This window comes from Gopherus evgoodei, chromosome 2 (genome assembly GCF_007399415.2).
Source record: "Gopherus evgoodei ecotype Sinaloan lineage chromosome 2, rGopEvg1_v1.p, whole genome shotgun sequence".
Classification (NCBI taxonomy): Eukaryota; Metazoa; Chordata; order Testudines; family Testudinidae; genus Gopherus; species Gopherus evgoodei.
The window spans coordinates 72,800,206-73,376,921 of NC_044323.1; the positions used below are offsets into that span (position 1 = coordinate 72,800,206).

General features: G+C 42.2%; 3 protein-coding genes and 1 long non-coding RNA gene across 9 annotated transcripts; all 4 read right to left on the reverse strand.

Moving 5' to 3' along the window:
- Nucleotides 1-47,122: 47,122 nt before the first annotated feature.
- Nucleotides 47,123-219,556, reverse strand: NEK10 (NIMA related kinase 10). Of its 5 annotated transcripts, XM_030550989.1 has the most exons (37): nucleotides 219,470-219,556; nucleotides 208,359-208,470; nucleotides 207,923-207,983; nucleotides 194,911-195,044; nucleotides 194,083-194,181; nucleotides 189,875-189,959; nucleotides 188,507-188,548; nucleotides 180,340-180,418; nucleotides 179,851-179,918; nucleotides 178,177-178,256; nucleotides 175,421-175,507; nucleotides 171,289-171,513; nucleotides 170,265-170,404; nucleotides 169,085-169,146; nucleotides 165,854-165,931; nucleotides 162,613-162,677; nucleotides 161,103-161,205; nucleotides 160,865-160,993; nucleotides 160,228-160,365; nucleotides 158,916-158,961; nucleotides 158,106-158,227; nucleotides 157,810-157,912; nucleotides 137,249-137,324; nucleotides 108,585-108,714; nucleotides 107,916-107,986; nucleotides 100,064-100,277; nucleotides 87,715-87,898; nucleotides 87,537-87,623; nucleotides 78,752-78,800; nucleotides 77,075-77,112; nucleotides 76,819-76,959; nucleotides 70,244-70,344; nucleotides 65,605-65,715; nucleotides 63,134-63,242; nucleotides 61,142-61,194; nucleotides 60,991-61,046; nucleotides 47,123-47,846 (listed from the first exon to the last, which is right to left on the reverse strand). In XM_030550989.1, exons 2-37 carry the CDS (start codon nucleotides 208,430-208,432, stop codon nucleotides 47,798-47,800), a joined length of 3,489 nt encoding a protein of 1,162 aa, XP_030406849.1. In that variant the 5' UTR covers nucleotides 208,433-208,470; nucleotides 219,470-219,556; the 3' UTR covers nucleotides 47,123-47,797. The 5 variants fall into 5 exon arrangements, 4 of the variants coding, with proteins under 4 accessions (XP_030406849.1, XP_030406852.1, XP_030406851.1 ...); XM_030550992.1 differs by lacking the exon at nucleotides 208,359-208,470; XM_030550991.1 differs by lacking the exon at nucleotides 76,819-76,959.
- Nucleotides 219,557-220,971: 1,415 nt separating this feature from the next.
- SLC4A7 (solute carrier family 4 member 7) lies at nucleotides 220,972-395,734 on the reverse strand. The gene is given in 30 exon segments (XM_030550993.1): nucleotides 220,972-225,592; nucleotides 232,741-232,848; nucleotides 236,177-236,277; nucleotides 237,695-237,826; nucleotides 238,244-238,417; nucleotides 238,968-239,036; nucleotides 239,594-239,845; nucleotides 240,186-240,347; nucleotides 241,833-241,946; nucleotides 243,478-243,639; nucleotides 250,920-251,025; nucleotides 252,436-252,681; nucleotides 253,946-254,079; nucleotides 256,877-257,051; nucleotides 258,704-258,807; nucleotides 260,041-260,187; nucleotides 262,992-263,079; nucleotides 264,761-264,918; nucleotides 266,388-266,503; nucleotides 278,811-278,879; nucleotides 278,882-278,959; nucleotides 278,962-279,087; nucleotides 279,090-279,137; nucleotides 279,140-279,163; nucleotides 284,123-284,311; nucleotides 288,028-288,188; nucleotides 290,313-290,448; nucleotides 294,352-294,498; nucleotides 320,096-320,177; nucleotides 395,544-395,734. Coding segments are annotated over 30 exon segments (3,738 nt in total). The 5' UTR covers nucleotides 395,592-395,734; the 3' UTR covers nucleotides 220,972-225,510.
- A 54,405-nt stretch (nucleotides 395,735-450,139) lies between these two features.
- LOC115644881 lies at nucleotides 450,140-470,840 on the reverse strand. The gene is made up of 4 exons (XR_003998616.1): nucleotides 470,758-470,840; nucleotides 468,938-468,940; nucleotides 462,277-462,281; nucleotides 450,140-450,150 (listed from the first exon to the last, which is right to left on the reverse strand). It is a non-coding gene; the product is annotated as an uncharacterized LOC115644881 (long non-coding RNA).
- Nucleotides 470,841-490,383: 19,543 nt separating this feature from the next.
- EOMES (eomesodermin) lies at nucleotides 490,384-495,964 on the reverse strand. Of its 2 annotated transcripts, none has more exons than XM_030549336.1 (6): nucleotides 495,220-495,964; nucleotides 493,866-494,020; nucleotides 493,222-493,343; nucleotides 492,554-492,712; nucleotides 492,399-492,460; nucleotides 490,384-491,574 (listed from the first exon to the last, which is right to left on the reverse strand). In XM_030549336.1, exons 1-6 carry the CDS (start codon nucleotides 495,936-495,938, stop codon nucleotides 490,896-490,898), a joined length of 1,896 nt encoding a protein of 631 aa, XP_030405196.1. In that variant the 5' UTR covers nucleotides 495,939-495,964; the 3' UTR covers nucleotides 490,384-490,895. The 2 variants fall into 2 exon arrangements, with proteins under 2 accessions (XP_030405196.1, XP_030405195.1); XM_030549335.1 differs by having other exon boundaries at nucleotides 490,384-491,631.
- Nucleotides 495,965-576,716: the final 80,752 nt, after the last annotated feature.

The window sequence follows — 576,716 nt, forward strand, 5'->3', positions numbered from 1 at the left end:
TGTATTGAATCCTATTGGGAGCAAAGTGCAAAGCACATGCAGTAGATTGTAATTGTTCTTTCTTTATTAAAAAATACTTGGGAAGTGCTTAGCGTGATGGGTGTCATATGAGCACCTAGCTAGATCTAACGATCAGTGCATAGATGCAAGGAAGCTCTAAACTCCTCCAGATAGACAGACAAACAGATGCAAGTGAGCTTTACTTCTACCTGCCAATCCCCAAGAACCCTCAAAAAATCATGGTCTCCCTCTCTTAGCATCCCAGCTCTGAAATAAGCCCTTTGGAGCTGCTGCAGGTGCAGAGTGAGAGAGATGAACCAGGAATGGGGTCACTTTAGCTGAAATACTTCAAAGCAATTGTACCTTTTGGGGATGTTAGGAGAAGTCACTGAGGCAAACTGTGCTTCCCCCATTCTCCCAGTTTCCAAGGGTGAGTTCTTTGGGCTTGCGAGTTCTGACTTTCTCTTGGATGGGGCAATCCTGTTTATAAGCAGTCAGCCAAAAATTCTGAATTTGGGGCATGCAGCGTCTTTAGGACTTCCTTTGAGATGTCTGTTATTCAGAGCCTGATCCAAAGCCCACTAATCTCAGTGGCAGGCTTTCCCTTGAGTTCAATGAGCTTCTGATCAGGTCCTGCATTTGTGGCAGGGAATGTGTCTTCCTGACATTCTGCCTCAGAGGCAGCATGGGACAGAGGCTGGCATTCTTACTCCTGGAATGAGGGAACGGCTAGTCCTCATTACCCACATACCACTGAGGATCAAATCCCCTCACCACTCAGCATGTTTATTCTTCTGCAGTTGCAGTGCTTGGGCATCCCACACAATGCCAATAAACACTGAGCCATGGGCTACAATAGGGCTCAGATAGTTGCAGATGCCTTCATAGCATCATATCCCTGTTTAAAAGAAACCTGGGCTTCAAAATAAACAGGACTTACTTATTCTCCTAAAATCTTGACGTTTAATAAAAGGCAAGCTGATCTCTGGAGTCATAATGTGGGACAGGAACTCCCCCACTCACACTGTGCAGAAGGTAAAAAATAGCTCAGGTGTCTCTATATTTGGTGATAATGTCAGTTACTGAAGTGTTTTAACCTGATACGGTTATTATTGAAATGGTGGTGATGTAACAGACGCCACCATGTTGTGACTTAACAGCAGAATCCAATAGTGGGGTGGGATGGGGGTGGAAGTTGTTCCAAGAGAGAGAGAGAGAGTGAGTCCTTGGTTTGGTTTGGTAATTCACAAACAGTTAACGTACCAATCTGCGGTCACCTAAGACTTCCCAGTTGTCACCGTGGAACATTATATCATCGTCATTTGAAAATTCTCAACACAGAGATGGCAAGAACCCAGCTTCTTGTGTTTCTAAAGCACACGCTGCTTTAGAAACTCTTGTTATATCAGATACACCACTGAGCAAGTCTGATTCCACCCAGCAGAGGGCAGTAATCCACATATACTCCAGAGCCGCTGGTAAGTTATATTCTGGGAAAAATACAAACCTGTGAAAAGTAAGGTGGCTTATTTAATCATAAATATTTAAGTTTTACTAAGTGTGAGAGTCCCTCTACAACTTCAAATTGTTAGGTACCTAAGCAACTCTGGAAGAACTCACAGGGCTGGTGCAACCTATTAGGTGACCTAGACGGTCGCCTAGGGCACTAGGATTTGGGGGAGGCAGCATTTTCTTCGGCAGTGACCATGGTGGCCAGATCTTCAGCTGCCCCGGTGGCCACCGGCATTTAGGCGGAAAGATCTGGGGTAGGGAGGCGCGGGGAGGGCCGCCTGCAGCAAGTAAGGGGGGGCGGCACGCAGGGGAACTCACCCCCCAGCTCACCTCTGCTCCGCCTCCTCTCTGAGCATGCCGTTGCAGCTTCACTTTTCCAGCCTCTCAGGCTTGTGGTGCCAATCAGCTTAGGCATCGCAAGCCTGGGAGGTGGGAGAAGTGAAGCAGTGATGGCATGCTTGGGGAGGAGGCGGAGCAGGGGTGAGCTGGGGAGGGGAGCTGCTATGGGGGGGCACCTCAGGGCGGAGGGGGGCTGGGGAGCTGCCACAGGGGAGGTGCCTCAAGGCGGAGAGGGGTGGGGAGCTGCCACAGGGCTTGGGGAGGGGGTGGAGCAGAGGTGAGCTGAGGGGGGGAGCTGCCGCAGGGGAGGTGCCTCAGGGCGGGGGGAGAGCTGCCGTAGGATGGGTACCTCAGGGTAGAGCGGGAGGGAGCTGCCACGGGGGGTGTGCCTCGGAGCGGGGGGGGGGGGGCAGGGAGCTGCCGCAGGGCGCAGGGAGGCGGGAGGGCGCAAAGTAGAATATTCGCCTAGGGCTCAAAACATCCTTGCACCGACCCTGAGAACTCAGCTGTTTTACCCATAAGGAAAAAGAAGACAGTTCAAAAAGAATGAATGCTAAACCTTTTTCTTGAAGTCATTTTTGGCAAACTGCTTTCAAAAGAATGTATCATTTCTTTGGGACTCTTAAATAACTCATCAAAGGAGACTCCATGAGGATGTATATACTACAGATTCTCTTAATTACACACATGCATACATATTGAGTGAGCGAAAGAACGTAGTATCCCTATCACAATACCATTTTCACCACCACACACACCTCGGTCTCCAGGGGACATGCTGTTGCCCCCAGGGAAATTATACTGACTGTGCTGTGTTTATGAAAATCTCTCAGGCCAAACACTCACAGAAACTCTTTTCCCCAAAAAATTGTGAGCTGCATCTTCTTCTGATGTAAATTGGTGATCTGGCCCTACACATCCAGACTTCAGGCTTGCTCATGAGAATGTGCTTCTCAGTCCAGATCTGAGGGATCTAGGAAAATGTCAGCTTAGAAAATAAGTTAAAAAAAATGAAGTAATACTGTTTTAGTTGCTCGAACGGGGCTTGAAGAAATTAATCCTGCTTTTTATGCCCCTTTTACTTCTGCCTTTGTTTTTCATTAAAAAAATACCCTTCTCCCATTCTAATCACTGTGGGGCACAAGCTGCAGTACAGGAAGTGGCATCATAAACGTTGGAAAGATGCCTTAGCTGCCTTATAGCCAACCCAAGTAAAGCATTTGTTGGTAAATAATTGTTTTTCCAATATTTGTCCAAGAATTATAGCACCTTTCCCTGCTGTAAAGTTAACTGGTTTTTCAGCAGTGCCAACTAGTAAAGGAGGCTAAGGATCATTAATCAGACAAGGTGGTTGTTCCAGTCTATCTATCCTAAGTACCATATGACCAGTTGCCAATTCTGGTTGGGCATATTCCTGGAGTTTTCTTTCCATGACATAATTTTTAATTAACGATTAATCTTTAATTCCTGGAGACTCCAGGCCAATCCTGGAGGGTTGGCAACCTTACACATGACCTCTATCATTGCAATTCTCTGAGCACCTCACAGTCATGAATGTATTTATCCTCACAACATCCCTGGGAGGAAAGGAAGTGCTATTATTCCCATTTTACATATAGAGAACAGAGGTACAAAGAGGCTTATATAGGCATTCTGTGGCAGAGCAAGGACTCGAATCTGGGTCCTAGGTTAGTGTCCTAACTACTGGACCATCCTTCTACTGGTCCTGCACAATATTGCTTTGTTTTTGCTTGTTTTATCTTAATGCCATCATTCATCTTCCCTCCTGTTCTTCCATCCGTGAGCCTGAATTCCCTCCTCCAGACATAAATCTGCAGTATCTGCAGGGCTGTAAGAGGCTCTTTACATGATGTATTGTCTTTGCCACACTCACCTTCATTAGTAATTCAATCCATGTGGTTTTTGGTACGTGCACATTTAGATCCCAATTCAGCAGATGCCCAATTTGAAGTATGTGAGTGGTCCCACTGACTTCATTGAGATTACTCAGCTTTTTAAAGCTAGGTATGTGCTCAAATGCCTTGCTGAACTGGGACTTTAGTGCTACTGAAAGGTTTGCTTGTCACTCCTGGAGACTGTAGTCCTCTGTTATAGCAGAGAGTCAGCTCCTTGATACTAAGGCCTGGTCTACACGGGGCGGGGTGGGGGGTGCTGTTGATGTAAGATACACAACTTCAGCTACTGGAATACCTTATTCCAACTTACCTCCCGTCCTCATGGCGGGGGATCAATGGCCACGACTCCCCTGTCAACTCGACTACCGCCGCTCGCTCTGGTGGAGTTCCATAGTCGACGGGTAGCGCATTCGGGGATCGATATATCGCATCTAGACGAGATGCGAGATATCAATCCCCGATAAATTGATCGCTACCCACCGATATGGCGGGTAGTCTGGATGAACCCTAAAGGTTAAGCATCACTATCCTATTCCAAGAGCTCTAAAACTCATAGGGTTATTTGGATTGTCCTGAAATTTGCTGTGTCTTATGCAGGTGTAGTGTAGGATTGGTGGTCTAAAACTTAGGATACTTTGAGCAAGAGGTTCCTGAGATACAAACTCCGCCCCCACCCCAAACCCCACCCCCCCAGCATTTTGCAAAATCACCTGGTTCTTATGAAGCTTTTTTGCATACCCTTGGGGCTCAACCTATGGCTGTAATCATCCCCCAACCGATTTCTGTTGCATTGTCTAGAACTATCACCTCTTGGGGTTTGTCTCCTTCCCCAGTCAATCTACGGCCTCCACTGAGACTGCCAAAAATGGCAGCAGTCATGGTGGTTGCTTTTGTGTTGTGGATACTTGTCCCCAAGCCACTAACTTCCCCCTAAACCAGGGGAGTTTGGACGCAAGGTGTTAGTCTGAGCCCATCTCCATTTTAGTTCCAATTGCTGGCTGGCAACTTGAGAAGAGTTGGGCAGCCTGCCCTGCTATCAACAGCTGTTGGATAAACTGGAGTGGAAATATCACAGAATGTGCTTCCCCGATGGGAATCACTACCAAGTATTTGCGACCCATGCCAAATGCTTTGGTGGGAAGGCAGACAGAGAGGGCTTTCCCCATCCCCCCAACGCACAATATGTTTACAGCAATACTGTGTGTAAAGCACATGCAAGCCTTAGAATAGCAGGTTAAAAGTCAGACCAAGCATAGCACTTGTATTTGTATTGCAACTATTTGTGTTTATTAGTATTTTGGGTGCTATTTGAATTTCTTTTTCTATGTTTTAGTGGGCTTTTGTTTTAAAGCCGGCACACTGTATATGTAAAAGAAATGCAATAAACCCCAGTTAGAATCTTTACTTTATGCCTGAATCTATTATTTCTTCCTTGGGAGCAAACACATTTGAAAATTAAATTTAACATGACACTCTCCCTTGCGTTGACACTTGCACTAAACTCTACTGCTGCTTTGAAAATCCTCTGCAACTGAACCCCAGCCCCACCCAAAAAATTGATGTCTACTGCTTGGAAATGTTGGTGCTACAGATATTGGGACAGGCAATGGGAGTTCTTTGCACAGGGGATGGCAAGGTCAGGCTTTTCCATTGGTAAAATCAAATAATGTTTTAATTTAAGACCCAGCAAAATAGCCACAACAGAATTTGAGAATTTCAGCATTTTCATTTAAAAATGTGAGACACTTTGTAGTCCATCCCCTACTCCTCAAAAATAGGACCAAATGTTGAGTGAACCTGTGTTCAAGAGCTGATCTCCAAGATCAAGGAAAGCTGGACACCAAATTGATATCTCTGGAAAGCATTGTCCTCTTTTAGACCGAAAAATGGAGTGAAATACCTCATATTGCAAGCCAAGCTAGAAGGTTAAATCCTTCAAAATAGTCACCTAGTTTAGCTTCTCTGGTTCCCACACCACCACTGCAGCATCTCTGCTCGTGTCCAGAACTAACTTTTCAATTTTATGGCCCTGATCCAAAGCCCATTGAAGACATCAAAACATCTCTCATTAACATCAAAGGGCTTTGGATCAGGATTGTAGAGCCTGATTCTGCCCTCCTCTACTTCTCACCTTCTCTTTCCTTGCAAATAGTCCCATTGATTTCATCATTGGAATTCCCCACAGATGTATAAGTGATTATGTTACTGCCTCACTGTGTTTAGGTGTGCTGCTAGGATTGCTGCTTACCACATGAGTCGCAATCATCTCATGGATGTTTGTGCTTCACCTCGTCTCTTTGTTCCATCCGCCTGTAATCTCTTTTAGACTTTGATTGGAAACTCTTTGGGGCAGAGGCTGTCTCTGCTGTACGTTTGTCCCGTGCCTAGAACAATGGGACTGGACCTTCTAGAAACAACCTCAACACAAATAATAAAAATATTGACTGGATCTGCTAATACTTGCACTTGATTTGGATCTGGGATGAGATTCTGTGTTATACCTCAAAAAGCCTCTAGCATGCTGCATCTTTCCTGATCCCAGGCAGCCCTGGAGCCCCAAGCATCACTAAGACAGCCTTGGGTCCTGACTAAGTTATGGCAGCATCCCAGGCCTTCCCTACAGTCTGCAGTGTTGTCCGGGATCTCCACATTCCTGTGGGATGGAGCTCTGCCTCAGAAACCCCACCACCACCCATACCATGTCTCGAACACTGGGGCTTGCAAGAGGCTCCTTGGGAGGCAGCCTTGCAGTTGTCTTGTCCAATGCCTGCACTCAAGGAAGCATCTCACAGCCAGACCCACGAATTTTAAGGCCCCTTTATGCTGCTCTGGCCTTTTTTTTTTATTTACATGGTACAAAGTGGCTGGAGTAAGGGTAATGATGCCACTCCCATTGCACACAAATGGCTGCACACCCCATTTCACTTAATTTCCCAGCATTCAGTCATACATCGCCTGCAAAAGGTTTAGAAAACTTAAGCTATGTCGACACGGTGCACCTTACTGTGGTGCAATTGTGCCGCTGCAGCATCACCATTTTAAGGTGCAGTATGTGGCTGTTCTTCATCCCCAGGAGAGAGCTCTCCCAGGCACAAAATAAAACCACCGAGGGGCAGTAGCTTTGTTGCTGGGAGCGTGACTCCTGACAACAAAAAACGCTTTTCACCGCTAAAACATTTGTCTCTCAAAGCCTAAGCCACCCCGAATAGAAAGAGCTTATACATCCTCTCCTCTTTAAAATCAGTCATGAAAAGAGTGGAGAGGCTACTGTTCATTTCACATTGTTGAATAAAATCATCTGAATGGTTCCAATTGAAAGATGACTGTTTTAGGAAATGCTGAGATGACAACTACATTGTTATAGTATAAATCATGGGCATGATGCGATAAGGGGTCAAATGCTTCATGGGAGGAGCTGGTCCCACACAACCTCCCATTGAAGTTGTAGCACAGAGCATCCATGCTCTGATTCAGGAAAGTATCCCTGTTCAAGGAAGCACAGAAACCCCCACCACCACCACACACGCTTAAGTCCTGTTGAAGCATGTGTGTAAGTACTTGCCTGAATCTGGGGTCTAAATCTGTCCACATAAATGGATACACAAACTTTGCAGGTGTTTTCAAAAATTTAGCCCAAAATGTACAGTATTAAATTCCTCCAAACTAATATTCAGATAACAGCCTTAAGCTCCAGCAGGAAGGAATTCAAAGCTGCATTTTCAATGAGTGGAGGGCCCAGTGTATGTGTGCCCGAAAATGGAAGTGCAGTGTATCCCTACATTTGGTCTCACCATTTTGGCCATAGCCTGTGCAATGCTGCAAGTGGATGCACAAGAAGATATTTAGCACACACACTACTGTTACAAGTGCATATATATATTTGCATTAATTACATGCATAAGTATAGACATGCAATTGTGCATACATCAGGGCCTCTGCCTACTGAAAAGCTGTATAGTATATGAGATTGTCAGTTGTTTGTAGACCTTACTGTAGTTAAGGATTGCTGGGATAGTTACAGAAAAAGCCACCTCTATAAACATACACAAATGCCCAATATATGAACTTTCAACCCAAATCAACTTTTTCTGGTTGAGACATTAAATGCCCAAAACATGTAGTCAGAACAGCTGACTCCGACTTAGATATGGTTGCAGTGGTACAAACAAGCCCCCACTCTAATTGCTACTGCACGCACATAAACGCATAATTGGCAGGCACATAAACGCTGTAGCTGAATGTGAATACTGTTATTAGCTATCATGCATTTAAATGGGCAGTGAAGGTACTGTGCTGCTTATGTATGGATTAAATGTAAGTCAACTGCTAATAAACTGCCACGCAGGTATAAATTGGACCAACAACTTATGAATAAAACTGGCATTTTAGCTGATTGTGGAGCTTTCTGTGCTGTGGTCGCTTTGTTACATTGATTTTGCTGAGTTATATCTCACTCCAGTATTCTCAGAGCTGTGCCCCTGAACTTCTGCATTCTGCTTTTCATTTATTTTCCTGAAAAGTTCCTGCTCTCTTTCATATACCATTTTAAACCATGTCCCACCTACAATACATGCTGTTATTTCTGAGCTGTCACTCTTACCTATGATTCATTTTTGCATGTTTTGTCATTCCTAATATTGCAGTTTTTAGAAATGGCTGAGGACTATGGCAGGTGAGAAGATCTACAGGAGAGAAGATAAAAACATCTTCCATTTCTTGGTGAGATCAATTACAGGCTGTGACATTTTCAACAGTCCACATGGAGGTGATCAAACTGCCTCTAAAGGACATACAATGCTTCCCTATAGGGAATGTGATATGCATGCAAAAGTCACATCATGTCCTCTATTTCATGGCATTTCTGCCTGAATCAAATTGTGTTTTTTATAATGTGATTTTCTCAGACCCACAGAGCACAGAGCGGAATTGAATTGTTTAGTCTCTGGAGATGACACTGTATACGTTACCTTTCCCACCCCACACTGCTAGCCTCTTAACTCTGATTGATGCCACTAGACTAACTGTTTAATCACTGCAGATGAGTTTTAGAATTGACGTATAAATTGGCCCATAATAGCAGAAGATCCTCTTGATTAATGTACACTTACCTTAAAAATATTGACAGTGTAATCTGTAAAACTCATTCTCTCACTCCAAAGAGTTGGAGAGCCATAATGTCAGACGTCAATACCTTAGGCCAGTGGTTTTCAACTTGTGGTCTGCAGACCCGCAGGGGTCCAAAGACTATGTCTAAGGGGACCACGAAAGATTATTATTACCATAGAATAGTGGCTTTCAACTTGCGGTCCACAGATCCCTGGGGTCCACAGACTATGTCTAAGTATCAGAGGGGTAGCCGTGTTAGTCTGGATCTGTAAAAGCAGCAAAGAATCCTGTGGCACCTTATAGACTAACAGACGTTTTGGAGCATGAGCTTTCGTGGGTGAATACCCACTTCGTCAAATGCTGCTTTTACAGACTATGTCTAAGATTTCCAAAGGGGTCTGCACCTCCATCCAAAATTTGTTTAGGGATCTGCGAATGAAGAAAGGTTGAAAACCACTGCTTTAGGCAAACAGCTTACATAAGTCAACAGGAGAAATGTTTTGTGTGTCTGTTTTTGTGCTTTTAATTTTAGTTAAGGGGCCTCTGATCCATGCCTCATCTGTCTCCAGTTCATTAAGTCATACTGAAATGTAAATTATTTGATTTTGTTCGTCTACAGATTGATATGGCAATGGCAGGATGCAATGAGGCCAGATATTAGCTCAAATCAAGAATTGTAGCTCTCTAATTATTCTCATTGTAGTCACTGTGCTTATAAAAGGCAAACTCTAATGAGAACCATTTAAACTTCACTTTGCCTCATTTGTTTTTAATTATTATGTACCTCCTATTTTTGACATTTCTTGGAACTATTTCAGCATTAAATGCAGGCAAAGGTGTAGCTATCACTTTGAAATTTGTACATATGCTAGCAGTTTAATTGCATCCTAGCCCACAGGGGGCTCTCTATAATCCCTCAGGATGGACATGCCACTACATGACATATGCTAACATTGGGACTGCTAGTAGCTCAAGAGTTCCAGCTGATCCTGTTCTGATTTTAAAATTTCTATTAAAGTTAATGGGAACTCTGAGCAGTCAGCACCTCTGGAAGTCAGGCAATGTGTTCATCACCCCTCTTTGTCCATAGGGAAGTGTAAAGGTTCATCTTCTGCTAAGCCAGGGGCTAGGTCAGTTAACTAACTCCAATACCAAATGAACACCTACCTCACACAAGGGTTTATATAGGCATGTGCATATTTTCCCTACCCAAGTACCTCCAGAGCAGTGAAGATTCTCTTCTCAAACATCATGATTCTCAGACATTCCACAAGGAAATAGTACTTCTGGGACTAGCTAAGAAATATGACAAGAGTGGAGTTCATAATGCTACCAATAGGAGAATCTTGACCCACTAAAACCAATGACCAAAGCCCCTTCCCTTCAGTGGAGGCCAGAATTTCACCCAGCCTTTGGAGTTGATAAGGCTGGGAATGATGCAAAAAAGACACTGGCTCCCACTGGTTTGGTTTCTGTGGCAGACCCACCAGTATTCAGTTAAGTCAATGAGCCTCTCAGCTGCCTACATGGTTCCCTGATAACTCAGTGGTTTGAGCATTGGCCTACTAAACCCAGGGTTGAGAGTTCAATTCTCGAGGTGGCCACTTAGAGATCTGGGGCATACTTGGTCCTGCTAGTGAAGGTGCAGGGGGCTGGACTCAATGACCTTTCAGGATCCTTTCCAGCTCTATGAGATAGGTATATCTCCATATATTGTGCCATGTCATAGAGTTTCAGGTCAGAGGGGCTCCCCAGATCATCTAGTCTGACTGCCTGTATATCACAAGCTACCTGCACACTATAACCAACACTCAAAATGTGCATGTCAATGCTTGGGCTCAGTTAACCCTGCTGTCCTTTTCACGATTAAAACGAGGATTGGGAGAGACACCCAAGCGTATCAACGATTTTCCTGTTTGTTGGCAAGCTATATTCAGTGGGTTCTTCTTTCTTAAGCATTGTACAAAGCAATTTCAATCCCATTAAGGTAAATGCCAAGCTTCCCAGATTGGCAGAATGTTGTCAAAGACATCTAGGTCACAAAAAGAAAAGTATAAATAAGTTCCTCGGCTGCAGAGAATATCATTGGGCAAGGAATGCAGAGGTACAGCTTTAGATAAAGCAAAATGCATCATTTCTGAGTATAAGTAACTCAATTATTAAAAGATCACAGTTTTCACTCTCAAACACTATGAATAAAAGAGCTGAACCTTTCAGAGAAATGGGTTAATAACCTGTACAGATGAGGCTTTGATATTTGTATGAAACAACTGTCTCCATGAATTAGTCCCAGAATACTGACTTTGGGCAAGTGGCTAAAGGCAGCTGGCCTCTTCCTGCTATTGTGTGGCATATTGCATGAGACAATGCTCTTAAGGTTGCTTCATTCCTCAAACCATGGACGCTTAGGAGAGCTCCTTTTTGACCATAACTTACCTTTTTTTTTTGTGTAAATGCCAATGATTAAAATTGCATCAATCATCTTTGTGAGCTGGCCATCTATCTTTGCTTTTATATTTTGCTTAACATCATCCCTTAGGGAAATCTAAGCTCATCAGATCCATACTAAGTAGCCAGACGCAGGCAGTGTTTGGCCTGGAGACCTCAGGGCTTCAGGGAGTGGTACTAGTGATTCAGCGGACAGCATTCATGCTCCTAGAGATGTCATCTTTTGGATGACATGTAAAACTGAGGCCCTGACCACATGTGGTCAGTAAGGATCCAATGGCAAAATTCCAACTTGAGCAATTACATTTTGCCTATAAATATTTCCATTGTTAAAATGAATCTGCTCTCCTTTCACCGAAACGATCATCAGATGAAGCGTTTCTGGTGCACAATGGCTGCTTCTTGCCACCTCTGACATGGATGGGTGCCAGTAGATTCTGGCAGGGGCAAAATGGAAAGATACTAGAAAGGTTAAACAACAACAACAACATTCAGTTGAAAAATGAGGTTTTAATAATAATGACATTTTTCATGGGAAATGGTTTTGTTGAAATTTGTACTTTTAATGACATTTTGGGGAAAAATCCAAATTTTAAAAAAATATTGTGACATTTCTTATTCAAAATGGTTGGAAAAGTCCTACTCTGGTGCTTTTTTACTTTCCCCCCAGTAAAAGTGGCAAGAAAATGATGTTTTTCCTACATATCCCCAACCTTTTGCTAGAAGGGAAAAAGTTTTTTAACACGGGAGAGGAAGTGGGCTTACTCATAATCTCTCTCTCTTCTTCCCCAGCAAAAAAGAAGGGGGATTAAAATGGAGAGGGGAGAAGAAAACTAAATATCCAAAAGAGAATTTAATTTTCTAAGCAAACATTTCTCCTATTTAGGGGGGAAGTTACTATGAAGTGTTTCTTTAAAAAAAATGAAATTTTTTCAAACTAAACATTTTAGTTTTTTGGCTGGTTTTTTTTTCATTATAACAAACCCCTCCAAAACTCTCATATGTTCCTGACAATAGCTACAATTCAGCATAGATGCAATCAGGAAACTTCACTATACATAATAAGCATTCACACATTCACATAAAGTGAATCTCTTTTACCTGGTTGCAACACTTCAGTAAGAACAAGAGGATTTCTGTTTTGTTCAGCCCAATCTCAGGTTTGCTCAGACTCAGACATTTGCTACGGACTAGGGCACAAAAAAGATGGACCTGATTCTCCATTCTGCTATACTAATTTCCATGAGTGCAACTCCACTGAAATCAGTGGTGATACGCCAATGCAAAACTAGTGAAAAATGGTCCAGAATATGTATGCAGGTGTGATTTAGCCATAGATACCTATTTATATCTCTCCATCCATACAGCCATATACATGGCCAATGTAATTTGCTGCAGAATATCAATGCACTGAGATTGTCTTTAAAACAGTTGAAAAATTATCTTTAGGAATGAACTAATCTCTTACACCTCTGTTCAGGAAACCAGAAAGTGCTATCAAGAAAAATCTCACTCATCTTGTCTTACAGAAACTGGATCTATGAACACTGGGTGCTAAACGTTGACACAAAAACATATTTTGAAAATATATTGTGAAAAGAAACAAAACCAAACCAACCCTCCCACAAGACTCTGACACTGTGAATCCTGACTGTGGAGTAATGCTATAACCCTAAATGTCTTGTCTTCTTTCCTGTCAGTCACTGAAATGCAAACTTAAGGTACAAAATACCTGCCTGAAATCGCCAGAGAAGGACCTATGTAAAGCTAACATTTGAAACTGTCATAAACAGATAGTTAAGGGTTAATGTCTCTTTTACCTGTAAAGGGTTACAAGCAGCGAACCTGGACCACCTGACCAGAGGACCAATCAGAAGACAAGATACTTTCAAATCTCGGTGGAGGGAAGTCGTTGTTTTGTGTTGTTTGTTTGTCTGTTGTTCTCTCTGGGTCCTGAGAGTAACCAGACATACCTACAGGCTCTGTAATTTTCTATTCAAATAGTAAGTACCAGTAGAAGGCAGTTTAGTCTTTTTGATTGTTTTCTTTATTTGCAAATGTGTATTTTGCTGGAAGGATTTTAATTTGTATGTACGCTGGGGGGAGGATTCTCTCTAGTGTCTATAAGCTGAAAGACCTTGTAACATTTACCATCTAAATTACAGAGACAACTTTTACTTTTTTTCTTTCTTTTAATAAAAGTTTTTCGTTTTTAAGACCTGATTGATTTTTTCCCCTTGTTGAGGCTCAAGGGAATTGAGTCTGTACTCACCAGGGAATTGGTGGGAGACAGGGAGAGAAAGAGGAGGGGGGAAGGTGCATTTCCCTTTGTTGTAAGATTCAAGGAGTTTGAATCACAGTGATCTTCCAGGGTAACCCAGGGAGGGAAAGCCTGGGAGAGGCAACGGTGGGGGAAAGGGTTTACTTTCCTTGTGTTAAGATCCAGGGGGTCTGGGTCTTAGGGTCCCCAGGGAAGGTTTTGGGGGAACCAGAGTGTACCAGGCACTCCAAGTCCTGGTTGGTGGCAGCACTACAGGATCTAAGCTGGTAATTAAGCTTAGAGGAATTCATGCTGGTACCCCATCTTTTGGACTCAAAGGTTCAGAGTGGGGATTTATACCACGACAGAAACCCAGCTTCTCTAGCAGCTAGTCTCTCTCTGTCGGCCATTGTCCTTTATTTCCACTTTATGCTACATATGCTATTCTCACAGACGTCTTTGCATTTCCATTTCTTTCTTCCCATCTGCCCTGCATTGGCAGCACTTTAAATAACCACCACTGATATTGGTCACATTTAGCAGAAAGAGCTGATCATAATTGGCAACACATTTCCCCGTAATTTCATTACCCGAGAGGATTACCACTTTTCTGTTACATCAACCTGTGCACACAAGACCATCATTTCCCTTCCCATTTTCAATTTAAATCCTCTTTGAAACTTTCCGTATCATATTATATCAAATAGTCTCTTTGTGCCATTTAAAAATGGCAGGAGGAAATTGTGTGTAGCAATCTAGTGGCCTAATTTTGGTATTTATCACAATGATAGTGCGGTCATAAATCAGAATGGAAAATGCAGTATTTCTGCTATTATGATTATCCAGAAGAATTTGCTGTTGCTGAGTCAGATCCTCCTGCAACTTTCTGAAATCACAGGTGCGTAAGGATTCTTCCATTCACATTAGTGGAGAAGAACCTCAGAACCTTCTGAATAAGTAATTACTGGGTCTTTGGGTTAGCCTCCTTTTAAAAGTTATTTTCCTGCTTGTGATCAAATGCTTAAGCCCTTTTGGGACACAGGCAGAAGAGGTGTTTCTATCATTTTCTTACTGATGTCATAGCAGGAGGGTGGAAGGCTGTCAATCTTCTTTTCTGCTCACTCACTCATCTTGTCTGCTTGAAGGGGTAAAGAGAGAGACTGGTAGATGTGCTCTGTTTGTGCAACATTACCTCTGTACCCTGGCCTGTGTTATGCGAAAGGAGCTCTCTTGTGACTTGGTACTGGCATTCTTCCTCTAACCATTTGACTATCAGTGACATATTAATACAGTATAAATCTTACCATTGGAAAACCCAGATCTTACCAATTTAAACTTTTAAACGTTCCTTAGACGTGAGTTCCTCCAACCCTCTTAACACACATACTCCTCTGAACTCCTTGAAATTTCTCAATACATTGCTGGTACTGAGGTTCAGTCCTCAACAGAGCTACACAGAAAATGACCATCACTTTCCTGGTTTGTTACATGACAAATGTGTGTGTTCCGCTCAAAACCATGTGGGCTCCCCCACCACCATCTTACATTTCAAGCTCCCCTCTGTCTCTTTCTCAATCATTACTCTCTAGGATTTCCCCCCAGGGACCATTATGCCAGCTCAGGATCACTAGAACACAGCATGCTCTGGCCACACTTGCTTCCACCCCAGCACATTCTCTTCACTGAGAGACTAGCAAACTATCCCCCCAGCCAGCACTGTCAGCTTTATGTCAGACAGGGATTCCCCTAGCAGCGCCTTTAGAGCAGTTTTAAGGCTCCATTGTGCCACAGGCGCAGCATGTGAAATGAGTTAGTTAAGGTGCAGCAGGATCAGGCCATAGGATTGGCACAAACAACAGGTGTCAATGGGGGGTGAGTTAATAAACTAACGTATTCTACTTCAAGACCTTCATTCTGAATAGCTTTACATTGTGACCCAACGCAAGCACTAAGACTCTAAGTCTTGGCTTCTGTATCATTGCACAAGCTGGCATGATTAGCAGGTGTCTTCTGCCCTGCAGAGTCCCAGGACTGAGCTATCAGGATGGGTGAAGACCGAGATTGAGGTGCTTTGGGGCAGAACTGAAAGGGAAGCTGTTACTGTGACTGATGGCAGGACATGTCGCAAATTCTGGAAAAGCAACAATCATCAAGAATGAAGAGTCATTATAGTTCCACAGCTACTAAAGAAATAAAACTATTGAGTAGATTTGTTTGTAAATATTAAAGCAGCTCATTGCTGGAGGACACCACACCCCCGGGGTGCCACTAGTGTGCCATGACTTGGAGGCAAGCACAGAAGGTGCTTCAGCAGGTAGGCCTGGTAGGTACTATTCCAATAACCACATGGACATTCCAATAACCACATGGCTAAATAAAAGGGTATTTTACTAGGGCCGGCAGAGACAGGGAAGGGTTGCAGATACCATAGTTTATACAGGCTTAAACAATTCAAAGTGAGCAATGGAGGGTCTTGTTTGGTCCCTGGGGCAGGCTACTCTAGAGTCAGGGCTCTTCAGGCCTAGTGCCAAAGGTGCCCTCTCCAGTCCTGTCTCTAGTCAAGAAAACAGAGCTTTCTAAGACTGGCTCAGTTCTCACTGGGGCCCTGTGCACTGGCTCTCTGTCCAGGCACTGCTGCTCCACTATAAGCCCACACAGACCTGCACCCAGCTGTAAGGTCCAGCAACCACAACCTGTTCAACATATGGCTCTGCATATGGTTCCTGGAGAATTTTTGTGTGCATCCAGCTTCTGTACAGCTCTTTGGTAGCCATGTGGCTGCCACTTCCAAACAGAGCCAGGCTACTCCCTGGACCTTCCCCCTTAACTAGCCAGGAGGAAGGGGATGTGCAGTGGGGACAGACTGATGGGAGTTGTAGTCCCTTGCTTAGCAGATCGCTGACAAAGTTTTAATTACAGTCAATGAGTTTTGATGATAGAAGGATAGTGATGGCATGCGGCCCAGGATTAGCAAGGGGCAAAGAAGGCGTTATTCAGAGATTCACCTCAGTTTCTGTGAGCTCTCAAAGCTTCTCAGTCTTATCCAGAGAGTTTCCTTTTCAGTCCTTTTTCCCAGTACTTCAAAACTTTCTAGCTCTTCCCTGATTCTGTTATAAGCCTTTTTCTCTTCCAGGACCATGGAATAACTTTCTTGTTCTCTCTTTATCTACAACCTGTCAGTAACACACTGCAATACTATACAGTCTGTTAGCTACTTCTTCCTTTGGAGCCTCTTACATCTTTCTTTTCTGATCCACAACCTCTGCCAACCTTGGGAAATTAAGCCCGGTAGAACAGGCAGTTTTTCTTCTTGCTTACATATGCTGCTGAATTCATGTGTTGCAAGTTCAGGAGCTATGAATTTTGGAATATATGAAATTTTAATTTAATTAGGATGATGGTTAGGAAGGATAGTGCTGGGGTCTAGTGGGAGATCATGAGAAAGGAGCCCTGAACAGGCATGAATTGGACAGATAGAACTTGTAGCCTACTGAAGGATTTGAAAGGAGGGTGAGGTCAAAGGCCTATTGGAGGTTTGTGAAGAGGGAGCACCTCAACCATTTTGGGAACCAAAGAAAGACAGGAGGAAGGGGGAGATCCTTACCTAAATTTATCTGAACATGAAAAGGTTTGGTGTTCATTTCAGGTGAACTGTGTAAAGGCTCAGAATGCTCCTTTACCCTTCTGACCAGGTTCATCTTACACTCACCAAGCCTCCACTTAACATTATAGATAGAACACAATCTGATCTGAAATAGGGCCTCAAAGATGTTGAAAAGCAGCATGTGCTTCTGATCACTGCTAATTTGGACACAGAATATTCCATTTGAATTCATTTATGCTGTGTATTCAAATGGAAAAAACATTCGAATGCCTGCATTGGTCATGACCCAGCAAACACCTTTGCTCACTGACTAGACAAATTACTTTCAGGCAGTTTGGCATCCCTCCAAATATGATTTTTTCTTGATTTATTGATGGCTCCCAAGTAGGAAACATTAATCTGGAAACTGGACAATCAAGTGGCTCCTGAGAGATATGAGAAAAACAACAAAACAAACGTATTGTGATTTCAAAGTCACTCTTTATTTAAGGTGCCAATGGCAATTGGAATATAACAAGGATTTTCATTAAAAAACATCTCTTCCCACTATCCCCTGGGATCAGCATCTACCCACCCAGGAGCAACATGACCACAGGCTAATAGCAGAGACCTCAGTGAGGGACAGTCCCAGATAAACAACAGTGCAAGAAAATTTATATCAGGCAGACTCAGTAATGCTGGGCACAAATCACATTTGTTGTTACTTCAGTTTCATGACTCAGCCTTTCCAATTAAAATAATTTACAACAATAAATATTAGAACACCAAGTGCATATGAGACAGAGGTAAAATGAAGAAGTAGCGTAGAGATGTAGATTATGCCTTATATACAGTAGAACCTCAAGGATACGAACACCAGCATTCTGGACTTACCAGTCAACCAGACACCCTCTGGAACTGGAAGTAACCAGGCAGCAGCAGACACACACACACACACACACACATACAAGCAAATACTTTGCTGCCCAGGTGCTCAATGTGAGCTGCAGCCACAGGGTGAGGAGGATCAGGGCTCCAGGTGGGGGGAGGGTGGGTCAGGGCTTCTGATCCTCCACAGCATCAGGGCTCAAGGGACTTTAGATCTGGGGGGAGTACTGGGGCTCAGGACTTCAGCCCTGTGGTTCCTTTCCCGGCTTCAGCCCCATGGGGATGCTGGGGCTTGGGTCTTTAGCTACAAGGGAAGTGCTAGTTTCAGCCCCAGCATTCCCCTCATAGCTAAAACCTCGAGCCCTGGTGACCCCCTACCCACGCTGAAACCAGGAACAGAGCCACGGAGCTCCCCCATCCCTGGGACAGAAGCTGGGAACGTGGCCATGGGGCTGAATCTCTGAGCCCCAGTGCTCCCCCCAGATCTAAAGCCCGGAGCCCTGGTGCTCCAGAGGGCCAGAAGCCCTGACACCCCCCACATCCAGAGTCCTGACACTCCCACTCTGCGGCTGCTGCCCCAACCCTCACCCAATACCCACCAAGTGGCTGAAGTCTGTAACGTCTTGTTCAGCATTACAGACATTTCAGACTTACAAACAACCTCCATTCCTGAGGTGTGAGTAACTTTGAGGTTCTACTGTAGTTTCATCACCAAATTGAGAGAGACCAGAGTAAGATCAGGATTTTAAAAATCGATCGTGAGCATTTAGGACCTAGGAGTCCTAGCAGCCCAGGAACAGATAGTGACACCTCTGTGATATGCCGGGTACAATCCAGGCTAATGCTTAGCTATTTCTCTTTGGCCCTCTAACCTGTGGTACCCTTTATACTGCTTTGCTGCTATAGCCTCCAGTCTGGACTGCTTCAGCATGCCTCCAGCATGCAAGTCACTCCCAGCTATGTCTGTGTGCATGCTGCACCCACACCTTGGCTCTTACCAGCCTTAAAGATTACCACAGAGTGACCCCTAACTCACTCTAAGTCTTCATCCATGTCTACACTACAGAGTTAAGTCAACTTAAGTTATGTTGACAATAAAAAAATGCTGTAATTACATCACTTGTGTATTTTCACACAACTCTCCTTGTGTTGGTAGAGCGCATCCACAGTTGGTGCTCTAGCATTGACAGAGAGAGAGAGCAGTACACCATGGGTAGCTATCCCCACTGTGCAAATCTCCACCTTCTCCCCCTAGGAGTTGCAGGAATGGATCACAGTGCATCACTGGGGTGGGATCACTCCCCCGATGCAGTTTTATCCATCCCATAATTCCAAAGGCTTCCAACCGCATTTCACGCCATTTTTTTCAATTGCCCCTGTAAACTTTGCACCTATCATCTTTGCCTGAAAGCTATTGCATTGCTCACCAGTCTTGTGAAAAGCATTGTATTATGTTACCTTCCATCAACGAAAGTCCAATAAAAGTTATTACCTCACGCATCCTCCTGCTTCTTCTACATGAGGTCCAAAATGTTAGCCTACATGGATTCGTGAAAGCTGTGTGTCCATAGAACTTGTCTACTAGGCTGCCAGTCAGTGCATGGAGCCGCAGCCATTAGCAAGATTGAGACTACATAGACTACATAGTTATCACAGCTTGTTTAAGTGCTCCAACAGTTCAGGGCCTGTTAGGCCCAACACTTCTCCGTTACACAGGAGCCAGACGGTCACCAGCTCCAAGAAAGAGCAGACATACTCAAATATCTTGGCAGGAGCATGTTCAATAAGGAGAGGTTCAATAAGCAGTTCACAGCAAAACAATCTGAAACAAAGTGTCAGAGCCGCTGACAAATGGCAGGAACATTCTAAAAGCAGTCGACAGGATCACACTTGGACCCAGGCCTTTGTTTTGAACAAACATAAACCTGCTGTGGTGAAGGACTCTCAAAGGATATAACTGCCAGGCTAAAGACTTAATATTAGCAGGACCAAAACAAAAATTCTTCGGTTGTTTTTTGCATTAAAATGTGCGAAGAAGAGAGAGGTTCAAGGTGCAAAATTGAGTCCCAGCTCTGGATCTGAAGTTTGAATACTCTTCCCTTCTGTCCTTAAATTCAGGTTTGTACAGGAGTTTGGGGTCAGGTTTATCTCTGATGCACAGGCTTGAAAGCGCTCATAGGAGAAAAAAAAATGCTTCCCTGAAAAATCTCTACATTAGTCACACATAAGAAGACACATACTGCGTATCTGAGAGATTTCAACTGGCTGCACATTGATTGCCTTCTGACCCAAAAAACCTGCTGGTTCAGAGGTTGTCTTCAAGTAAACAACAGTGAGCTGATTACAAACCTTTTTACTGTTCTGGAGCCCTTTGAGACAGTGGCAGCAGGTGTGAGTCAATATAAACAAAGCACAAATATCCAGAATTACTTTGCCGGTTTTGCGAGAGATGAAAGATTTCTCTCTTTCCCAGACACACATTCAGAGCCTGACAGTTCTGGAGGGAGATTATTTATGCCATTTGGCTAGAGTCTCTCTCTCACGCTCTCTGAGTAAAAGCAACTGAAGCAGCAAACATGTAACCAAGAAAGCAAACCAAGTTAATAAAATAAGCAGCAATGAATGACATCACCATTGCTGCTGGGTGCTACAATGTGCCAGCTGGTAATATGACTCTGCCTATGAGATTTATGTATGGAGTACCTTATATCCCAGTAAGTGTTATTGTGGCATTGGCTCACGTTGATGTGGCGCGCACATCGTGCATATGGGTAGGCTTATTTGGTATACAGGGGTTAATGATAAGTAGATCTGAAGCATTTTGTAAACTACACTAACAATGAAAGTTATGATCCTCTGAAATTTGGCCCAGTAACATTAGTCACATAGAATGGGTGGAGAGGGCCTAGTGCTGCATACTAAATCATTTGCTGACATATCATAAATTCAGAGCTGGATGAGTAGGATAGGATACGGTACAAAGAACAAGGACTGGAAAGATGAAAAATGGAGCAGTATGTTGACCAAGGAGAGGTTACCTACCAGTCAGTATCAGGTGCAGATGATATAGGAGGCCAGCTAAAGTGCTAAATTTTAAGGGGTGACACTATTCCACCCATCTATACCTCTCAGACCAGCAGGGAGAAACAGCCACCATTAGCTACTGCATCCACACCTGGTGGATCTATCCCACCTGGCCACCACTCATAGCAGCTTCTGAGATGTCAGCCCCTTTAAGTGCCCCACCTTGCTACAGCATGCTCCCTGTAGTGGTGGGGTGGTTGTCCCTTGACCTCTGGGTCGGAGGGAGGCCACAGGGCCTCACTTCACCATCAGGGCCTCTGCCTAGTTTCAGGGGAGTTAGTATAGGCATTAGCATCCAGACTGGTCTAACGGGCTGAGCAGCCAACCATCTAGGACACTCAGACGCTTCAAGCAGGGGCTGTGCCCACCTTAGTCTATGGCCTTGGGGCCCTTGTGGCAGGAGCCCAGGCCAACACCAGCATTAAGTAGCTCCAAGCCCTTCAACACAGGGCGGAGCAACCCCACTAGTCAATTAGCTCTGACGTCTGGAGGCAGAGACAGAGCGAACTCAGGAGTCACCCAGCTCAGGTCCCTTGGTGCAGAGACAGAGCAGTCCAGAAGTCAACTCACCCTGGGCTCTTGTTACAGAGCCACAGCAAATCCCATAGTCAATGAGCTCTGTGCATTTGTTGCAGAGCCAGTGCAGACCCAGTAGTCAATTAGTCTTGGAGCAGAGCCAGAGAAAACCCAGTGGTCGGGTGTCCTAGCTCCAGCAGACAACCGGTGAGCACAGACCTCTGGGCCTGGCGAGGGGAGGCTGCCTCCCCTCCATCACTCTACTGACACAGGGCCCTAACAGTGGCGGAGTGGTCCACAACTGCGTCAGCGGGGATCCCAGCCGCAAGCCACTGGCCATGCCTCAGGCAAAGCTGCAGCCAGACTAAGGTCGGCTGTCGCAGGCCACTTCCTTTCCTCCCCTTGGGGTGTGCCTGGAACGGCAGGGCATCCTCTGCTTCCTCTGCGTAGGTGGCCTGTGGCAATCCCGGCAGATCCATGGCAGAAATGGGATCCCCGCAGTGCAGGGCATTGCTGGGTTCAACAGTAGGGTCAGCGGCTGGCAGTGAGCAGGGTCCGTCTGCTTCCCTCGGTGTCTCAGCTCCAACTGGGCAGGAGGCCCCACCCTTTATACTTCCTGTTCCAGTGTGTGCTTCCAGTGGGAGGGGCAAAGCAGGTCTGGCTCTGCCCACTCGGGCACGGAGGGTGGTTCCTCCCCCTCTGGGTAATACCTCCCCCTTTAGGTGTAATACCACCACCCCTCCATGAGCCAAACCCAGGGTATCAGAATGTCCCTTTACTCAACGTGGCACCAACACAAGATTGCTACAGTAATAATATATTTGTATAAATTGATTGAAGCGTCACTAATCAAAGACCATTCACTGCTGATTTAATACTGAAGCTTGCTTCAGCCTTACAATACTCAAAATACATGCCATTACAGGCTCATAACAAAATGATTACTGGTCTGTGGAGGAATTAATTCTATCTTAGCAGGTAAATAATCTAAGATATAATCTTCAGATGAGATTTTTAACTCTTGTGTCCATCTCTTTCCACAACTGCCTAACTGTTGGACAGCCCCATAGCCTGTGCATCAGGGCTCCTTTTTATTTTTTACAGCACCAACAAAAATCAGAGGCTGAGGCCTTTAGCTTGTGGTGTCCACTGTATTAAAATTGCATCATTCTATTGCAGCATCCCTTAAGCATGGGGTATTTGGAAACATACAAGCTGTAAGTCATTTCCCTTTCTGTACCTTTCAATGTCTGTTTCCTTATTTAAAAAATCAACAGCAAAATTAATTTCACACACACAGTGAGTATTGGACCAGGCATCCATTAGGATCTGTTTTAAATTTCTCTTCTATAAAGGTAGTGAACTACTAAACCCAAAGCCTAGCTCAAAGGACTCCAGACTTTTCTTCAAAATCTGGATCTGAATTTTACAGCGGGAGCCTATATGTTTTCTCATAACGACATTACGATCATCCCGCAATCATAATGAATGTATTACCTCCTTACCATACAGCAAAATTTGAACCAGCTGGTGGTGATATTATTCAGTTTTGGTGCAGGAGACAGCAGTCTCCTCTTTCCCAATGGCTCGTCTGAATGTGAAAAATAACTTTATAGTTCCATTCCCCCAAATGGGCTACAGTGCATTACACACATAACAAACCAACCAACCACATATAGGGGTCATTTCACCCACCTCGTAAATGCTGCAGTGAAACACAGCTGCTGTTTAATAACACACAGCAAAACGCCCCCACGGTTTAAGACAAGAAGTAATGAAGAGCACTGTTGTGGTTTTGCTTGCTACACAACATTAATATAAGGAAACCACATGACCACAGCTGGGTTCAAAACAACAGTGGTTACTGATCATAGTCATACATACAAGGCCTAGCTACACACATGTGTTGCCGCTCTGTTCATTGTAGTGCCTTTTGCAATGGAATACCAGGAGGTCCACTAGAGGGCTCACAAACTATTTAAAGGTATAGTACCAATAAAAACCATATTGAATTTAAACTGCCTGGGGGAATTTGGGCAGTTCCCTGAAATGAAATTCAAACACCACCTCTACTTTGTACAAACATGCCGGAGGCTCTTCAGTGGCATTGGGTCTTTGGTTTTATATCTTTCTGTGAAGACAATGTCTCCAACATAGCACCAGTGTCCCCTAATACCATGCTGGGCCATTCCTTTGGTACTGATTCAGAGGGCAGACTGCTGTTTACTGAACTACCACCTACAACCTTTGTCGTCAAATACACACCAGCTAAAATGCACTTCGTTTTTGGGAAGTGGCAAGGAGCCACTGCCCTTGGTACTCCAGCTGCAGGAAATCCCAGGGTTTTACTGATGACCTTTGCCAGTTTGATCATGAATGTTGTGCTTTTGGACTCATTTGTACATGTAGCCCTTGCGAACACAAATAGCTGGCTGCTGTAAGGCAGGAAATAGATGACTGCTGTTTTCCCACACCTCAGAATGGGAAGGGTTATGCAGGCAGCAAGGCAGGAACTGGGAAGCTGGCTAGGCCCACCACACCCCAGGACCCTCTTATTGGGAGTGAGGTGATGAAGCCAGGAATCAGGGGGCAAGAGGAGGGAATCCAGGAATGCAGCCCTCTCCCCATTTCCTCCTGCCACCACAACTAACAAAATGATGGCAGGGGACCACAGTAGCTTCCCTTGCAGGGTAGTGCTTGGAGGTAGGCTGCTGGAGCACTCTGGGTGCCTGGGGACTGCTGCTAAAGTCTGCCCTAGGAGGCTCAGGAGGTGAAGAAGGGGAAAGTGCTGGTGTTGGCCATGGTGGGAGGGAATTGGGAGGAGAGAGAGCTGCTGCTGGACTCTGTCAGGTGTCAGGGAGAGCAGACTCTGCCATGGGAGGACGAGCAGGGATAGAGTCTGGCTTGCAGAGGAGGAACAAAACTGAGACTGTGACCTGGAGCATACCAGGAGGAAGGGAAGCAGGACATGCAAAACTGCATGTGAGGGGGGAAGGCTGTCACAGTAAGGGTTAAGGAAAGTCTGTACTATTCTGTTTGACTCAGGGTGACCTCTCATCAGGACACATGCACACACTCATCCGGGTGTTGAGTCAGAGCTCACAAATCACACACCAAAACCACAGGATTCACATTTTTAAACCCTATGACTTTGGGGGGATGTCACATTGTTTTTGCCGGTCTTGGGGGTTGTTGACCCTGGGTCAGACAGAAGCAAAACAGCCCAACCTCTGGCTTTTGGCTGGAGGCTACTGATTTGTGTTCCAGCCAGTGGCTGAACCTCCTGCTTTAGGTTGGCTGCCAGGATGGGCAGAGCTAGTTGCTGAGGTTCCCACTTATACATCCCTTGCCAGCCAATCAGACTGCCACCCTGCCCTCAACTCTTCTCCCTCATTCAGTGAGCAAGCCAGAGGGAGGTGCGGGAACCAAGAACAAGAGAGGCTACTGCAGCTGCTGAACAAGGAGCTCTGCCCAACCTGTGTCTGAGGAACTAGGAGGGGCAAGAACTAAGACAGGGAGGGGCAGAATAACTTGGGACTGTACTACAGTCCTGAGAACTGTAGAGGGAGGAGGAGAATTGAATGACTTGACTAATGAATGGAGGTGTGCTGGAAGTATGGACTGGGGATAGGTCAGTGAGAATTGATAGGGAGACAATTTGATGGACTGAAGGAGAACTGATGGACTAATGGGAAACTGTACAGTAGAGTGTCTACTCTGGGACATTAGAAGCTGCATCCAGCTTGCATGTATCCATTTTATGCTTTTGTTGTACTAACGTAAGTAAGTCTGGACAGAAGACTGAATTCAGAAGATTGAGCTGAAATGGTTACAGTACCATATTGGCCATTAGTGAGAATATTGCCCAGAGGGCCAGACTTGGATTTTTGAAAGCCTTTATGGTAAGGTATGTTTAGTCTCTATGTCCCTATGCTACCACGCAATACTAGTATACTTCCTGCTCTATTTCTCTTTATAGCAACACTAATTTTGATTTATGGTTTTTAATTTTTTTCTTTCTTGCTCTTTAGCCATAATCTCTTAGACTCTTGGAAATGAAAACTCTGCCCATACCAAGTTTGGCCTTTTTGATCGCGCAAACATTAATTTCTTATTTGAAAGAGACAATGGAAAAAGTGGGAAAAAACCCCTTAAAATGATGAAAGTAGCACTTGACAGCATTGGTCTCTTCGGAGGTGACTAGGCAGTTTTCATAGGATTTGTGTTTATATGGTTAAAACATTGTGGGAAGTGTAGGGCAGGACGCAACGGAAAATAAAGCAAGCCAGATGGTATCTGTATTTTGCTGTGTTGTATACCTAGAAGCAGAGGTATCATCAATGGGGATAAGATTAAGGCTATGAAACATTTTTCCCTGGCACCTCAGGATATAACATCTATCCTTCAAATAGTTTGAAACTGTTGTGTGCGAGTGGTTTTTTTATTGTTATTATGTGTACTCTTCAAAGGACAGTGATGGTTATGGGTCACAAGAAGAAAATGAATAGATGAGACACCAAGCAGTCATTCGGGAATGCCTAGTGACAAAAAGTGAAAAACTACAGTATTTATGGTTGGCTCCAGTTGGTTTCAGTCTCACCACCACAATTCTGGGTGCAGTTTCTGCTGTGCCTTTAGAAGCCAGTTCTGAAAACTTGAAACCTTAAGGCCTGTTCTCACCAGCAACAAACAATATTGCATAAGGCCCAATCCTCTCACTGAAGTCCATGAAAAAGCTCTGAGGGATTTCAATGGCAGCAAGCTTGAGCCCATAAGGTGGAAATACTAGGAAATACCTAGATGGAGTTACTACATGGTGGGTGTATAACTGTTTGGAAAACCATCCCCAGAGAGTAGTTATCAGTGATTCACAGTCAAGCTGGAAGAGCATATTGAGTTGGGTCCGGCAGGGATCAGTTCTGGGTCCAGTTCTGTTCAGTATCTTCATCAATGATTTAGATAATAGCAACTTACAAAGTTTGCAGATATACCAAGCCGGGAGGGGTTGCAAGTGCTTTGGAGGATAGGATTAAAATTCAAAATGATTTGGACAAAGTAGAGAAATGGTCTCCAGTAAATAGGATGAAACTCAATCTGGATAAATGCAAAGTACTGCACTTAGGAAGGAACAATCCGATGCACACATACAAAATGGGAAATGACTGCCTAGGAAGGAGCATTGTGGAATGGGATCTGAAGGTCATAGTGGATCACAAGTTAACTATGAGTCAATGGTGTAACACTGTTGCAAAAAAAGCAAACATCATTCTGGCATGCATTAGCAGGAGTGTTGTAAGCGAGACAGGAGAAGTGATTATTTCACTCTACTCCGCACTGATGAGGCCTCACCTGGACTTTTGTGTCCAGTTCTGGGCACCACATTTCAGGAAAGATGTAGACAAATTGGAGAGAGTCCAGAGAAGAGCAACAAAAATTATTAATGACAGATTTCAAAGGTCTAGAAAACATGACCTATGAGGGAAAATTGAAAAAATTGGGTATGTTAGTCTGGAGAAGAGAAGACTGAGAGGGGACACGATAACAGTTTTCAAGCACATAAAATGTTGTTATAAGAAGGCGGGAGAAAAATTATTCTCCTTAACCTCTGAGGATAGAACAAGAAGCAATGGGCTTAAATTGCAGCCAGGGTGGTTTATGTTGGACATTAGGAAAAGCTTTCTAGCCATCAGGGTAGTTAAGCACTGGAATAAATTGCCCAGAGAGCTTGTGGAATCTCTATCGTTGGAGTTTTTTAAGAGCAGGTTAGACAAACACATGTCAGATATGGTCTAGAATACTTGAGTGCAAGGTACTGGACTAGATGACCTCATGAGGTCCCTTCCAGTCCTACAGTTCTATGAATAAGCAGTCAAGTCTTAACTCCTCCAATGTGATTAGAAATTGAAGATATGGCCATAGATCATTGGAAAAATAGTTTCCCCTTGATTTGCAGTTAGGTCTCAGCTAGTCCCTCTCCATTGCTAGGTATTAATTATCTTTATAGGTAACATAAAGGATGAGAAATATACAATTTTTAATTAATTTGCTAAGATTAGACTAATTTTTATTGATGATATCATTTAATAAAGCTCATTCATGCCCAAAATAACACTGATTGATTTCAATGACAGGAGGATGGGCCTCGTGCACACATGGTGCACCTCAGATGGAGAGTTCTAACAATAAATAAGAGGGCAAAATTAATTGCCAAATTCCTCTCAGTCATAAGTTTGGGGAGAGAGAAAAAAAGGAGATAAAAATAACATCACACCTCACTCACACCAGCATATTCACTAGAAGATTCTCCTTGACAAACAATATGTAGTATGAGGGCACATCGAGCCAGCCTCAAAATAGGTGAGGGGGAAAAAAGGAATCAGTATTACACATTAACCTATAACCAAAGGAATGGCTGCATGCATTTTTATAAAAATCAGTCTACAGCTGCCTCCATCCCACTACTCCCACCAGAATTCATGTTCTCTAGCCAGTGCTGCTCTTTTCAGCAACAGTCACTAAGAACATGTGGTGGCAAGATACAGAACAAAAGTTTAGATATCCACAAACTAATGAAGTGTCAGAATGTAAAGAGGAAAATCATTCATCACACGCCAACTCTTTTTATTATTAACAGAGGCAGAGACTTCCTAAGGCTCCCTGAAACTAGAAAGGGAACGAGGGAGGGAACAGCCAGGGGCTCACTGCAGCCAGAGAAGGAACAGGAACACCTGCTGGGGAGGCTGTGGAAAGGATGCAAGTTCAAAAGATTTGCAAATCTTCTCAGTGCATCTCAACAGATATGAAGAATGACCCCATTGCCTGTAACTGACTTCTTGGGATCTCTCATGTGAACTGTCTTTATAAAAGTGAATATCATCAGATGATTCTGAGAATATCAAAGCAAAGATAGCCACCCCCTAAGATGACTTAATTATCTTTCTTGCAGCCCATCTTATCCAAGAATTTGATTTTTCACATCCTGAAATTTTGAAAGGGAATTAAATGGGATGCACTGTTGTTGTTATTTAATAGTTCTCTTGGTATCTCCAATGTCAAGTCCTTTTTTTCTTTTCAGCTTCTCAAGCGGTTTATCGTGCGCAAAGGTTGCTCCATTTGCAAGCTCTACTCTCAGCGTGTAACAGGAAGTACGTCCCTTTTCTTCTGGATAAAGAAACTTGAGTCGATGGCCAGAACGATGTTCAGTTTCACTGCATAGCCACCATATGGGGTGGTGTTGTCATCTGAGACAGCTATTACTGTTTGCCTTTCTAGTACTGTAACGTCTCTCTCTTTTGGTAAGGAGCTGGAACACAACAATGCAAAGGCAATGTCTTCACTACAAAAAATAGGTGAACTCTGCACCCCAAGTGGACCTCGACTAGCTACAGCAAGGTAGAAACTACAATGCCGTGTCTCCACTAGGATGGTAAACTGTGTAAGCTATGTCAGTGTGAAAACAACCTCTTTTACCTTCAGAACATGGGTTGGGTTGATTTCTACACTTACAGCAGAATTTAAATCCCTTAAATAAGGGGTTCTCATTGCACTGTGACCCCCTTCTGACAACAAAAATTATTACATGACCCAGGAGTGGGGACCAAAGCCCGAGCCCCTCTGCTCCGGGTGGGGGGGCCAAAGCTGAAGCCCAAGGGCCTCAGCCCCAGGCAGGGGGCCTGTACCCTGAGTCCAGCCACCCAGGGCTGAAGCCCTCAGGCTCTGGCTTCAGCCCCAGGTGGTGGGGCTCGGGCTTCAGCCCTGGAGACCCCATTAAAATGGCATCCTGACCCACTATGGGGCCCCGACCCACAGTTTGAGAACCACTGCCTTAAATCATTAACATTACAAATCACTGTCAAACTTGCACTATTTCCAATAAGCGGAACAAACTGGAATTTCCAAGGTCATTGTCACGCTAGGTTCAGCTGCAGCTTGAGGAGTCCCAGCAATTTAAAACAACCCTTTTTCAAATTTTCCCTTGGTGTCTAATGTTTATTTCAGATAACTATAGCCAACACTGTCTTCTAATTCCCTACTGGAGTTAATCTCACATAGGACACCAATAGAGGCTAATCTTGAAAAAAGTTATGAAGTATAAACCAAATGATTGATGTTATTCCCCAGAACTCCTTTCTCCTTTTTCCCAGGGATGCTGACAGAGAAAATACCACCTTTATGGCCTTCTTGGTACAGGAGACAGGCCTATGAGCTGGTGATAGCTGGATACCAGTAGGAGTGGGTCATTGTGGGCTGTAGGGAACGGAAGGGCCAAGTGGGGATGATCAGGACCAGCTCAAGGTGGTAAAAAGAGGAGGCACTAATGTACCCCTGCATTCTCCTGCTAACAGATCTCTGGTTCTCCAGCAGAGAGTCCTATTTTGCCCATGATAGGAGGTGCAGTGCTGTGGGCTTCTCCTCATGCAGCTCCTCGGATTATTTTTAAGATAGGCACTATTTCTGCACAGTTTTTGTATGCAAACACTTGCAAATCCGTTTCAAATCAAATATTTAGCTTCAGCGCATCAGTGGAATTTCTGCCCGGGATACAGCACATGCACAGCATAGTGATGGCCTCTTTGTGATTCACAGCCAGTAGTATGTATCCTAACTGACAGAGCTGCACTCTGATCAGCAGCCATGATTTCTTTAGGTACTGTAAATAGAGGGGTTTTGTGAGAAGTCAGGTGTCTTCCTAGAAATTAGAGAGGGAAGCCAGAAGCAAAGATCAAAGGTAATACAAAGAAGAATGTCTATTGTGGCAAAGTACCTTCTTCTCCTCAGCAGGCTCAGTCCTTTTTAGCTTTGGACTCAGTCAATCCCTTGTGCTTGTTTTCTCCCCTTCTGGGGACAGAGCACAGCCTTCCTTGCTGGAAAGGTTCAGAGCCTTGCTGCACCTAACTTACAGGCAGCTTCCCTGCTTCTCTCACTCTCCTCCTTGCTTCCATGCCAGGGAGGGTTTAAAAAGGTCTCCCACAGTTGGAGCCAGCTGAACCTAATTAGTTCCCTGGTAACCCCTGTTCCAGCTGAACCTTATCTCCCCCTGGTTATCTCTCCTCAGTGGTTTGGGAGAGGCCTTTTAACCCCCTGGGCCTAATTACTACCCCTTCCTTTGTAGCCATTTGTCCTGGGTTTGCCACACTATCAAGAGTAGAACTAATACTCTGATTTTCTGCTCCTGTCCAATGCTGAAGACTTTCGTGTTATAGTTGCCAGTAAAATGAAAGCTGCCTAGGCAGTGTACTGAAATCTAATGACCATCATTGGCCTCTAGAAGGCTGAGTGTTTCATGTCTCTAGAGCTACACAAAAGTTTGGATCAAAAAGCTATGGCCAGCTGTCTAGGATAATGTAAACAGTGTGAAACGGGCTTATCCTTTGTCACTGTAAAAGTGGAGCGGGGGGGAGGATAAAGGGGGCTGTGGCCAGCCGCACCATGTGAGGCTCTGAGCTCAACTCTGTCCTTCAATCCTAAGGTTGGGAGAGACTCAGCCCATTACAGAGGCTGTGGCCTCAGTCCCCTTTCCTTCCTCCCCCCCCCCCCGCCCCCAGGGCGGAAGAATACACTCATGCCTTTGTTGAGTGGCTGTCATAGTATTCTTTCCCCAATCTGAACCTTAGAGTCCAAAAGTTGGGGTACCAGCATGAATTCCTCTAAGCTTAATTACTAGCTTAGATCTGATACACTGCCACCACCCAAAAATATATAGTGTTTTGGGGCACTCTGGTCCCCCCAAAAACCTTCCCTGGGGACCCCAAGACCCAAATTCCTTGAGTCTTACAACACAGAGGAATAAACCATTTCCCTCCCCTTCCCTTTTCTTCCTCCCAGATCTTTCCCGCCCTGGGTACACTAGGAGATCACCGTGATTCAAACTCCTTGAATCACAACACAGAGAAATCAGGGTGGTTCCCCCTCTTCTCTCCCCCTCCCTTCTCCTTCCCTTTTAAGAACAGACTCAATTCCCTTGAGCCTCAACAAGGGGAAAAATCAAACAGGTCTTAAAAAGCAAAACTTTTAATAAAAAGAAAGAAAAAAAGTAAAAGTTATCTCTGCAATTTAGATGGTAAAAGTTACCGGGTCTGTCAGCTTATAGAAACTGGAGAAAAAGCCTCCTCCAGCATAAATACAATTTAAAATACTTCCAGCCAACTACACATTAGAACTCTACCAGCCAGATACACATTTGCAAATATAGAAAACAATCAAAAGACTATAACCGCCTGTTCTACTTAAATATTCACTATTCTGAATATATAAGAGACTATAGCAGGGAGATTGGCAAGAAACCTGGCTGCACATCTAGTCCCTTCCAGGACCCAGAGAGAACAAAGCCAAACCCAAAAAACACAAACAAAGGCTTCCCTCCACCGAGATTTGAAAATATCTTGTTTCCTGATTGGTCCTCTGGTCAGGTGTTTAGTTCCCTGTTTGTTAACCTTTTACAGGTAAAAGAGACATTAACCCTTAACTATCTGTTTATGACAGTGGCTCCAGAGACGTCTGCAGCCTGCTTGCTTTTTCTGAAGCCGAAGGTCACTGCAATGGTCAGATGTGCTCCAGTGGGAAACGGGGGAAAAAAATGAGGGGAAACCCAAAAGAATCTCATAGAGAAGAAGGGACAGTTTGGTGACCAGAGACCACATTCAAAAATAGAAATACTCAAGTATTAGTGCCTGAATTACCTCTCGTTGGAGTCTGTTTTTGGAATTAATTTGCATATTGGACACCATTAAATTAGGCTTAAATAAAGACTGGGAGTGGATGGGCAATTATACAAAGTAAAACTATTTCCCTATGCTTATTCCTCCCCACCAGTATTTTCCACTGCATGCATCCGATGAAGTGGGCTGTAGCCCATGAAAGCTTATGCTCAAATAAATGTATTAGTCTCTAAGGTGCCACAAGTACTCCTGTTCTTTTTGCGGATACAGACTAACACGGCTGCTACTCTAAAGCCTAAATTACCATAGTGTCTCATGACTGTGGGTAGTTTCTCTTGGATGGGATTTCGGCCCATTGGCCAGACAAGGAAAGTAATATTTCAGTCTCGGTCTCATTGATCCAGCATCTTTCACCAGCATGACATTTGTTCTTTTGTTAGTGCATGTTTTCTGATGCTATTGGAGTTAGGCTCATGGCCTGTGCAGGCAGTTCTTCACAGGGCTGGGGAAAGGAGCCGAGCCTTACTTAGCAAAAATCATCTCAGGACAGAAGTCTAGAAAAAATGGGATTTCTAGACAGTGAAAAAGATGGAAAAAGAAGAAACCAATGAGCATCCCCTTCTGATTTACAGTAAGCCCAGGCCCACTCAGCAAAGGTCACCTCTGGACATCAAACACCATGAAACTGAAGGACGTTCAGCTCTGGGTGCTTGATTTGGACTAGCATAGTTATAAGTCAGCCTGGAAGGAGAAATGTTTTCTGTATAAAGAGAAGATAAACAGTGAGACTGAGCTGTCCTCTTGCCTCTACAGTGGCTTCTCTCAACCAGCTTTGACAGGTTTTTTTCATATGTTCCAAGGCCAGAAGGGGCCATTGTGGTCATCCAGTGACTGAGTCAAGAGATGAACTCCTTGCTACTGCCCATGTTGCACCTCTTCTGTGGCTAGGAGTCGTCTGTACCCAAGGCTGTCAATACAGCACATTTTGCAGCCAGTACAGTCACTTAACAATGGTATTCCTGTAGTAATTGTCCTTTTGGTCATGTTGTAATATCCTTAATTGAATGAGACAGATGACGTCAGTTGCGGTATAAATCTATGTTGGAAGAGAACTGAGTGAGGGGGCCTCTGCATTCTGGGCTCAGCTTTTGGCAGACATATTGTTTGCAGAACAAAATTTCTTTAATGTTCAAATGGTGTTCTCTTAATGCTCTTTGCCTTCAGTACATTAGATGTAATTTACAAGCTGTCAAACTGCAAAGCCTGTTTTTGACTCTTACTATAATATTACTGGACTATTAATGCCTTAGCCCTTGAAATCTAATAAAACTCATTTTCAATTCATTCTTTGGAATGGTTATGTCTCTGGCTAATGGCTATTTAAAATAGAAAGTCTTATCCCAATAAAGATATAACTGTGGATGCAGTTACTCTGTCTGGAGGCCAAATGGAGCCACAAAAATCCAAATGGGTAAGACAAAATTAGTTCATTTGTGCCTGAGATTCCGGGCTAGTAGCTGATAGGAATTTTTATAAAGCCCAGACTTTGTAAAAGGCCTAAAGCTGTGATTTAAAAGATGCTGCTTCCAGTTCTGCTTAGGGAAAAAAATTGCAAGCATTTTGCAAAAAATCAGATTGAGGCTTACTATTTATATCTAGCAGGACTAGCTCAAAACAGTCGTATGTGGCTTATATCCAGCATTAAGTAATGCATATGGCTGTTCATAGCTTAACAAGCACATTCTGATAGAGGGCTATATACTCATCTCATGTCACAAAGTGATGAGACTCACATTTTAGCAAGCTGATCATTGGTGAGAGTGTGTGGTGGTGCGGTTCTCTTAAACATACTGTGCCTGCTTTCAAGTAGCAACATATTTACTGAAGATAAACAAACAAACCAATCTTTAGAAAGCAGAAAACAAAGGAAGAGTTTTACTGGCTACCTGAGAAAAATCTGAACAGAAAGGAATGGGGCTACTAACAGATGGAGGGGGCAGCATCTAGCCAAAGTTGGGAGTTCCTGCAGTCCTATAGAAAGAGAGATCATCCTGCAGGGATGATGAGAACCATCCTTAGGGTCAAGTAAAACAAGTGGCTTTTTGGGGGCAGAACTGAAAAGGACAGTGGTGATGTAAATTCTCCAATCTTGATGCCAAGTATAGAGATCATAGGTGCCCACTCCATAGGTGCTCTGGGCTCAAGCACCCATGGAAAAAAATAGTGGGTGCTCAGCACTCATCAGCCACAGCTGTTTGGCAACCCCGCTGAACAGCTGATCTGTGGCACTGTTTGGCAGCTGGGGGAGAGTGGAGAGCAGTAAGCAGCGGGTGGCTGGAGGCTGGGGTGGGAAGAGGCAGAGAGGGGGCAGAGCCTTGGGGGAGAGGACAGAGCAGAGCCAGGGTGGGGACTCAGGGCAAGAGGTGGAGTGGAGCGGGCCTTGGGGCAGAGGGGGTGTGTGCATCTCAGGGGGAAAATAAGTCTGCACCTATGATCAAACAATGGAGAATGCAGCAATAAGAGAAACATGCAGCATGGCCCAGTAATAGAGCATCTTGTTTTCAGCTCAAGTCATATGATTAAGAAGGAAAAGTGGTATAAAAACCTGCACCCTGTCTACATGACAATGTCCACCATTGGCATCACTGCTGGAGCAACACCAGTGCTGAAAAATATTTACAAACATTCCTAGCACGAGCAAAGCTCTAAAAAGGAATAATAGGGTTTTTTAAAGAAGAAAGAGACCATTAGGGCACTCTAGAAAGAAATTACATAAATATAGTGGGCAGATACGCTTACCTTGATACTTGCAATATTTTTTGTACTTCCCTGTACTTACTGCAAATGGATATGGTTGTCTAAGAGAACTGGCAGGCTTTAAGTGTGTATTAGCAGGTTTTATGCAGTTCACTCATCTGACACATTGAAATAGTATCAATCTCTAGTACATTTATTTCAGGATTATTTTTGAAGAATGGTATACAAATTTAAGGTTATCCACACTGTTCAACCAGATCTGTTCAACCAGATCTTGTCACTGAGTTCTTCTACTTTAACATGTTTCTTCATTCTTAATGTTTCTGTTGATTTGGAATGTCATTGTTTGCTGGATTTTTTTTATTCTACCCTATGTTTTTATACAAAGAATTTGTTGGAATGCAACAAGCTGACGAAATTTGGCAAACAAATGCAAATTTAAAACAATGCACCCTAGGTCCTAACTCAACATCGCAAACATGTATTTATAATAATAAACATATATACTACATCTTTGTATATGTCAAGGCAACATTTTCCCCCACCAGTTTTGGATAATTAATAATGGATGTTATCTAGACATCTAGACAAACTATTTAGAAAGATTTTAGATTGTTAAAATAAGCAGTGCACAGTAGTTGTGTTCACAACTAAAACATACCTTCTAAATAGCCCTAACAGTATCATGCATGGATTGCTGCTGTTCATTCACTTCTGTTATGTATAGATATATTTTGTGATTAGAACCTGGATACTTGGTTGTCCACAGCCTTAAAAGGAGGCTTTACAGACAAAAACTTACACTGGACTTTCCCTCCCTCCCCCCAATCTTTGTACATTTTTGTCTGTCTTGGTAGTGCCAGCACTGGAATGCATGTGAATCAATAGCACCAGGAAAGATGACAAACCATAACATTGCTTCATTACATTTCTTCTTTCTGGCTGTGATTTTTAAAAGAAGTGAATAACTGTGGTGCATGTGATGAGAACTGGAAGGCATAAAGTGAGTGAGTCAAATTCTTGGAAACTATTTCCTACAACATCTCCAGAAACACATTGAAAAGCTCCATTTCCAAAATAATGGAGAGAGCACTTGTGTCTTTTACAAGAGCAGGCAGTGACTGTCCCTCCTGGGGGAGGAGGAACAATGCAGTGGTTGAAGCACAGGACTAGGAATTGGGCGACTTGGATTCTATGCCTTGGTCTACAACAGACTTGTGATGTTGTGCAAGTCACTGGAGATTCTGATACCTTTTCTTATGGTAGGTATTGCCTTACGCTACAAATATTGTCCTTGACATCATGAACGTAGGGTATCATGAGTAAGGCTATCAAAATACAGTCCTTAGTCTTTCTGTGTATCTTCAGCATCTGTAAGATCAGCTTATATGATTTACCTTTCAGAGGCGTTGTAAGGTTTAGTTCATTAAAGCTCTTGAGATCACCAGATGTAAGGCTCTCCTGAAGTACAAATTACGATGTTCTCCAGCATGTCACACAAGTGAAAGATGGTTTGCTTCTCTAACCTAAACCTAACAAGGTGTTGTGAAGTCCTCAGATGTCAGAATGAAACAAGAATTCACATCATTTAGAAAGATCCCTAGCTTTTTTCCCTTCCTCTTTCACCTGCCTGAGCCCAATGATACACACAGTAATAATTCTGAGCTCCTGTCACAATGGAAATAATTTTTTCTTCCAGAAAATTTGTCCAAACTTGCAAGCAGAATATTAAATAGCTTAACAAACCCATGGGCTTGTGAGCAGCACAAGAATACAGCAAAGACACAGGATATTAGTTTCTCCCACTAGGAATATTTGAGCTGTAATATTTTCCTCAGTAATGAACTCAGCATGCACAGAACAATTATTGCCAAATCATTAACACATTTGAGTCATGACAAAATTTATCATTTGCTTAACAAAAAATCATATCAGATACAGTGATGTTTTGTGAAATGCATTTCAAAACAGCCCATGTGTTTTTCTTATGGGCAGGCCAGATGATGATAAAATCTATTTCAGGCTGTACAGCAAGGATTTATTTTTGTTTGAATGTTTACTTCTATCATTTGCCTGTCTCCCAACCAGTAAACAGTGGCAGGGCCAGATTAACTTTTTGTGGGCCTGGCGCCAAAAACATTTGTGAGACCCCATGGGGCAAGTCTCCAGGGTGACAGGTGGGCTGGGGGCAATGAGGCACAGCGCAGTGGGAGCAGCCCTGCTCCGCACAGCCCAGCAGGAGGGCACTGTTTACAAACCTGCAGCTGCCAGACGCACACTGTTCTGCCCAGCCCTGTGCTGCCAGCATGTCCCCTCCCCTTGAGGGCAGGCCCACACCACACTGCCCCCTTGCCCGGTGCCACACCCACATGCCCAGCACCCCCTCACCCAGAGACTTCCACCACAGAGCTCTCTGCCCAGCCCTCACCCCTCCCAGAGACCTCCCCCGCTGGCCTCCCACCACAACTGCACAGCACCCTGCACACCATACTGCTCGCCCAGCACCCCCCACCCATAGACCTCCCCACTGCCCACCACCTTCCTCATAGTCCCACCACCACAGCTGCACAGCACCCCATATTCCTGAGGGGATTCTGCACCAAAAAATAAAAATTATGCGCACAGTATTTTAAAATTCTGCAAAAATTTGTCAATAAGTAATTGTGAAGTCTCCAACATGGCAGTGGGGAGCACAGGCCACCGATTGCATGGAGGTGAGAGATCACCCTGCAGCTTCCCCCAACCCCACCACAAGGACTCGGCAGTGAGGCTGCACCCAACGCTGACACAGTGCAAGGGCCAGGCCTGCCCCAGAAATACTCTGGGGCTCTGTCCCCCATGCCAGGCACATCAGGTGTGGGTGAGCAGGCTCAGCCAGGCAGCAAGATCCAAGTGCAGAAAGACTTAGTATGAGGGTAAGAGAGCCCCAGCCCATTCCACTCTGCTCCCCTGGCTCCCGGACTTTGGGAGAGGGGGAACCACCCCCCAGCACTCAGTGGTGGCGCGGAGTGGGCTGAGGCCAGGTCATTCCACTTTCTACCGTCCGGTGAGTGCAGGTCGTGCCTGACCTCTGCTACAGTCCCCTGGGATGTGTAGCTCAGGGGAGTGGGTTTAGGGAGGAAGGGATGGAGTGGGGGTGGGGCTGGGGTGGAGCAGGGTGGGAAGAGGCGGGACAGGGGCAGAGCAGGGGCAGTGGGGGTTCGGGAAGAGGTGGGACAGGGGCAGATCAGGGGTGGGGCAGCTTTTCTGGCTGGCTCAGCCAGCCGGAGGATTGGGCTAGCCGGGGCCCCTTTGATTGTGGGCCTGGCGCCATGGTAAACCCAGTACTGGACATTCATGGTGTGCAACATTGACAGGTAAGAACTCAACTGGGTACAGTAAATCACACAGAGGTTTCTAAAGGAGGAGGTTTCACTCTTCCTTCAATCAAAGTGCAAGGTTGCTGAGATCTCATTGAGGACACGGAATGATTCCCAAAGTGGAGGAAGAAACTCTCTCTCTCTCTCCTGGGATGTGCAGAATGATACTGCAACTGTGGAGAACTATTTAATCGAAGAAAGCCAGTGGAAACCAGCTGGAGGATATGCACCATCATAACACACACATTTATTTTATAAAATGGCAGAAATAAATGAAATACCAGTGCCAAATGAAAGCTAGGTACCATAGTTAGTGCTTGGATACCACTATGTTGTCCACAAGATAGGCCGATGAAGATGGTTACTCTCTCAATAAGGAACTCTCCTGTGAATGCTCCTCGTAAGCAGAAGTTGCAGAAGCCACTAAAGTGGCCTGTAAAAGGATCCACCCCTTCCAAATTCCTTCATGCTCCAGCTGTTGCAGAGTGAAGGAAGGAAGTCCAGTGCCTGCAGCTTCCCAAAGTACCCAGTGGAAGTCACCCACACACACACACCCCTCTGGGCCCAGAAGCCCCCCCTACACACACACACACTTCCCCACACTACATGTTCTTCAAGAGCAGGGTAGTACTGAGAACACTTCAGGAATTTATCCTCCATATGTCCCATAGATTTCCAAACATTGTATCCCATCTATTTTGTTGTGCTTCAGTGCTAGATGCTTCAGTATGAAAGCCACATGGCTCAGAAACTACATAAAGGATGCTAAAGAATTCTCATTTCTGGTAGGAACAACAATTTACGCCTCAAGATAAACACTGACTTAATGGATAGGGGACTGGTATGCCTCAGTAGAGAGAATTTGTAGAGTAGCTACATGATCAAATATTCAGAAAGCACCACAGATTGAATCTGATGATCTCCACAAACAGCAGTCAGCAGAGCCATGCTGCGGTGTGGTACCTCTGCTTTTACTGTAATTTTCTACAACCCTGTGATAATTCTGCTTTTCCTGCTAAAACAGTCTGACCCATGGTCAAGTCCCATATGTAGGGATCAGTGAACTTGCCAATGAAAGGATAATGCAAACAAGGATCTTTTCTGCTGATTTCTGTTCTCCAAGGCAGGTGTCGTATTCTTTTGAGAGTACGGATATGAGACTTATGTCAAAGTTGGTTCTACGATTCAGGAGCACATTATGTTCCATGATTTATTAGTCCTCCAGGCCAGGAAATTCCTGTCCCCATATAGACACAATACTAACCTATAGACTTGGGTAGAGCTCCTTCTAGAGGAAATTAGTGGGCAGCACACCAGATACAAGGCTGTCCTCTGACTGTCTAGCTTCCTCATTTGAATAACGAGAGGGAATCTAAACTTTGCACAAGGATCAATGGAAATGTCTGTCTCACAGGAGGGAAATGGCAGACAGGAAAACATTTATTTAAGTCTGATATCACAAAATATCTTTAAAAATTGCTGTCTGCAGCTACTCACCTCTCTCATGTATTTAATTCCTCTTCTCTGCAATATAAACCTAATTACAGAGATGATCAATTCAGCCAGGTGTAAATTAAGAACAACAGATTGCACTGTGAAGTTTTAGGCATGTCCCCAATGTGTGTCATGGTGCCACTGACATTACTCGTGGATTTCAATTGGTTCAGTTTGTTTTTTTTTAAATTACTAGTGTTCTTGTTGTGAACCTCACCCTCTCCTATTGACAACAGTAAAGTACAGAAAGCCTTGAATAATTCAGTTTTAATTAGGGCTGTCAATTAATCGCAGTTAACTGACGTGATTAGCTCAAAAAAAGGAATCATGATTAAAAAATTAATTCTCCTTTCATTGGCAGCTTTACTCGCACTGTTAAACAATAGAATGCCAACTGAAATTTATTAAATATTTTTTATTTTTCTACATTTTCAGATATATTGATTTCAATTACAACACAGAAGACAAAATGTACAGTGCTCACTTTATATTATTTTATTACAAATATTTGCACTGTAAAATGATAAAAAATAGTATTTTTCAATTCACCTCAGACAAGTACTATAGTGCAATCTTTTTCTCATGAAAGTGAAACTTACAAATGTAGATTTTTTTTTGTTACATAACTGCACTCAAAAACAAAACAACGTAAAACTTCAGAGCCTATATGTCCACTCAGTCCTACTTCTTGTCCAGCCAATCACTCAAACAAATTTGTTTTCATTTACCGGAGATAATGTTGGCCACTTCTTATTTACAGTGACACCTGAAAGTGAGAACAGGCATTCACATGGCAATTTGTAGCCAGCATTGCAAGATATTTACGTGCCAGATATGCCAAACATGCGTATGCCCCTTCATGCTTCGGTCATCATTCCAGAGGACATGCTTCCATGCTGATGTCGCTTGTTAAAAAAATAATGTGTTAATTAAATTTGTGATTGAACTCCTTGGGGGAGCATTGTGTTTCTCCTGCTTTGTTTTACTGGCATTCTGCCATATATTTCATGTTATAGCAGTCTCAGATGATGATCCAGCTCATGTTCATTTTAAGAATACCTTCACTGCAGATTTGACAAAACGCAAAGAAGGTTCCAATGTGAGATTTCTAAAGATAGCTAAAGCACTTGATGCAAGATTTAAGAATCTGAGAGGGACAAGGTGTGGAGCACGCTTTCAGAAGTCTTAAAAGAGCAACACTCCGATGTGGAAACTACAGAACCCAAATCACCAGAAAAGAAAATCAGCCTTCTACTGGTGGCATCTGATTCAGATGATGAAAATGAATATGTGTCAGTCCACACTGTTTTGGATTGTTGTTGAGCAAACTTGTCATCAGCATGGAAGCTGGAATGGTGGTTGAAGCATGAAGGGACATATGAACCTTTGGCACATCTGACACATAAATATCTTGTGACTCTGGCTACAACAGTGCTACACGAATGCCTGTTATCACTTTCAGGTGACATTATAAACAAGAAGCAGGCAATATTATCTCTTGCAAATGTAAACAAACTTGTTTGTCTGAGCGATGGGCTGAACAAGAAGTAGGACTGAGTGGATTCATATATTTTACATTGTTTTATTTTTGAATGCCGTTATTTTTTGTACATAAGTCTACATTTTTAAGTTCAACTTTAATGATAAAGAGATTGCATTACAGTACTTGTATTACTTTTTTTAAATGAAAATATTTGTAATAAAAAACAAAGTGAGCACTGTACACTTTTTATTCTGTGTTGTAGCTGAAATCAATATATTTGAAAATGTAGAAAAGCATTCAAAAATATCTAAATAAATGGTATTCTATTATTGTTTAACACTGTGATTGTGTGATTAATCACAATTAATTTTTTTAATCCCTTGACAGTTCTAGTTTTTATTTACTGAAAGCCAATAGTCAAAATGGACTGAAAGGTGTTTTTTTTTCCTAATGGCTACTGTCTATTTGGACAAACTGAATGATGGAACCTTCAACTCAGGCTTGGGTATTCAAAATCAACTGCCAGTTCATCCACTTGAAAATAAATAACATTCTAAAGTGATTTCCTATTTTATCTCTACCTAAATGCCTGCTCACTTGAAATTGCCAGTTCTTCCTCGAATCAGGCTAAAATTTCTTACACATTAACAACTTGAATAGGTTTGGGGTTTTTTGGAGTGCAGTGGTCGAAAAATTGCTCTTGAAATTCAAGAATGCTCTTAAATTGGAGGGAAATGCAAGACGTGTTTGTCCAGGTCTCGCTACTTTATTAACAGCATTTTATAACACCTTGTATTCATTGTAAAATCTCCTAATTGAAAACACAATTGAAATGATGAGCCAGTGCACTTTTCCAAATTCCTCTTTCAAAAGTTAGTCATAACTGGACTATAAAAGGTAACATGACTTCCATGGGGAAATATAGAAATACGATCCGTGGGTCTATCTAGTTCAGTATCCTGTCTCCAACAGTGGCCTGTACCAGACTTTTTAGCTGGATCTTTTTCATTATTTAACTGAAGCGGCTGGTCCTGATTTCAGATATATAATCACAAATTCCTGCATAGTTTATAGGAACAGTTATCACACTCATGTGAACATTTATCTTGAAAGATGCCACATGATACATATTCTCATATCTGAGATCAAGCTCAAATCTTACATTTGTTTCAGGCTATTGTTTTGCTCAGTTATCACCATGCAGTGAATGGGAAAGCTTTTAAAGTAACCATTCCATGTGTAATTTCTTTATTTCATTTCTAAACATTTAAGGTTAATTTCTGGTCTCTGTTACCCATGTGTAAACCCAGAGTAACTCCACTGATTTTGCTGATGTTCTTCTGGAAATATGCTGGGGTAACTGGCAGCAGATTCCAGCCATTAGTATAAACTGCAAAATACTCTTCAAAATAAATGTGAATTCATTTTCTATTAGTAGTGGACTCAAATAAAATAAAAACCAGACCCACACATGCCTAAACCTTTGTGAAAGTAGTGATCAAAAAACTCAGATTTTCAGTTTGGGTCCATCTCTAACAACAGTTTTGCAATGCAGCATGGGCCAGTGGATAAAGCTCTGGACTAGGACTCAGGGGATTTGGATTCTACTTCCAGCTCTGCTGCTGACCTGCTGTGTGATTTTGGGCAACTCACTTCACAGCTGTGTCTTCCTTCCTACCTTTTGTCTTGTCCATTTAGACAGTAAGTTCTCCAGGGCAGGGACTTTTTCTGTTTGTTTGTACAATGCCAAGCACAATCAGGCCCAGATCTCAGCTTGGACCTCTATGTACTAATATCATACAAATTAATAAAAATGACGGAGATAATAAGAATATTTTTCTTTAAAATGTGCATTGTTGTAGTTAATTGCACCTCATTTTACATTTACAAATCTAAACACAGAAGCTACAGTATTACAAATGCATGGGAAATCTACAATTTATAATCTTATTGTATGAGTCCTTGGTGTACTATTTGCTAGGCCTATAAACCATTTAGATATGTGAAGGACTTGGTTTCAAACATACTTGCAGCTCTCTGAAGGCAATATTGTAGTACACAACCAACTACCCCAATAATAACTGCAGTATGGAATTTAGCTCTAATGATCGACAGAACTTCGCTAGCACAGAATGTTGCCTATGGGACATTTGCAAATTCCAACTCTCATGAAAAAGACTATAAAAGAATAGATATACTCGTAACAGCAATTCATTTCAAAGACAAAATATACCAACAGTCAGTAATATGCATATTTTCTTTCAACAAATTATTTATATTTGCTTACAGAGGTCTCCCTTTTAAAAAAAAACAAATATTGCACTAACAATTCAGAAGAAAACAAATTATAACTTCCATGCAATTTTGTAAGAGCAGCCAAGTACAATATAAGATAGCTTTGGAAAAGTGTTTAGTGTTTTTTTTTCCTGAAATCTCACCAAAAAAATAGTTCATGGGAGCAGTGGGACTGCCTTCCTATAGAGAACACAAGAGGCAAAAAATTCCCACAGGAAATTAGGTTAAAAAAAATCACGGACAAATAGCGTACAGCTCAGATCAGTGACCATCTCTCACCAAAGACACAGATAAGCAATATACCGGCACTTAAAAAATAAAATACAATGTGTAAGTCAATCAAACAGGATATATTTGATTTATATTTAACAATGTTGAAAACAAAAAGAATTCCATGTGCGTGTTCAATATTGATGATTCATGATGACATGGATGGCCCTCAGCAGACATAGTCACATAGTGCCGGCATTTGGGAAATGGCACACAAGCTAGGTGCCCTTGCAAAATGGTTATTTCTCTCACCGCAGCATATAACAGAGATGTTATGGTATTGGCTGCTCTTAGAATGGGAACCCTACAGACGGAAATTCCAGTTTTTAATGTTGACTGTAAGTAGGACAAATGCTTAAAAGTTTGGTGAGTGGGGGAAGGGGCAGGGAACCAGAAATTGTATCCTCAACTCTAATCTCCTATATCCAGCATGCTGGAGAGTTCCAGCTGATTTTGTAGAACACAGGGAGAGTACCAGATGAGGCCCGCTGATTCCTGGCATGGACTTTTAGCCTACTGAAGCCATGCTGTACTCATGCGCACTGCTAATGCCTCAGCCAGGCTCACTTCCCAACTCTGCATTTCACCGACAGCTGTTGCAAAGTCCCCCTACGTCTGCTCTGCACTGCCTGTCACCACCAAGCTCAGCTGAAATGCCATCTTTCCGTGCTGTGGGCCCATTGTTGGGCCCACACAATATTTATCCTGTTATTGACAGTGCTACACATTTATTATGGATAAACACAAAGTCACTAACTATAGTCTGCTTTCCAATGAAAACTATGCCATCAACTATCAATAGACACGTAATAATATCACACAAATCCAGCCCAAACACAAATCTCATCATTTTAATACACGCCTGAAAATAAGGTCCAGTCCATTGTTGATGCAGTGCCCCCTATTTCCATTTACTACAGTCTGACAAAAAACATGTGGGGAGGAAGAACATTGTAAAGAGACATTTTTTACTATATTAGTAAGGATAATTTTATGCTATTTTGAAAAAAAAATAATTGTGGAAATGTGTATTTAGTTTGAGTGGGGCCAATATATCAAGAGTTAGTTTAAATGAGGTCTTTTCTGTATAAATGCATGCAAAAAGTAATTGAAATGTCATACAAATTCTGATTTTCTTGTTTCATACAGTGCAGGCTTACTTAATAACACCTCAGATATTAACCACACCTTGTTGCCTTCTCCTGTACTAAGAAAGATGTTCACTGTGACTATCAAAACCACATTAATATTTAACCAGAAGTTGGACTAACTTTTAGTGATTGCATTGTAAATAATACATCATCCATTGCTAACTATGATGTATTTGCAAGGCAACTGCTCTAATATTCATATTACTTTGTAAACTGTAACCATTCAGTGGCACTCTTTGGAGGAACAGGTACCTTAGTTGGAGACACATTTTCATAGTCTTCTAATTGCAAAACATAACAGGGTTTGGTTTGGTTTTCAAATAATATGCACACCGGGAGCCATTACAAACTCAACATTTTCCATTTTCCAGTGATTGTGGTTTCTGCTATTCTAAACATAGGGAGATACCATGCTTACGTCATGTTCCAGAGATTATGTGAATGCTCATGTAAACACATATTAACTCCAGGTCACCTGTATTGACATTTTCAAAAATATGCATTTTCATTTTAAGGAGGTACACACTTCGTAGGGCATGACAGATTACATCTTTTAGTTCAGTGGTAACATATAGGGGGATTTATTCTATGGCTTTAATGCACATGGTATTTTAGGAGTTGTGAGATGAAATTACATCCAGGAAGGTTATAAATCAGGGCAAGGATTGTGTATCCAATAAGGTGCAACCAGCAGTGATGGTAACAAGGGTTTAGAGAATTGCACAGCAAAACAATCAATTTTTAACAGATGAAAGGTAAACTGATGGGTATGCCTCTCCTTCAAGTAGTAACAGATGTCTCTAAAAATGGATTGATATTAACTAGAGCACTTAGGTACTAGGAAAGGAGAAAAACAGCAGACAGTAGATATTAGGGGGATATGCATAGGTGACCATTATGTGTGAAAATATTATGTTAGAAAACAAAATACAATATAGTTTCTAATCCTATCTTTCTAATGCAGATGTATTATTTTCCATAGGATGGCATGTAAGAGCCTTGTTTGCTTTCTAAAACAGCTTCTCAGTGGACTTTGGCTGCTATGAGTCTGTCACTACCCAAATGCCAAAATTGGGCGTGGTGGCCTTCCATGCTACATTTCAACTTTCTGGGGGAAATGCTTTATGTTAGACTGGGCTGTCACATGTTTGTTTCCCGGATGGGTCATCACATCAGAAGGATAAACCCATGTTCTGCACAACATGCCTCCTTGTGATTTAAACATGCCCTTCTTGGCTTTGTACTCCTCCCAATCACTCACTCAATCTCTTAATTTCTATGCATTTTACACCACCTCAAACCTCTCCACTGAAGGTGTCTAGGAAGGGGATGGATGCCTTTTGTATCCTCACCTCACTTAAACCCACTGCTGCCAACTTTCACTAGCTTAGAATCTGGGCTAGTGAAATCCCAAATGACAGGGGAAATAATATTCTGTAAATTGTTAAGAAATAATATCTAATTATTTTCATATGTTTCAAGCAAACTATAGCAGAAATATTTTGCCAGTGTATACACAGTAAATATGACATACTTATGCATTCAATCTATCACAAGTAATTATATGATAAGCATGAAATAAATACGTTTCAACAGTCTAGGCATATGTCACCATACGTATTCTGATTTTTACAGTAGTTGTGTTAGATATAGTATAATCAGACTGTAGACAATGGCTCTCACACTTAGTCAAAACTCTAAAGATGAAAATAAAAGCTTCAGTAATGTTGAATTGCGAAACTTTGCATCTCTATTTAACATATAATGTATATATAGAGAAAGATATCCTCAAAGTGCATTAAGTACTACAAATTTGATTAGCAGCAAAGCACTGGTTTCATTTACTTATTTATTTTCTGTTAAACAGTAAATGTGTGTGTATATTACACTGTATACATATGATACATATTTTACATATACGTATCTATACAATATATGCATGTCTATATATATGATAAACATATATACACACACACACAAAAACATGTACATATATACACACACATTCTGATACTGCATTCAAAGTTGCAATTTTTAAAAAACTACAATTATTCTCAGAAGCTGTGCAAGTTGTAAATAATGACTATTAATTAGTGCTATAACAGCATTAGAAATTGCTACTATCCAAATGGCTACATTTAAATATTTAATAGTTGAATCAATTTCTAATTTCTAATTCTGGTGCAGTGAACCTAAAAATATTTTATTTCCTGCCTCGTTCCCTTTTTGATTTCTTTCTCTTGCTATAAAAGATAGCCTGACTATGAGCCTTAAAATATAGCTCCAGCAAACCTGAGTATTCAACAATTCTTTAAAAAAATAAAATAAAAAAATAGAACATATGCATTCATTGTCAGGAATTATGTTTTTCTCCTAATGCACAAACTTTGAAGCATTTTCCCAAATAGTATGTGCAGAATTCCCCTGGTACAGTGCAAGAAGTTTATGCTGTAAACAGAGCTGCCACAAAAGTATCGTACTGAAGTTCATCAGTCGTGAGGTCTTTTGAAAGCTGTCTCCCATTTGTTTCAGCATTGGAATCCCTTCCCATCCATATATTTTGAGCAAAGCTTATTATCCCTTTGGTGATCACACAATATTATGTAAGAATATAATATTCTGAAGTAAGGGCGGTTTGACTTCAGAAAAAAACCCAGTCTGTTCAGATTTGCAAGTTCTCATCTTTTGGCAGGATGGTTCTTTGTTCCCCATGGATAGTAGTGGTACCTACAAAGATAAAGAGGTAGTAAGTGTTTGTTGGTCCTAGGAAATCTTTACTATCATGTTCACCAACATCAGAATGGACCTCTGTGCTATCAGCAGGCAAATTACTATCATAGAAATGTGATATATAAGCAGGGTAAGAAAATAAAGCTTGGATGCCTTTCTAATTGCTATGTTCTACTCAACCATAAATCACTGGGCTTGATACAGGAATTACTGGTTGAAATTACATAGTCTGCTATTCGGAGGGCCAGACTAGATGTTTGTAATGAACCCTTCTGGACTTAAAATCTATGGGCTTCACTATACATTGCACAGAAACAGTGTGGTGGTAGGGTCTGAGGGGGAGCCAGTCACAGCTCTCTGATTCCCAGCTGTCAAGTCCTGGCATAAGTTAAAGCAGCAAGGAGACAGTGTTAGCTTACGCTGCTGGGATAAAAGGCCCTCAATCACTTCATGGCAGTGGAGAACCAGGCACAGCAAAGTCTTGCTCCTCGACAGCCCTCTCGTCTCCTAATAAGCCCCATACCCGCCAGGCATAAGAGATAGCATAGGAGATGGTGGAACCGCCTCTGCCAGCTTTATGCTAGTGGAGATTCCCCCACTAAATAATCAAACTAGTCTTGTATTATATTACACTGTCCTGCGGAAACATGCACCAAGATTTTACTCTCAAACGGTGTAGCTAGAAAGTAAAACAAGAAATGGGTTTTTTTCTTTTTCCTTCACAAACCTTATCACCTTCTGCTTCGAGTGCAAGGAGCGCTCTACCTTGTTTTTTTCTAACACACACACATCAGCATGTACAGTAAAAACCCACCTCAAAACAAAGTGCTAACAAAACAAATCACTGAGCTGCGCACACAATTTTCCCCCTGGGAAGAGGATGAGTGAGAGAACAAACACAGTGTTAGTCATGCTGCTTAATGCACTACTGGAAAGTACTCTGCTATTAGGGTAGTGTGGGTGGTATAAGAACCTGTTGGGGCGGCCTGTCCATATAGGTGAACTAGGCGGTCGCCTAGGGTGCCAAGTTAAATGGGACGAGGAAAAAAAATTAAATTTTAAAAAAAATAAATGGAAAAAAAATGAAAAAGATGAAAAAAATACAAATACAATAACGAAGATCTCATTATTTCAATTCTGGTGGGTATACAGAGGGAATATGAATTATAGTTCATTTCTCTACATTTCTGAGAATTTATTAATATGTCAAATCTTTTATTTACTGCAAAAATAGAGAATATTTTGGCAAAAAAAATTCTATTAGCGATGTAGGGTCAAGATGACTCACTCTGCAGTTTTGATAAGCAATAACTCAGCCACAATGAAACATTTCCACCAGCAACAAGAGCTGCAATGCTAACCTAAACCTAACTCGAATACACATCAAGGTTGCATAGCCGGAAATTCATGTAGAGCGGACATATCACGAGTTGATTCATATCACACGGTCATTTTAACACACGTCACAGATAGATAGTTAAGAATCAAGTGCATACTGTGGAAAATTGTGTTTCTTGGTGCCAAAGGATAAAGAATAACGTCTTTCAGCATTATAAATCCAAAATGTGAGTATCTTTAAGTGTTATTAAACCTCAGCGTTATTATTCAGCTGTGTAATTATGAACTTTTCTTTGTTATAACTGGTTCACATGTAATAAATAAGGTCCATAAAAGAAAAGTAACAGCATTAATGCTTAATAGACTACGAAAGTGATGACATCACACTCCAAGCGGGTAACCATGAGGAAGGGGATTACTTTCCAAACAACCAGTATCGGGTCATGACAACAAAAAAGGTCATTTTGCTTCCATGTAAACACTGTAACTAACTGTTTTAATAGGTAAGTGAGTGTATGTTACTAATCATTGAACCTTTAAGCAGTGAAAAGATGTTTGGGGATGGCTGCAATGTGGTTTAAATCACCAACCATGCGGTGGGTGTGTCAGCCATCCTTAACACTATAATACTTGCAGTCAGGAACACAGTACATAACAATATTCAAATGCCCCATAGCAGAAAGAGGAAAAATAAAACCCTCAGGAACTGAGTATTGTAAGTGAAAGGCTGAGAAGGAAAAGAACCAACCAAAACAGCAGGGATCCTTCCTGAAATATCTTCTCTTTAATACAAATAAAGATAGAAGCAGTTCACAGCATCCATCTGAAGGAATTTTACTTGGAGAGGAGGTTAGTTCACATCTGCATGGAAGCAGTTTGGAACATCAAGATGAAGGTATATTACTTCGAGATGAGGGCAGCTCACATCCACAGAAAAGCAGTTTGGAAACTCAAGATGATGGAAACTTACTTCTAGATTGTCAAGGTTTTTTCCTCACTTTGAACTTTAGGGTTCAAGAAGTGGGGACCTGCATGATTACTTTTAAGCTTAATTATTAGCTTAAATTTGGTACGCTGCCACCAGCCAGAAGTCTGTGTCTGGCACACTTCTGTTCCCCCCAAACCTTCCCTGGGGAACCCAAGACCCAAACTCCTTGGGTCCTAAAACAAGGAGAATTTAACCATCCCCCTCCTTTTCCCCCCACCAATCCCTGGTGAGTTTAGACTCAATCCCTTGGATTCTAAAACAAGGAAAAATCAATCAGGTTCTTAAAAAAAAGCTTTTAATTAAAGAAAGAAAAGGTAAAAATTATCTCTGTAAAATCAGGATGGAAAATGCTTTACAGGGTACTCAGATTCATATAGACTAGAGGGACTCCCACACCCCCAGCCTAAGATTCAAAGTTACAGTAAACAGAGGTAAAAATCCTTCCAGCAAAAAGACACATTTATCAGTTGAGAAAACAAACATAAGACTAATCTGCCTTGCCTGCTATTACTTACTATTTGGAAACATGAAAGACTGATTCAAAAAGATTGGAGAACCTGGAATGATGTCCCATTCCTCTCAGTCCCAAGAACGAACAACGAACCAAACAAAAAGCACAAACAAAAACTTCCCTCCACCAAGATTTGAAAGTATCTTGTCCCCCTATTGGTCCTCTGGTCAGGTATCAGCCAGGTTCACTGAGCTTCTTAACCCTTTACAGATAAAAGAGACATTAAACCTTAACTATCTGTTTATGACATAGATGAAGGCAGCTCACAGCATCAGACTGATATGGAAGTGGAGAAATGTATTCACCTTCACAGAGAAATGCAGAAATTGAAGTAAATGAAGTAGAAGGAAAAAAAGGATGAGGAAGTTACAAACAAGTTACAGTATGGGGACCCATATTCATGGCCCAGATCTGATGACAGTGTCGGGCAAATTCTCATGGAACATGGACCCGAACAAGTTCATGAATTTCCCTTCCCGGAGGATGGAAATAAAAGAAAATTCTCTGCTCAGCATTACAGGAGGAAACTCATTAATGGAGAAGAAATTCATCGAAACTGGTTACAATATTCAGTGTCGAAGGAGAATGATGTTAATCAGTCCTAGGGTCTTTTTCGTTCCTTGCAGTGCACATTCTCTAAATTTGGTTGTCGATGCTGCTAGATGCTGTTTGGAGGCAAGCAGTTTCTTTGACCTGGTGTAACGCGTTTATGTGTTTTTCTCAGGCTCAACATGCCGTTGGGAGATTCTGACTCACCATGTAAATTCTCTAACTGTGAAATTACTTAGTCAGACAAGATGGGAGAGTCGTATTGATTCTTTGAAGCCTCTTCACTATGAACTTGGAAACGTTTATGATGCCCTAATTGAAATTTCTGATGATACTACCTTTACTGGATCATCTGGCAATACAGAACATTCAGATGCAGAAGCTCTTGCAAATGGCCTTTCCAAGTTCAAATATGTGACTTCACTCATTTTGTGATATAATATCATTTTCGAGATTAACCTCACTAATAAGCAACTTCAGAAAAAAGAACTTAAACACACATTCTGCTATTCAAAAACTGCAGCAAACTAAAAATATTCTGGAGGAATTCAGAAGTGATGAAGGGTTCGAAAGAAAACACTGGTAGATTCTCTCAAGCTTGCTGAAGAAATAGACTTTCCGACAGACTTTGAGTCAGAGCCAGTTTGCATTTGGCAAAAGAAACAGCAGTTTTCATATGAAAGATAAGCCACACCCATTCAGCACCCAAAACAAAAGTTCAAAGTGAATTTCTACTTTGCAGTCCTTGATACTGATATTCACTCAGTTGACAAAAGATTTCAACAGATCCAGAAGCTAGAGTCAGTATTTGTCTTTCTGTGTGATATCCACAGCTTGCAAAAGAAAACAGCAAAACAGATAAAAGAGAATTTTGTATAAAACTGGAGTCGGCATTGACTCATGAAAACTCAAAAGACATTGGTGCTACAGATTTGTGTAGTGAGCATCAGGCTTTTTAAAGACGACTTCAGAAACATTCCACTCCTGAAGAAGTACTGAAGTTTGTTTGTGAAAATTAAACTGACAGTTTTCCAAACATGTTTATAGCTCTACGCATTCTTTTAACTTTGCCAGTTTCTGTAGCTAGTGGGGAACATAGCTTCTCAAAGTTAAAATTGATAAAAACATATCTGCGTTCAACAATGGCACAAGAGAGACTTGTTGGACTTGCCACAATGTCAATAGAGCATGAAATAGCTGGAAAAGTGCATCTAAAAGACCTAGTGACTGAATTTTCAAAACTCAAAGCAAGAAAAGTCATGTTTTAAGAGCACAGATTGTTTTTTATTTGGAGTGTTTTGTAAATACAGGTTAATGTTCACTGAAGAGTTTTCTTATTTCTTTCTATATTGGATGTGGTGGTAATGGCAGTCAAAGCAGGATAGTGTAATGGATGATGTTGGATTTGTAATAATAAAAATTATAATTAACATTTTTAATGAATTTTTATTTGAAATCGTACTGAAATATCATCTAGTTGTCATGTACAAATCTATTCTGAAAATTTTGTGTCTCTATTTTATCTGATCTCAGAAACATTGGTTGGACATACGGACGGACAGACAAACCGAATAATTGAGCCTCTGTTTAAAAAAACATGCTTAAAAAACATTAAAAGGAGAAAAGGGTCAAAAAGTTTCCCAGTTACCAAAAATCTCAGCCTAGATCTGCCCTTGGGATTTGGGGGGCTCCAATTGCACGATTCACCTAGGGTGCCAGTTGCTGGCAGCTAGTCTAGGGCCTCCCCTGGAACCTATACAGAATTAAACACAAATAACTATGTTAAGGTTGCAAAGGCAAATACTCTAAAGTTAGGAAATGCCATTAAGGTACTATAGAATCATAAAACCATGGGGCTAGAAGGGACCATAAGGATCATCTAGTCTAACAACCTGCCAAGATGCAGGACTTGTTGTGCCTAACCCATCCAAGACAGATGACTAGCCAGCCTTTTTTTGAAAACCTCCAGTGAAGGAGCTTTCATTACATCCCAAGGCAGTCTGTTCCATTGTCCTAATGTTCTTACAGTTAGGAAGTTTTTCCTGAGATTTAATCTCAAACTGCTATGCTGTAATTTGAACCCATTGCCTCTTGTCCTGCCCTCCATGGCAAGAGAGAACAATCTTTATCCATTTTGGGGGGGGGGGGGCAGGCTTTCAAGTATTTGAAGATTTTAAGTATTTAATGATGGATGGTGGGGAAGCCAGGCCAAATCTGAGTGAGCTGCAGCACCACGCAGGTTTGGTCTGTCTGCCCCCATCCACCCTAGGGAGAATCTGCCATCCTAGGGAGCTTCCTATAGGTGGAGCAGCACCTGGAGTTGCTCGTTAAGTGAGCATTGTCATTTTGAGTGCTACCCTGTTCCAGTTCCAGTCTCCTTGGCCAGTCAGTCCCAGTCTCCTCCAACCCCAGCTTACAGTTTTCCTCTCCCCACCTGTCCCAGTCTTCCTACCCTCAGGCTCCTTGTCCCAATCTACTTCCCTCCCTCATCCCCCAGGTCCATCTCTTGACCCTTCTACATTTGAATCAGGCAGCTTCCTCCTCCAAATTGCCTGAGACAGCCTTCCTGCTTTCCGTTCCTCTGGTGCCTGAACCCAGACCCAGTACAGCCCAGAGCTGGTGCACGGGGTGGCAGTGCCACTCAGGTTTGGTCTGATTGCCCCTCCATCATGACGACAGAGAGGTGACTGGGCAAAATTTTGAGTGAATGGTGCTCTGACCAGTGTGCCAGATTGCAGCACCAAGTTGTAATGCCACTCACTGAAATTTGGCCCAGCCGTCCTCACATCATGCCAGATGGGAGGACAGGCCAATGCTGAGTGTCTCTGTGCCCATGCACCAGGTCACAATGCCACTCCCAGTCCCGCAGGACAGGAACTGCAAGAGCTGCTGTTGTGGGGTGACTACTTTTGTTTTATTTCAATTTAGATGTTGGTTTTTATTTCATATTTGCTAAAAACACAGTAATCTACCTATAACTATTTGACTGGACATTCACTATGTCTAAAATATTTACAGAAATGAAAAAATGCAGTGAATAAAGCTGTGAAAAAGAACGATTAATGACAATACATATAGAAATGTATACTGTTGATTAGACGAGTGTCCTCTCACTTGACTATACTGGGGCTAAAAACGTTCTCTCAGTTACAGAGTACCACTCTTGAAACAGCACTTCTCTGCCATAAGAGGACCTCTGACGGTACATACAATATAATAATTCACTTGGAGTCTTGGTGAACTACAGCACTCAGCTGAAGACCACTAGAGTGTCTGACCTTCATTTCTGCAGGTTCTGTTCATTTGTAACACACTATCCACCTTCATATAAACTGAGCTGCTCTTGGATTAAGCCCCTTAATACACTTTATGGAGCTTTACATGATATAATGAGGTAACAGACCGCAAATATAAAGGAAATATAGTTATTTAAAATCAGATCTTTCAACTTGGATACTGTGTGACCACCTCAGTGCACAGAAGCATGCTGAAAGTTTGCAACAGGTATACATTGTCCTACCTGTAAATGATCTCACAAGTAAAAACAGTCACATACACATCCAACTTATGTGAGTAAGCCATCACCACACGTGGTGTGACATTAAATCAGGAGAAAAGAAAAAGAGGGGAAGAGTCATTGGGATAAAACATATTTTGAAATATTCAGCTAATTTTTTATAAATTTCTGTACAAACGAGTGACACTAATCGAAGCAGTTGAGTATTTTACGGTGATTTATGATAGATGGGCAGGAAATGATTATTCAGGACACAGCTGAGGGTCATTATCCCCAGCTGGTCATTAATCCTCATGAAATGGCCTGCACTGAGGCTGTAATTACTATTAGATTGAAAATGAAAAACAATTACTATAATGAAAAAAAGTGTATGGACATCTTATGGGGTTCAGCTTCTCATTTTCTAACAATTTAATGCCCTACAAATCACCCAGTCAGGTGTTGGAATCAGTTCTCAGCACTCCACACAGTTTATAATTTCGCATATCTTTTTTCTGTCATTTTGCTATATAACACTGAGTGACATCATTATTATTACAGATGTGGGGGGGGACATATAGTGGGGAGCATAAGAACGGCCATACTGGGTCAGACCAATGGCCCATCTAGCCCAGTATCCTGTCTTCTGACAGTAGCCAGTGGGAGTGAACAGAACAGGGCAATTCATTGAGTGATCCACTCCTTGTCATCCAGTTCCAGCTTCTTGCAGGCAGAAGGTTAGGGTAGAGGTGCCAAGGGAGCAGCAAATATACATAAAATAGAAAAATGCTGCGTATACAAAAGAAAAGTATTTTCCAGAAGAAATGTGTTCCTGGAAGAACTGGGAACCTGTATTACTGTGCTGTATGCAGTTAAACTGTTGGTTTTGCATTTGCTACCAAATACAGGATATGTCCACACAGCAGCTGGGAGCATGCTTCCAAAAAAAGGCAGGCAGACATGCACTAACTCTGCTTGAGCAGTGTGATAAATAAAGGTGTGTGTGGGGGGGGGAGATAGCTCCCTTTTATGGACAACCAGCCAGCCAGTTAGCTGTAAAATTCCTCTTGGTAGCTGTTCTTTACTTGCTTTACCTGTAAAGGGTTAAAAAGTCCCCCAGGTAAAGAAAAAAAGTGGGCACCTGACCAAAAGAGCCAATGGGAAGCCTAGATTTTTTTTAAATGGGTAAAGAAACTTTCCCTCTGTCTGTTGGTCTCTCTGGGCTGCAGAGAAACAGAGCAGCAATGCTATGTAAGGCTTGAACCAGATATGAAAATTCATCTTCCATACCTAGAAGAAATGATTTGGATAGGGAATGTTTAGTTAGACACAATCAGGTTTATTTTTTATTTTGGCTTGTGGATTCCTCTGTGCTAACCCCAGATGCTTTTGTTTGCTTGTAACCTTTAAGCTGAACCCCCCAAGAAAGCTATTTTGTGTGATTAATTTTTGGAATGGCTCTTTTAAAATCTAGCAAAAGGCTAAGTTCCAAATGTATTTTCTTTCTTTTTGTTGTTAATAAAATTTACCTTTTTTAAGAACAGGATTGGATTTCTGGTTTCCTAAGAGTTTGTGCACATGCTGTTGGTGGCAACAGCTAATTCCCTTTGTTTTCTTTCTCAGCTCTTCCCGGGGGAGGGGAGGGTTGAAAGGGGGTGAGGGCACCCCACAGGGAGGAATTCCCAAGTGCTCCTTCCTGGGTCCAAAGGGTTTTTTGGTGTTTTTTTGGGGGTGGGGGGTTGCATTTGGGTGGTGGCAGCGTTTACCAAGCCAAGGTCAGAAAAAAGCTGTAACCTTGGGAGTTTAATACAAGCCTGGAGTGGCAAGTATTAATTTTTAGAATCTTTGCAGGCCCCTACTGCATTCAGAGTGACAGAGGGGGAATTTCAGCCTTGACAAGCAGCTTACTAAAAACAGCAGTGTGACCACAGCAGCACGGGTTGTGGCTTGGGCTAAGCCACCCAATTACAAACCCACATGTATTAATATGGAAATTTGAGTAATAATTCATTTAAACTACAATATAGAAATGTGTGTCCTGCACCCCTCAGAAGCAGTGCAAAGGCTTGGGGGAGTCATGGGCAACAGAGGAGCTGAGGGAGAGGGAAGTAATTGCTGGGACGGAGCCTGAGAGTGAATCTGGAGGATTGTTGGGTGTCGGGGGAGAAGTATGGAAATTTTTTTGAGGGGGGTATGATTTTTAGGGAGTCGTGGAGCCTCCCCCATACATATCCTGGCTAACCCCTAGCATCTCCCATTCAGTCAGACACATCTGCCCCTGTCCCCCGTGTGTCCCTGGAACACCTATCCCCCATGTAGCCCTGCACCCCCATTCTGCCACTCTCTCCCCCCATCTTCATGTGTCCCTGCATCCCTCTTGTCCCCATGTGTCTCTGCATCCCCACTCAGTTATTCTCCCCCCATCATCATGTGGCCCTAAACCCCCCTACTCATTCATCACCTGGCTCAATGCTATCACCTCACTAGCTCCTGTGCCCCGGCCCCAGTCTGTCCCTGTACTAACCCTTCTGAACTCAGTCTATGTGATCCTCCAGCAGCTCTGTGTGCCATACTCTGTCCCTCTCCCACATATTCTGTGCCTTCCTACCCAGGCCCGTGGGCAGGGCACTGTGAGGAAGGAAGCCTCTGCACCCTCCATCTCCATGGCTAACTTCTCCAGCCCAGAGTCAGCTGCCCTCTCTTCTGGCACCACAGCAGCCGCTGGTGGTCAAAAGGTATAACTGCAGTGCCTCCCCAGCAGAATGAATTTTCTGCAGAGGAAAAAAAAATCTGCGGGGGGACATGAATTCTGCATGTGTGCGGTGGCACAGAATTCCCCTAGGAGTAAGTACTGTCAACTCCAAGTGTTCAAATATCATGAGTCAGGCCCCCAGAAATCAAAAGATTGCTAAATTTAATCGCATGATTTGTAAGCCAATCTTTTGATTTGCCTTATCTTTTTTAGCCTCTAGAGTTCATGTTTTCAGGCTTTTTTCCTGAACAACGAAGGCTGCAAACTTATTTTAAAAGAGAGGGAGAAAAGCTGTGGTTCTCAGATAATCACTCATCTCCAGGAGCTAGGACTTTCTAAGAAAACACCAAACTTGTGATGAGAGCTGGCAACATGACATGAACTTGTGCTGCACTATGGGAAGGATGAAGTAAGCTCAGCGCACCAGCTGGAGCATTTTAGCTCCAAAATTCCATGGATGAAACCGCACAGACTCTGACCACGCAATTTCCTCCCAGAAGCAACAGCTTTAAGTGATTCCATGCCATAAGCCTTACAGGCCCAGCAACCCTCCTGCTGCTCACTTTAGAAACTCCAGAGCTAGATCTAGAACAAAGCATTTTAAACAGCCAGGAGAGTTAAAAGCAGAAGGAAGGTTCAGCAGATTGCTAGAAGAAAAATGCACACAGACTCCTGCTAGTATTCTATGATTAACAACTTTTGTCAACACCTTATTATTTATGAATTATTGCCTAAGAAAAGGAGATAATTGAGGATTGCAAGGAAAGGTTGTAGTTATTCCTGAGACAGTCTACTGTGTAGGTAGAAATAGGAGGAGATCAAGGCTCCCTTAGGCAAGGCAAGTCTGATGGGATGCAGCTGCGAGGTCTTCAGTCCCATTTATGGTTACTGCAATAAAGCCAAATAATGGTGGACACTGACAAGCAGCACGGATTGCAGTTTGAAGCGGGTGATTTGTCCTTTCAGTCAGCTTGAACTGTTTGGAGATTTAGAGATAAAACCTAATGATGTATGTCTGCGGGCTACATGAATCATCCTGTAGGGAACAGCTATCAAAACTGTACTGTGTGGCTACCTAGACAGTGAGTGTGGAGAAAAAAAATGTGCAGGATTTGGAGGGCACAAAATAGAATTGAGCAGAACATTTTGTAGAAAACATGGTCATTTGTCAGGAAATGCAGATGGCAGACTTTGAAGTTAAAGGCATTTTCTGAAAGACAGGGAGACCTATGTGGGCTACTTGGTAGTGGCGAAGGGGACTCGGGAAGGAATAGTATTGTAGTGGCAAGGGAGCCAAGCGTAAGCGTAACTATGCAAGACAGCAGATAATAGGATGTATGTTGAAGAGTAAACCATGGAATAACAGCAAGAGAACGTACTGTAGGCAGTGACATTTCAAAATCTAATCACGTCTAAATACACATTCTCTAAGAGTAAGAAATAGTTAAACTTCAAATTCAAACAATACACTTCAAACAAATGAGTGTGCAGGGCTCCATTCCACACCCTCCCAAAAAATGTATTTAACTATGGGGGTCAATTGTGGTTCTGCCACATGCTGCCCGAGGAACAGGCCAGGAAGCAGAGTCTGACTCAGAGAGTCAATTTGACTTCCAGTTCCCCATTGCTTCAGGGGGACATACCTTGGGACAGCTGTCTCCCAGTGTGTGGAGGAGATGGCAGAGCCAAGACTCCATGCACTCCCTGCCCACATGCAGGCAGGGAGGAGTAATGACCCAGGAGTGGTTGCTCTTCCTCTGGTGCTCCTATCCACAGCATGAGCAAACAGCATTTTTGTTTGTAAGTAAGACAGTGATTTACACCCCATTGTTCCCCTGCATGGCTGTGCAGGAAAAGTCACAATCTCTCTCATAATGTGCGATTTCCAGAAATGTAGAAAAACATTTTAAAATGTAGATACTAAAGAACAACAATACATTAGGGAATCCACAACACATATGGGACCAGAGCTGAGAAATAGATATTGGAACTAGAAGACTGAGAATATGAACAGTTTTGGAGCTGATCGTGTAATGTGCATTAATACCCAATTGCTATGCTATATGCTGACATACACGCATACTTTGCAGCAATGCTAACATCTATGTATAGTTCCACTAAGCAACAGATTCTTTTTTAGACTAATATGTGTAAAAGACTCCTGCCCACATGCACCGAACACCTGCCTAGTTATATTTAGTCTTTGTACGATGTTTTGTCCCAGTCAGTATGCATGAGGTAAATGCCTATAAAACTGTGGTACATTTATATAATAGCCTTGATAGACCTATGCAAATACCACTGAAGCATCAGGAGCTGCAGGTGCTTCTCACCTCTGAAAATGAGGCCACTTTTATTTTAAGGAACCTAAGTACATATTTAGGAGCTTAATTTTAGGCTCCCAGATTTGAAAATGTTGGTCACTGGCAACAGGAGCAGACTGCTGGGGAAGACCCAGGAAAGAACAGAGCCGCCCAGAGGATTCAGGGAGCCTAGGGTCTTCGGCGGTGGGGGGGCGGAGACCCGGCACCTTGGCAGCAGGTCCCAGGCAGAGGGACCCACCGCCGCGGATCTTCGGGGCACTTCGGCAGGGGGTCCTGGGGTAGAAAGACCCCCCATCGCCAAATTGCCGCCGAACACCTGGAGTGGAAGAAGCTCCAGGAGCCCGGGCTCCACGAGAGTATTCCAGGGCCCTGAGAGCATGTGAAGGACCCCGCTCCAGGAGCCCTGAAAAATTCTCATGGGGGCCCCAGGGCAAATTGCCCCCCCCCCCAGACCACGGGCAGCCCTGAGAAAGAAGCAAAGATGAACCACTTCTTCAATAGGGGAAACATGAACTATTAAAAATCTGCAGAAGGTGCTTTAGAACTAGACCAGTGAACAGAACTAGAAATACCAGGCTTGTGTTATTGTGTTATTCTATTTTCCATGCAGTATCTCCATCAATAACCCTCTTTATGTAACAGGTAGGTAGGGGGTGGGGGTGGGGGTGTGCGTGTGAGAGAGAGAGAGAGAGAGACAGACAGACAGACAGACAGACTGCTGCCTGCAGTTTCAAACACATCTTTATTTCACTTCCCCCTGCTCTTTTTTGTTAGCACCTACATTTCTTCCTTTTTGTATTGCATCCAAACGTTATACTGACTATGCTAGCTTCAGTCTTGTAGCAGTAGGATTTTATAACAAAATAAACTCCCATTAAAATGAATGGGATAGAGGTGCCTTTTGTTTCAACTGAGTTTTTATATGGAATAATGAGAGGAAATTGCTACCAAGCATAAACCATTCTTCTTTGTTAGTGAAGAATACAGCAGCTGTGGCTGATCTAGAAGACTGGCTAAAATGTCCTAAATCAGTTCTATCCAGTCCAGGCCTATATGCCATAACATTATGTGTTCCATTAAAACTGAAAGAGAAAGCTACAATTAGGAAACAGAAGAAAATGTGTCATTGGCTTACCACATCATAATTTAACTTTTCCTTTTGAAACTGAACTTTGAAACTCACCTGTTAGAAGTGAAATTGTAATAACCACTTTCCTCCAGAACTTCTTCAATCACAGACTACAGATAAAAGGAAATTCAGGTTAGTAAAAAAACGTATATCTTGGTTAAAAGTAAGAAAACAAAATTGTTCATGAAGAATGTGAAAAGCTGACCTGCATCTGTTCATATGTCATTCCTTCCTCCATGTCAAAACTGCCAGGAAAGCCTATAAACCAAATATCAGACAAAGTTTAATCACTGAAATTTTGGCCTACATGTGCCTCATCAGAGTTTCTTAGCAATCACAGCATAGCCAGAACAGTTTGTTAACAAGATAAATGGCTAACCTTGATCTTCATCTGTTTTTGCTGCATTGACCACGGTGATCACGTAAACAGGTGGGAGGAGGAAATTCTTACAGTATGATGTGATCTTCTAGATGTTGGTATGTGGTTGTAATCATAGAGTCATAGAAATGTATGGCTGGAAAGGACCTAAACAGGTCATCAGGCCAGCGCCCTGCTCTGAGGCAGGACCAAGTAAACCTAGACCTGTTTATCCAACCTGTTCGTAAAAACCACCAGTGATGGGGGATTCCACAATCTCCCTTGGAAGTCTATTTCAGAGCTTAACAGAAATGGTCTAGATAATTATTCCTGCCATGAGTGCAGGGGACTGGACTAGATGATCTCTCAAGTCCCTTCCAGTGCTATGATTCTATCCCTTATAGAAAGTTTTTCCTAATATCTAACCTAAATCTCCCTTGCTGCAGATTAAGACCATTATTTCTTGTCCTATCTTCAGGAGACGTGGAGACCAATTGATCCTCATCTTCTTTATAATAGCCCTTAACATATTTGAACACAGTTATCAGGTTCCCCCTCAATCTTTTGTTCCAAGACTAAATATGCCCAGTTTTTTAACCTTTCCTCATAGGTCAGGTTTTCTTAACCTTGTATCATTTTTGTTGCTCTCTTCTTGACTCTTTCCAATTTGTCCACATCTTTCCTAAAGCGTGCCATCCAGAACTGGACACTGTACTCCAGCTGAGGCCTCATTAGTGCTGAGTAAAGTAGGACAGATATCTCCTATGGTTTATACACTACATACACTCTTGTTAAGACAGCTCAGAATAATTAGCCTTTTTTGCAACTGCATCACATTGTTGACTCATTCAATTTGTGATCCACTATAACCCCAGGTCCTTTCTAGCAGAACCACTGCCCAGCTAGATATTTCCCATTTTGTACTTGTGAATTTGATTTTTCCTTCCTAAGTGTAGTACTTTGCACTTGTGTTTATTTTATTTCATCTTGTTGATTTCAAACCAATTCTCCAATTGGTCAAGGTCATTTTGAATTCTAATAATGGCCTCCAAAGTGCTTGCAGCACCTCCCAGCCATGTAGATGATGTGATCATATTGGAAAAACAGTCATGTCTGATTAACAACTATTTTTCCCCTTTTTAATCTGGAAGAACACTGTATAAATGCAAAAAGAAATGCATACAAAATGGGGAATCACAAGTGGTTTCTTTGTGGTTCCCCAGTTTAGCTGCGCCCAGTGCTTATCGAGTGTTGCTGAGGATGGAGCACATTGTTTGGAAGAGTGTTCAATTTAGGTGCAAACCATATTTGATGATAACTACATATGAAAAGTATACATATTTACAAGCCCTTGTATGGAGAGTGCTGTAGCAGATGAACTATGTTTTACTGTTTCCTCTCCAACTCTCGAGGCCCCATCCAGATAAGCAATTAAGTCATGTTAGTGCAACCACTATAAAACATGGTATAAGAAGAGATCTTTCTTGCACAGTGTTTAAATATTGCTTTGCTTAAGGCCCAAGTGGAAGATTTTTTAAGACACAAATAAAAGGCACCAAATTCCCACTGACTTTCAATGGCAGTTGGGCACCTAATTGCAATTTGAAAAAATCCACACATACCCCAAACTCAAGAACATTCTTTTAAATAGTTATGTCTGGTCCACAATCACAAAGTATACTGTCTTTTAAATCAGTTCCGCAAATATGACTTAATTGTCAGTAAAGACAGTAACTGACAACAAAGAGTTAATTTATCTTTACTGACAACTTCTAATCTCAATACTATGTATCCAACTTGAAAAGTGTATTTCAGATCATGAGTGTTTGCTTTCCTTACCTGTTCTATCATCTGAGGCCAATATATTTCCCCCTGAGGAGTGAAGTAATAAACGGCAATCTGCTGCAAAAAAGTTGGGCTCAATCAGTTCAGGAGAACCCTGGAGCAGCTGGAAAAAAGCAAAAACCATATTAAAACTACATTTTTTAAACTAAAATCTTCCATCGCAGAACATTAGTTTTTCACTCTCCTAAAATCCAGAGTTAGAGGAGAAAGGAGCTTTCAATACATTTGAAATGAATAAAGAACTAGTCAAATCAGTCATGAATGCTCTACCTTCTTCACTTCAGAGGTGTTTATCAAACACTGAAGGCAGCCAAACTGCACTCAGTACAAACCTCACAGCTATGAAAATCAAATAAAGTGCAAATTTGTACAAAAACCAAAAAGAAAAAATGTGTTTTCTCAACACTAGAAGAGAAACAGTCAATAGTTTGAGATTTTCAAAGTTTGGTACATAAAGTTAGCTTCCTAAACTCATATTTAAATTGCCTGATTTTTCAATCAGTTGGATCTCATCACTTTTGATTTCAACTGACTACTGTGAACATATGAAAACAGAATCAAATCATTTTTGGGTGTCTATGTAGGGATGTAGGATCCACTAGGATTTTGACATTACAATGTCATTTTTGTAGATAAATAAGAAAGAAATGTCTGTTCCTGTACTCTATAGTATCTCCAGCATAATCAACACTCTTCTCTTTCACTAGCTTTTAATACTGTAGAATCAGACTGGTTAGACACAGACAAGACCTATTATGGGAGGTCCTTTACTCCACCCCAACCCTTGGCAATGCAGGAACCTTCCTAACAGTCTGTTATTCTAATCTAGTCACCTGCTCACTCTAATTTTAAAAGTTTCAGGCAATAGTCCTTCCATCATTTCCCACTGAAAATTATTGTACAATATAACAGATATCATTGTTGAGGAGGGTCTTCCAGAGCTCATCCTAAACTTTTCTCTACTTAATTTCATCCCATTAAATCCTAGTTTTACTACGAACTACCCTTCATGTTGGTGGTCCTGGGCTGAGATTCTGAAATTTGCCACCCAACTCCCACTGACTTTCAAATATTTAGCTTTTACTTCTTCCTCATCCATCAATCCTCCCAGGCCCCGGAACATTTTTTATTGTTCTATTAACTGCTTTCAACTTGCCTACTTGGAGGGAGATATTCAGAACTGAATTCAGTCTTCTAAATACTGGGAGGGAGATATTCAGAACTGAATTCAGTCTTCAAAATACTGTCTCCCCACAGAAAAGGATCATCATCTTCTTGTACCTCAATGCTTCTGTGTACGTGGCCCAGAATCACAAAGGCTGAATCTATATCTGACCAGAAAAAATATCCTTTAATGCTTGCAAGTCTTCAGTAATTTTCAAGTGATGACACTGAATTATTGCTAACAGACTATTTATTCAGCAATCAGGAAGGATAATTTGGCTTCAAGAGCATTGGGCAGTTTCAGTGCTTTCTAAGAGCTCATGCTTTGAATAGAAAGATGTTGTTCCAAAATACCAGAATGTTGGCAGGCTAATGATAATGTAACAGGAGTTGACCTAATCCAGCTCTATTAGCCTTTAACACAAAAAGTTAGCCTTTTTTTCCCCCTCAGTTTAAACACAAACAGCTGCAATTTGATCCTAGGACAAGAAAAGGGAAGGATAAATGATAAAAATGCAATCCCGTTTGTTCTGTATTGTGAAACATTTCTTGGTAAATAATTAATAAAATATTTATGCTAACAGAGGCCCATTTTTGAGACTATTGAGCGGGGGAAGCATTTGCATTTAAAAAAAATTAGACAAGCATTAATTTTCCTTTAAGCATTATGCCTGGAACTGAAAAAAAATTCTATTTCTTATTTATAAAATAAAGATATGAGAATCATCATATTATGTTATAAAATACATTTCAGAAAACTTCTATGTGACTGTTTTGATCTCCTGCTGTTTTATTTTAAATCCCTCCTTGCTACTATCCTGATCTGATCCATGAAAGGAAAACAAGTTCTCTGATCTCTGAGGAGGTGGATTTTATGTTTTGTTTATTAGCAGCTGGCTGGATCTTTCCATTTTCAATGTGCGTGCCTCTGATCAAAGACAAAATCTAAAACTATTCTGTATCACTGCTTATCTAGGAGACCTTCAGACCATCAACTAAAAGGTGGATAAAGTATTTGCCTAAACATTTTCCATAAAAATTTGAAAAAATTTCAAATTAATCAAAGTTTTTGTGATACTAACTAAAAATTGTTTACTAGAAACATTATTAATTTTCTCAAGTTTTTGTTGAATCAGATACTTATTTTTCATGACTAAAATAGAAGATGAATCTGAAGAACACATACAGTTCAAAGCATCTTAATTAACTTTTATAAAGTTTTTCTCTCCCCCCCAATTAATTCATATAGCATAATTCAAATAGAAAAGAGATGACGATCACAACGTCTCACAATACTGCACCTTTTTAACTTCCAGTTTCAAGTTACAAGGATTGCTCTGTTGGCTGAAGAGAGATTTCTTGAATCTTTCAATAACTCTTCTTTTCAAGTTGCAGTGCAAAGCTGGAGGAAGCTATGGGGGACAGAGAAACAGCTGTTATCACCTCTCAATTTCGACTCCTCTATAGGCCACATTTCCTACAAGGTTTAGTTTTTAAAATTGGTAGTTACACTGTATATGTAGACACTGATATTTAATAGCCCAAGCAATAAACTACTGTATAGAATCTGAAACAATGCATATTGTAATAATGTTTTGTTCACCCACTTGTTAGAAGGTGTTGGAACCTGAAGAGATGGTAACTGGGCTCACTGTGACAGGTGTAGCTTGTTATATTGATAATGGATATAGAGGGGGTAGGAGTGGCCCCACTGGTCAAAATAATCTAGCATCTGGGACTAGGTAGTCTTAAGGGAGGAACCCTAGGAAGAACAGATCCTGAGGAGCAGGCTTGGGCTGAATTTTGTGTTGGTTATCTTGAGTTACCAGGATTGAAATCAGTGGAACTATATATGAGGATAAGGCCTTGATGCAATGCAAAATAAAGTGAACGGGAATCTTCCCCTTGATTTCAATGGGCTTTGCTTAAGGCCCCAATGTACTACTCAATATGATAAAGTGTGGCTGAATCTGGCCTTTCTATTGTAAGCTTTCCAGGACAGGAACTTTATATTTTACTTGTCCGTAAAGTATCCAGAAAGGTTTTGACTTTATACCAATACAGGAAAAATTCCCCTCTTTTTCTCTCTTTAACAAAGAAAAACATGCTGCATCTTTCAGAAGGTATAAACAGGTCTCTTATAGGAGGATCCTCTGAACTCTCTTCTTTATGAAAGATGAAATCTTTTTGTGTTCGAATTTTTTAATTACCTTCATGCTCTAAAAATAAATGTAAAGTCCCAATGGTTAGTCAGGCCCTTTTGTCACGGAAGCTTTTTTATTATATCTGTCATCATTCCAATGTGGAAGATAGAGTCATCCTATAACACATATTACACTTTGGGCTTAATTCTCCACTGCCTGGTACTTTGCATAATCATTTATCCCTGTGCATAGAGGGTGTAAAACTACCATTCTGATTTGGTAGCATTTGACACGATCACAGTGCACTGGTGCAAATAGTTACACAGGGTATAACTCAGTGATGAATCAGGATCCTTGTGTTCAAAGTGTCTGGACCAGGGTTATATGTCATAGATGTGATTTAACCCATGTTACACTTCACAAATGCATACGAGCAAATGCCAATTACAACTAAATGGAAACTTTTTGATACATGAAAGGTTTGACCATTATTCAGGCCATCCCCACATATCTAGCTATAAAGTCTACTTGGTTTTTTTTTGTATGTTTCTGGGAATAACCATGGTTATTACCTTGGTATAAATCCAGAACAATTATACTGACTTTAATGGAGTTATTCCTGATTTACACAGGCAAAACTGAGATCAGGATCTTATTCTGAGTATAAAGGGCTTCATCAGAACTAGTTACATCCAGACATATGCTGCTTTCTTTTCACCTAGACAATGTCTTTCATATGTTGTGTTGTAAATCCTTAAGAACTTTCAGCCAATCAGATGATGTTTCTAATCCTACAAGTAAGCATGTGATACTGTGTGAATTAATACCAAATACCTGCACATGTTGGGGGCATTGTGAGATAGAGGGGTTTAGGGAACAGTCAGCTGCAACTGAAAATAACCAGAGTTGTCTCAGTTGCTGCTGTCTGATTCCACATTCTGTTTCCATGAAATCAGATGTTAGATCAGTGAAAATAAGGCCAAGGTTTTACATAATGTTTTTTTAAAACTTGTTCTTGCACTATTTTTCAGAGACCAGAACAAAACCTGTTTCCATGGAAACTGGATAGGAAAGACTGCTGGCAGTCAAGAACCAGCAATAAGAAATCTCCCTTGTAAACTTCAGCTTCTAGTTGTTAGCTGAGATCTGCAATTGAGCATTTTAATAGCCAGCTACATATTTAAAGTCTGTTCTTCCTCAGATCTGTAAAAAATAAACAAATAATGAGGAGGATTGGAACTCTCAAGGGATCTGGTTACGAGGCATGGAGCCTTTCATTTATAGGTCACCATTTCAAATCTAGCCCAAATTGAAAGCATTGTTACTGCAGAGAGATCCTGGGGACTGCTTGGATTACAAAGCATTTTGAGACTGGGTAGGAATGTACCCTTCACTAAAGATAGCTATAACAAACACTTAGGGGGGCACACCAAAAACAAGACCTGTCTGGCCAGAAACTAGCACAACGTGGCTGGGAGGGTTTCCTGGGGCATTGTGACCAGAGTGGGTGGGTGTGTCAGGGGGAGGCAGAACAAATAAAAACGGGGGAAGACTGAGGCTTTGTCCACACCAGACTTTTGTCGGTAAAACTTTTGTTGGTCAGGGGTATGAAAAAACACCCCTAACCAACTGAAGTTTCACCGACAAAAGCGCTACTGTGGACAGCGCTATGTTGGGGAAAGACACTCTCACGCCAACATAGCTACCACTGCTGGTTGGGGGTGGGTCAGTTATACTGGCAGGAGAACTCTCTCCTACCGGCATAGAGTGGCTACACAGGAGACCTTACAGCGGCGCAGTGTAGACAAAGCTTGAGGCTATGTTTATACTACCATTATGTTAGCAAAACTTATGTCGCTCATGGCTGTGAATATACCACCTCCCTGAGCACCATAAATTACACAGGCATAAGCACTAGTGTGCACAGTATTATGTCGGTGGGAGAGCTTCTCCCACCGACATAGGTACTGCTGCTCATTTGGGGTGGATTAATTATGTTGACGGGAGAGCTCTCTCCCGTCAACATAGATCAGCTACACAAGTGATCTTATAGCAGCACAGCTGTACTGGTACAGTTGCACCACTGTACACTCTCTAGTGCAGACATAGCCTGAGAAACAGCCAGCCAGCCAGCAAGAGCATTTGAAAGCATGGTGTCTTGATTCTGGCAGAAATCTGGGGAGTGGTTTTTGGGCCCAGGGTGCAGATTGAAAAGAGTGTTCTTGGTCCTGTGAGCAAAAGAAGCTCCTTCCTACTCTTTGGTTCCTTCTGTGCTCACAGACACAGGTTGTTTATACATTTTCTATAAACAAACAAAACTGCATCAAAGAAATACCTGACTATCACCAGCCAGAATATCCCCAGAGCCCCAAACTCTGACTAGCCACGTGGGTCGAAAAGAGGCAACTGTATCAACATTTTTACTATCTGTTCAGTGGACTGTCTGAAGTGAGCCTGGTGAGTGCTGCCCATTCTTAGTTATCAGGTGTCCATACTATGATAACCACAAATGATTTTAATTAATGTCTCTGAGGGCCCTCTGAGAAGAGAGACTGGTATTTAATGGGTATGGAGCCTGAAATACTTGCTTATCTCTCCAGGTGGGCCCTCCAACACACAATTAAGGCACATTGATAGGGCAGAGTAGGGAAGATTGCACAGCTCCTTATCTCTTCTTTAACATACAGAGGACTTGCCACACTGTCAAGCTGGCATTAAATTCTATGAAATTCAATCAGTTCATTTTTTTTAAATTAAGGAGAAGTTTCTTTTCTTTGGCCGAGGGGATTCACTTCCAGCATTTTTCACCTTTGACAGGTATAATAATTTCAAGGATGTAAAATAGGTTAATGAGTCCTATTATGTGAGATACACATAAATTCAGTGTGGCTGTTCTATTTTAAAAGAAAATTGAATCAACTTTGGGCAGCAATCTGAAAGCTCCAGCAATGATACGCATATCTTGCCAAGTATAAACTGTGAATTTTGGAGGGTAAGTTGGCATTTATTTAAAATTAGTAATTGTGACCTTTACTACTGAGTTGTAGCCATGCTGCTGGAGAATGAAATCATTTGTTATACTAACAGTTTGATAGTACAATCTAAGAGATATATATAGTAGTTACAATTTTGCTTTAGTACCAGTTTGAAATCAGAGCTTCTACTCTCTTTAAATATTAAACATTGAATTTCTTCAATTAGCATTAAGTCAGAATAGAAACTGTATTTAAATTCAAAATATTTAAGCCAACTAATGCATTCAGCATTTGAAGTACTGTGTTAGAAATGCAGCAAAGAATCCTGTGGCACCTTATAGACTAACAGACTATAAGGTGCCACAGGATTCTTTGCTGCTTTTACAGATCCAGACTAACACGGCTACCCTCTGATACTTGTGTTAGAAATAATAGGAAACTCTTTAAAATGACTATAAGAATAAAAGCATTTCATGAAATCTCTGTGTCGGTGTTTTATATTAAGTCATTTGAAATACAATACTCATATTACTGGCATGACAGAATGTTATTAAAATAAGTTTCTGTATCAAATCCATTTTAATGAGGTGAGCCAGTGGCATTTCTTAATATGACTCAATTATTACCATCCTCCACATACTAATATTCAAGGTTAGTTTTTATTTAAATTTTTTCTTTTTAGATCATGCCATCTGTAAAAATGTCAGGTTCTGTTGTTTTTAAAGAAGAGCAACTAAAATAGCAACACTGTAGTACAATCATTTTGGCATCAACAAGCAAACAAAGAGGATGGAGTGTTCTGAAGCAGCAGAAATGCATACCTGAGTGATGTAGATTATTTTGTGCAGCTGAATTAGAATCTGCTGAATAGGGTCACTGATCTGGCGCACCTTCCTTTGTGACACAGCAATCCCTGCAGATGCTGCAGATGATAATGCTATAATCAGGAGGAGAGCCCATTTTGTTGCTTTTCCAGGACATATCACTAGTGTGTATAGATTATTCTTTAAAATTGTTGTTTCTATATGGAATCTAGACCAAAATAGTCCTTTGCCTTTTACTCTCTGACTTTTTCCCAATAATGTCCAAGTCTGAGATCAGTTCTAACATTACAAAAGGATAAAAGGGTTAAACTAAAAACCTTACAAGTTAGATAGCCTTATTAATCATAAATTCAAAAGGTAAAATCACTTCCTCTGCTTCATTCAAACTAAAATAGATTATTTGGCAGTGAAGAGGCATAAATATATTTTGCTTCTCAAAAGCCTTTTCAATTTTATGTGTAGGGTTACGTAACAGTATAATAAACACAGTCCTCTAATTTTAATTGTGGCAAACTATCAGTTATTTTGCACACAGATTAACACATGCTCCTTTGCTTTCAAATATTTTATTACTATTAACAAGCATCTCTTTTACCTTAGAAATTATAATATGTCTTATGTAGATAGTATGGAAGTATTCTTTTCACAAAATAGTTTTATTCCCACTTACTGTACCATATGTTTCTTGTAACAGTGAACTTTTCTTTCCAATATCTAGCCACATCAGCTTTTGAGAACACCTCAATGAACATGTGAGACAATGGATTTCCTCATATTTTCTGTTCATTGCCTAACTCATTGAAAATGGTAGTTATGTCAGAATTCCCCGTTCCTGCCAGATACCATTTTGGCTGACAGACAAAAAATAATTCAGGACAGGCTACATAAGAACTTGTTAAAGGCCCTCTAGATATCATAATCATAGTAAGTATATTACTATATAATTGGCAGATATCATGCATAATGTAAAAGGCCATAGATGCTAATCAAAATGCAATGCTGTAAATGATGCCCATCATTTCACTCTCCTATCCTCTGCCCAGAGAAGTGTTAATGCAATGTTGGGGGCAAGGGAAGGGAGGAATAGCTCAGTGGTTTGAGCATTGGACTGCTAAAGCCAGGGTTGAGAGTTCAATCCTTGAAGGGGCCACTTAGGGATCTTGGGCAAAATCAGTACTTGGTCCTGCTAGCAAAGGCAGGGGGCTGGACTTGACCTTTCAGGGTCACTTCCAGTTATATGAGATATACCTAATTGAGATTTCAAATCTATAGTACCCATGGCAAGTGTATCTCAGCAAATAAGAAGAATTATGTATTATATGGTGTTAGTTTAGTTGCTCTACATATTCTGTATGTATACAAATACTATTTATGTCTATGTCCACAGATTATAGTTATGCATATAAAATATATACACACACAGGGCAGCAGCTGTGTGCCAGAAACCAGAGAGGGGAACCCCTGAAGCCAGCTAAAAGGACTCCCTTCCTTGGAACTCTTGTAAAAAAGGAGGTTTTGAAACAGGCTAGACAACGTCACAGGAATCAAGGCCTGGAAAGCACAGCAAAAAAAGAAAAAAAAGAATCTCAAAAATAATCAGGATAAAAATTATTGTTGAATTTTACTTCTGAGTATTTTAAACTATGAGCCAGATTTGTGTGTGTTTGTATGGTGCCAAGGGATCAATATTTCTTGGTTTGCAAAGATTGATGTGTGAAATTCCAATTGTTGCCATAAAATTGGTTCTCTGAGTGCCATGGAGTACACATGGCACTGATAATAATGACTTGCACCAGCAGGCAACTGAGTTCTTTGTGTGGTGGCCCTGGGGAGATGAAACTTACTTCCCTTGACATCCACCTCAGACAATGCCTGCCCCACTTTTTAAAAAACCATTGAAGACATAGCAGGTGTTTCCACCTGAAATCCCTGTCAGCTCCTGTGTATGACTCCTGCTTAATGACATCATTATGTCTTTTTAGTGTTTTATTTGTTTTTTGTATTGTCTGTTAATTGTAGTTTTGTTATGTATTTTAACTGTGCAACATCTTGAGCACGTTGCCATGGGACATTTTATCTATAAAATTAACATTTTCTATAGCATGAATTTACTCTGTTTCATAGTCCATTATGCTACATATACATGAGTGGAGATTCATACAAACAGAGCTACCCTCACCTATTAATATGCAGGGATAATTGGCTTTAAGATCTCAAACTTTCAGATGCCAGATGAATTGAATATTGATAAAAAGTTGAGTATGGGTTATAGAAAACACCAAATGCAAATACAGATTTAATCCCCACATATACGTGTGAGACGTACTCATGAAAGTCATTGGGTTTTTTAAACACACACACACACACACACACACACACACACACACACACACACACACACACACACACCCCTTTCCGTTGGTCACAGAAGTAAGCTTGTTTCAGGATACTGAGTACAGACCTTACAAATTTAGAAGTTATTGTTTTATGTGGTTTGTAAAGTATTTCTTTCTTAAAATTTCAGAAAATCATGCCCCTATGCATTGTCTCCAGTTTCTCACCCTCACTGGGAACAGAAGCCAACAATCTTTTTTTTTTAATTAGTGTTTTGAATTTTAATTCTTCTTTAGTCAGAGTTATAACTTAAGCACATATTATGGGTCAAATTTTCAAATACAGGAGGCAATAGGTATGCATACAAAAAACTACACACATCTGGTGCATGCACCAGTAACTGCTTCACTGTGTTTGCAAAGGTGGATTTTTACTGATGCACTTGTTGAATCTCTGTTTGATAATCCAGAACTGTGTCTGACATAAAAATTGGAGGAATTGGGACAAAAAAAAATTCAAAGTAATTTTCTTTATCAAAAGCAATCATTCATAGTTTTAGAATTAAGAACACAACACCACCTCTTTAAAGTCTTTTACTTATTATGAATAATGTATTAAATTAGTTATTGCAAGAAAAATTTAAAACCAATTGTTAATAACTGAATTATTTACAACAAAGAGAAAGAGAAGCTGAATTTTCCAATTTTATTGCATGAACATATTAACTCGATTTGCATGCTTTCCTTAAGCTAGATCATCGCTATCTGTTATTCTACTCAATCTGCAGTATTGATTCATTCATGAAATACAACTAGAGGAAGTTATGCATTAATAGGTGCTATATTTTTGCCTGGGCAAAATACAATAGAACCTCAGAGTTACGAATGCCTTGGGAATGGTGGGTGTTCGTAACTTGGAAATGTTTGTAATTGAACAAAATGTTATGGTTGTTCTTTCAAATGTTTACAACTGAACATTTACTTAATACAGCTTTGACACTTTATTATGCAGAAGAAAAATGATGCTTTAACCATCTTAATTTAAATGCAACAACCACAGAAACAGTTTCCTTACCTTGTCAAATCTTTTTTCAAACTTCCACTTTTTTTTTTAGTAGTTTACATTTAACACAATACTGTAGTGTATTTACATTTTTATTTATTTATTTTTGTCTCTGCCGCTGCTTGATTGCGTACTTCCAGTTCCAAATGAGGTGTGTGGTTAACCAGTCAGTTTGTAACTCTGAGGTTCTACTGTACATTTATTTGTATTACAACTGTATTGTAATTTTTTTGATTTACAGTTTTGTGAAAGCATCCAATAAGAGGATGTGTGTAAATTATACTGAAGTATATGGCTTTCAGCATAAATAGGTTACATACATGAAATTGGAGTTTATGAATGTATCTCCTCCCAAAGCTACAGTCTTGGATTTCTGAGCTGTGTCATGAATACTCACTAGATCACTTATGGATAGGTATGTATGGTCAGTTTTGCCCCTCTATACATGTACCCAAAGATGACAAGAGGGCATTTCAAGACACTGCTTGGTAAGAACCTGAAGACAAGCTGGGAGGAGGAGAGTTTGGAATCGTGGAAAAGACCAATGGAGAGAAAGAATCCCACTCTTGGAAATCAGGAAGTGGCATGCACCCTGAGATAAGACTGAGGAAGAACTGGAATTTGACAGAGGCAGGTGAGATGATAGAGTAAGAATATCTTAACCAAATTAGAAAAATTAATAATAGTGATGCAAAAAGGCCTCGAGATAGCCTAAAACAGACATGATAGCCAAAGGGTAAACAGTGTTTTGCCTTCTGCTCAAAAATAGTCATTAAAGCATAGACACCTCCAACATTATTCTTGTGATAGTCTATAGGCTGTAATATATTATATATCTATGTCACAGGAATTTGATGTAGTAGCCAAAATTGCCTGGTACAGTGATACGTTTTCTTTCTGTTGGTGCCCATATGTAAGTAACTAAATGTTCTTAGTATTTTTCCCTTAAGAATAACAGTTAAAAGGCTGTTTACTTGTTTTGAAGCAAAAACGTACATTTGCTAGCCAGCAAATAATTTCAAACTCCTATGTGATTTGTTCCCTCCCTTCCTCAATGATATATCAGACATAGATTAGCCACAGGCAGCTCGATAGGAAACAAATTTACTAGCCTTCTTAAATGAACTAGTATTGCTGAGCTATTTACTAAGCAGAATATACTAAACCCCGATTTATGTACTACACAATGAAAAGTTAACTTTGCTTCATTAAAGAGCACTATGCATTTACCTTTTGAACCATGGTGGCATAATAATGATTTATTTGTGCTCCATGGAAAAATATGAATTCAAACTTTAAGGATCATTAGAAAAAATATTGCTGACCAAGCTTTAGACCATTTTAAAAGACTAAAGCATACAACTATATATTATGTCTTCTGCAAATAAAAATTGATTCACAGAAAGTCAGAAGATACAATTGATTTAACACTGGCACGATTCTTATTTTCACATAGGCCCCCTCTACACTATTCTGCCTGCCAGAATAGTGTAAAGGGGTTCTAATATACATCAGATTTAAAGTTCTATAATTCCTACAAGATAAATCAATTGCAACTTATGACTTTCTAATGTTGCACATTTACAAGTCATATACATTATCACTTCTGGATCTTAAATAAAGAGCTTAGTCATCAGATTGTCAGTATCGATTCATACTCTCAGGGGATTAGATAGAAGTACAGGTGTGGGCAAACTTTTCGGTCCAAGGGCCACATCTGGGTGGGGAAATTGCATGCAGGGCCATGAATGTAGGGCTGAGGCAGGGGGTTGGGGTGCGGGACGGAGTGCGGGAGGGGGCTCAGGGCAGGAGGGTGGGGTGCAGGGTACAGGAGAGGTTCAGGGTGCAGGCTCCAGCCCAGCGCTGCTTACCTCTAGCTGCTCCAGGGTGGCAGCAGTGCACAGCGGGCTAAGACAGGCTCCCTGCCTGTCCCAGCCCTGCACCGCGCCACTCCCGAAAGCAGCCGGCACCACGTCCCTGTAGCCCCTGGGGGAGAGGGGGCAGAGGGCTCTGCACACTGCCCTCACCTGTGGGTACCTGTCCCGAAGCTCCCATTTGCCACAGTTCCCCGTTCCTGGCCAATGGAAGCTTGGGAGGGCGGTGCCTAAAGGCGAGGACAGCATGCAGAGCCCTCTGTCCCTCCTCCCCCAGGGGCTGCAGGGACATGGTGCCAGCCACTTGCAGCAGCGGCACGGGGCCCGCAGCACCCTGGGAGTGGCAATCCCATGGGCCAGATCCAAAGCCCTGATGGGCCAGATCTGGCCCGCAGGCCATAGTGTGCCCACCTCTATAGTAGTAGCAAAATTCGGAGGAAAACTTACTAAACAAGATTGTACAACTGCTCTCCCAGATTGGGCATCTGATCTGGAAACCAACTCAAGAGCATAAACGCATGTACTGAAATCCAGGAAGCAGACATGCATCTCTGCAATGGAGGTATTTCTAAGACATGTTTTAGCGTCTACTTTAGACCTAGGCCCTAAAACCTTCTAATGGGAGATATCAACATTCTCTTTAATTTACCCTAAGGGCAGTTGTGTTGTCTCACAGACCATTATGATTTTGAGATATTCTAGCTGGATACCCCAGGGTGCATTCACAGAGTTTGTATATCTCTAATTACAACACTTTTGGGGAAACAATAGTCACTGTTATAATTGGGCAATAGTTTGTGTTTTGTATTGTGTAATTAAAATTTCCCAAACAGACTTAATAACAAAAAAGCTGTGAAACAACAGTTACTATATGTACATGGAAGAGACTCTATGAAGAGCGACATTCCAATTGCTCAAAATCTTTTTCTTTCAAATACAACTGAATCCAGGTGACAGTGTTCACTATGAAGTAACAGCACAGAGTATTTAAATCATATTAGTGAGAATAAAAAGCATCTGAAACTCCAACACTGCTTCACCAATGATGATATATGTGCAAATATACTGTAACTTACAAAGACTCTATACAGCACTACCTACTCAGGAGAAATTCCAATTGCATTAAATGGAAATTTGCGCTGGGTAAGGCATGCTAAAACAGAGCCCTGAAGAATTTTCTTGGAATTCATATTTTTAAAATGTTTCCTTAAGGATCACTCACATACTGTGTTCCTTTCTCATATATAATTTTGTTCTCTCCTATCATTTGTTTCACTTCAAAATGTTACTATTGAGTACTACCATGATCTTTTAGGTTGCGAAGAACCACAGCTGGAAGGCTATAAGACTGCCACCCTGTCACTAACGATGCCTCTATTTTCTTAACGTTGGCCCTGAACATGAGCGTAGGTACTCTCAGAAGCAGATCAAGAGGCAGCAAAGCTAAAGAAATAAAAGAGGGAGATACTGTATATACAACTAAAACAAACTTTAAAAGAATTTGGAAATGGTAAGACTAATTTCAGTGCAGGTCTGGTTGTCATAAACATGTAATTACCTGGTCTTGGTCTTGATCCTAGGCCTCCAATATAATCTCTATAAAACAGAAGTAGGTTTGATATTGTCTTGTTTCAAATCATATAAATTTGTTTCAAATAAAATAAAATACAAAATCATAAAATATCCCTTGCTCCCTTTACTTGCCTCCTCCTGATCTTCTACGTCCCATCCCTTTCTCCCCAATATTTGGCAAAGTCCAGCAGTTTCAGCTACATAATTCGGAATCAACATTTTAAAATAATTTTGAACACTGCTCCACATACATATGAAAATATCTCTCTGCAAGTGATCCTGGCCATAGTCACAGGTAAAGAAAATTAGGATTGTGAGGGGGACAAGATTAAACAATGTTAAAAGAAACAACATATTGTGCCTGCCTCTGTAAGGTGCATGTACCACTGTGCAGAGCCTCTCTCTGATCTGGTCCAAAACAAAACAAAAAAAAGACCCAAAAAACACAAACAGAAGTCAATTTGCTTCAGCAGTGTGCAAAAACAATGATCCTTAATTTATAAAGTTTCTGACAAGCAGTAGACAGGACTGACAATCACAGGTGTCCAAAATCATGAGTCAGGTTCCAAAAAAAATGATACTGTTTTAAAAAGCATGAGTTTTTTATACAATAATACATTTAAGGTTCTGTTTATTAGCCTTTTGGTTTTTGAGCCTTTAATGTGCAGCATAAGAGTGTAAGATCCAGATCTTCAGTGCATAAAACCTTGACTAATCCGCTAAACTATCTAAAACTTTTTCCTCGGTATAGCTCAACACACTTTATATAGGTGGGTAAGTATTATTAGCTCCACTTTATCTATGTGACTAAAAGGAACAGAAAATTTGCATTGATGGCATTCTTGTCTAGTGGATAAAAGGTATTAGTTGAGAAGAGTCTACCCCAGGTTCTAACAAGACTTTGTATGTGATCTTGAGCAAATTGCATAACCTTTGCATAACCTTAGTTATTGCATTTTAAAAGGGTGGTAACCATCTTGGCCTATCTCAGACAAGTGGTGTGATGCCTCACTAAAAAGGATTGTGAAGGTCTACATACTATTAAGGTCAGTTAACAAAGACGTGGGAATAGTATTCAAGGCCTCTTGGTACCCGTCCTGGTGCTCATTCCTCCATTGACCAAGAAGGTATTTACATGTTGACAGCAACAGGAGAATCTATTTTACCAGATCATGGATTTCCCAAAACATTCATCTAATTTTATAAAGAAGCACTAGCTGGTTTAGAGTACTTCAAAGGACAAGACGCTTGTGTGCACAGTTAAATATACACATGCATATTTTTTCCCACCAAAAATATGGTTTGTTCAAAATATGTTGAAGAAATAAAAAATTGCATTTTTCTACCAGCTCTAGTTGGAACTGACATAAAGGTGTCCAGTCATAAAACTGCACTGGTTTAACTAAATAAATTTAATGTCATACCTTTTGTTAAACCGGTGCAACTTCTATGCATAGACAATCTATAACAGTATGTTGACAGTAGAGTTTTTTTACCTCAAGTTAATTGATTGTCAGTTAGCTTCAGGTAATTAACATGTTTGCAAACACTCCACAAAAGTTTTATCAAGGACAACTGGAAAAAATTCTTTGTGGAATATCCAAAGTGGAATTCAAAATAATGATGACCAAATCTGATTTTTGACAGCTAAAATTGTACATACCTTGTCTGAGGTGGTCTTTCAGAAGCACTGAAACTTCGTTTAATTATACCTGAAACAAATGCACAAAAGTTATATTCTCTGTATTGAACTAATCTTATAGAAATAAAATATAGTCAATTTCCCAGCAGATATACTGTGCCAAAATCTTAACCCCCCACCATTCCTTTAGGACTAAATCTAAACTTCAAAATTCAAATAACACATTTAAGAACTGAGTCCCCTTGTGATGCACCAAGGATCTGCCTGCATCAGAACCATGATCTCACTACCACAAAGACTGCTGTATATGTTGGATCATTCACTTGCTTAAAAGCTAAGCACGCATGAAAGTCTTTGCAAGGCTGGGACCTTAAGATGTATCTTTTTCCCGGCAGAAAGAGTACTATTTTTCAGAGAGAAAATTTTCAGTTTTCATGGCATAATATAAAATATCATAAACATATTTAATGCCCTATGTAATGCTAGAAATGTCTTAGTACACAACAGCAGAAAATAAATACAAAACTTAAAATTGTCACTAATTTTTAGCTTTTTTACTTTGGGCCAAATTCTGTCATTCTTGTGTACATGAGCAGTACCTGACTTCTCAAATAGTCCCACTGATTTACACACACAAAAGCTAACGTGCAGTGAGGTTAACTGACTTGCTTACAATTATGCAGTGAATCGGTAAGAGAGCTAGAACAGAACCCAGTGCGTGTGTTCTGTTCTCTAAATCACTGGACTGAGCCGTCTCCTAATCAATGCTAGGACATCCATTCACATAGTTCCCCAATGCATCAAGAGCGGGGGGAGGAAATCCTCCACAATCTTTACTATTTATTCACTTACAAGCCATGACAGAAAAGATTTCTGTACAACTGTTCCATTGATGATAACTTATCTATTGCTTCGCAAACCATTTTAATTCTAACTTTAGACCACTGCCTTTTGCCCCCATGTTGTGTGGGAAGGCAGAATGTATCTGTACATTCAGAACAAAGAAATATTTCATCCTATCAAAGGTTATCTTAATAAGAGAAACTAGGCAGGTCTTCACCATTTTTCCTTTGCATATTCAAAGTATATTCTACCCTTGTCTGAGGTACCTATCTTTCCACTATTGGTAATAACAACGGAAGTATTATCGTTGACTGGGAACAGCAGTGTTTAATCACTCAGAATCAGACAACACTGTACTAAAAAATGTTGTGCCAGATCTTATACTAGTTTTCCCACCATGGCTAGTACTGGTGGAGCTGCATCAGTACTACAGCAAAAGTAGGAGATTTCAGAAAAGGCCCAGCCTGCAAAACTGAATAAACTTCCAAGTGACTTGAATCCTTTTCCATGAGGCTCAAGCACATGTCAAGCACTGGCACTTTACAGAACTGAAACTTTCTCACTTAGAGGTGTGAAAAAACACCCCCCTGAGCACAGCAAGTTTCAGTGCTCTAAAGTGCCAGTGTAGACAGTGCACCTGTGTGTTGTTTTTTTTAAATTTGTCTTAAACAGAGCTCCACGTGATAGATGACAATCTCCTTCACAATCTTTTCATTATTGCCAGCGAATCTTGAAAAGGAAAGAAAGGGTCGCTCTGCCGCGACCACACAACCACGTTAAAGCACTGCTGCGGCAGTGCTTTAATGTTGGTAGTGAAGACATACCCTTAAAATCTACTGCATTATAGTCTCTACAGTTTTCTTCCCTTTTCGAGGTTCCCTGGCAATAATGAAAAGATTGTAAAGGAAGTTGTCATCTACCATGTGGAACTCAGTTTAAGACAAATTATAAAAGAACCCATTCATCTTTTATTTAGGCCAGAGCTGACAATCAAAAAGTCAGGCCTCTCTTTTGTTTCCCTGTTACTATTGTACACAGCAGAACAGGTACACCTACTGCATGGTATTTGGCTCAAAGAATAGGTAAATGACGCAACTTTGATGTTTACCAGTCCCTATACTATGAAAATTGCTATTAATTCTGTGAGGTCTTTTAAGAAAATCAATGGGGCCTCAGGAAAGCTGCTGATTGCCATCTTTAATTGGAGACTTATTCAAAAGAATATTTAAGGGTTTAGCTTCAGGACTCACATGAACATCAGTAAAAGTCATACAAAAAATTCTAGTGCATAGTTTAAAAAATTTTTCCTCTTGCAGTAGTCTGACCATCTTCTTGCCTCTGCTTACAACATGTAACATCAAGTGAAGATATTGTGACAAGGAGAGAAGACTATAAAAAATAGGAAGAGAGAATGTTTTGCTTTGCTTTTCTGTCTGGTAGTCTCTTTAGAAAAATGCCTCCTGAAACTAATTGGAATGAAAGAAAAATTAAATCAGCTCTCATGTAAGAATTATTGGTCTGCCTGAGGGAGGGGAAAATAATAATAGTATTTGTTTTTTTAATGATTTTTCTAAGATCTTCTCATTTGTAAGGTCAAATTAGCCTAATTATACATAATAGTTTTTATAAGCTTTTTAAAAGTTATTTTAGTTGATCCTGGGCAATAGCTGCACATTCAGAAACTGCATCCTGCATAGGCACTGACTCTGTGGATGCTGAATGTGCCCACTCCCAGCCTCTGGCAAACGGAGGTTAGGGACACCATCCCTACCCATTGCGGCTAATAGCCACTGATGGACTTATCCTCCATGAATTTATCTAGTTCTTTTTTGAACTCTGTTATAGTCTTGGCCTATACTGAATCAACTGAATACTTAGTTTTGTACTATAAACGTTCTTCTTGTAAGGCATCATATGTAAACTAGTGACATGCTGGTCAGGAACACCATGATGTGTATATGGACTGTGTATAAAGAGTTATGTATATGTGCCAGATATATATGGTTAAAATGTGTTTGGGAGGCAGTGCATAAATCGAGCCTGACACACAGATAAAGGAATGTGGATTGACATATTGAAAGTATATTAACATATAAGGTAAACAATCAAGCTATAAGTCATGGAGGAAACAGTGTACTAAGCACACTGGAGGACAGAGTCTGTACCCTAGGCAATCTATCTGGCTCTTGAGGCAAAGACAATGGATTTGGTGAAACATAAGGGGAGTAAAAAGGCATTTTAATTATCCATCACTCTGGTAAGAAAAGGGACAACACATTCTGATTCTCTGAACATTGGAGCCTCCAACCAGGAAGGGCTGGGGATGCTGTAAGTGAGAAAGCTGTTTAAAAAGACACAATTTGCAATAATTACATTTTAGGCCTATAAAGCATGTTATTTTGTTTACTTGTAACCATTTTCTGTTTCTGTTATCTTTGCTTAGAATCACATAAAGCTCTATTCTTTATTAATAAACTTAAGACAATTAAAAGGATTCATTCCTATATGAACTGTGACCAAAAGACACAATATCCCCACTGTATTAGACACAGGGAAGATCATAAACAATTACTAAATTCTTGTCTAACCTAAGAAATATCTTTCAATTAAAATATTTAAAATGATTTTAACAACAATTTCATACAGCACTATTTTGTCTGTAGTGTTGGTTAAATGATATGGTAAAACAAAATGAGTTTTCAAAAAATATTCCAGACAGTGAGCTACACTGTTACACAGAGAATCAGACATCTTCTGGAGAAGTAGAGACACCTGGACAATGGTTTGTTTTCTCTTCCTGCAAATTTTACTAAATTTGCCTAATTTTCCCAGTGGCTGAAATTCTGCTTTTTTTCCCCCTTCTGCACAATTCTAATTTTCAGACATAGCCATCTAAGCTGTGCACCATACTTCATTTGGGTGTTTCAAACAGCATTTATCTATATCCAGTTTTGCCAGATACCTAAGTTAGATGTCTAAATACCGATTTGAAAATTCAGTTGAATAATTTGGTCATGTAATTTGGGGATTCAGTCCTTAAAAAACAAGTCTCTGAAAATCTGACAAAAACACACAGACACCAAACAGCACCAGCAAAAAACCAGAAATGTTTATATTTTTGCCCTGTTCATGTTTTAAATACAAATGCTTGCAAAGACCACCCCTGTACTTCTACTAAGCTCTAGATTTTCATTATCTACAAGAACCATAATTTCCTTCATCATCCTCCTTAGACATCTGTTGTTGCCAGTAGGATGCTCTGGCTGAAAACATCTGAGAAATGAGTTGTGCCCAAATTATCTCCCCTCCATACAAGTCCCAGGAACAGCAGGCAAAGCTGTGCTACCTATAATGTTTTAAAATCTAGTAGCAACCTTTTTTTTAAAGTGTAAACAGTCAAGAGTTTGTCGTTCTTAACCCAAGTAATATTTTATATTCTGTTTCCAAGTATCTGTATAGTATGACTGATGAACCTGAGTAATGTTCTTAATGTTTAAAATCTTGGAATTGTGTTATATAGCCTTCATTGAGACTAAAATCTAATTTCTAAGTGTACTTGACTGTCCTAATGTAGCATTTCTGGGCAGACAAATGATGACTGTCCCCAAGACAGCATGATCTCTAGCCTCTTCAAAAAAGCAGCCAAAGTCAAATGAAGGAAACACTCATATTTACTGATCAGATTTGGGACCAAGTGTCCAATTTCAGTGGTGACTGATTAGTTATTACTCAAGCTAACCATGGTGCACTGAGTAAAATGTCATAAGATAAAAGGACCAACATCACAGAGAACATAAGAGGAGAGGAATTTGTAAAAACATCAAATACTATTTTATCCTATCAGCATCAAACAGTTGGAGTAAAAGCAGGCCTATATAGGAGTACCCATATAACAATTAGGTTAGAGATTTTCCTATTTGTCTTGTTTCATTTTTCTATTTGCTCATTTCTGCAGCATTGTCTACAAATTAAGTGCATTTACACTTAAAATAAGCACCTACAAATGACTAAGTTAAAAGGTAGTTGGGGACTGTGTATATATTATAATGATTAAAAACTGTGTACCTAGCATCACCTTGGTCTCTTTCTGGCTGTATATTTCCCTTAACATTTGTGTCTCTTCTATCCATTCAGACTGTAAACTCTTCAACAATATGTCACTGGCACCCAGCACATTTTGAATGTTGCCATCACACAAATAATAATCATATCCAGCCTATTTTATTTTTAGAACTGTTACAGGGTGATCCCTTGAGATTCTTTTCCAGCCTCAGTAACTGATCAAAACTACTCCAGGTGTTGTTTACCACCACTGTGCTTTATTATATTCCTTCAGCAGGCCACAGCCTGGAGTGTTATTTACACACTGTTTAAGTCAGTAACCAGAATTCCCAAACTCCTTCTGGGGACCAGTACAGTATAGTATTAGCAGCAGCCAGTCCTGCCAGCATCCCCTTTCCTTTAGGCTACCTACTCTCCTCCTTAGCATCTCCTTCCTGTCCAGTTATAGTATTCCGGCTGCTGGGGCTACTTCCACCCAATTATCCCCTCCGCTATATGTCTACTGAGTTACTTGGCACTCTCAGTCAATTAATCAGGTTCAAATTAATGTATACTGGTGGGGATTTGAGTGACAGGATACTAAGTCAACTCCTGACTCAGCACACCCAGTTATATGGTAAGATCAGATACAAGACATCATCAAGAAGCATGAACAATTACTACAAAATATAAGGTTTTTTGCATAGGGCAAACTTGAAGTTATTAAGAGTAACTGTCTTGTAAGGTTAAAATGACTGCACTACAAGCTCAGTCTCCTTCTTCTTATAACTGTTAAATACAGTCCTATCTTTACAGATATTTTTTTAAGGGCATAAAGTATATAATTACATATATCACAGATCTCCTGGCCCATAATCGGGTCAAATACTTTTGTATTTTACTTTATCCTGCACACCAGTTTTTGTCCCATACAACATTGTGGCATGAAGTGCCTTTTTGCAAAAGAGTCATAAGTTTTAAATAGGGAGGAGAGGGGGAATCCTGCAGAGAAAGAGACTGAGTGATGTCTAGAATTCCTGAGTGTTGTTATTCACTTGTTAAGTAGGGGTGCATGCTGAAAAACCATATTCATAGGAATGATATACCATATCACAATCATTAGAGCTGGATGGGAAAGAGTTTTACCTGTTGTGTGAAAAATTCCCCTTCCCAAATCAGGACAAAAAGTCAAAATCTCCAAATTGTTCACAACAACAAAATTCTGTGGGGGTGGGGGGAACTGGTTCGGATCAATTTAAATATTTAGTTTCAATTTTGATCATGTCCTATTTCTAAATAATTAGGAGTTATATATAAGAGAGAGAAACAAAAAGTTATTCTGATCCAGAAAAAAAACAAAAAAAGTTTTTCATTTAGAAAATGTCAAAACAACCATTTCAAAACTGATTTGAAAACTTTTTTCAAGTTGAAAAAAATTCATCAAGACCAACCCTTTTGCAAGAAAAGTTTCAGTTTAGATGTTGCATTTTCTATTGAAAAATATATTGTCAAAAATTTCTTACAGCTCTAATAAAGATGCTATAAATATCAGGGAACTTTACATTTAAAAAACCCAAAACATTATCTTTTTTATAAAGTTGCCTTTTATTTTTCCCTAGAAGAAAAAAAAACTTTTGACAACTTTTTATTACCAACACTGAAAATATTCAGCATTAAGTAGAAACCACAGCCAGGTGATCTCAAATGTGTGATTTAGGTAAATATTTTTCTTAAACATAACCCAGCAGTAGTTTTGTACCAGTTACAAACTTTCTTGGTGGGGAAATGTGTAACAAACTCTGGAATTTCTGACTAAAAGTAATGGATGTAAGAGGAACTGATGGATTCTTTCCCCACTAGGCACTTCAGTGGATAAGCTGAAACTTGGCAAAGAGCTATTTAGCCATTAGCAAATGAAGATGTTTTGTTGGTGTGCAAATCACAGCCCAAGAAAAATGAATGACAAGCAATTTATTTATTATACAACGTGACATTTTTTGGGATGGGACGCCACTTATAAGCCAAAACTGATAATAAATAATTAGGCATTTGAAAGAGCTGCACAAACGACAACTTCAAATGTAGGCTGCTAACTTCTCCAAAAATTATTAAGGGATTTTAAAGAGCATTATCCAGTTATTTTGTGTTTCCCCTCTACTGGCTAGACAGTTAAATCAACAAGACGACGTATCAGTCAGTATGTGTGAGAGAAGAAGGAAAACCATCTAGTAATTAGCACTGCATGTAACAAGCGTACCAAAACAGCAACATTCTGAATGGTTCTTGAAGCCTGGAATAAAACCCCACAAAAAATCTTCAGTCAACTGCATTTCCTCTACCTTCCAAAGTTCTTAAACAGATGGGCAGGAATTTTCCATCTGAACAATATTTTGATGGTACATGCAGTTTCCATAAAATTGAAATATTCTTCAGGAAAATTGAGATTTTACCCAAATATTTTGATTTTCTGTTGGGAAAACCAAAACAAAATATGTCATTTTGGGAAGGTTTGACCAAAACTGAAATATTTTGGTTTGCTGAACAAACCTGAAAAGTTTAATTCTGAGTCAGTTTAATACAAAACTGTATTTCCCTATGGTGGGAAATTGTCTCATGGGAATGGTAGTTTGGATGACTCATGGCCTCATTCTCTCCTATGGACTGTTGCCTGGCCAGACTGCATCTCCCAGTATAACACAGTCTGACCTCTGACTGAGCAGAATGGTATATGGGAATCATTTGTCTGCAGGTGCATCATGGAAGATGTAGTCCAGCAAGTGAGCCCAACCCATAGGGGAGAAAAGGGTTATCAGCTGTAACTCCTATGAGGCAATGCGCTGCCATAGGGAAACACAGTTTAATGCTGAATTGAACTGAAACTGAATAATCTGAGACTGTTCAACAAACCAAACTGAAAAGAAAATGTAAATATTGAAATATTTTGTTTAGATCAGAAATGAGAAAACAAAATAGTTTGACATTTCTGAAGCAAAACTTTTTGGAACTTTTCACTCCATGAAAACAAAATTGTTTCAATTTTTCATCCCCTGATTCAGGACAAAAACAAATGTTGAAATATTGGAATTCCCTGAGAGATGGAATTTCTGATTTTGGCACAGTGGTGTTATTAAGCTTTTCAATACCACGAGTCCCTTTTCCACACCAGGATGCCTGTAGAATCTCTTCCCATTTAGCTAGGGCAAGGAGATGGCAACCTCCTGACACTTACTTCCAACCTAAAGATTCAGAGCCCATTTAGTAATAAAATTGCTAAAAATCCAGGAAATCACCAGTAAGCCAGCATTTACATGCACGCCAAACTAAACTCCACCTTTCTTACAACCATAATAACCAAGCATGCACACAGACGACTACACTCTATAGTAAACTCCCTTTTGATTCCAACATCTAACCACACTGCATAATCCAATTCCATACAATCACACTCAAATGCATACCCAGACTGTATCTCTCTCCACTCCCTCTGTTTATCTAACATAGGCCTCTTTTTTATTCTTTTACATAATCTCACCGTTGTTGATGCAAGAGCCTCCTCCTCTGCAGCTCCATAAGGAGCAGCCTTCTTCTATCTCTCTACCTCACCAGCTCTCTCATTTTTCAAATCTGAAAACTTATCTTTTCTCATTTGCCTGTACAGCATCTCAATTTCTCTATCCATCTGCTTTTTAAAAGAGCGGTTAGTATATTGGAATATATCTTATAAGAAAGATGCTATACAAAATAAAACAGCATTATACTGCAGTGAAAGAATGTTTATCTTAGTTTTCTTTTACTGGGGGCCTTTGCTTTCACAATAGATGGTGAACTTGCAATTAATCAGAAAATACCCAAATATTTCAGAACAACTCAGATGTCTTGCTGTTAGAAATCAGTGTATTGCTTCATGCTTAAAGAAACTCACCAAATGCAGATTCTTTCAAAGGACTTGAACTGGAGCTGCTGGAATTATCTGATATGTCCAGCTCATCATCTAATTCAGAGAAGACATCTGTGCATAAAAATAAAAGCAGAAAAGAAGCTTTTAACCAAGCTCTAAGCAGAATGCTAACATTCCTGGTGTTTCTTCTGCTACTGACTACCTTTCTCAGAGTTTTCTAAAGTGTAGTTGTCATCTGATAGGATTTCATCACATGTTCTGTCTTCATCTTTTCCACATGTTGGATGAAAGTTTTCAGTTGGATTGTCAGTTGTTTCTGAAAATACACTTTTGAAACTGGCTGCTCCATTGCTGCTGCTGCTGAGGCTTGACTTCTCAGAATGCTCCTAACAATGAAGAACAAAGAGGAGAACAAGTGAAGAAAATATTACCAATTTTCCTTTTCACAACAATGTCCAAGGCTCATTATAAAATCTGACAATAAAAAGTCATAATTCATAAAGATGTACTTATAGTTCTTACTCAGCTGCTTGTCCTGCTCTCTCATCCTACCAGTGATTCTGCATTTATGGTAGAGCCCTTTTACTTATCTGAAATGATTTTTACTTTTTATATAAAAGATGTCCTAGAAATCGTATTTCAGCTCCAAAAATAGGTTGCAAAGAGTACTGACAAAGCTCTTTTTCACCATATGTGTTCTCTACAAACTAAAAGGGGAACAATATGAAAATATGAACAAATACTGAATTTAAAAATAGAAATATTGAACAAAGACAGACAGGTCCCACAGATAACCAAGCTGAGAGATTTAACCTCTTTCAGCTTGGACAATTAAAAGCAGACAGGTTTCTTGACATAACAAAGTGTGTAAGGCAATCAAGTTTATTAAAAAATATAAATAAAGTAAGCTTGACGTATATGCCTCAGAGACCTCATGAAATGGAACCAACCTGTTTCTGGCTATTATTGCTGACACAAAGCTAAGGAAATAAAAAACTGTCATACAAATTATACTGCTGTCGTATGTGTCTCCTGTATGTGCTGAATCTGTCCATAACAGGGAGGTCTTTAATGAATATAAAATGCTCCAACCACCACTCTGATTGTTTATAGCTTTTCAGGACACAGTAGAGCTCTCTGATCCCTCTTATGCCTCTATATTAATGAGACATGTTTTGAAGGCAGACCAGTTTATATTATTTATCTCCTATTCCCTTTTATCATGCAACACTCCAACAGGATAATGTAAAACAAAGGATGAATTTACTTACAGACAATAGCTATTATACAAAAAGATAGGAACAATATATAAAAAGAACATAAAACAAATCATTAACTTTATTATTATTTATTATTTGTATTATTGTACTTTTATATTCAGTAATTTCAGGGGACAATAAAGTTTCTCCCAAACAGTCTGCACTTACAAAAGGTGCTGTCTTAGGTACTTGCCCTTCTGAATATTAACTGATTCTCAGACCTTCTCCATACACCTTCCCTAAGGTGACTGTCATCTCACCATGTAAAGTGAATGTGATCCCAACTCCTCCACTCCTTTGAAGGTCACTTAGTCAAAATCCTGAATACTGATGGTAGTGCTAACTGCCCAATAGTTTAAGCTGATTATTCCCTCCATTCTCTCCCCCCATTCCCAATTCTACAACTCAATCCAGAAGACTAAATAAATGAATCCTCACGAATTTCCATTGCAACACCTAACAGGAAGGATAACCTTATGGCTCAGTACTGGACTAGGATTCAGGAAACTCTGCCAAAGGCTTCACAAGGAATCTTATGTACTTCAAAATTTTCTGTTCCTCAATTTTTCCATCTGTGAAATGGCAATAGCAATAGCAATACTTCCCTGCCTCAAAGTGTGTAGAGGATAAATTTATTAATGCAGATGAGGTATTCATATACCAGACTGATGACTACAATAGTAAAACTTTTTATTATTACTACAATAGTAAAACTTATTATTAGGACTGTAGATGCCAGCGTTATCACATTACAATAGGGTAGTAACATGGAAAACTTAATCTTAAAAGCAACATCATTTTTAAGAATAAAACAAATTTCTCTCAGACAGTATGAGTGAAGTAAGACACTTTAATGCTTCAGGAACAGGGGAAAAAGGATATCTAGAATTTTAGGGCTGCTGCCTTCATGTGGAATTTCTAGAAGCCTCAATCTAAAGAGCATTCTGATACCATATGTTGTTGATGATGTGACCCGAAAGTGGAGATCTACCCAGTGACTTTTGATGCATTTATCTTCAATAAGTTTAAGATGTTGTCCCAGCTGCTGACCTCCCGATGGAAATACAATGAATTTAAATTAGGAATTGGCTGGGGTGGGAGGAGAGTTCTCTCACAGTTGCTGTCTTCTCCAGAATTCCCTCTCTTTGTGAGGTTCTTTTCTATCTTTCTTTTCTTACTTTAACAGATTTCTCCCAAGGCCATCACTGGAATTAGTGAATGGATGCTACATATATGAAATCTCTTTTGCCCATAATCATTTCAGCCCACAGGAGACTGTCCAATAAAGAGAAAATGGTGATGCACTGAAGTATAAATGTCATATTTCTCCCAATATAGATTCAACTGTATGTTTTTTCGTCCTTCTATTTAGAATTTCAAAGGTGTGTCCTTCCTAGCGCTCATGTGCTGATTGGATAAATATGTTACTTAACTGTTTAATCACAAAAAAGTGTACACAGCCTAATGGATGGAAAACTAGACAAAAGGTAGTTTCAGATAAAGACGTTTATATATGACCTGTCCTCTTTTTCTGACATTGGTGGGTAATCATTTGTATATTTATAAATATATTTTTCTAGCATTTCTGTCAAATACATTTTCACTACCAAACTCCAAAAATTACATTATTTTTCCCAGATGTAGAAACAGCCTATTCAAAAACTTTCCACTTTATGACATAATTACAATATTATGGAGTTGTTTTTTTTTTAAAGCTCATTGTGACCAATAGACTAAAATGACTCCAACTGAATAAATCAGGTCTATTGGATAATTACCATTCTTCATTTAGGCATTTTTAAATCCATTAGCGGATTTATAGTAACATTCCCAATAACAGTTATTTGTGATGAATGAAATATACAAACCTGGTGCAGAAAGAATTAAACTGTTTTATGAAATATCCAAAGCAATATCAAATCATATTGTGGGGCTGTTTGCCAAACTTCATCTTTAATCAAAACAATTTGCTAGTTTTAATAGCATGAGAAATACAGATGAGAGAACCTGAAACGGTTCTGACTAGTTCCCAGGAGTAAATACTCAAAGAAGAAAATGTACTTGCCAAGTAACTGAGTAAATTATCAGTGTAGTTGGGATTAACATGTGCCTTTGGAAACCAGTGCCTTAGCACTTGGGGCATGAACACTTTCTTTTGAGGAACTGAACATTTAGCACAAGGTTTACAGGAGTCAAATCCATAGCTCTTTTCCATTTAATCAAAAACTAACAAAAGACTTGAAGAAATGGGAGTGAAGGTTGGGCAGTATAGTATTGTACTGATAATCTGTTTGAAGAATTGCAAATCGTTTGAGTACTGTTAATATTGAACCCTATCCTGGAGAGATTAGCTGGTAATAAACAGCCCTCAAAGGAAGTGGGTCAGAGGAAAAGCTAGTGAAATGAAAAGATTGCAAGATTACTCTCCCAAATTGACATCAGATCTAGACACCAAATCAAGAAAGGAATGCTGCCTAAAATGTGTGAATTGAGTCTTACAAATCTCTGTGACAGAAACATTCTTCAGACATACTCTGGAGGCTGCGCTGGAACTGGCTAAATGTGTCCTGCAGCCTTGAAGCAATGTGACACCTGCAAGATTATAGAAGATCCATATACAAAGTCTGTTTAGTTAATCTCTGAACAAAGAGGACTCTCCATCTCCGGCTATCAATCTGACAGAGCTGAGTATAAATTTAGTACCAACACCACAGAGCCAATGGAAGCAGCAGGAAGTGATAGAGAGGAATAGAATATGTTGGTTCCCACCCTCACTGCCAGAGGCGCAGGAAGGATGTTAAATAAATAAATAAATCTAGTCCCAGCTAGAAAAGAGCTTATAATTTTTAATATATAAACTATTCTTCCCTCTGTAGGGAGAGATTCTTGGAGGACACTGGAAAATTTTAGAAGGAAACCAGATAGCTGTAGAGAGGAGCTTGGTGTATAGGTGTTGGAAAACTTTATCCTTATGGAATGTTACATTCAGAGGGCCAGCCATTAGGACCTGACTCTCACTTACTCTATTTATTGTTGCGGCCACAGATAATGTCATTTAGAGATCTGGATGGTAAAGACGACACTCCTCCACTAGTATAAAAGGTGGTTCCATCAAGTCTGGCAACCTCAGGTTCAGTTTCCATGAGCTTGATGGTTCTCATACAGGTAGAAAGACCTATGTCCTTGAAGAAATATGTTAATGGTGGGATACCCAAGGATTTATAAGCCTTTAAATGGGGTGTGGCTGGATGATGTTATTATTTGTGTTATTGTAGCCTGTATGAGCCCCAGTCATAGATTGGAACCCCACTGGGCTAGGTGTTGTACAAACAGAGAACAAAAGACTGCGTGATTAACTTTAACCATGCTTACAGAAATCTTGATTTCCTGGGTACAATATTCTCAAAAAAGAGGAGGATCTAAGGAGCATATTCTTGGTGGAGGCCCATTGTGAGGATGCAGCTTCCTTTCCCATCATCATATTCAGCCAATGCCTCATTTTTTCCATTGGTTGGAAAGTTTATCTCCTAGAGAAATCAATCCCACCCCCTTCAGTGTAAACAAAAACTACACAAAAAGAAGTAAATCCCAAAAGTCCCTGGGCAAAAGCCCCTTGTGATGGAGTATGCAAACCCCACACTGGACACAAACGGGGTGAAAGAGCTGCTCTGAGCTCAGTCAGCTCCGCCATGCCACACCTGCAAGGCTTGCATAGGCTGGAGGAGGAGGAGCTTATAATGGGATCAGAGCAGCTAAATGATTGGCAGACAAGGGAAGAGAACAGACCTTCAGACCTCGGCTCCTGAGGAAAGGGCTGACTGAAGACAGGAGCTTCCCAGATGACCTCTGCCTGAAAGGTCCCTCCCTATGGAAAGGGAGGGCCAGATCCTGATGCACCCTGAGAGGGAGTCATTTCCCCCTTATCTCTTACTAGCTCAGTTTAATTGTGTTAATTCCCCTAGCTTTTTGTTCCCGGACTACTCCAGAAGGGAAAACATTTTAAGTGAACTGTCTAGAGGGCTAAGTCACAGGAAGAGGCAGGTCACTGCAGAGGTGGAACAGCAATTGGCAGGAGCCACCCAGCAGGGAGAGACATGCTACACCATGTCCCGCCACAAGGAGGTGCCAGTGGTGAGTCAACCCCTTCACAATGGTTGGAGAATGCAGGCATCTTTCCTACCCCTCGAGAGCAGGGGGACTGACTGATCCAGACCAGCAAATACCCTAGATTTAAAGGTGTGGGTTGATAGGACGGACAACATGAATATAGAGTGTCTTCTCAAACGGATGACTGAAAACCAGAAGCAGCAACTCCTGCAGCAAATAGCTACCCAGCAGCATCAGCTGGTCCAGGTTTTATGGGCAGAACAGCAGGAACAGCAGCAAAGGCTGTGCCAATAAGTAATGGCCCTGATGGAGCCTTTGGGTCCCCATATAGTTTCCCCTCCAGCAACTGTAGCCCAGCCCAAGTGGCCCCACCCGTGGCAGTAAAACTTACAAAGACAGGCCCTGGGGACAACCCAGAAGCTTTCTTGGTAATGTCTGAGTAAGTTGGAGATGGCAACCCAGTGCCACCTGACCAGTGGGCCACCCTGTTATCACCTTACCTGACAGGAGCTGGTATGCCATAATGCCAGTACCTGCATACCAGGGACTGGATCCAATGTCTGCCCTATACTATGTCCGGGTAAAAGTAGCTATACTTGACTACCTTGACATCTGACACAAATTATCTGGGTAGAAATACTTCCAGGGAGCCAGGCCTCACATGGTTACCCAGAAATTAAGAGACTTCCCCAGAAAGGCCACAAGGAAGTGATCTTGCCCCTCCTGCCTTACAGGCACCAGTGGTTAGTCAACCCCTAGGTGAATTGTGTCCCTTTTTCTCAGGAGTTCACCCCTCCTTATACTGAGTCCCTGTCTTTGCCCAACTCTTCTCAAAACTTCCTGCCAGGTTTCTAATTCTGGCTTCTTCCTCAATCCCTTTCCCCTTAGAAGGGTCAGTGCTCCTACCCCTTCCTGGTCTCCTCCATGCCAGAGAGACCACAACTCGTCCTACTATTTCCAGGATTTCTCTGAGAATGAGGAAAGTAGACCTATATATAACCAGCATGCTGTATCAGCAGCCCACTGTTTTCATAGTTGTTGAACTGCAAGTCTATGAATCATGCTTTTCAATGGAAAAAGTAGTAGTCTTAACTGTGCAGGACAAATGACTTCTGTGCAAGATTTGATGCATTTCTTAAGAGCAGCTGAAGTCTGTACTTTAGCAAAATGCTATAATCCCAGCCACCAAGTGCAGTGATTTCAGATTTGGGTGTAGGATCGTCTGAGACAGAAGATCTAGGAGAATTAGAAGCTGATATGTAGATTTTTTTCATTGTGCTCCGAAGGCCTGAGAATCAGATTTTCAATGTCCTGCCTTGCCTCAGCTTTCTGATGGCCCTTGATAGGAGGAGGGAAGGCATAATGGAAAATTCTGCTCCAGTCTTGCCCCATCTTGAACAAAAGTCCTTTCTTATTTTTAAGTATATAAGATAAATAAATTGTGTCTCACCTCTTACTGATTTTTAAAAAATCTATTGCTATACGTGAACCATACTTCTGCTTCCTTTCCAAGTGCTCTGTGGCGTTAACCTGTGTCGAGTGCACTCCTTACTTCTATTTCTCTCTATAATCACCACCTTCCTCACACTGGTGCAATATCTGACACACACTCTCTCTCTCTCCTCATCCATGTACTTATATGGTCCTTGTCACCAAGGATATGAGCACTATCAGAAGACTGTATCTCCAACTTTCAAAGGGGTGACCTCTGTATATAATAAATCTCTTCCATTTCTAACTTTTAGGAAACTATGATTATGAAAAAATAAAAACCTTATACCATCAAGTTTCTTTCTGACCTGTTCGCAACACAAACATTCAGAAATGATTGAACATTTTTAAAAATGTAACAAAAAAAAAGTTATTGCTCTTTGGCTTGGGTCTTTTTTTGCCACATTTCAGCCCAAAGCATTTTTATACTAGAAATATAAAACCCTAAAATAAAAGGCTGGTGGGGTGGGCGTAGAGGGTTATAATTATCACTCTTAATTGCAAAGCAGTGATGATACCACTATAATAAATGGCATAAAAACACTCGAACACATTAATGAACTGCAACTAAATGAAATTAATGAATATGCTTGTCCTTGTCTTTCTAATGTCCTTGATACGTTGATCACACATTTTCACAGCTGACAATTTAGAAAATAAATCATACAAGAAATGGCTAATTTACCACATTCAGCAACTCTCGAAAAAACAATACCACCAAAACATTTTTCACAATGGATGTATCTTATTCTCCCAAATACTGTAACAGTTTACTGATAATACTATACTGTACTATGTTTAAGCAAGCAACCTCTTCCAGGTTTCTTTTAATTATACAAAAAATAGCTTTCAGTTCTTAAACTGTAGTTCAATTATGTGCTACTTAAATGCCAAAATGGAGCAGCGTCAGGATGAGATCAATAGAGCAAAAGGAGAAAGAACATAACAGTTTACGGAGGGTTAGATTTTCAAGACAAATAATGGTCCTTGTTCGTTCTAAAATTAAAAAAAAACAATTGTGTACATCAGTGCAGATGTAAACTGCCTCCATGAAACTGTAATCACAAGTACAAGGTTTCCATATTTTAAATTAAAGTCAAGATTGTATTATGCTCACTGTAACATTAATAACCTGTTGCATTCTGCATGATTTGAAAACAAACATATTATTTGCTTCAACTAATAAGAGACCAGCCTATGCATACATACACAACTGTTTTAAAAGAAAAATACTTTTAGGAATGAACTGGTATTTGACTGGCTGAAGTTCTATTTAATTTAATCCTCATCAATGAATAATACTCAAATCCATCAAGTAAAAGATACATTTAGGCACAAATGAAGAGGAAAATAAAAATAAACATTAATCTAATCCAATTCTTATTTGTGTTCCGGAGCTGATGAGAGTAAAAGTAACAAACTCATAACTGTTTTGCTAACTACATTTTTACCTTGTATTGCAGATGATACTTGGAAACAAACGCAAAGTTATCAGAAGTAGGGTCACCATCCTTAGCTGTGGCTAGGGAGTGCGGAGCTCAGTTTAGAGATAGTAGAGGATTGCAAGGCAAAAGTGGAATTAGGTCACTTTGAACTCCCCTGATTCTGAGCTGGTTATGTGACTGTCCAGTTTTACTGTGTAAGTTACAGCTGCTCTTCATGACACTAGCTGCCACAGTTACAGCAACCAGGGATTACTTGGGCACTGAAAAGCCCAGGCCATGCTCCTTCCCACTGGCCATGCCACTTGCCATTCATTGGGAGGGAAAGTGGAGGAGCTGCTTCTATATTACTGTAGGATTCCAGCCACTGTACTGACTGTAGAGCTGCTTTGTGTTGGTGGGATACTGCAAAGAGATCCCAATACATTTCAGGAAGGGAGCTCTAATATTCAGGTTATGCAGAGATTTTTGAACCTATCCAAAAGGGCATAATATTTGAACTTGTCAAGTTAAAAACAAAGAGTTTATTCATGTAAAAATAAACTGAAGTTCAGCTCTCAATGGAATAGTGATCTAAAAGATAAGCACCAAAATGACCAAATCACAATTGCAGAATGGGATGAAAGTGACAATCCTTCCAAGAAGGCACTGAAAATTGTGAAGGCTGAAAGAATATCTACTTATTCAGATTACTGGGAAATACAAAAAGCTTCCAGTCTGTATTTTTTTCAGCTGCCTGTCTATCATGACAAAGGGGGCCTCATTAAGATGAAAAGGGCACACCAGACTCCTGGTCCCCAAGCAAAGCATGTAAAAGACCTCACTCAGTACTTATCTTTCTACTTAATTTTTCGAGAGCAATAAAAGTAGAACTGCTCAAAAAATGTTGAGAGAAGGTATCCATCAGAAAATGCCTTTGAAACGTTTTCAAGAATGTGTCACTTTTGATGAAATTTTTTATGGGAAAAAAGTCATTTTCATATTTTAATAAAAACATTTAATATTAGCGTCAATATTTCATTTCAATAAGGTAAAAATGTTTCATTTTGACTATTGTTTTATTTCATTTTGATTTTTATAATTTAATTTTAATATTATAGTTTATTTTCTGTGTATAATATGCAATATTTTGTATTATGTTTTGACATTTTCAAAATGAAAAAAATTTACCTTATAAAATAAAATGTTTTGACATTAGCAAAATACAAGGTTTGGATGCTTCCAAATCAATTTTGGGGGGAATTTCCACTCAGAGAAATTCTGAAATTTCAACTTTTCATTCTGATTTAGAATGTAAAGAAATTTTGAAATGTTGGAATTTCCTGCAGAACTTTCAGCCAAATGTGAAATTTAGCCTGAACTGGTTTTTGAATTTTGATTTTTCAGTGGAAAATGCTAGCAGTTATAGAAATTACATCCCATTTTTAAGTCCCAGGATATGTGAATATGTTTGCTTCCTCAGAGCTTCTAAGCATTACAGCTAAGGTAGCCAACTCCTGAGATCATGTGTAATCATGAAATGGTAATGGAAGGTGACTATGTAATCCAACAGGTATTTCAACAGTAATTAAATAAAAGTAAACTTACTTTAAATTTATTGTACAGATTCTATTAAATGTTAGATGCCTGATATACAAAGGCCAAGTTTTTAAAACTTGGGTGTCCAAAGTTAAGCTTCTCAGAACCAAAAGAAGCCGCATGGCCTGCTCCACAAGGTGCTGCTTGATGCACAAGTCTCTCAACACCTACATTCTCATCTTAAATGACTTACAGATGGAGCACCTTTTCATAATGTGCCCTTCTCTTCTAGGTACAATGAACTCTGAGTGTGTGTGTGTGGGGGGTCAATAATAAGGATAGCTACCTTACACAATGGGCAGTGTTTAAAACCTGGCAAGGGCAGCCCACCAGGCTAAATCCTACTTAACTACTGACTACCTAAAACCTAAGGGAACTGCTATAGCTAACAATAAATAACTCACTATATACAACAAAATCACAGAAATATAGAAAAGTATGAGGTGAGACACAACATAGAATGTTCTGACTCAAGCTGCGGATGGTGACAAGGAACTGAGAACTGGCATGGCACTGCCTTTAAATAGCCTCAGACCAAAGGGCATAACCATTGTTCCTATGGGTACCGCTAGGCAAAGTTTTCTGGCTTCAATGTGCTGGGAACGCACACACCCGAGTCTGCATGTCTGCAACCACTCAAAGGCTCAGATTCTGAAGCACAATTCTACGGCAATGGGGTGAATTACTCTACATATTATGTATGTTGCTACAGTCACATACTTCATAATGGAACTTTCAGCCCAGGGCAGTATTTAAGGGCCATAATGTCAAAGAATCCCACATGCCACAAGATAATAGAATGGCAGTGAGATTACCACCTCTCCCATGCAACCCCTACTAAGTATAAATTTTCTAAAATGAAAATGTCAACAAATTCCTCTTTTGAGCTTCTCCCTAGCCAAGACAGGAAATCCATGCAGTAGCTTCTGCATCCTGTGTGTTGAACACAAATAGGACAAGGAACCTCAGGAGGACGGGGAAATCATTTGGAGGAGCTTCTTACTAAGCAGCATTATAGACCCTGGCCATGGACTGAGGCCTGAAGGTCCTCCAGGTTGGTCATCTGGGTAAAGGGCATACATGACAGTAAGGGTCCTAGGTGCCCCTTAATATCACAGAACCAGAACTAGGATTTAAAACTAAGATAATTTGTATTTTATATGCTAGTTTTATTAAAGTAAAGCACAGGGAACTCAAGTTATTACAGCTGTTAGGAGAATGTTTAAATATAAATTGCTTGGTTTCATACTGTTCCATAATGTATGTGTATAAAAATAAATACATTTTTAGTTTTTAACCTACAGTAAGATTTTTATTTTTTTAATTGCCTATTTATACACCATCTTCCAAAACCTGGCAAGCACTCTCATGAGCTCTTCCAAAGCTGTGCATGATGACAGCTTTGTTATCATTTTAGTGCATGAGACAGGAAATGAAACTGACCATCCAAAGATACTGAAAATGACTATAAACAAAGTGAGCTTTCATATGGAAAGTAGGCAAACTGGGGTTGCGGAGGGGGAGACAGGTGAGAGGAGGGAAAATATTTTTCCCAATACCTCTTTTCATGATTACCTTACCTTCATGATTAACTTGTAACCATAGCACAAAAATTTCACACCAGTGTGATGTGTGTTGGTGTCCCTTTAAATTGAAAAAAAAAATCTGAATTGGAATAATTTAATAACGATTGTTTTATTGGAGTGGGAGATTTGGAAAACTATGCAATGCAAAAATAAGTTACTTGTTCCATGAAATGTTATAGTGAGCTAGTGATAAAGACAATGAAGCATCTGTAAGAAATCCACTGGTTGGGGACTGGAAGCTACTCTCAATCTTTTTCTAGGAGACAGAGATTTTCAGTGAGAGCTGTAAGGGTAAGCCCAAATAACAGAAGAGTTTAGAAATGCCCTCCTCAGAGAGATGTGATTATTGAATCTACCAGTATAGCTGTATAAATTATCATAACTTTACTTTTTTCTTGAGTTTATAATAATTTATACTGTGAGTTTTTACTGTGGAAAACTTTTTTCTGTCATTTTTTCAGTAAATTCTCCAAGAATACATATGAGCTTATCTTCATTAAGTAAAACACTGAAATCCTTGACTAAGCTCACAAAACAAAGCCTGAAGCAAAATGAAAGAACTGCAAAAGATGCTTCTAAAGAACTATATCAGATAGCAAGACAAACGTAGCAAATACACTATCAGCTCACTACTCTTTATCTACCAACCTGTAATTAAAAATTAAATATGGGTAGGTGTCACTTTCTAGGTGCCATCATTTGTGAATCATGCACAGGATTATTCCATTGCAGCCAAGTGTACATTTTGCTACTCACTAATCATTTAAAAATGTGCATACATAATAAAATGTTAGCAGATTCTATTAAAAATGCAAGAGCCAGTCTGATTCATGCCATTGTCAACATTGGATGAAGGTAGTTTGTAAGATATTGTAACGATTACTGTATTTTTGTGCACATGGCAAAATTAATAACTATCAAGTTTAAAATAAATTTTAAAATTTGCATGGATTTCAACTTCAATTTTTATAAAACAATAAGAGCTTTAATTGAGAAATGGATATATTTCATTAGTCCTCAGAATGTACAGGCGTAGCACAGTGTGATGATAATAAAAGACAAAACAAAATCTTAAGTCATTTACTTACATGAGATAAGATGGCAAGCTGCTGGTGACATGTCACTGCATTCTTATTAGCCTCCATGAAATATCTCTGGGTGCGTCTTCTCTCACGCTCCAGCTTCTTCTCCAAAGCAAATTGGGAGGTAGACAATCCATCTAAATATTTCATCATCACATCAGATATCACTGAACTGACTTCTACTATGTCTGGACGAGTCTCTGCATCAGGAGTCAAGCACCTATTGAAAGACCCATTACCTAATGAAAAATCTATGCATTACAACACAGTTTTATTTACCTATTTCTGGATATCCACTTAATATCACTAACACATATTCACTGGTAATTATCAGTGGTTATATTGGGCAGCAGCTGGGCTAAAACTGAAATCTAGTAGGTCAGCAGCTTGAAAGTCCAAAAATGAATAAAAACCAACCAAACAAATGCCTATAGTGTTCAACTGGTACAGAGCACTTCACTACAAAGTGAGAACATCTGCTAACTAGTTTATAAAAATATTATTGCAAAAGTCTTCGTAGTGGTAAATTTTAAGCAGTGTTCTCACATTCAGTATTGTCTCACATACTGAAGTTAACTGTAGGGCAGCATTATATGTTAATAATATATGACAAGGTCTACATCTGATACTGAAAGAGGAGTGGCAGAGCAGAGGACAATTGACAGCAGCTGAGGATCTGCCCCCAGAGTACTTTCAACCAGCTGAGTTCAAGCATGTGTATACATGAATCAAACACATTTCTTGAAGGGAAAATTTCAGAACATGATTTTGTTATTCCTAAAAGAGCGCTATTTTAATAAACATATCCTACATTTATAGTAATACTTTATAAGATGTTTTATATAGTATTTGAGAAAACTAGTCCATTTACATCTCTCTCTGTGTCAATTGTTCAAGATCATTATGTTCCTCCCTGGTTTTATTCAAACTTTTGCATTCTTTTCCTTTTAACAGATGCGGGCTTATTTGCTGTTTTAAAAAATGGCAATCAAAGGGAAGTTTATTTTCTTCACTTCAATCCAGTGAAATTTGTGAGAATTTCCAAGAATCATGTGAGCTGGAAAGGACCTCTAGTGCGTCATTAATCCATTTCCCCAGCATCATGGCAGGCAGGGGCGGCTCCAGGCACCAGAACGCCAAGAGCGTGCCTGGGGTGGCAACCCACGGGGGCGCTCTGCCGGTCGCCGCGAGGGCGGCAGGCAGGTTGCCTTCGGCGGCATGCCTGTGGAGGGTCTGCTGGTCCTGTGGCTTCAGCGGACCTCCTGCAGGCGTGCTGCCGAATCCACGGGATTGGGGACTTCTCACAGGCAAGCCGCCGAAGGCAGCCTGCCTGCCGTGCTTGAGGCAGCAAAATACCTAGAACCGCCTCGATGGCAGAACTGGTTTATTTACAACTGAACATCTAAAAGATGGATATTTAACCATGAATATAACCATGACTGTGATTTCACAACTTTCTCTGGCAACAAGTTCTTATATTTACAAATTTTACCTGCAATACTGAACATAAATTACCAGTTGCAACATAAAGCCATTGTTTCTTTGCTCCTCATTGGCTGAAAAACTGATACCTGGTTTATTTATAGCATCCCTATTATGGAGAGATATCACATCTCAGTCACCTGGAGTGAATATGTCCAGCCCTCTTAATTTTTACTCATAGATCTTATTTTCCACATCTCTTATTTTTGCGGCTTTCCTTGAACTCTTTTCATTTTGTCTAAATCTCTTTGAAAGTATGAAGCAAAAACTGAACAAAATACTTCAGTTGATCGATACTAAGGAATGCAGAATATTTATCTGGTTTATTTTACGCTTGCCACAAATGTTAATATCACCTAAACAGAGTATTTGTGCTACTGACACCTTATTCCCAGTGCTTTCATATAATTATCTGTTACATCTATTACAACTTATTAGAATGTGGATAAAGTGATGAAAAGTTCAGTTATATTGATAATTATATGGATTATCAGTGAACAGGTTAAAATAATCACTGTGTGTATAGTTATAAAGGGTAACTGAATAGTGGGCCCTCAACCAATCAGATACTTTCTTTTACAATTTTTGAAATATTATGTATTTTTGAATAAGAGGGAGGAAGACAGACATAAAGGGAAAGCAGCAAAGAATCCTGTGGCACCTTATAGACTAACAGACATTTTGGAGCATGAGCTTTCGTGGGTGAATACCCACTTCATCAGATGCATGTAGTGGAAATTTCCAGGGGCAGGTATATGCAAGCAAGCTAGAGATAATGAGGTTAGTTAAATCAGGGAGGATGAGGCCCTGTTCTAGCAGTTGAGGTGTGAAAACCAAGGGAGGAGAAAGTGGTTCTGTAGTTGGCAAGCCATTCACAGTCTTTATTTAATCCTGAGCTGATGGTGTCAAATTTGCAGATGAACTGAAGCTAAGCAGTTTCTCTTTGAAGTCTGGTCCTGAAGGTTTTTTGCTGCAGGATGGCCACCTTAAGGTCTGCTATAGTGTGGCCAGGGAGGTTGAAGTGTTCTCCTACAGGTTTTTGTATATTGCCATTCCTAATATCTGATTTGTGTCCATTTATCCTTTTCCGTAGAGACTGTCCAGTTTGGCCGATGTACATAGCAGAGGGGCATTGCTGGCATATGATGGCGTATATTACATTGGTGGACGTGCAGGTGAATGAACCGGTGATGGTGTGGCTGATCTGGTTAGGTCCTGTGATGGTGTCGCTGGTGTAGATATGTGGGCAAAGTTGGCATCGAGGTTTGTTGCATGGATTGGTTCCTGAGCTAGAGTTACTATGGTGCGGTGTGCAGTTACTGGTGAGAATATGTTTCAGGTTGGCAGGTTGTCTGTGGGCGAGGACTGGCCTGCCACCCAAGGCCTGTGAAAGTGTGGGGTCATTGTCCAGGATGGGTTGTAGATCCCTGATGATGCGCTGGAGGGGTTTTAGCTGGGGACTGTATGTGATGGCCAGTGGAGTCCTGTTGGTTTCTTTCTTGGATTTGTCTTGCAGTAGGAGGCTTCTGGGTACATGTCTGGCTCTGTTGATCTGTTTCCTTATTTCCTCGTGCAGGTATTGTAATTTTGAGAATGCTTGGTGGAGATTTTGTAGGTGTTGGTCTCTGTCTGAGGGGTTAGAGCAGATGCGGTTGTACCTCAGTGCTTGGCTGTAGACAATGGATCGTGTGATGTGCCCGGGATGGAAGCTGGAGGCATGAAGGTAGGCATAGCGGTCGGTAGGTTTTCGGTATAGGTTGGTGTTAATGTGACCATCACTTATTTGCACCATGGTGTCTAGGAAGTGGACCTCCCGTGTAGATTGGTCCGGGCTGAGCTTGATGGTGGGGTGGAAGCTGTTGAAATCGTGGTGGAATTTTTCCAGAGTCTCCTTCCCATGTGTCCAAATGATGAAGATGTCATCAATGTAGCGTAGGTAGAGAAGGGGCGTGAGTGGACGAGAGCTGAGGAAGCGTTGTTCCAGGTCAGCCATTAAAATATTGGCATATTGTGGGGCCATGCGGATGCCCATAGCGGTGCCACTGATCTGGAGATATATATTGTCATCAAATTTGAAATAGTTGTGTGTGAGGATAAATGTGAGGTGTAGATATGTGGGCCAACTCTGCCCACATATCTACACCAGCGACACCATCACAGGACCTAACCAGATCAGCCACACCATCACCGGTTCATTCACCTGCACGTCCACCAATGTAATATACGCCATCATATGCCAGCAATGCCCCTCTGCTATGTACATCGGCCAAACTGGACAGTCTCTACGGAAAAGGATAAATGGACACAAATCAGATATTAAGAATGGCAATATACAAAAACCTGTACACTTCAACCTCCCTGGCCACACTATAGCAGACCTTAAGGTGGCCATCCTGCAGCAAAAAAACTTCAGGACCAGATTCAAAGAGAAACTGCTTAGCTTCAGTTCATCTGCAAATTTGACACCATCAGCTCAGGATTAAATAAAGACTGTGAATGGCTTGCCAACTACAGAACCACTTTCTCCTCCCTTGGTTTTCACACCTCAACTGCTAGAACAGGGCCTCATCCTCTCTGATTGAACTAACCTCATTATCTCTAGCTTGCCTGCATATATATACCTGCCCCTGGAAATTTCCACTACATGCATCTGATGAAGTGGGTATTCACGCACGAAAGCTCATGCTCCAAAACGTCTGTTAGTCTATAAGGTGCCACAGGATTCTTTGCTGCTTTTACAGATCCAGACTAACACGGCTACCCCTCTGATACTAGACATAAAGGGACAGATCCTCAGCACTGTGAAAAGGGATAGCTCCCTTGAAGTCACCATGAGGCTCTGATACAGTCAGAAAGAGACAGAATGAATACATGATTATGGCATGTTGAGGCATGAAGGTATTATCAGGATACATTTGGGATGACTGCATAATTGTTAAGTGGTGAGCAGTAAGTGAGTAATGCAAGTCATTCCAAATGAGTGCCAGTAACACAGAATGTGCCACATATGCTACAAACCCCCATACCTATTTTAGAAATGTTATTGTTTTTTTTGTCTTCTTTCACTTGTATAGCCAGGCTCCCTTAGTTACCATGCAACTAACTGTTCAGGGCTCAGGAAGGTGCCATAAAACCCTTTGAAAACAACAAAAAAATATGTAATTTATGTCAGGGCTGTTTCAAGCTAGAGTTTGAATCCTGCTGGAAAGCTGGGATTCTAACTTTCCAATACATCAATAGGCTTGGAAAGTTTAGATTCTTGTTGGTAAATATCAATTTCATCATACACATACAAACTGACAAAAAATACTTCCATTGATAATAATCTAAATGTACAGACAGGCAAAGTAAGAAAAGTGCTGCTTGAGAACTCAAAGAGTTTGATTTAAGGCTATTTACTATCTATGTCAGGGGTAGGCAACCTATGAAATGGGTGCCAAAGGCGGCACGCGAGCTGATTTTCTGTGGCACTCACACTGCCTGGGTCCTGGCCACCGGTCCAGGGGCATCTGCATTTTAATTTAATTTTAAATTAATCTTCTTAAACATTTTGAAACCTTATTTACTTTACATACAACTATAGTTTGGTTATACATTATAGACTTATTGAAAAAGACCTTCTAAAAAGTTTAAAATGTATTACTGGTATGCAAAACCTTAAATTAGAGTGAATAAATGAAGACTTGGCACATCACTCCTGAAAGGCTGCTGACCCCTGATCTATGTTTTGACATGTGATGTTGATAATTTGTGTTTTAACAGTTCTAAATCTTTAGCTTTTTGAATGTCAGCATCTCCTATCATTATGTAATTATTGTCTGACCCCTATTGCCTGACCCCCCTGATAATTTTCCACAACTGTGAAAATGTAAATCAATAAAAATCTAAAAAAAATTTAACAATAAACATCAATAGTATCTGTCAAAATTATAAAATGATAATAATAATAATAATAATAATTCTGCTAAGCCTAGACATGAAGCTAGAATTTCTCACCATCCAGGGCCATGAGAGAACAGGAACTCTACGTATAGAAATGATGCTGATATAGGACCCAGGTCTTCCTTTTGCGGGGTCAGTTTGACTTTTCTGGAGGCAGAATACCACATTTGAGGGAGAAAGCAGAAGCATTTTTGTTCCAGGTTGATTTTTTTTTTAAAGGGAGCCATGGTGAACTGAAGCTGCTCAGAAGTGCACAAACTCAAACTCTGTACTTCTTGCCTTGCCCATTATCACCAGTCATAGTGGGCCACAAGCTAAATACTGTATGAGTCAACAGTGTAACACTGTTGCAAAAAAAGTAAACATTATTCTGATATGTATTAGCATGAGTGTTGTAAGCAACAAGAACTAATTCTTCTGCTCTACTCTGCAACGGTAAGGCCTCAACCGGAGTATTGTGTCCAGTTCTGGGTGCCATGCTTTGGGAAAGATGTGGATGAACTGGAGAGAGTCCAGAGAAGAGCAATAACAATTATTAAATATCTAGAAAACATGGTCTATGAGGGAAGATTGAAAAAAAATTGGTTTGTTTAGTCTGGAGAAGAGAAGACTGAGAGGGGACATGATAACAGTTTTCAAGTGCATAAAAGGTTGTTACAAGGAGGAGGGAGAAAAATTGTTCTATTTAACCTTTGAGGCCAGGACAAGAAGCAATGGGCGAAAATTGCAGCAAGGGAAGTTTAGGTTGGACATTAGGAAAAACTTCCTAACTGTCAGGGTAGTTAAGCACTGGAATAAATTGTCTAGGGAAGTTGCGGAATCTCCATCATTGGAGATTTTTTAAGAGCAGGTTAGACAAACACTCATTAGGGATGGTCTAAGTCAGGGGTCAGCAACCTTTCAGAAGTGGTGTGCCAAGTCCTCATTTAGTCACTCTAATTTAAGGTTTCGCATGCCACTAATACATTTTAACATTCTTAGAATGTCTCTTTCTATAAGTCTATAATATATAACTAAACTATTGTTGTATGTAAAGTAAATAAGGTTTTTAAAATGTTTAAGAAGCTTCATTTAAAATTCAACTAAAATGCAGAACCCCCCCCCCCTCCCGGGACCGGTGGCCAGGACCCAGGTAGTGTGAGTGCCACTGAAAATCAGCTCGTGTGCCGCCTTCGGCATGCGTGCCATAGGTTGCCTAACCCTGGTTTAAGTACTTAGCCCTGTCTTGAGTGCAGGGGACTGAACTAGAACAGTGGTTCTCAAAGCCGGTCTGCCACTTGTTCAAGGGAAAGCCCCTGGTAGGCCAGGCTGGTTTGTTTACCTGCCAGGTCCACAGGTTTGGCCAATCACGGCTCCCACTGGCCACAGTTTTCTGCTCCAAGCCAATGGGGGCTGCAAGAAGGGCAGCCAGCACATCCCTCGGCTTGCGCCGCTTCCGTAGCCTCCACTGGCCTGGAGCGGTGAACCGCAGTCAGTGGGAGCCACAAACGGTCGAACCTGTGGACACAGCAGGTAAACAAACTGGCCCAGCCCACCAGCGGCTTTCCCTGAACAAACAGCGGACCAGCTTTGAGAACCACAGAACCGGAAGACCTCTTGAGGTACCTTCCAATCCTACAGTTCTATGCTTCTATAAGCCTAGACCATTTCTTCTCTCCAAAAAACCTGTCTCCTGAGTGCTTATTTCATGTCAGAGTAATGCCAAGACAAGAGAGCAAATCAAATTCCTTGCTGCATTTCCAATAATAAAGGATAGAGCCTTCAGAATCTGGAAATCTAAAATTAATTCACATCTGATCATTCATACACTCTCTGAATCCCCAAATTATATAAAACACAGAGAGAGAAAAAGAAAAACAAGGGATACAACAGAGGTAACTTAAAACACAGAGAAGGAAAAAAGAAAAACAAGGGATACAACAGAGATAACTGATCTATAGATATATATTTACAAACTGTACATTCATAAATGCTTCTCATTACATGAAGATAAATAACAGAGAAACATCCTGAATTTAAAAAATTTCTAAAGAAACTCCTGTTATCAATAGAAACAAATGAACATTCCATTATAATTTGCAGAATATAGTAACATGCAATATCTTAAAAAGAAGCACTGTGAGACTCATTTTATTAAATGGCTCAACCTATCAGGCACTTTTTAATTATAAAAAAGGGAACATGCAACCAATAAACCATTTACAAGAGGAACCAATATTACAGGGCTCGACATGCTGATGGCAGTGGCATCTCTTATATGTATTATGAGCACATCTCTCTTTCTTCTTTTAGCTCTAAAGCCCTTTTACATTCAGAGACAAAAACTGAAGATTATTAAAGTCAGTAAGTTGTTATATTGCCATCTGTATTAATGAAAATGTACAAAAAGCACCTTTCTGAGAAGACTGAGAAATAAAACTACATGAGTAATTACCTTTTAATAGTAACTGACAATTTTTCAGAGTAAACTCCTTCTGGCACTGGTTCATACATAGCTTCTACTATCTGCAAAATAAATAGGTGAGAGTGAAGAAAATAAAGATATTCCATTATACACATGGAAGTCTGTGTGATTAATGTTTTTCCTTGGAACAACATGACAGACATTACATCACCAGCATTAGTACATAAAGAAACTTTGGAGCATTTCTTCTAATGCAGAACTTGTTATAAGATAAACAGATTAATATAATATTAAGTAACCGTAGCCTAAAGAACAACAGCATTTGAGTCAGGGTGAAATTTACACAAAAATTGAAATATTTTTTATTTATGATAATGTTCTAGACTTCTACTAGTGCACGGCCTATTGTAAATCCAACCCTATAGTACTATCAGAAACCTTTAGAATCTAAAGATCCTACCATCAAATGACAGGGTAAAAATGTATTGGTAAATAAACTGTAAAATGCTACTGTGTAGAGAGTGTAACTTCTAGTGGTTACAATGGTAACACTGCAATCCACACCCAGATTTTACTTCTACTCATTCACATTTTTGTTCTGCAAAGTAGCTTGTCTTCTACAATTGTATATTTGAACCCTGGGGGACTCAGAAGGTGCATGCAAAAATAACTGCAGTTTGATCTACCAAACCTGCGTACTTTAGTTGCCAAGGAGAGCATATTGGTGCTGTAAAAAGGCGGCTTCAGAGTTGCCATCTGATAAAGAATGCACCCCGCAGCCCAGACATCAGCCTTCTCGCCATATGGTTCACTCTTTACAACTTCAGGACTAAATAAAAATAAATACAATTTAATACTCACTGAAGGTGGGAGAAAAGATCAGGTATAGAAAATACTGAGTTACTGATATCAATATGTAAACACAGAAAACAAAAGTGATACCAATATGTAAACACAGAAAACAAAAGCAATCAGTTACCATTTCTTAAAAAGCATAATGCCACTTTAAGTTTGTGATGCAATATTACTTGTGCATCACGAAATGTCATCACTTTATCTAATGATACCTGATTATAATTCCACAATCTTACAGAAATACAACATGCTAGAGCTCACTGAATAATGCAAAATAAACTAAAATAAAATACAAATCTATTAGTTTGAATTTTAAATACATTTGATTTACTAAGTTCTTACTCCTCTAAGGTGGTCACTTTTCACAATCAAGTTTTGTTGGCAAGCATTTCAAAAAGCAAATTTCAGGTTACACATGGGAGAATTTGTGGAAACAGGATTTAAATTTTGCACATGCAAGTATTTATTCCTTCCAGTAGTACTTGCTTTCTCGTCCAGCTGTGAATCAATACCACACAACTTAACTGACTAATTGTATTTAAGCAACACAGTTCAAATTTGGAATATTAACAATAATTTGAAATTCAAAGATATTTGTTAATAAATTTAAATAATTAATGCATTTGGAGAAATCCCCACTTGTTGATATTAATCAAGCAAAAATAGGCTAAATTTGAATAAATTATTTGTTGATAGTTATTCACTGTGCTCTAAAATGAATTTTGATAGATCAGATAATTGCTTGCAAATTGAAGCATTTACTTTCTCATTGCTTAAATACTGTTGGTACAAGTGTAACTGATAGCTATTTCATTTCTATAACATTTCTGCTCAAGACACTAGTGGTGTAAAGGTTTGTTCAGTTGTCCCTTCATAATAATGTTGGTTTAATGGATTAAACTAAACTACTGCACTCAGATTTTGCTTGTGTGATATATGATGTACTAATGTTATTAACACATGCATTGTCAAATGCTGTGCTGCTCCAATATTTGAATTACAGGTCTATTGTGACAAAACTATTATAGTAGAACTTCTGAGTTACGAACACAGTTATGAACTGACCAGCCAACCAGGCACCTCATTTGGAACTGGAAGCACGCAATCAGGCAGCAGCAGAAACCAGAAAAAGCAAATAAAGTATAGTATTGCGTTAAACATAAAGTACTACAAAAAGGGGGAGGGGAATTTAATAAAATATTTAACAAGGTAAGGAAACTGTTTCTATGCATAGTAAAGTTTCAAAGCTGTATTAAGTCAATGTTCAGTTGTAAAATTGTGAAATAACAATAATATTTTGTTCAGAGTTATGAACTTTTCAGACTTATGAACAACCTCCATTCCTGAGATGTTTGTAACTCTGAGGTTCTACTCTACTACATTAGGAACATTACAGGACATAATTTTGCTACTTGTGTGATAGAACAATACCTTTTGTTCTCTCGTTTAGACTTCAGTAATGCACTTTTTCTGATATTGCTGCTTGCACAATTAACAGACTAAAATTGATAAAAAACAGTTCTGCTACTAAGATCCTATTTACAGTAGATGAAGAAAGTAAATAATTTCAGTTTTGGCTCATTTAAACTGATTGCTAATGAGATGCCAGGTGCTGTCTCAGTTAACAAAGCCCTTCAGAATTTTGGACTATGCTCTTGCTGTGATGCGGTCACAATTTATGCAAGGTAACCGGATTCTGGGCTTCATATCTCATCATTAACTAAATGTCAAATTACATGGTAGTTTCTTTAATTTAGCACCTTTTCTCTGCAAACCAGAGATATCAAGGATGCATCCATTCTTTCACTCTTAAAATCAGCCTGACTTCACTTGTTTTTCCCTTTGTTTTCAGCTAATAACGTAGAACTTGGAACTACCGACTGTATGATTAAGTTACTGACATCTTTAGTAAAATGCCTTGAGATGTTTTGGCATGAAAAGGCACTGTGTAAATTGAAGTTACTGTTGCAAGTCAATATGAAGTTAAATGCTAGAAGGCATGCTGGTATGTATAAAATAAAAGAAACAAGATTGGTTTTCAAATGAAGCGAAAAGGGATACATTAACAATGTAACTACAACAGGAAACTGGACTTGTGGGCATTCTGTCGAGAAGTGAGTAGGATTGATTGGTTATTAGTTTTCTGATCAAATTGGTTAGCAAAGGTACAAATTTGTGGGTGAGGGTTACCTGGCAACTTTCTTTCAACTGTTGCTATCTCTACATAATCATGGAGAAAAAAATAGTGTTAGAACATAACACTCTTTTTATAAATGGCTTTTAGTATTCCTCACAGTGACTTTCAATTCATTATGAGGCTTTTGGTAAATGTAGGGTGACCTTATGCCCCGATTTTATAGGGACAGTCCTGATTTTTGGGTCTTTTCTTATATAGGCTCCTATTACCCCCCACCCTCGTCCCGATTTATCACACTTGCTGTCTGGTCACCTTAGGTAAATGGTAATTCTGTACATTAACCTGGATCTGTTCACAGACACAAACATGAATCTGGCAACATAATTGGACAGTGAGCTTCTTGAGGGAAAAACCTTGACTTACTATGCTTGTACAATGCTAAGCACATTGTTGGTGCCCAATAAAAATAAACCTATTGTATGAGTTCTACAATCTTCCATTCTAGTCATCACTTTAATTGGAAAAAAGAGATACTAGGTTACAAATTATTTTTTAAAATGCCTAACATATTAGAAAAAACAGAGTTGTCAGTTCTCACATTTTTATCACAAGTATCACCAAATTTAGTGTTTTATTTTAAAGCCCCAGCTCCTGGAATCAAAGAAGTACATGAGAATTTCAGCTTTCATTAAAAAATAAATAAAACAGTTTCTAGCTTTTGTGACTCCTAAAAACATAAACCAGAAGGCAAATAAAAAGAACAGCTAAAATATTTTAGATCTAATGATTTTAAGTCAAACGCATGATTTTTAAAAAGCTGCTCAAACTGAATTTTAAATATCTGATTTACTTTGTACAGTTTACATTGTTTGTATTTTGTATATCATCTTGTTCCTCCGACAACTTCCTGTGCCTCCTTCTGGCTTAAATAACGTGGTTGGACCAATTGGTGGAGACAGGTGCTCCTCGGATCAGGGTGGTGCCTTAGCTGACACTGTAATCCTACTTGCTCCTCAGCCCACCAGATTTTATCAGACACAGGATGCAGCGACTGTGTGGGAACTCACAGTGCTGGGTTTGAGACCCAGGACATCACAAATACAATTATTGAAGCAACTGGCTGCAAGCTCCAGTCCTACAGCCCCATGGGCTGAAGCTGAAAATGTCATGGATGTCTCTGGAAGTCACGGATTCCGTGACATAAATGTAGCCTTACTCATGACTAGTAGATAGATTGTATGGAAGTGTTGAAGACTGCTGAAGATTCTACCAGTATCAACATTGACCAAAGACGCACTAGAATTTGAAAAGTGAAACCAAGTGACCTTCTACAACAGCTGCGCTTCACTGAACAATGGAACCATCAACATCAAGCATTAACCTAATGTGAAAGATGGAGCTTTCTCAATAACTGCCCTACCAATCCAAAACTCAATCCCAAAAAATATTAGGATGACCAGAACATCAGTGTCTTCAGAGTAAACTGCCAAACTCACTTCTTAGACTTAAGTCTTCCCACAACAAAACTACAAAAAAACTAAAGGAAAAAAAAAAAGAAAAACTCCAACCAAACTCCAGGTTCTGCTGATTGGAGGAATAAGAGAGATGTATGTGCAAAATTCACAATTAACTCAAGGTGAAATTCATTCTTGTGCAAATGATCCACATAGGACTTAAATCACTTAAATCCCATTTAATCCCTCAAAATAAGGCATAAATGGCATAAATTTAAGTGTTGCATAGGCCTTATGCTGTCTCTATACTGTGGTGAATTTCACCCTCAGACACCATAGTTATGCGTGTTATATAGGAACCTAGACAGATAGATTAGAAATCTTACTATAGGTTTCTTTCTTGTTTTGTGCAAAATTTCAAATTGGTTCCAGTAATCTGGCAAGCTATGAGCTCAGTAAACCAAAGTCCTGGGCAATGGAAAATAAGGAGCAGCATGTAGTGAAAAGAAAGAAAGAGAAAAAGGTGGACACGATTTTTCTTAAAATGATTAAATTTTTATTTTGGCTTGACTGAGCTCAGTGCTCAGCTATGAACCACTGTCACTGTTCTGTGATTACTTGGACATTGCTCAATCCATTGCTGTGCATATTTGATTTTTTGCCTGTTTTCTAAATCGTGAACCAGCACCATACGCAGCCCACAGGGACAGTAGGACCAATTTCATTTCCTGTTCTCAGAAGAAGCTGGCTGGAGATGAAGGGGGCAACCCTTTCAGTCTTGAACCATATTGACAGAGTTAATTCATCTCCCGGTTGACTCTTTTTCAATGTAGAGATGAGTAGAAGTCATGAAGTTCATTTCTGGACACAAGCATTCTCAAAGTCTGAGTGGATTTTGATTTGCTGTTTCAGTTTGGGCTCCATCTCTAATTTTATATGAACCAGATGGCCCCATTTATACCCAAATGATAAATCCCACAAACCTGACAGATTACATAAAGAGGCACTGTGAATATTGATGACAGCCCTTTGCATTTCTCACCCCACAAGCTTTTTGGGGATACTCTCTTTACCCCTAAAGTGCTGGAGCTGAAATAGGATTTTTAATCAAGAATTGGAAACTTTGCTCTTACAGTTTATTTTAAAATTTATCACCAAGAATTCAATACTTTAATTCATTTCAAACTTCTCATTTGATTGTGGTTTTTTGGTAAAGTGTGTATATGTGTGTGTGTGTGCATGTTTTCTTTTTATTGCTTCTTAAAACAAACACACTATACCTTAAGAGTCTATAAAAATTAATCACCTCACTTCCAAGAGATTTTACACACCGTATGTGGGACAGGCGGGGGAGAGCACTTTTATTACTTTTAGTTTGCAACTTTACAATGCAATAAATTCTTTGCCACCATGAAGGGAGTGTAATTCTGAAATTGACGAAATCATTTGATACAGGTAGCTTCTATTATCATAGTTTCCATAAAAACTCTAAAAGGTGTAATCTCCACATTTTCATTTTCTACTCCATGCATCCCTTTCCCAGAAAGCTTCTCTCCATACATTTAACTCAGTCTATGGACAGCAACAATTATTTAAGATCAAATTTTAGCAGGTCTCCAATCAATGTAGGACTCACATTGAGATTATTTGACAGTTACTCCCCTCAACCTTTTACTAATATCTCGGGGAAAACCCTGTTTATTATGCAAATTATGCATGTTTACATTTTGCAAATGAGTAAAACTGAACACTGTCCAAAACCGAAAGGTTAAAGGATCTCCTGACTCTTCTTGATTGGCACTGAGCATCTCTCTCTGAGTAAAATAAGATCCCACCACTAGCAGCCTACATTGTTACAGTTCACAGCTACACAACAACCAATCAACAACAATTTAGAGGAAGCACAATCTTAACCTGACATCATTTAACAAATACGGATTGTCCATCACAATCATAAGCAGGTGCCCTCAAAAATGACAGGGTTTTTGTGAAAGATCTTTCTTGGTGGTGGTGGTTGTTTTGAAGTGTTACACTATACAATTGTGGAAATAAATAATTACAGAAACACCAATTTAAACTTTGAAATCTATTTTTATTTCATTTGACTGAGAAATTAAAATATTTAAATGTAATATTACATTTTTGTTAATGACAAATGATCTGACAAATAACTAATTGATATTAAATACCAATATTTACACGTGCCAAAATATCAACAGGAGCTGAGAAAATGTCCCAGTAATTTATTTTTAATTTATTATTTCACAATATATTTCAGGAGCACAATTTTTAACATGAATTAATTGGTGTGAGTTTTTTTGTTTCTTTTACAGCCATTACCATTTGCTTTTACTGCTCTAAAGAACCCAACACAACCCCTCCCCCCGCAACTTTTTTGAAAGACTTGTTTTAGATGGTGGTCTCCATTTAGGCTATGTGTGCAGGCCAGAGCATACAGCACTCCTTCCAATCCTCCACTGGAGAAGTTGTCCCTAACAGGGCTGACCCTGCTAGCAGAATTTAGAACAGCCTTTAGATTGGTCTATATTACAGTAAGGGCCAAAATGGCTCCAGTGGCCCCAGGCTGGTAGAGCAGAAAGGTTACTTAGAGGCACTTTACCCTCATCTCCTCTGCTGCATTGAGTATGAGGTCAGCCTAGCTGAGAATCTTTCCCCTTGCCATACTGGGAAAGATTCCTGTTCTTCACACAGAACAAAGAGGCTGAATCGTTGCTTTAAGGAACCCCTAACTTCAATGAACCCCTAACTATGGTGATGCAGTCATCCTGCAAGCCTGCGCTACTTTGTCCAGTTGTGATAACAGTCAGCTCTGTGTTCTTGGGGAACCAGGGAGCAGTATCCAGCCTGGCTGACTCATGAGGACACCCCCTCCCCGAGCCTCTGCTTGAACCAAAACCAATCAGAGAAAAGACTTGCACAGAGCAGTGAAGGGCAGTGGGAGACAAACCTAGACTCCTCCTAACAAGGGTGACAAGATTAAGCCAACTCCCCTAGCCTCATCTGCATCAAAGATGGGATGCGGAGGCATCTCCATCAGCATACAGAATGGAGAACAGAGATTCCAAGGCACTGAACTTTGGGACCAGAAAAGCAGAGAAGCACTCATCCTGGGGGATCTCCACTCCAGATGTTATTGAACCTATGCCTGCACACACCCAGCTCAGCAGTGTTCAGATCAATTCTAGTAATGAATCCTTGATTGATATCCAAAATACTGAAGCAGCCTAATTGCATTGTGAGGTCCCTAGAAGGAACATCACCCATAGCTAGGAGTGATCAGCCCCTATTGTCTAGTCTAAAGAAAATCCTTGAGTCATCAGTCTACCCATAAACAAATCTAGTGTTCTCCCTTGAACCATTGTATTTTAACTACAAAAACCCCTACTCATGCTCCGGTAAGTGTTATGATGCCTGCATTCAAACTCTGCATCAGTTCCACTGGGATTCCATCTTCTCCTGACTGATCATGCTGGCAGCTCTGCCTGTCTCCAGCACGCAGGACCCTGAGCTACCATCATCACCTGGGAACCCCGACCAGTTCAAGCTTCATGGAAGTGGTGAGACCCCAGCTCTCTCTGTGTTTTCTTTTCTACCTCAGGCACGCATAGTTTTCTATATAAGACTTTTGTAACCTTTAATAATGTAACTGTTATATTTGTTTAGGCTCTCCTTGTGTGGTTATATTAAATAAACTTTTATGGTTAAGCTAGTTGCTTCCCTCTCTCTCTCTTTCTCTCTCTGAACTTCACTCCTTTGTGTTTTTAGCTTCCCCATTTATTCTGCAGCAATGCTTCAGAGTAAGCTAAAGATCCCTGTAGTGCCCCAAAATATCGTGGGGTTTGCTCATCAAGTGGGTTAATACCAGAACAATTGTAATGTGAAAGTGGGGATAGGGACATGCTGAACCTGTGACATATGAGGGTGGCAGCTTGAATATGCGGCTCGACCCAGACTACTGAATCCAGGGGCATATAAGGGTGGCAGCCTGGAAGTGCTGTTCAACCCAGCCTGCTCAGGCTTACTCTATTCCTGTGCGGTACCTTTGGCACATAAGGGTGGCAGCTTGAAAGTGCTGCTTGACCCATCTGTCATAACCTATTCCCAGATTTGGACCTTAGCGTCCAGAATATGGGGGTTAGCATGAAAACCTCCAAGCTTAGTTACCAGCTTGGACCTGGGTAAAGCTGCCACCACCCAAAAAATTAGAGTGTTTTGGGGCACTCTGGTCCCCCCAAGAAACCTTCCCTGGGGACCCCAAGACCCAAATTCCTTGAGTCTCACAACAAAGGGGATTAACCCATTTCCCTTCCCCCTCCAGGTGTTCCCTCTCTATTTCCAGTCCTGGAAACAGAAGTGCTTCCCTCTTCACCCAGAGGGAATGCAAAGTCAGACTAGTAAATCTAACACACACAGATTTCCCCCTGACTTCTTCCTCCCACCAATTCCCTGGTGAGCACAGACTCAATTCCCTGGAGTTCCCCACTAAAGAAAAACTCCAACAGGTCTTAAAAAGAAAGCTTTATATAAAAAGAAAGAAAAAATACATAAAAATGGTCTCTCTGTATTAAGGTGACAAATACAGGGTCTATCGCTTAAAAGAAATATTGAATAAACAGCCTTATTCAAAAAGAATACAATTCAAAGCACTCCAGCAACTACACCATGTAAATACAAAAGAAAAAAACAATAACTCCTATTGTTTTATGATCTCTGTACTCACAACTTGGAAACAGAAGATTAGAAAGCAGGAAACAGAAATCCTCTCATAGCTGAGAGAGAGACAGGCAGAAGACCAGAACAAAGGACTCAGACACAAACTTCCCTCCACCCAGATTTGAAAAAGTCTTGTTTCCTGATTGGTCCTCTGGTCAGGTGTTTCAGGTTACTTCTTTCCAGGTGTAAGAGACATTAACCCTTACCTATCTGTTTATGACACCATCCCACTGAGTCCAGGCAAAAATAAGGGATTAGCTTGAAAGTGCTGATTGACCTGGTCCACTCAGACTTGCTCTATTTGTGTGTGTGTATATTTGTGTGTGTGTGTGTTCGTTTATCCAGTTCTGGGGCTGGAGGAACCCAGCCCTGGGGAACCTAGGTTCTGCAGGATAGCTCCATTGGAAGGGGACTTGCAAGAAGTGAGAAGTAGAGCTCCATATAAAAACACAAGTGAACACAAGCAGTACATTAACAGAATTACAGAACCGCCCCACCCCTCAGAAGAGTAACCCTAATAAATGAGCGTCCTCCAAAGTAACAGGCAAATCTGGTAACAGTTGCCGCTTCAAATTACCAAAGCTTTCCATTAAGAAAGAAATTATTCCTCATCAGCTCTGACAAACAAGAGATCTTGGAATGGCAGCTCCATTGCCAAAGTGGTTCCCTTCTTTTAATTTATATCAAGCTAGGAATTTTGCACTAGCATAGTGTAACCACAGATATTTGTGGAAGGTTTCTGGACATATCACAAGGGTGAGCACAGAATAGACATGGGCTTGAAACAACTGAGGTTACCTCTATACTGTGAGCTGGGGGTGTGATTTCCAGCTTGAGGAGACATATTTGTGCTAGCTCCTATCCGACTAGTGCCCTAAAAATAGAGTACAGCCATGGCAACACAAATGGGAGGAGCTAGCTGTCTTGAATTTCTACCTAATGTGTCTGCTTTGTACACTTGGGGCAGGTAGCCCCTCCTGCTGCTTGCACTGCTGTGGCTATATGCTATTTTTAGTGCATTAGCCAGATCAGAGCTAGTGCAGATATATCTTCTCAAGCTGGAATTCATACTTGCCATCTGAAGTATAGACATACCCTGAGAGAAATCTGACAGTCAGCTAAGTTTGAAAATTGGGCACATGTGAGTTCAACAAACAAAAGATTAAACTTTATATCTGAGGACTTTTTTAGTATTTTCTTTTTTAAAAAATGGGAGAGAGGGGGCAAAACTTCAATTACTTAAGAAAAATTAAACTTATAGGCCATAAAAGATAACTGTCAATAAAAGTGAATAATGGAAAAAGGTACTCTCTTTATAGAATAGGACATTAAATTAGTAAAGATTTCTGAAACTGTAAAAGTTGCTTTTAAAAAGAAAGGCAACAAGCACACGCTTGGGAACTAAGAAAATATTAGGATAACGTTGGGACACATTTTAAGACTATGGTTTTCTTTGCCCAAAGAAATCTGCAAAACCATCAAATGATTTATTTGAAGAGACCTGTGATACTATGCCCCATATTCTTCATAGAGATATTGTAATATGATATGATTATGGCATAACTATGATGTATTTTATACAAGATAGGGCATGTGAGATATCATTGAAAAGGTTCTGATTTACTGAATATGATTATCCTATTTGTATGCATGTATCATTTTTGTATCTGAAGTTAAGAATATTGACTATAAACCTGTATTACAAATATGTTTACACTTGGGGAATGCCCACTAGGCAGAATGCAATCAGGCTAGATGGCTGGTTGGGAACAACCTTTAAGGAGAACAATAGGTCTTAGAAGAAGCTAATCATCCACTGGGTAGCCTTCCTGAGGACACCAGAAACAGCCTCTGAGTTATGGCTCCTCTGACACTACAGGGGTATGTGACCAAATCACCTGGTACTGGACTCCATCTTGGAATACCAGTGTTTTTCCACCGACTGGGCGTAGGAACCAAGAGGGGAGAAAAAGGGTTCCCACCATATGCAAAGCTATTTAAGGCAGGGGAGTGACATCATTGTGGTTCTTCACTGACTCCTCACCCAAGAAGATTGCTGGAAACACCTGAGGAACAAAGACTGGACTAGGGGAGGAGGGCTGAACCCAGGCTAGAAGGATTTCTACCCTGTGAAAGGAAAACCTGGAGTTTCAAGCTGCAAGCAAGTGCAGTTTACCTTCAAGAATCTCTGCAAACTGCCTAAAACAACAATTAGAGTGAGAATTTGCTGCTTATATCTAATCTCTTTATTATAATAAGATTTGCTAGGTAATTTGCTTTGATCTGTTTGCTATCCCTTAAAATCTATCTTTTGTAGTTTATAAACTTGTTATTGTTTTGTCTAAAACCATTGTGTGGAAATCATAACTGGGGGCAGAAAGCTGTTGCATATCTTCCTCCACGCTGAGGGAGGGGGCAAATTTAATGAGCTTATGCTGTACAGTTCCCTGTGCAGTGCAAGACGGTATAATTTTGGGTTTACCCTCCAAAGGGAGGTGCATGCTTATGGAACTGTGAGGTGCCTTAGCTGAGCCTTCCCATGCAGCACTGATTTCAGCATCTGTGTGGAGCTGCAGCTGGGTATGTCCCTACCTGTATGTGTGCTGAAGGGGGCTTGAACCTGTGCAGTGCAGTGTAAAGGGAGCCCAGGCTGGTGAGTCAGGCAGGCTCAGTGGACTTGTGGACCCCAGTTCCAGATGGCCCCCTGTGAGGAGCCTGTCACAAGACCCTTGTTAGATGAATGGTAGTGCTAATCATAATTATTAGGATGTCAGCCATTTATGTACAAAGGCAGCTTCCACTGAAGCAAAATGACTTACAATTTTACTCTTATTTCATAATGCCGAATTGTATCTTTTCTTATCTTTTTGTGAGTGGGCAACTACAGTTAGGTCAATCACCATTTTATTAAATTAAAGAAGGTAACAAAAAGTTTCAGATTAACTTTTGCCAGTGTCTTTTCGTAATACAAAAGTCACATGGGAAATGTTTAGCATTTCAAATGCCATCATTATCTACAGATCTTTTGGAAAAACTGCAGATGATCATTTTACTATGAGAGGATTTTGCATTTACAGGACTAGGACAGTGCATGCTGGTGAGAACACTATCATAATTTCACTCCCATATTTGTCCACTGTATTCTTATTCTATTTGTATATCTCTCTGGTAGATGTTAGAAGTTGTTAGAGCAGGGGTGGGCAAACTTTCTGGCTCAAGGTCCACATTGGGGTTGCAAAACTGTATGAAGGGCTGAGTAGGGAAGGCTGTGCCTCCCCAAACAGCCTGGCCCCTACCCCCTATCCAACTCTTCCCACTTCCCACCCCTTGATTGCCCCCCTCAGAATGCCCGACCCATCCAATCCCCCCCCCCGCTCTTTGTCCCCTAACTGCCCCCTCTTGGGACCCTCTACCTCTAACTGCCCCTGGAACCCCACCCCCATCCAACTCCCCTGCTCCCAGTCCCCTGACTGCTCTGACCCCTATCCACACGCCTGCCCCTTGACAGGCCCCCCAGGACCCCACGCCGATCCAACCCCCCCGTTCCCCATCCCCTGACTCCTATCCATGCCCCTGCCCCCTGAGACTCCCATGCTTATCCAACTGCCCTCCCCCCCCAGTCTCCTGATCACCCCCCAGAACCTCTGTCCCCTGACTGCCCCCTGGGCCTTCCTGCCCCTTATCCAACTCCTGGCCTCAGCCCCCTTATCATGCCGCTCAGAGTAGCATGTCTGGCAGCCACGCCGCCCAGCCGGAGCCAGACATACTGCCGTGCTGCTCGGGAGGAGTGCACAACCCACTGCCCAGAGTGCTGCCACTGCGGCGGCATGGGAACAACAGCGGGGGAAGGGTTGGATAAGCATTGGAGTCCCAGGGAAGCCTGTCCGGGGGCAGGGGATGGGGAACAGAGGCATGTCATGAAACATGTAAACAGATCCAGCAGGGGAGGGGCTGGGGTCCAGCCTCCCCAGCCGGGAGCTCACGGGCCAAGCAGTTCAAAAGATGTAGTTTAGATAGATCCTAAAGGGACCCTGGAGTCTTAGAGCTTACAGAGCTTTTTATTAAATTAATTAAAATGAGTGTAAAATGTCTGAAATGAATGTCTGAAAATTATTGGGGGGAAATATGTACAGTATAAAGAGACTTTAAAACTATATAAAATTATCCCCTGAAAAAATACTTATAAAACCAGTCATCATACTGGTTGATTTTTTAATAATTCAGCTAATCCCTTTGTCACAGGAATATCACATTCAACAGAAAGTGTATGTTGTGTGATACCTGCCTCTTATTACACACCTAAAGGGGACTAGTCTCCCAGGAAATATGTACACAGTGGTGGTTGTTTAAACACATATATCGCAATTCAAAGATCTGTTCAGGGTGTCTTGAATTCTGAAGTCAGAAAAGGACTTTAAGAATCTTTAATTCTAGTAACACAGCTATCCTGTGGCACCTACAGTATAAAAATTTGCAGCAGAATTCACTAATTTTTGCCATAGAAATTGGCACTAACGCACTGTAGAATGCCCGGGGCTTTGGCTATAACTACTCGTTTGTCATTTATAAGTGGACTGCAATTATTAGAGCTTCACAGATTATTATGTAAGCAGAGTCAGGATAAGCTCTACCCTGACATCTGGTGGAAAGAATTTCAGAGAGTGTATTTGCATAGGCACGCCTACCCTATCCCAGACTGCTGAGCTGTGGGACTGCTTGGTGACAAATGACTCACCCTCAGTTGGGTGGTACTTGCTAGACAAGGGACATGGATTCCAAACCCAGTAAATTGAGAGAGGCTGGGGACAGGTATCTGTGCCTGGTGGTGCAGTCTCCTTGTGGAGCCAGAAGCACCAGTTCCACCCCCTCCTCTCTCCACTGTGGAATGTCAGAGTTGATTTTTATTCCCTCAAGAATCTAAATACAGGTTACTGAGCTGAATTCACTTTGGGCTAATGGTGCACTAGCACTGGGGCTCCCCCACTAAGAGCTGAGATCACTAAGAGTTGAAATCACTAAAGAGCTGAAATAACTGAGCTGAGAGCACTGAGTACTGTGCTAACTAGTGGGGGAGCCTGAAGATATACTGTGGAACAGAGCAGCTGGTGGAGTGGAGCAGTTGCGGGGACGGCTGGAGCGGATCACGGGACAGCTGGTGGCAGCAGAGCGGCTGGCAGAGCGGAGTAGCTGTGGGATGGGTGGAGCGGCCCACAGAGTGAGCAGAGCAGAGCCGAGCAGTTTGCAGAGCAGCTCATGGAGCAGAGCAGCTGGTGGAGCGGAGCAGTTCCTGAGGATGACTGGAGGAGCAGAGTGGAGCAGCTGGTAAAGCGGAGCAGTTCGTGGAGAAGGCAGAAGCAGAACCCATGGAGAGGCCGGGCAGTTGGCCCTGGACCACGTAAGGTGCCCCTTTCTATCCAGGCTTGGGGGAGGGACCTCTCCAGATAAACTCTCGAACTCTGGGGTGGCATTGACCAGAGACTTTTGGGTTGTTGGACTTTGGGGTGATTGGACTTAAAACCCAAGGGGAAAAAGGACAGTGCCAAATGTACTTGGAGGTGGGTTTTTGTTTATGGTTTGTGTTATAACCCGGTTTGTGGTGTTTCTCCAATGGGATGCCGCATTGATTCCTCCCTTTATTAAAAAGATTTTGCTACACTCAGAGTCCATGCTTGCGAGAGGGGAAGTATTGCCTCCTAGAGGTGCCCAGGGGAGTGTGGTATGTGAGTGTCCCAGGTCACTGGGTGGGGGCTCGAGCCGGTTATGCATTGTGTTACTGAAACGGAACCCCTGGATACTGAACCCGGCCCTTGTTGCTGCCAACTCAGAGGGGCAGAAGGGTTACAATTAGAAGCTGCAACTCTCAATTGATGGGTTATATAAATTGTAAAAATAAAAGTTAGCTCATAGTCACAATTTTCTTTCCCCCACTCAACAGGATAAAATTACAAACATTACATTGTGTAATCACATTGAGAGCATTTCACATAAAGATATATTGCAATTAGGATTTGTTCTTTTTATGCATCTTTTTATGCTGATTAGGAAAAAACTTGCTGTGAGTAAAGCCTGTTATGCATTTTGGGGCATACTAAATGCTTTATGAATTGCACTGAATTATTTTTTAATTTTTAATACTTGTTTCAGGAATAATCTAATGAGACTTATAGACTCTAATGCAAGAGCTGATTTTTGTAGCAAGCTTCTCCCTGCTCCACTGTCTCATTATTCTTGAAGAATGTCACCAAGTACCACTTTTCACATTATAAAGAAAACATTACAATTATCTAATTAAGCTCAAGTTCTCATGTGCATAGTTGTCTGAACTGGTTTCATGCCTCTGGATTTTCAGAATTATCATCTGCAGTTCTGACTAATTATAAGCACAAATGCAAGCATCAACACAAGAGCTCCAATATCACATAAAGAGCCTTTGGGAGACAAGAAACAGAAAATGTGCATTAAAATTCTAATTTACACTTACTATTCCTTCAGACACATCTTAGAACACATCTAAGACAACCACAACAGATAATATATACCAAATACTAAAATTTGAAGTGGAAAACTTAATTTCAATGTGACTTCTGCTTAAATATTATATAAAACAAGGGTTGCTATTTAGTTCAACAATTAGAAGTATGTTTCTTCTTATGCAACACAAAATCTTGCAAACGGTCAAGCTGTCAGTTTAAAATGAAATATTAAAGATAAATTATATTTGTAATTTGTGACAAAGTGATATCCAAACTTTTAAAATATATTCTAAGGGTGCTCCTAGCATATATTTGAAAGGCACATTGAAGAATTGATTCCTTTTTACCAGACATGTTTTGCAGTGAATCAACTGCAATTTTTCATAAAATACTTTGTAAACAAGCCTTAGATCTGTAATCTTATGAATGGGTCAAAAAAGGAAATAGGCTTTTCTTCTTTTATGGAACAATACCCCTATCACTTCAAAAGAACAAGAAGTTTTCACTTGTTGAGTCGCATATCTTTCTAAACGAATTTCATAAAGATTCTCTGTGCAAATAATGCACTTGCTGCGCCAGTCCACTAAATAACAGATGCTTATATAAAATGGAAACAGAAGCTGGGGAAATAGCAATATGGTGGAGGAGGAGCATCAACAAGAGCAAATCCGATTCTCTTTTTAAACACAAACTAAGATCCCCAAATCTGCAATAAGGTTCATATAGAGGGGACTCTTTACAGAGCACAAGATCAGGACTTGTTTTGAAGTGCTGTAAATATAATAAAGAATAAATATTTCAATGAGAATTTTAGTACAATACTTACAATATAGACTCACATGTTTCATGACATACCATGCCTAAATATGGGGAAAGCAGACAAGTATGTATGACAAGTGGGTTTAAGTTGGGACTGAGGGTGGGGTGAATAAGGTTTAGGAGCAGAGTATCAGCTTTGTACCCCACAATCTGACCGCTGAACACAGTAAACGTCAAACTTCAGAGTAGGAAGAAATTGTTTTAAACATCCTAACTGGCAAGGGACAAAACTGGATAAATGCCCAAATTGGATTCTCATGTGACCTTATGATGAAGGCGGCATTTTTTTAAATCTCTTAGAATTCTTCCTTCTCTAGGGGAATAAATTAGTGACACCATCAACTTTTCATCAGACACGAAGGGGAGAGGCTCTACTCTGCATGCATATTTATATACAGTAATCAGCCAAAGCATATCTTTAATATTTTTATTAAATAATTTTAATATTTTACTTTCACCACACAATTCTACATCACTAGTTCAATGACCGGACACTAGATTTGTATGAAAATATATTTGTTTCATGCATATGCTTGACTTTAAATTTAGTAAGATTATTTCAACACAAGTTTTAAATTTCTGATTTTTCAAATTCCAATGGGTACATTTTATATTTTACATTCAAATATGCATTCTGATTTTGAGATAGGCTCTGTTGCTCATGCATTATACTCCATATGATAAGTTTATAATCCAACAAAGCTTCACATTGATCAGAATTACTTAGCAACCTACACTACATGTACCCAGGTAAACCAGATCTTTGAAATATTTGCCCTCTAAATAATCATCAGTTGCCTTGAAATTTTTCATGGTAGAGCCTAATAATGCTTCCTGTAATGTTAAACATAATTTAAGCATAAAATCTTTGAAAATCCTTATATCACTTCTACTATTAAAATAAAATATGGAGAATATACCTATCTTATATCTCCTTAGTATGTATCTGGACCACATGGGAAAGAAAAGGTTACTTTCCATTCTAACTATGGTTCTTCAAGAGTTGGGATGTGCCACCTCCCACGTCCTCACTACATCCATGGACCTTATTTGGCACCAATTTTTTCCAGTGCTAAAGTCATCCTTGACTACCTATCTTTAGAAATTAAGATGGCTCTGTATATTCACAGGTTAGATAGCTGATCTGATGTTGATCTAGGCATATTAGGACTCTTTGGTGATGAAGACAAGGAGCCTCTGCTGCCTATTGGTGCAGGTTCAGGTTGTGAAGGCCCCCCACACTGAGCAGCACTCACAGGAAGGAGCCTCCCCCAAACAGAACAAATAGTAGATACACACACATATCTGAGAACATGGAGCAAGACAAGACACCACTTTATTTTCCCCTTCTTATCTGAGACTTGGAGGCATGGTTGGCCAGCACCAAATGGTCTGATGACTTTAGGTCCAGAAAAAAAAAAAAGTCCAACACCACAAATTACCTTCCAGTTACTATCCAACTAACTAACAAACAGTTTAGCTGTAGAAATTAAGGGACTTTTGTATCAAACACCCCAGAAGTAGCTCCAGACATGAAGAAATGGTCTCTATAGCTCTGGTTGGCTGGTTAGGGCCATATGACTCTTTTATAACATTGCCAGAGAGACTACTTGTGTGGCTCCAGCAGGCACTGTTTTTCCCTGAAGGTCAGTGGCACCAGAGGACAAAACAAACAAACAAAATGTTAAGTACATTAGAAGCAGGAAGCCTGCCAAACAATCAGTGGGTCCACTGGATGATTGAGGTGCTAAAGGAGCATTCAAGGAAGACAAGAAGTTGCAGAGAAGCTAAATGAATTCTTCGCATCAGTCCTTCACTGCAGAGATTGTGAGGGAGATTCCCATGCAAGAACCATTCTTTTTCAGTGACAAATCTGAGGAACTGTCCCACACTGAGGTATTGCTAGAGCGTGTTTTGGAACAAATTAATAAATTAAACAGTAAGAGAAGGTTATTCACCTTCTATAGTAACAGGTTCTTCGAGATGTGGGTCCCTGGCGGTATTCCCCCAAGAAGGAATTCAAATATGAAATCGGAGAACTACTAACTGTGATATGTAACTTATCATGTAAATTAGCCTCTATACCAGATGACTGGAAGATAGCTAATGTAATGCTGATTTTAAAAAAGGCTCCAGGGTGATCCTGGCAATTCAGAACCAGGCAAATTGGTTGAAACTATAGTAAAGAACAGAATTATCGGACACATAAATGAGCACGTTTTGTTGGGGAAAAGTCAACGCTGCTATTGTGAAGAAAAATCAAAAAATTCTTTGAATGGGTCAACAAACATGGATAAGGGTGATCCGGTGCATATAATGCACTTGGACCATCAAAGGCTCTTAAGTAAAGTAAGCAATAATGGGATAAGAGCCTCTCATGGATCAGTAACTGGTTAAAAGACAGGAAACAAAGGGTAGGAATAAATGGTCAATTTTCAGAATAGAGAGAGGTAAATAGCAGACTCCCATAAAGATTTATATTGGAACCAGTGCTGTTCAACATATTCATAAATGAACTGAGAAAAGGGATAAACAGTGAGGTGACAAAGTTTGCAGATGACACATAATTACTCAAGATAGTTAAGTCCAAAGATGATTCAGAAGAGTTACACAGGGATCTCACAAAACCGGGTGACTGAGCAACAAAACAGCAGATGAAATTCAATGTTGAGAAATGCAACGTAATGCACATTGGAAAACATAATTCCAACATACATAAAGAATGATGAGGTCTAAATTAGCTGTTACCATTCAAGAAAGAAATCTTGGAGTCATTGTTGATACTCCTCTGAAAACATCCACTCAATGTGAAGCAGCAGTAAAAAAGGCTAATATAATGTATCATAATGAACCATTAGGAAAGGGATAGATAAGAAGATATCCAGTGCTCCTATATAAATCCTTGGTATGCCCACACATTGAATACTGGTGCAGTTTTGGTCATCCCAACCAAAAGAAGAAATATTAGAATTCAAAAAGATACAGAGAAGGGCAACAAAAATGATTAAGTTATGGAACAGTTTCCATCTGAGAAAAAATTAAAAAGACTGGGACTGTTTAGCTTGGAAAAGAGATGACTAAAGGGCAATATGATAGAAGTCTATGAAATCATGAATGGTGTGGAGAAAGTGAACAAGGAAGTGTCATTTACCTCCGCAAATAACACAAAAAACAGGGGTCATCCAATGTAATTAACAGGAAGCAGGTTTACAACAAACAAAAGGAAGCACTTGTGCACACAATGAATAGTCAGCCTGTGAAACTCATTTCCAGGGATGTTGTGAGGCCAAAACTATAAGTGGGTGGACAAAGAACTAGATATGTTAATGGAAGATAGGTCCATCAATGGCTATTAGCCAGAAAAGTCAGAGTCACAAGCTCATGCTCTGGATGTCCCTAAGCCTCTGAATGCCAGAAGCTGGGACTGGATGATGGGATGAATCACTCAGTAATTGCCCTGTTCTATTCATTCCCTCTGAGGCATCTGGCATTGGCCACTGTAGGAAGATAGGATACTGGACTAGATGGACCATTGGTCTGACCAGGTATAGCCATTCTTATGTTATTATACCATAGAAGAGAATATGCTGAGGCCACCTCAAAGAAGCAACTTTCTTCTTATCTTTTTCAATTAAATCTTTTGGCACTGACAAGTCCAGAATTCTGCTTTTAGCACTACTCTACTGCAAAATGCGTTTGCAACCATACTGGAAAATTGGTTCTGAAGAACTAAGATGTACATTTTCTGCAAAGTTCCACAGCAGGGAAAAAATACTTGAAAAGTTCCATGTGTTGGAGATAATGAAAAATGAGCTACTCTCCTTTCTCAGATGTATAGATTTAGTAATGGAGGAAAGTAGGTGTGTGGACTTGCACCCACACAGAGTGCAAGATACCCTGGGAATATAATGGGCCAATCCCACAGATCTTGGTCATATTCACTTAGTAGCAATCCCTCTGCATACCTTCCATCCTTCCCCTGCCAAGAACTGGCAGCATGACTGGCATTACTGCCATTAGCTTCCAGCAGTTTGCCACATAAATTAATGTATGTGGCTATGAAAGAGAACCTCTGTCCCATTCTGGCCAACTAGACTCCGAGTCTGTCATCCCTCTGGCGGAGAGGCAGGCGTACCAACACCTCGGCACGTTGACGGGCTTCCGCGTCCAGCAGACCCCCGAGGACACCATCCGGGAGATCCTACAGGATGCCGCCAAGATCAACGCATCCCTGCTGGCACCGTGGCAGAAAATCAACGTCCTCAACACTTTCCTGATCCCCCGCATCGCCTTTGTCCTGAGAGGATCCGCCTTGGCAAAGGTGCCCCTCAACAAAGCGGACAACACCATCTGGCAGCTGGTTAAGAAGTGTATGTCCCTACCCCAGAAAGCCAGCAACAAGCTCGTCTACATTGCTCACAGGCACAGTGGTGCCAACGTCCCTCGCATGGGAGACCTCTGCGACATCGCGGTCGTCACACACGCCTTCCGCCTCCTGACGTGCCCGGACGCCATGGTAAAGAACGTCGCAACGACCGCCATGCGCGCCGCCACCGCGAAGCGAATAGGCAGAGCTCCTTCCGACCAAGATGTAGCCACCTTCCTGAGTGGCTCCCTGGACGGCAAATTCGCCTGGGACAGGGGCAACATGGCCTCGCTGTGGACCCGCGCCCGCAACGCCACCCGCCGACTGGGAAAGCGACTGGGCTGCTGCTGGGTGTGGAGCGAGGAACGGCGGGAGCTGGGAGTCCTTGTGCCGCGGATTGAGACGGAGGGCAACACCATCGTCAGCCCCGGAGTCAGAGGCGTGCTGGAGAAGTCACTGAAGGCTGCCGTCCACGTGCTCTACGTAGACACCCTGAGGAAAAAAACGGACCAGGGCAAGGCCTTCGAGGTCACCAGCAAGCGGGACTCCAGCAACCACTTCCTCCCTGCGGGCAGCTTCACCCGATTCACCAACTGGCGGTTCATACACCTCGCCTGACTGAACTGCGTCCCGCTCAATGGAGCCGTCCACCACGGGAACCCGGACAAGCGCTGCAGGAAGTGTGGGTACGCCATGGAGACCATGCCCCACGTCCTGTGCAGCTGCAAGCCCCACGCCAGAGCCTGGCAGCTGCGCCACAATGCCTTCCAGGACCGCCTAATGAAGGCCATCACCCCGCACCTGGGAGGGATCGCTGTCAACCGCACCATCCCCGACACCGAAAGCCCACTGCGCCCGGACCTCATTGTGACGGACAAGGATCGGAAAAAGATCATCCTTGTCGACGTGACGATCCTGTTCGAGAACAGGACCCCGGCCTTCCGCGAAGCCTGAGCCCGCAAACTTGAAAAATACGCTCCCTTGGCGGACACTCTGCGGACAAAGGGCTACGAGGTCTACACTGACGCTCTGATTGTTGGGACCCTGGGTGCCTGGGACCCCTGTAATGAATGCGTACTTCGCACCTGTGGGGTGGGCCATCGCTATGCGCGGCTCATGAGATGCCTAATGGTCTCGGACACTATTCAATGGTCTAGAGACATTTACACAGAGCACATCACTGGCCACCGCCAATACCAAGTGTGAGCCGGCGTGACTTTGTGCACCCACGACGGGGAGGAAACTTGTGGACCTCCCCTGCTGGACTTTATCCCCTGAGCCCTGAACCCATCGAACTGAACTCCACCATGTGAGGGTCATCCTATCCCCATTTCCCAGCCCGTTTATCTTTACCCATGATCGTCTATAACCTGTATGTATGAGCGATGTACCCCCACTGCTTCCTGACTGTATCTTGATCTCACCCACCGTACACCCCACATTGGGAACATGGCAGACTGTATATGCTATGTGCTGTTCAATACCAAACTACTAGCATCCCCCTATACTCTGTATGTTACCCCCGATGATCAATAACTGACTTTTCAAACTCTCTGTATCGTTTATTTTTAAACATTTTCTAATAAACTTTTAAATTTGTAAAACAAATATTGTAGCCACGTACGAGGTGATGGGGGAAGCATCACTCCTGGAAGCGGTGAGAAGGCTGCTAACAGCTCTGCAAGCAGACGAGTGATGAACAGGGAATTCAGTGCTCAAAGTTGGTTTAAAATGAGCTCCTCAGTAGTGCTCCTCAGTAATGCTCACCTCCTCCTCCCTCTCCTAACTCTGTGCTCCAGATTGCCCCCTCCACATTCCCCCAGCTGCCTGAGATCCATCCAGGAGAGAGCAAAGGTGCTCTTATCAACCCCTCCCCCACAAATGCCTATGTCATCACTAGGGAGGAGAATGCATGTTTCTCTTTTGATTCTCTCAGGCTGCCTCCTATTTCTCTTGGGGAGCACAGGTGCTCCTTTGCAGAATCCCCCATCCAGATGTCTATCCTATTTCTGGTGGTGATTATCCTCCATCCAAAATTCTTTTTGGGGGGAGCCACATACATTTCTCTTCCTTCCTATCCCACCAGTCTTCCTTGTGGTGGCAGCTCCATGTATCAGATGTCTGGCTCGTCACGCTGACTCACATGTGGCTGATGCTGTGGCTGGCCCCTGGCCCCTTAATGAAAAAGCACAAACCCACCTACGTAAAGGATAGACCATTTTTTTGGGGTGAGGGGAGGGGGAGAGAGAGAGAGAGGATGAAGAGAGAAGAAGAGCAAGGCCACTAAAAATCCAAAATTAATGGTTTTTTAAGACGTGATTGGTCATTTATTCCCTGGCCCTCACTTTTTTAAACTCCAGAGAGTAGGAGGACTTTTGGCTAGTAGCAGTGAGTGTTTGGAAGGAACTGGTTTACTGGCAATCAGTTACAGATCTTTAAGTACAATTAACACTCAGTGTGCTGGACTCAGCTGAAAAGAGACAGAGAGAGAATAGAAGGGAAGGAAGAAACTTTGCCCAAACCAACAACAGACTGTGGCAGGTGAGCACAGCCCGTACTATTCTGTTGCAAAGCTCAGAAATCTGGCCATAGTGAACAAGGAAGCAATTCATCAAAAGTCACACTCCAAACTGAACTACAATATTTGTGTGAAAGCACAAACTCATCACTAACGACACAGAAAAACACCAAACACAACATTGGGAAGACATCAAAAAAGAAAGCATCATGAGGTTGCTTATTCACATACACAGCCACTGGAGATTGGGATGGCACAGCATGTGCTGGGCAACAGAGCACAGAGGAAAGGAACAGAATAGAAAAACCGCCAGGATACCAGATGGATGACATAAGTGACAGGAAAGAGGAGAGAGTGAAAGAAAAGGAACTACAGGTCAGATGTCACAGTAACACGTAGCTCATCTGAATGTTGACTCTCTGCCATTAGCAGGGGGGGAAAGAAGAATTAATGGCATTAAGCAAATATCAGTAAAATTAGCGTTAGGAGAAAGAAGACATTTAAAAGCTCAGAAAATATTTGGATGAAATGACTATTTCTATCTGGTGGAAGGTTGCTCATTCATATCGCATTTATTCTCTGTCACAAAAGGATCACAAATTTAAAAATCTCACATCAAAGAGGCAAAGGATTAAATGACATTTCTGTCACCACTGACATTACTGATGTGCAATGCACATACAAAGATAAAAGCAATCATGTACTTCTCAGAGAGACAAAACTGTTGAATTGGTAGATTAGTAAACTTCCTTTTCAAACTAGTGGATTAAACTCATCTGTTCAGCAAAATTATTGTGCTCTACTTGTTTCATATTTTAAATAAGTTAAAGCAAATCTTTAGAATCTGGAGGGATATGGATGAGCAGGATGGGGGTAGGGGTGGGATGTGAGAGAGTCTGTATGTCTGTGAGAGAAAGAGAGAGAGAAAGAGAACTGACCTTAAATGTAACTTCTCTTTTGTCAACAAAGCTCAGACTATGACTTTGTAAAACTCATACATTGAGTTACATTGACTAAAAGAACGCTGCTGGAATCCAGAGTTGGAAGACACCTGCAGTTCCTGGAATCCAGAGTTGGAAGACATCTACTAGGCCATCTAGTCCATTTCCCTAACAGTGCAGGACGATTCCCTATCAGATGTTTTCTAATGTTCTGTCCTGTCTAATGTTAAATATGCCCAGTGATAGAACTTCTAGCATTTCCTAGGAATATTATTCTGCAGGCAAATATAGCAAGCCTAATCGGCTTGCATGGGGGAGGAGCAGAGGCAAAACTGAAGCCCAAGCCCCACCACGCTGGGGAGAGGAAGCCAAAATCCAAGGGCTTCAGCCCCAGCTTCGTCAGTTTGTCAGTATCTTTCTGGTAATGTCATGTCCATAATGAAAGGCAAAGTTCCAGGTGTGGTTGCATCAGAGCTGTAAAGAGAGACAATTACCTCCCTATTTTGAGATATGCTGGTTTTGTTTATTCTACCTCAAGTTGCATTGGCCTTTTGACTGCCATATCACACTCCTTACTTATGATGAAGTTACCATTCACTTTCACTATTATATTTCATTTGGTATCACAGCTTTGAAGGTTTCTCCCTCCAATGGAAAGGCTGTATTTTCAATTATTTTCCCCCAGTATAAATGTTTCTTGGTTTAAGTTGAATCTTATTTTATTATACTCTACCCATGTGAAAGGAAGGACGGTCCAGTGGTTAGGGTACTAGTACAGGCCTTCTGAGAATTGGGTTCAATTCCCTGCTCCACTATAACATCCTGTGTGATCTTGAGCAAGTCACTTTGCCTCTCTGTGCCTCTATTCCACACTTATAACATAAGAATAAATAGCGCTTCCCTACTTTAGAGGGATGTCATCAAGATAAATACATTCAAGAGTGGAAGGCACTGAGATGCTACACTGCTGGGGGCCTACTGCTCTATACTTGATTTGCCGTCATCATAATATCAATATCTTTGTGTGTGTGTGTGTTTGAAAAAGACAGATGGCAAACATATAGGAAAAGAAAGATAATTTTCCATACTCGTTCAGTTTTTATCACCTCTTCTAGGAATGCCTTCAGGAGATACAGATAATAAAGATTCTGTCAGTACTAACTTGGGCCAGATTGTTTCTGATACCTTCATCTAGTGAAAGGCTCCATAGCTCATTATCAGTCCTCAGAGACATCCAGTTCCTCAATTTTTAATACATTAAATACAAGCATATTAGTTTAATATATTTTGTATTCAAAACATATATATTGCTGGAGATTTGAATTCAAGGACATAACCAATTTAAAGGAATTTAATTAGCATGATCGTTCAAAGAACCAGAATAGAAAAACATAACAATTACAGAACATAATTATATAAGCCTCACTCTCTACACATAGGGTCACGTATAAAACAATGTCTGCTGTTGCTTCATGATGCTAAGAAAAGTGCTTTTAAAATTCCCCAAGCAAACTGATCCAGTACTTCCTCTTGCAAGTCAGACCTGAATACAAACATACATACATATAGCAGTATTTTTTTCATATCACCTCAGATGCTACATATAATCCATATTTAACATACTTGCATCAGATACAACTTATTTTGACATTTATTAATTTGTTTCTGTATTGTATTCGTCCAAGAAGTGCCTTGTATTTCAAACTACCCAAAACTATTATCCTACCAATTCAAAAGAAAACAGTTTCTGCCACTCTCAAATGACACTGCTGTATTTCTCTTCCCCCTCTTTCTTTTTCTGTGGGGACTATACTGCTGCTGCTGCTGCTATATGCATTGCCAGCATTCTGATTATATTATAGCCTTTCACCTGTCTTATAAGTCATTAAAACAACCCAGTCCTAGTACTGACAGAGTCTTTAGGATAGAAGTACTGTTTAATGACTTATGTGAAATTACTTGAGGAGCTCATCTAGTTCCTCATGGATAGGTTTCCATATAAAAAAACCCACTGTAACAGTTGGCACAACTGGTTCCCTTGAAGCATCCAGTGCCTTCATCTCCTTGCAAGTCCTACTAACATTCATACATAATCCCAGCATCGTAAAGAGTTCAATGCCCTTTTAAAGATGAATTATTATATAACTCCACTACATAGCTTCAGTATGAAGAAAGCAGTCACCAGTTCCTGCCTTCTCTTCCTGATTGAAGATAAGGCAAGGACCATTGCCGCAATGATTGCTGGTGAAGAGCAGAAGAGGAGCTGACAAGTGGTGTCGCAAAAGACCACATGCTGGGACACTGCAATAGGGAAGTGGAATTTCACCCTGCTGCCTCTTTCTAAGATCCAGATGGGAGAGGACCACCAGAGTCTAAACACTGATTTGTGTTTGGGGGTATCAAGGTGAGGAGACACACACACAAACTTCTAGGTACGATCAATATTTTAAAACTAAACGCAATATCTTTAAACCTTCAAATGATTAAACAGAAACTCACAGAGGACGCTCAAATAGGAATTTAAGATGAATTGTTAAAGGCCCAATTGACAGATCTAACTCAGCTATGTCTGGGAGAGGAAAGGAAAGGTTGAAGGCAGCTGTACACCATTATACCTCAATGATCCTGGAGACACCTGGGGGTTTGGTCCCAGGCACAAATTAGAGCAGCCTAAGAACTGCTCTAACTTGTGACTGGCTGCAACTGCCCAAACAGGCTGTTCCAGAAACTGGGGATTGCTGGAGCCCTGTAGCTCTTCAGCAACACCTTGTTTGTCCAGTCATGACCCTATATGCCTTCTACAAGAGATGGAAAGAACTGGTGTAGATCCAGCTATACCAGCACACCACCAATCATAGATTCTTGCATTCTTAGGGAATTTTTGGGTAACCAGCTAAGCAAGTTTTCCAGTTGCTCATCCACCACACACACACACACACACACACACACACACACACACACACACACACACACACACACACACACACACACACACACACACACACACACACACACACACACACACACACACACACACACACAAACCAGCTGTACTAGAGTTCAGGATATGGACCTGAATGTTTAATGATGTTTAAAATCAGTCACAGGGACTCACTCCTGGATGCCATTTTAAATTTGAGGGTTTCTGAAGAATGAATTTAATTACAGATGCAAAAGGATTCACAAGTCAAAGTGGTAACAAGGATTGAAGTCAACAGCAGACAACAAATGTTTACACTACAATTTTAAAGCCCCACAATCTGAGCCCTAGTCAGCTGACACAAGCCAGCTGTGGATGTTTCATTTCAATGTAAACATACCTGACAAGGTCTGATAGAGGTAGCTAAGAGTATCACAGTGTTAGACTTCAGAACTTACAGTGTGCAGTATTTATATCCTGCTTATTTGTCATTTACCTACAGTTTTCTTTTGTTTATTTCCTGGGTCAAATAAATTTTGCTTTATTTACAATAGTTGTAAGTGGTAATAAGATTTGCTGGAAGTTCCCAAGAGAAGGAAACTAATTTCTGACATTAAGGAAGTTGGATGCTTGAGCATCAGATCACAAGTGAGGGCATTGCGGGGCCTACACCAAAATGGTATTGCAACAAAGCTAAAATAGGTCAGTCTGGGAATACGGAATGTTTGGAAAGTGCAAAGTTCCCACTCCAGTTACTATAAATATATTTCATTAGTAAAAAACATAAGGAAATGCGCTAGACAAATCTTAGTAGAGTTTTGCTCAGAAGTCAGACTGCAAAACACAATTTATGGAATCTCCAAAGCCAGAAATGAAATACCAATACTAGGAAGATGAAAAATTCTTTAATTAATTCTTGATGCTTGCTTTTCCAGCAATATCAGTAGCAATTCCTAACTTATTTGGCAGCCTTGGGAATCAATCCACAGCACGTCAACTACTACTAGCTGAAAACTGGGTTTGTGCTTTCTGTAATATCTTCTGTAACGTAGAATGACACTGAAACCTGCTCACTTCTGTTCAAAATACAACAGCTTTTGAGAATGGGTATATTTGTGCTTTGTGATGTACATCATGAAACAGAAAAATCTTTTAATACTCTGCATTGCAAGCATTTACTTCTGTTAGGGAGTATTTGATATGCATCTAATCGTCTCAGTTACACGTACTCTTCACATTTTGAATTGAACCTTTTGGACAGGATCCACTCACCATTCCATTAGCTGGAGATATTAAAATGCTAGACAAAAAGGCAAGGTAATCTTGTTGAAATTTTGGTAATCTGATTGGTATTATAATGTAATACAAAATGGTTCCTCGTTTTGATTTTTCCTCAAATAGAGATGCCAAAAGAAATGGCAGCTCATTTGTTAGAGAGAATGCATTGACTAAGGCAACAAATTTTTAGAGTTGTCATTCACATATTTATAGCAAAACTGTGAAATTACTGATAATCATACAGCTTAGAAAACATGAAGAAAGGAATTTCCAACTAGCTTCTCAATCTCTAAGTGTCAAGATATCCTAGTGTGAAATAGAATCCTACTATAGGGACTGACAAGGGTAATCCATGTTTTGATCATAACCAAAGGGGGATCACTACAACCAGTCTATCAAACACTGAAGTTCTCAAATGCACACATTCAGTGAAGCAAAAATTTCCATCCTGCAATGAGAGAGCAAGTTCTACTAAGTATTTTAATGCCAATCAAGGTAATCAGCTCAAAGTGGTACTCCCACATGCTATACCACTATTTACATGAGTGGCCAACTAAAAGGTGTGTCGTTCTTGCCTATCTTTGGAAGGATCAAAGAACATTTAAAACAACAACAACAACAACCTCCAAGTTGACTGATCAGCATAAATCAAATCCAGAAGCACCAACTGGAAATGCCATTTGGAACATAACTTTTTTATCTGTATAATGTAACTAATCACTACACATCACAATCACTAAAACCAAATTCCGTTTTGTGAGCACACATTGTTCCATTCAAAAACTTCTTTCATATTTCAGTCAAAGAAAAATAACCATGGAGACAGAAGTCATTGTACTTGTAGGTTCTCTAATTATTTTATTCTTACCAGGAGTAGAGAATAGTTCCCACAACTGATGTGAGTTTGCTGTTTTCTTGCTTCTGCTTTGCAAGACCAAAGTCAGCTACAATACAGAAAAAAAAAGATTTACAGGTAATTAAAATTTTCCTGGGATAGGCATAGCTCCTTAAATTTTGCATGTTAAGGTGACAATTAATGTACGTTCAAACAGCTGGAAAGTTTTTTCTCTTTTACACTTTGCTGCAATGTACCATACCATCTGCTGATCTTCCACACCTATCTGCACTGATTAATGACATACATTTTAATCAGATACACCGGATTAAAAAAAATCAGAAAAATATTTTTGGTGACTGATGCAAAATGTAATACCGATTCCCAGTTTTCAGATTTCCATCAGTGTCCCATTCAGTTGCTACGAACGTGAAATATATATTAAAAATAATCTAATAAAGTATATGAAAACGCACCAATAGATAAATGCCTAAACAAATAGAAAAATAAATTAAAAAATGGATGCAATTATTTAGCAACTCTTGCTTTATTCTAAACCATAATAAATGATTCAGCAGCAGCTGAAGTACATTTTTCAGAAGCCAATGAAGAAACTTTAGTTTTATCACATGACAAAAATTGTCGATTTAATATTGTCATATAGCTATGCAAATACCTATAGCCACTGTGAAATTATCAAGTGTATGTCATTCATACAAACAAGACACATACATCAAGAATCCCTACTTTCTCATTGAAGTTCCACATCATAAACTTGCAATCTCATTAGTCAAAAGCTATAGAACTATTGTGATACAACAGCATTTATAAGACTTAACTGCTCTTCACTAAACCAAACAACAGAAAGCATCAATACACCTCAATTAACAATAGACTGCTAACCAAAGTTCAGAATGTTCTGTGATTTTATTAATTTGCAAGACTTAAAATGGTAAATAATCTTAATATTGTTTAAAATATTTGTATATATTGAGGTCTGTAACCTACAAAGCCTTTTTGCATGTGCTTAGCTTTAAGCAGGTGAGGAGTCCCAAAGAGCATTAAAGTTAAGCATGTGCTTAAGTCTAAGCAGGATCAGGGCCAAAGTAAGGTTGGCTTAAATTTTAGTTCCCTTTGAGCATTCTGCCCTTCATTGCTCCCCATTATTTACATATTTAATTTTTGGCTATTCTAGTAACAATAAAATAAATAAATAACAATGTTAAAATCCATGTTACTTAAACTTTTCTCTCCCTAGTTTGGTATTTTGCACTCTGGAAAAATTCTTCCCATCCTCAGGAAGGCTTTTGTTTTCCTTTTTTCTCTTTCCAACTGTGACAATATCTATCATTTTTTGTTTTGGTTTGTTTTCAAAAAGTTGAATCATGAGTTGTATCATCCTTGATTCAGCTGTTCTGGTGGGAAACTTGAAGCAGGATTGGACCTTGCCATGTGTAAAGCTGTTAAAATTTAGTGTTATGCTTTGCTCTTTTTTCCCTCTTCTGCGAACAGTGGACTCTGTATGGCAATAACAGCTGTTCTTCCTCATCTCTAGGGCCCTACCAAATTCATGTCCATGAAAAACGCATCACGGACCATGAAATCTGGCCTTTCCCTGTGAAATCTGGTCTTTTGTGTGCTTTTCCCCATGCTATACAGATTTCACATGGGAGACCGTTTCTCAGATTAGGGGTCCTGACCCAAAAAGTTGTTGCAGGAGGGTCGCAATGTTATTTTAGGGGGATTATGGTATTGCCACCTTTACTTCTGTGCTGCCTTCAGAGCTAGGTGGCTGCAGAGCGATGGCTGTTGGGTGGGCACCCAGCTCTGAAGGCAGCACCCCACCAGCAGCAGTGCAGAAGTAAGGGTGACAATACCCTACAAAGCCATCCTTACTACTGTGCCACTGCTGGCGTTAGCTCTGCCTTCAGAGCTGGGCACCCAGCCAGCAGCTGCCACTCTCCAGCTACCCAGCTGTGAATGCAGTGCAGCCGCCAGCGGCAGCGCAAAAGTAAGGGTAGCTGTACCACAACCTTGCAATTCCCCCCGCAACTCTCTCTTGGGTCAGGATCCCTACAATTACAACACCATGAACTTTCAGATTTAAATAGCTGAAATCGTGAAAATTATTATTTTTAAAATCCTCTGACTGAAATTGACCAAAATGGACCATGAATTTGGTAGGGCCCTACTCATCTCCAAGATGGATCACCCTCACTGGCTGGAGTTCTGGAACCAAAACCACAACTCTTAGTGTGAGCATGTAAGTAAGTGGGGTTGCTCTGTATTAATCTTTGAATGCTACATATTGTATATGATTATCCAGTTGTTGTAAAGGACAGGTACTGGGTAGCTATATTGGGTTATTGGGAGTTAAACACGTAGGTTAGCTCAATTTACTAGCTGGCTGTTGGTAAAACAACCATGAAGGCCAGACAATGGGTGCACATAAGCTACTGCCTGACAAACACAGCAGAAGACAAGGCTGAGCAATTAACTGCCTAGATCCATCCCGCTTGCACCCAAGAGTTACACAGCTGTCATGCCTGGAACCTAAAGACCAAAAAGACACAGATTCTCCAAAGTGATGTTCTACACAGGGAAGAAGATCAGTTGTCAGGGGCTGCTGCCCTGTAGAAGAGAGAAAGAGAAACAGACCCTGCAAGACAGTGTGACTAAGTCAGGTCCAGTCTCACCAGGGAAACAGTAAGCTAGACATGCACATGGGTTGTTTAGTGAGTTCAAATTATCTTGCTCTCTTCTGTGCAGCTCTGTTCCTACTATTAAAATAAGCAATATTTTGTTTTGGAAACAGCTGTCTGGTCACTGTGCACTAACCTCTGGTCAGCCCTGATCACAGGCAGGCCTTCTGAAAAATCAAGGAATGTAGCCCGGGGACCTAGTCCTAGAGTGAGAGAATCATGAGATTCCACCTCAAGAGGCGAAGACTGGAAAGCTGTCATCTGGGGGAGAGGGTGCACTGGGATACACGAGAGAGGGGTCTCAGGTGCAGCTAGCCCAGTACCGTGTGAGAGCCCACCCACCAACATTCTTGTGTCAACTCTGTTTATGCTATTATAGAAAAAAAATATGTATGAGTTAGAAATGGTTGGCTTGGGTGATGTGTCCCAGAACAGGAAAGGCACTCACATAAATGCATTTATAGGTTAGACAAATTTCTGGTGACTTTTACCCAGTCTGATACTCAGGGCTCTACCTAGCAGTAGCTTTCTCACCCCCAGAAGGTCCTTTGATAAGAAATCCAAGGTTTAGGTACTCTTGGATTACTGAGCTGAGAACAAAATGTCCAAAGCAGCAATGACATTGATTCAGTAGTGTGTGGAAAAGATATGTAGCACATGTGCCAGGTAGCTGTCTGGCAGATCTCTAAGGTAAGTGACAAATCCCTTTTTTGCCTATAAGGTGGATACTCTTCAAGTAGTTAACCTCAAGGGTGATTAATCCCCATGAGGGAGGAGACTTCTGCAGTGTTGACAGCTATTTGAATTAGCTTCAATGAAGCCTAGCAAGATGCCCTTTCCCTCCTCTTAAGCCCTCCAAAGAAGATCGATTTCATGGAGAAATAATTTTAAGCCCTTACAACATCCAGTGAATTCAGTGTCCTCTGCTTGAAAGAAGGACAGAAGGAAGTGAGATAGATAGCCTGGTTCTAAAAGAATTGATCTATTTTAGCTTTACAGGATGGTACACATTAGGGTTAGGGCAGATATTTCTCATGCTTTGTGGATTGAAGTCACAGAATTTGGGGACAGAAGTCTGCATCACAGACATAATGATCTGTTCCAAATGCTGCTGAGTAACTCCTACACCAGCAAGCTGTAGACAAGTTTCCAATTGTTTCTGCCAAAGCCAATGAGGCAGAGGCAGAGGCAGAGGCAGGATAGAACAGCTAGGCCAGCAAGTGGCAGCCTCTCTGTAGACCACAGGTGACAAGCTTCCTCCCAAGCTTCATGGCTAAGAGAGAGAGGTCTTGGCAGGAACTGGACTCCACCTCACTCACAAGGGGTCATCCTGCAAAGCATCATGGAAAGAACAGGCTGTAACATAGATTCATAACTTCATAGACTCTAGGACTGGAAGGGACCTCGTGAGGTCATCGAGTCCAGTTCCTTGCCCTCATGGCAGGACCAAATACTGTCTAGACCATCCCTGATAGACATTTATCTAACCCACTCTTAAATATCTCCAGAGATGGAGATTCCACAACCTCCCTAGCAATTTATTCCAGTGTTTAACCACCCTGTTAGGAACTTTTTCCTAACGTCCAACCTAAACCTCTTTTGCTGCAGTTTAAGCCCATTGCTTCTTGTTCTGTCCTCAGAGGCTAAGGGGAACAAGTTTTCTCCCTCCTCTTGATGACAACCTTTTAGATACCTGAAAACTGCTGTCGTGTCCCCTCTCAGTCTTCTCTTTTCCAAACTAAACAAACTCAATTCTTTCAGCCTTCCTTCGCAGGTCATGTTCTCAAGACCTTTAATCATTCTTGTTGCTCTTCTCTGGACCCTCTCCAATTTCTCCACATCTTTCTTGAAATGTGGTGCCCAGAACTGGACACAATACTCCAGTTGAGGCCTAACCAGCACAGAGTAGAGCGGAAGAATGACTTCTCGTGTCTTGCTCACAACACACCTGTTAATGCATCCCAGAATCACGTTTACTTTTTTTGCAACAGCATCACACTGTTGACTCATATTTAGCTTGTGGTCTACTATAACTTCTAGATCCCTTTCTGCTGTACTCCTTCCTAGACAGTCTCTTCCCATTCTGTACGTGTGAAACTGATTATTCCTTCCTAAGTGGAGCACTTTGCATTTGTCCTTATTAAACTTCATTCGGTTTACCTCAGACCATTTCTCCAATTTGTCCAGATCATTTTGAATTTTGACCCGGTTCTCCAAAGCAGTTGCAATCCCTCCCAGTTTGGTATCATCTGCAAACTTAATAAGCGTATTTTCTATGCCAACATCTAAGTAGTTGATGAAGATATTGAACAGAGCCGGTCCCAAAACAGACCCCAGAGGAACCCCACTAGTTATACCTTTCCAGCAGAATTGGGAACCATTAATAACTACTCTCTAAGTATGGTTATCCAGCCAGTTATGCACCCACCTTATAGTAGCTCCATCTAAATCGTATTTGCCTAGTTTATTGATAAGAATATCATGCAAGACCATATCAAATGCCTTACTAAAGTCTACGTATACAACATGGCTGAAAGTTCTGCTTTCTACCTTAGCTTCACACAAGGGCCCTATCAGGGAAGGGAGAAAGGGTGGTCCACAAAGCCTCCCTTCATTTACTTGGGCACTACTCAAAACCAACTGGATGAGAGAGCAGGGATGCTGGTTAGTCTGGCCACTTGTGTCTCACTCACCACAAAGCCCTGCAAGACCCATACAAGGAGTGGTGATGCTGGCTCATCTGGATGTATCCACATTCTTGAAGTCCTGTTCATCCTGCTAGTCCTAAAGACAGCAATGGAGAACCTCAAGGATGGAAAGACCTTCTGGTTGGTCAGAACTTTCTCCCATCAGACCTCACAAACTATTTTCCAATGTCTAATCTCAATTTTCTAAGCATACAAATCTAGAATCTAGCAAAAACAGACTTGGAAGCCACCTGTTAGCTGACAGTATCCTGGTTATCTCTTAGTCTGACTTCAGGCCAGAGCATGGTACCAAGAAACCATTTGCTGCTGTTGGACAACCTCCTACTGCCTGTAGACAACAAGAAAAGTACATCCAGACCGATCCTTCTGGGCCTCTCTGTACACTTGATAATCAAATACTCCTATTCCACTTCCCAGAAGCTATAACGGCTAAACATAAACCCCCTGAAATGGCACCAATTCTTATTCACATACCAAACCCAGAAGGTTATTATGAGCAACTGTTCCTCCCACCTTGAGAACCCTCACCTGCATAATCCCACAAGGCTTATCCTTTTCTATTAAGAAAGCTAATTAGACTATATGGCCTGAAGTGGAAGCAGATGACAACCATCTTTACATCAACTAAACACTACTTCACAGCTTTCTCAAACCAAAATAGGTACCTGGATGAAGAGCAATTGATGAAAAATGAACCCAGACAATACTGAAAAACTTCAAGGAACTTGCCTCCCCAGTAATACATATAACTATCAGGGACATTTGCTCTCTAATTGGTCTGCAGCCTTTGGGTCCTTCTGGATTCCTGAACTGGTACTGAATGCCAAAATAGCGATGACAACAAAAAATGCCCACTTCTAACTGCAACTGGCTAGAAAATTGTTCTCATACTATAGCATACAGATCCAGCCACAAAGGTCAGCAGACCTTCAGTCATGATTCAGGCAATTCATATCTAGGAATGATGCTACACTCCTTAAAAAGCGCCACACAGCAGCAGCTTCTCTGCTTAGCATTCATAGGACCGGTGTTACATCAGCTCAATAATCCAGTTTCTGCACTGGTTCTCCAATTAATACAGAGCTGACTTCAAAAACTCCTGATATTAAAAGCTCTAAGAAAAAACCTGAGAAATTGCTTTTCCTAAACAACCAGGCCATCCAACAGCTACATTCTGCCAGAACAATGGCATTGTCAACCAATAAAGGGAGGGCTCATGAGTGCAGAGACTGAGACAGAAATTTAACAGTAGCTAGACCTAGACTGTACAACTCACTCCTGCAAGAGATGCGAGTGAGCACAAACCTCACCACTTTCTGACTGAAATATACAACTTGTATATCCAACTTAGCTTTCCTCAACAAATTTTCTATCCACCCACAACACCCGCTGACACAAACACAGAAAAACATTCTATAAAACAACCAAGGTCTTGCTCCTTCTGAATGGGAAGAAGTAAAGAAGTATTCAGATAAAACAATGACAGAGGCCATGTAGATAAGGGAAAATCAAGATGACAACAGGAGATGAGGAACGGGAAGGCCCCAAAGAATCATACTGTACATCTCTACTTCAAATGGAATTCTTTTGAGGAAGTTCTATGGCCTGTGCTATACAAGAGGTCAGGCCAGATGATCAGTGGTCCCTTCTGGCCTTAGAATCTATAAATGTCAGTGAAAGACTCTGTAATCACTAGGCCAGGTGGACCAAAGAAGAGGGGAGGCAAGAGTGGAGGCTGGAAAGAAACCTTTAAAGGAGGCAGAGGAGAGCAGAAATACCTGGACACTCATAATCCTTTTTATTTTGTTCGGAGTGTGGAGGTCCATGGTCCAGGTAATCTTGCCATCCAGATAGGCCATGCATGATTGGATTCAAATGAAGTCTGGTCCAGTTCTGATGGTGCAGGCCCATGCTCTCAGAGCTGTCTTGAAACACTAGGTAAGAGGAATTTAGGTGGCCCTTCTGGTATACCATGCAGGGAAGGAGATTGATAGTATAAGTGGCAAAATAGCTCAGTCTGACTAGGACAGGCCAGTGCCAACATCTCACCATTTTCTTACCTCTCCTCCTTCCTGGGAAAGAGAAATTGCCCTTTTTTTGATCAGCAGCAAGAGAAATAATGTTTAGTTTGCTATGAGGTTGAAGGTAAAATGAAGTGTTGGTGAATGGATATTCCCATGAGGGAGAAATCCTGGCATTTAAATACAACCAGTGAAAAGATCTAACTACCTGTTTGAAGAAGAGGAGAAGGAGCAGCCTATTTCTGCAAGAGTGGGGCAATCTTATAAAGAGAATATGATTTTGGAAGTACAATAATTTTCCAGTTAACCTACAGAATTGTATTTTTAAAAGCATCCACCTGAAATGTGTGGATTGTGTTCAGATTTAACAATTTATTGTGCTGTCATGACATCTGACATCAAGTAAGCTGAAGAGAACAATATGTACACTAGTCTTCAGTTGTCAATTTTTGTAGAACAGATCTTCCATAGTAATACCTTGTTGATGCTTAATGTTCTCTGTGACCTACATTGGTGGCAGTTAATTTAGATAATGGCAGGAAACTTGGCATACTTGTACAAAAACAAAAGATATTTTAAAGTCTATTCAGAGACCGTAAATAACACGCAGGCATTTAACCATTAGAATGATTTTTATACATTATGAATAGACTTGCAACTTCTCCAAGAATGTCTCGCTGATATAGCTGTTTCTCTAAGATATTATTATACTTGACTAATATCATACTTTGTTCCAGCTGATTATTTATCTTCAGTCTCTCTTTTTATTAATATATATAATGAAATCAAAGAAACTAAATATTTTATTTTTAGAAAATTATAAAAACAGGATTTCATGACACTGGAAGCCAAGCAACCATGTAACAGATGACACTCAAACAGAACGGAAACATCACAATTAAAATACACAAGCATAATCTTTTGCAATCTAGGACACTCTCCTTTGTCTGGGGAAATGATTGTTTTCTGGAAGTTTACATTCTTTTCAGAGCAGCAACATCTAACAATGTTAATAATGTCCAAAATGTAAGATTATTGCACAAAGAAGCATATCTGATATTGACATTATAGAGAAGCAGTAAAGGGGGAAAACTATTATGAGAAAAAGACATGAACAAAAACAAATTCTTATGGAATAATATCTTTCATGCTCATAAACCCTAAATAACCCAAGTAAGTTCTCATTCTTAGCAATAGAATTGTAGGCTTGTCTAGGTTATCTGCAATGGATGAATTTGTATCTTCTTCCTTTTGCTGTTCTTGTTATCTACAGACTGTACTTACTGAATTGATTCTCTGTGTTAAAGACGAGAAAAATTAAGATTCTGGTCATTGCATATTTACAACAAAACCATCCCTATTCCTACACATTTACCTACATAATTTATATTTCACAATGCAGTAACCACTCGGGAGATTTTCTAAAATATACAAAAAATGTGAAAGACATTGCATATTTCACACACAAAGTAGGGAGGAGTGAATAGAACATTAAATTTGCCAAATAGTGTGAGCTTCCGTCCTATTCAAACTGGAACATTTATTTCACCTATCCCTGAACAATTGCTCCTCTTTCCCCAGATACAGCCAAGGTGAAAAGACTATGTCTCTTTTCATCTGGTCCCCAGCTGTGATCAGGGAAGACGCTCTTACCTCCGGTTCCAAATAGATGTTTTAAAGCATAGAGTGTTTAAAAGGGCAAGATGAAGCAGTAACAAGACCAAGAGCAATATCTCAGTTCCCACTGCTGCAGGATCAGTGCTGGAGGTCAATAGACCACATAGTTATTGATAAGTTAATTCACAAGAAGATTAAAGGGGGAGCATGACTTTGCCCTCAGAAAAGCTGAAAGAGGGAAACAATCTAGCTGGCTCCTTTCCGATCAGCTCAGGAAAACAATGGTAGTAGAAGGCAGAGGAGTTAGATAATAGGTGAAGCAACCACCTTCTGAAGACTCTGTGGAGGCCCATGGGGGAGGGTGCCCTCCTCTTCCCCTCCCACCCCCAAATTAAAAGGCAGCTAAAGAAAAGGGACAGAGGAGGCAGGGAAGAATATAGGACTGTAGAAGTGGAGAGAATACAGAGGAAACAGGTGAGAAGAGCAAGTGCTTTTTAGATAAGGAGCCTGAATATCATCCAGACAATAGAACTCTGTAAAATCTATCTTATCTGATTAGTGGGTTATTCACTTATCACAAAGAAACACCCTTGGAAACAGTTTGTATTTTGGGTTTTTTTTTTTTTTTAAAGATACACCTTACAATTGAGCAGAAACCAGTATACCCTTTTAAAAAATTGCACTGTAATTTATTTAGTACATTTGAATGTGCATATACAATGTTGATTTATACCAATATCTAGAATTATACTCCTTTAAGAATATGTACGATTGTAAGAATTAATCCTACGTATGTGAATATCACTGTCATATATGTCAGGTATATAGTTCCTGATCCTACAAAGCCTTAACTTTAGGCTTGTGAGTAGTTCCATTGATTCCAGTGGGATTAATGCTGTATGGAAAGTTAAACACATTATAAGTTTTTGCAGGATCGGAGCCATATATCTGTACATTGCACAGCTCAATATGACTTGATCCTGATTGAACCCTTTGAGTGCTGTAGTAATACAAATAATAAATACTACTCCTATTTGCATTAGTATATTTTGACATGAAATATATAACAAACATTTCTGAATGAAACAAGTAGATGTACTGCTTGATATATTACCAATAGAAGGAAGTTGATTTACGGTGTAAAGAAACATAAGGATGTTGATCCATAATTACATAGCTATATTACTTCTTTGTTATTTACCCTCATATATTTTAGAATATGGAAATCTAACTGACACAACTTCTTTCCATCTTCTGTTCCCTGAGGCAGCCGCAGAAGATATATACTCTCACACTTAGTATTGTAAATTACTTAGTAAAAGTAAAAGGGATTCTTTGGAATCAGAATGAATACATTTTATGATTTTTTTTATTTCAGTCCTACAAAACATTTACCATTAAACATAGTGCTTACTACCAAGAGTAGTACCATTAACTGCCATGGGAATATTGAAAACAGTAAGACTTATGATTGGTAGTAAATATGGGTAAGAATGGGTCCCATAAACAAATAAGAACCTATACCTTCCCTTAGGACCTTTCTAGAGAACCCAGATTATTGTGTTTAAATTATCTGGATAATAAAGGAAGAGTAGTTTTAATTAGATTATCCATAAAAGAATATGTTAAAATTAAATCTTTATCTGTACATTTTAATGACAAAGGCACTTAACTAATATATAGTGCTTTTAGTTTCTAGATTAGATTCTTGAGAATACAATCTAATTCTTCTGACTCCCAGAGCTGTCACATTGCCCATCCGACCACCAACCTAAAAATACTGGACACTAATAGCAGTGTTTCCCAAACTCCATACGCAATCCATCAGTTTTGTGAAGCTAGTCAATTTTATAGTAGGCATCATTGTCCAGACTGAGAGCCAGGATTTGTGGAGAGATCTGTGATGGTGCAATTAAGTGATCAATGTCTTAAAACACTAATTTTACAGTGTATCATTAAACAAAAAGGATGGACAATACCACTCAATACCTTATGGAAGCCTTGTTTAAAACAGACTGGAAGACAGTTCAGTAGCCTTGTATCAAACACATATTGACCCTTACTGCGAGGACTGGTCGTGAGCTCATGTGACGTGCAAGAGTTTAGCATTGTTGTTGTCCTCCTAACTGGGACCCAAAACTATTGATCAACAAGCAATCTGCTAGCACTGGGTTACATGACCATATCTCATAGGATAAGCACCTGTGCAGGATATGGAGCCAAGACACAAGTAATTCTCAATAAAAGTACACCAACAACCAAACATTTTCAATTACAGAGCTAAAGTTTCACTTTACAGCTCTGGTAACAACACGAACCATTTAAGCTTCATTCTCCTTGTCTGATGTCATCATGATAGCCCATAGTTCACAGCTGCCCATCATGATATGAATTATATCACACATTAAAGTAGGAATTGGAAGGTTGGTCGAAGGCTTAACTCTTTGCTGCTACACAAGAAATCTGAGTTCGAATTACAGATAGATCTCTCAGACCCCAACTGGCAGGACACAGGAGTATTGCAGAAGCAGAATATTCAGCCCTTAAGGCCATGTATATACTGCATCTGGAAGTGAGCCTCCCAGTCTGTATCCAGAGATCTGTGGTAGCGGAGCTAGTGCTAGTTTTCTAAAAATAGCTGTGTAGACATTGCAACTGAGGCTCTGACGCCTGGGGTGGAGGGATGGGCTTGCAAGCCAATCCATAACATCCAAGCAATATCTACACAGCTATTTTTAGAGTGCTAGAATAAGCACTGCTAGCACAAGCCTGTAGACCAAGGCTGGGAGGCTCGTTCCCAGATGCACTGTAGACAGGCCCAAGGGAAGACAGGACCCTGCAGCAATCCCCATAGAATCAGTTCTCTTAAGAGGCGGCAAATCTGAAGGGCTTTGGAGTGGCTCCGTCACAGGGGCATAAAATAAAAGAAACAGGTCCAGTGTCCCTGTGCCAGAGCAAGTGCTCCCATTGGCCAATTAAAATGGTGGGCAGAACTTGGGGGCTATAAAGGATCAGGAAGTTCTGGTGAGTGTCACTCTGAAAACTGAAGGAGGTCTCTGGGGAAAGCTCTCCCTAGAAAGAAGGAGGAATTATCAGGAAGCCTGAGTTAACACCAATGCTGAGAGGTTGAAAAGGAATGAGGGCTAGGAGCCACTGGAGGGGCTAGCTGGCTGACCTTTCTGAGCTGAAGAGACAGTGGCAGGAGGCTGAAAGGGGCAGACAGCTAGGAACCAGGAGAGGGACTAGCTTTCTGAGCTTTCTGAGTCAAAGCCAGCCAGCACTGACAGAATGAAAAGGGATCCCATGGAGGGGTGAGCTGCTTATCCTTCCTGAGCCATGGAAAGCCAAAGCCAGAGAAGACTGGAGAGGGCTGAAGCCTGAGAACAGCAGAGGACGGTGGCTGCTGGCTGTGCTGGAGAGCTGGGGCATGGTGCAGAATGCCTGGGAAATGGTGAGGATGCAAGGGTTGTATTGATGCATTGCATTGATTACAGTGTTGGGACTTGTTATGTGCACAAGGCTTTCTTTTGTAATAAATTAATCCCACAAGTGCCATTTGCACTAAGGACTATTTGGACTATTTCTCAGGACTCTGAAGGAGGGAAATGGAGACTGGCGCATATGTCATGCTGCAGCCTGCTGCTGAAAGGTGCTTCAGGCAAGCCAGCCCTACGAGAGGGTCCCATGCAGACTTTCCTGACTCTCAAAGGTCTTTGCATCACTGAACCAGGGCAGGTTGGGAAAGAAGTCCACTGAGAACACGACAGGTAAATAGATTTTCATATCCCATGTTAAATATATTGTGCTACTGCTGCTGCATGGAATTGTACATTTTATCATGTAAGTCAGAGGAACTCTTTTTTCTATCATGGGCCATTGACACACACAAAAAATAAATCATGGGCCACACAATTAAAAAGCAAGGGACTAATCCAAAGCTCCCAGCCCTGCCTCTTATGCCCTGTGCACAGCCACCTGAGCCCCCACCCAGAGGAGTGCCAGGAGGATGGGCTGTGCACGGCCCCAACCCCCTCAGCCTCAGAGTGCTGGAAAGGTAGGTGATGTGTGTCCGCAGCCTCCCCAGCCCTGGCTGGGGGCACAGGGAGACTGAAGGATCCAAACGCTGCGCAGTGGTAAACAGGATGGAGAGCCTGGGCAGGGCGGAGCATGGGCAGGCCCATATCTGGCTGTTTGGGGAGGCAAAGCCTCCCCCAGCCTATGGGACCCGCCACCCACGCATGGGCCAGATCAAATAAAGCAACAGGCTGGATCCAGCCCATGGTCATAGGTTCCCCACTCCTGATATAAGCAGAACAATCTATGTGGATTTATATAGAAATAAGCACCCCAAGCTACAAAATGTAGCTACAGTGAAAAAAAGAAAGCATACTCATTTTAAATTCAGAAAACCATTAGCTCTCACTATCTATATACAAAAAAAACCTAAGCAGATGAAAACTAGTCAGGGACAATAGCAGTCCAAGGTATGGCTAAAACAGCATACTGAATAATTATTATAGAGTGGGGATGCCATGCTGTACCTGCAATTTCAATGTAAACTTTATTAGAAATTTATAACTCAGACACTCACACTGATCAGCAGTATATCATTTCAGTGACACTTTTTCCCCAATTAAAAATAAAAAGTTTAACCATTTAAAAATTACTATTTTGTAACATTTATATCATGGTAGCACCTAGAAGACAACCGGGCTGATTCCCATTGTGATGTTTGGTCCTTTGGACATTTGGAGAATTTTCAACAGTTTTGTATGGACTCTCGGTCCTGTGCTGATTGGCTGCTTGCTCCAACACTCCTGCTCCCCCTCCCCTTCAGTCTCTTCATCTTGACTTCACTCCACACCTGCTCCTGCCCTGTCCCTCTCACTCCAACTCCCTTTCCTTTCCTTTCCTTTCTATTTAGCTGATCCCTGATTCTAATACTATTAAGAATACCAACCCCCTTGCACCCTCAAAAAAAATTGTGTAACTAATAGGACATTTGCTGCCATCTCATTATTCACCGTGCTTGTGCATAACACACTTTCTCACACTCTGTGCCTGTCTTGTCTATTTGGATTGTTAGCTGTTTGGGCCAGGGACTGTCTACTACTTTGTTTGTACACTGCCTAGCACAGTGGAGCCCTGTGATAAATGAAAGGAGGGGCACAGCTCCCTTTTATGGACACCCAGTCAGCCAGTTAGTTATAAAATCCACCTTAGTAGCTGTTCTCTACTTGCTTTACCTGTAAAGGATTAAAAAGTCCATAGGTAAAAGGGAGAGAGTGGGCACCTGACCAAAAGAGCCAATGAGAAGGCTAGAACTTTTTAAAATTGGGAAAGAACTTCCCCTTTGTCTGTCTGTGTTGTTCTCCCGGAGAGCAGAGACAGGGCTGGAGCTACGGTGTAAGAGCTTGGGCCAGGTATGAAAATCATCAGATCATATCTAGAAACTACTCATTTGAAACCCCAAATATGTAAGTAGATCACAAACCGTCTAGGAAGACGCAATTAGGTTTATCTCTTTTATTTCTTTATGGCTTGTGGACTCCTCTGTGCTAATCCCAGGTGCTTTTGTTTTGTTTGTAATCTTTAAACTGGACTTCAATAAAGCTATCTTGATGTTTAATCCTTGTAATTTTTTTTAAAATCTAGCAAAAAGCTAGTTCCAGATGTATTTTCTTTCTTTTTGTTTTTAATAAAATTTACCTTTTTAAAGAAAAGGATTGGATTTTTGTGTCCCTAAGAGGTTTGTGCACATATTGTTTAATTAGCTGATGGCAACAGCTGATTTCCTTTGTTTTCTTTCTCAGCTTTTCCCCAGAGCTGGGGGTGAAAGGGCTTGAAGGTACCCCACAGGGAGGAACTCCCAAGTGTGCCTTCCTGGGTTCTCAAAGAGGTTTTTGCACTTGGGTGGTGGCAGCATCTACCCATCCAAGGTCAAAGAAAAGCTGTAACCTTGGAAGTTTAATACAAGCCTGGAGTGGCCAGTATTAATTTTTAAAATCCTTGCACGCCCCCCTCCCCACCTTCTGCACTCGAAGTGCCAGAGTGGGGAATCAGCCTTGACAGGCCTCACTCTTGGCTAGCCCTTAGACACTACCATAATAACCATATTAAATAATAAAAAATAACAAACATCTAGTAAATGACAGTTCCTTCCCAAAGAGCTGATAGTCTGAAAGACAATACAAATGGGCCGGGGCAGAAAGTAGAGGAGACAGTGTAACAAAAATAATTGGATATATATACACTTTTTAGCCAATCAGGAGTAGTTATCACATCTCACTATCTCCTTAGCTGTGATCAGACTGCAGTTTTCAGAATGCATTTCAGAAGAGGCAATTTTTGAGGAGTGACTTATAAGAGGATACGATGGTGCCTTAGCAATTTTTGATGGGGGGCTGTTTTCTCACATGTAAGGGACAGCATGGGAGAAAGTGAAAGAAGGCATTGGAGGAAGAAGCAGAGAAAATTATACAGTTTCACTGTGAGACTATTTAAAATGCAGAGATTCACTGGGCATAGAATGTTTATTTTTATTTCCATCCATTGCAGAAAACTATTGGGCAAGGAGTCAGACAATGATATAGTATAATCTTTCTTGGAATTTAAAAAATAATAATAAATTGTGGATATACAGATTGAAAAATTGTACCTATTCGTGCCCCATTGTCACCTACTACAGTAAACCACACAGGAGGGACATGAGGGACATTTACAGGAAATCATCTCTGCAGAAGTATCCTCACCCTCACAGAGATTCTCCCACCTGCAGACAGTGTCATAGAGGTTCTCTATGTCTGCCCTAGTTGTGGCTCTCAGCTGGCCATCTTCTTGGCTCACTGACAACACATGTCCACTGAAATTGCACTACAAGAGACTTCTCCTTGTTGCAGCTGCCCCCAGGACTCCTGGGAGGGTTCTGTGGAAAAGATAATACAACATCAGCCTGTATCAGGGGCGGTTCTATGTTTTTTGCTGCCCCAAGCACAGCAGTCAGGTGTCCTTTGGTGACACACCTATGGGTGGGCTGCTGGTCGTGCGGATTCGGCGGCGTTTCTGCAGGTGATCTGCCGGTCCCACGCCTTCAGCGTACCTGCTGCCGAATTGCCGCCGAAGCCGCGGGACCAGCAGACCATCCGCAGGCATGCCACCAAAGGATGCCTGACTGCTGCCCTCACAGCGACTGGCATGGCGCCCCCCGCTTGCTGCGCTGGTGCCTGGAGCCGCCCCTGGGCTCTATGATCTTTTTTGGGTAAATTCTGCACAGTTGGGATAGCAGGAACAATGAGGTCCCCCTCCCAAAACATGTCCAATATTTGCCTCCTCCTCCAGCACAAAATTATGGTCTTCAGGGAAGGCCTCCATAGGATCTGGAGGCAGGGAGATGTTACAACTGAGGTAACTGAGCCCCCTTCCACGTGTGTGTCAGATGAATACCAGAACTGTTTAAAAGCAGTTTATTGCTGAGGTTGCTGCAAAAGTGTACCCAATGTAGAACTATGTTTTAAATCTATTGGCTCTCATGACCCCAACTATCCTTCAGCTTCATTCTTTTTCATTGCTCAAAACCTAATATAAGATTCAAAATAGAGAAGGACAGAGGAAGGGTTGCTGTAGTTCACAATGACAATATATTGGAGAACGCCAGTTACAGGTGAGTAAACTTTCTCCATTATGCTATTGCCATACAGATTCTCATTGCAGGAAGGATATTTGGGGAGGTGAACACTACAAGTAAAAACATGTTATTTTTAAAGTATACGGGGACTGTTGTCCCCTTACTAAAACTCAGTGGGGTGTTTTGGTTGCCGAGCTCCCAGAACCAAAAAAAAGGGGAAAGGTTGATGGAAAATCAGGACCCTGAGTCTGACAGTCCCCAGGAACAACAGGGAGAGGCCAATGCTCCAGGTCAGTCTGACTGACAGGGTGGGCAAGCTAATCAGGGAGGCCACGGGGTCAGACAGAGTGAGGCTGAGCTAAGGAAAAAGCAGGAGCCCAAGCTGAGCTGGGGAGCAGTGCCCTGCCACCAGAGGGGCCAGAAAAGCATCCCAGGAAGCAGGTCTGTGCTGGGAGCAGAGTCACAGAAGCAGCCCACAAAGCAGACCAATGTTGGGAGCAGAGCTGTAGCAACCTGAGCCAGAGGGGCCAGAGAAGCAGCCCAGGGAGCTGGAGGCAGAGCAGCAGCAGCAGCAGTGCTGAGGCAGAGTGGAGCTGGAGCAGTCTGGAGCCAGGTGCGGTGAGCAGCTGAGGAGAGTGAGGGGGACCCCAGGAAGTAGGCCCAGTGCAGGGAGCTGCCTCCAGCCAAGACGCCTGGCAGGCCAGACTTGGAGGGGGATTGTAACTCCGATGGGGTGGGGGCTGACACTGGGAAAAAGGGTCCTGCCATCTAGAGCCTGAGAGAATGTGGCTACCACCAGAGCAAGTGTCCAACCCGCAGCATCGCTGCAGCACAGCCAGGACCTGAGAAGGAGGCCTGGGACTTGTGAGGAACAGACTGAACTGCCCTTACATTCCAGAGAGGCTGGTTGTGACATCCCCATGCCACAGAGCGGGGTTATGTGTTTTCCTTTAACCTTCCCCATTTTTCCCTTACTTTTTTAATCGATTGCTGTTTAATAAATTGTATTTGCTTTGAACTGTATGTAATGATCAGGTGTGATCATGGAACTGGTCAGGGAAGCATCCAGTGCGGAGAGAGCACCTCCAAGTGGGGACACCCTAGCCCCTGCCATAAGTGACCATGACAAGGTTGGGGGTCAAGCCCCCCAGGAATCCTGGGCCCAGCCTTGTTGGGGTTACGAGGACTCTGCCACACAGGAGAGTGGAAAGAGAGCTCTTGAGGTCAGGCAGACCTCTAGGTAAAGGAAGTGGGCATGAGGACTCAGATCCTTTTGCTAGCCCATTTCACTGGAGTAGTGGACAGGCCAGGAAAGTTCCATACAATAGTGAGACCATTCCCCTGCTTACAAACGGGAAAACAATCCTAACAACTACAGGCTGTACCCTTATTATTCATTAATCCAACCATCACCTTCCTGGCAGCTCCATGGAAGAGTTCCTCCAGCTTTAGACAGGGATAACTTTCACTTACCTCCACAGGTTGAGGGTTTGAAAGTCAAAAGAACATGGAACTGTTCTTCTCTGGTGTTACTCTGCAATTTGTTGCCACTGAGCTGTGGTTGAGTTTTGGTTAAATTCATGGAGCAGAATCTTTTTGTTTTATTTATGTTAACATTTATAAAATCTAAATATTTCAAACCTGCTGAAGAGCCAGGATTTATGACTTTCCAGGACTTGTGCATGTATTTTCAACTACATCAGGCCCTATGTATCTGCCTTTATATGGAGACATTATACTTAGTCAGATAAATAATACACCTCCTCCACAAAAACCTATTATGCTGTAGAAAATAATTACCAAAACTATAAATATTCCAATCCATGGTCTGTATGGATTGTATGAATTACTGCAGGATGCTATGTCAATTCACAGATAGGGAATGTTTTAACTATTGCTAGGAGGAAAGGAATGGAACTCTATTACCATTAAGATTATGAGACAACAGTTTCAGTGATATTCAAAAATAATAGAGAAAAGGCCATCATGTCCCCTCGCACCACTGCATATATGCAGTGCAACATATTATTTTATACACTAGGTAAAATAACATGGGGTTCAAATATGCAATAACCAATCACAATAGAGAGGGTTAAAGACAGAGTTTCAGTAACTCCAGTTTTCCTGTCAGAATTCTAATGTTCCTCAAGTACAATTTTGGGCATATGTTTTAAAATTGCATTGCATTTTTTATATAAACAAGTAGGTAGGCAGAAAGACAACGCAGCAAACTCAAGGCAAGACTGCCTCTCAGTGGTAGTATGCTTTTCTACAGTATGACAACGTCAATATTTTTTAAATATTCTGAATGTGTATTTTCACAATTCAGAGATAAAGCACCATTAAATCATCTTCATTTAAAATGAAACAATTATTAGGAATCATTACTTTTTGGTACATTAGATTTAATACCACTCAAGGAACTCTCCTCTGCATGTTATTTGACACAACTGACTCCTGCTAGAAAATTACAGTATTCTAATATTACTACATTTTTATCTATTACAGTAGAATGGTCAGTCGTGTGTGTGTGTGTTTTAAACAGGGAGGTTGACTTTTGTAGCCAGGCTTACTGTTGCTATTCTCTGTTACTCAGAATCTATATTTGGTTTTGCATCTTAAGCAATACAAATAATTTAGCAGTCCATTTGCTATTATGAACCTGTATTTTTAAAAAAATAAATAAGAGGACTCTGAAGTGCCTGGTAGGCCAGCTGAATCTTCCATGCTGCATTTCAGTTCAGTCACAGAGGACACTGCATTAAAACACTGCAGTTCTTTGGAATATTTTTCATGCTCAGAAGCTGCTTTCAAATCCAATCATAAAACCCTACCTGTAACTGGATCCCTTCTGACCACTTTGGGGAGACTGGAGAGATGCATGCCAGCCATATACCGCGATACAGGACTAGAGACATGAGTATTATTCAAGCATAAACAGCATCCCTAACACTGTAATTGAGTACTGATGGGAACAGGTGAGCTCCTGGTGCAAGAAGAGCCTAAAACATTCGTTTAAGATAATCATGGAGAGGTTAGTATTGCCCAGTCATAAGAGAGACAGGTGTTTCCGGACTAAGCTGCAGTGGTGTGCTGACCAGAGAATGTATTTGGCCCTCTCTTCATCTGACTCATCTTTTGTGGCAGTCAGTCCCACGTCTGTACCTCTTGCACTTTGTCACTGTTTCCTGCTTCATGGTGTGCACTGTGAAGCTGGTACTTTTACACAGGCTGGAGCAGCACTTCAAAGGAGGCACTACAACATGTAGTGCAAAGGATTTTAGGCTATGTCATGCTGGAAGACTGTCTGCCACACAGACCTGCAATGGGAGGCCCTCTTCTTGTGTGTACCCACAACAAGCGGAGAGAGAGACTACAGTCTGAGGCAGGCTTGTTGTTTATTTACAACTGAATGAAACCCACAGAACAGAAGAGATGGCCACTTCAACTTTGTACCTTCACTGGGATAGCGTGACCAGATAACAACTGTGAAAAAACGGGACAGGGAGTGGGGGATAAAAGGCGCCTATATAAGAAAAAGTCCCCAAAAATGGGACTGTCCCTTTAAAAATGGGACATCTGGTCACCATACGTGACTGGCTCCTCATTAGATGTGGTACCTAACGTATCTGTCTATCTTGCTTTTCCAACTGAATTTAACAGTTGCAGTCTCTCTTATATCATCATAGATCTAATTGTACATTGTGACGTATGCTCTGCAATATTAGGTTCACACAGTATAGTTATGATTGGTAAAACCTGATAGTTGTGTTCAGTGAGTTTACATTAGCAATTGTTTTACACAACTGTGTGATTCTAAATTAATTCACTAGAATCCCCCACTCTTGAAGTTTGGTGAACAAGGCTGGTGAACAAGGTGAACTGGGCTGAAACCCACTGTGGTCACAGAAATTCCACTTACTAACTGTTACTTTGTCTTTATCCCCCAGCATAATATTGTTTGGAGTGAGGTCTCTATGGACAATCCTCTTCTCCTTGTGCAAGTAACGGAGAGCTAGACATAGCTTCAAAACAAAAAGACATATAAAGAATTTTAACTGCAACCCAAATAAAAATCGCATAAAATTATGTTAACATTTTATGATATGAGTGCTTCGGCACTATAAGTATTATTTTATAAATTTATTAGTCCAACATATACAAATGGCTCTCCAAATTTTATAAAGAAAGGTCACAAATTAAAATGCATGTCCTTACTTGTATAAATATATTCCATATTCTATCTTCTGTAAACTGTTGTTGCTTTTCCTTCAAAGAATGAAAATGTTCTCCCAGCGGTGCTCCTTCTATGAGCTCCATTACTATGTAGAGCCTGTCATCTATGCACAACAAAAGGAAATGGCAATCCTAAAAGAATATTACATTCATATATCCAGCATATCCACAGAAAACATGATCTTGGTTAAAATGTACATATATGATTGTTATCTTATTACTCTGCTTAAATTATTTGTATGTGCAATTATATTTTAATGACTACTCTTGTTCTTGTCATTCAAATTCATTCTTCAGAGTCACATCTGCTACAACACCTACAAGAAATTAGATAGCTAATAACAACAGCCAGGGAGGATAGCTGCCTATAGTTCATGCATACAAAAAGGGGCTGGGGGGAAAAATGGAATGAATAATTCATGTATCAATCACCACTCTGTATTATGATATCTCTTTCCCACCCTCAGCATCTCAATTTTGTTTTTCAGACTGTAAATTTTTTAGAGCAGGGTGTGTCTTATATGTTTGGACAGGGCCTAGCACATTGCGAGTGCTACTGCAACGTAAATCAGTGTAAATAATTGCTATTGTTATTTACAGTCTGTTGTGGCCAATTTTTAAACCAACACTTAGGTCTAAATCTGTCTGAGCTGTAGTGCTATTCTTAAGAGAAAATTAGCTCCTACTGTTCAAGTTGGATAGGATCTTTCCTGGATCTACTAAGTACTTTTATTATGCTATTATTTCTTCATGATAAACAACATGGTTTTCAGTCACTACGTTTTTACTCACTTTCCAGGAAGGTTCTGTAGTATCGTACAACATTGGGATGATAAAGCTACAATAAGAAAAAAAAATTAGACAGTTGGAATTAATGTTAGATTGAGGGCACAATTTTGATAACATCAATCTATAAATTGAGCAGAATAGCAATAGTTTTAATACAAATATTATAGAAGTTTCTGAAATGTGTATTCCAAAAAACTTCTGGATTTCAGAGGGTTGTAACTAATTCTATCTGATAAATGTGCCTTTGCCTTAATGGGCATATGGGACATAGCAGACAGGATTTCCTCTCCCCATTTGCCCAGATGGCATAAGGACTCCCTAATCACAGTCACTCTAGGAGTTGACAGGGTAGGCTGAGCCACTGTTGCCCTTTCTCCCAATTTCAGACTTGGAGGGAAGGTATATTACAAAAACCGGGCGTTGAAGATTACACTTCTTCCCCACAAAACCAGGAAGCTGGGAGAACAAACAAGCTGATTCTGACTTAGCCCCTTAGATCGGTGTGTAGTGATAGACGCGATAAATCGATCCCCGAATGCGCTCCCCGTTGACCCCAGAACTCCACCAGGGCGAGAGGCGGAAGTGGAGTGGACGGGGGAGCAGCATCCATCAATCCTGTGCCGCGAGGATGCGAAGTAAGTCAATCTAAGTCGATCTAAGATACATTGACTTCAGCTATGCTATTCCTGTAGCTGAAGTTGCGTATCTTAGACCGATATTCCCCCATATCCTCCCAGCAGAGTAGACCAGGCCTAACAGTGGAAGGAATGGAGGAAAGAAATACTGGGGCAAAGCCATTAAGCCTGCACAAAGTCCCCTTTGCTTCAACAGATAACCCTAAATCTGATTTGCATTCAATATTGTTTTTAATTTTAAAATCACACTTAGGAGAACTTGTAAGTCACAACAGTAACTTTTTTGGACTAAAATCTGACAATTTCAAAGCCAAGGAAACTTAATATGGAATGAAACACTGACCAACTTTTCATTAGGCTGTTGCTAACAAATTATGCTCTATTATGCTTTATTAAAGGAATTATTTTAAATTGTTGAATACATCAGTTAACAAGCTCAGAATTTCCAAGTAACAATAAGGGCTTGTTTACACTGCAGCTAATACTGAATTGTTTGCAATGTTTGGAGTTATGTAGATGGGCCACTGGCATTTTTTACATTGTGTTGATCAGACTAAAAACACCAGCAGCAGCTGGCAGCCTATATACACTAGGGCTCCCAAAAACACAGCTGAGCTGCTGTTAGTGATGGTGAGAAATTTTTAGAAAATGTCCCCTAAAGAAGGGTTTATGACACTTACCTGTTCTTTAATGATTGTTAATTCAGAGACAATGTTCTTTACACTGCTGTCTCTGTCTTTTTTGTCCTTTCCAAATGCTGGATTATGTAAATTGACTTCTTTCATTGCTAGTAGATTTTGGCCACTATGTTTTCTAACCTACAGGGGGGAAAATGTGTAAAAATTAACAAAAAAGGATGGGGTCAGAAAGGACATTAATCAAATATATGTGGTGAGTTCACTGAGTCTAAATCTCTCTCTCAAATTCTAAAGTAATTATTCTTTCTGTAGTTAGTGTGGTATCAGCTAAATAGTGTTGGAGACCAATGATGCAGTTAGCAGTGTCCTGCAGGGTTTGCTGAGATATTTTAAATAACTTCATAGATGCTCTGTGTGGGGCTTTGCAGAAACAGTGGTGTGAATCCCTACAGATTACACAGATTTGTCACACTTTCTAACAGACAGAACTGCTGTCTGTGAAAAGTAGTACAAAGAAAAAGAGTAGTAATACTGATCACTGTTGTTCTGAGAAACATATTGGCCATTTTTACAGGTACAAATGGTGTCAAACAGATTCACAATAAACCTAAAAAATGGTGGAAAATACCACAGAAATTTCAACAGAAAATTGTTAGTTAATATAAAAAAGCAAGTTTACCTTATAAACACTTCCAAAAGCTCCACTGCCGAGATGATCTAAAATCGCATAATTGCCTATGTATTTTGATGGTGCTTTATTCTGATTAATGCTTTCAATACTTTCAGCAATTTGCTTCAGTTCATCCTCCTAATTATAAAATTTTTTTAAAAATGCAATGTTGATGATTTACATGTGCAGCAAACTGAAAAGAATAGTTATTTATTAACCTGAAAAAAATTGGAAATGTTGTGCTTACCAGTAATGAATTTATCTTTGATACCAGCTCTTCATAAGCACTGATATTACGAACATAATGTCCAATATCAATGAAGATCTCAAACAAATCAGTTGGGAAGAGTCTAAAAATGTTTAACATTTTTATAAATTTGGAGTGTTCATAACAGATTACACACCGCAAAGACTTTTTAAACTAATGTATTGCTACTCTTTATTTTATAACCTAATTATTATTTTTGACCAGCCATTCAAATGTTCCTAATCTCAAATAGCCACCATCTGGGACTACAAGGAACTTCCAAAGGTCCCAGCTGGGATTAGGACATTATTTTGCTGGATACTGCATAAACATAGATCCTATTCCAGACAAAGGTGGAAATTCACTGAAGCCAATGGAGCTCCATGTGGATGCAATGGTGTATCTGTGCAATTCTGTACAAGTTCTTATATTGCCCCATCACTGTATTATCTCAGCAACTTCCAGTAGAGCATTAAATGATGTGACCAATACCTGTTTATGTGCAGGATTGGGGCTATAATCCTTATCCCAGTTTTACAATCAAAAAGACACAAAACAGACAAAGGGTAGGGAATGGATTTACAACACACAAGCCAATTAAAAAAGTGAAGAATTGGCAAAGCCTTGTAAGTTACATGTTTGGTTGGTGTTTTGTTGTTTCCTTTTTCCAACAGGAGCTATAAATAGAGTGAGGAATGGCAGGAATGGAAATCAGGAAGTAAAGGAATTGCAAAACGAAGGATAAGGAAATGGCTCAGTCACACCTCAAGCTCTACTAGTACTGTACAATCTATATAGGCTGGAGCCCTTCCAGGAAAAGAAAAACTGGCCAGTAAGATGAAAAGTGAGTGTGTATGTTCATAATTCTATCAATTTAAGTCTTTCGATAACAACTGATGGATAGATAAGAACTACCAAAAGTCACAGCCAATTTGCAGTTTGATTGTCATTCTTATGCCACAGTTTGGCATTTGGTTACACATAACCTTCTTATTCTAACCTTCTGGTAAAACTCTGGTAACACCTTTCTAGTAGAGATGGTTATTGGTGGCAGACATTTTTCTTCATGTAGGGTCATATTTCCCAGCACCCAGCCAACATAAACATGCTTGATGTAGGATTAGTTCTCAAAAGAGATGGGTAAAGAAAGAATCCACTCCTCCCCAGCTGCTCCATATCTGGTACTGTAGTTGTGAGGTTCCATGTTGCTTCTCATGCAGCTACACTAATCTTCTGGGAAAAGGCTGATGGACCTACACAGTGGCAGATCCAACAGTCCTAACTTCACTTTACCTCCAGCTTGCTCCAAAGCTTGCTACATGGAAACACATGAGCAGCCTCTATAGGGCTGGTTTCTGTAGAGTTCCTACGATGCAGGCCTCCTCCACTCTCTAAATCCTGCCTCAGATCAGATCCTGAATCAGATTTTGTTTGTTTGTTTTTTTCTTGTTCTCTGAAAATCAGTTACTACATTTGAAAACTGAGCATGACATTAATTGAGAAACCATACCTTTTAAAAAGATGTCTATTTCTTTCCATACTGAAGAGAAACCTCAAGGCTCTGAAAGCATAACACTGGCATGGAAGAAATGCTTAAATTAATAACAAATTATATACAAATTAAAATGCTGCTCATAAAACAGCAAGGGCCCTAAACATATTTTTTTAACTTTAATTTTTAAGTAACTAAGTAGGCCAGGCTATCAGCATGGTAATCATTCTCAATAAACCAAAAATAAAAAGCTCTATACTTTAGTCACAAGCCATCTGCTTCAGTTCATGCTGTATTTCCAATGTGGGCAGGCCCTCTTGAAAAAAAACTGGATCAGCGTAGCTACATTAGATACCGAATAATTTTATTTCTGCACTGCTGAATTTTAAAGCCACACTCTGCTCAATGACTCCAGTGCAGCCCAATGGGGTTACATTTAGATAACGGAGCAGAATTTGGCCCTTTTTTCTGGAAACTGAAGTGTAGAGCCCTAAAAATGTCAACAGAAGACAAAAACAAAAAACAAACAAAAAGCCCTACGTCTACAAGAATCTGAAGATCAGACACAAGAATACACTTAATCTAATTTACAAAAAATGATCCACATAGCTCTATTTCTATATAATCACTATTAGAGAAAAGAAACATTAAAAAAAAATCATGACAGCCTTGGGTGAAATTAGAGTCTCCTAGTTAATACAGAGAATTTTAGGTAACTCTACTTGAGTTCTCCCCAACTACATCCATCTACCTAAGCCAATGCAAAAACTAGCTAACTAAACAAAGATGACTGCAGTGTGTAAGTCAAAGGAAAATGAGTTACCAAGACTCTAAAATAGTGGAAACAATAATATAGATCTAAATAATATTCAAACTGTTAGATTACATTCATGACTAAAAATCCTATTATGGGTCCAATCCAGTCATCCTTACTCAGACAGTAGGAGTTTTGCCTGAGTAATGACTGCAAAACAATGAAGGAGATAGAAGCTAACCACTGTTTTTGAGGGAAACAGGGCATGAATCACCAATACTGCAAGGAAACAGTCTTATTTAAAGAGCACTGTTTTTTCTTACTCCAAAATAATTGCCCTTTGAACACAGGAGAAACATCCACGTTGTAGTTACAATATTCTTCTGAGACTCACACAGTCAGAGGGGTCTGTCAGTGTGGAGTAACTTGCAGGATTGGAGCTATAGTTATTACTTTGAAGGTTCTCCTTTTTAGTGACTGTGCATAGACCCTAATGTAGGAAGGAAGCAGGGTTGTATGACTGAAGCACAGGACTGAAAATCAAGAGAACTGTCCTCCATTCACAGCTCTACCACAGATCTTCCTTGTGTGACAGTCAGTTACCTCCCTATTCATTTATTTCCTACCTGTAAAATGGGAATATTACTACTTTCCTTCCTCACAGCAGTATTCTGAGCTTAACACTTTAATGTCTGTAAAAAGCTTCAGATTTAAGGCAGCATATTCTTTACATACTGAATGAATAGGGAAAAAATGATTGTGATATCATAACTACTCCCCAAGTAATGAATTTTGATTCCTAAAGAAGTAGAAAGAATGAAGAGACTGATTAGCAAGACAAAGGTCTTGGGCCAAATTGTAAGAAAAGGGCCACGAAATTAATAAAATTCACAAATATCCTGGAAATCAATAATTATGAGAAAGGAACTATAGAAAAGCAGCATGAGATGTTAAAAATGGTTTGGATTAAAGACAGATTTCTGATCATTTGCCTGGATGTGGTGGGATTTCTGTTTAGTATATCAGCACTGTCACAATAAAACCCTTGTTACTAAATTAACTGATGTCACTTTATATTTAAACCATACTACATTCACTCATGATCTATTGTAAAATATAATCTCTTGTAACTTTATGCTGAAGTACTAAATTGGAGTTAACAACACATTTGGTAAACTGATCTAATTAAAAATATGTATATATTTGAAGCTATTGTTAAACAGATGCCTAACTGCATTAAATTAGTTTCATAAAAAGATTATATAAATGTACTCCTTCTTTAATTTTCTTCAAAGGATAATGTTACAAAAAGTTTTAAATTAATTTAAGTATTATTAAAAAAAACTTTAGTGCAGATGATAGGCACTAGTAAACATTTGAGATTGCAGTCTCATCTGTTAATCCGTAAAGAGTACATGCAGCATACATCAGCAGTGTAAGATCCCCACACTTCTCCAGTATCTCTCAAGCCTGATCTGGAAGGACTATTATGGGAAAAGGCAATAAGAATAGCCATCTTTTCCTCTCTACTAAGAGTGCCCATTAGGTGACAGTTATGGTGATGATTTTAACGACATGGACAACTACTCACTAGAAATCAGAAAGACACCGAATTCATTTCTCAGAGGCCACAGAATAGCAGCCAGATAGTTAACAACTATTGGTCACTACCAACGTGGGTTGACTGTAACCAATAAATTTACGTAAAATTACATAAACACAGAAGCCATCCGATCTTTAACAAACAAAGATTGGTCATCTTGCTTTTTAATTTACATTACTTTATGTTGTGTTTTGCTATACTTTATTTAACAATCACAGTAAGGTGCTCCAACTCAAAAGAACTGAAGTCAGTAGCATTGTGTCAAGTGTTTATCGGCTTTCAGTGAAAGCCATAGGGTTGACAAAGGGAGAATGTACATTGGGCTGTCTGGAAAGTGGGATTTCATCACATCTAAGGCTATGTCTACTCTACGCAGCTTTTGGCGACATGGCTGTGTCGCTACAGCTGTGCCTCTAAAAGGCACGCAGTGTAGCCGCTGTTTGTCAGCTCTTCTGCCAACAAAATACTGCCACCCCCAGGAAGCAGCAGTAATGCTATCAGCAGGAGAGTGCTCCTGCTTATCAGCAGGAGAGTGCTCCTGCTGACAAAACATTGTTCACACTGGCACTTATCAACAAAACTTTAGTCTTTCAGGGATGGAGATTTTAACACCTCTGAATGACAAAAGTTTTGTCTTTCACTTGTCAGTGCAGACACAGCCTAAATACACTTTCTCTCTATGTTACATAGGATACAAGAAGCATGAAGAGTTTTATAGTAGAATAAAAACACATAAGGTCATGATTTAACTTTTACTTTCCTGTGGTATAGCCATCTGATATTTGTTTCATGTATTTTTTAATAAAGTGGTTAATAAAGTTGCTACTGTATATTAAAATACCAAAAATCATAAGATAAATTTCCAAAGACTATGTAAAGCTTTCAATGTGAAAGAGAATTACCTGTAATAAATTAGCTTTTACTGCATTCCTTTGTTTGTTTGGTAAAATCAGTTTTGCTATTGTATATACCCCATTTTCCTGGAAAAGAAACATAAAGGAAAGTCATCAATGTTAGTGCTGCTCTAGGACAGAACTGCAAACAAAATTAAATGTTACTTCATGTAAACAATTCAGAAGTTAATGTCAATTTGAAAAGTTCTTAGCCATCTTTTATACACTAAGTTTTAAGGTAGGATCACTAAAAAGCTCATAAGAGCAAAACCATCATTACTTTAATTGTAAACTGATCCTGCACGTGAACCTTTGCAGATGGACTCTGAAGCCATGTTGAGCTGCACTGAAGTCAAAGGGATTGCACCACTAGAGCTCCCATCATCCACTGTTCATTTTGGAATGTCATGATCAGAGATTTATGCACCAAAAAAGCACTGAGCTGGAATAAAACCCTATGTGATTGTTTTGGAAATATGTCTATGTCCCCACTCCGATTCTGTGAAAATCATGTTGTAGATTAGGGGGAAAAAAAAAGAGACACGTACTGTTTTTAACATTTAATCTGACTTAATTATAAAAACAAAAAAATGGATTCCACTTAAGATAACATGTGTGACTCAGACAAAAATGGTTTCCTAAACCTATATGGTTTCTATAATTCTAGTGTTTACAGTGGCAGATTTATTTACGGGTCCAGAAAGCCTGTACTCTGGGTCCCTGGCCAATTTTGGGGCCCACCGCAGGAGCGCTGGAACCTGGGTACAAGTGGATGGGCCACCAATGCCAGAACTGTGATCCCACATCCTGCTCCTATTCTTCCCCTGAGGCCCCAACCCTCACTCCTCCTCTTTTCCCTGGGGTCCCACCCCCTGGCCAGGCCAGAAGCCAGAGCCGGGCCATGGTAAGAGCCACCACGTAAGCCCCAGTTGCTGTGAGGAGCCCCAAACCCTCCAGCTGTCCCGGGCACACCACCTATGGCAGGTGGAGAGTCCAGGGCTCATCACAGTGGCCTGGGTTCTACGGGCCCCTGTGGCTCTTACCATGGGGTTCCATGGGCACCTGTGGCTCTTACCAGGGGTTCTGTGGGCACCTGTGGCTCTTACCATGGCCTGGCTCTGGCTTCTAACCTGGCCAAGGGCAGGACTTTGCTGGGGAGAGGAAGAGCAGGGTGTGGAGCCCCACAGCAAGGGGTAGACTAAAACCTCTTTGTGCCCAGGGCCCCGATAAATCTTCATCTGCTTCTGAGTGCTTAAGCTATACAAGGAGTTAATTTTTTTCAGACTCTTTTCCACTCCTCCTCTTGCCTACTAGGCACCTAAAGTATTTCAACACCCTGTGCCTGTTCTATCTAAGCACTCTCCTTCCCTTTACTCCAGCAGTTCTCAAATTGTGGGTCAGGACCCCAAAGTGGGTTGCAACCCCATTTTAATGGGGTTGCAAGGGTTGGTGTTAGACTGGCTGGGGCCTGAGCCCGAAGCCAAAGCCTGAGCCCCACCACCCGGGCCCAGGCCTGAAGCCTGAACCCCTTTGCCCAGGCCCGAAGCCAAAGCCAAAGCCTGAGCCCCACCACTCGAGCCCAAAGCTGAAGCCTGAGCCCCTTCGCCTGGGCCCACAGCCCAGGCCCGAAGCCCAAGCCCAAGCCGCACCGCCCGGGCCTGAAGCCCAAGCCCGAGCCGCACCGCCTGGGCCTGAAGCCGAAGCCCAAGTCCTTCTGCCTGGGCCCGGAGCCCAAGCCCCACCGCCCAGGCCCACAGTCAAAGCCCAAGCCCCACCGCCCAGGCCCACAGTCAAAGCCCAAGCCCCACCGCCCAGGCCCACAGTCGAAGCCCAAACCCTTCTGCCTGGGCCTAGAGCCCAAGCCCCACCGCCAGGGGCCGAAGCCCGAGCCCACCATCCAGGGCTCAGGCTTTGGATTCAGCTTGGGACGGCAGGCCTCAGGTTACAAGCCCCATGGTTTGGGATGAAGCCCTTCGGCTTTGGCTTTGGCCCCTCCGTCTCGGGCACTGAGACTTGGGCAGGCTCATGCTTTGGTTTCCCATCCTGGGGCAGTGTAATAATTTTTGTTGTCAGAAGGGGGTTTCAATTCAATGAAATTTGAGAACCCCTGCTCTACTCCCTTTAGGTATATCTCTGCGTTTAAAGCGAATGTATTGATGATTTCACTCATGTATCATTCATGGTCTTGACTTAAAATGTAGTATATAATAGATGGCTATGCATTTTTTATTTGGCATTAATTACTGAGTTCGAGCCCCTTGGAGTGTGCATAGGATCCATACAAGAGTCCACTAATTAAAACCATTTTTAGAACCAAAATTCTAGCCAATTAAAATGATGTCACTTGTTAAAATCCACAAGTCCAGAGATGAAATGCCAGAGTGTACATGAGCCTTAGAATTTATGTCTGTCAGTCAATTCCAAGACAATTTTTTCTATCCTGAATATGCCTTGGGTGAGCGGCTAGGGGTGTCCCATTTTCTCTTTGGGAAATACGGTCACCCTACATATACTGTACTCCTTTCATAAGGGCAATAAACTGTACATTGTGGCTGCATGCCTTTGGCTGTCTTTCCCAGCAGCTGCAGGCCAGGATGACTTCTAAGCTGGATGTACAAATGGAAATGCTTTATTCCCACCTCCATATGACTCCATTGAACAAAATCAGGAATTTGTGAAAGGTGAATGTAACTAAGTGGCTTGTCCTATAGGCTGGAGAGCCTGGGGCTAAGCCAACCCTGGTAACGGAATGAGCCCCACCTGAGGAGACTCAGGCAATTCTCTATACAGAGTAGAAGGTGGCTGCATTAAAAAGGGGAAGCCCAGAGAGCTGCGTTGGTGGACGCTTCTGGGCCAAAAAGGAAAAGGCTCCTGCAGGACCAGTACTCTTGGTGAATAAAGCCCAGTGTGACTAGGAGGCCGCTGTAGGGGTGGGAAACCTTGCCTGTGTTTGGGACTGGACGTCAGAGCCCCAGTGAAGGAGAGCTTGGAGGACTGGCTGGGAAACCAGACCACGATGGAAGAAAAGCCCTAGGGGTGAAAGACAATGCCAGAGGTTATGGGTCTATTACTGTGAGATTCTGGGGCCTGGAATGTACAAGAGGTCAGACTAGATGATCATGATGGTCCTGTCTGGCTTTAACGTCTATGAGTTTATGAGAGTTATAAACCACCAGTACAAATGCACAAGGAGACACAAGTAAATAAACAAGAGATATGAAAGTGATAAAGTCTTCCTACCTGTACTACTTGGTGAGCATTAGTGTTATTGAGCACCAGTTCAGTAATTGCAGCACAACAAGCTAGAATGAAAAATCATATATAAATAGTCAGGACCAGATTCACAAAGATACTTAGGTTCCTAAAGATGCAGATAGGTGCTTTACAGGATTTACAAAAGTACTTAAGCAAGTTAGGTACCTACCTCCCATTGACTTACACTAGGAATATTAAGGAAGCAGTCATAAAAAGTACACAAGAAATATGTCCCAGACAGACTCTGATATTAGATGCATGCTATTTCTTTGAGAGGACCGTGATACTGAGAGCTACTAACAATGTCACTTGAGCACTATTGGGTCCTGAGAGGTGAAACTGAAAGTCTGAACAAGTTCTAATACATTATCCCCAGGATAAGCATATTATGAGTAGGCTTGGCAGAACTTAATTTGTTTATTGTTGTTTGTTAATATTGTTTATTTTAAGAATTTTAAATTTTTTTTATCGACTTAAATTGTCACAGTTGTGTAAAATTATGGGTTTTAAGCATTTTTTTTAGTTTTTAGCTATTTACATTTTCATAGCTGCAAGAAATCATGGGGGAAGGGTCAAATGTGTAGGGGAGGTCAGACAATTATTTAATAACAGTAGACATTCAGATTTTAAAAGTTAAACCTTTATAACAGTTAAAACACAAATTGTCAACATGACATCAAAATATACAATGTATATATACTTAAATCAAATTCTAATAAGTTCTCAAGCAGCATTTTCCTTACTTTGCTTATCTGTAAATTTTATTATTATTGATATGTTGTCAGTTTGTGCATGTATAGTGGAATCGTGTTTATCAACATTTACTGATAAAAATCTAATCCTTTCAAGGCTATTTATGAGTACACTAAAGTTGAATATGAAGTAAAACTTTAATAACTGAATTTAAATTTTCCTTGAGTTAAAGCAGGAGTTTAAAGCAGAAACAGCAGTTGAGCTCTTGAATACTACTTCCTTCATTTTGTGATGAAAAATACATTGATATTGCACATCTAAAAAAACCTCACAGCTGACCTGATTCTCCTCCTCTGCAGAGTGAATGTAAAATGATACCATTCTGATCTGATAACATTGCATCCCACTTTGCACAGGTATAAGTGACTATACAAAATGCAAAGCTGCAGAAAACGAGGCCCAATATATATACCTGCTTGAAGGGAGAAAGTATTTTCTTGTATTTCTTGAGGACTTAAATCTTCTGACAAACGAAGCTGTTGGATTCTCCCTGCTGCATTTGCACTAGATAAGCTCCCAATAGAAGAACGATCAGAAACTAGATTTCTATCTCTGGAAAACAAATCACTGCGTAAAATAAATATTTAATAAATATCTTTGTTAATAATTTCTGAAATTTGCCTGGATTTCTATTTCTGTCTCCATTCTCTACATCTACATATATTCCACAATGAAAAATTTTAAAAGCACTTATACATTTCAAATTAACATCAAAAGCATCAGATATAAACCATACAGTGAATGGGTAAACAGTTTAGCCCCCTTTATAGTTTCAAATAAGACATTGTGGGGAAGAGTTTGAACTGTAACCTAAATTTACTAAAGCAAGAACTGATGTAGGGTGTCCAACTATAAATATTTTAATAGGGCCTGATTTTTAGAGGATTTTCTGAAAATGAGGCCTCTTGAAAATAGCTTAAGTTGGACAACCAAAAACTCAGGTATCCAAAATCATTAGTCACTGTTGAAAATTTAGGCCCATGGTCTTATTACTAGACTGAAAACTTAACATACTATAAAGGAATTCATAAATCCAAGTAACAAAATAGATGTCCCTTTCTACCTGCCTAATCAACATGGAAACTGTATGGACACTAACTACATATTTTATCTCTATTTAATTGATTTAACACAGCAAAGCCATGTTATACTTTTGAAAAGCATAGTATATTTGAAAAAAATACACTTCATAGTCATTAATGTTTGAATTATCCACCTGTTTTCTTTTAATTTCTGCAGTACGCAAGGTCTGCAAATACCGCTAGAAGCTTTTTTATACATTGCCCTGGCTGGGATAATTCAGTCAGTGTTAGTCCTGCTTTGAGAGCAGGAGGTTGGACTAGATGACCTCCTGAGGTCAAATGGTTGTGTGATGACCTTAAAATATGAGACGAAGTCATTGACAATTATATTGATCTTGAAGACTGAAGACCTACCCCTGTAATATATGGAGGAGTTGCTTGATACCGCCCCAAATACGGATTTCCATACTAGTCTCATGATCTTCACAAATCTGTACCAGAATCCAAACTACACTCCACAAAAGCTTGAGATGATCTGAATGGAGCAAACTGAGCAGGACAGGAACTCCTTCATACAGTTTCACTTGCTCTTTGACTTGTGACTCAGCACAGAGGAGGCGTAGCAGCTCTGCAGTCAGCCTAGAAAGAGATCAGCAACAAATTAAAACCTCACCATATCGGTCACCTATGTTAAATCACCCAGACAGTTAGTTATTATTGGAATTCCTATTATATTCTTGTTACTTAGTGCTACTGTATATACAAAGATGCCCAAGTAATCTGTAATACATTTTCTGTTAAGATACATTCAATAAAGTGTCATATTTTATTCACCCATTAAAATGGCCCTAAACTTTATTAAATGAAGCCTGTCACATTTTGGGTGTGCAGGAACTCATAATACTAATAAGTTTGTATCATTTCCTGCACGTGTATTATCTGTGTCTGTTCAGACATGTCTGTAAGCCTCTCTAAATTCACTTCAGATGGGGCTCTGAAATCAGAGATGGTGCTAGAGGGCACAAAGGCTTGGTCTACACTACGCGTTTAAAACAATTTTAGCAGCGTTAAACCGATTTAAAGCTGTACCCGTCCACACTACGAGGCCCTTTATATTGATATAAAGGGCTCTTTAAATTGGTTTCTGTACTCCTCCCTGAAGAGAGGAGTAGCACTAAAATCGGTATTACCATACCGGATTAGGGTTAGTGTGGCCGCAAATCGATGGTATTGGCCTCCGGGCGGTATCCCACAGTGCACCACTGTGACCGCTCTGGACCGCAATCTGAACTCAGATGCAGTGGCCAGGTAAACAGGAAAAGCCCCACAAAATTTTGACTTTCATTTCCTGTTTGCCCAGTGTGGAGCTCTGATCAGTACGGGTGGCAATGCAGTCCCCAATCCAAAAAGAGCTCCAGCATGGACCATATGGGAGATACTGGATCTGATCGCTGTATGGGGAAACAAATCTGTTCTATCAAAGCTCCGTTACAGAAGACGAAATGCCAAAGCATTTGAAAAAAAATCTACAGGCTACACAGTGCTGCGTGACAAGCGTAATGGGAAGCCAGAGACTCAGATGGATGCTCATGGAGGGAGGGAGGGGGTACTGAGGACTCCAGCTATCCCACAGTCCCCAGCAGTCTCCAAAAAGTATTTGCATTCTTGGCTGAGCTCCCAATGCCTGTAGGTTCAAACACATTGTCCGATGTGGTTCAGGGAATAGCTCGTCAATTTACTCCCCCTCACCATGTGAAAGAAAAGGGAAAGAAATCGTTTCTTGATTTCTTTCAATGTCACCCTATGTCTACTGAATGCTGGTGGTAGACACGATACTGCAGCAGTGAGGAGCAGTATCCACTCCTCTCCCCTGCCTGGTGGCAGACGGTGCAGTAGGACTGGTAGCCATCCTTGTTATCAACCCGTGAGTGCTCCTGGCTGGCTTCAGGTGAGGCTGGCCGGGGGCCCCTGGGTGAAAACAGGAATGATTCTCGGTCATTCCCAGTAGATGGTACAGAACGGCTGGTAACCGCCCTCATCATAGCAACTGGGGGCTGAGCTCCATCAGCCCCCTCCCTTTCCTTTGTAAGAAAAGATTCTGTCCTGCCTGGACTGTCATAGCAGCGGCATGCTGGGCTCCTCTCCCCTGCACCGCATAATGTCCTGCCTGGACTGTCATAGCGGTGGGAGGCTGCCTCCCCCTCATTTTATCTCACTAACAAGTCACTGTTTCTTATTCCTGCATTCTTTATAACTTCATGACACAATGGGGGGGACACTGCTACGGCAGCCCAGGAAGGTTGGGGGAGGAGGGAAGCAATAGGTGGGGTTGTTGCAAGGGCACCCCCCATGAATGGCATGCAGCTCATCATTTCTGCGGGATCTGGCACGGAGCAGTTGTGCTGTCTGATTCACTGCTTCTCTAGCACACTTGCCCCATATTCTAGGCAGGACCGACTCTATATTTAGAAACTATAAAGGAGGGATTGACTTGGGGAGTCATTCCCAGTTTTGCCTTTGTGCCCTCGACTGACCTCAGCCAAGGGCACCCATGATAGCAGCAGACAGTACAGAATGACAGATAACCATCATCTCATTGCCAATTTACACCGGCAGCAGACGGTACAGAACGCCTGATAACCATCTCTGCTATCATGCAAAAACAAACGAATGCTGCTGTGTAGCGCTGGAGTATCGCCTCTGTCAGCGGCATCCAGTACACATATGGTGACTGTAAAAAAAAAAAGCTGAATGGGCTCCATGGTTGCCATGCTATGGCGTCTGCCAGGGCAATCCAGGGAAAAAGGGCACGAAATGATTGTCTGCCGTTGCTTTCCCGGAGGAAGGAATGACTGATGACATTTACCCAGAACCACCCGTGACAATGATTTTTGCCCCATCAGCCACTGGGCTCTCAACCCAGAATTCTAAGGGGCGGAGGAGACTGCGGGAACTATGGGATAGCTACGGAATAGCTACCCACAGTGCAACGCTCTGGAAATCGACGCTAGCCTTGGACCATGGACGTGCACGCCGAATTAATGTGCTGAGTGTGGCCGCGTGCACTCGACTTTATACAATCTGTTTTATAAAACCGGTTTATGTAAAATTGGAATAATCCCGTAGTGTAGACGTACCCTTAGTCAGCATGAAACAATTCAAACTCCAGACTCTGCAACACTGCAACTAATCAAGTATACACAACCCTTGAACTGGTGGAGACCCGTGTCTTGCGGGTCCCTGCAGTTGCAGGGCTGGCAGCACCAGCCCTTTGCATTATTGTGTTAATATTCAGTGAAGCTGGATTCTGGTTCCATTGATAATACTTTCCAGGTGAACTCGTTAGCCATTGCTGTCATTTCTCTGAATTCCTTCTTTCTTTTTAATGGATTACAAGTAGTGGTGGATGAATTTCAGAAGGTTCATAGGTTATGGTAGAATAACCTATGGTAGAATATGGATCTTCCTCCACACTTGTGTTCACAGAATTGGCTGGAAATGTCACAAGAAAAAGTTCTCGCAAGATTTCCATTACTTCCTCCCTCCACAATATGGCTAGAGACACCACAAGAAAAGGGTATTTCACTGTGTTTTGGCTCTTCTACTTCAATCTGGAATCACAAAGTGCTGAAGTGTACAAAAATGAAAATTCATATTTTGAACCTTCAAACTTAGCTAATTTTTCAACTTCAATTACTTCTTCCTTGAATTTGAAACTTAAGACTACTGTAGTCACAGAGCAGTATTCAGCAGAGAATCTTTTCCGTCATGGTCACTCCTTTTTTTTCTTTTCCATAATGAAGTAGTATTTTTTTTTAAAAGTTAACCAGAACCTTTTTCAAATATGCCAGAAGATTCAGTTTGTTCCTGTTATTTGGTTTCCGTGTCCCTAATTATAAGTTAAATATGCAATAGAATCTCTGTTTTAAAATGTCTGATATTCTTTGGTGAGTGGAATGCAATCATGTCTGAGAGAGTGTTTTTGTCTTGATGTTTTGTACTTGATACCCAGTGACCACTTTACCACCAGTTTCTTTCAAACATGGACTTATCAACCCCAATCATCAAGTCCAACTGAGCTGTGATGACTTTAAAGTAGGTAGGAATATCTTTGTACACCTCTGATCTACAAGACTGTTGGGATCTGAACCAGTCCCAGGTATAAACTAGAGCAGTCTCAGGGCTGCTCTAATTTATGCCATGTTATAATGGCCCCCAAGTGAAATACTACAGTCCAGCTCTTTAGCCATGCCTCCAGCTCCCACAGGTGGCAGTGGTCTAGTGCCCAGGGAATTCTCAGTTATCCTTTAGGGCAGCTTTACAGTCCATTTATGCTGAATTGTAGACTAGGATGTAACCCATCAAAGGGAAGAAAGACAATAACGTACTAGATAACCACCAAAGAACATTTTACTGCATCAATATCTGATTTTAAATGCCACAGTTTTGAAACTTTACCACTCTAATTAAATAAATGCAATATGTCTGTATATCAAAATAAAATTCAAAACAGAGAAGTATTTAACATAATTAGTTTATAAATAACCTTTTAGACAGCAAGTCATATTCATGTAATATCACCAGCAAGTTTTCTACAATGGCGAGCTCACTGATCTTCTCCCTACATTCTGGGCTAAAAATGGGAAAAAATTGGATGTTTACATAAAATAAAATTATATGAAAAATAAGTTATTCTTACTTAACTTCTGCCCACTTATACTTCATCATCCATTGCTTTGGCTCACTGTCTTTCCTTATGGCTCAAGTAATGATGTCACATTGTATATTCAGGTTTAAAAATACAAAAATAAGTTGGTTCCACACTGACCCTGCATAAGTTTACTCTTTTTTTTTTTTTTTTAATAATACAGATTGTTTTAGTGAAACATTACCATGGTAAATAAGGGGGAAAGGTTAAATATTTAATATGCTTAGAAAACTAACTTTGAAAAACTAACTACGAAAGCAGGGGTTTAATTTTTTATTATGCAAATATAATGTCTTCATAGTTTTATTATATTCAATTACTATTTTGCTTATCCTGTGTAAGTGTAAATAAAAGTAGTTTATATGAGGAATACTCAATGGAAGCTGCAATTTACAAGTGAATAACTGAATTTACAGGGCATCATAATTACCAAATTCTTTTACTCTAGAAGATTATAATAATCTAGGCCCTGATTCAGAAAGTATCCATATTCAGAATAACACTTAAATATGTGCTTAAGTCTCATTGACTTCATTACTTAAAGTTAAGGACTTACTTCTCTCCTGACTCAGTGCCCTAATTTGAAATAACTGCTTACCCATTATATAGGATGTTCTTTTCAGATAAAATTAAGAATCTTTAAAAATAATTTAAAAGAGTATTAAAGAGTACTCGAGTGAGGAAAAAATCAGTTTTAAATTACTACAAGGAAAAGAAAAACGTTCAAATGTACTAAAAGAAGCAGAGTTAACTGAAAGTGGCCTAATTATTCTGACAAAGAAAACAGCATTTTTGGAAAGCTGCTGAAGACAATAATGGATTTAAGAAAAGCATAGATTACAAATTCAGCTCTTATCTTCCCTAGTAGGGATTTGGAATAAGCATTCTTCTGAATTGAGAGTGGATTTTACTTTTAGGTGATGTCTACACTAGCACTTATGTTGGCAAAACTTTTGTTGCTCAGGGTTGTGAAAAAACACACCCGAGGGACATAAGTTTTGCCAGCATAAGCGCTCATATGCACAGCGCTATGTCAGTGGGAGAAACTCTCCCGCCAACATACCTACCACCACTCGTTGAGCTGGTTTTATTATGTTGACAAGAGAGCTCTCTTCCTGTCAGCCTAATATGGCTGCACAAATGCTTTTACAGCGGCACAGTTGTATCGGTACATCTGTGCCACTGTAAGGTTGTACGTGTAGACATGGCCTAAGTAAACCAGAGAACTTATGTGTTCTTTTGGGGGTGAAAAATTCTGGTCTTTGCAGGAGTGATTTGTGCAATGGTATTTGAAAATGAATAACCTTTCAACATCAGGTTAATGATATTCAGACAAGATAAATGTATTTCACTCCCAGTGTAAAATTAAATGGAAGACCAAAATATCTATAATTCTGATTATCTTGGGGAGCGGGTGGGTGTTAATACAGAATGCAAACCAAAACATGTTTCAAATGCCTTCTCTCTCTCTGTGTAAAATCTCTAAAGCATGAAGTTGTTCTCCAACTTTGGAAGTCAATAGAATAATAATGGAGAACATCAACTCCAAGGCCTGCATAGTGACTGCAGGATGGCACTGTATGGCCCTAGTCTTGCAAGGTGCTCCAACATGGGCATAGGGTCTGTCTTGAAGGATCAGGGGCTATGTGTAATTAAACAACTGGAAAAAGTAAGGTCTTGATCCTGCAAAGGCTTACACAGATGGGAAGAGTGCTTCTCCCACCCATCCAGAAGAACAATAAAAATGAGATGGGCCATCAAGGAATAAAAGGATTGGTAAATAGCCCTACCAGACCTTGGAAATACTACATGCAAGGAAGCTAATCCTATGGACTTGGAGGCTTATAAAATAAATAAAACAAAGGTATAGGAAAATTTGTCATCTCTTTGCTGTTTGAACTCTCACAGGGCTAGGAATACTCAAGTGAAGCCAGAGATTCCTGAGGGTTACCCCTGGGTCTGTCCTGAAAGACATTTTGAATTGACAGGTCGCTACAACTCTGTCACTCTTAGAATTTAGATTGTAACTAATTTATGCCTATATGTTTGCTTACTTTAACCTGTAAACAACTCTCATTTCTTTTTCCTAGTTAGTAAACCTTTAGATAGTTTATTATGGGATTGGCTACAAGTGTTGTCTTTAGTGTAAAATCTAGACCAATTGATCTGGGGTAAGTGACTGGAAGCAACCTCAATATTTCGTGATTTTTTGGTGTAAGTGACCATTCATCACTAAGTCTAGCTTGCTTAGGTGGCAAGATAGACTGGAGAGTCTAAGGGGACTGTCTGTGACTCCATGGTAAGACTTGTTACAATGATCTAGGAGTTCATATTTGTTATTGGCTTGGTGAAATCTAATTACAGTATTTACCTCCCATTTTGGGTGTATGCCCTGTTTTTTGACAGTCTACCCTGAGGTAGGCACTCACGGTTGTGAGCCACTCCAGACAGACTAACACAAGCATATGCCTCCGCCTCTTCAGGACAGAGACTTTAGCTTGTATAGTAACACTTATCTCCCAGTAAATGTCAGCTTCAATATTTTGGCAAGACTTATGATTAATTGCAAGCAACAGCTATTAAAATGAACTTACCTTTCTGCTAAGCTAGTAAGAGCAAGGAGTGCACCCAATAGCACATTACTGTCTCTGGCTCCTAGCAAATTTACTAAAGTCTGGAAAATTAGAGATTTAAAAAGATAAATCTATATACATGATGTGTTTTTCAATTAGGACCCTAAACATGCATATTCGTTCAGTAAAATTTAAATGCCATTAAAATAAATAAATGTACATATCTAGCAAAGAGACTAATCATCATTGAATGCATGACGAGCCTTAGAGATTTCAAATAAATATATCAGAAAAACATTTTGCTCTTTTCCATACTTGCCAAGTCTTAAGGTCAGGAAAGTGTGTTTCTCCTCCAACAGTCAACACAGTATCTGAAACAACTCAAGTGGGGTAAAGCAACTGCCCCGCTTAAAGTACTAAGGGTGGCATCTGCTGCTGCAAGACACTGAGAACCCTGAACTTAGGTCCTACCAAATAAAAAGCTTTTTAGTTTATATTTAAAATAACTATGTTTGTAATTTTAAGACCTGACATGTATTCTGTTAATAACTCAGATCTTAAAGTGATTTACATATTTAATATTTTTATAAATGCAGTTGTGGTTTTCTAAAATAAACTAGTTTTATATTTTTACTTGTTTTAAGCCTGCCCTATTTCATGGTCTGCTTTTTTCTCTCCTGAACCATCTGATGTAAACAAATTGCCTTCATTTTGCATCAGACTTATACCATGAAACACTAGTTCACTAGTACTGATCTCAACTGTTTCTAATTATGGCCCCAAATCTACAAACAGATCGCACTAAGTGCACATCCCTGCCATCATGATGAGCCCCAATGAGGTCAAGAGTGTTCCACACACGTCTGTGGGAGAGTATGTCTATACTGCAATTAAAAACCTGCAAGTTGCCTGTGCCAGCTGATTCAGGCTTGTGGGGCACGCTGAGCAAGCAGGTGCTTGGGGTGGCCAAGGGGAAGGGGCAGCACGTCGGGCTCTTCGGTGGCAATTCGAGGGCAGGTCCCTTGGTCCCTCTCAGAGGGAAGGCCCTGCTGCCGAAGTGCCACTGAACAAGAGAGCGGTGTGGCGGAGCTACAGCCGAATTGCCGCCGATCACAATCGCAGCTTTTTATTTTTTTATTATTATTTTTTCCGCCGCTTGGGGCGGCAAAAACCCTGGAGCCAGCCCTGGCTAAGGATCTGTTTAATTGCAGTGTAGATGTTTGGGCTCAGGCTGGAGCCCAAGCCCTAGGGCCCTGTGACACGGGGAGGTCCCAGAGTTTGTGCTGCAACCTGAGACATACCTTTAGAGACCCAATTTTAGGATCAAGGCTTTTGTTCATAGCAGGTATTTCAAGACTATTTACACCTTAATAATATATAGCATAACAAAGTAAATTTGATGTTGCCTTTATAAGAACAAGCTTCACCTAAATGTTTAAAGGGTTAAATTAACTCAATGAAATGATCCACAATTTGTGCATAAGGCCAACAAAAACATCTCAGCAGCTGATGTAAAAAGAGACAACTCAGATGATCTTAGCCTAGACTGTCAAGTCAAAAAACTGATGTTAGCTCATGTTACAGTCATTTGGAACATGGAGAGAGTTTGATCCCAGCTTGATCAAATTTGGGAAGCATAAATTATTCACACAGGTAGCTGATTGGTTATAATTAACAGTTCTTTAAACCACTTACTTTATGTGCTCCACTGGCTATAACCCATTCTCTTTGATCTTTAACAGCAGAAAGTTTTTGAAAAATATCTGTGAAATGAAGGAAATCACATAAACTGAGTGTCTCAAATTAAAGATTTTTCATTTTATTAATAGAGTAATAAAACAACAGGTAATAAAATAACAGGTCTAAAACATTGACTTACATTCTGAAATTGGGTATGTTCTTGACATGATATAATTTACGTTATTCAACATTTTAATGTACAAAGAAGTGTCAATTTCTTCAGTAGCAATATTACAGATGTACAAGAGTGAGATCTGCTATTGCGCTGTGCTTTCATCTACTCAAGTACTGTTCTCTTTTTCATGACCATGACTGGAAAGTGTCTAGCAACATACAATTGCTAAACCATTTTCAAATATCTTAAGCATCCCTCAGTCTGTCATATAAACTTTGCTCCTCATCCATATTAAGGTTATAAATGCATATTTCAGTTACAACACTCACATGTCATGTTGACCAATTTGTCTACATTATGCTGCTCTTCTCCATAGCCAAGATATCCGTTTGCTACTGTTTCCATATACTATAAATGGGACAAAATACAATGTTAACATATATACAGTAGAACCTATATTTCACAAACTAACCGGGGATTGACAAGTTCATATATGGAAAAGTTCATAAAATTGAACATCTCAAAATTACAGTATGCTGCAATCTATCACTTTTTCTTGTCCTTCAAACTATTGCAAAGTGATTTGCAATGCACTAAAGGCATCTAAATGTGAAAGGATACCGACTTGTTCTTCATCAATATTACTTTCATTATGTGATTTTTATTTTTCCATAGAGAAAAATGTTTTTTTTTTATAACTGGTCAGTTGTAAGACTGCTGTTTGTTAAATGGAAGTTTTACTGTATAGATTTGAAAGTGCTGTGCACAAGCATTGCCTGTAGGTGGTGCACCAACTTCACAAGAGACTATAAACTGCTATGGCTGAAGGACACTAAAGAGATATTACATTCTCCATAGTTATGGTAGAAACTAGCTTTTTCCATTACAAGTCTGATTATAATAGTCATTGCTAATTAACAACATCTACCTGAATTAATCGCCCTCTTCCTGTTTACTACTTTATAATCAAAGAGAGCTCAGTCAATGCTCTGGAGGTTCTGGACTAGTTTTAAAAATATACTCGTGAATAAACAGACCCATCTGTTACTAAGTTAACTGTTCAAATAACCCAGCAATAACCTAACAGGAATTAATTAACCGCTTCTCCAGAATCCCATACCATCCTACCCAGTCCTACCCATCACTCATCTCCTTAGGTGCAAAGGACAAAAGATGGACTGTGTAGCAGGGACATCAGAACAGGGTCCTGTCCACTTTTTGCCCCCTGCCTCTCCTCTTCTCCCCAAGATCCTTCCCCCTGGGAAGGCTAGAAGCTGGATCCTGGCCTGGGTAAGAGAGCCACGTATCAGATGTGGATACTGTCAAAGATAAGTAAGAGTTAATAGAACAGGAGTACTTTATATCGCTTTTGCCTGTAAAGGGTTAACAAGATCAGTGAGCCTGCCTGTCACCTGACCAGAGGACCAATCAGGGGACAGGATACTTTCAAATCTTGAGGGAGGGAAGTTTTTGTGTGTGCTGTTAGTTTTTGGTTGCTGTTCTCTCTGGGTTCTGACAGTGATCAGACATGCAACCAGGTTTCTCTCCAGTCTCTTTGATATAGTCTCTTAAATGTCCAGAATAGTGAGTACTAGGTAGATAAGGCGAGTTAGGCTTATGTTTGTTTTCTTTATTTGCAAATGTGTATTTGGCTAGAAGGAGTTCAAATGTGTATTTGGCTGGAAGGATTTTAATTTGTACTTGTATACTTAGGCTGGGAGGGTATTCCCAGTGTCTATAGCTGAAAGACCCTGTAACACATTCCATCTTAAATTTACAAAGATAATTTTTACTGTTTTTCTCTCTTTAATTAAAAGCTTTTCTTGTTTAAGAACCTGATGGTTTTTTTATTCTGGTGAGACCCCAGGGGACTGGGTCTGGATCCACCAGCGAATTGGTGGGGAAAAAGGAGGGAAGGGGGAGAGAAAGGTTAATTTCTCTCTGTGTTAGGATTACTTTCTCTCTCAGGGAGAGTCTGGGAGGGGGACAGAGAAGGAGGGGGGAAGGTGCATTTTCCTCTCTGTATAAGATTCAAGGAGTTTGAATCACAGTGATCTTCCAGGGTAACCCAGGGAGGGGAAGCCTGGGAGAGGCAATGGTGAGGGAAAGGGTTTACTTTCCTTGTGTTAAGATCCAGAGGGTCTGGGTCTTGGGGGTCCCCGGGCAAGGTTCTGGGGGGACCAAAGTGTACCAGGCACTGGAATTCCTGGTTGGTGGCAGCGCTACAAGTACTAAGCTGGTAATTGAGCTTAGAGGAATTCATGCTGGTACCCCATCTTTTGGACGCTAAGGCTCAGAGTGGGGAATTATACCATGACATGGTGTGCAGCATGTGGGATAGATAGATAAGATAGAATCCAAAAGCCAGTGAGGTTATTTTTTCTCTCCCTGCTAGCTATCTGCAGGCAGACTGAGAGGTTTGGGTTGAGAAGCAAAAGCCAGTAGGATTTTTTCTCTCTCTTTTCTCTCTGCTAGCTGTTTGTAAGCAGGAGAGAGGGTTTTTAAAACTACAGTCAGAAATTTTTTTCCTTTTCTCCTTTCTGGTTGTGCAGAGAGATTGCCTGAAGGCAGAGACATTAAGTTTAACAAGGATCTTTTGTTAAACAAAGGGACTCCAGCTGTGAACAGCAGACAACCAGCAAAATACATTTGCAAATCAATTGTTTTTTTCTTTCTAACTCTACAGGTATAGTAATAGTTAGAAGTCTCTGTTGCTAAGCAACCCTGAGCTGCAGCATTCCAGACACTCAACAGCAGAGGGAGCAAACAGCACAAAAAAGCAGGCGCCATGAGTTCCAAAAAAGCCATTAGACAGGAACAAGCAAAGCTAGAAGCCATAGAAAGAGACAATGAACATAAAAGAAAGATGGAACTAATAAATGCAGAAATAGCCAGGGAAGAGGCAGCCCACAAAAGAGAGCAAGAAGCCAAAGAGGCGGACCACAAAAGAAAAATAGAGCTCCAAAGGGAGGCACACCAGCAGGCCCTGGAATTAGAACAGGCTAAGCAGAAGAACACAGCCAATCCTAACAACCCTTCGCCAGTTATTGTTCCACATCCCAAGAAATTTCCCACCTACAGGGTAGGTGATGACACTGACGCAATCCTAGAAAATTTTGAAAGGACCTGCCATGGGTACAACATCTCTGATGACCAGTACATGATAGAGCTGAGGCCACTGCTCAGTGGACCCCTAGGAGAGGTGGCAGCTGAAATGCCTAAGGAATACATGAATGATTATAAACTTTTTCAAACCAAGGCCAGAATCAGAATGGAGCTAACACCTGAGCATGCCCATCAGAGGTTCAGAGCCCTAAGGTGGAAACCAGATGTGTCATTCACCCGACACGCCTACCACATTGGAAAGAATTATAATGCCTGGATATCAGGAACCAATGTTAAATCTCTAGACGACATGCACCTCCTAATACAATTGGAGCAGTTCTTAGAGGGTGTTCCTGAGGAAATGGAAAGGTACATCCTAGATGGGAAGCCCAAAACTGTAACTGAGGCGGGGGAGATTGGAGCCAGATGGGTGGAAGTGTCAGAAAAGAAAAAAGCTACTATCAAGGGGATCAAATATCACAGGGGTCACACCGACAATAAACCCTATACCCGAGGACAACCCAAGACCCCACCTGCAACCCCAGGAAAGTCGCCGACTCCCTATTCTCTCACCTCACCGATCTCCAGTAACCCACCTCGGCCCAGTTACCAGTCACCTGGGCGATGCTTCAAGTGTAATGAACTGGGACATATAAAGGCCAACTGCCCAAAGAACCCCAACCAAGTGCAGTTCATTACACCACCATGACACCAAAAATCCCCAGGCCCAGAGGCCTCTCAAATACCCTCGGAGCGAAGGAAAATTTTGAGAGCGGGCGGAAAGAAGGTTATCACGTGGAGAGACACGGGGGCACAAGTGTCAGCTATACAGCAATCCTTAGTGGACCCCAAATTCATCAACCCAAAGGCCCAAGTGACAATTTAGCCCTTCATGTCACAAGCTGTAGACTTGACTTCAGCTAAACTGCCTGTCCAATACAAAGGCTGGTCAGGAACGTGGACTTTTGCAGTCTACGACAATTATCCCATCCCCATGCTACTGGGGGAAGACTTGGCCAACCAGGTAAAGTGGGCCAATAGGGTGGGAATGGTTACACGCAGCCAAGCCAGGCAAGCCTCCAGACCCATCCCTGTTCCTGAACCGTCCACAGAGGCCCCGTCTGTGTTAGCAGAGACCCAGACAGAGGTAGTGGACCCGGATCCCCTGCCTACAACTGCAACAGCCACCGTACCTCCAGTCCCAGACCCCAGGACCTGGAAACGCAACCAGCACCAGAACCATTGCCAGCACTGATGCCAGTGCTTGAAAATGCATCTTTAACCCAACACCAGAGGGCGCCAGCGAGCCCGAACTGGCAGAAGCAGCAGACAACCATACCCAAGAGGCTCAGCCAGAGCCTGAAATACCATCTGGTGCACCAGCGGAGAGCAGTTCACCAGCCACGAAAACAACCCCATCACCTACATCACTTCCCGAAGGACCAAGCCCAAGTCCACAGTCTAAGGAAGAACTGGTGTGTCCAGCCTCCAGGAAACAGTTCCAGACTGAGCAGGAAGCAGATGACAGCCTTCAGAAAGCTTGGGTGGCGGCACAGAGCACCCCACCGCCTCTCAGCTCTTCTAACCGATCCCGGTTTGTTATAGAACAAGGGCTTTTATATAAGGAGACTCTTTCTGGTGGACACCGGGAAGACTGGCATCCACAAAAATAGTTGGTGGTTCCAACTAAGTACCGGGGGAAGCTCTTAAGCTTAGCCCATGATCATCTCAGTGGCCACGCTGGGGTGAACAGAACCAAAGACAGGCTGGGGAAGTCCTTCCACTGGGAGGGGATGGGCAAGGATGTTGCCAAGTATGTCCGGTCTTGTGAGGTGTGCCAAGGAGTGGGAAAGCCCCAAGACCAGGTCAAGGCACTTCTCCAGCCACTCCCCATAATAGAGGTCCCATTTCAGCAAGTAACTGTGGATATTCTGGGTCCTTTCCCAAAAAAGACCCCCAGAGGAAAGCAGTACATACTGACTTTCGTGGACTTTGCTACCCGATGGCCAGAAGCAGTAGCTCTAGGCAACACCAGGGCTAAAACTGTGTGCCAGACCTTAATAGACATTTTTGCCAAGGTAGGTTGGCCCTCCGATATCCTTATGAAATTCACGGACTAATTTCCTGGCCGGGACCATGAAAGAACTGTGGGAGACTCATGGGGTGAATCACTTGGTTGCCACCCCGTACCACCATCAAACCAATGGCCTGGTGGAAAGGTTTAATGGAACTTTGGGGGCCATGATACGTAAATTCGTGAATGAACACTCCAATGACTGGGACCTAGTGTTGCAGCAGTTGCTCTTTGCTTACAGGGCTGTACCACATCCCAGTTTAGGGTTTTCACCATTTGAGCTTGTGTATGGCCACGAGGTTAAAGGTCCGTTACAGTTGGTGAAGCAGCAATGAGAGGGGTTTACACCCTCTCCAGGAACTAACATTCTGGACTTTGTAAGCAACCTACAAAACACCCTCCGACACTCTTTAGCCCTCACTAAAGAAAACCTAAAGGATGCTCAAAAAGAGCAAAAGGCCTGGTGTGATAGACATACCAGAGAGCGTTCCTTCAAGGTAGGAGACCAGGTTATGGTCTTGAAGGCGCAACAGGCCCATAAGATGGAAGCATCATGGGAAGGGCCATTCACGGTCCAAGAGCGCCTGGGAGCTGTTAACTACCTCACAGCATTTCCCAATTCCTCCCTAAAGCCCAGAGTGTACTACGTTAATTCTCTCAAGCCCTTTTATTCCAGAGACTTACAGGTTTTTCAGTTTACAGCCCAGAGAGGAGATGACGCTGAGTGGCCTAACGGTGTCTACTACAAAGGGAAAAGTAACTGTGGCGTGAAAGAGGTGATGATATCATACAGCTAATATCTACAATGAGGAACACAACAAGAACATATAGTAGAGAAGAGAGCTTGAATTAATTAGAAACTTCATTTTAAGGTTCAGCATTTCTGACATCAATAATTAAGTGACACTCATAGTATACCAGATGTTTCCTAGACAAAGGCATATTTGCATCTCAAATGAGAAAATTTCTCATAATGAGGCACAGTCAAGGGTTATGCTACCAATAATGTTGAAATGTGTAGTGCTTCTGTGGTTCGCACCAGTATCTGGTAAAACTATTACCAACCATTCTCTGTTTTAAGAAGAATCTCTGCCATGAGTTTATTCTTTTAGATTGCTGCCTTAAGTAAGACGAGTGCAATTGTCTTTCAAACAACCAGCTTGCTACGCAATTTAAATGTCATAGAATATTGATGAGGCAGCACATAGTAATGATTTCAGAATCCAAAGTTTTATACAGGTCTCTGCATGACTTTTATGAAAGCTATTGGGAGGAAACATGGGGCTACAAACATAACAGCATATAACCCAAAACAGCATATCCTAGGGTGTCAGTCTTTCACAGTCTGTGCTGAAAGTGCACCATCACTTATGATTCCTTCCCTCTAGAAGCAAAATTAACAGAGTGGACCCTCACTAATACCAGCTTACTAATCTGCACACCTATTCTTCATACACAAAACCTGTGAGCCTCTACTAAACTCTACTAACCTCTCAGCAACAACTTAGTAACGGAGTGCGTAGTGAGATATCATACTGCTAAGATTTCATTTCTAAAAATAATTCACTGTCAGGCAGAGACCAAGAACGAAAAATTCAGCACAGAAGGTGAAAGTTTCAGAAAGCTATGAGCAAGTGAAAATGGGCTAGAATGAAAACTATTATGTAATTTTAACTATAAGCAGTGCAACTGCTGCACCTATAATACAATACACAGCTGCACTATTGCCACAGTTGCCATTAGACTAATGGATTTAATGGTGTAAAAAAATAGCCATAATGTCTGACATTTGGAGATATTTGTATGTGGGCGATTTGATGTGACAGTAAACACTTGAGCAAATTTCACTCCGAACCTTAAGAGCTGAATATTTTGAACCCTGAGCATAAAGGGACTGTAATGGAGATAGGGTGACCAAATGAGAGGAATAAAATATTAAGATACATGGGGTGATCGGGGGGGGGGGCAGCGGAGGGGGAAAAAAAGAAAGAAAAAAATAGTGCCACCAGTGGAGCATAAATAAATAAATAAATAAATAAATGTCGTCTCGACCAAACATCGGTCGGGACATGGGAAAAAACAATCAAATATCAGGACAATCCCGGTTTTATCGGGATTTCTGGTCACCCTAAATAGAGAGGAAGGATTCAATACCAACACCAACATAGCACAAGTGGGACGCACAAGTGTATTCTCAAATGAGAGCTTTATTCTTTGAAACTGAATTTGTTTAGATTTGGAGAGCCAATGTGGGCACAGTGGGAGCCACAGACATGCATCCATGACCTACTGTTAGTGATTTGCAAACAATTTTAGCATTTTTTACCAGGATTACATTTTTACTGACCATAAAATGGAACCTAATGAACACGAAAACTTTTTACATAAGATGCATTGCAAACGCTTTTTGGCTTCCCTGGATCATCAGACTAAATTAATCAGTGCTGTATTCCAGAATGCTAGCTTCTGTGTTCCAAACAGTTGTATTACCACATAATATGTGCTACCCTTTTTGTCCGCAAGAATTAAACCTGACCAATAAAAACTATTTTGTGCAGAACAAAAAATAATGCCATGCATTTTGATTTTTTTCAAAATTATATTTCTATTTATTTTGTCCTTTTCACAACTGCCCAGAGACTTTTCTTTTAATTTGCCATGACCAAAGTCACATCCAGCAACATGGAATGCTATGCACGGGAAGCAATGATGTAAAAAAAACCCCTAACAGATCTCATTAATTAAAGCACAGCAATCCGTGAAAAACAGTCATTTCAGTGTGCTTTTATTTCAAACTAATAGTGTTTCTGTCACTTTTGTTATTCCTTCAGAGAAGTCAGTCAGGGACTTTACACACGCCTCCCTCAAAATCCTAGAATTTTTTCTCATGATTGAGCCAAACATGTGTTGACCTTTAATAGTCTTTTTCACTTTAGCAAACTAGCTACTGTCTAATCCAATTAGCTGGAAGAAAATGTCATTGGTGCATGCTACTTAAATTACATGTACAGTTGCTTTGGGCATAATTGGTAATCACACCTACTTATCCATGTGCAAATCGGAAAACAAATTTATTTCTCTCCATGTGCCAACAGAACAGGGTGATCAGATGTCCTGAGTTTGCAGACCCAGTCCCAATTTTTGGGTCTTTTTCTTATATAGGCTCCTATTACCCCCCACCCCCATCCCGATTTTTTATATTTGCTGTCCGGTCACCCTACAACAGAATAACACTTTTACAATACATTTCATTCTTGCCTTTGCAAAAACAAACTATTGTATAAGATAAGAGACAAAAACAACAAAGAATATTTTACCTGGGCTAGATTTTCAATCCCACCCAGGTTATGGAGCACTTCCTGAACAAAAATAAAGAAGAAAACTAATTAAATTTGTCATAACAGAGAAACATTGGGACAAATGGGTACTTTAATATAAATAGCCTGTTTTTGGCAGTGCTGAGCTCTCCCAAAGCACAATGAAGTTAATGGAATTTGTGGGTGCTGGGCACCTTCAAAAATCAGGATACTTATATTTAATTTTAAACATCTGAAAATTGGGACAATAATGTATGATTCAGCTACAGAATGCATGGTATTGCAGTATGCTGAGGCAAATAGATTAAGTTTCTAAAAAGGATTGGAGATATGGAACCATAGAAATGTAGGACTGAAAGGGACCTCAAGAAGCCATCAAGTCCAGCCACCTGCACTGTGGCAGGACCAAGTAAACCTCACCAGTGTTTGTCCAGTCTGTTTTTAAAAACCTCCAGCGATGGGGATTTCCTAACCTCCCTTGGAAGCCTATTCCAGAGCTTAACTACCCTTAGAGTAAGTTTTTCCTAATACACATCCGACGAAGGGGGTATTCACCCACGAAAGCTCACGCTCCAATACGTCTGTTAGTCTATAAGGTGCCACAGGACTCTTTGCTGCTTTTACAGATCCAGACTAACACGGCTACCCCTCTGACACTTCTTCCTAATAGTTAACCTGACTCTCCCTTGCTGCAGATAAGTCCATTACTTCTTGTCCTACCTGCAGTGGACATGAACGATTGATCATAGTCCTCTTTATATCAGTCCTTAACGTATTTGAAGACTGTTATCAGGTCCACCCTCAGTCTTCTTTTTTCAAGACTAAACATGCCCAGTGTTTTTAAACCTTTTTAACCTATATGAATAACAATCTATAATCATAACAGCTAGGATAATACTAATGGCACTCAGTCATTATATTTCAGAATACCAGATGAACACCAGTGGGAACTGTGGGATGATATTTTCCCCCAATAAGTTTTCTATAATTAATGCACTTGCATTGTGAGGGTTTTATATGTCTCTCTACAGAGTTGGCCAGTATCAGGAACAGGATTTTTAGACTCAGCTGTTCATCTCTTCTGCTATAGTAATTCCTATGTTCTTATTAAGACTTAATGACTATATACAGGAAACAACACAAGTTGAATAAATGTATTCCGCAAAAGGCACATGTATACAGCAAAATGTTTGTATCAACTGCAACAGTTTTGCAGTTTCAGTACTCTTACTTGGTTAAACTTTCACTACTGGAGTTTTGTTGAATGTTTGTAGTTTACTGTTATATTTTCATATTACATAATACAATACATATATAGTTTACATGTGTTCTGTCTTTCAATAATAAACAATATTTTGGCAAACCAACCTGATAGCATGGATCCCTCATTAATAATCTAAGACAGATTAGTACTCTCAGGAAATGGATGGATGGGGCTCGATTAACCCACTCCCTGTAGCAGAAACATCAAAAACATCCAATTATAAACCTGAGACAATAAAAAATGCATAACAATGAACATGTGTAACGCTGTTTTTCAATTTGGGGCATGAATCATTATGAGATTAAGCATGAAAACCAACAAAACAGCATATTTTAATAGTACTTGTATTCAAGCACTATAAATACAATATAGCTGACACAATATGAATTTCCTATGAACACATTAGATTTCATTCAACTGCACATTACTAACCAGCACTTGTTACACCTAATAGACACAATATTCACTCAGTCCCTAATCCAGAAAAGCACATGCTGATCTTTAAGCACAAGTAGTCCCCTTGATTTCAGTGGAACTGCCCATGTGCTTAAAGTGAAGCACCTAGATACAACAGTACTACCAAGTTCCAGGAATGAATATTACCGATCTATAACTTTTCAAGATACAACACAAACAAATAGTTTTCCATTGTCTTTGAAAGTTATATATTCTATATTCTTATTAAAAAATCTTTAGACACCTATATACACACACACATTTTTTAGATAGATACACACTTTCTCTATATATATGAGGGGTGAGTATCTATCTATATCTATCTATAAAGGGGTGTGTATCTGTATTTACCAGGACAAGTTATCCAGAAACAGAAGTCTATGTGATGTGGCAGTTCTCTTCCCTTGTTATCATTTGCTGTTGGGAATTAAGCCAATGGCTAAAAATATTTTGATAAAAATAAAGGCCGTGCTGTAATAGATGCAAATAGGACTCCAGCATCAACTTATTTGGCACAGCCTCTTTGCACCCATGCCCTGTTAAGAGTAGAGGCTCTATCCTAGATTCTCACACTTGCCTCCCCAGAAAAGTGGTGCTTTGTTTTCAAGGAGAATTGATGGCTTGCACAGAATGCTTTTGCAAAGCAGATGGGAGTCGTGCTTTGTAAATAAAAAAATATTTTTACATGCTGTAAAATGATCTCTATTCTCTGTTTGGCAATGGTGTGTAGAATAGAAGGGGAGTGCTCTTCAGCATGCCCAGATCCCTGACAGAATCCGTAGGCTTTAACAGGGAATCTGTCTCTCATGTTCCCCTACAGGGGTAGTAGTTATCCAATGCAACCTCTAGAGGCTTTGACCTTCTGCAATGGCAGTTGTTGTAAAGAGATGCTATCAACATACTAGTAGCAATGTGCTTATAAAAGAGCATGTAATCCCCTTGTGACTGCACTTGTGTTACTGGTTTCACAGGGCTATTAATATATGCTCGCAATATTAACCTCATCCAGGTCTTTTGTTTTCAATACAAGGTACTAACTTCATTATAGCATCATCAAAGGGATGAAAAAAACAAAAAAGTCAGAAATAATTAGGTTTGTCACAATGCATAAAGTGTTTGGAAAGAGATAACGAACAGTTTCCTTGAATTATCAGCAAATGAAATTGTCTCATTACAGTTCCTCTACAAGAGTACAATGACACATTGCACGGTACCCAAAAGAGAAGGGGGCTAAAATTTTCAAAAGTGCCTAAGTGAATTAAGAGTCTAAGTCCCATTTTCAAAAGTGACTTAGGCACATAGGAACCAAAGCCCATGTCTACATAGGAGAGCTTTTACCGCTATAGCTATACTTCTGTACTCTACCAGCAAAGTGCTCCTCGCATGGATGCAGCTATACCAGCAAAGCTGCACTTTTACTGCCATGGTTTATTCCACTCACTGCCCTGAGCAAAACAAGATACAGTGGCAAAAGTGTAGTTTTGCCAATATGACTGCCTCTGCATTAGAGGTTTCTGTCAATACAGCTATGTTGGTTAGGAATGATTTCTAGAAGAGCTATGTCAGCCCAGAAGTCTGTAGTGCAGGCATGGCCAAAGTCCCATTGCAAGGAGACTTAGGCTCCTAAGTGCATAAAACACTGTTGAAAATTAAAAGTAGGACCAGACTTACAAAGGTATTTACGTGACTAAAGATGCAGATAGGCATCTAGTGGAATTTACAAAAGGGTCTAAGCAAGTTAGGTGCCAAATTCCCACTGACTTTCATGATTTGAATGGGAGGTGGGTGACTAACTTGGTTAGGTTCTTTGAAAATCCCTCTAGACATCTAACTGGATTTTTAGGTGCCTAAATACCTTTATAATGCAGGCCTTAAAGCCCCTAAATCATGTGGGTGTTTTTTGAAAAATTTACCTGGGATTTAAATAGAAAATTTTATTTAAATATAAAATATACGTTTCTTTCAGAAAATAAATTTCAGTGCCTATATTTTCTTGAATGTCTTTCACTTATTTCTGTAAAGATCTGTGAGACTACAACCCAGGTCTGCGGAGCCTGGGATGGCTGACATTCCCGTATTGCCACTGGAGAAGATGGGGTGTGGGGAACAAACGCAGAGCTACATCCATGGAGCACATTGACAGTTAGGCACTGCAGGAAGTACTGCCCCAAGGGTCTAGAGCAGACATGGGCAAACTACGGCTCGTGGGCCACATCCAGCCCGGGATCGTCCTGACTGGCCCCTGGGCTCCCGGCCATAGAGCCTAGTCCCCGGCCCCTCTCCTGCTGTTTCCCCTTGCCCACTGCCATGCCGGCAACACTCTGGCCTGCCGCTCCGCTGGGCAGCGTGGGGAGCACAGCTGGCTCTGTCCGAGTGTCATGGCTGCGAGTTCCTGCTGCTGGTAAGGAAGCAGGGAGAAGGAGGGTTGGGTAAGGGGGAGGAGAGTCCTGGGGGGCAGTCAGGGAGGAAGGGGTGGTTGGATGGAGCGGAGGTTTGGGGTGGTGGTGGTCAGGGATGGGAAACGTGGTGGGGGTTTGGAGTGGGAATCCCAGGAGGTCTGTCAGGGGGCGAGGATGTGGATAGGAGTTGAGAGGGCAGTCAGGGGACAGTGAGCAAGGGGGGTTGGATAAGCGGGTGGGATCCCAGGGGATAGTTAGGGGTGGGGGGTCCCAGGAGGGGTGGTTAGGGAACGAGGAGCAGGGGGTGGTTGGATAGGGGTGGGAGTCCCCAGGAGGCAGTCAGGGGGCAGGGGTGTGGATAGGGGTCAGGGCAGTCAGGGGACAGAGAGCAGGGGGGCTAGACAGGGAGTGGAGGTCCTGGGAGGGGGTGCTCAGGGGACAAGGAGCGGGGGGGCTGGAAGTTCTGAGGCGGGGGCAGCCAGGGGGTGGGAAGTGGGAGGAGGCAGATAGGGGGCAGGAGCCAGGCTGTTTGGGGAGGCACAGCATTCCCTACCCAGCCCTCTATACAGTTGCACAACCCCGATGTGGCCCTCGGGCCAGAAAGTTTGCCCACCCCTATCTAGAGTGACAGCCCCTGCAGCCTTCTGATTGGCCAAATGCAATACTTAACCCTTGAGGGCACTCCAGGAAGTTTCCTAGACAAACCACACAGACTTCTGGCCTTTGGCGACTCCAGACTGCATCTGGCTTCTGATCTCAAATACCTAACTCCAGCCTGACTCTGACCCTCACTCTTGTCTCCTGATTCCAGTCTGGTAATTAACTCTAATCTCCAGGCTCAGACCCCAGCCTGACTCTTGCTTATTGATCACGGCTCTAGCAATTACTCTGATCCCTACCATCTAGTGGACTTCCTTACCTGTAGATGCCAGCCCAGCTGTGACTATTAGGCCAGTCCTTACAATTTCATGTGAAGTTTCAATTTAATTCTATGAGAAATAGTATGAAAAAGGTTTCCTCTCTATAAGCCTTCAATGGTCAAGTAAGTATGGGTAGCAAGCTAGTTTTACAGTGCTGAGGCAATTGAGATGAGCGAAATAGAGCCTGTTTTTTCTGTAGATGGGCATGCCATCAGCAACAAGAGAAATCAAAGAATTGACTTCCAACAAAAAATTTACAGAATTTTAAGACAACAGGTTCCAGTGTGCAAATGAACTCAGGAAGCAGAGAAGTATTGTTATCATCTGCCCATTAAGATTGGGAGACCCAGTTTTTGCCCACTTTTTTTTATATTAAAGATCTCCCAGCCCCATATCGTGAAACCAACAGTTTCCATACCACAGGGACTTGCCGACGTGTACAAGCCACACCTTATTCACTCTTCTTGGATCCCTGCCTAATCCAAGCAAATGAGTAGTCTCCTCTATTCCAGACATACATGTATCACATATTCTTACCTGCAGATAAGTCTGTTTTTAACCAAAGCTGTAAAGATTTCTTGAAACTGTTTGTGTTGAGCATGCTTGCTAAAATTTCTCTCATTCCTGTAGTTCACACTGCGGGTCAGGGGAAGAAAAATGCAGTATTGTTAATTACATTGTAGTAAGATAAGATTAGATTACTGAACGTTAATGAGGAGAAAACAGACTTTGTCAGCAGACAGTTAATTGTTGAGATTATAATAGTGTATGATAAATTGTTTGACTAACATGACTACTACTTTTATTTAAATTAGCATTTAGCAGATCTCAAAGCTTATGCAGCAGCAAGTGGGAGCAGCCATTCAGTAACTGCCTTCACACACTATCCCTGCTGGTACTGTAGCACACAACATCAGAAGAACAAAACAGATTCTACCTTAGGCATCTTATGATTCCTTCCTGTGTTTGTAACAACACAAATAAAAAAAATGCTTAATGAAACAGCAATCTGAACTGTCTAACTGCCCTTGGGAAACCTTTAATCTGATTATTTGTTGCATTTTGCAAACCACACATCCCTTCTTTCCTTTAGAAGTGAATATGTATAATTTAATATGTCCTTCAAATATTTACCAGTTTAAAAGCATGAGATTCTGGGGTTCCAAGTAGCAATTATACATTTAGCACTGTTAACCTCTCCTTTGCTATTTCTAAAAAAATCATCATTAATAAGGTAAGAAGAAAAACTGTTGTAAATTTAAAGGTGTGATTTAAACCCACAGAAGCAGAGTTAGGATTAGAAGTCCAAGTTCATGTTCCATTCATACTTTGCATATTTGATTAAAAGAAAGGTACAATCTTTACCTAAAGTTTTCAAGTTCAACAGCTTCAGTTGATTCTTGCCATTGACCTCGGCTTCTTTGTCCATTAGTCTTGTTGGTGTATTGTTCTGACTTGGTCATACTATTCTGAGCAGTTTCAAAGTTAATGGCTGGGAGCTGAAAATGCAAGGAAGGGTATGCATAAGGCAAACAGTATATAGAAAGTAACCAAGCAGAGAAAAGATTAGCTTTTGTCTTTTCAAATTCTTATTGGGACTTCAGATACTATCTAACTTAGATCCAAGAGTTGCCATTATAAAGGTAATGCATACATCCCACAATGCAAACAAAGCTATATTAATATGCTGATCCAATGCAGTGCTGAATCCAGGGCCGTCCTTAGGATTTATGGTGCCCTAGGCGGGATTATTAAACTGGTGCCCCTGTGCCTGTCTTGCTCTTAGCAACACAAACATAAGCTTGCACTATTGGAAAACTTGCCACATGGAAGTTATTAAAACCAGTTTAACTTAATTAAGCACACTGTAATGCTGATGGATTAGCACTAAAGAAATAGCACTATAGAAAAAATTCTGATTTGACAGAATGATGCAAATATATTTTTTTTAATTTGTCAACATTTTATTGGAACTGTATATGAAGAGGTATTGAAACAAGGATTTGTTTTTAATTACAAGCAATCCTTCTGGCTTTTTGGGCTGCAAAATCAGTGATAATGTCATTGTATACAAAGACAAAGTGATGTCTTGTTTGATTGCAAGAATAGCAAGACCAATCAAGTGTTCCTGACTCATTGTAGAGCGGAGATAGTTTTTAATGAGCTTTAGTTTTGAGAAACTCTGTTCTCCTGATGCTACTGTTACAGGAATTGTCAGTAGAATATGAGTGGCAATGTACACATTAGGATATATGTCAACAAGTTTGCTGGTATGAGTAAACTGTACAATGTCCATCATCGATTTTGTATGTGGCAACATTGATGATAGTGTACTCAATTCTTCATACAGTTCAACTCCATTTAAATCAAAATTATCACTGTGCTTCAGGAGGCTCTCTAGGTCACGAGTCCCCAATGCGGTGCCTGTGGGTGCCATGGTGCCCACAGGGGCCTCTCAGAGCACTTGTGTACTGGCAGGTGGACAAGCATCCGCCGAAATGCCACCGAAATTTGGCAGCATTTCGGCGGCGGCGCCTCTGGATGACACTGCTTGCCACTGATAAGCAGCGTCATCCAGAAGCATCACCGCTGAATTTCAGTGGATGCTCGTCCACTGCCACGGTCCTTCGTCTGGTGCCCGCCAGATGAAAAAGGTTGGGGACCACTGCTCTAGGTTCTTGCACTCTGTTAAATATTGAAATTGAATTCAGGATTGTTAGAAAGCATTTTTGGCAAACAAATTTGTTAAATGACAATCTAAATGGTAACACAGCACTGCTTTCATGCTTGGCTCACCCCCCAACCTGCTGGTCCAACAGCTGCAATAGAGGAGGAGATAGGTGGAAAATGCAGAACCCTAAAATCCACCTCTTGGAGTGCAGAGTGGCAACAGCAGTAGCAAACCCTCAGGTCCGATCACACGCCAATGGGCACCACTGCCAGCCTAATGGACCATGGTGAAGTTAGCACAGTATCTGATCTCAGGGACGGGGCACCCATGGAGCTACAGCAGCTCATCCTGCCCTGTGCAGTTCCCCCTGGATGAGATGGATTGCTCCCAGCCTGGGGGAGAGACGTGCTTCCCAGCTAGGGTAATCAGATCCAAATGTCCTGATTTTACAGGGCCAGTCCCGATATTTGGAGCTTTGTCTTATATAAGTACCAATTACCCCCACCTAGGGTGACCAGACAGCAAATGTGAAAAATCAGGATGGGGGTGGAGGGGAATAGGACCCTATATAAGAAAAAGACCCAAAAATCAGGACCGTCCCTATAAAATTGGGACATCTGGTCACCCTACAGGTGAGTTCCTTCCCCCATCCCTTCCCAGAGACCCCAACAGCCAATCCCCTCCCTCAGACTGTGCTGCATTTGGTTCTCTCTAGGACCCAGCAGCCCTGCTCTGACATGCTCCACTGCTTCCCATCTGTCCGGGCTCCCAGCAGAGCGGTGCCCCCAGACCTAGTGATGCCCCAGGCGGCTGCCTGTTCTGCCTATGGCTAAAGATGGCCCTGGCTGAATCAAACTGGTAGATGAAGAAATGTGACAAATTTTGAGATCAGTGACCCTGCTACAGGTTGTATTAAACCATTGACATTATACACTGTTTCAGAAATTTTACTGTCAATCGCACTCACACAGCTGCACAGAGGTACAATATTTCCTGTCATTTTAGAGGTCTATCTGTATTAGGTGACTCAGCCATTTCAACTTTAAATGCTAAGTGTTTCTACCACCCTTAGTTACTGTAAGGATGTCCAAAACTGCTGGCTTGATTTGTGTAAACAGGTGCAGTGCATCCACACACAATACTCCCTCCAACCACTGCTATCCACTGTGATAGCATCCTGGAGGATAATTTTTCACACTGAGCTGCCTCACAGCTTGCAAACTTCAGCCTCAGTGAAGCAAATACATAGCCCTGTATGTTACAAAGAATCCTTTGGATCAATTCTCCACACCTTTGTACAGCATCGGCAATGGATTTACAAGCAGTAAGGATGCTCCTTGCTATGTTACATATCTAGCTACATTGGGCTTTGGATGGATTTCTCAGGACTGCCTCCAAAATGTCAGGACTTTCAGCCATGCCACAGCAGTCAATCCCATGAAAATCATGTTGAATAGAATGTAGAAGAACAAGAGAAATAGGCCATCCAGCTAGACCATGAAGTAGGGATGGGAGAGAGAAGTCCCAACAGGGAGTGGGGGGAAAGAGGACTTTGCTACAAATACTAGAAAAAAAAGACAGTTACCTTTTCCATCACTGGTGTTCTTTGAGATGTGTTGCTCATATCTGTTCCACAATAGGTGTGCGTGCTCTCCACATGCACTGGTGTTGGAAGTTTTTCCCCTAGCAGTACCCATACGGAGCGCCCCTACCGACCCCGGAGTGGTGCCTCCATGGTGTGGTATAAGGGGTGCTGCGCACTCCCCTGCTACACCCTCAGTTCCTTCTTGCCAGACAACTCTGATAGAGGGGAAGGAGGGCGGGATGTGGCACAGACATGAGCAACACATCTTGAAGAACACCAGATACAGAAAAGGTAACTGTCTTTTCTTCTTAGAATGATCACTCGTGTGTATCCACAATAGGTGATTCCAAGCTGTATCTGTTGGAGGTGGGAGGAATTCAACACTTCTCGGGACGGAGCACAGCCCTGCTGAATCCGATGTCCTCCCTGGTTTGGGAGATGATCACATAGTGCGAGGTGTAAGTGTGAACCGAAGACCACGTAGCAGCCCTACAAGTGTCCTGGATGGGAACATGGGCCAAAAAGGTAGCCAACGAGGCCTGCGCCCTAGTCGAGTGTACCTTCACAATCAACAGTGGGGGGACTCCCGCAAGGTCATAACAGGTACAGATGCAATGTGTTCCAACTAGAGAGCCACTGAGTGGAGATTGGCCAAGCCTTCATGCTTTTGGCTGAGGTAATGAAAGCTGCAAGGCCTTTCTGAACAGTTTTGTTCACTACAGGTAGAAAGCCAGAGCCTGTCGCACATCCAGAGTGTGGAGGCAGCGCTCCTCACTAGACACATGGGGTTTGGGCCAGAGGACCCGCAGGAAAATGTCCTGACCCATGTGGTAGGCAGAGACCACCTTCAGGAGGAATGAAGGATGTGTGTGGAATGGGACTTAATCCTTACGGAACACCATGTACGGGGGCTTGGAGGTCAGGGCCCTGAGTTCTGAGACCTACCTAGCCAATGTGATCACCACTAGGAAGGCTACTTTCCACAAGAGGTGCGACCAGGAGCATGTAGCTAGTGGCTCAGACAAGGGGCCCGTTAGGCGGGCCAGCACCGCGTTCAGGTCCTTCTGTGGGGCTGGGAGCCTGACATATGGGAAGAGACAATCTAATCTCTTAAGGAATCAGCCAGTCATAGCATGGGAGAATACCGTGTGGCTCTGCACCAGCAGGTGGAAGGCCGATATGGCCGCTAAGTGCACGTTGATGGATGAGGGTGCCAGGCCCTGGGCTCTTAAGGTGAAGGAGGTAGTCCAAAATAAGCTGGATTGGGGCAGCCATGGGGGTCTTGGAAGAACCGAGACCACTTTGCCAAGTAGGCTTGGCGCATGGAGGATCACCTACTTTCCAAGAGGATGCACTGAACCCCTTATGAGCAAGTCCTCTCCTCCCGGCCTAACCATTGAGCAGCCACGCTTTGTGAAGTGGAGCGCCGCTAGGTTGGGGTGGACGAGGCGGTGCTGGTCCTGGGAAAGTAGCTCTGGGCAGGACGGCAACGGCCACAGCAGGGTGACCACCAGGCCCGTGAGGGTCCCGGACCGATGCTGCCTGGGCCATGCCAGGCAATCAGAAGGACCCGGGCCTTGTCCGTCTATCTTTTCCAGGACTTTTCTAATCAGCGAGAATGGTGGAAAGGCACAGAGAAACTGGCCTGACCAGGACAGGAGGAAGGCATTGGAGATAGTGCCCCATCCCAGCCCCTCCCCCGGAGCAGAACCGGGGACAGTGACAGTTCTGCCGAGTCGCAAACAGGTCCACCTGGGGAGTTCATCACACTTGGAGAAGTCTGTGCACCGCCTCTGGGTAAAGAGATCACTCATGCTGAGAGGAGAAGTCCCTGCTCAAGCGATCCGCCCACACGGTCTGGGCTCCTGGTAGATGGTAGATGTCGTGAGCTATACCAAAGTCCCATAGCCTGAGAGCTTCATGGCAGAGGGCAGAGGATTGGTCCCCGCCTTGCCTGTTGATGTAAAATATCGAGGTCGTGTTGTCCATAAGAACCATGACCACCTGGCCATCCAGTTGTGAGCAGAAGGCATGCACGCCAGTCGTACCGCACTGAGCTCCTTAATGTTTATGTGGAGGGTCAAATCCTGAGCCGACCACAGACCTTGGGTCTGATCCTTCCCCACATGGGCCCCCCATCCCAGGTCCAGCGTGTCGGACACCAGTTTCAGCAACAGGCTCTGCCCCTGAACGGCATCCCTTGGGGCATGTTTCTCGGGGAGGACCACCACTGAAGGGAGGTGATCACTGGCTCGGGCACTGTGATGACTTTGTCCATTCTGTCCCTGGCCTGGGAGAACTCAGAGGCCAACCAGAGCTGGAGGGGCCTCATCCTGTGTCTGGCATGATGGACCACATACGTGCATGCCGACATGTGATCCAAAAGCTGGAGGCATGCTCTGGCTGTTGTCACTGGAAACCTTGTGACTGTACCAATGAGCCCCTTCAGGGTCTTGAACCTGTTCAGTGGAAGGGAGGCTCTGGCCAATGAGGTGCCTCCCGATAGTCCCAGTACAACAAACAGAGTTTAACGTGGACTTGGTGTTGTTTACCAACAGGCCCAAAGTGGAGCACGTGGACAGAAGGAGTGTCACGTGATCCCGCACCTATGACCAGGAGCTGCCCTTGACCAACCAATTGTCCAGATAGGGGAAGATCTGGACCCCGCGGTGCCTGAGGTAGACCGCCACCACTGACATACATTTAGCGAATACCCTGGAGGCAGTGGACAGACCAAACAGGAGGACTGTAAACTGCCCCACCATGAAACAGAGGAAGCGTCTGTGCCCCTCGAATATATGAATGTGGAAGTACACCTCCTGCAAATCAAGGGCGGTGTACCAGTCCCCGGGATCCAGGGAGTGGATGATGGAGGCCAGGGAGACCGTGCGGAAAAAACGGTTACCCACATTTTAGTAACTGTTGTTCTTCGAGATGTGTTGTTCATGTCCATTCAAAGTAGGTGCGCGCGCACGCCAGCAGGAAGATTCTTCCCTAGTAGCGCCCATAAGGTCAGCCCTGGCGCCCCCTGGAGTGGTGCCACTACGGCACCCTATAAAGGGGCCCGCCAACCTTCCGCCCCCTCAGTTCCTTCTTGCCGGCACTCCGACAGAGGGGCAGGAGGGTGGGTATTGGAATGGACGTGAACAACACATCTTGAAGAACAACAGTTACTAAAAAGTGGGTGACCGTTTTTTCTTCTTCGAGTGGTTGTTCATGTCCATTCAAAGTAGGTGACTCACAAGCCTAAGCTTAGGTAGTGGGGTCGGAGGTCACTGCCGACCGAAGCACTGCACGACCGAAGGCGGCATCATCCCTAGCCTGGTGCGTGATGGCATAGTGCGATGTGAACATATGGATGGATGACCACGTGGCAGCTTTACAAATCTCCTGAGTCGGGATCTGAGCCAGGAACGCCTTGTCCTTATAGAAGACCGTGTACGGGGGTTCGGATTTCAGTGCCCTGAGCTCCGATACCTTCCTGGCTGAAGTGATCGCTACAAGAAAAGCTATCTTGTATGACAGGTACAGCAGAAAGCATGAAGCCAGGGGCTCGAAGGGAGGCCCCGTGAGGGCAGAGAGGACCAAGTTGAGGTCTCAGGTAGGAGCTGGTTGACGGACATGCGGAAACAGCCTGTCCATGCCCTTGAGGAAACGACCAACCAGCGGGTTTGCGAACACCAAGGTTCCCCTTTCTCCCGGGTGGCAAGCCAAGATGGCCGCTAAGTGAACTTGAACTGAGGAGAGGGAAAGGCCCAACTGTCTCAGGGGGAGCAGATAGTCTAAGATAACGGGAATTGGGGCCCGCAACGGTTCCTGCTCTCGCTGACCGGACCAGATGGAGAAGTGCTTCCATTTGACCAGGTAGATGGCCCTGGTTGAAGGTTTTCTACTACCGAGCAGCACTTATCTGACCTGTTGGGAGCACTGCATCTCCACCAGGTTCAATCATGGAGCATCCAAGCTGTGAGGTGGAGTGATTGCAAGTTTGCGTGGTGGAGGCAGCCTTGGTCCTGGGTGATCAGATCTGGCAGCAGGGACAGTGTCAGTGGCACTCGGGTGAACATGTGCAGGAGCGACGTGTACCCCTGTTGGCGCGGCCATGACGGTGCTATCAGGATTACATGGGCGTGATCCCTGAGGATCTTGAGAATTACCCTGTGTATCAAGAGAATTGGCAGAAAGGCGTAGAGCAGCCCTTCCTTACACGACAGGAGGCAGGCATCCGACAGAGACCCCGGGCTGTGGCCCCGGAGGGAGCAAAATGGCCTACACTTCCTGTTTTCCCTTGAAGCAAACAGGTCTAACTGGGGACGACCCCAGAGCCGGAAGATTGAGTGCACTATGTCCCGACGAAGTAACCACTAGTGACCCCGGAAAGAGTGGTTGGGGGCGTCCGCCAGGCTGTTCTGTTCCCCTGGGAGGTAGAACGCCATGAAGTGGGTAGCATTCTGAATGCAAAAGTCCCACAGTGTGAGGGTTTCCCTGCACAGGGGAGGACCGTGCACCCCCGTTTGTTGATATAGAAGACCGCTGACGTGTTGTCCGTGAGGACTGAGACACATCTGCCGGCCAGGTGGAATTGGAAGGTAAAACATGCCAGACAAACAGTTCTCAGCTCTCTGACGTTGATATGTAAATTCAGGTCCTCCTGCGACAACAAGCCCTGTGTCCTGAGATACCCCTAGTGCGCCCCCCATCCCCGATCCGAGGCATCCGTCACCAGGGAGAGAGAGGGTTCAGGGGTGGCGAAGGAAACCCCCAAGCACACCTTCAGCGGGTCGAGCTACCATTGGAGAGAGCTCAGCACCACCTGGGGAAGAGTCACCACTGAGTCCAGGGGATCCCTAGCCGGGCGGTATACCATCACCAACCAGGATTGTAGTGGGCGAAGCCAGAGTCTGGCATGGCTCACCACATAGGTGCACGCCACCATGTGGCCCAACAGCTTGAGGCAGTTTCTTGCCACGGTGGTCGGGGCACGTTGCAGACCGAGAATGATTTTGGACATGGACCGGAATCTGGACTCCGGAAGATACGCTCTGGTGTGTGTTGAGTCCAGAACAGCCCCTATAAATTCTATCCTTTGGGTAAGAGACAGGGTGGACTTGGCCTTGCTCGAGGAAGGTCCGCCTGATGAAAAGCATCTGAGCTTCCACTTGCTCCTTGGAGCGGCCCTTTATAAGCCAATTGTCCAAGTAGGGGAATACCTGGATACCCTGCCTGCGCAGAAAGGCCACCACGACTGCCATGCACTTCGTGAAGACCCTCGGTGCCACCGATAGGCCAAACGGGAGCACTGTGAACTGCAGATGGGCGTCAGCCATGACAAACCTGAGGTACCGACGGTGTTGGGGGATTATGGCAATATCGAAATATGCATCCTTTAAGTCGAGGGTGGCATACCAATCTCCTGGATCCAAGGAAGGAATGATCAAAGACAGGGAGACCATGCGGAACCTGAGCTTTTTCAAAAACTTGTTCAGTCGCCGCAAGGATGGGTCTCAGGCCCCCTTTTGCCTTCGGTATTAGAAAATACCAGGAGTAGAAGCCTCTGCCCCTGAGCTCCTGAGGAACTTCCTCCACCACTCCCACCGTGAGGAGGGACCGCACTTCCTGAATTAGAAGTTGCTCCTAAGAGGGGTCCCTGAAGAGGGACGGAGAGAGATGCTGGTGGAGTGGGAGGGAGGAGAACTGGATAGAATATCCCCTCTCTACCATGCGAAGCACCCAACTGTCCGATGTGATTCGAGACCAGGCATGGTAGAAAGGAGACAGACGTGACCCAAAGGTAGGGAAAGAAGGATCCGAAGTCCTGATCGGTAGGCTGCCCTCGACCATACCATCAAATAGGGGGTCTAGGCCCTGACGTCGGTCTCGATTGGCCGGATGCCTGGCCGGAGGGGTGGCGTTGGTGGCACATCCTGCCGTACCTGCCCTGTCTGCGCCCAACCTCTGGACGATTCTGAGGCTGGTAAGGGCGCGGGGCCACTTGCGGCCTAAACTGTCTATGTTGGGTTGCCGGGGTATGCAGCCCAACAAGTGAAGCGTAGCCCTCGAGCCCTTTAGACTTTATCTGTTTTGTCCAAAAACAGCATCTGCTCTTCAAAGGGGAGGTCCTGGATAGTCTGCTGGACCTCATAGGGGAGGCCCAAGACCTGGAGCCAGGCTCCCCACCTCATGATCAGGCCTGTTGCCATGGAGCGTGAGGCCTTGTCCGCTGCATCTAGGGCAGCCAGGAGGTAGGCTCAGGAGATGAGCTTTCCCTCTTCCATCAAGGCCGAAAACTCTGCCCTCGAATCCTGGGGAAGGAGCTCAGTAAACTTTGACATGGCCGAACATGTGTTATGACTATATTGGCTTACGACAGCCTGTTGGTTGGCTATTCATAGTTGAAGGCCCACCGTGGAGTACACCTTTCTACCCAAGAGGTCAAGCCTTTTGGCGTCCCTGTTCTTTGGCGTTGACCCTTGAAACCCCTGACGCTCCCTTTGGTTGGCCGTGTCTACCACCAGGGAGTACGGGGAAGGGTGGGTGTACAAATGCTCATGCCCCTTAGAGGGCACAAAATAACGCCTCTGTTTTCTTGGCAGTAGGGGCCAATGAGGTTGGCGTTTGCCATAAGGTGCGGGACGTATCCTCTATGGTCTTGATCAATGGTAGGGTCACCCTGGATAGTCCCGATGGAGCCAGGATGTCCACTACCGGAACTACGTCCACCTCAGTTTCCTCAGCCTGGATTGTGAGGCTCTGAGCTGCTCGTCTAAGCAGTTGCTGAAGGATCCTAATGTCTTCCAGGGCCGGTGCCGTGGTTGTGCCCACAACCACCTCATCTGGGAAAAAAAGAGGAGGAAATCACTTGGATCGGACCGTCCTCTGGCGGTTCCAGCCCTTCAGGGTCCGGCGGCACATAGTACCGAGGTTGTGGGGCCGGTGCTGGTTCCAAATGCAGCACCACGGTGAGTACCAGGGTAACCAATGAACGGCTTGGCATCTCTGGCGGCACCTGTTGAACCCGCACCATGGTCGCCGCAGCTGCTGATGCCCGGCGAGGGGGTGCTGAACTTAGATGCGACACGCCCCTGCCCAGTGATAGTGCCAGTGGAGGAGGCAACTGGGCTGGGGCCATCGATGCCGAGGAGACCGAGGCCGACCTGGAGCGAGGACCAAATGCCTGGCCCATCAATTGGTAGTAGGCCTCGGGGGTCCAAAACGGCTACTGGGCGGAAGGTTGCCATTGCTGCTGCCACTGTGGTGGGTATCGCTTGTGGCTCACCCCCAAAGTTGACCTCCTGCTCCCTGACCGGCTGGAGTGATAGGAGTCCACCTCTGAGTCTGAGGTCTCTGAATAAGGGACCTAGGGGGAGCGGCACCCGTCGTCGCCGGAGAACAGCACGGAGGTGGGGAGCTGTCTGTCTGGTCTGGTGCCACCCAGGTGGCGTGGGACAGAGAGGGAGGCGACAGCATGGCCAGCTTGCCCCTAGACTGTACTGGGGGACGAGCTATGGTCGGCAACTCCCTGCCATGATGCGGGGAGGCCAGTACCGGGAGTCTCAGCAGGTCTGAGGCTGCCTCGAATGTCTCTGGCGTTGAGGGGGGACGCACGTCTCCGTTAAGGCCTAGGGATGTTAGTCGCTCCAGACTCGACTGCCCTTTCTCCGGTGTGGGAGTCGACAGAGCAGCTGGGGGCTGTGGCCCAGCCTGTCCACTTGTACCGGCGGACAGTGTCGGCCTGTGGAGGTTCCGACGGGGCGATCACTCCCTCACCGACCTCTTCTTCTTAGTGGGCATCGGGGAGGGCGAGCGGTGCTGCACTGAGGCCGACTTCTTATGACCCGACTCCCTCTGGTGCCGGGTTTTAGAGGATTTGGGCTGGGCCCTAAGTCCTGGTGCCGGTGCCTGGGTACTCCACACCGACAGTGACGTGCTGGGCACCGCGTCGGCCGGCTCCAGGTCCAAAGGTGGCTGAAAGGCAGCCTCCATCAGAAGAACTCTAAGTCTCTGTGCTCTGTCTTTGAGAGTTCTGGGATGGAAGCCCCTGCAAATAGTGCACCAGTCCCTTTGGTGGTTCTCCTCGAGGCACCGCAGACAAGCAGGGTGCAGGTTACTCTTAGGCATGAACTTTCCGCAGTCCTTGCAGAGTTTAAACTTGGGAGACCCGGGCATGCCCCAGCGGGGTGACGAGTAGGTGGGGGGGGAACCCCCAACAGCAAAGAACTATGTACAACTAATCTAGATAGACTAACTAAATACACGAACTATATACACGAGGTTTATGGACACTGCTAAACTTGCTATCAGCAAGCGAAGTTCCAGCTAGCCCTCACTGGCAGTAAGAAGGAACTGAGGTGGTGGAGGGTCGGCGGGCCCCTTTATAGGGCGTCGTAGTGACGCCACTCCAGGGGGCGCCAGGGCCGACCCTACGGGTGCTGCTAAAGGAAAATCTTCCGGCTGGTGTGCACACGGCGCACGCACACCTACTCTGAATGGACATGAACAACCACTCGAAGAACTTGAGCTTCACCATGTACTGGTTCAGACTTCGCAATTCCAAGATGGGCCTGAGACCCAATTTGGCCTTCGGGATAAGGAAATAGCAAGAGTAGTACGCCTTGCCTTTGAACTCCCCCGAGCACTGCTTCCACTGCTCCTAGGCTCAGGGGCCACCCCACCTCGTTCTTGAGCAGAGCCTCATATGAGGGGTCCCCCAGGAGGGATGGGGGCAGAGGGTGGTTGGGTGGAGTGGAAGTAAACTGGAGGTTGTAGCCCCGGGAGATGGTGTTGAGGACCCATCGGTCCAAATTCAGCTGCGACCACTCTGGGAGGAAAGCATACAACCAATTGGAGAAGGGAAGCTTTATTGAGGGTGGCTCCCTCAGGAGGCCTGGCAGGGTGCCCCTGGGCATCCCGTCAAAACTGCCTTTTCCCCGCCTGCTTGCCCTTGGAGGACCCAGGCTGGGAGGCAGGCCTCTGTGGGTGCCTCTTATAGTCCCAGGACTTTTTATAAGTGGTCTTGTATTTTGAATGGATGGCCTTTTTGGGCGGGAGTCTGCTGCAACTTGAAACTTCTTGTCAACTGTTTGAAATGGACCATCCTGATTATCACTACAAACGTTTTTTTCTCTTGCTAATAGCCCATCTTATTCAATTGGTCTCATTAGAATTGGTATGGCAGCACCCATTTTTTCATATTCAATATATATTATATCTTCTTACTGTATTTTCCACTGCATGCATCTGATGAAGTAGGCTTTAGCCTACGAAAGCTTATGCTCAAATAAATTTGTTAATCCCTTTAACTAACTACAGGTACCACACACTGAACGAACAAGCAGTTATGGGGACGAGCTACAGCAAAGCTAGAGCAGAGCAGTTCCAAAGCACCCTCACTGCTGGCAAGAAGGAACCGAGGGTGTGGGGGAGCACAAAGCAACCCTTATATTGCACCATGGTTGCTAGGGGTACTGCTAGGGGAAAAACTTCCAACACTGGTGCACGTGGTGAGCACGCACACCTGTTGTGGAATACACATGAGCAATCACTCCAAGAAGACCTTATAAACAGATAACTATCAGTGTAATCAATTTTCTTGACATAGTTTTAACCTCAAGTTGTCTCTCTCTAAAGACTATTTAATCATGGTGGAATTGTTTACCTGTGGTTTTGCATCCTTCACTTCCTTTCATCATCTTATAATTAACCTGCGTCTTTCTGAAAATGGGGACTACTTCCTCATGACATTATCAAAGGATGTGGAAAAAGGCAAAGTTGTTAAGCTGTTTAGCGATAAATGTGACAGCATAAGCTCTGCTAGATATGTTGACACAGCAAAACAAATGAAGATAATTTTGCTGTTATTTTAAAAATGAATATGACATATCAGCATAAAAAGCTGATTGATTTCATTCCTTTACACTGTGTAAATGGGATTTTCCCTAGAGAGAAACTCTGCTATTGCCAAAAAAAAAAAAGTTTCTAGTGAATTGAACTGCACATGAGCTCACTAAAAACTTCTTTGACTATTTCTGACAATGCACAAAATTCACACTGACTACCACAATCATTATTTTGCATGATTATACAACTGTTCAGCACGTTGAATAATGATTACTGAAAAATACCTGCTGTTTGCTTGACTGGACATTTAAAAGAGACTGAAGTCTTTTAAGATCAGAGTAATCCCTAGGATAAAACATAATAAAGTATCTATTAATAACTCATTAGACAAAGTTATTTATAACCATGTCAACAAGTAGTCTGCTCAATATAAATAAGGTCAATTTGTGTGATCGACATTGGTGAGAGAAAAGGCAATTCTCTGGCACTGCCTTAGTAGACTATTGTTTTATTTTTGCATACAGAAGTTTCATAACCATTGATTTGCTTCTCCAGAATGCCTGAAATCACCAATGCTCTAAATAAACTCTGTGACCAGAGTAACAGTTGACATGTGTATAGAGCAATTCACATTATAGCATTTAACTTTGGCAGATGGTACAAATTCCAGAAAGTCACTGTTGAGGTTCAAACAAACTAAACCATTATCAGATACTATACCTTGCAGTGATCCCTTGTGGTTTTTTGTCTGTTCCCTTTTCTGTGCTCTTCACCTTTTTGTCTTGATCAGGCATTGTAAAACATCAACACTGCAGAATTAACATCTCATTCCCTTAAAAATAAAGTGGACGACAGAATACGATTGTGCTATAATGGCAGGAAGTAGTAGCACACAGTAGAACCAACTTGAGAAACTTTAGGACTCAAGGTGTGAAAAAGAATAGATGTACTGTATGCCCAACCTGAGACACTAGGTATTAACAGAGGACATCCCTTAAAATACAGGACATAAAAGACAAGATAAGTCAGTCCTGGGTCCTAAACACCTGTTTTTTGGAAAGAGGATAGAGAGGACAAAAAGGGATCCCAAGTAACTTGCTACCACTATCCATTTTCAGTAGCTTGTTCCCTCCTCCAGCATATTATTATTTCTCACTGTGGATTTAGCTATTTACATTATGGTAGTGCCAGGAGGCCCCCACTGAGATCAGGAACCTGTTGTACTAAGTGATGCTGAGAGAGGTGAATGAAGGCAGTTGGAAACCAAGTTCACCCTGCAGTGGTGGCGCCTGTCTTGCAGGATTGGGACTGGCTCTCCAACACCAGGTATTATGATCAGGCACTAAGGGTTGCAGCACCACTGTGGGTTAGACCAGCTGCTCCTCAGCATGATGATGGGGTGGTTGGGCCAAACCTGAGTGGCGCTGTGACCCCATGTGCCAGGTCGCAACTCCAGGAAAAGGGAGCCGAGACCAACCCCACAGAACAGCACTCACTGCTGCAGGATGAGCTCATTCTCCAACCCCCTTTCCACTGGGCCACTCCCCTGCCACTGGGACAGGATTAGGGTTGCGGTGCTGGGGCAGGAGGAATGTATATATAATGATGGGTCACAAAAAAAGAAAATGCAGTTGGTCAATGGCCTTACTAAAAGTTTGGAAACCACTGTGCTATGCCATAATGATATAGTCAAGACTAGAAAAAAATATCAACTTGCCCATGAGAGTAGGAAACTTTCCAAATCTAGTGCCATCAGTTTGTACAGATTCTAAACTCTCATTAAAAAAAAAATCTAGGGGTAAAATCCTCACCCAACTGAAGTCAATGACAAAAGTCCCATTGGGGCCAGGATTTCACCCTCAATTTTAGCCTTCATGGTTGATAGGAAAACCTTACAAAGGAGAGGGAGGCTATGACAGCTACAGAGACAGCAGCGGCAGTGGCCCAAGAATGGAAAAAACAATGAAAATGACTCAATGCAGAAGCTGCGCATGTACATTATCTTGAAGTAATCATGAATTAATTCAATTTAAACTAAATGCAAGGAAACAAAAACAGGTCTGCAACAAGGGTCCTTGATTTCAAAAGCACAATCTTTAAAAAATTAAGGGAATTAGCTAAGGTAGTGGATTGAACTGAAGAACTCAAGTGTCTGAATGTGGAGGAGGCTTAGAACTACTGTAAGGCTAAGTGGCAGAATCTGTATAAAGCCTGGATTCCAAACAAGGTAGGGGAAATTCTCAGAGAAGGGTTGCACACCAAGGTGGACAAACAAACATCTCACATGGGTTATTAAGAGAAAGCAGAAAACCTATAAGAAATTGAAGATTGGAAGAATCAGCAAGGAAAGCTACCACTTGGAGGTCAGAAAGTGCAGAGGAAAAGTGAGAACTGCCAAAAGCCAAACAGAGTTGGATCTTGCAAAGGAAATTAAAAACAACAGTAAAAGATTATATAACCATATAAATAAATAAATAAATAAAAACAAGGAAAGAAGAAGTGGGACTGCTAAGCACTGAGAATGGGGTGAAGATTAAAGATAATTTAGGCACGGCCCAACACCTAAACAAATACTTTGCCTCAGTTTTTTATAAGGGTAATGAGGAGCTTAGGGGTTGTGGCAGGCTGGCTAATGGACATGAGGATACAGAAGTAGAAATAACCACATCTGAGATGGCAGTCAAACTCAAACAGTTTAATAGACCAAACGGGGTGGCGGAGGGGTTGGATAATCCCTATCCAAGAATATTAAAGGAACTGGCACATGAAATTGCAAGCCCTATAGCAAGGATTTTTAATGAATCTGTAAACTCAGGGGTCATCCCCTATGACTGGAGAATTGCTAATTAGTACCTATTTTTGAGAAATGGAAAAAAAGTGATCCAAGAAACTACAGGCAAATTAGTTTGACTTCAATTGTATGCAAGGTCTTTGAATAAATTTTGAAAGAGGAAGTTGCTAAGGACATAGGGCTAAACAGTAATTGGGATAAAATACAATGTGGCTTTTAAAAAGGTAGATCATGCCAGACAGACCTGATCTCTTTCTTTGAGAAAAACTGATTTTTTTTATACAAAAGAAATGCAGTAGATCTAATCTACCTGGATTTCAGTAAGGCACTTAATTTCCCATGTGGAAGAGCATCAGTTCAATTGGAGAAGATGCAGATTAATATGAGAATTTAAAGGTGGATAAGGAACTGGTTAAAGGGGAGACTACTACAGGTCATTCTGAAAGTTATGAACTGTCAGGTTGGCAGGAGGTTACTAGTGGAGTTCCTCAAGGATCGGTCATAGGACCAACCTTATTTAACATTAATGACATTGGTGTGACGGTATCTCCCATAAGGTTTTATGGAAATATGCTTAGAATGTGTTTTATGCTACATATGCCATGATCAAAGGTTATGATCTACTGAATGTATTAATCCTATTTGTATGCATGTATCATTTTTGTATTCAAAGTTATGAATGTTGGCTGTGTACTGGCTTGATTTCTAAATAACCTTAGTAGAGCATTTGGTCGGTTCCTGGAGAAAGGAATGTTGAAATTAAGTACCTAATCAAGAAACACTTAAAGGACAATGGATCTTGGAATGCTCCAATCCACATAAGAAGTCTACTTGAGGACGTTCAAGGTAGCATGTAAACAATGGATGCTACCTGTAAAAACTGTGAGTCATGCATGGACATGTGACTTGCCCAGGTGACTCCTAAACTACATGTTGGAGCTAGACTTTGCATAGGGGTGAGGAGGGGATCTCCACCCACAAGAGAAAGCCTATTTAAACCCCTGGGAGACCCCTCCATTTTGTCTTCAGCTAGCTAAAGAGAGCATCTCCACTCCCCAGGATACTTGGAAGAAACTGGAATAAAGAGCAATGACCGCAAGGGGTGTGAGTGAATTCTGGACCCAGGCTAAAAGGAGATTAGTCTGTAAAAGGGAGCACTCTGGAACTGATGAGGATCTTATCTGTATTCAGTTTGATAAGACATAGATTGCACATTTTATTTTATTTTGCCTGATGACTTACTTTCTTCTGTCTGTTACTATTTGGAACCACTTAAATCCTACTTTCTGTATTTAATAAAATCACTTTTTACTTATTAATTAACTCAGAGTATGTATTAATACCTGGGGGAGCAAACAACTGTGCATCTCTCTCTATCAGTGTTACAGAGGGTGAACAATTTATGAGTTTACCCTGTATAAGCTTTATACAGTGTAAAATGGATTTATTTGGATTTAGACTCCATTGGGAGTTGGGCATCTGAGCGTTAAAGACAGGAACACTTCTGTTGGCTGCTTTCAGGTAAACCTGCAGCTTTGGGGCAAGTAGTTCAGACCCTGGGTCTTTGTTGGAGCAGACAAGTGTGTCTGGCTCAGCAAGACAGGGTGCTGGAGTCCTGAGCTGGCAGGAAAGGCAGAGGTAGAAGTAGTCTTGGCATACCAGGTGGCAGCTCCCACAGGGTTTCTGTGATCCAACCCATCACAATTGGCACAAAAAGTGCAAATGTGCTAATAAAATTTGAAGATGACACAAAGTTGGGAGATATTGCCAATATGGAGGAGATGCGGAATATCATATAAAATGATCTGGAGGTCCTTGAAAATTGGAGTAATAGAAATGAGATGAAATTTAGTAGTACAAAGTGATGCACTTAGGGACTAACAACAAGAATTTTTGCTATAAGAAGAGGACTTATCAGTTGGAAGTGATAGAAGAAGCAAAGGACCTGGGTGTATTGGCTGATCACAGGATGACCATGAGCCATCAATGAGATGCAGCTGTGAAAAAGGCTAATGCAATCCTAGGATGCATCAGGTGAGATATTTCCAGTAGAGATAGGGAAGTGTTATTGCCATTATACAAGCCACTGGTGAAACCTCATCTAGAATAGTGTGTGCAGTTCTGGTCTCCCATGTTTAAGAAAGATGAATTCAAACTGAAACAGATGCAGAGAATGGCTACTACTATGATCAGAGGAATGGTAAACCTCAGGGCCACCCAGAGGATTCAAGGGGGCCTGGGACAAAGTGGGGCAGCTGTGGTGCTTGTACTCACCCAGCAGTGGTCCGGGTCTTCGGCAGCATTTCAGCAGCAGGGGGCCCTTCAGTCACTCTGTGTCTTTGGCAGCACTGAAGGGCCCCCTGCCGCTGAATTGCCACGGAAGACCCGAACCACCACTGGGCCAGGGCTCACAGGGCCCTTGCAGGACAAATGCCCACTTGCCACCCCCATCCTCTGGGCAGTCCTGGTAAAACTACCTTATAAGAGGAGTCACAAGGAGCTTGGTTTAGCCTAACCAAATGAAGGCTGAGAGAAGAAATGACTGCTCTCTAGACATACATCAAAGGCATAAACACCAGGGAGGGAAAATAATTATTTAAGTTATGCACCAATGTTACCACAATAATAAATGGATATAAACTGACCATCAACAAGTTTAGGCTTGAAATTAAGTGAATGTTTCTTACCATCAGAGGAGTGAAATCCTGAAAGAAGTCTCCCAAGGGGACTAGTGGAGGCAAAAAACATAACTGGCTCCAAGACTGAGCCTTGTAAGTTCATGGAGAGGCTGGTATGATGAGATCGTCTATAATGGCATATGGCCCATCTTCAACTACTAGTGGCAAATATCCCCAATGGATGGAGATGGGGCACTAGATAGGGAGGGCTCTGAGTTACTAGAGAGAATTATTTCCCAGATGTCTGTCTGGTGGGTTTTGCAAAATGCTCAGGGTCTAACTGATCACCACATTTTGGGTTGGAAAGGAATTTTCTCACAAGTCAGATTGGGGGAGAGGCCGTTTTCTTCTGCAGCATGGGGCACAGGTCACTTTCTGGTTTAAACTAGAGTAAATGGCAGATTCTCTGTAACTTTGAGTCTTTAAATCATGATATGACAACTTCAGTAATTCAGTCAGAGGTTATAGGTCTATTACAGGAAGAGATGGTTGAGGTTCTGGAAAAAGAATCCAAGATGTTTTTAGTAACATACGTATAGAAATGTGTTCACTGCAACATATACATTTTTAAGTTGAGAGTATTAGAAAGTCAGGGACTACAAAAAAGGTAGATCTCATTAAGAGAATGCCCAATTCAGCTCTGAATAAAAGTCCAGCTTTCTGCCAGTTCACAGAGATATGAACCAGGCCCACTTCTACTAGATGAGGGTGGTCAGTGCATCTCAGGAGGTTGTTGACACTTTAAAGGATTGGGCCCAAGGACAGGAAGGAGTGGAAATTAGAAGAAAACTGAACAGCTGATTTGAGAAAGTCCCGAGAGTCACTTATTTATTTGCCTTTGTTATTTCATTGCTTTTATTTTTCTTTTGTGGTCATGGCTGCCTGTCAGTAAGTCACTACTTCAAAATATACAGGACAAATTATTTTTATGCCACCTTGTATAGCTAATGTTTATCATGAAAGGATTTATTTTTCTTCCTTGACAACCTGATGCATGTACATATTTTCCTTTTATATTAACAAATGGCATGCACCATGGGGTAGGGATCACAGAGCTTTGACAATATGAATTATCACAGTGACAAGGTAGTAAACATAAGAACCTTAACTTTGAATTAGTTATTAAATGCAAACAAAAAGACCAAGTGATGGTATGGTTGGCATTTTAAACGTACAGCAATGAGTATACTTTTTTTAAAAAAAGTAACAGACTAGCTATACACGAATATAATGCTGATCGGTTAGAAAAAAGGATGAACCCTGACATGAGAAGTATCAAAGATACCGCTCCGCACTCTGAGCTCACTGACCCTTTGCCAGTTAGGATGAAGAGTGGTTGGGTCTACCTCTTCTATAATACCCAGAGAAAGGATGTTAAACTTGGGGCCCTGCAGACAATGTCTGCCACGAGATTCCAAGCTCATGTATTCATTTAGGCATTCTTAAAGAGCAACTCATCTATTTTCAATGACTTTTACAAACTGTATCAATATAGAAGTCTTCACATTTATCTATGTCAAGTATTTTACAGATTTGCAGGTATAATTTTATTAATATTTAATTTGGATTAATCATTTATTTAAAGGGGTTTGATATTGTATATCAGAGCAAACCTGATACTAACAAACAACACTTTTCACTTCTTCGGTCTCAAGTCTCCAAAGCGTTTTACAAACATTGCTGAAGTCTCACAACACTCCTGAGAGATATGGAAGTATTAACATAAGAACATAAGAGCAGCCATACTGGGTCAGACTAAAGGTCCATCTAGCCCAGGATCCTGTCTTCCAACAATGTCCAGTGCGAGGTGTCCCAGACAGGTAATCATCAAGTGATCCATCCCTTGTTGCCCAATCCCAGCTTCTGGCAAACAGGCTAGGGACACCATCTCTTCCCATCCTGGCTAAATAGCTATTAATGGACCTATTCTCTATGAACTTACTAGTTTCTACACTTAGCCTCCACAAATCCTCTGGCAAAGTGCTCCACAGGTTGACTGTACATTGTGTGAAAAAAGACTTCTTTTTATTAGTTTTAAACTTGCTGCCCATTAACTTCATTTGGTGACCCCTAGTTCTTGTGTTATGAGAAGGAGTAAATAACACTTCCTTATTTACTTTTTCCACACCAGTCATGATTTTATAGACTTCAATTATATCTCCCCTTAGTCATCTCTTTTCCAAGCTGAAAAGTCTCAGTCTTATTAATCTCTCCTCATAGGGAAGCTATTCCGTACCCCTAATCATTTTTGCTGTCCTTTTCTGAACTTTTTCCAATTCCAATATATCTTTTTTGAGATGGAGTGACCACATCTACATGCAGTATTCAAGATGTGGGCATATCATAGGTTTGTACAGAGGCAATATATTTTCTGTCTTATTATCTATCCCTTTCTTAATGATTCTAAACATTCTGTTCACTTTTTTGACTGCCGCTGCACATTGAGTGGATGTTTTCAAAGAACTATTCAAAATGACTCCAAGATCTCTTTGAGCGGTAACAGCTAATTTAGACCCCATCATTTTATATGTATAGTTGGAATTATGTTTTCCAGTGTACGTTACTTTGTATTTATCAACACTGAATTTCAACTACCATTTTGTTGCCCAGTCACCCAGTTTTGATAGATCCTTTTGTAGCTCTTCGCAGTCTGCCTGGGACTTAACTAGCTTGAATAGTTTTGTATCATCTTCAAATTTTGCCACCTCATCATTTACTCCTTTTTCCAGATCATTTATGAATATGTTGAATAGGACTGATCCCAGTACAGACCCCTGGGGGACAGCACTATTCACCTCTCTTCATTCTGAAAACTGACCATTTATTCTTAACCTTTGTTTTCTTTCAACCAGTTACCGATCCATGAGAGGACCTTCCCTCTTATCCCATGACAGCTTACTTTGCTTAAGATCCTTTGATGAGGGACCTTGTCAAAGGATTTCTGAAAATCTAAGTACATTCTATCCACTGCTTTCCCCTTGTCCACATTCTTGTTGACTCCTCAAAGAATTCTAGTAGATTGGTGAGGCGTGATTTCCCTTTACAAAAACCATGCTGCCTCTTCCCCAACAAATTATGTTCATATATGTGTCTGACAATTCTCTTCTCTATTATAGTTTCAACCAGTTTGCCTGGCCCTGAAGTCAGGTTTACCAGCTTGTAATTGCCGGGAACACCTCTGGACCCCTTTTTAAAAATTGGTGTCACATTAGCTATCCTCCAGTCATCTGGTACAGAAGCTGATTTAAATGATAGGTTACACACTACAGTTAGTAGTTCTACAATTTCACATTTTAGTTCCTTCAGAACTCTTGGGTGAATACTATCTGGTCCTGGTGATTTATTCCTGTTTAGCTTATCAATTTGTTCCAAAACTTCCTCTAATGACATCTCAATCTCAGACGATTCCTCAGATTTGTCAGCTAAAAAGAACCAGCCTCACATCCTCCGCCATGAAAACTGATGCAAAGAATTCATTTCATTTCTCTGCAATGGCCTTATCTCCTTGAGAGCTTCTTTAGCATCTCGATTGTCCAGTGGCCCCACTGGTTGTTTAGCAGGCTTCCTGCTTCTGATGTACTTAAAGAAATGTTTGCTATTACTTCTTGAGTCTTTGGCTAGCTGTTCTTCAAATTCTTTTTTGTCCTTCCAATTTTTACACTTTTTATACTATTGTTACACTTCATTTGCCAGAATTTATGTTCCTTTCTATTTTCCTCACTAGGATTTAACTTCCACTTTTTAAAGGCTGCCTTTTTGCCTCTCACTGCTTTTTTTTTACTTTGTTGTTTCCCCACAATGGCACCTTTTTGGTTCTCTTACTAATGTTTTTTAATTTGACGTATACATTTAAGTTAAGCCTCTATTATGGTGTCTTTAAGAAGTTTCCATGCAGTTTGCAGAGATTTCACTTTTTACACTGTATCTTTTAATTTCTGTTTAATTAATTTCCTCATTTTTGTGTAGTCTCCTTTCTGAAATTAAATACTACTGCGTTGGGCTGCTGTGTGGTGTTTTCCCCACCACAGGGATGTTAAATTTAATTATATTATCGTCACTGTAACCAACTGGTCTAGTATATTCACCTCTTGGACCAGATCTTGTGCTCCAAGTAGGGCTAAATCAAGAATTGCCTCTCCTCTGGTGGGCGTCAGGATCAGCTGCTCCAAGCAACAGTCATTTAAGGTATCAAGAAACTTTATCTCTGCATCCCATCCTGAGATGCCATGTACCCAGTCAATATGGGAATAGTTGAAATCCTCCATTATTATGGGTTTCTTTATTTTAATAACCTCTCATCTCCCTGAGCATTTCACAGTCACTATCACCACCTGATCAGGTGGTCAGTAAGATATCTCTACTGCTATATTTTTATGATTAGAGCATGGAATTACTATCCATAGAGATTCTATGGTACAGTTCGGTTCATTCAATATTTTTACTTAATTTGATTCTAGGCTTTCTTTCACATATAGTGACACTCCTGCACCAGAATGACCTGTTTGGTCCTTCTGATATATTTTGTACCCTGATATTACTGTGTCTCATTGATTATCCTCATTCCACCAAGTGTCTGTGATGCCTATTATATCAATATCATTTAATATGAGGTACTCTAGCTTACCCACCTTATTATTTAGACTTTAGCATTTGTATATAAGCACTTTAAAAACTTGTCACTTTTTAGCTGTCTGCCATTATATGATTAACTGAATGGGACTTTTTTCGTTTGACTGTTTCTCATCAGATCCTACCTGTATTTTACCATCTTCCATCCTCTCCTCCTTACTAGGACATAGAGAATCTCCATGAACAGATGCCTCTGTCCAAACCACGGTGCTCCTCTGCACCTGCTGGCTTTCCCCCAGCCCTTTACTCAAAAACTTTTCTACGACCTTTTTAATTTTAAGTCCAGAAAAGGATTAAGCCTAAACAGGCCTAGATTTCCCATAATAAATCAATATGCTCATGGTACTGCTGACTCTCTGTCCTTCCAAAGTAATCTCCCCAGTTCCTATGGTGGAATCCAACACTCTTCCTCCATACAAACAATTCAATCCAAGCATTGTGGGTTCATGTGCACATTTATCCAGCTCAAGACCCAGATCCTGCCTGACCTATCCTGGTAAATCACTGTTTAGAGATGTGGCTACAGATACAAAGAGGTTAAGTTGTTGCAGAGAGTTATACAGCAAGTCTGTGACAGAGCAGTGATAACAATCCAACTCTCTTAAATCCATTTTCTGTGCTTTAACCATTAGATAGACCTTTTTGGGAATGCTGTTGGTGACTTGGAGGTTTGGAAATTATTATGATAGATTAAAGCATCAATGATTTGGTCCCTTTTCAATTTCCACAACTGGGATTTGCAGTTGGATGGGGGCAGAACTATGTAACTAGACTGTATTTAGCAGGAAAAAGTATTATAGAATCTCTATTTTAGCAGTGTTATCTTCTATTAGCTGGTTTGACTCACCTCTGAGTTTTACTGCTGATTTTACTTTATTTTTTTAGACTGTTCAGACTGAGTTTGTACATATTCTCAAATGGTTACTTGCAAAAAGTTATCAGATTGCTTTATTTTTCTGCTGCTTTTTCAAACCCAGTTTGAAATGCTATGCAGAAACTGTGTGTATATAACCTTAAACTCTCCACTCCCTCTCGTTCGTCCAAACTTGTTAACACATCTCTGGCGAGATGGGGCTCAGAACTGAAGGGAATCCCTCTGGTGCCCCCTCCCCCTTATCCAACCAGATCTCTGGGAAGAGTTCCCCAGGGCAGTGGCCACAGACACCTCAGAGACCTGGGAGAAGCAGCTGGTGCTATCAGGGGTTATCTGGTGGGTGTCCCCTCCACAGAGTGACCAGATGTCCCGATTTTATAGGGACAGACACAATTTTGGGGTATTTTTCTTATATAGGCTCCTATTACCCCCCACCCCCATTCTGATTTTTCACATTTACTGTCTGGTCACCCTACCCCTCCAGATCCCTGATTTTTAGCCTTTGATCTCACTGCCTTCCCTGTTTCATATGTTGCCCCCGCTGTTCAGTTGTGGCCTGGGTCTGATGGCTCTTTCCCCAGCCCAGTTTGAGGGGCTTCGATCTCCATCCCAGGACTCGCAAACAGAAGGGACAGGGGCAGCGACCTCCCTGTGTTCGGACCCACCACTTTCCCTGCGATCCAAGACACACCGGCCTCCTGCAGACCAGCATCTCGGGTCAGCCCGCTGGCGAGTTATTTCCCGGCTTCTCTCGGGGGAGGGGCGCACGCCCCGCAGTGAGGGTCCCGTTACCCGCCTGTGGCCGGGCCCAGGCTCCCCTCACCCTCCCCAACCCTGGAGCGGGCTCCCTCCTACTCACTGCGCGGCAGCGGGAGGCGGCGAGGGGCTAGTCCTCGGGGAAGCCCCTGTTCGCTACGCTCCGGCGCCCCCCGGGCCCGGCTCCTCCTGCCGCAGCCCCGGAGTTTTTTTTTAAATCAACTGACAGCATCGCAGCCAATCAGATCACTCCTTCTTCGGAGACGCCGAGTTCCCCGTCCAATCGCTGTCCTCTTTGCTACAAAGTACCGGGCACCATAGAGACGGCTAAACGCCGCCGCTGTTGCCATGGTCACAGAAACGCTCCGGGGTTGAGCTCGGTCAAAGTAACTCGGTGGGATGGGGTCACTGTACTGGGGCTGGGGGCCCCGAGCGGGGTTCGAGGCCTCCCGCAAACAGAGCGAGTGCAGGGCCGCTTTCCCCAGGTGGGGCCCAGGAGCGAAGCGGCCCTGGCACTGGGGCAGCTCGCAAAGAGAAGTGAGGCAGCCCAGCCTGCTCCCGCCGCCTCAGCGCCCCGGGAGCGGCATGCACGGGGGCGGGAGGGTGCTCGGAGCAGCGAGCGCCGCGGCCCCTTTCCCGCAGAGCCGCTCGCTCGCCCCGACGCGCGGGTCCCGCCTCTGGAAGCGCTCAGTCCCCGGCCCCACTGAACCAAGGCACAAAAATCCCATTCAGAGCGGGACTACGCCCCAAAAGGATCCGCTCTAAAACACTCTAATAACTATGCTTATTTGTATCTTATTGCTTTTAAATACAGCCAGGCTTCGGGCCCACCAGGAGTTACCTCTTTAAATTTTCCATAGTTAGTTCAAGCAGTTACAGGACCTGCAACTCAAGCATAGTGCAAGGCCCCCCCCCCCCGAAAAAACAACAAAAACTTGACGAAATATTATTTCCCTTCAGTATCTACATACGTTTTAAATCCACACCATTTTTCCAACTCATAAACAGGCTAAAATTTAAATAACTATTTATAATGGAAGATGGAGGTACCTACTGGCATGCTTTTAATAATTGTATTGAAATTTACTATACACAGTAAATCAGAAGAAACCTGCCTTCCCTGGAAGCCATCGTCTTTTTGGTTATTTGGTTGGAAATTTTGGTTATTTCATTTTAACACACCTAATCCAGTTTTGACTGAGTACTCATAAATTTGGGCAATTTCTAAATCTAGTTAGAAAGTCATAAATTTAACACTTGCAGGATCATTCTGTCAGAATGTCATACAATACAGACTAATTTTGGCACATTTGCAGCACAACAGATATAGATCATTTGCTCAGATACTTAGTGCCTTTCTACACATGGAGTTATTCTATAATAACTTTCATGTGTAGACAAATAGAGCACACACATCACTCCATAAATCAGAAAAGTCTGCAAATGTAAGCAGATGCAACACATTTTTCAAGGCTGTCTGTCCCTTATCAGAGAGAGAGAGCGCACGAGTGAGCGCGCACAATACTGGAATAGTTTTATAATCAGTGCCGTTAATCCTGTACTTGACATTTACATATTGCATGGAAGGAGAAATAAAACATTTAATTCAGTTCAATAGATTTTTATTGCTTTTGCCAACTTTTTAAAACATTACAAAAAATAACTTTCTTCTAATCACAAACAAATTACAAAGGCTGGATCTTTTACATTAGAGATGTCAGAGAATTGTGTACTTTATATAAACTTAAAACATTGTTTCTCCATTTGGAATAATGTTTAACTTGCTTTGGGTTTTATTATAAAAGTAAAAGCATTACTGTTTTATTTAGAAAATCAGTCATAAAAAGCTGGAACTGTATTGTATGTTATTACATCACAAGTGACCAAATATAATGAATACTAAAATTAAAAATTTTGTTCAGTTAAATGTGCTGAACATTGGAAGACACAGAAAAACAATGTGAATCACATAACAAAAGGGAAAAATATGGTTATAAATGCCATGTCTTTATTTAGAAAAACCCTGGATGTCTGACACATTACTCCAAGAACTCCAAATAACTGTCAATATGTACTAAATTCAATACGAAAAAGTCTTTAGGTTAATATCAATTCCAACTAAAAGTTTTTCCTACAGCTGACAATTTTACTAAAAAAGTTACAAAATAAAATTAATTTTTAATTAAAATCACTAGGCAAATTTGTTTTGCATTTATAACAACACTACTTTTTCATAGACTCAAAACTGTGTGCCTGTAGTCTTAAATTCATTTTCTATAAAATAAATTAATGTTGATATAAACAAGCCACCTTTCACACACTCGTACTATGCTAGATAGTGGATGTGACCTAGAGGAGTAATTTTAAAACACTGAATTACTAATCATATGAAACAAAAGCAAATTAGAATCAATATGTTGTGTTAATGCCCTACAAATTCTATATTTGTGAACTTAAAACAATATGAACCAATTAAGTTTCATTTACAGAATTTATATACAATATATAACCCTTTATTATGCTACAGGCTCTGTTAAATTGCACCTATTTATTACAGTTATATTTGATAGCACTTTGAATCTGCCTTTGCAAAGGGAAAATGTTAGAAAACTACTGTTTATACAGATAAATGCATTTGAAATGAAAGATACTGGGAGAGGTTTTGTTAAACATAAGAGAAATAGTTAATACGTTTGGCTGGAAGAAAAAAAAAACCAAAAAACACTAGTGGCTCTGAATTTTGTCCTACAAGTTTTGTGACGATAAACTTGGCAACCTGGAACATTTTGCATTTTTTTACTTAAAAAACATATACATTAAAACAAAGAGGAAAGTATAATTAACTTGGGCACATCTAAAACAGAATCAGAATGTGTTTCTTGCAATACATAGGAAAATACTAAAAATGAGTTTTTGTGAAGTTAATGTTTTAAAATGACTGCTTTGTAAATGAGACCTTTTAGGAGATATCTGAATTGAGTGGTCAAAATTAAGACCTATATTTATGTAAACATACATCTTTATAAATAAATTAAAAAGGATCAAAAGGAATTTCCTGAGGTGGCTCTGCAGCCAGATACACAGTAGCATTAAGCTCCATCCCTGGCAAACAAGGCATCTAAAAAGTGCAGGGCTGTTTATTTTATTCCACTGTTAGAATGGAAAAATATTGGCTTAATTTTAAGTTTTACCCCAAGGTAAATCAGTGTACAGTAATTATCACTGCTCATTTACACCTATTAAGGGAACATATATATGTATGTGCGCACACACACTCGGGTACAGGAAACTATGTCCTTCACTATTTTACTTTAACTGTATACATGATTTTTTTTTTGAATGCAGAGAAGGAAACAACATTTATACAAAGTAAAAAATAAGCAGTAAATTACTTAAACATAAGTTATCTCTGGGTTTTTATGCATGTAATACCATGTCTGATTCTGATGTCCAGTGGTTATAAAGAAGTGAGAATATAACACATTATTAACCAAGAACATTGGAACACAATGTAAACAACTTTGCAAGTCATGGTATTTCTGGCACTGATTAATTATTTACATTATTCAACAGAATCAAAGGAATACTGTGATTCTAAGAGAATTTCAGTTTTTTACTTTAAATAGAAAAATACCCACTTCCTATAAAGTGGCCAAAACTTATTACTGTTTTGGCAATGAAAACCAGATGCAAAATATTCAGTGTCATGAAGCCTTGAACTCTGGCATTAAAGGATTAAAAATCTCAAGACCTGTGATGACAGTTTGGGTCTTTGAAAACTGGTGTGCAGCTGTGGACATGGAAGAATAAAATGCTAAAGGAAGACCAGTAAATAAAAAAGCACTGTAGATAATGCTATGTACACTGGCAGAGGAGTTTTTATTCTCCTTCTTGACTATATCAGAAACAAGATACTTAACAGTCAAGAGTTGACTTGCAGACATGGATTTCATTCTTCCTGAGGTTTGGGGGGGGGGGAGGGGGGAAGAGAGAGAGCCATAATTCTAGTACATATCATTTCAACCAGAGGAAAAACATGTTCCTTGAAGGAGCATATGTTCAGGCTCAGAAACAGGCCATACAAACACCCAGGAATGAACAAACAACTATACTGTGCCTGACTCAATATTAGCCAAATTCATAGTGCAGACCTTATTTGATTTTGCTCAGACTTTAGCCATTATTGTGATGTCAGTTTGCATAGCATTACTCATACTGCTTTGTATTGTTGTCTGTGTCAAAAAAACCTTATTTTTCCTGGAATTCAGCCTAACCTCAGCAGCACCATTTTACTATACCATGATTACAATTAAAGGGTATGGTAATCTATGTAAGGTTTAACTTTTCAGTATAACTTTAATGCCAGTAGCAATATTTCCACCATGCCCAATTACTGTTTTTAGTTTTACTGTAAAATTATCCTCACCCCGAATTGCCAGCACCGCATTGAGTGGTATTTTGGAAAACACTGCCTGAGTTTAATTTTGCTCCCTTTGAAGTTAATGAGAGCTTAAGCATAAAATCAAAGGGAAAAAACTCTCATTAACTTCAACAGGAGCAGAGTTAAGCCAAAGGTGAGTGCTTTTGAAAATAGTGCCCTCTATTTTTAATATATGTAGTTTGTACTTAAAACTATTATGGGCCTAGCAAATGCTGTTAGCAGCTCAAAATTTAGATAAATAATTTGAGAAAATAAAGTAACCCACCAAAAAACCCAAAGAATAAGGCAAAAAACATGAACAGTGAAAACAGGTAAGTGATCAAGATTTTGATCTTTACATAAAACTATAACATTTCCTCAAATACAAATGCTCACACTGCACATTGCAGGGGTTGGAGATACCAGTACAATAACTTGGAACACATCAACTGCATTCTCAATGAACTATCTAAATGTCTGAGGGCCCCAATAAATCAAATTTAGTAAACAAATATTAACTTGTTCAAATTTGTTTTACATAGTATTAAGATTCATACCAATTAAAATAAATAAAACTTTTAAAAAAAAATTAAGGTTCATATGCTACCAAATATGCCCTTTACAATGGAAAGGATCAGAACTGTTAACACAAAACCCAAGGTAATTTGTAATCCATAAAATACTGGTCATAAAGCTATCTCAGAATTATAACCAACTGATGATAAATTAGTCAAACACTTTATCAATTAAAAAAAGAATAAAGCCTAATTCAAGAAAAAGACATTCTGATGAGGACAAGAGAAGCTGGAAAGGCTCCAGTTTCCTCTCTGAGAACGTGGATCATCCATTAATGTCAACAGAAGTTATGCATGCACAGGGAGAAGACAACGTATCTCTAAGAGTTCAAAACTATAATGTAATGTGCTCTAATAAATAGTTATCAACTAAACTAATTACATACTAAATTATTTCTGTTAGAGATCCATTTTACATTAAACATTGAGCTTCCAGAAATATCAAATACTGATTTGAGATTAAAACTACATTTAAAGAGGACCCGTATTGCTATTGAATAATATAATATGATTTGAAGAACGGATTTTTTTTTAAAAGGGGATGGAACAGCATTATATATATTTTAAGGACTACATCACGTATCAGTTTATGGTTGAAAGGCTAATGCCATGAAATATGAAGCACAGAATCCAGAAAGATCATCATCATATAGTGGAGAAAAGTCAAATATGCAGTTTATGTAATGGCACATTAACATTTGTTCTATGGAAACTGATATAATCTGTGCTTTCCCTGCAAAAAATCTCAAATGTAATTACCTGCACTGAAAACAAAATTCGGTAGCAGAAGTTACAACAGAGACATATTAGAACATACTTAGTAATGTGGACCAATAATTATCAGCAAAAGCTGATTTTACATTTATGCACATATTGATTACCAAAAAGAATAAGCATTCATTTCAGTCTTCCTATTTAAAAAAATGAAAATAAAATTTCCAATAAAATAAATATTTGAGGAGTGATCACCACCCATCTTACTTTATGAACATCTCATTATACACATATAGTATCTACAGTGCTAATAACTGCAGAGTCAAACGTGATACTTCTTAAAGAAACATGGAAATCACCATTCAATGGTATGATATCCTACAGTGATATATACACATACAAACACACACATACATGATTCCCCTTGATTTCGTTCTATAATGATGTTTCAGCATCCACATACTTCATTATAGGTGAATTTTCCATGCTTATTTTCACACTTTCTGGTTTCTCAGGGCTGTTGAAAGTAAAGACAAAGGTTTATGGTCTCCAAAAAAAAACTGACAAAAAGATTAAGCCAAACACTTCCAAACTTTAGCATGCAAGCATCCGAGGTTTGAGAGATTTTTATAGATGGATGCATTTATAATAAAAATCTCATACACACAGTACTAGTTTGAAAAGGCAGCAAACAAACCTAAAAGTAAAATATGGCATGCCATTTTGCTATTGCATTCCAACCCTGATAGTAAGATTCTTGTGAACTGTGATTTGCCCCATCAGAAAATGATGTATTTTGCCATTTAAATGTATCGACACTAAAATGTGTATCAAACAATATTATTTACATCATTTAATTATTTTCAGGGAAATTTAATTTTGTTAATTATATAGAAATGGGAAAAAGTGTTTTGGTTTTTTGGAAGAGTGGGGGTTGAAGGAGAAACATTTGTCATAAATTTAATTTATATCACAGACATTTTTTGATGGATTAGTATATGTCTGCATTTATCCATATCAATCTGCAAACTCCATTTTGTTTTGTGAACACCATCTTGATTGTAAAACTGTACTGTGCCTAAACCTTTGCCTTTTAACCTTCATATTGGATTGGGATTCCAGAAGATGTCTGGAGAAATGCTTGTGCCTAGTGGAGAGTTAACAAAGGAGAACCATCAGGAGTTGTTCACCTAAACTGCCTTTTAGTCAAATAAAAGACCCCATGAACAATGAGCTAACTGCCACCCAAAGTAGTCTGGATGACTACTGGATGATTTAGTTGGTGTTGGTCCTACTCTGAGCAGGGGATTGGACTAGATGACCTCCTGAGGTCTCTTCCAATCCTAATAGTCTATGATTCTAGTCCTTTCTCAGGTGGGCCCTAAATAAGCAATAGATTACCTGACAAGAAACTTCAAGCAGCTCAGTGCAGTCACTTAGCAGGGGGAACTGGAACTTTATAAAATAAGGGTCTTTTCAATGGCCTTTTTATAAGCAACAAGAACCAGAAGGCAAACTGTGCAGGAAGAGAAGGAAGGATCTTGGGTTCGCTAGGAGACACTGACCAAAGACTAAAGGGCTCTCAGAGTGATAAGGAAACTGAGGCAGGGATTTAAATGCAGGTATTTTTATTTTTTCTTAAATCAGTATCTCTCTTGTGCTTGGTCTGAGTGAAATGTGACTGGTTTGGAAGTTACTTTACAAAGTTATTTGCTTTCACTGTCACATTGTGCCTGAGGAAGGAAACAGTAAACTGTATGGTCCTCAGCTTCAATGGAACTCAGAGTATGGCAAGGCCACTGAGTAAGCTTGGGAGGGTTGGCACTAGTTTCTGTGCCTGTGCAGTTGGATTGTGAAGTCCCATTTCTAAGAAGGGGTGCCAGACAAAGGATCTCTACCCCAAGAGTGTGCCCATGGACAAAGGGACAAACAATGCCTAATCTCTAATCAGACCCAGCAAGCCTTGAGCATGTGGGATCCAGCAGCTGAGTCCAAACAGCATCCAACGGTGGCGTCAAGGACGGATGCAATGGGCTCAGATGGTTGTAACATTTATTTACAAAAAATATATACTCTAAACTTTAGAATATCCAATGGGAAAATTATCCCTTTTAAATGAAAGGAGAAATCTAGAATTTGACGTAACAGGGAAAGAGGGCATGATTACCACCTATCCTGCTCCAAATATCTAGTAATTGGAAAGGGAGGGTCACTGAAGAGCAATACAAGGTACATTTTCAACCTCCCTCATCTCTTATTCCTTTTGGGGGGAACAGTTGACCTTGGGTATGCAAGATCAAAGACCTGAACTCTGATGTGCTGCCTTTTGACCACTCTTCCAAGCTTACTAAAACAGTTCTTAAATGTTACTGTGCTATTGTTGTTGCGTGCTATTGCAGCCTAATTGTAATAGATACTGGGTTTTTTAGCAATTAGAATAAACTTCTTGGAAATATTTTAACTTAGGTTGGAAAGGGATTGTATTTAGAGATACCTATATGCAGCAGGAAAAGGGAGTAACTGCTGATTTCAGATTAATTCAGGAAGAGCAAGGAGAGTAAACTATAATTAGCAAAAAGTATTCTCAATTTTATGGGTAAGAATGTGGCCAGAGCATTCTCAGGACACCTAACACTTCTGCTCCTCTATTGCAGACAGAGACTGGCTGGTGCAGAGATTTTTGGATTAAAAATATGAGGAGTATGCTTGATAGTCATCTGAATAAGGAAACCAGGCATGCACAGAAATGATTTGGGAAGGGAACACCTCATTTACACTATTGGACTTAATAGTTTTGGCATGAGCACAGTGCAAAGTTGCAATGCTTTACAAGTGCTTAATGCACTTGCTGAATTTTAGGCTAGCCTCTTTTCTTATTCTACTATTAACTAATTAATTAAGGCTGCTCCTTTGAGCCTGTCCTTATTTGGATTGATATTTGACTCATTTATTGTTATGTATGATACACAGAATTGGTCTCTAATTTTAGCTTCATATTTGATTTGCTGTGCTACATTTTACAGGGCTTATTAAAATTCTTTATACGTTTAGCATGTAATAAGATATTAAATCACAAAAACTAATTTATTTTGATTTCCTAGTTATTCAGTATCTTCAGGCACTAACTTTATGTGCATGTCTCCCCCAAGAGCAACAGCCACTCTACCGGAACACTAGTTGAATTACAATAAGAAAAACTACAGATGGCTGCCTGTGCCATTCTACAGTGACTGGATTTTCACACTAACACACACAGAACAGAGAGGATGCAGAGAGAGGAGTGATATGGTGAAGGCAATGAACTAGGAAAAAGGATATTTGCAGCAGCATTCTGAATAGATGAGAGACTGGGCAAGAATGCATTTATCAAAGCCAAAGAAAAAGATGTTGCAGTAACATGTACCATAAAAATTAATACATTTTTTTTTAAATTTAACTAACAACATCCTAAGGGATGCATGAAGAACTGTAACTATCAAAAGGAGAAACCCATAACATCAACAACAGAACCATCAAACTCTAAGGTAAACACATGACTGAGTGACAATTCCATGAGATCTTTGATGCAGAAGTACAGTAAGTATTTTTCCTTCTTTAAAGACACCATCTGCACAAGATATTCACTCTTGGACATCAAGTGTTACCTCACAATAGAAAAACATTACAATAGACAGTACCAAAAAAAGGGCCAATGACACTTTTATAATTATTGCATAAAGGAGCCATAGAGCTTGGAGAATCAAAGAAGAGAAACAACCTCATTTAAATGGAAACTGATTGGAGGGTCAGAGATGAAAGGAAGAAATCACTCATCCAGAAAGTAGAGCTGTTTGTCAAGCAATGCCAGAGTGGGAGATCTCAAGCATCTCTTCTCTGAGAACTTCTTGCCAGATCCTTAATCAAAGAACTGGCTGGAAGTTTATTGAGGCATTGATGGGAAACAACATATGACCAATAAAGAGAGTGTCTCACATCTGCCACTACCCCAGAGGGCCAAAAAGCTTTGATTAGTATAGTTTGAAAGCTTTGGTAGTTCTGGACTGTGAGCATGAGTAAGATTCCTCTGAGGACAGCATCTGTACAGAAAAGAAGAATTTTCTAGACTCCAAAAGAAAAAAGACAGATAAGAACCTCAAAAGATTTGAGAGACGGGTAACTGGAAAAAATCCACATCAAAGAGCTTTGGTGTAAATGTGGTGAACAGGCATTAACTCAATTAAGAGTGAGTCTCCTAATATCAATCCTTTAGGTGAGCAGCAAACTGGTCCAGAGCGCACCACAGAGCTGAATGAAAGACTGTAGAATACATCCTGCAAGTGCCTAATTAATCTGAAAATATCTATAGGGACTGGTGGGGAAGAAAGATAGTTCTGCAGCAGACCAACCAATCCAGTGCTACCAACAAAGGGGTAAATAAATGAATTAAATGCTTGGCTGTATGAGGGAAAACTTTACATTTTGCATCTGGACAGGGGGAGAAGGAAGACAGATTTGTAGGAGGGGAAGGCCATATCGTATTTTATTATTTTTCTCGTGGAAGAAATTGGCAAGATTCTGTGGGGAGAGAGAAAAGGAGGAGGGTAGAAGAGAGTTTGAAGAGTGAATCTAACATGGTGAAAAGGCAAACAGAATTGTTGCTCTGGGCTGAATTAAATTGGAGAATTAGAGTTGTTTAGTTAGAAAGATGAGATAACTGAAGGAGGAGAGAATGAATGTGTAGTGGAAGAAGTCAGTCTCCTCATGGGATTTCTGTCAGAGATAAACTTCATGCTGTAGAGTATCATCTGCTCTCCTCCTCTAATCCCTCCCCTTGCCCAGTGTCTTCATCCTTTTCCTGATATCACTCACGCTCATTCATCTCCTCCTTTACTCTTCTCCTTAACCTCTCACTCTCCTCTAGCTCTTTCCCCTCAATACAAGCATGCTTCAGTTCTTCCCATCTTTAAAAACCTATGCTTGGGCCCCAACTTGCCTCTCCCACCACTTCCCCATCTCCCTTTCATCTCTAAACTCTGTTGCGATTACTGTCTGGAGTTCTACTGTTCCAATTCCATTATAGACCCTCTCCCAATCCAGCTTCCGCCTCCTGCGCTCCACTGAAACCATTCTGAACAAAGTCTCTAAAGACCTCCTTCTAGCCAAATGCCAGAACCAGTACTCCATCTTCATCCTCCTTGACCTCACAGCCACCTTTAACAGTAGCCCATGCTCTTCTTGAAATCTTTTCCTCACCTGGCTTCTGTGGCTGTCCTCTCCTGGTTCTCCTCCTACCTCTCTAATCACTCCTTCAAAGGATTTTCCTCATCCTCCATTTAACTTCCTGTGGGAGTTTCACAGGACTCTGTCCTTGGTTCCTTTTCTTTTCCCTCTACATCATATCTCTGGGTAATCCCATCCACAAACACATATTCAACTACCATCTGTAGGCTGATGACTCAGATCTGTCTCCTACCCAATCTAAAATTACAGCCTGTATGATGTTTTCTCATGGACATCTAGCTGACAGCTCAAACTCAACGTGGCTAAAACAGAGCTCAATCTTCTCCCCCAAATCCTTCCCATTATATCCTTCTCAATCATTGTGGACATCATCATCATACTACCAGTCACTCATGCCAGTAACTTGGGCATCATCCTCAACTGAACCCCATCTAGGTTTTCACATCCAGGCTACATCTAAATCTTACAGATTCTTTTGCATGACTTCTCCAAGATGTGGCATATCGTATCCATGCACACTGCTATCTCATCATTTCAGTTACTACATCATCATTTTATCTTGCCTTGAAAAATGCAATCTTAACCCACTCATATCCATTTAAAATGCTGTTAGCCCATAACTTTGACCACATCACCCCTCTCTTTGCAACTCTCCATTGGCTCCCCTGCTTCTCTACTCCATCAAACATAAGCAATTTGTCTTCAGTTTTAAAACCTTTCATGGTTAACATGTCATCTCATTCACTATTAACAGGCAGACAGCAGCAAAAGACAACCTCTATCACCCACTTGCTAAATTTTCAAATAAGCACCTGCACTCTTTTCCCCGAGATGGCCCTTCACATCTGGGAAGAGCTCTCTAAAAACACCTGCAAAGCTACCTCATTACTCTCCTTCAAACTCTCCTCTGAAGCAATGCCTACAATAAACTTGACAGTAGTTAGGCTGCTGGTATACTGAGCCTACTGCCTGTCACACTGACCAATATTGGTCTAATTGTTTCCTTATACTCCCCTCTTCTATCAGTCTGTCAGTCTCCGTGTTTTGTCTCGTCTACTTAGATTGCATCTTCTTATTCTGTGTTTGTATAGAGCCTAGTACAATGGAGTCCTAGCTGATTTGATAATCGTGGTGGTAAACAACAACAAAATATATTTTAGCTGTTTGTCTGGGAACTGCAGAAAAGACTGGAGGGGGAAAAGAGGAGGAGAGTTTTTGTATAAGTAATCTCCTCTCCCCGAGAGGAGTCATCCTTCTACAGAGCATGAAACTTGAAGAGTTCTTCCTACAGAGGGATAACTCCCTTACAGAGTTCCTGACAAGGGCAGAGGCAGAACAACATAAAAGAATTTAAAAATGCCTCCCACTAGCAATCTAAATGGAGTGTTCTGTGTTAGCTCCCATTTTTCCTATAAGCAGTCTCTGGGTTTTTATCTCCCTTTGGTCAGACTGAGATTCAGCCAACCAAGGAAGAACCTGCAATAGGATACTGGGAGGAATCACTCAGAATGTAGGTATTAGGTGCTTGCTCCTAGGGATGAAAACAAACACCACATGACAAAGAGGCTGTTGGCCACCATAGAGCGTGCAAGTCCAGTCACAGAGAATTCATGGCTGCATAGAGCCCTAACATTCCCGTATATCATTTCGATGGTTTTATCTCCACTGAAATAAAGAAACTTTTTTCTCCATTGAAACTTTAAAATTAGACACAAGTTTTGATTATTGAAGACAGGGAGTAATTAAAAAATCAGAAAGCAAAAAACAGGACCAAGTTCTAGGCAGCACAAAGCAGTCAGAAAGCCAGTGGATTCATCCTCCTGAAGATCTCTCCACCCCCCTTCCATCTCCACAAGGGGCAAATCCATAGGGAGTATATAGATGATGCAACAGCCCACCCATCAATTCCTCATTCTATCCTTTCTGAGTGCAGGAGATAGGGCCAGAGAAAAGGGACACCTATGAAGATGGGACTGCACGAACCATGCAGAGGCTGTTTTTACTTATGCCAGGGACTGGACACTAGCTTTAGGGACATTTTCAGATGTACTGAGCATCTGCAGCTACCAGGCCCTTCTAATACTCAGATCCTTTATGAACACATGCTAATAAAACTTTTATTAATCTAAGTCCTCTTCAGATTAGCATACATATGTCAAGCAAACTGGAAACGTCTTCTAATTATGAGACAATACTTCTTACATTTTAATGAAAAGGGTTCATAGCAGGTATAACACTAGTTACTGTATAACCTCTTGGTAAAGATCACCAAAAAAAGGTTTTTAGAATCTCAAGTGTCCCTTAAAAGATGTCAATATAAATTCTGCCATATATTTTCAAGGTATAGAAAACACATTTTTAAAACAAACTATTTTCACAGCCAACAGCTGCTAAACACAAACAAAACTGCAGTTAGAAAATGTGTAAGTGGGTAATTATAGCTACCTCAGGTTAGCTCTGGTTACTTTGGCATTCTCAGTACTCATGGCAAGAGCCTTCCATTGTGCAGTTTTGGCCATTTCATCTGATATGTTTACAACTGAGGGATCAATGCTGAAGAACAAATATACTTTTTGGTTAGTACTCAATACCTTGCAAAAGCATTAATTTTGTCACCCATACCGTTCACATCAGTAGTGCCTTCTGTTATCACTTATATAGCCACAAGTGACATGTTAAGTAAAAAAGTCATCCTAACAAAGTTAAACAGAAATTTAGAACACCAAATCCTGGGTGGTTTCCCATGTCGTAGCAGCTTAGAACTGTTTGTATGTAACATAGTAACTTTTGAACACAGCATTCCAACAATTCCAAAATTTCAGGGAATGTTCTAGGCATCAATGGCCAGAACCCTAATGATTTGGGGGAAAGCATCAGAAAACCAAAAGGGGGGAACATGGGACACATGGAGCCCCAGCATCTGATCAACACACCCATAGCTTCATGCACCTCTGCAATTATCTATAGATCAAACTGCACCATCATTAATGCCCTTCCAGCATAACAATCCCATATCTCATCTTCGCCCAGCCTCCCAACAGAGTTTGACATGATGACATCCTGACAGACTTATCTCCCAAACTAATGTGTTGGGGGAGGGGAAGAGGATATAGGGCACAAGGGTGAGCACACAGCCCTTGGCTTGGGGCAGAATGAGGGACCATAATATGGGTAAGGAAGCACATAGCTCCTAGCATGGGGGAAGGAGAGGCAGACAGGGCCCCTCGCATTGGGAAGAGGGGTGCAGAGCCCCTGGCATGGCGGGCAGGAGACCCTGGTAAGAGAAGAGGGAGGTGTGGAGAGGCCACAGAACCCCTGGCATGGAGGAGATTGGGAAAAGTTGCAGGGAGTCCTTGCAACAGAGGGGGTTGGCAGTGTGGCACAAAGTGATTGTGGGATGGAATGCAGGAATGCAAAGAACCCCTGCTATATACAATGAGTTTGGCCTACAGTAGCTCTGAAGTGTGTGACCCCCTCCCACTGTAATATGAATTAGACACTTCATTTTCTCAAATATCTTTTCCTTTAATCTTTCAAAAATCCATTGTGGGTTGTTTAGGAATTAAAAGAAGTTGTATTTTTTTATTTTTTTAAATAAGGCTGACATCTTTCAGAGATCAGAATCGTTCTCACCTGTCCCCAGGAAATAATCAGGGAAGAAAGCATAAAGGCACTATTATTCTGAATTTGATAAAAGAACTGAGGTTGAAGTGGACCTATATCATGAAGTATGAAGACCTAAACTGTCAACTTTTTCTGCCGATCCAGCATTTGAAATCAGGTGATACTTGCTAGACTGCCGATAAGCTAGATGTTGCAGAAATCTACTTTTTACCGCCCACTCCACCCCACCCCCGGACAAGTATTTATACAAACAGCACGCAGTGTGTCAGTCAAGTCATTTTTGCCACTTTTCCCCCCATTCAATCCCCCCACAAATGCAGTCCCTTTACAACAGGGGTCGGCAACCTTTTAGCAGTGGTGTGCCAAGTCTTCATGTATACACTCCAATTTAAGGCTTTGTGTGCCAGTATTACATATTAACGTTTTTTAGAAGGTCTCTCTATAAGTCTATAATATTATAATCAAACTACTGTTATATGTAAAGTAAACAAGGTTTTCAAAATGTTTCAGAAGCTTTATTTACAATTAAATTAAAATGCAGATATTAGTTTAGTGTGATCCTGGCCCCTGCTTTTCCTTGCTGAGTTTTCCAGTGCCTGATGGCACCTATTTAGATACTTTAAGCTGCACACAAGCTTCTGAGTTATAAGCTGATAACCAGCTGGCAGGAGATCAGCAGCTGAAGTGAGTGGAGCTGGCAGCTGGTAGGGCTAAGCAAGGCCGGAAGCCTGGACCCTATCTGGCAAGGGGCCTGCGCTGGAAGAAAGGTGAGTGGGGCTGCGGCAGGGACCCCAGCTGGTAAGGGGCCAGCAGCCGGAACCCCAGAGTGGCAGCAGGCTGAGAAGGTCAGCCCACCCAGCTCAGGGGTTTCAGGAGTGGGCTTAGTGTCTCCACCAGCCCCCCTCTGGGGTTTCAGCCGCTGGCTTCTGCCAGCTGGGGTTTCAGCTCACTGCCAGCTTGGGGTTCTTTCACCCAGGCCAGCAGCGGGCGCTGAGTGGGACCAGCGGCAGGAACTCCAGAGCAGTGGCGGGCTGAGCAGCTCAGCCCACCACCGCTCTGGGGTTTCCACTGCTGGCTCCTATCAGCTGGGCTCAGTTCTCTCCCCCAGGCCAGCAGCTGGCGCTAAGTGGGGCTGTAGCGGGGGGGAAGAACCCAGCTGGCAAAGGGCCAGCACCAGAAACCCCAGAGCAGCGGTGGGCTGAGCAGCTCAGCCTGCTACTGCTCTGGGGTTTCAGAGGCTGGCTCCTGTCAGCTGGACTCACAGCCCACTGCCAGCCTGGGGTTTCTTCCCCCAGCCCAGCAGCAGGCACTGAATGGGACCGGCGGCAGAAGACCGGCTGGCAGAAGCCAGCAGTGGAAACCCCAGAGCGGCGACAGGCTGAGTGGCTCAGCCCACCCTGTGTGCCATCAAAAATCAGCTCGTGTGCCACCTTTGGCACGCGTGCTGTAGATTGCTGACCCCTGCTTTACAGGAATGATTAGACACACTGCCTGATTTTCCACTAGCATGCACCTTATGGATCATTTCATACCGATGCAAAGTAGGCTTGAAACACTATCTTATCAGGACAGTAATATTTCAAACATGTTTTCTTCAGATATGACTCCACAACATGTAAGGCTTTGGAGAATAAGGCTCATTCTTAGCAAGAGAAAAAGTGAGATAATGTATCCAAATAGTGAGCACATTATTTTTAAGTGCTCTGGTTCCAGTTTAATAATCAGAAAGCTATTTGATATATGCACACTTATAATTAAAAAGGTGTAAATATTATGATCTGTAAAAGACAGTTTCAGACCTCAACTTTATAAATCAAAGCAGCTGGTAAATATATGGCTGAACTAATGCCAATTAATTAACTATACTTAAATGACACCTAACATTTCATATAATTAGCCATGCATAGTAACACACAAATTCTATAGACAAGAACTGACCAAAACAGCTTCTTCACTCTGTGAACAGCTGGTCGAAACTGAGTCATCTGATCTGTTCAAGATGGTTATGTAAATTATTAAAATGCAATTAAAAAAAAGAGAGGACACACATCCCCTATATCATTAAAGGCAAGATTTGCTTCAATTCTTTCCTATTCCCCAACCCTTCCCCAGGTACCTAGCTGAGTCACAAGCTTAAATGTAAATTTGTTCACTCAAATATGTAAATTACATTTATTTAATTAAAGCAAAAAATATAAATACTTCATGTAATACAAAGCTATTTAAAAATCCAAAAAAGCAGCAAGTTGTATCATACCTGTATTTTAGGGCTTTTACAGGAATCTGTAAGACATTTCCTCCTTCATATGGAAGATGTACAGTTTCACTGTCCACTGTTTGAAGCATTCTCTCTGCCTCCTGCAGATCACATGCATGATACAGAATTACTCAAAAAGCAGAAATAGCAATTACTCAGTCTCCTTGGCTTGGGCTATTACATATTTTGATCGATTCAGTAGGAAAAATTACCCATTTACCTTTGAATATTGCGGTGGCAGGGAGAACTTCCCTGAGATATTTTTTTCTTCCTCCCTCACCCTTGGCTAAATAATGTTTAACGTAAATAAGAACCTCTAACAATATATTTGAAAGATTTGTTAGGGAACTGGCGATGAGAGGGCTAGCTTAGCTGAAATTTACTGGGGAAAATTATACAGGCAAAATTATTGGTAAATAAATATCTATTGTTCAGTTTTAACTACAGCCCTGTCACATATAGTGGGTGAAACCCTAGCCCCAATGGAGTTCAGTCATCAACTTCACTGGGGCCAGGGTGTCACCTTATGTCACTAGAGAATGATGAAAATCCCAACACAACCAGTATATCATGGTAGACCAGGGTCGGCAACCTACAGCACACGTGCCAAAGGCAGAACAAGAGCTTGTTTTTACTAGCCTGCTGCTGCCAGCTGGGGTCCCGGCCACCAGTCCCGCTCAGCCCCCTGCCTGCCTGGGTGAACAGAATCCTAGGCCGGCAGCGGGCTGAGCGGGCCCGATGGCCAGGACCCAGCTGGCAGGAGTCCACGGTCAGAACTCCAGACCATCAGCTGGCTGAACCCATTCAGCCCACCGCTGGTCTGGGGTTCCTGCTGCTGGCCTTGCTCAGCCCCCTGCCTGCCTGGGTGAACGGAATCCTAGGCCGGAAGCGAACTGAGTGGGGCCAATGGCCAAGACCCTGGCTGGCAGAAGCCCAAGGCCAGAACTCCAGATCATCAGCTGGCTGAGCCGCTCAGCCCGCCACAGCTCTGGGGTTCCTGCTCCCAGCCTCATGCCAGCCAAGGTCTAGGCTGCCAGCCCCGGTCAGCCTGCTGCCAGTCTGGGGTTCTGTCAAGGGCCCCTGTAAATGTAAAATTTATTATTGGCATGCGAAACCTTAAACTACTGAAGACTTGGCATGCTTCTTAAAGGCCAACTTCTTAAAGGTTGCTGACTCCTCTGGTAGACATTGCTCTGATGCTAAGTTTGAAAAATCCACTGAACCACAATTAGGTATCAAATTCCATACCATTACTATTTTTATAACCGTCCTATTTTCTCCTTGAATCCTAACAACAGAGATTCTGGCAGTAACTCCTATGGCCGAGAATTCCAAATCTTGATTACTTTAGGTATAAAAACCAATGTGTATTTAATGTAAACTACTTTTTTTTTTTTTTTTTTTAAATTTCATGCCAATTACATTTCTAACTTCTAAATACTAGGTTATTTGCTTAGGTTTTCTGTAGCAGTTTCCTCTAGCAATTTTCAACTCACTTCTGGCCTTTTGTACACTTACCTCTTTTGCCTTTTTCTTTTTATCATCTTCTTTCTTCTTCTTACTTTCTGGCATAAGGTCATCCAGCCAACTAAGCTCTCGTTTGGTGAAACATAAGTCCATGAGCTTACGAATGAACACCAATGCTAGAACCTTTCAGAAAATAAGAATTGAATCCTTTAGAATCTATTTATATGAATGTTAGAAAAATAAAAATATGTATACACTAATATGTTATCAGCTTCTTAAACTAAGGACAGAATATTTTTTCTAGTCATACAAAGGTTATCACATCATAACTTTAAAAAACAGATCTGACTCACTACTAAAAGAATAGATGGACCATTGAGATAACTACCACAACCCATAATTTTTTACTAACTCTACAGCTTTTCAGTTAAATCTGATGCTTATTTTAAATAAAAGAAAGAAATCATAATTGGCTTCCAAAAAGGAGGATTTTTACTAGAACCTTTTTTTAGTCAGCAAATAAACCCTGAAGAGCTGTATTAATCCACAGACCCTTTTGGAAAATGAATAAATTCCCAAAGATGCTAAGAAAGAACTTACCATCATAGGGAAAACAACAGCAGCTGCAGAGGCTTTAATCACCCACAAAAGAACTAGACAGGTGAGCTGAACAACTGTGAAGACATGGACCTTCCAGAGTGGCACATAACGCAGGTAGATCAAATCAGGTTGATGTTTTGCAGGCATTCCAAACAATTTTATACGGTCAAAAAACTATATTGAGAAGGAAGTCATCCTCAGTTAATGATTTTATCCACACAGAAGTGGACAGGATAATTAAAGACACTGGAAATATTGTAAGTAAGATTCCTTCATTTTACAGCCTGTACATGAAATGCATTAATGTAGTGTATATTTGATTTAAGTCACTACTTGTTTAGGATTTTAGAAAACAGGTGTCAATACTTAAGGATTTCATATTGTTCATCAAGTGCCCAGTGAAAGAACACATGCCAGAACTTAAGTGCCCCAGAAATAAGAGCAATTATCCAGACATAATGTTCAGTACATGTTTTTACATCCTAATCTGACAACACATTGTACCTTTACTTACACTTCAATAAAATGACATTTTAAAGTTTCCTTTTCATTTGATGCAAAGCAACTGATTTCAGATCACGTTTGCATGTTTTATGTTTTCCATTCATAGAAAGGATATTCCAGGCAGAGACAACTTAAAATTCAGTGATTTTTTAGTAGCTTTATCAAGTAGAAAATGTTTTCTAAAAAAGCAATCAGCTTGTTTAATAAAAACAGAACTTGCCTGGATGCCCCTTAGTGAAGATGCTCCCATATAAAGAAAGACACCATACAAAACTGGCATAGGAATAAACTACGGGGGGGAAACAAAGTTAAAAGTTAGCATTTACAGAATTATATAGTAAAAAATGGCAGTCTGGGTTAATGGAAGGTGCTTAAGGGAAGGGATTTTTTTTTCTTTTTTTTAAAGTGCTAGATTGCTATATGTAGAGTCTGGAGTCCTTTATTTATCCAGAGAATAAATACAGAACATAGCAGCAACAAGGAAGAGGGCAGGCTTGCCACCGTGCTTCAATCATGTTTTAAAGGGGCACAGAATATCCAGAAGTTAACCTAAGCCTGGAAAACTGAAAAATAAGTAGTCAGAAAAGAGTCTTAAGTAATCAAGCATTTGAGACAGGGGTTATGATATATAAACACTTGTTCCTTATCTTCTCAGATGTCTTTTACTCTCATCTGCTCTGTCATTTCTATTAAACTATATCATACATCTATTTACATAAAGACAACTCTAAAATGAAAGTGGATTTCTTTAAATTAGTATATTAAACTTGCTTACATTATCAAATAGTAAGTAATTATATTAAAATATAAAGCATGCCATGTTTTGGAACAACCATTATTTCTTACCTTCAAAACAGAGGTCATGAACACAGAAAGGCCCATCAGAACAAATATCATTAATCCCGTCACTCGCTGCTCCCGGATTCCCAAGAACTTAGGTTGCTCTCCTGGGGCAGAGCATTCAGATTCTACTTTCAGGCTATTGACGTGACTTATAGACAGGACAGTTGCAGCCACAAACCAAGGCAAGCCCATTATGGAACATATCCCCAGCATAACACCAACCATGAGCAGATCAAGATGATAGCCACAGCCTTTCTGTAAAGTCAAGTAAAGAAACGAGTTACCTGCAAAAATGAAGATCTGCAGCACATAAAAGATTTATACACTCATAGTTCTGCACTAAATGACTAAAAAAAATTCTCTAAATAGATTTCTAGAGTGCCACTATTCTAGTAGCCATGTGTTTTGTTACTAGATATGAATAGGTCATTTAAGTAGCTGCAATTTAGTTTTATGTTTCAAAGACCTACACTATTTACTGTTATGTAGCCTATTTAGAGAACACTGAACAAGTTTATTTTGCAATAAATTGACTTATATGCTCACAAATGAGTTCGGAATATATTTGAAAAAATGGAGAAAAGCTAACTATTACCTTCAACTTATGCTCCTTTCTGTTTATGATTACTGCTGTGATTTGCTGGTCCATGAAAATGAGAATGGTACAGAGTAATGCAGGAAAAGCAGCTACCAGTAGTGTCCACCAAGGATTACCTCCAAGAGGATCTATGAGCCATCCCCTGTCTTTCTGAGTGGGCTGGAAAACAAATCCAAGTAACAGGAATGAAAGTCAATAACTATAAATGCCTGCTATAATAAGTAGGTCAAACTCAGTTTAAATTAAAAACTTTTCTTTTAGAAGGCATTTAAAAACCATATTCAAGTTTTTAAATTAATGAAAATGACTTGGACTGAAGTTAGGTTATGTTATGTTTGTTCTCATGCTTTCACTTGGACAGCACAGAGAACATCAAATGCAGTATGTCCCTCCATCATGTTCTGTTCTGAGCCTAGGTGTTACAGGATAGGATGCACATGAGGGACAGGTATCTGTTGACGCTGACCAGCCATGTTTTAAGTCTTCTAGGGACCTTTTTGATCCTGCTTTATTGATGGAAAGTCTAAGATTTTTCCCATAGGGAAGCTGGTATGCTTCAGAACAGATGGGCATACCACGTTAGAGTGTTGGGCGACACTTTGAAGTAGCGGGACACGTTTAGTTAGAAAACTGGATCTCTTCATTCAACTTGAATTTGTCCATTTGATAGTTTCAATCTTTTCAACATGCTTCATCTGAATGATATCCAACTTCTTTTCAATCTTGACACTGAGAGGCCATGTTTCAATCCCATAGGTCAAAATACTGGCCACCAAAGCATTATAAATCCTCAGTTTGTCTTATCAGCATATTGAGTTTATGAAGGACATTCTTGATGAGGTGCCCCTTTACTGACTATACTTTTCCAGTTTGGGCATCAAGTTGTTTCTTGACGCCTCCAAAGTTATCAACAACAGAGCAGACCTAGGTGAAATCATCATCAATCTCAACTGGGGCGATCACCCGTGAAGATGCTAAAGCCTGCAGGATGATCAAAACTGCCAGTTTAAGAAGCTTGATTTTACCCCAATTAATTGTCAGGCCAACTTTTGCTGCTGAGCTTTCATGGATTTAGGTGCCACAAGTAGCTCATCCATTGATTTGATAACTAGTGCTACGTCCTCCACAAAACTGGTGTAGGTGAGGATCTTACCAGGGCTTATGCCTAAAATGCATTTAGTTGGTGGACTGAAGGAGTGGTGCAATTAGCTGCTAGGTGTGCATTTGTATAGCATTAAGTCATGAGGGTGTGGCTTATGTGAAAAAAAAAGTAATAAGACAAAAACAAACAATCCTTTCCATTTTCCTTGGCTTCTACACATCTCTCCTGAAAAGGGGTTCATGTTACTCTGTGAGACAGAACACCACACAGTAACAAGGATCTCAGTAACTTCCTTTTTCAGATGAGAATTAGACCCAGAGCAGAAAATGCAGAGAAATTAGAAATGCATATCAACTCAGAAAAAAAAATTAGCATGGAAAAAAAACTGGACATATTATAGTGTATTTCTTTCCAAACACAAAAAAAGTGAATTTCTTTTCCCCACATTTAACAGCAATTTTTTTCATTTTTCCACTATTCAACTATTCATGAATTGCAGATCATTTAAACCTTTTTAAATGGACAAGGCTTTTGTTTCTTACTTCAAATTTCTCAGGAACATGTAGTTTAGCAGAAGGAACCCCAACAAGCCAGTCAATCAAAACCATGATCACTATGGTCAGAAATACAGCAAAGTCACTGATTGTAGAGCGCACCTAGAAGGAAAAAAAGGTATCTTAAAATACAAGCTATTTTCACTGCTATATTTAAATGCTTGTGAAAATGGATAATTTCTGCAACTCTAAATTAGTTCAATTTTTTAAATGATCAAACAGATCAGATTTAGCCAAAAATTCCCATCACTGGCACTCCATCTATCTTCTCTCATAATTTATCTGTAAATTAAAGTGACCTGTGATCATAACCCTATTGTCTTACTGCCCACCCTATTAATGGAGGATAAAATATTATCTTAAATCCTAGCCTCAAAGAAGTGATCTGTTCGAAGAAACAAATTCCTTTAAAGGCCTTTGGAAGTGATTGGGTTCCATTAGCCTTAAAAGAAGGACCAGACCATCAAAACAGATCTCTCAGTCTGACAAGATGCATGTGCCTCACCTCAAAATATAAAATATAATGGCCATTTCATAGCAAGAGTCTAATTTCTTGCTTAATTTCCAATCCCATCCTAAACACTACAAACCTAGTACAGCTGCATTCTATATGTGATAAGGTGTGATTTCACTATGAAACAATAGCCATGAAGCTTTTCTGCAAGATGCCTGCACAAATAGTGATGACTTTTTCAACTTGCAAAACATTGCAGAGGCTGCCCCACAGGATGCCTCCCCATATAACAGAGCAGTAGTACCGGCCAGCCAACAGTGCTACTGGCTAATCTCAGGGATCTCCTCTCACTTGGGAGTTGGCTGGCTGCTCAACCTTTCCTTCTTAGTCTTGTTTCTGCATTGCCACTCTTATTTCCAAGAACACACTTTAGAATTTACAGTTTTACTGTAATCTGCATGTGTATACTTCAGCTAATTTGATTTATACTACAGGACAGTTTCAAGCTGTGGAAGATGAACTGGTAAAAGTTAATGTGCATGATACATGAGTATGGGTTTAAATTTCACATGCATCTTCCACACCTTCTTTTGGCTAAATGGAATTACCTTCTGGCACTTGATCCAAGCAGCAAGGATTAGATCCGCCCCCTAACAGAGGCTGAGTGAAGGAATGTTGCTCCCAACACTCTTGTGTTTGAGGATGTACTTTTTCCCACAGGTTAGGTATCAACCCATCATCTTGTGCCAATGGATGTGACAAACCATGTGGATGTCTAATCCCTTTGTGAGATCTGACTATATCCCAATGTGGATTTAGGGGTCTGCTTATATCTATGAATGTTTAGGTTACTCACTGCTATGAATACAGTGAAGAATTTAAGAAAACGACCGTTCAGTTATCATAATTTCAAGAACTTTTAACCATTTCTAGCACCTTCTGTCTCAGTGTCTATATTTTTAATTTTAACTCCTAAATTTACAACATTATCAGCCAATCATCAATCACTTATTTCTGTTCTGACTAGGAGAACGATCTCAGCAAACTAATATGCTCAATACAATGCTCTGAAACTTTGGAAACACAGTAAATAAAAGAAAAATTGTAGTGAATTACATCATTGTATGCAAGAAGGAAAGACTGTCATTTCAAAGCAAAATGGCAGTGAACCCTAATTACCTTAGTAGGGAAATAACGTTTGGTCTTAAACTGCTTGAGAAAAGAGGAGAGGAAAAATGTTGTAAAGAATAATATCACGGACCAAAACAGAACGTCTGGAATATACGGGCCATGATGACCACAAGCTGATCCAAGAAACACACCATGAAACTTTTTGCATTCCTACAAACAAAAACAAAATAAACCAAGTTACCCTCTTTAAAATAAAGGTAATTGAAAAGGAGCACTGTAACTTGCAGCCTCCCCCTTAAATTCACCAAAACAAAACATTTGCACTCAAAAAGGCAATCCCAAATTGAAATTTCAAATAACTCATTTTTTTGTGTGTGTGTTCCAAAATAGTCTCAGGATCTAAACCTGAACTTTCAAAACTCCAAGAGCCTTTTCAGCATAAGTAGGGTGCCTCATAATGAAATATTCCACAGTACATAGTCACCTTGTTTCTGGCTTATTTCTCAAAATACCATCTAGATAATGACTGGTGCAAGAGAAGGGCTGAGTGCTCAAGATCAATAAAACATCATGCAATGTCAATTTTCAGGAATGAACTCCCTCGCTTTAATGGCACCTCAGTTCTCCCCATTTCTTTATTCCATGGCTTGTATGTGTCCTGTTTACTAGACTCTCCTCCACTTAGGGTCTACTTTTAAAACTTTAAGAAGCTACAATATGACATTTTTAAGCTGAACTGTATTTTTATTAGAAGAAAGAATGTTGCTGTTTAATTCAATAAATTAAAGCCATCATCCACTAGTCTAATTGTTGTGAAAATGTGTTTGATTCTTGAGAAGAGATTATTTCCCTAGCTGAGTTGCATAAAGGAAAAAAATCAATTACAAGAGAAATAGAAACAAGCTGTATAGAGCAGCCAAACAATTAATTTATGAGAGAAAATTGAAAGTTGAATTTTTACTTTTCATTAGTAGTATTGCAGTAGTGTGTCTAGTAGCCCGAGTCATGGAACAGGGTTCAATTGTGCTAGCTGCTGTACAAACACATTACAAAATGAGTATCTGCTCCAAAGAGCTTACACTCTTATCAGAAGAGAGAGAACAGGTGGATACTGACAGGGAGAAAACAAGGGAAAATGAGACAATAGTCACATAGTTGACAGAAATATGTTCACAGTGCAAGACTTTCAACAGAATTTATCAAACCATTCAACTAATAAATAATGAACAACTAATTTAAACTGTGTAACATAAAACTGGAGTATGTCAAAATTTTGGGCCATATCTGTGGATCTGGGAAGATAACCAGTATTTGGAAAAGCCAAATATGTCACCTAGGTAGGAAGTTATGTCTGGAAGAGTCTTCTCCTGAAAAGGTTCACCATAGATTTGGAAAGATAAGGAGAGCACAGTAGCAGACAAGAAAGCTATCAGCAAAGGAAGGGTTGAGGGAGCATTAGGCAAGCTCTTTCCAGGGAGACAGCAGCATTTTCTGCAGTGCAAGACACACCTAACCTTCATCCCCAAAACAAGCCATTGACCACCAGTGCCACAATCACTCAGACACTGGAGAGTATCAACACATTTGAAAACAATGTTTCCTACTAAATACCTTGCACCTCACCTCCATGAGGTTGCTCCCATTTTGGAACATCAGTGTATCACTGTGATGTCTTTCTACTTAGCCACAAAAATATTGAAATTATCCAAACATTTTCAATATTAAAATCAAATCGTTTCTCATTTTCCTCCCCTTCAACTTTTTTTCCCTCTCTTTCCTTCTAATCTTCCCTTCTCCATTGCTCACTCTAATTCAGCTAGTTCATGTTGCCTTTCCCTTCTGTAGCAAGTTTCCCCGAGTTCCATACTGTAACTAACAACTTAAAACAGTGGTGGGCAACCTGCAGCTCGTCAGGATAATCCGCTGGGGGCCGCAAGACAGTTCGTTTACATTGACCGTCCACATGCACGGCTGCGAGCAGCTCCCAGTGGCTGCAGTTTGCTTTTCTCAGCCAATGGGAGCGGCGGGAAGTGCTGCAGGCCACAGGGATGTGCTGGCCACCGCTTCCCGCAACTCCCATTGGCAGGGAATGGCAGACCACGGCCACTGAGAGTGGCTGTTCCTGCGGTCAGTCAATAAATGAACTGTCTCGTGGCCCGCCAGTGGATTACCCTGATGAGCCATGTGCGGCCTGTGGGCCGCAGGTTGCCCACCATTGACTTAAACATTTTTACTGTCACATTCTATCATTAAGAAAATCTTAGTATTTTTCCCTAACTTAATTTTTGTATTTCCTCAGCTGAATTCAAGCAAACAGTTCCTTCTTTATTCAGGTCATGCTCACCTATTGTAAAACTTCGTTCTATAGCTCTTCCTTCAACATATGCATTTTCTAAAAAATCCTACAAACATACTGAAAATGGTTACCCACCATCTTCATGACTGTTGTTCTTCGAGATGTGTTGCTTACTCCATTCCATTCTAGTTATGTGCGTGCCCACATGTGTGGTTGGAGATTTTTGCCCTAGCAGTATCTGTAAGGCCAGCTCTGGCACCCTCTTGAATGCCGCGCTCATGCGTCAGTATATCAGGCTCTGCCGACCCTCCGCCTTCTCAGTTCTTTCTTGATGACAACTCCGACAGAGGGGCAGGAGGGCAGGTAATGGAATGGACATAAGCAACACATCTCAAAGAACAGAAGAAGAAGGTGGGTAATCATTTTTTCTTCTTCGAGTGCTTGCTCATGTCAATTCCATTCTAGGTGACTCACAAGCAGTGTCCATGAAGGTGGGTTTAGACTTCACTGTCTTGCAGCATGCAGCACTGCTCTGTTAAAGCCAGCATCGTCATGAGCTTGCTGGGTAAGTGCATAAGGAGATGCGAACATGTGAACAGACGACCAAGTAGCAGCCCTATAGATCTCTTGGACTGGTACCTGTGCCAGGAAGGCCACTGACAACACTTGTGCCCTAGTCGAATGTGCCATCACGATGTCGGCAGAGGCACCTCAGCCGGCTCATCGCAGTGGCAGATGCAGGCTGTGATCCAGGATGAAATCCTGAGCAGACATTCTGTCTGCCAGCACAACGAACAACTGAGTAGACTTATTGAATGGCTTTGTTCTATCTATGTAGAAGGCCAGCACCCTCCTGATATCCAGGCTGTGTAGCCTGCGCTCCCCATCTGACATATGAGATTTCGGGAAAAAAACAGGTAAATATATGTCCTGGCCAGTATGAAACTGGGAAACTACCTTGGGCAGAAACGTTAGGTGCAGTCGTAACTGGACCTTATCCTTGTAGAAGAACATACAGGGTGGTTCTGAAGTAGACACCCTGTGGGCAGATGTTATTGCGACCAGGAATGCAAACTTCCAGGAGAGAAAAAGGAGAGAGCAGGAAGCCAGAGGCTCAAAGGGAGGCTCCATGAGCCTTGATAACAAGAGATTCAGGTCTCAGGGAGGGATGTGATTCCGGACGTGTGGGTAGAGATGTTCCAGGCCTTTCACCAACCAAACCGTCATGTTGTGAGCGAAGAGCAACCGGCCTGGGAACAGATGGTGGAAAGCCAATATTGCGGCCAAGTGGACCTTGATTATTGATAGGGACAAAACTTGGAGCCTGAAGTGCAGCAGATAATCCAGGATCTCTAGTAGTGGGGCCTGCTCAGCCCATATACGCTGCTCCAAAGCCCAGAAACATGAACCTTTTCCATTTGGCCAGGTAAGTCGCGTTGCTGGAGGGTTTCCTGCTACCCAGCAAAACCTGCTGAACATGGTCCAAGCATGCCCATTGGTCCACACTTAGCCATGCAGCAGCCAAATCGCCAAGTGCAGCACTGCCAGGTCTGGGTGCAAAAGGCTACCATGGTTTTGAGACAGCAGATCAGGCCAAAGGGGCTCAACAATGTGCCAAACCAGTGCTGGCAAGGCCACATGGGGTGTTTTAGGATAATTTTCGCCCTGCCTTGCCTGATCTTCGCCCTGTGAATCAACATCACAGATGAGAATGCATACCTCATCACTCCCGACCATGCAATGAGATAGGGAGCCCCTCTCCATCCCCTGGAACCTACGGAACACGTGGCTCGTTCTGTTCTGTCTGGATGAGAACAGGTACATCTGGGGAGTCCCCCACCTCTGGGGGATTATGCTGACTGCCTCCAGATGGAGCGACCAATCGTGACAAGATGAGAAGGTCCTGCTGAGGTGATCTGCTAAGATGTTCCTGGTTCCAGACAGGTTTGTGGCTACCAGATGAATGGCACGCCACACACAAAAATGTCAAAGGTGGAGAGCTTCCTGACAAAGGGTTGAAGACTTGGCACAGCCCTGCCCATTGATGTAATACATTGAGGCAGTATTGTCCGTCAGGATCTGCACCACCTTGCCCTTCAGGTGGGGCAAGAAAGCCTGGAAAGCCAGGCAAACTTCTCTGAGCTCCCTGACATTGATATGGAGGACCACATTGTCCTGCAACCAGCAGCCCTGGGTGCTTAGCTTGCCCAGGTGAGCTCCCCAGCCCAGGTCTGAGGCATCGGATACAAGGGTAAACGATGGTAACAGGGTTGAAAAGGGAAAGAACAGTTACCTGTTCCATAACTGGCATTCTTCGAGATGTGTTGCTCATGTCTATTAAACAGTAGGTGTGTGCGCTCGCCACGTGCACTGGTGCCGGAAGTTTTTCCCTCAGCAGTACCTGTAGAAGGGCTGCTGCAACCACTTGAGCGGCAACTGTATAGCATGCTCCCTTCACCCTCAGTTTCTTCTTACTGGACCAACTCCAACAGAGGGGAAGGAGGGCGGATAACTGTCCTTTCTTCTTCGAGTGCTTCCTCATGTGTATTCCACAGTAGGTGACTGCAAGCTATGTCTGATGGAGGTGGGTAGGAGTTCACAGACTCCCTGGCTAAAGCAAAGCCCTACCGAAACCAACGTCATCCCTGGTGTGGAAGATGATCGCATAGTGCAATGTGAATGTGTGAACTGAGGACCAGGTAGCAGCTTTACAGATGTCCTGGATAGGGACATGGGCCACAAAGGCCGCCGACGAGGCCTGAGCCCTTGTCGAGTGAGCCCTTATGATAGGTGGTGCAGGAACCCCTGCTAGGTCGTAGCATGTGTGGATGCACGATGTACCCACTGGGAAAGCCTCTGGGTGAAGATTGGTTGACCCCTCATGGTTCTGTACCTGGGACCACGAGCTGTCCTTGAGCAGCAGTCGTCGAGGTAGGGGAATATCTGTACCCCTCGGTGTCTGAGGTAGGCCGCCACTACTGCCATACACTTTGTGAATACCCTGGGCGCACTGGACAGGCCAAACAGAAGGACCAAAAATTGGTAGTGGTCCTGTCCCACTAGGAAACAGAGGAAGCATCCGTGCCCTTCAAATATATGGATATGGAAGTATGCGTCCTGAAGGTCCAGGGCCGCATATCAGTTGCCAGGGTCCAGAGCAGATATGATACGTGCCAGAGAGACCATGCAGCACCGGCATTTTGCCATGAACCAATTGAGATCTCGCAGATCCAGGAAGTAACAAGAGTAAAACTTTTTCCCACGGAACCTTCTCCACAGCTCCCAAGCTGAGGAGCCAAATCACTTCCTGCTGTAGCAGAAGTAAATGTGAAGGATTCCCCCTTGCCATCCGAGGGAGCAGGGTGGGAGGGAAGGGGTGCGATGCATTGTAGCATGTAACCCTGGGAAATCAACAGGCCCAAGTGGCGGCAGGTGGAACACATCAGATCAAGGCTTCTTTGCACATGCTCCCGAGATTCTGCCCTTGATGAGCCAGTCGTTGAGATACGGGAAGACCTGGACCCCTCGATGTCTCAGGTAAGCAGCCACTGGCGCCATACACTTTGTGAACACCCTTGAGGCTGATGAGAGGCCAAAGGGCAGCACCATGAATTGAAAATGGTGTCAGCCAACTATGAAAAAGAGGATGTATCTGTTACCTGGAAATATGGAAATAAGTGTTGTTTAAGTTGAGGGTTGAGTACCAGTCTCCTGGATCCAAGGAGGGGATGGCGGAAGCCAGGGACGCCACGCAAGACTTCAATTTTTTGAGAGACTTGTTGAAACAACGCAGGTCTAGGATGGGTCTGAGGCCTCCTTTTGCCTTCGGAATTAGGAAGTACTGGGAATAGAACCCTTTTCCTTTCATGTCCCCAGGGACCTCCTCCACCACCCCCAGGCACAGGAGGTTCTCAACCTCTTGAATGAGGAGTTGCTAGTGAGAAGGGTCCCTGAAGAAGGATGGGGATGAGGAAGGGGGGGTAGGTGGGAGGGACAGGTGGCCCCGAGATACTATGTCCAGCACCCAATGGTCTGAGGTGACCTGCAACAGGCCAACCGGTAGGGTGAAGACAATCGAGGAAAAAACAAGGTGGGCCCGAGAAGTTGACTGGGGCATTGTTCTTGAACGCATCTCCAAAATGAGTAGTGCCAGCGGCACCTGATATACCGACGCTTGAGCTCCGCACTCAAGGAGGTGCGATAGCTGGCCCTACAGGTACCACTAAGGCAAAAATATCTGATGACCATGCACTTAGGTTTATGCACACCTAGAATGGAATCGATGTGAGCAAACACTCGAAGAATTTTAGTTTTTATTTTTTAAAGCACAAAGTCTATATTGAAGCTTTCTACATAGATTAGTTACCCCAAGACTTAAGGGGGGTAGGGATCATGCACCAAATGCTCTCATCATATGCTTTTAAAGTTGAAGAAGTTTGGAAGCAAATCTTACATTGTTAATTTTGTTTCTATCCTAGACCAAAGGTGTCTGGGGAAGATCAGGGGGAAAATTTCAGAGTTGGTTGCTTATGTAATAGAAAACCAGAGAACATTCTGATACTATCTTTTAGGACTCTGGATAATTCCTACATTTTTTTTTTAAACTTGTATTTACTTTTGGTCTTAGCATAGAGTATTACAATTGAAGACTTATCTTTACATCTCCCTCAGTCCTGAACCAAAAATGATCCTCAAACATACTGTATACAATTTTCAAGGCCCTAATTTAGCAAAGCACTTAAGTACATGCTTAACTTTACCCATGTACTTAAGTCCACTGAAGTCAATGAATCTTAAGCACATACACAAATCTTCTGCTGAATCAAGGCCTCATATTTTATTAAAAATGAATGTTTCTAAGATACCATATTAATACAGCAAAACAGTTACCAATTAATACCAAAATAATCACCAAGCCTCTAAAAGAACTTGGCCCAGCCTGCCAAATACAGAGGCATGCATGGATAAATATTTAAGATTTAGATCAAGCCCTTATTGTGAAACTGAAAATTACTGCCATGGCTCATAACACAAAAAGAAGGCATTCACCTACTCAAAAGGGAGAAAATATTATTTCATCTTTTCAATTCTCCCCTAGTGTTAAGCATATATAGAATTGTAAAGAAGCTGATCCAGGTTCAACTGGGGGATGAAACAAGGCACAGTGTTTTGTTTTGTTTTTTGAGTTACTCACAGAAACTGTGAGGTTAGTCCATGTTATAGTATCCACGGATGTATTGGTCTTCAGCCACATTTGTAAAGTTTCATTGCTAGGGTTCTGAGGCTCAGAACACACACATCTGAAAAGTAAAATTAAGTATCATTGAAGAGCTTTTCATTCTTGTTTCAGTTTGCTTTGGAACGTTTAAACTCATAACACAATGCTGCAATTTTAAGCTATTTACAGTTGCAAAAAGTTAAAGTGGCTGCAATAAATTCTATCCCAAACTACTACAAAAAGATGATAGAGTACAAGTCTCCTCATTATGTGCAGTGAAATACATGAGATAAGAAAGTGGCTTTATTAAAAAGAACTATTAGAAATATTTTCTGAAGAGTTCCAGGAAAAAGTGTTCCATATATTTTCCTCTCAAATTCTAACACAATAAATTCCTTCAAAACTGCATAAAGCAGAGGTCTCTCCAGAAACAGGTAGCAGGTGCCCGTCAAAAATTTCCCTATAAAATGGACACCATAAATTTGAGAGGAAGAAACCACATTTGTTTCTAGAACTTGGTGCCTAATATAATGAATATAACTGTTTTTCCTAGCTGGTTTACACTGTACATTTGACAGACTTTGGGCAGAGTCAGTTTCACTTTTTAACCTGTTCAGTCATTACATTTCGCCATTGTTGTAAAGACCCTTATAAACATCAAGTAGGTAGCAGAAAAACCCCGTAACAATTTTTAAAGAAGTAGGACATCATAGAGCACTTAATCTGAAAAGAAAATTATCTTAAAACGTTCAGGTTGACAGCATCCCTTTAACAGAATTAAAAAATCTGAGGCCATGAACATGAATTTTATGCTTGAATTGCACTTTATATTAGCATATTTATTTGCAAGTGAAATGCATTTTGGGATACTGGCACTCCATAAAAGAACCTGCTCATGTAGCTATTGTGGGTTTTAATGGGTTGGGCAGAAACAGGCAATAACCAGAGACAGGCAAGAAGACAGTTGAACTATTTGACAGGCTTAAAGGAATAGTTTTCCAGTGAACCCAAGCCTGAAAATCAAACATAACAAGTAAAAATAAAAAAAATGTACATCTTGTGACTGCATCTAAAGACAGAAGGTGAATAAAAAAATATCAGAAGGTACAAAAGTTTCATCCTTATTGTATAAATTTAGTCTGTATCATTATTTGCATTATTGAAAACTTCTTACAGTACAAAATATTTCGGTTAACAAAACTGTTTTCTCATAAATGTACATATATTATTTTAAGGTTTTAAGATTTACTACACCATATCAGGTGTCCAGCAAAACAAACTGATCTTTGGTTAGTGGAGATTTACATCAGCATAACTATTCAGACTGGTATAACAGAGCACGGCTTGGCCCAACATGTTTAAACATTTAGTAGAGATTATATGTAATTTATACCACACTTACATTTATACATTCAAAAATTTTACTAATGGACTGTAAGGTGTTCCATTGGTATTATCCTGGTATAAAAAAGGTAAAAAACCTGACACTTACGAATATAAAGTCAGTTTATCCAGGTCATTGTGCATATTGAAGGCATACAGTTCTCCCAAATGAAAAAGCTTTTCCAATGCTTCATAGATAAATATGATGCAAATGAGTGCTGCAAAAGCCTCCTCAGTAAATCGAGTGATGTAACACACAAGGCTGCTTGCATCAGTTGCTACTAATACTATGCATAAAAATGAAGTCCACAGACCAATGCTGGTTCGCAAGGAAAGATAAGAAAGTCCATAATCCCTGTTTGAAAAAAGAAAATACAGGTGTTCAGTAAAACTTTAAGGCTACTGAAATGGTAAATCATTCCATCTTGAAAAAAAAAGGTAAGACAAATTTTTGTCCCTGCACTTGTACTCTCTTGATGCTTCCTTATCCTGACCTGAATGCAGCCTTTGTTTGAGGCAGAAGCAGAACTGGGACTCTACTTCTTTCCTCATGCTGAGGGGGCTGGACCTGCTACTAAGGAGAGGGGGTGCTGGGATCAAACAAGCAGTTACATAGTTTGGGGGCATATGAACCCCCTCTCCACCCTCAGAGTTCCCTGTCAGCTTCAAAGTCACTATTGCAATTTAGGCAGAAAGGTCTGGTAATTCTTTGCTGAGTTATTATCTGACTTCTTCTGGCACAGGACTCAAATCCGGGTTTCCTTGCTGGAATCAACAGTGCCTCACATCAGAATGGCACAGAGCTTCTTTAAATCCTCCAACTCCTGTTTTCTCCTCTAGCAGCAGCATGCCTGGGTCAGTGGTCTCTACATGCTGTAATCTAAGAGCTAAAGGTCAGCGCTAAGATCTAAGGTCATAAGTGTTCTTTTTTAATTTGCTGGTTGGGAGGAACCACAATCGACATATCTGAACTGTTCTAGAAGATCAAAGAAAAAACTAATGCTGTGAAACACTACGGTTGAAAGTGAACAAGAACTTATACAGATACATATACACCATCAAGAAAATATAAAAACAACACAACACAAGACTTCCACAAGGAAATGGTGATCCTCCTCTTTTCTTTCATCTAAGATTGTTGCAATTTTAAAACACACAAGTAGTTAAATTTACAAATCTGATATAGACTATGTATCAAATTATTTGTAATTCCAAAAGTAATGTTTAATCTATTTATATTTGTATTAGAGATGGGATAGAAACAGTATCTGGATCTAGATAAAATTCAAGGCAAGGTTCAAGACTTAGATTTTTGGCCAAATCAAAACTAGAGTGCAGATTGACATATGACAATGCCAAGATCTTGTGTGTTGTTATTGCAAAATTATAGTCACCAGAGCTAAGGGCAGATTTCTTCTGGCTTTTGATCCAACCCAACGCGAAGTCACAAAACCAGGTTCGCATCTGAGAATTAAAAAGCAGCCCAACTAAAATGTAAATTCTGGTTTCAGTCCATGCCTACTTGCAGATTTCCGCTTTCAACTACTACAAATCTATCAGGAAGTCTGAGTTACCTTTAAGTTCAGAAAATGTATCAAATCAATGTAAATATTACTTACTTGCAGAATTTAAATAATATTTTTTCAAATACTAGAACTGGTCCGGTGCTCCCCAGTATTGTAAGAGGTTGCCCAGCAAACAGTGAATAGGCTATCCCAGTTAATGAGGCTCCAAAGAGAGACTCTATTGCACTCTGTTTGGAGGGAAAAAAATTGCTATGACATATTGCATTTATGGTTAATATTTGTCACCAGTGTTTTCACACGTACAATTTTATAAATCACCAACTTAGAAATAAAGTTAGGAATGAAAACAGTAAAATCAATATTGATATTGATGCTTTATACACATAAATAACTTAACACAGCACTGAAATAACAGTATCATGGTCAAAAGATTTGGAATGCTTCACTCTTGAACAACTGTAAAGCTATCCATACCCATAAGAACAAGTTATTCATTCTGAAGGCTAAGGAAAAAAGCACACACCAACAATTTTAACAAACACAAGGTCTATCAAAATATAGTTAAAGAGAAAAACGGTCTTTCTCTGTAAGAAAGAAGATATTGCAGTATATCTTTACGAAAACTTAATACAGTGTGCTATATCAAACCTGCACCAGTCAACCAAGCATTACAAAAGAAAAACTGTGACTGGGTGTTACTGAACAATAATGGTTTACATATACATGACAATGAAAAGATGGAGTAGTAAGCCAACATCCCACCTGGTAATGCATTTCTCTTTGTTAGGGTAAACTACACCTCTACCCTAATATAACGTGACCACATATAACATGGGTTCGCATATAGTGTAGTAACCCTGGGGCTCCGGCGGCGGGGCTTGGGCGGCGCTTTAAAGGACCCAGGGCTCTGGCTGCTGCAGCGAGCCCCAGGCCCTTTATATCACTGCTGGAGCCCTGCCACTGCTACTCCCTGGGCTCCAGCAGCGGGGTTTGGGTGGCGATTTAAAGGGCCTGGGGCTCCCCGCGGCCAGAGTCCCAGGCTCTTTAAATCACCACTGGAGCCCTGCCGCCACTACCCTGATAAAATGGGGTTTCACCTATAACGCGGTAGGGATTTTTGGCTCCGGAGGACCGTGTTGTATCGGTGGAGAGTTACATTTATTTGTTTTTGTCCTTGAATTACAAGCTTTACTAAAACACTTTCCTCTTAAAATAAATAAATAAAAAGTTATAAACCACTACAAAAGAGAAAAAGCAGAGCTTTGGACCTAAAACATTGTTTAAGTTTTTAAAAATTACCTAAGCCAGTCAAAAAAAACCTATGAAAAGACATGAGTTTGACAATAACGTTGACTTGCACTTTTAAAAAAATTCCTATTCGGTAATTATTCATGCCTGAGAAAGCTAAAACTAAGCAAACATGATTTAAGCCTCAATTCAACAAAGCACTTAAACCTGGGCTGTGAATTGCTGAATTGGGACAATAAAAGGAATTTTGCATGCTACACATAAAAAGAAAATATATCAATTTGGCCTATTGATCAAATGTTAGCCTCAAACTAGCATTTTAGTTCAGTCAAAGCATTAACTTTGGGCTCTGAATCACGATGGTGGCAGGGACAGGGAGTACTGTGAAGGTGACATTCTCTGGGAATGTGAGGGAGGGGTTTGAACACAAACTTTGTACCTTACAAAGTCAGCTACTGTGCTTCAACATACGTGTGCAGTAACTAATTTATTATATTAATTGATGCACACCAAAGTATCTGAAGGCAGGAACAAGCCCACAAATAATCCCAGACAGCTAAAAAAAAAGAAAGCATTTAAAATCAAATCTTAAAAAGGAGCACATTTTCTAAAGTTATGCATACAAGGTACATGTACAAACCATGCTAATGTTTTTATGCCAACTGCCTGAAAATATACTTCCTAAATCTGGAGTAATAAAATTATGGTACAGTACAACAATATAATTTTTTTCTGGAAGTAGATTTTGTACAGCAACCAGCTTGTTAAAACTCTCATGTTAATAAGGATATATTCAAGTCACAGGCCTTCTTTGCAAAAAAATAAATAAAGTCCAGTTAAATAAGTAAGTACTACAATTCATGTTTAAAGGTGTGCTCTGAAAAGCAACATGGAGTTTTCTTGTACTTTCAATACAAGTATAATCAAAATCCTAAGATGTTTTAAGGAAAAATTTGAATACATCCTTACATTTTCCCTGAAAGAAAAAAGTCATTTTCACAACAAATTTAGAAATAGAAAATACACTTCATAAATGATTTTAATTAACAGCCATTGGCTAATTCAGACTGAAACACTGACTTTATACAATAGTGGATGTGACCATTTCCCCCTTTATGAAAATTGCAAAGCCCTAGTAAGTAATTTAGTTAAAATGTCTATAGTCTGCATACTATCCAATATGGCATTACCAAGATTAAAAAGATATTTCTCTATAGCCAAATTTGTTAAGGTTTAAAATGAAGAGTATTTTCTGTCTATAAACCTTGGTTATCTCCTCTTATTAAGAATATAAAAGTAATATACATTTATATTTTGTCCATGGTTTAAATATATAATTCTGCTTCCTCTGCCAATGCATCATCAGCATTATCATCCACACAGGCCTACTACTCAAGGCCATTAAGCTTGGTCAGCTATTCACCTTGAGCCTCTGACTTATCCTAAGTAGGCCTACTGGGATGGTGCAGCTTTAGCGCTTACATTTTTTGAATCAATTCTATTGTTCCTTTCCAAAAAGGCAATGAAAGCTCTTTTTGAATTCATGAAGCCACTCACCCAGGAAGGCAGGATAAACATTTTTACCTTAACTGTGCATCCTCTCCTGTTCACATTTTCCACAGCAATTACCTGTTGGGGAATGTCTGCTTTGGGGCAGGCTAATCAAGTGCTGCGGATAAACTCTTCAAATAAAAGTATGAATAAATGAGACAAATGCACACAGTCACTTGCCTCTGAAGATCTAAAAGCCTGGCCACTACCATTCTTTGTACTCACTATTCTGCCTTCTGTAGCTTCTCCCAGGAGCCCTCCAAAAGTGATTACAGGAGACATACAGGCACAGTATAGGAAAAGAATCGAGGCCAGGCACTGCAGGCTTAATGCATCCTTGAAGTCACTCAAGAAAAAAGGTGCTTTCCTTTTGATGTCAAGTATCAAACCACCAAAAAGCCTAAATAGGTGAGATGAAACTCGTCAAACTGTACACTAAAGGATTCTAGCTAGTTTAAAACTATGGGCTACACAAGACTGCCAATGCCGATTGCCAGCACAAAGTTAACAATTTCATAATCCAATTTAAAATACAACACAGATTAAAACAAACTAATTTAGTCAATTCCAATCCAGTTAATTGTATACAAAAATTATGTGGTTTATATTTAACCATATACTTTAAAATGCTGGCTAGCTATTTTGCATATAATGGGCTAGACACTGAAAAGATCTTGGCAAATCATTCTGCCCAAACAATGTTTTAAGAAGCTCATATCTGAATGAAGTGGTCATCAGAACACATAATAAGCACAAAGAATATTTAAAAATCCAGCTTCTAGGACAGGGGTGGAGAAACGTTTTGGTCCGAGGGCCACATTTGGAAATAGAAATTGTATGGCGGGTCATGAATGCTCACAAAATTGGGGTTGGGGTACGGGAGGGAAAGAGGGCTCTGGTTGGGGGCCAGAAATGAGGCGTGCAAGCTCGTAGCAGCACTTACTTCAAGCAGCTCCCAGAAGCAGTGGCATGCCGCTTCTCCTGCTCCTACGTGCTGGCGCGGCCAGGTGGCTCTGCACCCACTGGAGTGCCGGAGGGGGCCACTAGAGCGCGTAGGAGTCGCAGTGGGTCCATGCCACGGCCCCCGGGAGCCACATGCTGCGGCCCCCAACCCTGCTTCCCAGTTGGATTGCTGAAGCAGGGCAAGCCCCAGACCCCACTCCCCAGTGAGAGCTCGCGGGCTGGCTTAAAACAGCCTGCGGGCTGTAGATTGCCCACCTCTGAAACAGTGCATAATAGTGGAGCTGAAAACAGTCAGCTCATATGGTGATAGGTTCTCTCTGGAAAAGTATCACTAAATTCATGATGTTGAAAAGTTATTTGCCTGTGGGATATTAACTCTTGAACCTCTATAGTTTTTTTGCAGCTGATCCAAACCTGCAATAGAATTTTAGTGAAGATTAAGATTGGTTAAGTCTTGCAAGTTGTTTTTCTAATTTGTAGGAAATCCAAATTTTTAGCCAAGGATTTAAGTTTACTAAGATTTCCAGACAAGAAATGCAACTCATCTACAAGAGTTTTCTTTGAATTTTTTACAGGTCTAAAAATCACTACTTTGCCCATATTCCATTGGTCTTTGGAAGCTATGAATCTTGTTATATGATGCTGCATATAAAAAGACTGACCTCTTCTTTTAAATGTTCTTCTGTGGGATCTAGAAAATAGTTTAGACATTGATATGTACCTATGCAATATTTTGAATATCTAGCCCAATATAGACAATTTCCAAATTGCTGCTACACTCATGATAAATGCATGCTTTATAATAGCTTTAAAATTAAAAGTATATTTTGAAAATTTAGTCAGTTAAAGGAGGCATCCTCATACTATGAAATACTTCACAAGTGTGTTGAGAAATATTGCCACAGGGTTGATAATGCTTTAAGCAGGACAACAATCATAGGCAAGAACCAATCACTTGAAAAGGAAAAAGGATGGGTTTTACCATGAATTTAAAATATTTAAATATATCATTCTACAAAATGGTAATCATATTAATAATTTATTGCTTATTTTTTTTGTGATGACTAGTATTTAGGTAAGCAAACCCACCTTCCAGTCCTCCGTAGCTCAGGTCCAGCATGATGGCTCTCCTGTTTGAGAATCTCTCCTGTAGAAGTAGATCCATTTGGAAATTTAGGTATCTTTCTTTTCTCCTATGTAAGGAAAGTATATAAAAAATTTTACTTTGGGCTTTATCAAAAAGCCTCTGGTCAGGAAAAGTTTGCAAAGGCCCAATACTTCCAAAATCAAATTTTAATACAAGGTATTTTATAAATATTTACAATACAAATGTACAACATGATATGGATTATACTAGTAAATAAAATTCCCAAAAGGCAATAGTATCTCTGAATACACTTTCCTGGGTCACATGGCCTCTGAGGAGTAAATTCATAGCTCAATTAACAATACATTTTAATGGCAAGATATAACTATTATACCTGAATTGTGTATATCCAAAAATTATGTATGTATTATACACTGATTACATATATGCTATATCATGTGTGCATACACATGGTAATGTAAACACAAATGTACCTCATTGCGCAGACAGTTTTGCTTTTTTATATGGAAATGTAAAAACTTAGCTCCTTATACTCAGCAAGGTCCACCAACAGCACACAAATACCACAGATTTCCTTTGTCTAACTCATACCTACTTTCTTTGGAAACCAAAACCCAGGCTGCAAGGAGCCCAAGGTTTTAACTTCACATTACTTGTTAAATAAGCTACATTCCCCCCCTTTAAAATTTATCCTCCTCTTTAAACCTCTCCAAGATTGTTACCACCTGACAGAGTATACAACCAGCCCTCCAAAAGCACAATTTCCCACCCTAAGACGCCTGTGTGGTGCAGCATAATAGCAGCACAAAACACTCTTTAGAACAACAAGCAGAAGACCATGTTTGGGATTCAAATTCTCATTCTAAACATAGCATAATGCATTAATATTATCCATTTTTATTTTTCACATATAATTTACAGAGTTTTCATTTCCTAACCCAATTTCCCATACTTAAATTTGTATTTACTGTTTCCATTTTCCTTTGAAAAAACTGCAAGTCTAATTTATAAACATTAGTTTCTCATAACAGAACTTATTATAAATATAACAAAATATACAATTTCAGAGGAACACTCAAAAGTCACTCATAAAAAAGTCAAAAGTGCATTTCATGATTAGAGAAATTAGCAAACTGATTTCAAACAAAAACAGAGGGAACAGATAAACAAGTTAAGGTAATACAACCAGTGTTATTTAACAGGGGAGGAGGGTACTGTTGCTCTAATAAATATTAATATATTATAATAAGTTTTGGATTGCATTGGGTAATGTATTTTAGAAACAAATCACAGACTATAATACTGTCAAAGCTCTCACCTGGGAAGGAACACTTTTTGGTGGTTCAATGCGTATAGACGGATCCCACTCTCCTGGAGGCAGGACAGTCACTTGGTCTAAAAATTCATCTATTCCTGATAACAGATCATTACGGTCTTTAGCTTTATAAGCAACATCATGGAAAACCTTTATTGGGAAAAAAAATCCACACAAAAATGAATGCTGGGTAAGAGCAACCCCTTAGAGGGACACTTGAGTAAAGAAGTCATAGGCAAATTTTCCATGGGTCTCAACTAGGCTTTTACCTGTGCAGTTGCAATTTTGGATATTAATAGGTTTGTACAAGCCTTTTTCAAATATTAACAACTGTGTATGTAGTTGGTGGGTTTTGCACATGCAAATTCTTTCACGTGTGTGCATGAGTGCTTGCATTCCTAACCTTGTGCATGTACATATGTAAATATGGTTCTAAATACTTTTGAAGTGTTCTTGGGTATGTTATAAACAAGACTGTAGTTTATTTAATCAAAACATCCAAAAATCCATCTTTTCTTTACAGTACTTGTGCTGATTACTTTTTGCATTTCTCTCAGCATTTTACTGCACAGACAGATGTCTCAATTTATATTTTACAAAATGATGGCAAACAAATAATAGAGATGCAGAGAGGATTACAGAAACAAGAACATATTCCCGCGGGAATTCTGTACCAAAAAATTAAAAATTCTGCTCCAAAAAATTAAAAATTCTGTGTACAATATTTTAAAATTCTGCAAACTTCTGCATATTTTATATGTCAAAATAACACAATATAAACACATCATTTTCTATTATTTGCTGACAAGTATTTTGAAATAAGTTACCAAAATGAAAATGGTGTGATTATTTTGTTACTGTGTTTCTGTGTTATTTTGACAATTAAAATATGCAAAACTTTGCAGAATTTTAATTTTTTTGGTGCAGAACTCCCTCAAGAGTTGTGTATGGCACAATTGGATATGGGCAGCTCAGTGAGGGGTCTGGGTGCAGGGGGGAAATCTGCATGTACAGGGGCTCAGTGCGGCATTCTGGGTACAGGGGAAAAGGGACTCTGCAGGGAGTCCAGGTGAAGGTAGTTAGGGCTTAGTGGGGTGGGGGAGGGATTGGGGGAGTGGGACTTGGTGGGGTGGGGGGTCAGGGTGCAGCTGGTTGGGGCTCAGTGGGGTGGGGAGCTCTTGATGCAGTGAGTGAGGCTCAGCAGGGATGGGAATTTGGGGGGCTCAGTGGAAGGAGGAGTTCTGGGTACAGGAGGCTCCTGACGTGGAAGGGGCTCAATGTGGGGGGTTCTGGGTGTGCAGGCTGGGGGAGGGGTCACTGTACAGGTAGCTGCTCCCCCTCTCCGCCCAACCCGCATGCATCCAGATGCCCCTACATCCAACTCTTCCCACCCCCGCTGAGACTCACCCCGCTCCCCCCTGCATCTGGGAACCCCCACTCCCCCAAGCTTCCCCTTTCAAACAAACAGTTTTCCTATGTACAAAATAGGGATTATACATTTCAGACATCCTGGGGATATTGTGAGGATTAATTCATTAAATATTTGTAAATATTAAATACCTCATCCTCACAACATTCAATAAATCAAATTAGATTTACAATTACTGAACTCTGATTCAGTAACAGTTCAATGCACCACAGTCAGCTGTGTATGCCACTCCTGAAGTAATATGTTCAAGCTATTTAAAACTAATTCAATGTCAAAATATGCATACTGCTTAATTCAGGAACTTCATCCACTATGTGTCCTTAAATTTTATGTATTCTGGGTGGTGTCTTACAAATGTAGAAAATAGAGAGCCAAATCACACTCTCCTTAAACTTTTGCTTTTGCAAAAGAATCTCAGACTATATTCAGTTTCACAAACTGATGAGTGACCATCTTAACTTGGAGTTTTTGGTTTCAAGATAAACAGATTTTTTTTTTTAAAATTAGGCCCTATCACACTTTTCCTTTAGTGGCATTTTACCCATTAAAAGTGATATGTTTAGTTTGTATTAGAAATTGTTTGCAAAGGCAGAACCTAAAGAGCTGCTATATGTATTGGAAGTTAATCCCCAGAAATGCAGGTCTTCAGAGGGAGAAAAAAATTATGTAATTTTGGAATTTTTAAATATTCTATATTAAATGTTTTATAAAATTCATTTGCTAAACACTGATCAAGTCCATTTTTATTCCCAGTAAACTATTATGTTCCTAAAAATACACACCTAAAACTAGAAGCCCTAATTAAATACGATAATTTTAGAAATATTTCTGGATTAACACTCAAAAGTTAAAAATTGTTGTTACCTAAAGAAATGCTAACATTTCAGTTAACTTACTCTAATAGTAGTAAGAATTCAGTATAGAAATAATATCCAAATATGCTGTGGGAGGTGTCTTCTTTTGAATGAGAAATAAATGAGATCCCAATCTCCAGTTCTCTCTAAAGACCTCACAGCACTTCACAGAAGACTAGAAGTATTAATTCAAGTGTCTGGCAAAATTTCAAATTTGGCTATTACATTCTGCTCATCTAAAAATACCCATTCAGTGTTTGAGTTTTATACAACATTCTTAATTTTCTGTCCTGAACTGCTGTGTACCATTACAATGTACTGTTTAACAGCTGCCATCACTCATAAAACAAGTCGCCACATTTAAGTGGTAGGTTAAAGAGATATATATCTATCTTGTATATCTTTCTGTAAATACTTTTGGGATCATTCTACAAGAAAGGCAAGGGATAAATTTAAATTGATTTATACATCCATCCTCGGTTCTGCGGATTCTCTCTTCATTGTTCTTTATATAAAGTTAGTTTGACTGTGCCAGGTATCTGTGAATTATAGGTTGTAAAGAGATTCCATTAAGCATAGTCTGTGAGAACATGATTTCAGACTTCTGCAATGCAAATTTTTATTCAACACTCAGGTTTGCTTTCAATGGATTGTAAATATATACTACTTGCATCATCAGTCATAAGCGTTGCTATTGATCTTCCGATTTCATGATACTGTGGTGCCTTGCCAGCTGGACCCAGTAACAGAAACAAGAACCTGCAGGAAAAGTTAGATAGGAGAGGAGACCAGTAGAGCTGAGTTATTTCACCTTAAGCCTTTTATAAAAAGCCAACTGCTCAAATCAAATCTGAGGCTACTTCTTCATATCAAATATTAGAATTCATAATTTGTAGGCTCATCATTTTGGTATTGATAAAAAGATGTTTTTGCTACACAAATATAACACAATGATTTAAACTGCTGTAATTTTGGAACTATTTCCTGTGAAAAATTAAAGCAGTGTTGCTGTTTTTTAAAAAGCTATTTTCAAAACCAGGTAATTCAGTTAGAAGAATATTGTAAAGATTAGTAGTATGTAATATTTATACTGAAAGCCATTAAGTTCAATTTTCCACACTGTCCTTGTAAGAAAATCTCCAGACAAGTTATTTGAAGAAACTGCAACTGCATTTTAGATATAAAACCAAACCGAACATTCACAGGTTTTACCCTTCTCCAACAATAACCCACTGCACATATTTTTTCTCTGATGGTAGCTCTAAATGAATTTGGTGAAAACATGCATCAAATGATTTAGCCTTACTGTGTCTGGCAGTGTGCAGCATAAATTAGTTCTTAAATTATCTTGAAAATCATTTCACATAATCATCAGATTAGTCACATTTCTGTCTATCAAATGTATTTAATTTTCAATTTATCAAACTGCTTTCAACATTAAGTCCCAGCAGACACATTCAATTACAAACAAAAATATTAACCTGCCCTCCCCTGGGGGCCTCAGAATACTAGTGCAGGCAGATCCAACATACACTTCCTGTGCCAGTGAAGGTGAATTTTATCCTCAGAGATAAACACCAAAGTACTGAAAATTTTTCCCTTAAAGCCATACCATTGGTAGCAACTGGAGAAGAGAAGGATTACACCCAACCTTCACTTTGTACTTCCGAGTCATTAGAAAAAGAAATGTATTTCACTTTGGTATCAGATTTGCAAAAACTAGCATCCGTATTCACACGTAAATACATATTAGAATGTGCACTCTAGATATCAGATGATCAAATAAGTTTCCCACACTCTAGTTGTGTTTTCACAATAGAGCACTCTACACAGAGTACACATACACCTCTACCACGATATAACGTGACCCGATATAACATGAATTCGGATATAAAGTGAAAAAGCAGTGCTCCCGGGGGTGAGAGGGGGGAGCGCACACTCCAGCAGATCAAAGCAAGTTCAATATAATGCAGTTTCACCTATAAACGCAGTAAGATTCTTTGGCTCCCAAGGACAGCATAATATCAGGGTAGAGGTGTACTTCAAGACTCAATGGATTATATCCATTGTCATGTTAACATGTGGGAGAGGAGGAATGTATGTCTCCTTAGTCACACAGTTTAAAACGGTGTAAGAAAGGACCAGGAGCTCTGAGATCCATCCTTCCCAAACCCACCTGGATTGTCAATTTCAAACTTCATAAACAGTTATAAAGATATCATCAAATTATTATTTTTTAAACTTTTGGGAGGAGGTTTAGATGGCCCTCATTACACAAATTTGCAACAATTGCTTGCTATGCAAGACAGAGATTTAAGACAGTAAGACAGTTACTGTCCCAATGAGTTCATAATCTAAACTGATCTCTGCTCTGCTTGAACACTGAAGTGCTGTTACTTTATTGTGTGAGTAAATGCATGTTATTCAAGGATTTCTTTACCGTGTAGGAACAGGAACCTCTGTGAGACCTGAAAGCAGCACAGCAGGGGACAGTCTCACAAAAGCAATGATTGGTCTTTCCAAAAAATCTACTTCTCCCACCAACACATTTGATGCTTCCGCTCCTGTGGGAATTTTCCTCATGAAGTTCATATCAACCTATTATATAGAGATGAAGCAATTGCTTAATTCTTTACGATTCTTATTGATAATTCTACAAAGAATTTTTAAAAACTAAGAAGAGCATTGACTGTTCAACTCTTGTTTTGATGAAAACAATATAAATGCAAAAGAAATATTTACATGTACAGGAACAGAAAAGACAAGCATATGATGTGTATAAAATATGTCTGTCAGCAGTATTTTATCAGTACATTTCTTTTATTATTACAAGTTATAACTACTAAAACGTTTCAGCTACTAATCACTTTTCCACAGTAACTTCTCAGGACAGAAATATTTTCTCTATGGTAGGTGACATTACTTGACAGCAAATAGACAAAACAATAACTAAGGAGAGTTCCTGTAATTATACGCAGTTTTCCAGAATTTAGTTATTTAACATTTTATAAATGTTATTTTAAATATTTTTAAAGGACTGAATAGTTTTAATATAATTTTCATCACAAAAATAAACAGCTGAAACAGAATAAAGAAACTTACATTTCTGCATATAATTACAGAGGAACATTACAAAACTGTACAGCACATGAACTCTTGAGTTTACAAACAGTTACACAAAAGGCACAGAAACTAACACTAGTTACGTTGTTATCTAGAAAACTTACAGCTGACCTCTTGAGTCCCACACCAAGTGTGCCACAACTACAGTGCCAGGAGGCTGACTCCTGCCCAACAGGAGACAAGGCAGGTGTACAGAAGGACAGGGCCAAGCAAAAATATAAAAACTGTGACAGAGTAGGAATAAATGGCACCTGCCATGATCAGATGAGAACTACTATGTAAAATTAGCTTTGCTTCAGCACAATTATAACATTTTTTTGACAAACAGTTTATTACAATCTTTACTGTACAGATTACACTGAACAGGTTGAATTTTGTAGTAAGAACCACAAGTGATTCTATAGCCCAGAACATTTAAGCTACAGAAGATGGGAGAGGTTAACAGTAGTACACAAGGTTTGCTTCCAGAAGTAACACAACTGATGCTCTTTACTATTAAGATTTCCATGGTTTTTACAGAATATTCATAAAAGCCCTTTTTCTGAAAAGGGGTCCTTAAGTCTCTAAAATAAGAAAAACAGAAATTCACAAAAACTTAAGCTATTTTATATGCAAAAAACACCCAGAATGCTCCTGTTTTGTAAAAACTTTTGCAGTGTATCTGACCTGAAAATATTATGTATTGCTCAATCAGCAAGTACAGTGGCTTTTATGTCAAGTTAATGAAATACTGCACATGTGAAGTGGCAAATTATCTAATAATAGTAAATCCAGATGTATGCAAAAGTAGCCAAAACATTTAATGGCTAATTAATTTAATCTATACTGCATTCTGATACTGCTGTAGTTAACCCAAATTATGGCAGAAATAGCAACCAGTTTTGGCTACCATCTGTTACATGGCCCTACTTACTATAATTGAGAAAATATGTAATGTCATTTACCTTACTGAAATCAACAGTGCTGTTTTCTCTGCTTCCACCTGTTCCATTACCTTTAACATCTCCACTTTTTCCAGCATCCAAATTTCCAGGTGCTGACTGCGGAGATGCTAGAAGCCCTATATTTAAACAAAATACACATTTTCAAAATGGAGTTCACAGAAATTGGACCAATCAAGACACACACTATGAAAGAAATCAATGTGGCAGCTTGCTAAAAGCGAATGTGCAGGTTAATAAACAAAAGTGCCTCATATTAGTACCACAAATTCAACATAAACAAGTTATTTTATTCTGGAAAACAATTAAGTTGGTTTAAAATAGTTAAAATCAGATGTTGCCTAATGGTGGCCATTTACAAACAGTTTAGAAAGAAACTAGAGTGACTTTTGGGGAAGAGGACAAATGTAAAAATTTAATCCTCACCACCAATGCTTGTGTACAGAACCTACCTGATAGAGGTTCCACACGTCAAATTAGAAGCCCTAGAATTAAAACAAAACAAAAACAAAACATACCCACCATACAATTTAATACATTATCTGAAGTTGATATTTGATTAAAAACCTGAGACTCAGGTTTTGACCATATCAGGGTCAAGACACTAGTGGTCAAACTAGTGTAACTCTCTGGGTAAACTTATGCAAATGATCATATACATCAGTGAAGCTTAACCTTGGTTTGAAGGCAGTTTACCCTATCTATGCTATGGTCCGCTAGACTATGATTTAGGCATTCTGTTTGAAACAATCTAGTACAGACACAGCGACATATATTTTATAGGGCTGTCAATTAATCGCAGTTAACTCGTGATTAACTCAAAAAATTTAATCGCAACTTAAAAAAATTAATCGCGATCAATTGCACTTCTAACAATAGAATACCAATTGAAATTTATTAAAATATTTGTGGATGTTTTTCTACATTCAATATTGATTTCAATTACAACAGAGAATACAAGTGTACAGTACTCACGTTATATTATTTTTATTACAAATATATGCACTGTAAAAATGATAAAAAACAGTATTTTTCAGTTCACCTCATACAAGTACTGAAGTGCAATCTCTATCTTGAAAGTGTAATTACAAATGTAGATCTTTTTGGTTACCATAACTGCACTCAAACCGCTCCCCCCCCCCAAAAAAAAAACAATGTAAAACTTTAAAGACTACAAGTCCACTCAGTCGTACATCTTATTCTGCCAATCACTAAGGCTGGGTCTACATTGGGTGGGTGGGGGGTCCACCTAAGATACGCAACTTCAGCTACGCAAATAGCGTAGCTGAAATCGGCGTATCTTAGGTCAATTTACCTGGCTGTGAGGACAGCAGCAAGTCGACCGCTGCTGCTCTCCCGTCAACTCCGCTTCCATCTCTCGCCGCGGTGGAGTTCCGGAGTCGACAGCAGAGTGATCGGGGATCAATTTTATCGCATCTACACTTGATGCGATAAATCAATCCCCAATAGATTGATCACGTAGTGTAGACGTACCCTAAGACAAACAAGTTTGTTTACATTGACAGGAGATACTGCTGCCTGCTTCTTATCTACAATCTCACCTGAATGTGAGAACAGGGGTTCGCATTGCAACACTGGCTACAAAAATGCAAAGTGTTTACATGCCAGATATGTTAAACATTTGTATGCCCCTTCATGCTTCGGCCATCATTCCAGAGGCAATGCTTCCATGCTGATGATGCTCGTTAAAAAAATAGCGTGTCAACTAAATTTGTGACTGTACTCCATGGGGGGGAGCACTGTGTGTCTCCTGCTCTGTTTTACCTGCATTCTGCATATATTTCACGTTACAGCAGTCTTGGATGATGACCCAGCGCATGTTCGTTTTAAGAACACTTTCACAGCAGATTTAACAAAATGCAAAGAAGGTACCAATGTGAGATTTCTAAAAATTGCAACAGCACTTGACCCAAAGCTTAAGAATCTGAAGTGCCATCCAAAATCTGAGAGAGATGAGGTGTGGAGCATGCTTTTAGAAGTCTTAAAAGAGTAACACTCTGCTGTGGAAACTACAGAACCCAAACCTCCAAAAAAAGAAAATCAACCTTCTGCTGATGGCATCTGACTCAGATGATGAAAACGAACATGCATCAGTCTGCACTGCTTTGGATTGTTATCAAGCAGAACCCATCATCAGCATGGAAGCATGTCCTCTGGAATGGTGGTTGAAGCATGAAGGGACATATGAATCTTTAGCGCATATGGCATGAAAATATCTTGCGACGCCAGCTACAACAGTGCCATGCAAATGCCTATTCTCACTTTCAGGTGACATTGTAAACAAGAAGCACGCAGCATTATCTCCTGCAGATTGTAACCAACCTTGTTTGTCTGAGTGATTGGCTGACCAAGAAGTAGGACTGAGTGGACTTGTAGGCTCTAAAGCAGGGGTTGGCAACCTTTCAGAAGTGGTGTGCCGAATCTTCATTTATTCACTCTAATTTAAAGTTCTGCGTGCCAGTAATACATTTTAACGTTTTTAGAAGGTCTCTTTCTATAAGTCTATAATATATAACTAAACTATTGTTGTATGTAAAGTAAATAAGGCTTTTAAAATGTTTAAGAAGCTTCATTTAAAATTAAATTAAAATGCAGAACCCCTCGGACTGGTGTCCAGGACCTGGGCAGTGTGAGTGCCACTGAAAATCAGCTTGCGTGCCGCCATAGGTTGCCTACCCCTGCTCTAAAATTACACATTGTTTTATTTTTGAATTCTTTTTTTGAACATAATTCTACATTTATAGGTTCAACTTTCATAATAAAGAGATTGCACTACAGTACTTGTACGTGAATCGAAAAAAAAAATTTTGTTTACAGTACAAATATCTAATCAAAAATAAAAGTGAGCACTGTACACTGTATGTTGTAATTGAAATTATATTTGAAAATGCAGTAAGCATCCAAAACTATTTAAATAAATGGTATTCTATTGTTGTTTAATCACGCAGTAATTTTTTTTTAATAGTGCTTAATTTTTTTAATCGCTTGACAGCCCTAGTATTTTAACATATGCTAAACTGAATGAGTTAAAGCTGAGCCTTCCCTCTAGGCTTTAACTCAACCATCTTATGCCACACATTAAAGTATACATTGCCCTGCCTATACAATAAATATTAGAATGCATTAGCTAATATGTTCTAACATCACACCTTTAAGTCCAGTCTAGCCAAGGCCCAAGGCTTTGACCAAACTAGAAAATTTGGAGTAATAAATAGTCCATGTTAGCTAAGCCTGATCTAAACACAACCATTTGCCTCGTCAAGACAGGCCTAAACTCCTTATAGTTTATCATTTGGCATTTTTAACTGTTTCACTTTTTTTCAGACAGCTGAATTCTAGAAATCTGATCCCATATAGCTATTCCAAAGAACAGTCAGAATCAAAAGTTCTATCATCAGTTAGTGATAAGACTGCAATTCTCATTCTTCCACCTTATAAGCATTTAAGACGTTCTAATAAAATAAAAACAATGATATTAAATAGGTTTTAATTTTCTTTGTGAAACCTATACTGTGCTAGCAATTAACTACTACCATAAATGCCAATCTCAGCCAACTAAAATGGCAAAATCACATTCCTCCCTTTTGCTCTGCAATATATATCATTCATTAAAAGGAGATAACCCATAAACCCATCAAATCCAATTCATGAATCTGCTACACCACATTTAGAATAAACTCTGTTTTTTAGGAAGGGTTTATAAAACTGAAACAGGGATGCAATATAAGAGGAAAAAACAAAACGTTCAGATAAATACAGAAAGGCCAAATTTATGCCCTCTTCACTTTTTGCTCCTAGCACAATAATGTAAAATAATGTAAGAAGTGTAAGTTGTGAAAGATGTGCAATTATGTCTCATTTTTCATCTGTATTCCAACCATTTCAACAATGCCCCAATGCAGATTATTCATGGCAAGAGATCAATTAATCCCTAAATCTGAGGATGCATAGCAGAGGAGAGGGAAGTTGGGGAATAATCTCACAGGCCACACACTCTTGTCCTATCCAGAGAATCTGTAATATCTACGTTCTGTGGTTTCAGGGTGAAAGCAAGGGACAAAAGTTACTTGGCTGCAACTTTCCCAAGTTCACAGAACTGGTACCTTGAATTTGATCCACTCAGGTCCATACATAAACAGTAACTGTAAATTGCCATTTTGCCTATTTCTCAGTTTTGGCATTAGGATAATATTGATCTTTTTATGACTGAAGTCAGAATTTCTCCAACTGTTTACAGCCCAGGCTCAAAAAAACTCTTAGTGCTAATATAAAAATCCTTATCCCATTCAATCCAAAGGATTATTAGCTTTTGCTTTCTCACAATCTTACTAAAACTACGGATGCAAACTAAATTTTAAAATACTGTCAGAAAGATTCCAGCATTCGAAAGTTGCAACAAAATGGAAGCATTTTCATAAAATTTTTCGTAGTTTTTCCTGCTGTTTTTAAATCAACCAGTGCTAGAAAAATACATAATAAAAATAAATTGGCTTCAACAACATAATGAAATTATGCTGCATTCACAAATGATATCACAAGCTCAATACTGAAGAGTCCATCAGCACATCTACATACATTTTCCTCTATTTAAAAAAAATTAGTTTGAGCTCATATGTCTCAAATTATTTGCCGAGGACCAAGTGTTTCTCTTAATTTATATTTTGTGGACAGTAGAACCTCAGCATTACTAACACCTTGGGAATGGAGGTTTTAGTAAATCTGAAATGCTCAGAATTCTGAACAAAACGTGATGGTTGTTCTTTCAAAAATTTACAGCTGCACACTGACTTAATACAGCTTTAAAATATTACTATGCAGAAGAAAAATGCGGCTCTCTCTTTGTGTACTTCCAGTTCCAAATGAGGTGTGTGGTTGACTGGTCAGTTGGTTACTCTGGTGTTTGTAATTCTGAGGTAATTAGGTATTTCCAATTCAAAGGACTCTAGTAAAAATCATAAAGAAAACAGTCCTTTCACTAACAGCATAAATATGATTCTCTTGGTAGACATTTACTGCATTGTAATTATATTCGTAAGAGTGACATCTGTTGTATCTCATTGGTTATTTTCCAAGTTCTGGATCCTATTTCTCAGACTTTTGATAAGAGGAGATGAATTCAACTAACCTCCCTAATGGATCAGGTTTTCCTTCCAGCAATCCGTCCTCATTCTCTTTATTTAAATAGTTTAACTCAAAGCTGAAACTTAATTCCTCACAATGTTTAATTTTGAATTCCCTTTGTTTCATGGTTTAAATTGCTCACTTCGGAATTAGTCTGCACTCCTTACTCAGGCAAGATTCCTGATAGGTTCCTTATCGTGGTTTTGTTTTAATGTCAGATTGATTTACTTTTACAAAGTAAAAGTAAATGACAATGAGTCTAAGTTCTTAATTGGTCTGTGAAGAGGCAGAGCTATTATGCAGCTCAACTATACTTTGACACACTGAACACTATATGCTATCTATGTATCTATCTACATATATAAATAGATCATATCTATATTGTAGCCCTAAGGATTAATCTGCTGGTCTGTATAAATATCCTTCTTATAAATTTAAGTATTTGATGTAATAGGCTTATAGATTTATTAAGAATGAGTGGCTGTAATGCAAGAGACCTACAAGTCAAACATCCTGTATGATGCTAAGGCAACTTTAGCGCATTTTGGGACCCTTACTCAGAAAAGTAATAATAGACAAATACCTACGCAGATGTCTGGAGATCTTTAACTGAACCAATAACAGTAAGGGTGAAAAAGAGGATTTTTGCCCACAAATCTGACAAGTACACCACAAATGCCTGTCATTCATATGCACATACAGACTGGCCTATGGGGCAAATGTACCCTAACATTTCCGTGGGGGAAAGATGAAATTTGGGCATAGGAGGAAGGATTTCCAACTAATGCTCTATATAAAGGTGAGACAGCTCACCATTAGACAGGCAATTCCGCCCATCTATCTGCTCCTGTCTACCCTTCATTTGCCTCCACCTTCCACTACGTATCGATGTTTACCCATCTACGATGGCCATTACCTATTAATAGGCCGTAGTATTATTTCTTTCAAAACTGTAAGTGAAAAGGGATTTAATCTCCTTATATTTTATTTTAGTTAAAGCTATAGCATATAGAGTTAAACTAGAAAGCAAACAACTTTGCAGTAACTTTTCCTCTGCCAGAGATGTGAAACGCCCAAGGTGTTGCTGCACCAGAGTGTGAGTATTATCAAGTTTGCTAAAATAATAATATATCTTTTAAAGAACTGTGATATTTGTACTCTGTAATCCTGAAACTGTTTTACTATTGCTTACCATTTGTATTGATTTTAATAAAAAGGTCTTTATGACTATATTTGTCTCAGTGTAAGCTCCTGTCCATAACCCGAAGTTCCTTTTATAAACTGTGTGAAGCCTGATTCAGGACAAACTTTATCTTCTGATCAAACATATTGGCGAGCCAAACCCAGACTAATTATATCCAATTATTATTATTATTAAATTAATCAAATAAAATTAAAATTAAGTGGATACATTATATCAACACTACTAACACACCCCAAATCAGGTTACAATATATAACTCTTATCCAGCCTATAAAAACATCTGGTATTCTGGGGCACACAGTTAATCAAAAAAAACTGAATGAACAGCCTTGCTGATACGGCTTCTCAAAACTGCATCAGACTGTTGAACCAGGTCACTGTCCTGCCTTAAATTGTTTTCCAGGCCCCCTCCATCACCAGAATGAGGGCTTTCATCCCATGCATCTCCATTTGGTGAGGAAACAATTCCTGTCTTCTCTCTCTCCTCTAATCTATTAGCTCTAGCCCAATAACAGCTCTCCCACATAGAAAACACTTGCCCTTTGTTTTGCAGTCTGTCAGATACAGAAAAAATTCATTTATCCCCATGCTGAATATTGAGGGAAACACTGGAGCATGCCCAGCCCCTTTCTTGATGTCATCATGAAAAGCAGATTCACCAATTCCACTCTGTGGAAGGGGATTCCTGGTATAGCTACATAAGGTATTTCCAATGGGGAAGAATCCCACAAAATATGGAGCAGCTTCTATAGAGGTTCCACAGACTCTGTGACAGAGGCTGAAATAGTAATTCCTCTCTGTCTTCTTATAAAATCTATCTAAAAGAAATACCAAAATTATAGTATTTTTAAAACTTTTTCCTTATTCAGACTTCATTCATTATTGGACTTAATTCAGTACTAGACTCATGACTGCTGATGGAAAAAGGAGTCCCATTTATTAAAAGAAGAAATCAAGAACCAGATCCAAGAAGCTTTCCATCTCGATCTCCACCTCAGTGAGAAGAAATTAACATCAGTTAAGAAAAGACATTGATATCACAGTGTAAACTGGAGCTGCTTTAGGCATTGAGTTGGACTCAGCTAAATCTTCCATGCTAACTGTCCTACCATAACTGCATGCACGTATATCAAATCCTACACGGTGAATTATTTATTTTTAAAGAGAGTTTAATTCTAGACTTCCTAAGTAATTAAACTTTCAAGATGTCTAACATTCAGATGTGTTTTCCTAGCATTACGCAGCCTCTTAAAGAAGCAAATAATTGGATGAGTTTTTCCAGAAGAAATACTTGTAGGTTTGCAATTATTACAATTATTTTAGTAAATTATCGATGCTAAAGAATTGCAGGGCAAAGCTATTCTAAATTAGCTAAGTGTTACAATTTATTTTTATCAATAAATTTAAAATAAAATGAATATTAGAGCAAAAAACCTTCAAAACCTCAAATACAAATATTTGCCTGTTCACTTATTTTTGTTGTCCACAGCCATAAGAAGTTTGCACTCCTCTCTCATTTACCAGCAGAGCTAAAGATGATTTTTTGGTATTTATTTTGACTATTTCTGTCCCTGTTCTGTGGAATTCGGTAGTTCCAAAGCATGAACATTTCTGAAACACTGGTTCTGAATTGCCTTTTCATAGGAGAAACACTGATGGTACAAGAAAACTTGAAAAGCTAAACATCAAACTTAAGAAATTATTGTAATATTTAATTTGTAAAAGAGAAATGCTTTGATGCATGATTGAGTTGTTAGGAGCTAGTGTCTGCACTACAAAGAACAAATTGAAATGAAAAAGTAATATTTCTCCATCTTATACACCAACTCACAATGCTCAGGTTATTTCCAAAAATCCCATATATTAAGCTTCTGAATAACCTAGAAAAAGGGACAGAAAAACAAGATATCAGACCTAGAAACTACCTACCTCAGGGAATATCTTCTAAAGACTGGCCCAAAGAAGGTATATCTAGCTAGTTCCTAGAGCTTAGAATGGACATGTAACAGCCACAAGGTTGTAGCACTTCATGCCTGTAGAGGAAAAATCTGCAATGCCATGCCCTTCCATAGCGGAATGGGCTCCAATTCCCTTTTGACAATGGAACCCAAAGACAAAATCGTTTTCCATTTTTCATTCCATGAACCTCCAATCAAAGTGGTTTTGGAAACAAACTGATGAATTAGAAACAGTAACATTCACCGGGATCAGATGGTATTCACTCAAATATGAAACTGCGGAACTACTAACTGTGTGTGTAACCTATCACTTGAATCAGCCTCTGTCCCAGATGGAGTTGAGGATAGCTAATGTAACACCAAATTTTAAAAAGCCTCCAGAGGCTATCCTGGCAATTATAGGCCAATAAGCATAACACCAGTGCAAGGCAATCTGGCTGAAACCGTAGTAAAGAACAGAATTCAGACATAGATGAACACGACTTGTTGGGGATGTTGGCACAGCTTTTGTAAAGGGAAATCATATCTCATCCATCTACCAGAATTCTTTGAGGGGGTCAACAAAACATTGGTCAAGGGTGATCCAGCGCATATAGTGTACTTGGTCTTTCAGAAAGCCTTTGACAAGGTCCCTCACCAAAGGCTCTTAAGCAAAGTAAGCAGTCGTGATAAGAGGGATGGTCCTCTCATGGATTAGTAACTGGGTTAAAAAAAAACAGGAAACAAAGGATAGGAATAAATGGCCAGTTTTCAAATGGACAGAGGTAAATAGTGGGGTCACCCAGGATCTGTACTGGGAACAGTGCTATTCAACATATCCATGAATGATCTGGAAAAAGTGATAACAGTGAGGTGGCAAAGTTTGCAGATGATACAAGTTATTCAAGAAAATTAAGTCCAAATCTGACTGCGAAGAGTTACAAAATTCATGTTGATACATGCAAAATAATGTACCTTGGCAAAAAATCCCAACTATACAAAGTGATGCGGTCTAAATTGGCTGTTACCACTCAAGGAAGATCTTGGGGTTAGTGAGGATAGTTCTCTGAAGACATTCACTCAATGTGAAACAGCAGTTAAAAAAGCTAGGCAGAACATTAGAAAGGGACAGATAATAAGACAGAAAATATAACACCACTATATAAACCCTTGGTATGCCCACACCTTGAATATTACCTGTAGTTCTAGTTGCCCAATCTCAAAAAAACCACACCACACACACGCCCCCACACACCAACACACACACAGCCTGCCACACACACACCCACACACAGACACCCACACACACACACACACACACACACACGGTGAACTGAAAGAAGTGCAGAGAATACAAGAAAAATGATTACAGGCGTGGAACAGCTTCCATATGAGAAGAGGTTAAAAAGAACCTGACTGTTCTGCATGGAAAAGAGATGATTGCGCGGGGGAGGGGAGATATGATAGAGTTCTATAAAATCATGAACACGTGGAGAAAGTGAACAAGATATCACACACAAACCGGGGTCACCCAATGAAATTATAGGCAGCAGGCTTAAAACAAACAGAAGTACACGCACAATGCGTAGTCCAACCTGTGAAACTCACTGCTAGGGGATGTTGGGAAGGCCAAAACTATAAACTAGGTTCAAAATAGAATCAGATAAGTTGATGGAGAATAGGTGCATCAATGGTTATTAGCCAAGATGGTCAGGGACACAATCCTGGAGTCCCTAAGCCTCTGACTGCAGATACTGGGACTGGACAATAGGAGTTGAATCGCTCAATAATTGTCCTGTTCTGTTCATTCTCTCTGAAGCATCTAGCATTGACCGCTGTCAGAAGACAGGATACAGGACCAGATTAACCCTTGGTCTGACCCAGTATGGCCATTCTTATGTTCTTAAGAAAGACTCCAGACTAGTGGTAGCACCATGGACCAGAGTTTGAGAGACCTCTTCTCGAGGACATCTCTATGTGAATATTGGATTTTTGGGGGGTCCAGAAAACCAAAGAATCCACTTCTAAACAATGGATCAGACGAAAAGAGACCAGCGTATATACAGCCAGAGGAACTGGGAGATCATCCTCTTCAGATTTCTCCTTTATAAATATGGGGATACATCTCCTTGAAGCTTAGAATCAATTTAAGATTGACTTGGATTCAGCTGGAGAACTTTATCTTCATTTGTCTCTTTCAGGTTCTACAGTACTGTGTATGGCATTTTGTCTCTCTCATTAGAGAAGAGATACCAAAGTGAGGCTGTGGTCTTTAGTGCAGAGCCATTAACCATATCCAGTTGTTTAATGCTTGCAGAGTCATCCTCCTCCTCCATGAAAAATATAAGATCATCCTTGGATTTGAGGGGGAGAATGATCTTTATATGAACATTCTGCTCATTAAGAGTGCTTTTATATATTAAGGAGGCAGGGACAAGATTTCTTTTCGTTTATGAAGGGAGGAAAAGGCCTTGTTCAGTGACTTAGAGCACTGGTGTTAGGACAGATTTAGCGCTAATTACTCTCTGAAGCTTAATATATTCACTACCCTTAGGTGGAAAATGAGGAAAAGCAGAAAACCAGGGCACTTGACACTGATTACTCCCTCCACCACATGCCTCTTAAACTTCCGCTCCTTGTTACCCTGAACCTGGGCCTGTATTAGAGATGGATAGATAGAGATGGCTGGGCCAGGATCACTCAACTCAAGTCTGGGCTAGGTAATAGGATGGATCTGTTTTTCAAGATGCCCAGAGACAAAGGGCTTGTGCAAGATAACCAGTCTGGTTGGAGGGTCGTATCTGTCTTCCAATTTCTCTTACTGGATAATAAGAAAGAACACCAAGGAGATTGTGCCTGGTTAAATATTTGAGTTACAGCAGTCCAAATCCACACAAATGGAGATCAGTTTCGGAATGGTGAGAATGAGCAGTTTCATGTTTGAACATTTTCTGTTCTTCCTGATAAGGTGTTCAGTCATTTTCAAAGAAAAAAATGGAAGGCACTTGGAGGCAAAGAGAAAAGTGATCTCTACAAACTGTTACACGTAACTAGAAGAACTGCCAAAATCTTCAGCTTCCAATTGGCTCTAATGCTAAGAAATGACTGAAAACTCAAATGTTATGAATCAATTGCTGGGATAAAAACAAATGCTTACTCAATGTATTAATGAAGCATTTTCAGAGGAATATTTTTCTCTTATATCCAGTGTTTTATATGTATTATGCTTTTCACACGAGCTAAACAGCCTCAAAGTTGTTTCACAGACCGATAACAAACAGGATCTGCAGGTAACTGTTACTAGGTTTCCTTTAGGTAATTTACAATACTCAGGAAGTTTTAAAAAAAAAAACAAAACCACACTCTGCTTGTTCCCCCAACAGTCATTAAGCATCTGACACTGTGATAATGCACCACTGGAAAATTCACTGGCACCAATTATGGAAATGCTGGATGTGTCAGTTTTAAGGTATACTACTTCTGTTCATAACAGTTCTGAGATTTTTATAATATAACTTAAGCTAAAACCTAAGAGAAAGTATTTAAAACCCAAATCCATCATGGCACAAACACACAACTGACTAAATTACTACCCCAACTCTGTAACTATAACCCTTGCTTCTTCCTGTCCCTACCTTCTCTCATTTCTATCCACATGTTGTAACATGTCTGATTTAGACTATAATACTTCACTTAAGGACTAACTTAATATCTTCATTTACATGGATTCAAGGTGAGTGAAAGGAAAAGGCCACCATTTTTGACATCTTGCCTATTCAAAGACAATTTTATTTAAAAATTGCTCATTTTTAAAATAAAAACACAAACATTACTTTTTAATCAAATAAAAAAGGTTAAGTATGAAAAATTCTATTTTTCATTGCTTCAAGGATTTAAAATGCAATTATAAATAGGTGAACTTGAACAATGTTTGTGTTAAATTTTTTAAGAGTAAAAATCTTTGGAATAGATCTATTATGCTGAATAAGAAAAAATCACATTCAGAAGAAATAAAACATGCAGACAGAGGTAACAGTTATAAATAATACTCATTTATGCTCAAGCTATGTGCTCAACATTGCAATGCAAGTGATCCAGATCCAGAGAGCATCACACATGGACAGTTTTAAGTTTGGATAATTGCCTGGTATGTCAATATTATCCTCTCTCTTCTTTTCCTGAACTTCTAAGTCCTCCTCAGGTGGATGGATATTACTGTGGGAATATCATCACTGGCAGGTGACACCAGCAGTTCCTTGTCCTGAAGCTGACTCGGCTGGGACTTGTGGTTGCCAGGCGGCCGCTGCTAGGACTGGAGGGTGGTGTGTTTTGAGGGGTAGGTAGTGGGGTTGTACATCTTGAATCTGCCGGGGTTCCAGCTCTTGAAGGAGGAAGAAGGTAATGGAGAAGAAGGGACAAACGTTTTCTCCTTTCAGGGAAATATTTGAAGCAGAGAGACCTGTTCGCAAGAGTGGTGGGAGGCTGAAAGGCCTTCCCCTGAGATAAAACAAATAAATGAGACACAATGAAGTTTACAGCAGGGAAACAGGCTTTTTTAAAGATGACAAATTATGCAATCATCCATGCAGGTGAGATAAGAGTTAAGCAAGATGCAAGAGTCAATCAGATTTTAGATATTAGAAAAGTCAGCAGGTACCTTACTGACAAGTACCAATTAGCACATAATGGGAATTTAGGAGAAAAGGATATGGCCAGTAACTGCTTAAAAAAGGTCCAATAAGAATTTAGCATATGATCATAAAATATTGACATCTAAAATAATTATTTCCACTAGATGTTAAAAAGGAAAAAAAAATCAAGTTTGGATATTACTACATATCATTTGTACTGAAAGCTTTCTACTAAGCTAAGACATAATGCTACTGTGACAATGTCAGGTCAAGAGATTTTGAAGCATTTGTACCACAAATTAAATACAATTATTTGGCCTGCTGGGAGAGCTTGCAAAAATCATCTTACTTCTCTATGCCTCAGTCTCCCCATCTGTGAAATGGGGATAATGAAACTTTTTGTAAAGCACTAAATAAAAGCTTGTAAAGGGAAGGAAGGAAAGAGTTAATATTTGATATTTCAGTAGGCATCAGGTTTCCAAGTTAAAAATAACCTACTAAATCTAACCTGAAGGAGAATATCTTAAATCATTGGCACTCACTAACATTTGGTCAGGGACCAAATTTCAATCCATCAGCACTAAAGGGTGTAGTCCAAATGACACCACTCCTGTCAGTTATTTGTACATAGCATAAGATGCTATCATATTAGAGGTCGCCAAAACTTAATGTTGACATTTTACAATTCATTTTCATTACATATCAGAATGAAAACACATTTCAGAATTTTCCATGAAATAAAAGTTCCCAAAAGTTTTTATTTGGGGGAAAAAATTCAAAATCTTCATTTAAAACAAAAAAAAAGTTTCAAAAATATTTTACTTTTATAATGTTTGCATTATTTCAATACAGTTTTGTAATAGTGGTGCTGCATGATATGACATCATGTCAAGTCATATCACATCATAATATAACAATAGCTGAAATACTCAATTTAAAAAAAAAAAAAATTAAGGGCAGCTTGCTACTTAATACAGGTTGCAGCAGCCTATTTTATGTTTCTCCTTGGGGAATTCTGTGCCAAAAATTGAAAATTCTGCAAAATTCTACATATTTGATTTGTCAAAACAACACTATATAATCATGCCAGTTTCAAATATTATAGTAATTTATTTCAAAATACCTGTCAAAAACTATGTCTGTAACAATACAGACACAAAAAATAATTGTAGAGAATTAAAGAAACCCCTACAACACAGTTCCTGTTTCTCTGCCACCTCCCCTGCCCCCCCCCCGAGCTCAGCTGCAGGGTGCCCCCTTCTCAGCCCAGATACCCACACCCTTTCCTCCCCCTCCACCCAGAGCCCATTCATGGGGCACCACCCAGCTCAGACACTCACACCCTTACCCCACAGAGCCCAGTCACTCCCCTCAAGTCCAGACACTTGATCCTCCCCCCTCCAAGAGCCCAGCCATGGGCCCCCCTATTCCAAACACTTGCATCCCCTACCCTCCCAGAGCCCAGGAATCCAGCAGGAGAAACAGTCTGATGCTGCATCCCAGGAGCATGTATGGAGTTTCCTGCATGATGCCTCCTTCCTTCAGAATGTGCCATGAATGCAGCTACCGGGAAACATTCAGCTACTTCCCCCTCCTCCTGGCACTCTCTTCTATTTGCCAGCTAGGGAGCTGGGCTCTGCCAAGTCCAGCAGCCCCCAGTGGCAACCAGCAGCTCTGCAGCCCATTTCGGTAGAGGAGAAAAGAAAATCCTGCACGGAACATTAATTCTGCCAAATTCTGCATAGCGCAGGTGTACAGAATTCCCCCAGGAGTATTATGTTCTAGATCAAAGTGTCTCCTGCTTGTGCTGTAGCGAAATATACAAGTGTAAAATTATACTACTCCTCAGTCTCTTATTACAATCTCATTCATCTACTTAACCTCAGGTTTCTCCAAATCTCTCTAAGCCTCTCATCCTTGCCATACAATGCAGTCTCTCTTGATCTTCTTGTTTCCCTACTATTCTAAGATGATGAAGAGAGTCACCATCCTTCCCTCAGAGACAAGTTTTTAATGCATGCCTGTTCTTCCCTACCAGGGAAAAAGATTCTAAACAGTTCTCTATCTTCACCCCACTATTTCCCTCGGGAAAGGGGGGTGAGGGAAGAGCATCTCTAGAGAAAACTGACTGCAACTCCCTGAACGTACATGAATACATGCATATTGACTGGTGTTCCGTCTCAGACAGAGCAAGAGTATGATGGATTTGCTAAAGATCTGGAGACGAACACATCTCTCTCTCATATATTATACTACCAGGCAGGTACCAAAAAACAGACGCATTCAGTATTATCACATGCATATAAAAAATGTATAAGGAGGACCAACATAATGAACAATCCTAAAATTCTTTTGGGGGATGGAGAAGTATGTCCATAGGTATACAGGAAAAATTCAAATTTAGAGGGTTTACCTGAAGAATGCATTCTACAGATTGAATTTTATTTAAAATTATTTCATTTTCAGTATTAAAGATTTGAAATTAGTCTAGCGCACTGCTGCTTCAGTAGCCAATTAGACAGATAAAGCCCAATGTTCTATTTCGCATGTTGTAATTAAGAATCCAATGTAGTCCATAAAGTGAAAAGCAACTTAATTTGTTTTCAAGACCAGGAACATATCTTACATGGGTATTAAATTCTCTGAATACTATTTTCTAGGGATGCAGATGTATGGATTGGTCATGTGTTACTTAGATTTGGCAAGTTTCAATACACAAACTGAACAAAGTATCAGTTATTCGTTGCAACTGAAGTCTGCACAATCAGTTCAAAGTTAGGACCATTTTCTTCCTTTTAGAAACCAAAATATCCTGGCAAAAAACTGTTCTCAGTATGTGCTGACATCAGATACTGTCCAGTTTTTCCTAATCCTCAGTGTACATTAGGAAACTAGCTAAAAGATCTCTACAGCACAGATCAAACTCAGCACACACTAGCACTTAGAACAACCCAAGTACATGTTCCAAGGCAACAGACATATCACATCTTGCATCAGAATGGTCAAGAACCCAAGTGCTTTATTTTAAGGAGAGACATTAATCAGGCTCTGTGATGGGCCCAATACTTCAGTCCTTACTAGGCCAAAGCTCTCAAGTCAACCAGTAGATGTCGAGACTGATGTGACTGGAAATCCGAAAAAGAAGATGGAGAACCCTAAGGGGAAGGCAGAGGCTATAAAGGAAGAATAAAAGGATATTAGGAAGTTTAGACTCGAAATTAGACGAAGGTTTTTAACCATTAGGGGAGTGAAGTTCTGGAACAGCCTTCCAAGGGAAGTAGTGGGGCAAAGACTTATCTGGCTTTAGGACTAAGCTTGATAAGTATATGGAGGGGATGTTATGATAGGATAGTTTAATTTGGGCAATTGATCTTGGATTATCACCAGATAAGTCTGCTCAATGGTCTGCGGGGAGATGTTGGATGGGATGGGAACTGAGTTACTGCAGAGATTCCTTCTTGGGTGCTGGCTGGTGAGTCTTGCCCACATGCTCAGGGTTTAGCTGATCGCCATATTTGGGGTCGGGAAGGAATTTTCCTCCAGGGCGGATGGCAGGGGCCCTGGAGGTTTTTCGCCTTCCCCTGCAGCGTGGGGCATGGGTCGCTTGCTGGTGGATTCTCTGCAGCTTGAGGTCTTCAAACCAATTTTGAGGATTTCAATAACTCAGTCCTGGGTTAGGGGTTGTTATAAAAGTGGATGGGTAGGGTTCTGTGGCCTGCCTTGTGCAGGAGGTCAGACTAGATGATCATATTGGTCCCTTCTGACCTATGAGTCTATGAGCCTATAAGACAGGCTGTCCTGGAGGGCTAATGTTTGAACCTAGGAACTGAGTACCTGGAAGAAATGCACCAGGATGCCAAATTGGTCAGAATTACTTATCAGCAGGAGACATGGTATATCTTGTGAAGATGTTTTTTACCTAGGTTCTACTATACTAAACAAATCTTAGCTAGAGGTAGTTTATTATTTTTAATTAAAAAAAATAAACTCCCTTTTTGGACAACTATGCAAAAGCAAAACTCAAGTAAGATGAACAGAATTAATACAAAATAAAATTAAAAGTTTCACTGATCATTAAGACCATGATTAAGTCTGAAACAATAAAGGCGACTGAATCGGAAGCTATAATCTGGTAGTCGGACTCCTGGATGCACATGAAGCTTTGCCTGGCTGAGGTAATAGGATGACTTCAACCTTCCAAAAATATAGAATTATTGAAGCATATCCTGTGAAAGTGTTATGACCAGCTGAAAATATTGCTGGGTAGAGAAAATGCTGTTTATACACCTCATAACTAGGGCTCTATGTCTGTCCCAGAGGTCGCAGAAGTCACGGATTCTGTGACTTTCTGTGACCTTCATGATTTCTGCAGTGGCCAGTGCAGCTGGCCCAGGGACAGCCCCCCCACCGCAGCAGCCCCTCAGTCATTCCTCCAAGATTTAGTCAAGTGTATTTATAGTATAAGTCACAGACAGGTCATAGGCTGTGAATTTTGTTGACTGACTGTAATCTGTCCATGACTTACTAAAAATACCCATGACTAAATCATAGCCTTATTCATAACAGACAACTAAACCATATTACAGCATAAATGAAAACAGTAAGTCAAGACATCATAGTGGTTACAAGGAACAAAACAAGACTTTACACATGCAGAACATAGGTAAATGTCCAAACTCCACAAAAGAACCACCACACAACTTTTACATACCAAGGAGGGCTCACAAAATGTAGCCACTATTATCTTCTGACTTCTCCCTCCTCTCTCATGTTAATATATATTTGGATCAGGTTAGAATAAATTAGATGCTTCAACTTATCTCACCATTTCGTTCAAGCAAGTGAGGGTCAGAATGTTTCTTGCCTATATCTGCAAAAGACCGAACCAGGGGGATCCGACTGCTGAATTTCTTCTCGTTCTGATGATGGTGTCTCTTGAGGAGAGCTTCTCTGACATGCTCTCTTATGGACTCATCCAGCTGACCAGAAGCAATCATGTTGTCCAACACCATATCTATCATGAGAAAAATATTTAAATCAAATCTAAGTTAAATATATGCATTCCCAACACCACCACATTAACTCACATCTGAAAAATCAGTAAAACTAATTCATGAAGAATCTTCAAGTTTATTTTCTTTGGCAAACTGTGCATCTAGATCCACTGAAAAGAAACCGCCAAGAATACTGCAGGCCAACAGTTCAAATCTATGCACTTTGAACAAATGTTTCTTTGGATCACTAAATAGTATTCTTTCCAAAATACACAGCATTTTAAAATACAAGGCCTATAGGAATAAATAGATTGTTGATCACTTAACAAAATATTATCTTTATTTCAACTTCCTACTTACTACAGCCTTCATTACAAAAAGCAATGATATATCAAATGAACACCACTCTTCATTGGAAAGCAGTGCAGTAGCAAAAACTACCACAAGCAAGAGTTTTATGTACGAACTGGATAGCAATCTCTGTATAACAACATTAATTCTGGAGTTTCCTAATGTTTGAGCACTTGATTTTTAAACTTCAGTGTTCTTTCAACATAGTTTACTATATAAAATGGACTAGTCTAATCATTCAAATGTCTAAACTTTCTTTTTTTAAGTTGCCCAAAACTTCAAGATTCCTTACTGGGCTTTCCATTTCACATTTTTACAAAGAGTGAGGATGAAACGTAAACTGTGGCAAAACTAATCAATTTGCAAAATTTTGGTGGGTTTTTCGATATTTTTAAATCACAAGAAAATCAGCCATATTTCCAAAATACCTTAGATATAAACTGAGGAATGAAAATCTGCCTATATGGCTGTGTAAAACAGAAACTAGCATTTTCTTTTACTGACTAGTTTAAAGAATCTTGAAAAATTTCTAGGGCCAATATCTTAAATTGCACAAACTCAGTAACACAAGGTTTACCTGGAAGAAATCTGTATGACTCTGTTTATATAAAGACCTTTTTGTTACGTTTTACCATTTCTAATAATGGTACTGAGCTCCCTAGTAAGGTTAAGAACTTCCATTTATATAGTACCTGTTGTATTAAAAGAGGATATAACGTTTTCCAAACAAAATAAACTATGCAGGGATCACTTTATCTATCTGCAGTCTCCTCTGAAAATAACACAATTACAGCTTTACAGCACATAACACCATACACAGCAATCTATACTGGTTAAGACAGGAAGTCAAGTATATGTATCTAATTGAAAATGAAAAAGAATTGAAGTAGGCCAAATATAATTACAGAAGACACTTGGGTTAACACTGTAGCTTTTATAAGAAAGTTCCCTGGGATCTTTAAAATGCCCACAATGTCTGAAATTTTAGTAATATTGTGACACTTTGGTACTCAGATGAAGTGAGTCCTGTAATATTGTTTTAAAAAAAAAAGAGTCTTTAGGATATTCTATATATGTATCTGTTTCTCTTTTAGAGGAAACAAAGATTAACTAATATATTATTCCTACATGAAAGTCCACTGCCATAGAATATTGCCCTGAACATCCTATTCAGTAAGTCTGTTTTAGCAAATCTAGATTAGACAAATAATTCATCTTAAATTTTATTTATTTATACATTTAAACTGTGGAACTCACTGCCACAGGATGTCATTAAGGCCAAAAAATTAGCAATGTTCAAAAAGGGATTGGACATTTATATGAACAACAAGTATATCCAGCCAGCATTATAATAGATGATGATGATGATGATGATGATGATAAACTGGAAGAGATTAAACCTCATGATTCAAAGTTTAAACCAATTTCTAACTACTAGGGATTAAGAGCTTTTTTGTACCTTTCTCCAAAGCATCTGGTGCTGACCACTGTCAGAGACAAGAAACTGGACTAGATGGACCACAGGTCTGATCCAGTATGGCAACTCTTGTGAACCTATTTGTGATCTCATATTTCTTGGTCTTAGTTTTATTCATCTAAAACTGCCCAACCAGACTGCCCCTAACACAGGAAATGTTGGGTTTTGTGTGCACGTGTTGGATAGAGTGAGAGTGGCATGACCAATTTTAAAGGTACATCAAACTTAGATGAAGAGTATGAAAGAATGAGCAAAGGTCTGAACTGCACTGCAATTACAGTTCTGTAAACAGGAACAACCCTCACTCTGATGTACATACAGTACACATACCACATGCACACAAAATACTTTATGCGCCAAAGTTATCCCCCATCCTTTCTCTTTATTCTTAATATATGTAACTAAGTCCTGAGACAGGACTGTATTTAGAAACAAACTTTAGTCTGAGGTGGTTGTTGCTAGGGTTTCTCTTGGCAAGATGTCCTGCCCCTCCCTATAGCTCTGCAGCCTCAGAGAGATACTCAGCCTTTTATACTTTTGAATAGGAACCAATGAGACCCATTAAATCTGGCTGCAAGATGAGAAAACAGAACAGCTTTATGCCTCCACAACAAGAAGTCAAAGACTGATATCCAGTCACTGAGACCCTGCAATGGAACTGGAAAATAGACTTGTGTGTCCAAATATTGATGATATTATGCATGTCTTTCAATATATTCTAACTCAGCTTCTTCAGTATTTACCAGCTTTTTAAAAACATGACAAATACTTAAGATGACCTGGAAGGTAACTACAGTTATTTTGCACTAACATCACTGACAAATATAATCAGAGAAGAAAAAATCTGTACGATTTATTTACTTCGAAAGTATGTACTAAATGCTCCCACTAAATAAGCTAAGAAAAGAGCTCAATACAAAGAGTAAAAGAGTAAAATTTTCAAAAGCTCCTAAGTCACTTAGGAGATTTTGAGAATTCTGCTGAAAACCCTTTTTCCCTCCCTCTTTTGGTACCCCATGATCCTGCTGATGAGCAGTAAGTCCATTATGAGTCACAAAAATGCATTACTCAGTGAAATCACAGATACCAAGAAAATGGAATTAAGCAAGCCTGAAGGATCTTAAAATAAAAGCCACTTGCTACTGTGTCTGTGTGTGTATATATATATGCGCAAAAAGTTTTCAAAGCTGTTTTTACATACTCAAAATTAATTAGAGACTATTGAGACATTTTCAACATGCTAAGTTAAATAACGTAAGTTTTATTTCAGCTCCTCTCTTACCATTTATAAAGTGAAAGTTTAAATCAAGCTGTGCAACAATGAACTGTGCTAATAGCAATAGCTAACACCAGCTGAATAGTGCTTAATAGTTTACAGCATGGCACTGTACAAATTATCCCTCAAGTATCCTGATACATATTTACATTTCACCTGTAGAGACTAGAAGATGCAATTGTTGTCCAATCAAAGATTAGAATAAAGACAACTTAGGGAATGTCTACACAGAAAGAAAAACCCACGGCTGGCCCGTGCCAGTTGACTTGGACTCATGGGGCTCAGGCCGCAGAGCTGTTTCATTATTGTGCAGACTTCCAGGCTTGCACTGAAGCCTGGGCTCTAAGACCCTGCGAGGTGAGAGAGTCCCATAGTTCGGGCTCCAGCCTGGAAGTCTACACAGCAACAAAACAGCCCTACAGTCCAAACTGCATGTGCCCGACTGAGCTGTCATGGGCCAGCCACATGTCCCAATGACACTCCTCACGTGAGTGAAGTTTGCAGAATCAAATCTTAAAGACAAAGAAAACTGTCATGAATATAAAGACTAAATGTAAACTGCTTTTGTGTTTTTAAGTCACAAACTAGTGTAAACAAGCAAAAATTAAATCTTTCAAAAACTTCAAAACAACCTGCTATCTCATCTAGTGTGTTTGCTCTCATGTCCAACATGACTGTCCCATTTAGAATACAACTTCTCAATTCAAAGAGACTGTGCAGAGACAGAGTTGCCACATAAGGTTTGCTCCATCGATCACCGCCATCTTCAACATCTTCTTCAAATTTTAGCCACCTGAAATATAAATATATATTATGACATATGTACAGATTACTACTGAAGAGACTTTTTCTGTCCTTGCAATAAGCTGCAAAACAAAAGCTAGATCCACCTGCATATATCATCTTTCATTTCTGCCTACACCCCTTTTTAGCCCCTATGCACCATGCTCAATCCTTCTACCTTAATGCATCCTCTATCACTCATTCCCATACTTGACTGCTTTTTTTCATGCCACTCCTTATGTCTGAAACAGCCCAGATCCACAAAAGGATGTAGGTGTCACAACATTGAATGCTCCAATGCCTAATGCGTGTAGAAAATCACTGGAACAACAATGGGATTCACACAGCCTGAGTTTGGTGCCTAGTTTCCCCACACAATGCTTGGGGAGAAAGAGCGGTCTAAGATTGGAATCGACAAAAGCCAACCTGTTAGGCCGGAAACTGCCTAAGCTATCCAATGGGAAGTAGTTACAGCACACACCTGGGACGTGGGAGACCAAGGTTCAATTCCCCCCTCAGCCTGAGGGAAAGAAAGGATTTGAACAGGAGTCTCCTATCTCTCAGGATAGCTGTGTAGTATTCTCATGTGCCTCCCACCCCTCTCCTGTTGAAGCTTTTCCATTTTGGATAAATAGTCATGGAGCAGGTGGACTGGACCCTGGGTCTTCCAGACACCAGATGGGTGCCCCGATATCACAATATAGAGTCACTCATTCTCATCTCTCTATCATCTTTTTCTAAAAAATTAAATTGCTTCAATAGGAGAAACTGATAAGACCCACATCAGAATTCCCCGCAGCCCTGTGATTAGGGTCTTCCACATCCCAGGTGAGTGCTCTAACCACTGGGTTAACAGTTATAAGGGAGGCACTACCACCAGCTGAATTCAAAATGAGGCACAATGTGGTAGGCAAACTCAGAGCACACCTACTGGATCAGGTCCCACAACAGAGAGAGATGGGGGAATGAATGCTTATGTATTCTGCTTTATGGATCATGCTGGGGTTTAGGTGTGAGACAGTCACCTGGGCACCTAGAGTGAGGCACTGGTATGCATGCCCAGAGGTGGAAACTTATGTGCCTAAGGAAATTTCACCCTGAAAATTTAGGTGCCAAGTGAGTTTAGCTACCTATAGGGTTAAGCAGCTGCTGAGCAGGGGTTTTGTGGATTGCAGCAACACCTAAATCTGGGTGCCTAAGCACCTCTGTGAATCTGGCCCAACATCCCTCTGCCCAGTTACCAAGCATGATCAACCAAGACTGAGCATTCCCACACTCAGTTAATCTTTTAACTATATGATTTGTATCCATCAAACACAGACTGTAGACTTTTGGAGTCAGGAACATGTCAAAAATATTTAGTTTATAAATCACTATGCATATCTATGATACTATACTAATAAATGGTACATAAACTGTTAAAATTATTTAAACTGCAAAATCAAAGTCAAGCACTCAAAAGTTAAGAAATGCCAGATTTACAGATCCCCATGCAATCTTAGTCCTGCCTCTTGGGTGTCCAAACTGTGCGTTGTGGAAAAGATAGTATGTGACCATGTAATTAAAGATATCAGATACTGAACCCTATCACAATGCATAAGGAGGGGCAATTAAGGTTGCACAGGGCAACCATAAATCTGGCATATGCTAACTTTCAAGTACTTGACTTTGCAACCTAATTCACATTCTTTTAACGTAGTTTAGTATGTGTTATTACCTAGTTTGTGGTTGTTCTGTTTCTTGAAGGAAAAATACAATAAATTAGTATCAATGACTTCCCTTCCTTCCATTTTTGTTAACTTTCTGTCACAGCAAAACCAATACTACACAACTAGAACATCGTACTCACTGGTCAGTTACACCTATACTGCAACGCTACATTTAATCAACTTTAGGAAATAAAATCAGCACAGCAACAATAAAGACCTTCAAGAAATTTTCTCCAGAGGTCTGGGTATATTTTCAATGACAGGCTCAGAGAATCGGACTTTCAGTTTTCATTAGTGTTATGTTAATTGGGAGGCAAGTTTCCTGCTTATTGACTTGAAAATTCTAACCTAAAATTGATTTCTGAGGACAAAGTAAACAAGATCAGTGGAAAAGATTACATGAAACAGATCTATGTTTGGTTCACCTGGCAGTTTCTTTCCATTCATATTCTTCCCCATCCTTGAAGTACAGTTCATCCATTTCAGTGAAGAGATCATGGGGAATGTGTTCTTCATCATCATCCTCAGTACCCAGGATAAACTGCACTCGTTGGGATGGGTGTCTTGATGGGGAGGAAAGAAAGAAAGTAGTTTAGAAGTTAATACTTCTATTGAAATGTTAACATCTTGCAATAATTAAAACGTTATCCTCCCTCTCACAGCTGGAAACATGGAGTGTTGAAAATCTCTCATCAGAAGAGGATGGGCATAGTTTAAAAGCCAAATACAGTTTTCCAATAATGGGTTTCTGAAAACAAAGGAGGAGGAGGAAAATAAGCTACTTCTATACTCTAGTTAACATACTTGCTTAAATATTTTTAAGTTTTTTTGCCACAATTTCACACCAAGACAAACTTCAACAACAAAATTGGTAACATGAAAAAAGTCAAACACAAACTCAAAGGGAAAGACATCTTGGTCTCGTACTTGAAAGCAAAATAGATCATATCTACTCTTTTCTCTTCAAAGCAAAACACAATTAGACAATGGACATTAAAAAGGAAAATAAGTCCCAGACAATAATCACAGAACTATTATAACGGTTGTCCATTTCAACAGACAGAGGTAAGGGCTGCACGTGGGAGAATTTGGGTTGCTTACATGAAAATTTTCCCTTCTTTGAAGGGATAGGTCCACAGATGCTCAGTGTGGGTAATCACCAGTCTCCAAGCTCTAGGGGGCAAAATCAAAGCTGACTGGAAAGCTGGGACTAGTCCCCACCTTCTGGAGACTCCCTTAGTTTCGTGATGCTTCCAAAACTGGCCCCTCTGGACTATAAAACAAAAAAAAAAATCTTTCATCATGCATCGGCACCTTGCAGAAATAATACTCAACATGAAGTGAACAAGAAAAGTTAAACAGATCTGCCTTTTTCAGGAAGGGCCAGATTTGGGGACCTCTCTCTTCAATGAAAAGAAAATTTTCAGGTAAGCAATCACAAATTCTCCCATCCTCTCTCACGGTTATGTCCACAGATCTTCAGTGTAGGATTTTCTCAACAGTCACAAAATTCCGAGGGAAGGAACAAAATGTCACAGAGAAAGGATTGGGCACTTATTCAGAATAGTCCTTTCTCAAGGAGCTGACCAAATGCTTCACTAATGCTACTTAGAATCAAACACATTGAGATACAAGAACAGAGCCAATATTCATAACTTCAAATACAAAAATGAAACACACATATAGACAGTATAATCAAAGCCAGCAAATTACCATCTTTCCATAGACACCTTACTTGATCTCCTTTGTACAAGATTTAGTGCAAATATAGGACCTTGGTTGCAACAGTGATCTATACCAAGGGTCGGCAACCTGCAGAACACGAGCAGATTTTTACTGGCACGGTGCTGCCAGCCAGGGTCCTGGCCACCGCCCCCACTCAATCTGCTGCTTGCCTGGGTGAACGGAACCCAAGGCCGGTAGCGGGTTGAGTGGGGCCGGCGGCTGGGACCCCAGATGGCAGACAATACCCCAGACCGGTGGAGGGCTGAGCCACTTCAGCTCACCTCCGGTCTGGGATTCTGTCCACTGGTATACTGTATTAAATTTCTCCCCGTAGGAATATGCTACTTGCAGAGCACCAGGACTGGCAGTCGTAAGTGGTACACCGTAAGTAGCACATTCCTACAGGGAGAAATTTAATATGCTACACCCGGGTAGGGAAGGCTGTGCTTCCCCAAACTGCCCCCTAGCCGCCCTCTCCCACTTCCTGCTCCTTGACTGCCTCCCACATAACCCCTGGCCCATCCAACCCGCCCCCCCCCCCCCCGCTCCTTGTCTCCTAATCACGTCCTCCCAGGACCCCCTGCCCCGACTGCCCCCCTCAGAACTCCCCACCCATCCAACCACCCCTGCTCCTTTTCTCCTGACTGCCTCCTCCTGGGACCCCCCACTCCTATCCACTCCCCTGGGACCCCACCCTCCCATCCAAGCGCCCCTGCTCCCTGTCCCCTGACTGCCCCGACCCCATTCACACCCCTGACAGGCCCCCCAGGACTCCCACACCTATCCAACAAGCCCTGTTCCCCATCCCCTCACCATGGCACTCAGAGCATCAGGACAGGCAGCCATAAGTAGTCCACCATAAGTAGTACATTTCTATGGGGAGCAATTTAATACACTTCACCCGGCCCTGCTCAGCCCACTGATGGTCTGGAGTTCTCAGAATATGTTCTCATACCCCCTTATCAACAATTACACTACAATGAGCTTAAAAACTTGAAAACTCTGTATATTACAATAATCATTAAAAAATGTATAATATTAATATCACACTCATTGATTGATCTAACCATTAAAATTTGCTGATTTACAGCTAAATAGAGCCATAATAATAGATTTGGTATATCTTTTTGCTTCCTAGGATGATAAATAAATCTATATATGTATAGTGTAAGCAATTATACAGCTTAATATTTTTATTAATTTTACATTTTAGTACGTTAGAAAATGGTGAAAGATATATTGCTTATTTATTAGACAGTTAACTTATTGCTCATGACTTGTGTCAAGCAGCATTAGGATGGTAATGGGAATTTAATTAAATACAAAGAAGTTAGATGCTTTTCCCTTGATTCATTCTTTACATAGAAAAGCAGCCTTTAACTCAAAGTTTTTGAGAGAGTCACAGATTCAGCATATTTTTTATTTAAATATTTTACAAAATTATAGTAAGTTTAATACAAAATATGCTAAGGCCTAAATTCAGATTGCATTTAACAGGTTTATTTTTAAAAATAAAAAAAAATCAAATCAAATTTAAATTAAAAAAAAATCCAGTTTTTTTAAATAAACAAACAAACAAAAATTTCCACCTTGGTTTGATGCCCTCCGTCTGCAACTCACAAGGAAGCGGAAGAGAAGGTGGTGAGAATTCCACAGTCAAAGGAACAGCTGCTGGTGCGGACTTTAGAAACACAGGCATGATCCTCCATCTGCACTCTACCCTTCTGGCTTCACTCCCCTCATGGAGATGAGGAGGAAACTGCTTGTGCCACACTCAGTTCTTTTCTAGTCCTGCCTGCCTCTTTTCCTGCTGAAGCAACCCCATCCAGCCTGGGCTGCATCTTGCACAGCACAGCTGGCCTATTCAATCTTGCTTGGCTCCCTTTCCTGCCCAGACTGGGCTACAAGGTTGTACCCACAGAGCTGGCTGAGCTCTCTAACAGGGCATTCAATATGATTGGGGGAAATGAGGATAATCAGGAGACACAGGCCTTTCCTTTTGGCTCTGATGTTTCCTCGTCCTAGCTCTCTCTTAGAAGCCTGAAGTGGCAAACTCTTCAGAAGAGGAGTGGAGCAGAAGGGACAATCTCTACCAAAGTCAAACTTGGCCCTGAATTGGGGATTAGAGAAATTGGAACAAACTGTTAGTCTAACATTTTTAAATTAAGTTTGGAATTTCCCTCAGAAACACTCTGCAGCAAGACATTTGGACTGAGCCATTGGTCACTCTGGGGGCAGAAAAAAATCCAGGGAACTTCAGGAGGTGGGACACTCCCTTGCTTTTGGTCACTGTCAAGTCTGGTTCTGCCCTCAAGCTGCAGACAGGATGAAGTACTCACTGGAATAGATCTCAGCACAATGTGGCTGCCAGCACACTACAGGTAGCGTTGAATGATGCAACAAGGAAGAGCAACTCAAGATCACAAAACCTAAAGAGGACTCTTGACATGTGAACAATCTATAGATTTTTATGTCAAAAAGGACTATTATAATCATATAGTCTGACTTCCTGTATACTATAGGAAATAGATCTTCACCCAGAGATACCTGCACAGAGCCAAATAACTTGTGATTTAAATAGAGTACAGCCACAAAACCTTTGCCCACTATTAATTACCCTTAAATTGATCCCAGATATTTTCACAGTAGAGAAAACAGAGCGCGGTTTAATAATCTAGATTAGCTATTGTTTGGAGTTTTTCTTTAAACATGAAAAAGCCCCATAAGGCAGAATTTTCTTACCGTATGATGGAGATTCTCGCCCATCTTCTCTATCAGTTTCTTTCTCTTTTCTTCTTCTGTGATGCCTATGTCCACGATGCCTATGACGTCGACGGCCCTCCTTTCCAAATGGGACATGCACACCAATGTACACAGCTCTATGGCCTATCAAGTAAGTATAAAAGGAAGCAATAAAAATGTATGAAGAACTATCCTACCCAGACTTACAATATTCTGTCAAAATCCAAGAAACATACAAATACGTAGCATCTTTACATCACTAAAACCACTCTTCATTTTCCTTCTATCTGTTGCAGAGCTCAAAGAATCAGTGACTTAGAATCTTCCCCAGAATGGGTCAATACAGCAGTCTCTGCTCTTTCTTGTCATAATACAGAAGATCCAGTTACAGAACACATCAGACTTTCATGTCAGAAAATTCAATCCTGATTCTCAACATAGGGATGCAGTTGAGATCACTGTGCCATATGCCAATGGGGGGAGGCGGGGAGCGGGGCAGAAAAGTCAGAGAACCTCATGGTGCCCTCATTTTGCCAGGTGAGATGCATCACACCAGAATCTGGCCACAACACTCCTGAGGCAGGACTAGTGCAGAACTGTTGACAATGTTCCTAAACAGGAATACTGAGAGCATTTCACCAGGTACCTATTTTCTTACTCAAGGTACACTGTGCAAAAGGTGGTTTTATCCATCACTCAGATTTTATAGTTAATTTTCTCTGATTGTGTCAATTCCCTGGAATTCTGAGCCCCATTTACAGTATAGCATTGGTGGCCTAATTTTCAGAGGCATCATTTAAACTAGTTACTTAAATATGGATTTGGGAGACTAATTTTAGGCAGCCAGGTTTGACAATATCCTGTAATATCAAACAGTCAATACAAAAACTACTTTTTCTATTCCAAAAACATGTTAATGACATTTAAATAAAGTATCCTCAAATCAAAGCATATGGGTCTTAAAAGGAATGAGGAAGCAAAGGAGGAAAAAAATAAATGCACTGCTGTAGCATTTATTGCCAATAGCAAGTTATTTTCAAACAATTGGAAATATTTTTTAATCTTTTCTTTTTTTCCTGACTCAAAGCCCTACATATCAAGCCAATACAGGCAGCCTTGATGAAAGATGAAACTCTGCAAATGTTCTGAATACACTCTTGATGAGAGACATATAATGGAATATTAACTATATGTAATAATCTTTTCAACTCCTTTTGAAACAATCTAATAAAAATAGTAAAATGTAGCTAAATGCATGGGTGCTCACATAATGTTTCAGATCTTACTATAAGAGGTACTACAGAAGATTGCCTTTACAACAGAAACAGGAATTAATTCTTCTGTTGTTGAAGGTATGTAAACTCAGCAGATCAGTAAGAGCCAAAAAAGCACTATAAATATCAAATCCATTGTTAAAATAAAATCTAAAGACTCAAACATTTTAATCTTTTCTTTTTACAGTACTGAATCAACATGTTCTTATTTCACAGGAACACATTACCTTTGAGCTACAAACACTAGGGACTGAGAGCCATACACAGAGATTTTCACTGTGCTGTAGGAGTGTCCACTCACTGAGTTACCACATGGCAAGGTGATGCACTGGAGACTCACATCTTAGCTTGCCACACAGTAACTCATTGTGTAGACAAGCTGGAAGTCGAGAACCACGAAACAGGTGTTTGTCTGCCTTTTGAACCCTGGAGCATTAGTTATACATTATTTAGCAGATTATTTTATGGTTACACACTATTAAGATCGTCCACTATTTTTCTGCATCCAGTAGGATTTATCTTCTATATTCTATACCCACTGCAGCCTTCTAAACTGCAGTCACAGTCACTGAGTGCAGGCAACAAAGTTTGCAAATATCTATTCAAACACACAAATGCAGGGATCTGAACATGTAAACAGGCATCTGCATTATATACAGAAAATTTAAGTCTAAACACATGAAGTTTATTCAGAATGACTGAAGTGTCAACTGGCTCTGATGGTGAAATAACTACTGGCAACAATGAGGAAACAATTTGATTTAATGTGGATGCATTAATGCAGCTTGATACAACATGGCTTATATGTAATTTCATTATGAAACTTTTAGTTTACATTTTTACACAGTATATACTGATTCTATGATTGTGCACTGGCCCTCTCCTGTGTCAAGTTAAAAGACAACGGATCTGATAAACCAAAATTTATTATTGCTTTATGCTGCTAATTCCGTTGTCTTTTTAAAAAAAAATGCCCAGCAAACAATCACAGGATCAGTGTATACTATTTAAAAATGTAAACTAAAAGTTTTCATTATGACATTACATATGAGCCATATTAATGTATTCACGTGAAAAATAAGTTTGTTGCCTCAGCTAGTGGCTTTTTATATATACAAAAAATCATTTGTCCTAATGCTGGTAATAATGATTGTATTAATTTAAATATCTTGTTCATTTCACTGAAGAGGTGTGTGTGCATTTGCACTTTCCTTGGAAGAATTAAAAAAAAAAAGTTCAAAAAATATTTAAAGACATATAGGTAAAAGGGCTTTTAAGGGTGTGGCTCCCAAATACTGCCAGTCACAATAAGAAACAAAATATTTAACTATCAACCAGTATCATTTTTCTCAAGATTTTTTTCCCACCCTAACAAATTACTTCAGTACTGTCATATCCAATATTTGTAGCAGCATGATAACTTTAATGATAGCATAATCTGTTGCCATAAAACTTATAGGCAGAGCTGGCTGGAAAGAGAGCTTTAGGAAAATTTAAACTTTTGAATGTAAAGTATTTGGGGGCTTTTTAATATGACAAAACATTTGAGGAGAGCAGATACTTTCTACTATTATTTTCATTTAGATGAAAAACAATTTTCCATCGAAAAAAAGTTTCAATGGAAAATTTTCAAATAGCCCTAGTTACGGGGTAGGCTTGTCATTTAGCCATTGTCTTCTGAAGAGGGCAGTGCTGGACTACCCATGAGCTCTCCAGTGCTGGAGAAAAAGCTCAGGCTATACTTCTTCAGCTCTCCAGTGCTGGAGAAAGGCTATACTACATCTACACTTGGAGTAAGCGTGCAATTCCCAGCTGGCGTAGACGTATTCACACTAGTTTTGATTAGCTAGCATGCTAAAAGTAATAGTCTAGCTACGGTAGCATGGGCAGTGGCAGCATAGGTTAGCCACCCCAAGTAATTACTCACAGGGCCCAGGCAGGTCTGTAGTCTGGACAGTTAACCCATCCCACCGCTCACCGCTGTCTGTGCCACTACAGCTGCACTATTTTTAGAGTGCTCAATGAGAGATAGCAAGAGTATGATTACACAAGATGGAAATGACACCCCTAGCTGCAAGTATAGATGCAGCATTTGTGTGCAAGCTACTAACAGTATGCACTGTCTACTCCAGAGGCTGGTGCAGAAATGGGGCTGGTCAATGGCCACCTTCTCCCCTACCCTTTGAAAGATGCACACAGAGCAAGCAGTCCTTATGTTCCACTGATAGCAGTTCTCCCTGACTCTTTTGGGATAGACACAAAGAGAAGAAACCAAAAAGCAGCAGTGTTGGCTAAACACACGTCCAAAGGGATGTGGTTAAGAGGGTTTTACAAACTGAGTTTATGGCCAATGACCGCCCTGCACCTTTAATTAGGGGGGTGTTTAGCTGGTTGGCTGAATGAATGCAACAGTACTTTATGGCTAGGAGGGGGAGGGAGGGAAGAGAGAGATGAAGAGTGCTGCAAAAGGGTCCAGTGGGGTCAGTGAGATCACTCCCTACGAATGCAGGATTAAAAGGGGCAGTCCTGGACCTGAAGCCTCCCTTTTACAAGGAGCAGTCTGAAGCAGGACCCACCCTGCCTCCCCTTCATGTGATAAAATACCAGGTTTGATCAAGACCTGCTGAAGGCATTACGCTACCTGCCCCTTTTTAGGGGATGTGGGAAGGAATTTTTCCCTTACCACCATATTGGCTTGGGTGCAATTGGTGTTTTTTCACATTCCCCACAGAGGGGTTCAGGAAGAGCTCTGTTCATGCATGGCATGAAGAGCAGTAGGGCTGTCTGTTGCAATCATTATTTAAGTGTAGAGCGGATGTCCAGTGCAGGTCCTCCATAGGAAAGGTATATAGTGACCGGATAAATGGCTTGGAAAGGGACCTTAAAAAGAGGGGACTCCTATGATTGGTACGACAGGGAGCCAACCCCCCATTCCAATAGCCCACCTTACCCTCCTGCGAGAGGGGCAGATGGTAAGGTCCTGGCAATGGATTTGCTGGAGGGACCTGGATGGAAAAAGAGGAGGAGCTGGTAAAAGCCCCCCAGGAAATTACGGAAAAAAACATGGGATTGCCTGCACTGTACAATTTTATCTGTCAGGTAGTCCCAGACATCTAATAATAATGTTGTAGCCCGATTTAAACCCATGTCAAATGTCTCCTGGCTATACCGAAAGGAGGCCAGACAAAAGAGCTCCTTCATGTCATAATGACAATTAAATTGATTGTTGCAACCAGCAACCCACAATCTTTAGAAAGACTGTTTTATGAATGAAGTGACTTCTCCTTAGCAAAAAAATTCAATTACATATACAGAAGGCACTCTTCTATTCTTTACAAAGATTTTCTAGTAAATAAAATAAGCAACATATTTTCTAAAAACCTGTTGCAAGTATGTTCAAACCCAAAAGTGTGTTAAAGCCTCAAAGTAAAGCAAAGTGATTCAGTGAGTTCAATTCTAGGTAGAGAATAGCACTGAGGAAAACTATTTTAAAATGTAGACAGCTGATTATATCAAGTAGCATCCTACTCCCCGCTTCTTCCCTATCCAAAGATAAAGGGAGAATGATTAAAGATGAAAGGTAAAGTTTTCAATGCATGTGATAAACTCAGTTTCCAACAAGATAAAAAAATCTAGTGCATAGTATTATGTCCTCCAACCAACTGAATAGGAGGAACACACTTATCTATCTCCTCAAAGAGATGTTGGAAAGTAATTTATTATAACAGCTAAGAAGGGGAAGAAATAGGAGTAACTATGAAGAATTTAAGAGTTTGAAGTTAAATTACTTGCATCAATACATTCACCTATAGGGCAATTACAAATTTAAAACCAACAATTCAGGTAGGAGTAAAAAGATATAATTGAATTATTATATGACCTTCAAACCTCTACTCATACATACACCTGTACACAGTATTGCTGATCCCATCCAAGCTTGTTACAGAATTAGCTTAAACCAATAACCAACAGAATTAGTATAGAGCATGACACTAAATTTAGTATACAAAATTCCAGAGATAATTGTTCATTTTAATCTAACATGACTTTATCCAAGCTTAGTTGCTGAAATCCTCCATGGGTATTTAGTACTTATGGTCATTATTAGTATGAATCAATTCAAACATATTTTAGAAGTCTGCTAAATGTTATCACATGCTTCTCATCAGGCTAAAAATCAGTTTGCATAAAATAAAAATCTCACAGTTTAATTACAAATACATACATAAACACAAAAGTCATTGCAAAAAAAATAAGCTGCAGCTAATCTCAAAAGCCACTAGCAGGGAAAAGCTCAAAGTTGTAATAGAAAATGTGCTTTCCTCTAGCAATAGTTTGGTAACAAAGAGCTTTACACATCGCATATTAGGCCCATATACTCGGATACTAAAAAACTTAGCATGGTATGGTTAAAAAAAAATAGGTAGTTTTACATTGAAGTTGATATATATACACAAAAAGGAATATACCATTAAAAGCACTTAGCTAACGAAAGAACTAATGTATGATGTACTTGAATATTTATCTTGTTTCCTAATGTACAACTCTACGTTCCCCTAACATAGTGCTTCCCAAAATAGCCAATGGATACCCTGGGAAGATACTACATAATCTAGAAAGGCACAGAGTAGCCACAAGTTGGAGTCAGGGTAAGGAAAGCTGCAGGCCCTCAGATGCACAACTCACCACTACAAATATGCTGGCATGGGAAGTTTTTGAAACCCATCTTTCACTTCACCTTTCACTTGTGCTCTTTCACTGGTGGTCCCCTGTACATTTAATCACAGGAGAAACTCATACGTTGGTGAGCCTGTAGTTCCGCATGTAAGCTTTCGGGCACTTCTCTTACAACACAACTTTGAGAAGCTAGAAGGAACAGACAGAGGATGCAGCCAGGGGAGTGCAGCAAAAAAACTACAACAAAATTGAATAAAAACAGGGGGAAAGAGTCAAAAACAAGAAGAGAAAGGAAACTAGACAGAGACAGAAAAAGATAGGCAAAAAAGTGGACAGAAAAGTAGATACTGAGCTCCAAGTGCTCCCCTTCAACCTTCACTCTAAAATGCACTGGAGTGCCACATGTTCCTTAAAATCTCACTTTGCACTACCAGGTGGAACTCAGGAATAATCTGAAGAGCTCCCATTTCTTGTTCATTTCTTTGTCCCAATTAGACTTAACAGAGTGTCCACCAAGCCATGCATACTACATAAAAAATGCAGTCTAATATTTTAATTAACCTTTGCCCAAGATTTCAGTAGTATTAATGTATATGTAAAATTTGAAGTTTACAGTAAAGCTTTTTTTGCCCCTTTCTAAATGAGAGGGACACAAAAAGTCACTGTTAAGCAACCATATCACAGGTGACTTCACCAATTTCCTTCAAAATCAAGTGCCCTTAAAGTAGTTACAAATACTTTTCATCTTCAAAGTTATAAGAAGATCGAATATAGGCTTTTAATAGATCTCTGGTGCTAACTTCAAGCATGGAGTTTCTGGGAAGAGGAGCCCGCACTTGACATCTGCTGGCCCTTGTGTCTTCCATGATAGACAGAAGATGGCTGGGCTCAATCCTGCTGCTGAGGAACAGATTATATCGTGCATTCTGCCTTTCTCTCCTGAAAGCTGCTAGGGAAAAAAAGGGCGTACCAGAGCTTATTTCTGCTGCTGTGGGGTAAGGGAACAAACATTAGAAACAGCCAGTTCAGTGAGATACTCAGATTAATAATAATTTAAACTTCTTAAATTAAGAAAAATTCTGGAGACAGAGAAGGGGAAGAGTTTGAACGTTAACGCAAGATGCAATAATTGGGTTGAAATTGGAGTGTGATTTATCCTCTTCACAACATTGTAATTGTAAAACAAACCAATAAAATCTCCACCTCCTCTGCCTGAAAAATATCAAGTTATCCAGTTCACCCAGTGATTATTATTAGCTAAGCCCAGCAATGCAGCACTAAGAATACAGAGGATGCCAACACATATACATCCCTTAGGTGTGTGTGTGTGCGCACACACACACCACACACACACTCTTGAACATTCCTGATTTGTCCATCAAAAATAATGGCTCCTGTTGAGCAGAATGGATGCAGCGGCTTGAGCCAGGTTAAGGCTTTATAAAGGGAGACAATCCTGAATGCGAGAGTTACCTTTTCTGCAAAGGCACCCAACTCCCCCCCATTATTTTTTATTTGTTTTCTATATTTAGTTTTGTAAAGTAATAAAGATTGAGCATGTTTTAAAATGTAAGTATTTTTGTGCCTAAGGTTCTGTCTCACAAATTCTGAAAGCTGAGCATTATGTTAGCATAATTCTATTTAGAAATTTTATTCAATGAATTACTTATAGGGATTTTCTTTTTTTAAAGTCACAAACACAAGCAGGAACTCTGACCAGTTGAGCTACCAAAGGGCTTTTTAAATCACCAGTTCTAAAGCTGAAGTACAAGGGTGAAATAATAAGGTAACTTTTAGGGGAAAGCCATCATATAAGTAGGCTATAGAATCAAGTACAGATGTCCAATTTTTTCTGCAACAGTAGCAGTGGGAAAGGTGATCTCATGCCATGAAACTCTAGTCATAAAACTGAGTTTTAAGTCTTACATAAGAACAGCCATACTGGGTCAGAGCTATGGTCCATCTAGCCCAGTATCCGGTTTCTGACCGCAGCCAATGGCAGGTGTTTCACAGGGAATCAACACAGCAGGCAATCATGAATGATCCATTCTGTCATCCATTCCCAGCCTCTGGCAATGAGAGACTAGGGACACCCAGATCATGGGGTTGCATCCCTGACCATCTTGGCTAATAGCCATTGTTGGACCTATCCTTCACAACTTATCTAATTTCTTTTTGGAACCGTGTTATACTTATGGCCTTCACCCCAGCAAAGACTTCTTCACACAACACACAGTTGATCTGTGGAAGTACTTCCTATTTTGTTTGGTTTTAAACAGGCTGCTTATTAGTTTCATTGGGTTTTGGCTGGGGTCTTACAGGTCAGCATTTTCAACCTCAGTTTGTGGCCAAATAACTTGAGTAACTGTTAAAAAGGTATGTTTTGGTGTATTAAGTTGCAGCCAGTTGTCTTTCACAATAGGTATGACTTGTATTATTGGCCAAAACTTTCAATATTATAAAAAAGCCAAAGTACATCAGCCACTTTAGCCAAAAAAAAAGATTTTCAAGCTTCTCATGCCTCGATTACTGCAACATCCTTCTCTTTGGCCTTGACAAATGTAATCTTGTCCCAAACAAATCCATTCAGAATGCTGCTGCTAAGATCATTTTCCTAGTTCATCGCTTTAACCATTCCATACCTCTCCTTGCAACCCTCCACTGGCTCCTCCTCTATTATATACAACATGAGCTGCTTGTATCCATTTTCAAGGCCTTTCACAGTCAATCCACAGTCAAACCTTACCTATCTTTTCTCATTCAATATTGAGCTGTTGATACTTGCCTCTGATCATCCACTTTTTAAAATGTTCAAACAAGCACCTTCATACTTTCTCCCATGCTGCCTCACAGGCTTGGGAGGACCTCCCTGTAAACATCTGCAAAGCGGCCTCATTATTCACCTTCAAATTCTTACTTTAAACTCTCCTTTGCAGAGACGTCTATAAAGAACTTGACAAGATAGGTATCTGGTGTGCTAAGACTACTGGCTATCATGCTTACCGCTACTATCTCATTATTTCCTTGTACCCCCACTGGTCTCTATCCATCTATCTGTTGCCTATTGTCTTGTACATGGATTGTAAACTCCTTGGGGCAGGGACCTTCTTTTCTTTCTGTGTCTGTACAGTGCCTAATACAATGTGCTATGACTTGCCCATGATTAGGATTCCTAAGCACTATGTTAATAGCAATAACTTACCTTAAAACAACTCTGAAAGATTTTCATCTCTCTCAAGCATAGTTTCTGCCTCATAGTTTTATTTTGCATTAAATCTTTGGGCTTTAATCTGCAGTACTTAAAGGAGTCGTTTATTTGTTAGTTTTAAAATCAACTTTGCCTTAAGAATTACTAAGAGCCACTGACTGAAATTGCTGGCATGGAAATTTCCCAAAATGGATTTTTGGTGACTGGTCTAAGTATAAACAAAGTTGTCATCTGCCACAGATGTTCTCATGCAATGATTCTAATAGGAGTTCAACATCTCAGCTAGTTTGTTTTCGTATTTTTTTCTCCATGCCTACACAGTACTGAGTCAGGCTTTGTTTCCTGTAATAGTAGAATAAACTTCCTTGTTCTTAAAACATCTCAACTCAAACAAGCTGATGCGCAGTCAGCATAGGTTTGACTTCTAGCTCTATACAAACAGTAGTGACAGACATTAAGGAAATGTTTATTCTGTCTCTATCAATCTCCTGTCCTGTTAAACAATCTCTTTCCAAGCAGAAGATTCTTTTATTAGCAGGCCTCCTATCTTAAAACTAATTAGAGAAATGAAAGGAAGAACTACTCCTAAGTTCGTGTTTGCAGGTCAAACTCACTGAAGTATAAAACTAACAACTACAACCCAGAAACAGAATGTAATTTTATGTGAATAAACAATTGCAACAAGTCCCTTCTCTCCACTTTAGAAGTGTTTTCTCCTCTCCAAACAATGGACTTTTTTATTAACTGGAATGAAGTATCACATGAATTCCTGGACATTATGCAGGACTGGTTTTTACAAATGAAAGGAGTGCTATGAAAGTATGTTTATACCTTTTTATCTAGCCAAGGATTCCATTTTCAAACTGTTTGTAGCATTTATAGCCTCAATCTTATACCAGTTCTTTAGGTTAGGTCTACACTACAAGCTAGGGGTGCAATTCCCAGCAATAGACAGAAGTGGTCTGCCACTATCTATCTATAATGTTACAGCGGTCACCAGCTATTGATACAGTTAGTCACAGTTGGGATATTCCAACTGTTGCTCAGTTGTTGAGCTCCTTCCTTGAACAACAGGGTTCTCAAGGTCAGAAAGAGCACTTTTTACTATCACTGAGAAGTCTCCCTTATAGATTGCTGCAAGGATTTATTTTGAAAATCAGGAAACAACATGTAAAAAAGATTTCTAGGGCTTATAAAAAAGGGCATGAGCTGACACAACCAGAATACTGACATTGCCTTGATGGCTACGTTGCTTTTGATCCTCTCTAAACTTCCCCTAGTTATCAATCTGGAAAACTTGTTTTTCTTAATTTCAAAGAGAAAGAGTTTGCTTAAGCTTACTTCTAATACGGCTACACTTGCTAGAAGTTCAAGATATGGAATTTTAGCCAATTTGTGAGTAATATTGTCATAAACAGACAGTTAAGGGTTAATGTCTCTTTCACCTGTAAAGGGTTAACAAAAGTGAACCTGGAACACCTGACCAGAGGACCAATCGGGAGACAAGATACTTTCAAATCTCGGTGGAGGGAAGTCTTTGTTTGTGTGTTCTTTCTTTGTCCGTGTTCTCTCAGGGTTCTGAGAGGGACCAGACATGTAAGCAGATTCCTCCAATCTTTCTGAAAAAAAATCTCTTCTGTTCTAATTTTAGTAAGTACAGGAAAAAGGTGAGTTTAGTCTTTTGATTGTTTCTGTATTTGCAAATGTGTATTTTGCTGGAAGTATTTTAAATTGTATTTTTGCTGGGGGGAGACTTCTCTCTAGTGTCTATAGCTGAAAGACTCTGTAATATACCATCTTGAATTTACAGAGATGATCTTTACTCTCTCTTTCTTTCTTTTATTAAAAGTTTCTTTTTAAAAGACCTGATTGATTTTCCCCTTGTTAAGACTCGAACAAAACTGAGTCGGTACTCACCAGGGAATTGGTGGGAGAGAGGAGGGGTGGAGGTGGAATTCCTCTGTGTTTTTAAAATTCAAGGAGTTTGAATCACAGTGATCTTCCAGGGTAACCCAGGGAGGGGAAGCCTGGGAGAGGCAACGGTGGGGGAAAGGGTTTACTTTCCTTGTGTCAAGGTTCAGGGGATCTGGGTCTTCGGGTCTCCAGGGAAGGTTTTGGGGGGACCAGAGTGTACCAGGCACTGGAATTCCTGGTTGGTGGCAGCCTATTAGATCTAAGCTGATAATTAAGCTTAGAGGAGTTCATGCTGGTACCCCATCTTTTGGACTCTAAGGTTCAGATTGGGGCCATGACAAATATAAACATTTGTTTTTCAGGAGCTGAGGTCACCTTATGAGATCACTCTGAAATTTAGGAGTAACTATGGATAACTCTCTGAAATATGGAGTTCCAATATTACACTGATGTGACTATCATATCTGGAAAATCCATCCTTTAGCATTAATCCATTAGTCTTATGTCTTTATGTCTTAGTAAATTTAGTATCAGCATTCAGTTCTGTCTAGCTGGCTCTCACTGACTCCTTAGGCTTCCTTGGATATTGTAGTTAAGGTTGGCTAACACTTCCCATTATAAGACCATGTATTGCAGCTACTTACAAAACATTGCCAAAATGTAGCCATTTAGGACTAAGTTTTCCATGCAGGGTGTGAGCCTCAGCCTGAATTTTTAAATTCTTACAACTATGTAGTTAGAAGCTCTAGCATCTCCATGCTTTGGAGCAAGGACTGAATCTGGCAGGGGGCCAGCTACTGTCAGATGTGCTTTGACATTCCCATGTAAAATTCTGTATTTGGTCAAGTTATAAACCTTTGTGTAAAAAAAACAAAATACAAAAAAAACCCACTCAGTTCGCATGTGATATTGCCTTGGGTGCAACCTGAACTGTTGTGTCCCCTAACCCTCTAGCCTGAGGTGCCTTTTACAATGCTTTCAGAAAAGCCACTCCTGGCCTGCTAATGCATGGCCACTAGCACATAAAATCACTCCAAGATGTTTACATGAATACTGTCTCAGCCATTTATGAACAGTGACATGCACATATCCCTCAGTCCCAGGCTTGCCCCACAGAAATGTGTGTCTTGTACTGTTCAGTAGCCCACTGGACTGCACAAGCTCATAATTAGATCATTTCAACAAAGGGAAATGAATATGCACTAGACATTGTCTCAAGTGGACGCTTCCCAAACACTTCAAACACAGACACATTGGTTTAGATAAAACAGTAAAACAAGTTTATTAATTAGAGAAAGATAGACTTTAGTGGATTATAAGTGACAAGGCATAAGTCAGAAAAACAATATCAAACATGCAATTCCTAAACTTTACCAAGGCTAATACGCAAAAAAAGGCTTCTCTCACTCAAAAGCAGTCCTGAACCCCTCCCTGATTCCAAAAGCTTCTTTTGTTCTTTCTAACTGAGCAGAGATGGGGGCAGGGGGGAAAGTGGTGATGAGTAGGTCACTGTCCCTCACTTTTTATACTCTGCCTCTTTGTACTAGAAAAGTCTTTACTGGGTCATGGGGTCAGGAAATTCTATGGCATACGTGAGCTATCAACTGTCCTTCAGATGAATTTTAAAATTTCTTTTTACAACTTCTTTTTTACAACTATGCTGTTGGTGAATTGCCAATTAAGCAGGTAATTGCCTGTTAGCACCTAACTCATATGCCAGTGTGCCTTTGTCTTTGAGAAAATGGTGTGAGGGCGTTACTAAAATATGCTGCAGCTCTGGGCAATAATCATATAGTAAATCTCATAGCTCCATATATAATGTTGATACATTTTAACAGGACAAAGATGTTCAGTAGATTATGAGTTTCAAATGAAACCTCAAGGCATATACTGTACAAAATAGAACCATATCAAAGTGGTGAATATGGGGTACAGGTTGTCACATGGGGGTACTGTGTGTTACAATATATACTCAGACTTCAAGTTTGGCTGCTAAATTCTACAAGGCATGAACAGGACTATTCCTGAAATCGCTGCTGCCCAGCGGTGTTGTGGTGCTGGGAACTGAAACTGAAAGTGTGGAGAACGAGAGCATATGACAGACAAAGCTACTCCCCGCAATTTTCCTCCATTCAAGCATTTGTGAAACCCACTGGCAAATTGTGTCATTTCCCTCTAGTGGCAGGTCTACATAGAGGATAACAAACCGCTACCAACATCACTATTATCTTGGTGAAATAGCAGAGATGGTACAGCAGATCTAAAGGTTCCACCCTTCTCAATGACCCACATAGGGGACAGCATGATTCCATATGCCATCATACGTTTCCAATCTGCTTTCTCCCTCCCCTCACCCCCCCCTTTTTTTTTTTAAGGTTAAGAAGTTATACATGTACAAAAAGAAAACTATACTAAAAAGAAGTTAAGTTGTAAAGTGAAGCACTAAAAGGAAATGCCAAAACTAAGGGGGCTTGTACAATCTTAATTCAGCCCAAGCTGTATGTACTGCGATACAGTCTTTAATTACATATCACATACTACAACCGCTACCCTGATATATCATGAATTCCGATATAACACAGTAAAGCAGGGCTCGGGGGGGGGGGGGGGGGCGCTGTGCAGTCCCATGATCAAAACAAGTTTGATACAACGCGGTATCACCTATAACGGGGTAAGATTTTTTGGCTCCCAAGGGACAGCGTTATATTGAGGTAGAGGTGTATTTTTTTCCATGGAAATCCTGGGTCATTCAGTGCAGAGGATGGACTATGTGCACGGGATTAATCAGGGCTGTGTAGTGAAAGAGGCTGTTGTCTGAAGTACCCGACTCATTTGATGGAGAAGTTTGGAAGGTTGTATAATGAATGAGGCAGGGGATTGCAGGAAGAGAAAAGATGGTCACATGGTTAAAGCAACTGAGCACTGCCTGGAGACTTGATTTTTATCCCTGAAAGAGTTCCTATGTAGTCTAGGGAAATCCCTTAAACACACTTTTCACAGGTGGCACTACCTGGTCCTGAGCTTTCAGAGCTCCAACTGAAGGCAACGGGAGTTGTGCTTTGAACATATGAGTGCTAAGTACTCTGAAAATTGACCCTAGGTGTCTCAAATTGGGCATCCAAAGTTAGTGGATACTTCTGACCTTACTCTGTGCCTTAGTTCTCCATCTTTAAAACTGGATTTACTGCCACCCCTTAATTTCCCATGTGTGTTGTGAAAATAAGTTGATAATGTTTGTGAAGCACTCAGCTGCAACAAGTTTCATAGAAAGCCCAGGAGGAAATTATTAATTCTGACTTCAGAGCAGAGTTTGAATAGGACGATATGAAGATAAGCTAAATATCGAATAGCTGCTCATTAAGTGAGCACTGGCCATCTGTACTCTAAATGAGGCAGCTCAAATGGGGGAAAAATAGTGTGCAATCATGTAATTCAGGACTGTATCATAATGCATACATACAAGCGTGCCTTATTTCTATCTTTCATTAACTTAGAGACACTAAAAAGGTTGCTGAGCCTAGCTATCAGGCCCATGTTCTTTAAGTGTGAAGAATTCTAATTTTCACAGGTTGCTAGGATGATGACAGATACAAATCAATGTTTTGCTGAAGTTATACAAAACTCTTAATCTAGGCCCAAGACACCTGAGTGATCATAGTGCCTCCAAGCAAAGTCAAGCTCAGCCACATTGTTCTTGTTCTCTATTCATGGGAATTCTCCCTGTGGCCAGGCCTTCTCAGTTCATAGACCTTCGTGTTATAGAACCTCCTCTTAGAAATGTCTGCCAGAGTTCCTCAGGAGTCATCCTCAAGAATTACTGTAAGACATTTGTATCCATGTAATTGTTTTATCATTATGCCTTTTTGTCTAACGGCTCTTCCTTATAGTGTTATGTTCTTTCTACTCCGTTTTGTTTGTTCAGAGGGGGTAACTATTGGGCTCTGGGCTACTAAACCAGCTGTTTAGAGAACAAAGGAAGTTTCACAGTGCAAAGTAAAAAACTCATCTCACACTGATGGTCGAAACCAGCACTGTAGTATTTACATTTTCTGTCTTATAATAAATTAAAGTACCTTACAAAAATCATGCAGCAATTACAATCAGTTCCATTGCATTTCTTTCGTTTATATTGTCCTGTACATCTTGTTCTTTGGGGAAGCTGTTATGGCAATTTATGAAATACTATTTAGACTTTTTTAAACAATTGCCATTTAAAATGCATCTAAAAGAGAATGAAAACTTGTAATAGAATCCATTGCTAATTTAAGCATCTTGGTCATGAAATTTACAAGTTAAAATATCTATTTCAACAAGTCAGTATTTAAGATGCAATTTTTATTCTAACTGCTACTAACAAACTACATTACTGAAATAAAGAATTGTAGGGCAATTTGGCAAACAAAATATTCATTAAGCCATATTAACATTACTTTTGGGCAAAAAGTGAGAATGGAATACAATTACTTGGCAAGAACAGGTATGCAGATAAAGAAAAAAAGTCTGCCTTTTAAGAAAGCTAGTTAAATAAAAATACAGGTTTAAATTATCAGTGTTGCAGAAATAGTGTCACTTAAACGTAAACACTTCTTACATCTGGAGCAAGAAAAGCTGAGAATATGGTAACTACTAAAGCCTCAACTGCTGAAAACTGCTCCCTGGATTCGTGCCATGTAAAACTAGACTGCAGAGAAACTCTTTACCAGGATGTCTCTGGGGCCAGGATTTTGTTATGCGAATAGTATCAGAGGGTGTAGCCGTGTTAGTCTGTGTCCACAGAAACAACAAGGAGTCCAGCAGCACCTTAAAGGCTAACAGATTTATTTGGGCATAAGCTTCTGCGGGTAAAAACCCCACTTCTTCAGTTGCAACTGTGAAGTGGGGTTTTTTACCCACGAAAGCTTATACCCAAATAAGTCCGTTAGTCCTTTAAGGTGTCAGCAGACTACTCGTTATGTGAAAGTAAATCCTGTATTCTCTTTGCCTTCTTACTTGGATAATTTTCAGGATGACAGAATATTTTCAATATACATCATCAAAACAGGAACTACTCCCTCCAGATGAAGATGCAAATATTCAGTGGCATTCTGGGAATAACTGTAGCATCCCAGGGAGAAAAAAAAAAAACTGAGCTAGACTATGACTCTGTTTATATTTGCTATTAGCTCTGATCTTAGAACTCTTGTCCTACTTCCACCTTTTTCTCACTTTTGTTTATTACCCTCATACATTGCATCACATGAATTATAGATTGTTTGCTTAGGCTAAGGACCTTAAGTGTTTTTGAAAATGTTATCCCTTATCTTTTGTTACTTCTGTAAATTAACTGATAAAACAAAAAAGTTACTCACTTTGTGCAGTAACAATAGTTCTTCAAGATATGTCCCTCAATGGGTGCTCCACTATAGGTGTGCACACCCTGGTGCTTCCGATTGGAAAATTTCAATAGCAGTCTGTCCCGGCGGGGCATGCTCAGCTCCCTGCCTGCCACGAGGCTACCCAACGTGCACAGGCATTTCCTTCTTAGTTCCTTTTCTATCGCAGAGTCAACCAGTGGAACTCCAAAGCACACGGGAGGAGGGTGGGTCATGGAGCACGCACAGGGACACATATCTCGAAGGTGAGTAACTTCTTCGAATAGTGTCCCTATGGGTGCTCCACTGTAGGTGAGTCTCAAGCAGTACCCACTACAGGAGGCTGGGACTGCAGAGTCAAGTGATACAGACTGTTTTGTGGCACCAAATTGGGCATCTGTAGCCAAATCCCCGAGGGCATAGTGTTCTGCAAAAGGTATGCGCAGTTGCCCAAGTAGCTGCTCTGCAGATCTGAGATATAGAGATGGTGATGGAAGAGGAGGAGACTGACCTGGTGGAATGCATGCATATTGAAGATTGGGGTATTATCCCATGCTATTGGTAGCGGAGTTTAATACAGTCAGAGACCCATTTGGAGAGCCGCTGAGTTGAGATCGCTGCACCTTTCGATCTATCTGCAACAGAGAGAAAGTCCTAGATATTCTAAAGGTCTTTGTTCTGTCTAAACAGAAGGTAGAGGCTCTTCTCATGTCAAGCATATGGAGGATGGTTTCCCTGTTGTCTTCATGAGGTTTGGGATAAAATGTTGAAAGCTAAATAAGCTGCTCCTGTGAAATTCAGAATTCACTTCAGGGGTGAACTTTGGATGTGGTCTGAGTGTGACCTCGTCAGGGAAGAGCACAGTAAAAAAAGAGGGATGCGCCATCAAAGCTGCTATCTCCCCCATCCTTCTTGCTGAAGTGATGGCAATGAGGAACGCCACCATCATGGAAAGGTGAGTTCATGAACAAGAGGCCATGGTTTCAAATGGCAGTCTAGTCAGTCAACCTAGATTGAGGTTCCGTTGAGGAGCAGGGGGCCTGGCTGCAGGAAGAGGTTTGCTATGTCTTTAAGAAACCTCTTCATAGTTTGGAGGGAGAAGTTTGAGTAGTCTTCTACCTGCTAGTGGAAGGCTGCAACTGTTGCTAAATGAACCTTCAGTAAGCTAATAAAGAGACCTGATTTCTTAAAGATTAGCATGTGTGGTCTAGGACCACCACTAAGGTGGCTGAATTACGGGTGACACCTTGAGCTGGCACCAGATCTGGAACCTCTTCCATTTCTGAAGGTAGGAATGACAAGTAGTGCTCTTTCTACTGTGTAACAGCACCTCCTTTAGCTCCTCAGAGCAAGAAGTTTCTATGTGTTGTAACCATCGAGACACCACGCTTGAGTCACAGGACTCACAGATTGGGCCTCATTCTGTAACAGGAGGTAAGGAGTGATTGGTAGAGTCAGCCATCAGTGGACACAGTCCCAGCTGCGACAGGTAACACTACCACATCTGGGCGATCAGAATGTTTACTTTTTCCCTTTTTATCTTCAACAGGACTGGCGGCAATAGAGTGAATGTGGGAATGGTGTAAAGAAGGCCCTGGTCCTGAGAAAGGAGGAGTATGTCTCCCATGGAGTGTCATCTCATTCCTGCCTTGGAGCAGTACTTTGGATATTTCTTGTTCTGATGAGTAGCAAACAAATCTATTACCAGTGTACCCCACTGACAGACTAGGTCATACAGAATCACCGACTATTTCCCATTCATGGTCATGTGGAAATCTGCAGCCAAGACTGTCAGACGTCGTGCTGTGTATTCCCAATAGGCACATCACTGATATTAGGACACTGTGGGAGATACACCAGTTCCATAGCTTCGGTGCTTCTACGCAGAGGGAATGAGACCTGGCACCTCCCTGTCAGTTTATGTAGTACATACAGGCCATGTTGTCTGTCATGATCTTTGTATGCATGTCCCTGATCTGTGGGAGGAAGAGACTGCATGCATTTCTGACCACTCATTTCTGAGCTCGAGCAGGCTGATGTGGAGGCACGTCTCTGCTGGACACCATTTGCCCTGTATTGTACAAGAAGCATTGAGATGCATTCCCTATCCAATGAGAGATGCATTGGTGGTCAGGAGAAGGGAGGGGTAAGACTGAGCAAAAGGGATTTCCAAACAGACATTTACTGGGCTCTTCCACCAGTCCAAGGATTGCCTAACCTTGGTGGGCATCGATAGAAGCTTGTCTATGTTGTCTTTGTTCAGCCTGTACACTGAACCAAACCATGTTTGCAAGCACCTCATGCATAGTCTGGCATGAGCAACAACCGATGCGCCCACGACCATGTGTCCCAGAAGCTGAAGGCATGTCTGGCCAAGATTTGGGGGCTGGATTATACTGTCTCTATTAATTGAGAGAGACTGAGAAATCTCATGTGGAAGGAGTGGCCTTGCCTCAATAGAGTCGAGGTCAGCTCCTATGAATTCTAGCCTTTGAACTGGTGTTAAGGTTGAGTTTTGTTCGATGATCTCTAGGCTCAGATTCAGAAATGGGTCCCATGTTGTCTGAGTGACTCGTTAGGTCTCTGTGCATGCCCTGAGAAAGCAATCCTCCAGGTAGGGATAAATCATTATGCCCTGAGAGTGTAAGTGGGCTGCTACTACTGAGAGGACCTTGGAAAAAAACACCCTGGGGGCCAATGAGAGGCTGAACAGGAATACTCTGTACCAACAGTGGTCCTGGCCCAGTGTGAATCTGAGGTAATGCCTGTGACTTGGTACAATAGAAATGTGGAAGTATGCGCCTTGAAGGTCAAGGTATGAGAACCAAACTCCTCCTTCTAATGCTGGGATGATTATTGATAAGGTGGTCATCTTCAATTTCTGAGCTTTGACATATCCGTTGAGCACGCTGAAATCCAGTATGGGTCTCCAACTTCCCTTTTTCTTTGGGATCAGGAAAAAAGAGTAGAAGCCTTTGCCTCAGATGTACAGGCACAGGTTCTATAGCTCTTAAACTGAGGAGATTGCTTACAGCTTGACATAGAAGACTTGCGAGAAGAGTCCCTGAAGTGGGATGGGGAAATGTGTTCACGAGGGGGGAGGGAGGAGAAGTGGATGGCATATCCATTCCAGATGATTTCCAACACCCACTGTTCAGAGGTTATCCATTCTCCAGTGCTGCGGAATGGGGTAAGGTGGTCTCCGAAAGAAGGAGTCGGGTTTCCTAGTGTAAGGTGATAAGGAGAGTGTTCTACAGGTGCCTTGACCAAACCATCAAAACCACCGCTTCAAGGTTGAGGGCTGAGACCAAGTCAGTTGTTGTCCCAATTGCTTTCGCTTAGGGAACCTTGATTTCTCTCTCTGTGACGCATAAGATTTCTGTGATGAGAATTGAGGCCTTTACTGTGATGGTCGGGGCTTCAACGGCAGCCAAGAGCTGTATTTTCTCTTGTAGGCTGGCATGTATACCCCTAGGGAACGAAGGGTCACCGAAGAATCCTTCAAATGTGTGAAGGGACACATCTGTCTTTTTGGCGAACGACTTTGTTCCCTCAAGGGGAAGGTTCTCCACCATGGTTTGGATCTCTTTAGAGAAGTCTGACAACTGTAGCTAAGAAGCCCTTCTCATAACCACAGCCATGGAAATTGAATGTGCCACCATGTCTGCCACATCTAATGCAGACTGAAGAGACGTTTACACCACCAACTAGCCCTCGTTAATTATGGCCATAAATTGGTCTCTCTGAGAGTTTGGGAGCTGATCAATAAAGGAAACTAGTTTCACATTGTTCTGGTAGTCATATTTGGCCAATAAGGCCTGGTAATTAGCCAACCAGAACTGAGAAGTGGCTGATTAATACATTTTTCTGCCAAAGAAGTCCAAGCATTTCTCGGTCATATGGGGTGGATTTAAACTGGTATTGGCAGTCCCTAGAATTAACCACATCCACAATGATAGAACTTGGAGGTGGGTGGGAAATGAAAAATTCTGTGCCCTTCACCTGCACAAAATGCTTTTTGTCTGCCCACTTATATGTCAGTGGGATGGATGCAGAAGTCTGCCATATAACTCTGGCAAGATCCAGTAGTGCCTCATTAACTGGGACAGTGTCCACCAGTTTGTGGTAAGGCTCAGTCATTTCGTGCAGTTGTATTTGCAGGGCAGCTGCCACTCTCTGAGCTAAGTCCTGGAATTACTTAAAATCATCCGCCATGGTTGGTGAAGAGAGCATCACTACCTCAACAGGTTAGGACAATTAGCAATGAGCTTGAGTGCCTTCCTTTTCTGCCTCAGCTTCAACTTTCTTCCACAGTTGCTCAGGAGATTCCGAACTCTTTGCTGCTTCAGCTGAAAGATGGTGCCTCCTTGCCTGTTGGTATGCCATACTACGGGCCTCGGAGGCTTGTTGCCTCTGAGCCTGCCTGGGGCCCCAGTACATTGAGGGTATGTGGCTGGTGCTGGTAATCATGGTTGCCCAAACCATGGAGATTGAAGGGCAGGCTGGCAATACGCCCTGGAATCCATTATGAAATTGGGACCCATAGGCAGGTAGGATGAGCGGTGGGAACCCATGTCCCCTCACTCACTATCTGACTCTGGTCTGATGAGAAGAAAGGTGGTGCATGGCATGGAGATGTCAGAGTCCAGTGTTCTGGGAGAACTCAGCACCGGAACCCTGGTACTGAGTAGTGGTGAGTCCAGTATGTTCGACACAGAGAGGTTTCCCGTGCGCAAGAGAAACTCGATGGTGCAGACGTTAGTGCCACTGGTTGTTGGTGGCAAGAGGCCTGTATTGACTGAGTCAGAGATGCAGACCTAGTCATATGGCCCATTGGTGCCACGCACATTTGGGTTGGTGCCAGTGACAGCATCAATGTAGCCTTCCCTAGGGCAGATCTTCCATGCATTTCATGCCCCAGCAGTAGTGGTACTTCTTTGCCAATGTCCATCGGGTCTTTGGACAGACTGATTTACTCTGCTGGCTCAGTACCACATCTGCCCTGGGTACCATCTCTAGATGGCTTCAGTGCTGTCAGTACCGATGGAGCCGGAGATAATTTCTGGTTCGATCAGGACTCACTATGAGGAGACTCAGACATTTTCTTAGCAGTCTTGAATGAGTGGCTCATCTCCTTGGGATCTCATGCCTTCGACCCAGAAAGTCACGGCAAAAGTTCTTATCGGGACGCTGGGGGTTGAAGGCCGATTCCACAAGCAGGAGTTTAAGCCTTAACTCTCTGTCCTTCCTGGATCTGCTTTTAACTGCTGTCACCAACCACACTTTTTTGGATTGTGCTTTTTCTCCCCAGGGAGCTTACACACTGAAAATGTCCACCCGTCACTGGGATGGATTCTTTTCAGCTATGGCACTTTTTGAAGCCTGAAAAGCCAAGCACTGGGGTTTGTGGAAAGCAACTCTTTTCTTACCCTCCCCTCCTTTTTTTTTTTTTAAGCAGGGGCAACTAAAAACAAACAAGGTACTAAAAGAAAAAGGCTGCAAAGGAAACTAAAATTTGAAAAACTATAGGGAGTTAACGATCTGTGAATGGACAGCTCTTAGCTCAGTCTCTAAACAGGGGTGGTTGTGAAGGAACTGAGGAGGAAATGCCCAAGCACACTGGCCAGCCTCATGGCAGGCAGGAGGCATGGGAGGAACAGACTGATATTGAAATTCTCCAATCGGCAGCGTGGGGGCGCACACACCCCTACAGTGGACACTACTCAAAAAAAAAAAATCTGTTATTTTATTGAGGTAGTGCACAACAACAGCACCAGTCAGGAGCAGGGCATTACTGTGCTAGGTATGTAAGTAGATATTGTATTGGTCTCAAAAATCTTGTAAAGATAAGACTTGGCTTTTGTTTTTGCCATTATGTGATTTAACCCCAGTCTGAGCAGATCTAGAGGACACTGTGATAAAATGTTTGTGCCCTGTGTGAGCACTGGTGTTTACACAATTGCTACCATTGGTGAATTGTACCAGTGGAGATTCTTTAAAATATTAGTACAATTTACAGAATGCATAAACTGTGATAGAATGCATAAAAACTTTCTACCCTGAGTATTGCTATCACTTCAAACCACATTGCCATCTTTTATCAGCCAGCGTATACAACCCATCCCTATCTGCTTCCCCACTCCACCCAAGACCTCACTCTCTATTGCTCTCTCTCTCTCCAGTAGCATCTTGTCACAGAGTAACAAAACTAATATCAACTTGCATACAAATCTGTGGTACCAAGAGCACTGAGTAACCTACATTGCAGAAGACTGTGCTGACACCACAGAGTAAGTATCAGCCCCACAGACTTCAGTTTGTTCAGGCCTCCTTCAGTGCTTAAATATCAAGATGAAAGGTGTCTTAGAGGGCACTAGCAGTAATCTGTGTACACATCAGCACTTGATGCTTGTTGACAGAAAAGAGAGAGAGAGATGAAGGCTATAATACAGCAAGTGAATTAACACTTTTCTGGAGACGTTCCAAATTCCTAGAACTCCATACTTGGCCCCTCAGTAAGCAGGAAAAATAGTTGGCACAGGAAGAACACAAAAATAGTTACAGATTATAAAACATTTATGGGATGTTCTGTACTTGCATTAAGGATAGTACTTATAGCTACAGAAAAAAAAGTCTCCAGCAAGACAAAGTAATGAAAAAGATTTAATACCCAATATTTTCTAAGGGTGTTGACCATATACCACTGACAATTCCACTGATGCCCATTTAATATTTTACCACATTAAACTATAGGAATTTACTCATCTCCTTTCTCCACTGTAGTTGATCAGTGTCTGCAGGTTCACCTGAGTTTAAAGTAAAAAGAGCTGGCATCTAAAGAAACTTTTGCTGCTGAGTTTTTACACTTGCAGAAAGCAGGCCTTCTGTAAATTGTGCACTGAATAGGTCATACTAGTAGCTATTTACAGATATTTTCTCCTCTCCCACATTAAGAAAACTGCTTCTCAGAAGAAAACCCTCTTGAAGATTTTTCAATGTCAAAGCAAAACACATGTAGCTTCTCTCCCCATTCCATCTTTTAAAATAAACATCTTAAAGCAAATAAAGTAAGTAATGTGGGGGGAAAAAAAGAAACCTAGTCATGTATATTGCAATTCAGAATAACTCCATCTAGATGTGAAGATTCAGTCAGCTGCCATTTACTTACACCTGACAATATGTTTAAAGCTCTCTTTTCTTTGTTTTTTTTTTTTAAAAGGTAATCCCTGTGATTGTGCAGTTTTCAAAATTTGCTTCACTCCCATCACCTCCCCCACAAGAAGGAAAATCTGCTCCAAGAGGCAGGAGTATACTCAGTGTTGTGAGACGGACTGCTTTATCCCTGCTCAGCCCTTTTGTCTTTGGCCTCCCACAGCATTGCTGTGGTCACTGAGCATTACTATCCCTAGATAGAAGGATAGAAGTCTTGCTTCACATTGGCCTTAACTCTGTCCCCATTTAAATTTTTTTGCCAACTAAGCCCATCATGGAGGAAAGGGGAAGAGCAACTTGAAATCTGTTTCCTCTACGAAGGGTGGTGGCAAGTCAGCTACTCTAGCAGTTCTGCATGAGGCAGTGAAGTAGTAACAAGAGGTGCCCCACTACTACTTTCACTTCTATAAGGATCTCAAAGCACCCTGCAAATATTTATTAAGCCTCATAATGCCTTATGAGATGGGCAAGTATTATTCCCATTTTGCAATGAAGAAAAAGTCAGATGTTACACAATTTTCTAAAGGTTACATAGGCAGAAAGTCTGTGGCAGAGGTGAAAACAGAATCCAGTCACCCAAGCCCTCTACACTTTAGTCACTCATCTTTCCTCATCTCTGGTAGGTGGTGGAGATAGGAAAACCCCAGAATGGGAGTGTAGCAGGGTGCTGTTGCAGAAGCACTGAATTAGCCCGACTGGTCAGCTCCAATCAAGGAAAACAGATTGGGGCTGACGGAAAAGGCCTGATACTGGCCTGAGGATTGGCAACACCTGGTGGCCTGACAAACCAAGGGCTATAAAGGCTGGGAGGGAGCCAGAAGGCAGGGGGCAGCCAAGTAGAAGTCAGTTAGGGACGGAGCTGGAGGCCTCCAAGCTGAAGGCTGAGTCTGCCTGTAAAGCTTATATATTGATGGACACTGATGGTGGGACAACCTTAAGTAAATAAAAGACACGGGTGTTGCACAACCCTGAAGCCTCTCTGAGCCTTATTGGGGAGAGCAAGCAGGCCCTAGGAAGAGAGGCAGGTCATGAACCCTGTTACAGGGAAGATAAAAAGGAAGAGTGATCTTGTATCCAGATCTAAATTAAAATGACCTCTTTAGTTGCCACATCATATTCCAAACGTGTGTTTAAAACTTGCATTTTATCCCCAAGTCTCCTTCACTATTACTGTTTTCCAGTTTTCCCTCACTATTCAATATCTGTTTGATTATCCTTCTTCTAAATTAAATCATGATATTTTCTGTCTGTTTGTAGTTTGTCTAGTGTTTGCATTTTTTTTTAACCTAATTTGTATTGGCAGCACCTGTCATTTTTATTACCATGCTATTTACTCCCTTTTTCAGACCTTTAATATCTTAAAACACCAGATCTAACCACATCCTCCTCTAATACTGCACGCAGCTTTTTCAAGAAATGGCATGAAACTGACCCAAACCTTGTTGGTTTTGCTTCTGCACACAGGACTCTGAAGCACAAGGAAAACTAACAAGACTCCATGCAGTTTTTGTTCTGCTGCAAATTAAATGTATGAGCAGCAGCAACGGCACTGAAATAGTCTGAAGTCTTGAGAAAACAGTACTCCATCAGTTTATACCCTATTCATATCTTGAATGGTACATTTACAAACCACAAGGGATAAAAGCTCACTTTTTCAAAAAGAATCAAAGCTTAGAATCTGCAGGCAGTTGTCAGCACTCACCCAGGGAAGCTTCCTACTTATCCATTATGATCAGATTTTTTTCCCCCCCACCCCTGGTCCCTGGCCTAGAGGACTCAATCTAATTAATGATTTCAACAATAAAGCTGTTTTCTTAAACAAAAAGGGGCAATTTCCAGAAATGTTTTCTCTCTATATATATATATATGTATTATGGCAGTTGTAAAGAAAGATTTCTTTTAAAAAAATTGCTTAGTGCTAATGTTCTGAATGAAGAAAAAGGATAGAAAAAAGTTAAGCTTAATGGCATGGTTTTTAGAATTTTATAGTGTAGTCAATCACTACTCTCCATATGCATGCATGTTCATGAGAGCCATGTAGTGCGCTGAAGGGAAATAGACCGCTCATGCTGTAAAGATATATTAAGATTTTAAAAACCACTTACTCTCTAGTTCTTCTCTCTCAAAGTTTGTGTTGACAGTAGAGCTAGTTTTGCCCATATCCACAACAGCTTCTTCATCATGACCCTAAAGAAACAAACACAATATGGATTTGTTTCACTTTTGATAACCCATCCAGAAATCCAAAACTCATTTCAACCGTAACACATTAAAGAATGGGTTATACAATACACTCATACATACAATTTATAAAGACAGCGGAAGTTGTTATACATCCATTTTCTGATACAATAATAAAATAGAGACCAACTTGTGGAGGAAGAAGAAGAGGAAGTGGAGTTCTATGTAGAAATATCTTTTCACTTTCTATGAAAAAATCTTTTTACTACTGAAGGAAAATATTCTGCTTGTGAGAAATATCACTTTGATGAAATATCACTATGAACCTAAGCATCATTAAAACAACTGAGGTTACCTTACAGTAAAGGAGAACTTACAAAATATTTCACTTAGACTAAGACAACACTACAGAATACCTTTTGTACATATGAATTTATCTTTTGACTGCGTGCGTTTCTCGTGACAAAACAAAACTGGATCCAGCTGTCCTGATAATGGCACAAAAACTTTAGAGCCCAGTTTTGGCTAATGCCACATTAAACTAACCAGGATAGATTAGGGATGCAGCACAGGTGATGTATTTCTATTATAGTAGCTCCTAGGCGCTCCACCTCAGTGACCAGAAGGCCATTGCACTAGGTGCTGCACAAACACAAAACAAGAAGACAGTCATTAGCACAAAGAGCTTACCGTCTAACTATAAGACAAAAAGAGTTAGATAGAGATAGATGGGGGGGCGGTTTACAAGGAAACAATGAGGTTGTAGTGATCAACATGTTAAGCAGTGGTCTCAGCACACCAGCAGCCTAACCATTGTCAAGTTTTCTGTAGGCATCATAACCCAGGAGAGTTTTAAGGAGGAATTTGAAGGCACATAATGAGGTATCTTTGCAGATGTTTATGGGGAGCTTCGTGCAAGCATGAAGGGCAGGCATCTGGGGAGAATATATAAAGGTGCTCGTTTGAAATTTTAACAAGTGAGAGATGGCAGCTGACATCTGGCTAATCAGGAGGCAGCCTTTTGATGTTGAACAAGAGAAGTAGAGGAGGTATAGGCTGTTAAGGCCTTAAAATTGAAGGCAAAAAGCTTATGTTTCCAGGTCACAGTGCCTCTAAATAAATGCACTGCAATTTTGTTGAGCTGACAACCAGAAATAGCAGACAGTCTTCATAAAATGCTAGGCCAAAAAACTTCATATTTCAGAAAGTGTTTAAATTCTCCAGACAATATAGGAGGGAAAAAACATCGGAAGTGTTCAGATTCACAGAATACCTGGATTTTTCCAAGGTTCTAGATTGCTCCTCCTCAAGAAATAAACATTAAAGTTTAAGGATAAAAGATACTGATAAGAAGCAATTTATGTTTAACAGTGGAAGAAGTTTATTTAAATAAGAAAACCTGTGCTGGTTTATTAAAAGACTTAGGAACTAAAACTCAATCCAAAAACTATAGAAAAATATTCTGAACAGCATACTTTTGTACAGAGAGTCTATGTAAGCTTCTCCAGCACGAGCAAGTAGTATTTGAGAGTAAAAGTCTCTCTGCAACTGATCTGTACAACTTAAAATTGTCCCTGAAGAGGGCCTTGATGCAGCATAGTCACCTTGTTGTGATGAAGAGGCTTGCATATTCCAATGATCCTCAGTTATGTTTTTGGGAGCTTCATACTCCTGGTAGGGTCTCCCAGCATGAACAGGTCTGAGGAGAGGTTCAGACAAAGCACGGTCCAATCCCTTAAGTCCTCAACAGCACATCAGGCAGAAGAGGTTCTTTAGACCTCAACGGCTATGAAAGCGATGAAGGCTGCAGCAAAATTGGAGATCTCTAGTCGTCTTGGACTTTCCCTGCCACTGCACCCTAGACCTCCAGCGTGTCATGATCGTGTGATCTTTGTAGGCACACCAGCTTCCCCACATTAAAAGAAATCGCATGCAAGCTTTTACCATGGAAAATCTCTTTCCAAACTTCCAAATCCTGTGGAGACAGACTAGTGGTGATGGGGACAGGATTAGTGGATCTGGCAGTCCCTAGCCACAAATCTGCACATAAGCGGCTGTAGTCAGATAGTCGTCTGGCACCTGGACTGAGACAGGGGTGCAATTTGGCAGCTACTATCACAACTGAGCAGTCCTCTTTAGGATCCTCTCTGCTCACCCTGCACGGGGAGAGGGCTAGAAAAGGTGCCCTAAACCTAGACTGTCTCACCCCCTCCTGGGTGGATTACCTGGTCCAGTGAGATCACTCTGCCTGCAGTCGAAGCTATAAAAGACAGTGACTTTTTGCTACATGTAATGTTTGCACCCTGATGGATATCAAAGATGATGTACAACTGGAAAGAAGAACTGCTATCATCGCCAGGGAACTAGGAATATATAACATCGACGTTGCTACCCTGAGTGAGACAAAGTGCCCACATGAAGGTCAACTGAGAGAAGCCACACCTTTTTCTGTAAAGGAAAATCTGCAGAGGACAGGCACATTCACAGTATTCGTTTTGCAAGTAGGAATAAGTTTGCCAGTCAGCTTACAGAATTTCCTGTGGGAATCAAAGAACGTCTTGTGACTCTTCATCTTAAGCTCAGAAACAACCAGTCTGCTGCTGTCATCAGTGCATATGCCCCAACACTTGGTGCTGTCAAGAAACAACTCTATATGGATCTTGACAGAGTCCTGACCAACACTCCCAAGGAGGACAAGATCATTCTCCTTGGAGATTTTAACACTAGAATCAGATCTCTGGAATGGCACTATTGGAAAAGAAGTAGGAGGATAGGTCAACTCCAGTGGCATCCTCCTCCTGAGCAAATGTGTAGAGCATGGCCTGGTCAACATGAACACCCTCTTCAGACAAAGTGAAACGTATAAGACCACCTGGAGACACACTCGCTCCACGCATTAGCGCCTTCTTAACTATGCTATTGTTAGGCTCAAGATCAGAAGGATGTCCGCATCACAAATGCCATGCCTGGAACCGATGACTGTTGGACAGACCATCACCTTGTTAGATCTACCATGAATTTCTAGATCACCTCAAGGCAGGCAAAAATCAGTACAAAAGAAATTCATTCAGTGTGAAGTCCCTTGAAGGTATAGTGACTTGGGAGAAGCTTCAGTAGTGTTTCCAAGAAAGGTTTGTCACTATGCCTATAGCTGACTATGATAATGAAAATTTCTGGAAAGGATTAAAGACTGCCATACTCTCAGCATATGCTGAGTCCATTGGCTAGGTCACCCACCATCACCAAGATTGGTTTGATGAAAATTATGCTGAGATTCAGGGCCCGCTCAACCAGAAAATAAAAGCTCATTGCATATGGCAAAATGAAGTATTACATGAGCAGAAAAAAAAAAAAAGTCATACAAGCAACTCAAGGCTGAAGCCTAAAGGAAAATCCATGACATCAAAAGTAAGTAGTGGCGAGAAAAGGCCAAGGAGATTGAGCTTCATCCTGATAAACATGACATAAGGAGCTTTTTTCAGACAATAAAAGCCATTTATGGTCCATGGTCCCACATCACTCAGAGCCCAAGAGAGGTTGATGTATTTTAAAGGACAGCAAAGCCATCAAAGCCAGGTGGAAGGAGCATTTTGAGTTACTCCTGAATCGTGAGTCAATTCTCTCTTTCATGTCGTTGAGGTATAGATAATCTCTTGCCGAACCCCATCACTACCAAATACGCAAACCAAGAACAACAAGGCAGCAGGTCCAGATGGCATACCACCTGAAGTCTACAAGTTTGGAGGTGAAGAACTGCTAAGGAAGTTCCACAAACTTGCTTCATATCTGGTATAATGAAAAGATTCCAGAAGACTGAGAAATGCCAACAGTGTTACAATCTTTAAGAAAGGAGATAACTTCCACATTCCAACTTATCAAAGCACTCCCTTGCTATCTACAGCACAGAAAATTCTTGCTCATATCCCCATAAACTGATTACACTGGTCTACAATTTTTGAGAAGTCGTCTGCTTCAGAGATAAAATGTGATATTTATTATGTATTTTGATGTGCTGAATTCAAATATGACAAAACAACTGATTGGCTACTGTTTCTAAGATATTTAAGTTTTTACATTTTATGTCTATGTATATTGTGTAGATAGTAGAGTTTTAATCATAAATTGTAAACCTAGGTCTTTTCATGTGTTTATGGTTGCTTTACATGATAATATTTCACCTGTCATGTTTATGGAACACTTGAAAAATCAGCAAAAGGGTTATATAAATAAAATTTATTATGAAACAAAGGGCAAAAAACTATTATGTACATAGTTTAGTCCTATTCAGTGTCTACTCGGCGCTTCTTGGCTTGTCTCTTGTATTCATTACATGGAGCATCTCTTGTCACTGTCCAGCAATAGTCTGCAAGCATTGATGGGCTCTATTTGCCCTGATAGCCTGCCAGGAGATTCCACTGTTGTAGTCTGGAGCCCAACAGCTCTGCCTTACACTTGGGTAGTTCCAAATCCCTGACAAGGTCATTCAGTTCACCTTGTGTGAGGAGGTGTGGTTCAGAGGAGGAGGATGGGAGAAAATGTGTGTCCTGTGACATTGATGGTTCAGGACCAGAAGTTTCATCCTCTTCCTTTTCCTCGTCTGACTCAAGTGAGAATGATTCTGGTGCATCAGGAACCGGCAGTCCTTCTCCGTGGGGCACTGGGCGTATAGCTGATGGCATGTTTGGATAATGCACAGTCCACTTTTTCTTCTTTGACACACCTTTCCCAACTGGAGGCACCATGCAGAAGTAACAATTGCTGGTATGATCTGTTGGCTCTCTCCAAATCATTGGTACTGCAAAAGGCAGAGATTTCCTTTTCCTGTTCAAACACTGGCGAAGATTTGTTGCACAAGTGTTGCAGCATATGTGTGGGGCCCACCTCTTGTCCTGATCTCCAATTTTGCAGCCAGAATAAAGGTGATAGGCTTTCTTAACCATAGTGGTTATACTGTGCTTTTGTGATGCAAAAGTCACTTCACCACAAACACAGCAGAAGTTATCTGCACTGTTCACACAAGTACGAGGCATCTCTGCTTACTTTGGCTAAACAGAAATGTGTCCCTTTGCAAAATCAAACACTGACAAATAAGAGCGCACCGACACTGTATGATTTCTAGAGCTGATATAGGGCAATTTGTTCAGCAGAGTGATGTAAGCTTCGTTATGATTGCATCATCCATGACTTCTAGGAATAACAGGATGCAATTCATATCATGTATGACGCAACACCAGCTTCAGATTGCATCATTCATGCTTTTGCCTAAAAAGCAAGTACTGTCCAAACCCAGTCACAGATTTATTCATAGATCCAGTCAAAGATGTATTTTAGTCATTTCTGGTTTAAATTGAGATCCCTTCCCTTTATAACTCACTTATCCTCCACCATTCCCAAGTCAAGGGTCGTATATACTGACCCAATGGCATATCTTGAAAACTAGAGCCAATCAACTATTTTAAGCATCATTTTCGTTCTCAGTGACCCAGAATTAGTAAAGCTGGACTACATTTATTTCAGAAGCATTTTGGCTGTAGAGCAGTGTTACTTCCCCTTGCTGAGGAAATATTGCCAGAATCTCAGTGTGGTTTTAGACCATGCCGCGGACAACCGACAGGATCTTCGTTGCCTGCCAAATCCAGAAGTCTTGGGAGCAAAATAAGGACCTGTACATGGCCTTCAATCGATTTGACAAAGGCCTTCGACTCAATGAATCACGAAGCTCTATGGAAGGTGCTGGGCATATTTGGCTGCCCTTCCAAATGTATTAAGTTCCTAAGGCTTTTCCATGATGGTGAAGTGCGCAGTGATCGGAGGAGTGGGTCCCTTCGCCAAGTTGTAGCACTCCAGGATGCAGGATGTGATCCATGACTAAATTTGCTGAGAAGAGACTGGAAGACCTTTCATCCTGTCCACCACGAATAACTGGACCGACTCTCGGAACAGCTTCATTCAATGTAGAAGGCTAGCGCTCGGAGGACATCCAATGAGTGAAACCTTTGCTCCCTGCTGCTCGACTGAGGCTTAGAATGGAATACTGAGAAGATGATGTGCTGGTTGATGTGAAACTGGGTGACAACCTTCCGGCGGAAGGCTAGGTAGGATCTGAGCTGAACTCTGTCCTTATAGAACAGAGTGTAAGGGGGCTCTGATGTCAGGGACTTGAGCTCAAATACCCTTCTGGCCAAGTTTATCACTACCAGAAATGCTACTTTGTATGAGAGATAGAACAGGGAGCACACTGTCAAAGGTTCAAAGGGTGGATCCATGAGCCTGGAAAGGACCAGATTGAGGTCCCAAGACGGGATCGGCTGTCAGACCTGCAGGTATAGTCTGTCGAAACCTTTAAGGAAGTGACTGACCATGGGGTTAGCAAAGATTGAGTGGCCCTCTGCTCCTGGGTGAAAGGAAGAGATGGCAGCCAAATGAACCGTTACTGATGACATGGACAGCCGCTGCTGCTGAGATGGAGGAGATAGTCCAATGTAAAGTGGTACGGAGGTGCATGTCAGGGATGAGCAGTGCTGCGCCAACCAGATTGAAAATCTTTTCCATTTGGCAAAGTAGGTCCAAGAAAAAAAAAAACTCCACTGGGTTCAGCCATGGAGCTTCCAGGCCGTGAGATGCAGCGACTCAACGTTCAGGTGTTGGAGACTGTAAGTCCGAGAAGAGCAGCAAGGTGACTGGAGCTTCCATGGACATTTCCAGGAGTTATATGTACCCTAGTGGGGCCAAGCTGGAGCTATCAATATTACCGGAACTCATTCCCTCCGAATCTTGAGGAGTACCCTGTGAACAAGCAGAATGGGTGAAAACGTGTAAAGGAGATGGTCTCCATGTGGGAGGAGGAATGCATCCGTGATGGAACGCAGACTATAATTCAGGAAGGAGCAAAACTGCTGGTATTTCCTGTTGCGTCACGTGGTGAACAGGTCTATCTGGAGAAAGCCCTACTGATAAGACGATTGAGTTCATCACGTCTGAGTGAAAGGACCAGTGGTGGCCGTGGAATGACCTGCTGAGATAGTCTGCCAACTCATTCTGTATTCCGGGGAGGTACGATGCTTGCAGATGTATCGAGTGTTCTACACAGAAGTCCCACAACATGAGCACTTCCTGGCACAGGGGAGAGGAACATGCACCCCCGTTGTTGATATAGAACATTACCATGGCATTATCTCCCTACCAAATGAGCTTGGAAAGTCTGGCACACCAGGCGTACCATTTTCACCTCCCAAATTTGCTCCCCAGCCGAGATCTGACATATCTGTCACTAGCGAGAGAAATGGCTGAGGGCTGGTGAAGGGGATCCCTGGACATACTATCTGTGGGTTGAGCCACCACTGGAGGGAGTCAAGTATCATGTGAGGCAGGGTTACAATCCTTTCCAAGCTGCCTCAGATCGGCCAATACACTAATGCTAGCCATGATTGAGGGGGTCAAAGTCGGAGTTTGGCATGCTGTACTACCTAGGTACAAGCTGCCACGTGTCCCACAAGTTTCAGGCAATTCCTTGCTGTGGTGGGGAACTGCCTAAGACCTCATATGATGTTGCCGAGGGACCAAAACCTTGCTTCTGGGAGATATGCCCTGGCTTGTGTTGAGTCCAGTACTGCCCCTATAAACTCCATCTTCTGAACCGAGGACAGCGTTGATTTCCCCTCGTTCGGAAAAAGGCCCAATTCGTCGAACGTCACTCTTATGAAGTCAACTTGTGCCTCCACTTGAGACCTGGAGCGGCCTTTGATGAGGTATGGGAACACCTGTACCTGCTGTAGGCGGAGGAACGCAGCCACAACTGCTATGCACTTGGTAAGAACACAAGGCGCTGCTGACAAGCCAAAGGAGAGGACTGTGAACGAGTGTTGTTCACCACAAACCTGAGGTATTGTCTGTGGGAAAAGGTTATTGCTAAGTGGAAGGATGCATCCTTCAAGTAGAGAACAGCATACCAGTCTCCTGGATCCGATGATGGAGGCCAAAGAGACCATGTGGAACTTGAGCTTCTTTACGAATTTGTTGTGTTCTCAAAGGTCTAGTATGGGTCTGAGCCCACCCCTGGCTTTCGGTATTAGGAAATACCAAGAATAGAAACCCTTGCCCTTCTGCTCCTGAGGAACCTATTCCACTGTCCCTAGTAAAAGGAGTGAGTGCACCTCCTGTATAATGAGTTGTTCGTGAGGGGGTCCCTGAAGACGGACGGGGAAGGGTGGAAGGGCACAAAACTGGATGGAGTATCCCCACTCTACCATGTGGAGCACCCAGCGGTCTGAAGTGATACGAGACCATGCACAGTAGAAAGGGGACAGTCGAGAAGAAAGGTAAGGCAGGGTAGACCTCAGGTTTTGTTCTGGTGCACCGTCCTCGATTGCACCTTCAAAAAGGCCAGTTTGAGGCCAGAAGGTGGTTTGGGATGGCCAGAGCCCTGGCCTGAGGACAGGTGCAGCCTTTTTCTGACATTCCTATTCCTCCTTCGGGAGCCGTCCCTCTCATTCAAAGGGAATCCTAATCTTATGTTTTATATCTTACATTTATATGACAGCATTCTGCTATCTGAAAATGCCAGGATCAAAACTGCGGTGAAAGTCAAAACTATCTGTTAGGGTTAGACAACTTCAAATAGTTCCTCGTTCTCAGAGTATACAACTTGTGTTTTGGGTCCTGTAACCCTGACTTCCTTCTGACCAGTCAGCACCACCGTGGCCATAGGTGCAATCAAAAGGGAAGCCGACAGTGCCACCAGCAGTGCCACCAATGCTGACACCGGCACAGAGTTATATATGATGCTATATGTGTCGTGCACTACCATCCTAAGAAAACAGTAGCCTCCACCTTTGTCACATGCTTTGACTTTCAATGTATTAATGTGTTTTCTAGACATTTAGTGCAAATCAAGCCCTTTTTTAACAGTCAAGTAATCTAAGCATTCATTTTTGGAACATTATGAGGAACAGAAGTGAGTGAAAATCGTATATTCACCTTCTTTTAAAGAAATACGTTTTCAACCACTTTTTAAACCTATGTGATAAGTCCCCTGTTAGACATACCCAAGAAACTAAGATCAGGTGAATTCTCCCTCCCCCTATCCCACCAGCCCTCTCGTCCAGTCTGGAATTAGGGTTGCTGTGCCAGGGCAGAGGGTGCTACCATGGGTGGCCAGTGCCCCCTCTGTAGTTTAGTATAGCGCATCCACTGAATCAAGAAGCTACCTCTGCCTCTAACATAAGCGCACAACCTGCTTGGTTGCAGGTTTAGTTAGAGAATATAGTGAGATTCAGAGGCAAGTTGTTCCTAGTTTTTGGGTTGTATCTGATTTATTTCAGGATCTTATTCTGATTCTTTAGAAACTCAGAATTGTTTCCAACCTACAAGTTTACCCAAATCAGATTTCAATTTGCAACCACTGTTCAACATCAAATTCCTTTCCTGTAAATAAGAGCCAAGCTAGTCATGTCAAGTTTCCACAGCTGCACACCAACTGTAGCATTTACAAGGACTTGAATTTCTTGTTAAACACTGTATTATATATACATATATACACATATGTATGTATGTATGTACACACACAAACAAAAACTATAACAAGTAAACTTGCACCTCTTTCTACCACAGACAGGACACGTTTTTGTATAGAATATTTCATACTAACAGCATTCCAAAATGCTGTATACAGTTATGACTAATAAAAGAAATACAGGCTAATTAACAGCGGGAGAAAAAATTATGAAGTATATGCAAGGGAGAAAATGTTTTCAAGTGAGATTTAAAATGGGAGGGAAAGTAAAACAGCCTTTTGTATATTTATCTCAGTCTATAGGAAAACTACGCGTATTAACAATGGTTAGATTGTATAAAGGGGAAAAGAGGTAATGCTAGTCAAGGGTGAAAGTAACTCACACCACTTACCAGAATGGGGCTGGCTTCAGCCCCCGGAAGGGACGGGGCCTCAGGCAGAAGGGGTAGGACTGGAGGGTCAGCATCCCCATCCAGCCCTTCCAGGCCACCTGGCCCACGCCGCCCAGGGCTCCCGTGGCAATTTAAAGGGCCCGGGGCAGCTGCTCCCTTTGCCCCATCAGCGGTCAAGCGAGGGCAAAAGGGGCATGGACATTAAAGCACTGCAGGTTTCTTTGCTGCAGCAGCGCTTTAATGTTAAGGCACTTTAACGTTGCTGCCCCCCAACCCCCATCGGTGGCCCTGCCGGTACAGACCCTACCAGCAGGGCCGCCAATGGGGAGGCAAAAGGGGCTGGATACGAGAAAAGGAATCATAGATTAAAATTTCATGAGGTTTAGGCAAAGTAGCATTTAATGGGCAAAGTTGTGGAAATTACAACAGCCATTTATTAACATAAGAAATGCCATAGTTAAAGAGATTCAACTTAGAAAAAAAGTTAAATAACTTGTTCCATTCAAGTTCTCATACTGCTTGCATCCATATGATAGCTAAGCACATTACAGAGATACATTTAACAGTGTGATTGCTATCTGTCATGTGTTGGCTCTCCCCTTCCTCCCCTACTTCCCAGGGGAAATTTTTTTTTGGGGGGGGGGGGGGGGACTTTTTCATTTTTCTTTCATTTCATGATGTACCATGCACTGTTAGTGAACGTAATGTCAAAAAGTGCACCCCGGTAATATATCTAGGGGAAAAAACAATGTAATGCATTGATCCAACAGGAAGGAAAAGCCTGGAAAGAGTACTGTTGAAAGAGACCTACAGGGTCATATGGAGATATGTTTGCTATTCAATATGGCTGCAAATTAGCCCAATGTAATATTGATCTAAACCGACAAGGGTATAACACCACAAAAGCATGAAGACAAGTACAGTAATTATCTATGCCCTTCATCAAACTCATTGAAGTCAATGGCAAAGCGCCCACTGACTTTCATGATGCAGGATCAGGATTTACATGACTCTGGTGCCACCACATCAGATGAATTAAGTCCTGGGCAATCCATTATCAGAAAGACAGACAAGCTGAAAGAAAAATTATTAGAAGGAAGGAATAACTAAAGTATTACAAATGAATAAAAATTTTAATTATGCCTCTTGAGTATGCTTAAGGACATAACAGTCCAGTATGTGACACTGTGCTATCAAAAATCACAAATTAACTGAAAACAAATCTCCTCCCCGTTAACTTCTTTCAGTTACAGTATTTAAGCTGTTACTTTAAACTATATTGGGTATACGATTTCCAGAGGGAAAAAAAAGTGTGATTTTCAGGTCACCTACATTGCTTTAAATATGGTGTTTGAGTCAACTGTCCTAAAGGAAAAGTTTGAGAGCATCAAATGAAGACAGTTTTGCCCAGCCCATTGTGAAAGTCCACAGTGTAATGGCAGATAGAACAAGCAAACATTTAAAAAAAAACCTACAAGTGGAATAAGTTTCTCAATACCACATTTTGAAACTGTATTTTGCAGTATCACTTAAGCTGACCTTACTATTTACCATCCTTTCCTCTTAATGACACAAATGAATGAGGTACGTTGCCAACTATGCACATACAGAAGTGGCTTTCAAATCTCCATCATGTGAAAGCGGCACATATATTGAGATTAGATTACCAAAAGGCATGCATGCCCTTGTAAGCCCTCCTGTTACACTGCTATCTCAGTGTATCCAATTTATGCAGAGACTCTTCCAAGAATAAACTACTAGCAACCACAAATATCCTACATCCAGAAAGCATATCATTCATAACCTTCACTCTTTGGAAAGACAATACTACACTAGGAGCATCATATCATTTGTAAAATCAGTTAGAACCAAAAACCAGATATTTTAAACCTAGGGCAGACATAAGGTAACTAACTGTTCAGTTAAACTAAAATACTAACTTCAAGACATAGCGTCTCTCTTGCTAAAGATAGATATATAGGGTATAGACTTCCAATAATCATATAAAATCTGCCAGGCCAGTTTAAGGGCTTGTCTACATCAGAAAGTTGCAGCGCTGGTGAGGGAGTTACAGCGCTGCAACTTTGAAGGTGTACACATCTGCAGGGCACCACCAGCGCTGCAACTCCCTGTTTGCAGCGCTGGCCGTACTCCCGTTTTGTCTCGGGTGTAGAGGATCCAGCGCTGGTGATCCAGCGCTGGTAATCCAATGTAGACAGTTACCAGCGCTTTTCTTGACCTCCGTGGAAGGAGGAAGCCTCTGGTAATCAAGCTGGTTTCCTTTCCCGGTTTGCTCTCTCGATCCCGGAGCCACCCAGCAAACCGCAGGGAAGGAGACCTGCTTGCTCGGGGTTCCGGGACCGAGAGAGCAAACCGGGAACGCCGCGGTTTGCTCTCTCGGTCCCGGAGCCAGCCAGCAAACCGCAGGGAAGGAGACCTGCTTGCTCGGGGTTCCGGGACCGAGAGAGCAAACCGGGAACGCCGCGGTTTGCTCTCTCGGTCCCGGAGCCACCCAGCAAACCGCAGGGAAGGAGACCTGCTTGCTCGGGGTTCCGGGACCGAGAGAGCAAACCGGGAACGCCGCGGTTTGCTCTCTCGGTCCCGGAACCCCGAGCAAGCAGGTCTCCTTCCCTGCGGTTTGCTGGCTGGCTCCGGGACCGAGAGAGCAAACCGCGGCGTTCCCGGTTTGCTCTCTCGGTCCCGGAACCCCGAGCAAGCAGGTCTCCTTCCCTGCGGTTTGCTGGGTGGCTCCGGGACCGAGAGAGCAAACCGCGGGGAAGCTGGTTTCCTTTCCCGGTTTGCTCTCTCGTCCCGGAACCCCCCTTGAAGCCGCCCAACAGCGCTGCAGTGTGGCCACATCTAACACCACTTGCAGCGCTGGTTGCTGTAAGTGTGGCCACTCTGCAGCGCTGGCCCTATACAGCTGTACTAATACAGCTGTAACAACCAGCGCTGCAAAATTTTAGATGTAGACATGGCCTTAGCTAATAAAGCTAGAGAGGCAGCGGTTATAGCTTCACATTAAAAAGAGTCAGGAGGCATAAGCCTGCATTCTAGTTTCCGGATAAAGAGTAAACTAACTAGGACTGTGTGAACCTATTTAGTTTCCCTTCTCTGGCAATTCCATGTAAACAGCCCAGAATAAACTGATTAGTGTTACCAACTGTCCCTTTGCAGTCTCCAGTGGTTTCCATGTGTGAAATATTACTTGCACTGATCCTACACACACATAAAAAGACGGAAGAGAGTAGTGGGGGTAGAAAACAAAAGCAAAAGTTCAAACTCATTCTGGACAAATTCAATAGATTTAAATTTCAGTTTCCCTCTTTTTTGTTAAAGAATAGGAATTAAATACTTTGGGGATTTTTTTTTCCTTTCTTTATATTTTATTAGCCTTTTTACTCTTCTTGATTTTTTTTTTAAATAAGCAATGACTATGCTGTCCCAAAAAAAGGTGGGGAGGGGAGAAGGGGCAGGATAGTTTAGTGCAGGGCTAGGCAACCTAGGCAGCAGGCAAGCTAATTTTAAGTGTTGCTCACACTGCCTGGGTCCTGACCACCAGTCCGGGGGGCTCTGCATTTTAATTTAATTTTAAATGAAGCTTCTTAAACATTTTTAAAACCTTATTTACTTTACATACAACAATAGTTTAGTTATATATTATAGACTTATAGAAAGAGACCTTCTAAAAACATTAAAATGTATTACTGGCACGCAAAACCTTAAATTAGAGTGAATAAATGAAGACTTGGCACACCACTTCTGAAAGGTTACGGACCCCTGGTTTACTGCTTTTCTGACATGCCTCTTATTGGCTGTTTCTAAAAGGGGAGCTGCATGTTTTTCCATCTGTGGATACTCTGACCTAGAACAAGACCTTAGGATGATTTCCTGTAGTTGTGGGAAGATTCTTCTGGTGACCCATAGAAAACTGAAAGAATGCTTACCTGCTTCCCCAGGCTGCTGAGCACCCATATGAGTATTGTAGGAGGGACTTTGGTACCCCTTACATCTGTACTCATTAAAAGACAGATGGCATTTAGTACACCCAGCAAGACTTAATCGCTCCTTCCCCAAAGTATGCTCTAATAATTTGACTGTATGAGAAACTGAGTCCTCTCTCTCTGTTCTGGACAGTACGGACTTCTCAGTGCTGTTTGCTCTCAGTGGTGAAACCCAGGCTGTGAGGAGTAGGATTGAGACCCCTTCCTGCCTTTAAGATACAGAGCTCTTTTCTTCAGCAGACTGGATGAGAATAGGCAAGGTGCAAGTCTCATTCTGCTACCCACTATAGCAGACATCCACAAACTATTCATACCTTTAATTCGGAGCACTTATTTGCCTGCTCAACAATACTCCCACTTAGAGGAGGAATGGAAAGTCTCAGAGTGTACACAAGAAAGGTGTCTGCACAGACCAAATGCACCAAACATACTTCTTTCCCCAAGGCAGAAAGCTTAGAAGGGGTTTTAACCCTTACAGGCTCACTACTTGCTAACTAATTCTAGGAAAATTATCTTCTAGAAAGGAAACCTGGGCCATCCGATATTTCTGCTGTAGGCAGGACATCTAGGCAGCTTGGGAAAGAGGGAGCACCAAGATTATGGATTTTAAGCCTGTCATAAACAGATAGTTAAGGGTTAATGACTCTTACCTGTAAAGAGTTAAGAAGCTCAGTAAACCTGGCTGACACCTTACCAGAGGACCAATGGGGGACAAGATACTTTCAAATCTTGGTGGAGGGAAGTCTTTGTTTGTGCTCTTTGTTTTGTTCGGTTGTTCGCTCTTGGGACTAAGAGGGACCAGACATACACCCAGGCTCTCCAAATCTTTCTAAATCAGTCTCTCATGTTCCAAACTTGTAAGTAATTAGCCAGGCAAGGCGTGTTAGTCTTATGTTTGTTTTCTCAACTTGAAAATGTTTCTTTTTGCTGGAAGGATTTTTACCTCTGTTTGCTGTAACTTTGAATCTAAGGGGGGTTTCCTCTGGGCTATATGAATCTGAGTACCCTGTATTTTCCATCCTGATTTTACAGAGATGATTTTTACCTTTTCTTTCTTTAATTAAAAGCTTTCTTTTTTAAGAACCTGATTGATTTTTCCTTGTTTTAAGATCCAAGGGGATTGGGTCTGGACTCACCAGGGATTGGTGGGGGAAAAGGAGGGGGGATGGTTAATTCCTCCTTGTTTTAAGATCCAAGGGGTTTGGATCTGTGTTCACCAGGGAACTCGTGAAGCCTCTCAAGGCAACCCAGGGAAGGGAAAGTTGGGGGGGGGACAGGGAGTGCGCGAGACACTGAATTTCTGGCTGGTGGCAGTGTTACCAGATCTAAGCTAGTAATTAAGCTTAGAAGTGTTCATGCAGGTCCACGCATTTGTACTCTAAAGTTCAAAGTGGGGAAAAAACCTTGACAAAGCCACAGCTTGCAATGACCCCAGAAGTACTGCAGGCCAGTACTGCAGGCTAGTAGAAGCATTCTGCAGCAGAATGAGTGGCCTGTAGCCGCATAATGGGATCCTGGTTCATGACTGGGCCTCGTAGGCACTGTGTTGCGATACAAGTAAATAAAAATGAAAAAGTTTAGAATACCCACCCACTTTGAGTACTGAGACAGTATGTCCTCTCCTGGTTTTCCTACCTCCCTAATCACTCGTTCAGCATCCCCACTCCAAATTTCTGTGGGGGGTTCCACAGGGCTCTGTCCTTGGGCCCATTCTCTTCTCCATCTACACCTTATCTCTGGGTAATCTTATCAACAAACACAAATTCAACTTCCACATGTCAAAGCAGGAATTTTCTGTAATATTTTTATGACCCTTATGTGTGCTCCTGTTTCCCTTTCACTTTGCAGTGTTAAAAGGTTTTAATCTGCTCCTAGAACAGCACAGAAGGCATGAGGTATGCATGCAAGTTAGCGGTCTGTGAGGAACAAATAAGGTCATTAAAGAACTGGTTGAAACTAACCCCATTATCAACAGAGGATCCAGCAAGACAAAGATGTCCCAATGACTGAACAACAAACATCTAACAGCAGGAAACCCCAGCATGCCCAACATTTGAACTGAGCTGGAAAATACAAAAGCGTCTGGTGACTGGAATAAGATGCGCACTTTCGGAAGGACTAGGAAGCTCTGACAAAGAAGGTAGCCAGGAATGGAGTTCATCATGGTTTGGCTAATGGCACTGGATTGGCCAGAATGAACTTTGACTTAACTTCCACCTCTCTGTGATAACCTATGAACCTTTAGATTCTGTATGCCAGGTGATTAATAGCTACCTTGTTTTGAAAAAAAGTTGCCTCATGTCACTGCAAATACTCAGTGAGAGCCCTGAGAGGACACAGTACACGCCTCCCACAAGACTCTGGCTTGGCTGGATTCGCTGCAGGGAGCCACGGAGAGAGAGACATCATCACTGGTGCCAAAAGCTCCAATCTTAAGAGCCTTGGAGGCCATGGGCCTGCCCCTGTGGAACTGAGTTGGTCTGTGGGGCCCAGCACACTATCCAAATCACCCCCAGGAGACTGGTTAAAGGCTGGGGCATAGACAAGACCCTGTGACACCATCTCTATGCTAATGACTCTCAGATCTACCTTTCTGCATCTACCTGTCTCCTTCTGTCAAAACTAAAATCTTGGCCTGTCTCTTCTGCCATCTCCTTGTGGATGTTTAACCATCAGCTCAAGGTAAATATGGTTAAACAGAGCTCCTAATCTTCCCTCCTCCCTCCCCACGTCCCCCTCATTTTTGCCTAATTTCTCAACTGCTGTGGACACCGCCACCATCCTGCCTGTCACTCAAGCCAGTAACGTGGGTATCATTTTTGACTCATAACTCTCTTGGTTCTCACGTTCAGGCCATAGTTAAATCTTGCCAATTATTTCTATATAACATTTCCAAGAAAAGGCCTTTCCTATCCATCCATAGAGCTAAAACTCTCACCAAAGCTCTCAACATCTCAATTACTGCAACATCCTTCTCTCTGGTCCTGACAAACGCAATTTGCCCAGCTCATATCCATTCAGAATTTTGCTAATCAGATCATTTTCCTAACCTGTCACTTTGGCCATGTTATCCCTCCCTTTGATTCCCTCCACTGGCTCCCTCCTCCTCTTCTGCATCAACCATAAGCTGCTTGTATTCACTTTCAAGACCCTTTATGGCCTACCCACCCCACCTATCATTTCTCATTCACTATCGAGTGGTTGATGTTCGCCTCTAATTGGCCGACGCCAGCTGTTGAAATTAATACGGGAGATCAAGAGACACTATATTTAACCATAATTCCTTTATTTAGTCCAAAAGACAAATGGTATTTTATACAATTACTCTAAACATCCCTGATGGCCTAAAAATAAGCAGTCACTATATTGAATACAGTAATGAAGTATGTGGTCAGTACACTCACAAACAGGCCATACCTAAGGAAAAGAGTCTCATGCTAGGATGTCATAGCATGATCAGGTAGGGTCTGAAAAGAACACTCAAATTTGTAACTTTTTATACTCTTCAACAAATGAAGTCATTGCTAACTATTGACTTCTGCTAAAAATCCATGAGACACAATTCACGCTTAGGATTTACAACCTTTCTTCCCAAGGCCTTTCCTCCCTACCTCTTCCTCCTGTTCTTCCTGACCAACAGCTTTTCCTTTGTACCTGAGTTCACATAGGCCCTAATTTCTTAAACAACACTTGTGTGCGGCATGGAAAGGAACAGGTTGGCTTGTCTGAAGACAGATTCTCAGTCTTATTTAAAACCAGTCATCTCTATCAGTCAGAGCAGCCTTCTTTTTTAGAAACTTCCTCTTATTTCGTTGGTTATCCTTTGAACCAGACATCCAATATATCACTCATTTTCAAGGTCTTTCTTCCATTTGCTAGTTAAGGCCTCTCTTTACAACACATACATAATTCCTTAGCCAAACTTTAACCTTAATTCTTTAATTTCAGATTTATCGTACACCAGCACCGATTTCCCATGTTAGATTTTCCAACACACACATCTGTGCTTTCTTTCAAGCTGCCTCATGCAAATATCCACAAACCTACCTCATTATCCATCTTCAAATCCCTCCTCAAAATTCTATTTTGCATGATGCCCACCAAAAAAACCCAAACACACAAAACACCACCACTTTACAACTATTAGGCTTCTGGTTAGCAAAAAACAGACTTTGGTCTCTGCAAACTAATGCTAATTCACTGTTCACTTGTACTCCATCTGTCTACATATATCTCGTCTTATACTTAGACTGTAAGCTTCTTAGGGCAAGGACTGTCTTGTTGTTCTGTTTGTACAGTACTTAGCAAAATAATGGGGTCCTGGTCCGTAATTAGGGCTCTTAAGTACTATGGTGGTAATAATGATGGAGTTTACTCTTTGAATCTCTTCTCACACTTAATGTTTAGGCTATAAGCAGAATTTTTTTTCATTCTTCAATGTACTATTCTTCTTAAAACTAGACACTTAATGAAGTAGTCACTAAACCAAGATTAATATTTAGACAGAATTATACACTTTTCTGTCTAAAGAATATTTCAGATATGGCATTTGTACATGTTATATTTATAAGGTGATTTAAAATAACTAATACAGAGTAGCATACATCTTGGCAGACTTAAGCCTTTTCCTAAGCAAGTTCAGCTGTCCACAGCCAATATGTATTAATACATACCCTGGCCCAACAGATGATAATGACGCACAGAAAATTAAATCTGAAGTGAGCTTTCCCACTCTGTCTTCTGTGCAATCTCTTCTCACTGTGTAACTGGTCTAATGTTATGCAGTCTCATACTCAGGACCAATTTCAAATGGGCTTATTGCCAAACTACATTGCAGAGTAGCAACTTGCCAGCAATGCACAAAAAAGTATTATTCCAACAGACTTACAATCTAATGAAATATAATAAATCAATTTCTCATTCTGGTTGACAATGATCATCACCTGCTTTTGAAACCATTAACCTTGGGTTATTCTTTAGATAACTGTGGACCCTGGAAGGGCCAAAGGCAGTTGCTTGAGCAACTCCCCGCCCCATTTTAAATTTGAGCCAACGCTCATCTGTCCCATATATGGTTCCACAAAGCCAAAAGGGGCTTTGTTTGGGCTGCAGTGTTTTCAGTATTTGCATGACACAGACTTATATCTACATTTTAATCAGGCACAGCTGTGGGTATGTCTACATCTACAATTTTGCAGCGCTGGTTGTTACAGCTGTATTAGTACAGCTGTATAGGGCCAGCGCTGCAGAGTGGCCACACTTACAGCAACCAGCGCTGCAAGTGGTGTTAGATGTGGCCACACTGCAGCGCTGTTGGGCGGCTTCAAGGGGGGTTCGGGGAACGCGAGAGCAAACCGGGGAAGGAGACCAGCTTCGCCGCGGTTTGCTCTCGCGTTCCCCGAACCCCCCTGCAAACCGCAGGGAAGGAGACTTGCTTGCTCGGGGATTCGGGGAACGCGAGAGCAAACCGCAGGGAAGGAGACCTGCTTGCTCGGGGATTCGGGGAACGCGAGAGCAAACCGCAGGGAAGGAGACCTGCTTGCACGGAGGTTCGGGGAACGCGAGAGCAAACCAGGGAAGTAGACCAGCTTCGCCGCGGTTTGCTCTCGCGTTCCCCGAACCCCCCTGCAAACCGGGGAAGGAGACCTGCTTGATTACCAGACGCTTCCTCAGGTATGCTGGGATACCTGCTTATTCCACGGAAGTCAAGAAAAGCGCTAGTAAGTGTCTACACTTGATTACCAGCACTGGATCACCAGCGCTGGATCCTCTACACCCGAGACAAAACGGGAGTACGGCCAGCGCTGCAAACAGGGAGTTGCAGCGCTGGTGATGCCCTGCAGATGTGTACACCTTCAAAGTTGCAGCGCTGTAACCCCCTCACCAGCGCTGCAACTTTGTGATGTAGACAAGCCCTGTGTGTTTGACTTCCCTTTTCTACAGCACAGATCTGGGGCCTATATAAGAGATGGGCAACTGAGGCTCAAACCAAGCAAAAGGTAATAATTAGTATGGTTAAGGAGGAGAAACACAGACAGAATGTCAGACCATCCCCTCCCGAAGAGGGACTTTGCTTGCCTTTAGTCGATTCAGGTTTACAGCTTTCTGGGCTCACTGGCTCTTGAGTTGCCTGCATATATTCAGGCAGCAGCAGTTAATTAACATCTGTACTTGCAAGGAGTTGATAACCTTTCTTTTTCAAAGTAGGGACTTCACTACAATCGTCCATGCCTTTATCACCTCTAGACTGGACTAATGTCATGCTCTATATTTGGGATCTCTCACAGACCAATCTGACAATTCAGCCGGTGCAGAATGCAGCTATTTGCTTCCTACAGAGAATACTGTTCTTGTGTCCTGTACTCTAGGCTATTTTCTCATAAGTTATTCAATATAATTCAAGATGTTGGCTTTGACCTAAAAGAAAAAATTTTAGATGAATTTAGACGTAGCTTTTTGACTACACGGAAATTTTTGCTAGGGAAAAAAAATCACTACTTTAGTTGATAAAATGTTGAAAACCTTCCACCACCCCACCCCCAAACAAAATACACATTCTGTTAAAAAACAAAAATATTTTTAAAAATTTCATTGACTGTTCTTCAGCCAGCTCTACTAAATAGCCATAAAAGATCTGCATCCTTGTTACCTTACAGGGAAGACAGTGGTAGGTGGCAAGATTTTTTTCAATGAAAAGTCCCCAACTTAACTCTGGAATTTGTCTCCTGACCCTTACTCTGACAGAGCTCAAATCTGTTCCTGACCTTTAGGATATGCTATAAGGCTTTACTTTCATCATTCTTTTCCTAGTGTGAGTTGAGTGACATTTATCTTTTCCTCATCTTCTACATCATGATTTTTTATAATGTTGACACTGATCTTTAATGATTTGAAACACACCCAGAACAGCTCATAAGTGCATATTTAATATATAAAAATATATGCATTTAGGACCTCCTCCTCATTAATTGTTCTTTGTAAGTGTAAATCATTCATAGTTTCAGGCTGTTTGAACTGATATGCAGTCACTAGGAAGAGTAAAACAGTCAGTTTGCATTTCCTAAACAGTATATTTCATATCTCAAACAGAAATAAGTAATTAATTCAGTCACCCTGTTTACTATCTGTGTTTATAGAGTGTTGATAATGTGCTTAGTACTATAAAGAACAGAGAAAATGGCCTTTTAGGCATATCTCTAAAACCTTTTTTTTTTTTTTTTTTAATCAATACAGTTTGGTAGCAGAATACAAAAGGAGAAGGGATCCAGCAGACAGTGAACATTACATACAATATCCCCTATTTTGAAAAAAAAAAAAAAATCGAAGTTTTGACATTACCTGAACTTTCATTTTGACTGCACAATTCACACGAATAAAAAACATAACAGGAAGTCAATAAAACTGAATCACAACTTAACAGCGTACTTTTTAAAATGTCTCATTTGCTTTGTGTGCTCTTCAGATAGCTACTACAGTTTAAAAAAAAAATATTAGTAGCATCACTTACAATGCACTTTCCCTCCATTTCCTAAAAACTTTAACCTTCAGAAAGCTAGATTTCTGAATCACACACACCCAATGTACACGTCATATCCTGCACATGCAGAGATGCCTGTGAGTCAAAAAATACCAGTTACTGTAATAAGTACTAAACTTTTTTTTTTGGGGGGGGGTGGGGGGGGAGCAAAGAGAATGCTGCAGTTTAGGAAACCAGTCTCCCAGAACTGCCATCTAGGAACAAACATCAGATATTATCCTAGGCCTTGTCTATTCCAAGACTTTTTCCTCCATAAATTTCCCAATTTACTACTGGTACTGCTCCACCAGTGGTAGCATCTGTGGGAGCTCTAGCATAGATTAGGGTCCAGCAGCCACTGGTGGTTTGGCTTTTGGTTTTTTTTTTTTCATTAATTACAGTGTCCTAATTACAGGACTGCTTGAAGTAGGGTTTGATGACATGGCAGTTATATCACTGGCAGCCATCAGCACTAAAGTTTACATTAGAACTCTACCATTACCAACAGTTGAATTTTGCCAGTAAGAAATTTTAGGTAAGAACATCTCAAGTAGACATAGCCTTTAGGTAAGGTTCTATTCTCAGAGTGACTAGGTAATAATGGCATTGTGGGGTTCCACATTTATTAACTCATTTAAATATTAACGTTGCTCAGTTTATAAGTAGAAAGATTTTTCTGGAACCAGCCCTGTAGAACTAAGCCTGGGACCGGAAAAGCAAATTTAAGTTCTTTCTGGCAAGTGTACTGTGATGAGTACGTTTTGCTGTCTTACACTTGTACAACCCTTTCAACTTAAATAGGGGTGCAAAGGAGGTCCTGCAAGAAGAATTTACTTAACTAGTTTGTTGATGCATAAGTCAGGTGCATCAACTTGGACTGAAAGAGTCCAGTGCTACTACACTGAATGAACTATTTCTGCAGGATTAGCAGTAGTAAAAACACTAAACATTTTGTTTATACTGAAATGAGCAGATGTAACTAAATACTCCCCAGTTATCCATTTGTGTAATAAAGCACTTATTTTACTCTATCACTTTTCAGCACAGATCTTCATTTTCAACCTTTAGAACTCTAGTAAGCACACCTGTTGAGACTAAAATGCACTACAATTCCACAGACCTGCATATTAATTTTCCATTTTGAATTTATCAAAACAATATACTTACTTCAGACCTCTTCTCCTCTCTATCCCACTTGCTATTTCCAAAACACACAGAAGACAACTGCCATTTTCCAGACTTCAACCACTAACACTGCAATAGGCAGTATTCCAAGAGAATAGAGAAAAATCTAAGGTATACCAGATATATTTATTTATTCAATGAATTCTACCTGAGGATATATAAGAATCCTGTGGTCACATAACTATCTTTATATTCAGAAACTTCCTGCTAATCACAACCACCTTAAGAGTATCATGGGAGAGACTGAAAGGAAGACTTGAATTTTAAGGCTCATCCCCATTAATTTGACTCCAGGTATACAAAAGACATTAGGAATATTTGAGAGATTTTGCTGACCAGCCAGCCCCTTAATTCTGACTCCATTTGTCCCAGCAAAATCCAGCAGCTCAAACAACTGTCTTGCTCCAACAGGATTCACGCTTTAAAATCCTTCACTTAGTTTAGAACAACTGCAGCAGTACTTCAATGAAGCCTCCAAAGCAGCATTTTAGATCATTAATTTTTACAGAAGCAGAGTAAGGAACACTAAAAGATAAAAATATATACTTGTTTTTATAAAAAGATGTATAATCCTTTTTAGAAAAAAAGGTTTAAAAACCAGTGTGTATATATGTGAAAATCACCGAACACCTTCAGGATATATACTATTTTTAAGTAATGTATTACTACTACTTTGGTAGCACCTCTGGATCCCAATCAGGGTGATATAGTAGGCACTATACAAACAAAATGACAGCGCACATTTCAGAGATGTTACAATCTAGAATTTAGACAATATGCAACAGGTGGATAAGCCATAAAACAATCTGAAGAGAAGTGAGAGGAAAGGAGGAGGACAAGGTAACATGAGAGACAGGTGTATTAGCATAAACTGGTACACAGAAGATTGGACACAGATGGTCACTGGCCCTAACCAACACCAAGTGATTTGCAGGCCATCAGGGCAAACAGCTTTCAATATATTACTCAAATGTTTAGTAATATTTTAACTTATGGGAACATCCTTGACCTTTTCAATGCTAGTTATTAGACAATACTGTGGGTGTTGAACTACAAGATCTTTTAGAGATATCTTCAGCTAGAGGCGCAAATCTAGATTACAGTTAAATATACAGGAAACAAATCTATGCCTGGACATTTAAAGGTAAAGCAGATTACCTTCAAACATCAAATCAGCTTTAACCAGTATCTAATTAAGCAAAAGTAACAGCCCCCAATGATATACGCATGACAGATAATTAATGCTGATACAAGTTCTGCATCCAGAGTTAAAGGCAACTGCATAATTGCATTGGGAGGGGGGAAGTTTCTCTAATATAGAGCCCCTATAGGAAATAAGACCATTGCAGCTAGATGCATTTTACAACATCTGACTTTAAAAAAAAAAAAAAGGAGAGATTCATTTAAACTGTATTGTAGCATCAGTAGTAATGGATTAATGCAATTAAAAAAAATCAGAAAGTCCATTAAACCTCCAAAATGCTCCCGTGGCCTTTTAACTTAAATCTCAGGGAAATTTCACCCATCATCTTTTGTTTCCTTTGGGTTCTAATTAAACTGCAAGCCTCGCTGAACACTTCACTGAGATAAATGCCTGTGATAAAAGCTACACGTCTACAGACAGAAAGCCAGAGCCCATAATGACAAATTCATTACTTCAGTGTAGAGACTCGAAACAAAAGGGAATTTATAAACATACTATTAAAGACTTAAAGAAAAAAAAATTTAACCCCCAAAGGAACAATATACAAAATATGCTGAACTTTCTATGATAATCACAATATAGGCAGAACACTGCCGAAAAACAAACAATTTGATTGGTAGGATATAATCAAGCTCCTGAGATCCCTCACCAGAAACTGCCTGCCACATAGTTACACAGAATTATTTTCCTCCATAGTCAAATGGCCTTCAGTGAAGAAAAACAGAGCTGTAAACTAATAATTAAAAATCTTAATCTGTTATCAGATTGTGAGTATCTCAAGCCCAAAAGGACTTACTTTTATAGATCAGGCTTACTGACAATTCAATCAAAAACTTCCAGTTACACAGAAACTTCTAAACAGATATCTATGCTACAAAAATTATTTCCAGCCATGGTTCTTTCAAAGGAAATTACTTGCACAACCAATGACATGAGGATGTGATACTGTTCTAAGACATTGCTGACAAATATCCCCAGCTTTCCCTTAGACTGTTATCAATATACATTAAAAAAAAAAGTGTGTTTTAAAAAGTTATACCATAGCTTTTTACATACAGGTAGCAGCTTCTTCTCTGGATGAGGTCTTTCCATATTGATCTGCAGAAGGAGTAAATGTCCTTGTGCAAGACACTGTAATGTAATGAGTCTCTTGAGCTATCAGACTGTGTACACATGACTGATTTAGAACACTGGGCTTTACACAGATGTACTCCAGCAAATTGTTCTCTATCCTACAGCCAATCACTATCATGAAAGACTACTTAAATTCCCAAGCAAATAACTGCAACTACCACAGGGTCAACAGAATAGCAGAAATAGGGAACATAGCATGCCTTCAATTCCAACAGAGAGAACACCAAAAAAGGAACTGAAACTATGCAATTTGAGACCTAATGTTGTCTGCAAAAGCAACTACTAAAAACAGCTCTGAAACGGAAAAGTTATTATTTTTGCTCCGATTCAAGGCTTCATTAACATTATAAAATGAAAGCTAAGAAACAAAAAAATTAAACATCTGCTAAGTGTGTTTATACCCTCCTCTTATAGACCTTTTCAATGCATATTCATTCTGGAGACTGTTCCTTTCTTCACATACACACACTTCAGAAATCAAACATTCCTATTAGGGAACATAAACCAAGGATTTCTAAAATAATTATCTTTATATTTTGTTCCTTAGTGGAGGTGGATTTAAAAGTAACTTACATTTAGTTGGGGTAAAAAAAAAAAAAAGACTTCATTAGCAGTAACTAATTCAGTCTTGTTTACAGGCTATAAATTAATAGCCAGACAAAGAGTATGTCTACACTACCCACCGGATTGGCGGGTAATAATCAATCTATCCGGGATCAACGTATCGCATCTTAAGTAGACACGATACATCAATCCCCAAACACGCTCCCCGTCGACTCCAGAACTCCACCAAGGCGAGAGGCGAAAGTGGAGCCGACGGGGGAGTGGCGGCCATCAATCCCATGCCACAAGGACACGAAGTAAGTCAATCTAAGTCGATCTAAGATATGTCGACTTCAGCTACGCTATTCTCGTAGCTGAAGTTGAGTATCTTGGATCGATCCACCACCACCACTGCAGACCAGGACAAAGCCTTAAGCAAGATAAATATCCAGAACTATAAATAATTCATTCATATTACAGAAACAAAAAATATCTGAAAGTGAGAAAACTTGTTCTTCGATTCCCCTCCCCAACTTAATTATATAAATTCAAACCCCCCACAACACCTTCCCACAATTCCCACTATCAACCACAAGCTTCATGATTCATCACCCACCTATCACTAGGGCCATAATTTTATCACAGAGGACATAGAAATCATGAATTTTAAAAAACTATGTTAAATCTTAGAAGTAGCCGTAAAAATACCATTTGATTAGGCCCCAAACTCAGTGGGGAATTGCAACCTGACATGGTCACAGAGCCACTCAGGTTTGACCCATCCATCGCTCCATCTCCACCTACAGAGGAGCAGATGGGCCAAATCTGAGTGGTTTTGTGACCTAGCACAGGGATTGCAATGCCACTCATGTTTGGTCCATCCACCCCCCACCCCCAAATTCAATTTTCAGTGTCAGGGACAGAGATGCTCAGTAGTTTGAGCATTGGGTTGTGAGTGCTATCCCTGAGGGGGCCATTTAGGGATCTGAGGCAAAAATCTGCTGGGGATTGGTCCTGCTTTGAGCAGGAGGTTGGACTAGATGACCTCCTGAGATCCCTTCCAACCCTGGTATTCTGTGATTCTAGCTAACTTTGGATACCCAATTTGGGAAGTCTAGGGCCTGATTCTTCAAAGTATTTGGCATTTTAGAGAACTTTGTATGTTCACAATAGTGCTCAGTGCCAAGTGGTTAGTGCCAAGGTGTCAAGCAGGCACCCATAAAATGAGGAACACAATGGCCACCTGTGAAAGGTTTGCTATATGTGACTTGCCAGTCATCACATTAAAAATACATAACCAAACCAACTAACCTGTGGTAGAGGCAAGAATAGATTCCAAATGCTCAAAGGGGAAATTCACTTGCCTGTACTATCTTGTCTTCTCACATCATTCACTATATATCTTCCAACTTCTGCAACAAATGAGGAAAGGATCTCACAGACCTCCTTCACTACACATCCTTGATTCAATCCCAGAGCACAGTCCATTCTGTGCAATGAATGAGGCAGTGGTCCATGGAAAAAAAAATAGTATGTATTCATGCGATTAATACTATCATAAATACTCACAGAGGCTGAATTAAGGTTGCCCATACAATCTTAATCCTGTCAATTCCTAAGTTTGCATACTCAAGCACTCAAAAGTTAACATAGGAAATTACATTTTTAAAACCATGTTTTTAAACAGCTTTAATGTTAAAAAAACCCAAATTTTATCCTGTGGAACTATATTGACACCCACACTTGCATCAGTAGAGCTCAGATCATTAGATCCACCACTTGAGCCAACAGTGTAATTGGCAGCAATACAAGGCTAAATCCGGGTGTATTTTCATGGGGATGGCAAAAGATACTTCACTGAAAACAAAGGTAACACTCTGCAAAACATCAAGTCCCTCCTCCAAAAAACTAGAAACACTAGAGCTTTTCAATTAAATGGTTGTCAATTTTTTAAAAAAAAAAAATATATATATATATATATATATATATATGTGAAAAATAATAAATGCATTTTTCCCTAACTTCATTCTGAGAAATGTCTGACCTGTTTCCCCAAAAAATTTTTAGCCCAAGGGAGACACCCAACATGGAAAATTTTAGCCTGAAACAGTTTAATAAGCAACTAACAACAGGATCTTATAATGGAAAGTGTTAGTGCCATCTACAGTTAAGGTTGCCCATCTACCTATAATTACACATTGTACTACATATAACCAATGCATCCCAGAAAGTCAGAAGCTTTTATCACCTGTCCAAGCATCCTGGTAGGTTTTATATGAACTAACGTTTTGTCTGTTTTGGTAAACCCATGTAAACTCTCATGATCTGAAGGAACTGCTGGCCAGCTGAGCTAGAGAAGTCAACAGCAGGCTGTTTATGACCAGATTTTCAATAGGAGTTGTTTGGCAATTCTAGTTTATAAAGTCCATCTGACATGTTTGCAATGATAAGTGCCTTAATTAGACTTTTTGATCCTGCTGACATTTTAGCTTCTGAATAGTTTATGGATTTTTTATAAGCTTCAGAAGCTACTCTTGCTGAGTTTGTAAACTCCAAGCTCTCAACAACTCTGCTGAAATCTTTGAGCCTGCCAAGGTTGAAATATTCATAGGGAATATTCACTAGATTTCAGGACAGATCAAAACAAAAACAGTGAATCTTTTAAACCATGCCAGACTTGAGACCCCATGTTGCAAAGAACAAACACAGACAACATTTCAAACAGTAAAAGAAATTCTAGTTTTTCCAGACATAAAATGGCTTATCTGATTAAAAAGTTAACCTCAAACTTTCCCCAAAAGTCTATTCTTGCCTAAAAGTAGGCATGATAAATTTCAGAGGAAAAAGCTTTTTCAAGAAAGCTAAATGGAGATGAAGTATCAGGCTCAAAATGGCAACTGATTCACCCTTAAATACTGAGGTCACCACCCTTGACCCTGTAAAACAAAGTCCAGCAAGTATCTTCAAAATTTTTCTGAAGGTTTTTGATTTGTGACAATACTGAGAACTCAGAACAAAACAAAAAAAAGTCTACTACATCTTGTGCAGTAGTAACATTTTAACCACATGTAGTAATACCATCCATCATTCTCACAAAAAACTTGTGCATTTTTTATTTTTGAAAAATCAACTACAGGAATTAGTTTCCACATAACACATGCATTTCAGTCTAGCCAATCTGCCTTCCTCCTCCTCCTCCCACCAAAAAACACCATTCACTTCAACTAATCCCTAGTCATAGAAATGGCATTTTCTTAGAAAGCAATGTTCAAGGGAGGATAATAATCCAAAAAAAGAAATTTTAACTGCAGCAAAACTTTTGGCAAATGGAAGAGGCAGACACATATTTGGCTTTCAGTGCTTCACATGTAACTGAATACTTGGGAGGCAATAATCATCCATGACCTTCGTGCATGCAGTACTAGCTTTCACAGAGAAGGTTCTCCAAGAGTCAGCTGAGAAACCAGTACTTCCATTTCATTTGGATCATAATATAGCAGCAATCCCATTCTCTTCACTAACAAATATCAGGACAGAGAGAGGCTCTATGCTGATCCAATCCATTAGAAAAAAAATAGCTTTCATGTTAATTTTTTATGACTAGACTACTAAAGAGAGAAAAAGTGGATTATACTTCAGCCTACAGAAACATATCACTGTCAATATATCAACCATGTACATAAAATGAACAGCATCACATTTTATATCCTTTGCAAACTAGTAATATAGTACATGCATTGTCTCAAATTGGCTATAACTCCTAAATTAAAGCTCTTTTTCCTTTTCAGGAACACCAAACAAGAGCCAAGCTCACTGCTACCTTTCTTCCCGGGTAGGTAATGCAGCAACATTTATTTTCAAACATACCTTGCTGAAAGTAATTAATATTAAGGTTTTTGTTGCCAGAGCATCTATCTAGAGTAGATAAAAGTACTCAAATTAGTAAAAATTCTTCACAACAGGTCCTCCAATATTTTTCATCTTTTCCCACCAAAAAACACCATCAAGATAAGAGGAGCAGCAGAAGCAGATTAGAATACAGCGTCTTAACAGGTACCATATACCAAGTAAGGAGGCATTTGTGTTGTTTCTATTGAATTGGAAGCTGTAGACACATGCTACAACAGGAGACTATTCCTTCCCAGATATATTTAATTCTTCCACTCATTTTACCTCACCAACAGATGTAGAGAATTTGGTAAGTTACTTACCATTTACATAAAATGGAGCTGTCCACAAGAAGAGTAAGTGCTTGTCTACACATGGAGGTTTTTGCAGAATATGTTTTTGTATATGAACTTCTGCAGAACAACACACAAAATAGTTCTGTCCACATGGCCTGCTTTAACCTACTTCCTTTTGAATAATGCAACCACCTAGCACTGAGTCTGGGTTTTGTTTTAAATAAGCACAGCATTCTTGAAGATATCCCATAGTGCACTGTTCTGCTACTGAACTCTATGCACTGTGGGACTTGGGAGTCAAACTGGAAAACTCCTGTGATTCCTCTCCTAGTATCCCAATTCATCTGACTCCTACATTTTCCACATTGCTGTCAGCCAGCATGAAAGGAACACTGCTGTATTCCACCACCCTGACAGCTGTTAATACACAGAGGCTGATGCACTTTTATTTGCAGTCACACAGCCAGATGACGTCAGGAGTCAGCTGCCTCTCCCTTTGGATAAAAGAGGCTGTGGCAGCAGATGAAATCAAGTAGCTTCTTCTGGATGAACTTTTCCTTGAGCAGCTTCACTTGGGGCACCATTTCTGGGCATGGGAACCTAGCACTGACTGTCAGGAAAGGATAATGATGCAGACTGGGATGACCGGTAGTGGCAACAAAATTTCAGGATTACAAAGGCTGCTCTCCCAGAGATCTGCAAAGTGCAAACCCTGAAGATGCAGCAGCCAGCAGACCATCAACATGAGAGTTCTCTTCAGCATAGAGAAATGTGGGCCACTGCCATCTGGAATCTCACCAACTGCTACTGGCCAATAGCTAACCAGTTTGGTATAAGTAAATCAACGGTTGGGGCTATTAGCAGCACACGCCTAATACCACGAGGGTGGGAGCATAAACCCTGGAAATGCACACAAGGTTATTGATGGATCTGCTTGGTAGGGGTTCACTGACTGGTCCCATATGCCTATTCTTTCCTCACCCTATCACACACATAGCAAGCCTCAGAGTTCAACAGACAGGGATGGCTATTGCTCCACAGTTCTCCAAGGCCTGGCTTATCACCGTGGAAAGTTCACCAATATTTGTGTGCGATGATCTCGAAAGACCCATGATCTAGGATCTTTAGAAACTAAGACCCACCATTTTCTACACTAAAAAGGGGAATTTTCTCTCCCAGGACTACTATGGACAATGATCACACTGTGATTTCCTCTGTCATTTCAGGAGACTCATCTTACCCTCAGCTCCCCTGAGTTATGAAGCCTTTTACTGGACACGTGAAGAGGAGAAAGGAGCTGTTTAATTATATTCCAAAGAGCTGCAGAATGGTACTGGAGGGCATATCAGAAGGATAAAAAGGGAGGTGCAGATGCCTAATGGGGAGGCTGCTGAGCAATATCTGCAAAATCAAGGGAGAGCACCTCATTAAAGGGTAGAAAGGAGAAATATAAAGAGTTTCTTAATATTATGAACAGGCAGAGAAGCAGACTTCACAAACTGCAGCAAATCACTAGAGCCACAGTCAGGAATGGCTTGTGATCCCAGGCTGAGGCTACAAACTAAAATTGAAATGAAGTTTTATTGGGTGTTATGTAAGGATTTCATTAAACGAAGTTTTATTATGCTTTTTTGCAACAATTTTATAAGAACATATTTCATTATGCTCCTTGCACATGTAATTTTATGAAAGGGTATTGAATCTTTGCCAATATAAACTCTAGTGAAAATAAAATAGTGCAAATAAAAACAACTTTTATTGAACACAACCACAACAAAAGACAAAATCTTTAGGGGTCATAACAGTGCATACTTGGTTATGCTGTTCTGGTCACAAATGTGTGTAGGTGGGGAGGTTTCTGACTGTTGCTCTTTCCTCAGGCACAGAGAGATGAGGGAAGAAGCCATCACTGTTAGGCCATGTCTACATCTAAAATTTTGCAGCGCTGGTTGTTACAGCTGTATTAGTACAGCTGTATAGGGCCAGCGCTGCAGAGTGGCCACACTTACAGCAACCAGCGCTGCAAGTGGTGTTAGATGTGGCCACACTGCAGCGCTGTTGGGCGGCTTCAAGGGGGGTTCCGGGACGAGAGAGCAAACCGGGAAAGGAAACCAGCTTCCCCGCGGTTTACTCTCTCGGTCCCGGAGCCACCCAGCAAACCGCAGGGAAGGAGACCTGCTTGCTCGGGGTTCCGGGACCGAGAGAGCAAACCGGGAACGCCGCGGTTTGCTCTCTCGGTCCCGGAGCCACCCAGCAAACCGCAGGGAAGGAGACCTGCTTGCTCGGGGTTCCGGGACCGAGAGAGCAAACCGGGAACGCCGCGGTTTGCTCTCTCGGTCCCGGAGCCACCCAGCAAACCGCAGGGAAGGAGACCTGCTTGCTCGGGGTTCCGGGACCGAGAGAGCAAACCGGGAACGCCGCGGTTTGCTCTCTCGGTCCCGGAGCCACCCAGCAAACCGCAGGGAAGGAGACCTGCTTGCTCGGGGTTCCGGGACCGAGAGAGCAAACCGGGAAAGGAAACCAGCTTCGCCGCGGTTTGCTCTCTCGGTCCCGGAACCCCGAGCAAGCAGGTCTCCTTCCCTGCGGTTTGCTGGGTGGCTCCGGGACCGAGAGAGCAAACCGCGGCGTTCCCGGTTTGCTCTCTCGGTCCCGGAACCCCGAGCAAGCAGGTCTCCTTCCCTGCGGTTTGCTGGGTGGCTCCGGGAATGCGAGAGCAAACCGCGGCGAAGCTGGTCTCCTTTCCCGGTTTGCTCTCTCGGTCCCGGAACCCCGAGCAAGCAGGTCTCCTTCCCTGCGGTTTGCTGGGTGGCTCCGGGACCGAGAGAGCAAACCGGGAAAGGAAACCAGCTTGATTACCAGAGGCTTCCTCCTTCCACGGAGGTCAAGAAAAGCGCTGGTAACTGTCTACATTGGATTACCAGCGCTGGATCACCAGCGCTGGATCCTCTACACCCGAGACAAAACGGGAGTACGGCCAGCGCTGCAAACAGGGAGTTGCAGCGCTGGTGGTGCCCTGCAGATGTGTACACCTTCAAAGTTGCAGCGCTGTAACTCCCTCACCAGCGCTGCAACTTTCTGATGTAGACAAGCCCTTAGTTGTAGGAGTGCAAGTGGAGTCCTAGTATCCCCTATTCACATAATCTTGTGGAGTGGGAGACGCAAGTGACTGTAGCTAGAATGTGGGGAAAATGCAGTGCTGCTCTCAATACGCATGGCTTTCCAGGGGCTGCAAGACATGGCTGGGCGAAGATGTTGGGAGGGAACATTGCACCAAAGTGTTCTTCAGCAGGACTGTCTGCTTCTACATCAGCTCCTGCAGTCATTTCTGCATGTCCCTATCTTTCTCCACTCTCCCCCATCAAATCTCTGTCCTCCGCAGTTTCTCCATAAAGAGATTTCCCTCCACTCGTCTGTCTCTCTCTTCTTGGATGCAGAACCATAGATTCTCTTAATTCACCCGCAGATCTGTCAGGCATTCAGGGGAAAACATTCCTTCTGTGGGGGCCACAGCACGTGAGATGCAGGAGCCGGGGTAGATGACAAACAGAACAAGTAATTATTGTGCTAATCTTAGTCTCCATGGCAACAACAATAAACCATTGCACTTTCCTCAGTTTTGGAATGCCATTCCTGTAGTATTTTCCAAGTCTGGGAGGAGCTTGCAATGGTAAGACATTTTCCACCATACTTTCCTTTTGCATAAAGCCCTTCTATCAATCCTGGAATGGAGGCTGGACCCCTTTACCAATCCTGGGGAGTGATGAGGATGGTAACCTCACATGTACCACCACAAGCTATTGTTACTGCAGATCAAAGGCTGAGAATGGTCTTGTTCAAAAGGAAATGGGCAAACCAACAAGACATTATGCAGCAATGTTCTTTCCCAGAGCTGCTGCAGGTGTGGAAGGACATTACATATTCAAGCACCCTCAAGAAAGCTGCAGTGCCTTTAGTGTGCATGCCAAAATAAAGCACTATATGCATTTTGAAATCTTTCACTTTGGGAAACATTCCTCAAAATACTCAACTCTGAAGCATTTAGCTACCTTAGCAATGCCCTAAGTTAAGTACTTTTAAATATTTTTTCCTCTTTCTGTGCCTGCCATTTCAATAAAATTTTTATTTTAATTCCTGCAGACTGCCAGTTTAAAGCGTGTGAGGGGCAGAGTTGAGGGGAGTTGACAGCAGCCAACCAGAAGGGGGGTGGGGGTTGGGGAATGCCATTTTGGTGGGTGGATTTGATACAGAGAAAAATACGAAATAGAGCTTAAATTCTCTGGCATGACTGCCGTTTTGAGCATGTGGGAGGGAGACAAAATTTAAAGTAGGCTTGGAAAGGCTCCTAAATTCACGCCTGCTCAAGATAGTAGCCAATTTAGAGTAGCCCAAACAACAAGTTGTTCAAACCTCTAAACACCGTTATATACTCCTAGGGGAATTCTGCATCACTGTGCGTGTGCAGAATTCAAGTCCCCCACAAATTTATTTGCTTCCCCTCAGAAAAATTACTTCTGACGAGGGAGCAAAGAGAAGCCACAAGAGCAGTCATGTGTCCCTCCCTGGCAGCACAGGCAGGTCTGTTCAGGCACCTGGAGCAGCCAATAGGGACATAAATCACCACCGGTGGTGTGTGAAGGAGTGAGCAGTCATGAGAGACAGACAGACTAACACTCTGTCCCTCTCACTCACTATTGCAGCACACTCAGCATAGAGGGCTTCAGGGTGTTTCTGAGGAGGTAGGCATGGAGCAGGCTGTTCCCTCAGGCAAACCAGAATGTAGTGGCCTGCCCGCATAGTGAATTGTTCCCATGGTCTTTGTGAATTTCCCAAGGTGTATAAAACAGGTGTGAACGTTTTAAGGCTCCTTTATATGGCCAGAGTGATGTAAAGGACAGCATGCCCTTATAAATGCTTATGGTGATTTAGCGATTAGAACTGGTCTATATTTTTTGACTGAAAAAAATTTCTTAATCAAAATGTGCTCCATGAACTGTTTGCTACCGACCTTTCTGGAGATGGTAAGTAGCTAATATAAATTGTGAGTTTGACTCCCCAGCCATCATTTGCTCTTCAGTTGCCTATGATGTAACAGTGACCATATGGTTGTATATATTTGTTGACTAATAACTAGAAATAAACTGTCAAACCTAGCTATATTATTAGGCAAGGGGGTATGGGGATTTCCACCAATGCTCCCTACTCACATTCTCCATCCATTGTACTGTAGTTTAAATAAATTACCTAAATAATTGAAACCCATGTAATTATATTGTGCTATTTTTACAAATATGCAGAATTTTGAATAATTTAAAAATACTGTGTGCAGAATTAATTTTTTGGTGCAGAATTCCCCCAGAAGTAAACAGTTATAATACAGCACATGTTACTTACTGGAAGGAGGTCCATTCTCCAGTACCGTCGTGTTGGGCATCAGGAACCATCTCCAGCAGAGTCTGCCTTAGACTTGTGCATGGGGAAAAAGATCTTGGCTTTCTGGTGAAATCTCTTCCTCACTGGAGTCCAGGTTAGGGTCAATGTTTTCTTTGATGCCCTCAAGGCTGTCCCTAAAATACTGGTGTGCCATGGTGGCTTCCGTGGCAAAAAGTCCTTACAGATTTCACTGAGGCCAGGATCCTTAACATCCTATGCTTTCTAGCCTTTATGCCTCATCTCTCTACTTTTGGCAGAGATGTAAAATGAGAAGTATGTCACACAACTTCTCATTCAAATTATGCCAAATCACTCCAATGCATCAAAAATGCATCTGAAACAAATATGCCATTTTTAGTTAACATCACTCATCACAGCTAGAAATTCTCTATTACTATCCTCACTGAGATGCTCCAATATACACCATCAGGAGAAGCTTACCTTTCATCTGCCAATACTGTCCTTGTGTTTTAATCCTGAAAGAGATCTTTTTGCTTCCTTGTTTCATTTAATTTGCTTTTTCAATAAAACAGATGGAAGGAAGGTGGGAGATACTTGCTGTATCTGGTATCTTCAAAGAAGCAGATACACAAGATAATTTGTCTTCTTCCAAAAAACACAAACTACATACATTTTTGCAAGAGTCTCTTTTAGAAAGTAGCTCAAGAGATGTATTAAAGTACATTAATACATTCTCCATATCAAACAACAAGGAAAATCTAGATGCCTCCTCAAAAGCAACCAATAAGTCATCCGGGGGAGGGGTGAGGGTTAAAAGTTATAAAAGGAGGAACCAGGTGCTTCCAAACCACATGGAGGAATAAAAACACAACTTCAAGAATTCTCCACCACAAGAGATTTTCAAATTTGACAAATCAGAAAATGAACATCTCAATGAGGGAAAAAAAGCTCTAGGAAGTGGGATAATTTGAAGTGACCTGAAGGACATCTAAACTACCTACCACTTGCAACAAGTGAATCATTCCTTAGGTTCTCAGTAGAAGCTACTCTACCTTGGTTAACAAGTAACCTACTAAATATGGGTTACCTAGATTACATTAGTAATAAATGGAGATGGACAACTATTAGGAATGGCCCTCTGAACACCAATGCCAAGTGAATTGGTCTCAGAGAAACAAGAAGTTGGATAGAGCTTCAATGGCTTTAAACTGCCGGGGGGCAGGGAGAGATCCCAAATGACAAACTTGATGAGAAGAATCTCACCAAGAAAAGAACATAATTCACAACAAGGTTGTATCATCAAGCTTGAGTCCTAGAACAAGGAAGATCAGCCAGTAAAGTCTCAAGACTGCTCACTGAGCAACTTACAGCTACGTTACCAGGAAATAACTTTCTATAAAATAGGTTAAATACATTGAAACAGAGTTTCTAGTACAATAGAACCTTGTTTATCCAAGCCTCCATTATCCGGCTCGCCATATTAACCGAACCACAAATGAGCACACAGGAATATGGGAAATTGATGCTTTAACCCTGCTGCCCAGGGCTGAGAAGTTGGAGCCCCGCCTCCTAGAAGTTTGTATATTCTGTTAAGTAGATAAGTAAATAAGAAGGGGGGTATGTTTTTCCAGGAGGGGTCACCTAGTATAAAAGCAACTCCACATCTTAAAACAAGGGATAGAAAGTTTTTTGCTCATTCTCCTGATTATCTGATCTAGCCCCAGTCCTCATTAGACTGGATAAAAAGGGTTCCACTGCACTTCATCTAGATAGATGAACAAGGGAACTAACAGGAAGTTTAAATATGGAAAAAAAAAACACAAATGAAATAAATGACTAGGGCAACAGCAACACTGGTCCCTCTTTTCATGTAAATTTAGATGGATCAAGACAGTACTCTGTGACCAACAGATTTAATTTCTACAAACGCCATAGTCAGAAAGAGGAAAAAAGACAATTAGAGGACCTTGTATGTGGGGAGAGTCCTTAAAAACCAAAGACCTTGAGGCACCACAAAGTAAGCGTTTCCCACTTTCACTATTAATCTTTTGCTGAAGGCTCCTGCTGGAGAGGCCAAGATTTGACAAGTTTGCTCAAGGACAGTGTTCCTAACCAAGGATGGAATGAACTACTGTAACTTGGATTCCCTATAAAAGTCTGAATCACAAACTCATTCCTATGAACCATGGTATAAGACACCTGTAAGCAAAATCTAACACATAATTTCTGTCTTTGCCAGCATTCCTATAAACCATATCAAAGACTTGAAAAATTGCAGTTCTTAGTTATTCTCAATCATTTTAATGCCCCCAATTATGTCCTCCAATATATAGGATTATGCATTGGTGATAAAGTCACACAGCTATCATACTTACAGACTTTCCAAGCAACACAATGGTACATTTCAGAGAGTAAAAATGAGCCAAAGTCTCAAGTGCAGTTGTTTAAAGTTTTTAAATTGCAGTTCCTATTATAGCCAAATAGTCACTGTCTCCTCTGCCAGTTCATCCTCCTGTCTGTAAGTGACAAAAGAAACTGCTACCAATGAAACACCAACAAAATAGCAAGAGCACAAGCATCTCAAGTAACAAGATTAATAAAAAGTTCAAACACTAAGCTTCCTTGGCACACACTACCCGAAGATACACCTTGGTACTACATCGAAAAGTTCAGAATGGATGGCTACAACTCACTCATCCAGTGAGCCAACCTTCTATAATTAGACTTGGGAGGATTTGATTTTTATTGGCAAACGTCAGTAAAACTTGATTTCATCATACACACGCAAACCAACTAATAGTATTTCCACTAATAACTGAAATTTACAGATAAACAGAATTTTTCTTGCTTTAGTTAGGAACTAAGTCTGATTTAAGGATATTTATTTTGTATATCTTGACATGATGATAAAGCTTCATATTAGTTAAAATACAAATTAACTTTCTGAATCTCAATGTCTATTGTCATTAAAAAATTGTCTGACTCCCAGATTGCCTGATCCCCACCCCCATAATTTCCCACAACTGAAAATTTAAATTAAAAAAAAAAATCTAATAAATGCTTTAAAATAATCAATATTATCTGTCAAAATAAGAAAAAAATCGAATCCTGTCAAGCCTATCGGTAATCATACACACACAATATACAACAGCCCCATTAAAGCATATAAACCTGACGTATTGTTGCTATATTAATGAGTCTTCCAGGTGGGAGTGAAGGAGTCTCCATTAGAAGTGTGCAGCTTTCTAAAACAGCAGAGCAGGCCGTGAGTCCATGGCCCGGTAGATTCACTGCTCTTCCAAGCAAGAACCTTTTATTTGAATACTTTCATTTGGTCACCAGCTCACCAAAAGGTCAACATACTCATGATTATTCCAATTAAAAGCCTTTACAGTCAATTCACTGTCCTTTCCCAGAATGATAGGAAGTATAAAAATCAAGACGGGGGGGAGGGGGCGAGGGCGAAGAACAGCAGGATTCTTGCAACCACAACAAAGGTCAAGGACAACAGCCACCCCTCACAAGACCTAGAAAAACTGCAGTACAAGATGTCTTAACACCTGATTAAAACATTTTATAAAAAAAGATTTTTTCCCCCTCCAGAGGCAATACATATAACAGTACACTACTGGAGTATTCTGATTAAGAGGCACACAAAACAAGCAGGTGGAGTAACTAACACTAATTCAGATATACACATACCTGTAAATCCAGATCCCAAAAGTAAATCAGTTGCGGCAAACGGAAGTGGACTAAAAGCTAAAGCCTACAATAAATCTGTTTGTATTCACAAGCGCACATTATTTACTTGCTAGGAAAAAACATGGTATTCAAAAAGGGCGGGAGGGGGCAGTACACAGGACTCAGAACATGTTGGTTGTAGTATATACGAACATGTCCAGTATTCCTGGATCCCTTTACCTTTCTTTTCAAGAAAAAAAGCTCAATGGCTAGGCTATTAATTGGAGGAAGAGTTCAAATCAAAGCTTTTTACTGTACAACAAAGTTTAATATTTGGAGACCAGTCCAAGCACAGTTACATTTAAATTATTTAAAAATTAAATGCTGAGATAGTCATAGCTGTTTTCTATTTTTGCAAATCCAGAAAAAAGTGAAAGTGGGCCAAGAACAAGAAACCTATGCAGTAAACAAAAATGGTGTAAACCAAAAAGAATTTAAACAATCCCCCCTTTAACAAAACTAGAACAAAATGCAATTTATAACAAATTGCTACAATTAGAAACTTTAAAAAGGGGGTTTTTGCAAAGCAATGAAGTTAATGTCTTCATATAGAAAAAGTGCAGTATCAAAATACACCTCTACCTGATATAACGCAACCCGATATAACACAGGTTCGCATACAACGCGGTGAAGCTCTGACACGCTGCTCTGAGCAGCATGTTAAGGGTGGTGGGCTGGGCTGGGCTGAGGGGTTGGGTAAGGGGCAGAGGCTCCCCCCCACAAGGGTCTAGGAGGCAGGAGCTGGGGGACGGGCAATTTGGGGGGTCGCACAGTCCCAGAGTGGCCCAGAGGATTAGCGGGGGGCCAGGAGCAGCCCACTCTGCTTCCCTCGTCCTGGCTCCAGCCATGCTGCTTAGAGGAAAAGGGCTTGGGAAAAGGGACCCCCCCGCACTCAGCGGCAGTGGCGGAAGCAGAGCAGCCCAGCCTCAGCCCACTCCACTCTGCCAGCTCCCAGCCACGGTGCTCCGCTTCCCGCCGCAGGTAACTGTGGAACCTTTCCCCAAACACACCCCCACCCCCCACCCAGCGACATGGCTGGGGCTTGGGCAAGGAAAGTGGAGCAGACTGGGGCCACATCACTCCGCTTCCCACCGCTGGGGAGTGTGGAGGGCATTCTTTCCCCAACCTCCCCGCACTCAGACGGCTGGAAGAGGAGCAGCCCAGCCCCAGCCCGCTCTACTCCGCCAGCTCCCTGCGGCAGGAAGTGGAGCACCGCGGATGGGAGATGGCAGCAGACTGGAGCAGGCTAGGGCCACGTTGCTCCATTTCCTGCTGCTGCCGGTGACTGCATGTCGGGTGGGGGGGGGGGGTGGATAGGGGTTGGAGCAGTCAGGGGACAGGGCGGTCAGGGAACAAGGAACAAGAGTGCCAAAACAAGTTCAATATAATGCAGTCGCACCTGTAACGCAGAGAGATTTTTTTGTCTCCCGAGGACCGTGTTATATTGGGGTAGAAGTGTACCAGACTTGTCTTGTTATTTGGGACAGCAAGCTTCACACTATGCTAGGTCTTACTCAGAACCTACTAAGCACACATGGCTGAAAGCTCTAGAAGAAAGTGGCATTAAAAGACAAAAATAGACTGATGCGTAGATTTAGAAAGATGCCATAGCAGCTCATACCTGCCAAGCAGTTTTATAATAGTGGTGAGAGAAGTCCAAATATGTCAGAGTACTTTGCTGAAAACTCCCCTCTGGAACTCAATTTTAAATACTATATTCATATTTATTCACATTTTAAGTAAATGCCAGATGGTATTAATTTCATAACTCGTCTTTTTGAATCAGAGACTTAAGTTTCTGGAAGGATTTAAAGTCCTAACTCTCTTCTCTATAATGTAATTTATCAGTACCTACAAAAGAGAGTGATTTCTACATCTAAAAATCAAAAACATCACTCCTCATCTAACATTAAAAAAATACCCCACGCTAAATGCACCTCACGTGACCTTCTTGCTCATATTTTATTAATATAGTTGTCAAATCTAATGAAAAAAATTGACAGCACCAAAAAAAGTGCATAGGACAGTGGTCCCCAACGCAGCACCCATGGGGGCCATGGCGCCTGCCGGGGCATCTATGTGCGCCTGCATACTGGCCGGCAGACAAGCATCCGCCAAAATGCTGCATCACCAAGAGGCATCGCCGCTTATTTTCGGTGGCATTTCAGTGGCGATGCCTCTTGACATAGCCGCTTCTCGGTGGCATTTCGGCAGCAGCTGCTTGTCCGCTGGCTATGGTCCTCCGTGGCTCGTCATCTGGCGCCCACCACCCAGAAAAGGTTGGGGACCACTGGTATAGGAAGTATCTGTGATCACATCAGAACATTAAATGAATGGAAGTGTCCATATACATTATATGGAAATAGATACAGATAGATACACAGAGTACAATTACTGACTTATGAACTTGCCTTAACTAAAAAAGCCCTGAGAAAGATAGAGAAGCAATATAGGAAAATATTGACACATTTTCTTTGGAATTGGAAAGCTACATAAATGAGAAAATATGAAAGTAGTAAGTGAAATGTGAAAACAGGTTAAAACAGTAAAACAGAGGCTAATATTCCAGAAGACTCTAGAAGAGTCTATATGGTCTCAAAACAGAAACGTCTGCACATTTTCTTTTAAAATTTTATTTGTATTAATTTTAATCACACAGCAATGGAAATTAGGAAGGGTCACAACATTCAGAAGTCTCAAAGATAACCTTTTTATAGACGAAGAAAAAAAGATAAGGGGGCAGAGGTTTAAAGTGTTGAGTCCTTTGCTAGTAGATACAATATAAGAGAGTCCATTCATTAAAACATTACTGACCACCTCTTAAATTCATGTACTGAGAAGAAAGATGTAATCTTTAAAAATATATATATATATATATATATGCAGATCAGTTAGATGCCCAATCTTGTAATCCTTAGAAGAATTCTCATTGGCTTCAATGGGTGCTTTGCCTAAGTAAAGGCTGCAGAATCAGGTGCTTTTGTATTTAGATTAAAGGGCTTAACTGCTCAGTGACATATTTGCAACCTGAGGTAGCCAGGCTGGTCTCAGGATGACACACACAAGGCAAGTGACATACTCTTACTGGTGGAAGGGACAAGCTTTTGACTGTGTCAGAGCCTTTCTTCAAGTTCGGGAAAGGTAACCAGTGTCTTCAGATCTGAAGAGCTCTGATAAACTCAAAACCCTGTCCTGTCCACCAGCAGAAGCTGGTACCAAAAAAGCACAGGCGATATTACCTCACTTACCTTGTCTGAGTGAGAGATCACCTGTGAGGAGTTATAACCAGACAATTCACAAGCCTTCAGCTATTTGTTCCCCTTTTGTAAATGAATATTAGTCTTAAATGCCTAATTCCATGCTCTTCTGTGTTACTACAGCAATCTACCAGGTGGGATTTCCCCAACCACATCCAGTGACTCAATTTAAAAAAATCAAAATATTCTGGCACTGTTTCTTTTTTATCTAAAAAGACAAGAGGAGTCCTTGTGGCACCTTAGAGACTAACAAAAATTTATTTGGGCATAAACTTTCATGGGCTATAACTCACTTCATCAGATGCATGGAGTGGAAAAAAATACAGCAGGCAGGTATAAATATACAGCACATGAAAAGATGGGAGTTGCCTTACCAAATGGGGAGTCAGTGCTAACAAGGCCAATTCAATCTGGGTGGATGTAGCCAATTTCCAACAGTTGACAAGAAGGTGCGAGTATCAGAGGGAAAATTACTTTTTGTAGTGATCCAGCCACTCCCAGTCTTTACTGAGGCCTAATTTGGTCATGTCAAGTTTGCAAATTAATTCCAGTTCTGCAGTTTCTCGTTGAAGTCTGTTTTCGAAGTTTTTTGTTGAAGAATGGCCACTTTTAAATCTATTATTGAGTGTCCTACTGTTTACTAAATGTTACAATTCTTGATGTCTGATTTGCGTCCATTTATTCTTTTGTGTAGAGACTGTAGAGTTTGGCCAATGTAGATGGCAGAGGGGCATTGTTAGCACGTGATGGCATACATCACATTGGGAGATGTGCAGGTGAACGAGCCCCTGACAGTGTGGGTGATGGGGATAGGTCCTATGATGGTGTCCTTTGAATATGTATGCAGACAGAGTTGGCAATGGGGTTTGTTGCAGGGACTGATTCCTGGGTTAGTGTTTCCGTTGTGTGGTGTGTAGTTGCTAGAGAGTATTTGCTTCAGGTTGGGGGGCTACCTGTAAGCGAGGACTGGCCTGTCTCCCAAGGTCTGCGAGAGTGAGGGATTGTCCTCCAGTATAGGTTGTAGATTCTGGATGATGCACTGGAGAGGTTTTAGTTGGGGGCTGTAGGTGATGGCTAGTGGCATTCTGTTACTTACTTTGTTGGGCCGGTCCTGTAGTAGATGACTTCTGGGTACCCTTCTGGCTCTGTCAATTGGTTTCTTCACTTTACCAGGTGGGTATAATAGTTTTAAGAATGCTTGATAAAGATCCTGTAGGTTTGTGTGTCTGTCTGAGGGACTGGAGCAATGCGGTTGTATCTTAGGGCTTGGCTGTAGACTATGGATTGTGTGATGTGGTCAGGATGAAAGCTAGAGGCATGTAGGTAAGTATAGCAGTCAGTAGGTCTCTGGTATAGGGTGGTGTTTATGTGACCATCACTTATTTGCACTGCAGTGTCCAGGAAGTGGATTTCTTGTGTGGAGTGGTCCAGGCTGAGGTTGCTGGTGGGGTGTATATTGTTGAAATCCTGGTGGAATTCCTCAAGGGCCTCCTTCCCATGGGTCCAGATGAAGATGTCATCAATTTAGCGCAAGTAGAGTAGGGGCGCTAGGAGACGAGAGCTGAGGAAGCGTTGTCCTAAGTCAGCCATAAAAATGCTGGCATACTGTGGGGCCATGCGGGTACCCATAGCAGTGCCGTTGACTTGAAGGTATAAATCATCCCCAAATCTGAAACAGTTGCAGGTGAGGACTAAGTCACAAAGATCAACCACCTGGTCTGCCGTAACATTATCAGGAATACTGTTCCTGATGGCTTGTAGTCCATCTGTGTGGAATGTTGGTGTAGACAGCTTCTACACATTCTTCAGCAAAAAAACCCTTCAAAAGCAAACTTCATTGAGAAACTGCAGAACTGGAATTAATTTGCAAACTTGACACCATCAAATTAGGCCTGAATAAAGACTGGGAGCGGCTGGGTCACTACAAAAAGTAATTTTCTCTCTGTTAATATTCACACCTTCTTGTCAACTGTTGGGAATGGGCCACATCCACCCATATTGAATTGGACTCATTAGCACTGACTCCCCATTTGGTAAGGCAGCTCCCATCTTTTCATGTGTTGTGTATTTATGCCTGCCTACTGTATTTTTCACTCCATGCATCTGATGAAGTCAGTTATATCCCACAAAAGCTTATGCCCAAATAAATTTGTTAGTCTCTAAGGTGCCACAAGGACTCCTCATTATTTTTGCTGATACAGACTAACATGGCTACCCCGCTGAAATTTTTTTTATCTAGTCTCTGAACAACTTTGACGTAAACCATTTCCTCCCTTTAAGGCTTTTGCCAAACTACTTGTTTCTAATGAGTTTCAGTTGCATAATCAGCTGATGAAGCTAACAAAGAACAGCTTTCCTTTCTTTTATAAAGAAATTAATAATCAACTGCACTGAACACTGGCAGTAACTTAGACTTATTGCAAAAGTTTTGCTGCTTTTCACCATGATAACTCTCCGGTCTTCCCTGTTTCTTCTGGCTTAAATTGTTGTTTTCAAAGCCCATCACAAGACCAGCCTTTGTTAATATTTTTGTGACTGTACTTTAATGAAAATGGTTCAACTTCAATTTATTCCAGAACATTAGGATGACATATTTTAAAGCTACCGAAGTAAAGCATACAACTAATTCATCCCGCTCATGGTTTCACATATGACGTTTTGTTCATTTCTGTAATTGTCAAAAAACAGAATTCTGAACCACTTACGAATTTTTATAAGCATCAAATAAATTACTGTGGTCAGAAACAAAGTAATTTTATAGGAACTAGGAAGAGGATACAACGTATACATGTTCTTCAGTTATTAGTTTTTCTCCAACAAAAGGATTTCTTCTTTGAAGCTAATAAGTCTAAAAGGGAGCCACTTTCCTCAATAAAAGGCATTGGATGGGTCAGGCATAGCTAAATAAGAAATCTTTCACTGCTAGGACACTTCAAGTCGGGTTTTGATTAATAGTGACCAAAAATCATTACTGTCAAAAGCTGTTTGGTGGCCTGTGACAAACTGGAGATCATAGTCTAATTCTTAATGCGAACCACACCACCTTCATGCTCAAAGAGACAGATGACTGAACTCACTACAACGGGTGATCCTTTCATTAAATGGCTGACACACTTAATACAGTACCGTGAAGGTCATATTTATACTGTTGATAAAAGACTTTGTTGTTCAGAGTTGTAAATCCAAACACCTTTCATGATCACTGTATATCAATGGAGTACAGTTTAGATAAGGTAGTCATACTCTGCATGCCCTGTGTGTATGTATCAGGAAGGATTCTTGAAGAAAGATTAATATAAATTAAGAGTATGGAAAACTTTTATAAACCAAAAATGACAGCCACAGGTTGCAACAAATAGCAACATTTCTACATTCCAGAACTGCTTGTGTACATGTTAAAAATCTAGGCAGACTTTCATTCCTGCATCTATCTGATCAGGCCAATACCCCTAAATCCTGTGCTCCAGTTCAGAAGTATTAGCGTGGAGACAATACAGGGCATGAACAGGATAAAGAATCACCCATTCACCTATTGGGAACACTGGGGTGGTTAAAATAATTTTAAACCACATTTTTAGTTATTCAAGTACAAAAACCATTTAAGCATTTGTTTTGAAACACACACGGATTTTGTTTTATTTAGATTTTTAAAGTGCTTTAATAACCCAGAGTTTTCATGAAACCTGATATTCCTCCTTTGGCCAAAAATCAGGCAAGTGATATCAGTCTTTTAATCTATATCTATATTTATACAGAATTCAAGTGTTACTACACCAGCGTTAGGATTTCTCAGTTCAAGTGGCCCATTACTTCTAACTCATGGTTAAGAAATAATCTTCATATTAAAATTTCCAATAATATTTTAAAGTTATTTGTGTTCTATCAGGGTGACAAAGAAGGCATTACTAAGCAGGATGGCAGAAGTCCACTTGCCCAAAGCACCAATTAAATTATAAATGTGTACATAAAACCAAGGGAATCCATGTTGTAACCTTTTTTGTTGTTGTTTATAAAGTGGATGGGCCAAAACAATTACAGAATTATTTTTAGTTAGCCGTACAAACACACACTTTAGAAAACAGATATTCCTAACTTACTAGACACCTAAGCACTGACGGGGTTAGAATTAGTGCAAACAGGCCATGTATTTGCATTCAACTCCCACCCCACCTATCCTCAACATATTGCTTTTTCTATCTTCAACGGGCTTTATAAACATTTGTTAGTCTTGGCACAATTCATTTTTTTTATATAATTTTGACAGATAATATCAACATTTTTAACCATTTTTATTTTTAGCAATTTAAATTTTCACAATTGTGGAAAATCATGAGTTGCTTAGAATTAATGACAGCGGACACAGATTCAAAAAGTTAATGGTTTTAAAGCTTAATTGTCACGAAAGCATGTCAAAATATACAAAGTAAATATCATTAAATCAAACTAATAAGCATTTCCTTACATTGCTTATTTGTAAATTTCAGTCAATGAACATATTTTTTCATTGCCTGTGTGTAAATACAGTGATAACACTACCAACCTTTATTGATAAAAATCTAATTCTTCCATGCCTAACATTATGTATAAGTATTAGTTTCATACACAACAGGTGCACGATTCCCATTATGCTAACGACAAAGAGACAGAGAAACTGTGACTTGCACATGGCACAGAAAAAAAAAAAAATCAAATTACTGGGGGCTTGTCTACATCACAAAGTTGCAGCGCTGGTGAGGGGGTTACAGCGCTGCAACTTAGGAGGTGTACACATCTGCAGGGCATCACCAGCGCTGCAACTCCCTGTTTGCAGCGCTGGCCATACTCCCATTTTGTCTCGGGTGTAGAGGATCCAGCGCTGGTAATCAAGTGTAGACACTTACCAGCGCTTTTCTTGACCTCCGTGGAATAAGCAGGTATCCCAGCATACCTGAGGAAGCCTCTCTGGTAATCAAGCAGGTCTCCTTCCCCGGTTTGCTCTCGCAAACCGTGCAAGCACGTCTCCTTCCCTGCGGTTTGCAGGGGGGTTCGGGGAATGCGAGAGCAAACCGCGGGGAAGCTGGTCTCCTTCCCCGGTTTGCTCTCGCGTTCCCCGAACCCCCGAGCAAGCAGGTCTCCTTCCCTGCGGTTTGCAGGGGGGTTCGGGGAACGTGAGAGCAAACCGCGGGGAAGCTGGTCTCCTTCCCCGCGGTTTGCTCTCGCGTTCCCCGAACCCCCCTTGAAGCCGCCCAACAGCGCTGCAGTGTGGCCACATCTAACACCACTTGCAGCGCTGGTTGCTGTAAGTGTGGCCACTCTGCAGCGCTGGCCCTATTCAGCTGTACTAATACAGCTGTAACAACCAGCGCTGCAAAACTGTAGATGTAGACATACCCTGGGAAAGCCAAAATTAGAACTCAGGAGTTCTAGGCTCAAAGCAGATGTAAAATCGTAGATTATATCCTCTCTCTAATGTCCTAAGCACTGGATTTGAAGCCAGGAACCCTCAAGTTCTAGTTCTCATTCTGACACTGACTTCCTCTGTGCCTTTGAGCACATCATCTGTCATATAGGATTTTTTTTTTAAATGAACATTTATATATTCCTTTGTAAAAAAGAAGAAGCTTGTCTGAAATTCAGACACAGTAAAGCCCTGCAGCTAGTCAGCTTTGTCCTCACCCAGTAGTTACAAGGAGAGGAAAGCAATGAGCCATGCTTTAAGACCCCATGGACTAACCTTAGGCACTCGTTTCTTATAGAAGTGATAGATGACAACAACTGAAACGGATCCAATACTTGATATTGTCAGCCATTTGATTCTAAATATATTTAATCCTGTCAAAAAACGAGAAAGAAATGCTCAATGAACAGCTGCAAGTAGCTTTAAATGCTCTTACAAAGACACACCAAACCAATAGGATAAAATGGGGGAGAGGGGTGTTTGTTTGTTTCTGGAGGTAAATCAGAAAGCATTTCAGTAAATCAATTACAATAAACCAGGTAGCATTTGTGAAACACTCAAGCCTACAGAACTTGTTTCAAAGTAAAGGGTATATAAATTTGTAAGAGGCGTATTAATAAAATCTTTATGGTTGCATATATTAAGGCTAGTAGCAGCATAAAGAAATAGGTTAGCACAGGAAAACACTATAATAGCTAAACTTTAAATCTGACAGATAGAAAAAAATGTTTTATTTGATGTTGCAAGACATGAGAAAAAGGGTAACTTTATAAACTATAGATTTAAAAAAAATCTTATTGCCTGTGCATTCCACATATCATGACACTCCTATGAAGCCAAAAAAGTGGCTTCTAAGCAGTACTGCAGTGTTTAATAAACAAAAGCCATTCTTTACAAATAAGGAAACAGAGAAAGCCACTTGCCCAAAACCGCATAGGAGAGTACAAAAAAAAGCCAAGTACAAAACGTAAATCTCCCAAGTCCCATCTTAGAATTCATAAGCTGCTGAAAAATTGAAGAAATTAGGGAAGAGGCTTGAGGATCAGAAGAACTCTACACTAAAGAAAAATGAAGGCCAGACTCCCATCCCAAATTTATGGTACATAATATTTCATATCTTGAAAGTTATTAAAATATCTGATAATTTAATGCAGGATTTGAAAATTAAATTTGCCTACTTACTAGTGGGGCACATGCAGCTTTCTTGGATGAGAGGGAAAACCAATACCATTAAATTTGAAAAAGCTTTTATTATTGCACTTCCATCCTTTATGGTTGCAAAAATAAACTTCTGAATGTGAAATGAATGTAAACTGATGTATGATGTGTAAATGAACCCAGTGACTTTCTTCTAAGACATTTTCTAGTCTGCAACAGTGTGGAAACTGAATAGATTTCTCAGTTTCATGGCTACTATTCAGAACTTTGTGAGCAGCGGTGAAACAGACAAAGAATGGCAATAAATTTCATTCCAACGCAACTTCTGAAGGGTATAAATAGCAACAATAAAGGAAACCAATTCATTAGAAAGAGAATGATCAAAAGAAGCTTGGAATAAAGGACAGAGTAACAAACCACATCAGCAGCAAACTGGGAGATGGGACAATAGGAAGAATTTGTTTTCCCTCCCAGGATACACTTTCTGGTAGAAGCTGAAGGGATGCACATGCACTACAGATTGTGAAAAACATGAATAGAAAATTCCCTCTAGCACCTAGAAGGGGGGAGCTACTACAGATAGGAGTTCCATCATCTTACATTAGCCTGACCACAGTCCAAAGATAGCATACCCGTGCAGCAATCTCAGTACATTCCTGACTCCCAGGAACCAGGGGCAGAGGGGTTTGGCTTTTCTCAAGAACATTTCCCTCTACAGAGTGGCACCCTCCCCGACCTGTACTAGAGCATCTGACTAGTAGATATCTGGTGGAATATTTCAAGCCCGGAAGAAAGATTCTTTATGTTATTATGGACACCTCCCTCTTCCCAAAACATGGAACCTGAATTGTGCTATATTTGGTATACGGAATATCAGGGCTGGAAGGAACCCCAGGAGGTCATCTAGTCCAACCCCCTGCTCAGAGCAGGACCAATCCCCAGACAGATTTTTGCCCCAGATCCCTAAATGGCCCCCTCAAGGATTGAACTCACAACCCTGGGTTTAGTAGGCCAATGCTCAAACCACTGAGCTCCTCCCCCCACCCAGAGGTTCTCAAACTGGGGGTCAGGATCCCTCAGGGGATCACAAAGGGATAGTGAGCTGTCAGCCTGCAACGCAAACCCCACTTTGTATTCAGCATTTATAATGGTGTTAAATATACTAAAGTGTTTGTAATTTATATGGGGGGGGTTGCACTCAGAGGCTTACTATGTGAAAGTAAAAAAAAAAAAAGTTTGAGAACCACTGACTAGAGTTACTCCTGATGTTGATATACCAGCAAGATATAGCCAGTAATGTACCAACAGACTCACACGGACAGTATCAATCACAGTATTTGCTACTGTTTGCAGACATCTGTATGTCCAAATTTAACATTTACAAACATGACAAGGCAAAAAGGAAATAAAGTTACTTTTTGTGGAACAGAATATTTACATACCTGCAGGTTTTTAGTGTAGACTATGAAAAAAACAACAGCAACACCTAGATGCTACAGAGAGTTAACTGACTAGGATTTAGACTGACAAGGACCAATGTCCTGTCTTTGGTTACACGTGACAAAAATGAGATCAGATTTTTCACTTGTGCACTTCATAAAACAGTCACATAATCTGAGACAATTTAGTGTAATGCTTCATTTTGCCATAAAATAAAAAACGGATTTGAATAGGAAGAATGTCAGATGTCGGGAATAAACTACCTGTAGTACTGGACAAGAAAGTTTTTATGGTGCTCATTTAACTAGCACTTGCCATTATTGACTTTGATTTTTCATCATTATAAATTCAGGGTTTATTAGTCTTAAATTTCACATGCTTTTCCTTCCAAACAGGAGGATTATTCATAGTTTTAGACCATCAATTCTGAGTTTATGTAGAAGAAAATGAAATATAATACCAGCTCAAGCTAAGCTGACCTGAAGTCAGGCAACAGAATTAGTTAAGCTTTAAATAATGGGTGGGCAAACTATGGCCCGTTTTAAGCAGGCCTGCGAGCTCCCGCTGGGGAGTGGGGTCTGGGGCTTGCCCTACTCTGGCACTCCAGCTGGGGCCAGGGCCACAACACACTGCTCCTGGAAGCCAAGGCATGGTCCTGCTCCAGCGCTCTAGCCGCGGGCCGTTCCACGTGGCACAGCCCCACTCCTGTGCGCTCCAATGGAGCCCTCCAGCACTCCAATGTGAACTCTGGGGGCGGTTCCTGTGGATGGGGCAGCATGCAGAGCCACCTGGTTGCACTCTGTGGTAGGAGCCGGAGAAGGGACATACCTCAAGTGATTCCCAGAAGCAATGGCAAGCTCCACTCAGAGCCTGCACCTCTGAGCTTCTCCCCTCACTCAACCCCTCGCTCTAATCCCCCTCCCACTCTCCAAACACCTCAATCCCAGCCCAGAGCACCCTCCTACACCCCAAACATCTCCAGAGCCTGCACCCCAACCACAGCCCTCACCCCTCCTGCACCCCAACCCTAATTTTGTGAGCATTCATGGCCTACCATACATTTTCTATTCCCTGATAGGGCCCACAGGCCAAAAAGTTTGCCCACCCCTGCTTTAAATGAAGAGCTCAGGAATTAGCAACAACTTTGGCTCTGTAACTTGGTTCAGAATCATCCCCTCACATGGTAAAACCTACTAAAGGCAGCTCTAGGGAAAGGAAATCTCCACCATACACACACCTATTCAGCAGCATAGTTAGTTTCTACATCCCTGTTAAATCAGCCACAAGGCCTGTTCCCATACCCACCAAATTCCCAGAGATTCATGAGAAAAGCACTAAAAAAGCCATGTTCACAGGGCCTTAACCTAGCAGTGGCTGCCTCTGGGACCAAGTGATAAACGTTTGGTGGAGAGAAAGAAAAACGAATCGCACCGTCATAAACAGATAGCTAAGGGTTAATGTCTCTTTCACCTGGAAAGAAGTAATCTGAAACACCTGACCAGAGGACCAATCAGGAAACAAGACTTTTTCAAATCTGGGTGGAGGGAAGTTTGTGTGTGTGTCCTTTGTTCTTTGTCTTGAATCTGTTTCTCTCTCGGCTATGAGAGGAGTTCTGTTTCCTGCTTTTCTAATCTTCTGTTTCCCAGTTGTAAGTACAAAAGATCAGATAGTGATTTATATGTTTTTTTTGTATTTTACATGTGTGTAGTTGCTGAAGTGTTTTAAATTGTATTCTTTTTGAATAAGGCTGTTTATTCATATTTCTTTTAAGCAATTGACCCTGTATTTGTCACCTTAATACAGAGAGACCATTTTTATGTATTTTTCTTTCTTTTTACATAAAGCTTTCTTTTTAAGACCTGTTGGAGTTTTTCTTTAGTGGGGAACTCCAGGGAATTGAGTCTGTGCTCACCAGGGAATTGGTGGGAGGAAGAAGTCAGGGGGAAATCTGTGTGTGTTAGATTTACCAGCCTGACTTTGCATACCCTCTGGGTGAAGAGGGAAGTACTTCTGTTTCCAGGACTGGAAATAGAGAGGGTGGAATCCCTCTGTTTAGATTCACGGAGCTTGCTTCTGTGTATCTCTCCAGGAACCCACGGAGGAAACACCTGGAGGGGGGAAGGGAAATGGTTTATTTCCCTTTGTTGTGAGACTCAAGGGATTTGGGTCTTAGGGTCCCCAGGGAAGGTTTTGGGGGGGACCAGAGTGCCCCAAAACACTCTAATTTTTTGGGTGGTGGCAGCTTTACCAGGTCCAAGCTGGTAACTAAGCTTGGAGGTTTTCATGCTAACCCCCATATTTTGGACGCTAAGGTCCAAATCTGGGACTAGGTTATGACAACCCAGGCTGTATTAATTTCTCTGGGAATTTCCACAGAGTCAGGAGAGGACAGTAGTGCTCTGCAGCAGCACTGTTCCTTCTCCTGCCTGAATCATGGTAGGAAGTGTACAGTCCAAATCATGGATTTTGGCAAATTATTCTTTGCCTTTATATTACCTTGTGTGATTGTGTAGAGATACGGAATGTTTGTGTGAAGTGCCCATTTGAGAACACAGAAGAAAGAGAAAAAAAAAAAAACACAGATCAAGGCAGTTTTCTTATCCATATTAAAGAGAAGCTAAGTCAACAGTGACTTTTCACTATCTTATTTGAGGAAGGAGAAGGGCTGACTTTTTTTAAAAATTCATGTTTTAAGTTGTCTATTTTAAATTTACATATTAAAATTGAAAAATAGCACTTGTGTATTGCAAAGGGCTATCAATGTTAATCTCTGCTTTCTTTTACAACTGTAAGAACAAACTGCTTTCTGGGATTTGGCTCTCACCAAGTAATTCATATCACTGAAAAGACATCTGATGCAGGTATTGTTACATGAAGTTATACCAGACTGAGAGACTGCTTGATAGATGACTTTTTCCACTGACAGAAGTAATAATAGATCAACCAGAAATAAGTTTAATTTATATAGCCGTATTTTTATGCATGATCAGGTCTGAGCAGATGAAGTAGACCCTAATTTTATTTCTAGCAATTGTTTTGCTACCCATTATAGCACACTGGTTCAATCTCTAGGATCAGGGAGAAACCATCACTAAAGAAATGGACATCAAGTGAGATCTGGTTATTATATTACAATGATTTAAACAAACATGTTAAATTGTTGAAATACAGGAAGTATCGAAACTCATATGACAGACTTTGTTTGAGCAAGAGCTGTTGATCAAAGATTTTCAAAGTTTCTGCAGAGGTTTTCAAGATTGTGGTGTGTTGATGTAACAAGCATCTTAAGATCAGCTGCTTTGACTAAGCGCTTTTGTTGAGGCAAAGTCAGCACCCCCTTCTCAGCATTTTTTTCTGAAAAGTGGTTGGCAGCCTGACAAAGTTTGGGACAACACCACCCTTCCCACACTGACCAATATTCTCACTCCTCTATCCCAAGAGTTCAACCACACAGCCTTATGTTTGATCATGAAAATTATTCTGCTCAAAAACATATTTGGTATTTATAAAGGCAGGACAAGAATGGACATCTGGCCTGCCAGATCATTTTATTACATGCATCCATAGGCAGCTGGAGAAAACAGTCTTTGGGGAGGACTGAGCAGGAGTGTAGCCACGGTAATGCCTGAGTACCAGGCAGTGTTTAAAGTAAGAGGGATTGCAGGGGATATGGATTGGAGCCTGGGACTGAGCAGACACCCCTGTGCCAGGTCACAATGCCTCTCTTTGGCCCAATCACCTCTCCGGGGGAAGGGCTCCTCCACCCTACACCACCCAGTTCTGGTAACTGGCTGTGGGACCCAATGGGAAGGCAATCTGAATGTGGTCAGCACCACTACTTTTTCCCTGTGCCCTGAGTAGGTGTGTGAACCTCTGCCACTGGGGAGTCAGTAACCAGAACTGGCTGGCACAACATTGCAGTCTCTTCCCTGCTGGAAAGACGGAAGGACAGCTGGGTCAAATCTGCGTAGTAATGTAATCAGGTTATGGCTGAGAGCCAATCAGCCAATAGGGAGGCAGTAACTGGAGCTGGAGGCAGCAGGGTTCAGTTAGAGCCTGTGTTAATGAGGAAGTGGAGATGAGTGGTATGAGGCAGCAGCAGCTTTACTGAAAGACTGCCCCCCTTGGGGACCCAGCTCAAATCTTTAAAAACAACTTTTTCTGTATGACCCACCAAAGGATTTTATTGGATTTTTTTTTTTTGTCCCTCTACTAACTTAAAGTTGCCCATCCCTGACGCAGTCTAGTCATAGTCAACCCTAGGGCTCAGTTCAGGGAGAACCACAGCTAGGAAAAACAATTACCTTAAAGTAAATGTGGTATCCACACAATTCCACAGACCATCCTCCTTCTCCAGTACTAATGTGCCTATTCTATATGGGCACCACATCAATAAATATGGTTCTCAGAAATGTGTCCATATAGATTCAACTCATGGTATACGTGCAAAGCAACTCAGAATCATTTTAGCCTGGAGTGTCCATTGCGGCCAGTCCTATGTCCTGAACGTCCTCATGCCCCACAACTACACCCACACCCCCTCTCTAGCGCTAACGAGAGCATGCCCAGTTGTCACTTAGCTCTTTCATCAACAAAGAATCCTAGAGAGGGAAGACTCCGTAGTATTAGGCCATGTGGACACCACATCTCAAACAACCACTTCCTTGAGTGATTTCAGTCTAGCTGAGACTTTCCTGCCTTGGAGAAAAATGTTCTGAACTTCAGCTGAATGGCTTCTATCCATGGAGATCAGGCAGCCATCATCCAGGCTGTCAGACGACAGAACAATATTGGGTTTGGCTGCAGGATGCAACTGTAGTCTGTGACCCTATGTGGGACAGGGTAAGCAAAGTAACCGAGGGCTGTGTTCAGTGGGTCACCAGATCCAAATGCCAGAACGGTCTAGTCCACACTAGCACTATCATGATCAATCTAACATCTCACCTCAGTTTCATCAGGACCCTCAGCATTATAGGAATTGGGGGGGGGGGGGGAAGAAGAGGCATACATCAGTCCCGATGTCCAGAGGATAAATCACATCTGACAGGGAACGCCAAACTGGCATCCCCTCTAGAACAGAACACTTGGCATTTCTTGTTCAAGGCTGTGACAAACAGAGCTGATGGATATCCCCACTTGCATAAGATGTGCTACAATACTGCATCCCTGATATACCATTCATGGTTGTCTGAGATTATCTGCTTGCAAGTTCTGAAAGCTTGGAAGATGCACAGCCAGCTGTGTGCTCCAGGAATAAATACACTAAGCCCAGAGCCAAATGACTTCCTGACAGAGTTGGGATGACCTGGCTCCTTGTCTGCTGACACAATACATAGCTGTGGGGGTGCCTGTCAGAATTTAGACTATGGAGCCCAGGAGTACAGGCAGGAATCCTTTTGCATGCAGATGGATGGCTCTGTTTCAAGATATTTATGTGCCCATGAATTTCTTGAGGTGACCATTAGCGCTGTGTCTGAAGGTGAACTAGATCACACACACACCCCTTACTGGAGGCATCTGTCACCAGAGTTTGGTAGGTAAAGCTGCAGAGAAGGGTACCCATAAAGGGGAGGGTTTTCCACCAGTTTAACAGTGAGAGGACTGTTTGCAGGACCATGACTAAACAGGGTTTGCAGACACTGATTTCAACCACCCTTGCAATAAAGGGTAAGCAAAGTCTGACAAACTGAATCACAGTGCATGAGAACATATGTCACAGCTGTCTGAAGCATGCTCTTTAGATCTCTGGATGAGCTTGAAGCTGGTTGATGAAATCCACTATAGTTTGGAATCTTTCTTGTGGAAGATAAGCAATCGCTGACCTAGAATCTAATACAGCTACTGTGAACTTTCTGCTAGAAGTTTGAATAAGTGTGGATTTCTTGGTCATCTTTGAGGCCAACTGCAGCAATTAGTAAAAATATTCTCTTATAAAACTAACTGGCAACCTAAAAATTAACTAGTCCCTAACATTAACTGCAGGGTTGTACAGAAGCAGGCAGACATTCGCAAGGGTTTTGTCCCACTGCCACCAGATAGTAAGAAAGAACTGAGGCACAGCTGGGATCACTGCATCCTTTACGCCCTGTACCTCCAGGGTGCAGACACAGCCTCAGTGGACACAAGCATCAGATTTCAAGTGCATAGGACACATTTCCACCAAAAGTGGAATCCACATGAACAATCCTCAAAGAGCAAAGATTTGACTGCATGCATTAACATTTACAATTGTGTTCATTAAACTTGATTTCCGGGTAAAATATAACCAAAAATCATATTCTAGACAAACATTCTAACTTTTTTGAAGAAACTACTATACTATAAAATCTGGCTGTAAAAATACGAGAGACTTGGAAAAAGTGCTTTAATCCAGACCATCCCAGGCTACCATTGCATACTGGCTGAAACTGTTACAGACAGGTATGATGCAGTACATGTCCAGCAGTTTTGGAGCAGACACTGTTGGCATGTCTGCACTCCAGTTCAGGCAGATGTGCACACGTTACCTTTGATCAAGCTAGCATGCTCAAAATGGCCATGTAGCCACAGTGGCACCTCAGACTAGCCACCCAATTACAATCCTGTCTGAGATCCTAAGTATGTACACAGGCAGCTAGCCTGAGCCAAAAAAGCAACACTGCTATTTTTGGCATTGTAGGCTGTGTGGCCGTTCCTCTGTCAGTCTCTGAGGGAGGCCACGCCTCCTTGCTGTCACGTACCTATAAGGAGCTCAAACAGGGAAAATGAGCTTCCTCTAGTGCTCTGGTCCTCTAGCCAAGAAGAACAGTACAGCAGTATATGAGGCCCAGTCACGGCAGGGCAGCAAAATGATGGGTAAGCTCTGGCCTGCACTCAGGGCAGAGCAGCTAAGCAGACTAAGAGCCCCAGTAGGGGTGAGCACCATAAAGCATAGAGGCTCAGGTAAGGGTCAGCACCAAGAGAGTATATGGGGCTTGGGTAGGGTTGCCTGATGAGAGCAAGACCTCCTGGCCTAAGGAGGGGGAGTACTACCACGCCAGGGGTGGAGAGGCAGGTGGAATATGGACCCACCCAACCGTACCACATCCCAGCCCAGGACCCTAACAGTGGCAAAGTGGTCCACAATTGGGTCAGCAGGGATCCACCCACAACACGCTGACCTTGCATCAGGCCAGCTCCCAACCAGACTGCTGCCCAGTTTTCCTTGGGCTGCTTCCTAATCTACCCCTCAGGTACAGCTTCATCTGTCATCTCGGGGAGCTCTGGCCAGTCCGCAGGCAGCAGCACCAGCAGCTCCTCAGTGTTTCAGTAAGCCGTCAGTCTGCAGAGATCCGTCTAGTCCTCAGGTGGCAGTACCAGCAACTCCTCAGCATCTTAGCCAGCCAGCAGTCCTGGGAGCTCTGGCTGTCTTCAGGAGGCAGTCCCAGAAGCTCCTCTGCAGGCTCCAGCAGCAGGTAGCAGGCATCTGTCTCCTGTGGTGGCTGAATCATCACTGAGCTTCAGGGCCTGCCTTTTGTATGTCCCCTTCCTGTCCCACTCTTCCACTTCCAGTGGGGCAGACATGGCTCTCCTGGTTCGGGCAACCAGGGGTGTGTTGTGGTCCCTTTCTGACAGTGGCATGTCACTCTCCTTGCTACAGCATGCTAGCACATATACACTGAGCCCTCACTAGAACGCACATCTATATAGTGCAAATTCACATATAACGCGGTCATGGCCATGGATCCCAAATTTAATTGCTTTAATTGCAATTCATTTTAACGTGGTCCCTGCATGGATCCCAAATCTCACCTTCTAGCGAGGGTCCGGTGTATCTCTACCTAATCTGGAAATTACACCTCTAACTGCAGTGTAGACATACCCACTGTGGAATGAAATTTTAAATTCATTCTTCATAGAAGAGATTGTAGTTCTGGAACAGGGGTCAGCAACCTTTCAGAAGTGGTGTGCCGAGTCTTCATTTATTCACTCTAATTTAAGGTTTCACGTGCCAGTAATACATTTTAACCTTTTTAGAAGGTCTTTTTCTATAAGTGTATACTATATAACTAAAGCGTTGTATGTAAAGTAAATAAGGTTTCAGAAAGTTTAAGAAGCTTCATTTAAAATTAAATTAAAATGCAGAGCCCCCTGGGCTGGTGGCCAGGACCCAGGCAGCCTGAGTGCCACTGAAAATCAGCTTGCATGCTGCCTTCGGCACCAGTGCCATAGGTTACCTACCCCTGTTCTAGAAAGAATCCCAAGTTAGTATACTAATTAACAGTAGCAATAGCATGTTTGAATCCTAACATTTTATTATTTCTGTAGCATACACAAGTAGGTGCTCATAATACGAAAGCTCTTTTGGGCAGTAAACTTGCTTGCTTGACAGTTTTCCCACAGTACAACCCTAAGTATATCTACACTGCTATGGTGTATATAGGACACTCCATCTTCTCCTTACCTATGGAAGAGACTAAATAATGATGGAGTATGCCTCAAAGGAAAAAAAAAGTTGAACTAAAAAGAAAACACACTTCTAAAAAACCCATTACACAAGTAAGTATTGACAAAAAGTACCAAAATGGCTCCATCTATCGGATAAGATACAGGATTGCATATTTATACAATAATTTGAGACATCTGAATAGAGAGATTCTAAATTCCGTAATTGACTTTTTAAATCTGATTATTTGCTGTTGTTCATAATGCTTACAATACACTCTCACAAGTATACGAGAGACATTTGATAGGTTGTGCAATGTTTTAGGAGAGTTGTTGCACTTGCACTGAAGATAACTTTTTTTAAAAACCTCAGCAATAATGATGCTACAACTGTAATGAGAGCACAGGGACAATATTAACTGCAATAACTTTATATATAGATTTTTAGCACTACAACACTCAGCAATTAAATGAAGCCAAACAGGATAAGTCAGAAGCTTCAAGAAAGGTAATGCATATTCTTACATGCTATCCTAAAATGAGGCAAGGTACTGAAGAGGCATAGAGAGCAAAGTAATACAGCTGTACACATTCTCAAATCTACTCTGTCAATCTTTCACTGCCGCTGTTCATCTCTTCCGCAGATTAATGCACAACTCCATTCCAGAGGCTGGAGCCTACATCTAAAACAGGAGTCAGGAACCTTTCAGAAGTAGTGTGCCGAGTCTTCATTTATTCACTTTAATTTAAAGGTTTCGCATGCCGGTAATACATTTTAACGTTTTAGAAGGTCTCTTTCTATAAGTCTATAATATATAACTAAACTATTGTTGCACGTAAAATAAATAAGGTTTTTAAAATGTTTAAAAAGCTTCATTTAAAATTAAATTAAAATGCAGAGCCCTCCGGACTGGTGGCCAGGACCCCAACAGTGTGAGTGCCACTGAAAACCGGCATGCGTGCCATAGGTTGCCTACCTCTGATCTAAAACAGGTCAACATAGCTTTGTCATGGCATGAATTTTTTTCATAGCCCTGAATGTACCACATTCATAGGTCAATCTAACACCCACAGTACAGACAGCTAGCACATCTCAAGGCAGTGGCTTTACTACAATTTGGAGGGAAAAAACACAAATCCTTCCATCTCTGTATCAAGTGCCTAACTGCAACACTGCAGCTTTGCCACAGTAGCACTTGTAGTGTAGACATACACTAAAAATCTGACAATTTTGCAAGCACTGAATTTGCATTTCAGAAAAGTTTTAAGATTTTCCTTAGTCTCTATGTAGAGACGCTGCAGGCTTTCTAGATTCTGCTAAATTAGGCAGAGGTAATAGAGAGGTGTGAAGTTAAGTTTAAAATATACCACAGTAATAAAGTAGCTCTTTTTCAATAGGAAATATTCACTTATGAACAAACGACATTATCACTTTTCCATCTAAATCCCTGGATGGACAGTAACTCAAAGCAAGAGGTGGGTCAGCACATTGGCTGTTTGCAAACTCAGTTATTAAAGGTCCTATGCACTCCAAAGCTCCAAGTTAAGCATCAGTTATGCGATTCAGATGTTCACCCTACCAAGCCATATGGATCAGCAACTTTGCCTGTTTGTAGTGCTTTTATAAACCAAGAGATTAATAGGAGCTTCATATGGATAAAGCTGTTTTTAACAGTTGAGCTCATATTGCTATCTCAAAACATTAGCCTGAGTCCTAGCTTAATTTGAAGAAGCGGACTAAGAATTATTTCCAAACTTGCATATTTATACAATAGGATACTTACATATTGCTGATGTATTTTTGAAAGACTTATTAAAAACGTTTCCTAACATTAGAAAGAAAAAAAGCTATACATCTAGACTGTACCAATCAATCACTTACTGTGCATAGTAACTGAGTATTTTACAACAACATGAACAGATAACTATGTTGAAACCGAGCTAGAACTTGGTAACAATTAAATGGGGAAAAAAAACAACCTTCATTAAACACAGAGTTAAGCCTCCCAGCCTGGGTAGACAAGTTCATGATAGATGGGCTTGAGCTAGCACACTAAAAATAGCTGAGTAGACATTCCATCTCTGGCGGAAACTTAGGCTAGCCACCCAAGCTCAAGTCTGGGTGGCTAGATCAAATCCCCACAGCAGCAACATCCACACTGCCATGCTTATCGTACTAGCTCGAGCTCCGCCGGCATGAATGTGTCTACTCAGGCTTGAGGAGATGCTCCTAGCTGTAGTTGGAGTTAATCAAGACTTATGTCATGCAATACCTTTTAAGGAGAAAATGACACTATATGCTTAAGAATACCTAACTAATAAAAATTATCAAGTAATAATCCAAGACAGTGTAGTTAGTTCATGAGCTAGTTAAGGATAAATTCTACAGAAATGTAAGTAAATTACAGTAAATCAAGTTCAAAAGAGACCAAAGAATCCTTATTCTGCCATAAAGTGGACAATTCAAGCACGAATATTAGGAAATTAATTAGGGGGAATTTGAAAGAACTGAAGTGTTTCTCAAGAGATAGCATGGAGTAATTTTTGATCCATAGGCCTCTCATTTGAGTTGCCATTATCACAATACAATTTAAATCAAGCAAGATAAAAATCAGCAAAAACAAGCTGAGTTCGCTCTAAGATGCACAGTCGCCTATTAAGTACCGCGCAGGCGCTCAGGGCTGCAGTGGGGAGAGATACCGCTCCCCAGGGTGGATAAAATCAGTGTTGTTTTTTTTTAAATCGGATTTTTTTATTTAAATTGTATTTTTTTATAAAAGGCTTTGAGGAAAAAACTATCTAAATATAGCTTTAATTAAGATACATTATAGCTCAAAGATATCTCATCATGGAACAAGGATTATAAATTCTAATGCTATAGTATAATGAATAAATTGTCTCAATGTTTTTAAGAAAAGTTTTGTAAATGAGTTCCAATAGTTCATGGATTAGGGACCCATTTTATGGGGTTCCAGGGACTTCTGTAGAGATTATTTAGGTTAACCTTTCTATCTACCCAATGGGACTCAGTGCTTAGTCTAGAAGATACCAGAGATGCTTTCTTTTGCAGTTCTCAAACTGTGGATTTGTGTCTCCAGAGATACCATGCTTGTTAACAGCAAAAAATGTTTTTAAATAAAATAAAAATTATTTAGAGGTGAGAAATAACAGACCTCAACCCTATTGTCCCTCTGCAAATTTGTGTACACAGAGTCAATCCCTTACCTCTCTCAAAGTGCAAAGTTTCAAAAAGTTCAATGAATAGAAGATTGTTGGGGGTGGAATAGATCTGGACAAGAAGAAGTCTGGAGATCAATGTGAGAAGGGAAGGACAGGCAATAGAAACAGAAGTGAAACTGTTTGAGCAGCATATTCAAGAAGTCTTGAGGTCTTTCTGAGTGTAGCCTTCATTGATTTGAGATCTACCATACCATTCTCTCATTAGAAGGGAAACCTATAATGGCAGCAGGCGGTAAGAGAGACCCAGTTTGGGAATATTTTAATGAAGTTCCTTTACCTATAGGTAAGACAGGTATGTGTGCAAAATGCAAACAGCGCAACAAAGAAATGAAAGGCCTGGTTGCCCAAATGAAACATCATCATGAGAAGTGATAACGAGTCCTGTGGCATCTTATAGACTAACAGACGTATTGGAGCATAAGCTTTCGTGGCTGAATGCCCACTTCGTCAGATGCAAGTGTTCCTTCTCAGGAAGAAGCTGCATTGAAGATGATGGAAGGAACATGTCTGAACATGCAAGATCTTCAGGTTGGTAACCTTTTTTATTTCACACTTCTTTCCTAAGGACTGCCTGTCTTTCTTCTCGACTATTCTTAAATTCTCATGTTTGAGCAAAGAATATAATTGTTACTCTATGGTACAATCACTGTAAATGCAGTTGTGATTCAAAAAAGAGCTGAAATAGGCAGATCTTCCTTTTACAATTTCACCTTTAAAGTAGTACTGAATGTCAGTGAATGCAATGAGTAATACTAAATGAGTAGTATGGTAATAATAATAAAATAACTGCATTGACTTATTTTATTTAGGAGAATCCATTCTCAATATACAGGATTCTGAAGACTATCCACCTTCAAGGTCATCATTTTCTATAGTTTCAGAGTTATCTGCCAATGATAGTGTTTCAGTCACATCATGTATGTCACATAGCCACCTGTAGCAAAAGGAGAAAAAAAAATCTCCATCATCCAGAAACAACCATAGATAAGTTTGTGATAAGAACCAGTAGATTACAAAAAGAGGTCATTGATGAAAAAACTGCCCAGTTTGTTTATGCAACAAAGTCTCCTTTCCGTATGATAGAGAACCCACACTTCATTAACATAGTTCAGTCATTAAGACCAGGATACAGTCCACCAAACAGAGCAGATGTTGCAGGCGTCACAGGCAAATTGCTGGATAAAAGCGTATGAAAGAGAAATTGAGCAGCGTGCAAAAGCTCTAGATGGTAAAAATTGTTAACCTGATTCTTGATGGGTGCAATGTCCACAATGATCCTATTGCATGTGCTTGTGTGACAACAGAAGAAGGAAATGTCTTCCTCACAGAAACAATTGATACATCAGGCAATGCACACACAGGAGAATACTTACAAGTAGCAGTAAAAGCAATAATAAACTGAAAAACAATTCAAATGTCTAGTATACAGTTTAGTGACAGACAATGCTGCAAATGTATCCAAGATGAGAAGAAATTTAGAGAAGAGTCCCAAGTTAATAAGATATGGTTGCAGTGCTCATTTGATGCATCTCCTAGCCAAAACTCTTCAATGTTCCGAACATAAGACTAATCTTGTTGAAACTGCAAAATACTTCCGTACCAACCACTTTGCAGCAGCTACACTGAAAAAAGTGGGAGGAAGCAAGCTAACTCCCCCACAAGACACGCGATGGAACTCAGCAGTAGACTGTTTTGAGCACTATGGGCACATTTACACTGGCAAAGTTACAGAGCCGCAGAGAGTGCCGAAGGAAAATAAACTTGTGTATTCACATTGTCAGCTGCCTGCGCAATAGCGTGTTCACACTTGTGGCGCTATTTGGAGCGGTGCACTCTGGGCAGCTATCCCATAGAGCACCTCTTTCTCTTTTGCCACTAAGATTTGTGGGAAGGTGGAATGGGTGACAGGGCATCCTGGGTCCTGTTCCAATGCCCTGTGAAGCATTGCTTCACATCCCAGGAAACCCCATGCTTCTGTCCGCATTTGGCACCATCTTTCAATGGTTTGCATACTGTGCACCCTGCCCTGCCTCTTTCTGATTGCAGGAATAGATCTCAAGCTGTTGACCAGAATGCTGCTTGCACTGACCAACACATCATGAGTGACAGTAGAGTTATCCCTTAAACTACAAAGGCAAGAGGAGTGCGACATTGAAGGCAAGAGGAGTGCGACATTGATCTCACCACACATAGTAGCTATGACACAAGAATGCTTGTGGCATTCACGGAGGTGCTGACCACAGTCAAACACTGCTTTGGGGCTCAGGAAACAAGCACTGAATGGTGGGATTACATTGTGATGCACGTCTGGGATAACAAGCAGTGGCTGCAGGACTTTCGCATGAGGAAAGCCACATTCATGGGACTGTGATGAGCTTGCCCCAGCCCTGCGGCGCAAGGACATGAGAATGAGAGCTGCCCTGTGGCTGGAGAAGCACGTGGTGATTGCACTGTGGAAGCTGGCTACTGCAGACTGCTACCGATCAGTCGCTAACCAGTTTGGAGTGGGAAAGTCGATGGTTGGACTTTGTTAATGGAAATGTGCAGGGCCATTAAATCGCATCCTGCTCTGAAAGACTGACTCTGGGCAACATGCGTGACATCGTGGATAGCTTTGCACAAATGAACTTCCCACACTGCAGAGGGGTGATAGATGACACGCATATTTCCAATTCCAGCACCAGACCGCCTAGCCACCAATTACATTAATCGCAAGGAGTATTTCTCAATGGTTCTCCAGGCTCTTGTGGATCACTGTGGGCGTTTCACAGACATTAACGCAAGCTGGTCCAGAAAGAGTGCACGATGCATGCATCTTTCAGAACACTGGCCTGTTCAAGAAGATGCAAGCTAGGACTTTCTTCCCAGACCAGAAGATCATTGTAGGGGAAGTCAAAATGTCCATTGTGATCCTGGGAGACCCTGCCTACCCCTTAATGCTGTGGCTCATGAAGCCATACATGGGGCAACTTGACAGCAGCAAGGAGTGGTTCAACAACAGGCTGAGCAGGTGCAGAATGACTGTGGAGTGTGCATTTGGCCGTTTAAAAGCCTGCTGGCCATGCCTGTGTGGGAAGCTGGACGTGACCGATGTTAATATTCCTATGCTTATAACCACAAATATTATGGAGTGTACAGCAGGCGAAGGGAAAGGTGAAAGCTTCACTCAGGGCTGAACCGCAGAGGCTCAGCGCTGGGAGGCTGAGTTTGAACAGCCAGAGACCAGGGCTATTAGAGGGGCACAGCAGGGGGCCATAAGGATCAGGGATGCTTTGAGGCAGCAATTTCAAGCTGAAAGCCACTAATATTTGTTGCTATGCTCAGGACTGTAGTGCTTCTAATGCTAGGAGATGATTGGTTCACATGATGCAAGAAGGGGACTTAACATAATTGTATGTTGCCTTGCAGTGCTCTTTTTGCTTTCACTTAATAAAATAAAGATGTCTTTCAATAAAAGAATTTTTGTTTGAAAGCAAACAATCAGAGGAGAAAGTCAAAGGAAAACATTCATCAGCAGAGAGAGGGATGGGAGAATGGAAGGTCTCAAGAGGGGTCCAGGGACAGCTACAGATTTGTGTATGACTAGGGATCATATCCAACCTTCTCCTTTGGAGTACGATGCCGTGGGCGCTGTACTTCAGCAGGGCCAAACTGCAGAGGGATGGGTGTTGAGTGCCGTGGGTACTGGGAGTCCACACTGCTGGACTGAGGAATGGAATGCTGCAGGTAGAGAGTGGATCCAGGAGGTTGATAACTGTGTGTTGGCAGTGTGGGGGAGATGCATGGGAGAGTTTTGCAACAGCAGCTGCAGGGAAGGGTGGGCCCGGAGCTACTCTGTTTGAAGAGCTAGTATCGCCTGGAGCATTTCCACTTGGCACTCCATAACATTTAAAAGCTGCTCCGTGGCTTCTTTCTGGTGTGCTGCATTTTCCTTTTGGTCCCTCTTCTCGCTGTCCCACCACTCCTTTAATTCCTTTTTCTCGGCAGTGGAGTGCATCATAACCTTATGCATAAAGTCCTCCTTAGTTCTTCTTGGACTCTTTCTAATTCTTTGCAACCATTCTGCCATCGATAACGAAGAGGGAGGCTGTGCTCCCAAGGTCATCTCTGTGAAGTTTAAATGCAACAATTTGCAGAAGGAGTATTGTTTCCAACACAGACCATTTCAGTGCTTTAAAACACAGCCAGTAGTCACTCACCTGTCACTAACCGGCTGACCCCAGGCAAGCACACACATGCTACAAGATCCCCAAAATGGTTAGTAGCCGCAGGGACAGGGTAAATCACTCTTCCCGATACTGCTGTACACTGGGCACATGGCTCTTGGGCACTTGAGGAGAGCCAGCACTGCGGGGGGAGGAGGGGCGTGGCACGGGGGGAAATGATAATCATTCCTGTCCCCACACTTTCCACAGGATGTGATCATTATGGAAGAGCATGAGCAGGGAATCAACGGAGGGTCTTCTCCAAGCCTGTGGCTTCTGCCTTGGCCCCATGCAGCTAGTCTGTGTGCAGCAATGGTCCTACCCCATCCCACCCTGTGATGGCACAATGGCATGGGAAAGTTACCGTTAACGTGGCAAGAAACAAAGCAGCTCTACCAAGGAACCTGCAGGAGCAGATTGCCCAGTATCTCCAAGAGAGTTTCCTGGAGATCTCTGAGGGAGATTCCTGAGAAGTGAGGGAGTGTATCAACAGCCTGTTCCACCACTCAAACTAGGCACAAGGTGGGAAACAGGCCTGCTTTCTGCAACCCTCCTGCCCCCAACAACTTGCTTCAGCAACTCACAAAATCAGACCCACTTACCAGGGGCCTCCTTTCTTGTTCAATCTTGATGAAGCGCAGACTGCTGTGACTGGCTAGGCTCCTCTGGAGTAGAAAAGAGCTCCTGACTGCATGAATCTCTGGTTTCCAAGTAATCCTCTGCCACTGGTTCCCCCTCCTCCCTTCATCCAAGATTGCCTCCTCCTGTCTCGGTCCACTCTCAACTGGCACATGAACCAACAAAGTATCCACAGGGGACTTTGCAGTGGAGATGTGGTGGCCACCGAGTATCGTATCCAGCTCTTTGTAGAACCAGCAGCTTGTGGGTGCAGCACTGGAGTGGCGGTTTGCCTCCTGTGCCTTGTGGTAGGCATTCCACAGCTCCTTCACTTTGACCCTGCACTGCAATGTGTCCTGGTCATGGCCCTTTTCTATCCTGCATCTAGAAATCTGTCCATAGGTTTCACAATTCCAAAGGCTGGAGCACAGCTGTGACTGCACTGCCTTATCTCCCCCATCTCCCCGAATGCCAATGAGGTCCAGCAGCTCGGAATTGCTCCAAGCAGGGGATCGCCTGGTGCGTGGAGCAGGCACGGCCACCTAGAAGCACTAAGAACACTGCACACATCACCGAGCAAACAGGAAGGGGACTTTTAAATTTGCAAAGGAATTTATGGGGTGGGGCTGACGGTTGGTCACCTGAGGTCAGGGCAGCAGAGTTCAAACCGGTGGCCAGAGAGGTGCAAACAGGCATTGTGGGACACCTCCTGGAGGCCAATCGCAGTGCTGTAATCACCATGGTGTTTACACTAGCACTGCAGCGCTGTAGCCCCAGCACAGAAAGCTCTACGCCTCTCGGTGAGGTGGGTTTTTTAGAGCGCTGCATCTGTGCAGTTTCTGCACACCAAGTGGCTTGGCAGTGCGTATACCTCGGGAGTTACAGCACTCAAAGCTGCTTTACTGAGCACATACTTGCCAGTATAGATGGGGCCTATATCAAGAACTGGCCTAATCTGATGACACTTTGTTAACAAACTAGAGATGGCACTGTCACAGCCAAAGTTTTCAACATTGGTTTTAAAAGAAATGTTGAACACATGCCGAGTACCCTGAAACCTATTTTTGTAGTCTTGAACAAAATGCAGAGAAATAGCTCTTTTATTGCTGATGCTGTTGAAATTTGGATGAAACTGAGTGAGAGCTTAAAAAAGAAATATGCAATGACCGAGTTAAATTACAAGCATTTAAAAAAATAATAATAATAATAATAATAATGAGCTGGAGATAGTGCTCATCCCATTTATTTTCTTGCAAATATCTTAATACTCGGTACCAGGATCAAACCTTAACTGCTAAAGAAGAGGAGTTGGCTATGACATGGAGATCCAGCAATCATCCTACCGTAATGCCAACTATAATAAACTTCAGAGCTACGGTTGAACCATTCAAGAAATATACGTTTGCTGATGATGTTTTAAAGAAAGGCCCATCCTTTCACTGGTGGAAGTCACTTAAGCACTTGGATTCTGAGACTGTTGAAGTGATTATCTCATTTTTAACAGCAGTAGCTTCTTCTGCTGATGTAGAAAGAATATTTTCTTCCTTTGGACTAATTCATTCCAAACTGAGAAATTGTTTGGGACCTGAAAAAAGCAGGAAAGCTTGTTTTACTTTTCCAGATTATGAACAAAGAGGAAAATGAAAGTGAAGACAACTGAGTTAGCTGCAGAAGCCAATATTTTAAGTTTCTCATGTTGACCTGGCTGACAGTCAATTTTTTTTTGTTTGTTTTTTTAACTATATTTCATTTAACTATTTTAGTTAACAACAAAAACAAACCTGATTTTAAAAAACCTGAATGTTTAACTAAATTCAAAAATTCATATGCTTGTTTTGTTAAAATATTATATGTTTGCTGTTGAAGAAAAAAAATCCAGGATACATAACGTTGTTTTAGTTAAATACAACAATTTATAAGGTGCCACAGGACTCTGCTGCTTTTACAGATCCAGACTAACACAGCAACCCCTCTGATACTTAACGATTTAAATGTCTGTCTGGTGATGTTCTCCGCCTAATACAGTATGGCATGAAAATCCTCCAAATATTAAATGATTAACCTGTTGAATTAGAGATATTTATAAAGTTATTGGGACCCGGTGAACTATCTGCTTCAATTCCCTTTGGTAAATGAAATAACCAAAACATTCATTTTCTGATATAGCTGTAAAACTAATCTGAAAAGTTTTCAAAATAAATCACTTTTAAAATGTATACTGCGTACCTTCTAAAAAAGGAAACCTACATCTATCTGTGAGTTGCGAAGAATATGTATTAAGGTCATAACAACCAACAAGAATGCACTTTTCTGTAGAAATCCATTATTAAATCAGGTCAGGAAGCTGACTAGTGATTTAAATCAATTTGATTTTAATCAAATCCACCCTGCTCAGGGCTGGGAGTGCGTGGAGCTTCCCTCAGGATTGCCCTGCTCTGGCACTGCAGTGTGAGGGTGGAGGGGGGGAAAACCAGTGCTCGGGCTGACAGAGAGGGACACTGAGGCTCAGGATTTCAGCCCCAAGGCAATAGGTGCCTGGGCTCAGGCTCTGGGTTTCAGCCACGGGGTCCTGCAGCCACCCTCAAAGAGCTTGCAGACTCCTAGGGCCATGAACCCCAAGCTGAGAACCAGTGCACTTCAGTATATACAAAAGAGAAGGCCCCCTCAAGAAAAAAAAACAGATTTTTTCACATCTGCATGGAACTCAAAAATTGCCAAAACCAAATCCCAAAAAATGAAACTAACCCCCACCCAAAAAAGCCATAAATTATTTTAAAAGGTAACTGTTTCAGTAACAAAATACAATAAACCAAGATTATACATCAAAAGCAGTGATACAAAGTTGCCAGAACTGTTTCAAAATGAGATAATCCAGCTAAAATCTTGAGTTTGAGCTCATGTATTCCAATAAACCTAATATCAGAGTCACTTTCCAAGAACAATCAAGATATGAAGTTAAACATACCAATAGAAGTTTCATCAGTCTCTATTCTAGAAAGTAAATGATTGGGGAAGGAAGAACATCCAAAGAAAGTACATTTGATTAGTTAAGACAATGATAATAGTTGTGTCATTTCTAGCAAGGTACTGACATTAGGTAGCATTTTTGTCACATGTATACAGGTCTGTCGCAACTTACATGCATTTAACATGCGCAATTTCAACTTTACGCTGTACAGCCGGAGTCGAGGTGCGTGGCCTCAAGCAGAAGAGGCGTGGCCTCAAGATTTAAAGGTCCCGGGGCACCAGCTGTGGCTGGGAGTCCCAGGGCCTCTAAATCACCCAGGGGGCTCCCAGCTGCAGAGGTGGCTGGGAGCCCCTGGGGCGAACTAAAAGGCCTGAGGCTCCAGTCACCATGGCACTCCAGGCTCTTTAAACGCCAGCCCCAGCCCGGCTACCAAAGCTGCGGGCAGGGTTTAAAGGGCTCCTCTGGGCTCCCCGCCACGGAGGGAAGCCCGGAGCCCTTTAGACCCCACCCACAGCTCCGGCGGCCAGGCCGGGGCGGCATTTAAAGGGCTCCACCAGGCTTGTGGGCGGGTTTTAAAGGGCTTGGGGATATAATTTTGAGTATATGCGGTTTTCGCTTTACGCGATAACTGCGGAACGGAACCCCCGCGTAAGATACGACTTGCCTGTAGTTATATTGGTCAACTACTCCAATTTTCGTTATTGTATGACCCTCCCAAGCCCTTAAAATCTTTGTCACAGGCTTCAAGACTTGTAATCCCAGTGATTTTTTTCCAGCAAAAATATGTAAATAAAATAAAAAACTAAAAGGAAGTATTGAAAAGTGTCAGTCCATATTACAGAGGTTCAATGAAATAATCTATATACCTGTGTCCAATGTAAACATATCCTTCAGAAATTTGGAGTCGTTCTAGCAGCAGGATCCAACACTGGAAAAACACTCACCCACTCCCCATGTCACCTCCAAAGCTATTGTTCAAAGAGTAGTAACCAACCATGCACCCACTACAGAAGATCTGCAGACATGTACTCCAATAAAATCAAGTGAGTCATACTACTGCAGTATTTTAAATCAAGTAAACAAGCCAGAGAATCCTCAAACACTCTCTCTGTCCCCAACAAGAACACTTTCAATCTCAACATCTTCCACAGCAGGGTATGGGAAGGGAACAGATTCAGCAAAAACAAAAATAAGTTCAATAGCTTACGCAGAGTGGGAGAGGAAACAAAGCCATTGGACTCTATGCCCCCACATTCTTGGGCTTAAAAGACCAGAAGGGCAGATATTCAAACTCAAGTAGCCACCATAATGAAGTCACACTGCTCTGCTCAGTCCTAGGAGATGTGGTTAAGACATCACCGCAATACCTGCAAGCATCTCTAAGTAGAATGTTGGTATGCATACTTCCACCTTTTCATGTTCTCTGTATGTATAAAATATCTCCTGTCTGTGTGTTCCATTCTATGCATCCGAAGAAGTGAGCTGTAACTCACAAAAGCATATGCTGAAATAAATTTGTTAGTCTCTAAGGTGCCACAAGTACTCCTGTTCTTTTTGCGGATACAGACTAACACGGTTGCTACTCTGAAATCTGTCTAAGTAGAAGATTACTGAGTTCATTTTCCCCAGAAATGACATAAGCATCAAGGCACAAGAGATTCTTGTGAGGATCCCACCTGGACTGCTAGCAGTTGCCCAGCTACAGGCCATGATCAAAAGTTATTGATATAGAAAAATAACTCACCCCAACACAAAATGAGGCAGTGAACAGGTGTGAAGAAAAAGAGTTTTTGTTAGTTTAAATCAGCAAGATGCACATGGTCTCAGCCCTCCTAGGAGACTATACAGATGAACTTTGGCCTCAAGTTGGTCCAGCCACCAAAGGAAGGCTTACTGTTAACTGCTGCCAAAAAAGGGAAAATGCACATGTATGTTTGACTACGCAGAGAATCTAATGCTGTCCTCAACAAGGAGGGATTTGCTCTTCCAGTATACAAGAGTACATCAGACACCATTACAACAAAACCAGAATATTGATCAGCCCCAGATGGCAATTCTTGCACTCGTAGGAGTATTCCTCTCAAGCACCTTAAGATGAAATAGAGACAGCTCTTTTTTTTGTTTTTGTTTTTTTAAGACCATGTCATAAAAGATTTTGTTGGAAAGTCTGAAGAAGGCAGTTACACTAAAATGAAGAAGCAAGAATGCAAGACAGGTATTTTCCTCCCTTCCACAATTTCTCTTTGTAGACATTCCCTGTCACTCTGGCCTCAAACAGACCTCACTTCCTATCTCACTAACAGATTCTCCAATAACAGTAGATCTTCAGAACTGTAAAGAAAGAAAATTCTGAACAGATTTCTAAAACTTTTATTCAGTGCATGCACCTGTCCCCCATTCAATTTTCCACCTGAGTCTCACTCAGCACGGCGGGGGGGGGGGGGGGGGGGGGGGGGGGGGGGGGGGGGGGGGGGGGGAGGAGAGAGAATCTAAACATACTAGAATGCTGAAGGAAAGGTATCCCTCTCCATGAGAACATTCTTCAGTAGTACATTTGCCAGTAGCAAAAGGAGGAGGAAGGGTGTCCACCTTACAATAAACCTTTGTGACCTGAACTTTTATATAGCCTACAGCTGGGTTTCTCAAACAGGGGTCACCACTTGTGTAGGGAAAGCCCCTGGCGGGCCAGGCCAGTTTGTTTACCTGCCCCGTCCGCAGCTCCGGCAGATCACAGCTCCCACTGGCCGCGGCTTCCAGCAGCTCCCATTGGCCCAGAGCAGCGATCCGCAGCCAGCAGGAGCCGCGATCGGCCAGACCTGAGGACGGGGCAGGTAAACAAACCAGCCCAGCCCACTAGGGGCTTTCCCTACACAAGCGGTGACCCCTGTCTGAGAAACCTTGGCCTACAGTTTCTTAAAGAGACAGGAAATCTGCTAGTTATGGTTCCCTGCCAGAGAACAATATATCAGAAGGATGCCTACCTAGCAGCCCAGATAAGTTTATTTGGGAAGCCAGCTGTGACAATTCAGACAAGACTCCCCACTTTCTGCCATCACACACACACAAAAAAGTGAAAAGCCTCTCAATAGGCAAATGAGAATTACTAGTATAATTCAACCTTTTCCATAATATGACATACTTTTCTGTAACTTTATAATTTTGCATAAAGTGCAACAATTCGGTCAACTTAAACTCCACTGCAGATGCAGCTAGGCTGATGGAAGAATTCTTCCATCAAACCTAGCCACCCTTCCCACCTCAGAGAGGATTAACTATATATCAACAGGAAAAAAAAACTCCATTGGGGCAGGAAGTGTCTACACTACAATGCTATAGTGGCACAGCTACAGCGCTGTGGCTGTACTACTGTAGTGTAGACATGGTCACAGATGATACAGAAAAAAAAAAGAGTGCTTTAGCTGGTATAGCTTACACCAGTGGGTCTCAAACTTTTGTACTGGTGACCCCTTTCACATGCAAGCCTCTGAGTGTGACCCCCCCGCCTTATACATTAAAAACACTTTTTAATCTATTTAACACCATTATAAATGTTTGAGGCAAAGTGGTGTTTGGGGTGGAGGCTGACAGTTCACGACCCCCAATGTAATAACATCGCAACCCCCTGAGGGGTCCCAACCCCCAGTTTGAGAACCCTGGCTTACACCATTTCAGTGACCAAAATAAACTATACCAGCAAAAGCACTTTTATATTAGCATTATTAAGTCTATACTGTGACTTTTGCTGGTACAGAATTATCCCAAGAAGAGACATATCCCTACCCAACCTTGCTATACCAGCAGAAGTTTCTAGCGTACACCTGGTCCAAGAGCTATTTACCTTGCCTGTGGATCAGTACATCATCCATGCTCACCTGCTTACTTGTCACTTATTTCATCACAGCTCCTTGTTTTTGCCTTTAAGGACATGTATAACTTAGCTTCTGCCTACCTTTTTGCTGGTCTCTTTCACATACTCCCACACCTTTTCACTCTGCTTAACTTACACAAACATCCTCTGCATACTCTTCTCTCCCCGCAGCCCCATATGTCTGGAACCCACTTCTTTATTCTGTCTCACAAAACACCAGGCAGTCTCCTTACTCAAAAATCTTCAAGTCTACTACTAGCAAGATCTGTGCCCAGAAAGCCCTGTCTTTTTGCTTCCTCTCCAGGTCATGTTCACAAGCCCTCTCCTGGTTTTCTGGTTCCAATATCCTAGCACAATATATCTGCAACCTACAAAGCTTCTCAATCCACCTGGTGTAGCGCTAACCTGTGCCACTGTAGAACTTGTAGTGTAGACATACGCTTAAGAAAAAGTTGTGTTCTTAAATCCCATTAAGTCACTGCATGTTAGCAAACAGGAGTTAAGAACACCTTTTTTCTTAATTGAAGAAGACAAGACCATATAAAAGAGATGTACATTTCTTTATGCTGGACTCTTATGGGGGAGATATTATACCAGTTTCTTAAACCAAAGCTGACCTGCAACACAAACGACAGGAATTTAGGGAAAATACAACATTCATAGACCTCTGAACCATACCAAGTTATTGACACTGTTGTAATACTATGAAAAATAGGTAAGTATACTGACAGCAAATTAGCACTTCACTTATTCCAATATTTATAAAAAATGACTAGAGTTATTTCTTAAGGGGTAAGGAAATATACTTTACCAGTCTTGTGTAAAACAAAATAAAGATGTCCAAGTTTCTTTCACATCAGAACATTACATCGGTTGGAAACCACACATCCCTCCTCTTTTGATGCTAAGAGGGTATTGCTATGCAATACCTACTTGGAGAAGGCATTGGAATAAGGACAAAGAGGCTTATTAATAAAACCCTGAAATTGAGTCATCTAAAAGGGAGGGAGGGGTAGAGAGAGGGGAAATTGCAACTATGAAGCCACATGTATTTTTCAGTAGCACAGGAAGTAAGGGAACACATGTCTGCCTTATTTCACCACCAACCAGGAAAGGAAATGAACCAAATCAATTTAGTTTTATCCTTCCCTCACAGACACTGGTGAGACACACCTGACTAGGAATCACATCCACCACCTGACCTGAGTATAAGACTGTGCAACATGAGAACAAAAGGAAAAATAAAATAATCTTTAGTTACCATGTGTGCACACTTCTCTTCCTTCCCTCTCCCCCCACCTCCCACCCAACACTGGGCAGAGAGGCAACAGCAGCCTTAAGGAAAGGGAAGAGCGGATCAGCCCTTGCCCTCCCAGCGGGTGCATTAGCCCTACCATGGTTTCACCACAGTGAGGGATGGGAGATGCCCGTTTCAGGCCCCTGCAGCCCATGCTCTCGTACGAGAGAGGGTATCACAGAGACAAGGCTGGAACAAAGGCACCAGCTCGCCCCGCTCTACCACAGCCTCCCCCGTCCACACAGGAGCCAGCGGGGGGCACGGCGGAGGGAGCAGCCTGCCACACACGGCGCAGGCAGGGCTACGGGATGGGGAGGATCGGCTGCTCGCCCAGAGCCCCCAGTGCGCGCACACGCACCAGATGCGCCGTCAGCGGAGCCGAAGCCGGGGCGGGCTGAGGACAGAGGACACCTCGCGAGCGCGTAGCCCGAGGGGGCACATGTGCGCGAACGGCCCTCACACCACGGCCGTTACCGGGGCGGTTCGGCCGCCTCAGGCACTCGGGTACCCGGCGGCGCCGCTTCCGAGTTCCCGCCCGGCGAGAGCCGGGGGGGGGGCAACATCCTCCCCGGCCGGCCGCTGTGACAAAGGGCCGAGCCCGCGCCCCCTCCCCGACCGGCCAGGCGGACGGGCTGCGCCGCGGCTCACACAAAGCGGGCAGGGCTCGGCGCGTTACCGTGGTGAGTAGCGGTCTCATCTGCTCGCCCGCGCGCTCCTCCTCCATGGCGGCGCCCGGCCCCGTCTGCCGGCAGAGAGGCGCGCCTAGAAAGGGGGTCGCCGCTGGCTCCGCGCGGGGGGCGATAGAGCGAAACGAAGGAAGCGCCGCTGCCGAGCCGAGGACGAGACTATATTAACTCTCCGCCACACTCTCCCCCGGCCCCGGCCCCGGCCCCGCCCCCTCTCTACAAAGCCCCGCCCCATCAGCCCGATTGGCAGCGTCTCCGGCTAATCGGAGCGAGAAGGCAGCTCCGCCCCCTCCCACAGCAAGAGGCGGGAGCGCCGCGAAGCGGCAGGGGGCGGGAGAAGGAAACGCAGGGCTCGAGCGGGCAGGGACCTGCTTACCTCTCCCTGGGGGAGACCACAGCAGCGCCCAGTCCAGGGCCCCTTCGCCCCTCCCGCTCACACCAGAGAAGCAGCAGGACAACGCTGAGATGGGAGAAGAATCAGTTTGCACGCAAGACTGTGAATGATTTGCCAACTGCAAAACCAGATTTGCCTCCCTTGGTTTTCACACCTCTACTGCTAAAACAGGGCCTCATCCTCCCTGATTGAACTAACCTCCTTATCTCTAGCTTGCTTCCGTGTATATATATACCTGCCCCTGGAAATTTCCACTACTGCATCCAACAAAGTGGGTATTCACCCATGAAAGCTCATCCTCCAAAACATCTGTTAGTTTATAACGTGCCGCAGGATTCTTTGCTGCTTTTAGAGCTCCAGACTAACACAGCTACCCCTCTGATACTTCCTGCCCATTGTCCCCCCCAATAGTGAGACTGTGCCATGGCTAGTAACACGTGCCCATTTGGGCTGCTGCGAGAGAGGCACACATTCAGAGTTGCCACTAGGCATAACCAGTCTTAAGTAATTACTTAGGGCCCTGAGCAGCTCTAGGAGGGCCCGTTTGCTTTTTTTAGTATGTGTTGTGTGGGAGGCCCCCGAAAATATTCCACCTTAGGTCCCTCAATGGGCTCACGCTGTCTCTGCACACATTGTCAGGAAAGGTATATGCAAAAGGGAGGTGGAAGGTTAAGCACATGTGATAGCATCAAGATGGAACCATTACATGATGCTGAAACGTACGATTTCTGCAGGCCACGGCTTCTCCATAAGAGCAATCAGATACTGGGTGGCAGAACTACACAAGCTATATTTTCTGTTTTAACTTATAGCATGGAGCCCTAGGCTGGACAATTTGGCTGATGTAGTAACCCTCCCTAATATAGAAAAAAAAAAAACCTTTTGTGCAAGTGAAAAGAGCACAAAAAATGTACTTAAATTGTCAATACAAATTTGAAAGAAAAAATTACTAATAAAGTGGGATTTAAACAATTTATTTTAAAAGACAAAAGCAAATTTTAGTCAGGCAAAAGGTTTGACGGTGTCATCAATGTATTTCAAGAGAAAAATAAATTTTACTCATACAAATAATTTGTTTGACACAAATTACTAGTAAGGCTCATTACTTAAAGAATCCTGTGGCACCTTACAGACTAACTGACGTTTTGGAGCATGAGCTTTCGTGGGTGAACACTCACTTCGTCAGATGCATGTAGTGGAAATTTCCAGGGGCAGGTACATATATGCAGGCAAGCTGGGGATAATGAGGTTAGTTCAATCAGGGAGGATGACGCCCTGTTCTAGCAGTTGAGGTGTGAAAACCAAGGGAGGAGAAACTGGTTTTGTAGTTGGCAAACCAGTTTCTCCTCCCTTGGTTTTCACACCTCAACTGCTAGAACAGGGCCTCATCCTCCCTGATTGAACTAACCTCATTATCCCCAGCTTGCCTGCATATATGTACCTGCCCCTGGAAATTTCCACTACATGCATCTGACGAAGTGGGTGTTCACCCACGAAAGCTCATGCTCCAAAATGTCTGTTAGTCTATAAGGTGCCACAGGATTCTTTGCTGCTTTTACAGATCCAGACTAACATGGCTACCCTTCTGATACTTAAAGAATGTTGGCCTTGTGTTTTGTATTGATAGAGGTCACATATACTGTTGCATGGTAATAGCAAAATACTAATGCCAATGGACTCTCAGGTATGGGAAATATGACAGTGTACATGTGTGTCTAGCCTTTTTCCAATACATTTGCTATATGCTACATGTCTAAATGGGAACCATCTGTAGTCTCACACTCATCTGGATCCACACAGGCAACCATATGATGAGAAGAGTACTCACCATCATTGCACAAACAAGGCTGCGTGCATGCCCTGCTCTGTCTTGAACAACTGCAGTTGAACTCACATTTGCCTTTTTACATCCACATGTAATAAGTTACAGCAGTGCGTCAAGGGCAAGTGCCTGTGTCATTAGTGTTGGAGAAATGTATCCATCCTTGTCGTGATGCCTGCCATTTCCAACTAGGGAAGGGATGTCAGGCTGAGATTCTATGGCATGGTTCAAGATAAGGGTCTGGTAATTTGAACATTTAGTATGTTACAGACAAGGAACAAAGCACAGAACAACATGGCTTCATCCCCGCTCTGGTCATTGACAATTAATTAGCATTTAATTGACTACATCATTCACGCAATGCAACATCAAAATCATCCATGCAATGCAGGGAGCATCTATGTGGTCTGATTATCTGCTCCTGAGATGTAAAATGATACAGTGCAAGATGTCGTCAGTCTCCAATATCCAACCCCAGTGGGATCTGAGCTCAAATGTGCAAGACTTGTTAAAAACTTGATGAAGTTCTTGATACACTTTCTCAATTGGACAAAGTAAAAACTGACTCTGCCTGGTCATCTTTTAGGGAAGCAGTAGTCAACATGTCTAAAGAAGTCCTTGGCTTTTGTAAAGAGGAAGTGTCAGGACTGTTTTAATGAAAATGATGATGAGATAAAGCAACTCTTGATATCCATGCATGTTCTTCACATGTTTTGGATAAACAATAAAAACTTATCTATTAAAAAGATGTCTTATTCACGTACACAGTGTAATGTGCAAACTAAGCTTTGCCACATGAAGGGTAGTGGGTGGAAAATAAAAGCCAAGCAGTTTCAATCAGTGGCAGACCAAAGAGATTCCAAATTTTTTTTGATGAGTTGAAGACCACGTACAGCCTGCAGTCTCATGGTATCACCATTATCTAGAACAGAGGTGGGCAAACTATGGCCCGTGGGACTGTCCTGCCCAGGCCCCGAGCTCCTGGACCAAGAGGCTTGCCCGTGGCCCCTCCCCCATTGTTCCCCCTCGCCCACAGCCTCAGCTTGCTCTGCAAGCCAGTGCAATGTTCTGGGCAGCGGGGCCGCAAGCTCCTGGAGCAGCACAGCTGCAGAATCCGGTCTGACCCGGTGCTCTGTACTGCATGGTGGCAGTGGGAGCTGCAGCATGGCCCAGCTCCAGCCCGGTGGCGTGACTGTAGCACTGCCAGCCACCAGTGCTCCAGGCAACGTGTTAAGGGGGCATGGAGCGGGGGTAGGGGGTTGGATAAAGGGCAGGGGAGTTTGGGGTGGTGGTCGGGGGGTGGGGGTGTGGATCGTGGTCGGGGGGAAATGGGGCTGAAGGGCAGGGATCCGGGGGGGCAGTCAAGAAGGACAGGGAGAAGGGGTGGTTGGATGGGGCAGGAGTCCTGGGAAGGCCATCAGGAATGAGAGGAGGGGATGGATGGAGTGGCGGGGGTCCAGGGGCAGTCAGGGGACAGGGAGAAAGGGTGTGTGGATGGGGCAGGAGTCCCAGAGGGGCCGTCAGGGAATGAGGGAGGTGGATGGGGCAGGAGTCCTGGGGGGGAAAATAGGAGGTGGGGGCCAGGCTATGACCCCCTCCCCTAACTGGCCCTCCATACAATTTATGAAACCCGATGCGGCCCTCAGGCCAAAAAAAGTTTGCCTGCCCCTGATCTAGAATGTACATGCATCATTGCTGCTGACTGATCATGGACAAATTCTGAAAAGATAGGCTAGCCTCTTTAATAAGGTTCTGAACTGCCTATCCACCACATCAACATCAACGATCCTGAACAACTTCCAAATCTCATTTCTGAAGTATGGAAAGCTGTCAAGCCAATGTGAAACGGCAAAGCAGCAAATCCTTATGGTATTCCTGCAGAGATCTTCTAATGTGGGGGCCATGAGCTAATCAGGAAGCTCACTGACCTCTATATGAGGTTTTAGGAACAGGAGGAACTTAAAGATGCCAAAATTATTCACCTTTAGAAAAAGAAAGGCAGTCACACTTCTAGCGATAACCATCGGGGCATCTTTCCCCTTGCCACTGCTAACCAATCAACTTGCAGAGAAGATATTGCCTGAAAGCCACTGTGGCTTCTGTTTTAGGAGTGGTACTTCAGACATGATCTTTGCACTCCAGTAAATTCAGGAGAAATTTGAGCAGAATCAATACCTATATGTAGTTGTTATCAATTTTACTAAGGCCTTTGACTCTGTAAATTGAAATGGACTGTAGACAGTCATCCACATGTTCAGTTGCCCCAATAAGTTTGTCAACATTATTCAATCTTTTCATGCAGGAATGCAAGTTCATGTCCTGCATTCTTAGCTCCCTTTGTTGTCACCAGTGGAGTAAAACTAGGTTATGTTCTTGCTCCAACATTATCAAGTATCATGTTTGCAGCTGTTCTAGTAGATGCACTCAGAGACTCTGCCACTCTGAAGTGACTCACATACCTTTGAGTATGGCATTTATATGCAGTATCATGTGCATGGAGGTCCTTCCTCTGCATCACTTGCATGCAAAAACAAAAGTTATTAAGACAATTATTTGCAAATTATTGTTCACTGATGCTTGTGCTTTATAGCAGTTGTTCTCAAACTTTTGTACTGGTGACTCCTTTTACACAGCAAGCCTCTGAGTGCAACCCCCCCTTATAAATTAAAAACACTTTTTAGTATATTTAATACCATTATAAATGCTGGGGGCAAAGCGGGCTTTGGGGTGGAAGCTGACAGCCCCCGACCCCCCACGTAATAATCTCACGACCCCTTGAGGGGTCATGACCCCCAGTTTGAGAACCCCTGCTTTATAGTGCTTTATTGACCCATAACCTTGGGGACATTCAGTAGCTCACTGACTGCTTTGCACATGCAGCAAAACATTTTGGCTTAACGAGCCTAAAGACGACAGAAGTCAATGGCCCAACCTTGATTGGAGAGTAATGCAACTACTCCACGTGTGTCCATCAATGGTGTACCACTCAAGGCTATTCACAAATTTTGCTACCTAGGCCATGTCATGTCACAAGATGCAATGATCAATGACAACATTACAAAGTACATTGGTTCAGCCAGCAGTGCCTTCGGAACACTTCAGCATCATCTCTGGAACAAACATGGTGTCAAGACTGCCAACAAAATCTGATGTTTACTATGCTGTTGTCATCACCACACTCTTCTACAGCTGTGATACGTGAACTACTTATTGACCCCACATAAAATGACTGGACCAATTCTACCTACGACATCTGCGGGGGATAATGGAAATTAAATGGCAAATTTGGTTCCAAATACCAAGGTCCTTGAGTGCTGCAACATTACAGGCATTGAAGCTTTTATAGTGAGAGCACAGCTGAGGTGGTGCAGTCATGTGGTCCATTTGTCTGACAGCAGGATACCAAAGATTGTCATTTATGGAGAACTGCAGACTGGAATTCATTTTAGGGGAAGACCAAGAAAACATTACAGAGACACTTTCAAGGCCAACCTCCAATCTTGACCTCAACACCTAGGAGCTCTTAGCTCATGACAAGATCTAATGGGAGCAGCTCTGCCACCTCAGACTGAAAGATTTTGAGAACTTGTGGACTGCTGCAATCAAGGAGAGATTGAAGCCAAAAGCAGCATACATTCATCTACAGTTGTGTTCACCTGAGGCACTTGCAGATGGGGCTACAGGTCCAAAATTTGTTGTTTATCTCATCTCATTAAGACAGCTAAGCCTCAATCCACCAAAGAATTTAAGTCTATGATTAACTTTAAACGTAGGCTTATGTGCTTTGCTGGATCACCATTGAGTACCATTGACCCCCAACTCACCACAAGAAGTGACCCTCAAGTTTCACCTTCATGTTGCTGAGTCATTCACTCTTACCCCAACCAGCTAAGCTCTGTGCTCCCTGTTGATTATATACATCTGCCATCCAATTAACATTTTAACCAAACACTTCCAGTGGGTGGCTTCCACCTTCGGCTCTCTGCACTTAAGTCATTAACCCTCTACATTACAGCCCTATCATAAAATTCAGTGAAATAATGTAACCCCTTTATGCCTCGATATCATCATCTGTAAAATAGGAATAATAAAGCTTAGCTCCATTTGTAAAGGGTCTACAGATCCATAAAGAAAAGATATAGGGTTTCTGAAAGGAATTGTGCAACTTGAGACTCTAATCCTTTCCAATAAGGCTGTTTTGGCAGATCATATTCTTCCCACACAATCTCCTTCCCCTATCCCAGGGAGTTAGATCACACCCTGTTGCTGCAAAGCCAGCCTCAATGTGTTTGGTCACCCTCTGGGCTCATTGACACACACTTAATTGAGAGTTTGGCAATTTTCTAAATATAAAAAAAATGCCTTAAGAGTTAGTATTTCCAGGGTGAGTTAACCTCTGAAGGTTTCCAGCACACAATTAGAACCAATAACTCTGTAAAAGTTATGCTGTTAATTAATATTATTGAGTTATGTGTGTATGGGTGGTGTGTAAAGAATTAAAGATATGTGATGGAAATATGTTCTCAAAAGGTGTTTTATGAGCAGTACATTAACCCAGACTATCCTAGACAAAGGAATATTGTTTTGTGTTTTTTCTGTCTCCCCAATGTAAATTGAGCCAGGTTAACACTCAGAGGACAATGGAAAGGACATCTACACAGAAGGTAAACAAAGCATCAACTAAATGAGCAAAGAGGGATGAAAGGAAATCCACATAATGATCATGACCGGGGCTGGAACCTGCACCCTCAGGATGCTTTCCTAGCTCTTCTTGAAACAGACTTTGGAAAAGTTAAGCCAAAAGAAAGAGCCATTTTGACATCTATCACTCAGTAATTTGAGCATTGGCCTGTTAAACCCAGGGTTGTGAGTTCAATCCTTGAGGGGGCCATTTAGGGATCTGGGACAAAAATGTCTGGGGATTGGTCCTGCTTTGAGAGGGGGTTGGACTAGATGACTTCCTGAGGTCCCTTCCAACCCTGATATTCTATTATTATAATCTCATTTTCATTAATTTCACTCTCCATTGTTCAGTATACATGTAAATGCTTGAGATATTGCCATGAACTTTACATCAGATGAATAATTCCTTCATTCGCAATACATGATTAATAATCTAATTATTTTTTCTGTGTTATATACCTAGTAAAAATAAGTAAAAAAAATGTCAAGGTAGCGATTCTACTTGTGCAACCACCATGTTTCCAAATGAAGTATCTTTTTTTAAATAACAAAGGCACCAGTTTTCAGTAGGTACTAAAACCGAAGTTCCCTTTAAGCTGTGTGACTGCGCAGCAGCCTATTAAGTGCTATGCAGGCACTCAAGGCTGTGGCAGGGAGAGGTGTCCCTCCCCCAGCCCTAACCCAGTCCGAGCCAGGACCTGCCACAGCCAGGGGTGAGGCACCTATTCTGCAGCCCCAGCCCCGGAGCTGCTGTGGCGGGGAGAGGCACCTCTCCCCTGCAGTCCAGGTGATGCTGCGGGAAGAGAGAGCTGGGGGAGTCCTCTCTCCCCATTGTAGCCCTGGGGCATCCTGCACCTCAACCTCCTCATCCCCAGCCCCAGCCCCAGAGCCTGCACACCCAGCTGGAGCCCTCACTTCCCCCCCCCCCCCGTACACACACCTGAACCCTCTGCCCCAGCCCTGAGCCCTTCATCCTTGGCCTCACCCTTCTGCCCCAGCCCTGAGCCCTCTCCCACACTCTAAACCCCTCAGGCCCCACCCCTGCCACATGAATTTTGTTACAGGCATCAATATGGAGGTGATGTGTGACACATCACCTCCATATTGGTACACATAACAAAATTCATTCCGCACATGCATGGGAAAAATTCAAGGGAACACTGACTGAAACCAACATTTTAAATACCCTACATGGGAGCTTTGGCCATTAAAGTTAATGGGTGACACAAGGCTAAAAACCACATGCTTCATTTCCAAAATCTATTCTTAAGTGTTTGTGACATTTCAGTCTTTGGAAAATGTATGTGTGTTGGGTAGGAGATCTGTATTAAAAATACCTTGATTGTATTCTTTTAACCATGCAAGACTTAAAATGACCATTAATCCTAAATTATTATTTAGTGACAGTTTAAAATATATTGTTTTTCTTATGGCTTACCAAGTCCATTATACATTGCCTTCTCTCTCTCTCTCCTTTGTGTTTGAGGAACAAACTGTACATTGGCATTCTGTGTTGGGAAGAATCAGGAAAACTTTACTTCTAAAGGGAGATTTAGAAAACAATGTGAAAAGGGAACAGACAAATGTATCAGTAAACCAGGAAGGTGGCTCCTTAGCTTGAGGCCAGTTCATAGGGAACTGCTTTGAATGTGGTTTCTTGATGAGCACAGAATGAATAATTAAAAACTTGTCTGCAAGTGAAGGACATGACTGATACACATGAGGTTACATGCACCATCAGGATCTTCTTTATCTGATATTTTGGGGGAGAATGCTGGCTGGCAGCTTACCTTCCTCCCACATCTCCCATGGAAATACCTGCTGCGTATGCTACCTCCCACAGTACCTGAGGTTTTGCTAAAATACCTCTTATTGTGGCATCTAAATGTCATGTGCACCCAGCTTCTATGGCCGCCTCCCCACAAAATGTAGTCCCACCAGCTGTCATTCCCAGTTCTGTTCTTCTCCACTCATACAGAACAAGATTCTTCTCTAAATATAAACACAACACACACTCTCTTGTAAGGAAAAGCAAGACTGAAAGAAGGAACATTCAGAATCAATTCCCTCACCCACACCACACCAAAGCGCACACACAGAAGGAGAGGCCTCAATCAGCTTAATCCTTCTCCCATACTGAAGGCCTAGAGTGGCATTCTGCCCTTTTCCCTTTGCAGGCATTAAAATCCTCAAGGACAATGGAAATTGTGTGGCTGTAGTAGGTGGGAATAAAATGATGGAAATGCTGTACAGATGGACTTTACATCCCTTGCACTCCACAAAATGTTACTCCCTGTTTTCTCCCTGCAAGAGGCATTGCGAGGCACTGGCCAGTGAATTGCACCATCATACAGATCATGAGGCCTAACCTTCAACTTAATAAGCACACAGAGACATAGCTCCTACTATGGCTAATGGACAGGAGATTGATGCCAAGGGTATCTATGTGGAGTCCCTGTGCCTCTGCATAGGCTTTGGAGCCCTGATGTAATCTTCCTGGCTGCAATTGCTCTGGTACTCTCCCTGAAAGGGACTTTCTCCACTGCAAAGGGAGCTCTAAGGGAAAGTAATACAACCTCAAACTGTAATAACCTTTCTAAAATAATCTTAACAAGGTTGATCGGCCTCCACCCAACATTGCCCCATCCACCCACAACAGGACCACCCTCTTTTTACCCCCTCCGCAACAACCATTCTCCATGGAGTCTGGAGAAAGGGATGAGTTACTTGAAGGGTTTGTCTACATTGAAACACTATAGCAGCACAGCTGCAGCGCTCAAGTCAAGTGTAGACTCTCCCTTTGCTGATCGGAGGGGTTCTTCTGTCTGTGTACGTAATCCACAGTATTCCTTCTGTCGACCTAGCGCTGTTTACACGGGGACTTAGGTTGGCTTACCTACACTGCACAGGACTGTGGATTTTTGACACTCCTGAATGATGCAGTTAAGCCAACCTAATTTACTAGTGCAGGCCAGGCCTAACTTAAGTTAGGGACTAGACCAGTCCCTGGGCAGCCCCAGAATGCTGGGTCTGTAAAGGTGGCCTTGCCACTACTCCTGAGCTGAACCTCAGACTCAGTTCAGAGCCAGGATCTAATTTCCTTTTATTCTCACTGAATGCCACAAGGTGCATTAGAGTATTAATAGAAATCATACAACAATTCCACTTTGTGTATCTCAGAGTCAACAAGAAATATAAGGTAGAAGATAACTTTTGGACGTCTTTAATTATTAGTGATAAGATACCTTAAATATTGCCAATATCTACCTGCTTACCATAACCTACAGGGGACTAAGTACCCAAATTATGGCTTCATACAAGTGGCATTTATCAAAGTCCATAGGCCATCAGCTGATAAACAAAGGTTCTCATTAACAGGGGTGGCTCTAGGCATTTTGCCGCCCCAAGCACTGAGGCAGACTGCCTTCGACGGCTTGCCTGCGGAGAGTCCGCTGGTCTCGCAGACTGCGGGAGGTCCGCTGAAGCTGCGGGACCAGCGGATCCTCCGCAGGCAAGCCGCAGAAGGCAGCCTGCCTGCCACCCTCGCAGTAACTGGCAAAGCGTCCCCAGTGGCTTGCCACCCCAAGCACGCGCTTGGCGTGCTGGTGCCTGGACCCGCATTACTGTCAGCTTTCATGATAACAACCAGAGGTTGTATTTTCAGAGTTGCATAAGGTATCCTATTGAATTAGGTTTGAATGCACCTATGTGAATGCTCTCACTTCTTATTATTCAGGTAGCCCATGTTCTCAGAAGCATGCCATAAGGATAGCTGTCCAAGAAGGAATGTATTTGGCAGTGAATATGTAATGCAGACATCCCTGGGTGGGTCAGCAGCAGCAGAGATCAAACCATTAATCTCTGGATTTTAATGCATGAGTCTCTACTGCCTGAGCTAAAAGACCTCTGTCTCTTAGTCAAGTCTGTAGCAGATGCATCAATCTCTAGTGGGTCGAGCCACCACTAAAGGGGGACAAAGTAACATACTGAGTAGGCATAGCATGCAAATAAATTCACAATTTTATCCAATCTGTGAGGAAATTGTACAATAGGAGAGTTTGTTTTAGTCTCTCCCTTAAGGGCAACATGGAGATTGTCTAGGATGTAAATGTGCCTTTGTTCTAGAGGTAAGATTAATAGATGATCCACCAATTTACATAAAATACCAAAGAGAGGACCAGTAGCGAGGCTAACTGAGAAAAAACAGCATTGGCAGGAAAGCATGGGTGTGAGGATCACTTATTTAAAACTCACAGGTGATTACCCCAAGTTTTGTCATATTATAATTAAACTTAAGAAGATAGCACCTCTAATGAGCAGCCCGTATTCCCTGAAGGATATCAGGCTAGGAATTACTGACGCTATCATCTCCTCACAAGGGGATTGTTGTCAAAATCCCTTATGTGAGTCTAACTTCTAGAAAGTTCAAGACTTCTATTTGAGACTTGTAATGAGCAGAGCAAATACCACAAGGTGATATAAGTGCAACGACAAGATAACATGTGGAAGGGAGAGGGGACTGTTACTGAATCAGCTCAGTGCCTGAAGTGTTATTTTTGGTTCAAGGTTTGATTCTTTTCTAAAATACTCAATGAAAACCTAAGCAGGTGAAGTGTTTATGTGAGTATACCTCCTATCTACTTGCTGTGGGGTACTTATCATAAAGATGCAAAAATAGGGCACAGACCCAATTTTATTTTTCCTTTTCTGGTTACCATGCATGCACACATTGGTAGTAGACTCTTCTTAGTACTCTGTTCTTGCAAGTTTCTATTAAGCTTGTGCATTAACAATAGTGATCAGGGCCTGAAATAATTAAAAAAAAAAGGCAATGAATGAAGAATTTATTAACATGTTTCTTCTAAGTAGTCAGGAGGTCTCCCAAATATCAAGAGAACCAGATCTCAGTTAAGAAAAACTTTCCCAATCTATTATCAAAGGTGTGTGTGAGGTGGGGGAGAACGGCCAGAAATGGAAATCACTAGCTAACAAGTGGAAAGGTCAGGTACAGCATGCACTCTCTACCTCGTTTCCTAAGCCACCCATGTTCCTTGTTCATGGGAGTTACAGGTTAAGCTGGCAGTCTGCTTACTCCATTGTAGTGAAAATTAAAACTTATCTACACTTTATGTATAAGGATTATAATTTTTTTAAATATTTATGAAGAATAAATTGCTAACTCGGAATTAAATGCTACCAAAAACAAACTTTCTATCAACAAACTGAACATGCACAGTGTTGCTTCTGTAGCACCCGTGTCTAGTGTGGAATCAGATTACATCCCAACAGCCTTGTGACTACACAACCAACCAAGTTGTTTGTGAGGGCTTTGAGGAGATACAAATAGCTGTGTCTCTGATAGACAGCTGTGCACCACCACATGCACTGCACTTCAGTTATGGAGGAATTACCTTCAAGAGTTTAAAATTTGATTTATGAACTATAGCTTAAAACAAACAGACTTTATTACACAGCCATTTACCCATGAAATGACAGACTAATCAGGGAGTAAAAATGCTGACAAAATTGCAGCAAAAGTTAGATGTTGTACTACCACTTGTTTAATGAAGGGTTTAATGCTACAGTCAGAACACACAGGTCTTATTTTAAAAGATAGGACAACTTCTTAGTTATGTAGCACAAACTTAGCTTGTCTACACTACCGCTTATGTCAATGTAAGTTATGTTGCTCAGGAGTGTAAAAAAGCCATCTCCAAGCAAGTTACATTGACTTAAAGCTGTGTCCTCACTGCTTTATGTCAGGAGGAGACACCCTCCTGATGACATAGCTTCTACCTCTCATTGAGGTGGAGTAATTATGCTGATGGGAGAGCGCTGTCCTGTCGGCATAGCACATCTTCACCAGATGTGCTGCAGCTACACCGATGTAGCACAGTAGTGTAGACTAGTAATTTAGTGTAGACTAGTAATTTTTGTATTCTTTCTTTAATGGTTGTTCAAGCTTGGTTCTACAGAAAATTTACAAGCTTGAGCTCTGTATCAACATTTAGCCAACAGAGACAGCCACAACACAAATAAACCACTTGGATTTCCTTTAGTCTTTTAATTGTGAGGGGAGTGGTTAAAATTTCACCAAGTCTCACTCATAAAATATTAACCTGCAGATTTTGAGTTGCCAGATATATTCACATCATCCCATTCACCTCTGAAGGTAGGTGCATCTTGGGTTTCTGTCTAATTAGGTATAAATCAGCCATTCCTCATTCCCAAAAATTGTCTTCACAGGGATACATTACATAGGCTGTTCTATCATTCATCTGCCTACATGATCTTTCACATCCTGAATAAAATTATTTCCTTATTACTGCCTATCTTGAGGTTGCATGTGGATGGAAGAGGTTCTAAATTTGGGTTTGATATTGGAGATGTCACAGATTCTTAAAAGGTTTGTTCTTTAAGTATTACCACAAAACATTTCTAGTCATGTTCATGTTGCATCTGGGCAACACCAGAAAATCTCATCTGTTATATTAATTCAATAATTAATCTAGCGTGGATTCAGTGAAATCAATTTTTAGAAAGGTACTTTATAGAATATTTTAGGAACCAAATACCACTTACTGAGTATGCTCCACACAATACATATGTGAAAAGCCCAACATATTGGGATGTTTCCTTCCTTTATAAAACTTAACACAGGAGCAATAGAATGAGGATAGCAGGAAGAAAAGAAATAACTGGGAAGGGAAGGAGGAAGGGAGGGAGCAAAAGGGGCAGGATTCAGGAGAATAGATGACTCAGAAAACAGATGTACTATGTACAAAGTACATCATTTTCAAACTTGAATACCTAAAGTTACACTATCTAAAGGTGCATTATCTAAATCCATAATTAGATACCTATTTAAATAACCTGACTTTCAAATGTGTTGAATAAGAGCTGTGGGTACTCAGCACCTCTGAAAATCCATTTTGGTCAATTTCACGGTCGTAGGATTTTAAAAATCATAAATTTCATGATTTCAGCTATTTAAATCTGAAGTTATCTGGTGTTGTAATTGTAGTGTTCCTGACTCAAAAAGGAGTTGTGGGGTGGTCACAAGGTTATTGTAGAGGGGGTTGCGGTACTGGTACCCTTACTTCTGCACTGCTACTGATGGGGTGCTGCCTTTAGAGCTGGGTGCCCAGCCAACACCTGTTGCTCTCCAGCTGCCCAGCTCTGAAGTCAGAGCAGAAGTAAGGGTAGCAATACCAGGACTCCCTAAAATAATGTTGTGACCCTCCCTGCAACTCCTTTTTGGGTCAGTACCCCCAATATGAGAAACACTGGTTTTCCCTGTGAAATCTGAATAGCATAGGGTAAAAGCACACAAAAAACCAGATTTCACAGTGGGAGACCAGATTTCAGAGTTGTGATGTGTTTTTCATGGCCGTGAATTTGGTAGGGCCCTAGACAAACTTTAAAATTAACATGAGAACCTAATTCATTTTATTCATTCATTCCTCAGCTGTGGAACTCATGCTTACTTAGATGAGTTCTTACATGAATATTCCCATTAACTTCCAAGTGAGCAAGGATTCCACCATTGGGCACTCAGGGTTTGATGAAACTTTGTATGATGTATAGTATGTTGAATGACTCCAATTTGGGTTGAGTGTTTGGAATGCCTGTAACAATAAAAGTAAAGTTGTAAAAAAGAAACTGACTTTATCGTCTCCTTATAAAGATCTAAAAGTTTAATCATATATGGACTGGATCTTAGAAAAGTTGGTAAAGAACCCTAGCACTAACACGATTCCAGAGAATTTTGTTATTTTCTTCTGCCATAACTAGAATGCTTAGTTTTTAAGGGTAAATCCCGCTCTGCCACTTCCCCATCTTTAGATGCAGAGGTTCTCAAATGAAGTGGAAATTATGTGATTCCACTGCACAAGATGGGACCAGATAATACATTTGAGGAGCTGATGCAGAATGGGTACGGAGATGTGTCAGAGCTGAGGTGAAGATGATAAAGCCACCAGCCATTTTCTCCCACAGAATGGATTCAAAAGGAGCCATGGTAGTTACAAAAGTCTCAGGGTTGCATTAGCAACTTTGGAGCAGCTCCATCACTACTCTGTGCCCTGAGGAAAAGGATTCCTTCCCCCAAGCAGAACCAGCGCAACCCATTAGGTGACCTAGGGAGTCGCCTAGGGCACTTACATTTGGGATGGCAGCCACCCCAGCATCAGCGGTGTTTCAGGGCGGGACCTTCCGCCGCCTCTGTCAGGGGCACCATTTCAGGGGCGGGACCTTCTGCCACCTAGGGTGCCAAAAAAGCTGGCGGCGCTCCTGCCCCAAGTAAGCCACTATACCTGAGAGCACAAGTCACATAACTGGACTGTGTGCTTAGGGGAGGATTTGCTTCCTACTGCTTTTATTTTTTGAGAATTAGATCTTTTCCTTAAAAGCTATCATTGGTGATTTTTGTTTTGCCATATTCCTGCCATCTCAAAATGGCTACGCCAGTAGCAAGTTGTGCTCTGCTTGATTACCGAGTGCTACTGACAGGCTATGAAATGTGCACACCAGTAGTCTTTGTTGAAACATCTTGGCTGAAGAGTTCTGGACTTTTCAAAGTGTCCAGCAGAAGATTACAAAATTGTTTTTTTGATGTCCACAGCTCCTATTGACTGAACAAGCGAGACCTTGGAGGAAGTTAAAAACTGGGTGAAAACCTGACCCCGTTGAACTCAATGGAAGTTTGGTCCTTGATTTCAGTGGGCCATGCTTTCACTATTTAAATCTATCATATGATCTCTGGGCCTCTATCAGCTCAGCTGTATGAGAAGGTGGTCACTTGCTGGTTTGAACTAGCGTGGTGGATTCTCTGTAACTTAAAGTCTTTTACTGAAGTCCTCAAATCTTGATTTATTCAGCCAGAGGTTATGTGGGTGAGGTTCCCTGGCCTGCAACGTGCAGAAGGTCGATGATCATGATGGTCTTTTCTGGCCTTAAAGTCGATGAGTCTATATGGAGGGTATCATTCAGATTCCAACACCAGGGAGGTGATCCCCCAGACTGCTTCATTAACTGCATTTTCTATATGTTTGTACAGTGTCTAGCACAATGGGGCCCTGACTTTGTTGAGCCTCTAGGTGCTATTACAATATAAATGATAAATACATAATAATAAATGATATGATAAAGTATATGGTACAAGAAATTGTAAAGTGTGTGAACTGCACTGGCAGATGTGACTGCTCAGCTTCAGCTGACTTTTGTAACACGGTTCTTCAATATGATAGCAACATGGGTTTGGTCCTAACCACTCCATATCACAACATCAGATTCTGTTCTGACACACTCTGGGTAGTATCATCATGGCCTCAGTGGGGAGTTACGAAGTTATACCAGCTGAGGATCAGGCCCACTGGCAACATGCATCACATTTTTTCAGGGCATATGCACATACATTAATAAATACCAAATTCAACTGACTAATGTTGGCTACAACATGGGGGGAGAGATAGCTCAGTGGTTTGAGCATTGTCCTGCTAAACCTAGGGTTGTGAGTTCAATCCTTGAGGGGGCTATATAGAGACCTAGGGCAAAAATCTGTCTCGGGATTGGTCCTGCTTTGAGCAGATGGCTGGACTAGATGATCTCCAGAGGACCCTTCCAACCTTGATATTCTATGATAAAAGAACCAAAACAAAAAAAACTCCAAAGAGTGGACAAACCCCCTCCATAAAGGTAACAGATCCCATTCTTACCATGCTCCTTAAACTCCAACCAACCATTTCTGTTTTATCTGGATTATGTTTCAACAAACTTCTTCTCACCTTGGTTCCAATGTCAACCAGGCACTGAAAAAGCAAATGTTGCACTTCCAAGCTTTGGTGAAAGAGTGCTGCATGTCATCTGCATACTGATGGCACCACAGCCAAAACTGCTTCCATCTCCTCCCCAGTAGCTTCATATACATTTTGAACAGGATACATGACAAAATAGATCCCTACAGAACACTGCACAAGAGAGTTTATCAGGATAGATAAGAGATGACACAACAATACTCTCTGGAATCTTTCCAAGTAACAGGAGTGGGAGCACCGAAATGCACCCCTGCCAGGGTCCTTAGTTAATAGTCAAGGTGACAAAACTTCATGATTAGTAGTATCCAAAACTGATAAGAAATCTAAAAGAATCAATATAAACAGATGATCTTTTCCATTGTTTTGAGGATTAGCAAAGCTACTGTAGCCCCTCACTTTGGTTCTCCTATCAGAGTTTGATTTGCATTTGCTATTTAATTATGTTTTTGTATTGTACCAAAGTCCATGTCACTTGGTTTAATGCTGACAGCATAAACCTGTGGGATAACGTCCATTGTTGCTAGGTTAAATCCAATCTTCCTGTTGCTCTAGCAAAAGATATTATTTGTGAAACACAAACCTGACTCACAATGGATGTTGTATTTGTTTCTTTGTTCCTACACCCAGGAAAGTCTCTACAATCGATTTCTGTAAGTTTAATGATTTCCTAACTGAGCCACCGTATAATTAGAATATAGTCCCTCCTATCCCATGATTAAATGCCAGCATTATTAGTATTTGTAAAGAATACGATTTTATATAACACCTTCACACTTAAGGTATCTCAATACACTTTAAAAATTAAACACCTTGCATACTGCTAGAGCAAGCAAATGTAGCAGACCTATGTGCTCTGCAATCACACTATAAACATTTAGATTCTCATAACAAAAATGTTTCTAATGTGTGACAGAGAGAGAACATTGTCCACGAATCTATGATTATGACCTCTTTCTAAAAATATATTTGGCAATGCTGTGTTTACCTACAAGACAGATGGGTGAAGGCCCACGGCAACAGTAAATGAGGAGCAAAATCTGGCAGTCACAATAGCAAGAGGGAAGCAACACATAGATGATTTTACATAAAATATTTCTGCGTAAATTTTCATTTGGTTCAGCTATGTATTCCGTTATTGCCTGAGGACAGCTCCATGATCAAATGCATTGTGTCCTTTGCTGGATACAGTGAGTCCAGTGCTCTTGCATATACTAGAAATGTTGTCTTTTTGCCAAATCTGGCACCGGTATCCTACAGGGATTGGGAGGAGTAAATTTTTACCTCCTGCTTTAAACGGCGAAATCCAGAGACAATATTTTTAGTCCCGGACTGGGAAAAGAGAAAAGATTAGTCTTTCAGTATCTTGGGCTCTATAACTTAAGACTTTTGCAACAATCAGAGATGATCTGAAGGGTTCTTAATTTAAGACTATTAAATAAGACAGAAGGATTGTTAGAGGGCTTATTCCTTCACCCTCTCACTTCCCTGGTCCTTCTCGCGTGAACAGAGAGCAACAATACCTGAATTTTGAAGGTGCAAACAATTCGATGTTTATTGGGGTGAACTTCCAGCAAGCTTAAATCAAAGTTCCTTTTTCCTTATTTTTGAATCCCAACTTACTTCCTTTTTGCCCCTAATTTATATAGTAATATTCTCAGCTATACCTTAACCAATCATTTTACTGAAGTTTACCTAACCAGTTCTAACATATTGTAACATGATTAGCTAACCAATTATATCCCACCACCTTAATTAGTTTACACCCAGCAAAATTAATTATACGGCAAAAGGAAAATCACAGAACCAGACAAGACCATGCAAATAAACAATAGTGAAGTGGGAACTATAAGGACAAAACAATACAGAAGTAAGGATTTCACAACTACATCTATAAAGGCATAAGGGTTTCCAACTATGTCTATTAATAAGTCAGTTCTTACCAAACAGAAAACTATCAAACTACATTTCCTTTTACATCTTCTAGGCTCTTCCCTTTATCTGGAGGTAATAGATTGGATCACCTTTCTAACAGCCCCAGATTGCCTTATTTCAATATGTCTAGGTTGGAATGCAAGGCTGTAACCATATGCTTCCCAGTTTATGGCTGCTCCCACTGCTTAGCCAAAGGCCTTAGCTTAAAAACAGGGCCTCAGACTATCACAGTGAGAGAAGGCCCTTACATGGGCAAACAGAAATTTTGATTCTTTCTTTTATACCTCTGTGACTAGCTAAATGATAAACATATACCTAAATTCTTAAAGTATAGGTCTTACCAGACAGGCCTAAATATCTATATCCTAACAAGGATGTTAACTTGTTTTTTTCTCTATTAATATCATTAGCTAAGAGTGGAATTTGCAAATGTGCCTAAGTACCTCAGATGCACAAGTCTCATTGAATTTCAATGGAATGGCTCTTTGAAAATTTCATCATACAGATATATAGGTATAGTTAATATTTTCTATATTTTACACTAGCTAAAACATTTAAATGTAGTACATTTACAGTTTACTAATTTATAATAATGAACTACAGCGATCTGTGACAGTTTGAGTGGCTTTGTGGGACATATTTTACAATCTGGGCCAAATTCTGCACTCACACCAAAATAACTCTATTGACATCAATGGAATTACTCCAAATTTACACAGGTGTAAACTGAAAGTAGAATTTGTCCCTCTGTTTTTACATCAAATTCTCATAGCTACTGGTCAGAGTTCTACCTACAGAACAGAAGCATTATTTGGCTCTTAAATTTCAATTTCATGCATATGCCTTTTTTGTTGGGCTTTACTGACTTTTTAAGTCATTGTAGTGTCTAAAGGATATGGGAATAATCAAATAATCCCTAGTCTGCAATCTTAAAATTCTGGCTCAGAGTCTAATGACTGGCATTAAGAAAAGATGCCTCTGGCTGGTGTTACTCTAGTAGAAATCATGGCATGGCGTCAATTACCTCCCTAACATACATTGCAAAACTACCATTCCCTCACCATGTCACGTAACAGTCATCCCGCAGACAGAAAATGAGCAGAGCCAAGTACAGTAATACTTTTAGTGCAAGACACAGCAGATGAAAGGATACACCTCTTATACAAAGAGAAAACACCACATTCAAATACCACTGGCCAAGACAAACAAGTGTCACTGTTTCCACCCTTCCAGTGAATTTCTGCTGTAAGCCAATTATCAGACACCGAGGTCATGATATTCAAGAGTCTCGAAATAATTTAGAAGCCTAGAGTCCCATTTTTAAAAAAACCTAGGTCACTTAGGCCCAGATCCTCAAAAGGTATTTATGCATCTAACTCCCATTTAAATCAATGGGAGTTAAGCACCTAAATACCTCTGAAGATCTGGCCTAGACAGCCTAAGTTCCATTGAAAATCAAGTGACTTAGCCTAAGTGACAATGGAACTTAGAGACTTTTGAAAAGTATACCTCTAGCAAACAGCATTCTGACCGCAGCCCATCCGGGCAGTAAATGACACCCAAATTCACTTCTGGTTTACTCTGGCTTCTGCTGGAGTAAAGGAGGACAAAAGACAGAGCTCTTGGTAGCACAAAGTGGAGGAGGCTGTGGGCAGTGTAAAGTGGATGCAACCAGCATGGCTCTATCTGGAATAGAGCTGCCAGTGCGTCTCTGAAAGGAGTTTATAACATATGGTGGAAACCTGCAAGAATTTAGGCTGATGTGTCAGCATCAGTTCTCATAGGTGTTCCTCTGTGGGTTTCTCAGGAGATGCTTTGTAGAATGGACACTGAATGGTAAAGTCTTCTGCTCATGGAATTCCAAGTGCGCAATGCTCTTCACATGATCTTCTGAGGGCTGAAAATTGGAAAGATGAGACAACATTGGCTCCCTTCCCCTTACCATATTTTGCACCATTTTAGTAGTTTTTCTGCTTTTTTCTCCCTCCCCCACTGTATTCCCAAAGTAGAGGGGATAAGAGAGCTTGTTGCTTCTAATTACTGATGATTAAGACACCCACTGTATGTCTACACTACAAATTTAAAAAACACGGCTGGTCCATGCCAACTGATTTGGGCCCATGGCGCTCAGGCTAAGGTTCCATTTAATTGTTTGGGTTAAGGCTGGAGCCTGGGTTCTAGGACACTGTAAGGTAGGAGGGTCCTGCAGGCCAAGCCTGAACATCTACACCATAATTAAACAGACCCTGAACCCAAGCCCCACAAGCCTGAGTCAACTGGCATGGGCTAGCTGCAGTTGTCTAATTGCAGTGCAGACATACCCTTAAGCTATATCATCACTACAAACCACTGACAGCAGTATACACACCTCTACCTCGATATAACATGGTAAAGCAGTGCTCCGGGGGGGCAGGGCTGTGCACTCCAGCAGATCAAAGCAAGTTCGATATAACGCAGTTTCACCTAAAATGCAGTAAGATTTTTTTGGCTCCCGAGGACAGCATTATATCAAGGTAGAGGTGTAGTGTGCAATGAAATGCAGATTGCATCAACACTGTGATATGTAGCTACATGTGTCAATGAAAGACTCTGGCACCAGGGATAGGGTCCAGCAGCTCCGCACCGCTGGAGCCTTTCACTGTGGGGAAGAATGGCTCTGGCAAGGGGAGGCAGTGAGGAAATCCCCCAGCCAGAGCCTTTCCCCAGGACACTGCACTGCTAAAAATAGCAGCACAAATGGGGATGCAAGGCTTGGGCGAGTAGAGAGACATGTAGGCTATGTACTTGTGTACATACACCCTTCAGGTGGGTCTGTACCCTACCTGCCTAAGCCACGCCTCACCTAGCTATGCTGCTATTTCTACCTGTGTTGAGGGGGGAAGGGGTAGAAGGGAATATCTACCTATGGATGCTAAATACCATTGAGAGAAGTCAGCAGTCCTTCCTTTAGATACCCTGGGCATTGGATGCAGAAAATTTTAAAAGTTTATCTAGTAACTACTTAAATATTCCTCACCACTAGAGATTAAAATATTCCACAGGCCTATCCAAATACTCTCTTTAACCTTGGCTAGCTGTTACAGTCTAGGAAGATCTTCACTAGAAAACCAGTTAGCTGCCAGATGTCTTTCAGCTGCTGCAGATTTAATCTTAAGCCTTCCATTCTTTTTTTGGGAGCCAGAGAACAACAATTAGTGACCTCTCCGATTAATCCAATATACTGAGCGTACAGGAGGTAATCAACACAGAGAATCTCTCTCAATGAGGTCAGTGACACTAGTTGGAGAATATAATTTAGTCCTATCATTCTGGGCACCAAAGCATAACAGAATCTACCCTTTCAAAAACTATTAATGCTGAGAAAACATTCTTTCTAACTCTGTCAATATCTGTAATATTTTTTCTTAGCAGGAAATCTTTCGTGTGTAGGTTACACTTTGCCTCTGTCCCTGAACAGCAATAAACTGTGTGCTTATTTCCCTACACCTGCCACCTTAAACTGCTTTATAAAAGATTAACAAAATGTCCACACCCCAGACAGCTGAAACCTGGTACAGAGAGAACAATATGCTATTCATCTTAAAAATTACCTATGCAAAAGTACCTAGAGTTTATTCATTTGGCCAGGCCCTCAAAAGACAAAGCTACATTGACAGTTTCACACAATTCAGCCCAACTGGTAGTATTTCCTGCACAAGAGAGCCCCCATAATAGAACAGAAAGATTTTATATTTCTAGGTATTGCTCATTAGAATTGGGGAGCCCAGTCAAATCAGCATGTGCAGAATCTTGCACAATGCCTACATGCACTTGGTTTTAATCTTATACTATGAATCCCTCATTAACAAGAGCATTAGAACAGTCTTACAAATTTACACAAAATTCAAAATGATATTCATGCAGGAACAATTAAAGAGAATTCAGACTTTAGGGAATGACTTTCAGAATTGTGCACATGCATTCATATGCCAAAGGCCAGATCCTGACTCTCATTCCATCTGTGTCGTCTCCAAAGTGCAAAGCTTAAAACCATTTTAACCAGCTGACTGAGGATTCCCCAGACATAGTGGGCATGGCCAGGGAATAGGGAGCAGGTGTAGCCAGAGCAAGCTGTATTTCAGCTATCCCTAACGGCTAAAATAGTCTTTTGAGGCTGTGGTTTGTTGGGGACACTTTAAACAGCCTTGTGGCTGCTCTAAGTTGTGCCAGGGACCAAATGAGCCCCTGGTCAGCCTCAAAGATGACATGTTCTTTGCCTCACCTCCGCCAACTCTATACTGAGCACTTCCCAGCCAGACCTGACAACTGGGCTGCTATTTTGCACATTACCAGTAGAGCAAAAGCTATTATGATAACTGACCATATAAATAACCAGGGTTTTTGTTTTTGCACAGTTATTGCAGTTGTGAGCTAAAATGCTTTGAGATGAAAAAAGCTACGTTAAGTGCAAAGCATGGGTATTATTAATAAAACACTAGTCATACTCTACTCCCAGTCACTGGTACAACTCCACTGACTTCACCTGTGTAACTGAGCGTTGAATCTGACTCACTGAAGACAAAGCCTAATACAAGAGATGTTCTTGTAAGCAACCCAACTTATCCCATAGCATGAAGTTTACCTTAGTCAAAATCATAACTGGGGCAGCTAAATTAATAAAGACAGGAAAAAGTCTCACTCGGAGGTATATAAAGTTCTTTTTCTTTTCACCAATACCCATATCATTATTTCTTGAATGCTTCCAATATCTGGTGTTTTGATTAGATAACTCACAAAGCTGAAACTACACCTATACCCACTCCATCAAAAAAAATACTGATAAATCATTGATACAACTGAAGTGAAAATGCCACCTCTGCACCAGAAAAGAAAAAAAAAGGAGTAAATTATTTCAGCTATTAATTACTCACCATCAGTCACCTCTGATTTTGCAATAATAAAAATTAATTTCATAGGTGTGTCTGCCTTCCAAACCATCAAGCAAATTACTCAGTACATGTAACATTCAGAGGCATGCAGTGCAATAGTATTAAATTGCTCAATGGCCAGTACAATGTAACATGCAAAGGCAGTGCATATTAGAGTAAATCAGAATAAATTATGGCACTGGCTATACAAAGCAATCTGGCAACAAAGCAAGAAAAAAACTTCCCCCACATATAAAGCTCTTTATCTAAAGACAGTTAGGTTTTTTTGCCCCCACTGCTCCCTTTGGAAGGCTGTTCTACATACATTATGCTCCTATCAGCCTTACCTCTTCCTCCCGCAATCTCCCACATTTATCTCAGCCAGCAGTTGCACCTTGTCATTAACCTATATTGTAAGTTCTTTGGGGCAGGGACTGTCTTTTTACCTCAAGTTTGTACAGCACCTAATGCAATAGGGCCCCAATCCCTGCTTGGGGTCTATAGGTTCTACAGTATTACAAACTAACAACAGTAACAACAACAGGCAGGTCTCTCCTGTTAGGCACAGGCCAAGCAGAAGACAGGGTTAAAATGTGCTGAATACTTTTGACCATAATGTATAGGAACTAGATTTCATGTGGAACTAGATTTTTAGTTTGATTCATGTTTTGTTTTGTTTTTTTAAAGAAAAGTTGTGTTGATTTGGTGCAGTACCTAACAAATATGCGGTCAATAGCATAGGTGCCAACTTCCTCTCTACCGGGGAGTGCTCAACCCTCACTCTGCCCCTACCCCCACACCACTCTTTTCCCCCCCAACCCCTCACCCTGCCTCTTCCCACCCCACACCACCACCACTCCCATCCACCCAAAACCCCACCCCCACTCTTCCCCATCTCTTTCCACCCCCTCCATCAAGGATGCCCCATCCCCGCTCCTCTCCCTCCCTCCCAATGCCTCCTGCATGCCTCAGAACAGCTGATCCACCAGAGGCACTTGGACAGAGGGTGAGGAGTTGATCAGCAAGGCCGCCGATGGGCAGGAGGCATGGGGAAGCTTGGTTGCCAGTGGGTGCTAAGCACCAGCTAAATTTTTTTCCAGCCCTAGAGCACCCATGGAGTCAGCGCCTCTGGTGAATAGTGTTACTGTAGTACAAATACTAAGGCCCAAAACTTGGGAAATGGAGCAAAACCCACATAAAATAGATTGTGGAGCTAAGGGACAGAATTCTCAGCTCTCAATGGCACAGCAGCCAGCCTGCAGCCACTCATTCTGCAAACACTTATGCATATGCTTAGCTTTTTTACCATGAATAATCACTTTGTTTTCAGTGAGATTACTCAGTAGTAGAGTTAAGTATGTGCATGCATGCAGGGGCGGCTCTAGCCATTTTGCCACCCCAAGCACGGTGGCACGCCGCGGGGGGCGCTCTGCTGGTTGCCGGTCCCGCAGCTCCGGTGGACCTCCCGCAGACATGCCTGCGGAGGGTCCGCTGGTCCCACGGCTCCGGTGGACCTCCCGCAGGCTTGTCTGCAGATGCTCCACCGAAGCCGCAGGACCAGTGGACCCTCTGCAGGCACGCCTGCAGGAGGTCCACTGGAGCTACCTGCCGCCTTCCTGGGAACCGGCAGAGCACCCCCCGCGGCATGCTGCCCCAAGCACGCGCTTGACGTGCTAGGGCCTGGAGCCGCCCCTGCATGCACATTTGCAGGGCTGGGGCCTAATAATGGGCTCTGGATGAAGTAAAGGATGTAGCAGATGTCCCCGTATCTAAAGAGGGTTTTAGTCCAATAGGTCTGTGAAATACAGGTGCTCACTGGCTTTGCACGGAACCTTCCACTCTGTAACACCTACTTTAGAAATCTTCATAGCACAGGTGGGGCAGAGTTCCACTGTCTCAGAGTCTCTGTTGTTGCTGCCGCAGTACCTGTGCAGCCAGCACACCATTTTTAAGCTGCTTTTAGGCCTCCCCTGGGTGTGTGCAGCAATCTGGGATTTGGTGCTCATCATAAATCTATTAGCTTTTTGAAAGTCATTTGCTCAGTTCAGAGACACTAAATATTATGTGTGAAAATGCATATGCTGACAATAAAATCACAGAGGCTTTAACTGACCATTTAACCCTTACAATACTGGTATTTTCCAGTCTGCCAGCCAGCCAAATGAATAAACAGGTCTGCAGTCTCTGAAGGGCTTGGCTCCAGATCAGGGGTAGGTAACCTATGGCACACGTGCCAAACGCGGCACGCAAGCTGATTTTCAGTGGCACTCACACTGGTGGGGTCCTGGCCACCAGTCCAGAGGGCTCTGCATTTTAATTTAATTTTAAATGAAGCTTCTTAAACATTTTAAAAACCTTATTTACTTTACATACAACAATAGTTTAGTTATATATTATAGACTTATAGAAAGAGACCTTCTAAAAATGTTAAAATGTATTACCGGCACGCAAAACCTTAAATTAGAGGGAATAAATGAAGACTCGGCACACCACTTCTGAAAGGTTGCTGACCCGTGCTCTACGTTGTGGGGCCTCTCCCATTCACAGCTCTTTGTCACAATTTATTAAGATCAGCTCTTGGTTTTATTTATGATTTTATAACATGACGTGACTCATCAAATTCTAAAGGTGACTGAACCATATATTCCAAAACAGATATCAGACTGGGAAATTCAAAATAAATCTGATTGAGTGCATGTTCTGTTCTCTAATTTGCTGGATCTGAAGAGGGGTGAGCTAGTGGTTATGGAGCAGGACTGGTACTTAGATATGGTTTTATTATTGACTCTGCTGCAAATATGCTGTGACACCTTGACCAATTCATTTGGCCTAAATGTTCAATAGTGACCGTGACAAGCTGCTGGGGAGACCTAGAGCTGTGAGACACAGTGCTACCCTATCAGCTTCAGCAAATGGGAGCTTTGCTCCTGCTAAGCTGTGTGATAACTCCCTGACCCACCAGCTTGTCTGCCTTGCCAGCAAACTCCTCAGGGGTCTCCCAGCCCAAACCTGGCCTAGCAGGTAACAATCGGTGAAATCCAGTCCCCGAGTTCCTCAGAGATGTGTCTCTGCAATGCACAGGCCCCTGGTTGTGCATTCACAGCAGATAATAAGTTTGCTGCTCCTTTCAAGAGACAGAAACCGCACCTTGTTATCTTGACTGGAGTTAACAATCACTTCAACTCAATCAAACCACTGGGTTGGTTTAGATGAAAAGTAAAAAGGTTATTGAATCAAAAAGAGAGAGGTTTTAAATGAGTTCAAGTACAAGGAATAAAGCTAGACAGGGTTACAAACAAAGCAAAGTAAGAATTCACTTTCTAATCACTAAGGCCTAATTTAACAAGCTACAGTCTTTGTTCCAGGTAGTTACCTCACCAATCTTCCCTTTCCAGCAGTGGCTGACTAGCTCTTAGTCAGGATCCCCACAGAGTCCAAGGTGCAGGTTTTCCTGGTCTCCTCAGGTGAAGAGTAATTTAGGGGTTCTCTGCCCTCTCTTTACAGACCAGTAAATCTTCAAAAGGTCTCTCTCTCTCTCTCAAAGTTCATTGACCCCGCTTCAAGCAACAGGAAGGCTTCCTGGGGTTGCAGTCTCCATCCCCTGTTGAGATTGTAAAATGATCACTTTCTTCCCACTTGCGCTCCTGATGACTTTGTTTGCCTGACATGCAAATGTGCTTTTCTGTGTCTTTGGTCACACTCTGCTCAGTTTACATGGAAGACACATTCAAGCAGGCAGAACCACATTTCTTTGTCTGGACAAAAAACTTTATCAACTCCTCCTGTCACGCCTGGTTTAAAACACATTTTAGTTGTAATTCCAGCACCTCTGTATAATCTTTTGCGGGTTGACCATACATACGTCACACCAGAATATTAATGATCAATAAGTTATTAGTTTTCCAATAACATATTACGTGACACCCTTTAAATACAGATTATAAAAATAGTGAGTTGGGTACACTGAGCTGGACAGGCCAGCTGAAACTAGGGTTGCCAATTTTGGTTGGATGTATTCCTGGAGGTTTCATCGCATGGCATAATCTTTAATTTCTGGAGACTCCAGGACAACCCTGGAGGGTTAGCAACCCTAGCTGAAACTCACTGCTAGATAGCTTGAAGCCCATTGACTTTCTGACCTGGGAATGCTCTTAGGGTCACAGTGACTCGTGATTTTGGGTGCCTAATTTACAACACCCTAAAAAGGACTGGTTTTCAGAAAGCTCTTTTAATTGAATCTCTAGTGGGGCAACCAACATGTGAGGCACTTAAAAAAAAATCACATGTAGACCACATCTTCTACATTTTTTAATCTGGGATACCAGTAAGTACTGCTTTATCTACACACACATAGTTAAAGTGGTACGATTTTATGTTTAGACAAAACTATTGCTGTTACTGGATGGTGTGATTCTCCTTTCTTTCTGCCCTCTCTTTCTAAGGAACTTCAAAGAGATTACTCAAAGGATCAGTGCTCAGATAATGTACTTGTAAAGGCTTTTCTACACAAAGATAAACTGATTTAGTTAAATTGGTACTAACATTGGGTGAAGACAAATCCTGTCAACCTCTAAGCAATCACAATTATAAGGATAGACTCTCTGTGCTGACAGGCATGTACATAATGTACCAGCTCAGTGCATTGTTAGGTAACATTACACTGTCATATGATAACTTATTTGTATCACAGGCTTCGCTTCAGAATAGAGAACTTATTTCAGCCATCAGGGGTTCAAGCTATTTGCTGGTGGGAGCTTTACAGAAAAAAGAAACTGGGAGGCCTCTTTAAATGAATTATCATTGAATAATGCTGATGTGTGACATACATCAACAAAAGCCTGCCAGTCTGTAAAAAAGAAAGGCACAAGGGCCTATTTTTAAACCTAGTCTTCAGTGCACAACTCACTTGAGTGACCGATGCTCAAGTGTGACCCCTTGAGTTGGTCTAGCCTGCATAAGCCACTCTTCAAAGCCATCATTACAGCGTTCACACTGGTGCTGCACTCAATAGCGTGAGGCGATAGGACATCTGGGGGCACCTCTCATGATTCTTAGCACTGTATTGTCGGAGAAACTGTCTTTTTTCTGGGCACACGTGCCAAAGTGGTCTTAGAACACCAATTCAATAAAGCAACCGTTTCTGGCATGGCACCTTCTTTATTGCTGTCCGTGGCCTTTGTTTCACTTGGTGGCAATGCCTGAATCCACCTCAGCATAATGAGCTGTTGCAGCTGTTGGCATTAATGCAATTCTCGTTTCAGGAATGGGAGGCAGAGGGCACAAGACAAGGCATAGGATCATATTGGCAGTGACTTGTCGCCCTGAGAATGTGACAAGCGCAGCTCGGTGAGCAGATTATCGCAGGCTGCATGCAGACAGGGAACAGTCAGGGCCGGCTCCAGGCACCAGCCGACCAAGCACGTGCCTGGGGCGGAACCTTTTAAGGGGCGGCCAATCTTGGAGTAGCAGGGGGCACTTGGGGGTTTTTTGGATTTTTTTTGGTTCGACGGGGCGGCGCTCGAGGTTTTTTTTGTTGTTGTTCTTGTTTTTGTTTCAGCCGGGTGGCACTCGGGGGTGGTTGGTTTTGTTTCAGTGGCGTGGAGTGGCGCTGGGAGGGGTGTTTTGGCAGGGTGGCACTGGGGGGGGGTTGCAGTGTGGCGCTTGGGGGAGATGTTTCGGCAGCATGGCAAGGCGTTCGGGGATGGGGTGTTTCGGTGGGGCGGCGCTCTTTTTTTTTGCTTGAGGCAGCAAAAAAGTTAGAGTCGGCTCTGGGAACAGTGAAGACAGCTGATGCAGGTTGTAATAACTGTGGATTCCCCTTATCCTGACCAGTGGCCCTGAAGCAGGACCACAAGCAAATACTAGTGGGACTACTTTGTCATGCAGACTTGGGCTGGCCAGCAATGGGCCCAGAGCTTCCACATGAGGAAAGCCAAATTCCTGTGGGAGGAGGTTGCCCCCCCCCCTGCAGCACAGATGAGAGGTGCCATACTCAAGCACGAAATGGACTTAACTTTGCAGTGAAGATAACCCTATGATGGTGAATCATCCTGAACACGAATTTCCAAGCATTTATATAGGGTACCCTGATGGTTTTTCCACACTACTCTAATAAATGTGGTAACAGCACTAACTCCTCTAAGGGCTTGTCTACACTGCGATATTGTCAACAAAACTTTTGTCTTTCATGGCTACTTTAAAAAGCACCCCCGCAAAAGACAGAAGTTTTGCCGATGCAAGTGGCAGAGCGCTCTCCTGCCAACAGAGCTAACGCCGCTTGCGGAGCTGGAAGTATTTTGCCAGCAAAAGTGCCGACAAAATATCGACAGAGTGTTCACACAAGCTGACTTTTAGTGACAAGGTTGTGTCAACACAGCCTTGTCGCTAAAAGCTGTGTAGTGTAGACAAGCCCTAAGTGTTTAAACATTGTGGCTAAGGCAGCAGGAAGCTTTATTAGCCACAAAAGACTTGTTTACCCGTATGGCAATGTTAACCTTAAACTGTCGCCCCTGAATTGGTAGAATTTCTCTTCGGGATCCATTTCAAATGGCAGAGTAAATAAAACAGGGAAAGAAGGGGAAATAAGCAGAAAGTGTAGAGAGAACTGAAAGAACTGGAAAATAAAAAGATACAAAGAAAAGTGAGCTAGCTTCAATGACACATCAGCAGAATAGCCTCATCTGTAAGAATGGAAAAGTATAGTAGGTGATTATGGTTTACTTGCATATAATTAACATAAAGAAAACAAAGTAATTCACTGAGGAGTATAATTTGACCATAAATGAGCAGAACTAGCAATGGGGGATTTTAATTCTTCTAGGCGTGATTCTCCATTGCCCTGTACCTTGTGTGGTCACTTACATCTGTGTAGAGCTTGTCTGGAATTTTTCATCAGAATGATTTTCTGACAAAAAACATGCTTTTCACAAAAATTGTGGGGAAGTTTAATTTTTGCTGAAATTTTTCGATTTTCTTATAGTATTTTTGATTTGTGATTACTTCCACCCACCCCCCCAAAAATGCAACATTATTCATAGGAAGATATTTCCATTTTCCACCCAAATTTCCATCTCTGGAAACTGAACACAGAAAGGGTATAAAATGCTAGCAGACTAGAATAGCAGCTTTTCACATGCACAGGTGGGAATGATTATACAAGATGCAAGACAGCGGAGACTCTATTCAAATTAAAACAAACTTTGGGAAATATAAATCTGCAACATAAATTCAGTGTATTATAGAAGAGACAATTGGCTGTCATACAGCAAGATCTATTTATACAGGAGAGATGGTTTAAATTACATTTTAAGCCTGAAATACAGATTAACCAGGAGATGCTCTGAATTGTCTAAAGCATGGGAACAGAAGTCAGGAGATGGGAGTTCTATTCCTGATTCTGACTTGACTTGTTCTTAATATCTCTGTGCCTCCGTTTCCACGCCTGTAAACACTCTCAGTAGCAGCCGTGCCGATTAATTAATTAATGCTTACTGTTTATACTGCAGCAGCATCCAAAGGCTCCAGTGGCAGCCCTATTGTCCTTTGAGCTGTACAAACACTGATAGTAAGACAGTCCCAGATCCTCAGATGAGGATCTGTAGAAAGGCAAAGTATGATTGCTGTTATAATATACTGATAAACACAGAATCCATAGCGATGTAGTGTACTAGAAGGCTTTATCAGCTTCTCTCTTATGAAGAGAGACTGAAAAGATAAAGATTATTTGCTTTGGAGAGATAAGCGAGGAGACATGATAAAAGTAAAATAATTAACGGTACAGAGAAGGTAGATCAAGAACTTCTGTACTCCCTGACTCATAACACAAGAGCAAGGGGACATTCAATGAAACTGAAAGGTGGAAAATTTGAAGCTGATAAGAGGAAATTCTTCTTCACGCAATACATAATCAGTCTTTGAATATCGTTGCCATAGGATGTATGTAGTGTAGCTGTAGCCACGTCAGTCCCAGGATATTAGAGGACAACAGGGGTGAGGTAATATATTTTATTGGACCAACTTCTTTTGGGGAGAGAGATGGGCTTTCGAGCCACACAGATTTTGATTTGATCTGAAGTGGAGCTCTGTGTGACTCGAAAGCTTGTGTCTCTCTCCAGCAGAAGTTGGTCCAATAAAAGATATTACCTCACCCACCTTGTGTCTCTAATTGCCATAGGATATCATTGAACATAAAAACTTAGCTAGATTCAGAGAAGGAGTGGACATTTATATGGCTACCATGAATATTCAGAAGCATCATAATAAATACTTGTAAAAGAAGAGGGATATAACACCACATGCTTCAGAGTTTTAAGCTAATATCTAACTCTTAGGGGTAAAGTGGAGACTCTGCTGGGGAGCAGATTATCCCATATTTATCTACTGCAGGGTTTCTTGCATCTTCCTCGGAAGCATCTGGCACAGATAGATGGCCCTCAGATCTGATCCAGTCCGGCAAGTCCTATGTTTCTCTGAGTGGGGGACGATTTGCATTATTCACAAGTGATTCAATCATGATTGATTCATATGGGTTCTCCCAAATGAATGTCAACAAAATCTTGAAACCATATAGCACCTAGGCCTGGGACTTGGGTTTATTCCATACACATGGTGCTTGCTGACAAAATTGATGATATCCCTTTAGCCTGTTGACACTACAGCTTATGTCAGCATAACTTATGTTGCTTGAGGGGTGGGAGAAATAAATCACCACCCTGAGCGACATAAGTTACACTTATGTAAGTGCCGGTGTGGACAGCACTATGTCGGCGGGAGAGGTTCTCCTGCCAACATAACTAATGCCATTCATGGGGGGCTGGAGTAGTTAAGCCAACAGGAAAGCTCTCTCCTGTCAGCATAGAACAGCTACAAAGACAGCTTACAGCAGTGCAGCTGTGCCACTGTAAACTCTCTAGTGTAGCTGTGCTCTTACTCAGGTTTCCTGAGTGAAGTGTATTTTAAGGAGAAATTTGAAGGGAGCCAGGGATGTCACTGATGTGATGAGAATTCACAGACAGTTCCAGCTGGAGATGAGACTGTCATAACATATTTCCCAGATTTGGACCTTAGCGTCCAAAATATGAGTGTTAGCATGAAAACCTCCAAGCTTAGTTACCAGCTTGGACCTGGTAAAGCTGCCACCACCCAAAAAATTAGAGTGTTTTGGGACACTCTGGTCCCCCCAAAAACCTTCCCTGGGGACCCCAAAGACCCAAATTCCTTGAGTCTTACAACAAAGGGGAATAAATCATTCCCCCCCCCTTCTCCCTTCCAGGTGTTCCCTCCCTGGGTTCCTGGAGAGATACACAGAAGCAAGCTCCGTGAATCTAAACAGAGGGACTCCACCCTCCCCGTTTCCAGTCCTGGAAACACAAGTACTTCCCTCTTCACCCAGAGGGTATGCAAAGTCAGGCTTAGTAAATCTAACACAAAGAGATTTTCCCCCTGACTTCTTCCTCCCACCAATTCCCTGGTGAGTTGCAGACTTAATTCCCTGGAATTCCCACTAAAGAAAAACTCCAACAGGTCTTAAAAAGAAAGCTTTATATAAAAAGAAAGAAAAGGACATTAAACTGTCTCTCTGTATTAAGGTGACAAATACAGGGTCATTTGCTTAAAAGAAAAGAAATGAATAAACAGCCTTATCCACAAAGAATACAATTTAACACATTCCAGCAACTACACACATGTAAATACAAAAAAAACCAATATAAACCTTATTGCCTTACTATTTTTGTACTTACAACTTGGAAACAGAAGATTAGAAAGCTGGAGATAGAAAAATCACTCTCATAGCCGAGAGGGTCAGACCCAAGACAAAGAACAAGGAACTCACACCCAAAACTTCCCTCCACCCAGATTTGAAAAAGTCTTGTTTCCTGATTGGTCCTCTGGTCAGGTGTTTCAGGTTACTCCTTTCCAGGTGAAAGAGACATTAACCCTTAGCTATCTGTTTATGAGAGAGACATAAAAGACAACATGAAACAGAGCGAGGAGAGAAGAGACCTGATCCAGCTCCCATAAAGGTCAATGGGAGTTGGATCAAGTCCAAAGGGGGCTGTTGGGATGAAGACATTGACTCGTTATGCTGGCTTCTAGTTGTAGCCCTTACACAAATACAAGTAAATGTTGTTGTTTCCCCTATAGGGAGAACAGCCTTCCACCTAGAAGCCTTTTCTCCCTGCTACCTCTTCTTTCTCCTCCCTCTTTCTCACCAGGAGGAGGCTTTTTAAAGGTCACCAGCAGCCCTTAATTGGACTCAGGTGTTTCTAGTTAACCTGAGGTAACCTGTTTTCAGTTCATAGGGAAAAGGGCCTTCATCATTCTTGGACTGATATACCTACCTTCCCCTCTCTCCCTACATAGGCACCAACTCCATAGGTGCTCCGGGGCTGAAGCACTCCCAGAAAAAAAATAGTGGGTGAATCAGCTCCTCCCTCTCCCTCCCAATGCCTTCCGCCCACTGGTGATCAGCTGTTCAACGGCGTGCAGGAGGCGCTGGGAAAGAGGGGGAGGATCAGGGGCAGGAAGAGCCATGGGGGTCAGGCCTGGTGTGGAGCGGTGGTCAAGAACCCCCTGGGAGCTCAGAAAGTCAGCACCTTTGCTCTTCTAGCTGCCAGGTCCAACTGCCACAGTAGGACGCAAAGTGGAGAGTGATGAACATGGGAGAAAATAAGAGCACTGTGCAGACAGGGATGGATTTGTTCAGGGCCTTGAAATCACACAAAACAGGCTGAGGAGCTTGAACTTCATGCAGAACAAGAAAGAGAGCTAGTGAATGGGTTTCAGGAGTGGGATAAGTTAACCATCTTCTCATTTTGCTGTGACAAGTTGTTTTCTTTTAGCTCCCCTTCATTCCAAGCCCTGGCCACTGCAACATGGTAGAGAGTTTTGCACACTTCAAAGGCCCTGATTTCCAGAGGGGCCAAGGACCTGCAGTGCCTATTGGCTTCCAATAGGGTTTTGAAAGTCAAGCCGTAGGGCCTCATTTACCTTGTGTTGGAACTTTGTTTAAACTGAGCTAGATCATGTCCTCTAACCTGGATAAGGATCTCATGTACAAGCAGACACGTCCCTCTACACTGTAGTAGCCAGAATCCACCATTTGCACAAGAAACAAAAAAAAGCAGAAGCTTTCAATCCTATGTCAAGTTTTTTTGCCAACATGAGGAGAAAATATGCATAGTCACTGCATATGATTTGGAGTTGGTGTGGGAACTGCTGAAATCTAATTGCCAGACTTCTACATACAGACATTTCCCACTGTGATAATTTGACTGAACTAAGTTAGCATAGAACAATTTAAAAGACAAAGGAAAAAATTCTAAGACACCCAGAGGCAAACCTTTTAATTTAATCAACACAGGCAGGAATGTTTAGGGCAAAATATAATGATGACGGGCCAAATATTGCAGTCTTTACTCAGGCAGAGCTCTGACCAAGATCAACGGGGGTTTTGTTTAAGGCAGGCAGTACTTCACTTTTTTCCTGTTTATTTCCTTTGGAAAAGAGGGAGCCATAAGCCATCACTCAAGAAAAGAACCATAAAACACTCCAAATTTAAAATAGCACTTGAAAATGAGGCAGAAATCGAGAGCTGCATTTTCAAACATGAATGCAGTGGGTGTGGTTACAGTCCATAAAACACATTAATTACTACATCAGTCATGCTGCATTGGGTACATCTATACAGGGATCAAAACCCTTCAGCATGGCCATGGCTGGCCCAAGTCATCGGACACAGGCTTCCGAGGCTCAGGCTGCAGGGCTAAACATTGCTGTGTAGATGTTTGGACTCCGGTTGCAGACAGAGCTCTGAATCCCAGAACTCGGGCTCTAGTCTGAGCCCAAATGCCTACACAACAATTTTTCAGCCTCAGAGACCAAGCCCTGAGAGCCCAAGTAGGCTGACCTGTGCGGTTTTTATCCCTGTGTAGACATACCCATAAATAAGGTTTATTTGAATTGGGTCTAAAGTTTGCTTTATATCTGTTAATAATAACTGAGCTAATCTAGCCAAAGTTATTTGATTAATTAACCTTTTCATCAGCTATGTTTAGAGTGACCATTACTGGCCCCACATAGAGCTGGATTCTCCACACAGTGGCACAAAGTGAACCAAAAGTGGTTGGAGATTTGTAGTGAAATCCCCTGGTGTTGGGGAAACTCTATTAGCACAATGCTGGCAGAGGTGGCTCTGCCTTTTCCTGCACCAGCTCTGCTACCCACTACCAGCCCCTGGAAGTGGCCACCCGGCACAAGAACAGGCAGCAAGTGAGCACTGCAGGGAAAGTGTCATGGGGAAAAGAGACCCTACTCTGCCAGATTAGCCTTTGGTTCCTCACACCAGCACCACAAGTCAAAGTTGACCCTCTGTAACTTTAGGTCATGCCAGGGCCAGATGGCTGAGAATCAAGGAGCTGTGATCCCTGTTAGCTCCCCCTCTCCACTACACGAGCTATGCTCAAACTCAGCAGAGAATCAAGCACATGGTATTTATCGCTGTTCTCCTATCATCCTTCTTTTCTTCCTTTTCCATGGACCATCTCTATTCATTTTATGTGTTTGAATTTATGAAAGTATTTATTAAAGTGTAACTAAAACATAATTTGTACAGCACCCCAAGCACCTGGGGTGAGGAATAGACTGAGGGAGTGTTTTTATCTATGTAGCTATAATGTTATTATATTATCCTTAAAATATTAGTGCACCTCTTTTCTCAGAAAAATTAATTATAGGCATGTTCAGAAGTTAACAGTATTAGCATTATGTTTATTAACGATTTTACCATTAAGTAGCAATGGTTATTTCCGTATGCTCAGAACAAAAATTTTAAATCAAAATAGGCCATGTAATTTGGATTTATAAAATATTCTCATGCATACACAAGTACTCATTTTGCAGATGCAAATGCACTTTTGCTCCTCTAAGTGTATATTTAGAACACTTGCAACTTTAAAAAAAAAACAATTATTCAGCTTTTTCCATGAATGTATTCTCCAAAATTCCTCTTACTTTCTCTTCATGGCAGCCAAGAATCTGGCATGTGGGAGAGAGAAAGACCCCAACCCTAAAGCTCTGGCTTTAGGCATGCTGTGATTTAGTGGTCTCTGTGTATGCTTTTTTTTTTTAAAAGCCACACTAAATAACGGGCTTATGTGTATATGACAGTCCCCTCTAGTGGTTGAGTTAATGGAATTTCTCTTTTAGGTCACCTGACAGAAAATTGTGCTTCTGAATTGAGAATCATAAGTTAAAATTACATCCTTAAGATATAAATATGTGCTGTAAGCACAGAGTATTCCAAAACAAAAACACATCTTCTGTGGTTGGTGGGGCACCACACTACATCTGTGATCTACTGCATCGCAAGTCTTTGATCCTACCAGGAGACACACAGCCCTATAGAAAACCAATGAAGTCAAGGCAGACTCTGTGGGTGTATTGTGCGGAGTTCAGGAATCCAGGATTAAGACGAAATAGTTCATTTTGCTGAACTTTTTAATATATGATCACGGAGTAATATCTGTTCATTGTATTTCTAGCAATACTGTCTATTGGCTGAAACGCTGCATTCAGGACCCACCTATTTTGGCATGTCTAAGTCAGTGTCTAAAATGTCTTCAACTTTGGCCAAAGTCTAGAGTTAAATATGTCATGTTTTCTAACTGTTATGCTCCCACTACCAACAATCAGTTCTCAAGTCTAAGGCTGTGCGTGTTATTCTGAAATGCATAACGGCATTGACAAACTCTCTGCACTATCAGTGCCTATGAAATGTGGTTTTAATATCCTTTGAGGCTGAAAACTGCAATGGGCAGGGATGGTGTCCCTAGCCTCTGTTTGTTAGAGGCTGGGAATGGGTGACAGGGGATGGATCACGTGATGATTTCCTGTTCTGTTCATTCCCTCTGGGGCACCTGGCATTGGCCACTATCGGAAGACAGGATACTGGGCTAGATGGACCTTTGGTCTGACCCGGTATGGCTGTTCTTGTGTTCTTATGACTAGATACACAAAGGGATTTAGGTGCATAACTGCCACTTGAGGCACCTAAATCCACCCATTTATGCATCACTGAGATCCTTAAAACCTTTGCTCAGCTGCCGCCTAACCCTTCAGACATCTCAGTTTCTGCTTATAGGCACCTATATTTCCACCGGTGCACATGTGCAACACCACTTAAGTCCTGATACTACCAAGCTGCTCGACACCTGAGCTCATGCCTAAGCCCTGGCAAGATTTTCCAACTACCTCGCCTGCAGGGCCTGACTTGCGCAAGGTATGCATGCTCAGAGCGTGCCTGGCAACAGACAGCTGTGGGTGGCCACCCCCTGGGATGTGGGAGACCCAACTTCAAGTCCCCAAATCAAGCAGAGCAGGAATTTGAAAACAGGTCTCCTCTATCCTGGGTGAGGGCCCCAACCACTGGGCTATGAGCTATGAAAAGGTGAGGGTGTCTGGGTTTTTATTGCAAAATAGGGCTAACCTGGTTCAGGTGCCTAACTCCAGGAGAGGGTTCACATCTGTGAATCCTGAGCAGAGTTAGGTGCCTACCTACCTTTAAGGGGTGGGGCTTAGGCCCCGCTCCTCAGCATTTCCTACTGACTAGTTTAGGTAGCTAGCCACTCAGCTTGGTGGCTTCTAAGCTCTGTCTTAGGCTCCTAGCTCTCCCCATGCACTGTATGGGGAGCTTGAGCACCTAACTCAGGGCTGAGAATGCCACTGGGTGACAGGGTGCCCAAAATTAGGTGCTGCAATGCCAAAGTCCCTTGTGGGTCTTGTCACTAATCTATAAATATGCTTCAGATGCCAGGGCAAACCTGGAATACTCTCCTAGGAAAGTGTCACAAAACACAGCATCAACAGATGGCCTCAGTTTTCAGAAGGTTTTCAAGAACACATTAGACAAACACCTGTCAGGAATGGTCCAGCCCTGCCTTGAGTGCAGGGGACTGGACTAGTTGACCTCTCAAGGTCCCTTCCAGTCCTGCATCCTAGGATTATCACATGATACCTGACCTCTCTCTACCTTCTACATAAGGGGTAGGTAACCTATGGCATGGGTGCCGAAGGCGGCACGTGAGCTGATTTTCAGTGGCACTCACACTGCTGGGGTCCTGGCCACCAGTCCAGAGGGCTCTGCATTTTAATTTAATTTTAAATGAAGCTTTTTAAAGATTTTAAAAACCTAATTTATTTTACAGACAACAATAGTTTAGTTATATATTAGAGACTTATAGAAAGAGACCTTCTAAAAACGTTAAAATGTATTACTGGCACGTGAAACCTTAAATTAGAGGGAATAAATGAAGATTCGGCACAGCACTTCTGAAAGGTTGCTGACCCCTGTTCTACATTCTCAGATGATGGCGGCCTGCAGAGCACTGATTAGTGGCCTGCGTAGAGCTGCTTGGTCACTTACTACAGGATCTCCTCCTTGTTGCCAGCTGCAACAACTGTGCTGTGTTTCTACAGCATAACTTATGCTTTTTTAATTCGTTTCTTCAGGTGTTCCATTTTGCTAGTAAAGACTTAGCCACCATGTACAATCCCTGCAACAGAGCTGCCATTCCAGAGTAACATCAAACTTGGATGGATGGATCAAAAAAGACTTTCTGAATACTATTTGCTCATGTAAGTATTTGCCGCAGCTGACCACAAGGATGTGACGTGATCGTGAAAGGGAGGAGAAGTGGGCCATGCAGTTGTAAATGGAAGGGAGGATAGCCTGTGAGACAGCCTCTCTAGTGAGGTGTGATCCAGGCTATGAGAAAGATCAAGAACCCCTGAGCTACAACATGCATATGTCCAAGCAAGGCCAGCCTTAGGGAAAATGTCACCCTGGGCGAACTTGTATTTTGGCATCCCTGCCCCTCTATGAGCATGACGCCCACCCCCCATGGGCAGGACCCAGGTGGGCTCCTCACTCTCCCCTTCACCCCCAACCCTTTCACCTCCCTTCTGCACCCCCAACCTCTGCACCTCCCTCCTGCTCCCCAACCCATGTTCCCCTGGCCCCTGCCCCTCTCCTGTTACCCCAACCCCTGCACTGCGCCCCCTTTGCCTCCGTACCCCTTCCTATGCCCACATGGGGAAACTGTCCTGGATGCACGGAACAGATAGCACTGCTGCTCGCTCCCCACCTTGACTGCTGCTTCTCCGTGCACACCTAGGGGGCTGTGTATGTGGAAGGGGAAGTGAGGAGCAACATCAAGGCTCCCTGTAGCCAGGGCACCTTCACCACCTGGGCTGTGAAAGGGGAGGACAGAGATCAGCAATTCCTCATGCCTCACAGCATAGCACAGATGGGGAAAGTGACCTAGGTGCAGGGAACCCTGATGTTGCTCTTCGCTTCCCCACTCACAGACCCCTAGGGAGACATGGAGGAACATTGAGGGGGAGTGAGCAGTATCTGTGTGTGGCCACTCGCACCCCTGCCCCATGTTCTTCTGCCAGGAGGAAGCAGGGAGAAAGCTGGGTGTGCTCCCAAGCGGTGCTCCATAGGGCGCAGTTTCTGACACTAGCACCTCTGCGCTGCCGCATGGTGTCCCCTTGACCACTGGTGCCCTGGGTGTCCGCCCACTCTCTCCACTCCTAAGGCTTAACCCTGTGTTCAAGCTTTCCCTGCCATAGAGTTACATGTAATGGACGACACTAATTCAACAGATAACTCAATGATAAATATTTTCTGCCATAAGCACCCTATGCTAGTAAATAACTACATACAGAAAAAACAAGGATGTTAATAACATTTATATAACCAGGGAAATGCATCCTCTTCTTTTCTTTTTGCTCCTTTTCCTACCTCTCACCCCTTTAGGCTTTTTAAAGTCCCCCCCCCCTTCCAATTTACAGCACTTCCCTTCTTCTCTGTGTATTTCTCTCTTGTTTGGTGGGGTGTTTTTATTTATCTTCCCCACGTCCTCTGTGTGAAGGAACAAAGCACTCATGCAGAATTCATCACAGGAAAACAAACATATCCCACCTCTACATCCTTGGGAAGAGACTAATTGAAATGACCAGTCCTCTGGAAATTGGCATAGAGAAAGCAAGAGAAATTACTATAGTCAATGTGTCAAGGGAACTGTTGGCACTCTGACAATTCAGGAAAACAACTATTTGATATAGGGGGAGGTGCAGTGCCATTGAAAGAAATAATGCCTTACAGATGTAGCAGAAAAGCACAGGGTGTAGTGGACCTTGCTACACCTTTAGCACAGACCTATGGTGCACAGAGGAGCAAGACTTACCTCACCCTTGGAGAAAAGCTTGATAGAAGCAAGCAACTGGAGAATGAAAACCTGATTTTAAAATTGCCTAGTAAGGTTTTCATTCCGTAGGCACTTCTGTAGGTTTTTCAGTCCTATTAAATTCTTCAGATATTCTGGGAATGGATAGTGCTGTAGACAGTACTAGTCAGCCCCCTTTCTTGCCATGCTGTCAGGCAGATTAAATTTATCCCCTACATTAGAACACTAGGGGGCCAGGGTTTCTTGTAGCCTCTCCTGGGAAAGTTGCACACATAATTTAGCTCTATGATGGATTCCAAGCACATCTTATTACTGTTACTATAATTATCGTCACTTACATAGCACTTTTCATCTTGAAGTCCCAAGACCTATTCAAGCAAAGCTGGCAATCCCTGCAAAGCCATACAGATGGGCCACGGGGTTGCAATGTCCCAAGGTCAGGGTGTGACCTGCTTTATTGCTGCTATCTGAACAGTAGTCAAGAAACTGACAGAAGTGCCAATTTCAGACAGCAGCTACTGGGACTCCCAGAGTCTGCAGCTTCTGGGCATTGCTATCATGTGGAAGTCCCCAGGGCCAGGAACCGAGGGGCTTCCAGACACACAGGCCAGCTGGTTCCTGAGGTTGTCAGCTCAGAAGTCGCGGAGCCTGGAAGCTCTGGTATGGCAGGGTTGCCCCATAGCCACAGACCCTGCAAGCTCTAGGATCCCCTAGGCAACCTGCCTGGCAGACGGTAACATCAAAACCCTGCCTGAGATTCAACAAAAGCTTGTTGAACCTGATCCCTTTGCACTAAGTATTTTGAGTTCAACATATCATCATTTTCCAACAAAACTGGAAGCGCTCTGATCACCTCTATTCACAAAGTAATGCTAACAGCTATTCCGTGACTAAAACAGGCTGCAGGGACCCAGAAATCTTTCCCTTTGAGTTTTCCTGTAGCGTTTTTCCCCCTCCAACTTAGCCCTTTATAGAATCACCTGACCTCTTCCCAGCTGGGTCTGATAATCAACTGGATGAGTTGGCTCCAGGCCACCTGGCCCTTAAAGGGACAGACCACCCTGTTACAATTATCAAAAGCACATTGCTGAAAGATACTTGAACCCGTAAGCTAAGACACTGCTCCTTTCGTGTGGGTCCTTCTGCATTTAGACAAGCAGCACTTTGTACATTCCTTGTAAATAAACAAGACTGCATCCAAGAAGATAATAGACTCCATCATCAGTTTCTACTCTCAGCTGAAACAACCTGCACTTTGACTAACCACTGGGACCAAAAAAGGGGAAACATTAATTACCAATTTTACCATTTGCTTCCTTGCACAAGAGTTCTGCCAACATAAGGGATTGATTCAGGAGTGCATGCTTCCTCCAGCATGTAGACACTTCTCCTCTGCAAGACAATACTCCCAGCCCCAGTTCCCTTCATCTGATCATGTGTAGACATGCATGCATCCATACCTGGCATGTTAAGAGGTTAAAAGGGTAAATTGGAGCTGGGAGCATTTTTTTTAAATAACTAGGTTCTCAGCTTGGCCAGGGGAAGAAATTTGTACACGTCAGAATTTGCAAAGACATTCCTCCCAGGTGCCTGAACTGTGCCTGGCCTCCAGACTTCTAGCAAAAGCCTCAAGACTTGAATTCACCATGTTAACGGCTAAGCTATCTGGATTAAGCACCCTGGCGCGCACAGAGGGTACAGACATCTCCCTGAGCCCTAACGGTCAAATGCATTTAGCCATGTGCACTCTTCCATTCTACGTTGCTGCTCCTGTATTACCCCACTCTCCTTGCAAGGGGCAATCATTATAGGAGGCTCTTTCATTACACCAACCCTAGCCTTCTAACACAGCATCAGATGCCGGCCGTTTGCCTTCCCTGGCCATGAGACAAGTGCCTAGGGAAACTGCAAGCTTCCAAACACACACTGGACAGTAAATAAGTGAAAAAACAAACTTGCCACCCTGAAGGGGAAGAAACCCTGTGAATCTGTCTGCACTACCTACAAATGCCAAGTCTCCACAGCTGTGCTGTATCCTCCACGGCTTCCGTTCCCTCCTCCTCTAAGGAAAGAGAGTGTGAGTGTTAGTGCCAGCTGCTGGGGCTTGGGTGAACAGGCTGCAGAGCTGCAGCAGGATGTGTAGCCCAGCCCCCTATCGAACACTGAGTAAATATTCTTGTCATCGACAGTGCTAGAAAAGTAGTATGGTCTCATGCTTAACTAGGACTCAGGAGATTTGGGTTCAATTTGCATCTCTGCCATAGATTTCACTTAGTCTCTGTGCTTCAGTTCCCCATTGTAAAATAGGAATAATATTTCCTCTCTCATGAGTCCCACCCTTTGCCCGTCCTGTACATTTAGATTAGAAGCTCTTTGGGGAGACACAAAAAGCTCTTTGGTGAGGGACAGTCTCTGACTACACCTCTGTACAGTGTCGAGAACAATGGGGCTTTGATCTTGGCTGGGGCCTATAGGCCCTAATATAAACAGTACTGATTAATATGTTTATATTGTGCCAAAGGTCTGCATGGTGCTTTGTCTCTCCTGGCCAGCAGAGAGAGATCAGGTACAGAGGGATTTGACACTGCACCCCACAGAGCTCTGAGAGACACTGAACCTCTTTCAGGGACATAGTCTTCTGGAGTTGCAAGTTCCAAGCATGTTTTGCTTTCTCTGTAGGTCCATTTTTGGTACAGATTATCACATACTGCAGGCTACAACTGGCATTCAGCACCATCCTACTCACTCCAAGTAGTTTTGCAAGAAATGGGTAAGGTTTTGGCACAGAAAGTCAGTTTAGTACATACTAAACTTCGAAGTAAAGCAGATCATAGGCATTAATCGCTAATAAATCCATTAGTCATCTGCAAAGCGTGCAAGGTTGTTCGTGTCCCCAGACGATAAAAGACGCCTGAATAAGATATTATCCTTATCTGACTCTCTTTAGAAACAGTTACTTTAATGGGATCAAAAGTTTAACCTTCACGGTTTCCTGTTTTACTTTTGCTAATTACTTCGATACTGCAACTGAAAGCTCATTTTTATGGTACAATAAAAGGTTAGTGGTTAATCTGACCTCCGTAGGCATATTTACTTTTACAAAAATTCTAATGTACATAGTGCTTCAGGACAGCATGTCGTCATGGGTCAATACCACATGGACAGCATGGGAAAGCAGACCCAAATGATTATTTTTGAAAGCTCTGTTTCTACTACAGACACTGCTGGCATAGCTCTGTGGGTCAGGGCTATGAAGAGATGTAATCCCTGACCTACACAGTGTAACGGCAGAAGTCCCTATAGTAGATGAAGTTATACCAGAAAAGCTGCACTTTTATTGATATAGCTTGTTTCATTCATGGATGGAAGGGGAGTTCTCAATACCAGTACAAAGCACAGTTTTGCTGGTGTAGCTGTGATCACACTAGAAGTGCTTTGCCATTATATACACAGTAGTGGTAAAGAACATAAGAACGGCCATACCAGGTCAGACCAAAGGTCCATCTAGCCCAGTATCCTGTCTACCAACAGTGGCCAATGCCAGGTGTCCCAGAGGGAGTGAACCTAACGGACAATGATCAAGTCATCTCTCCCCTGCCATCCATCTCCATCCTCTGACAAACAGAGGCTAGACACACCATTCCTTACCCGTTCTGGCTAATAGCCATTTATGGACTTAACCACCATGAATTTATCCAGTTCCCTTTTAAACACTGTTATAGTCCTAGCCTTCACCACCTCCTCAGGTAAGGAGTTCCACAGGTTGACTGTGCGCTGTGTGAAGAACTTCCTTTTATTTGTTTTAAACTTGCTGCCTATTAATTTCATTTGGTGACCCCTAGTTCTCGTATTATGGGAATAAGTAAATAACTTTTCCTTATTCACTTTCTCCACATCCCTCATGATTTTATATACCTCTACCATATCCCCCCTTAGTCTCCTCTTTTCCAAACTGAAGAGTCCTAGCCTCTTTAAACCCTCCTCATATGGGACCCATTCCAAACCCTTAATCATTTGCCCTTTTCTGAACCTTTTCTAGTGTAGGTATATCTTTTTTGAGATGAGGAGACCACATCTGTACGCATAGCTAGCATCGCCTAAGAATTATGTGATGAACATTAGAGAAAAATCAAATGCTGCTGCCTAAAGTAAAAGAGCTGGAAGTGAATAGCTCTCATGTATAGGTCAGGAGATTTGACCTTGGTTCACGTTATCGATGGATAGTTGCGTGAGCTCAATGTTGTTTTTTATGTTTCACCAATTATGTAAGTTTTATACTAAAGGAAAAGGAATTGGAGAGTAGAATAGTACCTGAACACAGATACTTTCACATCTAAATCACCAGTTCAACTCAGAGAAGCAGTGAAAGTCGCTGCCATGAGGTGGTTATTCTATGATCTACGTGGAAATGTGTTTATATCTTTTTTTTAAATGCACCCTTAACTTATAGGTGCATGTGCAAAAACAAACACACACAAATCCCTAATCCACAAACCCCCTTTCAAATCATCTTCTTGGTAAAAACCTAAATAAACAAATTGGTTGGGGCAGAAACGTGATGTGGAAGGAAAAACTAAAAACAAAGGGGCTGGGGGGAGTGGAAAATAATATTTTTCATTTTGGAGTTTTGTCAAAAAATGTCATTAAAAAAATGAACAAGTTGTTATAATGAAGTTTTCTGTTTTTAAAAAAGGCCAATTTTGGTGAGAAAAAAATGTTCAGAAAGTTTCAATCAGCTCTACCTAACACTAGAAGGAAAGGGATCAAGGAATGCTGAGGATTCCAGATATTTCTTGGTCCCTGTCCAGAGTTAATGGTCCTCATCTAGTTTTGCATAGTCCCAGTATCAAGAAGAGTCCACTTTAACAGTCAATCTTAACTATTCTGATGGCAGCAGCCATCCTAAGTAGGTCTCTCTGTAGAAAAACAATAAAGGAAGAGTATTTGGGTATGTCTACACTACAAAATTAGGTCAATTTTATAGAAGTTGATTTTTAGAAATCGATTTTATACAGTCGACTGTGTATATCTACGCTTAGCGCATTAAGTCGGTGGAGTGCATCCTCATTACCATGACTAGTATCGACTTATGGAGCGGTGCACTGTGGGTAGCTATCCCACAGTTCCCACAGTCTCTGTCACCCATTGGAATTCTGAGTTAAGCTCCCAATGCCTGATGAGACAAAAACATTGTCGTGGGTGGTTTTTGGGTACAAGTTGTCAGTTGCCCCTTCCTCCATGAAAATAACAGCAGACAATCATTTCGTGCCAGATACCAGGGCAATAAGAAGAACACAGCAAGGTGCGCTGTGCATCAGAGAGGCTTTGAAAACCAGTTTTATGACTGGCCAGGCTTCGGTGTGACAGTTGTGTGTGTTTCTCCTTGATGCAAATCCACCCCGTGTTGATTTTGATTCCCTAAGCCAACCACGCCTCCTTCGAAATAAAGTAACTTGTTTTGAAACCATGCATTCTTTCTTTATTAATTAAAAAAAAAAATAAAAAGTTAATGGACAAGGTAGCCCGGGGGCGGGGGGGGGGAGAAAGACAAAGCCACGTTGCTTATTGTAGCCACACTAAAAATCAAACTGTTTGAATGACAGCCTTCTGTTGCTTTCGCCATCCTCTGCAGTGGAGTGGCTGGGTGCCTAGAGCCTCCTCCCACCACGTTCTTGGGCGTATGGGTGAGGAGGCTATGGAACATGGGGAGGAGGGTAGGCAGTTATACAGTGGATGCAGCGGGGGGCTGTGCTCTTGTTGGCTTTCCTGCAGCTCCAACAGATGCTTCATCATGTCGATTTGTTCCCCCATTAGCCTGAGCATCACATCCCGCCTCCGCTCTTAGCCTTCACTTAATGCTTCTCTGGCTTCTGCCACTGAATGCCTCCATGCATTAAGCTTTGTCCTCTCAGTGTGGGAGGACTGCATGAGCTCGGAAAACATGTCATTGCGAGTGCATTTTTTTTCGCCTTCTAATCTGCGATAACCTCAGGGACGGAGATGATAGGGGGAGGGTAGAAACATTCTATGCTCGATGATTCTGCGGAGACTGCATGGTCGCCTGTGCTGCTGAGTTCTCCACGCTGACCAAACAGGAAATGAAATTAAAAAGTTCCCGGGGCTTTTCCTGTGAACCTGGCTACTGCATCGGAGTTCAAAGTGCTGTCAAGAGCAGTCACAATGGAGCACTCAGGGATAGCTCCCAGAGGCCAATACCGTCAATTTGCATCTGCACTACAAATTCGACCCAGCAAAGTCGATTTTAGTGCTATTCCCCTCTCTGAGGAGGAGTACAGAAGTCGATTTTAAGAGTCATTTAGGTCGATGGAATGGGGTTGGTTGTGTGGACACATTCATTTTTAAATGGACCTAATGCAGCTAAATTTAACCTAACCCTAGTGGTGAGCTGGAGCTGGTTCCCACCGGTTCACAAGAACTGGTTGTTAAAATTAGATGCTGGTGTAGAACCGGCTGTTAAAGTGCTGGCGGGTGGGCAAACAACTCAGGTCTGCAGGTCACATCCAGCCCACGGGACTGTCCTGTCCCCTACTTAAGCTCGCAGGAGTCCCAGCTGGGGAGGCTGAGGCTCTCCCAGCCCCTCCCCCCTTCCCCCCTTCCCCTCCCCCTTGCAGGGCCGCAGCGTGCCAAGCCGCTGGCAGCTGGGCAGCTCAACTCCTGAGTCCTGCCACTTTGAGAGGTTGCCGGCAAGGTAAGGTGGGGGACGGGCTGCGATCTCCAAACTGCCCGGGGGGAGCAAGTGAGGCAATTTGCCCCAGGCCCTGCAGAGGCCCCCGGCCCCATGAGGATGTCTCCAGGGCTGAGTTCCTCCCGCTCAGAGCTGGCGGGCCGAGCAGCAGGAGCTCAGCAACGCTCTGTTAGGTGTAAGAAAAACATCAACAGCTATCTCACAGTTATTAGGGGGAAGAGGGGAGAGGTTATTGTAATAAACATGGAAAAATGTTTTTTTTAATTGTAAAGTATGACTCCCAATGACTCAATGCATTACTATTTCATAAGGAGAAAGGTACAAAAAATACATACTGTGGAACATCCCTTAAATCAGAACTTTTTATAGGGAACTGGTTATTAAGATTTTGGCAGCTCATCACTGCCTAAACCCATAGTGTAGACCAGGCCTTTGTTACTGACCTGCATCTGGCCTTGTGCTCTTTTTATGTGTAAGTCTGTTTAAGATCCACAATTTACATTTACTGCTCCAGAGTCTGAGATTAAAACAACATAAGAGCATCTCCATATTCCTGCTGTAGCCACCTCCAACTGTTCCTTCTAGTAAACCAAAAAACCCACAAAAACAAACAAACAAAAACCCTGATGATTATTGCCAAGAAGGTTTAAACAACGGGCTATGAAGAATGTGGAACGTGCAAAATTGCTTGAAATAGAAAGGTTAGAGCAATTAGTAAACAAGTGGTTATTACAAATGGAAAAACTGATTCAGATAAACCTTCCCAGCTCCCAGACATTCACCCAAAATTAGAGTATCTGAATCTGAAATGAACTCTTTTTGAAGTTCACACATGTTTTCTTAATTCATTTTCCCCCAGTTCTGCATATGCACTTCTGGACTTTTGAGTTTCTGCTTGAATTGGAAGTGAAAGTGCCAACATATGCTATGGTGGAAAACACTAATGGTTGCACATTGCACGCCACTGATGCATAAGCACCCAGGGTTAAACTCTCTACAGAAAGAGTTGGAGAAGCCATATGAAGTAATCACCCTCAGAGTGTCATTTAAAGTATTATGCGGGTTAAAGCCTTTTTATCTGAGCCATTTGACCTTAATGAGGCTCCTTTGTGATGCAAAGTTTGGATTAAAAGGAGATTTGAAGAACAAGGGCGGAGGGGCGAGGTAATATTTTTTATTGGACCAACTTCTGCTGGTGGGAGAGACAAGCTTTTGAGCTAACACAGAGCTCTTCCTCAGGTCAAGATGACACCTTGTTACTGAGCCCTGTCATTCATCAATGGGAGGTACCCATTTACTGTTGTACACATCCTCTTTGGGTCTTCCATTGCTTTCAATACTGGGCAGGTCAAAGACTGAGATTTTTCTTCTCCAGTGGAGATTCTTGAACCTGTTCAAATTGCTGAAAAGGAAAGCAGGGTAAAGAAACATTGGTTTGATTTTTCAACAGTTTAAATGTTTTTGGATGATGATAAAATGTTGCCTTTCAATGGGTGGCACCCCGGCCCTATATATGTCTCCCCTGCTGTATGTCTTTATCCAAAGCCCACTGAAATCAGTGAGTCCTTCCATTGCCCTCAATGGGCTTTGAATCAGGCCCTTAATCCTAGTAGCTGTGATATGCGACCGACTGCTTTAAGTATTTTCTTGTTTACTGGCTTTTGCTTTGTTACTCTCATGTACATACGTACTGGAGCGCCTTTCTCTGCACTTCAAGAGATTATTTCTCCAAGTAATTGGACATCTTTGCCTCAAAATTGTGGACTCTTGCTGTTAATTCCTGGGTGGTCTCCTAAAAGTACAAAATAGCAACCTGCCTTGTGTAAGTTGCATTCTTCATGAAGGCCACAGTGTGTTGCTAGAAGTCATATCCCATCCACAACAGCTCATATCAAACAGCATTCACAGCAAATCTCCAGGATATGTGAAAAAATATCTCTTAAGTATAAATTAGATACAGAATTCTCAAGTCATTTTTGATTATTTTGGTGAAAGCTGACGAACATTCCACATGTATGCAAATACTTAGCAGATCTGGTAGTTTTAAGCAGATGTTTCTAGTTTGTTGTAACATGCTGTATCTCTCAGGGGCCCAATCCAAAGCCTCTTAAATCAGTGAGAGCCTTCTCTGTTGATTTCAATGACCCATGTATAAAAGCTCCACAGATCAGACATCAGTCTTGGATGTCTCTCTCTTCTTGCCACTTAAGTTGTCTTAGGTAACAAAAAGTCTGTTGAGTTTTTATCTTTAAAACAGACTTAAAATCCTTTCTGTCTCTCTTGTCTATTGACAAATGCAAGGAGAGAAGTAATTGACTCCATCAGCTCCAAGATCACACTAGAGACAGATTGCAGGGACTGATGCTACTTACTGTTGCCAGCTTGGCTACTTCTGCCTTCAATGCACCCAACTCATAGGATGCAATAGAAGATGTTGTAGTTACCAAACTCAGCCATTGGTGACACTTCAGCTGAAACATAGGGGACCTGATTCTCCTCACACCAGTTTTTACACAGGTGAAACTCCACTGACTTCACTGATTAGATCACACTGATTTTACACAAGTAATTTACTGGGGTATGAATTTAAGCATGGGCTAAATTTTCAAGCAGATTTTAATTGTGCTCCTCTCAATAAAAGCAAATGTTTTGAACACTTTGGAATTATATTCCTTTGGTGTACCCAAGTCAGCTTCTTTATCATCATTTATGATGATAAATCCTCTATTTGGGCTAGGCAAGAGCAAAGTAGCATCTGAAAACCTGGATTCACATGTGATTTAAAAATAAAACTAAGATGGATTTAATGACCTTAGTTAAGGCACTGGGTTTTTTGTCCATATTACAAAATCATTACTGAGCAAAGTTTGACTGTAGCCTTTGATGTGGTCATAATAGAGACTGCTCTGACTTGAACTATAATTATATATTAATTGTGTCTGACAGAGAAATTCTCTGCCTACTAATCACTTCATACCTTGGACCATGTAATTTTTCTTGAACAATGAATTCATATTGCTTCTACATAAACCCATGGTATTCCCACATCTTGAATACTGTGTGCAGATGTGGTTCCCCTTTCTCAAAATACTAGGCTAGATGGACCTTCGGTCTGCCCCAGTATGGCCATTCTTATGTATTTACAGTAGGTCAAACCATTCAATATTGTTCTAGTCAGGCATTAGTCCCCAAGTCAACATTTTCCACTAAGGGGACCTAAAGCTGGATTCCTAAGTCCATATTTAGGCACCTATATAAAAGTAGCCTGATTTACAGAGCAACTGAGCACCCACAGCTCTTACTGACCTTAGTGCATTACTCTAGTCAAAGCCATACTAGCTGTGTGAGGCAAATTATGCCTCAGGCATTGCCTTCTCTCCAAACCCTCTCACTTCCATTCCCTTACCCTCAGCCCAGCCAAATCAATAGTATCCCTAGTATATAAATACACTTGTTTATTTTTCCTGCAAATGGTTGTTTCACTGTTGTTTTTTTTTATTGGCAGATAACACATACTAGCACCACAGAGAGTGTTGGAAGAAAGCTTGAAGCTTTAACAGCTGAGTAGCGAGCTGGGGCATTTCAAATCCAAGAAGGAATCAGTTTGGGTGGGGGGTTGGTAAAGAGGAGGCAGTTGAGGCTTTGGAGAGTGGGGAAAGGACACATCTCTTCTCCACCACTCACTTTAGAGCAGGAATGGAATTTACTTTATATTTGAAGTGGAGTGTTGAATTCCTCATTCCCCACCCCAGCAAAACTTTGACGGCAACTGTCTCCCCTTATCCGTGCCACTACAGTGAGGGAGAAGGACATGGCCAACACCGTCCAGTGAGGAAATATTTACACTGAGCTGTCCACAATGACACCCAGGCCTTTTTTCCCCTAGTGTCATTAGAGTTACTTTAAAACTCAGTAAAAGAAACCTGTAGTGAGTAGTTCTAATTGTTCCTGCCATAGTTCATTCCCTTGTATTTGGGAATCATGATTTCATTGGCCATTGTGTTGCCCATTTGCCTAAACTTGTTATATTCTTCTTCAGTAGTCTAAATAATTGTGTATCATCAACAATTTTTCCTTTCTTTCTGATAATGAGCATATATATGATAAATAAAAATCATGAACTGTTCTAGTACAGAGCCTAAGGTACTTCGCTATGGACCTTTAACCATTTCCACACTTTGTTTGCCATTTCTTAACCAATTTCTGATTTCACGCCAGCACTTCACCTCTCACCCTATGACTGCAAATCGCCTCTTCGGAGGGACATGGTCAAAAAGTTCTTGAAATATAAACCTTAAGTAAAAGCTGCAGTAAGGCTATAAACTGTACCAAGATTAACTAGAACAGGGGTTAGGGGACCAGCTGAGTGCATGACTCATTTTCTGTCCTGCGTGTAAGCTACACCCTGAGAAAAAGACAAAAATACAGTTGATAAGTCTTTGGTAAAATAGTGCATTCATTCTATAGCCTGTGCTTTGGGAGGCTCACGCAACAACCTGGTTTGACTGTAAATAGGAAATTCATGTGAATGAGATGCTGGCTCCCAGCAGACCCTCCTTTGTCTAACTACATATTTAGAGCTCTATTCTGCCACTATTACTCATATTGAGTATTAGTGTTATTTACTATTACTCATTCTTTACTCTGTGAGTAATCCCATTAATTTCATTGTGACTACTGCAGTGCAGGGTAAGTGCTATATGGAATAGTGATAGAATCTGGTCCTTAATAAATTAAAAGTACATAATCCAACCAGAAGCCTGGCTGGGCTGAGGGTTCAGATTATTAGTGGGGCACTGTTATAGACAGAGTGGATGCAATTTTCAAAATCATTTGTGATTTGTGTGTTTTTGAAAATGGCACTTAGCTTCCAAGTGATTTAGGTGAAAATGTTTGAAAATGTTGCCCACTGTAACTATTCACTCATTTGAACTACTCTTGCAATTGCTTTCCACAGCAATATATCAGGACAGCCACCCTCCAAACACTGTGGGTTGTGAAGTATTTTATGGCTGAAAAATGAAAGCGAGTCAAAGAGGCACTCACAGAGAGTCTGTGGCCAAGCCGTTTCTCCCAACGCTTAGGTCTGCCATCAACGTCACTCAACAGCTTTGAGAAATCAGTGAAAAGCCATATGATGGATTCAGCTTCTCTTTCTTGATATACATGCAAATCTAAACTGCTATTTGTGAAATTAACACCAGTTTAGTCCTTTGTAGTACAGCATTTGAGCAACATAATTTTTAATTTAAAAAATATGAGAGTGAAATCTTTGACCCATTGCAGTCACTGGCAAGACTCTCTGTAACTGATTTATGAAAAGCTCCTCATGATGACATGCTGTACCTCTCTGTAGCCACAAGATGCATAAAATTAACAGAGGAAAACTACATATGTTTTTAACTAGCAGCAAATTTGTGGTCCCCTTTTCAGATCAGTCCATTTCTGTGGTCACAGCTCTGCACCTTTAACAAGGATCCCACAAGCTGACACCCACAGGTGAATTGCCAGGAAAAAGATGAATGAACTGTGGGTGCAAAATTATGGGCACAGTCCACTCCAGGTGCAAAACTGCCCACAGAAAATGGAAGCACTCTTGGGAGAGGAGGGGGGAAACACACTTGACATTTTTACCTACTATAAAACACCAAAACAAACAAAAGAGACAGATTGCGCCTTTTAGTCACTAGCCCAAATTGCAGGCAGTGTGGGCACTGCCGCCCCAAGAGGAAGATCCAGAGGTGGGATGTGTCTCAGAAGGCACAGTATCTCCCCAAGCCCCATGAAGCACAGGGTAACAATGTGCACTGCACTATCATCCTCCCAGATAATACAGCTTGATTCCTTCCCCTCCTCATGGGGTTAGCTAGCACCTCTGGTCAGCACGAAGGACCAGAGGCATACTCTGGGGTGCTTTTTGTCCCTGGGAGTGCTAGGTGGGAGCAGCCCCTGCACTTCCTGAAGTGCAAAGACTTGTGTCTGATTCTTGTGCAGGAGCAAAAAGAGAAGAGGGAATGGTTCATTATGTCTTCCCCCACCATGCACTCACCTTAGGAACTGACACACCATGGCTGAAAGCAAAGAGTAAACAGGTGCTATCATCATTAGTCATGCGACTTAACTTTCATATAGTTCATTGTATCCAGATAGGTTTGTCCTGGAACACAGGAGAAGGTGTGGTATTCTTTTCAGATTTGTATATCTTATCCAACATTTTGATTGCTTAGGGTGTGTTTCTAGACAGGGGCCAACATGTATTGCAGTTGCAGACAGAATTTCCCTCACCCTGAGGGCTCCATTATCATCTCAGATTAGATTGGCGAAGAAAACTGTCATATACCTTTGCTTTAAAAACTCTGATGCTGAGCATGTGTAAACAAGTAGCATAGGGCCAGAGTCTGTGAGGTTCAGGAATTCCCACAGCTCTGAAAAAGCCAGGCCACTTGTTTTAGGAGCTTATGTATCTATGGATTTAGGAGCATTACACTAGCCATCCAAGACAGAAAATATTGGCTCAAATCTCTCTGTTTCTCTGTAAAATGGGGGAACAGTTCTTTACCTACCTCATGGGAGTGTGGTGAAGATAAATCAGCCAATGTTTGTTCACTTTGGCATAAGTGCTAAACTGTATTATGATCCAAAAGCCTTTCAAGACAACCAATGATAAAACCCATCCTCCTAGTACTACATTTGCTGTGTTTTACCCTATATCGTATGTAAGGTGACCTAAAGTTTCTATGTCTTCATTAAAAATGTTTTTTCAGCCATGTAGTCATCTCACTTTTGATGAACTATCATTGGAAATTCAAGCCCAATCCTGCTCCCATTAAAATAAATAGCAAAAACTCCCATTGATTTCAGTGGGAGAATGACAGTCCCATCCCCCCCCACACACACACACCCCAGGCAGCATGTTTTAAGTTATTGATATTCACAGGCACTTCCTCCAGGAGCACAAATGTCATCCTGTATCCGCCAGGCAAAAATAAAAGGATAACATTGCTGCTAGTGCTGAATAATGGTTCATAACCTTTGCACTACGCCCTATGGTGCAAATGTCGCTATAGTTGTCAGAATATGTACTTTTCACTGTGTTTAAGGGCATATATCACAGTTGGATTTTTTTTAAACTCTTATAGTGACCTTTGCAAAGCTTGCACTGCAAGATTATGTAGTAATAATGGGACTATCCAAAGGTCACAAAACATTATTCTGCCCTAGTAACTATCATAAATGCGATGGTAATTAGAAAAGGTATTTTTCTTTGGGGGCAGGTTTTCTAGTGAATTCATATACTAGTCCTTCACATTTGGAGACCCAGGTTCAAAACTGGCCAACTCAGTTATGTGCCAAAGCAAGCCCACTTCTAGGAGTGGCAAGTAGGGCTAGGTGCCAACTTCCAGGAGGTACTGGACAACCACGCCACTCAGTTTTCCTTCTCCTCATCCCCACGACCCCCATCCCACTTCAGCTGCTTGGAGAGGGGTAGGGGCCACAGAAAATACTTTCTGCTCTGGCTGGCAAAACAGCTAGGAACACTCAGGGCCAACAAGAGAGGGGGGAAGCTGGTACAAATTACCAGGGCCCGGAGGTCCAGAAGGAGGCCTGGCTTCATCTGCCCTGTTTAGCCAGTCCGCCCTTGCTGGGGGGCCTGAAAAAATTTTTCACAGGGGCCCGAACCCGCTCTCGGCAGCCCTGGGGACGCTCTTGTGCCAAAGGCACGCAGGGTCCTTGTTGAAATGTGACCACCAAACTGAAGGACACTTAAGGCAAGCTCCCTGATTTTTCATGAAGTTCAGGCTCTCTCTGGATACTACGTCACATTACCCTGAACAGTGATGACTTTAACTATTATATGGGTAGTGCCCAAAATGTGATAGATGTTTTTCAAGTACAGAGGGGGAGACAGTCCCTGTCCAGAAGAGTGCCTGATCTAAACAGACAAAGACAGACCCAAATGTGAGGGGAAGGGGGGAAAAGGTCAAAGGGTGACTGGCTCTTTTTGGGGGTGGGGGGAGCGCCACATTTGTGGCATAATTAATTAGTGACTTCCCAGCTCAAGGGGGAAGGACTAAGGATGGCCAGGTGACAGATTAAGGGGTACCTGGGTCTTATAAAAGTGAAATCAGGAGGGGGTAGAGTGCAAACGACAGGGAGTAGGCAGGCTGTCTCTCCTCTGGAAGGCCTTGAGCCAGGGTGTGCAAGGAAAGGGTTACTCCAGGGAACCCAGGGTCCTATACTAGAGCTGGGAAGGACATGAGGCACAAAGCCCAGAATGGAGCTGGGAACAGAGCCCAGAGGTTAGGCTGAAGCAAATCCCTGAAGGGCAGGGGAACCTTTCTGTTTGTTTGGGACTTTTCAGTTTGGACCTTGGTACCCTGGGAAAAGGTTGTGTTTGTTGTGACTTTGCTGAAGGATTAAGTCACATCTCTAGCATAGACCAGTCTCTAGGAAGCCAAGTACACCAGCCTTAAGGAAGGAAACTGAGGCAGGGAATACCAGCTGTGCCATGGTTGGGCAGAGGGTATTAAGTGGCAGCACACCCCTGACAAGTGACATGCAATATACTCATCCATGAAAAATGGCCCTCATGGAGTCATGGAGCAGTGCTAAAATTTGTCAGCTCCACACTATACTCAGTGTATTTCTCTGTAATTATTAGAATGCTAGACTATACTCCAAGCTATCAGCGCACAGTAACACTGCACTCGTATTGTCTGCAATGCCATGTAATATTTCACAAAACATTTACTGTTCAAACAAAGGCAGGGTGGAAAAAGGAATATGGAGAAAAAGCCAAGCAAGCCTAGAACAGCAAGAACATGTTGGGCATACATATGAGAGAACAAAGTAAACAGCAACAACTGCTAATGTGTGTGTAGATGCCTATAAAGTGAGAGCATTTACATTAATAATCTAATTTTGGCCAGAGGACAGGCTGCAACTGAGAAATGAGACTCAACACACAGAGGAGCTGAAGGAAGCTGTGACAAGACATTAAAGCAGTAAGTATATGCATAAACTTGATGCCTGTTGGTTCCCATACCATGACTGCTATATGAAACAGCCGTAAGGGAAAAGAGGATTCTGGGCAATGACATGCAAATTAGCAAAGCATGCATCTTTGCTTCAGAACTCCCCCAGCCAGCACTGCCACAACACGTTGCTTTGGAACTAGGGGAGCATTTCAGCATTCAGATGACTTATACAAACATGGGCATGCGGCTCACCATGTCAGGGCTTGTCACCATGATACAACAGCCAGGGCTTTTTTTAGAGTGTTTTGCATGACAGAACCGTATCAGGCATTCCCCCATTTTTAGCCTCCTGGCCTTAATTATGTTTGGGTTTCACTAGTATAACTTTTTTAAAATGCTACCTATTTCATGTCTTTGCAACAGGAGCAATGTCATTTGATTATCATCATCTGACATGAGTGTGGAAAATATTTTGAATATTGCATTCTAATGCATGGGATAAATGTGCAAACAATCACCAGGAGAAACAATCCAATGGAGATTTTAGGAATCAGATGAAAGAATTGGCATTTCCTCTGTGCACAGCAGGCTAACCCAATCCTTTAACAAGATGAGAAGTTGCTACTGGGATTTTGTTTGTTTTATTCTTAGGGTCTGATCTTCTCTCTAATGTACTTTGCTAGGAAAATTACCAAAGGAAGAGACTGATGTTCTAATGATGTTTGAACAGACCGATGTACTTCAGAATTCAATTCTAATAGAATGAACATATGGAAGGTTTATGACACAAATCTGCCCTCTGCTGGAAATAAAAGGGAATATTTAAAAGGCACCAGAATCCAAATATAGCCTCTTTTTTTTTTTAAATAAACGCAGGGGATTTTAAGTTATTTTTGTTGTTAATACATGAAAAGAAGATTTAATCATTTATGTTATATTAGTGGTTCTCAAACTTTTGTACTGGTGATCTCTTTTACACAGCAAGCCTATGTGTGTGACCTCCCTTATAAATTAAACACACTTTTTTATATTTAACGCTATTGTAAATGCTGGAGGCAAAGCGGGGTTTGGGGTGGAGGCTGAAAGCTCGTGACTCTCCACATATTAACCTCATCACCCCAAGGGGTTACGACCCCCAGTTTGAGAACCCCTGCATTATACAGATGTTTATCCTTCTTAATATTAGCTTAATGAATTCACATTTCCACATAGTAATAAATCTCATCCATAACTAGGGTGACCAGATGTCCCGATTTTATAGGGACAGTCCCGATTTTTCGGTCTTTTTCTTATATAGAATCCTTTTACACCCCTTCCACTCCCTCCCTCCTCCCCCCTCCCCCCGATTTTTCACATTTGCTGTCTGGTCACCCTATCCATAACTACTGTATAAAAACAATTTCCATCTCTCTCCTACTAATATATTATTTAACCTTAAAGAATCACGAGGGCCTCAGATTTCTAAACAGCAACCACACAAAAAAGTAAGAACAGCGATACTGGGTCAGACCAATGGCCCATCTAGCCCAGTATCCTGACTTCTGACAGTGGCCAATACCAGGTGCCCCAGGGGGAATGAACAGAACAGGTAATCATCAAATGATCCATCCCCTGTTGCCCATTCCCAGCTTCTGGCAATACGAGTTTAGAAGGCCTTTCTAGTTCATAAATACTGGTTTAGAAGGTTTGGTCAATAGGCTACAGCACTCATTGTCAAAACGTAAATAGCTACTCCAAAACATCTTCATGGTATTATACCCATGTATCAAGTCTGCCAGAAGTTTTTCCTCTTCTTCTGTTTTTCCCCTTCTCTCCTAATCATGTAAGTAATAATCAGCTGCTCTATAGCTCCCTTCTTATGGAAATCATCCACCCAATTCCACTTCTGCCTATACCCCTTACTTATCACTTTTAAGAAACACTTTTGTATTTGCTCAGGCTCATAGTGTTATCTGTATATTTATTTTGGCCATACCCCAGAAATGGCAACCTTACACTATAAAATCTGCTTGCTCCTCGTATAAGATTATCAAGGTTGGCTTTAGGAAGTGCGGGGCCCAATTCGAACACTTTCAGCAGGGCCCTGGCAGGGATGACTTAAAAAGAAAAAAGTGTAAAAAAAAGCCTTCCATTTCTTCCATGTATTATTTACTTTCCGTAACTATATAAATAATAAAATTGTATATTATGTACCTTGCATCATATATGCTGTTGATTGCTTATTAACGACTGCCATTTCGCGTGTGGGTCCCCGCCACTCCCTGGGGGTGTGCACATGTGGGTCCCCGCTGCTTCCTGCCCCCCTCATTGAAGCATGTGTGCAGGTTACTGGCCTGGGAACTGCAGGGCAGCAGTGGACATGGGGCTGGTTCGAGGCAGGGCAGGGGCTGACTGGAGGTAGGGTCTGGCTGCAGGCAGGGCAAGGGGTGCGGGCCTGGCTGGAGACAGGGGAATGTGGAGCGGGCTGGCTTCAGGCAGGGCCACACGGGTGCAGCAGGGGTTGGCAGGGCTGGAGACAGGGGTATGGGACTGGCTGGCTTCAGGCAGGGGGATGCAGCAGGGGTTGGCTGGAGACAGGGCAGAGGGTTTGGTAGGGGCTGGCTGTGGGCAGGGGTGCAGAGCTGGCTGCAGGCAGCGGGGGAAGGGGCTGGTGCGGGCAGGGCAGGGGGTGCAGCAGAGGCAGCTGGAGCCCCGGCCCTTTAAAAAGCCCCCAAGCCCCCCACTATCCCAGGGCTCTGGGGGCTATTTAAAGGGCCCAGGGCTCCCCTGCTTCTACCCCGCCCTGGACCTTTTAAATAGCCGTGGGAGCCCTGGGGAATGCATGGGGGCGGTGGGGCTCCGGCAGCTATTTAAAGGACCGGGGTGACAGAGGCAGCTGGAGCTCTGGCCCTTTAAATAGCCCCCAGAGCCCCATGCTACCCCAGGGCTCTGGGGGCTATTTAAAGGGCCCAGAGCTCCAGCCGGGGGCACGGGGCTTGCGGTGCTCCGGCCAGAGCTCCAGCCAGGGCTGTGGGGCTTGTCGCACTTCGGCCGGAGCTCCAGCCAGGGCCGCGGGGCTTGTCGTGCTCCGGCCGCAGGAGAGCGGGCCCGCGGGGCTTGCAGCGCTCTGGTCAGAGCTCCAGGTGAGAGAGCGGGGCTGTGGGGCAGCCGCGCTCCCACCGGCCCTTTGGTCAGGGGAGCGGGGCCATGGAAGACCCCCAAGCAGAGCGCAGCATCCAGGGTAAGTAAAAAAAATTTAAAAGGCGCCTAAAGCACGAGGCCCTCTTAGGCGTGGGGTCTGATTCCCAGGAATCGGGCGAATCGGCCTAAAGCCGGCCCTGAAGATTATCATTGTTTTCATCTCAATTGTCTAAAAAACAAGTTATTTTTCTTACAAGTAAAGATGTAAAGGCTCATCAGATAAAATACATACAATCTATTTCTGCTTTTGTAGGGCATGGGTCTGCTACTCTGCTGAAGTCAATGGGAGCTGAAGTTGCTCAGCACTTTTGCAAGACTGAGCCCATAGCATTCTCACCATTGTGGTAACTAGATACTCATGAGAAAAGCAGATTTGTCCAGACGTAGCCCACTCTCCACCATAACATTAGTTTATGGCGCACTCTTAAAATCAGATCCTCCAGTTTATTACCATAGAAGAATTACCAAACAAATCTGTCACTGTGATATTTTATTAGTGCACAATACAAGTATTGTATTTACTAGTAGGGTCAGGGAGAGTGGGGAAAAGTTGGGCAAAGAGAGGAGCTCAGGGCTCATCTGCACTATGGCCCCAATCCTCTAACTGTCTCTGCACAGGCAGAGCTCCGCACCCACGCAGAAACCCACTGCCATGAGAGGGCCCTGCACAGAGGCAGGGAACTGCCTGCATAGAGCCCGTTTCAGGCTCATAGCCTATAATTGTAACTGACCCACTGAGCATGGTTCAACGTGCTTTGATCCTAGACACTACAAGACAACTTGTAACTGTATCGGGAGACTACTATGCTGTAACCTGGTGCCCTGTAAGCAAGAGCCTCCTCTTGGGCACCTGCAAGTGGCACCTCAGCTGTTTCCCTCTTGGATCCCCAATAACTTCAGAGCATCTTGTCCTCTAGTCCAACAACAGCTTAAGGACAAGCATTGTGCCAGCAATCTGTAACAAAAGTCCCAAAACATGGCCCATATTACCCCACCGCACACAGTCCTTAAAAATCACATATCCTCTAGGCATTAACATAATACTTACCCCATTCTGGCTTCTTCTGCCACACCCAGACTCTGCCAGTCCTCTTCTGTCCTTCTGCCAGGAAAGCCACCCCAACCCTTCCTTTGGGGGTGCAACCCCACTCTTCCTAGCAGGAATTCCCACCCCTGGGAGCATCCTTGCTAGCACAGCATCCCTCACTCCCCCTAGCCCTTTTATGGGTCCTCTGGGGCCCAGCTCTTCGGCAAGGAGACACCATCAGGTAAGACCCTCTGCTGCTCCCTCTTTCTTCAGCCCTTTCTGGCCCTGGGCTCCGGCTCTCTGACCTAGAGCCAGCTGATCACTCTCTCTGGCTTGGGCACACCAGCCAGCAAACCCTACTTGCTGCTCTCTTCCCTTCAGCCCTCTCGTGAGGAACCACCTGCTCTCTGGCAGCTCTCTCTCCCAACCTTCTCCTCGCTAGCTCTGTTCTGAGACTAGTTTCCACCAGGCCTCAGCTAGCTCCACTGGTGGTGCCCCACCCTCTTCACTGGCCCAACTAAGAACACCTGGGTTAGAACAGGAGTTCTGAGACTAGTTTCACTGAATGGGCCAGCTACCCTGTTACATTCCCTAATATGACAATTTTACTGTGCAGCTGGGACTTTAAACATCAGTGGATCTAGGAGCTGGAAAATCACAGAAGCTTCTCTTTATCCCCCAGCCCTGCACCACACACACAGTCTAGATTTTCAAATTATTGTAACCATAAATTAGCAATCTGAAAACTTGCTAAACAAGAATGCCTCAGGAATAATTAGCACTTTGAGAAATCTTAATTTACAAGTTTATCAGCATCTACTGGAGTAAGAACATTCTGAAACTGGAAACACTTCAACCTATTTCATTTATCTGAAGAAGAAAATATTCTCATCACACAGACAGCTTTCTGGGAGGCAACACACCAGCACTTCAGATGCTCACCAGGAAAGGATATCAAATCAAACCAGGTTTTATTACTGCATTTGAAGCTGAAATAAGGAACGTTCCTGTGCTTATGTCTAGAAAAGTTGCATCCTGTATGTGCTTGCATAGTGAATGGGGTGCAGTGTTCACTTTTACCAGCATGTCCTTTTGACCCCTTCTTGGTTTCCCCTCTCTTTCAGCATGAATTCCATCTCCCCGTCCTCATCTGCAAGGCCCTACATATATTCTGCATTTCAGCTTTCACTTTCCTATGTGCTCCTAAGGATTTGTTTTCCAGTCAGGTCTCTCTCTTCAGTCTCCTCCTACTCTTCATTTCATTCCAATTTTTATGTTGCCTCCTACATTTGGAACAGCCTGTCTTCCTGCATGCCGAGTGAGCTATCTTCTTTAATTCACACTCTCTCTTCCACTGCTGATCTCATCAGGGCTGTCTACTCCCATCTGACCTCCAGGGTGTCTACACAGCAATAAAACCCCTGGCTGGCTCCTGCCAGCTGACTCAGCCTTGTGTGGCTTGGGCTGCAGGGCTTTTACTGCAGTGTAAACACTTGGGTTAGGGCTGGAGTCCAGGCACTGAAACCCTTCCTGCATCCCAGAAACCAGGCTCCAGCATCTACACTGCAATTTTATAGCCCCACAAGCCTGAGTCACTGACACAGACTGGCCAGGGGTGTTTTATCACAGTGTAGATATACCCTAATTTGGGCTCTGAGCCTGCAAACAAAAGTTTAGCAACAGTATAGGTTTTAGGAAGATCAGAGGCTTGCACTGGATCTATCTTGACAGTTTTAGAGGGGGTCTCTCCTTTGAAAAGTGACCCTGTGAAAACAGTACTGAAGGGTTGCACATTTGTTTTGTACTGATTCCATATCACACTTTTTTAGCTTGCTCCCTCCTTTCCCACTCCCCACAGCCAGTCTTGGACATAAAACAGGAGTTGCACAGGGGAAACAGAGGCCATAATTTTGCCTGCAGAATCTTTAGTACTGGTGATGATGCAGAAGAAGAAAAGAAACCAGCTTGGATTTCAGATTCTAGGCAGCATTTGCAATTAAAGGAAAAAATATCTTTATGGCCTGAGCCCTGCAATCAGATCCCTGCATCTGCAAAGAATGCCACTGACTTTAACTGCAGCCTGTATTTGTAAACTGAACACATCTACTGTGGAATAGAAGAGATGCAATACGCATGGCATACCATCATGTCCTTTTTTACACATTCACTCGTTAAGTAATATTTTTAAGCACTGCGAGTTACTTTGGTTTATATGTCTAAATTATTTCACATTATTTTTCCCCACGGGTAGCATGGCAGGGCACCTCCTTCATCTCACCAGGCACAGCAGTTCCTCCTCTGGTTGAGGGGGCAAATCAGTCCCACTGTGGAGAGTTTTTATTCCTCATTTGGGTTTTTTATTCCTCCACATTTACAAGGCTGGCCTCAAGGATACTTTTTAGCCAAACAAAACAAGCTCATAACACAAAAGGGGAATAACTTGCCCTGCCCCCAACCTGGGGCCTTGCCTCCTTATGCTAGCATCTGTGTGCCAGTCCTTCCCCAAACAGTCTATTAGCAATGGTTGCTTCATAAGAAAGAGACCAGCCTCCCACAGCTTCTTCAGTCTCTCCTCTCCGCTCTCACCAGAAGCTGGGTTTTTTAAAAGGTCACAGGCAGCCCATAACCAGCCTCAGGTGTCTCTAGTTAACCAGCTCACAGGCAATATGCTCTTCACCATTCTAGGACAGTTATATCTGCACTTCCCCATTCTCTATATCTGCCAGGATTGACTGTCACAGGGACGATTACATCTTTCTTCATTAAGGCATAACTAGTGAATGAGCTAGGTTTATGACACACTCATTCAGATCAGGGGCACTATTCTAAGTGAACTGTCTGTCTCAATTTGTGAGAGGACAGTGAGTAGTGTCAGAAATCCATTTCAATCTCTTATTGCCCTAGCATAAGGCTAGGTGGTGGTATTTACAGGTACAATCTGTGCCCCCAGCTGCACAACAGATGGGAGAATGAATGGGACAAGCAAGAGGAACTGAAGATGGGAGCAGTTGGGCAGCTATATAAGGGCCAAAATCTTCTTCCAGTTACATCCAGGCAGTCCCTTCGTATTCTCTAGTTCAGTGGTTCCCAACAAGGGATAAGCGTATCCCTGGGGGCATGCAGAGGTCTTCCAAGGGGTACATCAACTCATCTTAATATTTGCCTAGTTTTACAACAGGCTACATAAAAAGCACTAATGAAGTCAATACAAACTAAAAATTCCTACAATGACTTGTTTATACTGCTCTATATGGTATACACTGAAGTGTAAGTACAACACAGTGTGGTTTATTCACCTGATGCTATTTCATCTCCTGCTAAGAGTTTACTGTATAGTTACTGTCTTGATTTTATTTTTGATGTTTTGAAGTTTGAAACTCTCCAGAGTTTCACATATTTTGGGACTATAAGTTCTACTAATATAATTGTCATCGTCCTTGGTCACCTTTTACAACCCCTCAACAATTTTAATGACAAATTATATTCTCTGAATGACTGATATAATTTCTGACATGTGATGAAAAGATGTATTCATTCAGCTTCTGTAGTTTCTGAGGTGGGTGAAGTGTAGCTGACAAGAGTCTTAAGGCAAAGCCATTTTCTTAGTCCTACCCAGAGGTGACCAGTTTTGCTTTTCTGCTCTTCTTCTTGGAAAGGCATAAGGTCCTCAGTACAGAGGAGTAATATTGAGGGGTTGTACAGCACCTAGCACAATGGGTCTGTATTGAGGTCTCTGGGTGCTATCACAATGGAAATATTCTCCCAGTTGAGATCAGAATGACCAGCAAAATATTGAACACCAGACCAGTTTTAGACTGAAATAGCCCCAAAGCAAAAACTGTCTCTAGATTTGCATTTTACAGAAAACCAGCATATTGCTGGTGATTAAAAATTAGTTCAAAACAACAACACTGCAACAAACATTTTGCCCTTAGTTTCATTTCTGACTCTTAGGACATGTCTACACTACACCACGATAGCACCACATTGTAGTTGTAGATGCTCCCTCCCAACACAGCTAGAAGAGATTGTTACTGCTCTTGTTACTCCACCCCCACAAGAAGCAGTAACTAGGTCAGCAGATGAATCCCACTGGTGGGTTAGGCTGACCTAAATACATCTCACAGGGTGCAAAACTTTTCACAGCCCTGAGCAATGCAGTTAGGACTATCTAATTGTTAAGTTGTGGCCAGGCCTCAGTACTACTTACAACACTTCTGAGTCAGTCATCTGTATTCAGCTCTCTTTTGCACAAGGTGGCAGTATAGTGACATATCACTGCAGTTTGCATTAGAGCCCAGCAAGCTGCTCAGGACAGAAGTGAACTCTGCACAACAATTTCCTTTTAGTGTGAGGCCTTGTCCACGCAGACTAGTAGTTGGCAGAGTAGCCACGATGATATAGCTGCATTAGTGTAGATGTACTGCTCTGCTGCAACGAGCGACTAGGGCAGTTTACCGCAGTTCTAAGCTGCACAGACGCAAATCACAGCTTACAGTTTTACAGTGTGTCTGCACAGGGGCTTACACTGCTGGGGCTACACCAATAGCACCTCCACCGCCAGGGTAAATAATACCCTGACTCCTAGGCGGAGGCACACAAGCACCTCTGCGCAATTCGCGCCTGCAGGCACCCTCCTTCCAGTTCCCATTGGCCGGTTGCTGGCCAATGGGAGTGTGGAGCTGCTGCTCGGGGCAGAGGCAGCACAGGGAGCTCCGTGACCCTTCTGCCTAGGAGCCGGACCCGCATCTGGCCGCTTCTGGGGCACAGTGTGGTGTCGGAACAGGTAGGCACTAGCCTGCCTTAGCTAGGCAGCCCCGCCGATGGGACTTTTAACGTTCCAGTCCGCAGTGCTGACCAGAGCAAGGTGACCCAGTGCCTTACATGCTGCAACCCACAGTTTGAAAAACACTGCTCTTACCCACATTAACCAGCTCAGGGCTTGTGATGGGCTGGTTCACCCCATCACACCAGCTATCGTAGCAAGTTTACTGGAAAAAAAGCCAAACTGTTTTTCTTTTATTAATATAAAACTACATTGATGAAAGTACTGCTGGCATTAAATAATGAAATGATGCCGTACTCTGTGAACTGTAGCAAACAATGCATGCAGGTCTGGCAATACTGCTTGTATGTAGTCAGTTCTAATATTTTGTCATCGACAGAGGAAAAACAACTATGGTAAATTAATTTTACCAAGACATTTTTTTCATTAACCTCAGGAACATTACAGGTGCATTTGTAAAGCCAAAGGGCATAGCACTAAAATGGAATAATCTCTTGTGATGTACAAAAGCAATGTCTGATTTGCTTCTATCATCCAAAGACACTTGCTTGTAGCCATGCACTACCTAAATCTAAGGTGTTAATGTACTAGCTTGACTTCAGAAATCTCAGGAGTTGTTAACCCCAGGCAACAGAAATGTATCTTTTGGGGGGCTGCTACTGAATATAACACACAAAAAGCTCTAGCTGTTGGAGGACTTGGGCAGTACCTCAGACTATGTCTAAGGGAGCAAATTCTAATTTTATCCACCTCTAAACTGATTATTTTCGTATTGGCACTGTAAGAAAACTGGGCAAAAATACTGTCAGGGCCAGTGTGGCATTAGCCTGAGCCTCTCATTTCATATCCATTTTAAAAGTCTAGATTTTTAGGTCACTAACCTATGGCCAAATTCAGCATCTTCTGCTCCTATTGACTTCAGTAAGACGCATGAATTAGTACTACTCAATGAAACCACTTGCACGTGCAAAGGTTACAACATTTAGCCCTTGTCGCTCTCCTGTCTTGTCAACATGAACCCTGGCTTTCTGTAGATTTGTAAAGCCCCTTTGATTTTCTGCTTTCACAGCAGGAGTTCTTTAGCCCATGACCACAAAACACCCAAGTTTTTCTCCTATGATAACCTAACACAGACTCCTTTAATCCCAGTGCTCAGATTTTATGTCTAAGTACACCGTCAGTCATTTCATACTTCAGTTCCCTTTAATTCTGTGTAATTAGTCACATGCTAGATGTTCCATAACCTCTACTACTTCAACAATTTATATTCTAAGTATTATGTTTGCAACCAGAGATGCTAGAGAAAGTGTTGCAACCCCAGAAAACAGATTTGTGAACCACCATAGGTTGCAACACTGAAGCTGAGAACTGATGCTCCCTGACAGAACTAAAGCATAGTATCTAAGGACTAGATTGGGGAACCTCCATTTGCTCTGGGGAGCACTTAACAGAGGACTAGCCGTGTGAGTAAGGGCACGTCTACACCGACAAAGTTACAGCGCCAGAGAGCGCAGAAGGAAAACCACTGTTGTTTATTCACACTCTCAGCTGCCAGCGCAATAACATGTTCACATTTATGACACTTGCAGCACTATTCGGAGCAGTGCACTCTGGGCAGCTATCCCATAGAGCACCTCTTTCTCTTTTACTGCTAAGACTTGCCAGAAGACAGAGGGGGTCACGGGGCATCCTGGGTCCTGTCCTAATGCCCCGTGATGCATTGCTTCGCATCCCAGCAATCCCTGTGCTTCCGTCTGCATTTGGCACCATCTTTCTTTCAACGGTTTGCATGCTGTGCACCCTGCCCTTCCTCTTCGGGCTGCAGGAATGGATCCTGAACTGCTGACCAGAATGCTGCTTGCTCTGACCAACACGTCACGAGTGGCAGTGGAGTTATTTTTTAAACTACAAAGGTAAGAGGAGTGCGACATTGACCTCGCCATGCATAGTAGCCACAACACAAGATTGCTTGTGGCATTCACAGAGATGCTGACCACAGTGGAATGCTGCTTATGGATTCGGGAAACAAGCACTGAGTGGTGGGATCACATCATGATGCAAGTCTGGGATAACAAGCAGTGGCTACAGGACTTTTGCATGAGGAAAGCCACATTCATGGAACTGTGTGATGAGCTTGCCCCAGCCCTGCACCTCAAGGACACGAGAAAGAGAGCTGCCCCGTCACTGGAGTAGCGTGTGGCGATTGCACTGTGGAAGCTGGTAATTCCAGACAGCTACTGATCAGTCGCTAACCAGTTTGGAGTGGAAAAGTCGATCGTTGGACTTGTGTTGATGGAAGTGTGCAGGGCCATTAATTGCATCCTGCTCCAAAGGCCGTGACTCTGGGCAACATGCATGACATTGTGGCTGGCTGTGCAAAAATGGGTTTCCCTAACTGCAGAGGGACGATAGATGGCACACACATTCCAATTCTGGAACCAGACCACCTATCCACTGAGTACATTAATCACAAGGGGTATTTATCAATGGTTCTCCAGATGCTTGCAAATCACCATGAGCATTTCACAGACATTAACGCAGGCTGGTCCGGAAAAGTGGATGACGCATGCATCTTTTGGAACACTAGCCTGTTCAAGAAGCTGCAAGAAGGGACTTTCTTCCTGGACCAGAAGATCACCGTAGGGGAAATCGAAATGCCCATTGTGATCCTGAGAGACCCTGCCTAACCCTTAATACCATGGCTTATGAAGTCATACACAGGGCAACTTGATAGCAGCAAGGAGTGGTTCAACAACAGGCTGAGCAAGTGCAGAATGACTGTTGAGTGTGCATTTAGCTGTTTAAAAGCCTGCTGGTGATGCCTGTATAGGAAGCTGGACCTGGCCAATGACAATATTCCTGTGCTTATAGCCACGTGCTGTATGCTCCATAATAGGAGGGTGAAAGTGTCACTCAGGGCTGGATCACAGAGGCTCAGCGCCTGGAGGCTGAGTTTGAACAGCCAGAAATTAGGGCTATTAGAAGGGCACAGCACACGGCCACAAGGATCAGGGGATGCCTTGAGGCAGAAATTTCAAGCTGAAAGCCACTAATATTTGTTGCTGTGCTCGGGATTGCAGTGCTTGTAATGCTAGGAGGTGATTCTTGCATCATGTGCACCAAAGGGGCTTAATATAATTGTATGTTGCTTTGCAGTGCTCTATTTGCTTTCACTTAATAGAATAAAGATTGCTTTCAAACCAACACAATTATTTTATTAAAATAACTGGAGGAGAGAGTCAAATGAAAAAATTCATCAGCAGGAAGGGGGAGGGGGGAATGGAAGGTCTCAAGAGGAGGAGGGGTCCGGGGAAGGCTACAGATTTGCCTCCGTCCAGGAATCATACCCAACCTTCTCCTTTGGAGTACGATGCCATGGGTGCTGTACTTCAGCAGGGCCAAACTGCAGAGGGATGGGTGTTGAGTGCCGTGGGTACTGGGAGTCCACATTGCTGGACTGAGGAACGGAATGCTGCAGGTAGAGAGTGGATCCAGGAGGTTGATAACTGTGTGTTGGCAGTGTGGGGGAGGTGCGTGGGAAAGAGTTTTGCGACAGCAGCTGCAGGGAAGGGCGGGCGTGGAGCTGCTCGGTTTGAAGAGCTAGTATCGCCTGGAGCGTGTCCACTTGGCACTCCATAACGTTTAAGAGCCGCTCTGTGGCTTCTTTCTGGTGTGCTGCATTTTCCTTTTGGCCTCTCTTCTCGCTGTCCCACCAGTCCTTCAATTTCTGCTTCTCGTTAGCAGAGTGCATCATCAGCTTATGGAGAAAGTCCTCCTTAGTTCTTCTTTGCCACTTTCTAATGCTGCGCACCGTTCTGCCGTCGATAATGAAGAGGGAGGCTGTGCTCCCAAGGTCATCTCTGTGAAGTTTAAATGCAACATTTTACAGAAGCAGTATTGTTTGCAACACAGACAACACTGATTCGGTGCTTTAAAACACAGCCAGTACTCACACACCTGTTACTAACTGGCTGACCCCAGGAAAGCACACATGAGCCACAAGACCCCCAAAATGGTAAGTAGCCACATGGGCAGGGGAAATCACTGTTCCCGACCCTGCAGTACACTGGGCACATGGCTCTTGGGGAGACTCAGCACTGTGGGGGGGCCTGATAATCCTTCCTGTCCCTACACTTTCCACAGGATGTGATCATTATGGAAGATACCTCACTGTGAAGGTGAGTAGGGAATCAAGGAAGGGTCCTCTCCAAGACTGCAGCTTCCACCCTGGCTCTTATGCGGCTCACCTGTGTGCAGCAATGGTCCCATCTGTGTCTCTCTTCCTCCCCTTCCCCCCTCATCCCCCCCCCCACCCATGATGGGACAGTGGTGCAGGAAAGTTACTATTAAAGGGGAAAGAAACAAAGCAGCACTGCTGAGGAACCTGCAGCAGCAGATTGCCCAGTATGTCCACGAGAGTTTCCTGGAGCTCTCTGAGGGAGATTCCCGGGAAATGAGGGAGTGTATCAACAGCCTGTTCCGCTGCTCAAACTAGGATTGTGGTGGGAGACAAACCTGCTTTCTACAACCCTCCTGCCCCCAACAACTCGCTTCAGCAATTCACAAAATCAGATCCACTTACCAGGGGCCTCTTCTCCTATTTGCACTTCGCCAAGATCTGACTGCTGTGACTGGCGAGGCTCCTCTGGGGTAGAAAATAGCTCCTGACTGCATGCATCACTGGCTTCCAAGTCATCCTCTGCCACTGGGTCACTCCCCCACTTCATCCAAGATTTCCTCCTCCTGGCTCATTCCAATCTCGACTGGCACGCTAACAAAGTATCCACAGTACAGTGACCAGACAGCAAGTGTGAAAAATCGGGACAGGGGGTGAGGGGTAATAGGAGCCTATATAAGAAAAATACCCCAAAATTGGGACTTTGCTCTGACCAACACGTCAGAAATCGGGACATCTGGTCACCCTAATCCACAGGGGCCTTCGCAGTGGAGATGGGCTCACCACCAAGTATTGCATCCAGCTCTTTGTAGAACCGGCAGCTCATGAGCGCAGCATTGGTGTGGTGGTTTGCCTTCCGCACCTTGTGGTAGGCATTCCGCAGCTCCTTCACTTTGACCCTGCACTGCGATTTGTCCTGGTCATGGCACTTTTCCGTCATGCATTGTGAAATCTGTCCGTAGGTATCATAATTCCTACAGATGGAGCGCAGCTGGGACTACACTGCCTCCTCTCCCCAAATGCCGATGAGGTCCAGCAGCTCAGCATTGCTCCAAGAAGGGGATCATCTGGTGCGTGGAGCAGGCATGGCCACCTGGAAAGATGCGCTGAGACCACTGCACGCATCATGAAGAAAACAGGAAGGAGACTTTCAAATTTCCAAAGGAATTTATGGGATGGGGCTGATGGTTGGTCACCTGAGGGCATAGCAGTAGAGTTCAAATCGATGGCCAGAGAGGCAAGAACAGGTATTGTGGGACACCTACCCAAGGCCAATCGTAGCACTGTAATTGACTAGCGTGTCTACACTGGCACAGCAGCACTGTAGTCCTGGAGCAGAAAGCTCTACGCCTCTCGTTGGGGCGGGGTTTTTTACAGCACTGCAACTGCACAGTTTCTGCGCACTAAGTGGTTTGGCAGCGTGTACACCTCAGGCGTTACAGCACAGAAAGCTGCTTTACTGCACAGAAACTTGCCAATGTAGACAAGGCCTAAGTGCTCACCAATATGAGTAAGGGCTCTACAGTCTGGCCTTAAATGTGCAGCCAGGAACTGCTAACTCAAACAGTTCATGAAGTATATAAAATGTGTCTCTTTTGGGAAAAGCATGAAAGGGTTTTAAAGTTCAGTTGCTAAATATTTTGGTTTAAAGCTGAGGAGAGCAGAGGTCTTCAGGGATTGTGCTAAACTTAAACAGGACAGAATTTCCCTTCCAAGGGGCTGAAGTACTGAGCAAAGAGTGCAGAGAGAGCAACACATTCTCTTCACAGCACAAAAATATAAACTACAAGGCCCAGTTCCTGCTCTCACTCAAGTCATTGGGAGCTTTGGTATTAGTGGTAGTGTTGCTGTTAGTGAGAACAGGACTGAACCCATAAGGCACATTGCTTATTTGCACAGCCATGAGCCAACGACAAGCTAAATATACTCTGAAATGGAGCATTCATAAAGTTAAGCGTTTAGAGGGCTGAACATTTTGCAATGAAACTAGACACTAGTCCAGGAGCAGGCAACCTATGGCACGCAAGCTGATTTTCAGTGGCACTCACAATGCCCAGGTCCTCGTCACCGGTCTGGGGGGCTCTGCATTTTAATTTAATTTTAAATGATGTTTCTTAAACATTTTAAAAACCTTATTTACTTTACACGCAACAATAGTTTAGTTATATATTATAGACTTATAGAAAGAGATCTTCTAAAAATGTTAAAATGCATTACTGGCATGCAAAACCTTAAATTAGAGTGAATAAATGAAGACTCGGCACGCCACTTCTGAAAGGTTGCCAACCCCTGCGCTAGTCAAAATTCTCCCATTTGAAATGTTTCCTTCCCTTCTAGAAAAGCTAGAATAATTTACTAGAGAATGAAAACATTTCCACAGAATTTTAATCCAACCTACAGAATTCTGGAAGCGGGGCTATTCTGCTCTATATAATTAAATTCTATAGAAAGGATATCATGTGCTATGAATTACAGTGTACAGTGTATGCATTTTAGAGCGATTGCTCTAGAATTCTGTTAATTTTCTATAGAAACCTATTAAACTTAATGGGATTTTTCAATAAGGGTAATAAACTATAGCAAGAAGTTCATCTGTTCAATATAACAGCACCTTTTCATGTTTAAATATTATTGCACAAAAAGACATTTGTTTTCCAACATTACTGCACATTGATTTGCCTTTAAAATTATGCATGCTTATTAACCCTTAATTTTTAAAAAGCATTTCAGATCGTGGCTTATAACAAATACAAACCCCAGAGTGCCATGTGGTGTTTCTCATCACACAGACACTGCACATTATAGCTGAAAAACAACAAATGGCTAGTGCACCTTGGTTATTACAAATGATAATGGCTTTCAAATTTCACAGCACAATGAAGAAACTTGCTGATTGTGAACTTGATAAACCAGTGACTGAGAATTATGAAAGGTTTCATATAAATTAACACCACTTGTGCCTAAAAATGGGGTATTTAAGGCTCCATTCCACTGTCCTCTGGGTATGTGATTGAGGAGGAAAATAGAGAGCAAGACGACCAGGCCCTTATCCATTCAGGTGCTAGACTCCTTGTGGAAGAGTGCTCAGCAGCACTCTGGGCCTAACTTAGCAACACTCAAACTGCGCTTAATTATAAACACAAGGAGTAGCCCCATTGTCTTCTATGGGACGATCCATATTCCTAAAGTGAGGCGCATATTTAAATGCTTTGTTGGACTGGGGCCATGGTGCTCACCATCTTGCCGGATCAAGACCTAACAAAGCTGTATAATATGGTCCACTAGCTATACTTTTCCAAAAGCAGAGCAAGAAACACTTCCAGTCCCCCTTCCCCAGTGCCTTAGGAAGCTTTATGCCTTTCAAAGGCCACGTCCAGACTAGGGTATTAAAATTGATTTTAGATACGCAACTTCAGCTACGTGAATAACGTAGCTGAAGTCGAATTTCTAAAATCGAGGTACTCAACAGTCTAGACGGCGCGGCATCGATGTCCGCGGCTCTCCGTGTAGATTCTGGAACTCCGTTCGGGTTGATGGAGTTCCGGAATCGATGTAAGCGCGCTCGGGGATTGATACATCGCGTCCAGACTAGACACGATATATCGATCCCCGAGCAATTGATTTTAACCCGCCGATGCCGCGGGTTAGTCTGGACGTGGGCAAAGACTACTACTTCCAGGCCCCATCACTCAGGCTTTTCACCTTCTCCCTCTTCCCCAGCACGCCACTGCCTATTGGAAGGTAGAATTTTGCCTCTAGCTGGTATAACTGCTGATGGTGCTTGATTTGCTGATACCCTTATCTGAAACTTCTCCATGTATGGGCTGCAGTCCAGTACACAGCTGTGAATCAGGTTTTCCTTGCTCCCATAGAGATCCCAGCGTCAAGTTGTTTGTACTGGTCAAAATTTGTCTGTCAATCTTGGGAAGAACGAACTTCTTGTTAAGCGTCAGCAACTGCGTCGCTGCAGACTGTACAGCAGAGATGCCAGTATAGTTTGAGTGAAACCCTGCCATTCTATAGGAGCTGGAAATGTGTGTTAATGTTGCAGGTTCCAGACCTCTCTTCGCAAAGAACAAAAATAGTTTCAGAGTTTTTGCCTTGTATACTTGTCACATTCTGCCTCAACAATGTGCAGAACCCAGCAAAGAACAAGGAAATGATACTGCGTTTCAAAATTAGTGAGGGCAACATCTTCAGCCTGTGACTGTATTGATCATCTTGTCTTTGCAACAGGAAGAATAACTTGTTTGTAAACTTCCAATTATTTCTACAGGCTATACAGCTGCTGCATAGCATTTTTTTTCTTTTCTAAAACAGTTCTCCCATCTCATCCAAGCACTTCTCTTAGCATTGTGTTGCAGCAGCGATGACTTTTTGTTATTCAAAGAGAGGGATTCAGACTTCTAACTTCCATCCATACCTACTGGCAGTATTTGTGTTCATTTGCCTTTTGCCTTCTTTGCACCAGCAATACCTTGACACATAAAGGCTAACATACTGTCTGGAATGGTGCGTTTGCACATGGCTATCTCATCTGTATTGAAGCCGAGTTAGGGTTCATATTCTTCCACGAGATGACAGAGAAATCCATGATATTGCTCAAGCTGTACGTTCATCAATTTTTTTTTTTAACATATTGCTTAGATGGCACATGATGATCTCAATCTCTCATAGGCTTGCCTTAACTGCTGTGAAATCTGAAAACCCTAAGTCACATAACAGCTGTTCAGCTTTCTCCATAAACAGAAGTTCTGTGACAGGGAGGACAGCCTTCATAGATCTATTCTATAGTATATACGTGTTCTGTCTATATTATAGACCTCGGATCCTGCAAATGACAATGGAAAGACTGCCGTGGAAAACATCAAAAAGATCAACCTAAAATCTTTTAAATAACCATTTTAGAAACATTTTCTAGCCCCTTGCAGGCTACAGTTCAGTAAAAGCCAATAATAATTAATGATAATACCACCTAGCTCGTATACAGCACTATTCATTGTTAGGTCTGAAAGTACTTTACAAAGGAGTTCAATATCTTTAGCCCCATTAAAAGCTTATTTTAAAAAACTGGTAATACCACAGAGCCATAGTCAGTGATCTTTACTTAAGCAAAACTCCCACTGAAGCCCAGGGAAGTCTTATTTAGCTAAGGATCATGGTATTTGGCTCATGATTTAATACCTTCTAAATAAATAGGTCCAACCATATCCATTAGTCAGTAAGTATATTTCATAATGCAGATTGACCTATCTTGTTTGATTTGGGGAGGCAGGGGTGGTTTTAAGTGCCTTCACTGCAGCCATATTGTTTGCTTAGACTGAGTTTATCTGACTGCTTACCACACACAATGTGTCTCAGAGGAAGATCCATACACAGTGCATATTTTTAATACTTTAGAAAATGCCTCTCTCCTCCTGTGGTAACGAGCAAGTTGAGTATCAGAGGGTAGCCATGTTAGTCTGTATCCACAAAAACAACAAAGGGTCTGGTGCCATCTTAAAGACTAACAGATTTATTTGGGCATAAGCTTTTGTGATTAAAGAACATCTGAAGAAGTAAGGTTTTTTAGGCATGAAAGCTTATGCCCAAATAAATCTGTTAGTCTTTAAGGTGCCACTGGACTCCTTGTTGTTTAAGCAAGTTGAGATCAACTTACCTAGGAAACCCCGCTCTAGGTAGGTCTTCACTACAGAGTTAACTTGAGTGATTGGTCAACACTGGGGTCGCCTATCACAACAGTGAGCAGCCAGTCTGAAAAGCCATGGCTGAGTCATCACGTCCTCACTGGTGCTGTGTTTCCCCATTCCTGTCACTAGGTGTGTGTTCTCACTCCAAAGGAGAAGGTTACCAGCCCAAGTGGAACCCAGGCCAGGTCTACACTACACATTTATACCGAATTTAGCAGCGTTAAATTGATTTAACCCTGCACCCGTCCACACACCGAGGCCCTTTATATCAATATAAAGGGCTCTTTAAACCGGTTTCTGCACTTCTCCCCGACGAGAGGAGTACCGCTGAAATCAGTATTACCATGTCGGATTAGGGTTAGTGTGGCCGCAGATCGATGGTATTGGCCTCCGGGCGGTATCCCACAGTGCACCATTTTGACTGCTCTGGAAAGCAATCTGAACTCGGATGCACTGGCCAGGTAGGCAGGAAAAGTCCCGCGAACTTTTGATTTTCATTTCCTGTTTGGCCAGTGTGGAGCGCTCACCAGCACAGGTGATCACGCAGAGCTCATCAGCACAGGTAACAATGCAGTCTCCTGAGAATCGAAAAAGAGCTCCAGCATGGACCGCACGGGAGGTACGGGAGCTGATCGCTATATGGGGGGAGGATTCCATGCTAACAGAACTCCGTTCCAAAAGACAAAATGAAAAAAACATTTGAAAAAATTTCCAAGACCATGATGCAGAGAGGCCACACCAGGGACTCAGTACAGTGCCGTGTGAAAGTTAAGGAGCTCAGACAAGCCTACCAGAAAACCAAAGAAGCAAACAGAAGGTCCGGGGCAGGGCCGAAAACATGCCGCTTCTACGCTGAGCTGCATGCAATTCTAGGGGGGGTCTGCCTCCAGTTCCCCACCCCTGTCCGTGGATTCCGAGGTGGGGCTGATAATCTCAGCCATGCCTGATGATTCTGCGGACAGGGAAGATGAGAAGGAGGAAGAGGAGGACGAGCTTGCAGAGAGCACACAGCACTCTGTTCTCCCCAACAGCCAGGAGCTTTTTTTCACCCAGACAGAATTACCCTCCCAGCCCTCCCAAGCCACTAGCCCACACAATGAAGCCATGGAAGGGACCTCTGGTGAGTGTACCTTTGTAAATATAAAACATGGTTTAAAAGCAAGCATTTTTTAATGATTAATTTGCCCTGAGGACTTGGGATGCATTCACGGCCAGTACAGTTATTGGAAAAGTCTGTTAACATGTCTGGGCATGGAGCGGAAATCCTCCAGGGACATCTCCATGAAGCTCTCCTGGAGGTACTCCAAAAGCCTTTGCAGAAGGTTTCTGGGCAGGGCAGCCTTATTCAGTCCTCCATGGTAGGACACTTGACCACGCCATGCATGTAGCAAGTAATCAGATATCATTGCATGACAAAGCCTAGCTACTTATGGTCCCGGTGATTGCTGGCATTCAAGCAACATCCAATCTTTATCTCGCTGTGTTATCCTCAGGAGAATGATATCGTTCATAGTAACCTAGTTGAAATTCAGGAACTTAATTAAGGGGACAGACATGGCCATTCCTACTGGGCTGTTTGCCAGTTGCTTAAAATAAATCCTTCCTTGCAGTAGCCAAGCAGGGGGAGTGGGGGGGATTGGTGCTGAGCTTTTTCACGTTTGCGTAGCAGTGATCTTCCATGATACCAGCCATGCGGTGGGAGGAGGGGTAAAACGATCATTCCAGAGAATTGGATGAGGGAGTGGTTTCTGCTGCTGCATGTTAACAGGAAAGAAGCAGCACTGAACGGGATTTGCTTGCTATTTGGGAAAGGCGGGCACTGTGTATGTGAAGACTGCAGAAGCCGAAAGACGATAGCTTACCATGGACGCATGCAAGCTGAATTCTGCTGCCCAGACTTGCGTCTGTGAGATCTCTAACACCAGAGCCGCAGGTACTCAATATTAAGATGCAAAATGCGACCTTGTAGTGAAATCACATGTGCTATGTAAGGTGAATAGTGTTGTTCACCGTGAAAGAGTATAACCATTGTTCTGTAAAATGTATCTTTTTAAATACTTCTCTCCTTTTTTCCCCTCCCTCATGCAGCTGCAAATTTTTCAAGCCTCCCTACTCCATCCCGAAGGCTCTCTCAGATAAGGTGGCGGAAAAAAAAGACGCGAGACGAAATGTTCTCGGAAATCATGGAAATGGCCCGCAAAGAAAGAGCTCATCTGAATGAGTGGAAGGACGAGGTATCAAATTACAGGAAAGATGCCAGTGAACGTGAGGACAGGAGGGACAAACGTGAGGACAGGAGGGACGCTCGAGATGAGAGGTGGTGGCAGGAAGATCAGAGGTGTAGGCAGGAAGATCAGCTGACATCCTCCGACGTCTGGTGGAGCTTCAGGAACAGCAGCAGGATCACAGAGTGCCACTGCAGCCCCTGAGTAACCACCCTCACCACGTTCCATATCCTCCTCACCCAGACTGGTAAGAACGCGTGGAGGAAGGCTTCGTGCACACGCCCACCCCGCCCACTCCACTCCCGTGGACAGCCCAACCAAAAAGCTGTCATTACTTTGAAGTTTTTTTAGTGGCCTTTTCCCTCCCTCCCATCCTCCTCCCAAACCACACCCAGGCTACCTTGTCAGTTCTCTCCCTTTTTTTATAATGAATTAATAAAGAATACATGATTTTTAAATGATAGTGACTTTATTCCCTTAGAAAGCAAGCTGTAATCGAAGCGGGAAGGTGGGTTGCTTACAGGAAATGAGTCAATCAAGGGAGGGAGGGTTCATCAAGTGGAAACAAACACAGCAGTCACACCGTACCCTGACCCGTGATGAAACTCATTTTCAAAGCTTCTCTGATGCGCACCGCTTCCTGGTGTGCTCTTCTAATCGCTGTTGTGTCTGGCTGCGCATAATCAGTGGCCAGGTGATTTGCCTCAGCCTCCCATCCCGCCATAAAGGTCTCCCTATTACTCTCACAGAGACTGTGGAGCACACAGCAAGCAGCAATAACAATGGGGACATTGGTCTGGCTGAGGTCTGAGCGAGTCAGTAATGTGCGCCAGCACGCCTTTAAACGGCCAAATGCACATTCTACCACCATTCTGCACTTGCTCAGCCTGTAGTTGAACAACTCCTGACTACTGTCCAGGCTGCCTGTGTATGGCTTCATGAGCCATGGCATCAAGGGGTATGCTGGGTCCCCTAGGATAACTACAGGTATTTGAACATCCCCAACTGTTATTTTCTGGCCAATAGGAATGGCCATGTCTGTCCCCTTAATTAATTCCCTTGCTGGAGCCATTTAAACAGAGTAGTGTTCCTGAAGACGCGAGTGTCATGAACCCTTCCTGGCCATCCCACGTGGATGTTGATGAAACATCCCTTGTGATCCACCAGTGCTTGCAGCACCATTGAAAAGTACCCCTTGCGGTTTATGTACTGGGTGCCCTGGTGCTCCGGTGCCAAGATAGGGATATGGGTTCCATCTATCGCCCCATCACAGTCAGAAAATCCCATTGCAGCAAAGCCATCCACTATGACCTGCACATTTCCCAGAGTCACTACCTTTTGTAGCAGCAGCTTAATGATTGCTTTGGCTACTTGCATCACAGCAGCCCCCACAGTAGATTTTCCCACTCCAAATTGATTCCCAACTGACCGGTAGCTGTCTGGCGTTGCAAGCTTCCAGAGGGCTATTGCCACTCGCTTCTCCACTGTGAGGGCTGCTCTCATCTTGGTAATCTGGCGTTTCAGGGCAGGGGAAAGAAGTCATAAAGTTCCATGAAAGTGCTCTTATGCATGCGAAAGTTTCGCAGCCACTGGGAATCGTCCCAAACCTGCAAAACTATGCGGTCCCTCCAGTCTGTGCTTCTTTCCCGGGCCCAAAATCAGCGTTCAATGTCTAGAACCTGCCCCATTACCAGCAGGCTCTCCAAAGAACAGGGACCTGCAATTTGAGAGAATTCTGTGTCCGTGTCCTCATCATGCTCGTCGCTGTACTGCTGTAGCTGCTTCCTCCTCGCCTGGTTTTGCAGGTCCTGGTTCAGCATAGACTGCATGAGAATGCGCGAGGTGTTTACAATGTCCACGTTTGCGGTCTTGAGCTGAGCAGGGTCCACGCGTGCTGTGCTATGGCGTTTGCACAGTTCACCCAGGAAAAAAGGCGTGAAACGGTTGTCTGCTGCTTTCATGGAGGGAGGGATGAGGCTGTACCCAGAACCACCCACGACAATGTTTTTTGCCCCATCAGGCACTGGGATCTCAACCCAGAATTCCAAGGGGCGGGGGAGACTGCGAGAACTATGGGATAGCTACCCACAGTGCAATGCTCCGGAAATTGACACTAGTGTCGGTACATTGACGCACACCACTGAATTAATGTGCTTACTGTGGCCGCGTGCACTCGACTTTATACAATCTGTTTTACAAAACCATTTTCTGTAAAATCGGAATAATCCCGTAGTGTAGATGTACCCTTAGTCTCTAATCCCATGCTAGCCTGGGTTGAAAGCACCACTAAACTTGGGTGAGAGGGTTTTGTGCGTAGTCAAGAGACAAGTTAGGGTAGGGGCACATGAGCAAGAGCCCAAGTTAAGTCTGCAGCGAAGACGTACTGTAACTGCTCATGCTCAAGGAGACTGCCTCAACTGCCACTGCCCTGGCCACTTTCCTCTCTTTGGACAGCTGTGCTAAAACAAAAAAGAAGCCTGAAAGCTTTCAAAGTTAGACAAAAGAAAGTAAATTTGTCCACACTGTTCTGCTCACCCATCCACCTTTTCTCTCATACTAAAGAAAGTGAGTCTTTCTCACTCAGTCTCTCTGGGTGCGGTTGTAACATACCATCTTTAACTGTTTCTATTCATCAATGATCCCTAATGACCAGCCATTAGCAGCTCTCACCATAACAATATTAACGCCTCATTGAGGGGAATGTAGTTCAAAACTCATTGTGGTGAACAGAGTAGGGGAAGGCCAAGTGCCCATCTTAGGCCTTGGCTACACTTACATTTTACAGCGCTGCAACTGGGGTGTGAAAAAACACCCCCCTGACCGCTGCAAGATACAGCGCTGTAAAGCGTCAGTGTAATCAGGGCAGCAGCACTGGAAGCGCGGCTCCCAGCGCTGCATGCTACACCCGTAAGGGATGTGGTTTACATGCAGCGCTGGGAGAGCTCTCTCCCAGTGCCGCCACTCTGACTACACTCACACTTCAAAGCGCTGCCGGGGCAGCGCTTTGAAATTCCAAATGTAGTCATACCCTTTTAGTCTCTGCTATTGCCTGAATGCCCCGAGATTCATACATGCAAGAATTCCTCCTTGTACTGCTCCCCTCGACCTATGCAGAAGGGGGCTCAGCTGCTTCCGTGACCCACAGCTACAGAGCGCTAACAACAGCACCCTGATCACTGACATTGCTGCAGCCTGAAGAGGGTTGCAGGCTCAGCTGTGAGCAATTGAAGACTATCTGTTGGGGGATTATGAGCACCTGGATGGTAACCACTGGGCTAATCAGGGCCATCCCTAGCTATTCTGGGGCTCTATGCAGTGCCCCCCCATGGCAGGGGCAGGCCTTCGCGGAGGCGGGGAGAGGAGAACCATCACCCAGCACTCACTGGTGGCGTGGCTGGGGCCACATCCCTGCACTTCGCACCGCTGGTGAGTGCAGATCATTCCTTGCTGCAGTCCTCGGGGGCGGGAAGAGGTGGGGCTGGGGCAGAGCAAGGCAGAACAGGGCAGGGGCTTTGTGGAAGGGGTGGAGTGGGGACGGGGCTGGGGCAGAGCAAGGTGGGAAGAGGTAGGGGGTCTGGGGAAGAGGCGGGGCAGGGGCTGGAGCAGTGCAGCTGCACAGGGCACCAAAAAATTTGGTGTCCCAAGATTCCTGGTGCCGTACGCAGCTGCATACTTTGTGTATGGGTAAGGATGACCCTGGGGCTAACGATGTAATTGGGAGTAGAGAAGCAGAAGGAGCAGGAAGCAAGGGGAAGCTTAGTCACAAGTGAGCTGTGCTGTGGAGGGAGGCTGTGTGGAAAGCTTCTGCTATAAGATGCCTGGGTTCTGTTATGTGTGGAAAAGAGCAGAGAAATAAAAACTACATGTGGTGGAAGGAAAACAGCCCAGGTGTGTTTATGAATGTGAGGTGATGAAACAGGCCAGGCAGTGCAATGCACTGGGATAGTGATGGAGGTACCCTGTGACACTCACCCTGCCCTCTACCCACACACTCTGGAATCCTCTTGGAGGATAAGCCATGGGCCTAGGGTCCATGCACCGTGTCCCACCTCTAGCCCTGTGGGGGTTAAGACCATAACAACCATACTGTATCAGACCAACGGTCTATCTAGCCCAGTCTTCTGACAGTGGCCCATGCCAGGTGCTCCAGAGGGAATGAACTGAACAGGTAATCACAACAACTATAACAAAAACAAACTTGATTTTAAAAAACTGGAATGTTTAACTAAATTCAACAATTCATATGCTTGTTTTGTTAAAATATTATGTTTGCTGTTGAAGAAAAAAATCCAGAATACGTAATGTTGTTGTTTTAGTTAAATACAATTTAAATGTCTGTCCAGTGATGTTCTCTTCCTAATACAGCATGGCAAGAAAATCCTCCAAATATTAATGATAAGCTGCTGAATTGGAGATCGTTCACCTCCCAGTGACTTCATAAATATCTGCTTCAATTCTCTTTGATAAATGAAATAACCAAACAATCATTCATTTTCTGATATAGCTGTAAAACTAATCTGAAAAGTTTTCAAAATAAATCACTTAAAAAATGGATAGTGTGTATCTTCTAAAAATGAAACCTACATCTATCTCTGAGTTGTAAAGAATATATATTAAGGTTATAACAACCAACAAGAATGCACTTTTATCTAGAAATCTATGATTAAATCGAGTCTTCCTAACTAGTGACTTAAATCATGATTTAAATCAAATCCACTCTGGCCCTATGCAGGCGTCATATCTGGTAATGCAACTTCATTGGCCACTTAAAAAAAATTTCAGAAACATTTTCTAACCACTGTCATCTTCCAGTTCAATAAACCAGCATAGAATGGGTTTTAAAAGGTGCGGTATTTTCTAGTGCAGGGGTGGGCAAACTTTTTAGCCTAAGGGCGGCATCAGGTTTTGTAAGTTGTATGGAGGGCCGGTTAGGGGAGAGGGGTCGTGGCCCGGCCCCCACCTCCTATCTGTCCCCCCACCGGGGCTCCTGCCCATCCAACCCCCCTGTTCCCTGATGGACCCTCTGGGACCCCATCCCATCCACACACACCCGCTCCCTGTCCCCTGACCGCCCCCAGCCTCCTACTACTCCATCCAACCCCTCCTCTCATTCTGATGCCCCCACCCCCCAGACTCCTGCCCTATCCAACCACCCCTTCTTCCTGTCCCCTTACTGCTCCCGGAACCCCTGCCTCTGACCGTCCCCCTGCTGCCCCATTCAGCCCCCCCTCTTTCCTGACGGCCCCCCCAGGATCCCTGCCCCCATTCAACCCCATTCACCCCGACCACCATCCACACCCCCACCCCCTGACCATGACCCCGAAGACTAGATGATCTCCTGAGGCCCCTTCCAGCACTAATAATCTATGATACTCCCCTGCCCTCTATCCGATGCCCCCTGCTCCCTGCCCCCTTACCGCGCTGCCGGGAGCACTGGTGGCTGGCGGCGCTACAGCCACAACACTGTCCACCATGCATCACAGAGCACCGGGTCAGGCCAGGCTCTGCAGCTGCGTTGCCCCAGAAGCTCACAGCCCCATCGCCCAGAGCATTGCACCAGTGACGGGGTGAGCTGAGGCTGCGGGGACGTGGGGGGGACAGCAAGGGAGGAGCCGGGAGCTAGCCTCCCGTGCCAGGAGCTCGGGGGCTGGGCAGGACGGTCCCACGGGTCATAGTTTGCACACCTCTGCTCTAGTGAAACACCTCAAGAGTAATCTCTCTCTGAGTGTGGACTGTTGTGTAGGAACGGTAAAGCAACCCCCACAAAACCATGCTGTTTCTAACACTAAGTGGGACACCCTTCATTAACAGGAATCCCACTCTGACTGTGGAGTGGAGAAATGTCTGTTGCCGAGTACCCATGATATTCTCTGGGATCAAAGACCCTACACATTGGAGTTCTGAATATTTAAGTCCCATTCTGAGGAATCATAATTCCCTAAGCATTCTTACAATCATCTACTCAAGGGGGATATCAGAAACAGTAGCTAAACACCATGCTGCAACCAAACTGTTTTTGTGCTAAAGTCAGATTCAGGCTATTGCATAAACTCTCTTAAATGACTCTACTGATTAATTTTTTGTAAATTTCTCTGAGGGAGGTCCATACATAATGCACATTTTTTAATACCCTAGAAAATGCCTCTCTCCTCATGTGGTAATATGCAAGCTGAGATCAGCCAAGCACTTGAGCTAACAGTCTCTTGAAATAAATAGCAAGAGGTTGCCGTATCTATTGAGTATATGAGTGCAAGGGAAGCAATAGCCTTTCATTATACAGATAAGGAACTGAAGTATAGAGAGACTAAAGCCCAGATCCACAAAGGTAATTAGGTTCCTTCCATTAATTTAAATGGACACTAGGAGCCTAAATACCTTCATGGATGTCGGTCCAGGTGACTTTCCCAAGGCCACATAGGAAGTTGGTAGAACGAGGAATTAGACCAAGTGCCAACTACTGCCCTAACTACTGGACTATCCTTCCACTCCTGCCGAGGAGGATTTTCACTGGTGCACTAGAAATACACGGTTGTAGGAGGTAAAACAGATTAATAGAAAAGTTCAGATTTGGATGTGAGCTCGTGGCTCGGATCTATCTGTCGAATTCAGAGGAACCGGGGAAAAATTTAAAATAGCTCCTGCTGTACTTGAAAATGGATCCATTCAACGGTTACAGGTTTTCCATGACCTTTCTAGTCATTTTTGTGTCAAGGACATTTTAGTTAAAGAGGACTTTGCCCTATTTTTTCTCTCATTTGATCCTGCCATTAAGTCAAAATGCTAACGATGCAGTGACAGAGCAGAATTTGGACTCACTGCAGGATGAAGCAGCTGGAAAGTTAAGAGCAAGAAATCTCTTGTTGAAAGATAATCTTCAAGGCATAAAACAGAAAGCTACTGGCAAAGTAAGCTGCTTTGTGTATAAATGTTCCACCAGAGGCTCCTTAGGTTAGGCGGGAGAGGCTTTGGCTACTGTGTTTGCAGTCAGATAAAGCATAAAACACTCCTGTAAGGAGGTTTTGGACATGCCTGAGAGTCAATACGACCTACCCATGTTTGGAAGTCATTAGCCTCCCTTGCAAAGCTCTCTTTGGCTATGTTGTTTGCCAGAGTAGGAATGTCCTCTTCAGCTTCTTAAATCCTTACTGGGGATAGGAGAGAAGAGGTTTATCAGAAGAATAAATTATGGTGATTGAGAATATGTATTTATAGTAGTTTACTTCACTTTGATATGTCTAGGTGCTTGCACGTTATCTCCCAAGGGGAGTCGCCGATGGTTCAGAGCACTGCTGCTTGATTGAACAGATCCTCACTTTAGTTTTGCATAGTTTCCAAACAGATCAAATTACAACCAAAGGGTGCTGGACACTCCTGGAAACTCAGGGTATGTCTACATCTACAATTTTGCAGCGCTGGTTGTTACAGCTGTATTAGTACAGCTGTATAGGGCCAGTGCTGCAGAGTGGTCACACTTACAGCAACCAGCGCTGCAAGTGGTGTTAAATGTGGCCACACTGCAGCGCTGTTGGGCGGCTTCAAGGGGGGTTAGGAGAACGCGAGAGCAAACCGCGGGGAAGCAGGTCTCCTTCCCCGCGGTTTGCTCCAGTGTTCCCCAAACACCCCCCCCTCAAGCAGGTCTCCTTCCCCGCGGTTTGTTCTCGCGTTCCCCGAACCCCTGTGCAAGCAGGTCTCCTTCCCAGCGGTTTGCTCCAGTGTTCCCCGAACCTCCCTGCAAGCAGGTCTCCTTCCCAGCGGTTTGCTCTGGTGTTCCCCGAACCCCCGTGCAAGCACGTCTCCTTCCCAGCGGTTTGCTCCGGTGTTTTTTGAACCCCCGTGCAAGCAGATCTCCTTCCCCGCGGTGTGCTGTCGCGTTCCCCGAACACCCGTGCAATCAGGTCTCCTTCCCAGCAGTTTGCTCCGGTGTTCCCCGAACCCCCCTGCAAGCAGGTCTCCTTCCCAGCGGTGTGCTGTCGCGTTCCCCGAACCCCCGTGCAAGCAGGTCTCCTTCCCAGCGGTTTGCTCCGGTGTTCCCCGAACCCCCCTGCAAGCAGGTCTCCTTCCCAGCAGTTTGCTCCGGTGTTTTTTGAACTCCCGTGCAAGCAGATCTCCTTCCCCACGGTGTGCTGTCGCGTTCCCCGAACCCCCCTGCAAACTGCGGGGAAGGAGATCTGCTTGCACGGGGGTTAGGGGAACGCGAGAGCAAACCGCGGGGAAGGAGACCTGCTTCCCCGCGGTTTGCTCTCACGTTCCCCGAACCCCCCTGCAAACCGCGGTGAAGGAGACCTGCTTGATTACCAGAGAGGCTTCCTCTGGTATGCTGGGATACCTGTTTATTCCACGGAGGTCAGGAAAAACGCTGGTGAGTGTTTACACCTGATGACCAGCGCTGGATCACCAGCGCTGGATCCTCTACACCCGAGTTTCAACAGGTGTACGGCCAGCGCTGCAAACAGGGAGTTGCAGTGCTGGTGATGCCCTGCAGATGTGTACACCTCCTAAGTTGCAGCGCTATAACTCCCTCACCAGCACTGCAACTTTGTGGTGTAGACAAGGCCTCAGACAAAACAAACCTCCTTTTCCCCTTCTGTGAGTAATCAACTTTTACTTCCTATCTACACTATTAAAAACCAACAATATTGAGGCATCCAGCTACCATGTGTCCCCCCGCCCAATAGACACATGCATGCACACACAGAGTTAAAATATGCATACAGATAGCGTTCAAACATGATTTGATCCTGTGAGACAACTTCACCTTATACAGATCCCACAACATGGTTAATTTTAGTAGTATAGATGAGACATGAAGGGCTAAGGCCCAGATCCTGAAAAGTATTTAGGTTCCTAACTCCCACTGAAATCAATGGAAGTTAGGAGCCTAAAAGGAATTAGACTCCTAAGTACATTTGAGGATTATGGCTTACGTCTGCTTTGCGATTGCAAGCATATCAGTGGATCTGATAACTTACTCAACTCTGTAATAAAATAACTGTTTTGTGAACTTTAACAATTGAAGTCCTGTCTACACTGCAAAATCAAACCATGCTGTAAGTAGGTTAGGGAATAGCCAGCTGATAGGTGGGTCCCCTGACCTCGTGATAAAATGTAATAATTATAGCATAGATGAGACGTAAGTGTAGTTCTATTCTGGAAACTGACACCTTCTTACACAATCATTCTGTTCTGAAGATCTGCCACATTTGTGATAAAAATTAATGTTTTACTTTTTTCAAAATGTAGTCATGCAAAGCCCATATATCTGTGATAGACAACTCATTGGTTTTTATTCTTGCTCATGCATCAACAGAATTACGAGCTAATTTCCAATAGCAGGCAGGGCCGGCTCCAGGCACCAGTTTATCAAGCAGGTGCTTGGGTGGCAACTCTGGAGTGGTGCGGCACTTTCAGGTATTTGGCGGCAATTCGGCTGAAGGTCCTTCACTCCCGCTCGGAGCGAAGGACTTCTCGCTGAATTGCTGCAGATCGCGATCACGGCTTTATTTATTTATTTTTTTTGGCTGCTTTGGGCAGCAAAACCCCTAGAGCCGGTCCTCATAGCATGGACATGTTATTCCCTCATTGACTCCTGTGCAATCCCATTGAAAGTGTAAGGAGGTGAAATGAGGGCAGAATTTATCCTTCAGGCTCTTTATTACTGGTGAGGATACACTAGCTGGAATCAACCCAACTTGGCTGTCAAACCCCAGGCTAGGTTTGGTTTGGCAATTAGAAAGAGCGGCCGTGTATTTTCAAAAGTGACTTGATTTGGGGAAGTTCAGTTTTTGGGTGCTCAGCCAAGACACCTTAAAGACAACTGACTGCAGAAAATGCTGAGCATCCAGCCTCTGACAATCAAGCCACCTCAAAGTGTCTCAGATTGGGAATCCAAAGCCTGAAGCACCCAGAAGCAAGTTACTCCTGAAAATAAAGGCCATACTTGTAAACTGAGCACACATGATGCGGTCACTGAGCAACCATTTGCATGAAGTCATTTGAAACAGGATCGCTTTTCAGATAGGGTCTGTGCTGTAAATCTTTGCCATAGGTCAGACACTAATATGGTGTATATATTTTGTGGCATAAGGCTTTATTTGCATGAGAAAAAGGCCTCTTAACAATAATCAAAAATGGGTCCCACTTGGCCCCCTCAACTGGTCTTCTTGGCATATGCGCAATGTGCCTCAGGTGACACGTGACCAGAATTAATCACAGAATTTGGTCCACTGGTTGGATCATTATCTTCCCCGGCTTAGGCCAAGTATTGACAGGGAGTGTGGAAGTAAACGTTGATCCATGCCCCCTCCCTCAACTGGTGATGAGAAAGACGCTATTAACTAGGTCAATAGGTCAAAACTGTTTTCAGCACTATTAGCAAAGGCATAAGCAAGCTCATATTCTATCAGCCCTGTAACTACCTCGAAAACGGATTGCCCCATCTACAGTAGCAGCTAAGCCATTTTCAACACTATTTGAAGTGGGTCGGGAAAAGACAGAGGGGAACTAAGGGATGGCAGTTAACACTGGATAATGCACTAAGAAGGCAGTTAGATATTATGGTGACAAGTACAGTATAAGAGCCTACACAGAATAAAGCAAATCCATTGCTGATAACTGTTACAAGCAACAAAACATTTTTCTATTGCCAACAGAACCTACAGGGCATTTAATGGTGAATCTTGTTCACATGGTTAGGGTTCAGCTGACTGCCAGTTCAGGGTCCTACAGGTCCCAATCCTGCGAACACTTGAGCACATACTTTTACTGATGTGAGGAGTCCCATTTAAGTCAGTAGGGTTATTCACAAGAGTAAAGTTAGGCATGGCTGTAATATTTGTAGGATCAGGTCTACAAATTTTATTCCCCTTCCTCCACAGTACCCAGTGGCGTCATCCATTAGTTTCAGGTAGGCAAATCACCAGGGGTCAATTTCCTTTGATGAGAGGGAGGCAAATACTGCTCCTTCTCGTTTTCTTCTCTCTCTCTTTTTTGGGAGGGAAGGGGGGGGAGGGGAGCCAGGTGGTGTCTTTAGAGGATTTCCCCTCCCTAGATTAGGATTTAATTGTATTCCTGATGAGTCTCTTCTGGTTGCACTCCATCTTTCAGATGACTGTTTCATCAATATGATTAGGATCACAGCCCTCAGTCTAGTTTATTTACACAATCTGTTGTGACAGCTCAGAGTCTAGTACTCCCCAAAGGAAATATTAGATACCACCCTATCACTTTATTCAAATCATATTTTGCACTCCACACATTCTCCTCCAGATTATATTTTTGTGACATTGAGCAGGCACTAAAAATCCTTCCAGGAAAGAGGAGATTAATATTTATATTAGCCATCAAGTACTGTGGCTATTTTGTTGGGGGAAAGGAGGCTGAAGGGGGATGTAGGTAGAAATAAATCTCCTCCTCTAAAGGGAATGTTGAAAACAGTTCAAAACGGGGGAGGAAGGTGAATCAAACACATCAAAAGAATCCCAACCTGGAGAAGAGGAGCTCTATGTAAACTCAGGGCTTGGCTCTATCCCCTTGAGCAGAGCCCAGGCTCATGGAAGCAGTTGCCTCACCCACCTTGTCTCTCAAAGCACGAGCCAGGCTGCGCAGCAAGGCGAGGAGAACTTGGCAGAGCTGAATTCCCCGGGGAGATGATCCACTCCGATACCGCGCCTGCAGGGCGAGGCAGTGAGGTCACCCATGTGCAGCAGTTACAGGCCGGGGGGCTAATGGTAGCCCCAGACCGCGAGGGAGGAGCGCGCACGACTGGCTTGCACCAGGCAGGCTACAGCCCACCGCTAGATGGAGCAGAGTCCCCACCGCAGCCCCGGGGGGGAGTGGCCACCCCGCCGGCACCTCCTCCCTAGGGCAGGGCCGGCCCCCCGGCCTGCTGCTGCTTCGTGGGGAGGCTGGAGAGTTGCCTCCGGAGCAAGGGGGCTCAGTTTGGGAAGGGTGCAGTTCAGCTAAACTAGACTACAGCGCGGGCAGAAATATTAGGGAGAGCGCGCCCCCTTCCTCCCCCAGCCTAACCCCCCGCTCCTTCCCCAAGCCAACTTCCCCACCAACAGGGAAAAGGTGAGCAGAGATCTCCGGGCTATTCTCAACTTCCCTAAAGACACAAGGGAACCTAATCGCTTCTCAGCGGAGCGAGTCTTTGGAGGGGAGCCTCAGGCAGCGGCTGTAATGCGGGGAGGCTGCAGACCCAGGCAATGCAGACAAAAGTTAAGGAAAACCACCAGTGCCTCGGAAGGCTCCACTGAGCTCAGAGGGAGTGGTGCTGCAGAAGCAGCCCACAAAGTGTTGGGCTTTCTAAGGGGCACGTCCTTGCTAATTATCAAGGCAATTTAAAGCTAGCCAGAGAAGGACGTGTAGCAGCTCTGACCCTAGCAGAAAAATTGGAATTCGTTGACTTGCTTCTGTAAGGGAAGGAAATGGGTCAAGCGGCAAAAGAGTTAAACAAAATATGATGCCTCTGTGCTTGTGCATTATTATGGAAGCAGATCTATAACACGTAAAACATGAGCTCCCTCATTGTCTGTTATCTGGGCTGGGTTTGCTCCATTTTTAAGGGTATTGCGGGGGACAGAACGCAATCCTGCCTTTATTTACGCAGCTGTAGAAGCGAAATAAATACGGTTACCCCGTTGCAACAAAGCAACATTTGCCCAGGAAGTTCATTAAATCAGGAGCAAGGGTCGCTTGCCACATAACACACGTGTCCAGCCCTTAGGGGGCAGGAAAATCACAGCACAATCGAGTGACAAAAACAAAACCCCAGCTCAAGCGGAGTTTGGCATAATTCGTATTTGCTTCGCTTGAGAAATAAAAGAAATGGAGAAATTAAGAGTGAAAGTAAAACCCTTTGATACACCTGCAGATTGGAAATAAGACCCCCTGATTCAATATTTAAAACTCCTAACCTTGAGCATTAACGTTGTTATAGCGCCTTTCTACGGCGTTTTAAAATCTCCATGTTTTCAGTGGAGTTTGGCTTGGAGCACGTATTATCTCATTTGCAAAGAAATATATAGTAAGAATTATATCCCTGCAATGTGCTGCTTTAAAGCTGAAAAGAAGGCATCCTGTTCACACGTGCGGTAGATTTATCTTCGTCCTGTTCCGATTGAGGCGGCGGAAAGCGTGTCAAGCAGAGGAAGACTCCATTCAGTACAGGACGGTCGCTGACAAAGAATACTAGCGACAGAGCGTAAATTCAGCGCCCCAAAATAAATCGTTTCGTTTTGTTGCCAAAAGTCATCCCGAGCTGTGCTCGCCGAACCTCGCGGGCTGCGAGCAGAAAAGGGAAGGGCGAGCAATTAGCAGGAATCGGGTAACTAATTAAAAACAGCAAGCCCCTCCTCGCCGTCTCTGGGCTGCATGGGACTGAGCCCACACCCTGCGGGCTGGTCGCCGCAGCTGGGATCTCTGCACTCATCCCCTCGCAGCGCTGGCTACCCAGCCGCCTGGGACGCTGTGATGTCTTTTAAAAGTGATACCCCTAGGGCTGACGGCAGCCAGCGACCCTCTCCTCCCCCTGACAGGTGGCGGGAGAGGAGGAGGAGGCAGTTAAAATATTGATGTCGCCCTACAGCAGCATTGGAAGGTGGTTTCAAAAGGCCACACAAACTGGTTACTCTCTCGCTCTCCGGGGGGAGCTTTTCTTTGACGAATGGCCGCGTTAAAGAGACAATCGCTCGCCATCGCTTGAGTGGGAAAGGGAAATGTCCCAATAATTGGCAACAGACCGGATCCTCTCTTTTTTAACTCAGCAGCCTATAGGAAGCGAAAGGAAATGCCAGCAAACGAATTCAAACACTGAGGCACTAAAGTCTGTTTAACCCGAATTCCCATTCGATGATCTCACTACGGGCGCCCCTTTCATCAATTCTCTATTCACTTAAGAAGGATTTTTAAGCCCCTCTCCGCAAAAGCGACTGAAACGTACTAGGGATGGGCTGAAGGTGTATTAAAGCCCTGGCTTCCCAAACCCCAGAGAGACAGCGAGGAGAAAAAAAGAGCTCTTTATAAATCAAACCTCGGATTGCGGATTCAGCATCGCTGGCTTTCTGGTTAGGACTAATTCGGCATGGATCGCAGCAGCCCTATACCACGGTCTCCCTGTGACGGTTTTGATAGTTACATGAAAGAAAAAATAATCGTTAGATTTTTTTTTTAAATAGGGAACACATGTTAAATATTCGGCTGTGGAGGACTGCATTCCTCTACCCATGCATTGTGTTTGTCTCTGTAAATCACATTACGAAGCAAACGCTGTGGTAGTTAACTTTATCTACTGCTAATGTAAACAAATAAGCAGCATCTAGCCCCTTGATCTTTATTTAAATATAGACTTGTTTATCAGTGTCAGCCTATGAAGATTAATTAGATACATTTATTCACAATTTGGTGTCTGACACCCCATTTTAGGAATGCCTTATAATCACAAGGTGTTAATTGGGGCCAGCCAGGCACTTATGTTTCTATTAAACAGTGTGAGGACTTTTCACAAGTTCTTTTTACTGTGCAGTGCAAAAATATAGATTTTAAACACACTGCAGTAGAATCGGACTCCTAAAGTCAGTTGCTTTGGCATTTTGCAACTGTGAGAAGGCAGATCAGGGAAGCGATTTCGTTAAAATTCCATTGCGGCACCAGTCAATAAATAGAGGTAGAAATAGGGGCACCATTTTATGGTGTTTATAAGGCACCGAATAACTGAAAACAAAAAAATCAGCTCACCAGTCCCCCCACTCCGTACTGATCATTTCTTCCAGATCTGCTATAGTATCAAGAATCTCTAACCTCCCCCTTTGTCCCCAGGATCGGATCACTCCAGATTCATGCTGATTGAAGTTCAAACTCCCGTGAGACAGTTCGGGAGAACGATGGACTGACTGAGAGAAAACTCAGCACCGCGCCTGGGTTTGGCTTGGAACGATTAATTGTGACGCCTGGACTCAGCCTGAAAACTCCCAAGTAACGAATCTCCCCTTCAATACTTTTTGATCCTATTTTCTAGCCTGAAAGAAACTCAGGCTCGAGGTTTGATGACAGCTATTGGCCCCGTTTCAGAAGCTTTACGAGAAGCGTTTTACATGCTAACATTTGCAAGGTCCATGTAAAAGGCTTGATGCAAATGATCCGTTGATGGCGTTAATTCAGGCAGGGAGGTTCCCATTTCTGAAGGTTTGTTTTATTTTGTTTGCACTGGAACATTGTTAACAGTTTAATCTTATTACTAACTGCATTTCCTAAGGACAGGGATTGTCCCTTTTCAAAGTTTCTCTCATGCAAAACGTGCTGCCTTTGGAGTCTGTGCTAGATTGCCTTGTTGGGAGGGCTTCCCCTCCACCCCCAATGATTGCAGGAAAGGATTTTCTACTATCATCATGGAAGGAGGCTTCAAGCTGTTCCCTTCAAAGAAACAGTTGAAAAGTGTGTCTAGGGTCGCTGGGAACTTGTCTGGTGCTCGATATCATACCACAAACTCCTGCCGCCCCCAGCTAGAGAATACCCCCCTACAGCCACCACTTAGGCGTATAGGACCGATCGGAACAGGGGAACTCCTGCCTCATCTCTCACCCAGCCTCGCTGCTAAAGCGCCTCTTTGTAGAGAAGCTTACAGGAGGTGATAAGTGAAATTCACAAGTCTCCCCGCAGTTGAGAGCTGGCCTGAGCTACTGGCTCTCCACCCCCTGCTGTGGGTAGGGCATGACATTTGATCCGAAGAGAGGGCTTTGAAGGCAGCACGCATAGGACTCGGGCTCGTGGGCCAGCCCCACCCCGCAGGGACCCCGGGCGGCTGAGTGCGTGTAACTTTGCAAGGAGAACTTACAACCGCAAGGGGGGGGGGCGCTGCTCAGCCCCGGCCTGTAGCTAAGCTGGCTGCTTTGCACCTCGCTCACGGAGACAGGGGGGATGGCTCTGGAGGGGCAGCGGGCACTTTTAGCCGCAGCAACACAGACTCAAGGGGGAAGGAGTAAATGTAGTAGAGCAATGTGCTGGGGAGGGCATATGCCCCCCCCCCCCCACAACTTCATTTCCAAGGAAACGGGACCGGCTCGTACCTGCAAAGGTGACAGCAGAATCCTTCCCCCCAAATCACAGGAAGGGCTCCTTGCAGTTGGGTTTCACAGGCTGCAAGCTGGCCGTGTGAGAAGATTTGAGCTGCCAGTCCACGTCTCAGCATTGTCAGTGAAACATTAAAATTTTCCTGCCCCCTGAGTGGGAGGGGGATCCAGCCTCTACAGCGTCAGCCCCTGCTCAGTTACAAGAACCACCTTCCCCTCCCTCCCCCCCAAAAAAGTCGACACATCTGCATTAGACGTAGGCTTTGCGGTATCCAGCTATTTGTTCACCTATTTCGACCTCTCCGACTGTCACTGTCTGGGTTTGGAAGTGACAGAACATGTCTCCTCCAGGCTACCCTCCCCCTAGTTCTTCAGCACGCAGCCAACAAGAAATTACCCCCCACCTAGGTATTAAGACTTTTAGTAAGGCAATATGACTGACCCATACCCTTAGGAGACTGAAGTCCCCCCCCAAAGCATCCCCTGTGAAGGTCCGCCCTAGCTGTTAGGAGGGCCAACTGACTGTACCCTGCATTTTTCAAGGAGTCCTCCATCCACAATAACGCTGGAGAGGGGACGAAAAAAAAACAAAAAAACTACAACCCCATTCTTGCCCCAGCCCACATCACATTTATTAAAAATTACTACTATATACATAGAAAAATCCAAGAGAAAAACATTGAGAGGTTTGTGTGCCAGTGCTTTTAAGGTTTGTATTATTTTGAAACATCTGAAACTAGTTGCAAGTAGAGTGGATAAACTACATCACTTTCAAGTAAGAGGGCAGCTGAAAAAAAAAAGTCACTTTACCTACAAGTTAATATAGATACCTTTTGATATACTTTCAGCAATGCATTTTTTAATGCTCCAATATGCTAAATTTGCTGGAATAGTCAAAAATGCTTTTAGAACTCCCAAAGCACCAACTTTATATGATCCCAGACTTCTATATGTAGACTATTTATACAATGTATTCCACAGCACTCTACAGTGTACCTAGACAAATACAGCTGTACACATCATTTTTTTTTTTGACCAACTCAGTAAAGTTCACTCTCATAATTCTGGAGTGGGGGGTTAAGTCATTTTATCCCACCCAAGATAAAAGAAAACCAGATTTGGTCATCAAACCTAGGGCCTGGGCAGCAGGGGAGTTCAAGTCAAAGCTTTCCATTCAGAATTTTTTTTTTAAAAAAAATATTCCTCCCTTCTTGTGTTCTCTTCTGTCCAAGCAGCCCTAACTGAACTGAGTTAGATGCTTCTGATTGGGCAGCTGATAGCGTTGATGAGGCCTACTCTATCTGAAGCACAGTGTAGCAGTTTCAGACACTTCCTTCTCAGAGACCTAGGCGCAAAGAGTTTAGGCTACAAACCCATACCTCCTGTTTGGTACTGCATAGCACTTACCCTAGGCCACTGAGCCAGACAAACTGTACACTTTAGTGTCTCCAATAAACAAGCCAGTTGTAAAAGCCAGGATCTTGCCAACAACCCCCTTACTGTTCCTTCTAAAAATTAAGATCAAATTATAATACAGTTCCTTCCCCAACCAGTTACCTCCAGCAGTCAAAATGCTTTGGCACTTTCTATATAGAATTACACAAAACAATTCAAGGTGGAAGGCAAGAGCCTTTTTGGCAACTTTTATGCAGGAAAAAAAAACCCCAAAGCTATTCTGAAAATTTAGCCAATCAGGATGAAATAATGCTAAGTAGTAGTATAGAAAGCATAGTAGCCCATGCCTTTTGAAGTGTCTTTGCTATAGTCCTCAGCATTCATGTCTTCACATTTCATTGTTGGAGAATTTTCATTGCTGGAAGTACTAGGAGAGAGTCGTCTTCTCTTACAAGCACTAGTGTAGATGCCAGAATCATTTGAATCTAGAGATTTTATGGAAGGTGGGGTCTCTATCCAGGATGAGCTGATTTCTTCCTTCACCTTCTCCTTGGGAAGATGGTCTTCAGAGAAAGCCGGGGGACTTGTTCGGGAGGTCCAAGGTAACCCAGTTGCCATTTTTCTCTGATAAGAACCTCTGCTTCCCCACCCTGCCATGGAAGAGAATGTTGGATCAGGATAATATCCCAAAGCATGGGATGTCTGCAACGGAAGGGATTTAATGCCATAGGGGAGTAAGGTGCTAGGAGAATATTCTGTTTCATAGGAGTTCATGTCCAGTTTGTTGGTACCAGGTTGCTGCACAGGAGTAACAAACCATCTCTGGGGAGGATTGGCCACCTCTTCATTTTGCTGAGGAGAGAGCAGGCCATTTGTCTGAGGTACAGTTCTCTCACCATTGTAGAATCTGGCTGGTGGCAAGTTGTTGACAAACTGTTCCTGGAAGAATGGTTGCACACTGTACCGGGCTCCTGGGACAATCTGGTGGGATCTAGGAGAATCCGTGGGAGATGGAGTTAATCTGTCATTTTCTGAAGCTGTGTACATGCTACAATATAAGAGAGAAATACTAAGTGTTGGTCTTTACAATTTCACATATCATTAAAAACAGACAGGGACTGAACCATGTGCCAAGGATAAAAATCTGGGATTTAGAACACTTGATACATTCTGCAATCAAAAGTCCAGTTTCACCTTGGTCCTCAACTCAGAAGACACTTCCAAGCCTAACATTCTACATACAGCTCCTTTTAATATAGCTTACACATATGATTTGTGAAAGCAGTTGTTTTCACAGCATAACTCTTAACATACCAAAAATGTGACCAGCACCTTTTCAAGAGGTATCTATAGATTTAAAAACACAAAAAAACAAACCAAAAAAACCAAACAACCTCCCCCACAATTCTAGACAAGAAGTAAACAATGAACCCCTCCCTTGTGCCAAGAGAGGTGAAATGAGTACCACACACTACCCTGGATCTTTTGGGTGAGACTTTAAAACTAAGAGGTCCTATCTGCTCTGTGTAGGATTTTGTCAACTCCTTTAGACAAAAATTTATGGTCAGCAACCCGCAGACAGACAACTACGTGGTGCATGCATAAAAGGCATTTAAAAAAATCTAGTTAAAGCTAGGAAAGAGTTGTACCATCTATTGAAGCCGTGAACATAAGTTATCCCTGAAATAAAATAAAAGTTTAAAAAAAACAGTTCTAAGTTGTTTGTAGAAAGATTTCCTTTTTTTAAAACCGGCCAGAACTATGCTTCCCAAATGGAGGCAGATTGGACTGAGGTAGAAATAAAATTATACTTACGAATCATAGTTGTCCCTGAAGCCCTTTGCAAAAGGATTATGGTCAATTTTAAGCTGAGTGATCTGGGGGGGAAAAAATGGAATTACATTTCTAAATTGCATCAAGCACCTTCCACCATATATTTTTTTCCAAGTTTAAACCCCCTCATGACTTACATCGGTGTTTTGATATGCAGTAACTGCTATGAACTGGGTTTCTGGGAAAATAAACGTCTGAGTCTTTGAAGAGTCATTCAGATCTTCAACCCCATCTTCAGTCACTTCCACAATATGAAGTCGAGGTTGGTACTTGTGTAGAGACTGAAGTACTATCATCTAGAAGAAACAATGCATGAAGTATAGTCTATGATATTGTTCAGATAAAAGGCACCTAAAACTAGTGCTAACATAGGGGAGAAAAATCAGATGTTTGGAAGCTGATCATTTAGCCTTCATGCATCTGACCAAGTGGGTATTCACCCAGGAAAGCTCATGCTCCAAAACGTCTGTTAGTCTATAAGGTGCCACAGGATTCTTTGCTGATTTAGCCGTCAGACTCTCACAAGGATAATAGCTTTAGGAGTATAGTGGCACAAAATTCACTGCTCTGAGAGAGCTACAGGAGTAGATATAGACCACATTTTGCACTGACTAAACAGAAGAAAGGGGAAGTTTTCATCCCATATCTGTTAAGTGAACTTAAACAGATTAAAAAGTTTCTACGATTTTCTGAGGCTAGGACAGATTTGCACAGTAAGCTCATGAAGCTCTGAAAATCCAATCAATCACTGTGATGCTACTTTATTGATTTAGAGGCACTACCATGCTATTTATCAGTTATTTACCTGAGTATTATTATTGTTAGCACCTTTGTTATTGGTCAGTTTTAGTTTTCCAAAAGAGATCTCCTGCCTCATCCAGTGAGACCCAGTGTTTGGGGACTCAGGGTGAACATATACCTTGTTGCCTAGTAGAGAGAGAGAGAGAAAAAAGGCAAATGTAAGGATTACAAGAACAGTCCTGCACATGCAATTCAGGAAACAGATACTGGAGTGACCGGGGATCATCTCTAGCACCAGCCATGGGACAAAATGAGGGGAGACAGATGCACTGTAAGCTAGTCCCTGGGTGCTGCTGGATTCCGGAAGGACAAGCTTATACCTTTATGTATTAAGTTCTGTGAAATTCCATTTAGTGCTCAGCTCGACTTGGGGACAGCACATGGCCTCACCTGCAGAGGGGCAGGGAGGCCATTGCAGCGCCATCTTCCAGCCCAGGGGTTTCTCACACGCGTTAACACCCTCATCACCCTGGAAAGGGGGGTTGAGCATTTTGCGGTTTGCCCTGCAGATATCCCATGGGACGCACCTCCGGGCCTGGCCATTGCTCACCGGTCTCAGAGAAGAGCTGGCTTGGGAAGGGGAAGGACCAGGGCAGATCGGCGGCCGGTTTCCCAGAGCCTGGCTGCAGGGACCTGGCCAAAAGGTACCTTGCATGTTGTTGTCCGCTTTTCCGCACGTCACCCACTTGCCCCCTTGGAAGCGCCAGTGGTTGGGATCGGCCAGCACCACCTCCACGAACACGTTGTAATGGGCCGTGGGGTTGAGGCCGGTGATGTTGAAGCTCAGGAAAGGAAACATCCGCCTAGGAGGGGAAAACGCGGAAACCGAGCAAGTTAGCGGCGCGCCCCGAGACTCCAAGGAAGAGATCCGAGCCGGAGCTCAGGGGCCGGCTCTGGCTCCGCTGCTGGAGCGCCGGGCACTGTGCGCTGGCCTTGACTCGGGGGCGGGCTGCGAGTCACCGGGAAGAGGGGCAGTGCAGGGAGCGTGGAGCCCAAGCGGGGGGAAACTGAGGCAGGGACTGGATTTTGCATGTGGAGCGTCACAGCCAGGGGTCTCGCAGCGGCTCTTGGGGCCCAAATCGGCCTCGGCTTTGGGGGAAGCAGCCCGGCCGTTTCCACTTGGGATTCATTATCAGGGCGGCTACATTTCAACCCCCACCCCGAGGCGCTGCCCGCCCCCCCTCTCCCTTCTCCCCAGTCTCCCACCCAAATCAGGCGACCTAATCACAAGACCCAGCACAAAGAAAACCTCCGAAAGAGCCACATTTCTGGCTCCTTCCCACCAGGAGGGAACCATTCACCTCCCGTCCATCGCCCCTCGGACAGGGAGTTTGCCCGCTGAGAGATTGTCCTAACGCCCCCCCCCCCCACTGAATCGCTCGCTCCCCAAAAACTCCAGGTCCGATTCGTTCCCGGGGAGCCGCGAGTCCGCCCCCGCTAACCCTTCCCGGAGCCCGGCACGGGGACTGGCTCAGGGAGGGAGCGGGAGGCCGAGCCTCGAAGGCTGCAGCTCAGAAAAGCAAACCGGCCCCGCACCAAACCCGCGGCGCTTCTTGGGCTCCGCTGCCCGAGACACTCAGGGTCGCTCGGCCTCGCCCGAGCCCGGGGCACCCCCGAAATAGCGCGAATCCACCCCGTGGCCGGCCAGCCCGAGCCGGGGGAGGCACCGTTTAAACGGCGCTTCTCCGGCTCTCGTCGAGTTTCACTGGCAACAAAGGAGCGTTGGTTTGGTTGGATTTTTAACATGGCACCAGATTAACCCCCCACCCCAGCGAGAGGCGGCTCGGGGCTCCAGCTCGCCTCTCGTGAAACGAGATCTGTCAAGCTGGAGCGGAAAGCTGCAGAAGCCACCCGCGCGAGCCCCCCGCAGACGCCGCTTTAGCGGGCGGCGATCCCGCAGCCCCCTTGAGCCCAGGGTTGGCACGGGGGGGAGTTACAGCTGCCGCCTTCCGCCCCGTGGCGCTGGGGGCTCCCCGCACCCTTCGCCCGCGCCCCTCCGTACCTGCCCTGCTTGGTGATGATCATCTCCGTCTGGTGCCGGTGGAACTTGAGCCAGAGCGGCCGGTTGCAGAGGAAAACCTGCGCCCGCAGCCCTGGCCCCGAGCCGGGCACGGCTAAGGCTCCCAGCCCGGCGCAGGAGCCCGCCGCCGGGTAGGGGCTGTACAGGGGCCCCGCCGCCCCCTGGCCGTACTGGTAGCCGCCGCCGCCGCCGCCCCCGAACTGCGCGCGGCCGCCCGGGGAGCACACGGCGGCCGAGAAGCCCCCCGGGGCCAGCATGGAGCCGTAGGGGTAGCGCGCCCCGCCGGGCGCTTGGTAGACTGAGCCGTGCTGCGCCGCCGGGTAGGGGAAGAGCGAGCAGGGCGCGCCCAGCTCGGCGCCCTGCGGCCCCGGGGACTGCAGGTAGTAGCGCTCCGGGCTCAGGCTGTCCAGCGGGTAGCGGGCGGCGGCCGGGGGCAGCTCGGCCTCCCCGCAAGGGGCCGCTTTGCGGCCGTCCGGGGCACCCTGCTTGGAGCCGGCGCCGGGGAAGGGCTCACCGGCCTCCGCCTCGCTCAGCATGCCCGGCCCGGCGCCGCCGCACTTCTTCGGCCCCTTGTCCAAGTCCAGGCGCTGCGGGGAGCCCGAGCTGGGCTGGCCGCGCTGGCCGCCGCTGCTCTCGGGCGGGTAGAAGGGGGGGCCGGCCAGGCTAGCGGCGCTGCCCAGGAGCTGCTCCCCTAACTGCATCCTCGCGGGCGCCAGCCGGGGGGAGCCTGGGGCTGCGGGCGGGGAGCCTGGCTTCTCCCTGGGAGGCGAAGCGCCGAGCCGCACGGGCCCCCTGCCGGAAAGTTCCCCTACAACTTTCCTACCCCCGCCTGCCCTCCCCGGGCTGCAGCCCCCGCTAACCCCCCCACTCCTGCTTCCGTCTTCCCCACTGAAACGAGCCACCTCTGCTGCTGAATTAAACCGAGACTATTTATATAGGCACGCTGGGCTCCTCAGGCCGCGGGGGAGGGGCTTGGGGAGGTCTAGTTCGTGGCAGCCCCCTTCATCCCGGCTGGCCCATTGGCTGGTTTATGTGACACTAATTTAATTAGACAGCTACTAATTGGAACAAGTCACCTGTGACTCCATTCTCCCCCCCACCCCACACCCCTTAACTGGCTCCTGATGGGAGATCAAAACCGCTTCGTGTCCTGCTTTGGTTAAGGGAGAGAGGAAGCAGGAACTTTAACTGGATTACTTGGTGGCTAGGGTGATCACCCCTCCGCCAGGCGTTAGCAAAATGCTGATCTCCTAATAAAGATGATGCAGGCCTCTTGGATAATAGCTGCTTGGGGATAAATAAAAGGACCCTGCACGTGGAAGACGTTAATGGGAAGAAAGCAACTTTCAGAGGGGAAAAGAGAAGAAAATCTGGAAAACATTTCAGTGATGCAACCTGAAATCCAAGTAGTTATGTAGCCCTAAAGATGCAGCGGGTTTTGCTCCCCAGTGCTTTCGTAGATGGTGTTTAACATTTAGCAAGCCCGACATCTGCGATCGCTAGTGCCAGCTAAGAAACGAGATCCACATTTCATTTAAATTTGATGGGCGAGATTAAAGGCTCTGAACGGCAGTCTCGCCCCTGAAACAATTCAGCCTGTTCTGCAGCCATGCCAGCTAGGGCAGAAACCCCTCTTTATGCGAAAGATCAGAGCATCATTTACAGCAGGATGACCCAGAGTCTTTACACCTTATCAGGGGCTTCTCTTTCAAGCAACTGTAAAGGCTGTTTTGCTATTTCAGTTCTACCCTTTCCCCAATAAATAAATAAAACTTATTTGCTTCAATAATCCGCTGCTGCAAAGCGGAATTATACTTGTTTGATAGATTCCTTGTTTTATAAAATTCTCCACCTGAAATTGTCATGTCTCTCCATCACTGATACAGCGGGTGGTTTTGTTTTAACCCAGACAGCTGAAGAGCTCGAATAAGAAGAATCAGATTTATTTCTGATTTTTAAAAGTCAGAGCATGGACTGATGACTGCAATGGAGAGAGGTTGGTAGCCTCTTCGACCTCTTTTTGTGCAGATGCCTAGACTGCCCTGAGTTCAACAGAATGAATATTCCTAACATCCAATTTTTAAAGCAGATTACAAAAAATATTTCGTTGCTGAAAAAAGCGAACGAAGCATATTTACTGTGAATTAACAGTTACTAATACAGAATAATCCAAACTTCAGAATGCCTTGAGCAACTCCTTTCTGATTTGTTTAATATGTCTAACAGGTTGACAAGGTCACATTAAGCCAAGATAAGGCGCTCACAATTAACCAAACCCGCGCATCCCCGTGGAATAGAATACATGTTTCCAGCTTTACAAAACTTTGACAGTTACAGGAACTCCGATGCTATTTCGTGCAGGGCTTCTTTATGAATCTAGTCAAACGTTTGGTTAAAGGACGGTAGGCAAAGAGACGAGCTGATCAGTTTAAAGGGCAGCTGATGTTCACTTAATATATAACGATCAGAAGCGGAAGAAAGAAGCGAAATGCCTGCAAACACTTAAGCACTACATTTAAACTACAGCGCAACAAAATGCATGGGGAGATGGTAAAGCGGCAGCTAGTCCTGCAGAACAGGTCGGATCACAGCCTGCAGTTATAACTGTTATCTTTCATCCCGATTCGTTCAGTCTCGCTCTTGGAAAGTTTTGCCCCGCTTTTTGGTGTTCAGACGAGAAAGACAAACCATTTGCAAAGGCAGCAGCCCGGGAATTCAGCGAAGACCTGCCTGCGCTGTGTTCCTGGAGAGCTTTGATCGTGGCTATTTCTCTCGGCAAGGTGATGGTTTTGTTCTGGGGAGGAGAAGAATGGAGCAGATACAAACCATTCAGCTGGATCTTTACTAGTGATGGACTGCAAAGCGGTTTCCAGACCTGACATCATTTACTATTCAAAAGCAAAATGACCACCGCTCATGAAAGGGGGGCGTTAATGTGATCAAAATTCCTTCCGCATGTGGAACATGCGGTACACCGAACAGACTTTGAAAAACATCTAGCTTTCAATGTTTTTTACATAGCGCCTATAAGCCCTGCTACCGAAGCGCTGCACAGATATTTACATTTCATATTCTCTTAAACCTAGGTGAACTGATTTTAGTTCTAAAAAGTATTTAAAATGCTAAATTAAAAGACTATAAAATTCCATAACAAGTACACATTGTCATCGAAATATTCGCAGAATGTGTCCTCCTTGACCTATCTACCAAGACCTTAGTTCTACAAACTCTGAGAACATCCCACCTGGACAGGCTTAGCACCTTGTATTGCTTTAGGAACTAGTTGCAGTTCCCACTGATTTCATCTGGAGCCTCCAATTAGTTTCAATCGGATCCTGAAAAGGCTTGTCTACACATGGAGTTGTTCCTGATTAATTGTATCTGATTAACTTTCAAAGCGAGTTAAACTAAAAGCAAGAACAAGGCACTGTTATTCTAGGATATTGCGTGTCCACACCACACGTAGAGTTAATCAGGATCTGCTAATAAGGAATAACTCCAATTCCATATGCCCTTAGGGATTTTTTCTGTAGAGAAGAGACAAACCCGTGAGAGAGAAAGCTTTGCAGTTTATTTTCAAATATATTTGTAATGTAGATTACACATGGATTCTGCTAATGATTTAAGATTATAATCAGATTCTTTACATTTTCAATATTCTTTTAAAATTTCAGATGACCTTTAGAGAAACATATGCTGGCCTCGATCCAGACATGGAATTCCCACAACAGTCCGAGAAGGTTGTATAGACACCTAAGGACAGTATATGGCTTTTAGGGAAATAAGAAGCAGAAAGATAGAAGTTGCTTAAACATTATGGGCTAAATTCTGTGCTAACAGGCAAAATTTCCATTGCAATCAATGTGATTTTGGACAGAGTAAGAGCTGCAGGATTTGACTCTGTTTGTGTAAAGGATATACTAACATTTTATTTCCCTCTCCCCAAAACCACACTGATGAATTCTGGCCATATGATGGTTTGAGCACACACACATATTTTTACACTTGTTTATTCTTTAAACAGGAAATCAACAGGCAGCCCCTATGGTTGAAAAAATAATTTGCCCCACTCTAAATTAAGAGTCATCTATTCTGTAACTCTTTACTAACACAAACCAATTTGGATCTAGACTTTCTAATCCCAACTAGATTGTAAAAAATCTATTTTCCAGGGAAATCCAGTTACAAGACTAATTCTCAGATATAGTAAAAACAAATGTTCTTGAATGATGGATTTAGGACTGTAGCAGTTCAGTCCTAGCTACACTGCAGGATTGAGCCATGTTTTAGTCATGTATTGGATAACAGGTATGGGTTTGTAACTGGATCACTGAACTCTTCAGATGAGATTACAATAAGTGCAGACTTTCCAGAAAAGAAAGAGTGTCAAATTAGTACAGCTACTAAATAATCCCCAAACCACAAAATAAATGTGGGGGAGGAGGAATTCTGAGGTTTCAGAGACTTTCATAGAATGATGAATTGTTCGATATAACTAAAATATCTGATTGTCACTGAATCAAAAGCTATATTTATTTAAGGAGACCCTGTTTATGTAGTTTTATTTACAGTAAGGTATCAATGTACATTACACTTGTTGCCTTCTGAATAAGATTAAGTGTAATAATAACTGTTACTTCTTTCATGTGAGATCTGTATATCAAAATAGGAGCCCCAGTTCAGCAAAGCCCTTTAGCACATATGTCTCCTAAAGACAAGACTTTATGATCCAGTAGGTCTTTTCCATATCTTGCTTCCAAGATTCTCTCTCATGCATGCCCCCAATGGATCCTAATAGTCTAAAAAAACTTATACTTTCATCCATACTAACAGAATGTTATCCAATCCCTTTCTATGTTGGTCAGATACTTTGTTCATTTTCTGAAGACCTGCTGAAACATCTCAAGAGTTACAGGTCATCATGGCTTCTCTTGGACCCTAGATAAATATGAATAGCCAAATACACACAAATTATCTGTCTCTTTGACTAACGATCTTTGGTTTTATTTTTGTTAAAATGTATCTTGGGCTCTCCCTTTTAGACTCCTGTTGCCTGGTTGGCATAAATGTCATCTCAAAGGCTGGGAGGCTTTTATATATGCTACAGATTTGAAATGAGAAGTTGTAGGTGCTCTATTCACCCAGTTTGTCCTTTTTACTACAAACAAATAAAAATAACCTGCTCAAACAAAAGAGGTAGGGATGCTCTTGTGGTTCATGCATGGGACTTCAGCTCAGGAGTTCTAGGTCCTATTGTTTTTCTATATTTAAACTTTCTGTGTGACATTTTCCAAGTGACTAAGCCCAGGATTTTGAAAAGTGGCTACTGATTTTGAATGTTTCCGTTTACATATGCCCACCTTGAGATAGCTTGCTCCTCATTTTCAAAATTAATGAGCACCTACAGCTTGTGCTGTGCTACAGTTAAGGAAGCTGTGGGCTCTCAAACACCTCTGAAAATTAGGCCCAGCTGTTTCTGGTTGGGCACTGAAATTTAATGGCTATTTTTGAAAGTTGGCTGCATACCTCTCTATGCTTTCATTTTCTTGTCCGTCAAATGGGGTGATAATATTCACCTACTTCCTCTGTGCATTGATACAGCGCTTTGAGATCCCCAGAGAGAAAGAAGTACAAAGTGGTGTTATATGGTAATCAAGACTGCCAATTTGTCAGATTAAACGATGACATATTCAATGGGCATTGAAAGGTACAGTTTTTATATGTAGCACTTTAAAATCTCCATTCCTATAGGGCTAAAAGGTGAAGCTGGACTTCATCAGAACTAGGGTATACTTATTTTAAAGAGAAGCAAACAATACTCCTAAAAACTGAAGTATTTTATCTTTAACATTCACTAGGTTATCATCAGATTTACCTTTTATAATAATTACTGAAAGATAAAATTGGACCCAGAGCCTATGGAAATGTGAATGGGCTGAATAGGCCATTTAGTCCTTAAATCAGAGGTTAGAACATGGACATTTTAAATGGCAGAAGCCAGGGCATAAACATTGAGCTAAACCATACACTAAAAGAAAGAGCTTACCTGAAAATTCAGCAACAGATGGGAAAATCAGCTGCCACCAGGAATAACTCTAATGAAAAGAACAAACAGGCAACCAAAAATTAAGGAATCAAGAGCTGGAATCTATTATAGAGTAGTGTTCAGTGGCTGAAAATAAAATAATCTTCTCAACGACTTTAAAATAATTGCAACCATTCACTTTTCCTTCTCCCCCACCTACAAGGTTCCAGGGAAACAGCAACTAGAAACTATGGATTCTTTGCTAATCAGCGTTTGATCATCTATCCCACTCTGGGAAGTTCTGAGGGTACGCATGGAGAAGGACAAACCATGCTCGGCATGAGTGGGAGTTAGCTAGAGAGAAAACTAGGTTCAGCTGAATCTATTGCATGATCAGCAATGGGTACTTCAGTGAATGTAGATAAAGCTGTAGTTTAGTTCCATCTGTACAGGCAAGGCAAATTTCATTAGCACACCTTAGGCTATAAAAACAGACAAATGGTACTGGTGGAAGATGTAAGTTGGATGCCAATATATTTTCAACAAGCGTCTGGGGATGTTCATAGAAAATTGGGACAGGAGATAACAACAGAACTAAGCTGAATTAAGCAGTTTCGTGGCTCTCTTCCTCCAAAAGGATATTAGAAGTTGAAAGGAAGGGTGCAGAAAGACTAGAGCAAGACCTGAATAACCACAGAACAAACCTCAACCACAGATAATATAACATCTTATTTTACACCTATTGTGAGTTCCCACATAGTACTTCCATCAAGTACTTGCTGTTTTCTGCCAATACCTGTAATTAACAGAGCCTAGACAATTTGGAGAACCTTTTTTAAGGCAAACTTTCCTACTACATAGATTTTTCAAAATTCTCAGTCTCACTATAAAAGGAAATATCGGTCTATAAAATAATCACTGACAGCTAAAACAAACCCCTGCTACAAATGTCGTGCCATTAGAAGGATAAACTTTGAAGTACTCTGATTTCAAGACAATTTTGACAAGCTCACTTGTGATTGGATTGCGATAACAGAAATAGCTGTTCTTTCTCATCATTGACTTTATTCCATCTGCTTACTGCAGTTGTCAGTTTAAATTCTGTAAATGTTTTGTTTTTTCCCTTAGCACTTTAAAAAGTAAACTTTCATTGTGATGGCCCTGATAAAACCCACGCTGAGCTGCTTGCATAACTGGAGTTCATGTCAGAGCTATCAAATATTCCTGCTGACAACATGTTAGTAGAGAAATATTACATTTTGATATTTTTGCTCCAGGTGGACTCAAGTTGAGGCTTACAGTGGGAAAACAATTAACTCTGTGGGTTGAAAAAATAATTAACAGTGGGATACAGTAATAGCAGAAGCAGTAACTGTTCACCCAGTACCACCTCATGACAACCTTCAGACAAGAAGTTTTAGTGAAGTAACCTAGCTGTAAGGGTGGGATCAATTCACTGACTTCAGTACCAGGCAAACTGGTTGAAACTATAGTAAAGACAGAATTGTCAGGCACACAGATGAACACTATTTGTTGGGGGAAGAGTCAACATGGCTTTGTAAAGGGAAATCATGCCTCATCAATCTACTAGAATTCTTTGAGGGTGGTCAACAAGCATGTGACTAAGGGGGTACGTAGATTTTCAGAAAGCCTTTGACAAGATCCCTCACCAAAGGCTCTTAAGCAAGTAAGCTGTCATGGGTAAGAGGGAAGGTTCTCTCATGAATCGGTAACTGGTTAAAATATAGGAAACAAAGGGTAGAAACAAATAGTCGTTTTTCAGAATGGAGAGAGGTAATAGTGGTGTGCCCCAGGGGTCTGTACTGGACCGAGTCTTATTCACATATTCATAAATGCTCTGGAAAAGAGGGTAAATAGTGAGGTGGCAAAATTTGCAGATGATACAAAACTACTCAAGATAGTTAAGTCCCCAGGCAGACTGTGAAGAGCTACAAAAGGATCTCTCAGAACTAGGTGACTGGGCAACAAAATGGCAGATGAAATTCAATGTTTGATAAATGCAAAGTAATGCACATTGGAAAAGATATCCCAACGTACATATAAAATATTGGGTCTAAAATAGCTGTTACCACTCAAGAAGAGATCTTGGAATCAATGTGGATAGTTCCCTGAAAACATCACTCAGTGTGGCAGTGGCAGACAAAAAAGTGAACAGAATGTTGGGCATCATCAAGAAAGGGATAGACAATAGACAGAAAATATCATATTGCAGCTATTATAAATCCATGGTACATCCACATCTTGAATACTGTGTGCAGATGTGGTCATCCTGTCTCAAAAAATATATATTGGAATGGAAAAGGTTCAGAGAAGAGCAACAAAATGTTCAGGGTATGGAACGGTTTCCATATGAGGATAGATTTATAAGGGTTTGGCTACACTTGCAGCTGTACAGCGCTGGAAGTTACAGCCGTCTTCGTACAGCTGTGTAGGGAAAGTGAGCAGTGTGGCCACACTGACAGCTACCAGCGCTGCAGTGTGGCCACATTTGCAGTATTTGCAGCCGTGTTGGGAGTGGTGCATAATGGGCAGCTATCCCAGCATTCAAGTGGCTGCAACATGCTTTTCAAAGAGGGGGGGTGGGATGGAGTGTGACAGGGAGCATGGGGAGAGAGAGAGTGGATTCTGTGTGTCAGCTCCCTGCCTTGCAAGTTCAGACCCCTTCCCCCACCCCTCTCTCATTCACTAAATGCAAATAGCTTTTGGTTTTTTCCTCACAGACCAGATAAGCAGCTGCTCCTAAACGGATCCTACCCCCAGCAAGCTGGGCTGCTTCTGTCCTCCAGCAAACACTAGCTGGGAACATTCATCCCCCTGCCTGCCTCTGCTTGAGCAACAGTAGCTGTGTTTGTTTTTTTAGATAAGCAGCTCTCTGGAGCCCCGAGTTCACAACAAAACAAAGAGTGTTATCTTTACTTAAAAGCATTATGGGAAAATTCCGGAGGTCAGTTAAGCATAGTAAGATTAATCACTGTTTACACTGGCACTCCAGCGCTGCAGCACCAGCGCTGTTCTCTTTAGTTCCCCTTGTCGAGGTGGAGTACAAACAGCGCTGTAGCCAGGGAGAGACAGCGCTGTATGTGCCTTCCCAGTGTAGACAGGAGTAAGTTACAGGCACTGTAAAGCTACCACCAGCGCTGTAACTCTCCAGTGTAGCCAAGCCCTAAGACTGGGATTTTTCAGCTTGGAAACGAGATGACTAAGAGGCGATATGATAGAGGTCTATAAAATCACGGCTGGGTGTGGAGAAAGTAACAGAAAGTGTTATTTACTCCTTCCTCATAACACAAGAACTAGGGGTCACCAAATGAAATGAATAGGCGGCAGGTTTAAAACAAACAACAGGAAGTATTTCTTCACACAACACACAGTCAACCTATGGAACTCTTTGCCAGAGGATGTATGTGAAACGATGACTATAACAGGCCTCAAAAAGACTAAGTATTTCATGGAGGATAGGTCCATCAGTGGGCTATTAGCTAGGATGGGCAGGGATGGTGTCCCTAGCATCTGTTTGGCCAGAAAGCTGGGAATGGGCAACAGAGAATGGATCACTTGATCATGTTCTGTTTCTTCCCTCTGGGGCACCTGGCATTGGCCACTGCATGCATACTTCCAACCTTTTCATGTTCTCTGTATGTATAAATATCTCCTGTCTGTGTGTTCCATTCTATGCATCCGAAGAAGTGAGCTGTAGCCCACGAAAGCTTATGCTGAAATAAATTTGTTAGCCTCTAAGGTGCCACAAGCACTCCTGTTCTTTTTGTCAGAAGACAGGATACTGGGCTAGATGGACTTTTGGTCAGACCCAGTATGACTGTTTTTATGTACAATTCTGATGGAGGTTAATCTTAGAGGGCCTGATCCAAAGTCCATTGAAGTTAATGGAAAGCTTCTCTGAACACACTAGCATTGACTTCTCATCAGGTCAGTATTATGCTTTAACAAGTACCAATAAACGTTGTAAATAGATTTAAAGGTTCATTTGTTTGGCTCTCTCATTTTCTTCTGCATGATCTCTTTCAGTAGCTAATATACTTTTTTATTAATTTGCATAATATCTCATTTAAAAGACAGAGAACAAATGCAGTGTTCAGCTGCTATGAACTACACATTCCTGATCTGTGCCCAGTCCATTTAGTCTGCAGACTGAAAATATTCTGAGTGCATCTACTGGATTGTAAACAATGGGGAAACCTACATAAGAGGAACCATCTGCCTCCCCAATGTGTCATACAGATTAGAAATTTCCATCCTTCTATATGAAACCCACTCAGATCTCTGAAGTTTAGCAAAGAGCTCTGGATTATCAGCTGATTTACAAGAAATGTACTTGCCTGAGGCTAACACAAATGCCTCACTACAGCTCCCCCTTCTCCTTAACACTGATCACAATACAGCAGCCTGAGGTAAAGTAATGGTCCCTAATCCATGTCATCCCTGAGAAATAAAATATGTCTCTCTGAGTAAATCTTGCAGATCATGAACCAGCTTCTGATATTTAATTATTTGTTTTCAGTATTATACAGCTCAATCCTTACAAGCATATTGTTTCTCACTGATATACACTGACTGGGAATAAGACGCTTTAAAGAGGGTCCCTGCATGATCTGAAATTAACAGCAGATTATTCAATCTTCCAGAGTGAATATATACCATTTTGCACGCATAGGGAGATAAAGTGTATGTCTGAGTACGTCTTGAACGATATATAAAATGTTCTCTCTACATTCTCTCTATATGCTCGCTACATGCATACCTTGATATTGATAGCTATCTATCTATCTATCTATCTATAAAGGTCCGAGCACTAGACATCCTGTACTAGGATGATCTGTAGATAAAGGAGTGCAAGAAAAGTCCATAATATCTATGATGTGTGCAGCACACCCACTATAATATAGCTGTGGACACCTATGCCAATACACGTGCAAGGGATGTGGAGCGGAATGTGGACGCACACACCCAGGGTCTGTGGCACTTAGTAGTGTAAGCGGCGGCTGTGGACGCAGCCCTCCACCCGCTCTCTTGTGAGACTCCTTTGCCCGAGGACGCAGGACAGGATCGGGCCCTTACCCCGAGACTCGGACGCGTGCATGGCTCAGATGAAGGCAGCCACGGGGCTTGTCAACGCAAAGGGGGCGGGCCCTCGGCGCACACAGCGCGCGAAGCTCCCGCGGGGGAGTTGAGGCTTCGCGCTCCGGGGAGGACAGAAGCGCCCCCGGGCCGCGCTGGACAGAGGCAGCCCAAGGGACGAGTCCTTAGCAGCGGGCGGGGCGGGGCGGGGCGGGGCGGTGCCTCCCCTTCTCCCGCCGCCGCGCTGGCCTGGCTGCGCGGAGAGTGCGAGGCAGCCGCCGCCGCGCTGTCACGCTCCTGAGCCGCTCCCCATAGGCCGCGCTGCGTGGCTCGAGCACCAATCCAGCCGCGGCCCTTAGAGGCCGACTCCCGTGCCCAGCCCATTGGAGCCGCTGGGTCTGTGCGGGGGTGGGCTCGTTTCCCCTCCTTCCCACCTGTTGGCTGGCTCCCCAGATCACCTTGTAGGGCTGAGCAGGGTGTGTTTGGGTCTCGTTTCCCAGGGCACTGCCCCAGCTTCCCACTCCCTGCCCTCTGCTGGACACTGGTTTCCTGCTACGAGAGTCCCCAGGCCACCAGCCCCTCCAGCCAAGTGCTTTGCAGGTATAAGGTCTATCTAACACAGTGTCAGTGATTTCCCTACATCCCCGCCCCCGCTGAATTGCCCCTTCCCCCCAGTTTTCTGAACTAGTTACATGCCAATTTAGTGACTGTTTGGAATTTGAATTGAAATTGAAACATTAATACACACTTTGGAAGCATATACTGTGTATGATAAATATGTGTATCTGAACAGTGTAATAGATTTGAAAAGTATGAACATAAACTAGCTTTTTTATATAGCTGTTGTTTTTATGACAATGTCAGTGCATTCATTTTGGTGATGTTGGCTAACCTAATAATTTCAAATGATGATTTGTAAGCAAAGTCTAAATGAGCTCTCCCTGACAGCTAGTGATAGAGCTGGGGCTGGGGGGAAAGGCTTCAGGACAGATTGTATTTACATTTACACCTAATCTATCTAGGTATCCAGCAAACAGAGCTGTGTTGCTGAGGTGATAGATTTTGGCTGGGGTTGGGTTACAAAATCACTCGAATGTTGGGAGAAGGGAATGAAATGTTCTTATTGTATGAGTAAAGGGCAGTAGAACTGTACTTAGCCTGTGCTGATTGAGGGCAGCAAGGAGAGAGGGTGGGGACCTGTCCCTCTCCACCGTTTAAAGACAGAGCTGATTAGGCTCCATAGATAGTCTTTTGTTCTGTAAGTGACCACTGCAGCTGAAATCACTGATAATCACAGATTATCAGAGTTGAAAGGGACCTCAGGAGGTCATCTAGTCCAACCCCCTGCTCAAAGCAGGACAAATCCCCAGACAGTTTTGGTTTTTTTAAAAATCAGGTCTAAGTGCTTAGCCCTGCTGTGGGAACAGTGTTTCTGTGGAAGAAACAGCCCAGACCGCACTAGCAGCGAGGTTCCCCCCACTGAGAGCTCAGCTGAATCACAGAGAGCTGGGTGGAACCCCAAGAGACCAACTCACAGAGGTCACAGTGGCAGGTGGCAACAGAAGGTGACTGAGCAGGGCCATTGGCAACAGAGTGGTGGAGTGAATGGTGGTACAACAAACAGCAGTGGCCAGAGCGGACAGTGAGCAGCTGGAGGAACGAGCAAGGTGCCTTCTTGCGCCCTACCTGGGAGGTGTACTCACGTAAAAGCACTTCTGAACTCTGAGTCTCCACTGACCAAAAACAACACTGGTGAGTGGGGTGCGGTGGAGAGAAACGTGAGGGGCACATTAAATAAACATTTGTTTGTTGGACTATATTTTAGTGACTTTGCCCCAGAATGCTAGATTTGTGACTGGGAATGGAAACTTATATAAATATGTTTCCTAGTAGGCCAAGATTTTTAAAATGCATTATTAGCCAAGGTTGTTATCTCACATCATTGCTATCTTGAGAGGTCATTATGTTGGGTAGTTTCTGTACTAAACATTTTTATTATTATTATTAATTTTTACATAAGAATGGGTCATACTGGATCAGACCAATGGTCCATCTAGCGCAGTATCCTATCTTCCAACAGTGGTCAAGGCCAAGTGCTTCAGAGGGAATGAACAGAACAGGTAATCATCAAGTGATCCATCCCCTGTTGCCCATTCCCAGCTTCTGGGAAACAGGCTAGAGATACTCAGAGCATGGTGTTGCATCCCCTCCCCATCCTGGCTAATAACCACCGATGGACCTATTCTCCAGGAATTTATCTAGTCCTTTTTAAATCCTGTTATAGTTTTGGTCTTCACAGCATCCCCTGGCAAAGAGTTCCATGGGTTGACCTTATGTTGTGAGAAGAAGTACTTTTGTTTTTTTAAAACCTGCTGCCTATTAATTTCATTGGGTGACTGCTAGTCTTATGTTATATGAAGGATTAAATAACATTTCCTTATTCACTTTCTTCACACCAGTCAAGATTTTATAGATCTCTATCATTTCCCCCCCTTAGTTGTCTCTTTCTAAGGTGAAAATTCCCAGCCATTTTCAATCTCTCCTCCTGTTTCATAACCCTAATCATTTTAGTTGCCCATCTCTGTACCTTTTCCAATTTCAATATGTCTTTTTTGGGGATAGGGTGATCAGATCTGCACAGTGTTCAAGGTGTGCATGTACCATGGATTTATATAGAGGCAATATATCTTCTGTCTTATTATCTATCCCTTTCTTAATGATTCCCAACATTCCGTTAGCTTTTTGACTGCCGCTGCACATTGAGTGGATGTTTTCAGAGAAGTATTCACAATGACTCCAAGATCTCTTTCTTGAGTGTTAACAGCTAATTCAGACTCCATCATTTTGTATGTATAGTTGAGATTGTTTCCAATGTACATTCATTGCATTTATCAACATTGAATTTCATCTGCCATTTTGTTGCTCAGTCCCCCAGTTTGAGAGATCCCTTTGTAACTCTTCACAGTCTGCCTTGGACTTAACTATCTTGCATAGTCTGTATCTATCTGCAAATTTGCCACCTCACTGTTTACCCATTTTCCAGATCATTTATGAATATGTTGAAAAGTACTGTTCCAGAACCGACCCCTCAGGGATACCACTATGATCTCTCTCCATTCCGAAAACTGATAATTTATTCCTACCCTTTGTTCCCATCTTTATATCAGTTACTGATCTATGAGAGGACTGTCCCTCTTATCCCATGATGGCTTACTTTTCAAAAGTCAATTTAAATTATTATTTTTTAAATTATATTTTTTCAGAAATCTAGACCTGTTGTGTGTTTTGGTGTAACTTGGATTAGCCTTATGTTAAATTTGCATTATCCTAACAAAACATTTACTTTATTCATATCTCTTTTATATGTTGCAGGTCAAAGTGAAAAATGAAAAGACAAAAAACAATACAACAATTTTTTTCCACTCAAAGGCCTCAAAAACTAACCAAGGTGAAGAACACATCAAGAACCAAGAATATATCAGCACGTCACCTGAAGTTTCAAGTGGTATATCTACATCCAACCAGCCTGAAGCACAAATACAGCTACCTACTGAAGAAACAGTGTCTCCAAAACCTAAAGGCAGTTCTAGATGTTTGCCAGTTAAAATGTTCCCATTTATTGAAATTACAAAATATGGCTACTGGTGCACCTCTTGCAAAAAAAGGCTTATGAAAAAGGAAAGCTTCCCAATGATATAATTGTTAAAAGTGGAGGAGCTTGGTTTGTCAAACCGATCAGCAAAACCAATGCTGACAAACTATGTGAAAAGGCTGCAAAACACCAGGCCTCTGGAGTGCATCAACATGCAGAAAGCCTTATAAGTCTACTTTCAAAGCCAATTTTAGAAGTACTTAATGAGGCTGTTAAGAATGCTGAAGACACAACACAATTCATGCGAACAAACTTTCTATTTAAGCAAGAGATAACATTGGCCTCCAGTTTGTAGTGTGTGGTAAGTGCATTGTCACTTGTTCATCCTGAAGTTGAACACTGGTTCCGAACAAGACCAGCAAATGCTCACTATCTTTCTGCAAGAAACTCAACTGACTGGCTAGAAGCATGCTGTGCAATAGTGAAAGACTCAACCGCTGAAAAAGTGAAGAACTCTCCACATTATCTTGATGTCAGGGATAGGCCAGTAGATGTGTCTTCTATAACTTGAAGATCTAGAAATGCATCGGCTGCACCTGTGACAACTCGCATCTTAGAGTTAAATGCTTGTCAATTGGACCCCAACAGATGGCTGCTTGTGCATTTCATGGAGCTGCAAACTTCTCTGGAAGACATGGTGGAGTACAAGCTTTGCTCAGAGAAAAGTGTAACCCTAATCTCTCCCCTATACACACGGCAGAGGCCGTCTACTCCAACTAGCACTAGTACGAGCTGCAGAATCTTCAAAGACATTTTAAAAGTTCTAAATTTAATGTCTTCATTATATTCTTTTTTCAGTAAGAGTCCAAAAAGACTGAATATCTTGGAAAATATAGACGATACACTGGGACTGAAGTTCAAATTAAGCCAACAGGTTTTCCCAGGTTGGACTTCTCATGAGCGATCCTTGGCTGTTGTCTTAAAATTACTCCAGTTGTTATTACTGGCTTTGGAAAGTATCTACCAAGAGGGGATGGATCTAAGTAGTGAGGCTGGTGGATTACTTTTGCTACTACGTTCAGAGAAGACTATTGGCATTTTCTTTCGTAAGTCTACTGTTGAAACCACTTGGGTCATTAAACAATGCCATCCAGGCATCTGCTACAACAGTAGTAGATCTTTGTCCAGCAATAGAAGCTACATTTGGATCAATCAGAGCTATCCATTGAAAAAGTACTGGAAGAAGCAAAGACTTCAGTCCGGAAGTTGACTAATGAAGGCAATTTATATTGAATCCTTAAGTGAACAGGACAAGAAGTTTTTAAGACAACTGAAAAAGTACACAGACTTGATTCTTAAAAATCTGCAACAGCGACTTCTAGATTCTGCTCAACCTCCATGTAGCTTTTACAGATGCCTGTCCTATAAAACATCAACAGTTGAGTGAGGCACTACCCATGTGATCAGGACAGAACAGAGAATTTGAACACAGAGTGGAATATCATACAATGAATAAATGAAGATTTGACTTCAGCTTCTTTTTTATCATCACTAGTGGCTCGACCTGATCTTTGTGTTCTGTTTCCTAGGATGAAAGAAGTAGGAATTCATCTTTTGCTACTCCCAGTCACAACAGCCACAGTTGAGCGTTCTTTTTAATCATTGAATAGAATTTTGTGTTCTGAAAGAAGTTGCCTTCTGCCTAATTCTGTGAATGAACTAATGAGCATATCAGTTGAAGGAATGGAAGTACCAGAAACATGAGAAGCCACCAAAGATGAACACATTGAATTCAAGAAGTTCATTAACAGAGTTGTGCAAAATTATAACAAGAAACCAAGAAGGATGTAGACATAGTGCTTCATAGCAGGCTGAATAGCCAACTTTTAATTTGTGTGATGATTTTAAAACGAGTTAAATCTAATAAAATGGTCATGAAACATTTTTCAGTTTTTACTGTGGTGCCAGCCCACCTTCACCCTCAGTCTCACCACTCATTGGCCCTGACACACACACCACCCGTAAATTCGACCTCCCCCCATTTCAATTCCTGGAGAAACCACTGCCCAGTGTCCTGTCTTCTGACCGTGGCCAATGCCAGGTTCCCCAGAGGGAATGAGCAGAACAGGTGATCCCTCCCCTGTCACTTATTCCCAGCTGCACAGTGAGTGGATGTTTTCAGAGACCTATCCACAATGACTCCAAGATCTCTTTCTGAGAGGTAACAGCTAAATTAGGCCCCGTTGTTTTACATATATAGTTGGGATTATGTTTTCCAATGTGCATTGCTTTGCACTTATCAACATTGAATTTCATCTGCCATTTTGTTGCCCAGTCACCCAGTTTTGTGAGATCCCTGTGTAGCCCTTTGCAGTCTGCTTTGGACTTAACTATTTTGAGTAGTTTTATATCAACAGCAAATTTTGTCACCTTACTGTTTATCCCTTTTTTCCAGAGCATTTATGAATATGTTGAATAGGACTGGTCCCAGTACAGACCCTTGGGGGACACCACTATTTACCTCTCTCCATTCTGAAAACTGATCACTTATTTCTACCCATGCTTCCTATCTTTTAACTATGAGGGGCCTATTCCACTTACCCCATGACAGCTTACTTTGTTTAAGAGCCTTCGGTGAGGGCCACTCAAAGGCTTTCTGAAAACCTAAGTACAGTCTATCCACTGGATCCCCCTTGTCCACATGCTTGTTGACCCCCTTAAAGAATTCTAGTAGATTGTGAGGCATGATTTTCTTTTACAAAAACTGTTGACTCTTCCCCAACAAATTGTTCATGTGTGTGTCTGACAAGTCTGTTCTTTACTATAGTTTGAACTAGTTTGCTGTGTACTGAAGTTAGGCTTACTGGCTTATAATTGCCGGGATCACCTCTGGAGCCCTTTTTAAAAGTTGGCGTCACATTATCTATACTCCAGTCACTTGGTACAGAAGCTGATTTAAATGATACATTACAAACCACAGTTAGTAATTCTGCAATTTCCCATTTGAATTCCTTCAGAACTCTTGGGTGAATACCATCTGGTCCTGGTGACTTATTACTGTTTGTTTTATCAATTTGTTCCAAAATCTCCCCTCCAATGACACCTCAATCTGGGACAGTTCCTTGGATTTGTCACGTAAAAAGAATGGCTCAGGTTTGGGAATCTCCCTCACATCCTCCGCCATGAAGACCGATGCAAAGAATTCATTTGGTTTTGCTGCAATGGCCTTACTGTCCTTGAGTGCTCCTTCAGCATCTCAATTGTCCAGTAGCCCCACTGGTTGTTTAGCAGGCTTCCTGCTTCTGATGTACTTAGCAGATTTTTTTTTTATTACTTTTTGAGTCTTTGGCCAGCCGTTTTTTGAAATTCTTTTTTGGCCTTCCTAATTATGTTTTTACATTTCACTTGCCAGAGTTTATGCTCCTTCTATTTTCCTCAGTAGAATTTAACTACCACTTTTTAAAGGTTGCCTATTTGCCTCTCACTGCTTCTTTTACTTTGTTGTTTAGCCATGGTGGCTCTTTTTTGGTTCTCTTACTATGTTTTTTAATTTGGGGTATACATTTACGTTGAGCCTCTATTATGGTATCTTTAAAAAGTTTCTATGCAGCTTGCAGGGTTTTCACTTTTGGCACTGTACCTTTTTAATTTCTGTTTCACTAGCATATTCATTTTTGTGTGGTTCCCCTTTCTGAAATTAAATGCTACCGTGTTGGGCTGCTGTGGTGTTTTCCTCGCCAAGAGATATTAAAATTTAATTATATTATGGTCACTATTACCAAGCAATCCAGCTATATTCATCTCTTGTACCAGAGCTTGTGCTCCACTTCGAACTAAATCAAGAATTGCCTCTCCTCTTGTGGGTTCCAGGACTAGCTGCTCCAAGAAGCAGTCATTTAGGGTGTCAAGAAACTTTCTCTCTGCATCCTGTCCTCAGGTGACATGTACTCAGTCAATATGGGGATATCTGAAATCCCTCATTATTATTGAGTTTTTTATTTTTATAGCCTCTCTAATCTCCCTGAACATTTCAGTCACTATCACCATCCTCGTCAGTAGTCAGTAATATATCCCTTCTGCTATATTCTTATTATAGAACATGGGTTTCCTATGTATAGAGATTCAACGGTACACTTTGGTTCATTTAAGATTTTTACTTCATTTGATTCTATGCTTCCATTCACATATAGCGCTACTCCCTCACCACCACAACCTGTTCGGTCCTTCCTATATACTTTGTATCCTGGTATTACTGTGTCCCTTTGACTATCCTCATTCCACCAAGTTTCTGTGATGCCTATTGTATCAATAATCTCATTTAGTAGAAAGCACTCGAGTTCACCCATATTATTATTTAGACCTAGCATTTGGATATAAGCACTTAAAAAATTGCCACTTTTTAGCTGTCTGCCATTATGTGATGTTATTGAATGGGACTCTATTTCATTTTACTGTTTCTCATCAGAGCCTACCAGTATTTTATCATCTTCCATCCTCTCCTCCTTATTAGGACATAGAGAATCTCCATTAATAGATAACTATATGCAATTGCTGTACTTCATAAGGATATTAATTATTCTATATACTTCACTCATGTTTTACACATTCCTAAATAGTTCAACCATGTAAAAAGTAAACAAATGCAAACTTTTAACAAGATCACAGAGGAGACTGTTGTAAAAAACCACCTTGAAATGGTCATACAATTTGAAATGACTGCTTGCAGACAGATGGGTGATTAAACATGAAACTTTGAAGTTACTGTATTGTACTGTATTCCTGGTTCCATTTATTTGTGATTAAAACAATGCATTCTTAAGTGTCCAGTCCCTCGGACACTTGCACACCAGAGTAGTTTTATGTACATAAATAGCTTCAAAGTTACTCATGTGAGTATTTGCAAGACAAGGCAAAAGAGGACAGCCTGGGAAAAAACACAAGGGCCCATTTTTAAAACACCTGATTACATAAAGTTAAGCTTCTAAATTCGTATGTAGGCACCTAAGTATAAGAGGCCTGATTTCCAAGTGTGCACAGAACCTGCAGCTCCCATTTACTTTACTGGCATTTGTGGGTGCTCAGAATCAAGTGCTATATAAGTGCTAAGACAAGGATTTAAGAATCCAACTTTAGGCTCTCAGGTTTGAAAATATTTGTCAAGAGCCTTGTCTACTCTACTGTGCTACCACCAGAGGGGCTGCATTAGTTGAGAATTAGGGGTCCTGATCTTCCTAGTGTAGACAAGGCGGGTGTGTTTATACTGGCAAAAATCAGACACATCATTCACCGGGAGGAAACTCTACTGCCAAGAAGACTCAGACATTAGGCAACATAGCAGTAAAACACCTGAGCCCTGTTAATACAAGAGCTTCTCTCATTGCAACCGCCAATGAAGAAATACACATCTGATTTTTTGCCCACATAGATGCAGTATATAGGCTACAATATCCTAGTACAGGGGTTGGCAATCTTTCAGAAGTGGTGTGCCGAGTCTTCATTTTTTTACTCTAATTTAAGGTTCCGCGTGCCAGTAATACATTTTAACATTTTTAGAAGGTCTTTTTCTATAAGTCTATAATATATAACTAAACTATTGTTGTATGTAAAGTAAATAAGATTTTTTTAAATGTTTAAGAAGCTTCATTTAAAATTAAATTACAATGCAGAGGCCCCAAACCGGTGGCCAGGACCAGGGCAGTGTGAGTGCCACTGAAAATCAGCTCACGTGCCGAAGGCAGCACACGTTCCATAGGTTGCCTACCCATGTCCTAGTACAAAGAAGTGAACTACATTATGAAGAAAGTGGTCACTTTAAATGTGACCTACAAAGGAACAATTGTTATGCTGGTGCCATTTCTCACTCCTCTGACATGGAAAGAATGTCTGAAAGGGTCCCTCTGCTCCCCACATGGTAAGTTTATTTCTGCTTGTTTTCTAACTTGGAAATATTAAATTTTGTCTTCCTTTATGTTACTGGATAACTTCGAAGGGCTAGAGAACTGGAGTGGGAACTCCGACCCCCTGAGGGAATCTGAATTGTATAGGTTTCAGAGTAGCAGCCGTGTTAGTCTGTATCTGCAAAAAGAACAGGAGTACTTGTGGCACCTTAGAGACTAACAAATTTATTTGAGCAAACAAAACCCACTATAAAATGGTTGTAAACATAGGTGCAGACTCCAGAGGTGCTCCGGGGCTGGAGCACCCAAAGGGAAAAATTGCAGGTGCCCCTAAGTAAAACAGCCCATTAGGTCTAAAACTGCTTCTTTAAAGGAAAGAGCAAAAGAAGCCAATTCAAAATCTGGACAGATATCCTGAAATAATTCAGTTAAAGGAGATTGGGCAGCGGAAGAAACTGGCATGTCTGTCCCATCGTTTAACAACTCAGAAAGGTATATGTTTTTCCTTGGAGGATTTGGACCTTGTATGTTAAATTTCATGAAAATGTATGCCAAACGTCATGCAAGTACTTACAGCTGAGTGACAAAGCCTGGGAAATATGGGAGGCTAATGGAAAGTTGAATCCCTAGGTCTGAGGAGATGCTAGTGGGTGCCACTATAATAATCGTTTCAGATTTATACACACTGCACAATTCCCTATGGTTTCCTGCTTCTAAGCTCAAAGAAAATGGCCAATTATTTTTGTCTGAAAGAATCCTGTGATGTGGCCAAGAATGACAGCTGAGAGAGAGGAAACACCTCTTCATTAAAGACGAGCTAGTAAGCACACTGCATATCCACATCTCAGCACCCAATTGCCCAAGGGTTAGGGGAAGAGCCAAGAAAAGTATGTATGTTCATGGACAAAATATATTCATTCATACATATTGCATCTCCTTCAGTACAATATGGGCAAAATCTTTTAGCCTTTTCTCCTGTTGTATGGGCCTGGTCCATAGCCCATTGATTTCAATGAGCTTTAGATCAGACCCCAAATAAGAACTGCTTGATTTCATTATTCAATCCATAGACAAACAATCTAAAGAAAAAATATTTGTAAATAATGTTTAGGGATTAAAGTGAGCAGAGAAAGGAAATGTCTTTTTTTTTTTTTTAAATTAAATAGCCTGTCTGCAATTCATCTCTTCTTGAAAACCATACAGTGAGGGGAGAGATGGACAGTTCTTTTTATTAGTTCAATTTGAGTTCATTGTGTTTTTAATTAACAATACAATTTCAAAAAAGTTACAAAATAGACAGGACTCACATGAGAAAGCAGAGGAGTGTCCCTTGACAGAGCACACAATTGGTGCCCTGAAGAGTTTCTCTGCAGCTGTTAGTCAACTGATGTCAAAGAACGCTTAAAAAAGAAGCTACATTCCTTGGTGTGATCTTTTAAAATAACTTCATTTCCATTTTCCAGTGGCATCACTGAAAAGCTAGGAGAAGAAAAAAAGCAAGTGTTAGAGGAGGAAGGGAAGGAACTGTAAGAAAAACAGTACAGACTGGGGTTGCAGTGAGTTGGCATGGTCCAAATCACTGTCCCTGCACTTCCTTCCGTTTCTGTAAAAATGCAAGCATTGATTAGAAAATAAGTTTTGTGGCTGTATCGACATTAGGAAATTTGGCTTAAAATTTTCCGCTGTTGCTAGCAATGGATCAGCCCCTGTGGGAGACTCAACAGCGGGTGCGCTGTTGTAGACAGTGCTCCAGGAAACCACCAGCGCTTTAAAGCACTGCGTGATCTAGCCCTGCTCAAAGCGGGTTTACCTAAAATGCAAGTGCCGCTGGGTCTTGTCTCTACCAATGCTCCTATTAGGAGTAGCGATGATGGGAAACGTAGATACAAATGTCCTGGGTCCTACTGGAGACAAGGTCAGTGCAGTGCAATTAGAGCCCGAGTCAAAGTCTATTGCAGTTAAAACGAGTCTTCAGGCCCTTCAGGGCATGCCTATATTGCAGCTGGGAGCACGCCTCCCAACTTGGGTTAGCTCAAGATAATGACCTACAAGTAGCAGTGTGGTCATTGTGGGATGGGAGGCAGCTTGGGCTAGCTGTCCCAGCTTGGACTCAGTGGGTCAGACGTGCTTGGACTTGGTCAGCTAGCGTGAACCGCCGCCCATGCTGCAATGTCTACACTGCTATTTTAGAGCATTAGCTCAAGCGAAGCTAGGGCAAGTCTGTCTGCCTGGCTCAGAGGTGCACTCCCTGCTGCAGTGTAGATGTAACCTAAAGGGCTTGATCCAGTGACCATGGCAGTATCTCCATTGATTTTAATGGGCACTGGATCAGGTCTTTCCTTATTTTGTAAATAGACAACCAGCCTGGAAATAATAGTGCTCAGAAGGTGAACTTCATCACTTATCTCAGTGGTGAGTTAATCCTGATGGATAATTTAAATATCCATCTTGATATCTTTCACTGCAGATCTTTTTAGCAGAAATGGGTTTATCCCATGTGGCTGGATATAACAGAAGTTATAGTTGGCAGAGGCCTTCTAGTCCATCTCTGGCCAGTGCAGGATTGTCACTATAGTACAATAGTTTTTAACCTTTTCCAAGCACAGATTCTCCCTTCTATCTAGCCAGAATTAAGCTCAGATCCACTTCCAATTTAGTAATATGGGAAGGACACCTTTGTTGCCACTTCTTGACAGCTGTTTGTGACCCCCATGTTGAGAACCTGGCTATAGTATATTCCCTAGAGTTTTGTTCAGTCTGGTTCAAATGGCTTAGCTGGTTTTTCACCAGTTCCTTTGAGACAATATTCCAGCTGACTGGATCTCACCAGATGACAATTTCCTGACCTTTCCTACATTTTTTATTTGAAGTCGCCCCAGCCCTCCTATCAAAACTAGTTTTGTGTCTGGGCACCTCTCATCCTCCTAACCAGGGATTATGTGAGCACTTTTAAAATACAGACAAGCTATAACTGATTATTTTCAATGGCATTTAAAAACCCCGCTGCCTCTCATTTTTGTTCTATCTCTTGTTGCTTAAATGTTATAAACTTGTATTTGATTTTTTTCTTTTTTAAACACACTATAACTTAACTCCAAATGATAAACCACTTTTTCCATGCTTAGCATATTCATCACACTATCTCTCAGCCTCTGGATTTGCATGCAAGAAATCTGTGTGTGCGTTAATGCAATTTCTCACTGAACCCAATAAAATCCTTTCCCATAGGAGAAAGGAGCAAGAGATACACAGTGATATTTCTGTATATATTTCTTAAAATGTGTAAGATGCTCATATACCCCAGCGATGTGCAAAGAAATAAATACCGACCTGGATTACATAGAGAGGTTTGTCTCCATGAGGACTGCAGGATCAGGTGTTTTTTTGACCACTGCTATGCTTGATATGATATCTGTTTTTCCAGGCCTTGACTAAAATGAGATTTTCAGTTGCTTGCTTATCACCCTTGAGAATCAGGCCCATTATATGTATAATGTATATGGTGCTGTCAGTGTCAACAAAAGTCAAACCTGGTACTCTATTCAAACTTCCAGGGTTGCTGGATAGTTCTGCTAAAATGATCAGCAGTAACATAGTTAATAAAGTTTGATTGCAGTTGTCATCGTTAGGTTTCAGAGTGAACAGTAAGGAAATTCAACTCTCAGAGCTTCTGGGCCTGATTCTCTTCTGCCTTGCACCTTGTGCAATCATTATGGCAAATCAAGCCTAATATAGCTGTCTGACTAATTAAAGACTCAGTCAGACACCATAGTATAAGTTTAAATTTGTTCCATATACTAAAGCCTTTCTTTGCAAAGGTGAAACCTAAACATTTTTTATTTTTAAACAGAGTTCTAATTCTACAGAAATTGCTGTGTATGTCGCAAAAGTACTGATCAAGTGTTTCGCTGCATATGGGTTCAGTCCATCCTCTGGCCAGGGCCAGGTCTCTGTACTGAAAGCCTGAATTGACCTGTCTTCATTATGGAAAATGTGAATGGGTGTAATTAATATAGACAATCCCTCAAAGGTACAAGTGAAAAAAAGCAAAAGGCAAGAGAGAACAGGGTTATGGCCACTGAAGTGTGAACATTTCACAGAATACTTACATTTTTAATAGTTTTCTTTTGCGAAATATAACTATATAGGTTTTGCAAATACACATAATATATGGATAAAAGTAAGTTTGTCCTAACAAGCTTGGAGACTGTCTTCTTAATATAATATTCTTAAAAAAATCAAGTTAGAGAAAAATTAAATATATACCCTAAATTATAAACGAAGTGTTATAGAGATTTAAGGCTGTTAAAGCAATTTTGTACAGAACATAAATGCAAAGGGCATTTGACTGTGGCAGCTGAAAAAAATAGTTCACAATCACATCAGCTTTTGCAGGCTGAATTGTTACTATCATTCACAGGAAAATAAACCAATGACTAAACTTTTTTTTTTTTTGGTGGTTTCTATAACAAGTTTTTATAAACCCAGTAATATGGTCAATAACAGCGAGCCAAATTAATCCATGGTCTGACACCAATGAAGTAAATGGAATCACATCAAAAATGGAGTTTGGCCCACGTATTCTAGAAATAAGAGGTCACACACTTTATTGCTTCAGTAGTCCAAACATGTTGCCCACACCAGGGGCTCCCTGCATCTTTCCATTCACTCTGACCTCCAAACCAGGCCCCGCTGTAACTCTGCAGGTTAGTGATTGGCACACTCCAACCTCTTTGCCCTGAGGGTCTCCATGGAGTGTCCAGCCCCTGGTCAACTGGAGCAATCACAGTGTTCACAGATTGGTTGCTTCCAAAGAAACAGTATGCCCCAGCTGACCAGTTCCACCTCAGACCACCCGCGACAATGTTTTTGCCCCATCAGACATTGGGAGCTTAACCCAGAATTCCAATAGGCAGCAGAGACTGCGGGAACTGTGGGATAGCTACCCACAGTGCACTGCGCTGTAAGTCGATGCTAGTCACTGTAGTGAGGATGCACTCTGCCAACTTAATGTGGACGTACGCAATCGACTGTATAAAATTGATTTCTAAAAATCGACTTCTATAAAATGACCTAATTTCATAGTGTAGACGTATCCTAAGTGTCAGTAGATAGAGCCACCTTGATCTCTTGGCCCTACTTTCTCCACTGGATTCTCTCTATACTGTTTGCATTCCCCATCCCCCTGCAACAGGACAGAAGGTGTAGAGGAAATTCTGCTCTATAAGTTGCATTAACTCCCACACAGATTTCCTGTCAGAAATCCACCAGGGAAGCCAGTCACAGACAGCAGCTGCTCTCCAGCTTTGCCTACTTTCCACATCTGCAAATGTGCCAGAGTCTCCATCCTGCAGTTTGCCTTTGGAGAGGCTTTTCAGGCTCAGGAAAGGGTGCGGGGGGGTGCAAGGTCGCAAGCATGCCATGGAGTTTATTGTTTCCCCCTTCGCCAGGCTCCTTACACCAATTCTTTTCATTCATGCTCTCTTCTGTCAGCACAAGCAGAAGGAAGCATCCAGCAGTTGGAAATATCTAATGCATTTTGTTTTATGTTGTTCAGTTGAAGACAAGTCACAGAAGTGAATTGGAACAGCTTGAAAGAAAACTCCCAACAGCCCTCAAGACAAGAATGCATGTTCCCCAAACTGAACAAGTCTTTCAGTATTAATTTACAGCGGTTTCTTTTATACTTCTTCTGGCCATAAGCTGCAATAGAGTCTTAGGCCTCACTCCATGGGCGGCGGGTGAACTGTGGGCTCAGGGAGGCTAGCCCCCATCCCATCCCTTCTGCCCAAGGTCCAACCTCCCTACCCCAGCCAGAGCCCCCTGTGGCTGGCAGCCTCCCCCCTCCCACCCCAGAGTGCTGGGTGGGTGGACGGTGTGGCCCCCACCCCAGCCCCGGAGCACCGGGCAGGCTGGCAGCAAGGCCCCAAGTCCCGGAGTGCCAGATTGGTGGCTGGGTGGCACACCCCCCTCCCACCCAGAGTGCCGGGCAGGAGGCGTAGCCCCCCTGAGCCTTGGAGTGCTGGGTGGGCGGGCGGCACAGCCCCTCTCCAGTCCCAGAGTGCTGGGTGGATGGGCGGCTCCCAGTCTTGGAGCACCATGTGGGATGATGGCGTGAGCACCAGCTCTAGCTACTTGGAGTCCCTGGCTGCAGGCTGGCCCACACGAGCCCCAGTCCTGGCCACAGGAGAAGAGCTAAAGCAGAGCACGGTGGGAAGCAGGAGGAGACCTGGGGTCGGAGCATGGGTGGTGCCACGCAGGGCTGTTTGGGGAAGCTCAGCCTCCCCCAGCCTTTGATATCCGCCACCCCTCCTTACTGTGCCACAGCGCCATTATAAATCCTATTTGCTTATGCTGTTTGTACACATACACACACACACATGCAAAAGAAGGAGGAAAGTAATCTGCTTCACCTCTATGGTCAGCACAGTGTAATCTGGTGATTCTAGTGGGAAGGGCAGGAAAACTCTGTGGGCAAGTCTACAGCAAAAAATGAAGTCGACTTAAGTTATGTGAACATACAGCCACCCAGACCTCTGCAGGGAGGTGAGCTGCGCCCAAGATCTTTGGGGAGCAGGAGCAGGCTTGGGGGGTCAAGGGGGAAACTGCCCCCCCCCCCAGCATGAGCTGGTAGAGTGGAGCGGGTTGGGACTGGGTCACTCCACTTCCTGCCGCCTGGTGATTGCAGGGTGGACCCGACCCCTGCTGCAGTCCCCGGGACGTAGCTCAGGGGAAGGAGTGGAGTCGGGCTGGGGCTGGAATGGAGCAGGGGTGGGAAAAGGTGGAGAGGGGATAGAGCAGGGGCAGGGATTTGGGGAAGGGGGTGGAGCAGGATTGGGCTGGCTGCTGGAGCAAATTTCCTGGTGCCCTACGCAGCTGCGTAGTTTGTGTATGGGTAAGGACGGCCCTGCAGCCACCACAGTCATTGAACTGGTTTTACATGTCCACACTATGCTCCTTGTGTCAGCGGTGTATGTCCTCATCAGGGGTGGTTGCACCAATTTAACTGCCAGGACTGGGCATTGTGGGATGGTTTCAGAAAGGCAGCAACAGTCGATGTAAGGCATGCAGTGTCTACACTGACACTGTGTTGATGTAACTACATCGACTTAAGCGCTACGCCTCTCACAAAGGTGGAGTTATTCAGGCCTTGTCTACACTACACAGTTTTCTCAACAAAAGTCAGGTGTCATCAACAAAACTCCCCTGCTTTGGTAACAAAATAAAACCACCTCGATGAGAAACACAGAGCTTTTTTGTGGCAAGGTTATATTGACAAAGTGTCAGTGTAGACACCGCGCTTGGTTATGTCACTGTAAATGGCCTCTAGAAGGTGTGCCTATCCTGACTGCTCTGGTCAGCAGTTTAAACTCCACTGTCCTGCACCCAGGTACATGGCATCTGCTCCTCCCCCTTTAAAGGCCTGAGATTATTTGAACTTCCACTTCCTGTTTGCTTGGCGTGGAGAGCTCTCATCACCTCTTTCCAGCTGTACATGGTGGATCCACACAGCAAACACTCTCCTGCTTGGAGCACACCTGAATTGTTGGATCTGCTGGCTCTGTGGGGAGAGGAGGCTGCACAGTCCCAGCTTCGCTTCATCGAATCATAGAATATTAGGGTTGGAAGGGACCTCAGCAGGTCATCTAGTCCAATCCTCTGCTCAAAGCAGGACCAATCCCCAATTAAATCATCCCAGCCAGGCCTTTGTCAAACTAGGCCTTAAAAACCTCTAAGGATGGAGATTCCATCACCTCCCTAGATAACCCATCTCAGGTCATCACCACCCTCCCAGTGAAATAGTGTTTCCTAATATCCAACCTAGACCTCCCCCACTGCAACTTGAAACCATTGCTTGTTGTTCTGTCATCTGCTACCACTGAAAACAGACAAGCTCCATCCTCTTTGGAACCCCCTTTCAGGTAGTTGAAGGTGTCAATAACCTATTCCCAGATTTGGACCTTAGCGTCCAAAATATGGGGGTTAGCATGAAAACCTCCAAGCTTAGTTACCAGCTTGGACCTGGTACTGCTGCCACCACCCAAAAAATTAGAGTGTTTTGGGGCACTCTGGTCCCCCCAAAAACCTTCCCTAGGGACTCCCAGACCCAAATCCCTTGAATCTCACAACAAAGGGAAATAAACCTTTTCCCTTCCCCCCCCCTCCAGGTGTTCCTGGAGAGATACACAGAAGCAAACTCCGTGAATCTAAACAGAGGGATTCAACCCTCCCTGTTCCCAGCCTGGAGAACAGAATTACAGAGAGTCAATCTCTCTTCCCCCCTCACCCAGAGGGAATGCAAAGTCAGGCTAGTACATCTAACACACCCAGGTTCCCCCCTGACTTCTTCCTCCCACCAATTCCCTGGTGAGTACAGACTCAATTCCCTGGAGTTCCCCAGTAAAGAAAAACTCCAACAGGTCTTAAAAAGAGAGCTTTATATAAAAAGAAAGAAAAATACATAAAATGGTCTCTCTGTATTAAGGTGACAAATACAGGGTCAATTGCTTAAAAGAATATTGAATAAACAGCCTTATTCAAAAAGAATACAATTCAAAGCACTCCAGCAACTATAGACATGTAAATACAAAAGAAAAACAATAACCCTTATTGTTTTTATGATCTCTGTACTCACAACTTGGAAACAGAAGATTAGAAAGCAGGAAATAGAAATCACTTCTCAAAACTGAGAGAGATTCAGGCAGACAACAAAGAACTCAGACACGAACTTCCCTCTACCCAGAGTTGAAAAAAATCCTGTTTCCTGATTGGTCCTCTGGTCAGGTGCTTCAGGTTACTTTTTTTTCAGATGAAAGAGACATTAACCCTTAGCTATCTGTTTATGACAGAAGGCTTCTGCCAAATTCCCCCTCATGCTTCTCTTCTGAAGAGTAAACAAGCCCTGTTCCTTCAGCCTCTCCTTGTAAGTCATGTGCCCCAACCCCCTGATCATTTTCGTTGCCCTCCACTGGACTCTCTCCAATTTGTCCACATCCTTTCTATAGTGGGGGGCCCAAAACTGGACACAATACTCCAGATGTGGCCTCCCCAATGCCAAATAGAGAGGAATAATCACCTCCTTCGATCTGCTGGCAATGCTCCTACTAATGCAGCCCAATATGCCATTAGCCTTCTTGGCAACAAGGGCACACTACTGACTCATATCCAGCTTCTCATCCACTGTAATCCCCAGGTCCTTTTCTGCAGAACTGTTGCTTAGCCGGTCGGTCCCCAGCCTGTAGCGATGCAGGGGATTCTTCCATGCTAAGTGCAGGACTTTGCACTTATCCTTGTTGAACCTCATCAGATGTCTTTTGGCCCAATCCTCCAATTTGTCTAGGTCAGTCTGGACCCTATCCCTACCCTCCACTGTATCTACCTCTCCCCACAGCTTAGTGTCATCTGTGAACTTGCTGAGGGTGCAATCCATCCCATCATCCATATCCTTAATAAAGATATTGCACAAAACTGGCCCCAGGACCAACCCCTGGGTTACTCTGCTTGATAACGTCTGTCAACTAGATACTGAGCCGTTGATCACTACTCTTTGAGCCCGATGATCTAGCCAGCTTTCTATCCATGTTATAATTCATTCATTTCAATCCATACTTTTTTAACTTGCTGCTGGCAAGAATACTGTGGGAGACTGTATCAAAAGCTTTGCTAAAGTCAAGATATATCACATCCACTGCTTTCCCCATATCCAATTATCTCATCATACAAGGCAATCAAATTGGTTAGGCATGACTTGTCCTTGGTGAAGTCCTTTAAGTTACTTTCACCCCTGAGCTTAGGTACAAGTGATCATGAGTTGATTATATTTATAATGTGCAAACAGAATAAAGAAAGCTTTAAAAGGGCCAGTTTCATAAAGCTGAAAGCAATGTGATAATAGAAAAAAGGAATATTGTCCTAGGTTCGACGGGGACAGGTGAGTAAACCCCACAGGTAAGTGGGGAACAAGACCTGGGAGATGGGTCGGAAACAGGAGCGAACGTGGGCTATAATGGCAGAGAGAAAGGAGGGTCAGGGCAAAGCTGGGAGGCAGGATCAAACCAGTATCTTAGATGCCTATATACAAATGCAAGAAGTATGGGTAATAAGCAGGAAGAACTGGAAGTGCTAATAAATAAATACAACTATGACATTGTTGGCATTACTGAAACTTGGTGGGATAATACACATGACTGGAATGTTGGTGTGGATGGGTATAGTTTGCTCAGGAAGGATAGACAGGGGAAAAAGGGAGGAGGTGTTGCCTTATATATTAAAAATGTACACACTTGGACTGAGGTGGAGATGGACATAGGAGATGGAAGTGTTGAGAATCTCTGGGTTAGGCTAAATGGGGTAAAAAACACGGGTGATGTCGTGCTGGGAATCTACTACAGGCCACCTAATCAGGTGGAAGAGGTGGATGAGGCTTTTTTCAAACAACTAACAAAATCATCCAAAGCCCAAGATTTGGTGGTGATGGGGGACTTCAACTATCCAGATATATGTTGGGAAAATAACACCGCGGGGCACAGACTATCCAATAAGTTCCTGGACTGCATTGCAGACAACTTTTTATTTCAGAAAGTTGAAAAAGCTACTAGGGGGGAAGCTATTCTAGACTTGATTTTAACAAATAGGGAGGAACTCGTTGAGAATTTGAAAGTAGAAGGAAGCTTGGGTGAAAGTGATCATGAAATCATAGAGTTTACAATTCTAAGGAAGGGTAGAAGGGAGTACGGCAAAATAGAGACAATGGATTTCAGGAAGTCGGATTTTGGTAAGCTCAGGGAGCTGATAGGTAAGGTCCCATGGGAATCAAGACTGAGGGGAAAAACAACTGAGGAGAGTTGGCAGTTTTTCAAAGGGACGCTATTAAGGGCCCAAAAGCAAGCTATTCCGATGGTTAGGAAAGATAGAAAATGTGGCAAAAGACCACCATGGTTTAACCACGAGATCTTGCGTGACCTACAAAATAAAAAGGCGTCATATAAAAAATGGAAACTAGGTCAGATTACAAAGGAGGAATATAGACAAATAACACAGGAATGCAGAGGCAAGATTAGAAAGGCAAAGGCACAAAATGAGCTCAAACTAGCTATGGGAATAAAGGGAAACAAGAAGACTTTTTATCAATACATTAGAAGCAAGAGGAAGACCAAGGACAGGGTAGGCCCACTGCTCAGTGAGGAGGGGGAAACAGTAACGGGAGACTTGGAAATGGCAGAGATGCTTAATGGCTTCTTTTTTCGGTCTTCACTGAGAAGTCTGAAGGAATGTCCAACATAGTGAATGCTCACAGGAAGAGGTAGGTTTAGAAGATAAAATAAAAAAAGAGCAAGTAAAAAATCACTTAGAAAAGTTAGATGCCTGCAAGTCACCAGGGCCTGATGAAATGCATCCTAGAATACTCAAGGAGTTAATAGAGGTATCTGAGCCTCTAGTTATTATCTTTGGGAAATCCTGGGAGACGGGGGAGATTCCAGAAGACTGGAAAAGGGCAAATATAGTGCCCATCTATAAAAAGGGAAATAAAAACAACCCAGGAAACTACAGACCAGTTAGTTTAACTTCTGTGCCAGGGAAGATAATGGAGCAAGTCATTAAAGAAATCATCTGCAAACACTTGGAAGGTGGTAAAGTGATAGGGAATAGCCAGCATGGATTTGTAAAGAACAAATCATGTCAAACTAATCTGATAGCATTCTTTGATAGGATAACGAGCCTTGTGGATAAGGGAGAAGCAGTGGATGTGATATACCTAGACTTTAGTAAGGCATTTGATACGGTCTCGCAAGATATTCTTATAGATAAACTAGGAAAGTACAATTTAGATTGGGCTACTATAAGGTGGGTGCATAACTGGCTGAATAACCGTACTCAGAGAGTAGTTATTAATGGCTCCCAATCCTGCTGGAAAGGTATAACAAGTGCGGTTCCGCAGGGGTCTGTTTTGGGACCGGCTCTGTTCAATATCTTCATCAACGATTTAGATGTTGGCATAGAAAGTACGCTTATTAAGTTGCGGACGATACCAAACTGGGAGGGATTGCAACTGCTTTGGAGGACAGGATCAAAATTCAAAATGATCTGAACAAATTGGAGAAATGGTCTGAGGTAAACAGGATGAAGTTCAATAAAGATAAATGCAAAGTGCTCCACTTAGGAAGGAACAATCAGTTTCACACATACAGAATGGGAAGAGACTGTCTAGGAAGGAGTATGGCAGAAAGAGATCTAGGGGACATAGTGGACCACAAGCTTAATATGAGTCAACAGTGTGATACTGTTGCAAAAAAAGCAAACGTGATTCTGGGATGCATTAACAGGTGTGTTGTAAACAAGACACGAGAAGTCATTCTTCCGCTTTACTCTGCACTGGTTAGGCCTCAACTGGAGTATTGTGTCCAGTTCTGGGCACCGCATTTCAAAAAGATGTGGAGAAATTGGAAAGGGTCCAGAGAAGAGCAACAAGAATGATTAAAGGTCTTGAGAACATGACCTATGAAGGAAGGCTGAAGGAATTGGGTTTGTTTAGTTTGGAAAAGAGAAGACTGAGAGGGGACATGATAGCAGTTTTCAGGTATCTAAAAGGGTGTCATCAGGAGGAGGGAGAAAACTTGTTCACCTTAGCCTCCAATGATAGAACAAGAAGCAAGGGGCTTATACTGCAGCAAGGGAGATTTAGGTTGGACGTTAGGAAAAGGTTCCTAACTGTCAGGGTAGTTAAACACTGGAATAGATTGCCTAGGGAAGTTGTGGAATCTCCATCTCTGGAGATATTTAAGAGTAGGTTAGAGAAATGTCTATTAGGGATGCTCTAGACAGTATTTGGTCCTGCCATGAGGCAGGGGACTGGACTCAATGACCTCTCGAGGTCCCTTCCAGTCCTAGAGTCTAATGAGTCTATAAGACTAAATAAAATGATAAAGAATAATGCCAGATTAGCAAAGTCTTCATAGTTGAATGAGAAATGCAAAGAAACTGGATATCGGAATTGGAAATTTTAAAGTCAAGACTGGATGTTTTTCTAAAAGATTTGCTGCAGGAATTATTTTGGGGAAGTTCTATGGCCTGTGTTATGCAGGAGGTCAGTCTGGATGATCACAATGGTCCCTCTGGCCTTGGAATCTATGGAATCCCCTCCTTGTGTACACATATTTGTGCTAGCTCTCATTGAGCTATAGGGGCAGTTTTTAAACAGCAGGGTAACTGTCGTAGTGGTTGTGGAGCACAGCTGAGCCCTGTTGAGTCCACCCCTACCTAAAACCAGTGAGTATACACTCCGCACTTGCCTCTGCTGCCACTACCCATGCTACCATGGCTACACGAGCAGGGGATCACACCCTTACCTCGAAGTGTAGATACAGCCTATGGTTGACCACTTGGTTATTTAGGACCTATCTCTCTGCCATGTGGTTTCTCATCTTATCACTGTTGCGTAAAAAGTGAAAACACAAAAGTGATTTGGTATGCATTGTTTTTATATTAAACTGGAACTCTCTGGCTTGAGTCCCTCTACCTTTCTCACACTTGTGTAGTCATGTTTATCTGTGCAAATGACTACACAATATGCAAGGCAGTGGAGAATCAGGTTTGCAATGGATCCAAACAATTCCCTTATCCTGACAGTTCCATAATTGCATGTTTATGACTGGTTTCCATGTGTGTGGGGAGAGAACGAAGCTAAAACATTCACATAATATTGGTGTTTGAAGGAACCTGCTAAGTAAAATAGGGTTCATTCTCTTTTTTCTTTCTTTATGATGGATACAGAAGTAAAGAAGTCTTGAAAAGTGTGTAGGTACCGTCCCACCACTCTATGAGGAAGGCTATTTGCGGGGGGGGGAATGTTTTTTCTACGGTGCTTTTTGACAGTATAATATCAGCTAATGTAAGGATGTGGGTGGACTCTTTGTCACCTGAAATCTTTAAATCCAGTTGAATGTCTTTCTAAGAACTATATTCTAGATCGGCCAGTGTCATGGTATAATTCCCCCACTCTGAGCCTTAGCGTCCAAAAGATGGGGTACCAGCATGAATTTCTCTAAGCTCAATTACCAGCCTTAGTACTTGTAGCGCTGGCCACCAACCAGGAATTCCAGTGCCTGGTACCACTTGGTCCCCCCAAAGCCTTTGCCCGAGACCCCCAAGACCCAGACCCTCTGGATCTAACACAGGAAAGTAAATTCTTCTCCTCACCGTTGCCTCTCCCAGGCTTCCCTCCCTGGGTTACCCTGGAAGATCACTGTGATTCCAAACTCCTTCAATCGTTTAACAGAGAGGAAAATTCACCTTCCCTCCTCACCAGACTCTCCCTGAGAGAGAAAGTAATCCTAACACAGAGAGAAATTAACCTTGCTCTCCCCTCTTCCCCCCCCACCAAGTCCCCTGGTGAATCCAGACCCCGTCCCCTGGGGTCTCACACCAGTATAAAAAAAACAATCAGGTTCTTAACAAGAAAAGCTTTTAATTAAAGATGAGAAAAACAGTAAAAATTATCTTTGTAAATTTAAAATGGAATAGTACAGGGTCTTTCAGCTATAACACTGGGAATACCCTCCCAGCCTAAGTATACAAGTACAAATTAAAATCCTTTCAGTCAAATACACATTTGAACTCCTTCCAGATAATACACATTTGCAATAAAGAAACAAACATAAGCCTAACTCCCTTTATCTACCTAGTACTCACTATTCTGAAACTCATAAGAGCCTGTATTGGAGAGAAACCTGGTTGCACATCTGGTCCTCTCCGAACCCAGAGAGAACAACAACCAAACACTAACAGCACACACAAAAGCTTCCCTCCCTCAAGATTTGAAAGTATCCTGTCCCCTGATTGGTCCCTCTGGTCAGGTGACAGCCAGGCTCACTGATCTTGTTAACCCTTTCAGGCAAAAAGAGATATGAAGTACTTCTGTTCTATTAACTCCTACTATCTGTTTATGACAGCCAGAAATTATGGGTTTGAGGAGGAACTACTGAGTGATATTCTAGGGCCTGCATTTTGCTGCCAGTCAGACTAGATGGGTTAAATGGGTATTAACAAACAGTATAGTCAATGGATTTACACATGTTTAAGTCCTTTATTGAATCAAGGCCTCTCTGAATTGCATGCACCTCTACTTATTAACTTGATTGCTGGCTATAAAAACACTTGTGGTTTGCTTGGATTCATTGATTTCTGTGACAACTCATTATCGGTTTCTCTCTAACTAAGTGGGGCATTCATGTTTCTTAAAATATTTAGCAGTATTATCACTGCAGCTTGTCAATATGTTGTCTCTGCCAACAGCACATCCCACAAGTCCCTGTCTCCGATATAATTTTCTATTTATGGCAAAGGAAATTGAGATGCCAAGTATTATACATTGGAATTACTGTTTATTATATGTTCATTACCATCACTGTACTCATGTTTTGCACCAGTGTGGACCCTTGGGTTAGATACAATCAGATGTATCCATTAAAAAATATATTGTATATGATCACTAATGTGCTAAAACTTGATTCAAATTCTGCACAACAGTGAAATTATTAAAGTTCACAAAGTGTTGCTATTTTGGCCCAATTCATTGTCAGCTCAAGTCAATGGAAAGTCCTGCATCCACTTCTCTCAACTTTGGATCAGCCCCTGTCAGACTAATAAGTTGTGTGATGGGGCAGTGGGGGAGACAAGGGGAAGTATGTTGGATAGAAGTGAATTAAAGTAAGAAATAGAGTTTTTTCTTCTTAGTATTATTTTAATAGTCCCAAGGATGAGCCTCCGAATCAAACTTCTAATACACTGGAATGCCTGTAGTCAGAGCTGATGATATCAAGGCAGTGAATACAGCCTTGTGTTTTACTTTAGGTGAATTCCTCTACCACCACTGGGAAAAGAATGGATCAAGTTGGAAAACAAAGTGGAAAGGCAGGAAGGATCAAATTCATGGCATAAGCAAATACTCTACAAATCGTCAGGAGACTGACTAGATGGTCACAAAGAGATTTTGTCGAGGTTTTATACAACTAAAATCAATTCATCCACTTTATCTGTTTTGAACATCCTGGAGATGCAACTAAAGATGTCACAAATGGTTACAGTTGCTTGGAAACCTTTAAGGTGTCAATGACCATATTTTTAGGTGCAGGAATGTTACATGGACACACCACAGTTTTGCCAGTGATTTTTTTAAAAAACAAATGGACTCAGAAATCTACAAGGGAATAAAAATATCATGAGAGTGAAGCTGAGTTGAAGCAGGGTAACTCAAATCAATATTTGCTTTTAAACTCTTAAGGGGAGGCCCAGGAGGGCTGCACTCATTTTGTCCTCCTTACTTATTATCCTCATAGGATTGGCTGAAAAGTGACAAGACTACTCCATACTTACAGCTAGGACATTCCTCACTAACCAAGCCACTTGTTAGAATATTCAGCTGCTGCTTTATCTCCTAACAGGGGCTTTCACTAACTGTATCAGAGGATGGTAAAGTCAAAATTAAAAAAAAAATCATTTTGGAAGTCAGCTGCCGCACGGGTATAACTGACTAATGTTTTACTTTAAACAGAGAGAGGCCAGGTTTCCTGTTGGTGCAGTACTGCACATGCATGTTGAATGCACCATTGCCACATACATATTAGGACATGTTTCAGAGTAGCAGCCGTGTTAGTCTGTATCCGCAAAAAGAACAGGACTGAAAGGGAACAGACCTTTAGCAGCAGCTCTACGATTTGAGCTCAAGGAGTAAGTTGCAAGTAGCAAATTGTAATAGTGGATAGGGCCAGACCATAAGGGAAAAGAACCACATAACCACACTAAGGCAGCGTTTTACATACTGCCCTGTTAGAAAAATGTATAGGATTGTATGCTCTTTGTCTATTACTTGGTTTTTGTACAGTGCCTAGCACAATGGGGGATTCCAATTTTGGTTGGGACTTGTAGGCACTATTGTAATAGAAGTTAAATGAACAAAGCTAGTGCTGAGTTCACGTCCCATCATGGGTGCCATTTTGTAATTCATGATGGCATAGTGACATGCATAAGGGAAAGAGGGTATAGCTGGGATACGTCTAAAACACAGTGATTTCAGGTTGTTAGAATGGTTCTTTGGGGCCTTATGCAGCTGGACCTAAATTGTAGCAGCCCAGTAGCTGGATGGCTCCAGGCCTGGGGGATACAAAGTGTAGCTTTCAATCATTTTTACCTTCCTGTAGCTAGTGTGCCTCGGTCACATCAGCCCATCTGACCTGAGGGCTACAGGACCAAAGCATTTCATTGTGATTTTACAAACCAAATAAAAACATTTCAGTGCATAACTATGGTCTGAAAGCAGAGACGATCCCTAAAAAGTAGAGTGTGGGTATGATCCCCTTATTACTGCACCAGGGGGAATGCAGCAAATGGAGATTTGAAAAATAAGAGTTGTGTAGACAAAGCCTATGAAAACAAAAGAGTTTAACAAGGCCTTATCTATGCTAGCCTTTACTCCCTAAAATTTCCCCACCATAGCTTCTGCTGGCTTAATCCTGCCACCAAACAAAACAATGATGTGGGAAGGATGCCTGGGAAAGGGCTAATTGATCTTCTCCTTAAGGCATTGGGAGGGAGTATGCAGAAAACAGCAGGTAAAATTTTCAAAAGTGCCTCAGTGGGTTGTTCCTGTAGGAGGAGGAATATTAGGGAAGGGAGAGGAAAATAAACTTGCAGTTTCAATTTTGGGTATTCTGTGGAGACAGCCAAACATCCAGAATCACCATAAACATAGATTGAAAGAGCCATTTCATTTTAATCCCGTTTTCATTCCCTCATTACTTTCTCTGATTTCTTCCTTGTTTAGTATTTTTGGATAATGAAAAACCCCAAAACCCAGCATAAAGAATTTTTAGTGATGTGAGGATGGATGAAATGTGAGTCCTTTAAAAATCTCAAAATACCTTTTTGCATGTGGATAACTCAAAAAAAAAATCACAGTTCATATGCTTTCAGAGCCTTCCATATCGAGGGGATGGGTGTATGTGTGCGCGTTTAGGATCTGACTCTTGTTTGTATTCAAAAAATCAGTAAGAAACATGAAGCTTTGCACATTTTCAGAATGTACTATTCTCCCAGTGGTGTTGCACAGTGTAGATTTTCAGCATATTGGATCAGGTAGTTCCTCCTGTTACTCAAACCATTAGCTTCTTTATGGTATCAGAAACCTGGATATCCAGAAAGCAGCATCAAAACTCTACTTTGGCAGCACAAAAGAGCTGTCGTTTTCCCCTTCAGCTTCGTTCTTTCTTCTGCACATTTACAGTATTACAACTGTAATCAACATCCTTTTTCTTCCTGGTAAAGACAGCTCATACAATATAGCATTTCATTTGTCTATATGGACAGCCTTCAAGTCCTGATTTTGAATTGTTGTACTCCTGTTTTATGTAACTCCATTGAAATCAATATTTCACTGGCATAAAACAGGAGTAATGTATTACACTAGAAAATAAGAGCTGCCATACTGGATCAGACCAATGGTCCACCTAGCTCACGATCCTGTCTTTGACAGTGGCCATGCCAGAGCTTCAGGAAGAGTGTGCAGAACAGGGCAATTTTGGAATGATCCACCCTGTCTTCCACACTTGGCTTCTGGTAGTCAGAGGTTTAGGGTCACTCCAAGCCTGAGGTTGCACCCCTGACCATCTTGGCTAATAGCCATTGATGGACCTACCTTCCATGAACTTATCTAGTTCTCTTTTGAACCCAGTTATACTTTTGGCCATTACAACATTCTATGGCAATGAGTTCTACAGGTTAGTTGTGCATTGTGTGAAAAAGTACTTCCTCTTGTTTGTATTACACCTGCTGCTATTAATTTCATCAGGTGACCCTCACTTGTGTGTGTGTGTGTGTGTGTGTGTAAAAGGATAAATAATACTGCTCCATCCACTTTTTCCAGACCATTCATGATTTTATAGACCTCTATCATATCCCCATTAGTCATCTCTTTTCTAAATGGAACAGTCCTAATCTTTTAAGGCTCTCCCAATATAGAAGCAATTCCATACCACCTTAGTTATCTTCGTTGCCCTTCTCTGAAGTTTTTCCATGTCTACTATATCCTTTTTGAGATGGGGAAACCTGAACTCACACTATTCAAAGTATGAGATTATGATATTTTCTGTCTTGTTTTCTATCCCTTTTTTAATAGTTCCTAACATTTTGGTAGCCTTTTTGACCATTGTTATGCACTGAATGGAAGTTTTCAGAGAACTAGTCACAAGGTGACCCCAAGATCTCTTTAATTGGATAATCCAGGTCCCTAGCTTCCAAAAAGAGTGAGGTAGGCCTTTCTGTATGTCAGTGCCTGAATTTAATTTGTTTGAACAAAAATTCTACTTTAATATACCTGGGGTGAAATATTGGACTCGTTGATTTCAATTGGACCAGAATTTCATCCCAGGTGAATGTGTTGGCCACCTCAGCAAAACACTTCACTCTCCCTAAAACTCTTCTTCATATCATTATCCTAATTAAAGTTGAACCATTTTCAGGTGATCCAAAGTTTACAGAGCTAGTTTTTAATTGGAAAGAACTTGCCTTTAGACCCCATAATTGTTATTGATTAAGCTATGAAAAATAAAGAAACATTAACCTTCACTTATTAAGAGTTAGCTGGTAAATTATCTGCAGTTTTTAGATAGAAGATGTTATCATAGGAACAAACAACCCTTGACCGACCATCTTTTTAGAGGAAATGTTGAGAAATAAATTGTGGCTCAATCTGTGAATAATCCCATGTGCAAAGACAAGATATTCATAAAGCTGCCCCGTTGTTCTCTTAACGATGGCAGTATAAGAACTCTGATTTTGGAAATCATTTTTGCAGAGATAGAAAAAAAATCTATGAACAATTTGTTGATTCTGCAAATAGAAAATGTTTGCTTCCCCTGACAGGAAAAAAAGTGTGTGTGTCAGGCAGGGTGAGGGAGGATGGACAGTGTAGACGAGCAGACTCACCCCTGCAGCACCTCCTCCTGGTCATCCTGGGAATTAGCTCACTGCCAACTAGGAGCACCCTCTGCAGGCAGGTGATCTGCCTGTCCTCTTGCCGCTATGTCCCTCCCAGACCCTTGTACCTGGGGTGCTGCTCCCTAGCAGTAATCCCCTCAATCTTAGGGTCTTCCTCCCTGGGGAACCCCCAACCCACTATTCCCACTTTACCTCTGCTTTGGCTACTGCCCAGTCTCTATCTAGCCCCCATTCACTGGGGCAGACTGCAGCATCAGCCACTCATCATAGGCAAAGGGGTTTGGACCTGTTGCCTTGATCTACCCCTGGGTTGCCCTCTGCAACCCCCAGTACTTGTTGGTCTTGTGCTAGGCCACAGGCTGGAGCTCCCTGTCTCCTCCGCCTTTCCCCAGCCCTGCTTCACTCAGGTACCCTGTATCTCACTCCCTACAGCCAGCCCATCTCTCTCTACAGCTAGAGAGACACCATCCTGCCCTTGGCTTCTCTGCCTTTATAGGGCCGCTGTTCGGGGCATGGCCCCAGCTGCAGCTACTTCCCCCAATCAGCCCAGCCTAAAAGCTGCTTTCTCCAGCCACAGCCCCCTCCCTGGGCTGTTTTTAACCCTTCAGGGCAGGAGCAGGGGTCCACCCCGCTACAGACAGACTTTGTTTTCACTTGCACTGGTAAAAATTCAAAGTAAATCCATTGAAGGTGGTAGAGCTACACCTGTATAAAACTGATGTAAACTGGAGGAGAATTAGGCTCATTGACTGACAACAATAGAGAAAAATACTGATGCTAACACATTTCATTTCAAATAAAAAAATTTATTCAATTGGCCATGCATCCCTTATGGAAAAAGCAGGTGGTAATGAAACAGCATATCTACTCTTGAGTAACCACAGAAAGGAGGAATTATGGTATCTGTTTATAGGCCTGATTTAATGTCCTTTGAAGTTAATGGACCAGATTCACCACTGCCCAGAATCTTGTGTTGTCATGTACACCAGCGGAAAGTGAGCACAAAGTGTGTTTAAGCTCCACTGTTCTAATTTGGCAATGATTTCCACCCACTTTGTTGTAAATGTCTACGCAAAATGCAAGTCAGTGGGGAATAGAGCCCAAGGGAGTTTTCCCATGGACTACAAGGGGAGTTGAATCTGGCCCTATAAACCTATCAGTCTTTTGGGAAATTTCACATACAAAATCTGAGCCACACTCAAGTTTTCCTGATAATTAATTAATTTGGTTCAAAACAAAATGTCACAATTTCTAGAAAGGAAAACTACTTCCCCAGGGTGGAAAATAGCAAAAGAGTAAAACAAATGTCTTATTTTCATAAGAGTTTTTTCCATTGTGAATGGTAATTTTGTGGAAATCAGTAAAAACAATTCCAGGCAAAACCAGAAAATGTTACTTTGGCGAAATCAGGACACATGATTTTTTGAGTTTGCCTTGCAAGTTTTTATGACAAAGCTCTTTCCGTTAAAATAAAAAAGCAAACACATTTACTACGTACACTATCTTTTGGTGAATTGTGCTAATGTTTAGATCACAGAAACACTGGGCATTTCCCATGCACTTTGTTTACAACAAAATGTTCTTAGAAATCTGTATAAAATGCCTCTAATGAAAATGGCTATTATGCCCAAAGTATGATTTCTTCTTCTTTTACAATAATGAGATGGGCATCAGAATTAATAGGGCAGAGGAGACATGGAGATGGCGATTCATTAAAAAAGTTAAAAGATGGCTTTTCTTGTGCAATAAAACGTCTTGTGTTTCTAGTAGCACTGCCACTGACTTTCAACCCACAATTCTAGAGTCAGTGAAATGAAATTCAAACTATTGAAGAGCTTTTTCTTTACCATATTGGTCATGAAGGTTGTGCGTGCTTAGGGGATCTGGGGCGGGGAGTGAGGGAGGAATCAAAGCTTTAAAGTGCACAGACTGGCAACTACAGTTGAGACCTTGACCTGTCACATCACACAGCTCCAGTCAGACGAGATGTGACATTGAAATTACATAGCACCCTGAGGCAGTGGACACCTACACCCAGGGAACTTATTAGAAGGGCGAGGCTGGGGCGGCAACTCAAAACACCAAATCCTTAAATCTCACACTCTCAAATACGCAGAAGAATTGCATTTTGGCAATTAAGCTGAGTTTCAAACACACAAACACTTCTTATGGCACATAAATATATAACCACGAAGGACTTTTTTTTTCTTCAAAAACAAAAAAAAGTCTATGGATTTCCATCTGAAAGTAAAATTGAAAAATCTCTTAAAGGCTCAAATTATGATACCCTCACTCACAAGTAATATTTTACCCATTGATGTTAAATTTGTCCCAAAGTTCTCTCATAAGGTAGGGTACAAAAAGTGACCTGTCACATCACATAGCTCCACAATGCAAGCTTCTGGGGCTTGCATTATAAATAAAGGTAGGAGTGTGTGCCTCTGTATGGTATGTGTGTGTGTCTGTGTGGTTAGAACTTGCCTTCTCATCCTGTTTGTCTTTCTGAGGCATTTTCTTTAGTCCCATAGTTGGTGAACAAAAAGGATCTCGTGGAGTCAGATGCTTTTCCATATTGTCACATTATAGAATAGTTTGGGGTTAATTTTTTTGTGGGGGCACTTATTCCTTAACACTAATTGAATTTTAGAGATTTTTATAGCTAATAGCTACAGAAGATAATATTTGGCATTTCCACCCTCCCTATCAGCTGAGGACCCTAAACAATAATTCTTATTATAGGTAAGGAATTCTCACTATCTTCATTTTGCAGATGGGGAAACTGAGGCATGGGATCTAAAAATCACATAGCAAGTCAGTGCTGAGCCAGGAACAGAACAAGAAATCTAGCCACTAGAACTATGTTCCTTCCTTGGAATAGATATCAATAAATTTTAAACTCAGCATAGCATCTGTGTTTCCTATTTATTTATTTTTATTACACGTCATCACATAAAATACCTGTGATTTCATTAGCAGCTTGCACAGTGAAACTTCTATTGCAATGTATGGAGAACCTTCCAACCGAAAGTGGAATCAAGAGGAATATCTCATACTAGGAAATGAACTGAAAAAACATCTTGAAATTAATCAGGCCCAAAGAAACCTCTCAAACTGTGAAATTACAGTCTCATCGAAAGCCCAATGAAGTCTATGGAACAATTCCCATTGACTGCCATGGGCTGTGGATCAGGTTCTTAATATAAAAATCAAAGGCACTATTTACTGCCAATTCAAGTAACTTTCAGGTGGGGTTTTACAATTCCTTTGGAATGCTTTACTCCACCCCCCCAAAAGGCTAACGTTGAAAAAAAAACAACCACTAAACAAAACAGCTTGTTAACCTACAACTTAAAAGACCTGATTAGGAGTGATGAAAGAATAGCTATTCCCAAATGATTTTGCAAACCCATTAAGTCAATGTCAAGATGCCAATTCAGCCAAATTTTCCTCTCAGTTACACTGGTGCAGCCTTTTGAGTTCAATGGGGTTGCACTGGTATAACTGATAAGAGAATGTTGTCCTTTGACTTCACTGGAATTGGGAGAAGGCCCTAAGACTTCCAAATCTATCCTTAATTCATCCTTATTCTGCCTACATGTCACTGCACATTCATTATTAATGCCACTTGTAAAATCTCCCACTGCTTGAAGACCTGTCCAGTGACCTGGCTGCAATGGAGTTATATATGGATGGAATGGCAGCTTCACTTGGATTCTCTTGCTACAGCTGGTTTGTCCGCCAGATTCATAGTGTTATTTCAATATAATCTTTTATACTGAATGTAAGTGTGGAAAAAAGCAAGTCAGCCACAAACATGGAGACTGATGAGTATATGGGCTATTAAGTAGGTTAAAAAGAATGTGAATTCAAGCGCCTATTAAAAAAAGATCCTGAACCACAATATGAGATATTAAAATAGCTAAAAATGAATCTTTTATTCCAATCTGATTTCTAACCCAATTATATATTAGTCAGATAATGGTATGGTGTCACCTGATGAAAAAATGACAACATTTATTTGTGAGTGCTAAATGACACTCATAAAAATGGAAGACATTGCTGAAAACTTGGCTCTCTATTTTTATAAAGTAATTGGTAACTCATTCCTTTCATTAATCTCATTAACAGACAGAAGAATGACTAGTCAGAATAGACAATGTCCATTTCTTTCCTCCGAACACAAAAATGAGACTTTTGATCTAATTCAAAGACTATACATTAAAACTTCTAAAATAATTATCTTTTTTTAAAAAAAAAATCCTCAATGTATAATTAACCTGTGGAAACTCATTGCCACAAGATACCATTATGGTCAAGGATTTAAGATTAAAAAAAAAGATTAGACATTCATGCATGGTTAATGAGAGCAGTCAGTGTTACATTTTATAGGAAGAAAAGTAGAGATATAAACACATCAGGCTTTAAGGCAAAAGAAACCTGTACTGATGTAAGCTAAGTAGAAAGCCCCCCTATGATCTATTTTACAACAGTCCACCATAAAGTTTGTTGCACCCCTCTGATGCAATTGGCAGAGACAAGCAGACTGGACTAGAAACTATGTGCCTGATCCTGCAAGGCAAATCCTGTCATCCTTTCCCTTTTGTGGAAAGGATTGGAGGGGAGGGGGGAAACAGAATAATTCATAAAGATGGAAGTTAGATTTGGTGGTTCACTTCCATATTTGAACTCAATGCTTGCCTATGAAAAATACAATTCAGTCATCAAAATAGAAATTGCTTGCCTATAGTTACACTAAATATGTGCAACTGCAATATGGCTTGATTCAGCTGGCACTTAAATATGTGCCTAACTTTAAATGTGTTGGCCTAAGTTCCATAAATGTTAGGCGCTTTGCTAAATCAGGGGCTATATTCACTATTCTCATGGATAATACAGGCATATGCCATGTATTCCTAGTACACAATGTTTAGTTTCCCTGGGGGAAATATATCTTGTGGAAATTTCTCTTATCAGACCTTTATCAGACCCTGCTATATCTGTGTCCCTTGTGATAGTGATCGTATTGGCTGTACTCCAGAAATACTGTGGATGGAGACAGTAATAAGTCAGTGCAAGGACCAATTTCAAATGGCTACTTAAGAGCTATCCCCCTGTTTGCATGTTTGCTAATGAGTGACTGTGAATAAATAAAAGGGCTATTTAAAAATTCAGAATTTCCTATTTCTCACTGTGCTGCTGTATCATATACAGTAGCCTTATTTACCTGGAGATCTTTGAAGTCAGACCCCAGTGCTGACACCTTTCCTTCCCACATCTAATCCTTGCCCCGCACCACCCACTGTAAAACACAAGCAGAATTAAAATCTCACTCTGCATGTATTTTTTCACAGCAAACCATTACTTTACTGTATGAGAATGCTCACCGTTCATATACTGGGACAGGACAGGCTCTGGACACACCTCACACAAGCAGTCATTCTCCAATTTGCTTCAGATTTAGTAGCTCCAGCCAACATGTTGTCCCAAATTTGCCTATATGTGTACGGGAGTTATTGCCTCCTTTATTGTACAGACTAATCAGAACAACCAGGCTAATGTTTATATCCTTTCTGGAGGATGAAACGCTAATTCTGACCTTTCATCACTTATTCTGACTACTCATAAAACTCTCAGTGTGTTGAGGGTGACCTAGCATGGCCCTGAGCCAAAGGAAGGGAAGTCTCTCCATATTGTTGTCAGAGCAGATAAGCAGTAGAGCACATGAAAGGGAAGTGCTCCAGGTTTTATGGGCCAGGCACGCTCAAAAGGGCTCTGCTACTGAGTGACTTAACATGTACTAATGGAAAGAATAATAACGCGTTCTCATTAGTGAATCTGTGCACCCTAGCACCCTGCAGGGAGGGCTGCTGGGAAACAACCAACTGCAGCAGCTCTACTTCCTTTTTTACTGCAAGATTTGCCTTGCTCTCTCCTTTGTCTAGTTTGGATCTGTCAGATAGGTCTTAAATGGTTTGGCATTTGATAGAAATTGAACACAAATTAATTTGTTCCTTGTGACTGTGATTGACATGGCAATATTTTCCTAAAAATCCGCCTTCTCATTTAATTTCCACCAGTGACACAGCCTCCTCCTACTCTTGTGCCTCATCATAATTTAAAAAAAAGAAAAGAAAATCCTAAACAAAACAAACACCTACAATTAGCATTCCCTGAAAAGCAATGCTCTCCCATTGGTTACTATTGGTTAATATTCTGACACTCCCATCCAAATAGTGCCTGTATATGAACCTGAACTGAATAGAATTCTATAGTATAAGCTTCCCATATCTTTCCATTGTCTGTTGGCTTCTCAACTCACCCCCATTCTTTTCACTACATATTGGTGACTGAAAGATTCTTTGGCTGGGACCTTTTTCATCTAGTGTGTTCATAGATTCTAAGACCAGAAGGGACCATTGCAATAATCTAGTCTGATCTCTTGCTGGCCATAGGACTTCTCCAAAATAATTCCTGTTTGAGCTAGAGCATAATTTTTAAAAAAACATTGCCAGCGATGGGGAAATATGTAAAAGGTCATGCCACCAGTGGTGACATTTTGGGCCTGATTTCTGAGCTCACCTGAGTTGTTTCACTAACTGCCCAGGATTGTAAGTAAAGACTTCACAGCTTGTCCCTATTTAATTATCAGAGCAAACAAAAACCGAGTTAATCTCTGGCGCTTTATTTCTTGTGCTATGTCCACAAATCATAATTTATTTTCATATCATTCATTTATTTCCTGGAACATCCTTGGATCCCAAAGTCTAAGCTACTGTATGGGTGGAAAACATGTATTTACTGCTGCTGCACTGTCAGATACTATCCTCAGGTCTGGAACTGACTGGAGCCAGGTCTCCATTACAGACCTATATTGCTATAACTATGTCATTCAGGAGTGTGAAAATCCATGACCATCCCTGAGCAATATAGTTATACTGACCTAACCCAACCATGTAGACAGCACTATGTTGACGGGAGCACTTCTCCCATAGACATAGCTACCACATCTCAAGCAGTGTCTTCACTTAAGCACTACAGCGGCACAGCTGCACAGTGTTTTAAGTAGCAAAGAATCCTGTGGCACCTTATAGACTAACAGACGTTTTGGAGCATGAGCTTTCGTGGGTGAATACCACTTCCTCAGATGCATGTTCAGACTAACACGGCTATCCCTCTGATACTTGAGTGTTTTAAGTGTAGACCTAACCTATTTCAGTGGAGTGCACTGATTCAATTATGATTTTCAAGCCAGGACACCTCCACCCCATACGGTTGCCAACTTTCTGTGCCCCTGCTCCGCCTTTTCTCTCAAAGCCCTGCTGCCTACTCCGCCTCTTCCTCTACCTTCCTCTACCTGCTCCTGCTTCACCTCTTACACAATGCGCTACCCATGCTCACTCCTCTCCCCTCCACCCTGCTGCTCTCCCCAATTTCTCCTTCCTTGTTGCTGGATCATTTATACCTCCCTCCCCGCCATCCCCCAGCTGGCTCCCTCTGCTCTCGGGTTGGGATAGGAGCTGCAGCCTGACTTGGAGCCTGCTGCCTGCCTGCAGGTAGGAGGCGGCCCTGGCTGAGCAGATTCTGGTACAGGTTGATGACCTGGCACCTTACCACCACCACCCTGGGCGCAGTAACCGGACTTTTGGTGTCCAGTCAGTACATTCTGACCAGACATTGCTAGGTCCCCTTTTTGACCGGACCTTCCAGTTGAAAACTGGGCACCTGGTAACTGCCCCATGGTAATTAAGCAAACACCTAAAAAAATCTGTCCAGCTATTTACATCATCTAGGAGATATTGGGCTCTTTCTCTAGTAGCCAAATGTACTAGTGCACAGTGCCACTAGTGCACAGCCTTCATGTGTGTTTAATCCATCTGCACTCAGTTAAAAAGAGAGACAGTGCTTAACCTGAGGCACCTTAGAGACTAACACATTTATTTGGGCATAAGCTTTCAGTATTTTCACTCCATGCATCTGATGAAGTGGGTTTTAACCCATGAAAGCTTATGGCCAAATACATTTGGTAGTCTCTAAGGTGCAACAAGAACTCCTTGTTGTTTTTGCTGATACAGACTAAACACCACTACCACTCTGAAACCTGTGCTTAACTTGTTTCTCACTACACTAGATTAGGTCTGACTTCAGGACCAGATATGGGCTTGAGTGTATGTGAAAATCAGCCTCTATGTTATTCGGATCTCTGATCTAGAGTAGTATATATCAGTGGTTCTCAACCAGAGTCCAGGTCCCCTAGGGGGGGACATGAGAAGGTTTGGGGGTCCACCAAGCAGGGCCAGTGTTAGACTTGCTGGAACCCAGGACAGAAAGCCGAAACCCCATCTCATGGGGCTGAAGCCAAAGCCTGAGCATCTTAGCTTCACAGGACTCCTTGTGACGTGGGGCCTTGGGTACTTGCCCTGCTTGCTACCACCTAATACCAGCCCTGGCTTTTATATGCAGGAAACCAGGCATGGAGTTTTATAGCATGTTGGAGGGGCCTCAGAAAGAAAAAAGGTTGAGAACCCCTGGTATACATGAGGTTGAAACCTTAAAGTCCTGATTTGGAGCTCACTCCACTTTTACAGCCACTTAACTCCATTGGAATGCCTCTTTATCTACAGGAGTGATAGTGAGATCACAATCAGACTGCCAGCCACTGATAGTGTGAGGTGCTGATAGTGTGAGATCATAGATGCCAGTGGTGCTCAGTGGGAGTCTAGAACTTGTTGAGAATTTTTGAATGTTGAGTTTCAGAGGAAAAATTTAAATTAAATTTTAAAATTTGAAAACTCTCAATCCTTCCCCACCCCAAAAGGGGGAAAACATTTCAAGAAAAGTGTTTTTTTGTGACTCTTCCCAACCCTGCTCAGTACTTCACAGGTTGGGCTCAGACCTCCTCCACAGGCTCAGAACCTAGGACTTGTTCATGAGATACCTACAGTCTTTCTAGAAGTGGAAGGACTGAGATGCATGAGATGAGAAGGCAGAAAAACTGGAATTAGATCCCCCACTTCCCCCCCAAAAATAACACAATGGGAGAAAGCAATAGCTTCTTCTGGTCCTACATTTCTACAGTTTCCAAGCATAGGGACCCTACACACCACAAGCTGCTTCATTTCCACCAGTGCAGTGGTCTTCAAAGCTACCTTATGCAACATTTTGAAAAAGAGTGATAGAGAAATTAAATTTCTGTACATTATACAAATGTGCAGATACGTGACAGTGGGGGAGAAGAATAAGATAAGCAAGCACTCACTGTTGGTGATAGAATTGTTCTCTTCTTTGGATTCTTTTATAAATAAAATAAATATAAAAAGATAAGTAATTTTCTCACCTAATTTGCTTGTAGAACTGATAATTAAGTGTTGTTGGCTGCAGTACCAATGCACATTTGTGATACTTGATATAGTGTCTTTGCATATTTAGAGGTTAAAATCTTTTCTTTTGCTGAGTAAAAATATCAATTTCACAGACTCCCCCCCCCAAAGGTAATATCTAGCTCATGTTTCATAACTTTCCTTTAATGAAAAGTCTGTCATATGGCTTACATTTTCCATATAGGTAGGACACTTTGGTAAGTTATCATTGCTCATGCTGAAAATTGAAAATATATCTAAATATTTAAATGACCATAGCTGTATTTTATTGCATGTATTTTAAAAGGAATACATGCAGTACACTGGCTCTAATCTACGGCTGTGGTCTCATGGACTGAATGTCCAGCTGGGATCAGGAGACCTGGATTTGATGCCTGACTGACACTGAGTCCAGATCTAAACTATAAACTTCCATCGGTATAACTATGTCATGCAGGGATGTAAAAACTTCACACCTCTGAGCAACACAGTTATACTGAGCAAACTCCTGGTGTAGACAGCACTATGTCAACTGGTGGGCTTCTCCATCAATGTAGCTACCACTTTTCACGGAGGTAGATTAATTACGCTGACGGGAGACGCTCTCCCATCAGCGTAGTAGCGTCTTCACTGAAGTGCTACAGCGGCACAGTTGCACCACTGAAGTGTTTTAAGTATAGACCTGCCATCTGGATACGTCTACATTTAAAATGCTACAGTGGTGTAGCACTGCACTGTAGCACTTCAGCATGGATGCTGCTTAGGCCCACTGAGAGGAGTTCTCCTGTCAGCACAGGTAATCCACCTCCCTGAGAGGCGGTAGCTAGGATGATGGAAGAATTCCTTTGTTGACTTAACACTGTCTACACTGTGGGTTAGGACAGTTTAACTATGCCACTCACGGGCACTCACACCCCTGAGAGACATAGCCACACTGAAATAAATTTCTAGTGTATACCAGGACTGGGTGAAATTTCTGGGAAGAAATTGTTTTATAAAAAAAAATAATAATAATAAAAAATGCAGATTTGGGTCAACCAAACGTTTAGTGAACATGTGTCAAATTTTCTGAAGTGTTTTGATCAGGACAAAAAAGAGGAAACTTTTTGTTTTGACATTTTTGAAACAGAACATTTTGATTTTTCAATTAAAAATGGACTTTACACTTTGAATTTTATTTAAAAAAAGGTTAAAAAAAACTAAAAACCAAAATGCAATATTTATTTTCAGGTCAAACAAAATGTTTCATTGAACCTGCAACAATTTGTATTCATATATTTATTTTACTTTTTTGGTTCACAGAGAAAACAAAGGTTTTCATTTCAGGTTGACCACAAATGACCTTTTCCCAATTTTTTGGTTTGGTCAATAAACTGAAAAATCAGTTATTTGCACAGCTCATTGAGGGATCTTTAGCAAGTCAATTCACTCATCTGTGTTTCAGTAAACTGCCTTTGTAAAGTGGAGATACTAGTCCTTGCTCACCTCTAAAGTAGTTTTAGACCTTCTGATAAAGGAAGTTATGTAAATGCACAGAGAATATTATACTCTTTCTATATATGTATTATATTTATAGCTACGTGAGAGTGTTGTACCTTTTCCATGAGAGATAAGGTGGGGTAGTTGATATCTTTTATTGGATCAACTTCTGTTAGTGAAAGAGAAGCTTTAGAGCTACACAGAGCACTTCTTCAGGTCCGGGAAAAGTACTCAGTATCACAGCTAAATACAGGGTGGAACCGATTGTTTAGCATAAGTAGTTAGCACATATTTCAAGGGACCATTTTGAGAGTGATTGCTTTGAAAAAAAGAGTTTCCCCACAGGTGCTGTAATGTTTTTGTCTTTTATCATTCCCTTCTCCCTCCCTGTGTAAGTCCATTTAAGAGCATAGTGATTGACTGGTTTCACCCACGTAGTTGTTGTTGGGGGCATTTAATGCACTGAATGAGGTTACACCACATGTGATAGGCATGTGTAGGACCCATGAATTTTGAAAGGTGTGTATGGGGGGTATTGAGTATCAGAGGGGTAGCCGTGTTAATCTGGATCTGTAAAAAGCGACAGAGTCCTCTGGCACCTTATAAACTAACAGAGGTATTAGAGCATAAGCTTTCGTGGGTGAATACCCATTTTGTCGGATGCATGCATGAGGGGTATTGATCATCAAAGCAGTGGAGATGTGTCTACAGGTTTTACATCTGTTGTTATGGCAGAGTCTGGTGGTGCTTTGAATCGGAGTGCTTCTGATGAGCCTGGCTTGGTTGGGGTAGTTTGTAGGCCAGAAAGGGGCACTATGGGTTGTAATTGTTAAGAATCCACTTACAGGTTCAAATGTGGCATGGTAGGTGACAATTAGGGTGTGCTGTCAGAGGTGAGGTGCTTTCTGTATTGAAGCAGTTTCTCTTCGGGTATTTGAGTGATCCATTCAATGATGCAATCTACTTTTCTGTTGGAGGGTTGTTGCTTGGTGAAGGCGGTTTTGAGTGTGTTTAGGTGTGTATCCTGGATTTGCTCCTTGGAGCATATTCTCTGGTATCTGAGTGCCTGACTGTAGATAACAGATTTCTTGGTGTGTTTGGGGTGATTATTGGATCTGTGAAGGTAAGTGTGGTGATCTGGGGAGTATCTTGTACATAGCTTCCTATAGGGTCCCATTATTAAAGCTGATAGTAGTGTCCAGGAAGTTGATACTGGGGCTAGAATATTCTAGTGAGAATTTGATGGATGAGTGGCGGTTGTTGAAGTTGTGGTGAAAATATATGAGGGAGTTTAGATCATCTGTCCAGAGGCTGGAAATATCTTTGATGTATCTCTGGTATATCATTGGTTTCATGGTGCATTTGTCCACAAATTCTTCCTCAAGGTGGTCCATGTGGGGGAGGGATAGCTCAGTGCTTTGAGCATTGGCCTGCTAAACCCAGGGTTATAAATTCAATCCTTGAGAGGGCCATTTAGGGATCTGGGCAAAAATGGGGGATTAGTCCTACTTTGAGCAGGGATTTGGACTAGATGACCTGAGGTTCCTTCCAACCCTGATATTCTATGCTAGGGAGCCATCCTAGTTCCCACGGTTTGGACAAAGCATTTTTTGTGGAATGTAAAAATGTTATGGGTGAGGAGGCAATGGTTGAGTTTGGCAATGTCTATTAGGGTGGATACCTAATTATTGTCCATTGTCTTGTAGATATTTGAGACTGGCAGTGACACTGTCATTGTGAGGGATACTGGTGTATAGGGAGGCACTACATACAACTCCAAATATGCTGAACAGCTTTGTAGAAGGACTTCAGAGAAACAGAGGAACCATTTTCTGCACCTCAAATACTCCAAGAAGGGACTACCTCAAACAAGAAATTATCACATACTTGCACACACTGGAAGGAAAAAATCCTTCTGTCCCAACAACAACTATGTGGATGAAACTAGATAACCTCTATGCTCAAGTGAACTTGCACAGAAAAATGATAAAAGACAAAAAGAATGTACCTGTGGGTGAATACTTTTCACAAAGCAATCACTCTATATTTGACCTCTCATTCTTTGTCCTAACAGGAAACCTGCACAACATCTTCAAAAGACAAGCCTTGGAGCTTAAATTCATAACTTTGTTAGGCAATACAAATCATGGATTTAATAAAGATACTGGGTTTATGGCTTATTACAACAATCTAACCCACTAACCCCCCTTTTTTGTCCTATGACTCGAGAGGTGTTAATTGGTCATTTCATCTTGAATGGTCCCTTGAAATATGCGTTAACTACTTATGCTAAACAATCTGTTCCACCTTGTATTTAAGCTGTGACACTCTGAGGCCATGTCTACATCTAAAATTTTGCAGCGCTGGTTGTTACAGCTGTATTAGTACAGCTGTATAGGGCCAGCGCTGCAGAGTGGCCACACTTACAGCAACCAGCCCTGCAAGTGGTGTTAGATGTGGCCACACTGCAGCGCTGTTGGGCGGCTTCAAGGGGGGGTTCGGGGAACGCGAGAGCAAACCGGGAAAGGAGACCAGCTTCGCCGCGGTTTCCTCTCGCGGTCCCCGAACCCCTCTGCAAACCGCAGGGAAGGAGACCAGCTTGCTCGGGGTTCCGGGAACGCGAGAGCAAGCTGGGGAAGGAGACCAGCTTGATTACCAGAGGCTTCCTCCTTCCACGGAGGTCAAGAAAAGCGCTGGTAAGTGTTTACATTGGATTACCAGCGCTGGATCACCAGCGCTGGATCCTCTACACCCGAGACAAAACGGGAGTACGGCCAGCGCTGCAAACAGGGAGTTGCAGCGCTGGTGATGCCCTGCAGATGTGTACACCTTCAAAGTTGCAGCGCTGTAACTCCCTCACCAGCGCTGCAACTTTCTGATGTAGACAAGCCCTGAGGCCTGCTCTACACTAGAAAATTAAGTTAGCTAAACGACATTGCTCAGAGATGTGAAAAATCCACACCCCTGAGCAGTATAGTTAAGCCAACCTAACCCTCCAGTGTAGACAGCACTAGGTCAACAAGAGAATGCTTCCACTGATCTATGTACCCTTCTCGGAGAGGTGGATTACCTATGCCAACAAGAGAAGCCTTCCCGTTGGTATAGGTATAGCTAGTAACTTCACTGAAGTGCTACCATTGCAGTACACAGGCTAGCCACAGCTACATGGGCAGCAACAGAGCTAGTCGCCTGAGTACAATCCCACCTGACCCCATGCAAATATGCTCTGGTGGCTAGCCTGTGCCAACACCCAGGTAGCCGCAGCTACTCTGCTATTGTAGGCCTGGTTTGCACTACAACATTAGCTTGACATAAGCTGCCTTGCATCGACCTAGTTGTGAATGTGTCGACACATAAATTGTCCAGCTTGGTGAACACACCTAGTAGGTCTTCACTGTTGTGTGCACCTGCCCATGCTGATTACGCACTCCAGTCATGCTTCGGCTTGGAGTTGACAGGAGATACTGGATTACCTGGGCCTGTGGGGAGAAGAGGCTATGCAAGCACAACTATGTACCAGCCATAGAAATGACAACATCTACAAGCAGATTGCACAGGGGACACAAGAGAAGGGGTATGACAGGCACCAGCAGCAGTTCTGCCTGAAAGCGAAGGAACTGCGGCAGGCACATCAGAAGGCCAGAGAAGATAATAGTTGATCTGGTGCTGAGCCACAGACCTGATACTTTCCGGAGGCCCCACTATCACCCGGCAAACCACTGTGTATATCTCCGAGGAGTCCAAGTCATAGGCCACTGGTGTGAACAGTGAGCATGAGAAGGAGGTGGAGAAGGAAGAAGAGGAGGATGGGGAACATGTAACCAGAGGGTCCAGATACGCTGCAAGCCAGGATCTGTTTGAAACTCCACCGCGATCCAGTCAGTCCCAGCGGTTGAACACAGGTGAGCCTAATGCAGGGGAAGGAACCTCGGGTAAGTGTATAATTATATTTTCCATTACAATGTTGTATGGATGGAGCCCCCACCTTAACAGGGCACAGCTACTGACTTTTATTAATTTACACATGCTAGAGTAGGTAGTGGTACAACAAAGAGAGGTAGCATTGTTATCTGCTTTTCATTCCCCTTGTTGTGGGTCTGACGAGGGGGCATGGGAGAGGTGCATCACAGCCCCGTGATCGAGTTTGAAGGAGTGTCCCTGGTCTCAGGGCTGTGCAGATCAGGCACCTCTGTCCTTAATGCCCTTGATAATGGAGCAGTGTAACCTATCGGCCAAAATCAATACCACAGCCCTTGCTGTCAGGGCAGTATGGCCCAATGGCCAAAGTCAGTACTACTGGTGATTGGGCCACCACCCCGGGGTGAGTGGTGTCCAGGCTAGGGGGACCCGGTCTCGCCCTCTCCACTGGGTCCCGCTACCAGCTTGGCAGGGGTCCAACTGAAACATGCTGAGCCTTGGTCCACTTCTGTCACCATTTCCCCACAAGACCTCCCTGTGTCACTTCCTACCCGAGTCTCCGGCCTCTTCCCTCTCTGTGACGTCTCATGCCGGTGTGTCAGGGTCTGTCTCCAACTGGCTGGTCTCCGTGTCTTGGAGTGCAGGCGGTCCTCCCTCAGGAGTTGGCAACACACCTCCTTCCCCACCAGCGGTCAGCCCAGACTGAGCTGTTCTGCTGGCTTTTATATCCTGCTTTTTTTCTAGCTGGCGCATGCCCAGCAGAGCTAGGGGTGCCTGGCCTCCGTGGCTGAGGGTATGGCTACACTTGCACTTCAAAGCGCTGCCGCGGCAGCACTTTGAAGTTTCGAGTGTGGTCGCAGCGCCAGCACTGGGAGAGAGCTCTCCCAGCGCTGCACGTACTCCACATCCTCTACGGGTGTAGCTTGCAGCGCTGGGAGCCGCGCTCCCAGCGCTGCGGCACTGTTTACACTGAGGCTTTACAGCGCTGTATCTTGCAGCACTCAGGGGTGTGTTTTTTTTCACACCCCTGAGCGCGAAAGTTGCAGCGCTGTAAAGCGCCAGTGTAGCCATGGCCTAAGAGAGAAGGGTTAACCCCACCTGTACCAATGCGGGGCTGATACACCCTGTCACACACCTCTAGAATTAGGGAGCGTGTGGCAGGTGGAGCAGTTTCTTTGGATAAACAGGGATGTTCCTTGAATCTTCCTAAGAGATATCAATGAAACTTTCATGCAGTACTCAACAATCCTCTCCCAAAGGGATGGCAGCCTTCTTTTTTCTGCTGCTGCAGAACACTTTCTCACACCAGTCAGCAATAAACTTCAGCAGTAGACAGGCTAGTAGCATATGGGCCCAGGTTGCTTCGGGACACCAGCAGCAGATGTGCTCTCTCTGTCTTTGTTATCCTCAGCAGTGAAATATTAGTTAAATCACCACCATCTCAAGATTGCTATCAACATTTCAACGTGCCAATGTTAATATGCCAGTCGGGAAAGAAAGACCTTGCTTGTAGCTTTCTGAACAGTCCTGTGTCCTTAAAGATGTGAGCATCATGCACCTTCCATGTCTCTGAAGTGTTCCTGGGGTGATCCACCAACACTTGCATAACCATAGAAAAGCAGCCTTTCTGTTGATGTACTCTGTGGCAAGGTGGTCTGGTGCCAAAATAGTGATATGGGTGCTATCTGTTGCTCCAGTGCAGTTCGCGATCTCCACTGCTGAAAATCCATCCACTATGGCCTGCACATTGTCGAGAGTCAGTCCTGTGTAGCAGGAGATGATTAATGGCCGTGCACACTTGCATGACAATTGCCCCCGCAGTGGATTTTCCAACTCCAAAATGATTTCCCACTGAACAAAAGCAATCCAGCATTGCAAGTTTCCACAATGCGATCGCCACTTGCTTCTCCACTGTCAGCAGCTCTCATTCAGGTGGCCCTGAGCTAGCCGGCGGGATGAGCTCAGCACACAGATCCAAGAACGTGGCCTTGCACATCTGAAAGTTCTGCAGCCACAGCTCAGGACCTCAAGCTTGCATTATGATGTGATCCCACCAGTGCTCATTTCTCAGGTCCAGAAGCGGCACTCAACCTGCTCTGTGAATACCACCACCAACCCTGAATTGGGTCTTACTATGTGCCTAAGCAACCCCCCTCCAAGCAACTGTCACATTCCCTGTTAATTCGGTTCCTCTTACAGCTCTGCAAATACTGGAGAATCATGCATCACATCAGGGCAGGCTTTAGCAAGTGCGGGGTCTGATTCCTGGGAGTGGGACTTGTACTCACCAGGTGGCGCTCCCAGTCTTCAGCAGCCCTACAATTGCCGGCCGGGGGAGGGGAGCTGAGGGGCTTGCCACGCTCCGGCCGGGGTCACGGGGCCATGGGGCTGCTGTGCTCCAGCCGGAGCTCCAGCCGGGGTCGTGGGGCCGTGGGGCTGCAGCGCTCCAGCCAGAGGTCCAGCCAGGAGAGTGGGGCCATGGGGCTTGCCTCCCTCCGGCCGGCACTCTGACCAGGGGAGTGGGGCTGCCGAAGACCCTAAAAAAAATTAAAAAGGTGCCTAAGGCGCAGAGCTCTCTTAGGTGCGGGGCCCGATTCCGGGAATCGAGTGAATCGACCTAAAGCCGGTCCTGCATCACATGCCTGCGATGCTTGTGACAATAGTCATATCTTCTGTCAGAGATGGGGGGCAGAAAGGAGGGCAACACCAGTTTCTGGGATTTTTTAAAAAGCCATGAAAATTTTGGCATATAGGTGACATTATGGGATGGAAATCCTTTCATGCTGGAAAGTTGACCCCTTGCTCCCAGTCACCCCTGCCTGACTCATTTCTGTCCTCCAGTGCATTTCCAAAATATCCCAAAGACAGTGTGCTGGACAGTGGTGAGTTGTACACTGGGATGCCTACCTATGGTGCATCACACCATGCATAGATACAAACACTCATGGTGATTATGTGCAGCACCAAGTATACACATGCACAAGCGATATACTAACAGCAGTGGCTTTATGCTGACGTACGGAAGACATGACCTTAGTGTGCTAGCCCAATCAAAGCTAGCGTGAGTATGTCTACGTGAGCAGAATCACACCAACAGTTGCAGTGTGGATGTACTCAAAAGGTCATGATTAGCCACAATATCTCCCAGTGCAGATGACAACCTCTCAAAGACAGGCTAAAGAATTCACAAACTCCTTAACATCACTGCTCCTGAATGTTCCTCAAGAATGTAGATGGACCTTCACAAACACACCTGGATCTCCTTCTTTGGGTGGTAGAGGAAGAAGTCAGACACTTCCACAGTGTTGTTCTTCCAGGCCCCAGACCTTGTGGAAAGCACACCCCAAGGCTTTGGAGATAGGCTGGCAAGAAGTGCTACATTCCCCACAAATGCACAACAAAGTTAATGCTGAATTAGTTTTTCCACAATAGCATCTCATCCACATCATGGATTCTCCCATAGGGATGTTGGCAGAAGTCCAAGAGCAGCCACCAGCCCAGGAAGCCTTATCAGCTCCAAAGTAGCTGCACTTCTCAATAGATGGCATGAGGGGATAGGAAGAAGTGTAGAGAAACAGGGCTACACGGATAGCTTTGGGTTCTGGAGTGGAAGCCATCTCCCATCCCACCTCCAAGTTAATTGCACATTGGGGAGGCAAAAATTTTATCTGCCTCTTGATGACAGGATCTTTGCTGAGATTTCTTATGTGCAGAGCCCTTCCCATAATGGAACATGTGGAGACGGTGCAGAAAAGAACCATTAAATCATTTGAGGGTTGGAGAAATGCCTTTTGGCGAGAGATTTAAAGAGGTCGGTATCAAAAAGAAGAGTGAGAAGTGATTGGATTACAGACCAGAAGCAGCTTCACAGGGAGAAAATACCAGGTACTAAAGGACTCTTTAATCTAATGGAGAAAGACATAATAAGAACCAGTATCTGGAAGTTAAAGCCAGATAAATTCAATTATAAATCAATCAGCGGGGGCACAGAACTCCTCTGGAGCCAGGGCAGGGAGAGCAAGCTCCTCCAGCCCCAGGGCTGATCCTCCAGTCGGGGGAGGCAGCTCTTCCAGTCAAGGTGGGCAGGAGGGAAGGAAGAGGCAGCTCCTTCAGCCGTGTGCCCCTCCAAAAGCGGCCAAATATTTATTCCTTCGCACATCCCTGATGGCCTATGATATACAGAAGATCAGACTAGATGATCTGATGATAACTTATGGCCTTAAACTCAATGTATGAATCTGTAGCCTAGTGGGGAGAGTTGTTGAAGGAGCTGCATGTCCTTATGTCTTTTCTAGTTTTTGCCCATGGAGGGCTGATTTCCTTCTCCTACACTACAAGTGCACAGTGAGTACTCCAGGCGTGTATAAAGCAGCGGACTCGGTAGTATACCATTTTACACAGCCAAGGAATCAGTTGCCTTGAAAACTAAAAATAAATATGGGACCATATTGGCTATATGGGGCCAAATTAATCCGTGGTGTAATTCCCCTGACTTTAATTAAGCCAGGACAAAAATGTTTCTGGTGGTGGGGATGGAATCAAATTTTAAGTGACCATGCATGAGGATGGATTATGAGCAGAGAATGAAGTTTGCTGCTGCTTATCCTGTGGCTATCTGATCCTTAAGATACTTTCCAAACTCTGTTTTCAAAGGAAGCACATACCTGTAAAATAAATAAATAAATAAATGAAAGATGATGCTTTGAAATTTTGAAATGACACCATTTTCAATTCACTTTTCCTTGTAGTCCCAACTCCCATTCAAAAAGACAAGAAAAACCATAGATTTTCATGCTCTTTGCCTACTTCTTGCCTGAGGGTGTCAGTTGCTAAAAGAATTTAGTGTATTTTGGTTTTGGGGTGGGTGCTCTTTACTTCGGGTCTGATTTGCCATAGGGACTGAAAATGAAAACTACTGTAACGGTTCTCTCCATGTGTCTTGCCAAAAGGGTGTTAAGAAATTTTCCTGGTTGTTCTATATGTGTGAGTTGCAAAAAGGTGCTAAATTGCTGAAGGAAATTAAAATGGTGGAGGGAAAAAAGTTTCATACGCTTCTGATTTGGGGCAATCGCTAAGTGCAATGTGACCAGTTGTGCTGAAAATAAAAATGTTAGTTGCTCTCTGTGACTTACCCAGAAGTGCTGCAAAAATAAATAAAAATAACCCAGCCTCTGGTCCTCTCTACATTGGGTCTGAGCAGGTGCTGGTGTAAGGAGCTACAGTGCACTAGAGAACAGAACTTGATGCAGTAGAAACAATATTTTGGACAGCCAGTCACTTTCAGTTGTGGAGATTACAGTGGAACATGTCTTTTACTGTTTACATCTTGGAGTGGTTAATCAGATACATGACTCATATCTGGCTTTCAAAAGTTCATTCCCATTGTCACTTACACAAGTGCCTGCATCACCAATCAATATATCAGCTTGAAAACGATTTCTTTGATTTTCCTGGATATCTTTGTAAAGCAATTAACACCTCTCTGAGTGACACTCAGCTGCACATAAAGAATGTAATGACTGTGGGAGTGCCAATTAGAGCTTGATTGGCTTATTCTGGCATTTAAATGCCTAGAACTAGCTTGCTCCTCCTAAAATGAAGATTCTTTTTTTCAGTCTATGCACACATCTGATTTTGGAAGCTCATGGTTTCATGGTTCTACATCAGGGGTAGGTAACCTATAGCATGCATGCCAAAGGCGGCACATGAGCTGATTGTCAGTGGCACTCACACTGCCCGGGTCCTGGCCACCGGTCCAGGGGGCTCTGCATTTTAATTTAATTTTAAATGAAGCTTCTTGAACATTTTAAAAACCATATTTACTTTACATACAACAATAGTTTAGTTATATATTATAGACATAGAAAGAGACCTTCTAAAAACATTAAAATGTATTACTGGCACGCGAAACCTTATATTTGAGTGAATAAATGAAGACTCGGCACACCACTTCTGAAAGGTTGCTGACCCCTGATCTACATAAATCTACATTAGTAATTTTTGCCCAAAATGCTTAGCTGTTGTTACCATGCTTTCAGCTTCACCAGTGGGAACAGCTACCTACTTGGTCCTTACATACAACTTTCAATCCATACAGGTCAAAGCAGTTCACAAAGGAAGGTAAGCATCATTATACCCATTTTACAGATGGGGAAACTGAGGCATGGGGCTGGGATGTGTTGCATTCAATGTAACACAGCAGGTCAATAACAGAACCAAGGTCCTCCTGAGTCTTAGGCTATGTCTGCACTATACCATGCTGCTAAAAGTCGTGCAGTGTAGCCACTGTTTGTTAGCTCTCCTGCCGACAAAAAACTTCTACCCCTAACGAACGGCGTTTAGGTCGTCAGCAGGAGAGCGCTCCTGCCAACAATGCGCTGTCCACACTGGCACTTGTCGTGGCAAAACTTGTCTTTCAGGGCTGGGTTTTTTTTAACACCTCTGAAAGACAAAAGTTTTGTTGTTCAGTTGCCAGTGTAGACATAGCCTTAGTCCCCTGGACCATGCTGCCTCCTACTAGTGCAGACAACATGCTGTGAGCTGCTGCATTTCCTTAGACTGAGCTGTTTAAACCTGCTCCAAGCAGAGTTATACAACATGTTGCCAAAAATGCCAGCAGCTACCTGAAGTCCAGTCTATGCTGTTGCTTCCCACGTTGTTATCACTGGTGGCACTGAAACAGTGGTAGTAACAGAAGAAAAATATTATTTTGTCCAGAGGGGGTGGGGGGAGGAAGGCTGTTGTAGACACCCCTAACATGATCAGTGAATTTAGTGATCCAAAAGAACAGGGTATTGCCCAAATTGATCCTCCCATGGGAATACCAGTGTACTTATTTCCCTAGACTGCCACATTTATGAGCTCATACAACTTAAAGTGGTGATGATCCATCATCTCATACTTGCTATTAAATTACAAGGATGTGAAAACAGACATACACACAGGAATGCCTGGATAAAGCTGAGATGAGATGTTAGCATTCACCTTCCTGCTGATGTGTGTGGATTGCCACAACTGCAGGCTAATGCATCTGCTTGGTACAGATAACCAGCGTTCAGTCTGACACTGAAAAACAGCAACTCTCTGACCTGGTGTCCTAGGCAAAATGTAATAAGGCTGTCATGCAGAAGGTTGTGGCTGCATGTTGCAATGCTAGAGAAGGAGAATACCATACAACTGCTGGGGGCACATGATGGACACAGTCCATCCATATTTCTGTTGTTGTATGTCAGGATCCCCTAGAAGACCACCACAATCTGTCTCTGATCTCAAAACCCAGCAAGGAGAAAATGTAGGGTGAAAATTTTGTGCTGCAAATAATGATGTCCAGCAATTTGGTTGTAAATATTTCAGAGCATAGATACCAAGTCAATACTAAGCATATAACATACACTTTAAAGAGACAGGAATTATAAATGATTGCATCTCCACACCCGTTATAAGATAAGATCCTTTGCTGAAATAGACACAATTATACGGCTGAGCTAAGCATGCAGGTATGGCAACATAACAAAGGCACAATAAGCATTTGTACTGAAGGTAGCAGTGTGCTAGGGTGGGGGTCAGTGTTACTTGCTAACCACTTCAGAACCATGGGCAGCTGTGAAATCCTCTGGATTCACACGTGCCACGGCAGATAAAATCACCTCAAAAGTTTTTGATAGATGTAAAAGCAGTGTTTAATTTGTGACAAGGACCTTTCAGGGCTGAGCACTGGCACCTCTGGCTTGGCAGTTCATAGGCCCAGCAGCTCTGGGCTTGCACCATCATTTATGAAAGTAAAAAAATTGCATGAGCCCTAGCACCTAATTGCATGAGCCCTGGCACCTCTTTTGTTACAAAATAAGCACTGACATATCTTTTGTCAGTGCAAAGTCGCTGGAAATATATAGATCATTAATTTTTCCAAACCTAGCTTGAAAAAAGAGCTGAAAAAACAGAGACCAGGGAACAAAAGTAATCATAAATATACATGACAGTGTGCTTTGCTTGTGTCTTCAGCCCCTTTTATTTACAGACATTCCAGTGAGCATGTTTTGTGCTTGGGAAGCCAAATTGCAATGAATATGTATTCATATGTGAATTGGTATTGGCATGAGAATTGGCACCAGACAAGTTCACATGCCCGTCATGAAAACTCTTTGTGGACTCATCCAATCATGGAACAGAAATAATACCATGTGACTTAGGCCTTGTCTACACTGGCAAGCTTCTGCGCAGTAAAGCAGCTTTCTGCGCTGTAACTCCTGAGGTGTACAGACTGCCAAGCCACTTAGTGTGCAGAAACGGTGCAGTTGCAGTGCTGTAAAAAAAAAAACCCCCGACGAGAGGCATACAACTTTCTGCACCGGAGCTACAGCACTGCGGTGCCAGTGTAGACACTCTGGTAGGTTACAACACTGCGAATGGCCTCTGGTAGATGTCCCACAATGCTTGTTCTTGCCTCTCTGGTTATCGGTTTGAACTCTACTGCCCTGCCCTCAAGTGACCAACCGTCATCCCCAGCCCATAAATTCCTTTGAGTGAAGCTTTCACCCTTCCCTTCACAAATATTATGGAGCATACAGCACATGGCTATAAGCATAAGAATATTGTCATTGGCCAGATCCAGCCTCCCATATAGGCAGCGCCAGCCAGCCTTTAAACAGCCAAAAGCAAACTCAACAGTCATTCTGCACTTGCTCTATTGTTGAACCATTCCTTGCTGCTGTCAAGATGACCTGTGTATGGCTTCATAAGCCACGGTATTAAGGGCTAGGGAGGGTCTCCCAGGATCACAAAGGGCATTTCGACTTTCCCTATGGTGATCTTCTGGTCCTGGAAGAAAGTCCCTGCTTGCAGCTTCCTGAACAGGCCAGTGTTCCAAAAGATGCATGCGTCATGCACCTTTCCAGACCAGCCTGCGTTAATTGTCCATGAAATGCCCACAGTGATCCACAATGCCTGGGGAACCATTGAGAAATACCCCTTCAGATTAATGTATTCAGTGGCTAGATGGTCTGGTGTCAGAATTGGAATATGTATGCCATCTATCACCCCTCCGCAGTTAGGGAAGCCCATTTGTGCAAAGCCATCCACAATGTCACGCACGTTGTCCAGTCATGGTCCTTCAGAGCAGGATGCGATTAATGGCCATGAACACTTCCATCAACACGAATCCAATGGTTGACTTTCCCATTCCAAAGTGGTTAGCAACCGATCGGAAGCAGTCTAGCGTAGCCAGTTTCCACAGTGCAATTGCCATGTGCTTCTGCAACAGCACGGCAGATGTTATTCTTGTGTCCTTGCATCGCAGGGCTGGGGCGAGTTCATCACAAAGTCCCATGAATGTGGCTTTCCTCATCCAAAATTTCTGCAGCCACTACTTGTTATCCCAGACATGCATGATGATGTGATCCCACCACTCAGTGCTTGTTTCCCGAGCCCAAAAAGCGGCGTTCCACTGTGGTCAGAACCTCTGTGAATGACACAAGCAATCTCGTGTTGTAGCTACTATACATGGCGAGATCAGTGTCAAACAGCTCTTCCCTTTGTAGTTTAAGAAATAACTCCACAGCCACTTGTGATGTGAGAGTGAGCCGCATATTGATCAACAGTGCGGGATCCATTCCTGCAGACCGAAGGGGCAGAGCGCGCAGTACGTAAACCGTTGAAAGTTGGAGCCAAATGTGGATGGAAGCACAGGGATTGCTGGGATGCGAAACAATGCATCACAGGGCATTGGGACAGGTCCCAGGATGCTCCATGAACCCCTCCTCCTTCCCACAACTCTTAGCAGCAGAAGAGGAAGAGATGCTCATGGAAGAGCTGCCCAGAGTGCACCACTCCGAATAGTGCTGCAAGTGCCACAAGTGTTAACATGCTATTGCGCAGGCAGCTGACAGTGTGAACATACAACAGTGGTTTGCCTTCAGCGCTCTCTGAGTGGCGCTGTAACTGCCAATACTGTAACTCTGCCAGTGCAGACATACCCATAGGTGAGCAATCACACAACGTGAATTGTGAATGCTTGCAGTAAGTAGTTCACAGAGACAACCCCTGGGTTAAATTTTGCTCACACAAACTATTTGACGAACAATTGCCAACAGCAAACAACTTAGTTTAAAAAACAAAACAAAACAGGCTGCTTGTTGATAGTTTGTGAACAAAAGAACAGGTATGTGATTTGCCTAATGAAGTATTCATTGCAAATAGTCATCCAGCTGTAGCAAATGTATCAGGCAAAATTCAATGCAGGGTAAGTGGGTGCAGTTCAACTAAAGTAAATGGAAATTCAGTTATGCCAGAGCTGAATTTGGCCCAGTATGCATTCACTTCAGTTTCAAATCTGTGCTTGAAATCTTTTGGTTTTACTGGACCCATCATTCCTTCCTGAAATACATGTAGGCACTTTTGACTTTACGTTAATCCTAAATGAGCTCACTGTGATTAATGCTGTTATTAAAAAATAATAATTAAGCCACTATCTGTGTTACCAAAACAGCTTATATGGAGATTCAAGGATGATTTACTGACATATCATCCTTGACATATAGAGAACATGCTTCAATCAACATTCCACATCCTCAGGCAGTGCGGTATTACAGCCATTGGAGGAGGATTTTGCTGACTGTGAAGCTGTTTCTGTTGCAACTAGTGGTGATAGCAGTGCTGGTGGGATTGAATCGATGGTGCAGAAAGCCTGGGAATAAAGTTTAACATTTTAAATCAGGCAAATTCAAACATGGAATGTTTTCTACATGGTTAAAATGAGGCTAGGTTGTTAATAATTATCTGTATACATCTATAAACAAGGTAGCACTTGATTTCTTTTTCTTTGTGGAATTATGATCTTAAATATCAGGGAGCACTAGTTACTCTAGATCCAGACACAGTGTGGGAGACATGCACTATAATAGCCTGTGCCACTTTACCTTAATTCTGTTGTAGACCACCCCAGTTATTCTCATCCTGGGCTTCTCTTGACTAGAGAATGCAATCTTGCTGGATTGTATCAAATACATGTGTTGGTTATTAGCATGGACAAACATGAGTTGGGGACTATGTTATGAGCAGGAAAAACATTTCACATGCAACTAAACACAGATTTTTAGACAAGGGGTCTGATTCTGTTCTCAGTCACAGCAGTGAAAATTCAAAGGAATTCCACTTCAATCAATGTAGATGCCCTGGATTTACACTACTTTAACTAAGAACAGAATTTGATCCAAGATTTCCACAGTTGAAAGAGTGGCACACTGAATCACTGCACAATCTAACCCCAGACTTGGTCTTTAATTTCGAGAATGAGAAGCTGATGGAGCCTTCTTGTTAAAAAATGTGTCCATTCAGTAACGTTTCAGCCAAAAAAACCACAGTGTTCCTCCAGATGCATCCTCACACAGATGATTCTTAAAATCCAAAGTTCTTTTCATTCTGGTGAGAGGAGAAGTAACCTTACTGGGTTAAATACAGTTAGCTAGCAGTTTCAGTTCTGACTTTTGCAGTACCAATGGAAACAAAGGGTTACAGAAAGACTGAAGCTAAATAACACAAACATAAATACCAGGCCTCAGGTCTGGCCAGAGCGGATTTATAATTGTCAACTGAATGGATCAAACCTGTTATGATAAATGTCATGTGTTTTGTGGACTCTTACAGGGTGGTGACAAAAAAAGAGAAGTGAGGTGAGAGATACCAGTTCAATCAAAGAATTCTGGGCCAGAATTGCCCCTTCCACCTGGTAAAACAAGCCCTTCACTTACAAATGTGAATTTTTAAAAAGTGTTACATAGAACTTGTATTTAGGCATGTTTGATGCTGAAAACAATGTGAGAGATTTGATGTAGGCAGTCTTGAATACCAGTTTGTTTATTGTGGCTTTGCATTCGCAAACTGCATATGAATACTTTGTCAGAGTGATTTAGATTATTAGAGCAACAAAGCAAGAAAGAACACAAGTGAAGTCTCTGTGAAAGAGAGGTCTGCCTGTGTCAAGTATAATTCCCAAATCTGGACCTTAGCGTCCAGGATATGGGTACTAGCATAAAGTCCTCTAAGCTTAATTACCAGCTTAGATCTGATAGGCTGCCACCAATTAGGATTTTTTAGGGCCTGATACCCTCTGGTCCCCCCAAAACCTTCCCAGGGGACCCCAAGACCCAGATTCCTTGAGTCTCACAACAAAGGGAAATAAACCATTCCCTTCCCCCTCCCTTCTTCCTCCCAGCTCCTTCCTGCCCTGGGAACACTAGGAGATTGCCTGATTCAACTTTTTGAATCACCACACCAAGAGGAGTGCTACCTTCTCCCTCACCCAGAGGCAATACAAGCTGCGTGAATATAACACAAAGAGAAAATTTATCCTTCCCTTCTCCCCACCAATTCCCTTGAACCTTAACTAGGAGAAAAAAATCAGACAGGTCTTAAAAGCAAAACTTTTAATAAAAAAAGAAAGAAAAAAGTAAAAGGTTTATCTCTGCACTTTAGATGGTAAACAGTTACAGGGTCTTTCAACTTATAAGCAATAGAAAGAAACTTTTTTCAGCAGAAACACAATTTAAGCTACTTTCAGCAAGTACACATATGTAAATGGAAAAAAAAACAAATTAAAATTCTATGATCGCCTTTTCTTACTCACAATTTTGAATAGATAAGAGACTGTAGCAGGGAGATTGGCAGAAACCTGGTTGCACCTCTAGCCCCATCCAGGACCCAGAGAGAACAAAGCCAAACCCCAAACCCACAAACAAAGGCTTCCCTCCCATGAGATTTGAAAGTATTTTGTTTCCTGATTGGTCCTCTGGTCAGGTGTTTGCAGGTCACTGTTTGTTAACCCTTTATAGGTGAAAGAGACATTAACCCTTAGCTATCTGTTTATGACAGCCTGTCCCTGAACTGAAGACAAAATTGCTTCTTAAGAGCACGTTGCTCTGGTTTAAAACACATCTACACTTAAAACACTGCAATGGTACAGCTGCACCAATGCAACTGTGTCACTGTAGCACTTTAAAGAAAATGTTCTACACCAGCAGGAGAGAGCCCTCCTGTTGGTGTAGTTCATCCATCTTCCCAAGAGGCCGTAGCTATGTTGATGGGAGAAGCCCTCCCGCTGACCTAGTGCTGTCTACACAGTGGTTGGATTCCTATATCTACATAGCTCAAGGGTCTGGCTTTTTCACAACCTGAGCGAAGCAGGCCTGGCTTACACTACGTGTTTAAACCAAATTTAGTAGCGTTAAACTGATTTAACCCTGCACTCGTTCACACAACAAAGCCCTTTATATCGATATAAAGGGCTCTTTAAACTGATTTCTGTATTCCTCCCCGACAAGAGGAGTAGTGCTGAAGTCGGTATTGCCATGTTGGATTAGGGTTAGTGTGGCCGCAAATCGACGGTATTGACCTCCGGGTGGTATCCCACAAAGCACCATTGTGACCGCTCTGGAAAGCAATCTGAACTTGGATGCACTGGCCAGGTAGACAGGAAAAGCCCCGTGAACTTTTGAATTTCATTTCCTGTTTGCCCAGCATGGAGATCTGATCAGCACAGGTGGCGATACAGTCCCAAATCCAAAAAGAGCTCCAGCATGGACCGTATGGGAGATACTGGATCTGATCGCTGTATGGGGAGACATATCTGTTCTATTAGATCGCCATTACAGAAGACGAAATGACAAAGCATTTGAAAAAATCTCCAGGCTATGATAGACAGAGTCCACAGCACAGTGCTGTGTGACAAGCATAATGGAAACCAAAGAATCAAATGGACGCTCAATGAGGGAGGGAGGGAGAGAGAGGGTACTGAGGACTCCAGCTATCTCACAGTCCCTGCAGTCTCCGAAAAGTATTTGCATTCTTGGCTGAGCTCCCAGTGCCTGAAGGGTCAAAAACATTTTCCCGGGTGTTTCAGGGTATATGTCGTCAATTTACACCCTCCCCCCCAAAAAGAAAAGGGGAAAAAAAACATTTCTTGCCTTTTTTCAATGTCACCCTATGACTACTGCATGCTGGTGGTAGACGGGGTGCTGCAGTGCTGAACACCAGCATCGCCTTCCCGGTGGCAGACGGTACAATATGACTGCTCTCCATCATCATCATCAGCCTGTGAGTGCTCCTGACTGGCCTCGGTGAGGTTGACCTGGTGCGCCTGGGTAAAAATGGGAATGAGTTCAGGTCATCCCCGGCAGATGGTACAGAACGGCCGGTAATCGTCTTCATCATAGCAACTGGAGGCTGAGCTCCATCAGCCCTCCGCCCTTTCATGTCTAAAGAAAAGATTCTGTACTGCCTCGACTATCATAGCAGCGGGAGGCTGTGCTCCTCTCCCCCCCACACCCTTTAATGTCCTGCCTGGACTATCATAGCAGCTGGAGGCTTCCTCCCCCTCATTTTATCTCACTAAAAAGTCAGTGTTTCTTATTCCTGCATTCTTTATTACTTCATCACACAAATGGGGGGACACTGCCACGGTAGCCCAAGAGGGTTGGGGCAGGAGGGAAGCAACGGGTGGGGTTGTTGCAGGGGCACCCCCTAGAATGGCATGCAGCTCATCATTTCTGCGGGATCTCTGGGGCTCTGACACGCAGTGGCTGTGCTCTCTGGTTCTCTAGTACACTTGCCCCATATTCTAGGCAGGACTGACTCTATTTTTAGACAAAACATAAAGAAGGGAATGACTCAGGGAGTCATTCCCATTTTTGTCCATGCGCCCCCGGCCGACCTCAGCGACTGCAGCAGATGGTACAAAATGACTGATAACCGTCATCTCATTGCCAACTTACAATGGCAGATGGTGCAATAGGGATGGTAACCGTCTCTGCTACCTTGCAAAGGGAAATGAATGCTGCTGTGTAGCACTGCAGTACTGCGTCTGTCAGCAGCATCCAGTACACATACGGTGACAGTGACAAGGCAAAACGGGCTCCATGGTTGCCATGCTATGGCGTCTGCCAGGGCAATCCAGGGAAAAAGGGCGCGAAATGATTGTCTGCCGTTGCTTTCACGGAGGAAGGATTGAGTGACGACATTTACCCAGAATCACCCGCGACACTGTTTTTGCATTGGGATCTCAACCCAGAATTCCAATGGGCGGGGGAGACTGCAGGAACTATGGGATAGCTACGGGATGGCTACCCACAGTGCAACGCTGCAGAAATCGACGCTAGTCTCGGTACATGGACGCATACCGCTGAATTAATGTGCTTAGTATGGCCGCGTGCACTCTAGTTTATACAATCTGTTTTACAAAACCAGTTTATATAAAATTGGAATAATCCCGTAGTGTAGACATACCCGTAGTTATACCAGTGTAGGTCTGTAGAAAGACCAGACCTAAGTCTAATCCAGGGATAGGCAACCTATGGCACGTGTGTGCTGATTTTCAGTGGCACTCACACTGCCCGGGTCCTGGCCACTGGTCTGGGGGGCTCTGCATTTTAATTTAATTTTAAATGAAGCTTCTTAAACATTTTAAAAACCTTATTTACTTTACATACAACAATAGTTTAGTTATATATTATAGACTTATAGAAAGAGACCTTCTAAAAACGTTCAGATGTATTACTGGCACGCGAAACCTTAAATTAGAGTGAATAAATGAAGACTCGGTACACCACTTCTGAAAGGTTGTTGACCGCTTAATCCATTGAGATTAAACAGGACTCATTCAGTAATAAGTGCCCCACACATGGAGTCAGTCCAGAATAGCTATTGCCACTTAAATTCAGACCCTACATTAATCCAAATAAATTTTGAGGTGACAAGCCCTTAATTAAGCCAATGTAAAACATTATGCAGGTACTTATTTCGGTTTTCAGGGAGGAAGGGGTAGCTTAGTGGTTTGAGCATTGGCCTGCTAAACCCAGGGTAGTGAATTCAATCCTGGAGGGGGGCCATTTAGGGAACTGGGATAAAAATCTGTCTGGGGATTAGTCCTGCTTTGAGCAAAGGGTTGGACTACATGACCTCCTGAGGTCCCTTCCAACCCTGATATTCTATGATTTCAATTTTGTTTGATCTGTTTTTTACTGGATTAAATTAAACAAAAAAAAAAAAAAAGCATCTACACACAAACTTGCTTTAACTAAATCAGTTTAAAAACACACCTTTTAGTTAAACCAGTGTAAATTTGTGTGTGGACAAGGTCTGAGGAGAATCCTTCTGAGATCTCTATAGTCCCACATTAGTGCGTCATCCTTCCCATAAGGCAACAATTCCAGTTGAACAAAGTAATGACGGTAAGCATTATTGTTTCCTCAGACAAGTCAAGCCAGATTTCTATGGTGATAAGGGTTTGCAGCCTTGCTGACTCACAATGATGTGAGATAATGTGACATGAGAGTAGGTGATAATGGCAGGATTGACACATACCCCCATTGTAAGACCACTTCTCTTAAAACTGCAGGAGGACAGACACCCCAGAACACCCCTTTTTATCTGTCTGTTTCTTTTTGGAAATGTCTAAGTTCCTGATATGTTACATGAGAAATCTTGTTTCAGTGGAGTGGAATTCCTCAGACTTGTTTTATGGCATTTCTCTCCTATAGCATGGAAAAAAATAGGCCTCTGACAAAAGACATGGGAGCAACATTCTGGTTGCTATTCAGGACTCTTGATTCTCTTCCTGGTCTGCTACTGACTCAGTGTGTGACTATTTGTGCCTAATTTGCACAAGTGCTGGTCACCCACAACTCCAGATAAAGAGCTAGATTCTGATACATTTCCTCATATTGAGCAGTACCTCACTCCATGTATAGTCCCATTGGTACTCAGGACCCCTTGTGAAGTACGGCTTTTCAAAACAAGAGTAAGGCAATTGCAATCTGACCCAAAGTCTATAGGAGCTGTACGTCATCACCGCTATTGATAACCAAGGCCCTTACCTTTTTGTGTCTCATTTTACTCATTTGTAAAATAAGTAATATCTATGTCCCGGGTTGCTGGGAGGCTCAACCAATCAATGTTCATAAACAGCTTTGGGCTCTTCAGACGAAAAGAGCTCTAACAAGGCAAGGTAGCATCATTTTATTTATCTAGCATTATAAACCTACATGATACTTTACAACAGATAACATATACTAAAGAAAGTGATCGTTTGAACTGTAGGCAATATAAGAAGAGATTCAGGAAGGAGGGAATACAGAATGGTGGGGGAAGATGATCTTGGCACCAATGTTTTGAACAATCTGAAGGTGGGAAAGAGGGAGATCATAATAGCTGAGGTGAAAAATTACCAGAGGATAGATTGGAATTTTCACCGTATAGATAAAAAGAAAGGACAAACTTCATTTTTGATCTTAGAGAGAAGAATGTCAGAGAAAGACTCCTATTGATTTCAATGGACTTTGGTCCAGATTCTTAGTCTGAATCTGGAGAAGGAGAGAAAGAAGTCAAAGATGATACCAAGGTTGTGAGTCCAAGGTACAAGGAGGATGGTACAACTGTCAGTGACAGAGAAGCAGGCAGAGAAGAGGGAAGAGGAAATAAACTCCATTTCAGATATGATGAGTTTGATCTGGTGGTAAAACCTTCATGAAGAGAGACAGGCAGAGATTTATGATTGAAGAGAAGGTGAAAGGTTAAAAGTGAAAAGAGAGTCATGCAGTCAGTAGAAATTGCTGAACCCGAGTAATTGAAAGGTCACTCAGCAAGAGAGCAGAGCAGGAAGAGTTAAATCCTAGTAGACTCCAGCCGAGGGGAAGAGGGCAAGAGTCAGAGCTGGCCAAAGCAATAGTGAAGACACAGTCAGTAAGGAAAGAGGAGAACCACAAGGTTTTGCGAGCCAGTTTTACAACTTTTCTGACTACAAGCAAGAATAGCCTGGGGACACTCGTTTTTCGGGGAAGCAACCAGTAACCAGTTTTTTACAGGCATGAAGTTGCAAGAGGGATGCCCTAAGTGACTGTATGTGTTACAAAAGCCTGAGACCAGCTATGAGGAAAACACAGAGTCATGGGAGCTCATTTTGGAGAAGGTATGGTGGATCAAGGAAATTAAAGTGTTATTTTTGACCATAAAGACCTGATGTGGTAGTGTCATGGACACTTATAGTAACACACGGTCAAAGAACTTCTTAGTGACCATTTGGTATGCAGCGGTCCTGCTTTTTGCTGAAATTTAACATTCAATAAACATTTATAAATATTCAATAAACATTCAATAAAAGCATTAGGTAGACAGATATATGAAGTAGCTGTGGATGGGATGGGACAATCTTTAACAGTACAGCATCCTGCAAACTGTACTTCAAAAACTCCTGACAACAATGCAGTTAAAAGATTCAGACAAGGAATGCATAACTTAACTAGGACAATGAAAAAACAACCCTCGTCATAATCCTGGAAGGAGCAATTTAATTAACTGAGATAGCCACGTGACTGCATCTAAAATTGGTTGAAGAAACATTTCATGTGAAATGTTCAAACTCGCCCCCCCATTTTGAAAAATATAGATATTGTTGATTGATTTTTTTTACCAATTCTATAATTTGCCAAAAACAAAACTATTTCTACAACTATTTCCATTAAAAAAATGCCCCAGTAAGGAAAAAATCAAATTTGACAAAAACCAAATAATTGACAACTCAAAATTCTGGTATTTTTGATCCACTCTAGTTGCGATCTTTGTGGCTAGGACTGCACATGTACATGCCACATGAAACTACTTTGTGTGAATATGGTAAAAGAAAAGTAATTTTAATTCTAATTATGATCCAAGCCTATGCTATTATAAAAGCCTAATTTTTGGAGCAATGATAGCCTTATTCAAGTGACCCCAAAAGGAAAAGTTTTAAAATATCCAAAACAAAATACCCTACATCTACCAGTCTAGTTCATCATTACTCCATAAACTGCTCCTAACCTCTCAATTAGAGAATCAAATGCTATGATACTGGATCATTCTCCCATTTATTATCACTGTTACACTGATCCAGTCAGAGAACAGAAACGATGTCATGTGATTAACCATGCAGTGATAATGACTAAAGAGTTACAAACAAACATAATGAACACAGTTTGCAAGTCCTCTATAGGCTGAAAAGTTTGCACACGGTGCCCATCAAATGTTTATGAATAAAAAACATTCACAAAAATCAAAGCCTACTTATGAAGAGGAAAAAAGCTGGAATCCATGTGTAGATGAGCAGAGTCACCTCCGTGGTGCCTCCTGCTGGTTGTCCTTGGGAATTAGCTCCCTGCCAGCCAGGAGGGCCCTCTGCAGGCCGGTGATCTGCCTGTCCTTTGGCAACCCATAAGTTGTACAGATAAAGGGCCCCCTTCCCCGCTCATCTGTCAAGTATAACTGCATTTACAGTAGGGCTTTTGATGGTTTAAAAATGTTTAAAAAACAAAGCAAAACTACGCCCCTGACTGACATTATTATATGAGCAAAAGTTTCTAGTGATCAAAGGCACAAGTGCAAGCGGTGGGTGGGGCGGGGGGGGAGGCTGAATGAGGGCAGGGCCTCAGGGTGGAGTGTGGGTAGGGCATCGGGGCAGACCAGGAGATGGGGCCCACAAAAGATTAATCTGGCCATGATTAGCAAGGAAATATAGAAACAAAAGCATGCAACAAAGGTTCCCTGTAGCAAAGGGACTGATCAGCTCTAGTAACCAGCTCTACTGTTTTTAAACCTAAAGTAGATCTTTACACCAAAAGGAGAACAAACATCATCTCACTCAAAATTATACCCTTTAGTTGAAGCCAGGAAGTGGGAGCTAGCTAGCCTATCAAAGAATCTATGGTTGAAGCAGGAAGTAACAACCAAGCCATTGTGTTAACATCATCTCTGATGATAGCACAATGAGGTCCCTCCTCCATGGGCAAACATAAAATTAGATTAGATCCGATCTAATCTGATTAGATCAGAATTAATTCAAGAAGGGTGATTTATTATCTCTCAACAGAGCTGTTGCTTTATGATGAGATTTTAGGAAGCATGAAACATCTTGCAGTTGTATAAAACAGAAATGTATTTGTATTCTACTCACAATTTGCAGTTTTGTTATTGTTAGAAATTTAAGAGGTGACTGAGGTGTGAATCTAAATCATCTCCCTGGTCATGACAAATGTACTGTATAACCAGCACTGTTGGAAATGCTAAATGACAGTGTCACATGGACAATTTTTAGCAGGGGACAACAGATGCACTATCAGCTCAAAAGATAAATGAACATTGCATGTTTTATGATTCTCACTGTGACAAAATACCTGAACACAATGATCCCTCTTCCATACACAGTTATCTGTTTATACCATGCAGGATCCTCACAGCCCAATGTTCTCAATCCAGAAAAGCTGTTACATTTTAGTTCTGAAGGTTGTTAGATGTGATTTTTGCAGAACCTAAAAGTTTGAGCACATCAGTGAACATTAGTTAATGACTCTGCATGTTGATAAATGTAGGCTGACTAAATGTTGGATTGTTACATATTAGATCATGGGGTTCCTCAGGCTTCCTTCCCTCTCTCATTTTTCTGCTTAATGAAACAAACTGCTGAGGTTTGAGTCCGGAAACCTTGGACTTGATCCTGCTGATCTGCATCTTTTGCACTCACCTCCACCACAGCAAATTGAGTGCAAGGTGGGTGCAACACTGCCATTCTGCTTTGGAAATGAGTACAGAAGGCACAGGGCAATGGTTTTCACTTGACTAGAACATGAACACTGACCTTCCAGCTCAAAATGAGCCATTTTGAACATGCATGCAGATTGAAAGCTAGAATACAGGGTCTTAAGGACCCTCAGAGCTTCTTGGATTCTCTTATGTCGACCCAGTCAAGAGGGACCTGCAAAACGAACAGTGGCCAAAAAGTGAAAGGCAAAATCAAAACAAAATTTCCTGGAAGCATCAGTGAAACGCAAAAACAGAACCATTCAGCGAAGATACTGCAGCCTCAGGTTTATCCTGTAGGCAGATCAGACTGATCAGCTTTCTAAGTAATATTTCTTTACATCTCTCTCACAAGAATCAGCAGAATTAGGCCATGCTGGAGCTATCATCTTGACTTTTTGGGTACCATTCTCTTCTACTACATGAAAAGCCAACTACCTGATCTCACTATGTAATGTTTCTATGTTCCTTTAAAATCTTTGTCTAAATAGAGAATAAATGCAGAATGTCATTATCAGCTGGTTCAAGACCAGGGAGGAAAAAATAAAACTTGGGCCTATTCCAAAATGGAGGTGTCATGACCAAGGCATGGGTGGTTAAGCCTAATGGCTAGAGCAGGAGTCATGCCTAGTGGTTGGAGCAGCAGTCAGGCACAAGAGTCAAGGGTCATAGCTGGAGTCAGGACTCAAGCCAGAGGTTAGAGCTGAAATCAGGAGCCAAGAGTCAAGCTGAGGGTTGGAGCCAGTGAGGCTCAGACTGGAGTGGGCTGGAGCAGGATAGAAACAAGGCAGGATAGAAACAGTTGCAAGCATAAGCATTGAGCATCCTGCTCTGCTGCTGAGCTTAAAAGCAGGACTTCTGGCCTCTTTCAGCCAATCAGGCAGATTAGGTGGTCCTACCATAACCTAGCTGAGCTCATGAATCTGCCTGGAGGCTGGGGTACTAGTCCTAAGGCTCAGTTGAAGGACTCATCCTTGACAGGAAAGAATCCTGTGTAACCTTACAGACTAACAGACATTTTGGAGCATGAGCTTCCGTGGGTGAATACCCACTTTGTCAGATGCAGGATGAAGTGGGTATTCACCCACGAAAGCTCATGCTCCAAAACGTCTGTTAGTCTATAAGGTGCCACAGGATTCTTTGCTGCTTTTACAGATCCAGACTAACACAGCTACCCCTCTGATCCTTGACAGAAGAAGTGTGTTTTTTCCCACCAACCGTTTCATACAATATATTATTAAACTGTGGAACTCACTGCCACAGGAAGTCACTGTAGCTAAGAACTTAACAAAATTCAAAGTGGGATTGTACATTTATGTGGACATGGAAAATATCCAGTTATAATTCATGACAGCAAAATTTTTGGAAGAGATATTAAATATATGACATAGCTCCATCTTAAGACTAGTTGAGTTGTTTGTCCCCATTACTCCTATTGGAAGGCTGTTCCAAAACCTCACTCCCCTAGTTAGAAACTTTCTTCTAAGTTCCACCTTAAAGTTACTCATGCTTAGTTTATATCCATTTGTTTTTTTTGCCAACACTGCCAACTATTTAGAGTAAATAGCTCTTCTTCCTCCATGGTGTTTACTCTCGAGATATATGTATAGACCAATCATATCCCCTCTCAGTCTTCAATGCTAGGCTAACCAAGCCAGGGTCATTTAGTCCCCTCTTGTACAATAAGTTCTCCATTCCCTGGATCAACCTAGCAGCCCTTCTCTGCACCTGTTCCAGCTGTGCCTCACTCTGTGTCTCAGCGTTAAAGCCAATCTCAATCACTATTAGAGACCAGGATGAGACTTATGTGAGGAGCACATCAGCCTTCCGAGGGTTCTTCCTCTATGCATCTGATACTGGCCACTATCAGACAGAGGATACTAGACTTTAGGTCTGATCTGTCATGGTAATTCCTATACTGTTTTCTTTCTTTATTTTTATTACTCATAGGACTTTTTCATTATTTGTTGGTTTTATCCCTACATTACAAAGTAACCCTGTCCTTTTATAGCCTAGACCAGACTATGCAGCTGCATATCACCATTCCACTGTATTTGAGAAGAGATGCTACCAGTGAACTTGCAGACATCCCTTTGCAGGCTGTGGCATCAAATCCACCATAGAACCACAAGTATGTTATCCTTCAATTTGTTTTTTATTTGTTCCCACATGAATAAAGGATGGAACATTTATGTGAAGGCTACTGATAATCAGGATATTAACTGTATTGGTCTTATTGATGGCATGAAGAATCTTCCTCGTCTTTATCTGAGGAATTCCAGTTCTGCATGATCCCAGTTTAGTTCACATGCATCAGATGCAGTAGGCATACAACACTGGCATTTGCCTTGCTTAATCACTGACATAGGTTGTTAAGTTTTACAGCTAAGTGGTGACTTCCCATCCCCATGGATTATGTTCATCTATAGAATCTTATTGTTTCCAATAAATGGATATTCTTCTTTGCTTCTTTAAAAGTATTTAGCTGGCTTTCTAAATTCTGGCCTTGTAAACTCTGAAGCTGTCAGGCTCTCCACTCCAGAACTTTTACATACAGACCTAGACGTGCTCAGACACAGCATTGATAACGGTAGTACAAATGTACAGATTCAGAGTCAGTTCCCCAAAGTTTGGTTTGAGAATTTTGTTGGGTGTGATGAAGTAGAGAAGACTCTGAGGCATACAGATGCTTCAATACTAGGAGTTCTATGAGTACCATACATGATAGATTATGGGGACAACTTGTAGAACTGTGTTTTAACCATGTTTCCTGAATCTGTTAGAGCTGTAGCATGCATAGGTAAGGCCTAAAATTTGTAATACAAGAGACTCTGCAGCATAAGTGACTGGCCCAAGGCAAGGGCCATTACCATGGAAGGTAAGCTAATCACTGATCTGCACTGGCAGGTTGGAATAAGAACACAGCAGAGTTGATCTGTGGATAAATGGTGCTATTTCAAGTGGTTTCCACCAAACCACAGATAAAATACATGACTGAAACTGATTCTGTGCTATCATGTTCTCATACACTTCTTGACAAGTGCTGTTTCACTGCTTTCTAAAGCCACGTTTCCATAATCAGAAGCGGGCGGGGGGAAGGACAGTCAAGAGCGTCAGGTTAATATCTAGATCAGCAGGTAAGCCTAGTGAAGTATTTAGGGCAATCTACTAGTTGGCCACATCTGCCACCACTTCCTCTGAGGCCTAGTCTATTCTTGAAAGTGATACTGGGTATAACTATTTTGATTAAGGATGTGATTTTTTTTGTTTTTATTCAGATACCTACATCCCTAAAAGTCTGTGTGTGCATACAGTTATACCAGGATAAAGGTACATTATACCAGTGTAGTGGGTGTCATATATCTGTACAGTTATCCCCTTCCTGTACGGGAATAGCAATACCTGTATACATTAATATTATACTGGTATAACGGCATTCAAACAATGGGGGAACGGTTTACTGCTTTAACTATACTGGTATAATTTACTATACTTAAGAAACTCTGGTATTTTAAGCACTTTGTCATGTAGAAGATTTTCCTTGGCTGGGAAGAGGATTTCCAATAGTAAAGGCTCTGTAATTTAGCAGAGAAAGTCTTAACAGGATGCAGTGGCTGGAAGCAGAAGCTAGCTATGTTCAGACTAGAAGTATTGCACAGGTTTTTAACACTGATTATAATTAAAAATTGGCACAATTTAGTTACGGATGTGGGGGATTCCTCAACCTTTAAGTCTTTTGGATGTTTTTCTAAAATATATGCTCTGTATAGCTCAAACAGAAGTTATGGGCTTGATGCAGGAATTACAGGGTGAAATTCTGTGGCCTGTATTATGCAGGAGGGCAGATTAGATGATCAAAATGGTCCCTTCTGGCATTAAAATCTTTTGATCTACTGTGAGTTAACAGCTGCCTGGAATTCTTATACTCTGGAGTTGGGCCAGTCATAGGAAAGGTGAATTTTATTTTTTTGCAAATAAGTATGACTGTCAATTAATCGCAGTTAACTCACATGTTTAACTCAAAATAATTAATTGCAATTAAAATTTAATCACATTTTTATTTGCACTGTTAAAAAATAGAATACCAATTGAAAAATATTAAATATTTTTGGATTTTTTTCTACATTTTCAAATATATTGATTTCAATTACAACACAGAATACAAAGTGTACACTGCTCACTTTATTATTATTTTTGATTATCATTTTTACAATACAAATATTTGTAAACAAAAGAAACAGTATTTTTCTATTCACCTCATACACGTACTGTGGTGCAAAGTGAAAGTGCAACTTACAAATGCAGGGTTTTTTGTTACATAATTGCACTCAAAACCAAAACAATGCAAAGTTTTAGAGCAGGGGTGGGCAAACTATGGCCCGTGGGCCACATCCGGCCTGTCAGACCATTTAATCTGGCCCTCAACTGCTGGGTGTTTGCCCCGCTCCAGCTGGGGAGTGGGGTTGGGGCTTGCCCCACTCTCCGCGGTTCACAGGGAGTCAGCATGACCCTCACCCCAGCTTCTATGTAGTATGCAGAGGTGTGGCCAGGCGGCTCTGCGTGCTGCCCCGTCCACAGGCGCTGACTCTGCAGCTCCCATTGACTGTGGTTCCCAGCCCATGGCAGCTGCGGCGTGGCACCTGTGGACGGGGCATCATGCAGAACCACCTGGCTGTGCCTCAGAGCTGGAGGGGGGACATGCTTCTGGGAGCTGCCTGCACCCCTGAGCCCCCGTTCCCCAATCCCCTGCCACAGTCCTGATCCCCTCCCACCCTCTGAACCCCTCGATCCCAGCCCAGAGCCCCCTCTTGTACCCCAAGCCCCTCATCCCCAGCCCCACCCTAGCACTCCCAGCCAGAGCCCTCACCCTCCGGTGTCCCAACAGGCTGCCCCATCCCTGATCCCCCTCTCACCCTCTGAACCCATTGGTCCCAGCCTGGAGCACCCTCCTGCACCCTAAACCCCCCATTCCCAGCCCCACCCCAGAGCCCTCACCCCCAATTTTGTGAGCATTCATGGCCTGCCACACAATTTCCATACCCTGATGTGGCTTTCAGGCCAAAAAGTTTGCCCACCCCTGCTTTAGAGCCTACAAGTCCACTCAGTCCTACTTCTCATTCAGCCAATCACTAAGACAAAAAAGTTTGTTTTCATTTATGGGAGATAATGCTGCCCACTTCTTATTTACAATGTCACCACAAAGTGAGAACTGTCATTCACATGGGACTTTTGTAGCCGGCATTGCAAGGTATTTACATGCCAAATATGCTGAACATTCATATCCCCCTTCACGCTTCAGCCACCATTCCAGAGGACATGCTTTCATGCTGATGGTGCTCGTTAAAAAAATAATGTGTTAATTAAATTTGTGACTGAACTCTTTGGGGAGAATTGTATGTCTCCAGCTCTATTTTACCTGCATTCTGCCATATATTTCATGTTATAGCAGTCTTGGATGATGACTCAGCACATCTTCATTTTAAGAACACTTTTGCTGCAGATCTGACAAAACGCAAAGAAGGTACCAATGTGAG

Excerpts from the sequence above, each read along its gene's own strand:
- NEK10 (XM_030550989.1), bottom strand. The coding sequence starts at position 208,432 with ATGCCTGATCAAGACAAAAAGGTGAAGAGCACAGAAAAGGGAACAGAC. Across the intron at positions 78,801-87,536 it reads TTTGAAAGAATCTGCATTTG|GTATAATTAAACGAAGTTTC; the intron begins GTGAGTTTCTTT and ends CATTTGTTTCAG. Across the intron at positions 77,113-78,751 it reads GAAAGACCACCTCAGACAAG|AGATTATATTGGAGGCCTAG; the intron begins GTATGTACAATT and ends TCTGTTTTATAG.
- EOMES (XM_030549335.1), bottom strand. The coding sequence starts at position 495,938 with ATGCAGTTAGGGGAGCAGCTCCTGGGCAGCGCCGCTAGCCTGGCCGGC. Across the intron at positions 494,021-495,219 it reads ATCATCACCAAGCAGGGCAG|GCGGATGTTTCCTTTCCTGA; the intron begins GTACGGAGGGGC and ends TTCCCCTCCTAG. Across the intron at positions 491,632-492,398 it reads TTCAGGGACAACTATGATTC|CATGTACACAGCTTCAGAAA; the intron begins GTAAGTATAATT and ends CTTATATTGTAG.